Source organism: Equus asinus, chromosome 19, assembly GCF_041296235.1.
Source record: "Equus asinus isolate D_3611 breed Donkey chromosome 19, EquAss-T2T_v2, whole genome shotgun sequence".
NCBI classification, from domain to species: Eukaryota; Metazoa; Chordata; class Mammalia; order Perissodactyla; family Equidae; genus Equus; species Equus asinus.
The window spans coordinates 13,979,329-14,556,044 of record NC_091808.1 but is presented as its reverse complement, the minus strand read 5'-3'; the positions used below and the strand labels follow the sequence as shown (position 1 = coordinate 14,556,044).

At 38.0% G+C, this 576,716-nt stretch overlaps 1 protein-coding gene across 4 annotated transcripts; it reads left to right on the top strand.

Annotated features, from left to right (window-relative positions):
* Positions 1-285,660: 285,660 nt before the first annotated feature.
* NYAP2 (neuronal tyrosine-phosphorylated phosphoinositide-3-kinase adaptor 2) lies at positions 285,661-538,666 on the top strand. Of its 4 annotated transcripts, XM_070489631.1 has the most exons (8): positions 285,661-285,794; positions 286,098-286,583; positions 294,694-294,930; positions 393,226-393,527; positions 439,050-440,144; positions 471,089-471,298; positions 496,882-496,985; positions 537,454-538,666. In XM_070489631.1, exons 3-8 carry the CDS (start codon positions 294,710-294,712, stop codon positions 537,679-537,681), a joined length of 2,160 nt encoding a protein of 719 aa, XP_070345732.1. In that variant the 5' UTR covers positions 285,661-285,794; positions 286,098-286,583; positions 294,694-294,709; the 3' UTR covers positions 537,682-538,666. The 4 variants fall into 4 exon arrangements, with proteins under 4 accessions (XP_070345732.1, XP_044607412.1, XP_044607413.1 ...); XM_044751477.2 differs by lacking the exon at positions 285,661-285,794 and having other exon boundaries at positions 285,936-286,583; XM_044751478.2 differs by lacking the exons at positions 285,661-285,794; positions 537,454-538,666 and adding an exon at positions 531,758-531,965 and having other exon boundaries at positions 286,450-286,583.
* Positions 538,667-576,716: the final 38,050 nt, after the last annotated feature.

Below are 576,716 nucleotides of genomic sequence, written 5' to 3'. Positions count from 1 at the left end.
GATTGAAGAAATTGGTCTCAATAACATGGAATTTTCCAGTTCTCCCTGGCTTCTTCCTTCTCTCTCCTTCCTTCCTCTCTCTCTCCTTCCTTCCTTCTCTCCCTTCCTTCTTTCCTTCCTCTCTTTCTTTAAAGCTCACATACTCTTCCTCCTTATTCAAAAGCATCAGTGGCTTTCTTAAGATGCAATAAGCACTGATAACTTGCCCTGGTGCAGTTCAAAGCTCTATAAAAGTAAAAAACTGAATCGTCAGTAGCTCTCTCCTGTCATCCTTCCCAAGACTTGCCCAGGGCTAATTACACTGGTCTTATGAGTAAGGAAAGGCTTCAGGACATTTCTGATAGCAGTAATAAGTATAAAAGTGAATACTGTACTATCTTTCCAAAAAGACCTAGAGGTGCAATGGTGTGAAAATTTAGTCATTAGTCCAGGAGTCTGAAGACCTGGGTGTGAGTTCAGGTCTTGATACTCACAGATTACAGACAGTAGGACAAATACTCTTTGCACTAGTTCCGTGGCATTAAGCCACCTTTCCTAAGTGATACCAATTCTAGTGTACTCTGGGTATCAGCCTGGGCATCAGCATGTCTCAAGGCTAGAGTATTTCAAGTTTGTCTAGTGTTACACAATTTACAAATTACACTCGTTGTAGCATTTGATTCTCAAATCATTCTTCCTAAAAAGCAGATAGGCATGTAATTTTGCCCCAACTGTATATAAGAGAAAGATGAGAGAGAATTTAATAACATGGAAATTAGAAGGAGGACTATTGTGCTATTAATAAAAAAAGAAAAGCTTAGGAGAACAAATGTTCAACTTAAAATGATTTTCTTGTATTATATCAAGCCTGCCTTTATGATTCCTTATTGAGGGGAAAGTATATTCATCCCGTTTTTGTGAAAATAAAATAGGAAAAGAGGTCCACAGAAGCAGGGGACTTGCCCTGACACTGCAGTGACTATAATGGGATGGGTAAATTAAGATAATTTTAGTTAGCTATTAAAAGTATACAACTTGTCTTATTCGGCAATAGCAGATAAAGTAGCAGAATTGTAAACCAAAATATAAGAAAAATACTTTGCCCTAAACATTTCTTTGTTCTCTAACATCAAGAAAAAATAAAACAATTGAATTTACATCCAATAGCTTTTTGGCTGAATACTCTTCTTAAGGTACATTTTCTTCACCTTGCCAAGGAATATTAAAAAGCAACAAGAGAAATATGGTTTGAAAGGTGTGCTATTTCTGGAGATCGCATAGTCCTTGCCAGAGCCAGAGCCATTTGACAAACCTGAGTGCCTCTGTGTTATTTATGGGCAAAGGTATTGGATTTGATATGGATTTATTTCTGGGTTGAGAAGACATTTCACTCATGGAAGAAAATTACCGTTAAGGCAATATGGTTTGAATGGGAAACTCTCTGCCAGGCTGTGTATTTGCTCACAGTCCATAACAGTGCAACTTGATCACTACTAGTCCCCCGCAATCTGCGGGGCATATGTCAAAGAGAGGCCCATAGTTAAAAGCCAAGAACACTTTCAATTGAAAACCGGTCTCTGGATTCTCCATCCTGCTTTGGCTTCAATTTGTAGTCTGGCCTTAGGGATGAATGTCCTGGGAACTTTATTTCTCCATCTGCAAAAATTACTCAGAGGCAGAGTCTGACATGAAGAAGGAGGAAATGATTAGTAAATAGAGAATGGGGACTTTCTGATTTCCTGCACGCAGAATTAGACCGTGCACTTTAAGGCTTCCAGGCATTTGGCTCTTCCCTCCTCTTCTCCAATATGTTGATCACTCCAGACATCCGCTACTATCACAGAAACACACCTTGCCATTGAACAAAATTGCAGCATAATTATTTCTTTTATGTTTTAAAGAGAGTAACATAAAAATAAGTCTGTACGCTAATATTTCATTGAAAATTTTGCATCTATATGCATGAGCGCCATTGGCCACCTTTTCTTTTTCGGAAGTAACTTTATTAACGTTTTGCCGGGAAGATTTTCCTAGCTTCCTAAAGTGGATTGGAGCAATTTCTGTCCCTTTCCACGGCCTGCAATAATTTAAATAACATTGGAATCATTTATTTTACAAAGGTTGGATAGGATCCAGCTGTGGGACCGTCTGGTCCTGGTGCATTTTTTAATGGGAGATTTATAATCACTTTCAAATTCTTTCTGTAGTAATTGGTCTATTCAAGATTTACACATCTTCTTTTAATTCTTAATAATTTATATTTTACTAAGAATATCACCCGTTTTTCCAGATTTTAGAAACATTTGGCTAGGATTGCATGTGGCATTAACTTATATATTTCCCTGTATTGTGTATTCTTTTAGATTTTATGATAAGATTTTACACATGCCTAAAAAGCATCAAAAAGAATGCAATAAACCCGTATAACCCCTGGCTGTATTTAACCATTTTAAATCAGAGAAATCATAACCCTTCATCTCTAAATAATTCAACATTTATCTCCAAAGGGAAAGAACATTCTCCTACATAACTGCAATATCATTCAACACACTGAGCTCAGTTAACAACATCCTGTTAATATCTTCTATCACCCAGTTCAGATTCAAATTTCTCCAATTGTTCCCCAAATACCTTTTCTTTATAGCTGATTTGATCAATCCAGAACTTAATCCTAGAAGACACATTGATTTGGTTGTCCTTTCTTGAAAGTTTAATTTAAAACCATGTTCCTGTCCCTTTCGATAATGACATTGGCTTGTTGAAGAGACTGAGCCAGTTGTCCACATGCTTTGTTTCTTCTAGTATTAATTTGTTCCTTTTTATCTAAAAGCTTTTCTCATTCTTAACCTTGAAACTTTTGCCTCCTCCCTTCTGTCTTTACCTGGATTCTCAAAGGGGAGTATCTATTGTATTAGCCTCTTCAAGGAACTGGTTTTGAGTTTTATCCATTTGAGCACATTTTACTCTTTAGTTTTTTGTTAATAAAGTGATACTCTCTTAATGAAGTATCCCAGATATTATAGTAGAAAAACATAGTGATATTTAAATACATAAAACTTAAATCTTCATGATGGCAAGAGAAATAATAAAAAAGCAAATAAGCAAGTTATATAATCAGGTAAATATTTATAATGAAAATAAACAAGAAAGGCAAATATGTCTAATATACAAAGATCTCAATTGACAAGAAAATACCACAAATAGGCAAATTCCTAAAATGAAACTCTGAATAAAAAAAAATACTTGAAGTTTTTGCCTGTTTTAAATTGAGTTGTCAGTCTTTCTCTTACTGATTTGAAAGTCTAATTTATTTATCTGGATATGAGTCCTTTGTCCAATATGTGCGTATATGTAATTTATTTTTACTATTGCACGTTGCTAATGGTAATTGGAAGTCATGGCATCACTTGCCATTTTCTTCATCTAGTTAAGAGAATGTTACACCAAATATATACTTAACAAATATCATGTGATTATTTATTTTCCAAAAGAGGTAGATGATGCATTTTTCCTAATCAGCAGCCTCAGAAAGAAACATATTAATTCTTAGTCAATGCTTACAACATTGTTTTTTGTTTTGGTGAGGAAGATTGGCCCTCAGCTAACATCTATGCCAATCTTCCTCTATCTTGTATGTGGGACGCCACCACAGCATGGCTTGATGAGTGCTGTGTCTGTCCACATCTGGGGTCTAAACTGGAGAACCTGGGCTGCCCAAGCAGAGCGCACAAACTTAACCACTATGCCACCAGACCAGCCCTGCCTACAAAGTTTTTAAAAGCATTAATTCCATACTCTGATTAGGTGGACAGAAGACAGTGGGAGGAAACATGTCTTTGATGGATCTAATTGATAAAAAGAAACTATTTTAGTTCCCGGATATTTTTCTTTCAAACGTCTATCTACTTGTCACAGTCCTTTATCAGACATGTGGTTTTGGTTTGCTCTTGCAAACCAAATTTCCTGTGCATACACTCTGTTTGTCTCTGCTCTTGCTGCAGTAAAAAGAAATGAAATAGAAATATAACAGCATTGCCCAGGGTTCAGTTTTTGAAAAGGATTAAAGCAGAGGAAGGAAAGCAATGCAAAGTGTGCATGTATTTCTGAAGCCCAAAACAAAAATGGAAGGTTGCCTAGTCTTGAGAATGTCTATTGAAATGAAAGCCAGGGGGCTTTTGTTCTTCCCCACACGATCGTTAGAATTTATTAATACAACTAGATCAGGATTTTTCATAGCTTTATCTTCTAGCAGGTTCTCATGTGTAGGCTTTGAAATGTGTTTCTGTTCTGAGCTAATCACGAATATTGTCCCCTTTCTCTTTGTTTGTTTATTTGCTAGAGGGACAAAAAAGAAGTAAGACAGCTATTTTTATAGAAATCTTAAAAGCAATAGGAGAGTTATGCAACTAGTCTAAACAATCCTAATAAAGTCCAAGTACTTTTTGTACCTTTTTAAGGGTACCATTAAGATCAGCATGTGCACAGAGGTCCAAGCTCACATTAACAGGGGACCTTCCTAACACCTGCCACATAGCTTGTCTTCTGTTAAAGAAATGCTTGGATGCAAACTACTTGAAAGCACCTGAGTATGATTCTTGAAGCTCAATAAAATATCCATAAAGACACCATGTTTTTACTACCCTTTTCTGCCTTCATTGGCTCCACCATTTATCCAATGAATGTTGATCAGTTTGATGAAGTTTACCTGTGGAGGCCAAACCTGGTGGTTAGTATGTAAGTCTACTTAATAGGCTGTAATTTGGTGGTTGGGTAGGCATTCGCTTGTTGGATTCACATTTTGGGCAGGAATAGAGTGCCCAATTTACGGATGGTGAGTCAGCTAGTAAAAACTGCTAGACTGTGCTTGGGTATAAGCAGATCAGGCATTTCAGAGATTGTCAAAGCTGAAGTGGTCGTGGAAATTATCTAAGTCATGTTTTATTTTGTTCGTTTTGCTTTTTGTTGTTGTTGTTGACATTGTTGTTTACAGAGGGGAAGTGAAAACCCAGAAGCAATGTGCTGTATCTCAGATCAGTTAGTTAGTGAGAAAACTACTTGGTAGTAAATCTAAGATTGCTACCCAGATATACTCTCAGTCCAGTGTTTATTCCAATGTACCGTGTAGCTGTGAACGTGAGAGGGAAATTAAAAGGCAGTGATGTTAAATTAAATACCATTCCAGTGAAGTGTTCTAGAAATATAACACAGAATCATTGAAGTCATGGTCCTTCCTAACGGGTGGTGAGTGAGGCCACAGAGACATCAGTATCTGGACTCTCCTTCTCTGCCATTTTTGGCCTGACCCTTCTCATATTTAAAGATTCAGACCAGAAATTACCTTCTTTAGGGTGTTTTTTCTCCCTCCCAATCTGGATGTCCCACCTGTATGATCAAATAATACTCTCTGAATATTGTAGTTTTGTCCACTTGTCCTTTCCTACATTAATAATAACTGTTATCGATCATTGATTACCTACTATGTGCCAGGCATTTTACTTTTTCACAAGAACTTTGTGAAAGTTGCATTGAGTTCTTGAAAAACCCTCCAAATTAGGTATAGTATTCCTATTTTTATGGATGGAGAAGCTGAGGTTCAGACAAGTTAAGTAGTTTGACCAAACTCCTGCATCTAGTGAGCAGCTGAGCCAGGATGGGAAATCATATTTGTCATGTTCCCATTCCTATGTCATTTCTATGTGTCATACTGACTAAATTCAGAGTCAGTGGACTGTGGTCATGGAAAGTAGACTTCTCTCATCATCCATTGAGGTTGGAAAGCTAAAACCCACATTTTTCAAACTCTCTTGAATCTAGGATTCTGATACGATATGAAGTGTGTCAGTTGGAAGCACTTGTGAGAGATTTGGAAGGCGGTAGTGACATGCCAGCTGTCTTCTACTGGTGTCTGGGGAGCAAGAGAGTGGGGATGTGAGTGTGCAGGCCAGACTCAGGGATCCAGATTGTAGTCACCAGCTTTGTGGTTTAAGAGGCAGTTGTGGCAGCAACTGTGGGAGCAACCACAAAAGCTTTGTGACATCTGGATCACCCTTATGAGGTATAGCTCTATCTTTGGACTCAGTAGTGCAGGAGGGGCCCCTGAATTGGGGCTCATCTTGCCCTTCCAATGATTTTAGAACTGAATTCCTTATTACATTTCTTTGGCTTCAAATAGCCAGAGCGATATAGTGGTACTTCCCATGTCTATAGCTATATAACAAACCACTCCAAAATTCTGAGGACTAAAACAACAATGATTTATTATTTATCATGATTCTGTGGTTGGTTGGAATTAGTTGGGCAGTACCAACATGGTTGGCTAGGATCCCTCATGTGGCTGCATTCAACAAGGAGATCTGTTGAGGCTGGAACATCTGAGACAGCCTCACATGTCTGTTGAGGTGCCTTGGTACTTCTCCTCGTGGCCCCTTTCTTTATATGGTCTTTCATCACTAATCTGAGCAGGAAACAGGACCAGGGATTGGTTACCCAAGTTAGAAATGATATAATTCTGTATGTAAGTAGCAGAAACACAAGTGGCAGAAACCACAGAAAAATTTAAAGCCAATTGGAAAAGGAGAAATAATTCAGGTATTGAGGTAGTCTGGTCAAATCTCCCATTTTCCCATTATAATTCTGCAAAATGAATTTTATCATCCATTTATGCTGAAAACATTTGTTTGGTATATAGTTTTTGAAGTAACCATTCTAGGCACTAGGTATAGAAAAGTTCTACCTTTTAGAAAATAATAGGTTATAAGAGTATGATAACGATCCCCACAGAGTGACATAGAGGGAGTCACTGGCTCCGGTAGGCAGTCAAGAAACCAGACTAAGAAAGGTCACCGTTAAGGAAGATCTTGAAGGCTGAGTAGGAGTTTGACAGAATGAGGAGGTTTGTTGGAAGGAAAAAGGGAATAGCATAGACTTACGAAAAGACTGTTGTGGCACAAACTTCTGCTTCCAACAATGGCGGGATGTGTAATTGAGAGCGAGGCTAATGGAAAAACCAAGATGAAATATGTTTGTGAATGTGAGATTGTGTGTGTGTATGTGTGTTATTTTATAATGTACAGACAAAAAGTCGGGGAGGATATAGATTTGAACAATATAATTACCAAAAGACCTGCACACATGTGGAGATCATCGCATCCAACTGCAGAATATGTATTCCTTTTTTTAAAATAAACTTTATTTTTTAGAGCAGTTTTAGGTTCACAGCAAAATTGAGTGAGAAGAATAGAGAGTTCCCATATACCTTGTTCCCCAAAAACTCATAGCCTCCCCAACTGTCAACATCTTGCACAATGGTACATTTCTTGCAACTGATGAACCTACATTAGCATAACGTCACCCAAAGACCACAGTTTACATTAGGGTTCACTTTTGGTGTTGTGTGAGTTTCGACAAATATAGAATGCCGTGTATCCACCATTATAATATCATACAGAATAAGTCTACTCAGATTGTCGGTTTCTTTTGTGAGTTTTGGCAAATTGTGTCCTTCAAGGAGTTGGTCTATTTCATCTAGGTTATCAAATATGTGCACGTAGAGGTATGATCTGTAGTGATGGATGGCAATAAGACTTTGGATGGTAAATATGATGTGGTCTACACAGAAAGAAAATATAATGATATACACCTGGAGTTTATATAATGTTATAAACCAGTGTTACCTCAATAAGAAAGTAATTAAAGGAAAAGAATGATAGCTGTACCACAGACTTTGAAAATTAAATGAATAGTTTAGGTCATGATTTAGATGTTTACCAATGTGCTTTAAAAGTAAAAATCAACCACACCCTAAAATTGATGGTTCATGTATATCTTTGTCAAGTACCAAAGATCAAGGATGAATATACAGAAAGATGGTTTTGGAGAAATCATCTGTTCTGACCCTTTACTGCTTGAAATCCAGGGGAGGCAGATATTGCTATCACACGAAGAAATATTTTCAAATATTTAAAACAACATATCCCAAAAATTTTATTACTTCTCCTCTATGGCTGATTTTGCTCACTGATATTCTAATTTTACAACCGGGAAAATTACGAAGTCCAACATTTGTTTCTAAGGAATTATTTGTGTCTCTGCCCAACCACGATATTAGTGATCCCTTTGGTAAGGCACAAGTCATTTGATGGAATCTTGAAGAGCAATGTGCCGTAAATCTCAAGGTATGGTAAAAATATGCCTTCAGAAAAAACTTATTTGGAAACTTTTATTTTTGTATGTCTGTTAGTTTCCTGTGGCTGTTGTACCACAGACTTACTGTGGTTTCTACTTCCAGCTAAAAACGATACACACTTATCTTCTTTCAGTTTTGGAGGTCACACGTCCAAAATCAGTTTCACTGCGCTGAAATCAAGGCGTTGGCAGGGCTGCACTCCTCTGCCTTTTCCAGCTGCTAGAGTTGCATTTCTTGTTTTCCTTTGTCTTCACCCTTTTCTTCCATCTTCAAGGCGAGCAGTTCAGCATCATCAAAGCTCTCTCTTGCTGTATCTTCACATCGCTTTCTCCTCTTCCTTGTCTGTCTGTAATCTTCTTCTGCCTCTCTCTGATAAGAACTCTTGTGATGGCATTTAGGTCCATCCAGATAACCCAGGATAATCTTCCCATCTCAAAAATTCCTAATTTAATCACATCTGCAAAGACACTTTTTGCCATGTAAGGTAACATTCACAGGTCCCAGGGAATAGACTATGGATATCTTTTGTGGGGAGGGCATTTTTCAGGCTACCACCGTATATCTCTTTACTTCTATGTATTATGCTTATAGCTTTGTGCGCAAGCAAAATGATTAGTTTTATTTTTTTATTAGATAATATATCCTTAAATTTATTTCAAAATTTTATTGTGTTTGATTGAACTTCCTAACAAGAAGTTTCTTTGCCTTGTCTCCACTTGGAGGAGGGCTAACAGTCTGTTCACTTGTTTGTCAGTTGAATAACAGTGACAGTCACTAATCATTTTGTCATTTATAAAATAGAATTGGCAGCTATAGTTTTCATAAACTCCTACCACAAAGCTATAGCAAGACTAAGTTCTGTATTTTCTCTTCTTCCTGGAAAATATTTGATCCTTTTGTCAAGTAGGGAATCTTGTTTCTCTTGCTTGAGAGTATTGAAATAGCTGTATCAAGAAGGAAGAAAAAATTGTTAATATATCCATGCCAAACCAATGTTATATTACTTTCCAATACTAAAAAATTATGTCTATGTTTTTAGAAACAACTTTGAGTCCATCATTTTATAAGTATCCTTGATGTTTCCAATCAAAACAGTGAACTAGAATAAAATTATTATCCCAGAATAAGCAATTAGTAAGGTAAGTTGCACAGAGCAGACAGTGGTGGATAGCTTATCAAAATCCGCTGAGCGGATCTTCATTTTCTCCCCAGAAAATGTCATCAGTTGAGATATATTCAGTTTAAGACACAGAAAATCCAACTCAAATTTGCAGAAACAGTAAAGAAGATGTTTTTGTTTGCTTCAGTATCTAGATGAAGGTCCAGATATAGCGTAGGTTCCAGGTTTGATTTAACTTAGTGACTCGAAGGATCCAGTCTCTTCCTGCTTCTCTGCTTTGCCTTCCACATATCATCTTCCTTTTATGGCCACATTCAGGCTACCAAGAGGACACTAAACACAAAGTAGAGAATAGGTGCGTGCAATTGTCTCACGAGTTGGTCCAAAGCCAGCTCTAACACACCATCTGTTGAACCCATAGATAAGAATTCAAGCATCTTTAGGCTTGTTCATCCTGATTTATGTAGGTCATTAACTGTTATGTGATTCTTATTTATGCTCTTATTTTAACTTCAAGGAGTGGAAATTCTAGGTTGTAGTAGAGTGGAATTGGGGGAAATTTCTTTTTTTTTTCTAGGAGTGTCAGGGTTAGCTTTATTTTTGAGATATGTTATTGACAGAAACAATTTACATCAGTGATCCATGAATATCACTTCAAAGTCAGAGGCAGTTGGTCCTAAAATTCACATTGCATTGCCCAAATACAACTCAGTGACCGAATAGTGGACTTACACCAAAGCTTTGCAGCCATTCCTTGCTGCTGTCAGTATCCATTTTAGGGCTTTGAAACATTTCTGCCTTATCCAGGTGCCTCCATTTTGCTATCCATTACTCAATTCCACTAATTTTGTTTTTCCTCTTAGGAGTATCAGAGGAAGATAAAATATTTAATGGTTCCAAAGGTAGTTGATAAATCTTTTGTGTTTAAGGCTGAGTTAGTTACTTATTACTGTGTAACGAATTACCTCCAAATTTACTGGATTAAAATAGCACATATTTAAAACCTCACGGTTTCTGTGAATCAGGGATCCAGTCTTAGCTGAGTGTGTCAGACTCAGAAGCTCTCATAATGGTGCAATCAAGATGTTGTGAGGACTGGGGTCTCATTGCAAAGCTGTATTGTGGAAAGATCTACTTCCAAGCTCACATGGTTGTTGGCTGGGTTCAGTTTCTTACAGGATGTTGGTTGGAAAACCTCAATTCCTTGACAGTTATTGGGTCCTTGCACACGGCACTCTCCAATAGGACTTCTTGCTTCATCAAGGCCAAAAAAGGAGACAGAGTCTGCTGGCGAGATAGAAGTCACTATCCTATCTTATGTAATCGTGGAAGTGACATCCCATCATCTTTGCTGTATTCTATTGGTTAGAAGCAATTCACCAGGCCAAAGGAGGAGATTACACAAGGGCATGGCTATGATGGTATGTTTCCATTCTTATTAATCAACCAGTTGATTGCATGCACATAGTGCAAAGAAGTTTTTAAAGCATCTCAAATAATTGTTAAGAGATCTTGGGGCTGTGGTTAGATTTTAGAGTAGACTTCCCATTAGACCAAAAACTAGGACAAAGACTGTCAAATTCACAAAATGTTTTATTATTCCTTCCTTGCAAAAGTCTATTTTTAATCCTTAATGGAAGAAAAAAGTAGGAAAAGGCAGTAGTGAAAGTTTCACTGTAAGTATGCCCGGGAGAGCTTGGTCATGGGTTTCCTTGGTCACCGTGGCAGCTGAAGAACAACTGGAAACAACTGGAAATCTAGAGCCTATCACATGCTGTGTGGCAAGGCTTTCCGAACCTTGCCTATTGCGCACACACATTCTCAATCCCTCCCTTGGTCTATCTCTCTCACAGTTGGATGAGGAAGGCAGGTTTTATACTCATTGGCACAACTTCTGGAATTATCCAAAACCAAGACATTGGAAAGTTATCCTGCTCTTGGATTCTATGTTTCTTGGCACCAGTCAATTTGTCCTAAAGAATTCTTGAAGAAAAATACAGCCTGGCAGTATTAATGCTTTTCCAAATATCTTTAAAGTATGTTCAGAAACCATCTCAGAGAAATAAACAAGCAAAAGTATAAGCTTATAATGGCAAAATCAACCACTTGGGGAGGAAAATAACTTTGATTTTATTCCTTACGTCTCTTTACAGAGGCTTGAAGGAGAACTTAAAAGGGACTATGATTATAGTATTAAATCAAGGACAAAGCGGACTTGCAGTGGTCCAAGGTCTTCCCATGCCTCCTGCTGCCATCCCCCGCCCCTGCCTGCCAACTACAGAAGCCCTGCTGCCTACTCAGTGTGTGACCTTGAGAAAGTGACTTCATCTCTCTCAACTCAGCCTCCTCCACCCCCATCTACAAAATGAAAACGTGAACTTTCAGTATGGTTGTGTGCTTTAAGTGACTTGAAATCCATCAAAGCACATAATATAGGTTTTATCTATAAATTCTGTTTATGCCTGCTGGATATGTTGAAATTCATGGAGGTACATTTCTTTATGAAATTCTTTAATATTCAGTTGTTAGATGAACTTTATATCTCCATTCACTTCAGTCTCATGGGGAAGGGTTGTGATAAACGTGGAGCATTCACAGGAGATGAAGGCGTGAACAAGAGCCAAGGGGCGTCACAGCATTACCCAGCTGGCTGGTTAATGTGGAGAAACTCAAACCAGCAAAGCTGCCAACAAAATATTTACATTATAGATAGGAAAAGTTTTAGAGAAAGAAAATAGCTCACTCTGGACTTGGAAGGAGGAGTTGTTTTAAGTGCCGTGGAGTGGATTCTGACTCCTAGTACAGCAGAGCTAAAACCTACTCGGTCTTTTTGACTATTCATGGGGTTTTCATGGACAAATTTTTCAGAAGTGGGTGTTCAGGTCCTTCTTCCTAGTCTGTCTTAGTCTGGAAGCTCCACTGAAATCTATCCACTATGGGTGATCCTGCTGGTATTTGAAATCCTGGTGGCATAGCTTTCAGAATCATAGCGACATGTAGCCACCACAGTATGACAACTGACAGACGGGTGGTGTGGTTTCCTGATGAGGAATCAAACCCAGGCTACAGTGGTGAGAGCGCCAAATCTTAACCACTAGTCCACCAGGGCTGGCTTGGAAGGAGAGGAGAGAGACATAAAAACTCCCAGTTGTCTTTTCTCTTCCACAGGGGTCTCCTTCTCTCAAGAAAACAAAATAAACCTGGGCAGGGATCACAGGTCAAAGTATTGAAAGGGTTTGAACACTGCGATGTGTGTCGGGGGAGAGGGAGGTTGATACCGTGAACTTTTAGATGGAAGGTGGCTTTGGGAGTTTTGGATCTTTTGAACTCCTGGCACCTTCAAGATTTCTGATTTCTACACTTGTGCTTTTTCATTTTGTGGGGTGGGAGGTCGATTTGGCTGGGGGACAACAGTGCCTCTGGAAAGCAAAAGCTACAAGGATTGGATCTTACAAAGACATTGGGAGCTGGGGACAGGGGGCTGGCTCTAGGCTCAGTTAACAGAGCTCCAGGGTCCTTCGGATTGCTGCCTTTGGGGTACTGCTTCGGTGTGCTGCAGGCTAGAAAAGGAGGCAGGGCTTTGGGGAGACTGTTGGTAAAGAAAAAGCGAGCTTCTGTTTGTTTCACTGGATCTTCCTTTGTAAGGGATTAAGGAAACTCAGTGATCACTTGTGGATGATATTCCAAATTAGCATATTAAAATTTATTTACTAACTTTGTTTCTTCTTTCTCCATTCATTAGGGATTCAATGGTTTATTAGCTTTTTGAGCATAGTGTTTTTGAAAAGTATGTCTTAGAGGCAGAGAGCAAGGAAAAATAGAATTCTGAAAGGAAAGGGAAGCCTGCTGAGATTTTCCAACCTAAAGCCAATAATGCTGCCTAATTGGTAGATGTTCCTGCTTCCCTAATGGAAGTCTCTAGTGCCATATTTCCATATTATTATAAAAGGAGCAATTAGACTCTGAGAATTATTAGGGAAGAGATTGCTTTGAGAACTTAGAGCTCATCCTAATGAGTGACTTATAGTCCAGTTCTGTACTGCCTTTCAAGCTTTAATGTAGCTCTTTCAAAATCTGAAATTCTACTAGCAAAAACTAGGAGTGATTATTTTATTTCACACAGGTAAGATAAAAGTGCTTCATCATCAAAAGGAAAAGCAGAGAACACTGGTCTGGTGGCAGGCTTTCCTCAGGGCTCTATATGGGTTTCGTTGTCTATATCGTGAGATTAGGCCAGCTGTCTCCAAATCAGACAGCTCTGCAGCACCTTTCCTTTGAAAGCTGAATGAGTGAAGTTGAGCTTAATGGAGACTGTGTGCAATGTGATTGACTACCTCTTCAGTGGTAGATTGGGTTGCTGGTTTGAATTATTCAACCTTACCCGGCTCCCATCCATGCTGTGATTGTGAAGATCTCCCCTTTAAAGGGGCACTGTACATCCTCCCATAACTTACCTTTAGCTCAGTTGTGTCACTTGCTTTGCCTTCTCAAAAGACACAACATGAGGGTTTGCTAGTTATGAGCCTAGACATTAAGAGGGCTTGTGTGTTCCCCTTGCCCTTTTCCATTTCGGTCATGGCCATGAGAAGGAGCTGCCCAGCTCGTCTGCTGGTGAAGAATGAGTGACACGTGGAGCAGAGCCAAGCCACCCCAGACAAACCCGGCCCAGATGAGTTGAATCCAGCTGATCCCCAGACACGTGAGCAAAACAAATGCTTATTGTTGTATGCTGCTGAGCTTTCGAGGTTGTTTATTATGCAGCACGATCAGGGCCCTGGAACTAATTTGCTCTGTTTATTCTGGATGAATTTCCTTCTCGGCATCACGAGGGTGTTAGGATTGGGCTGGTGTTCCAAATTCAGACTGCCTTCAGGGCAGGGAGGAAAAGTAAATGAGAGAAGGAAGATGATGTCTGATGCCATATCACATGCCCCTTCTAAAGGGGGTCACTGTCGCTCAGCTCCAGCCAAAAGTGATTGTGCTGGAATTTAGGCGCTGTGCTGCCAAATCTACCTATTTGTCAAGAGAAGTTAGAAGTCCAGATGTTTTTTTTCCTGCTTTATCTCCCCAAACCCCCCCTGTACACAGTTGTATATCTTAGTTGGATGCCCTTCTAGTTGTGGGATGTGGGACGTCACCTCAACATGGCCTGACGAGCGGTGCCATGTCGGCGCCGAGGATCCAAACCCTGGGCCACCGCAGCAGAGCGCGAGAACTTAACCACTTGGCCACGGAGCCGGCCCCAGAAGTCCAGATTTTTTAAATGTGGAATCTCCAAAATTTAAGATTGAGAACTAATTAAACACTTGAGGAACTCTGTATTGGCAGGATATACGTATATATATCCTAGGGTCAGCCTTGGCCATCTCTGGATTAGAATCTGGGGTCCCTATTAGCTCCAGCGTTCAGTCATCATTAGTACTGAATGCAAGGCAAGCGTACTGTGTCCTCCAGCTTATACGAGGTATATTTGCTTTATAATAAACTGAGCAAAGTTTCGATTTAAAAATATCACAAAGCATGCTCCTTTTGTCCCCAATGGAATATCTTACAAATAGGATCACAGCATAAAAGCTAAACACAACAAACAAAAAACCAGACAAAACCAAAAATCCCCAACTACCTAAGATCTTCAGCTACTTCAAAAGCTTCAAAATAGCAAATCAATCACCTAATTATATATAGTAACTGACACTTTTTTATTTTACTAAAGGGACTTTTTTTTGTGCAAATTTAAAATCTATTCTTGTTTTTCAGGATGCAAATTTTTAAGATGATCTATTGTTATTAGATTAAGCAATCTAAGGTCTACTTCTGAAATGTAATATGTGTCTGTCAGAGAAGAGGGATCTTTAAGTCCTTTAAATGATTTTTCTTAATAAATTAGCCATCCACTGGAAAAATGACCTGGCATCTCTGTTAAAGGAAAGGAAACCAAGAAGCCTTCATTTAAATCTTCATTAGCTTTGATTAGGTCAACAAGAGGCTTCAATCTCCGGATTTCCTTGACCGTGGATTATAAACCCGGGATACTTAAATGGGAGGACTATAACCTCCTCACGGGGTTCTTGATTGGATTAATGATTATACATGACTTGCAAAATTAGAGACTGTGCTGGTGTGTGTCATTTTAATTTAAATAAAATTTACTTAGTCCCATCCAAATGCATATTGGATACAGGGCAAGGCACTGCTCAGAACATCGAGAAGGCAATTCTCACCCTGAAATAATGTATGATTAAATGAAGACGAAATGGAGAAGGCAGCACTTCAGGGGATTTGGTGTTATATTTAGAATGAAAGGTTAAGGTACATTGGTTATTATTGCTTTATACCTCATTATACTTGGAGATGCTTCTCTCTGTGTTATATTCTCTGTATTGCTTCTCATGGAGGGTTTTTAAGGATTCCTTAATCAGAAAAAGGGGGGGGTGGAGTGTTTGATACTGGTTGAATGCCAATAAGTGCTAGGCTAACATATAATCTACCCAACAACCTTGTGCAGTAAGCTTTTATTTCCATTTTACAGAATGAGGAAAATGAGGCTTGGGAGATCCAGGAAATCAGCGCAGACATCACTTCTTCCCAGAAGCTATCCTTGATCTCTACAGTCTGAGTAAATTGCCCTGTGAGCACCTGAGACCCATTGCACACTTCCTTTCCAGCACTCAGAACATTTTACAGTCATAGTCGCTTACTTTCTGCTTCTCTTACCAGATCATGAACTCTTGGAGGCCAGCTTTTGGCGTAGACTATTATCCAGTAAATGTGGGTGAAATGTTTACATTTGGTCAAGATCATTCAATAACAACCAATGTTTTCCTAAATATAAATCCCCAGTACTTCCTACTGCCTGCCACTTTGAAAGTTGAAGAATTGGCAATCATTTTATAAAACTTCTCTTCAACAGACTAAGTGGGATTGCACCAAACTAAAACACTTCTTCATAGCAAAGGAAACACTCAACAGGGTGATGAGACAACCTACAGAATCGAAGAAAATATTTGCAAACCATACATCTGATAAGGGCTTGATATCCAAAATATATAGGGAACTCAAACAACTGAACAGCAAGAAAACAAATAACTTGATTTTAAATGTGTAGAGGACTTAGACGTTTCTCCAAAGTATACATACAAATAGCCAATAGATACGCGAAAAAATGATCAGCATCACTAATTACCAGGGAAATGCAAATGAAAACCACAATAAGATACACCTCATACCTGTAAGAATGGCTATGATCAAAAGGACAAAAGATAAGTGTTGGTGAGACTGTGGAGAAAAGGGAACTCTTGTATGCTTTTGGTGGAAATGTACATTGTACAACTATTAAGGGAAACAGTACAGAGGTTCCTCAAAATCTGAAAAATAGAGTGACTATATCATCTAGCAGTCCCACCTCTGGGAATGTACCCAAAGGGAATGAAATCAGTATTTTAAAGAGACATCTAAACTCTTAAATGTTTAAAACTCACATGTACTCCATATAAGCATTCTCCATTTTCATCCTTATTAGTATCTTTAAATCATTACTAAATACATGACTGGCGAAGGCAGTGTTTTCCAAACTGACGTGGTGATAATAATCACTTGGGGGCCTGTTAAAAAGATGGGTTCTTTTCAGACTTAGTAAGCCATATTCTAAATAAGGGAGGGCCTGGGAATCTGTTTTAAAGTGTTACAGGCCATTATTATCATTAAACATGTTCAGAAAATACTGGTTGGAAATTGCAGTAATGTGTATGACATGGACTTTAAAGAAGAAAACAACTATTTTATTTACTTTTCTGTCTGGAGATCCAGAGGGCAATTCAACTTGGAGAAATTTATTTGGAAAAAGAATATTTTGGGGGACCTCTCTTGTTGTGTAAGGATAAGGTAAGCTGGCCCCCATCACTTTAGGTCTGAGCAAAGGCTGCCCCTCCTAGTATAATATGGGGCTGGGGGAGGGGGCAGATGACATTGCATGTGGACCCAGGAGCCCAGAGTGAGCCTTGTGGCAGGGAATGGTAATGACGCCTCTAAAATGAAATTATATAGGTAAAAAGAGAGATCAGTGTGCTGGCCCGTGCACTGAACTGAATGAGAAAGAATGGCAAGGCCCTAATTCATGGACGCTGAAACTCCTTTTGTTCTAGGCCTCCCAATGAGTAAACTTGCCCACTTGCAAAATGGCCGCTCAAGAGGATCCAAAGAACTTTGAATGATTTGGCACGCAGTTTTCAAGACCTGCCTGGGGGCATAGGCCCCTTGCCCCTCGGGCGTAAAGGGCAGTTTATAGCTGAGGAGAAAAGTATGCTAGTGTCTTCCACTGCCCAATTCAACCCCAGACCCAGCAAACTGCACGTGAGCCTTGGAGACATGATGCTCATTTCTCACGAGGGAAGAGCAGAAGGGGCAGGGGAGGGTTTTCCAGGGGCGTTAGAGAGCTATTCCCTTATTAGGGAGGCTGCCAGCTTTTAAAATGCCACTGTCTAGGCTGAACCGAATACTGATGTGTAGAGGCAACCTTCCTCAAAGAAGTCCCTCCCAACCGTGGAGAACAACTGGGAGTCCTTCTTGAGTCCCTTACTGGAAATCATGATAGTTCTTCAGCCTTCCAGCTACCAACCGTGGGCTTCTTACACTGTAAACTCCAAGAGGACAGGAAATGTTGACTACATGTCCACTGACACAGCTCTTGAACTGAGACCATTGCTGGGTACATCGTGGGCTCTCAATAAATATTTATTAAGTAAATAATTAAATGAATGATTGAATGGCGAGCCAAAACTGATACATACATAGTTTGTCTTTAAGGAGCTCAGCCTACCAACGAAGGCAGACACACCAAGACAAAAGTCATCATAGTACTGTCTGATAATGTGTGTAGTATTAATATTAATATCTATCATTAATTTCTTAACTAATTTAATTGTTATCACAATAATCATTAACAATTGAATAATATTAATAACTAATGTCATCATCATAATAATTATAAATCTTATATTTATATTAATTAATAACAATATGTAAAATGCTTTGGGAATGCACAGAAAGGATCTGTTGATTCTGAGGGGTGGAGGGACCAGTGCTGTGGGAGGCTGGGTGGGGTTGAAGAGGAGAGTGATGTGGACGCGGAGAAGGGAAGTGCGTAAGGGGTTGTGGAAGTGCTTGCAGAGTTCAAGACCAGCACAGAGGCCCAAGGGACTTGGCCTTGAAAGAATTTGACCAGTGGGGTTTTTTTTCCATCCTTTAAGTCTTTGGTTTTTAATCTAAACTGACAACCTAACAATACCTTATCGTATTTGGATTTTTTCACTAAATCTGCTTCATTTTTATAAAAACACTAAAGATATATTTAAGGAAAATGGTAAAAAACCAAAAAAAAAAAACCCACACAAAAAATCCCTTCCTTGGATAACAGTTGCACTCAGATCAAAGAAGGAGCTGCCTATCACTGGCCTCACAGGCTCTGCTTCCTGCTTTCTTCCTGCCTTCATCTCAGTCCTCTCACGCTCCGTGCAGCAGCTGCTCCAGACTGCATTCAATGGCTGAAAAAGCCACTCCCTTGAGAAGCTGTGGCTTCTACTGGTCTCTTCCCCTCCCCATTTTTCTCCCTGGCTATGTCCTACTCATCTCCCAGGAGCCATCCTGCATTTTACCGCCTCGAGGGAGACAACTGCCTAACTCAAGTGTGTGCCCCTTCTCCACACTCCCAAAGCACTCTGCTTCTGTTCCCATGTGTCTGAACACACGACATGGAACCTTGTGGAATCTGCACGAGGGCAGTTTTCGTCTGTCCTTTCACTGCCGTGAATCCTTGCATTATCACAGGGCCATTGCACACAAGCATTCGATCATTACTTGTGGAAGAAATGACTGAATCTGTGTTCTCTCCTTCCCCATGTAGTACACTGTAAGATTTGGGACTTGGGGCATGTGTACCTGACTTTGCAAGGTTCACCACCTGGGCCCTCACCCAGGGCCCCGCAGTGTGGGCGGCTGTGTTCAGACACAAGCACAGAGAACAAGGATTGAGAAAGACAATCTTTTCTTTGTTAATAAAAGAAGGGAAATTCTGTGTGCACTTTAAGAAATGCATTTTTCTTCCTCTGGCCTATTGAAGGTGTTTGCCTTGAGATGCAAGTGAAATGTTCTGTCTCTCAGTGGAACAATGAACGAGATTGATACAACATGGAAAGGAAATTCATTGGTGGTTCAACAACTGAATCACGTCTCAGTGACTAGCCCCTCTTCTCATAAATATGATTTTGGAAGATGTTGCAACACAAGACAAAGAAGGAACTGAGGTTACTCGCTACCTGCCATATATTATGTTGGGAATTCAAATATTAGATGGTGGTTTCGATAAGAGACCTCGAAAATAGTTTACCTGCCTGCAATATTGTGAACTATTTACTAGCCTGTGAAGCATGAATTACAGCCTGGTGGCTGCTTCCAGCCAGTAAAGTGGGCCTAGCTGGCACCCAAAGTTCCTCTGTGGGAGAAAAAGATCTGATGGTTCCACTCTCAGCTGCTTGTTTCCAGGCAGCAAGTTCAGAAAATGTTCAATATACTGAATCTGAAATCAGAAAAACAGGCTGCCGCACTCAGCTCAGATAAGATTTTGATGTTGTGTCTGGCTTCTGATAGAACTTAAAGAGACCAGCAATGGTATTCCCATTTGAAGCCCAAGCATGTCAGAGGCAGGGAGCAACGAAGTCTTTGGGATGTGCAAGTTAATTGAAGATTTAATTTTTAAAAAGTCATTTCCCACTTGCACTCTTGGGCATTTATCTCAGAGAGATGAAGGTTTCTTTTCTCACAAAAATATGTACAAAATATGTATGAAAGTTCTTAGCAGCTTTGTTCATAATGGCCCCAAACTTAAAGCAACCCAAGTGTCCTTCAATGGGTGAATGATACGACAGACTGAGGTGCCCGTATCCCATGGAATACGGCTCAGCAGGGGAGAATCAATCAATGCTACATGTGGCAGCTTGGCTGAATCTCTGGGAGTTATGCAGAATGAAAAAAGTCAGTCTCAGAGGGTTACATGCTATATGATTCCATTTGCATGGAATTCTTGAAATGATGAAATTGTGGAGATGGCGAACAGATTGGTGGTTGTCAGGGATCGAAGACAGGAGTAGGTATGGCTGTGGCTGCAGAGGATGAGCATGAGGGAAACTTGTGATGATGGAATGGTTGTGTGTGTTGTATCTACACAGCTGATGAGATTGCATAGAGCCACACACCCCACACACAAGTGCGTGCATGCGATGATGATGGGATCTGAATGAACTCTGTGGATTGTGCTGGTGTCAATTTCCTGGCTTTGACATTGTACTTGTAGTTGTACAGGATATCGTCATTGTGGGAGGCTGGGAAACACGGGCTCTGTGTATACACTTTTTTTTTTCTTTTCTGCAACTTCCTCTGAATCTACGATTATTTCACAATAAAAAGTTATAAGAAATCATTTTCTAATTCGTGATGTTAAAATTCAGTGGGATTTAGGGAAGTGAAACCCAAGCCCTTACTGTATGTCATTTTTTCTTTGCCTTCTTTTTGCTTCAGGTTATTTTTAGAGGTTTTAGATGGGTTGGAGAGGATTTAGATTATAACTTCTGATATTGTCAGATTTTTATGCGTGTACAGTGTGGGAGTTAATAGTTGATCTATTTATACCCCAAACAGAACAAACACAAAATCCCATGGATTATAAAGATATACGTTACAGTCAGACTTGCTAACATTAACAGCTCTGATGGTGGAAGGTGCTGGAATATCACAGGCACCAAGTTGTGCTTTCCTGTATCTCTGGCACTTACCACATTGCCGGCATGTTCCATTTGGCATTTACCCCATGTTGGCTTGTGTTGATGTTTATTCCTTATGGCATGTGCCCTTTCCCTACTTGGGCTGTGAGACCCTCTGATCAAGGTGACATGTCATATGTCAGCATATAATAGGTACCATGTAACAAGACAAGCTGGGGTAATGTCTGCTAGGCATCTTCACTTGCACTGAATACTGTATCGATTAAGGCATTTTCTCATACAAGTGACAGAAAAACCAATCCAAACTGAATCAAGCAGAAAGGAAAATGCGTTGACTCATGTAACTGAAAAATCTAGGAGTATGTTTGGCTTCAGAACATGTTCCTCTCCATCTCTCAGCTCTACTTTTCCCGTATTGGCTCCATTAGCAATAGGATTCTGAACTTGAGGTCACAAGGAGGTACAGCTGCCTTAACTTCATCCCTTCAACCAGAAATCCAGCTGAACAGCATTTTTGGATAGTTCCCAAAAAGTCCAAGTATTCACTCCTTCTCTGGCTATACAGGGTCAAATTCCTGTCCCTTAGCCAACCCCTGAGAAGGAATGTACTGACTGGTCTAGTCCAAGGTCATGTGCTTGCCGTTGCATGTAGTAATGTGGCCCCACAAAAACCATGCAAACCAAGAGATGGGGGAAGTAGTTTCAGCAAAGTAGGAGGCCTCTCTTGAGCTTAGCAGTGAAGCAACAATTATCCGTTATAAAAATTCAGAGATTCCTACTTCCTTTTTGTGATAGGCTTATACGGGGGGAGAGGGAATCATAATGAAGCTTTGAGGTGGTCATTGGAGACCTGATGATTAGTGGTTTGCTTCCTGCATCAACAGAACACAAATGTAAATAAAAGATTTATTATTTGACATGCCATTAAATGTTAAGATAGCTTGTTTTTGTCCTACGACTGACTTGTTTTAGTGTTAATAAATAAGTTTATAGTGTTTTTTATTCTGCTGGTTCAAACTGCAGCAGTAGAATTTATAATCTGTGCAGGAGTGTGGGAGAGCTAATTGGTTTTGGTTTCTATTCAACATAGACTTCATTATCTTCATTCTCCTCAGGAGAAATCCTTAATTTAGCCTAAGAATTTCCTTGCTGAAATGTATTGATGGTTTGAAGCATCTAAAATGTGTAATTATGAATGATAACAGTGGCCCTCTGCAGAATTCTGTTTTCACCTTGTTTCTCTTAATGACCCCGGAAACTTCAGCGATGACTTGCATACGGTCAGGACCTCTTGAGCATGGCAGGTCGTCGCTCTGTGCTTCTTGGGTTAGACACATCCTGGATGGGTTTCTTTCCCAGCCAGAATTATGGAAGGGACTCTCATTTCTTTCTTGCCCAGAGTTATGGTCTTCGTATTACAGATATGTTCTGATTTCCTAAAGGCATTCCTTCTGTTGATCTTGTACTTTGGATTTTCCACTACCTTGGAGGTACTCCTCAGTTCTGTTTCTGGAGAAATCCCTTATGTCCTGAGCTTTAAATCACTCACCTCTCTGGTCTGGGTTCATATCTGCAGCCTGTTCTTTCATGTTCTGCCATAAGCTTGGCTCTTCTCACCCCAACTCATTACTATCTTATCTACTTAATCCTTTGCTCATCGTATCCTGTTATGATGACTATTTTCATCATATCCCTCTACTTCTGGGATGGCTACTTCTTGGTACTTTGAACTCTCTGTAAAGCCTCACCACTTTAGATCAAGCTGCCTGGATTTCAGCTCTCACTTTCTCTCTCGTCTATCCCCATCCATTAATTTTTCTCTACACTCTAGCTAGAGTGAAAACTTGAAAACATTTTCCAAATAACATCAATAATCTGTCCTCCTCCCTCTAGCCCACTAAAAAGCCATCAGTTACTTGGGCCTGGGGCTGGTCCTGGTTGCTTAGCAAGGGGACTTGATTTTCCTTTGTGTCCTCAGAGCATAGGAAAAGAGTGAGTGAGGTTGCAAAGTAGAAATTTGAGAGAGGCATGCTAAGAATACATAAGTTCCCTGGAAGTCAGGTGGACACTGTACAGATGGCTGAGCTTAAGCCTTTACGCAGGTACCCCATGCAAGAGGTCACTTGCTGGGTAAGGAAAGTCTACTGCCCAGAGGTGGTGAGTAGATTCCCTTGGATGGGGGTAAGAGGTATTGACGGAAGAGGGCTATCCAGAACTGGAACTCCCTATTTTAGTCTAGAGGTTCCTACAGGGGCTTATCCATGTAAGAGTGGCAACATTTGGGATCCAGCGATATGAAAGACCTTGGCAGAGGAGAATATCAACTGACCAAGAAGACTGCTCCCTGTTCAGCAGGTGAGAGAGGGTTGCCTTTTTACCATTTCTTCCTCCTCATCCCTAGAAAGGGCAGAGAGAAGTAGGTCAAAAGTGGTCCCTTCATTTTGCCTTGCAGCATCCCTCTCCCAGCCACTCCCCCACCAGCCCTACTCACAAGGGCTGAAGTCCTGACTCTTTATTATCGAAAATGAGACTTTTCAAATAAGTGAAATTGAGTGGAAAATTACTGAATCTTGCCAAGGTGTCATTAAAGTACACAGTGTGAAAGGTAAGATGAATATAGTATAATTAGAGAACAGTTATTGGGAAAAAATGAAATCTTTTCATGTGTAGACCCCAAATTGAAACTCCTCGATACACCAGTTAGAGATACACAGACAGATATTTTAATGCCAAAAGATTAGTTTTCCTAAAGTGATCGTTTAATCATATTAATTCCAAGATAGAAAAGAAAAGCCAAAGCTTGCTTTTGCTGAAAGAACACAAGTAAGATATTTGGTCTGAAATGTAAGGCTTTCCAAACCAATTTCATTTTTCAATAACATTGTCAGACGCAAATCTTTTATTGCAAGTCAACTCAGATACTTTTGCAAAGCTGATAAGGATATACATTATAAATTTAAAAAGTTTGGAATACTATAAAATAATTTCTATTTTTGTGTTTTGGACTTGCATTTGCATATTTTATCTGACATTTTGAAAAAGAAAATTAATATACATTATATATACTACAAAAATACCATGTTTTTGAAAATATTTAGGTTACTGAGCAAAGTTACACAAAATAAAGTAAAATAAAGTAAGTCAAAAGAGAAGAAAACAGTTACACAAAAATAGAGGTTACCGCATTTGCTTGGTGGATTGGCCAGAAGTGTGATAATGATCTTGAATAAGGATGTCAGGAAGCTGGAGAGTTTAACATTAAAGTTTAGAACAGAAAGCAATACCTTATGAACTTATGATTTACCCAGTATTGTACTAGTCACCATGTGGGAAGGAAGCAAAGTTGAATATTTGAGGAACTTAAAATCTGGAAAGATCTGGAACTGTTGACTGTGGTGGGGTCCATCAGTGATCTGGAATTTGAGGAAAGAGGTGAATCGCTGTGGCTGTGCCCCATGAATCATTCTGTGCAGAGAGTTGAATCAGGCTGGATGCTGTAAGAGAAGAATGGAGAAGTTGGAGCTGGCCAGTTGGGTCCCATGCTGGTGAGTGACACAGGAATGCAAGGAACCAAATAAAGAACAGCTCACTGGAAAGCTTGAGGACAGACAACCATTAGGGAGAGAGTTTCTAGAGAAGAAATGGAGGCAGGGTAGAGAGATCAGAGTTTTCAGGAAGTTACCTCGTAAGTAGAAACGGCATATAAGTGTTATTTTAATGTAAACATGCTATTTTGTAGATTTTGAGTATTCTTATTTGTATCTACTCCAATATTAATCTTTCCTCATTTACACTTAAGATGCATTTGAAAAAATAAGGTAAAAATAACATACAATCACTTCTTTGATCAAGAGCAATACTTTGTAATTAATTCAGTGAAATATGTAAATAATTTTTAAAAGTTTATATGGTTTTTCAGGGCCAGCCCTGTGACATAGTGGTTAAGTTTGCAAACTCCACTTAGGTGGCCTGGGGCTCACAGGACCAGAACCCTGGTGTGGACCTACATACCACTCATCAAGCCATGCTGTGGCAACGTCCCACATACGAAAAATAGAGGAACATTTCCACAAATGTTAGCTCAGCGACAATCTTCCTTAAACAAAAAGAGGAAGATTGGAAACAGATATTAGTTCAGGATCAATGTTCATCACCAAAAAAAAAAAAAATAAAGAAGAAAGAAAAGAAAAGGAAAGTTTTATATGGTTTTAAAATTTGGATATTCTTGCATATTTAGCAGCCAAATTAGAACCTCAATTTTTCACTGTTGATTTAATTTCATTCCAGTGTCTCAACCCCTGAATGATTTATTCTCTACCCACAGAATTGTTTATTATTTTAATGCTAGCATTGGGATAAAAAGTGGAAAACAACCATTTAAAGATGCTGTCTCAAGATTAGAAAGAAAATGATTATGGTGAAAAAGAAAAGAAATAAGTTGCCATCGAAAGTTCATAGTAAAGAGTCCTTTCCTCTTTTATAAGACTTTATATAAAATGATAGACACACAAGGAAACACAATCCAATAATATAGAGGAGCTAGTAACAAAAATCCAGATTCCCACTTCATCTCTCCCCACCTCACTCCACTTAACCATTCCTATTTAGTTCTTTCGGGAGGTGACTTACTTTACACTGATTATGTTTACACTATAACTTCTTGATCATTCACCTCCTCCAAATGAAAGATGAGGCTTCACCATTACTCTACCTTTCTCTCTCCCTTTCGATTTCTGATAATTCTGCAGGCGTTCTATTGGTTACCTGTTCATTCTAAAATAAAATATTTAACCTGGGTATCTTGTTCTACTGACGTTTGACACCTCACCAGGGAAGCTGAAGATGTCAACACTCTTAACCTTTCTTCCAACTTTGCTCTCACTTCTCCTAAATTCTGTCAGCTCTGCTTGGGAGAGGGGATGGTGTTAAAAATATTTCACAACTGTGGCCAGCCCAATGGTGTAGTGGTTAGTTTCATGTGCTCCACATCAGTGGCCTGAGTTCCCTGGTTCAGATCCTGGGTGCCAACTTACTCATCAAGCTCACTCATCAAGCTGTGCTGTGGTGGCATCCCACATACAAAATAGAGGAAGAATGGCACAGATGTTAGCTCAGGGCTGATCTTCCTCACCAAAAAAACCCCAAAAAACAAAAAACCCACAACATATATATATACACATATTTCACAATTTTTTGTGTCAGCAGAGTCATCTTATTTTTATGCTGTTTCCCTCCTCTCTTGTTTTCCCCTCTGCCCTTTGCCATTTTGTTTCTGTCCTGGAAGGTGCCATAAATGTTATGATAATGGACCAGACTTGTATAGAGCTTAAGATGTATAGGCACAGGTGTGCACGTGGGGGAATCGCTAATCCTTGCAACAACTGTATGATGTTAGTATTTTAAATCACCATATTGTTTTAAATGTACCTAGTTAGTGGTAGAGCTGAGATTCAAAACTCAGACAGTCTGGTTACAAAGTCCATGTTTTTAAACTTTCATGAGAGAAAAGTACATCTGTCTCTATACCTTATATATATTACATTAAATTTTATTTGTAATTTTTAATATTTATATTTTATCTTATAATTTTTATATTATAAATATTTTAACATTTTACTTTAATATTTATATTAATTAATGAATTTAATTTATTTATATATTTATATATAATTATAATTATACATTACATTAAATTATAATGTATCTTATGTTAAATATAGTGAAGTATGTTGACGATATAAATTAAGTATAGTAAAACACATATATGTTATGTATATTTAATTTCACATTCTAGTAGCTGAAGTTTGTTCCTATAATTTTCTAATTAATTTATTCTGTTCCTTGATTCATCTATTTTCCTTAGGCTTAGTCACTTATTTCTTTACCTTGGGCTTTTGCTTTCATGTTATGGTTTTCTCCGTATGTCTGTAGTCAATCATTGTTTGTCCTTCTGGATTTAAGCGTGAAGGCCTGGTTGCATGCCTAAGTGACTAGTCTGGGCCACCTTCCCTTTAGTGCACCTAGATCGATGTTCCGCAGGCTGATTTTGAACTCCGTAAAAACTGGTGGGGATTCTTGACCATCAGAATTTGCTGTGTTTGAGCAAGAGGGGAGCTGGACATTAAGCAGAGGACTCCCTGCTGGGGGCCCAAACCCACGGTGACCATCTTTCTTTCCTGCCTGAGGGGGAAGTGGAGGTGAGTCTCTAGGTGAACTATTCAGTGGGCAGACTTCGGTGAATAGCCAGTCAGATGTTTAGGCCCTGTCTTTGCTCCCTCTGCCTTCTGTTAAGTTCTATCTCCTTGTCCAGCGCAGCTCAGCAACCACCTCTCCTGCAGGCCCCTCCAGCATAGAGACTCCTCTCGTTTTTGACCATCAACCACTTCAACGTAATTTCAGACTTCTAAACTTTATGGATAGCCCATTGTTAATTGATACTCCTATCCCCTCTTTTTATTCTTTTATATTTATTCCTAGAGGTGAGGGATTGAGTACTTTGCTTTCTGTCTCTACATTAGAGGATGGCAAAGGGGGTTGCCATGGTTGCTGAGTGAACCAACCTATAGCACTTGCCACTCAAAGAGTTTTGGTAACACTTTGGGTAATTCTGCTATCAGCTTTGTCTGAGATCTGCAGCACGGTTGTCTTGTCTTTTTCTGACATCTTCCCACATCCCAGATTTTCCTTTACTGAATTCGTAAGTGATTCCTTATATATTGTGGTTTGGAGATACAGATCCAGTGTCATTTTCGATGGAACTTGCATTTCTCAGTTTTATTCCCACTCTCTTCAGTCTCTCTTTCTCTGTCTCTGTCTCTGTCTCTGTCTTTGCTGGGGAGGAGGCATTGGGTGACTGGTTTCTCAACTCTTCCATTTTCAAACTGGAATGTTACTGTTACTTGAGTGGTGTCTCAGGGAAGAGGGAACACAAACACATACTTTTCAGTTTGTCACCTAAATATGATAGTTTTCTTTTAAATAAAATTAAAATTCCATTTAAATTGTTTTCTCTTTCATAAAGGCCTTTTAACTAGAAAGCTAGTAGTTATAATTGGGACACCTCCCTGATAATTTCCTTCCTCTGAAAAAAAATCCTGAAGATTATTAAAAACTTTCAAATGCAGGTCAATTTTGCAGAAAAGGTGTTAACTATATTTTCCCTTTCAAGTCTGGGAGAAAAATAACACTGAGATTTTAGTCCCTTTGAAAATGTAAGCTACCTATGAAATATCCCTCTTTCAATGGCGTGAATTGCTTGGCTGAAGCCCTAGACTAAAACTATCTGTTATCAGTGAAAACTGCAGATTCTTAAGATTGCTTCAAGCTGGAATTTCAGTGCCTCTGGAAGTTGATGGCCAGGGTGTAAGCTGAGACTGAGTTGTTTGAAATAGCTGCCTATTACCTACTCTACAACTTAATTTGTTCAGTCCTTCATTCATTCAACTAATAGTTGAGTAACAGTGAACTAGCAAGACATGGCCCATGCCCCTAGTCACTGATCTCATATGTTGACTAGCTATTTTACACACTTTTATCATTTAAGTCTCACTGTAACTCTGGGAAATATGTACAGATATTATTGTTTCCATCTCACAGTTCAGAAAAATGAGACTCAGTGAGGTTAAACAATTCACCCTACCTCATATAGCCAAAGTCACAGCCAGGATTTGAATCCAAGCTATTTGGCATCTTTGCCGATTTAATACTCATTATAACCTACAAACAATTTTATACTTGGTTCATAATTAATATCAGTCGTTGGGCTAAAATTATGGCACGCAGATCTTAGAAAGATTTATGTATCTGATTCTTCATTATTATGTTAACAAGGAAGATGCTATTTAATCATTTTAAGTAAACTTATTGTAGATGATTGATATTAATCTCTATTTGCAGAAAAAACAGTAACAGTGGTAATACATGTTTAGAAAGAGATCTGCTTATATTCATTTAGTCATACAACTATTACTTTATGAGTACCTACTTTGTACCAAATACTGCATTGAAAGCTATATACATAACAGTGAAAGAAACAAGGTATGTTTCTGTTCTGTTGGAGCTTATATTTTTGGAGGAGGTGGGCTTAAGTGCATAATTATTTATATGAGCACATATTCAGATAACTGGTATGGAGGGGATACGAAAAGGGGGCTGTTATATTTGGGACCATCACTCTTATACCAAGAAAAAAGCCATCAGGATGTAGTGAAAGGAGCACTGTTCTGGATAGTTGGGGTAGGTGGTTTCTGGTTTGTATCAGTGCAATAATTCGCTGTATGATTTTGGATAATTCACTTGATTTTAAGCTCCAAGAGGAGGGACTTCATCTCTATTGGTCACTGCTGTGCTCCCAGTACCTAGAACATTGGGTAGCACATATAAGCTGCACAATAAATATTTATTGAGATAATGAATGCAATTTAACCAATGGTTATTGAGAGTCAACTCTTTCTTGGTCACAGTGCCAAGTCTCTGTCCAATAATTCATAAAATAAGGAACTTGGATCACATGACCTCTCCGCTGGTTATTTGCATTTTCATCCTCAGATTCATCTGGGCTTCCCTTGGTCTGCTCTGTATTGCAGGAGGCTGGTCTGTAAAAATTACGTTTCACAAACTCCTTTGCTAACTAACTTCTGCTTAGGTATGATGGAAGGGAATGCTGGTGAAAAACTGGAGACCAGGAGGAGAGAGTGATCAGCATGTCTCTCTTCCCTTATTTCTACTCAGTGAGGCTCTGGAGCTGTAGATGATGTTTCTCAATTATTCTAACCCTCACCAGGCAGCCCCCCACTCTGTGGAGCCGGTTTCTGCTGGACAGTTCCTGACTCAACATTATCTCCTTTCTCGGTCCCTCGAGGCTGGAACTTTCTACAGCTACAGAACTGGTTTCACATATTAATTTTTTTCTGTTGATCTGCTAATATTAATGTTCTATTTTCCTGCTAGAACATAACTCCTGCCTGCTTAAGATTCCTTCCATTTTCCAAAGGCAGTGACTCCAACTTTGACTTCTCACTTGCAATGCTTTAAAAGAGAGAAAGGATGAGATTCCCAATGCTCAGTAAGGGTTAAGTCACCTCAAAATAGTAAATCCTTTATTTTTTTCATCTCTTTCTGTTAAGAGAGTAATAACATTTGGAAACATACATAACTCTTGAATATTTGAGGTCTGGTTATTCAATTATTTGTTAAAGATAGGTTTTTGCATAAAGTGGTTTTTAAATATGCATTAAAATTTTGGGATTGATTCTTATGCACTGCTAGAATAATTGGTCGAGATTTGGTTATACCTTTTTCTATTTAAGAGAAACAAAATAGGGGCCGGCCTGGTGGCATGGCGGTTGAGTGTGCATGTTCTGCTTTGGCGGCCTGGGGTCTGCTAGTTCGGATCCTGGGTCGCTACATGGAACTGCTCATCAAGCCATGCTGTGGCAGGCGTCCCATATATAAAGCAGAGGAAGATGGGCACGGATATTAGCTCAGGGCCAGTCTTCCTCAGCAAAAAGAGGAGGATTGGCAGCAGATGTTAGCTCAGGGCTGATCTTCCTCAAAGGAAAAAAAAAAGAGAGAAAAATAAAATAAAAGACATGGGACTTTCATTGTCTGAAAGCACATTTGTAAAATTCTCTCTAAGTTTTGGGATAGTGAAACTTACTCTTCCTGTTCAATTATAGTGAATATATGCAATTTTAATTACTCCTGAAATAGTGAATTTATGTAACCTGTGAAGAGAACCGAAACTAACTTAATTCAATTTTGTTTTAAAATAAATCAGTGGGAGTGAATCTTCCACTTTCATGTCCCTCTCTTCTGAGATCACTTACAAATGATGACCAAATGGCAGATGATTACCAAATGGCTAGAAACGTGTGGCATTATATGGTAAAACCTTGCGTGGCTGAACCATCATTTTCATTGAACTGAGAGGTTCGGAAGACCATGGCTCAAAGCTAGAAGTCTGGTAGAGTTCTCTTAGGGAACATATTTTTAAGGATATTCTCTTTGCTCACCTCTCTTCGTAAACATACAAGTGTTTATCACTTTACGCTTGCACATGCTTTTGTAGAATCAATGAGTAATAAAAAAAAATCTTCATTCAGTATTGGGATTCATAGTGGCATTTCTCAAGGTCAAATTCCCTCAGGTAGTGAAATTTAACACTACAGTTGGATGCAGAGGAAACAGCCATACTAGCTACGTCTTCTTTCCCAACTGTGATCTGACAACTCCATATATGAGACCACTGACAGAAGGAACCCAGAATGTGTGGTTGTGAGTCACAGATTTTGTTATGCTCATGTCAGCCTCATTTTCTGTTGAAGACAGAGTGAGAATGGCTTGCATCAGCTAATCCAGAAAAAGATTAGATCATACAAACCAGGATATGTACACCTCGATGAGGATGAGAGCAGAGATTGTGAAGGCCTCGGGGAAGCGTTTGCTGGAAGAGTTGGAATTAACTGCATATTAACCTCATATGTCCAGATTGTGATCATATAGGTTATAGAGATGTTTAGAGTTTGAAAAGACCATGTATTACAAAAATAATCTCAATACATATGCTTGCATTTTAAATTTTATAATTTAATTTTTTATTACAGAAATTTTCAAAGCTATACAAAAGTAGAAGATGCAAAACAGTTGTCCCTTGTTATGGGGGGATTGGTTCCTGGACCCCTGCAGATACCCAAATCTCTGCATGCTCAAGTCCCTTATATAAAATGGAATAGTATTTGCATATAACCTATGCACATCCTCCTGTATACTTGAAATCATCTCTAGATTACTTATAATACCCAATGCAATGCAAATGCTATGTAAATAGTTGTTACATTTTACTGTTTAGGGAATAGTGAGAAGAAAAACAGTCTGTACGTGTTCAGTACAGCATCAGTCATCGTAGGTCTGGGTTGGTTGAATCTGTGGTTGTAGAACCCACAGATATGGAGGGTCAACTGTAATGAGTTACCACCACTTCTAGCAGTTATAAGCATTTGGCCAATCTTGTTTCATCTGTCCCAACACTACTTTTGTTTTCCTGGTATATTTTAAGGCAGACTTCAGGTGTCATATTATGCAGAGTGTAAATTAGTAGGTTTCTTTCACAGAGAAGGTCACTTTTAAAAAGTCCCTAACTTTTCTACTATTATCATGTCTAACAATTAAGAAGAGTATTCTAATATCTGCTAATACACAATCTATCTCAAATTTCCCCAACTGTCTCAAAAATATCTTTTAATACTTGTTTGAATCAATATCTAATCAAAGTCTACATACTACATTTAGCTGATAGCTCTCTTAAGTCTCTATTAGCCTCTAACAAGAGTTTCCCCTTCTGCTTTATTTATTTATAACATTTATTTGTTGAAGAAACCATGTTATTTGTACTGGATTCTGAATTCGGCTGATTGCATTTCCTGCTGTCAATGATCATGTTCCTTTAATCCCTACATTTCCTGTAGACAGATCTAGAAGCTTGATTAGATGCAGAAGCAATTTTTGGGAGGCAAGAATCCTTCTTGGGTGGTTCTATATACTTTCTATTTCATCATATCAAGAGAAACAATTGGTACTTGATGATGTTAATACTATCAATTGGATCAATACTGGCAAGTCTTCCATCGATTATGAAATTTTCCATCAAACTTTCCTCTAAAATCTGTATTAATGACTATCTAGATCTTGATCCATTATTTCTCTATGGGTTTCAAAATGGTGAACTTTCTAATTTCATCCTTTGTTCAGCCTTTATTAGGTTGCATTCTTATATACTGAGAGATTTTTCTTCATTAACTATTTGGTTGTTGAAATGCAGTTCAAAAAATGAAGGCAGGATAAATGCTTGACTCCTTTTTCTCACTTACCCATCATCAGAATAGTTATTATATGCAACCTCCAAAGAGGACCAATGAAAATTTTATTTTTCTTTTATTTTCTGTGTATCACTATTAACTCATGGATTTTGATTTTGATATGTTTAAATCTATTCAATCATTTTTCTTTTAGATACACAGGCTATTCCATCTTTAGCCAGAAAATGCCCCTTCAACTTGGCTTTTTCCTCCTTTTGAAACAATATCAACAGTCTTCAAAAGTTTCCTTGATTTCTCTTCCAACAAAATGCTCTAGGCACTTCTTATATATTTCCTCTCGTACATCCAGAATCAACTATTAGTTCAAGGAACCGTTATTCTTTTTTCAGAAATGGCATTTAGAGACCAAATCTAGGGCACCAGGAGTGCTCATTGTCACCTGGTTGTCATTGTTTTCAGGTCCTTTCAGTAGACAGAGACAAGATACACATATATTTTTGAAAGGGAAAAATAAGCCATAAACTAATACTGATATTTCCAATTCCAGTGATGAACAAGAGGGGTTTTACTCAACATCTTTGATTTTACACCTGTATCTTTATCTTCCTATGCTGAAAACCCTAGTACCTGACACCAATGTAATTGTTGTACCAGATTCAGTGTAGGTGCCATCATTCATCTATGCATTTGCCTTGATTTTGTCTAGAGTGGCCCTAGGAACCACTTCCACTCTTCCCATCGTTCTGGAGTAAAGTCCCTGCTGCTTTCATTGCCATTAAAGACCAAGAGTCCCATTGTTATGAGGTGCTCACATCTCTCCTGTCACTTGTAGGTATGTTTCTTCTGTACTCCTGTCTGTTCCTCTAGCCTCCTGCCCCAGGGCTTTCCTGTTGCAGGTGAGACATGAGATCTTGTGGAATTTCCTAATCCCAGCCATAAGTGAGGAAGCGTTAGCTCCCCAGGAATCACTTTGACCAAAGAGAGAAAAATTCTTATCCCTTCCTTTTACACTATTCAAAGATTCAGTAGTTTCATAATGCCTTCTTATTTGTTTTATCTTGTTTTTTACTTTTTCCCAGTTTTATTAAGATATTATTGACATATAACATATGTAAGTTCAAGGTGTTTGATATGAAGATTTGATACATGTATATATTGCAAAATGATTACCACAATAGCTTTAGTTAACACCTCCATCCCCTCACATAGTTAAACACTTTTCTTCTTGTGTTCAGAACTTTTAAGATTTACTCTCTTAGCAACTTTCAAATACACAATACAGTGTTGTTAATTATAGTAGCCATGCTGTGCATTAGATCCCCAGAACTTATTCATCTTATAGCTAGAGTTTGTATGTTTTGACCAACATCCCCCCATTTCCTCCATCCCCTGCCTCTGGCCACCACCAATCTGTTCTCTATCTTTGAGTTCAGTTTTTTTAGATTCCACGTATAACTGATAGCGTGCATTATTTGTCTCCCTCTGTCTGACATATTTCGCTTACCATAGTGCTTTCAAAACCCATTCACGTGGTCATAAATGGCAGAATTTGTGGAGCACACAAACTTAACCACTATGCCACTGCGCTGGCCCTGCTCTACCTATTTTTTAATCAGATTATTTGTATTTTTGCTATTGAGCTGTATGAGTTCCTTATATATTACGGATATGTGGGTTACCTTTTTATTTTGCTGATTGTTTCTTTTGCTGTGCAGAAGCATTTTAGTTGGATGTAGTCCCACTTTATTTTTGCTTCATAATGCCTTCTTAAAGATGCTTTGCAAGACCAACAAAGTAGCATGTCCTAAAGCTTTGGCCAGCTTTGGGATACATTCTCTGATATGGACTCTCTCTCCTTTCTGACTTCACTCCCTTGTTCCTTCATTTTTGCTTTCCTAGGATTTCACTCCCAGATCAAATGTTTACACAAAATTTTTTGCTTGAGGCTCTGGAGGAACCCAGTCTAAAACTATTTCCCAATCCTGCAAAATATGTACAATAATTCCAAAATAATTGTACCAAAATCACTCCCAACAAAAACTATTAAAAAATCTTTTTTTAGTTATTTCTGCCCCAGGGCATGTCCCACAAGGGATGAATTGTCAACTTACGTGCTTCAGAACCATTTGAAAAAATTCTCTATGCAGTCATGTCCCAATTTGATATCCAGTTCCATTCATTTGTTGCTTTTTATATTTTAATTTTTTTAAAATTATGAAACATCATTTTACTGTTACCAAGTCAAACTATAAAACAAGATGTATTCAGAGATCAAATTTCCATCGCTGTCCTCATCCTTCTCTTTCCTCCTTCCTTTTAAAGGTGACTTTTTGTTTGTTTTGTTTTCGTTTATAATTTCATATTTTTCTAGATTTTGCAATTGTAAATAGCATTTCAATGGACATAGGCTAAGATTTTTAAATACACCATTGTGTTGGCAAAATATAATGGTGGAGATCAAATATCGTGGCTACCTGAACTTTTTATCCATCCACTCAGTCATGTGCTATAGTTTGCTGATAACAAATATCAGACAAATGGATACTTTGAAAAACATATTTTTTGAGGGAGAAAAGTAGGTTGCAGAAGCATATATAGGGAGGAGGAATTATTATAGTCTTCAATGCAATACTATGCATCATATAGATATATATTGATCTATCATCTATCTATCCATCTATCTATCTGTATCTATCTCTCTACCTATGAGAGAGACGCTAAAGGATACTCATTAAATACATAAAATCATAGCATGGTGATAACTGAAGACAGGAAAAAGAGACTGGAATTGAGGATAATGATCAAACGGGACTTAAAGAATAGTATATTTGCTTTCTTTAAAGTAGAAATAATTGTAACAAAAAGCTTGAAATCACAGTCAGAAGCTCCATCTTTTCATCATCAGAGCGATGTGGCTAGGGAGATATTCACAGCTGACAAGTGCAAATGAGAACCCTGTGGATTTGTTGAGTGACTCTTCAAAATCAGTGGTGCATTTATGATGCAATGGTAAGTTACAAAAAAAAAAACCTCAGTAAAACTATAACTCTACCATTATTGCTACGTGTTAATGTCTCATGCATTCATGGTAGCAATGGTGGAATTGTGAACGATTTTTAACGCTCCCCACTTTTTTATATTAATGCAAAGACTGAACAAAAACATTCTTAAAGTCAATAAAGGCATCCACCCTTTTCTTGAAAGTCATCCAAAACTAAAAGGATAATAAAAAATGGAAGTTCACATTTTTTAATGAACTTAAGAGATATTTATAAACATGTTCACAGTACCCGAAGAAGGAAATAGAATAGAAATCTGAAAAAATGACGGCAAATAACTAAAAATCAGGCGAAATAATAGAGGGTGAGATTGCTAATGAGAAACAAGTTTATACGTCCCCCAGGACCGAAAAAATTCTGGAATTGTGGCCACTGTGCATTATAGAAGGTGAGAGTAAAGTAAGAAAACATTTTAGAGAATGGATGGAGTATGTGCCAAGACTTAGTTGGATATTTAAAGAAACTACGTAAAAGCAAAGGAGACAATTTCTAAATTGAAGGAAAATGGTAACATTAAGAACCTATTGTGTGCCATACAGGATTCTACGGACTTACATCTTTTAACTCAATTAATCTTCGAGTAATCTTATCAGGTATACTCTGTGGTCATCCTCATTTTACATGTATGTGTTTCTATTCTGCTGCTGAATAGTCTCCAGTTGTATGGATGTACCCCACAGTTTGCTAATCCATTCACCAGGTGGCTTTCTCCAGCTTTTGGTTATCATGAAAAAAGCTGCTCTAAATATTCACCCAAGCTGTTGTACAGATCTACATCAATTCTAGAATTCTCATTGAAGTTCCATTTCCAAGAATAAGCAAAACAAGTCAGAAGAGAAAGGCAGAGAAGTCTAGATTTATTTTTAAGGTCTATTAAGATAAAACTTTTCCATAAGAATAGATAAATACTATGGAACAACAGAATAAGCTAAAGACACTTGGAGATGTCTAGGAAACTGTTATATGAAGAGAAAGCATATAAATCAGTAGGGAGAGTAGACAAAATACATTTTGTGATGTTGTGATGCAGTAATTCTTTTTGTTTGAGACAGTAAAAAGAAAAATATGAATAAAGCCACTGTAAACATCTATGTATAGATTTTTCTATAAATACAAGTTTTCATTTTCCTTTCTTCTTCTTCTTTTTTTTGGTGAGGAAGATTGTCTCTGAGCTAACATCTGTGCCAATCTTCCTCTATTTTGTATGTGGGAAGCCGGCACAGCATGGCTTGATGAGCTGAGTGCAGGTCTGTGCTCAGGATCCGAGCCTGTGAACCCCAGGCTGCCAAAGTGGAGCACGCGAACTTAACCACCATGCCACTGGGCTGGCCCCTAAAAGTTTTCATTTTTCTTAGGTAAATTTTAGGAATGGAAAAGCTGAGTTGTATGGCTAGTATATGTTTAACTTTATAAGAAGGAATCTTGTTGCTTTAGTTAAAAAAAACCCCAAAATCCACACAAAAAAGTCAGCGTAAAACAAGTGATACAGAGACATCCAAAAGAAGAAGAAAAACAAAGGTAAAAAAGAAGAAAATAAAACAAAAATATCCATTACTCAGAAACAATTATGGCCAACATCTGGTAATAATCCTTCCAGTAATCTCTCCACACTGTTAAAATTGGATAATAAATAGATTGAGAAATTATGTATGTAGATAGGCGTTATGTTATAAACAATTTTCACTTTCTTTAAAACAATATTATTCCTAGTTTCCCTTTTTTAAAAACTATGTATATTATTAAAAAACAATGAATACACTAATCTACTTACACATGCTGTGGTTTACTTCATTATTAGGTAGAAGTCAAAAATGCAACCCAAGGGATTATGGGTTTTCCCCCAAAGCACACAGCTAATTTTTGACAGTCAGGAGTAGAACTAAGATTTTCTGATCCTCAGTTCCATATTCTTTCCAACTCACTAGCTTTTTTATTGTCTGAATTTTAGACATTATTGGCTTTTTCTCAAGCTGTTATAATGGATTTTCACTAGAATGTTACAAGATGAATTTTCTGGAACCACATCTAGCTTTGTCACCTAATTAACCTTTAACAAAATTCGAAAATTTCAAGTAAGAGAAAAATATTGTTAATGCAGACAAAAACCAAGAACGATGGGTCTTTAAAGGTCGGACCATTGTTGAGAGTCCAGAATCTGTGAATAACTAGATTTTTAATGTGATTGAGCTAATAATGATCTAAACAAGCTAGATTCAAGTGTATATTTATTCAAATTTTTAACAGTGACTTTGATAAATGAGATTGTCCACAAATTTTCTAATTAGTCACTATCAGCTGGGAGGAAAACATTTCAAAGATACGTTAAAATTTTAAACATCATTTAAAAAAATCTGTAGAAGGACCTATTTAAGCATTCTGATCACAAAATATTCTAATAATCTAAGTCACAATTAATATAATCTCAGGTGTATTTCCCTAAAGAATAAAATTGAAAATGACTTTCTTTTTTAAAATTTTTCTTATTTTTAAACTTTTTAGCAATAATATATTTACAGTCAATAATAGAATCCCATGTCACTTTCAATTTGAAAGGCTGAATTCTATTAGAAATGGATGGCTATTAGAAATTAATGGCTATGACATGCGTAAAAATGTTGATTAAAAATTTATTGTTCATTATTATGCCACATTACTCTTATTGTGTGCTGTTGTTCATTAACACATTGAGGAAAGAACAGTATTTTGAGAAAAAATGCCATTGAATTTTTATTACATACATTGATATATTTCATTTTATTAAAACTGCCTCCCATTATTCCAAAGGAAAATTACAACATCATATATAATTGGAAATGTGGATTGAAAATCCACATTTTACATCTTGACTAGGAGCAAAGAACAGGGCCAGACCATGGTAGTCCCATAGCCATCTGTAAGTCAAAGTAAAATCAGTTCTAAATTATATGCAGTATAAGGAAATCCAACAAAGTACTAAATTTTTTCATAGTGACTACTTCAATGTTTTTTTTTTCCCCAAAAAGTAATTTCTTGTAAACTTTTGTCTTGTCTGGCTTCCCTTCATTTGCTAGTGCCCTGTTGGGTGACAGCAGATGTCATCCTCTCTCTTTTGGGGGTTTGGAGAGTTGGGCATTTTGCGTGTAGGTGGTGACCAACTGATCCTGTTTTACCTAAGATTATCTTGCTTTTAAAACTGAAAGTCCAGCATCATGGGAACCCACTCAGTCCCTGGCAATTGTTTGGTCATCCTAGTTTGAGGTGGCTTGAGCTCATTGTTACATAGAATATCTAGCAAACTTGGCAAAATTAGAATAGAAATTTGTTAAGGTTTTGATTCTGAAGACTCACTTTACTAAAAGGTGTCCTCAACCACTTTGTGAATGAATGGATCTTTCCCCAACACGTCACCTAGATCCTCATTTAATTACCCAATGGTTCGTTCCCTGTTGAAATACAAACATTTCACTTCAGGCTATTTATCTGTCATTTATTCATTGGGATAAATGAAGTTCAGGTGTTTCCTTAGCAATATGTAGTGAGAAATATAGGATTCTATAAAAATATAGCATCAAAATAAAACTTTATCTCCATTCTCATTTCATATATTAGTTGCATTCAAGCAAACAATTGCTTTAGAAGACTGAAATTTTGCACTTTGATTAAAATGTCTTACTTTTCTTTTTCTTTTGCTGAGGAAGATTCACCCTGAGCTGACATCTGTTGCAAATCTTCCTCTTTTTTTTTGCTTGAGGAAGATGAGCCCTGAAGTAACATCTGTGCCAATCTTCTTCTATTTTGCATGTGGGACTCCTCCACAGCATGGCTGATGAGTGCAGTAGGTCTGTACCAGGATGCAAACTGGCAAACCTGGTTTGCCAAAGCACAGAAATTTAACCAGTTGGCCACGGGGCCAGCCCCAAAACGTCTTACTTTTAAATGACTTTCTTAAACTTTAATATTAATATTTAGCTTTTTCTGTAGAACCATAGTGCTATTTTTAATTCTTACCCATATTTACTGGAATACATTGAGGTAAAATTTATATTCTTGCTAAAATATCATTTTGTTGTATGATTAATATTACAAGTGTTTTTATCTACTGTCTTCACTACCTATTTTAGTTTAACCACTACTTTCTATTTACTTAATGACATATCACATAATCATGGTTTGTTCTTAAATTAAGCTTTCCCTTTAAATGCTAGCATAAATTATTGACACATCTACAAAGACTTGAGCACAAACATAAAACAGGAAAGAGAAGGTCTTACAATGGCACGTTAATGACTGTTGATGCTACTCTTTGCGCTGAGCTCTCAGAAATGGTATTGGTATCACAGGTCTCTGCAACCTCCTGTCCTTCCTAGTCTGAGCTTTTCCTTTCCTACTTTGCTTTGTATTTTTATTGGGTAGGTAGTGTGAATCTCAAATCCCTGTTAAAATGCACATCCATTTCCTTCTCATAAGGCAACAGCCTTACATCTTAGCAGAGTGGTTTAGTACAAGGCTATTGGTAACCAGCAGATTACCTCCATGAATAAAGGTCCGTCCTTCCCTCCTTCCTTCCTTCCTTCCTTCCTTCCTTCCTTCCCTCCTTCTTTCCTTCCTTCCCTCCTTCCTACCTTCCTTCCATTTAGCAAATATTTATTAAGTCTATACTTGTTGATGAGCCCCTGTTACACAAAGTGCTGGTCTGTCTTTTACCATGGAAAAGTTCCTAGACTTTCTCTATGAGAAACAAGTTTCTCCAATTCTATTATAGAGAAGTATTACTTTATTTAGATTCTCATGCTTCCTGATCCTCCATAATCATCCTACCCCTAAAATTGTTTTGAAATTATGGAGAATTCATGTTCACTTATGAATCTATTTCCTTGTTTCTGGTTCACCTCCTTGACGTTTCCCCACGAGGATATCCCATACTTTCATCCCTCTACTCAGATGTCCAGGCACTGGCCCGCCTTGTCTCCCTGCCCACTCTTGCCAGGTCTCAGCCAAGGACACTGCTTCCCATTTCACAAAAAAAGTAGACACTTTCAGGCATATATTCCCTTGAACATCAGCCTCTCCCTCCACAAATGGACTCATATTTGCATTATTGCTTCCTTCTCATTTCAGATAAAAACCAACAGCAACAACAAAAATTCCACTTCCCTAGCCCCATCGCTCACATCTGTATGAGCAGGATTTTTTTCCATTTCTTTTTGTATGCTTAGGGCCATCACTCTATTCAGGACATTTTATGTAGTCAGTAATTTCAGGGAATGAATGAATGAGTAATACTAGGCAGTGTTAGAGAGTACTAGGCATGAAAAATCAGTAGTAAAATTGAAGATAGAAATTATTTTGACTTCTAAACAGGGAAATCAAAGAAGCAGTTCTTGCATAGGGTGTTGCAGATCTTTAAATCAAGTGGGAGGATTGTATTTGATATGGATTGAGGTCTTAATTCCACCAACAACTATCTGTCCCCATACATTCTGACCTCAAGAAAATGTGTGATTTCTGTGCATTCAAACCAATTACAGAGAGATTGAGGGCATTGTTTTAGTTCCAGGATTAACTCTAATTATGATTTAAGGAAATGTGGGGCAGAGAAACTTTCGAATGTGATAGATGATTTCTATTTACATTGCTATTGCTATGAAATCACACAGAATATAAACTGGTCACATTAAATTACTTAACAGTGGTATATATATAATAATTTTTTTTAAATTGCAACATCTTTCTTTTGTTGAGAAGCAAAGGGAGCTGGTGATAGTAATTAGTTCTTAAGATGCCTTTGATGGTGCCTGGCCCAGTGGTGTAGCGGTTAAGTTCCTGTGCTCTGCATCAGCGGCCCAGGGTTTGCTGGTTCACATCCTGAGTGCGGACCTAGCACCGCTGGTCAAGCCATGCTGAGGTGGTGTTCCACATGGAAGAACTGGAAGGACCTACAACTAGGATATACAACTATGTACGGGGGCTTTGGGGAGAAAAAAAAAGAGGAAGATTGGCAACAGATGGTAGCTCAGGACCAATCTTCTTCACACACAAAAAAAAGATGCCTTTGCAATTTATTTAAATGGTATTAGTGAACTAGAAAGTTTTCTGCCTTAAAACTACTTTTCTCAGGATGAAAATAGCTTTGGGAAATTATTAAAATAAAATAACGTGTTAACAAAACAATATGCGTTCATAAACAAATCAGATAGTCCAGAAAAGTATGAAAAATAAAATAAAAATGACCTGCAATATGACAACCCAGAGATGCTCAATATTACTATTTTCATATGTGTAGTCTTTCTGACATATTTCTACACACATTGTTGAATATATTTTACAAAATTTGGCTCATAGTATGTCCAGTATCTTGTAAATTTCATTTTTCACTTAACAATATGTTGGGAGCAGATTTCCATGCTAATAAGTGCAATTCCACATCATCACTTTTAATGATTCCAAAACTTTCCATTGATGGAAGCACAAAAAATTTATTCAATTGATATCTTATGATTGGACCATTGAGTTTTAAAAATTATACACTAATATAAAGTGCCTTGTAAAATATCAAAATGCATTCATCTTATTATGTGTTTGATAATTTCATCAGGATAAGTATCTAGAAGAATTGCAAATTAAAAGGGAATCTACATATTAAAGATGCGTATATGTGAGTATACCTGTGTGTCTATGTGTATGTAAGTGTATGCGAAGCTCAATCGTGGTGATTTCATCCAGCTAACAGATCAAAAAATGATGTATTATTCATTTTTGGTCAAAAAGCATGAGGGAAGTCTGGCTAAGCATCTTAGAATTATTTCTTCACTATGAAAACTGTTCATGAAGTAAAACTTTTCTTCTGTCTCTGGTCTTGAATGCTCATGTCTGGAACTATGGCAGCTTTAGGAACACGAGGAAGCCAGCCAAGGAGGAGAGACACACTCTCTGAGACTGGCACAAAGATGGAAAGAACCTGAGCTCTTGATTATGTCAATGAACCAGTGAGTTAATCAACCCTGGACTCATCTTACTTCCATAGGTTTGTTATTTATCTAATAGATACTGGATAGCCTAAGGCATTGGTTCTCAAAGTGTGAGAACCTGAGGGGTCCCAGAGACCCTTTCAGAGAGTTCATGAATTCAAAACTATTTTCATAATAATACTAGGATGTTATTTGCCCTTTACACGCTCATTCTTTCAGAGTGTCTGGTGGAGTTTTCCAGAGGCTACGTGATGTGTAACATGGCAACAAATTTAGCAGAAGCAGCTAAGAGAATCCAGCTGTCTTCTATTAAGCCAGACTTCAAGAGATTTATAAAAATGTAAAACAATGCCACTCTTCTCATTAAATTTTTTATTGTTTTGTAAAATATTGTTTTTTCAAAAAAATTCTATCAAGGTGATAGGTTTATTGTAAAATGAGTTAATAAATATGTATTAAATTTTTTATCATTTATTTCTGATACAGCAAATACTGATAGATGTAATCGACAGAACAGAAGCTCTTTAGGATCCTCAATAATTTTACAGAGTCTAAGGATCTCTGAAATCAAAATTTTTGAGAAGCACCACTGGTCTAAGCCAACATTGCTTCACTGTCTTCTGGCTGTGAATAGGCTTAATCATTATTATTGTTCTGCTTTTTGAAAGAAGTGGTAGTGGTGGGTGCAATCTATTGCTTTTGCCCAAATAATTTAGAATTTTAATTTATCTTTAAATTAAAGGCTATTAGTTCAGAAATGTTCTCAAGATACAAAATGATTAAACACTTCCTTCCTTTTTCTATTCTTTTTTGTCTTTTTTCCATTAATTTTCCCTGGAATACAGAGATCCCTTTGAATCTGCACACGTTTTATTTTTTTCTATTTTATTTTTATGTACTGCCTGTTCTCTCATATTGAGTCCTTTTCCACATTTTTGCTTCTCTTTTCTCACCTCATTGTTTTCTCCTTGTCCTTTTCATCTTTATACTAGGAGAATGGCTCATGTTTGTTCCCCACGATATTGATTTCATTTAAAACAGCATCAATTCGGCTTCAATTTAATTTGTCATCCCTATATTGTGTTAGTGTTCGAGAAATCCTCCTTTATTTCGTCCATCTTCCTTATCATGCTATCTTGTTTTCTTTCCTGTCCTTGGATTTCTTTTCTTAGTATATTTTATCCGAGGATGCCAACTTCTTTTGGATCCTTCAGTGTCATTGTTACTTCATTCTACAGCATTTTTTCCATAGATTCTGTTTTATGACACTTACCCATTATTTCCCTGTTATTTATCATTAAACAGGGAAAACCCTTTCCACATTGAGTATGTGAAGAGAGAGATCAAGTGGATTGCACATCGTTGGCTCTCTGTCTCCTGTGAGTGTGCATTTATCAGCTTTTCACTTCCAGCTGGAATGGGGGACAGGCAGTGCACTCGCCTCTACTTCTAATGGAATCAGAGTAGCATTTACTTTTGTCCTGAGCAGTGGCCTTCTTCTGTCTCCATAGTGTAGTCCTTTGGAACTATGGGCCAGGTGGGAAGTGGCACACTCCAGAGCATGTCCTATTTTCAGTGCCAGCTCCAAACCCAAGTGCTTCTGAGCACTTCAGCTCCAGGGGTGATCGCCCCAAGAATACACTGTGACACTTATTTTTCTTCTGCTTTCTTCTGCTGTCTGCCCAGCTGTTCTCGGATATTTCTGGTGTGGGACTAACAGAAGGTGACAGGAGTAAAGGAGGAGGTGAAAGGGGGGAGGGAAAATGCACTCTGACTAACAGAGCAGTTCCTGGGGGGTCAGAGGTAAGCCCCAGTTACTGTGTTGCACAACTTCAAAAAGTAACGGAACCCTTTAGAGCACAACTTCCCAGTCCCCTTGGAGCACCACTCCACGTGGACTGCAGTGTGATTAACCCCAATGGTGCACCATGGACTTGTGCGACAGCACAGCACAGCCCTGCGAAATGGCTGCAGGTCCAGTTTTGTATTTATTTCAGTTCTCTTCCTTTGCTGCCTCCTCCAGCTCCTCCTCCGCCTCATTGTCTTTCTTCTTGTCAGATGCTTCTGAGGCAGTGGCAAGAGGAAGAAGGCAAAACCAAGCTGCATGTTTTACCGTATTTTCTCAGACTAGTTGTTTGAGAATGAGCTGGAGTATTTCATGAATCCAACTTTACGTGTTTTTCAAAGAATGCTGATTACTCTAGAATTTTGGATGATCGTGTCTGTCAGTTTTAGTTTTCATTGTTGCTAAGAGGGTTTTTGGGGGGGAGGGGTGGTTGTCATGTATCGGTTTGATACGATTCCAACTCCTTGTTATGACTTAAGTGAAGTTGTTTTGATCTAAGAGTGCCTTGTTTACATTGAAGAAGCTGCGTCAGGATGTTGTCATCGACATCTGTTGTCATGGATCAGCGCTCAGTAGCTCAGCTGATGATGGGCACTGCTTGGGGCTTATTGATAAGAAGATGTGGAGAAGCAGCTATAGCTCTGGCACATTTAGCCTTTAAATACCAGAACTTTGTGAGGACTTACCCAAGAGTGTTGATTTGGGAAGGCAACTCTTTGCTAATAGCTCTCCGAAGACCTGGGGGCATTAGCTCCTGCCAGGGTAAGATGACTCTTTACCAGCAGTGGTGAAAACCATGCAGTGGCCTATGAAGGAGATTATCTTGCCCACCAACACCAGTGCCTTCCTTCCCTGGCAAGGTGCTCTAGCAACAGGAGACTTTCACTTTGTTCCAGCAGCTGCAAGTCAGCTCTTGGTTGGCTAAGACAACTCTCCCAAGAACCAACTCATGGAAAGGTAACTCAAACTAAGTTTGGACTTTATTTCTTTCATCTCCCCTTAGCCTGAAGCAATAGTGTGATTAATCTATCATCGATTTGGAGTATGTTATTTCTTTATTGTCTTAATAAGAGTCATTATCCTGTATGCCATTGGCTTGTGACATTATTATAATTCCCTTAGTGAATCTGTGTTAAGTAAATTATTGGCAAAGCCCATCTTAAGCCTCTGAGCATAACTTGCTATCAAACAAAACAGGAGTATTCTTTCTTACTTTTCTTTCAGGTTTTTGGTGACATTATGAGAGGGCCTCTATTGGATGTAATAATCAGTCTAGTTTTGAAAAGGTACCATTATTTTAGAAATTTATGTGAGAAATGGGGTATAAATAGACATTGTTAGTGGTAGTAAAATAAGGAATATTTATTGAAAACCACCTGTGGACCAGGCATTGTGTTAAACTCTATTGGAATTCATTAAATTTCCCTTCACAACCACAAGAGATTACTTCTATTATTCTGCCTATTTTATCATTGAAGATATTTAGGCATAGAGTGTCTATGAATCTTCCTCAAGATCATTCAGCAAGAAGGTAGTGGGACTGAAGTTCAACTAGTTCAGCATTGAAACTTACAACCAGCATATTATTCTACTTCCTTACATAGTTTTAATCTATGCCAGCCTCATCACTTTGGCAATTTTGGAGTCAGATTGGTTTGTCTAGCAAGCAAACAATTTTTAAAAATCATGTAAACTTATTCCTAAAGCTGGGTACCTGAGGGTTACTATAAATATTCAATAAAAACATGATTACCCTTCAACCTTGCTCCCAACACAGAGGCAGATGAAAATAAGTTAATCATGTTAATTTGCTATTTTCTTGTTTAACCTGAGGGGTGACTCAAGGGTCTCAAGGATTTACGAGCTTGTTTTACAGAAGAAAAAGAATGCCTCTAAGGAAGTTTCGATCACCAGGTAACCAGCCCAAGCCGCCACTGAGGCCCAGAAGTCTGATTGCCCAAGAGCTTATCTGGAGTGAAAGAAACATGGATTTCCCCTTTGTCTCTCCAAAACTCTTCCTACCAAGCCCCTTAGCTCTATAGAACTCCCTGCTTTCTTCTTTGTTAAGGCAGATTTGAGAAAACCTATCCTTCTGCCCTCTGCTTTTGGACACTTCAGACAAACTTTTCTCTGTCTCCAAGCACCAGCATCTTAGTGATCGGCTTATTGCAGATCGGTCACACGAACTTGAGAGTATGAGTTTTGGCATCATTCCCATATTGATTCAGGTAAAGATCAAACAAAAATCTGGATAAAATACGAATACTTTGTTGATAATACACTTCATGGGTGGAGCATACCTTATTTTTTCCTTTGAAATTCATACATAAGAAAGTCACCTTTAACCTTGAAGTGACCCTGATGGTGTCATAGTATCAAGACCTTTTTACTTATTTGGAGAAATGTTTACCTTTGAATAATCTCAATAGTAGGATTGTTTAGCTTTAGTTACTTTCATGATATACGTCTGATTTCTTTACATGTATAAAATTACAAAAATAACCTCTTAGTCTGATAGGCAGAAAAGTAAGAACTTTTACTGCTAATAAAATCAGCATGGCAAAGCTACAGCATCAGTTTCTTTGTCCTGCTTCAGTTTCCCACTAGGTATATTTATTGACTTACATGCAGTTTTCAGACTTTCACATGAATGATGAGCTTCAAATGATTTTACTTCAATAAAATTTGTCATTTTAAACACAAACAATTAATAGTTTGGAGCAATATCACAGGTTTCTCCCTTTACACTTTTTCTTTTTTTTTGGTCAAAGTAATAATTTGGTTCATTTACTGAGTAGTGTTGTTTTGTTTTTTTTTTTTAAATCCTTCTTTTTATACTAACATGGAGTAAAGAGATCATTTGACAGTAAAAGCGTTAGAGTAGTTTGAAAGAGTGATTTTATGACAATATAAACTTTGAATAATTCATTCTGCTTTCATTTTAATTTCTCACATATGATATGGAATGTAGTTATTTAACAATGCCAAAGAAAGTTAAATTTTGCATAAAATGATTATAATTACTTTTGATAAAAATAGTGAGTCATGCGCATGCCTGATTGGTTACAGGAATTCAGGAGTTAGCCCCTTATTGTTAGAGTAAAGTTAGGGAAAAGACTAAGTTCACACGACAATGAACCTCAAATACAGAGTAAGTATTTCTTTCTTTCTCATTTAAGAGTCATGAGTTGAATGATCCAGATTGGAATGGTGGCTCTGCATAGTTGAGGCTGGGTCACAGTTGTGTCTACTTTACAGAACAAAGTAGAAGAAGAGGAACTCCAGGGTGAGTGGCTTGTGTTTTAGGTTGAAGATCACCCAGAAACATCACTTATATTCAGTCCTGTTGTCTTTAATCACCTAACCACATCTAGCCTCAGGGAAGGTTGAGAAATGTTATCTCTAAATTGGCAGCCAAGTGTGACCTTAAGCTTTGTTACTCTGGATGAAGGAGGGTATGAATTTTAGAGGACAATTAGCAATCTCTAGTATTTGACATTAGAGGAGACATGGTCTACTTTTTTTTCCCCCACCTTGCTTTCTCTCCAAAGAGGCACAAAATAGCCTCATTAAATTGAAGTGTACCTTTTATTCTTTCACTTTCTGAATATTTAACCTACTGTGTGGATTGATTTGTAACATGTCAAGAAATGCAGGAGATGAAAGGAAATATAACATAAGGGTTGTTAAGTTTGGAAGGTTAGTTGGATAACATCATATCCAATAGTTATTATCCATATCCACGGTCATTCTACTGGTGGTGTTATATTGCATGTGCAGAAGCTCTGCAAGTAGGATGAGCTTAAACAATTCTCTGATGAACCCTTAATGAAAAGTCAGATTCCGTGACCCACAGACCCCAGTAGAAATACTCCAGGACTCAAGTTTTAAATGTGCAACAAAGATTCTGTACCAACTTATTAAATATTACGGGGAGAAGATTTTCAATCAAACTTTGCATCAAACTGCCATCTTACTTAAAAGTAAAAATGTAACTCCATAGGGAATTTTCTTTTTTTTAAATACAATAATACCATTTAGAGCCTGGATAGAGTTGATAATAGAGCCTGGTATCATAAAATCATACCTTGGGGGGAGAAAAAAGAAACGAACCATTGTATTCACTTTCATAAGCAAGTCAAGACCTAAAATTAAAATTATAATTATATTAAAGTGTTGAAAAACAAAATTCAATGGAGTAAAGTTGAAAAACTAGTTGGCTTTACTACCCAATTCATGAGTCATGCAGCATCCCATGCAGCAAGTAGAAGGGTGCTCCAAGGGGTTGTACAAAATGGAAAGTTTTATAGGAAGAAGCAGGGTAAGGGAGCTATTAGCAAAAGAAAAGAAAGGGTTACTTTGAGCCAAGATTCATTCTCTTTGGGGGAAGGGAATAGCAACGGTTTTATCAAGCAGATTACCTCTTCCTCTGGGGGATGGAGAAGGCCCACTTGACAGATTACTTCATTGATGCTGACCAGAAAATTCCAGACTGGCTGATTAAGATTACATTTCTGGGGAAAGTTACAACTGCACTTAGGTTAGGTATTAAATCTAGATTTGGTGTCATGGGCTTTAGCACAAGTGACTCCACTTTGGGCCTATGGTTTTTCTCTTTAACAAACATATGTAGGAAAATCAGGACCCCATTAATCACCAATTTCATTGACAAACTTTTCTAAAGCGAAGGTTGCTGGAACTTTCTCTAAAACAAAGTTAACTCCAAAAGAAGACAGTTCTGGAAAAAATGATCTACTGTTTGGATTTCTGCAGGGACCTAAGTTCTATCAGGGCTGGCGGTATGTAGTGGAAGTTCCTTTGGCCTGAGAGTTGAGACACTTGGCTCTGGGTGGGTGACCTTGGGCTAGTTATGTAATCTCCTCTAGTCTTCTTGCAGAGACATGGTCACTGGCGGAGCACGGGGGCATGGAGATGGAGAACTCCGTAATAGCTCAGGTCTCTCACATTCTCTTCTTTTCTTCTGTTCCCTATGTTTTTGTGAATATCTACAAAATACCACTTTTCTTTTATTTGGTGTAGATTTTGCTTCACAGAAGAAAGACTGAGTCTAGGCTTTGTGCCCAGCACCTAGTAAAGCTTTATGTGGGAGGTGTTATAGCATGTTGATTAAAAGTGTGAGCTCTCCACTGGGACTCCCTGATCTAAGTGTGGCCTTATTAGTTGTGTGACCTTTGGCAAATTACTTAAACCCTCTGACTCTCAATGTCCTCAAATGTAAAATTGGGAAAATAATAATACTGACTTTATGGGTTTTCTGGGCGTTAAATGATGTGATCTATGTAAAGCACTTAGTACAGCGTCTGGCATTTAGTAAGTATTCTATAAATACGATCATTATGTGCAATTCAGATATTAATAAATGTTTGCTAATGTATTTCATAATGATGAAGCACTGTTTTTAAACTGGAAAATTTATTACATTTTATATAGTAGGGATATTAGTAGCTCCTGGAGAATTAAGGCTGCGTAAATGAAGTTAAACTCTCCTTCTCTGGGAGCAATTATAATAGATTAAAAGTATCCATGTGCACTTTTGATGCTGAATCACTAGCCTCCCTTTTCTGATGCGGGAAGTTGCTAGTTAGCTGGGGAGACCTGGAATGCAGGCCGGGGAGAGTCGAAGGACCCAGGTTTTCATCCCTGCTCTGCCATTTAAGAACAAAATGAGACAACCGAAGGTGCCTGGCACACAGGAGGGGCTCAATATAATTTGGTTTCCTTTTTCTTTCCCCTTCTATATAATTGCCTCATACGTGGATCCTTAACCCTTGAAACACAATATTTGAATAGCACCAAATGAGGTCTATTAAGTCAATTTAATTGCAGATGCTTTTTGGTTTCTTACTTCTGAGCTAATTCAAGCTATTTTTATAAATTTAAATTTACTAACACTTTATATGACTGAAATGCCCTTGAAATTGGGAAATTGGGGGTTGTCTTTGTTTTTAATGTACCAAGTGATGAGTCTCACCCTGATGTAAATGTAAGACATTCGATCTTCTTTTAACTATAGCTGGAAAATTTCCAAGGTTGCTTTCACATCATGTTTGTGGTCTGTGACACTGAATTTTTGATCCCAGCTGCTCTTGGACTCTTCGACAGTGCCTGGCCATCTCAGCGCTGTATCTTCCTTGTGATCCAGTCCTCTGAACCCCTCTCCCTGTCCCAACATGGTCATAACTCCTTCTCTTGAATCCTTAAGGTTACATTAACGTAAGAGCAGCATGAAATTAGTGGTTGATAAACCTTTACTGAACACCAGAGGGTGGTCGGTGGCAGGGAATTAATTAAATTATCCAATGGGAAATCATTAAAATTGCATAACAGACATGGTTGTTTCTAAAGTCCAGAAGTTGAACTTCATCACAGGAAGATCATTAATTTCAGCTGTCTGCATCCCCTAGGCCACATCTTACTTACATAGTTGCTATGGCTGGGGTTCATTCAGAGCCTCCTTTGTTTCTGTCTCATCAGGTCCCCACTTTCAGTGATCACCATCTCCTAGCTCTCCAGCCCACGCCCAGGAATCCTCAAATCATTTTTACATGAAAGTAACATCTTGAGCTCAAAAAGATGCCCTTCCTTCTTTCCTTAAACTTGATTCTACAGAGCAGTTTAGTTCCCTCTGTTCTCACTACTGCATTTCAGGTTATGCCGCAGGCCCTGCCTTTTCTTAACTGCAGTACCTGTCCTGCGGCAACCCTCTCCTCTAAATACAGAAACGGTAGCCGTCAGCGTAGGGCGTGCATACTCGCGCATGCGCACACATTCCATTTATATTCTGTCTTTACAATGCGTGAACTTGACGCTTTCAGTACATGGGATGATTTCACATATTGTTATTTAACCATCCTCTTAAACTTGTTAAATATTAAAAACAGATTAAAAAACTGGAGGGTTTGAAAATTCTCAAAGTTTAAGTATCTTGCCCAAGGGTAAGAAACTCTTAAATGTGAGAGCCCAGAATTACACTTTGCTCTGTGTGATGCCAAGCCCATTTCCCTGCTACGACATTCAACTGCGTCTTATGAATTTTTTCTTTATGATGTCATAAAGGCAGAGTAATTCCTAATAAAGTAGAGGGTTATAGGTATTGAATATCCTCAGCAAAATCAAGAATTGCTTTCAAATAATTGCTACTTCTCTTTTAAAACATTTATAAGGAGTTATAGAAATACACACTAGGAATTTCTACCCATAAAAAGGAACATTTTGGTTTCAAAAGCTATTGAAATCTGATTTCTGTCACATCTGTGATCCACAAGTCCCTAAGGCCCAAGATTGTCCAATAGTGGTACGAATGAAATAGATGTTTCACTGTTTATGAAATGCTTGGTATAAATGTTGGCAGTCAATGCTAGATTATGGGAGATCGTATTTCCTGGTGCCTCTCCAAAACTGCCAAAAATATGACAACTGTTAATTCTCAGTGCCCCCGAGAAGCAAGTAATTTACAGCACGGAAATCAAATGCAGAAAGGAAATGTTCAGACTCTAGGAGTGGATAAGACTGTATCCCAACACTGGTAGGTAAGCCAAATTTAATTTTTGTCTGCTGATAAGAGTGGGAGGATTCTGCTTGTGTATTTCCCCTGGAACCCCACACTGTACCCTGTGCCATAATCAGGATGGCCTTGTAGAACACTATATGGTCGTCCACAGAAATACAGTAATTCTGGATTCTTATTTACCATTATTGCCTTCAGCATACTAACTATAATTGGTTCATGTCCAGTGAGCTTCAAAATAAACTGCAGTATTTTGGGTAATAAATTTTGTACTCATATATGCCTGTACACTGTTCAAAATACGTACTGCATCATTAGATGAGTAAATCAACAACTTTTTCAATCTAATCTTTTGATAGCAGTTTTCCAGATAATTTTGTTACAGCTTAAAATTTTTCTATTTGGTCAACCACAAAGAGAGAAACTAGGGAAAAATAGTCCCACAGAATGGCGGAAAATTCGTTAAAATTCTCTGAGTAATTTTCTTAAAGAAGCAACTTTCCATAGCATCATGGTGAAACCAGCACTTACTGATGGGATCCCACAGCAACTTGATGAACGTTTCAGTCCAGAATTTTCCTAATCAACATCTGCTAGAAAATGTAAAACAGGAAAAAAATGAACAACCACCTAGAGTTCGGAAATACACACTTAGAGGCACAGACATTTCTACTCCCATTTTCTGGGCATAAGAATAGCTTGGTATATTGTATCACAAAGCAATAACAAAAATTGCTTTCTCATCTGGTCTGGCATATGAGAAAACCACAAAACAATGCAAGCACTGACCCTGCAGGTGTGCAGGCTACACCATAACAAAGAAACATTATTCCCCAGACACTTTCTAGTGGTATCATTTGTGCTGAGGCACAAAGAAGTAAACAAATGTCGAATGCTGGCTTTGCTTCTCTGTTCCCCCACTCGGGAGCCTGAATTGGGTCAGAGAGGAGTCAAATGAGAGGCGGTTTGTAGGCCAATTTTAGCTGTCAGCTGATATATTGAAAAGGAGGAGAGGAGAAAATAACTAGAGACAGTGTTTCAAGGCTATGCTGAAGATATTGCTAGAAAATTCTGTGGTATTTTCTTTTTTATTTATTTTTCATGTAAATTGGATTGTTTTATGACTGAGAGGCCCAGGCAAGGATTTTTGTTTTTATTAGAGGGAAGAACCTTTGTTTTCATTTTTCCTGCCTATGAGTGGTTTATATTTCAGATATGGTTGACAACTTCATGGGCTTTATGGCCTCATTTGAAAAGTTGTAAAGCAGCAGCTTCACAGCCCTCAAGATTACCTCTTTCTAGAAGATTACCCCAAAGAATGTCAACTGAAACTATTAAATTTAATGATTTAATTTAATTTGATATCATGCCCATGAGGTAAGCCAAATTTAACATTTGATTGCTGAGAAGCCAAGAAAATGTGAGGGCCACTGTCATATAGTTTGATTACAGTGTAGCAGATAAATTGAATGTTGCTGCTGATTTTATAGATGTTCACGTCTAGCTTATGTATTCCTTTCTCTCCGTAGTTTACAGAATTCTGGTGATTATAAACTGCAAGCAATCTTGTTATTATGTAAATCGTATTTCTAGGTATCATTCTTCAGTGGCTATGAATAAGATCATATTTTGAATAATACTCAAATCGTGATAATAGGAAGCCACACATGACCTCAGTAAATCTTAGCCCTTCTCACAGTGCCAACAAAGATTTCTATGAGTCTCCTTGGGGCTATGTCATGTGTGTTTAGCCCCACACGACTGTCCCTCTGTCAGATTTGCTTGTCACATTATTGATCATCCACCAATCCTCGCCATCTTGATATAATCAACCCAATGGTCACATGGTAGCCAAGGACTAACCCTTGAATTGTCTTAGTCCCTCACTTCCCAGTACAATCTATCACTAGTCCTTATTAACTCTTGCACCCATCTCTGATCTCGAACATCTCTTCCATTTCAGTGTGCTTCAATCAAGTCTCAGCAGCTGGTATCTGCCTCTCTAAGCCTGAGGCTTTCCTCGGAACCATGGAAGGCCATTCTGCCCACACTTGAAGTAGTTGGAGGTCCTCAGGGTATAGCATCACCTTCTCCCACCCTTTCCACAGCAGTCCTCAGCCAATGACTCTCAGGAATTGGTGTATAAATACTCCAGATCCCTGACTCTGCCAGTAGAATAACTCTGAAATGTTCCTTGAAATTTTCCCATGACAGTAGTTCTAGTTGCCTATTCTAGGAGTTGGTTTAAGAACTCGCCATTACTGACTGTCTTCCTTTCCTTATTTTACTACCCAATGCTCATTTGTATGGCCCCTATCTTCCAAATAGACTACTTACACTTGAATCTTTGTCTTAGAGTATACTTTGGGGACAAACTATTAAAACCCCACATTCCAGATATATCCCAAATTTGTTATTGTCCTCCATCTTTTTGCTATCACTCTAGTCCCTGCCCTGGCAGTAGCAAGAGCCTCCAAAATAATATCAGCTCAAATATCATTTCCTATCTGCAAGTCATTGCTTTAAGAACTGGTTGAGTAGGTCTTGCTATACAAATATCCACTCATTCAATTAATTCATAATGTTTTAAAAGATATCCGTTCGTGAGTACTTAAGAAGGTGATGAAAAGAGAGTTCAAAGAGTAAGGAAGGGGATTCTTCCATTTGGGTCATTCATGGTTCAGGTCAAATTTATTCTTAGAGCGTGAATCTGAGTATTCTAGTTAGTCAATGATATCATCTATAGATAAGAAAATTTACCTCCTCCTCACCGATATGTATAGAATTATACTGTTTTCTAATTATAGAGACCAGTCTTCCAGATGAATTAGTTCCAAATATGCTTCTCTTGTTCAGGAATGCTTCTACTCTTTCAACATGGAGATTTGGATCTGCCTTTTGTCACTTGCTGTTGTATGTAAAGTATATAAAGGGACAAAAGTCATCTCAAGATGAATTCAGCTCTATATATTCCACTAAGGAATGCTACTCAGGAATTTGTTTTTATCATTCTCTTATTTATATATACATATGACAACATATATTAACTCACTTTCTAAGTTAACCATCTTTGCATTCTGGAGATGAATCTCATTTGCTCAAATGCGTTTTCCATTTAATTCTCTGGGTAGTCACTCAATTCCTAGGACAGTGGTTTTCAAAGTGTACCTCAGGGTTGAGCAGACAAGCCTCAGGAGCCACAGCAGGGAAGAAGAGCTGATGGAGCAGCTGAGACTCTGTCCACACGCTCCTTCCACGCTCTCCTTCCACACTCTCCTTCCATTGAAGCGACTCTGCTTTCATCTGTTTCATACGTTGCATTTTTATATTTGGGGTATCTACAAAATATTTGAAAACTTGCTGTCTGCTGTGGGGGACACACTTTGTTGCCTACACTGAAAGCTGTTTGCCAAACTCCATTTCTCTTTGGTATAACAACTTCAGCTTTTTACCGCTATTGCTGGACAATGTTCACAAGTAAAAGAGATGAGTCATGATTGGCCTAAACTAATTGGGATACTCCCATCCTACTTTGCCAGTAATTTGGGTTGGTGTAGACAAATGATCCTGTTATTGTCAGGAAGATATAAAGAGACTGACATCTGTTAGGATTCTTCTGCGAGAGATTTTTTTGCCCTGGTACAAAGAGTGATTTGTAAGGAGAGAGCTTTGTCCCCTCTTCCAGCTTTGGCTATGTCTTGTGAGGATGGAATGCTCTCAGTCAGCATAGCCATCTCGCTAACCAGTGAAGTAAAGGCCAAGAGGAGCAGCTCAGAGCTGTGTCTTCACTAATTTTTGAACAGACCCTGATGTAACCTATTTCTGACTTTGTCTTTATGTGAAAATTCTTAATCTGCTCCTATTGTTTAATGCATTTTAATCAGGCAGCCAAAAGTAGTCTAAGTGATGCATCTGCTAAGAAAAAAGTTTTAAATCCCTATTCTGGGCCACTTTTTTTCTTAATACATGAAGTATCCAAGATTAGCAATTGCTCTATAGCAGTACTACTGAAACAGGAGTCTCGGGCCAATGGTTGTTCCAGTTGTTCTATCAAAAGCGACACAAAAGTTTTATTCTCTAAAGAAGAAAATACGACACAATCTTTTTTTCATACGCATTTAACAACATTGAGATGTAAGATTCTTTGTGATGTTAATAGACATCCACTTACATTTTTAATAGTTCCGTTCTTAAAGGCTGAGCATGCACTGCAAGGACCACATTGGCTAGTAAGTCACGCTTAACGTTATGGTTTCAGATAACAGGGGAAAGTTTAACTCAACTAATACACTTTCCAGGTCATCTTCATTCTAGTTTATATTTTATAATTTTTCATTTTTTGATAGGTGCTATTTATTGGCATTGTACCGTAATTCTCAAAGATGAATCAACCTATAAAATTAATTAAATGAAATATAAAAGCTGTGATGAAAATAGTATTTACAAGCAAAAATTGTGCTATATACACAAAGAGTGCCCAGGACTCCAGTGAACATGGAGTCTGTACATTCGAACTTGACAATGACAAGTGAACTTGCAAGTGTGAAGACCTTGTACAAGCAGCTGAAAAAGAAAAATTGAACTGAAATATGGGCAATTTGCACATTTCTTCCCTTTCTCCTAATTCCCATTGTTCTCTCTATTATGAACTTGGATAAGCAGTGGCTTGAATTCTTCTCTTATGAATTGTTTCCACAGAACTGCATAGTGACCTCTCTGGCAAATCAATCAACATTTTCTAAATGAAGGAAACAGACAAAAGCTACAGGTGGCACCACTGAAGTTTCATTTCTCACCACAAAAACAGGCACAAGTCACATTATTGTCAAGAAGCTTGTAAAACTACCTTCAAAATTAACAGCAAATGTTATGCTTAAAGAGAAAGCATAGTGAGCAACTGGCAACTTCCTTTATCAAAGAACAATGTTGGACATTGTGTGACATCATTGGTGTATCAAGTGGAAGGGCAACTACTGTCACTTGAGCATGCCAGTGCATATTTCCCTTTTGGGGTGGACCAAATCCATTGGCAGATAATGACTTTTTTCTTAGCATACATTTATAAACACTTGGAGGTTCACAGATCATTCAGGTATATGACTAATTTGACCCATGTCCCTTCACCTGGTCCTAGAAATTGGCTAATTTCCCTGGATGGGCTTTTCTGGTGTCTGGAACTGCAGAGCTTCTATCTCTATTTGATACAATCTAACTAAGAAAGAAGACTAGTTATTCGACCATCGATTAGGATTATTTTAAGTAGGAAATATTTCTCTAAAGTGAATAATAATTAAAAGAAGGAGAAAATGATTACATTTGCTTTTTGCATCTAGTATTTTAAGATACTTGGCAGGTATTTAAGGTGAGTTTTAGATTAAAAAGCTTGTAGGGTTCCCCTCTTCATTACGGGTCATTCCCTATTCAGAGGGGAGAAGAGAAATGGTGTGCATGTGGATGAGCCGCCTTATCAGATTTAAAGAAATAATAGCTTGTGATATGTAATGTGCTTTCTATGTCACTTTCCTGAAACCAGGATTACTGGCAGGAGATTATTACAGAACTCAAGGAGCATAGAAATTCTCCCTTACCTGAAAATAGTGAAAGAAAGAGATTTCTGTAAACTGGAAATATCAGAGTTTGGATATAATAGGAGACAAATGTTTTCCTCCCTACATTGTGGGCTTCCTAAGCCCTTGACATGGGCTATTTCCAGCTGATTTCTTGATTTTTTTTTTACATTTTTTTTCTTTTCCAGTTGACTCGGTGGTTCTTTTCCCAAATCTCTTTTGGATAGGCTTAGGGAATTGTCATTTTTAATAAATGACATACCATTTCAATTAAGATATCAGGTCACAGGACAAAAAACTTCAGAGAATAGAAAATCACTGGCACACAATATACTATACTATTGCTAATTTTGTTACTCTGTATGATTAAAGTGTCGGAGAAAGGAACATAGACCCAGAAGCATTGGGGTGGAGCGTAATCATGGTAGTAATAGGTCTAAGATGTAAAGGAAGAAACGACGCTAGAAGAAGCAGCACAAATTTTAGAATGTATATGCCCACTGTGGCCATGACTGAGCAGCTCAGGTCTTCGGCTGGGGAACAGGTGAGTGAGAGCCCCAGCTGCCCTTTCAGATCCATCACTACGTTCACGCTGAAGTGACACTTTCCCTGGGTTGTTTCTCTGGCAAAGAATGCCAGTGAGTGCCCAGGCGTGTTCCTGCCAAACATGAGACTCTTCCAATGGGTGACTGGCACTGAAGAACGCCCCATTAGTATGGTCCAAACTTTCTTAGAATGACATAGCAGCCTGAGATTCTTCCTACCAACCCTCCTTCCTTCCCCACTCTCCTTCTTTTCACAGGTGCCGGAATTGTATCACTGTCTAAAACCTCTGCCTGCCTACCCTGGGTCTTCATCTTCATCCTTTATAGGCATTCTCCCAATGGATCTCTTCTCAGAGGATCTGAACTGATGCCTATGCATATGTTTATTTATTATACAAATGTTATAACATAAAGGAACATTTTGAGAAAGAGGATAAAACTATAAAACTATCGGCCTGTTCCCTTTCATGTGTTTTCCATGTTTATGTAAAGATGATATTTCACCACATATTAATCATTGTCTAAAAATAGTTTTGAATTGTTTCTTACCATTTTATTCTGTTTTACCACTGATACAGTGGTATAGTTTTCTTAAGCTTAATTATAAGAAATATAATATTTCAATTGATAGACCAAATAACATCATTTATATATTTATAGTCATTCGTGTATAACAACCTTATTCCAAATAGTGCTAGAAGCAGTTATATATGTATATAATTGTGTAATATATTATATATATATTTCTCCTCTTATTTTTTTAAAGGACCTGAGATGATAATGTCTTATGGAAAAATCCAGAATGACTCCATGTTCTTTTCAAGAAAACCAACCAGTATGGCCCTCGCATTACTACAGCAAATGTTGCTGAGTAGATACTGAGGTTAAGGCATGAGTGTTGCTTTTCCAAGATTCAGTTTTCTTCTCTATGAAACGGGTATAATAAGGTATCTCACAGGATTCTTTGCGAGGATTGTTAAGAGCTTAATTCAAGAATGGACAGACTACTTAGTCATTAAATGATTTATTGTTTGTATTATTATATTATACTTCTTCTGAATAAGTGGATTTTTAAATCTCATTCAAATTCTCACTCTCCAAAGCCACCAAGAGCTCCTTTGTCACTAAGAGTTCTTTCTTTTATTATACCCCAAAGATTATTCTCTGCCTTTTTTTTTTTTCTTAAAATGAAGTCATTCTCCACCCAACTTCTAATCTGTGACTCCCTCATTCATCTTTAAGGTTCTCACATACTTTACATTTCATCCTTAAATTTAAGGAAAAATTCAGAAGTCATGCTTAACCTGTTACATTAAAATATTTTTTCTAAATTTTTATTCTAAGTGTTTTTTTTTAATACTAGAAACTAAGACAAACTAGTTGCAGTAATTAAGTCTGAGCTGAAAATTTAAAGATATGGTAAAGAGCTTGCAACACAGAAAAGAAAACTTAAGTCAGTGTCAAATTGCTGCTCCCATAGGCAGGGACCAGACCTCTTAGGCGCTTTTCTTCACCGATGTCTTGAGCACCATCACCTCCGTGGGTACCTTTCCAACCAAGATTATCTTCTCCTCTTCAATGCTTATTTTCCCCTGTTCCAGAAGCTCTAAATTCTTACCCTTCAGCCTACTAGTGAAAACATAAAGTCTTATAAAATAATTCTGTGTGTGTGTGTAGCCCTGACAGAAAGCCTGGTCTCCCAATTAAAAAGCCTTTTATATTGTTAAATATGTATTTAACATCCCGTGGTCTCCTCGCCAATGTCCAGTGAGTGAGTTCTTGAGTTTTGACTGAGAGAATTCACAAGCGAGCCTTGCTGGAACAGAGAACAAGTTTACCCCAAAGCGTCATGTGAGCTTCCACTAGAGTTCCATGAAACAAATTTCTGACCATTTTACAATAGATGTTTTGTCCTTTTTACAGAACTTTCAGGTATTTAAAATATTCAGATGTAGTCTCAGAACTTCAGCTCATATCTGGATCCCCAAAACGATGTGGAGCATGATCTCCTCTTACACAGTGATTTCCATCCGGGCTCTGTCTCCATCATGGCTTTACCTACGTGAAAATGAGCTTCTCTGAAATGAGTCTGTGACTCACCAGGGATTGGCTAGGAGCCAGGTTATTACAGTTTGATGTGGAATATCAATCTATATCCTACATAAGGAAGTATATTCCAATATTTACATGTTCTGTTGCAAGGGGTTAATCTGTTTTCTAATTGAGAAACAACATGGATGCTCTTCTTTGGGCATAGCCATTGGATTATTTATAATAAAATTATGAAGATTGTTGGATTTAAAATGAAGCATTTATAATAAATTTGTTGCCAGTACTAAATGTTTTCTCATATGCAGTTCTCCAGTCTGTCAGCAGGTTGCAGCAGAGGGCTAGCTTTAGTTTTAAATTAGCATGTTAAAGGGCGTTAAAATTCCTTCTCTCTCCCTTTCTTCCTTTCCTCATTCTCGCTACTTCTCTCTCCCCGACCATCCTCCTCCCACTTCTTTCCTTCTTCCTCCTTTCCTTTTTTCTTTCCTCCCTCCCGTCTCATTTCTCTTTCTTACGACATGAGTACGATATCCAGTTATATTTTGTAAATAGAGGAGCTGGCTCAGTATATGTATATGTCAATATTTGATTTGAAATAATGCCAGTGATACACACTTTCTAATCCTTTAAAATACTAGGATGGAGACTGGAGTAACAATAACAGGACATTTTGAACTTACAGTTTTATTAACATAGATAATAATAACAAAAATCAGATTTGCTTTAAAATATACAAGTTATTAAGATTGTATTCCACTCTCATAGCATATGCAAATGACCTCCTTTTTGCTACTGTGTTTGGAAATGTGGAAGCTGGAAAAAGACGTTTCAATCATAGCTCTCATCAGTTATTCACAGTATCCAGGCCTCTCGATTGTGTTTTTTTCTTTAATGTAATAGTAAGCAATAATCTCACAGCTGTGCTTTATAGAGTGAACTATATAAGCATCTATATTGAGATTTCACATACACATAACATAAAAGGAAGAGAAAAGCATCAAGAATAGTGCTTAGTCCATTGCAAAGCCATACAAAAGAACTAATGAATCTCTCTCAGAATGATTTTGTAGAGTGACCAGCTGTAAGACTTGATTTGTATTCCATAACAGATAGCCATTCAGAAAATGATTATTTCAAGGTAGAACATTGCTTTCCCTTTGGGACATTAATATCTTTAATTGTATACTCTTGGTCACTGTGAGGAACTAAGACAGACTCTTAAACCAAAATTTGTCTTCTTTTCAATTTGCTCATTCACTCCATCTACTTAAAGGCATTTATGCAAATCCTCCCAAACAACATTGCTCACATGTCAGCATGGTAGGTGCAGACTTTCCTATCGTATTTGAAGTTGAGTGTTTCTAGTTAAGTGGGACGTGTCTTGAAGTTATAGTGTAATTCACAAAAGTGTCATTCTTTGACTGCTCTAAAGAGTTCTGTAATAGAAGTTTCATAGCACTGGTTTTGGGTATATAACACCACGGTTCATTCCACATTCAGTCAACAAATATTTATTGAGCTCTTCTCACTGGCATGCATTAACCAGAACAGGTCCAGTCTGTGCTCACAAGGGGTTTAGGATGGGGCAGCAGGGAAGACAGCCTTAGGCTGATAATTATATTGATCTTTAAAATAATTGTGATTGTTGAGCTAGCCCTGATGGTCTAGTGGTTAAAGTTCGAGGCTCTCTGCTTTGGCGGCCCCGATTCGGTTCTTAGGGCAGAACCATACCACTCCTCTGTCTGTAGCCATGCTGTGGTGGAGGCTCACATAGAAGTACTGGAAGGACTTACAACTAGAATACAGCTATGCAGTGGGGCTTTGGGGAGGGAAAAAAGAGGGAGATCAGCAACAGATATTAGCTCAGGCTGAAGCTTTCCTGGCCAAAAAAACAATATTACGATTATTAAGTGCTGTGAAAGAGAAAGACACTGCGTTGTAAGAACATATAAGAGAGGCATTCAGGCTGGTCTGGGAGTGGGGAAGTGGGAGAGGAAAGCTTCCCTCTGTGACAGGAAATTCATTAGTCTCAGATGGTAGTTTAGAGTGAGGTTTGATTATTCTCTTTAGTTCATATTCAAATGGAGGAAACTATTATTAAGCATGAAACAAAATCTTAGGTAATATAGCACATTAATTTATTGCATGGAACAATCATTGTGGTAAGTGGTAAGACTAACTTCATTTGAATGATAATATCTTGGATTCTGTGAAAAGGTTTATCTTTTGTATGGCAAGCCCACAAAAAAGTGTGGCCAGTACTGCTCACAAAAAGAGAGACCGCATATATTAAATAATCTGGTTATTTGTTTATAGGTCAGCACTTTCTCTAAGCCTTTTTGGAACATATGGATTATAAAGGCATGCAACGAAGTCACATTTTGATATAAAATAGCATATGTTAGCAGAATGCATCTATCTTGTATCCTTTTTTTCCCACCCTTATAGTTTTCTCTTTTTTCAGTGTTTTAAATCCATATCTGATATCAGTTTTAGATTTTGTAGTGCTAGTTTTCATTGGAAAGTGTATTTACATACTCTTCATTCACAAGTAGAGTGAATTAATATCCTAACCTGAATTGAAGCTGACTGAATACTCGTGAAGAAATAATATTCAGCAGGTCACATAGCAATAGGTGGTTTACATATCTTTGTTAATAGAAAAAAAGAGAAGAAATAGCACAACATTACCAGAGATTAATGAGTTAGGAGAGTATAGAAATAAAATGAATATAAAAATGTATGAGACAGTCCAACAGAATATGGGAACATAGGTCACTTTGATGAAGCAGTCTGTAGGAAATGATGAACTGAAAAATCAACCAGACCATAGTCCCCCCCGAAAACGCTAAAAGCAGAAAAACAAATGAAAATAAAATTCAAACAGCAACTCAGTTTCACCAAAGTAGAATAGCAAAGGGACCCTTTTTTTTTTTTGGTAATCTTTTGTAAAGGATAGCTTAGGAAGTTGGGAAATAGGATGCGAGTAATAGAGCAATATAGAAATGAGTAAAAATAAATGATTAACATTAGAAAAGAATGAAGTTTAAACCCAAAATAATCAAAAGTGCGTAAGGAATACAGATGCTGAAGGTAAAAGGTATTGTGTTTTTTAATGAGAAAATCAACATGACAAAAATACAAAGGTAAGTGTAATCTATGTCAAAAGTTCAGAAATAACAGAAGTAAAACCAATGAATCACTGAAATAGCAATTAGTGAAAGTTTATTGTGCACATACCAAAAAGACAGTTTGCAAATCGGGAACGCTGAAACCAAAACATGGAATGAGGCTCAGGGGTATATTGTTATAAAGCAATTCATATAATGAGAAAGTATTGACTGTTCATTTTTCACAGTGATTGGTTACAATATTAGAATTTTCAGTGATTATCTTAACCTTGGGAAACAGTTTAAGTTTTGCTTATGATTTCCAGAGGCATAAACAAGAAAGGTCCCAGGTCAAGTCAGTCTTGCAAAATAAGCTAAATTAAGCTTTACTTGTATGATTAAACTGGTTTTGTCTGCTCAGGGAATTTTTAAGTCTGGTCTACGTTTGTTTGCTGCTGTTGTTTTTATCATTATTTTATTGAGGTAATAATGGTTTATAACATTGTGTAATTTCAGGTGTGTGTTATTATGTATCAGTTTCTGTATAGACTGCATCGTGCTCACCACCAATAGTCTAAATTTTTATCCGTCACAATGTAAATGTGACCCTTTACACCTTTTGCCCTCCCCCAACCACTTCCCCTCTGTAACTACTAATCCATTCTCTTTATCCATGAGTTTGTTTATCTCCCACATGTGAGTGAAATCTTACGGTGTTTGTCTTTCTCTGTCTGGCTTATTTCACTTAACATAATACCCTCAAGGTCCATTCATGTTGTTGCAAATGGGACGATATTGTCTTTTATATGGCTGAGTAGTATTCCATTGTTTTTGATTTTAACATCTAAAATGAAGAAAAACTGAATTGATAAATGTGAACCATGAACTGATGACCTGGATTTATCCCAAGATATATAAACATGTTTTAGAATTTTAGGAATGAAGTTCTTAATATGTGATTAAATAATAAAAATAGTATTAGCATGATGGATGGCTCAGGGGCGAGAGTAATTTTAGGTAGCTGTGCTTTCTGACACTTTGGGGTGAGTGCATGATTTACTTGAATGTTAGAAAGATAGAACAAGGTTTGCCAATGAACTCTGCCACATTCCCCCCCAGCACTCTCTCACATCCACTTTGGGGTAGAGGAGTTACATGAACTTTATTAAAAGACACAACTTGATAAGCATCACTTTTGCCCCTGTCCATTTAATTCCCAAATAGACTGCAACACAGTTTTGTTTGTTTTTTAATTTCCTGTGCCAAGCTTCAAAACCTTAAATTCTAGAACTTCTGTTCCACGTAAGAGAAAAAAGACATTTCTTTACTTTGTTACTCTTAGTCTTATTTTACTGAGGGCTATAGTTAGATGCAAGGGTCTTTCTGAAAGGTAGTTTATTTAACAGAAATATTCTAAGTCAATTATCTTGGAATAAAAGGAACAAGAGAAAGCTATTATGCAAATGTCAGCAAATGAAGGAGACAAAGTTTTTGGAGTTTTCAAACCAATTTATAATTAATATCAAGCCTCTCCTTGCATGCCATTAATATTAGAACCTCTAAAAGGTGAGCACAATTGGCAAACATAAGAGATATAATAGAGCATAAAAAAGGTTAGACTCGGGCTGGGCTGGCGGCACAGCAGGTAAGCTCACACATTCCGCTTGGGCAGCCTGGGGTTTGCTGGCCCGGATCCCAGGTGCAGACCTACTCACTGCTTATCAAGCCATGCTGTGGCAGGCGTCCCACATATAAAGTAGAGGAAGATGGGCATGGATGTTAGTTCAGGGCCAGTCTTCCTCAGCAAAAAAAGAGGAGGATTGGTGGCAGATGTTAGCTCAGGGCTAATCTTCCTCAAGAGAAAAAAAAAAGTTAGACCATACTATGAGATTTAGGCCATATTCTCTATGATGATACAGCTACAACTGATCAGGTCGATTGTGAAAACTAGTCATAAAATATCCATCATGCTTTAAAAATATCTGCTTTATTGAATAGATAAAAATAAATACATTTTATCTGTGGATTGCCCCTCCTCTCTCAAAATCCTAGTGACATAATTTCTCGAAAGGATTTGTTGAAAACTTTACTCCATTTTATGATGTGACAATGAATGGAATAACCTCTGTGATTTTAGAAATTTTAGAGTTGTAGATGGAAAATTGAAGACAAAAGTGTATTCAATCTGGGAGAGCGTCATGCTCTCCACAAAGCTCAGTATCGTCCCTTTAAAACGTTTGTTGAAACTCATTGGTTATCAATCATCAATACCCCCGAAGGCAGATTGGGTTGCATGCTTAGGTTCATTGTACATATATATACATGCCTTTATGTATCTACCTATCTATGTATTTATATTATATACGTGTACATGTATGTATAGATATGCATTAATAAGATACTGTATTATATATATAATATATAATATTGTCATATTCTATGTAATTATATATAAATAATTTTTAAATAATGTGCATTTTCCAAATTTGTGACTCAATAATATGGGGTATATAATGTGTAATATCATATATTGTTTAATTACATATAACACACACACAGTATTTATGTAAATATATACACATGTAGTATAGACATGCAGTTGTATACACTCAATGCTTACAAAGTTCTTTGTGATGGTAAAGTTCTGCCTCAATACAGGCCAATTCTTTAGATAAAGTTATTATAATTCACACTAACTATGATAGGAAAAGAGAGACAGAAATATGCATGTTGGCTTTAGCTTGTGGTTTTGCTTCTAGCAAAAAAAGACATAGAATATAGGAGGCTGGGACAAATGGTTACTTCCTCTCTGTATGATTGAACAAGCCACAGAACGGGGTTTGAAGCTTTCCTGGCATTTTCTGGATATCCATTCCCTTTCTGTCAATTTGTAGTTGATCACAATTGACAGAACCAGCCGGCCTCCTGTGGGTGGAAGTTTTGTGTTGTTTCCTTACACCAGTGATTTTGTATTTCCTTCAAGGTCAGGGAAACAACCTGCGTGAATTGCTCCCCTTCTCCAGTAGAGAAGAAGTCCACCACTCCCAGGGGTTTGCACCAGTCACATGAGAGGGGCTGCTCCCACAGGCTGGTTTACTGAGCAGAGTTAAAGGCAAAAAGAACAAAGAAGGGTCAAAGAGCAGTTTACTGCAGCCTCAGCAATTGTAGGAAGTATCGCATTTAGAAAAATATCATTCTTTAATTCTTCTCCTCAAAGATTGCTTGTTTGAGGTATAACAGAAAGACTGAACCCAGAGAGGATACATTGCATCTGTCAGTTGACCCAATTTAGCTTTCTAGATACATCTATTTATATAGTCATTAGCATCAGGCAAGGATTAGGATGGAACCCACTGTCAGGAATTAAAAAAAATAGTCACTAAGTGGTTTTGGCTCTTGCTGTGTTTCTTAAAACTGAAGAAGAATATTCCAGATGAATGTTCATTAATAGGTATATACAGTTGTTTGGAACCTGGCACTAATATTTAGTGACTTTGCTGATGGTGGTGTTGGGCATATTTGATGGTTCTCATAAAGTTGGAAGGTGTGTCAGGAAATGGCAATATCAGGTCGAGGATAAAGGGTTTCCTTATATGGCTGGCCTCCTGCTTTTCCCATCGGCCTTGGTGAAGTCAGTGTAAGTAATGAATGCTGTAGAAGCTTACTCACATGATCTCTCCTGTTCTACCCGTTAGCATCCCTACACAGAGTCCTGTTGAAATCCGGTAAATCAGGAATCCCAGATTGGGAAAAGCTGAGACTCACTCTGCTGGCATCTTAAGTAAGAGTGCAGAGTAATTTAGACATCCTGTCTTTACTACTTCTGCATAGTTTAATAATGGGGATAGTAATAGTATAGTGTAAGGTTTCAGCACCCTGGTTCTGAAGTCACTCTGATGGAGTTGAATCATTTTTCAGCAACTTGCTAGCTCTGTGACCCTGGGCAAGTGTCTACTCATCTGTTGAGAATAATAGAAGGTTGTCAGATTTAGCAAATAAAAATACAGAATACTTTGCCAAATCTGAATTCAGATAAACAGTGAATTTTTTAGTATGAGTATGTCCCAGATAATTGCACAGCATGTTAAATTCAAATGTACCAGAGCATCCTGGATTTCATCTGGCGACCCTAAGATAATTGGTGTGTCTCCCTCAGAAGATTATTATTTGGTTAGTTGTGATGATGTGCGAAATGCATTTAACATGACGCCTACCCCTTAGTACCTGTAAGTTGTTCTCATTGCAATTACCATTTAATATTGGGCGTTGTGTTGGACATTTTTACATCATATCTTTGAACTTCACAACTCTGCTGGGTTAGGGTTAAAGCCCCAGTTTACAATGAGGTAAACATAGATCAGAAAGTTTAAAATTTGCACAGCTAGTCTGTTTGGATTCAGGATCTGAAACTGTTCAAGTATGCCACAATACCTTGCTTTAGATTTTAGCTTAAAAGAGTCTGATTTTCACGCTGGAGTGTAGAGTGTTACAGTTTAATGGGATATAGTTTATTATAAATTGTTTGGTATCTTCAGGCTTTAAAGCCTCCTTGGCCTTTCCCCTTTCCCTGAATGACTATATATGGGAGCAGGATTGAAGAGAGAGTTCTGCTCGGGAAATGCAACCGCTCCTTCTGAAAATACCTATTGTGGTCTCTGTCCATCCTACGAATTCAAATGATGGGGAGAAGATGGAGACCAATGACCTATAGTGTAATTGTATAGCATTCACTATTCTCCTGGCTAAGAGAGAAATATTCACTGGAGGTTTTGTGAACCAGAATAGATGGTCTTATAACTTCTGATTTGGATGCATATTTGAGAATTGTTATAAGCTATACAGAAGCCTTTGGAGCTTGGACAAAAGAGGTAAAAGGGATTCCTGGTAAGAGCCTTCTGCTCATGTTCCCGGCAGGGTGGTGGTGGGGTGGTGGGGTGGGGAGGCGTTGGTGAAGGAGCTGCTAGAAACAGGGCTTGGTACTGACCGGACACTGCAGCTATTTGGTTGCTATAATGAAAGGAATTTCAAATCTTAATTCATTTACTGTGAGATAACTAAGTGCTCATTTCTGAAAAAAATACTCCTGCAGTCAGCAAAAGATGCCATTACCTACAACCTTTCCCGTAAAGGGCTTGAGTCATTGCGGAGACAAATTCCCTTTCATTCCTGAGATGATTAATATGGGGACTAGTGTCAGGGTGACTGAGGGAAGGCTTCACTCCTACCGTCTGAAGGCTACTTCTCCTAAAGTTAGGGATGGGGCCACGTGTCAGATTTGGAAAAAGGAAAGGTCATTGTTTGGAGGATTACAAAGCTTGTCACGGTGACCGCCATGTTCCTCAAGGAGGCGGAGGCTATGCGCCACATCACATCCGTGCGTGCATTATGCTGACTTACGCACAGAGGAGGAATTTTCACACGTTGTTTGTATGATGGCGCTCGGGGCTGGCTGAAGTCCCAACTCTCTCCTGTGTCATTCACTCCTTGATTGACTTTTTTGCAACTTCTCTTTCTAGCCAGATTGTAAGCCTTTTTGTTCTCTAAATGCTGTGATTCATACATCTTCTGAATGCTCACAGCTCCTGCTGTAGTGTGAGGCACAAAGTAATTTCCCACTAAATTCAGATTCATTAATAGGATGAGGAATCTCTGAGTCAATCCCCTATGGATCTTTCTTTGCCTGGAGCCTCACAGAAAGTTATTTCTGATGCGAATGGTAGTCTAGGTATTTTCTATGGATGGAGTATGGCTGATGGAAGGCTGATAGAAGATAAAATATGACAGTAGACATTGGGGTGTGCTTGAGTTCTCTTTGTAATGTAACGTTAGTTAATATTGCCACCCCTTCTCTCTCCTGCCCCCACTCACCCCTAATATTTGTGAGGCCAGGAGCAAGAGTGCAAATAGAGGTGAATATATACTCTTTGCTTACATATTTAAAATTAATAAATCAAGCTAAACTACTGTTAAATATATTATGTGCTACCCTCGTAACTTGACAGATATACATTTATGGCAAGAAATATTTTTAATGTAAAGGTATGGTTTTTAATGACTAAAAGTTAGCAAAACATTACAGTGATTCATTTCAATTATTAGTATATGAGTCTAGGTGTTCTGTTGATGGGCTAGTGTGTCAACGGGGCTTCTCCAGAAGCAGAAGCTGAGACAGGGCTAGGAATGTCAGAGGCTGACTGTGGAGCAATGCCTATGAAAGATAACGGAGCAGGGAGCAGAATCGCATAGGTAAAGCCTTCAGAAAGCAATGCACATCTACTATCTATGAAAGGAAAGTGGGGAGGAAGCAGAATTGGGTAGAATTACTCAGACTGGCAAGTTGACCTGACACTCTCAACCCACCCAACAGAAAACCCTGGAGCAAAGATTCCCCAGTGGGAGAGTCCTGCCCTGGACTGAAATGGCCAGGCCCAAAGATGTTCACTCTGCTTAGTCATCAGCTGGTGGCTGTCCAGGAAGAACTTGAAAACTGAGATTGCTCTTGAAGGTTCTGAAGCTGGAGGCTGTCAGCTATCTCCATTCCCTATAGCTGAATGTTGTTATTTCTTCAAGGGATAGCCCACTGTCCCTCCATGGTCATCACAGCTGAGACCTTGTTGTACACAGATCCAGTTTTCCATGTAGGTATGAGAAGCAGCTCCTCTGGTATTCCAGTGGGCCTCTCTTCTTTAGAAGAACCTTAGAAGAGGGAGATTAGTGGGATGAACTGGAGCCCTTCTCCAAACGGTAACTGGTCTTGGGTCTCCAACTGGTACTTATCAGCTCTCTTTTCACTGTGCATTCTAAATTCCCCTTGCCCTCAGCTATCATCACTGCAGGTCTTGATAGTTTATCTGAGAAATCTGGGACCCTCGGAACCATATCTTTCTCAGGCCAAGGTTGCTGCCCTCGTCCACCCACAGTCACAGGAGGGTGAGAAAGTACCTAGAAGCAGCCAAGTGGGTCACCTAGGTTCCACACATATTCCTCCCTGTGCTGCTGTGTAACAGCAACCTTGCTTCCTCCTGTTGATCAGAGAAATTACTCTCCCAAGCTGACGACTCCTCTTCTTGGTGACAGCCTGCTCCAGGTGGCTGCTGTGGCTTGTTCAATGGGACCCTTGTTATGTCCCTTGATCAGAGTTCCTCCAGCCCTTTGGAAACCAGGACCTTTCTATAGAGTCCAGAGTTATGGAAATAGGAAGAAAAATGCCCCCTTGTGGGTAACCAGGAATGAAAGTAAATGGGGTCACTCCTGCTTCCTCTCCATGTTTCCCAACACACCTGCTTTTCCTGTTGGGAGCATAGCATCGATATGAACAAAATCAACAACCTAAAAAACCTTGAGCAGATACTTTATCAGTGAAGATACATGAATGGCAAATAAACATATGAAAAGATGTTCAACATCATTAGAAAATGTTAGAAAAATGCAAATTAAAACCACAATGATAATCCATTAAACATATTTAGAGTGCCTAAAAAAAAAGACACAGCAAACTGGTAATACCACATAGAGTTGAACACTCATCTTTGAAATTTTTTCTTCGTTGACTTCCACAAAACATGCTTCTGGTTTACTTCCTATCTTGATGACAGCTCCTTTACAGTCTCTGTGGCTGGTGTCTCCTTTTCTCTCAGAACTCGTAATTTTGCAACGTCCCATGGCTCAATCCTTGGATCTTTTCTTTAATTTATCTACACACCCTCCTTTCATTATCTTATCCAGTCTCATATGCATCCTGACCACTTCCAAATTTATTTTTGCAAACTGGACCTCACCACCAAACTCTAATATACATTATCCTCTCCAATCCAACTTTCCCAGGTGGATGTCTAATGAACATCTTCAATTTCATAATCACAAAGTGAACTTCAGAGCTTCCCTTAAAACTTGCTCTTACCGTTTTACGACAACTTCGTCTTTCTAGTTGCTCAGGCCAAAAACTTTGCTTTTATCTTTGACTCTTCTGTTTATGTCATACCGCAGTCTCAATCTGCCAGGATATTCTTTTGGCTCAAACTTCAAAAATATATTTAGAAAGCAAATGCTTCTCACCTTGTCCAAGACCCTGCCTCTCACTGACTATTGCAAAAGCTTCATAACTCCATCCTGCTTTTGTTCTTGCCCTGCAGAGTCTAATACAAGCTGTGATAGACTGAAAAAATGGTCAAATATTCCTTCCCTCCCATCCACATATAAAGTCTATTTTTAGGGGCTGGCCCGGTGGTATAGCGGTTAAGTTCGTGTGCTCAGCTTCAGCGGCCTGGGGTTTGCAGGTTCAGATCCTGAGTGTGGACCTACACACTGTTCATCAAGCCATGCTGTGGCAGCATCCCACATACAAAACAGAAGAAGATTGGCACAGATCTTAGCTCAGGGACAATCTTTCTCAAGAAAAAGAGGAAAATTGTCAACAGATGTTAGCTCAGGGCCATTCTTGCTCACCAAAAAAAAAAAAAAGTTCTATTTTTGTATCCCTTGAAACAAGATTAGCTATGAGACTTGCTTTGGCCAATGGGACATAAGCTAAGGTGATGCAAGCAGAAGTGTGAAAACTATGTGTGCATTTATTAGGACTTGCTCTTTTTCTGCTCTTGAAAACCTTTGGAAGCCCAATCAGGTGAAGAATCCCAGGCCAGCCTGTGATGATGGGACATGCAAGTTCCAGTTGCTCGTCTTCCAGCCTGACAACAATCTAACCTCCAGACACTGAGTCACATACCTGACCAGCAGTTAACCACAGACACACACGTGAACCCAACTGAGACCAGTAGAAACGTAGACCAGCTCAGCCCAGTCCTGCCCAAATTGCCAACCTTCCAAATCATGATATGAATTAGTGTTCATTGATTTAAGCCACTAAGTTGGGGTGGTTTGTTATGCATTAAATGCTACCTGAACATTAACAGAGCAGACAAGGTAAATTTTTAAAAGTGTCTATTAGACATGAAGTTAGATCATGTCACTCCTCTGCTCAAAACTCTGTAAAACCAGTGTTCTTGCAGTAGCCTACAAGGCTGCACATGTTATGGGGCTCTTTTCCCTCTTTTCCCTCATCTTCCTTCACTCTTTGTCTTGCTCAGGTCTCTCAGCCACACTGGGGTCCTGTTGTTTCTCAAACTCAGTAGACACCCTCCACCTTCAGGCATTGATGCTGGCTCTTCTCTTCTCTCTGCATAGAGCCTTCTGCTATCAGCTAACCCCTTGGCTGAATCCCTCACTTTCATCAAGTCTTTGCTCAACTTCTAACCATTTCGTTAAAAATTACTCCCTCACTCAGAGCTTCAATATACTTACTCTGATTTATTTTTTCATCCATGGAAGTGACGTACTCTGTGCTTTCCTTATTCATGATGTTTGTTGTCTAACTCTTTCACACTAGAATGTAAGACACTTATGTCTAAGGATTTTTGTCTCTTATGCTTACTGCTGATTTCCCAGCACATACAACAATTTCTGGCACACATTAGGTCCAAAATGAATATTTATTGAATGAATTATGGAGAACATGAAGATTCAGATAAACATAGTACACTTTTTCAAGGAGCTTTGATTTGAAGAGGAGAGAAATCTTGCTATCATTTTGAGTTTAGAGAATTGAAATGTTTTATTCCTTACTAGTTTGTGCGTGCATGCATGCATGTGTGTGTGTATTAACATGCAGAGATATAGGACAAAGCCTGTCAGTACTGGAACGGACAAGAAGTGCTCTCCTGTCTTCTAGTTATTGAAGAAATGCTCTCCTTTCTTTTAGATTCTGAGTGAAAAGAGAATTAAGTATACATCAGTGCTTTTAAACTGTGAAAAACGAATGAGCATTTCAAAAGGTCAGACTTGCTGATTATCTTTTAAATATTCTCTTCTCTTTAAAATATGCCATATTTATATGGTGTTATCCTTTGCGTTGTGTGACCTCTGTGCTGGTCAAAGACAGGTATGGTATTCTATAATTCAATGTTCCATTAAGTGAGAATGAAAGGGTCTCTTCACAAAACGAAGTTTGAAAGTGAAATTGTGCTTTGCCACTAGTCTTAACTCTTCGTAAACACACCTTTAATCTTTTTTGATACCTTGAGTGTATTATCTTTCATGGATGTTGCAAAGGTCAGAGAAGACAATTTCCTTTTTAAATAGACCCCTTGCGAGCATCTCATATTTGATTTGTTTGAAGATGAGCCTTTTTATACTTTCCTCTGCCTTTCCCTTCATGGCTAATGAAAAAAACAAGGTATATTCTTTACTCTGATGCTTGAAGTGCTTAAATTTTTTTCTTTGTAATGACATTCATATTCTAAATCACATTAAAATGGTTACCTAGACTCATTAGCATATTGGTCTCTGGGCATACTGTCATGTTACAAAAATTCTTGGCTGACACTAGGTAGCAAAATATGGACAAAATTTAGTTTAAACTAACTGTAAGGTGCATGAGAGCAACATTTCACAAATTCATTCATTCATTCCATCATTCATTCCTCCAATAGCTAATTATATTTACTATTTACCAGGCTCCCTACTGGGCATATGGGCAATAGAAAATAATGTCATACACAGACCTTCTCTTGAATACGTTGCTTTAGTGATGGGAGCAGACATATAACATGGCAAGTGCTGTAAAAGAGGTCCCAATGTAAATGCTCTTCTATATTTTCTTATACCAAACAAACATTTTGAGCAAAATTTTCATTTTTCTCAGTCAATTGTTTTAATATTGTGTAGATTTACCTAAGTGTGTCTGGCATCAGAAAGCTGTTTTTTTCTGCTGTTGGAATTTAAGGTAGCATGGGGTGTCTTCGATTGAAAGGTCCAGGAACATAAAATCACTCGTGGTCCAATTTTTGCTTTCTGTCTCTGCAGGAAGAAACAGCATGAGCTGCAGTAGGAAGAGAATCTGACTCCATGGCTTGCATGTGTAGGCAAAACATAAACTCACATACAAAAGCCCACCATGGACTTTCTTCCATGTGTTTATAATACTCTGATCTCCTGCCAGAGTGTCTGAGATTTGGGATCATTATGTTGTCCCGACTTAAAAAAAAAAATCTTTGAAAACTCCTTTTTTCATTTCATTTGATTTTGCTTTGATGTGCGGTGCTGTGGGCTTTTATTCAGTATCTTAGCATCAGGTGTCATAGATACAACATTGAAGGCTACGGGTTTGATTTTCAGTTTCTTTAAGCTTGAAAACCCAGCTGAGTATTGACCATTGATGAGACAGGGCTCAGGTGGCATTATTGTCAGTCTTCCAAACTGAGCAGAAGGACTCCCAAGGAGACAGATACGTATTAGAAATATATTTACAGCTGTACAAGGGTTGTAGAAGAAAATACATTGAATTCCTTAAGGATGGCATTAATCTTGACGGACAAAGGATTAGGGAACCATATCATATCACTTTCATTTAGGAAGAGGAGGGGATGTTAGAAAGCGTAATGATAACTTCATGAGAAGGCTTTTAATTATTTTCATCCTATATAAATCAATAAAATCCGGGTTTATATATCAATTTGTATGAAGGTCAAATTTCAGACTTTATATCAGAAATTATGGACTGCAACGTAGACTTGAAAAAAACAAAATGCAACATTTTCATAGGTAAATATAAGACGTAAATGAAATATACAGGTGAATACAAAAGCTTTAGTTAAAATTATTCTTTGGATGGGATAATGAGACTGTGTATATGCTTGATTGAGTAAAAAGAGGAGTTGGTTTTACCTTATAATTTAAGAATATAAAGATTACATATACCTATGTGAATGTATAAAAGTTACATACAGAGAGAAATCAGAGAAATTTGGTAATACTACCAAGATAAAAAGTACAAATATGAAATGAATATGCTGACAGCATAATCCAGAAAGCGAAATTGTGACTTCATGAAGATTTTATTAAAAGTTAAGGGCTTAACAGATGACTTCATAGGAAATGTTAATTTTCCTGATATGAGTTGGAGAGTGATTAATTATTGGGTTGTGTTTCAAAGAGCAGAACATAGAAGAATTCATTACACTGTTTTGGCCACAAGCTATCCATAGGCCTCCCTTGGATTAGGAGCCTCTCTGGAAGTCCTCATCTGACTTATACCAGCATCAGGGGAACCAACTCATCTGGTTGATGCACTGAAACAAGTGGAACTTTGTAAGAGAAACTGGATTCCTCTTGGAGGGGCATTTCCTTATCGAACTCTCAGTGAATAAAATGGTGCAAGGTCCAATGGATTGTCTGAAGGAAATCATCAGTAGTTAATATTTTCATGGTATTTTTATGGTTTACAAAGCATTTTCACTTTTATATACCTGGTTTGTCTGCCTTCTCTTTCTTTAAGTTTATATCTACAGATGATATCCAAAATATTTAAATAATTGGTTGAGGATAATTATTGATCGATTAGAATAGATATAGGCCCAATTGTCCATATAGCTATACAGAATCAACCCTGAGTTTCTTCTATAATTATCTTTTTAAGTGGCTCTGCTATTATCTTGCCATATTGCTATTCATTTAAAAGTTGTCTTTTCAAGTATAAACTTGTGTTGATCAGGACCATTTTGTTGCAAGTGACAGAAACTCAACTCAGACTGACTTAAGCAAAAACAAAGCAAAACACACAAAAAACAACAAAAAATACCATAGACTGCATCTCACATAACCAGGAAGTCTAAGCATGAGTGACCGAGTGGCTCAATGAAAATAACCTTACCGGGGCCGGCCCCATGGCCGAGTGGTTAAGATCACACGCTCTGCTTCAGTGGCCCAGAGTTTTCCCGGTTTGGATCCTGGGCACAGACATGGCACCGCTCATCAGGTCATGTTGAGGCTGCATCCTATATAGCACAACCGGAGGCACTCACAGCTAGAGTATACAACTGTGTGCCGGGGGGCTTTGGGGAGAAGAAGACAACAACAACAACAACAACAACAACAACAACATTGGCAACAGATCTTAGCGCAGGTGCCAATCTTTAAACAAAACAAAACAAAACAAAATTACCAAAGATCTTTTTCTTTCCATCTTCATATTCGCTTTTCTCAGCTGAACCTCATTCACTCTCAGCTCTCCTGGAAATAGCATTGCAGCAAGTCCTAAGACTGTATCTTTACAATGTGAGATCTAAAAGAGAAGCTCTTTATCTCTCAGGGTCAATAAATAAAATGGCAGTTTTCTGATTGGTCCTGGCTGTTGCTATACACTCACATCTTGAACCAAGTACCGTTGAACCAATTACCGTTATATAGTGTCATGACCCACAAGGCTTGGGTAACATGCTCACCTCTTTGTCTAGGGGGTAAGTGGGCACTCTAGTTCATGGTGTTACTAGAATCACGTGGGATGGGGAGAGGAACAGTTTCCCAAAGAAAACCAAAGAGAAATGGGAGCAGCTGCTGGGTAGAATAAGCTATCATTGCCGTAATTTAATGTGAGGGTGAATCACAAAGTCATTCTTATCTTAGGATAGTATGATGATTAGGGTTATGAATTTTTTCCTGTGCTGAATTTCTTCTGTGTCCTTTTTTTGTGAAAAAGTAGTAATTTTTAGCATGGGCACAGCTACTGGTTTGCCAAGTTACTTTAATTTACTTGTGCAATCATTTACCAACAAGAAAAACCCTATCTTTCAATAGCATAGTATTCAATACAGTCTTGTATCCCTTAACATTGGAGTGTAAGACAAACAAATATGTTTTTTCAAGCTCTTTTGTTCTCTTTTGATTATGCATGAATTCTCATTATTCCATCGATAGTAAGCTTTCCATGAAAAAATCTGCCTCTTCCTGATAGACACCTAGCTTTGTTCAACATTTCCAAGTGTTTCCCTGTGACCCCTCTTTAAGAAGAACCTCTTGTTTTAAAGGCAATCCAAACATGCTGTTCCTGGATCTTGCTGAACTTACACTACTCCAAAATGTGCTCTCACTTTATCCAAAAGTGGGGGCAATGCACAGCTTGGAGGATCTGAATATGTTCAAATATTTTCTGTGCTCAAGTGGAACTCCCCCCCCCGAGAATGTCTATAACAATCAGAGAGCTGGACATACTGTGATTCGATGGTGTGTTCTCTTCCGTAGTCCATCTATCAGCCAATGCAACAGCTCCCTCCTCTCCCAGTGGGTGTATCGGTAAATGTGCGTTAGGATAGGAGTGCGTATAAATTGTACAACTTAGTTTGCGTGCATTGGCTCAGTCATCTGGCATTTTGTCAGTTTGGCCCTTTCCTCTACTTGGAATTTTCTTATCTTCTTAACTTTTCTTATCTTCTCCACCTGGCAGACTTCTTAAGTTTTACTTTCTCTGGAACCCTCCCTCAGCAACCCTAAGAGAATTTTATCTCCTGTATATTCCACAAAACTTTGTAAGTGACCTTCTTTATATTACTTATTACAACATATTAATGTTGATGGTATTTACTTGCCATCCATTGGGGTCTAGCTCCCTGAGACCACGACGCATCTATTTTTTACCTTTCAACCCTGATACAAGCCCAGTGCTGGGGCCTGGACATCGCTTATCACCAAAGACCATCTCTTTCACCTCTTAAGATACCCTAAAAATAACTCACCAATATTTCACTTGGAACACTTATCAAAATCTGAAAACTCCGTGAGAATATAAACTATGTCCACTTTGTTTAGCATCAACTCCTCAGCACCCATAAAACTGCCTAATAAGAGGTTTTCCCTCAACAAATGTTAGTAAAATAAATAAAAATGAATGAATAAATAGAAATGAATTTGTTAAATGGATAGAACTAGATCCATGCCCAGATTCCACCCCTTGAGACGGTGATTTGTCTTTTTTTTTTTTTTTTTGGTGAGGAAGATTGGCCCTGAGCTAACATCTGTGCCAATCTTCTTCCATTTTATGTGAGATGCTGCCACAGTGTGGTTTGATGAGTGGTGCTAGGTCTGCGCCTGGGATCCAGGCATGTGAACACTGGGCTGCCAAAGCAGAGAGTGCAAACCCAAACACCACGCCATGAGGCAGGCCCCTAATTAGTCTTTCTTAAAAACCCCTTAGGTAATTCCAAAGTATAGGCAGGGTTGAGAAGCACTCTCCTAAATTCATAGCATCTATCCCAGCTCTAGAGGTGTGGCTGGCTCTCCCTACAAGCAGGTGACTATTTTTTCTCTCTCATGCAAAACTGTCTCCTCCTTTGCAACTTAAGGTGCCAATCCAGATATACCACATTCTATTTCCCTCTTGTTACTACCAGCTATAAAATTATGAGGCACTCTCTCTCATTGACTAGGGACCTGGTTATCATACATATTCTTCACTCAAAGTCTGGCATCTTCCCAGGTGGTTTCTGTAGTCGTTGGGATCGTCATACAAAACCTGTCCTCTAACATGTCTCAACTGCCAGACTCCAGTGAACTTTAACCCACTCTTTCATAGTACCTAAATCCTATGAGTGAGACTAGGTCGTTGTGTCATCATCAGGAACTGACTAAGGAAAATTATTTTTTCATGATGAATCTGGTTAAAGACAAAGGAGTGAGCTCACGAACTCACAAGGGAAAGACTAAGTCAAATGTATAAGAAAGGTTATGGTCAAGAGAACACCTGGATCTCACACCTGTTGCTTTTCACTCTCACTTTGGTCAAGCTGGTGTAGATAATAGATCAGGCAGCTGCCTCCCATGCTATTTTGTTTGATATCACTCCAGACGTGAGAGAGTGCAGAGATACCCCAGGAGCCTCATCAGGTAAACGTGCCATCTCAGTCTTCCTGTGCCCCGTGTTAGTTAGCTCAGATTCAGGGCACAATAGAGAGCTTGCCTTTGGATTTTTCTCCCTACTCAAAGGGGCGAAGTGGGATGCAGACAGACAAGGGAAACCAAGTCATATGCTACTGGTGGTATCAACTTCTCTGCCTCCTCTATGTTTTGGGGAATATCTCCACTCTCCTACCTTCATCCTTCCCCCTCAAACTCCAAAACACCAAAAAATGATCTTTTTTTCCCAGACTTTAGACTTTAGCCAAACCCAGCAGGAGTAATTCACTTTAAGAGAGTGAGGCATTGAGTCTAGAAAACGTCCCTGAACAAGGGATCCCAAAGTGTTTGCCTTCTCAAACAGAACTCTCGTTCCCTCTGGTTCTGCCCATGATTACAACTGCTTTGACTGGATCCAGTGCAAATTCCTGTCTTTAATTGTCCTCTGCCATTCTGCTCAGCTGTGTTTACTTGCTGAGTTACCTCTCCCACACAGTGGACATTTTGAAGTGCTCCACTCCCTTCAACCCCTATCTTAGTTATGAATTGTGGTCCATGGCAAGTGAGAGAGTCCTCACCCCAGTGGTTGAAATGAATGCCTCCCTCTACAAGGTTGCCAGGGACCCAGTCTCTTTCTATCTTTCTGTTCTACTATCTAAGCACTTCCACCTTCAAGATCACAAGGTGTTTTCTGGAGCTCCAGCTATTATGTCCGTGATCTGGTCATGGAGGAAGAGAAAGGCAAGGGGCATAAGGCTTTTTCCAATGATCACTGTTCGCATCACACTGTCAATCATTCTCAAGGAGGCTGGGAAATACGGCATTTTAGCTAGGTACATTGCCACCTGGGTAAAATCAAGTTTCTGTTACTAAGTATGCTGGAGAGAGTAGCCATCAGGTAAATTTTGCCTTCTGATCTTCCTTTCTCCCCTTCTCTAGCTGCTGACAAAACACAAGGCCATTAGATATTGAATCCCTCAACCTCCTGCCCCAGGACAGCTACATTTTTCTGTATCTGCATTCACCTCTAGACCCAGAGAAAGATTTCCTTTATAAAAGCAAATCTCCACTTGTGCTTTGTATTCAAATGCCTGCCTCAGACTTAGGGACATCATTCCATCAGTCCATGCTCCCCTCTCCTGAGCCTTCATTGTCTCCTCCTTTTATGGCTGTTGTCTCATCATCACATGAAGGTACTAAAGTCTCTTTCAACTTGAACACACACTACACTCATCTCTAGTTCTACTCTAGGCATTAGCCTATCACTTCCTTTCCATCCATAACCAAGAGTCTGTTAATGCAGGTTTATACTTGCTGTCTCAAGTTTCTTAGTTCTATTAAATCATCAAACCACTGCAGCCTTTTTTTTTCCTTTCCTTCTCTTTTTTCACTAAATCTATTCTTTCCAGAGCCACTACTGGGCTCTTTGTGATAGACCAATAAACACACTTCCATATTGGTCTTAGTTGACATCTCTGTAATATATCACATTGGTGGCATCCCTTCCTTCCTCTAATTCTCTTCTCTAAGTCGTTTCTCTACAGCACCACTATTTCTGGTTTGTTTTGTCTCCCCTGCCAAGCTTTCTGACTTTTGTTCTTGTCTCCTTCATGAATTCTTCCACCCCTGACTTACTTTTGAATATTGATGCTGCTCAGTCTTCTTATCCCTTTATAGCACCTACTCTTTTTGGATGATATCATTCACTCACATTGTTTCTACTACCTATATGATAATTAATCTCACACGTATATTGCCAGCCTCCTGCTTGAACTCTATATCCTGTTATTTATTTCCATTAGGATATCCTGCAAGGTCCCACACACAGCATATGCAAAATTGAACATATTCCTGCTTCACTGCCAAGCTTGCCTTTCCTTCATTAGTCCCTCATCTTGGTGACCAGCATCACTACCAAGGATGGTATTTTTTTCCATAAATTTCTTTAGATTTCTTCCTTTGCTTCACACACCACATCAATCGATGTCTAAATCCTATAATTTCTACTTCAATAATATCTTTTGAAATTGGGATTTCTCATCATCCCCACAGCCATTTGTTGGTCAGTAATCTCATTGTTTCTTATCTGACCTCCTTCAACATCCTGCTTTCTGATCTCCCATCTTCCAGACCTGCCTCCATCCAATCCATTCTTTACACTTGCCCTTGAGTACTTTTTTTAAGACTCAAAGGTGATTATGTTACTTATCCACATTAAATTTTTCAATGGCTCTTCATTGTCTACAGAATAAAGTGAAAACTCCTTCCTTGTGGTGGTTAAAGTCTTTCAAACTATGGTCCTTTAGCCTCATTTCTGTATTACAGCTACCTTCAGCTACTTGAAGTTCCCTGCCATGTTGGGCCCTGTTTTACTTCTTGTATTTGTACATGCTTTGCCTTGAACTTGAAATTCCCTTTCCCACTCATTATCTGCCCAACAGCTATGTCTTCTTCAAGACTCAACTCAGGTACTTCCCAACCCCTACCCCTGCCCACGTTAGGCACCAACCTGGACATACCTTTATCATACCACTGACAACACTATTTTAATTTGTCTGTTAGTCATTCTCATTACAGCATGAACTTCATGAAGACAGGAACATTGAATTGATAGTCTTTACCTCCCTGAAGTTTGGCACAATATCTGGCACATTGTAAGTACTCTATAGATATATGATGAAAGAAACAAAGATGAAAGGAATGAACAAATGCGTAGAAGGGGTCAAAACTCTTCATCCTACTGGTTATCTCCTTTTGGATGTCCCAAAGGATTTTTAAAATATGTTTTTTAATTAGATATTTTTGCATATACTTTTAAATTGAGAATGTAATATAGAGAGTTCCCATTTATTTGCTTCCAGTTTCCCTGATTATAACATCATACGTAAGTATATTTGCTACAACTCGCTCAATATTGGTCCATTTTTATTAACTGAAGTCCATAGTTTACTTAGATTTCCTTAGTTTTTATCCAGTGTTGTTTTTCTCTTCCACGATCCTGTCTAAGATACCGTATTATATTTAGTTTCATTTCACTTTAGGCTTCTCTTGGCTGAGGCAGTTTCTCAGACTTTCCTTGTTTTTGATGACTTTGATAATTGTGAGGGGAACTGACCAGGTATTTTGTAGGATACCCCACTACTGGAATTTGTTTGACTTTTTTTCATTAAGATGGAGATTATGGGTTATTGGAAAGAAGTCCGCAGCAGTGAAGTGTCGTTTTCATCACATCACGTCAAGAGTACGCACTATCAACATGGTTTATGATTGATTGATGTTGGCCTTGATCACCTGGCTGAGGTGGTCTTTGTCAGATTTTTTCCTGTAAAGTTACTCTTTTTCCCTTTCTCTATATTATACAGTTTGGAAGGGAGTCACTGTGCATAGCCCACACCTAAGGAGTGGGGAGTTAATCTCCTCCTCTTTGAGGGCAGAGCATCTACATAAATTATTGGAATTCTTTTGCACTGGAGATTTGTTTCTTACCCTCTATTTATTAATTTATTCAATCATTTATTTATATCATTTTGGACTCAGGGATACTTATTTTATACTTTAGGTTATAATCCAGTACTATTTTGTTTATTTTCTTGTGCAAATTGTTCCAGCTTTGGTTGCTGGGGGCTCCTTTAGTTGGTGCCTATGTCCTTTTGACATGTTTCTATCAATTTTTGTTTTGTTTTTATTTTGGTTTTGGTTTAGCACATCCTGACTTTCAAGCTCATCTTTTATATTTCCTGCCTCTGTCCTAGAGCCAATCATTACCTCAATGGATACTGGTTCCTTTTATTGGAAAATGGTATTAGAAACCAAGATCTGAATGCTAGAGGTGCTCATTGTTACTGGGGTATCATTTCTTTTTGGCTTCCTCTGCTGACAGAACAAAAATATGTGTGTATACTACCTTGTGTAAATACACATTTCTATTAATATTTAGAACTATATGGAACCATCTGTATATATACTTAGCTAAACATAAGTTCATACTGATTTCTCCAACTATAGTCTATTAACATATGAATCATTGTTGATTCACCCTCTTGTTTATCTGTAAATTTCAACAGTGAAAAACCTGGCTCCTACCATCTACTATCTATTTACTTAATTGTTCTATTCCTGTGTACATATGTAGCACTATGAGAATTGTTAACTTGTATTCCCATGGAAAACAACTTTATCAATTAGAATACAGAGCCTATGTGCAGCTCCTTTTCCTTCGGTCTTACAGACTCCACTTATCTCCAAATATGCTTATGTCAGTAACTTTTCCCATGATCCTCTTCAGTAGAGTTTTTTCATGCAATTATAATACAGTTAGATTCTCTTGTCACAGTCTCCATTCCTTACTGGGATCCCCAACCTCCTAAATGTATATATTTTTAATTTGCATCTTTGTGTAGTAGAGTTCTATGAATTTTGATGAGTGCGTAAGATCTTATATCCACAATTACAGTATAATACAAAATAATTTTACTATCTTAAACATCCCCTATGCTTTACCTATTCATTCCTCTCCCCTACTCCTGAACCCCTTACAATGTTTGATCATTTTACTATCTCTATAGTTTTGCATTTTCCAGAATGCCGTATAGTTGGAATTATACAATATATAGACTTTTCATACTGTCTTCTTTCACTTAGCAATATGCATTAAGTCTCTTTTATGTCTTTTTGTGGATTGATAGCTTATTTCTTTTTTATTGATGAATAATATTCCCTGGTATGGACGTATCACAGTTTGTTTATCCATTTAGCTACTGAAGGGCATCTTGATTGTTTCCAGTTTTGGGAGATTAAGAATAAAGCTGCCCTGAAGATTTGTGTTCAGATTTTTGTGTGAACACAGGTTTTCAAATCAATTGGGTAGCTACCTGGGGGTACAATTTCTGTATCATATGGTAAAACTATGTTTACCTTTGTAAGACACTGATAAACTGTCTTTCAAAGTGGCCCTACCATTTTTCATTCCCACCAGCAAAATATGAGAGTTTCTGTTGATCCACAGTCTCACCAACATTTGATGTTGTCAGTTTTTTGGATTTTAGCCAAACTAATAGAGGTGTAATGGTATCTAATTGTTGTCTTACTTTGAAATCCTCTGACAACATATGATTTTGAGTATCTTTTCATATAGTTATTTTCCATGGTGAGGTATCTGTTCAATACTTCTGTCCATTTTTCAATTGTGCTGTTTTTCTTTTCTTTTTATTGACTTATTTGGGTTCTTTATATATTTTGGATACCAGTTATTTATCAGGTATGCATTTTGTAAATATTTTCTCCCAGTCTGTAGATTGTCTTTTCATTCTATTAAAAGCAACATTCATAGGAGTTTTTAATTTTAATAAAGTCTAATTTATCAATTTTTCTCTTTCATGGATAATGCTTTTGTTGTATCTAAAAATTCTTCACCAAACTCAAGGTCACAGACATTTTCTCTGTTATTTTCTTCTAGAAGTTTTATAATATTACAGATTTTTAGTATTTAAGTCTATGATCCATTTTGAGGTAATTTTAGTGGAAAGTGGAAGGTCCGTGTATGGATTATTTTTGGTATGGACATTGAATTATTCCAGCATCATTTATTGAAAAGACTATTCTTTTCCATTGAATTTCCTTTGATCCTTTGTAAAATATTAGTTCACTAAATTTGTGTGGGTCTATTTCTGGGCTCTTTGCTCTGTTCCATTGATTTATTTGTCTATTCTTTCACCAATACCATGCTGTCTTGATTATTGTAGCTTTATACTAAGTCTTGAAGTCTGTAAATGTCAGCCTTCCAACTTTGTTTTTCTTCAGTATTTTTTGGCTATTATATTCTTTTGCCTTTTCATATAAATTTTAGAGTCAGTTTGCCTGTGTAAACAAAATAGCTTTGCAGGATTTTAATTGGGATTTCATTGAAACTATAGATCAATTTAGGAAGAACTGACATCTTAAAAATATTGAATCATCCAATATGTGAACACAGAATAGCCCTCAATTTCTTTAGATCTTTGATTTTTAAAATCAGTTTTATAGTTTTCTGCAAATAGGTTCTGTATAATTTTTGTTAGATTTATACCTAAATATTTCATTTTTTGGTGCTATTGCAAATGGTATTGTATTTTTAATTTCACGTTCCAATAGCTTATTATTGGCATATAGGAAAGCAATTGACTTTCAGATGTTAGCCTTGTACCCTGCAAACTTGCTAGAATCACTTATTATCAAAGGTTTTAAATCAATGAATTAGTTGAGTATACTCTTTATCTGTCCAACAGATTTCTTGTGCACCCTTCCAAGCTATTATTATAAATTATTTAAATATAGATGCTGTGCATTATAAATCTGCACTCACACATCTATTACAGCCATCATGGAACTCTCATTAAACAACCACAAAAGAACAGTTTTATGAACCTCTCTTTGAATCCTCACTCCACCAATTACTCACCCAACTTCAGGAGACTGGTGTGTAAAATGGAGATGATAATATCTACTCCAAAAGCTTGTTTAAAAGATTAAGAGAGATAATAAATATTAAAGTGCTTTAAGACTTGTAAAGAGCCATAGAAATTTATTTACTGTAATAACAGTAGTGTAATAACAGTAATAATTATAGTATAAATACAATCAATTGAAGCCATAAACGTAAGATTGAAACCCTGATGATATAGAAAAGATATTACATTCTTCTTCTTTATGATGATCTCTGTAAATTGTTTCCTTTCCCTACTCACACAGGTAGGCTATATTCATTAAAATGATTAATAAAGACTACAGATCTGAAAACTGTTAAATGCTCATGCCATGTAATTTTAGAGTTACACTAATGTTTACTAGAAAATCTATAAAGCTTGAACACTACATCCTCAAAACACAAGACTATTGAGTAAGTCCTTAGTTCACAAACACTGAATTTTCCTTCTAACCTTAGAAAAGTGTAAATACTATGTAAACATTTCTATTTTCATTTTCACAATTAATAAAAAATAGTAGATTAACAGTTAGAAAAAGTATACTCCTTGCATCATTATGAGCTTAATATATGTTGCCAATTTTGATGATCCTTTCTTTAAATCTGTGTTCTGAGAAAGTTATCTGCTTACTAACTTCAATATCTTGAAGTAGGTGAATTTACTGTCATATCTAATCACAAGTACAAATAAAATCTTGAATGTAATTTTGGAGTTTTGGCATGAGTCCATAATTGAATGCTCTTTCTGCTGTCCTGTGCTCAGATGCTGAGTCTGTATTTAGGGTAGAAAATGATAGCTTATCATGGCAATTGATCTTTTATCAACAATATACATTTTGCCCTTACAAAAAAAGCTTACAAAATCGTGCTTATTCGGTATCATTTGTTGGTGATTCATTAACATCTGATTTTAAACAAATAGCTCTAAATATTTACCACTTAAATGGGTTTTTAAATATTGCCTGTCAATATTTTTCTTTTAAATGTAAATAAAATAATGTTGCTTCAATAAATTTGCTTTCATTATTTTTAAATCAATAAAATAATATATCATGCTCCATTGTTGTTGTTTTCTGTGTTCAATTCTTTTTTCTTTTAGTTTTGACGTGGTCCTGGGTAAACTGTTGTGTGCATTTCAGTATTGGTTATTCCACACAAAGATTCTTGATTGTCATCTCTGCTTGAGAGTTCAAAAATAAAGGTACCAACTTTTACTCAGGTATTTGGTTGTTTGATTTTTTTAAAGAAGGTTAAAGATATTTGTTTAAAGTATCATCCTACAAAATCAGTTTCTTGCTATTCACATCCCAACTAGACTACCTTGTCTTTCTTTAATCTTTCCTGTCCATATTCATAATATTGTCAAATCAATGACTTGGCCATATTTTGCCAGTTTCTGGTTATCCTCAGCCTTGTCTTTCTGATTTTCCTCCCCATTAAACAGACTAAGCTCCATCTGGTCATGAGGGGGCCATGAATTTTCAGAGAATGAATAAAATAAAATGCATATTACATATATGTAAAATGTATATATAATGCTTTCTAGAGAATATTCTTTTAATAATTTCACTATTAGCTCAGTAAATAAATTATTGTGTTTGATATTTTTATTACATTGTATGCAGGGTACACAAAGGTCTAGTCTTGCATTTAAGTAGAACAGACTGTTTTGCATGTGGCAAAATCAGAGAGATTGAAAACCAACCTTACCCCTTGACTCACTCGAAAGTATCTCTCGGTCCCTTCTACATGATGCCTTAAATATATCATTTGTTACTTACTAGCATATAAAAAGCAAGGCTTCTGCAAAAAACTTCAAATACATTATGTGAGAGAGATGCCTTATGCACTCATGATCAGTCATTAACAATTTAGCAAGAAGTAGATAACATGGAAAGGCCACGAGAAAGTGAGAAAGATGGTGGCTAAATGTGATGGTGGTGGAGAGTTGGGGAAGGTATGGGCATGAAAGCAATGGCAGAGACAGAACCCCAGAAAGAGAGCTTCAGTAGAAGGAGAGGAAGCAAGGCTACCCGAAAACATTCAGTTCAGGATTTGTGAGGTAGTGTCTGAATGTGTCATTGGCTTTCTATGGACACTTAACTGTCTTCCAGCTCTTTTTCTCTTTGATTCAACAGAAATGTTGAACCATGGATCTATTCCCCCAGCCTCTCTTGTGAGTCTCTCAAGATAAGCTTTCTCTGCCTTCTAGGAAGGTAGGGCAGCCACAAGGTCATTTTGCTTCAGGACAGTTCGGTAGAGTACATATATGGAGGTACCATTTTGAGGAAGTGAGTAACAACTTCTAAAAGATTTCATTTCCCTGACATGTGCCTTTGCTTGGGAAACTCTTTGAGGAGCCAGCTTACGCAAACATGGTTCTGTCACATTAGCCATATCATGTAATTTAAATTTATATAAAATGAAAACTACATTAGTCAGTGGCTGTTAAATTTTTGCCACCAAATAAGTAGGAAAAATCTTATTTTAATAGGTCAAAGAAACACGCTGAAGTGTCTGTTCTCACTCTTGTCTTCAAATATTTTGCATTTTCCAAAACCTTAGTGCCCAACACTTAGGATATTTGGTTTCTTTTCAAGAATTTATGAAACAGAATTTTCTAATTTTTCAAAATGCGCTATATTAGATCTGATTTAATTCTGTAAATTTGGTCGGATGTAGGTGTTTAAAAAGTGATATTAACACATGTCTAGCTTTTCTATCAATCTTTCTGTTTAGTAATGAGACAGTGCTAAAAATATAGTTGCAGATAACTTTGAGTTAATTTTTTTCAGTATGAGTGAGACCCCGACATTCCATATGGACTCATCACAAGAGTCTGTTTTTGCTGTGTTCTCCAAAATGAGCCTGTTAAATGAGCCCTTAATTTTGTTTAGAAGCTAATATTAATTGTCTGGGAAAATGTGGATTAAACACTTAAATAAAAGTGCATTTGCTAAATGTAACACAAAAGGTTGCAACTTACTGTGCTTGGGTAACATGCATGTGTTCAAAGTAATTGACTGAATAATTTTTGGAGCTAATTTTGAAATTTAAGATCTTTTGCGTTGGACCAAAGAGTCGTGCATGCATTTGCTTAAATTGCTGAAATAGCTACTTAGTCAAACAGCCTTCCTAACCAGATGAGTCATTTGTTTGCTTCATTTCTTCTTAAGACCTGTGAGGGGTTTCCAAGCTGTCCCTCTTGGAACAGATGGAATACTCACAGGAGTCCATCCCTATAGCAACCACAGCTGCACCGGGCAACCAGCGCTCTACTGATTTCCAAATAGCACGTGAGGCCACTGGAGTCTGCAAAACCTTCCTTCCACCGACTGAGTTCCCTGCTGATGCTATTTGGATAATGTCTAATTTGCCCTGCGTTTCAGAGAAGATGGCTATCTTGCATATAACTTAAGAGAATCCCCCCCAGCTAAAAATAGAATTATCTTAGGAAATACATTTTTTCTAGGTGTTTTCTCCCTTAAGTCACATATTCTAAGTACTTAACTTAAGTCATATGAGATTATCTGCTATAGATAAATCTATACCATACACATGTGGCTCATTTGATTATCCTATTGGCAAAACCATAGGCCATGATGGCACTTTCATGAAGATTTAGCAGCTATCCTACAGAAATCTGAATGAATTACGTTTAATATTGAGTGCAGGCTAGGCACTCAGGGGAAATACCGGGGAATTCTTTTTGGGTTGGCATGTCCCTGGCCAGACATTTTGCAATGTTTTCTTGGTGATTGTTTAGAAATCCCATCAGTAATTTTGATAAGTGCAAACGAACTGGGATAAAGTCATAGTTGGAATTGTGCGTTACAAAAATTTTTAATTATTTGAAGGTAATCAGCTTAGTGAGTTTTTACAGTGCATTCTTCTTTTGGGTGTAGTGACAAGTATCTAGGCTGAGTTTGTAGTTTGAAGGAGCATACTGGTGGGAATGATTTCAATAAATCAAAGCATTTGACCTGTATTAGTGCAAAAGGTGTAGTGGCTATGACTGAGGCATCTCAGCTTGACGCTATGGCATGACTTTGTTTTCACTAATATCCACAATTGTCTAGCCTTTTCCTGTTCTTCCTCCTGAACTTATCTGAGCTAGTGTGAGGATAAAAAATAATGGAATAGAATCTGTATGAAGGCCACATGTGCTTTTATTTTTTTGGTGAGGAAGATTGGCCCTGAGCTAATGTCTGTTGCCAATCTTCCTCTGTTTGCTGAGGAAGATTGTCCCTGAGCTAACATCTGTGCCAATTTTCCTCTATTTTGTATGTGGGATGCCACCACAGTGAGGCTTGATGGGCAGTGTGTAGGTCTGCACCTGGGATCCAAACCAGTGAAACCTGGGCCACCAAAGTGGAGCGTGTGACCTTAACCACTATGCTACCAGGCCAGGTCCCCCAAATGTACTTTTAGCATCGTGAATTCATGTATCATGACCAACACTATTTTACGGGCAGCTGGTGAATGGAAGAAGCCTAGGGGCCAGATAGAAGCACATAAAATCTCCTGCTTCTCTCACTATAGATTTAAGCCTTTACCTACCCCAAAGAGTAGATTAAATATTTAGAGGTTTTCGAGAATAATCTCCTTCAAAAAGCAAGTTTCTATGCTGTAATTTAAGGTTATATGGAGTTTACAACAGTTTGCTGAAATGAAAAGAGGTCAGTCTCTCATTCAGCTAGTCGCCGTGTAATTCCAAATAAGCACGTGCTTCCCATCCTACAGCCCACATATCAAGGTGGCAGATGGGATTTTCATTTTCTCTATGGTTTTAGTGTCAGATAAACACAGCTTTCATGTCGTGTACACACTGCAATATGACTGCACATGGTTTCATTGAGAGTTTCATACTTATAAGGTAGAATTATACCATAACATGAAATCCGAAAGGCTGGAATCAAGCATTGGGCCAATCTTGAATTCCCTTCAAGGAGGTTCTAAGCTCCTGGGAGTGTGCACAGAGGTGCTCATTATAACATGATTTTCTTTGTAGCATGGACCATTCATGTGAACCTTGAGGATTACATTACAGGGAAGCACTGTTTTTCTGGGAAATGTTTCCTCCCCGGAGAATTGTATCTGCCCCCCTCATGCACATTCGTCATGCCGCCAGCTCTTCTCTGTTGTCATCACTTGCAGACTGCAGGCTGGGTCCACTCAGGAGTGACTCTCGCCAGGGTGAGAGGTAAGCAGAGAGAGCTGCCACTGAATCCACATCTCTACTTTGTTGCCACTGCTCTATAGAATCTTTACTTTTGCCTGCTTTGCCCCAGGCTATCAACTATTTGGTTGACTGGCTGGTTGTGCATGCTTGACCCTCCAATCTCCTGCCCTTGCCTTCCCGCATTCCCTCAAGTCCTAAGAGTCTGCAGTTTGCTGAGGGTACCTGGATGCCTCTGGCCTTCCTTTTTCTTAATATCTATGGCCTCTGTCTTTCTCTGCCTTATCAGGCTTCTTACCAGACTGCTCCCTGGAACCTGCATCAACTCATGTGCTTTCCCTTAAGCTGCACCCTCAGTGCCACACTCTCTTCCTCTTTTCCTGTTTCCATCCATAGCCTAGAACAAACAGACTTTGACTAACTAAGATGACAATAAAAACCAAACATTGGAGCAGCTTTGAATTGCCAGGAGTGGGACTCAATTATCATGCACATACTGTATCATTAGAGCTTGTTTTCCTGAAGAGAACTTTGGGAGGTGGTGACTAAATTCATTATTTAGAATAACTTTCAGTATCATCAAAGCATTAGTCACTTCAGAAATCTGGGTGAATCAGAAGAGAAAAACTAGTAGCTTAGGAGTTCCAATTAAGTTCTTTAGAGAGTCAGATAGAGTAAATGAATAGGGCTTTTTTCTTCATGACTAGAATTATAAAATTGTCATTGTCATCTAATGAATCAGTTCTCAGTTCTGGATAGAATATAATTTTCAGTGTTTAGACTTTGTAAAAACACAAGTTTTGGGGTTGATTGGGCATATGTATAAGGCCACGCATACATAATTATATACATGATTACGTTAGGCGTATATTATTATATTTTCTTTATCCTCACTTAAATTGGACAGAATTTCAAATTGGAAACTCTCTTTGTCAGATTTGTAGAATGGGCTCTGAAAATTACCTGCAATCTTCATAAAGAAAACAGAAACAACCAATCTACCTTTTAAAAATACTTTAAGCAAATGAACAACTTTTCTCCTGGTGGCATACTTGTGTTTTTCCTGTTAGTCCACTCTTATGTACATATATTTTCTTCCCATATCTCTGAAGACTGTAATTTGAGACACAGAAGCTTATAATACATGAAAAAATAGATTTTCTTAACTCTTTCCCCTCGGCCATTGTACTTCCTGTCTTTCTCATTGCCTTGGGTGCTCCAGAGTTTACGTAGCTCTGAAGTCCCTCAGGCTGAACAAAGATACAATGACATCTCCTGAGCCAGAATCATCTCCTCTTTCTGTTGACAATATGCGTATGTGTGTTCTCAGCTCTGACATCTGCTCTAGCTGTTGACTCAAACAGCAGCGTGAACCAGTTGGTTTTAGCTCTACTGTCTCCCTCCATGCGAGAACACTAGCATCTATGGGAGTTCACGGTTAACAGGCATCCAAAATCGTGAGTAATCATAGTGAGGAATTGCTACTATGTGTAGTAATTTGGTGCTAGGAATACAAAGTGAGCACATGATCTCTGATCATCTGGAGCTTAAAGTGTCTGGATGATAATGAAATGTTAATTAAGTAAGGACACAGATAAATGTAAAATTAGAAGCCAAGTTCAGTGTTCTAAGGGAAGAGTTCATGGTCCTCAAAATACTTGAGAAGGGAAATGCTACCCTGAGAAAGTGACATTGAGCTGAGATTCGAAGGATGAGGAGTTAATTGGGGGAAACAATGGGTATATCAAAGGTAACGCAAGCACCCAAAGGAGCAGGTTCTAAGGCCCTGGGGTAGGAGTGAGCATGGTTGGTAAAATGAACATAAAGAAGGCCAGTATCACTGCAGCACAGAAAATGAGTGGGAGAGAGCACAAAACAAAGGTCAGGTGAAAGTTCGTGAAAGTTAGATGCATTAACCAGGAACATAGAAGCCACTTTATGCATTCAAGATGCGAAGGGGCATATGTGACATGGAAGAGCTTTGGAAATAGCTTTTTCAAAATGTGGACACTAAATGTTGGGGAAGTTTCTGTCAAAGACTGAAGCTTGAAGCACTGACACACTGACACGGGTGGTTCTCAGAAGCTCACTGGTCTGTAAAAGAACCAGAAGCAGGGATTTTAGTTATTTGTACATCAATGTTCATAGCAGCATTATTCACAATAGTCAAAAGGTGGAAACAATCTAAATGTCCATTGATGGGTGGATAAACAAAGGTGCATACACACACACACACACACACACACACACATACACACACAGGAATACTATTTAGCCTTGAAAAGTTAGGAAATTCTGACACATGCTGCACTATGGATGAATCTTGAAGCCATTATGTGAAGTAAAATAAGTCAGTCCAAAAAGGACAAATATTGTATGATTCCACTTACACGAGATGCCTAGAATACCAAATTTATAGAGATAGAAAGCAGAATGGCTGACAGGCTGAATGGGGAGAATGGGGAGAGAGAAATGGGGAGTCAGTGTTTAATGGGGACAGAGTTTCAGTTGGGGAGGATGAGAAAGCTCTGGAGATGAAAGGTCGTGGTGGTTGCTTAACAATGTGAAGGTACTTAATGCCACAGAACTATATGCCTAAAAATGATTAAAGTGGTAAATTTTATGTTCTGTATATTTTACGACACACACAGAAGGATATTTATGAGTCTGGAAACAATAAGAGGTGGAAAGGATTCAGCGTAACCCTCCGAGGTGGTCCCGCAGACATGGTAATTATACGGTCTTCGGGCCAAGGGAAGGCCAATAATCTCACACAGACGAGTGAAGGAGAGGCTGTTTTTGTAGACAAGGAAAATTCAGGACAATCTGGGGGTAGGTCAGGATTATTAGACTCATTGAAAAACGCCCATTCCAATTATTAATGTCCCATTCTTTTTCCATAAATGACTTAACTTTAACATAAGAAGACTATCAAGGCTGTAACTCAATTTGCATTGTAATTCAACCACCTACAGGATCAGACATTAGTTTCCAGAAATCTCACATTGCAGATTCAAGATATAAGGAATTATTCCAAGAAAGTCATATAATCTCTATGAGTACTCCACTCTGGGCTGTGAACTGAGAATGTCAATCCTTGAGCTTGTCAGTTTCTATCTTCAAGTTCTCAAGTGCACTTATATGAAGCCACACATATTGCAACAGCTACTTGGTCTTCTAAAGCCTTGCCTTATGCCGGCATTTGACTCCATACAACTAAGGTTATAATATAAACAGCTCTTCTCCCACTTAATGTGAGGGACTGCCCGTGTCTCATTGGAGTGGATACTGTATCTCTGTGCTCCACCCAGATTTCCTCTGCATTTTCTTCTACATGCTGTAGGCTGTTGACTGTGAATACCTGTGGCTCTCTGCCTGAGGACTTCTCTGTTTTTCTTCCTGGTGCAGAAACATTCGGGGCAAGCCAAATAGACTGAAAAATCTATGCTCCTGGAAGCAGTCTTTGACCAAAAATGAATGGGCAGTTAGTTGATAAAAATTCCAGCATCTTTCTTCAGTTGGGCTTACTCTCTGTGACAATATACCTTGTCTCTAGCACCTGTCTTGTTAGCACTCTTGAGCTCCAGTTGCTCACAGCAGCAAAGTCTTGGTAAAGGACTTTTTAAATTGTCTTCCTTCTCCTTGCTCTCTCATTTCCCCACTTTCTTGACAGCATTCTTAGGATCACTTCTCAGATTTACCACTTGCATTTAAATATTTATCTCAGGGTTTGATTCTGGGAACAACCAAAGACACCCATGTTCCACTGGCAATGAGGTCATTACTACCTTAAATCTAATCAGACCTGAGAAGCAATTTTAGAGTCTCATCTTTAAGCTTTGTCCCCTGTAACAAATTCCAGGATATCAACTTGTGTGAATCAGGATTTGGTCAGGAAAATAGACATCGCTCTACATTTTGTGGGTCTGAAATATAGGTGTGTACGCAACCACTGGAAGGGCTAAAGGGTTAGGGACCACAGAAGCTACCATGAAGGTCAGGAAAGCTGCTGCTGAAGATCAGGGAAAACATCACTGATTCACTGAAGGGTGGGAAAAAAAGATAACTGCTTTCAAGGATTTCAGCAAAGCATGTGCTTTTCAAGAGCTCTCTGGAAGCTGCTGTTACTCTCATAGCTGCCCATGCTTCTGTGGCCACAACCTCAGGAGAACGATGGATTTTCCTCTCTTCCGCCCTCAGAATCTTGCACGAGTGCCTGTCACTCACCAGCTAAGCATGGAAAAGGACTCCTGGAAATGTGGCTCCTGGACCCTCTTCTTCATCCCAGGCAAGTTCTTGGAGGCGGGTGGTAGTGATGTTGAGTTGTTACGGGGCCATCTGGAAAGAAGCAAAGTCTAGAATGTGAAAGGCTTGGTGTGAGATTTTAAACATTTTTGTTTTTATTCCAATAGCAACGGGAAGACATTGACAGGTTTTAAGGGTGTGATATGATCATTTTTGCATTTTCTTATCCTTGGCTATAGGGTTGAGTTTGGGATGGCAAGAAAACCAGTCAGGAAAAAATATAGCTCTAGTCTAGGAAAAAGCTGATGGCCATTTACTCGTGCAGAATAATGACGATATACAGGGTGAAGAGTTATCTCTGACATAAGGGTAAACGGACACGGTGGTAGGCTGAGTTTGCAGATGTAGGTGATCAAACTATGATAGCTATTGTCTATGTTGTCATTCACTAAGGTAGAAAATGCTAGAAGGCATCCACTTTGGGGCAGGGTTGCTGGTTTGGGGGTAGGTTATGACTTTGGTTTAGAATATGCTGAATTGGAGGTGACTTTGAGGTGCTGTGTGAGGATGTTGAACAGGCCACACACTCGGTCACACTCTATCCTTTAGAAGGGCTTGTAAGGGAGCCCAATGCCTCTTGGAAGTTGCTCATGGCTGGAAGCCCTCAGGGATGGTAACAATGCCCAGCAATTGCTTCCGTGTTCCATGTTAGCTCCTGAGGGCTGCGGAAGCTCTCCTTTGTTATATTTCTAAGAGCGGTAGCTCCCAAGAGCCTCTCTTTAATGCCAGGTGGTTATAAATTCTCTCTCCCTTTTTTTTTTGTGGGAGGAAGATTGGCCCTAGCTAACATCTGTTGCCAATCTTCCTCTTTTTGCTTGAGGAAGATTGTCGCTGAGCTAACATCTGTGCCAATCTCCCCCTATTTTATGTGGGATGCTGCCGCAAAGCCACAGATTGGCTTGACAAGCGATGTTAGGTCTGTGCCAGGGATCCGAACCTGTGAACCCCAGGCTGCTGAAGAGGAGCACGCAAACTTAACCACTATGCCACTGGGCGGGCCCCTAGAAATTCTTGACAGTGGTTTTATATAGTCCCAATTATTTCTTCGTCACAGAGAGATTTTGCATAATCATTGACTGTTAGCTTGATGTTACTCCCTCAGACACCCTTGTGAGGCAGCTACAGTGGAGCCTTGCTGAGTTGTCTCCAGGAAGCTGTTCATGCAAAGAAGAGCCACTGCAAAACACTCAAGTTTAACTTAGGAAAGTAAGACTATAGAATATGATGTAGTTCTGTAAAACATTGCTATTCTCTCCGCTCTTTTGTTTTATACCCTGAGTCAGGCTGGCTCAGGTAAACTGTCATTGCCCCAGTGGTGCTGCCCAGGGACTGAAATGAGAATATTTTCTTTTCCCCCGGCTTTATTAAGCTTAGGTAACTAAGGAGCCTGGCAAATCCATATATAACTCAACCTCCCATGGGCATGGGGCATGCTCTATTCTATCCATGGGGTACAGAGTGATCCAAATTTCTCACCTGTATGTAAACTCCTAGGACAACCCTCAAATCATATAAAATTTTAATTATTTACAATTCTGCTGTAATAAAGATTTACCTCTTTCCCCCCATTTATTTATTTACTCGATTGTTTGTTTATATCAGTGTGGACTTAGGTACATTTACTCCGTGTGTTGGTTTATAACCCAGTACTACATTATTTTGTTGCACAAATTATTCCAACTTTGACCATTGGAAGTTCTTTTAGATGGGCTCCTTGTCCCTATGAAACACCTTCGTCTTCTTGTTTTTTGAGTACTTCCTTACTTTCTGGTACTACAAGATGTTCAAGGTTCATTTATGCTTTCTGTGTCCCAATCTTAGAAGCAGCCATTTATCTAAGGAGGCTTGGTTCCTTTCATTGGAGAATGGTATTTAGACATCAGGATCTGGGCAATGGCATCACTTTCCTCTGCCTGAAGTGCTTCCTCTGTCTTGTCTAGCAGTGCGGATCTGCTGGGGATGAATTCCATCAGCTTTTATACATCTGGGGGTTCTTACCTTGGCCTCTCAGAGTTTTCTCACATACACATGCTGATCAATACTGTGCGAAAGACCGAAGGAAACCTACCGGTCTCCAGAGCTCTGTCTCTGTGCAGCTCTCTTCTCTGCATGTAGCTGTGTCCATTCTCACAATCTGCCCCACAAATTCCAGCTGCCCTGGTCTTACAAATTCTCAAGTCAGTTTGCTCAAATCAGAGACTGTCTCTGACTTGGTTTCCATTTCTTGCTCTTCAGCGTATAACACTCCAGGCAGTAATCTGGGGCAATCAGAGGGCTCCCCACATTTCCTTCCCCTCCCCCAGAGATCACCAACAGGAGCTGCGTTTTGCTCAAAAACTACTTGTCTGAAAGTAATTCTGAAAACTACTGCTATTTGTCTGGCTTTCTATTTGTTTAAGGCAGAAAGATAAGTTGGGCCCCTGTTGCTCCATCTTTGTTGGAAGCATAATTTCTTCTGCCTTTTATTTATATTGTTTTCAATGAAGATATGGAATTTTAGAAAAATATTAGCAAGGATTCTTGAAAGAGAAGATTTAACTAAAAATTATAACAAATATCTCATATTTTATTAAACAGAGCCACAAATAGTCCATATTTTGCCATTGTGTAAATTAGAAAAAGACATCCTTGCATATGAACACTTTACCTTCAACCTATAAGAAATTGTCATAATATTCAGATTTTGCTAGCCTAAGACCCATTACTGCTATCTGCTGGGAACTTTCCATCATGATATAAAAATCTATGATATCTTCAATATAAATATTATCGGCCAAAGTTTTTTAGTGTTCACACTTCACAACTTTCTTTGAGGTCTCAGAAACATTTTGGAAGTGAAGAAGGAGAGTAGTAGGAATTAAAAACATGCGAAAACGTTTGTATTTTCACCGGAGGACATCAATAAATCTGAGTTCACTTTTACTGTTCATCACAAGGTTGAACAATCTAAATGTTATTTGTTAATTAAAGAATAACATAGCATAACTTAAAATTCTCTGTGAAAAGTAAAAAATCAAATAAAATTATGCCTTTTGCCATATATAGGATGATATTAGGAAATTGCTATATAAAGGAGAATATTAGGAAATATAGTGGTTAAAAAAAACCTGGAAAGTTGGCGGTTAAAAAGTTGGCAGTTATAATAATAAACATATCAGTCATCACAAGAAACATGAGTTAAGCCCTCAGTTTAAAAACGTTAATTTGTATTAAGCACAAAGCAAAGAGAGAAATCCCTTGCTGTTCGTAATGAAGAACACTTAAAAATTAAAAGACAAGAAAGTTGTTGAAAGAATAAGTAATGAATATCTATTGGCCACAAATAAAAACCATGTAGACAGTAGGTGACAAAATGCTAAGTAAGACAAAGAGGATTGTGTTCTACAAAGATAAAAGATACAAATCTCAATAGAAAATCAATAGTCATGATTTTTTTTGTACCAAATAAAGTATCTTAAAATAGATGATAAGAACAGTTAAAACCCAAAGGTTTGATGGGTTAGATGGAGAAAATGCGTACAGAGTAATTCAATATTTATTTAGTGAATTTAATAAATTTATTTAATTCAATTTTATTTAATGAACGTATATTTTAAAACTAGATCATATTCTATTATCAAGAAGTCTCAATATATTTAAAAATTTGGAAATTTTTATAAACCCTCTAACAAAATATGTTAAAGCTCAGATTAATGTAAAAGTTCGAAACACTTTAAAAGTTCCAGCTTTTCGGAAATTAGGCATTCAAGCAAAATGGTCTTTTTTGGTAAATAAATAATAAGAATGACAATGTTGCATATCAAAACTGAAGATTAAACTAAATTCTCAGGAAAACTAGTTGTTTTCATGATTAAACAAGAAAGAAATTAATGGAGTAAATTAAAATTTTAACTTAAGATAGGAAAGGAAATTAAGGCAATCATAGAAATAATGGAAAATCAGAAATTATAGAATTTGAAAATGGAAAAACTGAATTTATAAATAAATAAAAAAGCTTGTTCTTGAAATAAATCTTACAAAAAACCTTTAAAAACTTTTAAATAGTCTAAAAAAAGAAAAAGTCAAAATGAAATGTACTTAAGATTTAGAAGGATTTAAATATAAGTGTAAGTGAGGTTTTTAAATGTAAGAAAATACTATCTTGAAATCAGTGCCAATAAATTTGATAAGATGAGATTGCTATAGATGAAATTTTCTTCCTGGAAATTGTGAACAAATTTCTCATCCCATCCAAAAATAGAAGCTTATTAAATTGGCAAACTAAAATTAAATTTTAAAGACAATACACATCCCTACAGAAGTTAAAAGAAATCTTTAGAGATCTCTATTTCCAAGACCAAAACCTAACTGAATGCTGTCTGCAATGGACTGAATGTTTGTGTTCCCCCAAAATTTGTGCATTGAAATCATAACCCCCAATGGGGTGATATTACGAGGTGGGACCTTTCAGATGTACTTAGGTTGCAAGCATGTGGCTCCCATGAATGGGATTGGTGACCTTATAAAAGGGATCCAAGAGAGCTCTCTTGCTTTCTCCACCATGTGAAGATACAAGGAGAAGTGAGCAGTTTGCAACCCAGAAGAGGCTATCGCCAGAACCCCACCATCCTGTCACACTAATGTCAGACGTTCAGCCTCTGGAACTGTGAGAAAGAAGCGTCTGTTGTTTATGAGACACCCAGTCTATGGTACTTCGTTACAGCAGCCAGAACAGACTAAAATACTAGCTCAAAGAGAGAGAGCAGGACGGACAATTCACACAGGAGAGGGTCAGAGCGACAGAAAGAAAGAAAGAATCAAGGAGAGAAAGAGAAATTCAGAAATCCAGAAAGAAAACATCACTCATCTTCCAAATTAATCTATATCTTTATTTTAGTTTCATTTAAAATATTATTGGAATCTTAATACGAATAAGGCTTTAACAAGGTAAATCTACATCTAAAAGAATAGTTAAATGAGAATAACCAAGATAGTGTTGAAAAAGAAGAGAAATAAGTAGACTATTTTCCACAAGAGGGATAAACAAGACCAAGACAAGTTAGATATCATGCCCAGTCATTTGTCTTGTCCCTGGTAAGGCCAAGATGCAAACCAAGACTCTTTTTAACTTGAAATCTGCAGCTCAACCCTAGTGTGATGTGTACAAATGTGGTGGATGTGGTGATGGCTCCCAAATCAGGACTGAGCAAACAGCTAGGGGAGAGTGGGCCTGAGTAAGCTGCTTCACAAAGTTTACACCTCTGCCCCAGGGATAGCCCACATCCATAAAGAGTTAATGTAGGGTACAGAGTTAATGTAGGGGGGCACAGTCAATATAGAGGTACTGGGTCTCTCCACCTCTAGATGACACCTCTATGTGGTCATCCTAGCTGGGACACACCCCTCCACCTTGGGATCATCCTAGGCAATTTTGCAAATGCATTGCATTCAACTTCATCCTCTGCCCAACTTTTGTCCTCTCATTCCTTAATAGGTGTGATTTCAGCAAGCATTCCCCAATGAATTTCCTGCATGTAAATCTTTGTCTCAGACTCTAGATCCTGGGGAACTCAACCGTATCTATTTGATGCCTAGTGGTTCTAGGAAGCAGATTCAAAACAGGAATTTAGAGCTGGATCACCCCTTGCCAGCAGACAATGCGGATCGCTTCACTGATAGGTGCAGCACTGATGGTCTTTGACATGCTGCAACAGATCAGTTGTCAAAACATTCCCCGATGACGAACTGGAATGCGATGCTGGGGAAGGTGATGCATTGGCTGCTGTAATATCTCATAGGCTTGAGAGGTTTGGTGCAAGTAGCAATTATTAAGACAATGGAATCAGTAGATTGATTGATTGGACGATTGATGTACGATTGATGCATTGGACAAAGACAATGAAGAGCTGATGCTGATTAACCAACAATTTAAGATAAAGTGTGAAAATTAGAGGATGTATTTGGCAACACATAAAGAGTGATTTCGTTACGGAGGTGAAGGCCAGAAAAAGCTGAACATCAGACCAGGATATAACTATAAGAGTAGCAGAGCTTCAGAGAAGGTTGAATTCTCATCATTAGCAAGTCTGCTATTGCCAAAGTCAGGGTTATGGTTGGGAACGTCTGGAACCTGAGAACTGGGATGGGGATGCCTGAAATGATGATACCAGAACCTTGAAACCCCCAAATAGCCCTAAATTCACTGGGTCTGCAGAAATGGTCCACTCCTACCAATTACAGTCTCCCCAACCTGCTTGAGGATATAGAGTCTGTTGCCTTGCGAATCAGGATCTACCTTCACCTCTCCTCCTGGATGCCAGACTAATAACTGGGGTTATCACAAGATAACCTGGCCAGTGTACTTTAGTGTATTCTGCTAAGAGAGGAGAAGGGCTGTTTCCTGAAAGAGCTTCAGAACCTAGTCAACATAAAGCAGCAGGATCCAAGAACATATGGATGGGACTGGATCCTGAGGGAGCTGGACCAAGGTGGTGGGTGAGAGGCAGAAGATAAAGTTTGGTAAGAGAGCATTTGTTAATATGAGAACACTCTCTTTGATACAGAATTTTACACCCTGGCAAAGACTCTGGGAAACAATGCAATTATGCTGCTGTGTTGGCTCTTGGAAGCTTGGAGAAAATGAAGACTTGCACTAAATGAAGAAGAAATGCCAGAACTGCTCCTTAAACAACAGAGGAAGAAATACAAAGCCCAGAGAGGTGGCATGATAGAGTGAATATACTACATAAGGGCAAAAATCAACTATATCCTGTGGGAGTGCCCAGGGAACACTCTATTTACCATAAGAATGTGCTGATGAGAGAGACACCATTAACAGGGAGAATCTCAGTGGTGGCTCTCCCCTATAAGTAGGGGAGATGGTAAGAGATGCTGTAACAGATCTGGGCTCTCTAATTAAAATGGAGTAATGCAGTCCCAAAATAATAAAGGCAGGTGGTGGCACTTAACCCTCAGAAGCAAGGTGCAGCAAAATCAAAATGGCAGCCAGGTTGTCCTGCCCTGCAGAGAGCTATTGAGATGGTTAGTAGAACATGGCTTTGCTTAGGGCAAAATAGATGGGAAGACAAGAACTTTGTTCAATATATACAGCCTAAAGAAATCAATGATGAATAATAAGGAAGCTGAGGGCAATAAAAATTTATAATCATTTCCCCAATTTCTAACTTGGGTCAGTTCTCAGACTCAAAACCCACCGATGGAAAAGTAGGCTGGGTCCTCATTCATCAAATTAGCAAAGGAGATGCAGCCATGGACTCATGTCCAAGGTCTTATCACATAACACACCAGCCAGAAACTGCTGGCCTGATAGAACAATGATCCATCTAAAATCTTATTTTTAATAAAACCATGTTGTAGAAAGTAGGACTGGTTTTCTTGAGACATGACCTTTATAATTACAATTTTACTTTAAAAATTTATAATTTTCTATCTGTATATTTTTATTGCAAGCAGGAGAAAGTAACTCTATCTCTCTTAAGCATAAAGCAAATTTATTGGTGGATATGTAGAAATTTACAGGAATGAAGGAAAAGCAGAATATTGTTTGGAAATAACAGGAGTTGGTAATAATAAATTTAGAGGATCTCAATATAGAAATCATCTGACTTTATGGCTCTAATGCCTTCACTAGAGGAATCAACTCCCTATATTTCTCCAGAGCTTAATTCAATATGCTCAAATTTCGAAGTGCCTGGGAAGGGAGGCCGATTGCTATCACTTACGTCATGTTTCTGCATCACGACCTCTATTAGGCAGGAAGAGGTATGTTCTGTCAAAGTCCCTGGGGTTCCTTTTGGTTCTCATTGTGGGAGAGCACTGTGATTTACCACGTAAACAAGACAACACACAATGGGAGGGATGTAATTCCCCGAATGAAATCACGCTGCTAATAGTCAACGGAGAAATGGAGGCTAGATGACTAGAAACGCATCAACTTCTCTTTGATATACATTTAACCACTCTTTAAAGTAACCATTCAATTATTTCTGGTCAGTGTACATGCTGTCAGACATATTGATTCAAAAACAAATCCTACTTGTTTCTATAGAACCATTTTCTTCCTCTCCGATCCGCTGCTTGGAGGTGGGCAAAGTCACTCTTCCATTATTGCTTCCACTGGCCAACCTCATGTTGACATCCCCAGCAATGCTGCCTTCTGAAGGGAATGCCCCACAGTTGTCTCTGGTGCCAATAAGTGCTATGGCCTTTGGTTTGCCAGAATGGCAGTTCATCATACAGAATCTTCATTAAGTCAAAATTACGTAACAGTCCATGACAAATTTTTTTGACCTTCTTTCCATTGGAACTTTTTTCTATCACTTCATTATCTTCTTTCCCTTGCAAGTGATAGAAAAATGTGTACCTGGACACTGAAGAGATGCCGGTTGTGAACTAGCAAACTCTTCTTCAAACATTGCCCTGATGGCTTCTTTGGCTTCTTTATCCTCCTTTCCTCTTGTTGTCATTCTCATTCTTTGTAGAAGTCCTTAATCAGTTCCTTCTACCTATGGCATGAGTTTCTTTATCTGTCCCCAAGACCAGTGTAAATAAATCAAGTTCCCCTTATTTTTATTATGAAAGAATTCCTTCTTGTACAAGGAAGTTTAATAAGGTTCTCTTAAAAATTGTTCATTGCTGATTGAGGTTCAATTCATAAACATAATATCTGCACTCTAAATTTTAGGTAAAGTCGAGTCTACTTTTATGGAATAACCTGAAAAACAATAGTAAGAAAATAGCAAATAGCTGGCAGGAAATTATTCAAGCCATTCATGCCTCCCTCCCCAAGCCAGTTTCAAGAGAATAGTGAAATAGAGTTTCCTGATAGGAAATGTGTTTTGCTGAAGGACAATGAAATCATGCTAAACTTAATGAGAATGTTTTTAAATTGTTCCTATTTTCTTTTTCAGGTGATACTTGAAACACATTTATTCTATTCTCCTGATACTATGACAGGAAAGAAATTGTATTATTACTTCTACTACCTGGGGAAAAATAGCTGATTAGCTAGTTTTGACTTTTAGACTATTCTCGAATCATTTTCTTAGAGCACATTTCTCTACCTTATTTTCAGTGACAGAGAAATAAGGCCATTGCATGATTTCCATTATCATTAAGGACTCTTCTAATGATTTGATGCCTGATGCTTTTAATTTTTATTTTAGAAAACGCACCTACTACTGAGACTAAGTCTCTTTATTGTTCACTGTAAATTTCCCCTGAGGCTTTTGTTTTAGTTTAAAGAGGCATGAATAAATAAATAAATAAATGTTCATAGTACAGTTAAAAATGGACTGAAGTCATATTGACATTTATGCCTCCAACAGAAGAATATAAGTGAATATATAGAGTGTTTACTATATAATAAAATATCAGTAAAAATATCTGATTAAAAATAGAAAATATAAAATGCTTGAGTGACTGAACAGCAAAATTTATATACAAAGATAATTGAGAGAGCTAACATAGTATGCAATTAACATTTGCATGACAACTTTTAAGCATGACAATGAACACTTTGGTTTCTGATATACCTGTTATTTTAGTGCTGGAATAATTAAAGTTGATAATTTAAGAGCTTAGTAAATTTATTAGATGATTTAATTTAGCTAATTAATTAATTTTAATTTTTATTTTTGGTGAGGGAGATTGACCTTGAGCTAGTATCCATTGCCAATCTTCTTCTTCTTGCTTGAAGAAGATGGTCCCTGAGCCAAGATCTGTGCTAATCTTTCCTCTGTTTTGTATGTGGGCTGCTGCCACAACATGGCTTGATGAGTGGTATAGGTCTGTGCCTGGGATCCAAACCCGTGAACCCAGGCCACCTAAGCAGAGCATGCTGAACTCAACCACTATGCAACTGGGCTGGCCCCAGATCGTTTTATCTTTAATGAACTGTCATCAGTAGGACCTGGGCTTTGGTAGTTTTTCCAGTTGTTATGATGCATATGAGTCAAACTAATTCCTGGTTCATGCCAAATTTATCCCCCTTGTGGTTAAATGAGAAGATTTGTGAGATAGCTAGACACAATCAGGAATATAGTCCATAATTATGAAGTAAAATTGAGGAAGCTGGTGGATGAAAGAATCAAGTCCACAGCCCCAACATACTGATGCATCTTCTATAGATCATTTGGTAGAGCTGAGACCTTTTTCAAGTGGAGAATTTCAGGCCAAGGACTATGAGACTCATTGCTTGATCATTAGCCACTGAGTTCTTATAGGTTGCTTCCCACATTTCTGCTGACCTTGCCCAGACATAGTAAAAAGAATGCTACAAGAATGTGTAACTAAGACACTTCTCTTTTCTCATCCATCTTTTTTTCAAAACTTAAATTATATCATGTCATTCCCTTGCTAGATACAACACTTCCTAATTCACTTAAAAAACTCCCCTAACTCCTTACTGTATATCAAGTATGGTCTGTGTATAAAACTATCAATAGGTTCTCTCATCAATAGGTGGCATCTGTTTTCCTTACACTTGAACCTGGATTATACTTGTGACTAGTTTTGATCAATAAAATATGACAGAAATGACATTGTGCCTGTTCTAGGCCTAGGCTTCAGGAGGCCTAGTACCATGTAAAGCCAGCCACCAAAGAATTCCAACTACCCTACTGCAGAGAAAGGCCTTGTGGAGAAAGAGAGGCCTTGGTGGTTGAGAGACTATGAAGGGAAAGAGAGAGAAGCCCAGACAGGCTCTGGCTTTTCCATCCACCTCAGCTGAGCCACCAGACGTGACAGTGAAGCCTTTTAGAATCTCCAGACCCAGTTGAGCATGTGGAGCAGAGAAGAACCATCCCCACTGAGCCCTGACAGAATTTTGGAATTATGGGCAAATAAATGCTTGTTGTTAATGCAGGTCAAGGAGAGTTGGAGTGGTCTGTCACACAGTGATAGATGACTGATGCACCACAGGCTTCTAGGCTCTACCTGCTCTGACCCCAGCCTATCTCTCTAACCTTTTCCATCATTCTTCTCTAGTTCAAGGGTAAGAAAACTACAGCTTGATGCCCAGATCCTGCTTTTATAAATAGACTTTTATTGGAATGTGTGTTGTCTATTACTGCTTTCATACTACAACAGAGAGTTGAGTAATTAAAACAGAGACATAACCTAAATTATTTACTATTGGGCCCTTTACAGAAGAAGTTTGCTGATTCATGCTTTAGCTGGCCAAACTACTCCTACACTGGCTAACTTGCACTTCTGCAAACACCATGAGCACTTTCCTGCCTTAGGGCCACTCAATGTACTATTCTCACAGCCTGGAATGCACATTCTCTGGCTTCTTAGATGCCTGGTTCCTTTTCATCCTTCTTCTCAGAAATCAAATATTGTCTTCTCTGGGAGGCTTTTCTGAGCCATCTGATTCAAAGCAGCCCCACATTCCTGCACCCTCCAAGTTATTCTACAGTACTTTATTCTGTTTATTTGCTTCATAGTGCTTATAAAAAACTAAAATGATCTTCTTTACATATTTATATCTTTATTACTTTTCTATATCCTTCTACCAAGATAAAGATTTATAAGTATAGGAGAGTGACATCAACAAGGTAGTGAAATAGGTGGTTCCTAACTTTGATGCTTCACACAGAAAATGCAACTAGTAATGTCCATTGATAAGATGCTTTTGTAAAGGTCCCAAACCTGGGGGTAAAACTGAAGCAACTTCTTGAACCACAAAACTGAAAAAGACTGCATTAAAAGAATAAGAGGAATGGTTTCATTTTACTGCATTGCCCCACCCCCAGGCTGGCCTCAAGGAGGTCCCCCTGGGCCTACAGTTTCCAGTGGAAAAGAAGAGCCCAATGTGGGCATCCAGCTTCCCTAGCATTTCAGGACACTTCTTGGGAGGGCCAAGTAGATATTTCCTCATGGGGATCACTGGGGGAATCAGCTAGAGACAAAGAAAGGGGGTAGGGCTCAGCAATGAATGTGCAGACCTTCGTAGACCACATTCCTAATAGAGGTCCCGAACAGAGATCACAATCAGTAATAAAAACTTCTCAAAAAATAAAAGCCCAGAACCACACGATTTTGTGGGAGAATTCTATCAAACATTTAAAGAATTAATACTAATCCTTCTAAGAATCTTCAAAAAAATTGAAGAACACTTCCAAACTCATTTTAAAAGGCCAGCGTTACCCTGATACCAAGGCCAGATAAACACATTATGAGAAAAGAAAATTATAATGTCCCTGATGAATATAGATGCAACAATTCCCAACAAAATTCTAGCAAACCAAATTCAACAGTACATTAAAAGCAGCATGCACCATGATTAATGGGACCTTATCCCTGTGGTGCAAGCATGGGTCAACACAAACAAGTCAGTAAATGTGATACATCATATTAATAAAATGAAAGACAAAAATAATATGATCAAAAATAATATGATGCAGGAAAAGGATTGAAAAATTCAACATCCTTTCATGATTAAAAACTCTCAACAAACTGAGTATAGATGGAATGTGCTTCAATATAATAAAGGACACAGATGACAAGCCCATAGCTAACACCATACTCAATGATGAGAGGTTGCAAACTTTTCCTCTAAGATCAGCAATAAGACAAGGGTGCTTGCTCTCACCTTCTATTCAGCATAGTACTAGAAGTCCTAGCCAGTGCAATCAGGCAATAAAAAGAATAGTAGAAGATCCAAATCAGAAAGGGAGATGTAAAATTGTCTCTATTTGCAGATGGCGTGATATTATATATATAAAACACTAAAGACTCTATCAAAAAACTGCTAGAACTAATCAATGATTTCAGTAAAGTTGGAGATATAAAATCAATATACAACAATCAATTGCATTTCTAGACACCAACAATGAACTATCTGAAAAAGACATAAAACAACTCATGTACAATAGTATCAAAAACAATACAATATTTAGGAAGAAATTTATCCAAATGGGTAAAAGATCTATAAATTGAAAAGTATGACATTAATAAAAGAAATTGAAAAAGACATAAATAAGTGGAAAAATATTCTGTGTTCAGGGATTGGAAGAATTGATATTGTTAAAATTTCCATACTACCCACTCGTCTATAGATGTAATACAATGTCTACCAAATTCCAATGGCATTTTCCACAAGATCAACATACAAAGATCAATCATGTTTCTGTATACTAACAATGAATTGTCTTAAAAAGAAATAAAGGAAACAATCCCATTTACAATAGTATAAAAATCAATAAAATTCTTAGGAATAGATTTAAGCAAGGAGGTGAAAGAGTGATGGAAAACTATAAGACATTGATGAAAGAAATTGAAAAAGACACAAATAAACGAAAATAAATCCCACGTTCACGGATTGGAAGAGTTAATGCTATTAGAACGTCCATACCACTCAAACTGATCTACAGATTCAATGCAAATTCTATCAAAATTTCAATGGCATTTTTTTACAGATATAGAAAAAATAATGCTAAATGGTGGGGAATCACAAAAGACCCCAAATAGTCAAAGCAATTTTGAGAAAGAACAAAGCTGGAGGCATCATGCTTCCTGATTTCAAATCTTGTTATAAAAGTATAGTAATTAAAACGGTATGGTACTGGCATGAAAACAGACACATAGACCAATGGAACACAACTGAGATCCCAAAAATAAACCCATGCACTTACGGTCAACTAATATTTGACAAAGGAGCCAAGAATACTCAATGGGGAAAGGATAGTCTCTTCAATAAACGGTATTTGGAAAACTGGATATTCATATGCAAAAGAATGATTTGGACCCCTATCTTACACCACTTACAAAAACTAACTCAAAATCAATGTAGTAAAGGTCTTAAATGTAAGACCTGAAATTGTAAAATTCCTAGAAGAAAACAATGGGGAAAACCTCCTTGACATTGGTCTTGGCAATGATTTTTTGGATATGACACCAAAAGCACAAGCAACAGATAACAAAAATAAATGGGTGGAACTACATCAAACTAAAAATCTTCTGCAAAGCAAAAGAAACAATCAACAAAATGAAAAGTCAATCTATGGAATGGGAGAAAATATTTGCAGACTATATATCTGATAATAATGGTAACACCCAGAACATATAAAGAACTCATACAACTCAATAGCAAAAACCCAAGTAATCCAATTAAAAAATGGGCAAAGGACCTGAATAGACATTTTTCCAAAGAAGACTGAGAAATGACCAAGAAGTACATGAAAGGTGCTCAACATCTCTAATCAGGGATGCACAAATCAAAACTCTAATGAAATATTACCTCACATCTGAAAGAATGGCTACCATCAAAAAGATAAGACAGAAAAAGTACTGGTGAGGATATGGAGAAAAGAGAATCCTTGTGCACTGTGGGTGGGAATGCAAGTTGGTACAGAGACTATGGAAAAGAATATAAAGGTCCCTCAAAAAATTAAAAATAGAACTACCATATGATACAGCAATTTCACTTTTGGATGTATATCCGAAGGAAATTAAATCACTATTTCAAAGGGATATCTACACACCCCTATCTTCATTGCAGCATTATTCACAATAGCCAAGATATGGAAACAACCTAAGTTTTCCATCAATGGATGAATGGATAAAGAAAATGTGATCGATGACCTATCATCTGTCTATCTATCTATCTATCTATCTATCTATGCATCATCTATCTATCTATCTGTCTGTCTATATCTATAATGGAATATTATTCAGCCATTAAAAAGAAAGAAATTCTGCCATTTGCAACACGAGAATGAACTTTGAAGATATTATGCTAAGTGAAATGTCAGACAGAGAAAGACATACTGTGTGATTTAACTAATAAGTGGAATCTAAAAAAGCCAAGCTCATAGACAGAGAGTAGATTGGTGGTTGCCAGGGGCTAGAGGATGGGCATAATGGGGAGCTGGTGGTCAAATGGTACAAACTTCCAGTTATAAGATAAATAAGTTCTGGGGATCTAATGTACAACATGGTGATTATATTAACAATACTGTGTTGGATACTTGGAAGTCGCCGCGAGAGTAAATCTTAAATGTTCTCAACACACACACACACACACACACACATGAGGTGATAGATGTGTTAACTAACCTTATTGTGGTAATCATTTTGCAATAAATACATGTAACAAATCATCACACTGTACACCTTAAACTTACATAATGCTGTATCTCAGTAAAGGTGGAAAAAATTGAGATCATAAAAAAGTAGAGCTCTCCTGTTGCAAAAAAAGATTTATGGGTACAGGAACTTTGATTTATTTTATTCTGTGTCTTCAGTGCCTAGAAAAATACTCAGCAAATGAATGAACGAGTGAAAGAAGAGACCCAAAAAAGACTGGTTACTACTTAATTGTAAGAATAAGATATTAAAAATAATATAGCTCCCTACCTCTGCAACTGATCTGGAAGCCCACGTGGTACACATAATTTCCCTTTTCTCTTCACTCTCACTGCTCTGCTCTTGCATCTCTCAAATAGTGTCAGCAATTTCATCCTTTCCTACAGATTCTGCTTTCTACAGGACGTAGGCTGAGAGTCTAAGAAAAGACTGGTGTTTCTTTTACATTAATAATTCAACATAAAAATTTATTATATTTCAATATAAATCCCCACTCAGGCATGTCTATGAAAACTATTCAAAAAGTATATCATTAGAGAGGTATGGTAAAATATCCGGTCTAGAGGTGAAGTGTTTGTGTTGGGCTATCAAGGACTAGAAATACACAGGAAGAGATTCTAGGAGCCAGAATGTGGAAATGTGCAGTGCATTTGGGGGAAAACCAGTGTCACAATAACCTTAAGTTCCATGTTAAAGATAAAACATCATCAATAACAGAAAAATACACACACCAGTTTGAACAAATATTTTTATCTTAGTAGATATATAATGCACCATCAGAAAATAATTGTTTATATGTAATTTCTTTTTTTTTTAATTCCAAGAATAAGTAAAATTGACTTGGAAGTAATTCTTGAAGTTTTGGCCTGTAGTTGGTTGTTATTCCCAGAAAAATGACTTTCAGGACCTCTGTGTTCCTGTTCCTTATACCTCCACTGCTTCTACTCCCACTCTCTTCCGTAAAAGTGGTATTACTGATTTTCTGTTTCCAGGATACTAATTGTCTAGTGGGCTAGAACATTGTGCATTCATACGTTAGTCTTACAATGTGCTTGGCTCTGTTCCTTTCTACCTTTGTAACTGCAGTAAATTCATCCCAGGCTTGCTTTCTTGGAGCAGGGCCTTCCATGTTGTTGGCAAGAATGTGGAAATTCAAGTCTGGGCTTAAGTGGAAATAGACACTTTAGGCTCTCAATATCCTATATTATTAAACTCTAAGATTTGGGTGTGGATTTAGGTCTGGAAGGAGACCTCATGGGCCTCCAGCTTCTACCGCTTAAGTTCAGCCTAGTTTGTCAGAGTTCTTCATTGGACTATAGAGATTCAGAAAAAAGGAATTTTAAAATGCTGATTTTCATTCATTTCCATTAGTTCCTGTATGCATATTTCCTTCAGGATCTTTGAGGATCCAGGCTACAATCTGGGGCAGGAACTGGCTATTGCTGGGTGACCTGGACATAGTAATGTCTTAATCCATCAAAATCTCACTCTGGTTTCTAATATTTGCTATAGTTTCAGCTGGCCTAGTGCATTTACCAAGGGCGGTAATGGTTGAGGAGCAATGACCACACGGAGAAAGCAAGAGTTAACCAATCATCTCTGGTGAATGACCTTCTACTTCTTACAGTTAGACTCTGATGTCAATCTGAAAAAAAGGACTCATTTTTGGAGGCAGGGCAGGCTTCTGCCCAAGTAACAAGTGGAGTATCTTATGCTTCATAGTAGGCACTGCTCAACATATGCGAAATTTTAATGTGTGAGTCTTATACTTTTTTAGATTATTAGTGCCAGACCAGAATAAGTGATATTAGATCAGCTGCTTCATTATGCTCCTTAGTGTATCAAGTATCTAGAACCTTCTTGGGATTCATGTGGCTACAGCATCCCAGAATCAGTCCCACAGCTTGTTCTTGAGTTGGGTCTTGTATGTTTATTGGATAAATCCTTATCCCGGCTATGGATATTTATTATAAGAATGTATGTCATTCTTTTGGATTTAGAGGTAGAAAACCTCAAGGAAATCATTGCAATGACAAAATTAAACATGATCTTTTAAAAGGCTGTATCTGGAACACCACATTTCTAGTGCAGTGTTGTCCAGTCAAAATACAATGTTAGTCACATATGAAATTTTAAAATTTTCTAGTAGACACATTAAATAAAAAGCAAAATGTAGCAGGTAGAATTAATTTTAGCAATATATTTTGCGTAACCAAATATATCCAAAATGTCATTTCAACACGTAGTCAATATAAAAATTGAGATATTTTAATCCTTTATTTTGTTCTGTTTTTGAAACTCAGTATGCATTTTACGCTCACAGCACATCTCAATTCAGACTAGCCACATTGCAAGTGTCCATCCATAGTTGCTAGTTTTGACCTCTTGGCCACTTTTCATTTGTGCTTAATCAGTCATCTTTCAATTCAGGAATTTTCTGTCTCTGATCCAGTGTGGTTCTAGTGAGCCTGACAATTTCAGTACCACTAGAGTCTGGCCAGTCATTGAATCCCATGCATTATCAGGAAGGATTGGTCCAAGGGGTGAGCATGGGAAGCAAGCCAGGCCCATCAGATTGCTTCTAGGGGATTTAATATAAAGACAATGAAAAAGAGAAAAAGAACGAGAGAGAGGCTGGCTTTTGTACTCTCTGCATCATGCTTCACTCAAGTTAGATTCTCTTTTGGATTTTCCAGCTATTTAGTTATTTATTTATTTCAAATTGTTCAAGTTAGGGCATTTGATGTTGCTGGTTTCATATCCTTCTAGTTATGCTACTAACAAGTCTTCAGTGTATAATCCATCTGGTGATCTAGTTTACACAATACAGCTGGGCACAGTAATAAATAAGAGCTAGAAGTGAATAGGAATTATTCAATGCCCTGATCCATCACCAGTCACGTGTCTGGAGACATTCACTGCTAACAGGACTCAGTGGATACATAAGAGCAGGATCCTGTGTCAGGTGGTGATCTTACAAGTGTGAAATGGAGTTTCTTGATTGTTCACTAATCTTGCTTGTGTCAAAGGAAGAGCTGAGCTCTAATTCACTTAGTTACACTTGTGTGTTAATGTAGTGGTCAAGAAAAGAAAAACATTACTAGGATATTTGCACCAGAGAATGATATTCATGGCCACTTAATGTGTTTCTATTCTGCTCTTATTTCCAGCAGGCAGAAAAGTTGGTAAGCATTTGTCATCAGACGCTGTTTGAGCGACTAGAGTCACCGTGCTGGGGAACAGAGCAGAGTCTAGAAATAGATCAACATAAATAAGCCCAACTGATTTTTGACAGAGATGCAAAAGCAATACAATGCAGGAAAGATAGCCTTTTAAACAATTAGTACTGGAGTAATTAGATGTTTGCAGGGAAAAAAACTGACTATTGACCTAAACCTCACACTTTCTGCAAAAATCAAGTCGAAATGGACCAAGTTTCATGGACAAAACCATGAAACTTTTAGGGAAAAAATAGGAGAAAGTCTTGGGATCTCGGACTAATCAAAAGACTTGGAATCTTTTTTTTTCCAAAGATTTTATTTTTCCTTTTCTTCCCAAAGTCCCCCGGTACATAGTTGTGTATTTTTAGTTGTGAGTCCTGCTAGTTGTGGCATGTGGGACGTGGCCTCAGCATGGCCTGATGAGCGCTGCCATGTCCTCGCCCAGGATTCGAACTGGCGAAACCCTGGTCCGCTGAAGCGGAGCGCACGAACTTAACCACTCGGCCACCGGGCCTGCCCAAAAGACTTGGAATCTTAAAACTCGACACCAAAAGCATGATTCATAAATGAAAAAAAACTCCACCTCATCAAAATTGCAAACTTTTGCCTTGTGGAAAGTCCTGTTAAAATGATGAAAAAAATCAGCTAGGACTGGAAGAAAATATTTGCAAACCACATATCTGACAAAAGACTAATATCTAGAATATATAAAGAACTCTCAAAATTCAACAGGAAAAATAAGTAATCCTATTGGAAATGGGCAAAACCCACAGACATCTCAATAAAGAGGATATACAGATGGGAAACACACACGTAAAAAGATGTCCAACATCCTTAGCCATTAGGGAAGTACAAATTGAAAGTACAATGAGGGATTACTATATATCAGAATGACTAAATAAAAAATAGAGACAATGCCAAATGAATATGAGAACATGGAGAAACTGGATCACTCATACATTGGTGGCGGAAGTGTAAAATGGTACAGCCACGCTGGAAAACAGTGTGGGAGTTTCTTCACTAAACGTGCGAGTACCACATGATGTACTCTTGGGCGTTCATCCCAGAGGAATGAAAACTATGTCCACGCAAAAAGCTGCAAACGATCGTTCATAGCATCTTTATATGCAATAGCTAAAATCTGGAATCATCCTAGATGCCCTTCAACAGAGAATGATTAAACAAACTGTGGTACATATATACCATGGAATACTGCTCAGCAATGTAAAGGAATAAATTATCGATACATGCAACAACTTGAATGAATTTCAAGGCAATTATGCTACCTGAAATGTTGCGTGTTGCATGAATCCATTTGTATAACATTCTGGAAATGGTAAAATTTTAGAAATAGAAAACATTAGTGGTTACCAGGGATTAGGGAGAGAGGCTTGGGGTGGAGAGAGGAGGATGTGTTATAAAAGGGCAAAATGAAGGGGGCTTGTAGTGATAAAATTGTTCTGTATCTTCACTGTGTACGTGGATACCTGAACCTACAGATGTCGTAAATTGTGCAGAGTTAAATACACACACACACAAGTACACTGGTGGATTATATCAACGCTAATATCATGGTTATGAAGGTGTTACTTTTATTTCTTTTGTGGACATTGTCTGTGTGTTTATCTCTGTGGACAAGCTTGTGAAGATGATTGCCCCGATCTGGAGCAGAGTTTGAGTATTCTTGTGCCTCTCACTATAAAATCATTTTAATACCATAAAGAGCTCATCCCAACTTTAAATTAGTTATCATTGAGATACTTTTCTTCAAGTTTGAAAATTTCTGCCACTGTCTCTGAATTCACATTGAGATACTAATAAAAAAACAGCATATAAAAGATTTTTCAGATTGGCCATGAATAGTCTATATGAACTGGAGAGAGATTCTGTGTAGGATTTGTGTATTTCTTGTAAACGCTTTAATTTGGCTCAATCACCTCCCTCGTTATGAGCTCTATGTACTTGATTCCTTTTAGGTTGCCCATGTGTGTGTTTGACTCGTTCATGAGGAACAGGAAGAACAGACAGAAGCCACACTTTACAACAGCAGTCTACTGACTGCTCTTTGTCACTTGAGACAGAGAAGATGGAGAGAATCAAACAGTGTTCTTTGATCTCCTCCATCTCCACTAGTCATTCATTGCTAAGCACTTTGCCTTAACAGGTGTGTCTTCACTGCGGAGCTGTGCCAACACCTTTCTGCTTTACAACATCCTTTGCTTACACAAGCCATCAGGGCGTTCCTGCCGTTCCACCTACCTACCTGGAAACCCAGGTTCCTGTTTCCAAGGATGACATCAGCAAGACAACAGGTAATATTTTAGTTAATGAAATCTCATTGATTCTGTAGCTTCAAAGCAAACACCTACCAGGTCAAGTTTATTTAAGATCCACGTTTTCATTCAAAAATACCACTGCAGCCTACTTTATTGGGGAAAGGGTTGCAAATGAAGACTATTGCTGACGTTGTGAGAGGGAAGTGGTTGTTTTCATTGCTTTGACATCCTGGGTCTGATTAGAAGAAGAGGAGAGAGGACAGCATGGAATAGCAGTAATGTACGAATGTGATTCCTCTTTGACCGGGAAATACCATAGAGAGAGAGAAAAAGTGGTATCTAGAACTCAGGACCTGTCAGGTGAGTCCTGAGAGAGAACGCGTTTACGTTTCTATTTCCTGAATTGTTGTATGTCCTAAATTTATCTTTCCACTTTGCAAATCCTGTATTTCCCCCCAAGTTGGTGATTATCAACTCTAGCTGCACATTTGGGGATGCCTGGGGCACACCCTGAAAGACCCAGATTTAATGGGTTCTGAGACCCAGATTTACACACCTCATACGAGCTCTCCAGGTGACACTGATTTGCAGACAAGCATGAGAAAGAACCCTGCCCTGCCTCCTGGAGGCCCTCTCCTTAGTGGGGCTGAAAGTTCAGATGCTGACATTTAAGAGGCTGATCAGGGAGATGATAATGTGCCAAATTTCAGGCAAGCTGAAATGGAGCAACCATATTTTTCTTGGAGTTCTACATTTGTATTAAATTCCACATTCCCCAAAATGTCCCACTCTAATGGAATGATACTCTCCCATGCCCCTTAAGTTAATTTTTATTGTACTTTGTGTCTTCAAGCCCCCTTGGTCTCCATCATGTTTCCTCTTGATATGACCAAGCATTGGTGTATATCACTAAATCAAAGAGCTAATTTGTGAGCAAAGAAAAACTCTAAGAATTGCCCTAGCCTTTGGCAAAATGCCAGTGGCACAGGTACTATTGAGAAATTCTTTTATAGAAAAACTTACAGTCTCCATTATTTAGCCCCCAAGAGTGGTAATAAGGATTTGATAAATAAACCAGATAGATTTATTGGCACCATGTGAATTATCTTTTCTCTCAATTCACAGAGCTTAAGTGGCACCCCCCTACCCCACCCAAGGTTTTCAGAGAAAGAATCCCATAGATGGTTCTTTATGCTCATTGGTTGTTGATAATGAAATGCATCTTTTCTCCTTTTTGGACAAAAGACTTGCTAATTGCCTCATTTTTAGATTATTTGGATAAGACTATTAAAAGCTGATCAATAAAGAAATTTTCAAAGCAGAATTTCAAAAGCAAGGTGTGTGCCCTTTTACAAGAATGGAGTAGTACAGCTTTTCTGGATCAAATGTCCTTGTCATTTGAATAAAAGAACATCTTTTCTGTCCACTTGAGCAAATTGAATTGAATTGAATCCACCCCCTTTTGATCTTGGCATTTTCAAAGTCATGAATAAAGCATTTTGCTGGGGCAGAATGAGATTTCTGCTTTCCAGACTTGACCTATGAAAGGTCAGAAGATAGCATGCCAAAATTAACAACACATTTAAAAAATCTACTTATTCGTATTTCCTATTCTCATGACTTTAGCAATTGGGGTGAAAGGAAGTGAACCTGAACTTACAGAATTAATGAAAACTTTTTTATTATAGTTTAGAACAATCAAAACTCAAAACTTCTTAAAAGATCTTATTTCACTCCCTGAATACCTGTATATTTGAAACAGAAACATAAGAAATATATATTAAAATATAAACTTCATGTAAGAATTAAATATAATCATTCGTATTACTATTTGAATTTATAAAATTATATTACAGTTAACCTATAAGTATATGGATTTTAGCCAATTATTGTATTTTATTCTCATCATAACCCCAGGGAGAATTCAGAACAGATCCTTTTTTACTGAGATACATTATGCTTAGAAGATTGTTTCAGTTACAAATATAGTGCAAGATTTTTACTGCAAGTAATAGGCATATAGGGCCAAATAAAAGTTATCTTGCTCCTAGTCTTGAAATAATTTTTCATTTGCATTTTGAAAGACAACTTATTCTTCCCTAGTGGTTCCAAATTTTATTTGTACAGTGAAACACCATCATTTTTTCTTGTAAAATTGAGAAATAGACAGGGACTGGCCCAGTGACGTAGTGATTAAGACCATGTGCTCCACTTGGGTGACCCAGGGTTTCACCAGTTCAGATCCTGGGTGTGGACATACACACCGCTCATCAAACCATGCTGAGGCGGCGTCCCACACAGAAGAATTAGAAGAGCCTACAACTAGGATATACAGCTATATACTGGGGGGCTTTGGGGAGAAAAAAATAATAACTGAGAAGCAGGCATCATTTTCTTACCCATAAAGCTTATCAAATTTAAGTAAATCCAGTGCCTAAAGCATTGTTAAAGAAAAGGTGAAATGAATGAAGAAATGTCTGAATGAGGTCAGTGACCCAAATCACAGAGTGAGTTCAGCGAGGTGGTACAGGCTTCTCCCATTGACTCTAATTCCCAGTTCATAGATTTAGGGCCTCCTGTACCCAGGCCTGGCTGGAGCAGCTCTCCTGTCTCTTGCAGTATTTCTCCAAGTAGATCACAGTTGCCTGTAAGAGTTGCCCACAGGGTTAAGAATGCTTAACTGGCAGCAAGCTTGCATAATTTACGATTAGAGGGTGATAAACCAAGCTTTTGTTTTGGGGATGTTTTTATAATTCAATGAAAAGTCTACATTATCTCATTAGCGTCTCACGAAAAAACGGAGATTTCTTTCCTTCATTCGCTGACTCTGTGCTCTTTTATTGGTGGTTAGTAAGTAGGAGTGGTTGAATTTGATTCATCCAGAGTCTTTTGACCAGTCCAACTGGTTCAAGACTGGAGATCATTTGAGTATACTCACACCAGAAAGCTGGCAGTTAATCTACTTTTCAGAAATACTGTATGTAATTACTGGTCATTTGGGAAATACTGAATTTTATGCTGCCTAAACACTAGTTTTCCAGAAGGTTTTAGTTTTACTTTTGCTTACATAATTGCACGTCAGAAACTTGGCATGTGGGTCCAAATCTGTATTAAAGCTTTCTGGTTCTGTGATAGCTGGATAAATGTATCAACAAAACTCCCACTTTGCTTTGCCGACTGATTCCGCCATGTTAGTGTATAAGATTTCTCGTTTCATATGGCTGGGAGGGCAGAATTAAGTTGCTTCTTGGAATAAAACAATGGCAGAAGAGAAAAGTCCATTACTGAGTTGTTGCTATAAAACAGGCAATTCAATGTGTTTAAAAATTTTGCACAAATGAAGTGGCATTCAGATATTTTAAGACAAAAACATTTTTATATCCTATGCATGCAAAGAAATAACCCAAGTGTTTGCTTATTTATCAGGAGGATTATTTTCAATTGTGAGATATTGTTACAAAAAGTAACTGAAGTTTGTTTAGTATATACCAAGACCTCAGACTATCTTAAATTTAAAAGTAGATACCTTAAATTAGTAAAAAATAATTATCTGTTATTATCACAGGATTATGTGGAAATGGATGCTTAAAGCCCTTGAAATATTTTACTGTCTTTAATAAAATAAAACAGATATTTTGAACTGTTTCGCAGGAAATCATTTTCTGAAATAAATAGATACGTAAAAGTAAATGCCAATTTGGTCCTTCTCCACCTAAATTAAGATGTCCAAATTTCTAAGCTCTAACTTCCTGGTTTTCTTGTATTACTATTTTTAAATATAGGGCCATATTAAAAGGAAAAATCAAAGAAATTTCTTAAAAATAGACATATTTAAACAGTCTTAAAGATTTAATCATAAATTATGTATGAAATAAAATAAATGGCATTTTTTTAAATGCCAAAATGAGATGCTATCATACAATGGATCCAAAATTCAATATGGTGGTGCTGAATTTCTAGGCTGCCTGTGGAAAAAGAGTAGGATAGAAACAATGGACAATTTGCTGCGTCCAGTTCTAGAATTATAACCTTGGACAGAACACTCAGGGAATCAACTTAAATTACAGTGACAGAGCAGGAGAGAGAAAAGCTTTTAGGTTTTGCAGATAGCATTTATTATACTTAGTTTTGTCAAGAAATGAGATATTCTAACTAAGTGACTATTCTGGATTACTGAGCCTAAAATAAAATATGTAACCACTGTCAATTTAAAAATAATTTTCAGAATATTATATTCACTTGCCTACCTTTTTCAATAGTGAAAAGTCTAATCTGATTGCTCTGATTTAATAACTCAGTGCTGCTCACACGATGCTCTCTGAGGATTTCCATTGCTGTCTCCAATAAGCTATGCCACCTGCTCCTGCCATATTCCAAAATTACATTAATTCTCTTCATAGTGTGTTTTCTCTTTTAATTAATGTCAGATTTCTTTTCAAAAATAATATGGTAAAGAATAATTTTTAAAAATGCTAAAATCACAACACTCATATAAATATAAAATGAACAGTCATCGAAGATTTTATAATTCACTAATTAATGAGGGAACCAGTAAGACATTCTGACTTGCTCAAAGGAAAATGCAAAGAATGCACACATACACAGGCAGTCAGGAATGGGGAAAGGAATTTACACAGAGTTGTAAAATCAGTCAATATCCACAGGGCCGTAATCGGTCGTTTTCCACCTCACAGGAACCTTTCGCACTATTACTCGTTTTCTACAATTTCTAAAGTTGTAAAAAAGCTCAGAGACAATTAAAGGTTGAGATAATGCAAAGAGATTGACTGGACAGGACATCTAAAAGTTTTTTTGCCCATTTCAAAGTCTTTCACAATTTTTCCCAACAAACGAAATAAAAATATTTATTACTGTTCCAGGCACCGTGCTGACAACTTTACAGGTATTAACTCATTATGTCTTTCAAAAACTATTTTATTAGTAATAACAATAGTCACTACTAATAATACGAGGAAATATTATTACTATCCCCATTTTATAGATGCCCTAACTCTCACAGGTAGCAAGTGGTAGGACTTGACCCCAGGTCATCTGGCTCCATCTTTGACTTTTATGCTATACTATCTGGTATTATGGTATTACTTGGAGCTTTCAGCAGGCACATTTAATTGTAGCTGATTCTAAAGACTTCTCAAGGATTAAAAAATTCCTTTATTTTGCTATTTGCAACAAATAAAAAGAAATGATTTCCACGTTGCCATGGAAAATCACATATATGACTCTTAAGCCAACAGTCCTAGTTACACACAATTCACTCTGCTGGCTTTGGAGTCATGCTTCTTTGGGCAGCTCCAAGCACTTCTTCTGAATGAGCAGGCTATGACTGTGTGTTAACTATTGTTTTAAATTTTAAATTACATCACTGTGTTCTAAGTAGGATGGAATCCAACTTTTGGATCATAGGTACCCTGTACTAAGTGTGGATTTCACACGATGTTGCTACATTGTAGTGACTAATCTAGACTACAATAAAGTCTGTTTCACACAGTTTAAATTGGATGGTGTATCTTAAAATCTTAGATATATTTTTAATGGAGAATAACAAAACGTAGGATGAAATAATGTACCACCCTTCACACACGTTTAATATGCTCAGATCTTTCTTACAAAATTAATAATATCAAATAAAAGTATTCTCTACACTAAAAGTTCTCAAAATGTGGTCTGTGAAGCCCTGGGGCCTTTGAAAATCCTTTAGGAGAACCACAAAGTAAAAATTATCATTTTCGTAATAATAGCAAGATATTATTTGCCTCTTTCACTGTGCTGACATTTGTAGATGGATCAAAATTCATAGCGTGTAAGACTTCCGGCAACTTAGCATGAAACAAGCTAGTACTAGTAAGGTAGAAAAAAGAGTTTCACTTAAGAATGTCCTTAATGAAGCAATAAAAATTAAAAATTTTATTCTTCATTATACATTCATTATACATCTTTTTAACATTAAGTGTGACAAAAAAGGAAATAAGCATAGTGCATTTCTGCTGCATGTGTTTGTGTGTTTGTCTCAAGGAAAAGCCCCTGTGAAATTGAGTTGTCAGCCCAGTTAGACTTTTTCTTGATGGAACACCATTTTTCCTTGAAAGAATGACTAGCAGATAAACTGCATATTCAGACTTGAATGTCTGGTAGATATTGTCTCTAAAGTGAACATAGGAGCTATCTCTGTGAGGACAATCGACTATATGGTGCCAGCGATAAAGTTCAGGCTTTCATGTGAAAATAGAGTTTTCAATACTTGTATCTGCTATCATGAACTTTTTTGATGAGTCTGATGATGATATTGTTGGATGTGCTTCTAAAAATAATATTGTAAATAAAATCTGTCGAAATTTGGAAGATCTTCTTAGCTTAGGTATATCTCATGAAAAACTATAATGTGGAATAATTTAAAATCTTTGGAAATCGATCTATGAAAAGTGTAATTTTATTGCACTCACAAATAATGGTAAGGAAAATTTAGCTGCTTTGAATGAGTACGAGAAGCATGTTAATCATACTTTTAGTTAGTATTTGTGTTAGCGTTGCAAGTTGAGTGTATGAATGGAATTAAGTTCTACTTCAAAGGAAGTGAATTAGGGCTCTGAGAAAACCGTGTATGTAGGTAAATCCCAGTGGGTTCTTTTTCCTTCCTTTGAACCATTGGGTTTGAATATGTTTATTAAAAATAAATTAAGAAAGGCTGTGAAATTTGGGATAAGACTGGTGGCTTTCTTTTCTTTATAAAATAAAGATGTAAAAAGTTGCAGTTTCCTTAATTTTTAACACTAAAAATCAATCACCAATTAATAAATACATTTTATTATGAATATCCATGCAATTAAGTGCTTATCATTGATGATTATTAAAATATTTAAATATTCCACTTCAAAATAACCAGTAACACAGATCTAATTTTTAGAAGACTTAAAAGAATTAGAAGGGACTTTTTAAAAAATAGGTTAAAGCTAAATCTAAGAAATGGAATATCTTAGAAGTAAAATAATTAGTAAATTTATACACTTTGAATTAGTTTGCTAAATTATCCTATAAATATGCAAATGTTTTTTAAGAGAAAAAATACAGATTTGTACATAGGAAGATATCGTTGCTGGCCACAATTCCATAATGTTAAAGGAAAAAAATAACATCAACTGGATCTAATTGTAGTTTTTCTGTAGGTGAGCTTATATATCTGAAGGAGTATAAATTTCTTTTATTTTGCAGTACATTACTCTGCATTGCTGTAACTAAAACTCATAACAATTCCTTGGAAAATTTCAGATTTCTGACTTCTTTTGGAGAATTAAAAAATCTGGGACTAGAAGGCTATTTCCACTTAGCAACTTTCAGATGGATCTGACACAGGTGAGCTACCCCTTTTGATGGGCATGCATTCCCCTGGGTCAACTCAGGTGATTCCTCATTTCTGTTCCTTGGCTGGACTCTGAAGGCACTGGTTTTGTGACAACTGTCAGGGTCTGGGTGTTCATTGGTAGCGGTTCCCACTTTGACTTACAGTAACCCACAAAATGAATATGGCCAAACACAGAAGACCATCTCATGGCCTGAGGATCATGGAGGCACTCTGTTACTCCCTTCCAGAGAACCTACTGTAGGAAGCATCACTGACTGATGGCTTCCCATGGACACATCTTTGGATTCACCACAATGCTTATGCCAAGCCTCACTTCTCTCAAGCTACTCTCTGCCAGTAACTAAGCACAACAGGGTACTGGAATCTAGTCATCCTTCCCAATGTGGGATTTTTCCAAGTGGCAACATTGCCTTGGATACTCCCCATCAGCCTGGCCAAAATTTTCTGCACTTTGAAACTCTGCCTACTCCATTCATCCTTCTCTCCTTCCACGAGTATTATATCTGCAACATGATCTGAGGACCCTTCTTACCTGCTCCTGATTCCCAACCCCTTTTCCTTCACGTATCCAGGATAGTGGCCCTCAAGGATCCCCCTACTCCTGGTATCCACACCCTTGCATAGACACCTTTAAGCTTAGGTTATAAAAGAGTGGGTCTTCTGTTTTGGGTGCACTTTCTTGCTTGCTTTTGTAATATTTCTCTCTTTCTGTCTCTGACTGCTTGCTCACTCTGAGGAGAACAAATGCCATGCTGTAAGCAACCTGTAGAGAGGCCTACACAATAAGGAAATAAAGTTTCTCAGCAATGTTGGTGAGAGACTGAGACCACCAACAACCATGTGAGTGAGCCTGGAAGCAGAGTCTCTGACCCCAGGCAAGCAGGAGATGATTATCTTCCTAGCCAACAACTGGACTGCAACTTCCTGAGAGACTCTGTGCCAGAACCATCCAACTAAGCCACGTTTAGATTCTTGACTCTCAGAAAATGTTAGATGTAATAAATACTTGTTGTTTAAAGCTGTAAGTTTTGGGGGTAATTTGTTACGCACCAAGGTATAACTAATACATGTATATTTCCACCAATAGATCCCTTGCATATCAAATTCTCCCTTGGTATCTGCTTCTTGAGGGACCCAAAGTGATAATTGTGGCCTTTCCTAGAATTTGAGAAAATTATCATTTTCCACCCCAAATATTAAGCTTTGTAATCATTTGGAGTCTCCACAACCATGAATGATATATCAATAAAGACTTCTCACCAGACAGTGCCATAGATGAGATGTGCCAAGAGGGCATGTAATTCCCTTTATGCTAATTCTAACACCATCTCTTTCTTCTCTCATTGTAGAAAGTATATCGGAGTGGAAATGAGTGAGAGTGGCATTGCTTCAGGGTTACTATTAAACTTCCTCTTGGAAAGAAAAAGAAAGATAAGAATTCACAAATGTTTGGTGCTCTTATTATTTAGAACACGTTTCTTGTGATGCATCTCACAACTGGTAGGTCAGTGCGTAGGGACACTGCGGTCAAGAAAAAATATTAGATAGTGCTGTTAGTTATTGGTCAGCCATTATTTTTGAGGGTTTAGGGAATACTGAACACAAATATGTCCGGATTACAAAAAAGTATCCCATAAAGTTTTTCAAAATTATTTTTGAAAAGGAATTAGTCTGTCTAAACATGTACAAATCTGACCTTGAAAAGAGCTCAAAATTGGAGGTGAGCTTCTGGAGAGATGGGATTCTGGGGAGATGGCTAACTGGAGCAGGGCTAGGGGGCCATCTAACTGGGGTAAAGAGTGGTCCTTTAATGGTCTGAATTTTGGCAGGAAAAGGACATGTGCACTTGGGTTTGAGTCTGGCTCTCAATGATATCCAAGAGTGTATCAGTTACGGCTCTTTTAGTTGAAACCCAAACTTAAGCCAATTTGAATTTGTTTTTGCTGTTTTGGCTTAAGGAATGAAAAAGAAATTTTTAGGAAGAAAGTTTTGTCTGTAGGTGTGATGTGATCAAGACTCACATAATGTCGCCTGGATCCATCCCTGGGCTCTGCCTCCTGTGGGCTGGCTCCATTCTCTGAGTCCACATGGTGGGTCTGCAGCTTCATGCTCACCACATCACAGTATCTGGTTGAACCATGGATTTCTACTCTTTTTTCCAACCACTGTGGCTAGGAAGAGTGTATTGACTATCTTCTCTTGGCTCTCTAGGTCTCCTTTCATCGTGGATCTCAGCTGCAGGAGGCTGATCTGTATGGATTACATCAACAGGCTCCCATCCCTCCTGCTTTGGTTTGAGCTCAACCAACACAGAGTCCTGGCAGGAAATCACAAGCACAGAGAAGAGCCTCTCAGGGTAATTATCCATTTGTTTCCCCTGTAGGGTCATTTTGGGCTTCCCCAAAAGCCTACTGGTCCTTGCTCTTAATATGATCCTCTGCTTCCAGGTTCCTATAGCCTCTTCCTCTCCAAACAGTTTGAGTCTATGGGTGATAGCAGCACCAATGAACCTGGATTTCCACATTATTCCTTATGGTTCTTCTATACACTTTGCACCCTTTGTAACTAGTCTGTTTGTAAATAAGCCCTCCTCAGTTTATCCTGCCTGGAGCGTGCCATCTGTTTCTGCTGGGTGTCTAACTGTTACAGAGATAGAAACTACTGATTGCCTCTGATCATGCTTGCATCCTACCCTGGGGCTAAGGGAGCTCTACTTAGACAACCCGAATAGAGAGCGAGAATGGGAGGCAGTTATGGGGAGAAGTAGGAATGGATGCTAGAGAGGCAGATGAAATTAGTTAACTACAAAGACGTTTGATCTTGTGGCAGGGAAATTTGGTGGGTGTTTCTAAGGCAGATGTTCGGTGGATTTTGTCTGTAAGGCTTTCTGGATGAGCTATCTTGTTAGATGCATGTCTGTATCCCTTTTAGGATCTGATTACTGGATCCTGCCTCTGGATATGTGGCTGGTAAAGACTGGAAAGAACTAGGCAAGTGTGCTGAGACCGGTTTGTTTACGCAAGGTAACGCTAGTTTGTGATAATGTACATACACTGTATGATCGCTCATCCATGTGACTGAATTTGGGGAGAGTTAGTTCTCCTTTTATTTCCTGTAATTCTGTCACATCTGCACGTTTAGTTGAGGGTCCAGAAGATAATTAGATTTTAATTTGGGAATTTTCTACAGAAAATGATGTATATGAGCTTGGAGGATTTATCCGGAGAAATTCCCAACCAGAGCTGATCTGCGTTTTACCTTCTCTGAAGTTGGTAGCTGAGGACTGAGGCTGTCTTCCTTTCACCTGGGCACCTTGCAAAAGCATTTTTCTTCCCATTTAGCTTTTGTTCACCTTTTACTCATTTTCCCAGTTATTCTCAGTGAGTGGAGATGCATTGGATGAAAATCACTGGACTACTGGTGAGCTAATTCTGTTCCTATATCTTACTGGTAATTGATTTATAAGTCATTATAGCTAATAGATACCAAGGACAAAATGACTCAGATGTTGAAGATAATAATAACACATTTTATTAAGGATATTTTAATTATTATTTTCTTAAGTACTTTTAATTTTTTGTTATGTTATTAAGTACTTTTTGTCATGATGTGGTGCTTTGCAAACTGAATATGAACTACCAGTAAGTCTAAAATCTTTTTAGTTGGGGTTGCCAGAGGACAGAGCAGCTGAAAATTATGCTCCAGCCAGGCTGATGGGGAGTCTAACCTCAGTCAAAATTTCACATATTATTTTAGGGAAGAACACTCTATTTGATTGGCTTTCTTACTCTATGCACAACCTAGAAACAATTATTCACCCCAATGCCATGCTCAGTCTTGAAAGCTATTTGATTTGGTTGCCGGTAAATCTACTTCAGCAAAAATACAAGACAGATCAGACATTACTAGAATCTAATCTATATTTCTCAGTTCCTGGGGTTCTGTGTCAATAGTTCATATGCTCTTTAGGGGAAGTTATTCCATATTGCTAACCTAATAGCTGAGACCAAAACAATCTTTCAGGAAGCATGATGGGGTTGTTATTATAGGGAATGTCACAAATGAGTTTTAATTGTTCCTGCTGACAATTATTAGACTCTTTTCCAAATGATTTGCTCCTCCTCACTCCTTTTTAGTAAATTAGAAAAAGCTAACAATCATGTTTACAAAATTTCCATTAATCTGATGTGAGCTTTAAAAATTGACACATTGAACTTGTAACAGCTTCAATGATGAAATTTCACCTCCTGCCACCTGCCTCCAATCATCATAATTACACAGACCAATACTTCAGGGTTCTTTGATTTCTTTTCCATGATATGATTTGCTTGTTTGTAAATATTAAATATTTTTACAGATCTGGCATTTGGATCAAATAATATGTTCCTTTTTCACTAGGAGTTCAGGTGGATATGAAGAGGGAATGACAATGAACATAGAAAAGATATCTCCCTGCTTCCCAACCCCAGATTGGTGTACACACACCCTACTATTGGGGCCAAGAAAAAAGGAGGCTAAGACTGATAGGTGGCAAAAGGCACAGACCTCACTAGCCCAGGAACGAAGCCAGGGTAAACAAGGAAATCACCTTAAAAACTATCTTCAAGAAAAGAACTTGCTTAGCAAAATAAGAGTTCCAGTTCTGGGAGGGTACCATGGTTCTATGCCAACCCCCCTAACTGTGGCCTCCAGAAGTAAAATACCATGGCTACAGAAGGGGAAACTGTATATCTTTGTATGTTATGTAAGAAGGGAAGGCAGAGAGGGAAGGAAAGAAGGAAAAAAATCATGGACAGCTGTGGAATATGCCAACATATAATTGGTTATTCTATATCCTCTTCTTTCTTGCCCAGTCAATGAGGAATGCATTCTTGTGTGTGTGTTAACACATTATGGTTCGTGCACCAGAAGCTTGACTGCTTCCTTGTTAAGAAGACACACTTGAGAAAGTATTACAACAGTGCCAAATATAATGTGAAACTTAGATCAAGAATAATGTTTAGTGATAAGATAGATTTTGAACTATTTTAGCCTTTATATAGTGGCATTTGATACTATGTATTTAATGTGTTTGAAAACCAAAGTCCACTCATTTAAACTATAATGAAATTATTTTCTCTTATAACAAGGGCTATCGAGGAAGGAAGCTTCTGTAATTCAATAGTTTGCTAATTTCACCTTAAATCTAGTTATTTTGGTGTTTCTACTTGCCATCCTTTTCATATTGATGCAATCTTTGCCCTTATGAGTACAGCAGTCCAATTTCACATTCATGTGGTAATATTTGGAGATGAGAAAGGAGCTATGATCCGTATTGACCCACTGTTTGTTGTTCATTTAATCAGTGGGGAAAACTTTTTTGGATGCTCCCAGACTTCTCTCATGTTTATTAACTAGAGTTGAGTTATATGCCTATGTATGACTCATAAACTACATAGTTTGTTGAGAGGTGTTGAAATTTATAAAAAAGTTTTTCTGCATATTTTGAAATTGCCTTTTTTATTCTGTTAATACAATGAATTGCATTGACTGGTTTTCAAAAGTTAAGCCAACTTTGCATTTCTAGGATAAGCCCCATTAGGGCAGAGTTTATACTTCTCTTAAAATAAATTTTTGGATTTAATCTACTAAACTTTTGTTAAGAATTTTTGCATTAGTATGCATGAAGGATTTTCATCTGTAGCTTCCTTTTCTTTACATGTCTTTTTTGTCTTGTTTTGTTTAGGTATCGTCATAATGCTGGCCTCACCAAAAAAATTGGAACGCATTTCCTCCTTCTTAATTTTCTGGAAGATGCTGTGTAGAATTTGTATTATTTATTTTTTAAATTCTTAATATAATTCAATAAAAACATGTAGGCCTAAAGATTTCTTTGTGGGAAAAATTTTAACCACAATTACAATTTCTTTAGTAAATAAATATATATTGTTTGTATTTTTATTTTCAATTCAAAATAATTCAATTAATTCAATTCAAAATAATTTCTGATTTCTATTTTGATTTATTCCTTGACCCTTGAGTTTGTTAGGAATATGTTATTTTGTTTTCACATATTTCAGGATTATCTATGTATTTTTAAGAAATTGATTTGTATTTTAAATCCTTTGTGATCATACAACATACTTTGAATGATTTGAATCTTATTAAAATTTTTGAAATTTGCTTTACAGTTCAGAATATGACCTATTTTGGCAAATGTACCATGTGGTTTTGAAAAGAACGTATATTAATTGTAGATTATTCTACAAATGTCAATTAGGTCAAGTTATTGATAGTACTATTCAATTCTACTATATTCGTGTTATTTTCTGTCTACTTGTTCTATTATTTAATGATAGAGGGATATTGAAATCCCTGAGCAAAACTTTGGATTTGTGCATCTCTCTGTGTTTCTCCATTTTTTTCATGTATTTTTATAACAGTTTTGTTGAGATACTATTCATATACATAAAATCCACCTTTTTAAGTGTACAATCCAGTAGCTTTTAATTATTTACAGAGTTGTGCGACCATCACCACTGCCTAATTTTAAAACATTTTTGTCATCCCCTAAAGAAAACCTGTACCAATTAGCAATCATTTCTAATTTCCCCACTGTCAGCTCCCGGCAATAATTAATATGCTATCTGCCTGTATGGATTTGCCTATTCTGGTCATTTCATGAAAATATAGTCAAACAATATGTCATAGTTTCAAAATTAGAAGGGTAAATCCAGTCATTGTTACTCCTTCTTGGTTAGGAGCCAAAGTATAAAAGTCAAATTTGTGATTTAATATATTTAAATGAAATAGGAATCTTCTAGATAGATAAAATCTATGTCATTATCTATCTATCTAATCACATGTAACACACCTGCACTATATTTTTGCTGCAAAGATTGCAACTTTAAAAATATTTTAAAACCTCCTATAAATTTGAACATAAAACTTTATATTTATCATAAGCAAAACAAAGAAATTTTATATGCATCTGGCAACCAACATATTGAATTAGAAAGTAAAGAATTGATTTCATGTAAACTCACCTTCAACAAATATAAACAGTATGTCAAATCTCTTAATTCCACCGAATGTATTCAATGTGCTTAAAACAATACATAAAGCTTACTTTCAATTTTTGCCTTTCAGCCAGATGTTTTGGCATCATGAAGCCAAAACTCTAGACTGATTAAAATTATGAAGGAAAATTTACTGTTCTGTCATGACGAACACAAGGACTCTTTTGCTTTACAGTATCCGTCAAAGGGAATTATGACAAAGAAAAAACTGGCAAAAATACTTCCCAAAATTACAACAGAAAAAGGACTGACACTTTGTAGAAGAGATTGTATAAATAAGTTCATCTACCAGAAAAATATTAAACTTCATTATCGAAAAATGCAAACTAAATCTGACAATGAGACACTTTTTCTTTCTTAGTTGATATTTAACCTATTATTTATAACTTTTACTTTATTTTGACTATATTTCTCTTATATAATTTTACAGCATGAATTTTGTTTAGTTATTTTAAATAATAAGAACCATACTTTCCCTCTGTAAAAATTAAGGGTAGAATTTGAAACTGAATCTAGAATTTAGCGTTTTGAAGTACAGATACTAAATCTAATTTAAAATCTATCAAAGAAAGAAAAGAAATGGAATGTATCCTTTTAAAATCTGTATTAAAAATATTCCATAAGTGTCTTAGTTGTGTTTACCGGTAATTGTGTGATATATCAATGACAAAATCTGTCTTTTTTTTCTTCATTGTTTCTAATTTGTTTAATTATTAATATACTAAAAATCATATCCTGATATAAATTATCCCCTAAATATTTTACTTTGTTCTCTAAGAAAAACATTTTAAAAATAATTTTTAGCGTTATGTTTTTGTGGTTTTAACCTTTATTTCCCTAAGGACCGTGAAGCTGAGCATCTTATCACATGATTGTTTGCAATCTGTTTATCGTCTTTGTTGAAGAGTCTGTGCAAATCTTTTGCCAATATTTTTTATTGATTTATTTGTCTTACTATTGAGTAGTAAGAGCTGTTTATATATTCTGGATACAAGTTCTTATCATATGTGTGTTTTGGAAATATTTTCTTCTAGCCTGTTGATGTTTTCACACTTTCTTAACAATGTCTTTTGAAGGGCAGAAAATTTTAATTGTTGATGAAATCCAAGCTATCTTTTTTCTTTTATGTCTCACACTTTTTGTGTCCCATCTAAGAAGTCTTTGCCTAACCCAAGGGCGCAAAGGTTTTATTGTATATTTTCTCTCAGAAATTTTCATAATTTTAGCTCTTGCATTTGGATCTATGACCCATATTAAGTTAATTAATATACGGTTTGAGATAAAGATTTTAAAAATATTATTTCAGGACCATATGATTAAAAGACTCTCCTTTCCTCATTGAATTTCCTTGGCATCTTGGTCAAAAATCAGTTGAACACACTTCGTAGGTCTGTTTCTTGACTCTCTATTATGTTCTATTGATCTGTATGGTTATTCTTATGCCAAAAGCACAAAATACTGATTTCTGTAATCTCAAAATCATGGAATATGAGTCCTTCAACTTCATTCTTCTTTTCCAGAATTGTTTTGGTAATTCTAGTGCTTTGCATTTCTATAAAATTCAGAATAAACTTGCCAATCACCAAACAAAAAAACCCTGCGGTTTTAATTGATATTGCACATCTGGTAGAATGGCTAAAATGTAAAAATGATAAGAATACTAAGTGCTGATGAGGATGTGGGGGTGACTGGAACTTTCTTGAATTGCAGGTAAGAATAAAAAATGGTACAGCCACACTGGGAAAGAATTTGGCAGCTTCTTATGATGTTAAATGTGCACTTACCATGTGAAACAGCAATCCTACTCCTTGGTAATTATTACCAAAGATTTGCATGCAAATGTTTATGGCAACTAATCACCCAGAACTAGAAACTATCCAAATGTCCATCAAGTGGTCAATGGATATGCAATTTGTGGTGCATCTAATTTGGGGAATAGTACTTAGTGATAAAAAGGAATAAACTACTTACACATACAACAGCATAGATGAATCACAAAACATTGTGATAATTGAAATAAGCTAGGTGCAAAGGATTACATATTGCATGTTTTCATTTATGTGTCATTCTAGAAAAGGCAAAACTGTAGAGAACATAAATACAAAGTCAAATAGCTGGAGTAGGGAGAGAGAATTGCCAGCAAAGGGGCAGAAGGGAACTTCACAGGCTGATGAAAATGACATGGACTGATTGTTGTGGTTATGACAGGGCTGTATATATTTGTCAAAAATTTCTAAATTGTATACTTCAAAAGGAAGAATTTTATTGTATGAAAATTATGCCTCCATGCACCATGACAAAATAAAACAAAACAAAACTATTTTTCAGAAAGACCAATCAGTTAGCATCGCCTGCACAATTTATTCTAGACTTTATTACTCTAATGGTGACATAAGCTACAAGTGCCAGGCTTCTTCGTCAATATAGGAGTTAAGAAGGGCCTGGTATTGAAAACATGGTGAAAAGACCCTAACTCGTCTCCTTTTCTGTTTTCTGTCGGAAATAGATGTATATTCTTATATTCAAATACTTCCAATTTTTTTAATGTGATGTGTGATGTAAGATTTAATCAGTATCTTGTTTCTACATAAGTAATTTTAATAAATCATTTAATACCAGTCCTTATATTTTCTATCAACTCAAGTTAACTTGCTTTAAGAGAGTATTCATTACAAACTTTGAGATGGATTTTCAAAGTTCTCGTCGAGTATTCCCTATAGATTTCTTGGCTTACATTTAATTTGAAAGCTGGGAGATAATTTATTCTCAATGAAAATCTTGTATATTTAGTTGGTAAGCCTTTTGAACACATTCACAAGTATATGAGGAACATGACCTTTGCAAAAACAAACTATTGTCCTCAAGAGCTTTTGATCAAATGGTATACTGTAGCCATAACAGCTGCCATTTAAACATCTTACGGAAAAAGGTCAGACACTTATCATAATTCATATGACTGATGAAAAAAACAAGAAAATGCCTTTCTCTTCCCTACTTGTCATCCTTTTTTTTATATAGAAGACTGCACAAAAATGGTCTTAGTTCAATTGTGTTTATGTTACAATTTACTATTTTCTTTCTTTTTTTTAAAGCCATAGTCTATAATCATTCACCAAGTAGTTCTCTGTGGATGCAAAATCCAGATGGCCTGGCAGATGGAGCCTGGAAGATTGGTTGAAATGTCCCAGACGCATCCATCACTTAAACACTCCATAGGAAATTTGAATAAAACTAAAGATCTGAAATTCTATGGACTGTAGAGGGTAGTCAGCTGTAAAGTTCATGTGCAAGCACACAGTTGATTATGACTTCTTAAAGGATCCTTGTGCTATTTCTGCATTATTTAATCAGTTGACATTAAAGAAAATCTATGAAATCTTGATGGCCAAAAATCTTGATTCAGACTTCCCCTTCTTTCACGCTTTCGTACCTCATTTGTAGAAGCTGGACTTGGACATGAGGGAAATTCTTCTTGCAAATCAGTTCAAGAAGTCTGAGGTGTTCTTTTCTTGGACAGAAATCAGGCCGTTAATCAGTCACGTCAGTTTATAAATATGTGTTTCTGTAGAGGGTAGTTTTTCTCAAACATTAGTCAAAAGGGTGACCTAATCAGTCTAATCATTTACTGAATAGCAATTATGTGCTCATAGCAAAAGATAGCTGTTGACACTGTGTTTTCATGTAACAGATGCTCTATAGATACTTGCTGGTTCTCTTGTACTTAACTATTTTCATACATGTTGAAATCCAGGCTGAGACTAGAGAACGTCTAAGGATTTTACTGGCTCCATGAGATACACCCACGTGAATTTAGACTTAAATTTGAAACAAGCAAATGAACAAAGAAAAAGAATTTTCTTAAAAATCAAACACAAGTGATATATTGGTGATTTTCAAGCACGCCCAACACTTCAATCTCTATATTTTCAAATCCAGGTAGTATTTTCTGGAAAGAGTTAAAAAAATGCATCATATAGATTATATAAATGAAGTGGGGATTACTTGGGGATATTTACAAGCAAATACCCAGTGGTTTTATCTTCAAAAGGATATCAAAAGTTCTGGACAGTTTATCTCCAAATCATTTTGAGGCTCATTGGTGGAGATTCCTGGTTCTGATTCACAGACCTCATATTCCAGCTCAATGCTGTGAAGTATGGAATCAGTGGTGGTCCAGAAGCTACTTTTGGGCAGTTCATTGCATTGTAGAGGAAGTGTCAAGAGGGAAAGCTTAGTTTTAAGCTGCCATTTGACCTGGAATATAATTTCAAATACAATTTTTCCACTGTTTTCACAAAACAGAGAAATGAGGTGGGAAGAAAGAGAAAGGCATGACCTTGAGCATCACCAGAGACCGGGAGAAAAAAGCCTTTTTGGAATCATTCTGTTCCATCAAAATTTTATTGTATTTATTTTTGAAAGTGCTTTTCCATTAATGTGGAGAGATACTGTTATTCAATCCATTTTAGTGACGCGTCTTCTTTTAAATATTTTTAAATGAAAAATTAGCAATATAGAATATATATGTAAATTAGCAATATAGAATATACAGAAAAATTAGCATACAGAATATATGTGAATGTGAGCACAGGCAGTAACAGGCAAGGCAGAAATGTGGAAGTGGCATGATTCAAGTTTTGAGGTCATTGCTCTGGCAAAATAAGGCTTTTCAGGGCTGGCCTGGTGGCATAGTGTTTGGGTTTGTGCATTCCACTTCAGCAGCCTGGGATTTGTGGGTTCAGATCCAGGGTGTGGACCTATACACCACTCATCAGGCCACGCTGTGGTGATGTCCCACATACAAAAAATAGAGGAATATTGGCAACAGATGTTAGCTCATGGCGAATCTTCCTCACCAAAAGAAAAGATAATAATAAGGCTTTTCTCCCATCCCTGGACTCATGCTTTTGCATCTCCGCAAGCCAGTTTCTCCTATTTCCTGAGAATGAATGGTCTCGCTTCTCTGCTCAATGAACTTCTGGTCCATCTTGAAAACCAAGTCAAATGTCTCTGGAGTCCTTTCTGAAGACCTTCTCCACACAGGCTGGTTTAATAACTTCTTCCTCTCTATTCACATACTGTTCATTTTTCCCTTTTAAGATTCGATACCAGCCAATGATTCTGCAGCCAATTATAATGTGTGTGTGGCGGGGGGGAATTTTCCTCACATAACACCAAGCAATTCTCAAACCCCAGTTGAGTGTCCCACAACTCAACTCAATGCTGACACTGTAGACCTGGAGGTAGCATCAGATTGCACAGGTTAAGAGCTCAGTCCAAGACTGTCCCTTCCCCACTTCAGATTCAGTCTCAAGCCTGGGTTGTTACCTGTACTTCTGACCTAATGGCTATAAATGAGAGGTTCTCATGACCCCCTCCTTGGGCCTGATACATTTGCTAGACTGGCTCACAGAACTCAGAGAAGTTCTAGAATACTGGTTTGTTATAAAAGAGTATAACTCAGGAAGAGCCAGATGGAAGAGATAGATAGGGCAAGGTATGAGGAAAGGGCTTGGAGCTTTCATGTTCTCTCCAGGAACATCACTCAGCCTGCATCTCCACAAATTCAGCAACCTAGAAGCTCTCCGAACCCCATCCTTTTGGCTTCTTATGGAGGCTTCATTACATAGGCATGATTGATTGAAACATTGGCTGTTGATGATCAATTCAACCTCCAGCACCTTATCCCTCACTGGAGGGGAGAGGGTGGGACTGCAAGTTCCAACCATCTCTAATCACAAGTTTGGGTCCCCTGGCAACCAGCTGCATCCTAGGCCACCTGCGTGCTTTCCAAAAGTCACCTCATCAGCATAATAAAAGAGACCTTTGGTACTCTCCACTCTTAGAAATTCCAAAGGTTTTGAGAGCTCTGTGCCAGAAAGAGGGATGAAGACAAAACATATATTTCTTATTATAAATCACAATATCACACCTTTTTTATTCATTTTTCTTTAAAAGAAAACTGAGCAGTAGGAGTTTAAAAACTACAAGCCCACACACATTCTTCCTATCTTAGTAAAACTTAATTTTCAGACCCCTTTCCTATAGCTCCACATATCCAAGTCTGATGTGTAATATTCAGTTAGAGATCTCTGTCTCGTCAGTCCTATGAGATTGTGACTTGTCATGAGCCAGTGTTATCATCTTGTTCATCTTTGTCTGCTCAGTGCATGCCATCGTCCTGAACATACAACCACCTCACAGTTTAATATTGTTTCGATTTGAATAGTAATATAGGAGACAAACAGCCCCCATGTTAGGGTCTGTGTTAATTTCTCTTGCTCTCCCTGTGGCTTGTCCTTTTAAGCCTGCCCCTTTGAAAAGAAAACCATCTATCTACATGCACTTTTGGTCTCCAGTGTCTGGGATCTGATTGAAGGTTGAGATATTATTAGCCTGAATTTTATGCCACACTTTTTCCCCCCATGAATTTAAATAATGCTTGATTGTACTGAGTCTTCTTTATTGAGGACTGCTACAAAATCATCGAACTGTCAGCCCGTGATTGTAAGAAAAGAATTCACAAACATGTAAAAAAAAATGCTGAGAATTATGTTCCACGAAAGGAGATTCCACGAAATCCTTTCAGGAAAGGAGCTAGGCCGGTGGCACTTTCTTTAAATCTAGCAACAGCCTGAGAAATGATCATGAATTATTTTGCTCATGTATTTCATTCTGTATTGGACTTGAAGTACTTTGTGATAAAATTAAAATAAGTTAGACTTTGTGGCAGGTCAATATAAAAGAACTTTTAATCTCTTGATAGTAATCATGTAACAAATGTTTTGGCATCATGAAATCTATGAGTCTAAGTTTCCTCATTTGTAAAAGAGAGAAATAGCAGAATTTCAGGGCTCCTACAATAAATGTAAAACATCTAACATATAGGGATGGCACAATAAATGACAAATTAAATGGGTAAGAACTTTAATTACTTACAGATGAGCATATGAATTGTGTGTCTGTGTCATCAAAATGTCACACTGACATCTTACTATTGTCTGGATGATTTGCTGTATGCAATAACTCCGGTTTTCTGTGTCACAGTGTTTTTGTGGTCAAGAGTCAGTTGTGGTGTGAAAATATATGTTTTGGACTTAAATAATTAGTACGGGTATTTATTAGGTGAAAACGAATGTGAACTCTCTAGATGTTTCAATTGATACAATCGAGACAATAATGATTAACTACTAGGCTTGTTTAGACTAGTAATTCTCAAAGGACCATCCCAGGTGCAACTGATGAACTTACTAAAAGTGCAAATTCTCAAGGCCGCTCCCAGATCAACTGAATTTGAAACTCTTGTTATGATGCCCAGCAATCTGTGTGTAGACAAAACAAAACAAAACAAAACTTTCCAGGTACTTTCAATACACGTTGAAGTTTGAGAACCACTGGTTGTAACTGGTTTAACTGGGCAGAGATGCCCAGTAGCACGCCACTTTATGGTATATTTCCAACTTATAGAAACAATAGATATAAATAACCTCAGGAGAATAGATATCAGTAAAATGTAGTGAAATAATTAGTAAATGATGGTTTTGGAATATATATTACCTTTGGTTTTAATATAACTTGTTTAATTTAAAATATATGTGGTTAAGTTTTTACTAATGGCTATTTAACAACTAGTTGCAAAGTTACTGAAAATTTGACAATCATTTCTCCCAAGTCTGTAGGGGCCAGCTTGAGCACACCATTTGGGTAGTAATATTTTCTTCTCTTTATCTTCTTAGTTTTTTCCCTATGACTGGTAGAATGTACTGGAGAGAAAGAAAGCCTGCCGAAACAACCCACTATTCTAAATGAGATATAGATGATACTTTAAGGAGGGAACTTAGGCTGAAAGATGTGGCATACTAGTAAGTTGAGCCAAGCCACCAGCATTTAATTTTTAATATTTTTTCTATCCAAACTGATGAATTATGCCATAGATTATTATTACTGCACACAGGCAAGAAGCTGTCTCCATCATTGTGTTATGGAATTTGTTCTAACTCCTCGGTGATAATGAAGGTCCATCCATCCTTAAAATGGAGATATCCTCATCCCATGCAGAGCACATGCTGGCACATTCAGGAAGACGCAGGGCGTGTCCATGTAAACACAGCATGTTCAGAGATCTGTGGTTGAAACGGATATCAGATGCGAAGTTGAAAAGCTGTCCCAGGTTCTCTGGAAAATATCCTCATCACACGAAGACTCAGAGAATCAGCCGAATAGAAACGTCACTCGTTATCTGGCAGGCATGAGTTTATAGCCCCACCCCCAAACTCGGCTTCTGTTCTGCTCCTTTTCAGCATGAGTAGCCCACTTGCTAGAAATAGTCAACTAAAAAACCAGTGAGGGGGCGCCATGGGAAAGGCATTTGGGCAGGCTATGTAGAACCACCCAAGTGGAGATCCTGAGCATTTATTTCTCCTCGTGAATTTCTGAAACATAAACAAGAGAATAAAGGTAAAATTAAGGGAAAATCACTCTATTATTAGCTAAAGATTTTATTCTAAATATCAGGATGAACCACATGAGGTTATAACTTTCCCACTCCTAAGCAAGCTCAAGCAGCCTCAACCCGAGCGCCATCTTTCCCCCGCCATGCGAAGAATTAGACTCTCCCCTTCATGGGGTTGCTGTGAAGATTAAATGAGAAGATGCAAGTAAAGAGTTTAGTCTGGATTCCTGACGCCTGCCACATAGTGATTGTTCAATAGTGTTATGTCTTCATAGAGGAAGAGCGTGTTTGCCTCAATGGCCACACCACAGCTGGCCCAGGAATCCAGACCTTCACAGGATAACCCAGTAGACTCAAGAGTGGTGGTCACACAGGAAAGGAGTGACCCCTCAAAGGGGCGTGAAGAAAAAAGTCTTGGCTTAAGAACACTTCTAGGCCTTTTGCCACTCATGCAGGGTGGGGGAAAGAGCTAGAAGAGAAAGTTGAAAGAAGGAAAGCGAGAGAGAGACAGAGAGAGCGAGCTGGCTTAGCTACATTATCAGCCCCCTGGATCAAGGAAGATTATGGGCTATACCAAATTAAGCTAATCTTATACTTCTTTAAAAAGTTGCAGTCATGGAAAGTGTGGCTTAGTCTCTGTCCTCAAATACAGCCATTCAGCCTCTTATTCCTCTTACTGGTGGTAGCATAAGGGGCTGGAATAAGGGGACCTGACATGAGGGGGAATCAGGAACACAAAATGCCTTTAGCTTCCCTGGCAGGCCATCCCCCTGATTGGTGACGCTCTCTTGAAGAGTTTAATGAGAAAGGCAGTCATTAACAAGCAAAAGCTAGAAACTGGGTCATCTTTATGGCAGAACACTGGAACGGGCAGCAGCGAATGCCTGCTGTTGGGCGGGGGTTAAGAAAACTAGACGTCCAGAGTTACGTTGCACCCTGAAAGGCATTCCAGCTCTCCATGGGACTGTCTGTGGCTGAATTGCTTCCCGTTCTTTCTTGCTCCCTCCTATCTTTAATTCAAACCCAAATTCACTGAGGCGTCGGCCGACGCTGCAGTCCACAGGTGGAATGTCTTCTTGCTTGAGGAAGCCTCAGTTCAGCACCTAAGGCCTTCGGATTGAAGCTGGCCTATCTGGGTCATCTGGAATAATTTTTCTTAAAATAAACTGATTATGGACTTTAATAACATCAATAAAATGCCTTCACAGCAACATCTAGATTAGTGTTTGATTGAATAACTGGGGACTACACACTTGTCAAGTGGACACGTAAAACTGACCACCACACCCACCTAATAGATTTAATGTTCCTAGTCGCCCTATAAGTATAACGGTCAAAAGACATTCCTAACATGGCCAGTGCTGCCCTCCAGAATTCCTGTCAAAGCAGCACTTCAGTCATAATTGAGCTTCCACTCATGTGTCTTGCTAGCTCCTCTTCGTTTTTTGTTTTTTTGGTTTTTTTTTTGGTGAGGAAGTTTGGCCCTGAGCTAACATCTGTTGCCAATCTTCCTGCTTTTGCTTGAGGAAGATATTGGCCCTGAGCTAACAACTGTGCCATGCCTGGGATCCGAAACTTTGTGCACCGGGATGCCGAAGAGGAGCACACAAATTTACCCAAGAAGCCACTGGGCTGGCCCTCCTCTTTTTTTTTTCATACAAGCAGCTTCATTCTCCTGGATATACTTACTCTCATCTACTCCCATTGTTCATCTCCTGGGTATTCTTCTAGATTGAAATGTCACCTCTCTCAGGATGTCTTTGTAGGTCTTGTCTCTCCAGCACTCCCATAGCATTCTGTGCTAATTCCTATAAGAGTGTTAGTCATATTTTATCCTAATAACTTGTTTCCTTATTTGTCTCACCATCAAGAGTGAACTAGGAATAGGGACCAGGTCTCATCCGTAGTATTTCTAGTGCCTGACCCAGTGCCTCACATGTAGTCGACACTCATTAGATAATTATTCACTGATGAAGTAATGAATCACAAAAATTAATATCCAGAATCAGAAACATAAAGGTTATACCAAATGATTATATTTTCCAGGTTGAGCTGATATTTTACACTTGTGTCATGGTAACCCCCGGAACTACAAATAAATCTTGAACATGCTCATGGCAGGAGAATCAATTTTGATCAATTATCAAAGAAAGTTATAAAAATCATTTCCCATATATCTGAAGTTCTCAATCTTGTACCTCCTTTTGAAGGCGATGAACAGTAGATAGAGAAATATTAACACTATTGTAGTTAGGATGATATTTATAATTCATCCCAAATAGTCACTTATATAATAGTTTTCTGGCAAAATGAATGGACAATTTCACATATCAGAACTATATATGATACAGACAGGATATTCATTCTGATGTTACTATGAGGGAATCCTAAAATCAGAAGAGACAGATCATAAGTTAATTTTAAATATTTTGGGGGAAATTTAATTTAACCCCCCCCAATGAAATTGAACAAAACTTTACTTTGAGACAATTTAACAAATATTTATTGAATGTCTATCATGTACTGAGCACTGTTAAGGGCTTTGGGCCTAAAAATGTATGGGTTTTGCTTTCTTGTGGATCATACTCTATTAATCTACTTTATTTTTCTCTCGAATTTTCGAAAAATGAGTTAAAATGCCTTTCTCTTTCTTTCCTAAGAACTGCTATATAAAAAGTATTATGCTTAGGGATTTATTTTTTTTTTTAAAATCAAGGAGGCAAAGCCTTGTTTTTCCTTTAAAATAGCTGATAGGACAAAGTGCTCCTTTACTTTGCAAAATGATGCCTTTTTTGAACATAGAATATAAAATTCCTCCTTGTCACATGCATAAAAAGAACTATGAAACTGAGATATGATCAACAAATTGTTTGTCCAACCCATTCCCTTATTCATTGGTAAAAAGAGGAGAAATCCACCTTTAATTAAAGGTATCCTTTAAGATTTGCATCTCAGCCTGCATGTCTCTTAGAGAAGGGCGTGAGGTGAATTAGTGATGTAACACAGGAAAACTCATGGAATATATGAAATCTGGTCCTCAGCACTAGCTTGTTTTAGTATCTCTGAAACTTTATGATACTCCTGGGAATCTCTCTCTGCCCAGCCTGTACCAAAGGAAATTGATTGATTCATTGATTGGTCGGCTTTGTTGGTTCCTGTAAAATAAATGTAAAAGAATCAAGGGTTAAATAAAGTGAGTTTTCATGTATAATAGTCCTGGTTCAAATGTCTGTCTCTGCTATCTACTGTGACCTGGGGCATTTAAATTATTTTACCTGTCTCACTTTTTTATTCTATAAAATGGACTTATGCATGATACAAAGTTGTAGGGTTTAATTATTAAAGAGTAAATGAATGTAAGGAACAATATGCTTAGTAAACACTCATTATGTTGTAAATATTTTGCGTATCAGTATTCAGAAAAGCATCCAGCAAGACGTTGTTAAAAAGAGACGGGAGAAAGTTAAAAAAAAAAAAACAAACATATCTTGTGATACAGCAATTCTATTTCTGGATATCTATCTAAAGAACATGAAAGCATTAATTTGAAGAGATACAAGTGCCCCTGTGTTCATTGCAGCATAATTTGCAATAGCCAAGACTTGGAAGCAACCCAAGTGCCCATTAATGGATGAATGGATAAAGAAGACGTGGTGTATATAGATACAATGGAATAATACTCAGCCATAAAAAAAAATGAAATTGTGCCATTTGTGACAACATGGATGGACCTTGAGGATAGTATGCTGAGAAAAACGTCAGTCAGAGACAGACAAATATGGTATGATTTCACTCATATGTGGAAGATAAACAAACACATAGTTAAGGAGAATAGATTGGTGGTTACCAGAGGGGAAGGAGGTGGGGGGAGGGCAAAAGGGGTAAAGGGGCGCATGTGTATACTGATGGATGGAAATTAGACTTTTGGTGGTGAACACAATGGAGTCTATACAGAAGCAGAAATATAATGATGTACTTCTGAAATTTACAGTGTTATAAAACAACGTGCCCTCAGAAAATAACTAAAACAAACAAGCCAAACCAAACTTCTATGAGTAGCTAATAGGTGCCAGGAAATGCACTGTATGGTTTACACGTATTTCATTTAATCTTTATAAAAACGCTATAATACATACATTATTATTCTAAATCCATGAAAGAGGAAACCAAAATGCAGATTAGGTGGCTTTCTCAAAGTCATAGATAATAAGTAGTGAAATCAAGATTCAAATTCAAATCTGTTTCACTCTGCATCCTGTGTTACTTCTTCTACACCTTTCCATGTTCCATTGGAAAGAAATTTACCTTCAATTCATTAATTATTTCTTTAGCCACATCTAATCAACTTTTTATGCTCTTTGTTGATTTTTTAAAAATTTTCACTTCTTTTAAATTTCTAGTATTTACGCTTCCTTCTCTTGTAACAATGTGATTGTTTTTGTATCATGATCTTCTTTTGTTTTGTGTTTGGAATCATTTTCTCCTTCTAAATAGTTTATGTATAGTTGTAAAGATTCTTCCAAATTATAAAGATTCGTCCAAATTTCTTATTTGGATGAATTTCTCAGTTCACTTTTCTTCATTGGTTGGTCTCTAACCATATTTTTTGGTGTTGGACTTGCTCAAATTTTTGTGACATTTGTCTATGACCTCAGTTTCTAGAAAATTATCCTCTGAAAATGACATGTCCTTTGAGCTTCAGAGATCTTCTGATGCGGGCAATTTCAGAGTTACCTCTGTCTGGGTGCATAAAGTCATTAGATACAGACAAGGTTTTTCATTTATTTCCTGGGATTTCTATTCCACATGAGCGTTATAAATGTAGTACTGATGTGTGCATCCTAAAAATGCCATGTCACATACGATCTGTGTGTCGAAGATTTGCTCCAGGTAGTAGAAATTTTCCATTTATCATTTGTGGGTAAGTCAACATTTTCCCAGGCCTCATTTCAATGAAAGAGCCCCATCTTGGCTGTGTGATACCCAATCCCATCACATTGCAGGCATTAAAACTCCAGTTCTTAGATTTATATCTGGCTCCTGGACCTTGGCGGTCAGCCATAGAGTTTCAATTCTTACTCATCTTAAAAGCTATGACTTTTCTTTTCTCTTTCTGGCGCTTGGATATTTCACTTTTTTGCTTTGAACTCAGCTATGAATTTTAATTCTTTAAATACATTTTGCCAAGCATTTCTCTGTGTATAGAGTGGATGGGATGGGTCCCACGTTTCTCAGTCCATCATCTTACAGAACATCCTCTCTATTTGTGAGGATCATTTATATGCATAATTTATTGTCCAAATTTTTTAGTAAAACTGGGCACTATTAATAACTATTCTGGGACAATAGAACTGTATTGGTTGGGGTAAATAGTCACCCTATTTCTATGGAAATGAGTGTATCAGAACACTCTAAGAGAAGAGGTTTCAGAGGAAATCTTAATTGGTCTATTCACTGGAACTGAAGGAAAGCTTAGAAACTGAGAAACCTGAACAACAGGGTTCCTTTGAGGGCATTTAAGAATTGAGGCTGCCTGATAATTCTCAGTGCCCATTTGCAGTCTGTACTCCCTGACAACGATGTTCTATATATAGTAGCTTCTGTTCATTAGACTCTTGAATACAAATCTGTGCTAGGGTAATTGAGAAGAACAGTCTACAGGGTAAGACAAGCATTATATGCTTCAATGTAATCACCACTCCCCAGTTCACTATTTAGCAAACAAAGTGTGAACTTCATTAAAAAAAAATTGAATGAATCCTTTATCACAGCTGCAGCCTTCATGGAAGGTACCAACTCACAAAAAAGTGGAAGGGAAATAAAACCAGCATGATTTTAGAATTTCCGTACTGGTGCTCTGAATCGGTTGTTCTAACTAATAATTTCCCTTTTCTTTAGAAGAAATGCATATTATAAGGAATATTTTTAAAACCCCATCTGCTGATTGGCTTATTTATTTATTTATATGTGTTCAACCTCATTTCACAAAAAAATTTTGAGGTGGAAGTAATTATGCTGGTCAGGTGTCCAGCAGAATTATAGTGGGGGAACCATTAGATGATATTACCACACAGAATTTTAGAGTTGGCAAGACCTTAGAGACTATATCATTTTCTGTGACCTTAATTAGGCAATCTGACTATTCATCATTATTTGAGGCCTTGGAGAAAATTCTTGCCTTCTCTAATCAGCATAAGTCTTTTATGTATCCCTGTTACTGCGGCTAGTCTTATAGGTCATTTGCAGCAGGCTGGGCTACTAATAACCATCAGTAATTACGGTACTATTGTCTCTACAAGACGCAGCCATTCCCAAAATGTGTAATGTGGTTTTACACCCCTATACAGTACGAAGCAACTTTTGATGCTGGAGGAGGGCTCATTCTGAGAATTTCAATCAAAGGTGGAGCTGTACATCAGCCCAACTAAGCTGCTTTGGCAGCTGTAAACCAGCACCTCCATGACTCGAGTGTGTTCTTTTCTCTCCCTGGGATGCATACATGCCTCTTCTCATCCTCGTACTGCTCACAATTTTGTTTATCATGCATGGACCAGTTTTCCTGTAGCCCAGTAACTCTACATTTTAGAATATATTCCTGAGAAACAATTCTAAACGTGAAAAATATTTCTCAACAGAAATGCTCCTGTCTAACTTATTCAAAATAGTCAAATATGGGGAAATCAACAAATTACCAGGGGATTTTATATAAATTATGGCATGATATGCCATATTAAATGTAGAAAACTAAAACAAGGAAGAGCAGATTATTGTAACATTGGATGATTTTAATTTTTGCAGTATGTTTTTTGGTATTTTGTATGACATATGAATTGCTCTTTGAGAAAAAAAAGTTTCTGAAAAAATGATGCTTATAAGACTGTGTAATTAAATGAAGACTTACTAATGGCCTAGTTTTGTTTTAAAACATTTCATGTACTTTGTGAATTTTTCTATATCAAAAATAAAGCCCTCTTGTACTGAAAACATAGAATTAAATATACCAACTGTTAACAAAGATTTTACTCTTTTTTTTCTTACTTTTCTGTATTTTCTGATTTTTTAATGAGCTTTGATTATTTTTATGATTTGAAAAACTCAAAATTTATTTAAAGATTTAGTTCAAGATCTCCCTTCTCTGCAAAGCCTTTCTTTAAAACTATATATGGCTATATCCACTCTGCTCCCACGTTACTTTAAGCATAGATCTTTACATCATTGGTCACATTGTATTTTGATGTTTTGTAAGCATAATTGTATTCCCCAAGGCTCCATCTGTTGTTCACTCTTAAACTTGGAGAGTCTAACACATTATCTGGTTTCGATTTAGAGTAGCTCAATATTTTGAATAAAGTCTAAACAAAAAGTCTTTTTGTCCAGTGCTTCCATTCTCCAATGATTGGCCTCATGGATAAGTCTTGTACAAATAACTTTTCTTTTTTTATAGTTATTTTTAATTTACTCACAGGGTTTAGCAAAACAGATAATGAAAATGAAGACTTTATAACTCAAAAGGCACAGTTATCCTGACTCCTGAAATTAGTTCTTGGTCAAAGGTTGTAATATTTAAAATATCTTCAAATATTTTAAAAGTAAATACTGTAAGTGTTTATTTCTATGTGAACATCACTAAAATATCTTGGAAAATATATTTTTAAATGGCTTAGATAAAAGTTATCAAAAGAAAAAATCATTTTTTAGAAGAAATTACAAATTAGACATTCAGTTTTTGATACTGCCTTATGTCAACTATTCTTTTAAAATAGCTCAGATTTATCTTTATGGAGAATAAATGTGAACCCCTAGTTTGAGGAAAATAATATTTTTATAGGTATATAGAACTTATTTTTAAGGCTTATAATAGTCATCATTTTTCATTTAAAAGTAATTTATTATTTCTGTGAATATAATTTACATGATGATAATGATTCATTGACTTGTTTCTGTTTTTATTGTTTTTTATTTGAAAACATGTTCCCTGTTTAAAGTTAGTATGTGTAGCCCTTAATCTCATTTGCTTACCTATTTGTCATGTTTGTTTAGATATTGGAAACCAGGTAGACTATAACTAAGCACACAGCACTTACTCATTTCATTCAGAAACCAGTGAGTGGAAGTATCTCCTTTCAGGACAAGTATATAAATCACTTAGATATAGGGTATCTGTGCTTATGAGGAAGGTTCTTGGCAGAAGAGGCCATCGGACAAAAGAAAAAGAGGAAGAGAAATCTAGACTATCATAATTCAAAGTCTTGAACATATTTTTTAAAAGTCACTAAGACTGTTTCAGGGCCAATATCTAGGTAGGAGCCTTGGTATCCAATATGTCATTCATTCCGGGGTCCAGGACTGTGCAGAGAGGCTGCCCAGGATTTTCGGAAAAGAAGTGTATGTTTCTTGTTTAGCTGGCACCATGACTGCTTACTCGGTAAGTTGTAATTATCAGCTTACTGCTACCTTTTAGTAATTATTGACATCAGGAGTCTTGGATCAACTAATAATAGTATATGAAGTTGAGTATAATTGTGTAATATTTAGACAGCTTTAAAAAAAAGACTAAATACCGCCAAAACCCTGGACTTTCCTGAAGGATTATAGAAAAGGAGAAATCGATGTGAAACATGCTTCCAAAAATATTTGCATTCATTTGAATAAGAGGCAATATTCATGCTGAAGTGGAGCACCCCAAACCACTCATTATTATCAATAAACATACAGACGTCCTCTAAACATGATAACGTGGTTTCTCTGTATAATTCTATTTTATAATTTCAAACCTAGCGATGCAATTAGGACTATAAACTATGTAGATTTACCTGAGCATGTAACGACAGAGAGTGGATCAGATCAATTGCAGATACTATAGTTGGCCAATAAGACCCAAGGTCATCCAAAGTCAACCTATGTCTGGTTACTAAGAATATCAAGCCATTTTCTTGTTGTTGTAATATTTATTACATTTCTCCTTCTCTAGAAGATTGATAAATTTAATGTGATTGTGAGAATGTGATTAACCTATATGAAGAGATCATGATCGCATAAGAAACTTGATATAATGATATCAAAGTCTTCATAAAAAACAGCATATTTAAACCTATTTCGAGATGGAAATATTAAATCCCTTCATCTTTTATAATTGTTAATTTGAAAATGACATTTCTTATAAGACAAAGTTATTTGGACACATAATGAAAATATGCCAGAGATACATCTTGCCTTTCTGAATAATTTAAAATGAGAAATATGTTATTTCAAAGCAAATATGATGTTTCATTTGGTGAATGAAGAAGAATCAAATTCATTTTTTTAAAGTCAAATAAAGCACAGTTTTTTTAAACCTTAGTATATTGTGTAGAGGTTTTAATGTAATTGACAATTTTACCTTTTTAATTACAACGTTACTCATAATTTGCAAAATATATTTTTAATCTTTTTCTAAGTTTTTATCAGGCTTTTGGAGTCATTGCTTCGACTATAGCTTTGACATTTTACCTATATTCATTTAAGTGACCTAATATGTTGTGAAAAATAGAGAATCTTAGAAACGTATCATTTATCTTGATGTTTTCATTGTACTCTTAGGAAATGAGACAAACAACATTTCAATGGTGAGCTTTTCAGGCAGGTATAATTTTATCTGTCCTCTTAAACATTATTTATCTTTCTTACTCAAGGTTTTCTTTTTTATTCACTCAGTAAAGAGCTATTGACTATCTTGGAGCATAGCAATGTGAAAAATTTCACTGGAAGAACTCTAAAAATCAGAGAAGGTGCCTTTTGAGTTGAAGCAACTTTGCCTCCCAGAAGCAAAGAAAGGAAAGTCAGATGTATTGACTACCCACTAAATGTTAGCTGTAATGCTCAGCATGTTATATACGTTATAAATTCTCAGCCCATGTTTCTGTAGAAGAATCTAGATTGGAATGGGGCTGAGATTTAGATATATCTACATCTGGTTTGTAGAGAAAAGTAATCCTTTGCCCCAGACTCTCACCAAACACCTGTTCGTATCTGCTAATTTAAGAGGATAGAGATGTTACTGGAGGAAACATACAAAACCAAACAAAAACTGAATGTGTGCCCTTAGTTAGAGTTCAGGCACATGCAGATGTGTCTGGTAAAGTTGGGAGGTTGCAGAAGTGATGGTGGGGGCACGTACAGGACTGTATCAACCTGTTTGAGAGTTTGCTTTGGTAAGGAACCAGTTCGTGGCAAACTAGATTCAGCAGTAAGTTCTCACTGTTGGCAGGAAATTGTGGTTGTGGTGATAGGGAGGCTGAAGATAGCTCGATCCATCCTGTCACCATATTCATGATGACAGGAATACATGCGAGGGAAATTAATTTTATAATAATGATGGGACCAAGTAACTCATCACTGAGACCCCCATAGATGCGTATTCACAGTGGTGGGAGCCATTCAACTTTTTACTTTCCAGAAGACTTTCCTCAGGCACGGTGAGGACTGAAGCCTAACCCCGAGGTGGCAGAGACCATGGCAATGGAGAGTCAGAGCACAGAGCTGAAGGGCCTCTACTGACCACGTAGTAGATCTGGAAACTGCACAAGCCACACTTGCCCATGAGTTGAGTAAGACTTGAAGAACTCATGGAGAAGGCCATGAGGTTCTGGGAGCTGGGGTCTAGGGGTATAAATGGACCTGGATTTGATGAAATTTGCTTTGAACTCTTCATCTTGGACTATACACCCAAAAGCTCGTGAGGCAGAGGAAACTTTAGGCTGCATGTATGTACGTATATGTGCATTTCTTTAATCTTCATCTTGTCCCAAGATGGGAGATTACAGAATCACCAATGATACGGTTTATTATTATTTTTAAGTAATAAAAATGGGAGGAAAGAGAAAATAAGTTGAGGCGGAGGATAGGATTTAAGAAGATAAAGTACACTACAAAAACTAAAGACACAAAATAAAGGCAGAACTAGGATTTAAGCTCATTATGACCAACTTCAAAGTCCAAGGTATAATATCAATGAGGATTATGGATATAGTTTATTTAAAGCTATTTCGGTATGAGAGATTATGAGGTGGGGTGGAGAAAATGAAGGAAGAGCTGTGTGAATTTCTAAGGTTCATTGCTGTGACGGTGCAAAGGTTTTCTGCTTTTTTTTTCTGAATTTAAGGCTATTTCTTTATGCAAAAGTCGTGCTGAATTTTATGATCAATATTTATTCTATACAAACCATTTATAAAGTAACTTCTGGATAGGGTATGTACCTATCAGTTTTCTTTATGTGACTTAAACATGGTACTTCACAATTCCAACCAATATATCATGTTCTGGAAATGCTGGGGCATTAGACCATCTTGATATATGAGTATAATATCTTAATGTGTTGTTCTCATGCTGTTATAATTGAAACAGGTACCAAACAAATAAGTAAAAAAGCTCTGGCCAATTTATGATTTATATCATAAACAGACATTAGGTCTATTAATAATAACAAGAATATTTTTAGATTGAAATATAAAAAATTAGGCCATTTAGCATAGAGGGAAGAAAATGATGTTGAACAGAATAAAAAGCATTTTTGTAACCTACCAGTTTTTACAATCATTACGGTAGAAAAGAAGTAGTTTCTATGTGACTTTTACAGATTGGAGATATGCTGTTTGGTTTTAAAAATTAGAAATATTTAAGAAAGTTATTTTGGATTATGTGCTAAATAAAAGTAAGATTGAACCAATAGTGTAATAACAAGTACATAACTTTGAATCTGGACAGTCCTGGATCTGAATTGTCCATCGCTTATTTACTGTGACATCAAATTACTTAAATCTCTGATCCTGAGTTTTATCATCTGTAAAATGGGTGTAATAATACTGTCATTGCTGGACTGCAGTAAGGATGAAATGGGACGATATATGGGAAGCATCAAGTTTTCCATAAACCATAGAGATTATATACTAAATGAAATAAACTTATCAAAATTAATCTGTTTGCCATACACTTAATTTTTTCTTTTCCTAACTATCCCTAGCTGTCCACACACATGAATCTCATTGTACTAAATGAAAGAGGGCAGGTGCAAGGTTACGTATCACATGATTCCATTTATATAATATTATGGAAAAGCCAAAACGACACAGAGAAAGATAAGTAAGTGGTTACCAGGAGGTGATGGTGGGGGAGGGGCTAACAACAAAGTTCCACGGGGCAATTTTGGGAGTGATGAAACTGATCTGTCTTTTGAATGTAGTGATGTTTACATGACATTTTTTTGCGTGCCCGAACTCACAGAGCTGTACTTTAAAAAGACTGATTTATCGTACGTCAATTATAATTTAATAAAAATAATTTTAAAAATTAAAAGAAATGAAAATTTCTAATTACTGTTTATTAGATAGTTGATGAAGTCACACTCCAGAAGAGAATCAGAGGCATCTTTGGGAAAAGGACACAACACGTAGAGTTTTTGTTTGCAAATTTGGAGCTTGGACCTATTGTTTGCAGCTAAAAAGCTCAGAGAGACCAAACACAAAGTCTATTCATAAAACTTCCAAATGGGATCAAGATGGCATGCAAGTGATAAAAACACCAGCAATCACTAAAAATATAAGACGAGAAATTGAAATAATATTGGAAAAGGACAAAAGTAAAATATTCTTAAGGATGACAGGAGGAAAGTATCTACAGGAGGTAAATGCTGATTGTGTTCAAGACTTCAAGAAATAACATACAACAACAATGAGTCAGCATTGGGAGTGCACTAGAGATTGAGAGGTGCTACTGAATGTGTAGCTACCGGTAAACGGTGATAACGCAAGCATGACACCACAAATTCTGTGCAAACCTATTAAGGGAATTTGTGCTGCTCATCAGAGGGAACAGATGGCCAAAGCATCCTTTTTAAGCATTTGAAGGGCTAGATTGAACTGTGCTTTCCCTCTCTCTCACAATGAAAAGCAAACAGAAATAGCTCTAAATTATAGCTTAGATTATTCACTTTGGATATTTTCAAGGTGTAATCAGGAAGGTATGGCATAGAGAGGTCAAATAGTCCCTGGGAGGTAAATAGTGGGAGAGAAGAGCATGTACTGGTGAGTCAGAGAAATGTGAATTGATGTCCACTCTTTGCCATTTCATCATTATTGATATTGGGCAAGTTCTGCAAAGACCCAGTGAGGTCTCAGCATCATTACACAGAGACACAGAGTTAGGACACAAGAAGCTATGGCCTTGGTGGACATGGGAGTGTGTCCTTCTGATCTTAGACTACAGGAGTGAGACTGATTTAGAGCCCCGCTCGTGGCTCTGAAATCCATTGCTGTGTTAGTGCCAATGACTGAATTTGGCAGGGATACTAAGGAAGGACCACTCCTGGGAGATGGGGGAGGGATGATCTGGCTCCTTCTGACAGGTGATTTTGGCTCAAGGACTCCTCAATAGCCTTGCTGAATTTTCCTTAAAACTGCACTGCAGTCTAAGATGCTTGCACCCAAGCTTCCTTTCTTCCTTCTCTCCTTCACTTGGGATCAGAAATGCATTGTGATTTGACGGCTCTCCCAACTTCTCCAGTTTTGTTCCCATCCCTTAAGATTTTCTTGCACATTGGACTCAATCTTGACGTCTGCTTTTCAGAGGTCCTCAGCTAACACAGAAGCCACTTGTTACTATCATTGATATTAATATGCTATTTCTGCTGGCAGTAATTGTTGAATTTAAGAATATATTCCATGGGAATTCTGTAGAGATCTTAGGGATTTTTTTTAAAGACAGTGAGTGTGCTAAACTATGGTGTCCTTGAGTAAGGTGGTCCCAAAGACAGGTAGATATGCTCCAAAAAGTGATTACAGATGAGTTCAATTTATGGCATGCCTTCCTTTCTCTCTTCTTGATCATATTCCTTCTCCCTTTTAGACTAAGCTTGAACACTTTTTCACACATTTTTCTAGTGCTTTTTACTTTCTTCTCATTTCGTTCATTTTTAGCTTTAGAAAGTAAGCAACAAAAATGTTAATTTGATTTAGAAAAAGGAAGAGAGAGAGAATAGGAGAGAAAAGCCCAGATCCTTACAGAATCACCAAAATGGAAAGACTTGAGAACTTCCTGGGTAAATGTTCCTTTAAGATTCTTTCTGGCCTTGTGATTCAAAGTCAGGTTCAGTCATCGCACCAGGAATTAAAGGATAGTAGAGGAGCAGGGGCTCATGATGGGAGTTGTAGTCTACACCCCTGCACTCTGACTCCAAAAGCACAAATAATCTATAACAAATAATTTTCTATTCTTTTCTGAATTGCTTATCAATGTCCACCACTTATATGACCATCTATCTCACTATGGTCATTTTGATGGTAAATTATTCTTAAAATCTAATGGCAAGACCCTTTTAGTAGGGCCTCTTAGAATCCCCACAGATGCAGAGAACAACTTCATTCCATCCTTGAAGATTGTAATCAGGTCACTCTTTAACATTTTTTGTTCTAGTCTAAAAAGCTAGTTTCATTTATTAATTTGTGTATTCATTTAGTGAGTAATTTTAGTGCCTTATTATACCAGATTTTTTTTTTGCCAATTTCATTACTTGTGTTTGTATTTCTTGGGCCCTCTCCAGTTGTTCTAGAATCTTGGAAAGGCTGATGACCAATATTAGACACACTGTTATAATAAGGATCTCATTTGCCAAAAGTATTAGATTCTAAGTCTTTCATTTTAATGTTTTATTATCACCTAAAATACTATATCACTTCCCTTCCTCATATCCCACCCACCAACATGAACTCTGCCCCAACCACTAGAAAAGTATGTGCTAACATTGCATTTATGATCAAACACTACTTTTAGATCTTTTCTATATTACATTTAGTAATTTGTCTTAGTGGTTGTTTGTAATTAACCCATCCTATTTTGCAGTTTTTAGTACCAGCATGCAGCTAATTTATTCACAATATTTATTTTCTTTAAATTCTTTTTTTATTTCATTAAACTCAGCTTGATATAAAATGAAGGTAAAAATCCAAGCTCTAGCACTTCTTAGCTGTCTTTGGACAAATTGCTTAACTCCTATATTTAGTAATCTGGAGGATGGAGGCAATCGCACCTAAATAACAGGGACAATAGGAAGGAGGAAATGGCGTAGTAACACAAAGTTAATGCAAAGTAACTGGTCAAAATGTTAGTGTCCTTCTTACAGATGTGGGCAGTTACTTTATGCACACTGAATCAGAATAGGAGAAAGCTTAATTTGAGAGAGAATCTAGTGGAAAAAAACTTTCAGAAAATAAAAAACGCTCAGAAAAGGAATATAATCTTAGCCCTTTTGGAGAAAACATATTTGACTAACTTAAAAGAGAAGGATCAGATATCATATTCTTTTCATATTTACTTTAATTTAGAGCAGGGCCACAGAGAAAATGTGTTTTTCCCCCATTTAAACATCTGAGAAAATATTTCAATACAGAGGAAACATGCATTTAATTTTCTCAAAACGAAAGAGCTTTGTTTTTCATTAGACCAAGGGAGAAAAGACTAAAGGGGAAACGCTCAGAAAAAAGAACCCTCACAGGCATAGGAGAGCTACCTACAATATTGGAAACGTTGTCACACGGAAGAGGGGCTCGTTTGTTCCGAGTGGACCAAGAACTGTGGTTGGTACAAGGATGAAAAGAGTCAAGAGAAAAGCCCTTTCTAACGCTGAAAGCCATTCAAAGATGGAATGGACCATCTCAGGATGGGTTAGTTTCAAATCCTAGAGACTGCAAAATTATTTTGTCGTAGAGAATTCAAGCTTTGAGCGTTGGCCTCATTGGACCTGTATTTCTCAAGCTAATCTATAATGCAGAGCAGGAAACTCCTTGAAAGACCTTCTGGGGACTATCAGAGTAAGGGTCCAGGGAGGAATGGAAGCAGAGAGACGCTCCCTTGCAACTCCTGAGCCCTTAAAGATATGGAATAGAAAGGAACAGGTGGGAGGCCATACACATTTGCCTTGCCCATTCTTGCACAGTGGTTGGCAAGCAGATATCTAAACGCACCCATTCTTTCAGGTGGTCCTGCTCCGTTGAAGGCACTAGGGTGAGAACAGGGAATAGTACGAGGCAGGGTCAGGGTTCCTGACCTTTTGAAGCATAAAGGTAGATTCAAATGGACCTGGTTGACCAACCAGTGAAGAGATTGTTAAATAGAAAAATTGTCAGTTTTGAGAGTGCCATAAAGGAAATAGGTGAGGGACTCTGATAGAGAAAGCTGGGGATGGGGGTGGAGTAGTCAGAGAAAACTTCTCTAAGGAGATGCCATTCATCAACCTGGGAGCTTTATAAAATAGATCAAAGAAAAGAAAGGAAAACGAGACAGAGATAGTGATATTGACCCTGATATCAGTTTCCCCACATTAAACCCAGCATATATGGGGTTAAAATCAAAACGCTCATTCCCTGCTTACTCTCTGGCTTCCTGGCTCCAGAATCCACTATCCTCCATGGAGATAGACACCGTCAAGGACAAGCACCTGGATTATCTCCTCCCCACAAAGAGATACAGACTGGTGAGAAAGCTGCTGCCCAGCAAGGTTACAGGCTTCCTCCTCTCTGCAAGTGTCTCAAGGCCAAAGACAGGCTGGTGGGACAGCTCTGACCAGCAAGGCCATATGCTCCCCCTCCCCTACCTAAAACACCAAATAAAAACCCTTCCTTTTAGCTTTTCAGGGAGTTTGGGATTTGAGCATTAGCTGCCCTCTCTCCTTGCTCAGTGCTGTGCAAAAATAAAATTCCTACTTTCTTCCGCCATCCCCGGTGTCAGAGATTGGCTTGCTGCGCAATGGGTGAGCGAACTCACTTCAGGTTCACTTCAGGATGGATGGATAGATAGACAAGTAGATCAGATAAATAGACAAGTAGATGATAGGTAGAGAGATGATGGATGATAGATAGACAGACAGATAGATATGACAGATAGGTAGGTAGGTAGGTAGATAGATACATAGATAGATAGATACATAGAGATGATAGATAGATAGACAGAAAACCAGCTTTACAAATAGAGAAAGAAGACCATCTCTGAGGCACAAAAGACCTTGGCATTTTCTTGAAAATGAAAGAAAACCAGTGTGATCACAAGATTTGCTCTGGGTGAGGCCTAGAGTTTGTAGTCAGGGTCTTTTAGGTAATTAATTCTATCCTAAAAGAAAGGGAAACCATTGTAAGGGTTTAAGAGAAATAATCAGGGGCTGGCCCGGTGGGGCAGTGGTTAAGTTTGCACGTTCCACTTCGGTGGCCCAGGGTTTGCTGGTTCGGATCTTGGGTATGGACATGGCACCGCTTGGCAAGCCATGCTGTGGTAAGCATCCCACATATAAAGTAGAGGAAGATGGGCATGGGTGTTAGCTCAGGGCCAGTCTTCCTCAGCAAAAAGAGGTGGATTGGCTGCAGATGTTAGCTCAGGGCTAATCTTCCTCAAAAAAAAAAAAAAAAGAAAGGAAGAATCAGAACAACTTATATTTTAACAAGATTGGTTTTTAAATATTTCCCTTTTTATTTTGAAAAAAATCAAACATAAAAAATTTGCAAGCATGGTACCATGAATTTCTTTATATTCTTGACCTAGATTTGTGACATCATATTTATTCTCTTTCTTTATATAGATAACTATGATTATTATTATTTTTACTACTATTGAATAATCCGGATCTGTTATAAACTGCATGACTCTTTACCCCCATGTAGTTCAAAATCTCCAAAGAAAAAGCGCATTCTCTTAGATAAGCCCAATGCGATGACCAGATGCAACAAATGTAACATTGCCACACTACTATTATCTGATACATAGAGCATATTTAAATTTCCTCTACTGTCTCTCTAATGTTCTTTACAGCAATTAATCGCATTTCTGGATTCGGGATCTACACCAGGACCACGCACTGCATTTTGCTGTCACATATTCCTCATTTCCTGTGTTGTGGAACAGGTCTCTCAGCCTTTGTCCTCATTACAATGATGTTTTGAAGAGTACGGGCCAGTTGAGGTGCAAACTCAAAGTCCTTCAGTTTGGAACTGTCTGATACTCCACCACGATTAGATTCAAGTAATGCATTTTTGGCAAGAAGACCACAGAAGTAATGTCCTTTTACAGGAATAATACAGAAATGGTGACCTTCTCAGTGCAGCACATCAGGAGATCCGTGACGTCACTTTCTCTTATTAATGGGTGATGCTAACTTGGACTATTTGGTTAAGGTGATATTTGCCAGATTTCTCCACTGAAAAGTTATCATTTTTCTCTTTCTTTTTGAGAATCTGTAAATATCTTGTTTTCTATTAAACTCTTAGCAGTATTTAGCATTAATGATAATTGGTTTTTTTTCTGCTTTATCTCCCAAACTACCCCCGTACACAGCTGTATATCTTAGTTGCAGGTCCTTCTAGTTGTGGGATGCAGGATGCGGCCTCAACGTGGCCTGACGAGCGGTGCCCAGGATCCGAACCCTGGGCCGCTGCAGTGGAGCGCACGAACTTAACCACTTGGCCACAGAGCCGTTCCCTACGTCCTTATTTATTTATTTGAGGAAGATTAGCCCTGAGGTCACATATCCTGCCAATCCTCCTCTTTTTGCTGAGGAAGACTGACCCTGAGCTAACATTCATGTCCATCTTCCTCTACTTTCTAGGTGGGATGCCTGCCACAGCATGGCTTGATGAGTGGTGCGTGGGTCGGCACCCAGGATCTGAACCTGTGAACCCCAGGCGGCTGAAGCAGAACATGCGAACTTAACCACTGCACCACCGGACCGGCCCCCTTATTCATTTTCAAACTCAAATTGTCCCATATTTGGCCAGAGAATTTCTTTCAAGCTGGCTCATTTGTCCTTTCAACAAGTCCCTTTCAGGTTTTGAGCACTTCCTTAATTTTTGGCACCAAGGTTTCAAGTTCCTGCCCAACCCTAGTTCTTTTAGTGGAGAGTGGTGTTCTGAAGTCAATATCTGGAGGAGGTTCATTCTTGGAGCTGTGTGAGGAGTGTAGAATATTGCAGGGTAGAAGGCAATTGACCGAGCCGGTTGCAGTCCTCTGGGTGAAAGATCACCATGCCCTCATCCTAGGTAATGGGAATGGAGAGATGGAGATGAAGACATATATTTTGTATATAATTGGATATGTAATTAGATCTGGAAATTGCTGATATTTGGACATTTGGATGGTGAGATAATTGGATATGGAGGCAAGAAAGAAAGGGATTCAAGATAATCCCAGGCTGCTGAAACCCACAGCCAGTGAGGTGTGTATATTGCTCGTCTTTGATGCCCCTTGCGAGCTCACATGTTGATGATTCTACACCCTGGCAGCTGGGCGTTGTGATGCTGTCTTTTTGTTGACTGTGCGGATGTGACCAAACTTACATCTGCATCTGTAGGGTCATGCTCACGTGTTGCCATGGCAACCTCCCAGGGTACAGCTGCATGATGGTTTCAGTGGCTTTCATGAATAGAAGCCTCTGGAATCAGCTGCCTGCAGGTACTTGGAGGTGACTCAGCTGATGCCAAATAGTGTGGGAACCTTAGTCTTGCGTTTAGAAATAGAGAATTAACACAGGGAATATTCTCAGGAGTTCTTGCATAGTGAAATGGTGATAAAAGTTTGAAATTTGGTTAAAGAAAAGGCCAGTTTGTGAATAAATATGAGCTGGTCTTCCTATTGGAAATATTTAATTAAAAATGGGAATACAAGTATAGGGAAAGCAGCAAGAAGAGATTTATGTGATTTATATATTTGATGTATGTGATGATAAACTTATCCCTCTTCATTTCATACTTAAATGAGATTTGATTGGCATTTATTAAGACAATTTCAAAACTAGGAACATTTATTTTGTCTCCTATCTTTCTCAGCTTGCAGATACATAAGTGACAATCTTTTCAATCTATGATCAAAATATCGTAATACTCCAAAACTCTGGTTGATGTTTTTATGTGTAGACAAACTATGTGTCATTTTGATTTTTATAAAAATAAAGTATTCCATGTGTACAAGTTCAAAGAGCATTTCCTTGAAGGGAGAGATCTTCTGTTGTGTTTGGGAAAATGAAATATGATTCATGTAAGTGACCTTGCAGCTTTTTAGACGAGCGGTTTTTCTTTGGATGCAGACTTCTTTGTTTTGGGGGAATAGAATCCTTGTCTTTTTCTCCCGGGATGTCTGGTTTTGTAGCTCAGAGCAGTTTTATGGCTCATCTGCTGTCTTTGCAAAGCCCTGAAGTACCAGATACAAGTTCTAATCTCTCCCTCAGAAGTCCTCTCTGGATTACTGACCTACTTAGCATGTGGCCTTGGGTGTCTGAAATAGTTCTCTGGTGAATGTGCTTGGGGCGGACAGCCTACTCTGTTATAGTCTATTAAGTGCTTTATATCAGGTTGGGTGTTTAAGAGGCTAAATTCTGCTTCCAAACCCTGTGGGCTTGAGGCCCAGCTCCATCCTCTCCTTTCTAACTCTGGGACTGCAGACAAGTTGCTAAAGTGTTCTGTTTTCTCAGCTACGAAATGAGGATAGTGGCAGTCCTTTATTCATCAAATTGTTTTGGGACTTCAAGGAATAATCTGTAAAAGGGCTTGACTTCCGGTCCTTAGTAAAAACTGAGTGAGTGGTGGTATTATTTTAATAATAATATAGCTATCATTTTGTAATTACTAAAAGTGCAAGGTCTATATGAACACTTTACTGATCTCCTCTCTTTTAATATTTACAGCCACCCTGTGAGGTGGGTGCCGTTAATGATTCCATTTTAGATCTGAAGACATTAGTACTTATAAAAAGTTAAGGAAATAGTCTAAGGCAGTGCTAGTTGAGCTGGAATTCAAACCAGCTCTGTCTGATTCCAGGTTTACGTTCTCATTTAGGAAGCTATGCAACCTCTGCCCATGCCGATGTCTGGCCTATCACAAAAAACAAGACTAGGTACTTTATGTTTGTTAATATAATAGCTAATGCTCATGGAGCACCGTGTTAAATATTACCAATAACTAGTATGCGCAGAATGTTGGCAATCTGTTGAGCTACATTGTTTATCTGGATTATCTCCTTTAATCCCCTTAACCAACGGATAGGTTAGGAATGAATTATTCTTATTTCACAGACGAGGAGATTGAGGTTTAGGGAGTTCCGTGCTTTGCGCAGTGTCCTGGAGACACTGAGGTCTGTCTGACTCCATGCCTAGCACATCTCCTCACCTCAAGTGACAGAATCAATTTCTACTGTTTTAAGCCACCAAGTTTCTTGTTGCAGCAGCCCTACAAAACCAAGACACCGCATACGCTCCCCATCTTTTGCCGGAACCTAGGACGTCCTGACCAAAGAAAAGAGTATGACGCGCTATGTATATTGTAAAATCTAATTTTAGGGAAATTGGCTGACAACTTTTGTATTTTGTCAAGATGAAAGAGACCTAGAGTTATAGAAAACAAAGCATTGTTTTGTTACCTTAGCCTTAAGATATGCTAAGCTCAGTTATTTCTCAGCTACCAGGGGAAGGACGGTCTGATCATATATGACTGAGAAAAAAGCTCTGCTTGCAATGGGGATTGACAGAGAGACCAGGGACAGGGGAGGTATTGCAATTCCTGGCCAGGAGTAATGAATCACTAAACTATGGAAAAAAGGGGAGGCAGTGAATGCAGAAGGTATAAATGCAAAAGATTTCATAGTGAAATTTATAGAAAATGATGCCCGATTACTTTTAGGTTGTGCTGAGAAAAAATAAGTTCAAAAAATAACTCAGCATTTTCTAGTTTGTCCAAAATTTCCAATTTAGTATAGGTCAGAGTATTAGTTTACTGGGGATGCTGTAACCAGTTACAAAAACCGAGTGGCTTAAAACAGTAGAAATTCATTCTCTCATAGTCTGGAGGCAACAAATCTGAAATTAAGGTGCAGCAGGGCCGTGCTCCCTTCGAAGATCCTGGAGGAGAATCCGTCCTTGCTTCTCCCAGCTTGTGGTGGCTCCCAGCCTTACCTTGCCTTGTGACTGCCTGACTCTCTCAGTCTTTCTGTGTCCTCTCCTTTACCTATAAGGACACTAGTCATGGAGTTTTGGGCCAAAAACTTCCACTGGCACCAAAGTCTTTGGGAGCCACATTCTGTTTTTTTTTTATTCTCCTTTACAAAACTTTCTCCAAGGAGTTGTCTTTTGCTTTTCAACCCTGTTAAGTCTTGCTTTCTTATCAACTATTCCACTGAAACTGCTTGTGTCAAGGGTATCAATGACATCCATTTGTCCAATTCAGTAGACTAGCCTCTGATTTGTTATTATTCATATCCATTTCCCTTGATTCCTGCAACACTCACTCCTATCTCACTCATAACTCCTCAGTTTCTTGTTATCTCATGATCTTCTACCCAAGCCCTAATTGTTGGAGCTCCTAGTGGGTGCGTTGTAGAACTTCTCTCTAGCTATGTTCTCTCCTTCAGTGATCTCATCCATTCTTTTGGTTTTAATTACCACCTATATGTTCATGGTAGCCAATTTTTTGCTAAGACCTTGAATGTGAGTCCTGATTCTTGCATCCATGACTCTCCCCAAGAGTAGTCAAATTTAATATCTGAACTAGAATCCTTGCCCCTCCTCCTCACAATACTGTTCCCCCGTGAGTCCTAGGAATCTCAGTAAATGACATCAAATGTTACCCAGTTGTTTATATGAAGACTTTAAATTAGTGAAATGGAAGCAACACAAAACTAAGTAAATTCTCAGAAAGTAGGAAAACACAGGGCAACGGGTTGAAAAAGAAAAGAATGAAGAAAACTAGAGAATCAATGAAGAAGATCAATGATTCCACTAATAGGAGCTACAGAAGAGAGGAAGACAAAAAAGAGGGAAGGAAATTTGCAAAGAAATGATACAAGAAAAATTTTCTAGAACTGAAGTGAGCCAAACCATGACAGTGTATTTCCAACTTGTGCTTGGACCTAGTATAATGTCTGCTCACATTCCATTAGCCAAAATAGTCCCAGGCAGTGGAGTGAAGGAATATACTTTTCCTGTAGTGAAGGATGAGAGGGACTAAATTGTTGTGGACTAGTTGGACAGTCCACCACAAAGAGAGTAGCCAACACATCCAGGAAACATGGTCTGAAAATAAAAATAAGAAATCTATATTTAGTAGAGGAAAGAAGCAAGTTGATTTCCAAGATGATGGTGAAGAGATAGTCCCAGGGTTTAACTACAGTAGATCAGGAGGCCAACAAATTGAGAATGGAGCTGGAGAATGAAGGGCTCTGAGAAGGAGGTGCACAGGAAAAGAAAAAGAACGGATTGATAATCTGATAGGTTTGTATGGAAAATGGAACTAGAAACCCTTGAAATAATATTTTTTAAACAAATAAAATCCTTTCTTTCTCTCTTTAAAACTATTCAATGTCTTCCCACTTCTTTCAGAATAAAATTAAAATTCCGATAAGTCTTGTACATTTCAGCTACTACACGTGCCCTGGACTCGTTTCATACCACGTCCCATTTGTCCACTGAGCTTCAGCCGTCCAGAAGCTTCCCGGATCCTCAGCCATGCCAAGTGCATTTTTGCCTGAAAACTTTTATGCCTGCTGACTACTGGGTGGACTGCTTTTAGCCCAGCATGTCAAATGACTGGCTAGATCTCATCCTTCATATCTCTTAGTTCAAATTTATTCCTGAATTGTCTTTTCTGATACCGTGTATAGAAGTCCTCATTCACTTGTATTCTATCACAAGTCCCGTCACCCTTTATTTCCTTTTTAATAATTGCAACTTTCATGATCTTATCTGTTATTTTTCTTGTTTACTCAATGTCTTCTTCCACTGGACCATAAGTTTTATGAGGAAAATGGCTTCTGTTTTCTATCCCCTGTGTTTTGGACAGTGACTGGCATGGAGAAAACATTTAGGTAAATATTGAATAAGTGAATAAGTAAACGAATGAAGTCATGATGAATGAAGAAGTATAGGGTTTCATAGAAACATTTAAGGGCAGCAGTAATCCAGGCTACAATGGTGAGGGTTTTGTCTGAGGGAGATAATGTCTGAACTGAAGTTTTAAGGGTGAGGAGTTCATCAATCACAATAGGGGGAAGAATATGCAGATAGATGGAGTAACTTGTACAAAGGCCAGAAGCCTTGAGATAACATGGCCTATTCAATGGATTCTAGGGTGAAAGTAACAATTCTGCTGATGCTGAAACATTCAAGGGATGTGAAAAGACATCATAGAGACTCAATGGGCACTATGAATGAGGCACTTATGTATTGGCCATAATCAGTGTTAATACTTAGATGCTTATTATTTATAATGAGGGAAGGATCTTTGCTATATGTGACTTATCTTAAAATTATCAACAGCTGAGCCTCAAGGTTGTAGCAATGTTGCTAACAATTTTCTCTCATTTAGTACCATATCAAGTGAAACATCTTGAGTTAGGAATTTTTTTAGCTCCTGGAGTTTTCTGGTGCTTTCTAAATAATCATATTTGTAGAACCCCAGGTCTGACATTGTGTTTAGAGAATCTCTTGGTTAGGAGTCAACACAAGATTAACTTGAAGAGGTATATGCACCCCCGTGTTCATCGCAGCGTTATTTACGACAGCCAAGAAATGGAAACAACACAAGTGTCCATCGATGGATGAACGGATAAAGAAATTGTGGTATATATCTACAATGGAATATTATTCAGGCATTAAAAAAAGAAATTTTACCATTTACAAGAGCATGGATAGACCTCAAGGTCATTACGCTAAGTGAAATAAGTCAGACAGGGAAAGACAAATACTGTATGATCTCTCTTACGTGTGGAATCTAAAAAAAAAAGACAAACTTCATAGACACAGAGAACAGATTGGTGGTTGCCAGAGGTGGGGGATGAGGGGTGGGAGAAATAGGAGAAGGGGGTCAAAAAGTAAAAAGAAAAAAAATTCAAAATAAAAAATAAAATGGGAAAACGGAAAGATTAGCTTGAGGAAAAACTTGGGGAATTGTAAAACATTTAATAGCTGTGCCATTACAGTCTGTGCTTCAAAAAATATTTGGAGTAATTGGTGATGTATTTTTTTATTTAAAAAAATTAAATTCTTAATTATGCCAATAAATGTAAACCTTTAGTTTCTTGCCCAGTGATCACGACAGGATTCCTAAGAATTGGCCTTGTTTCTCAATCTGTGAGTGTGAGTGTGTCTGGTAACCTCTCAGAGCCACTTTTTCCTCCTCTGTAAATGGGGGAGCAGGTAATAAGATAATACCCTTCCCATACAGGTAGTGTGTGGATCAAGTGAGTTAATGTGGGTAGAAGTACATTGCACATTCTAAATTCCTAAAGCATGCTATATTATTACAAATTTGGAGAACATTGCCAGGTAAAAATGCGCTAAACTGCCTGCCCAGATTATGTACTGCCAACCCCAATAAAAGGTTTCATGTGAAATATTTATCTTGCTCATCTTTTTGGGTTGAGAGAATTGAACCTGTGTACCTAAAATTAATCTATTAAAGTGGGTGTTGAAATAATGCCGTAAAAGAGAAATTGTCCAAGTTAGCTGTCATTCACTGGCTTTCAACACAGTTAGTCCAGCCATAGATCATATATTTTACAGAAAAATAGTATCCTAATTCTTGAAGGAAGTGGGACAATACAATAGCCCATATACACGCAACACACAAAAGAATAATGTGTTGAAAAGAAGTTACATCTGGTGTCATGAAATTGATCAATTATTGCATAGATTACCAGGCTACTTATTATAAATTTTCAAAGCCACTTCCTTTCCATGGGAAGCGATCATGTACTTACTGCCTCTTGTTGCTAGGACTGTTCAATACTTGAATCCTAATTTCCCAAACTGATTGAGGATTTCATGTAAGTGGAATCTGAGTTGTCTACTTCTTTGGATTCCCCAACAGAGTCTGAGACAGTGCCTTGCACTGTGGTGTGGATTGAGAAAATCAATCCTTACATTTGGTCAAACAGTTGATATATGTTTATTAAATTTAGGTTCCTTTTGTCTTTTGGGTACACTAATGTGTTCAGTATGGAAGATGCTTTGGGTACGAACTCATCTTGGCTTGGCATGTACTTCAGAGGTGAACTAAAGATGCTATCAGCCCCACTTTTTCATTTTGGTTTATTACAGTTATTCTTGAAATATCCGTAGTTGCTGAGATATTAATCTTGCAGGCATGAAATAATAGAACTTTCTTCATCTCTGTATTACCTGAGGGGAAATGAGTTGTAATGAAGAGCGTATATTTATTTTCAGAATTAATTTCAGAGGAAAACTTTTATTTTGGAAACGCATATTATTTTATTCAACAATGTACCTGGTAATGTGGAAAATGTCATTTCAACATATTGTGTTAGAAAAATAAACTCGGGCAAATGGGCAAGTAGGTGATTTGAAGGAACTTGTAGTAAAATGCTTCATGTTTAGGAGTATTCTTTTAAGGCAAATTTATTTATTTCCAGATTCAAGGAAGAAAGCCACTTACTGTGAATTTCAGTGTATTTTGTTAAAATTTTCCATTTTTAATTGGTAAAAGAGTCTTTGTTAATTTTATAAAATTTAGAAAATGCTGAAAACAGTAAGAAGAAACTGACTATACCCGTACTCGATTCCCATCTCCTTGTCTGGAGATCACTAGTATTAATATTTTAGAGCATAAGCTTTTGGGTATGAGTGTGTATGTAAGTAAAACAAATTATGTCTGTATTTTGAGCATGATTCTATCTGTTCACTTTATATGATGTCATCATAACACTTAAATCCTAACATAGTGCTTACTTAATGCTGGGCACTCTTCTAAGCACTTTCTTTCTTCCTTTCTTTGTTTATCTAATCATTGTGACAGCACTATGAGTTTGGCACTATAATTATTCCCATTTCACAGATGAGCAAACAGGTAGGATCACAGAACTAAAACCCAGTTCCCTCTTTAACAAAATGCAGTTAGGTCTAGTATCCAATTCTTAGAAGTTTGAGAGGCAAGGTAAGGATGCAGTACAGTACTTGATAATTAAGGAGGATTCAATAAATGATACACTGTTATTATTATTATTGTGGTGGTCGTTATTCATAATTTTATCTCTAGTGTTTCATACAACTCCTAGAAATAGAAGTTGCTAGAAAATATCTATCACATGAATGACCTACAATGCTTTAGTTTCCACTTCCTTAAAATATGAATAGATGATTAGTAATTGATTATTAAGTCAGTACAGTTGAATTTCATTTCAATTTTTCTCTCAAGTGATATCTTTCCTGTTTTTTCCTGTTTTTCACAGATTCCCTTTTATCAACCTCCAAGCTTGTAGAAAATAACAAATGAGATGTTTTTCAAATCACTCTTATCCCCATGCTGTGATTGATACACGGGAGTAGATAAGCCACAGACAATTGATAAGGATACTTGATGTGCTTTTGTTGTTATCTTTTCTTCTTTTTTGTCTTCATCTTTCCAATCACATTCTAGTAATAGGCAGAAGTTTATTTTAAGCAATTGATTTGGTATTATTGAAACATTACACTTTGAGAGTGGGTCATGGCTTTTTACATCAGATAATTGTTTCTTAATATTTCAGATGATTTCTTGGTAAGAGAAAGGTGTACCATATTGAGAGATGACAAATAGGATAGTGAGCTAAGCTGCATGACAATGAAAATACCTAGGTTGTGAGCAGGAACATGGCAGCAATCTTCATTAATAAGTACATTTATTAAGAGACTGTGAAATGTGTTTGCATTTCCTTACTGATGTAATCATGCATAATAGAAAGAATCCACAGCAAAATAGACAGAATAGAGCCATCAAAGGGTATCATTCAGAGGGACTAAATTTGATCATCACTTAGAAAATATGCTGCTAAGCTTATTGCCTGTATAAATACCAATTTTAGCCAATAGGACTCTTCATAACGGGGTATTAGTGGCTGAATAGGATCTTAAAATGGAAATGCTGAATGTCAGACAAAAAGAGCATGAATGATGATGATGATGCCTTGACATAAATATAACAGAAGCAGCACGTTGTAATCAAGAAGTACAAGTTTCTTTCAACTTGATAGTTATTCCCACTGCTTATTAGATTGTTCAGTTGTGCAAGTACACAGAAAAACAAGATTTACCCTAAATACCATGATTTTTTTTTGCACAGTGTAAAAATCCTCAGTTTTAGGTCAGATGTTCCTGTTGAGTATACTTGGATAAAATGATTTGTTCCCCAACTGTATGTGGAAGGTACCAATAATTGCCCAACTCTTTAATCACAAAATTATGTATTTTTAATTTCACTATGTTCTTTCTTCATAGCTGTTTGGCTATCTCTACTACTGCTAGTAACTGAAGCTTTAATCTAATCCTCTATATAACCATTTTGTGAATAAAAGTTGAATTCAATTTGAATAAGACAAGCAAATTGACATGAATACCAGAAATCATTTTGAAAACATGAACCAAGTTAATTACCCAGTTTTGCAAATGGGTTATTATAGTTTGATGACTTTGCTTTGGAAAGCATATAAGGGATTAAAAATAAAAGAAAATAGGCAAACTATAACCCATAGAGGAAAAGAAATCACTTTAATTAAAGGAAAATGGAGTAAAGTGAGAAAAATTATGTTTTTGATATATTAAATATTTCCAACTAGCAAAAAAGGAAGAGAATTAATGTTTACTGAGGATCTATTAAGTGTCAAGCACTGCATTATATATTTACATATACTATCTCACAGAATTCATATACAGTACTTTATCTCATGTATTTAGAAAAAATTATTTTTCTATTACATATGTGATGGAAAGAATATTTAATGATACTGGTTTTACCTTTAAAAATTTGAAATAAAGTAAATTACAGAAAAATATAGTGTTACTTTATTCATTAATTAATTTAATGAATTTATTAAGTGCCTTCACTATACCAGTCACCTGACTAGGCACCTAGGAGCAACAGTGACTAATTTAGTTGTAGAAAATGAATGTGCCATTGTGTATCATATTTTAGATGTAACATGATGATTCAAAACTTTTGTGGTGCTTTATGTCTTAATAAATAATCTGAGCGAGGCAAGCAAAATAAAAACTATGCAGATTTTTCTGGCTAAGTGGTTGGTCTTCAGAATTACTCTGCTTTTCAATTACTAACAGCCTTTAAAGATCATTGCCAAAGTTTAGTTTCCCTTTCATTAAAAGAGCGTGCCAATGTTAGTGAGATGGTTTTTATTTTAATTCATTTGGAAAAAAATCGCAGTATAGCTAATGTTATTTAGGTAAAATAAGGCTAGAGTTGCAGTCTTAGGAAACTGAAGCAATGCAAGTCTCTAATTTATTGAGCCTTTAATATGTGGCAAGCAATGAGGGGACACCAAATAATTCAGGGAATTTCAGACCATACATAGTTCAGACATCAGGATGCTCAGAGTTCGTGTTACAGGAAGGCTGAACTTGAAGACTAAGGCCATTTTCATGGTCAAGTTTAAAGGGTAACAAAGGACTCTGGTGGAGAATGCCTTAGGAATCCAGATCTCCCATGTATGCAACAATTATTTTGTGAATGTCCATTCACTACACTTGGGATTGTGTGCTTAATGCCAGAATTCCCTTCAAAACTCTAGACTCTGAGAGAGCAGGGCCCCTGTACACTTATTCACGAATGCATTCCTCACTGCCTAGTACGTAATGGAAGCTTCACAAATATTTGTGAAATTAGTGAAGACGTGGTCCCTGTGTTCAGAGAATTGATAACATATGAGAGGAGAAAGAAAAACAAATATTTTCTTTTCAATTTAAAAATGGGCACAATGATAATAAAGAATACTGTAGTTTCCCCACCACCTAACATATATACTCTATTCCCTATTTCTGTCTTTTTCCATAGCACTATTACTATCTAACATACTAAATTTATTTATTATATATTTTACTTATGTTCCATAAATAAATAAATAAATAAATAGAACAAATAACACAGTCTTCTCAGTTCCGACAGTTTGGCAGCTGGTAGGGGCTCAAAATTGTCCCTTGAATCAATCAAAGGCAGTGGTAGGTACTAAGAGGAGAGAGGCGCTCAGGGGAGCTGTGCTAAGCTATGGTAGGGAAATGAGGTTCTCAGGAGAGTGAAGCTTCTGTCAGCACTGGAGTCATGAGTAGGGAGGTGACAACAGATCTAGGAGGAAGCTGGATGAGATCCATCCAAAAAGGAAGAGCATCAATCTCGACCCATTCAGATTGCTAAATGAAAATGAAATGAAATAAAAGCATATCAGTAGAAGTGTTCACTGGAAAGATATTCACCCAAGGACAAGATAATCAGAGACCAATATAACTGGGCTTCCCATGCCTTGGCCCTCCTGAGTTAGTTTGGCAGCTTCCATCTATAAGTGGTGGTCTCGGAGAACAGTATGAGAGCAGGGGCTTAGCATTGGACCCAGCAGCCAATGAGAGCTCTGGGCTCTGTACTGGGACATGTGATAGAGAGACTGGGCATTCAGCAACTTTTGAAGACCAAGTACACCCATCCCCTGCTATCTCTTTCTCTCTTCCCCAGAGTTAACCGGTATCCTCAACTTGGTTCACTTGTTGCTCATGCATGTTTTATGTATATATCCATTTATAAAATTTATATGAACAGTATTGCACTATCCATTCCCTCTTATACTTGCTTTCCCACTTAAAATTATTTTTTTACGATTTATCCGTATTGATCCGTATAGAACTTATTTGTTTACTTCAACCGCGATATAGGATGCTATTGTATGTTTGCAGTATATTAATTACAAAATATTGGAGGAAGTCATCAAGAGGACCTGACTGCCAGCTGACCCACGAGCTGGACCTGGGAATCGGAGGCTCCTCAACCCCTCCTCTGTCCTTGGAATGTACTTTCTGCCCACTGTTCCCACTCTATGAGCCATTTTCAAGGACATAACCTTGAGAGAGCAAGGTGTTACTGAGACCATCTGGACTGCATATGTGACTGAACCTAGTTGGGGCCTCTAAACAAACTTTTTAGATTCTGGTGGGCAGGTGCAGAGACCTACTTGTCTTGTGGCACACACAAGGAGCCTCGTAAGTAAGTTCCCTTTTGCTTATTAAACCTGCCACCCGCCAATCTGGAGTGGTCTGCCTCTTTCTTCAGTCTCTCCTTGCCCTCTGTGTGTGGGGGCCGGTTTTAATTTTACCCAGGAAGCTAGTGAGGTTGTGAGCCAACAAGAAATTGCTGAAGTACTATGGTAGGCAAAATTCTAAGATGATCTCCAAGATCTCTGACTCCTAAACATGTCCTGCATAGTTCCCAGGACTATGAATATGATGGATTTTATGCCCATGATTAGGTTAGCTTAAATGGCCAGGTTGACTTTACAAAGGGAGATTATCTGGGTGGGCCTGACTTAATAACATGAGCCCTCTAAATCTGGGGCTAGAGGTCAGAGAGAGAGGAAGTCAGAGACTAAAAGCACAAAAAGGATGCTATGTTCTGTTGCTGGCTTGGAGAGGAGGGGCCACATGGCAAGGAAAGCAGACGATGGCTAGGAGCTGAGGGTAGCCCCTGGCTGACAGCCAGCAAGGAAACAGGGACCTCAGTCCTATGACCACAAAGAACTGGACTTCCAATAACAAGAATGAGTTTGGAAGCAGATTTTCATTTTCCCCAGAGTCTCCAGATGAGGATTCATCCCAACTCACACCTTGATTTCAGGCTTGGGACACTTGAGCAGAGAACACAGTCCTACTGCGCCAGACTTCTAACCTACAGAAATTACAAGATAATGCATTTCTGTTGTTTTAAGCCATTAAGTCTGTGGTAATTTGTAACACAATAACAGAAAATGAATATAAGCTTTAACGGAAAAATGTCAAAATTTGATAATCTGGGAAATGGAACTGGTTCTTTTTTTTTCTACACTTTTCTATGTGCTGGAAATTTTTCATGATTTTAAAGACATGGAGGTTGTAAGATTGAGGGGAAATGTCTATTAACTACATTAATAGAGAACCCAGGAGATCACAGGATTTGGAGTAAAGAGAGTGTGTATTATGGAAAGTGACAGTAGATCCCTTCTTCTCCGGTCCACTCATTCTGCCTCCATCTTATATTAGCATCTTGTCTTCCCAGGATTGTTTTATGTGGTAATTCCCCCAAGTTGAGGTCCAGGTTTCAATTTAGATTTTCTTTTGTGGTACTTGTTACAGCATATATTCTATGTGAAAAAAATGCAAGTCTCTTTGGAAAAGCTAGAATGAGGCATTAGATACTGATTCTCAGATATTAATATGTGGCAAGGATCTCATTCAGGAAAGAATCAGGAAGTAAGAACATCAACAGCGAAACTTTAGGAAAAGGAGACTAGACTGGGAGAGACAGCTACATAACGATAACGACACAGGCTGACTTCGGAAGAAATAGGGCAACTGGGAAATAATTAGCCATTGAAAAAGAATTTTAGAAGTCTACAAATGAGCAGCCTTGAAAGGCTAAACATGGTAGGGTAAAAAATAAGTAAATAAATAAGTAAAAGCAAAATTATAAAAGTTAATGATGTGAAAATGGTCATAAACAAATTGTGGGAATGATTTCAGAAGAAAAACCAGGTCAATAGGAGGCTATAATTCTTGAATTCACTCTAAATTTAATTTTAAAAGGCAGTTCTATGCTTTCCTTTTTTTTCCTACATGCACTATAAACTCAATTAAAGTTAATGGGAGTTATGGGCAGCATTTCTAAATCACAGCCTCTCGGAGGCTAATTATTTTCAACTGAATTGTTAAACAGCAACCTTTTCCTGGTTTGGTAATAAGCAAGATGGCAGCCTTGTTCACATTACATTCGATTGTAAGACAACATTCGTGAAAATATTTCTTCTAAACAGACTTTTTTCTGACCACCTAAATTGAAGAAACGTGTGAATTACTCTCTACCTCTGACAAATGTTTCCATTCTGACAGAATTGGTAACTTAACTTTCTTAAAGTTATGAGATACCTCTTCCAGGATGTTTTGCCTTTAATGGGTAATTGCCATCTGTAAAGTCAGGAGGTTGAAGACTGATCTCCATACACCCAATTACTTCTCTCACAAAAGGATGTGATTCCTTAATTCCAATTACTTACCCCTTAGGTTTTTGAGAGCTCTACAAAGTAAAATATAAGGTCCAGGGTAATATTGAAATGAGGCCTAAGATGTGCTTATGGAAATTTATTCCTTCATTTATTAAATATTTGTTGGGAGTATTGGAGTCCCTAGTGCCTAGGCCAGGGTCATGCCAGAGCAGACCTTCCAAAAACATGTGTTGAATTTGGGGGCACCTATATCTTTCTGGGCACATGGCTGGCTCCCAGGATACGGTGACAAACATTTGATATAATACTAAACGATGCACACCTAATGGACACAGGAACAACCTATTTATGGAATCTTGTTCAAGTGTCAAAGAAAAGGCACGTGCCGATTATCTTTGTTGGTGGTGTTTCAGTGCATGGACATATTAGGAAATGAGGCAGCAGGGACATTTGTCTCAGTAGTCAAGGACTCATTATTGTTTGCGGTTTTTCTAAGACTGGGATGTGTAGCAAGCTTCTTAGAGGAACATGAAGCTCAGCAGTTTTAAGGATAAAATTTGAGCTCTAGAGATTCACCTTTTCTGGGGTCACTTATTCATATTTTCCAAGGGGAGGTTCTAATTGGATTGGCTTATCACCATCCAAGAAAGAGCACAAGTATTGAGCACATTTTTGAGCTAAGGAATTTCTTAGGGACTTGGGAACCTCCTGTCCTTCTTTTAGGGGTCACCCTGTCTATCAAGCCACAGAAATACTCCCCCAACCCCTGAGTATTCCAAGAACCATGTGTTCAACCACGACATACTCACCCCACTCTGGCACAACGGTACCGAAATAACACACCACCTGCTGTGGCTGGAGGAGGCATTGCAGCAGTATCCTAAGTTGGCCTTGGTGCTCACAATCTGTGGGTTCTGCAATGCTTGAAATAAACAGCACCTCTAAATGTACCAACAGCTGAACAATACAGCAAAAGATAATTTTAAGCTGACAACAACTGGATCAACTGCTATTGTGCAATGAGGAGAAACAAATAAGGAAAAAAAGGCAAGGAAGTATCTCTCAAAGAAACGGTGGTAAATTCAATTCTGTATAGAGGTTAGGGAGGTAACATAAACGTGTAAATCTGGACAGGTGTAAGACAAACGTGAGAAATTCAACCTGTTTGAACAGGAGAGTAGGCAGCCTAGTGAAAGACATTTAAATTAAAAATTTTAAATGAAACCAGACACTGGGTGGGCCATCTTTGCTGGATTCAGCTCACTGGATGTCATTCTGAACCACTGATGACCAAATGTCCAGAGGAAAGCTTGGAAAGAAAGCTAAAATATGAGATAAATCTATGACATCATTTCTTTGAGAGATTATAATAGCAGAGGAGATGTCTGCAACTTCCTTCCTTCTCATTCATTCCCAATTTTTTTGCCTTGGCCAGGGTTCTAAGCCCAGGTACCTACACTTTCACTTCCAAAGGATTGGTTCACTGGTGGGCTGTCTTGTCTATTTAGGATTTTTGTGTTTTTGTTACCTTTCATCATTGGACACAAAATGTGCTGTAGAGAGTCCCAAAGGGCTGGTTCCATAATAGCAACCATATCCCAGTGATGGAAGGCTCAGTCTTGCTCAGTCAAATCCACTCTACTTTTCCACTTGGTCCTCAGAAGCACTGGGTTTCAGTTTAATGGAAATATTATCATGGCTCCTAGTGAAGAGTCCTCCCATGACACTCAACTTCTTCAAGTAAGAACACTTGAACTTAAAAGGTGGTTAAAAGTTAAACTGGGTCATAATTCAGTGTAAAGACACGCCCCTCTGCTGTCTTTTGATGTCCAACTTTGTTTCCGGCCATAGAAGCAGAGAATATACCACATCCTGCAAGTCAGGACCTTGAGTTTCTTGGAAGAGACGTCACCAATGGCATCATAGCTGGACGTGTTTTTACATTTTTCTTCAAAATTTTATCATGAAAAATTTCAAATATACAGATAGCAGAATTTAAAAAAAGTACAGCGAACATTCATATACCCATCTCTAGATTCTGCATTTTAACGCCACCATCTTTATCCACTCGTCTAGCTATCCATCAATCTATCTTATTGTTGATGCATTTCTTTAATTGCAGATATCAGTGTACTTTTTCCTGAATACTTCAGTGTGCATATGTTAATAACTTTAATATTTGTTTAGACTGTTTAATTTTGATGTAAAATTTAGATACAATGAAGTGCACAAATCTTGTGTACATTTGCTGAGTTTTGACAAACACATCCGTCTGCTTAACTCATACTCTTTCATTACCTCAGAAAGTTCTGTCATGCTTCTTTCCTGGCAGTCTCCACCCTATACCTGCCAAAAACTACTGTTCTGATGACTTTTTCCCATAGATTAGTTTCAGGCCATCATATAAATGGAATTATACAGTATGTATGTTTTTTGTAAGACTTCTTTCACTCAGCCTGATGTTTTCGAGATTCATCCTCATTGTTGCATGTATCAGTAGTTTGTTTCCTTTTATTATCACACTATTATCCCACATTGTACCCAATCTTCTATTGATGACACCTCGGCTGTTTACAAGTTTTAGAAATACTGGTTCACAATATTTGAACAATTTCATGTCCCTTGCAGCAATGTATGAAATTTCTGGTTGCTTCACATTCTTGCCAGAGTTTGATATTGTAAGTAATTCTTAATTTTTGGCCATTTAGATGAATGTGTAGAGTTATTTCACATGTGGTGTTTTTTTTTTTTTTTAATTTTCATGTCCCTGATGACTAATGATATGGAGTATTTTTTCTCATGTTTACTTTCAATTTGTATGTCTTCTTTAGGGATGAGTCTGTTCAAATCTCTTGTCCACTTTTAAATGCGGTGTGTGTCTTCTTCTTATCAAGTTGTAGGAGTTCTTTATTTGTCCTGGACACCAATCCTTTGTCAGATACGTGTGTTTGTAGCTGTATTGTTTTAATGGGCCATTTCATTACACCCTAAGTCCAGCCATGCATGAACTCTAGACCTCTTGCTAGGATGAACAAACTCCTTGACATTAGCCTACTGTTTCACTTCTTTTGAAATGAGTTCCTTTGCCATCAGAAGCCCACATTTAGAGATTTCTAGATTCCTCTTCAAGTATAACATATGATACTTGAAAGATGTCTGTCCTTTCTAAACTGTTAGATTTTGTCTTACCTGAACCACCTATTTTAAAAGCTGGAAAAAAATGAAATGGGAGTTAAAATAACTTAGTAAATACCAATCTACCTCTTGTATTTTACAGCTTATGGTTTATAAATCCTTTCAAATATGTTATTTCATTTGATACTCATTGATAGTCCTTGAAGTAAGGCTATTAGCTTCATTTTGCAGATACATAAACTGAGCCTTAGTGAGGATAAAACTCTCACTCAAGATCACCAAGCTGGTAAAAGGAAGAGTCAAATTCAGTTCTTCTGACTGCGCCCCTCCCCACTGCCTGGCGCCATGGTTGAAAGGCATCTTGGTGGTCAGTGTCAGAATTAGGAATGGAGGATCAGCATCTTACTATCTTCCTGGTAATGAAGACAGTAAGGATGATCCCTGCTAGTGAGTTGTTAATCCTGAATAGCCAGGCTTTGCTAAATGCACCCATCCTGTGTCCTATTTCTATGAATACAGGGCTTGTTTTGTAAAACAATTTGCCAAATAAATGGCAACTCAACTTGCAAAAGAACATAGTGACCAGTCAAATTCCCTTTTTAATTCTAGTGTTTTGAGGATTTGTACATGTTGGAAAAAAAGCAGTTTGGGTTAGTTCCTCAAGGGTTTATTTTTAGCAAAAGCTTAGCGGATGACATGCAGAAGACATTTGCTAAGATAAAATTATTCTTGTGGCATGAATCAGCTTATTGCTGCTCATCTCCTTTAAAATAATGGGTTCTTTACATTTGTTGGATTTATTTTAACACATTAAAGCATTTTCAAAAGTGAACGTCAATTTGAAAAATGACTCTCTCCATGTGTTCAGTAATGGAAGGGAAGCATGCAAGTGCACCATCAGCAAATATGCAAGGGTTTCTCTCATTAAGCGTTCCCATTGCATCAAAGCAGGTAAAGGGATTAGAAAACTTAATTCCTGCTTCTAATTCCGTTTCCATCAGAGCTTTAAATATTTACTACCGCTCAGGAATCTTGCGTTTGGTAATCTTTGGAATCAGTTCTGTGTTTGGAATGATTGCGGAAGAGCACTACACAACAGCCTTATCCTTTGCATCTCTCTCCTCCTTCCAACCCCAGGCCCACTGAAAGTAGGTTAGTTAAACTAGATCAAACATAAGTCTAAATAATTGAAACTGGGCTCCCTCTGGGAGCAGATCAAATCCTGTTGTAAAGCTGGCAATATGACTGGAGAGAAAATTGTTCTGTAGTTTCGTTTTTCTTTAAGTAAAGTGTTTTCTTTTCTTTGACCATGTCTCTTGACAGATGTCCTGCACGTTGTAGGTACTCAGGAAGCATCTACAATTTGAAATTAAATCTATTCTTTCTTTGGGAGGCAGAATTTTCTTCTTTTTTTTCCTCCCAGCTTCTCTAAATATTCAGAATGTTAGATTAGAGTTTTAGACAGGATTTCTGAATTGGGGCCAATGGATAGAATTCAAGGGTTCTGTGAACTTGGGTGGAAAATATTATATCTTTCTCATGACTAATCTTGAATTAGAGGTCAGCATTTCTTTCTATCGTGAATATAAGCCCCCTGTAAATATAGTAAAGCTAGTAGTATTCCTAAACATTTGCCATCCATAGAAATCACGGGTATTTTCAAATTACATTAAACTTTTGTGGCTATTTTGAAATATCATCATGTTCATCAATATTTCAGAACTATTGGGCTCACTAGAGGATTTTTTTTACTGCATTCTTAATAAAGTACATATATTACAATATCACATAATTTTATGATTTTTATTACTTTAATAATTGTATTTCAACACATTTAGTTTCCTTAGTAATCTCATGTATTTTATTTTAATGGATTTGAAAAGGGATGGGCCTAGGGCCCTGCAAGTGTATAAACTAGAGAGTGACTATTTCCTTGAGAGTGAGGTCCCATAGACTCAGGTCTATGCAAGGGCAGAGTCGGCACTTATAAGGATCTGAGAGTGAAAATGTTCCATTTTGCACCCTCAGCACCTCTTCTGTCTCACCCTAGTCCAGGACTATATTTGAAAATACTATGCTGAGAGGGATTTGCTTCTCAGTTGTCATTCTTCTTCTTCTTTTTTTTTTTTTTGAGGAAGATTAGCCCTGAGATAACATTTGCTGCCAATCCTCCTCTTTTTGCTGAGGAAGACTGGCCCTGTGCTAACATCCATGCCCATTTTCCTCTACTTTATATGTGGGATGCCTGCCACAACATGGCTTGACAAGCAGTGTGTAGGTCTGCACCTGGAATCTGAACCTGCGAACCCCAGGCCACCGAAGCAGAACGTGCAAACTTAACCACTGCGCCACCAGGCTGGCCCCTCAGTTGTCATTCTTTAAGTGCCCTCATCCTTTAGTAAAGTCTGACATATCCACGGAGACTTGCATGGTGTTTGGGAAGAATGAAGGGACACGGAGTCCAGAGAATGGTGGCTTTGCCAGCACTCAGCTTTCTCTTGTTGCCTTGGGAGATGGAGCAACAGCCACGAAGGGCACTGGGGCCAAGAGTTCTGAGAGGCGGCCAAGTGCAACGTAAGAGGAGGTCACTGTGGCGCTGAGATCAGTGGGGGAGTTGCAGAACACCCTACTGCTGCGCTGATGACAATGAACTTTGGAAAGGATCTCTCAGAACGGGTGCAAGACAGACCCAACACTTTCTGAATATCCACTAGAAGTAACTGCGTCCTCCGTAATCCCAGCAGCCTGTGACTATGGCTCTGCAAGATTATCCAGGTGGGTTTATTAGGAATATTATCCAAGGGAGATGGTTTCTTAAGCAGTGTGAGAGCCCTTCAAAACAGGCAACCTCCTCCAGCTGATAGCAGAAGAGGAAGTCAGAGAAACCTAAAGCACGAGAGGATTTGATGCGCTGGTGCTGGCTTGAAGATGGAGGGATGGCAAGGAATGTAGGTGGTCTCTAGCTGAGAAAGACCCTCAATTGGCAGCCAGCAAAGAAACATGAGACTTGGTTCCACAAATACAAGGACTGAATTCTACCAACAACCGGAATGGGCTGGGAAGTAGATTTCTCCAAAGCTTCCAGATGAGCACTCAGCCCCGGCTGACACTTTGATTTCAGCCTGTGACATCCTGAGAGGAAAACCCAGTCTCACCGTGTCAGACTTCTGACCTACAGAACCATGAGGGTGTTGTTTTAAGCTGCTAAGTTTATAATAATTTGTTATACGGCAATAGAAAATGAGCACAGAATGCGACCACTAGAAAATGGGATGGGATGGAATGAATTTGTTTACACAATCGTACAATTAAGTAAAACTCTTTGCCAGACCAAGTATTGTGTTACAGACCCCTCAAACCCTGAGTTTCCGTCTCTGTTCTTTTTACATAATTCCTACTGAATATCTGTGAATCAAGCAGCATGCAAATAAAAAGAGCTAATGCTGAGGATTTTCATTTCCAACTAAAAATGGATCTAATAGAATCTTAAAAAGGACATATATTGAGTTTAATCAGGACTTTGTAGTAAGCAAAAGAAACCTAAATGAAAATTGCTCCAAACAGAATCATTATGTTGTACACCAAAAACTAATATAACGTTATATGTCAATTATACCTCAATAAAAAAAATTTGCTCCAAACAATGGGGGGGGGGTGCGGAATTATTGGATGATGCCATTGGAAAAGTGTAACAGCCACAACTCAGTGAAGACTCCGGGTCCAGGGATCTGCAATTCTCTTGGTGTGGTTCAATTTTTTCTGTTGCCTTAGTTCTCTGGCTGCTTCACCATGACTGCAAGATGAGAGCAAGCAACAAGAATAGTCATGGCTTCCTCCATCTCATTCCTATGGAGGGAGCATTGCTTTATCAAAATAGCTAGCAAAGAAAATTCCTGTTGCTGTTAGGAAGGGAAAAGAGGGCAAATATTTGTAGATTATGCAACCAACAAATGCCTACATATTAGCATATGTTCAAATACGTTTAATATTTACAGACAAAATATTACACACTCCAGTTGTTTTGTGTTTTCTCATGGTATTTTGAACACTAAATAAAAATATAAAAACTGATTTAAAATGTCGGTAAATATTTATTGGATCTCTTAATAGGAAAAGACTTTTTTTTTTTTTTTGAGGAAGATTAGCCCTGAGCTAACATTAGCTGCCAATCCTCCTCTTTTTGCTGAGGAAGATTGGCCCTGGGCTAACATCTGTGCCCATCTTCCTCTACCTTATATGTGAGATGCCTGCCACAGCACGGCTTGATAAGCGGTGCTAGGTCCGCACCCAGGATTCGAACTGGCAAACCTCGGGCTGCTGAAGCAGTGCTTGAGAACTTAACCAGCATGCCACTAGGCTGGCCCCGGAAAAGACTAAGTATAAAAACAATGGGCAAAATGAAAGAGAAAAAGATCACATTATTTTAAAGTTGTACATGAAAAATCCCTAAAAATAAAAAATATATATATAAATTAGGAAAAACAGTTGCCAGGAAAATGATGAAGAATTAATATTCTTCAAAATTAAAAGGTTTTTACACAACTGCAAAAATAACAAACCATCTTGTAGCAGGCACTGTGGACGCCTCACCCCACTCTGCTTGGCTGTTACTGTGGAAGTGAAGCCAGAGCCTGGTTCTCCTCACCTGAGTATTGCACCCAGGGCAGGCTGGAAGAGCCAGGGAGTTAATCCCCAACCCCTGCAGCCCCTAAGCACAGGCTGGCAGGAGTTGCTGGAAATATCCCAGCTCCCTAGCCTGCGGTGGGATGATTTAGAGTGGGAACCTACTCAAAAACAGACCCTTTACCAGCTCCCTTCACTTCTCTGTGTCACTTTCCTCCTCTCAGACCAGGATTATCCAGGATTACCAACCAAACCTACTGCTTCCACTGAGATACCACTTTCGGGAAAAGTTCCAATGAGAACCAAAAAGAAGAGGCGTCTCAATAATAATTTTTAAAAGTGAGTAAACCAATTACAAAACTCAACCCTTGCCTCCCTGTGCTCCAGAGCTTAGCTTGACCTACCATGCTATAACAATGTTTTCAACACCCCTCTGGCTTAGTTTTATGGCAGCCTGACGTAGTTAATGTGTTATCAACTGGTCTGACCATCACTGCTGGTCTCGTCGAGTCATCTTCTGCCCAGCTGCCAGTGATTCACCTAAACAGCAAAGATTAGCCACTCTGCTCCTCTGGTTAAAGCTTTAGGAGGCTGGCTGTGCTCTGGGCACTGGCTCCTCTTTGAATATGCCTTTCCTCGCACTAGCCCAGTAAAAAAAAAAAAAAAGAAAGAAAGAAAAAAGTGAATGTGAAAAAAACTTCACTTCTCAGTTACTAAAGAAATGAACATTTAAGGAAAATCCTGTTTTTCACTTAGATTCTCCAAGATTAAGAAACAAAATTCAGTGTTATAAAGGTATGCTCAGAGAATTCTCCCATACTCTGCTGATGAAAATGTAATTCAATATAATCAGCACATAAAGAGATTCGGCAAAAAAGTATATATATTTTCAAAAATGTTTGTGCCATTTGATTCAGTATGCCCATTTCTGTTCTGTTCATTCTTTATTGATCTACTTGAAAATTGTATGCAGTAAACTAGAAAATACCTTGATTCCTTGCATCTTTCGTATTAGGTGTAAAATCAGAGGGGTGGGAAACCTGAGTACAGGGTCTCAGAGTGTTAGTTATGTTACCGGAAACTGGAAAGAGTAGAGGAGGTGAGGTTAATGGAGCAACAGACAAAGGTTCTCTGGATTTCTCCTCCATGCCTTCCTCTTGGCTCTGATGCTGTGCTGGCCTCAAGGCCCTGGCTCTGATGCTCACCATTGCTTCAGTCTTGACATCTCCTTCTCTTGGCCTCTTTCCAGATCTTGACTCTTCCTGAGCTATGATATTGCATTTCTGGCACTGGTCTACCTCTCCTTTCCCAAATGTCTGACTTGGACCTCACCCAGTTTTCAATGTCACTTCTCTCATAATTCAAGGTAACCCGTCCTATATTGTGATTCATTATCACCCACACTATTGTTCTATTTGCTAGAATGCACTACCATGTCCTATGTCTAAAGATCATGTACCATTTCAGTATTTACAACTGCTGTAATTGATATTAGGGCGGGTTGTGGGTTGATGACTGTAAATTGAAGGCCTTTATGAATGTATTATCCAGAATGTAAGAAGTAGATTTTTCATAAACACTGGATGTTGGCTTCACATTTCTGCAAAAATTCATTCTAAACCATGAAAATCACCAATAAATGGTAGGGACCCTTATTGCCTGTATCAGGCCAGACTGTCCCTCATTCTTTTTTGTTTTTATTTAACTCATATATATATTTTTTGCTGAGGAAGATTGGCCCTGAGCTAGCATCTGTTGCCAATCTTCCTCTTTTTGCTTGAGGAAGATTCGCTCTGAGCTAACTTCTGTGCCAATCTTCCTCTATTTTGTATGTGGCTTGCTGTCACAGCATGGCTGCTGATGAGTGGTGTAGGTCTGTGCCTGGGAACTGAACCCGGGCAGCAGAAGTGGAGTACACCAAACTTACCACTAGGCCACAGGTCCAGCCCCAACTGTCCCTCATTCTTCATTGGCTACTGTTCTACTATTGTGAGGATTCAATGACATTAAGCATACAAAAGTCCTCTGTAAATTTTGGATCAGTATGCCAAAGGATGTTTTACTATTGTATTGTATATATTACAGAGTCTAGTGCAGTAATTCTTTTTCTAGAGAGAGGCTGAACAACTTTTCATAATTCTGGACATAAGGTAGAGCCTCCACTTATTTTTATTCAAGTAATCACAAATGCATTTGATCCCTTTCTTGCTCCCTTTCACAAAATAGACTAATGTTATTTAGTAAAACTTTTCCTTTCATCTTGTACATTAAAAGACACAAGGAACCAATTTTTTCATTCTTAAAGGCGGAGAATCATTAGAAATCATGAGCAATATGCACGGTTAATTGAATTGCTGGGCTAAAACAATATTACTAATAAACAACTCAATGGCACATGGTTAAAATGAACTCATGACACGCAGACTATAATTATAAGGCATGATAAATCACACGCAGAGGTTAGCTCGACTGTAAAGTAAATAGCTGTCTCTCTCAAAACTGATTTGCTAAAATACTATCTGGAAAACCATTAAATATTCATTATTTATATTAAACACAAAATTCTGTCAGTAGAAGATTACCTTTTTCAAGGTCACCTGTGTTGGGAAGCACGAAGAAGAGGCAGCTTAGATACACTTATTCAGGTCCCTGTTAAACCACCAAGTTTTTGACCTCCAGCAAATTCCTGACTCGACTCTGTCCCATTTGGAAAGTGGAATTTTGGGTTTGCTGACTCCCTCTGCTTTGTAAGTATATTGCAAACGTAATGTGCAAGTAGTTCCATGAAAATACCTGGAAAGCATAAAACCTATTAAATATAAGGCACTCTTACCTCATTATTTCTAATAGTTTTAAAAATACTTTTTTTGCCATATAACATTAAATGTCTCCCAAAGCATTTTCAATATGTGAAAGCGACTCAAATCCTTAGTCTTATCATGGGTATAATGGAAAAGCTCTAAATGTACCTGCACTGAGCATCATACATTGAAACATGAAGCGAAATGCAGTCTTCAGACATACTGAGATTTTTGATATGTCCGTTTAAGTCAGCATGACACACTTTTAGAGGGGAAATTGCCTAAAGTTTGGTCCCACAAATCCATCACTAATCCAAAGAGATCGTTTAAATATATTTGTACCAGGAAGCTCAACACACTTTACTGCACAGCTTAGGTAGTGTTAAATGTGGCCGATTCTTTTACACATAATGAAAAGAAAATTTCATTTTTAAATAACTGGCAATAAATTTCAAACCCCGTTTATTTTCACAGTGGATTTGTTCCCTCTTTTACCTTCTTCCAGACTAACATGTAAATTTTCGTTCACCAAGATGAGTCCAAGCTCGGAGTCCAACTCCCCGGCATTTCTTTGAAGAGAACTTCTGCAGCAGCTCTGATCATCAGCCACAATTACATCTGTAAATCTGGTTCAGTGACATTGCTGCACCTCCCTGTAGACACCAGAACATCTTGGCAGGCAGCCAGTCGATCAAGCACTCATGAATCCCTGGGTATGTGGCTTCCAGGAGTGAACTCATCATTTGGAAACCTGGGACTCAGCAAAATTTCATTTTCCTACATAAGAACCTGGGAAGGTTTTGAGGTATCTTCAAAAGGCCTCATAATTAATGTTCTGAGGATGACAAAAAGCATCAGATTTTTATTTGTTGTGTGTAAAAAACTCAAACAGAAAAGGTGCCATTATGAAAAATAAAAAGTTTCTGAGTAAAAAACAAGCATACTCTGGGTCCTTACCATTAATTGCTGATTTTCGTGGTTTAGAATGAATTTTTGCAGAAAAAAGAAACTGATACCTACTGTTTAAGAAAAGCTAATTCTTAGACTCTGGAATATAAATGTGTAAAGTCCTTTCATTTTACCTTTTTTCCATCACCATTAAGCACATGAATTGTAAAATAGTGCAATTGGCATGTGGTTTTTAGACATGGGACATGATAGTGCGTTCTAGTAGATGGAGCATTAGTCTAGGTGAGAATGACTCACAAAATAGAATGGTTTACCATTGGAGTGTGGGAGGACCGACATTGAAAACTAGGAGAGATCTAAGTCAGATACCAGGGAAAGAACAGGTGGGTCAATGCCAGAAATGCAATATCACATCTCAGGAAGAGTCAAGATCTGGAAAGAGGCCAAGAGAAGGAGATGTCAAGACTGAAGCAATGGTGAGCATCAGAGCCAGGGCCTTGAGGCCAGTACAGCATCAGAGCCAAGAGGAACGGATGGAGGAGAAATCCAGGGAACCTTTGTCTGTTCCTCCGTTAACCTCGTCTCCTCCACTTTTACCAGTTTCCCATAACACAACCAACACTCTGAGAGCCTGTGCTCAGGTTCCCCTCCTCTCTGATTTTAACCTTGCATCATTACATTTTAATTAATTCAGTTTAATTTGGTAAACAAATTAATAAGGAAGTGATAAAAGTGGACCCAATGAGCAAAAGGGCATAAACTTTTTAAAACTATATATTTTGCCAAATCTCCTTCTTCCATGATTTTATTAGTTTGTATTCTCATCAGCTGAGTATGGGAAGATTTTCTGAATGTATCTTTTATAACATTGAGGATTAGTCTTTAATCTTGGACAATCTGATAAGTAAGAAAGAATTAGTTCTTCCTTTAACGTTCATTTCTTTGATAACTGTGAGGCAAAATTTTTCATGTTGATAACTTTTCTTCCTTTGGGATTTGTATCTTTATACTCTTTTTCGGGGAGTAGGGGAAATGCGTGTCTTAACTTGGGCTCCCCAGAAGTTGCCAGGAGACCAGGATATGAGAACAAATAATTGATTTGGTTGGTGGTCCTGGAGAACCCTGGTAGGAGACTGAGGAAGTGAGATGGGGAGAGAACAAAGCCCATAACATGTACATTTTTGAGCATGTTATCAGCACACGTATGTAGACCTTAATCCCATCACTGAATGGGGAAATTCAGTTCCCACCACAGGTCCAGAGAGCTGGGATTCACATTCCTGTTATCCCTAGCTGGGGGCTACAGGGGTGGTGAATTTTACTCCCTAGAGCTTCCACCCATCACCAGGTGGAACAGAGAAAGACCTCGGGTGAAGAGATGCAGGTGCTGCCTTTTGGAAATTGTTCAGATTTCACTCAAATCATGTTGGCGCGATGAAGAAGAGGAGCGAAGGTAGAAATTAAAGGAACCGTTTCACTGGGTGTCTCTGTGAGACAAGTGCCCACAAACAGATGTGTTTTGGTTCTTAGTGACAGTATGCAACAGAGAGAGGTAGGGGGAGTCTGAAATCCCACACCTGGCGGAGACCGGGACCGTGGGGACTCCTGCGAATTAGCATCTAGGAGGTCTGCTGCTTCAAGGGGCAGAATTTGTGCTGTGGAAATCAATGTGTTAGCACAAGACACCAAAAGGCAATAGTAGTGTGGAGTGGTGCCTTCAGTTGGCTTTGGCCCTAAAATGAGTGGAATGGCTCTGCATGAGGAGTTAAGGGAAAGTCCTGAGGCAGCAAGGGCAGAATGAATGAAGTTGAGGGTACCTAATAAAAGAGAAGGAGTTTCTTCTATACTGTAACAAGGGTAATTATTTTTTACTGGGAGTTGAACAGTATTTGTCATGTCCTTAAACAGATGCACATTCCAAAATAGATGAAGAACCTCTGTTCTGAAGGCAGCGCTCTAACTACATATAATAAGAGAATGACCCGCGTGCTGTCATTTCACGGGGTATTTTAAGTTTTCTGCCTGGGCCAGGAGAAGCTGTCTCCTTTCCTCTTCCATGCTCAGAGTTATCCCACTCTCTACCCACAGAAAGGAAACGAGAGAAGAATGATCCAGCCAAGTTATCGCCGTCACAAGAAAGTAGAAATTAAATCTAATTAATATTAATGAACAAAGGCTAATTATTAAGAAATCTTCCAAGGAGAAGGGCATTCAATGACATTCAATTCAATGCAGCAAATGTTTATCAGAACGCTGGTCGGACCAAGCACTCAGCTGGGAATGGCCTGTGATTTTTTTTACCCTCTTTGAAAAAAGAAAGAAGCATTTTTCCCTTTCATCACTGATCATCCCAGGTAATGCAAAACTTAAATTTCTCTATACGACATCCCTTAGCAACTCCTTAGCAACCTTCAAATGAGCAAGCTTTTGCCAGCGGGGTCCACAGAAGCAAATTTTAAGAAAAAGCTTCTTCCTCTTGCCACTAAACCTTTCACTTCAAATGTTTTATATGAGAAATATAATAATATTTCCCATAAAGATTTAAATTGTTCATGATCAAGTGCTCCTTCCATCACAATATGTAGCATAATATTGTGAACAATAAATGTCCATTGAATTGAATCTCATTAAATGTAGTAAGGCTGGGAAAATCTAAGAGAAACATTACGCTTCTTTTCTTGTGTGGTAGGCAACGTCGCACTCCCCTCAAAAAAGATCTCCATCTCGGGGCTGGCCCCGTGGCCGAGCGGTTAAGTTCGCACGCTCCGCTGCAGGCGGCCCAGTGTTTCGTTGGTTCGAATCCTGGGCGCGGACATGACACTGCTCGTCAGACCACGCTGAGGCAGCGTCCCACATGCCACAACTAGAAGGACCCACAACAAAGAATATACAACTATGTACCGGGGGGCTTTGGGGAGAAAAAGGAAAAAATAAAATCTTTAAAAAAAAAAAAAAACTCCGTGTCATGACCCCTGGAACATGTGAGTATGTTATTTTAGAATGCATGGGGGATTTATGATTGCAGATAGAATTAAGTTTGCTAGTCAGCGGACCTTGAAATGGAGATATTGTCCTGGATTATTCAGGCGAGCCGAGTGTAATCACACTGGGGGAACACGGAGGCAGAAGAGTCCGAACCAGAGAGCTGGTATCACAAGAAGGATTCACTTGGGCATTGCTGGCTTTAAACATGGAAGGGGGCCACGTGCCAAGGACTGCAGGCAGCCTCTAGAAGCTGGAAAAAGCAAAAACTGAGAATCTCCCCTATAGCCTCCAGAAAGAAACACAATCTGCTGACACTTGATTTGAGCCCAATGAGACCCATTTGGATTTCTGAACTTCAGAAGTGTAGATAACACATCTGTGTTGTTTTAAGCCATGAAGGTGTTGGTAATTTGTTACAGCAGCAATAGAAAACATCTTTCAAAAACATGAATACTTGCAGTTTGTACTATCACTTTCTGTCCTTTTCCTCATTGATGGTATTTACCTAATCCCTGATCGTCATCTAAGTAATTGAAGATTTGGTGCCTGAATAAGCTTCTACCCTGGGAAATTTTAACAATCCTGTTTATGAACCATCTACCATAGCCTTGAACTCCATTTATGTGATTTTCTTTCTTTGCCTCTGCTTCAGCCATTAAAAAACAAACTAACAAAGCAGAAACAGCCTGGCACTTTCCATCATATTCTACGTCACAAAAATTGTCAATATCTTACACTCTGACTATGGCTTCCTATCTTTCTAAATTGCTAATGCCCATGTTCCCATCCTTTGATCCAGGGGTGTGCTGGTAAATTGGCTGTCTGGAAAAAACAAGTCCCAATTTGTAGTGCTTGCCAAGTACTCCCACCAAGGCTTTTTTCAAGCTATCAACGTGAGGTCCTTGAAACAGAGTTGAAAGAGAGATGCACAATTTATAGGTGCTAGCCTCCCAGATTCTAGCTAGCCAATGGGCCAATCTCTCCATTTTCTCTCTCTGAAAAAGCCCATTTATGGCCTTTCTCTTCTATCTTCCTGACTGCACTGCTTGGGTGATAACATGAATTTACTCTCTTAGAAGCTCCATCAGCGAACTTGCTCTCCTTTCCACCCAGCAAGACCTCAAGTCTGCAGTCAATGCAACAATCTACCCTTTGTCTAAAATCTGGGTTTCTGAGAGCTGTGTGAATGACAACTCAACTGGTTGGATTAGTGTCTCTGGAAATGGATAGATTCTACTTGCTGTTAAATCCTTAATGCTGCTGGCCAACACTCTGGCTTCAGCTCTTTTGGAGCTTCATTGAATGGCCACTGATAACTCCAATTGCTCTCCTCAAGCTCAAGGATAATGTAGGATTCTAGAGAGAGTCATCGACACATGCCAGAGTCTTTTCCCTTCTGATTCATTTGGCTTTCTCCCATTTTTCATTCACTCCCTAGGTTGCCCTCCAACACACACACACATTCACATTGATTATTCTCACTCAAACCACCAATGATGTCTCAAATTCTGCATGTGTAGTAGTTATCTAATCTGCGTCTCTCTGCCAAAAATAATCATTCATTTCCTTCTTCTTGAAATGCTCAATTTCTGTGATTTTTATGAACTATTACTTATATCTCTTTACCATCTTTCCTCCTTCTGTGGTCTTATCCATTTATCCACTTTTTAAAGGTAGTCATGTCAACAAATACCCCTCTCTTCATTATAATATTTTTCTGGGCAATATTGCCCACTTACGTGGTTTTAACTATCCATTTTTTTAATTAGAGCGATCCCCAAAAACATATCTCCATCTTTTCTACTTTTTACATGGCTATTACATGTGAATTTCCACTCTAAAGGATCAAAAATGAGTACATCTACTTTCTCCCCAAACCCATTTCCTTCCCTATCTTACCCGTCACACTTCATGTAACCAGTATCCATTCAGATAAAAAGCTTAGAAGTTGCCTTTGCATTCTTCCTCTCCCCTTGGTATCCCCATGCCCAATCAATCATGAAGCCCTAAGTATTTCTGGAGTCCGTGCATTTTTCCCCTTATTCAGGCTTTATTCATTTAATTAGAATTATTGCAGAGCTTCGGCATGGACTCTCTGCTTCCCCCCAAATCCTCCCTCCACACTGCTGTTGGGGTGTTCTAGCTAAACTATAAATCTTACGATGTTACGTCCATGTTCAAAATGCTTGCCTGTTTTGCATGGCCTACATGGTGAAGTCTAAGTTTTGCTCAGATCAAAAAGACTCACCCTGACCTGGTCTCTGGTGTCTTTTCTCCTACCACATCTTATCTCAAATATGGTGTGCTAGTAACTGTGAACTTCATGCAAGCCCCTAGTCATAGCATGCTCATTTCATCTCTACATTTATGGAAATTTTCCCTTCTACCTGGAGTCCCTTACCCGTTATTTATTTGGTTAACCACTTCATACCAACATTCAAACAGAAAACTTTTCCCAAAGCCTGCTTGCATACCCCCTTCCCCGTGAGGTCCCGGGCTTCCTCTCTACAGTGATCATGTCTCTATGATGCAACTCATTCCACTTTTTCAAAATCTTTGATTTACTTATCTGCCTTGTAGAATTAAGTTCTTCCATAGCAAGGAGGATGTCATATCAATAATGAAGCATGTGTATCACAGATCTTGTCACAGAGTTTGCACTCAGTAAATGTTGGTTGTACTTGATGTCAGACTATTGGAAGGTGATAAACATCATTAAATTCTCTCTTCAGGATCAGCACAGAACGCTTGATGAATGTTGCACGGTTAGTAAGTGTGATGAGGCGAAATCATCATTCCTATGGCTCCTAATACATCAAAAAGTAATGAAAGAAGGAAGGAAGGAAGAAAGGGAGAAAGGAAGGAAGGAAGGTGGGGAGGTAGGAAGGAAGGAAGGTGGGGAGGTAGGAAGGAAGGAAGGTGTGGAGGTAGGAAGGAAGGAAGGAAAGAGCAGCAATGAGCTTTCTAATTGATTTTCTCCTTAAACTAGAATTAAAAATGGAACAAGGGTCAAGATCAAGGTGAATGTGATACAGAGGATGAGAGAAGGATGCTGAGGGCTCATTCTGACACCATTTTGCCCAAGGTTGGCCACAGACCTGACCTGGGGGTGCCAAATGCCCTAAGTGGTGACGTGGTGAGGCCTGGATCAAGATCCATTGCTGTTTCTTCCGTCAGCCAGCAGAGGGTGTGACAGAGCAAAAGGCGTAGGTTGACAACTTTACTCTTAATTAGGAAATACTGCTTCCTTTCCCAAGCACCTTCTGTCTCTCCAGGCCAGGGGCTATCTCTGGGGGGATTTCTACTATTGATTGCACTGTTTACTACCTTACCATCACGTAGCCACTGAAGCCCATGGCAATTTTGCTGCTGTGTCAAAACAGGTGAAAAAAAAGGATGAGTTTCAATGATAAGGCTAAAGACACATTGGTTAACTGTGTATTAAGCTTCATTCATTAAGCTTTTTTTCGCTGTAACATCTTATTAAGTTAAGAAGGCTCATGAAGCAGGAGAGAAATGCCTTTATGGGGTGGCTCCAGTGGTTCCATGCCCGACACCCCCACAGAGGAAGAGGTGAGACCATGGGGACAGCTGCTGGCTACCTCTGTCCATCTCTCCCTCCATCCAGAGTCCCAGGGTATAGATTCTCCAGGGCAGGAAGACATTAGTGGGAGGCAGGGTAAGAAGACAGCAGCTGGGTCCATGCCTCTCCCACCAGAGTCAGCCCTGCCAGGGCCACTGCTGAGCCTCCACTAGACCCCCAGGGCAGGGCCATGGGCCCTGAAGCCCAAGCAGACAGCTGGAGACAGATAGGGAGCCAGTGTTAGAGGCATACGGCTACCAGAAATTGCTTTTGTCTTAAAAGGTATAACGCTTGGGGAAAAAAAAAGATTTTACAATCCTGAAGGGGACAAGCTCATTGGCTTGATTCTGCTGTTTCTCACCTGCTTGGACTGCCAGCCCTCAGTCACAGTGAACTTGATGTGTGTGTCCCAGCAGGAAATAAGGTGACAGGTCCATTCTCCAGTCCTGGTTGGGGGGCCTGGAGAACAAGAGAAAGGCGTGAGGAACTCCTGTTTTCTTCCCTCCTGGAGCCATGGCAGGCTAGTCTGGCTGCCTCCAAGCCCATCTTCACCAGCATCAGTAACCTGTAAACTCAGGGGTGACTAGTATCCATTCCTCTGGCTGGACCTTGCCTGCTTCCCTTTCCTACCCGCTGCCTACTCCTGAGGCCCAGCTACGGGCAGTTCACAATCAGCAGAGGTGCCTTCAAGCTTCTTCATTCTAAGGTCAAGGATGAGTGGATGTGCAAAGTTTATTTTAAAACCCCCTCTGCCTGATCTTCATAGGGCAATGGAACCATGCCCATATTCCAAGCTCTCTTTCATCTCTCCATACCCCCATCAATTCTGCCATTGCTAGTACATGAGTCAACCAGCCTCTTCAATCACCACATGCTTTTAGTGTCATTTCCAGTCTGCAGCTCTGCAAACAACTCAGTTGTCAACAGAGACAGATCTGGGCGTAATATCACTTGCAAATGATTTATTCCATAAAGTACATAAAAATGCATTTTGAGCTCCTAAGCTTATTGTTCCCATAGTAAACAACGGTGTAAAGAGAACTCTTAATTTGTTCGCAGTGTGAGAAATGTCAAGGGGAAGTCATATTCCATTTAACATCTTTTGTATTACCTGTTGACTAATATGGTTGATGGGGAAAAAAAGCCACTTGAATTAAGTGATTGGAATTAATCTCACTGTGAAGATAGGATGCTGAAGATGGAAAGCAAAAATCTGGATGAAACTAATCTTTCTCCATTTCCTTTATTTCTCCTAAATGCTATTTTGTTTTGTTTTGCTTTGTTACAGTGCCACTACTCCGTGCAGCCTAAATGAAGCTGGATGCAGTTCTTTTAAGATATTTCACTACAGAAAAGGAGAGAGGATCACTTGAAATAAAGGAAAAAGGATCTCCTACCAGTGTTTTTCAATGAGACCATATTGGCATTTTGGGTAAGACTATTCTTTATGAGAAAGGCTGTGTCTTGCATCCTTGGGCATTTAGCATCCTTGTTTCCCACCATTAAGTACCAAGAGCATGATATAGCTATCATCAGAATGAACAGCACACATCTCAAAACAGTTCTTTGAGGGACAAAATGGACTCCATCCAAGAAAGACACTTGGAAATCCAAGTGGTCCCACTTGGAAATATCTCATACTATGTCAGTTCATCATGAAAGCTTGTTTATCAAAAGTGTTTTATTTAACACCACTGACAAACATGGGGATAAAAGCCTTGAAGAGATATGAAGCCTCTAAATAACACATGAAAAGAGGCTAGATACCACATGGTAGGTATTTATAAATGGTGGTTAATATTATTGTAAGGAAATGTGCAAGATGTAATGATGAATATGCCCTCCTTGACCTCAAAGGACAATTTAGTGGAGAAAACATACATGCAGATATGTACCCAGATAATAAAATGAGTGAATCCAATAGTTAGGGATATCAGGGTTGGAAAAGAGCTGAGTGCAAATTGCGTTTGTGCTGTCTAGCTTCTACATCTGAAATGAGTACTGATGCTCAGTGGAGTGAGGGAATGATTTTAATCTCCTGGTACCAAGGATGTAATTTCCACCCATATTTTGAGGTGGGAGCAGAAGATGGAATTGATCTTAAATTCCAATCGGGTATATGGCTGATACTTAGATATAGCCAGAGGGGAAAAATTCCAAACTGTTTTAGGAAATTGATGTTGAGTTTTTGTTTTAATCTCCATTAAGAGGAATAATTTTTGACTTCAAGTAAAATGGACATTGACTTTGTTGCACTGCAAATTCTTTTGAATGTTCTCCCTCAATTTATGGTTAATACCAAATATTTCACTTGCCAGTATTTTTAATGTAATTTGATTCCTGGACTCGTGTGTACCCTTGGATTATCTAAGGCATTTCACATCTTTTCTGGTTTTGTTTTCCTGTGTGTGTTTATTTATGATTATGACTCCCGATCCCATTGCGCTTTGTAAGGTATTTTAGTTTTTACTTTTGTTCCTATATATAAGTCCATCCGTTCTGTGCTTAACCATATTCACATTTGACTGAATGCATACCACCAGAAGCTAGGATATTTATTTATAGCTTTGAAGGGCTATAATGTATAGTAATAAGGTCATATAGGTACTAGTTATAAATCTAACATAAAAAGAAACAAGTATGCATTTGGTGAAATTCTCAATTGAGCATTAATATATCTTTTCTAGAGTCAACTGAGTCTCTGGGTGTTTTTAAAACTGAGGTTTACTGTTTTAATTACTTTCAATTAGGGAATATTCAATACCATAGCATGTTTTGGTAGAGTAAATTAAAACCATTCTCTGAGATACATAGTGTGAATTTCCTTCTTCTCTGGTTACTGGAAGAAAAAGATAGCAAGAAAGATAGAAATCCAACTTTAAATTCTACGTAACATACAACCCTTTTGCCTTATCTTAGGCTAAATTAGCATATTTCAAATTTTCTAAACCATACAGTGACAAAAAAGGATAGCGATTTCTGAGAAATATCAGTTAGTGATGCAGCAGTCAGCCACTGTTAACCTACAGTTTCTTTCCAGAATGAATGATTTGACAGTGATTGGTCACTCAAAGACTGTCTTGGCATCCAAGAAATACAAAAGCTTATTGCAGTGAAATCTGATCTCTCAGGCCCCAATTCTCTCTGCAAATCAAGGGAACCATGTGGCCATTGAAATCTGGGGCTGTGGAGTCTGACAGCGCCGGGTTCAAATCCCCGTTATTACTGAGTCATTGTCTGAAGACAAAATTCTTCTTCTCCAGTGTATTTTGGTGTCCAAGAATGGTGCTCTTTTCACTGAGCTTAGTGCGTCCTCAGATTCTTCTTAACATAAACCTCCAGGCAGAATTAGAAGACCAAATATTAAAGTTGAAAAATAACTACGTAATTAGGTATGTTATTTGTGACTCGAAGAAATTTTTCTCTACACCTCCTTCCATTCCTATGGTAACAACCACCACACTATCAACACAACACACACCCTTCTAGCTCTCAATATGTGCCACTCACGGTCTAAATTCTTCAGATATGATATGTCAACTCATTCATTCCTTATTACAACCTAAGGAAGTAGATCATTTTATGTTATACCATGCTTTTTAGAAGTTACTAAATATATTTCTAAATTTTCTCAGGAAGAAATAGGAAAACTTGAATGCTTGATTTGGAGATCCAGTAGCAATAAAAATCTAAATTCTGAAAAAATAATGCTTAGCTGGAAAGTGAACCAATGACTCCAAGAATCAATAACTCCAAAATGAACAACTAATGCATAACATACAGTTTTCCTATTGTAGCAGAGATAAAAGAGAAAAATAAAGATGGTATAAAAATGACAGGCATCTCTCATAATTTGGCATACTGAGCTAATGCAGCAAACCCCACTTGCCCTACCCTACAGACATTTTGGATAAAATACAACAACAGTAAATCTATGTCTATATTTAATATCATTTTATTTCTAATATCATTTTATCTCTAATATCATCCTATATCGCTTATACCTTGTATCTCATACCATCTTATATCTATATCTATATCTGTGTCTATGCATTTGTCTATATCTTTATCTCACATCCATATCTGGAACTATAATTTCTAGTAGAAAACTGTCCTGTATATTAGGTGTTTGCACTCCCTTGGTCAGGAAAAATATCTTCAAGTAGAGTCAAGGGCGTTTACAGCAATCAGTCTTTGGGCATGTAGATATGAGTTCTAGAGGATATGGGCAGCCTCTACTATACTGACTGCACACAGCAATCAAGTGAGAAAAAGTTGTGCCTGCCAGTCTAAGAGATTATATTGATTTTTCAACTACTTGAATGTTATACTAGTTAATCTAGTTGTGCTCATAAATGGCCAAAGGCAACAATGAAAAAAGGGAAAAATAATAATCACATTGTACCTACTAATGGCTAATACAGAATCTTTTCAATAGTGTTGTCACACCGACTATAAGCAAAGAAACATGTGTATAATTCCAAGTGGATTAGCCAAATGGAATTCTGCCAGTTTTCTAAAATTAGTGAGTCATGCACATGAATAGGGCTTGTTTATTTATTTATTTATTTATTTTTGATGGGTTTCCTCAACAAAAAGTCATGGCAGACAGGCAGAGTAATCCTCACTCATCAGCCCAGGGCTGACAATATCGTTCAACCCTTATGCATTCCTATCTTGTGCCTTTTCCGTGTTTTCAGAGTCCAAGAACCCCATTTTTGACCACGCTTTGGAAACAGAGGTATCATAAAACCAATGGAATCAACCTCTTGATTAATTGTGGTCCATTAACTAATTGTGCTGACAACTGGGACACAGCTTGTGGGCCCGGCATCACGGTGTGAAGACATAGAAAGAGCCACCTACAGTCCTGAGAATCTCTTGAGTGATGTGCCTGAGGCCCTTGTCCTAACCTAGAACTGAAAGTTATGAAGTCTGACTTACAGTTACTATGATTCACAACTGGGAAAACCATCATTCATTTTGCATTTTTTCTACCGATGAGAAGGTCAAAACTGTTGATTTAACTTGCCTTTGTTCACATAGGCTGAATTATCTTCTGATGGCACTTTATAAAATATATATTTTTTTACCTTTCTTGGCAGAGATTTTTTTTAACAATACAAAAGTAATTTTTATTATTACTCTTGTGATCTGTATGAACATTTTCTTTGAACATTGAGGAAAAATTATTGGCATCTGACATTGACATTTTTGGTGGAATATTTGTCAGGGAACAGAGAGGGGTAAAGCAGTCAATTAATGAAAGCATTTGAAAGCATCATTTGTGTTGGCTTCCATTTGCCTGTGGGATGAAGCAAGCTACCACCCCTTGCTACATGTCAAGGTTTTCACAATTTGGACCCAAGCTCTCTCAGCTTCTCGGCTCCCACCACTCTCTGCCTCTCCTTTTGTTATATTCCTAATTGGACTTACTAAGTTTCTCATAGTTTCATGACTTTAAAATCCCCCTATATTTGCCCATGCTGGTCCCTCTGCCTGAAGTTACCTTCCTATCAGTCTCCATTTGGAGAACACTCTCTTTCAAAGTGAAACTCAAATATCACCTCCTCTGGTAATTCTGACATATTCCATCCTTCATCATCACTTCCTTTCCTGGACTCCCTAAAAACCCTTACGCCTTCTCTCTAACATGCTCTTTTAAGCAAACTGTCAACCTGATTGCCTTGCCTAATGAATTATGATCTCCTTGAAAGATGGGGCTATGGGATGTATCTTAATATTCCTCAGTAACAAGCATAGTATCTGGCACACAGGGCAATCCATAGTAGACAATCAATTGTTTATAGATGGTGTAAGGAACCACAAAGATGTGCAAAAAGCTTTATCAGACTCACATGAGGCTGCAACAGGCCTAAGAGGAATAGGGCACAGTGTTTATTAAATTTTTAAAAAATGGCTGACATTGCTTTAGGTGTTTCACATGTGAAGCAAAATAATGCTCTGAAATATTAATCTTTGTACTTTGCTTTTCAGCATCTCTTGTACTTGAGTCTTTTCCTAGTTGGGTCAGTGGCATCCATTTTTGCCTTGAGGAGACTTAAAATCATTACAAAATGGAAAAATGAGAGAAGGAACTGTATTTGATTTTTAAAACGTACAAAACACACTCGTAGGTACCATAACAGAAATAATACCCTGAAAGCTGAAGTTTTTCGTTTGAAATAAAACAAATTTTTTTAAGGGAAGAGAAAGCTTTTGGGATAGCCCCAAAGGTAGCAGGGCATTGAGTTTTTGTCACAACATATTAGAAAGAGAATACAAGAAGGCCCATCCTAGCTCACTGCCGGAAAGGTAGGATGGGAACGAACTGGGCTGGGCAGGAGATGGTGGGGAGAGCAGGAAGGGGTATGACCTTGGGTGGAGATCTATGAACTAGAATCAGAGGAGACCCACAGAGGGAGGTTCAGGTCAATATTCACATCCTGTTGCACTCACTCCATGCCTCCCCTAGAAGGAACACATTGCTGCAGCTCAGTGGTCCGAACACTCCGTTAGGGTTCAGGTGAGCTCTTCACTTTGCCTGTGTTCATTTTTGCTTTTCTTTTTGCAACCTGATGAAGACCACCCATCAATAGCTTTCCAAATATTTCCCATGGATCCTCCAGCAGAAGTGATTCCGCACCGTGAAGTTGGCATTGGCATTCCCAAACTTCCCATTTAAACTTTTCAGCAAGGATGTGCCCATTTTTAAAGTCTTGCCTATGGTCCTAAAATGGAGGATGGAGTCTCTGAAATGGAAAGGCAGTGATGGTAGGGCCAGGAAAGTCCGGAGTATATGTGCTTGGATAGGACTGGACGGTGGTAAAACTCATATCCTTTACATAGGAAGAATTTTATTTAATCTGCACAAGAATTATATGACGTAGGAATTACCATCTGAGTTTTACAGATAAATAAACTGAGGCCCAAAGAGTTTGAATAATTTGTCCTGGAGTGTCAGAATAAGATGACAAACAGAAGCAGTCATGACTCCACTATGCTGTGTATCCTTTTTTTTTTTACCAGTGTGTGTGTGTGTGTGTGTGTGTGTGTGTGTGTAGATGTGTATGCATGTGTGTGTGATGCTGATGGTTCATGCTACCTATGGAAATTGCCAGATAGATTCATGCCTGTCTTTTCTACCCTGAGCCCTTGTACAAAAATTAAGTGGATCCATAACCTTCCCTCATCTCTCCTTCCCTTCTTCCCTCTCTCTTTTCTTTGTTCCTTCCTTTCTCTTCTCTCTCCTCATTTTCTAGGGTCACAGTTCACTGACAAGGCAAGGAGAAGAGTGTATTTAGAACAACACTAATGATTCTGGCCGCTAGCTGGGAATCTGATCTTCTGGGCTCTTTTCCCAGCTCTCCCACCATGTGATTTTAAACTTGATTGAGCTCCTGTTTACCCAACTGTAAAATACAGGTAATACATTCCTACCTCATGAGGGCCAAGAAAGAATCCTGTTATATGCAGTGCTTTATGATCCAGAGACAAAAGGTATAAGCAGTGACAACTTCATTATGTTGAAAGTGTTTTCAAACTTGTACGCTTCTTTCTCTTGGCATTAGTACCATCCTAGAGGTGAAAGTGTAAGATTGCTCCTTTCCTAGAGATGCATGGAATTTTCAAGAGCTTATAATTCTTATGTAAAATGGTTTTTCTCCAATGCAAGGAAAGCACAAATTTTAATAAAATTTTATTTTCTGACTTTAAGAATAGAAATTTTGAAGTCTTAAAAATTACCTTTGACTGTCTACAAATGATGTTTTTTAATTAGCTATTGCCACAGAAGACACAAATCCCACATCCTAAACCCAACCAAGTTATTGATCCTTAAGAAATCCTTGGCAGTGTCACTTAATCTCAAAATCATAATCACACATTGATCAAGTAAATGTGTCTATTGCTTTTAGGTGTCCTTGAGCTGTTTCCTTGATTTGAGTAATAAACCAGAAAAAAAATGAGTCAAGAGAAAAAACGGTACAGAAGCCAAATAGTGTACTTTTCTAGAAAGAAAATGAATGGATGATAGCTTTGCCAATGTGCTGACTTCTGTCATTCTCATGTTCAGTGACAAGCACCATATGAATGATTCCACTCCGCTGATTCTGGAGAGCACCAAAATGAACAGATTGTCAGAGCTGCAATTTGACTAGCGTGCCACTGCAGTTCACCACAGTGTCGGCAACGAGTATGAAGAGCGTGCACTTGTTTATTCCTGAAAATGCACGGCCCTGCCAGAAATTTTATTTTAGCAAATTTATAGCCAGCAAATTTGAACATTAATGAGTATAGTTGCTTTTCATTCTATCTTGGGACAAAGAAGCCTGCAGGTTATGAATACGTATTTTCAAAATCTGATTTGGGGCAAAGAGAGAAAAAAACATGGTAGGAGAGTTTCTTGTTCATGAGAAAAATAGAAAACAGCTATGACTACTAAACGATTCTTCAGATTATTTATGTCCCCAAATTAACTCATCATCATCACATCAGACTCAAAACTTGATGACAGAGGCTTGAAGCCTGGTAGTTATCGTTAGGTCATTCTCTTGTCACACAGAAATATCAGTGTTTGTGTACCACAGATTCCACACATACAGCATTAGTCAAAGCCACCCCTTACTCTTCACACTTACTACCCTATCCTGAACTCTGCTATTATCACAGCCTCTTAGTTGGTCTCCAGATTCTATTCTTTTTCCACGATAAATCATCCTATGTTTGCCGCTAGACTCGTCTTTATAAAAATTGCTCTCATTCGTAACAGTCAAGAGTTCCCAATTTTCTACCAGATTAAAGAACAATATCCTTCGGTGAAGCCCCTCCTCAACCTGATATCAACTAACTTCCAGCTTCATCTTTAGTTCTTGCATATTATACCGCCAGAAAACTAAGTCAACTCCTCCATACAACTCTGTGCTTTAGTCGTCTTCTTCCATCATTCTGTTTTCTACTCTTGGAATGTTCACTTTTCCACCTCTTTATGCTAGATCCTACATTTGTCCTTAAAAACCCAAGCCATATGGCATTTCCATTCAACGGTGGCTTCATGAACATCTCCTGTGTTCCAGGTTCTGTTCCAAGTGCTCCAACATGGTACTTTAGTTATTTTTCTGGGTTGAGATAATATTGCTTTTCTGAATTCTGATTCATACTCTTGGTACTTTTCCCTGCTTTGTGATGTAGCTATGGCTGTAGGTGCTATATTGTCCTGAATGGATTGGCACCTCTCTGAGAGAGGCTGTCAGTGTTTGTAGTCTCCATAAAGCCTGAAGAACATCCACTACACAGCAAGTGCTTCATAAGGATCTTTGGATTCAAAGAAGCAGCACAACATTGTCTATGAAACACGGCAAAGCCTAGAACAAATATCTGAAGCCACGAGTTGTAAAATTATGAATTCAGCTAGTTTTCTCTATTTTATTAGTCAACTTCAATGGAGACCCCAGAATTGTTGGATTTTTTTTAACATCTATGTTAACAGTGGGGCAAGTTTATCCAGTTTTCCTGAAACTAGAGTTAATTTAACATGTTTATGTGGGAATACCTGTATCTCAGTATATATATAAAATGTAAATCAGGCTGGTATTTCAGAAAATTTCTATGCAAATTTGAGTAGGTAAAGGATGAATAGTTTCTCATTCAGTTTCTCCTATTTAATTTTCTATGTAAAGTATATTTAAATGCATGCATGAGCTTCTTTTTAAAGAAGTGGCAATAACTGACACTGTACTAAGGATATATTTGGGGTATAACAAGACAGTCTCTACTGAAAACTACAGATTTTCTTCAGATGACGTAGACTTGAATCTTAAAACTGCTATAGTGTCTTCATCCTCAGAGCACAGCCCTTGGGCAAGAAACTTTGGTCTCTGTAGCATCAAACATTAGTTATTAGAAATGCAAGTGCTCAGGCCCCACCCTTGACCCATGGAATCTGACACTGGATGGAGCCCAGGTCTGTGTTTTAAACAACTCTCCAGGTGATTTTTACGCATGTTAAAATTTGAAAAGCAGGTCTTAGAGAATTAACATTCAGAAGCCCACTGCTTGAGTAAAATTCAACATGTAAATTAAAGGAGGTGATTTAATGTGCTGTAAATCAGGATTATCAGAGTTTTAGGAAAAAGGAAGAAAATGTTATTTTATACAAGCAGGATTCAGTTAACAATGCATACATCGCTTAGGACCTAGTCTCACAAAACCTCCTGGTGACATTTTGCTGGAAAAAAAGACGGAAGCTGTATGGGGCAGGAATTTTAAAGAACCAGTGTTTGTTCTTACTCACCTGAAGAAGATTTTAAAAACTCTACATTTCTCTTAGTACCCTATTGCTGACCTTACACATATATCAACAACACCAAACCAAGTTAAAGCATGGCGTTCTAAACCACTCCAAAACTTGCATAAAGAAGATTAAAAAACTAACTTGCGCCATGGACTGTCTTGTTTTCCTAAACTTTGGAGCAATCCACTAGTTTTGAAGACATTTTTCTTTGTCCGCTATCTCATATTAGTTTTCTATTGTACGTCCCCTGTTTAAGACATTTGGAGAAAATCTTGCTGTTGATAATATTTTAATTAGATTTTCTGTATTTTGGGGGTTTGTTATGTATTCTGAGGTATGATAGTTCTTTATGCAGAAACTTCTTTGTACGTGAAAGCAGGTCCTTTTGGATTTGGGAAATGTTTGGGTGGGTGAAATTGAAACCTTCTTAGCCCTCTTTCTCTCAGCTTCTTCTTAGGTTCACACGATACACCACTCAGAGATTTGAATAACTAAAGAAGTGGATTCACTAAGATTGCAGAGTTCAGTACTAAATTTCAGCACAAAATAGAGGATAACACGGGAAATGGATCCACAAAATACAATGAAATAAAAAAACAGGAAAACCAAAGCAATAAAAACAAGTATTCACCAATCTACATTATTTGTAAAATATGGGTTTATAGTCTTGCATATGTGTCTCAAAATGGAGTAAGGCCAGGATTTGATTTCTCTCTTCCTTCCCTCCTTCCTTCCTTCGTTCCATCCTTCCTTCCCTCCTTTCCTTCTTTTCTTCCTTCTTTCCTTCCTTCCTCTTTTGGTGAAATTGTACATGCAATCACTTTGAAAAGAATTTAGGCTGGAATGAAAGCAATCTGAACATAAATAAAAGGAAATGCCAATAAATTAGCCAACATTTCTGTCTCGTCTAGACTTTGGTTTTTATCCTGTAGACTGGAAAGATCCACAAATTAACACCCTTCTGTCCAAAGAAAAGTGAAATTATTCTTGGAAAAGACAATTAATGTATTTTTCCTCCTACCAATATTTGTTGGGTTCAGTTCTTGTCTAGATTTTGAGTTCTAATTTTCTCTTGGTCAGTTTTGTATTTTGCCATGTTTATTTCTTGATCTCAAATGGCCATGAATTCTCATTACAAATGGTATCAGGTGTGGAACAGAGAGCAGGAGAAGTTAGTGGCTCAGTGCACTGCAATGCAGAAATGCCCAGAGGCTCAGGGCGATGAGCATATTTTCATAACTCTCAGGAATATTATTATGATATTTTCATATAGTGAAGAATTGTTTCCTCCACTAACATTACACTATGTTCCTTTGTGTAACAGGTTAGTAATGGCAAAGTGAGCTGCACAGCATCCCATTCAGTTGCTGCAATTTTTATACTCTTCAGATCATTGGGTATAATGGCAAGAGTGGTTTCGAGTTTTTTGGATGGAAAAGTAACTAGTAATTTAAGAGAGGTAATGGATATTTTAATCACTTGGATTTCTACTGCAAATTGTGACAAGTTCATCCTCTTCTTTGCTGTACAAAGACCATATATTCAGTTTTAATGACATGTAAGTGGCTTGGCCTTTGTTTTGTACAACTTTTTAGAGGAACGTTTTGCAAGGATTTTTTGTCAGGAGTAGTAGATGACCCCATTGGAATTCCTCTTTCTCAAGGAAAGCAGAGGTTTATCTTATTCAAACATTTACCGTTGAACTCAAATCCGTGTTCTTCGAATTTTGTCTTTAATTGTCAGGTGAGAATGTTTACAGCCTTCATGTGAGGGTAGGTCCTTGTCCTCTTTACAAAAACTGACCAGAAGATTGTTAGTGACCAGCCTAAGCACATGAAACCTTTGAAGAAATGCAAAACAACTTTTAAATGAAAGCTTTCCTTTCAATACAAGAGCTGATAGAGAAAATACACGAATCCAAGAATATCTCATTATATGTGACAATTATGAAACTTTTAATAAAATCTCTGTAGGATTACACCAATATAGGAGAATAAAGATTATATAGTATTTTCAGTGGGATGATTTTGGTTGAAGATTTTGCATAGTGTAGCCAAACTGGAGTAATTAGAAAGGGCTATTAATGTGAGAGTTGAAGGGGCACTGTTAAAACCCTTCTAACTTTCCAACTTCCAATTTGGAAGGGCACAATTAAATATGCACATTAAATATTCATAAAGGAGGTGGACACAGTGTAAAGAAAACTAGGTTGGGGGAGAGATCAGTGTTCTAATTCTAGCTCTATCACTGAGTTCAACATCACATTGACTAGGGCAGTGTTAAAATGCTCACAAATTCTTGACATTCCTCCCATTAAGAAGGGTGTTTATGTCCTTGCACCTTGACTCTGAGTTGGTCTTAGTGATTTCCTTCTAACCAAAAGAATGCAGTGAATGTGACAGCATAGAACATTCTAGATCACAAGAGCCCAGAATCAAGCTACCCTCTGATTCTTTAGTAGTCCTGGAAGAGCTCAGATTACCTGAGGCTGCCATGTAGAGTGGCCACATGCAGCTGCCCCAGATAACTCTGGCTGAGCTCACAGGCAATAGTCAACACCAACTGCCAGTCATGCGAGTACACCATCTTGGGTAGCCTACCCAGCTGAGTCTTTGAGTGACTGCAGCCTCAGCCAATGCCTAATTGCAACTTCATGAGAGCCCCCACCCAAGGGCTGCCCAGCTATGCTATTCCCAAAATTACAAGCAAAATAAAATGGTTGTTTTAAACAGCTACATTTTGAGATTTTTCTTTGGTGTGTTCATTTTATTTTATTTACTTTAATTTTATTATTTTATTTGTTTCTTAAATACTTTTTTTTAAAGCAGTTTTAGTTTTACAACAAATTGAGAGAAAAGTATAGAGATTCCCCATATACTTCTTGCCCTCACACATGCGTAGTCTCTTCCATTATCAACCTCACTCACCAGATTATACCAGAAAAGGCACAGTTTGTACCAAGGATGAACCTACATTAACACATCATTATCACCTAAAGTCCATAGTTTACCTCAGGGTTCACCCTTGGTGTTTTACAGTCTACGGGTTTGGACAAAAGTGTAATGACATATACCCATCATTGTAATATCATACGGACCCTTGTTACTGCCCTAAAGATCTTCTGCGCTCTGCCTATTTGTCTCTACCCCTACCGTACACCACTCCTGGCAGCCACTGACCTTTTTATTGTCTCCATAGTTTTGTCTTTTCCAGAAGGTCATAGAGTTGGAATCATACATATGTAGCCTTCTAAGATCGGTTTCTTTCATTTAGTAATATGCATTTGAGTTTCCTCCATGTCTTTTCATGGCTTGAAAGCTCGTTTTTTTTTTTTTTTTTTTAATGCTGAATAATATTCCATTGTTTGGATGTACCATGATTTATCTCTTCACTTATTGAAGAACACCCTGGTTGGTTCCAATATGGGGCAATTATGAATAAAGCTGATATATACATCTGTGTGCAGGTTTTTGGGTGGACATAAGTTTTTAACTCCTTTGAGTAAATATCCAGGAGTGCAATTCTGGATTATATAGTGAGAGTATGTTTCATTTTGTAAGAAATTGCCAAGCTGTCTTCCAAAGTGCTGTACCATTTTGCATTCCCACCAGCAATATACGAGAGCTCCTGCTGCTCCACAGTCTCACCAGCATTTGGTGTTAGTGTTTTGGGTTTTGGCCATTCTGATAGGTGTGGAGTGGTATCTCATTGTTGTCTTAATTTGCATTTCCCTGATGACATATGATGTGAAGTATCTTTTCATATGCTTATTTGCCATATATCTCTCTTCTTTGGTGAGGTGTCTATTAAGGTCTTTGAGCCATTTTTTTAATGGAGTTGTTTGTTTTCTCATCATTGATTCCATTTATATGATGTTCTAGAAAAATGAAAACTATGGGGGAGCAGAAATAAAATAGCAGATTGCCTCCACTGGGGTTGAGGAGAGGAGACTGAATGCCAAGGGGCATGAGAAAATTCTTGGAGGTAATGGACGTATTCTATATCTTGATTGTGGTAATTGTGAGTACCACACCACTACAGTCATGCATTGCTTAACAACGAGGACGCTTTCTGAGAAATGCATTGTTAGCTGATTTGGTCACTGTGGGAACATGATAGAGTGTATTTACACAAACCTAGATGGTATAGCCTACTACACACCTAGGCTATGTGTTATACTAATCTTATGAGACCACCGTCCTATATGTGGCCTGCCATTGACTGAAACGTCGTTATGTGATGCATGACTGTACATGGCTGCATATATTTGTCAAAGTATGTCACCTTAAAAAGAGTAAATTTTACTCTACGTAGATTTACCATAATAAACCTGAGTTTAAAAAATTACACAAAAGATGGTTTAGAGTCTTTGGAAGATAGTAAAGAAGAGTAACACTATAAATCTTATTGTTGGAGATTTATTTACTGTTGAGGTTTTCAAGATGCAGTATTTACAGTTTTGTCCCTTCGGGTTTGTGGTTTCTATTTTTCATAATTACTAAACTATTGAATTTGATGGCAGCACATTTTTGTTTGGTTTTCTTGACTATTTTCCCCTTTTAGAGAGGCTAATTAATGCCACTGTATTCCTTTTAAGGAACTGTGTTGATCAGAAGTGTTTTCACTTCTCTATTTCCCCGGAAGAACCTGCTCATGTAAGTGCTTTGCTCCAAGTTTTGCAAATCACCTCTTATTTTACAGGCATTGATGAAGTAGTGTTGAAGGGAACAATTTGTTGAAGCCTTTTATATGTTGAATATCAATTTTGTAATATACAAAGTTTCCCCTTGACTTTTTTTTGTAGTTTTTGCATATTATTATTTCCTTAGAGCAGGATACGCTTGAATAGGCTTATGATTCATCAACGTGTCAACAGTCAAGTTGGAGGGTCTCGTAAGGCCACATGGTAACTAGCGTTTTAAGCAAAGCCAACTCTCCTGTTTTACACCATGGAGACCTCAAGACAAATAGCTTTGAGGTATTGTCTTTTTCCAAAATTTGGCCTCTCTTTCGTGCTGACGTTCTAACCAATGCTTTCTCCCTTATCCTTGACTCCCATCCTTGGTACTAGGGTTTGCCGTCTCTTATTTTAATCTCCCTCTTTGATTTGGTAATGCATTCAAGCAACCTTCTGGGGAGGAGTCACCTTGTCCCTTGATGGTTTCTAGTGATTTCCAAGGCTGGAGTAGAGATACTCCCTTTCTCCCTCTGCCCAAACCTCAGACTCATGGGAGTGCTTTCCTGGATCCTCTCCCATCCCCCAGATACCTTGGAGCAGAGGTTCTCAAAGTGTAGTCTGTGGACCCTGGTAGTTGAAGAAACACCTTCAGGGATTCCAAGAGGTCAAAACTGTTTTCATTAACAGTAAGATATTATCTGCCTTTTCCACTGTATTAATATTTGGACAGATGGTGCAAAAGCAATATGTGCAAAACTGTCAGTACCTTTGTATGAATTAAGACAGTGGTGCCAAACTATAGTAATACTTGAGTTGGTCATCACCACACGCTACCAAAAAAAAAGTCAATTTTATTTAGAAATGTTCTTGATAAAACAGTGTAAGGTATTAATTTTATAATTTGATGAAATTTTAAGATTGAATATGTATTTTAATTTTCTAATCTATATGATGAAATGGGAAGTCTATAAAGCACTTTTGCTGCATATAAAGTTTGATATTGTCTTGAAGGAAGGATTAGTGTGATTGTACTAGATGTGAGCTGAACTAGCTTCCCTTATTTTTTCAATTATACTTGAAAAACTGTCAGACAAATTGTGATGATCAGATTTGGGTATGTGGCAGACATTTTCTAAAAAGGAAATGAATTAAGCCCATCCATTCACAGCAAATAACTGACAATATTTATTGTGATATTTTTATTGGTTCATTGTGATATTTATTGGTGGGGTCATTAACAAATGTGGCATTTTGGATATTGTATATTAAAATATGTCAACATTTGGAAGATCATCATAACTCAGTGAGCCACCATTTTCCAATTGACCTATGCATGTTGTTACAAAATTATGTATGGTTACAAGACCCATCCAAAGTGCAAAATAGACCACGTGGACTTCAATGTAAGAGAGCACAAAAAATCATTGATGTGATTTTAGAGTCCACATTGCAAAACAAAAACTTTAAGAAATATCTCTTGTCAAATTTCAGTGTAGTATCAAAGATGAATATCCATAGTCATCTGAAAAGCTATTGAAATATTTTTCCTTTTCTTAACTATGGATTTAACACAGAACAGATATGAGAATCTAGCTGTTTTCTGTCAAGCAAGATATTAAAGGGATTTCAAGAAATGTAAAACAATGTCACTTTCTCAGTATATTTTGGTTTAGAAATATATTTCTTAAAAGTTTATTACTTCTGTTACCATGAAATCTATTATTATTTTAAGTAAATCACAAATATTTTATGATTTCTCAACTTTAATTTCTAGTATAGCAAATATTGATAGATATAATCCATATAAACAAAAGCTCTTTGAGTTTCTTAATAATTTTTATGAGTGCAAAAACTTCCTGAGACGAACATGTTTAAAAACTGCTGTCCTAGAGATTTCTATACTAGAAGTCTCTACGCATGATTTACTCGGTCTCAGTGGATTCATTGAAACTAAACTATGAGTTATGTAGAATTATAGAACCAACACTTAGAACCCATCATCTAGTTGATGAAAAAATTGACCGAGTGTCAGGAGCATGGACTTTCACAATGCTCACTGCTAATGCCTCACACGTGTCTATTCCTTCCATCGCTTGAGATTTCTGTTGGGTTGCCCAGCTTCTTGATGGAATCCAATTTACACAGCTTGCTTTAGGGCTCCTAGTTCAGAGAAGACCCTACCTATAGGACAGTTCTATCTCTTTTTTTAGGTGGCACTAAGCAATATCTGTTTCTTCTATTCGACTGGGGAGACAGTTACTCAGCGTTCACCTTGCAAATCACGTTTATTAGCCCCAGCCAACACAACAAAGCCCAAATCATGATTTTCTCTATCTATTGGATTATCTTATTGGGGTACAATTTACAGCTGAATATATCAGCATATTACTTGAAATAATATTGTATCCAGTTCCGAAAAGACTTGGGAAACTAGAAGACAGACTGTCCAAAGTGACAAAATGGCCAAAAAAGAGACCACATAGAATTTCTTGTAAAGCTAGAAGAGGAGATTTGGATTCATTCAAACTTTCTGCTGGAGTTTGGATTGGGAGAAGATCCCACAGGTTCTTTTTTGCCCACAGCCACTAATTTAGACCATGAGAAATAAATCAACCTCATGGGATCTTGTGGAGAGTGAAAGAATTTAGTGTGTAAAGGCAAGAAGATAAGAGCTCAGTATCAAAGTTGTGTTTGACATTTCATATATTCATATATACATATATTAAGTTGCCTTAACGATAATAATAATGAGAAATCATGATGTTGGATAATTAAAAAACTTCTAGAATTTTTATTTATTTTTTATCATAAGTGATGTAAGTGCCTAAGAGCTATGGATACATAAAATCGATGTGATGTTGAATTTATTCATGCACAATGTAGACACAGGTCAGCAGAGCAAAGTTCTCTTCTTTTTCGCTATTTTGATGTAAATCGATGTTCTCAATCATGTTGTTCAAAGGCTGCATTTTCAAATGGCTAAAAATAAGATCCTTGAATTAATCAGCCAAGCCAGCCTGAGCCAAGGCTAGCGGTGTAGGGCAGGGTGTGCATCCTAGAGTAAATTAGGCTTGGAGAAAGGCCCGGAAATCAGTGTAAAGGTGGAGTCTGGGCCTGAAACTAGAGAATCAGTCCTATGTGTGGGTATAAAAGGACAGGCTTTTTGTGAAACAGGAGCCCTGATGTTTGAGTAAGGCTCAGAGGTAAAACAGGTTTGCCACATTCAGGTAATGTTACAGTGTAATAAGACACCCTGCAGAATATATTGTAAACCTGGAAAAATTAAAAATAATTCTAAAGAATGTTCTCATGTGTTATTGTCCCCTCTCCAAAGCATTTTATTATTGTTGGAAGATGTCATCAAGAAGACGTGACCACTGGGTGACCCGCAAGCTGGACAATTGAAGGGTCCTCACTCCTTCCCCTGTCTTTGGAATGTACATTCTGCCTGATATTCCCATGCTAGCAGCCACTTCAAGGACATGGCCTTGGGAGAGTAAGATGTTGGTAAGACCTTCTGGACGGAATATGTGACTGAACCCGGACAAAGTCTCTACACAAACTTTAAGATTCTGGTGGGCGGGTGTGGCAATCTACTTGGCTTATGGCCGCCTGAGAAAACCGTCATATGTAAGTTCTCATGCTTGTTAACACTGGCATCCATCAATCTGAAGTGGTCTGCCTCTTTCTTTGGTCTCTTCTTGCCCTCCATGTATGGGGGCCAGTTTCAAATTTCACTCAGGGAACTCCCAAGGTTAGGAACAAACAATTAGTAAGCTATCATTCCGTGGTAGAACACTTTGCCTGAAATATACTTGTCATATATGCTCAATAATTTTTAAATAAATGGATACAATGAAATAAGAAATTGCCCCTTATGGAACAAGACTGTGTGGTCGGCTGAATAATGGCACCAAAAGATATCTGTGTCCCAGTCCCTAGACCCTGTGAAGGTTAACTTATAGGGCAAAAGGGACTTGGTAGATGAGATACAGTTAGGGATCTTGAGGTGGGGGATTATTCTGGATTATCCAGGTGAGCGCTAAATGCAATCACAAGTGTTCTTACAAGACAGGGACAGAGGGAGATTTGACCACAGAAGAGGAGGAGGGAGATATGAGGATAGAAGCAAGAGGTTGGAGTGATGCTAGGAAGGAAAGCAGGTAGCCTCTAGAAGCTCAAAAAGATGAGGATTCTCTTCTGAAGCCTCTAGAAGGACCAACCCTTCTGGTCACCAACTAGTTGCCCAGAGGAACACAAGGGTGGGTTTGGAAGCATTTAACTGTTTTTCCAAATTGTTCTTTTTCCTTTTGTTATGTTAATGAGATGCAAACACCACCCACCCTGAACCAGACCAAGCTTTACCACAAGAGCCTTTGACCTTTGCCTTATTTTTAATGCTAAGATCTCTCCAGGAGGAGCTTAGGTCTTTTTACCATCACCCACAGTGTGAGTGGAGGCATGTTTTCCAACTGAGCCTGTACAAGAGGCTATCCACCTTTCCCTTTTGAATATTCATTCCTCATCCAAAATAAATGTCCCTGCTTCCCTTTGTTCCGGATGCCATGACTCTGGATATGATTTGGCACGGTCTCCTATTTGCTGCAAATATACCTTCCTTTGTGAAACAACTGCTTCCTGGAGAGTCTGATTTGACTCGCCAGGAGGGAACCCCCTTTGGTTTTGGTAACATGCTGACACATTGACTTTAACACCGTGAAACTGATTTTGGACTTCCGGCTTCCAGAACTGGAAGAGAACAGACTTACATTCTTTTGAGGCCCCAAGTTTGTACTAAGTAGTTACAGCAGCAATAGGAAACTAATACAACTGGCAAAATAAGATATTTATGAATATAGAGCTTAAGTAGCTTTTTCCTTTTGCTGAAGATGATTCACCTTGAGCTAATATCTGTGCCAATCTTTGTCTGTTGTGTATGTGGGTTGCCACTGCAGCATGGCTGCCAACAAGTGGTATGAGTTTGTGCCTGGGAACCAATTCTGGGCCGCCAAAGCACAGTGCACCAAACTTAACCATTAGGCCATGGGGCTGGTAGGTAGCCTTTCTAAAGCCAGTTAGTGGCAACTTCTTTTAGAGCTTAGGGGGGAAAAAAAAATCTGTGCATGTATAAAGAAGTTTCATTGGAAAAGAATAAAGCATACACAGAAGTTTCTTAGTTTGGGTTTCTAAGAACCCTTTCCCTTACTGCTTGGACATATTATCTTCTCTTCTCATCTTTTCCCTTCTTCTCTTGACCAGAGAGGGATGATTCCTTTCTTTAAGAGTTTACAATTAAGAAAACTTAAAGATGTGATATTTCTGTAATAGAATAGGTTTAAGAAAATTCAAAACACTTCACGGACCAGGTCAAATATTCAAGAAGCATACTGATATTGAAAGAGCAATCCAAAAAGATGCACAAAGGATGCTAGAAACATATTAAAAGAGCATGTGAGAGCTAATTTTGTGCATCAAGATGGGAATTAGGGGCCGGCCCAGTGGCTCAGGGGTTAAGTTCGCATGTTCCGCCTCAGTGGCCTGGGGTTCGATGGTTCGGATCCCGGGTGCAGACATGGTACCACTTGGCACGCTATGCTGTGGTAGGCGTCCCACATATAAAGCAGAGGAAGATGGCCATGGATGTTAGCTCAGGGCCAGTCTTCCTCAGCAAAAAGAGGAGGATTGGCAGCAGTTAGCTCAGAGCTAATCTTCCTAAAAAAAAAAAAGATGGGAATTAGAGATACTCCCAGAACAAGAGGCTAAAGAGTAGTGCAAATAGTATAGGACTTTCAATTTTAGAAGTATAACTTTTTACACCTGATTTCTAGCACTTAACTTATTTTCTTGCAAAAAGTCTTCAAATGTGCATGGGGGTAGGGGAAATAAAACTAATGGGAACTTTGCCTTGCAAAGTTGCATCCACAGTAGGACTTAGTCACTCTAATTTGAATTGCAAGCCACTCTGGATCATCCATTTCTGCCTCTGCCTCACCACCTCTCCCCTTCTTTACTCCCAACAGGGTCTAAATTGATTCAGTCATTAGCATCTTTGAGCTAGACGATGTGGTGGGTGTGAATGTTACAATCCATTTGTGAACAATATAAATCTCAGTCATGCACACAAATAACTGTACACAAATAGAAGAAGATGAAGAGAACCCAAAGGGAGGGGAGTTTGGAATAGAAACCTAGAGAGGGTAGTATTTTTCGAGCTGAAGGGATTAGAGCAGGCTTTGTGGAAGAAGTGCACTTGTACTGAGCCTTGACTTCAGTAGGTGCTAAAGGAGGGGACAGATATTTCATATGAGAAAAAAAGAAATAAGGAGCAGAAGCTAGCTACAATAGGCTACAATATGGAAGGGGAAGCAAAAGAAGGTAAATTCAAGGGGATGTGTTTGCCAGACAGTGGGGACCTTGCCAGGGAGTTTTGACCTCATACTGGAGGCGAAAAGGATGCTAAGCAGGACATTATAAAGAAGATCCAAACAAAATAATGTAGGGTGGATTGGAAAAAGGAGTGTGTGGCAGAGGACCTTGTTGAGAGGTTATTACAACAAACTAGATAAAAATAAGAAATATTAGATTTAGACAGTGTCTGAGAAATTAGGAAGGAGAAGAACGACATAACATTATGATAATATAATATTAAAATAATGTTATTAAAATGATGCTACTCTCCAACTTAAACTGGAGAAACTTAAATTTAAGTTTTATCATGCACACTTTAAATACATAATCATTAGTTTAGTGTGTACTTTTAATAACAATAGCTAAACTTTAGCATTTTCTAACCATTTGTGTGGTACTTAATATTAATTATCTAATTTAACCCCTAAAGCAATCCTAGAGGTGAGCACTTTAATATTATTCCCATTTTACAGATGAGGAAATAGAAGAACAGAAAGGTTAAGTAACTTACCCAGGGTCACACAGCTAATAACTGGCAAAGCCAGGATTTGAACCAGCCTAGTTGACTCTAGAGCTCTGGTTCTTAGCTGCCATTCTCTACCATCCCTGTTTTATTTATGGTTTGTCTAAATATAGCTATTTACTAAGTGATGAAGCATTATACCATTAACAATAATGTTTTGGAGGGTGACGTCAGCAAGATGGTGGGCCGGGAGGTCCCACTGCTCATCTCCCCGACAAAGCAACAAAAACAGTAAATAAATGACTACAAACTAATGAAAATAGCTCTGGAGAACTCTGGACTACAGAGAAGCACGAGCAGAAACGCTGAAGAGCTCAAAAGCCCAGAAAGCATTTTATCTGTGTCACTCCATCCTCTAGTCCAGAGCAGCTTAGCACCCAGAAGGAGTCCTTGTGAGGGAATTTTAGCCTATGGGGAAAAGGAGAGCAAGAGAATGGGAGCAAACCTTGTCCCCACTGTGGACATTTGCAGCCTTTGCTACTGAGGACCCCACAGTCTTCACTAACGCTGGACCCAGCTGAGGGAGCTGCCCAGAGTCCCAGCCACTGCATCTCCTCCCTGGGCTGGGGCTGTCACCACGGTGTGACCTGTTCCATCTTGTTCTCCTCCCTGCCTGCTCTTCATGTTGTGTGAGAAATTTCAACCAGCCCCAGCAGCTTCCAGGATTTCAAAGTCTTATTGGTTGCTCGTCCTTGCCTTGGGGGATGGAAGAGAAAAAAGAGGAAGATATTCAGGACAAAGTTAAAGAGAAAAGTAAAATGTTCTATAAAGTATCAGAAAAATGTTTTGTATGAGAATCATAAGTAATTTCCTCTTTTATCTATTTTTCCTTGATGTCATTATTATTTTTGAATCTTTTGAAATTTCACTAAAGGGGCAGCCCCATGGGGTAGTGGTTAAGTTTGCACACTCCATTTCAGCGGCCCTGAGTTTGCAGATTCAGATCCCAGGTGCAGACCTACACACCACTCATCAAGCCATGCTATGGCAGAGTCCCACATACAAAATGGAGGAAGATTGGCACAGATGATAGCTCAGGGCCAATCTTCCTCACCAAAGAAAAGAAAAAATCACTAAAGGAACAAAGCCAAAATAATAGAAGAGGAAAACAAATATTAGAGGAGAAAAACAATAAGGAACGAAAGGACGAAAATGCAGCATAACATTGGAATTAGAAATAAGAATACAAATCAGATAAAAATTGGGAATATATAAAAAGCTAGCAAAATTAAACAAGCTAAAGATGCATTAGAAGACAAAATAGATGAATGATTAAAAGTAAGAAAAAAAGAGTAAGGAAGGTGCGCGCTGGTTATTGAGTGGAAAAGCATACAAAGGGGGGATGAAGGATACAGTCAGGGGCGCAAAGTTGGGATGCGGGTGAAAGGAAGAGCCCCAGGAAGATTTATGAGGGAGAGATGGAAAGAGCGGGGCAGGAGAGAGTGGTCAGAGAGTGAGTAGGAGGCGCTGTGGATGAATGCAGCCTTTCTCACTTAGAGGAAGGTCAGGATGCTAAGGATGCTGTTACCTCTGTCTACTGTCTATTGTCTGTTCTCTATTGTCTGCCTCTTACTGCCTTGCTCATCAGTGGAAGAGGCTGCTTCTTGAAAGGTTGGCAGTGGAGGGAGCCAAGTGCACTAACAGGCAAAAGTAGTTCACAGCTTTTAAGATCAAGTTATGGGAGGGTGAAAGAACCGGACAACCACAAACACGGAGAAGCCTGTGGCCAGCCCAGGGGGAGACACAAGATATAAGGTGAGTCTTGAAAAGAAACGGTATCCTCGAACTTTGCTCTGAGCAGGAATGGGTTAGAAGTAACCTTCATCATCAAATTGATCCCTTATTTGTGCGTTAATTCTATGCAACTATTTTACTGCCATTTACCTTTAAATGATTTCTAAATACCCAAAGTAAATGTTTACTAGGCAAATAAGCACTCTTGCTTTTATTAACCTAATTTCCCAAATTCAAATGCAGGTTTAAGTTTAATTGTTAATGACTTGCTGGAAGCATAAATTCTGTGTTTTATTTCTCAGTTGTCTTCTTTACACAATAGAGTGATTTACTTTGTTAGAATGATAAGCAGGATTACAGGGTGGCTCTGTCACAGAGGGTTTCTAATGAATAGGTGAATTATGAGGTATAGAGACCATCTGTTCTATTCTATTTTGTTCAAGTCTATCCTTTTCACTCTCCTCTATTTTTCAATAATGCAACATTTCTTTTTTTTGGAGACCCCTTTGCATGAGGTTTAGATGGGACTGAAGCTGCCCTTTAGCCACAAGTGTGAGGATATGACTTCAGGCCTACTTACGCACCATGCTACTCTCTGGGAACGCTGTTCTTGAGTGATGTGGAGTTCAGTTTAAAAGCTAAACTAGTTGCACAGAAAATGAATGAAAATATTATGATGCACATGCTGAGTAGTTGACAAATGGTGATATTTCAGATCGAAGGATGTGTGACCAAGGAGACTGAAGTCTTCTAGGAGAGCACTATGAAGGAGCTGGGATCTGCATTAGGGCCAGACCTTGAAGAAAGAGTTGTCATTAGTGCTGTGGAGTGGATTCCAACTCCTAGCAAACCTGTGTACCTTCCTGGTCTTTCGGCGCCATCCTCTTACCTTCTGGGCGCTGTATCAGACAATGCTCTTGGGCTATTCACAGGGCTTTCATGGCCAATATTTTCCCAGGTCCTTCTTCCTAGTCTCTCTGGTGAAGCCTGTCCACCGTGAATGACCCTGCTGGCATTTGAAATCCTGGTGGCATAGCTTTCAGCATCACAGCAACACACAGCCACCCTAGTGTGACAACCAACAGACAGGTGATGTGCTTCCCTGACTGGGAGGGAAATGAATCTGAGTGTGGTGGTGAGAGCGCCGAATCTTAACCACTAGACCACCAGGGCTGGCTAATGAAGAAAGGGTAAGCCTTTGAAAAAATGGTGAAGACGAGAAACGCATTCTAGCTGGGGTTTTGGGGAGGGCAGAGGTGGGGAGGATCAATGTGAGCAAAGCAATCAAAGCGGAATCAAGTAAAGAAAGCAGAAATTGATGCTAGAAAAGGGAGGATGAAGGATGAGGGGGAGACACATTCAGTTCATATTTATGTCAGACACTGTTTTAGATAGTTTTTACATACTATAGTTCCTTGAGGAGAATAATAGAAAATAAGAGTCATAAGGTGTTTAGAGTCCTACTGAAAGACTTACATGCCAGCTTACAGAGTTTCACATGGGCATGAACTTGCCCAGAGAGAAACATGGTAGGCAAGTGGATCTGGGGCTCAATAAATGTGTGTTATCAGTAGCAGTGATCCTCATTCTCAGATCAATTGAAGACAAGTACAAAGAACCATTTGAGAAGACTAATAGGACAGTGATGTTTAGGAAAATCACCAACACCTCCCAATTCTAGCTCTTAAAAATCTCACAAATCCGCTCACTTCTCTCCATCCCCACCACGCTCTCCTTAGTCCCAGCTACCATTAGCTAAGTCCCCTACTATTTTAATATCCTCCTAAATTATTTACCTGGATCTGCTCTACTCTCCCTCGCATCCATGTGGAGCCAGAGGGAATTTTCAAGTCACCCCCCACCCTCAGTTGCCTTCCTACTGCTCTTGGGTTGAAGGCAGAACTTCTCCCCTTGGCTCACAAAGTCAGGCATGCACAGTTCTCTGCTCTTCCCTCCAGCTTTCCCTGGGCTCTTGCTTCCACAGGCCTTGTAATCAAGACACATTGGTCCTCTCCTTTCCTGCTGCCTCCCTCAACAGGAGCATTGTACATCTGTATCCTCTGTCTGGGATGTCTCCCTGCTCCTTGCCTACTGAACTCCTAGTCATCCTGTAGCTCTCAGCTCAAACACTCCTCAGTGAGGCATCCCAGAAACCTGCAGGGCCAGGTCCAATCCCCCCACTGAAGCACCTCCACTCCCACCCCTGCTCCCATAAAACTGCACCTTCTCCTGCCCGGCACTAAGCCATTGGCAATTTTCCATTTTTTGTGTGTGTCTTTTGATTGATTCTCTTCTGTGAACTTGCTTGTAAGGTTATTGAGGACAAAAATTATATCTCTTTCAATTCTTCACTGTAGTTTTAGAACCTAGCAGAGGGCATATAGTGGGCACCAGAAAATAGTATTAATGAATTAAAGAATTGGATGGAAGAGAGAAAGGAAGCAGGTAGAGAAGACTGGAGTCTTTGGCAATACTTCAAGTGTAAGGTAGTTGCACGTAAGACCAGGGAGTGAATTACAGAGGGTGTTTTAAAGCTTCTTTTGTAATTTGTTGTAGATATTGAATTGGAAAATAGACCGTTTTCATGGTATATAATTAAATTACTAGAATCTGTGGACATTAATTAAAATGATTTGACTCTATACTACAATAGCAATTTTAAGGTCAATGGCCTTTTCAAATATTTTTTAAGAATAGCTTAAAGTAAAAGCCTTTACAGAAAGAAGAATGAAATATAAAGGAGTGAAAGAATTGTTTCCAGATACTTATGTGACATCATTATTATGAGAGGGAGAAATTTGATGCATATTAACTTCAAACATCAGAAAGAGGAGATTTATCCAGGCCTTGATTATAGAAGGATCATGGAAGTCATTCTGACTTGCTCTTAACTGCTGTAGTGGACTTATCTGGCTGACTGAGTTGTGAGAAAAAAGATTCTTATCTCAGGCAATTTAATCAGGTCTTAGGATGGTTATCAAATATAATATTTCAAGGATCTCTAGAATGACAAAAAATCAGCGCTGACAAGCAATTCCCTAAAGGGCGTGGTGTGAACTGATGATAAAAGGAAGGAGAGGTTACTGTAACGACTAAAAATTAAGTGCTAAGCTTTATTGGTGAACAATTTGTTGAGAAATAGCTCAGTAGATCTTTGTCACAACCAGGTTTCTTTGTAACTTAAAAGAAAGGGTCAAATTAATTTTAAACCCCGAAATCAATCTATCTATATGGCCTTAGATTTTTTTCATCAGAGAAGCTGGGATTAGGTGTCCCAAAGTAGGCATTAACCTTAGTGGCCCAGATGTATGTAGAAGACTCGAAGAGCAACATTAGATAATGAAGAATACAGACCAAAATCTGACAATTACAGCCACCAACTTACAGTTTGCTTATTATTTTCAGAAAAGCAGTTAGAGGAAGAAGATATAATTATCTATAGAGGGAGGAGAATGTGCCATGGAAAAAAATTATGATACAATTATCCCATTATCCAGTCCATGCTAAGGCCATCAGATGACCACGTAGGTTTAGGACCACTCATGTTTCATATATAACATGAACCCAAACAAATGGATTTACTAGATGCTGCCAAACGTGGCAGGTAGAGGAAGACCCTTCCGCCTTCATTTATGAAGATGGCTACATCATTTAAAAGGTGGCTACTTCATAGCTCTCTACATAAGGACTCACATTTGGCCCAGATTTAGTTGATCATATGACATTATGAGTGATGCAATATTCTCCCAAATTCAAAAAGGTGCTTCAAAATACCATTTCATCACTGACCATCATTATATCATTATTTTGCAAATATAGAAAATGATACTCTGGGAATTTAAGGGCATTTGCAAAGTTCTGCTAGTAAAACTACTTCATTTCATTTTATTGAAGTGAATAAAATAAAGAGAAGTTATTCTCTCCTAAAACTCACAGGCACCCATCATGTTTTCTCGTTGACATTATCTTCTGCTGTGACATGGGCCATACCTAGACCGTCTAGCTTTATGTCATTCTTGCTAGCCCAGGTTGTTTTCAAAACATTAGGAAAGAGGTCATCTCATCAATATTCTGGTTTTAAAATACACTGAAAACTAAGAAAATAAGGCAAGCATTGACACTAAGTTAATTCTCTACTCAACAAACGAAAAAGATTCCTACACAATCTGACTTGTGGTATAATATGATGGTCAGTTAAGAATGTAGCCATGGTTAGTGGATGGAATCCAAAATATACTCTTGAGTCAGGTTTTTTTTTCCTGCATTAATAAGAGCTGTATTTTGGAATGATAAATATTTTGTATACAGTTGGGAAATCATATATATACATATATACACACATGTATATATAATATGTATACATATGTCTATATATATATATATATGTAACTAAACTTAGATGTTTCATACTTACTCTTAAAATTTTCTCTCTGCAAGTATCTTTTACTTTCATTTGGAAGATGTAAGTATTGGACTCATGGCCAAATTGTCTTGTTATTTGTCATTTAAAGTATGCTTCTTAATATTACTATCTGAGTTTAGTTTGCTGCCCTAATTATCATAATAGTTAGAATTACCAGACTGTGCTAGGTGCTTTAAATATATAGTAGCATTTAATCCTGCTGAGACCTTCTCCAAGGTCTCATGGCTAGCAAATGGTCGAGACAGCGTTAGAACCCAGGTCCCCCTCACTCCACAGCCCATCTTCCTGATCTTTATTTTGCTTCCACTCTGAGATGTGTGACGGCTGTGCTTCTCTAACTTAATGGGATTATGAATCACTGCGGATCCTGTTAAAATGCAGATTCTGAATCACTGAGTCTGGGGAAGGAGCTGAGAGTCTGCATTTCTAACCAGCTCCCAAGTGATGCTGGTGCTGTTGGTCTGTGAAACACACCTTGGGCAGCAAGGCATCATATCATCCTGAACCCGGAGAAGATCACCTCTCTTTGTTTGTTTTTTACTTCTATACCAGAATATGCACAGTGATGTTTTTTATAATACATCAAGTAGTCTCTAGGTAAGCAGTGCTCTGTAGAGAAATGAGAATCAGGCTCTGCCACCATTTCTCCAGGGATCCTTGACATTTGATTTCTTTGAAAAATGAGAAGGTTAGGATAAGTCATCATCGTTGTCTCCACCACCATCATCATCATCTTCATTTAAGGTTTACTGAGTGCCTATTACAAGCCTTGAACCATGCTGAGTGCTTTACATTGATTCTATCATTTAATCCTCAAAATAATTTTAGGAAGTAAATTGAGGCACTATGAGACTAAACCATGTTCAATAAATGCCCATGGTTCTAAGTGATTCTGTTAACTTAAAGAATTACATATGCCTGAAATAACTAACCAGAATTTATAGTTATAAGAGAAAGATGAAATCAGATAAGTTATGGAAGATACATGTGAAATTGTGGCCTCAAATCTGAGTCCTTTGCTTACTTTGGGCAATTATGTAAACTCTTTTAGCCTCTGTATCCTCATCCGTAGAGATAGGAGAGCATTTTCTAAGTTAAAAGTATATTTGTGAGAATTAGATGGAATAGTTCATGCCAAGAATCTAATGTTTTGCCTGATAGATACTCAAATAGCGTTGGCTGTGGTCATCATAACATTAGTGAGAGAATTAAAATATTATGATTGCCTCTTGTCTTATTTCACTGAATGTTTAAAGAAGCAATGAACTGCATGTGGTCTCTGCCAACTTTCTTCCTTAAAATCTGACACAACATATCAAGATCTTGGCTCTTAGGTTTCCCTCTAGAATTATAGCCCTGTCCTTGATGAGTTCCCACCTTAAGGTGATAAAAATATAGAGGCCAAGTTTTTTCAGAACTTTCACAATTTGCAATTGCTATTTTCATCCAAACTATCCAAGTTCCAAGTTTAATTTTTTTTTAATTTGCTTAACTCCAATTGAATTGTAATAATAGAAATATAGCCATTACAAAGATTGAAGTGAATTAACTGTGAAGTTATCTTTTCAGAAGCAAATTATGGCACTTACTTAGATGAACAGATCATTGACTTTGGGTATTAAAGTGACCTATTTGTTTAAATGTATTAAAACCTAATTACTAAAATAGCCATGCGTGGCATTAGTAGATAGTTAGAGCCTTAGTTCTTGATAATTGAAAACATCAAACTTCCAAACTGGTTTCTGATGAAGCTCAATGAAAGTATTCCAAAGGGGTATTAGGGCAGGAAATAACAATTTCATTCAATCCTCCTCTCATTCATCCCATACTCACGGAGCACCTACGTAAAGCCAGGTGTCTGACAAAGCATGGAATGGAAAGATGAATAAGTTGTGCAAAACCTTAAGGAACTCACTTTTTTTAGTGTGGCATATATAAATATGGCAAATATATTAGGGGAAATTAGGATACAACTTGTATCATAAGAAAGGATATATTACAATGCCAACACATAGGTTGACTGGGGGCATTGGCATCCCCAGCACATTCATCAGCATAAAACATAGGGCAGAATCCGCGTACTCATTATGTAAACAGAGCTTCAAGATAAATCTCCTTACCTTCTCCCATTGTCCATCCCTTTCAAATGGATTGAGCTGAGCTCCCCACACACAAGTTCTGGAATCACCCAGATAGGTATTGTGATACTAAATCAGGTTAGTTCACTCTCTTTGGAGAGGAGCTAAACTTAAAGTGAGACTTAAAGGCCAAATGAGAATTTTTCAGTCAAAGAATTGGGTATAGGGCACTCCACACTGGAGAAATGATAAAGATTTTAAGCCAGGCAACACCATCAATCATGGCCATGTGCCTGGACAATTTCCTTCTCCTCTGTTTCTTTGTCTACAAAATAGAAAACATAATTTTTACATCTTTGTAATGTTGTGCAGATTACATGCTTGGAAAATTGAATGTGCTCAACAAATGCTAATTCTGATATTCTTTCCTGTGCTGGAAGAACGTCATATGCAAATTTACACGAGCAAGAAAGGAAATGGTATGTTGAGGGAACGTTCTGGGTTGGTAGAAAACGAGTTTGGTGTGGTAGGGGAGGGGATGAGGCAAGAGGGAGGATGTTTGAGATTACATCCTTACCTTAGACTGGAAGCAAATCATGCAAAGATTTTCATGCCATAGTAAGGAGTTTTATCTATTCTATTGGCACAAAGAAACAATGGAGATTTTGTCTTTTTATTTATTTTTTTAAAGCAAAACAATTAGATAGTCCAATTTAAAAACTTAGAAAAATCATCCTGCCAAGAGTGAGGAGAATAAATAGAACTGGGAGGATGAAACCAGGGAGACCAACTGAAGGCTCTTGCAACAATTTAGGAAAGAGAGAATGAGAATCAGTTAATAAGACAACGGAAAGGAGGAGGGAAGAAATGAGAGATTTGGAAACCTTGTCTGATGGCTAAATTGATAGGGCTGTGATCAGTTGAAGGTTGGAGTGGCAGGGAAATTAGAGAAATACAGGCATTTGGGAAAGACAGAACGTGGCTAGGTAGATAGTAATGCCCAAACCTCCTTGTTCCTGTTATCAAAAGCACTAGCATATTGAGGTTATTTCATCCTAGAGTATTTTTATGGCACATGGGAGAACAAAACACTCAGGGATCTTCTTGGCCTTTTCCCTGGTCTGCAGTTCTCACAGGGACAGAAAGGGGAGGGAGGAGGAAGGAAACTGCACGACTGGGAAGAGTTTGAGGCTGCCTCGCTTCCTGTTTCCAGCTCCTCGTCCCACCTGCTTACTGATTGCTGGTTCTGGTGGGGGTTGGGGGAGGCTGAGCTTAGACAGTGCAGGGGTACTGGTTTTGGGGGCTGCTGACTACTGAATAGTAATTGTCTACTTGCAGCAGAGATGAAATAATTCTTTAGTTCTCTCAGGAATGTGTCAGAGATCATGATGCATTGGTGCCCTCCAAAGAGAACTGTGCATATGGTTCTTCTCCTTGATTTTTCTGTCCGGAAATTTTGGAAAAGATGATTGCTAAAGGATTTATAAGTGAATGAGTTGCTGACATGTTAGGTTAAACTGGATCTTAAAGTTAAATTAGAGTTCAGGATAATTTATAAATACATTTTGAACATGCTTCATTCTGAGGACACCTGAATAATTTTCTCAACTTGGAATCTTTATTAATTGGTTTAAGAATGAAATCTGCATGTGATTATAATTATTTCTGACACTTTTTACCCAGACTGAGATATTCAATGTTACTTTTAGTTTGCAGCAACTTAAAAAAGGTTGCCTAATTCTCAAATATAAAAACTCAGAAAGAAAACTCAGACAAATGGCTAACTATCCAGCTAATTAGCTAGCTAAAGAATCAACCTAAGAATAAGAATTCAGGTAACTTTTTAAAAACTATGAGAAATACTATACAGTCTGTATATAAAAACATAAAAAAATAAGTGAAGGGCAACTTGAACAGATAAAAAGCATTTTATTTTTAACAAGTCAATAAAAAATAAGTGTACAAACATTACATAGAAGAAAATGAAAGTAAGAAAAGCACTGAAATATTAATAGTATTTAATAGTGTTTTAATTTGTATGATAAAATTATGAATGACAGTTTCCCACCCATTTTTTCTGCAATTTTATTTCTCCTAATAACTCATTACTTCTAGAATAGAAACAGATGGGAAAATATACAGATCAAATCAATAAAGCCAAAGGAAAGTAAGTATATATTTCAGTGATCAAATAACCTTAAGTACTATGTACTGTCAGTCATGATCATGATGAGAAAGAACAGAGGAGGAAGAGAAGAAGAAGGCGGTAGCTATGTAATATTTATCGAGCAGTTACTATATGCCAACATTGTGTTTGTGCTTTCATGGATTACCTCACTTCACAACACTCTATGTAAGACACATTGTTATCCCTACTTTGGACGTCAGTAAGCTGAGGTTTAGAGAAGTGAAAAGTCTCCCAAAGGACACAAAGAATTCGAAATTCAACCACAAGCAAGTGATTCAAGGACCTATGTAACCTCTAGGTCACAACTGCTTCCTGGTGATGGCAAGGGAGACAATTTCATCTTTTATGCCTATAGGATCATCTCGTCAAGTATTTATAGGCTATCCGATGCAGACTGAACAAAGCAGGACTTCTATCCTTGAGAATATGTTTTTAGGTAACGGAGAAGCCAAATTAAAAGAACTCTTGCTTCTTTCTCATTTTGCTTTCTAAAACGTCATTCAGTCCCTCCTTTGTCTTAAATAGGTGTTTCTATAATCTACACTTGATTAAGGGAGGCATGCTGACATTGACTGATCCTATACTGATTCTTGCTTTTCCTAAAATAGCCTGTAACCCTGAATCATTACAAAGGATCATGTCTCCTCTAAGGCTAATAAAGAGCCAACCATGACTACAGTGTACTCTGGGACTCTCTCATATGTCGTTCACTCATCCATGATAGAGGCTCCCTTTTCTTGCATATTCCTTGGAGCACTCACCCCCGTGCTTCAGTCACCCTATAGCGGACATTTGTCTGTTTGTTTTCTTGGAAGCTCTGTGTTGATTCCCCCTCTTTAGATAGGAGCAACACAAATTTTGATAGAAACTACCTCCCTCTCATTTCAGGTAACATGTTTCAGAGAGGGCTCCACTTCTGACTGCAGAGAGAGAGTATGAAACACAGGCTTAACTGTGGAACCTGAATACTTCTCTCTATCATAATTGGTTCAGGGGTGGGTTCAGGAATACAGGACCCAAGCTAGCCAACTGGAATGACTGCCAGAGATTAAACATGGCCTTTCTAAAGAGACTTGCTCTGCTATTTAACTTGTCCTTGGGATAATGTTAGCTTGGAATTGAAAGGGGCCCAAAACATGGGACCTGAGAATGAAGCCAGCACAGCAAAAGACAGAGCCGAGAGATGGAAAGAAACCAAGTCCTGGTGACATCATCAAGCCACTCCTTGACTTTGTCCTATCTCCAGAACATTTCAGTCACATGACTCAGTACATTTGCTCTTTTCCTTAGTTTACTTTGTGTTGGGGCTTCTATCACCTGCAACAGAAAGTACAGTGACATTCCATTCCAAGCTAACTCTTCCTTTCTAGGGTCCAATGGAGAGAACTGAGTTAAGATAATTCGAGAAAATACTGGAGAAAGCACAATGTCATAAAATATCCCACAAATTAGAAGCATGGGACACAGATCCAATTCAACTCCGAGGCAGAGGACCAGAGATTTGAAGAAGTCAAATGGCTCCTCAGAGCCTTCAGACAAGAATCTGATATGATAAAGCACCTCTTTACCACAATAGTTCTCCATCTTGGCTGCTCACAGGAATCTCCTTGGAAGCTTCATAAACATGCTGATGTCTGGGTTCCACAGCCAGAGATCCTGATTTAGTTGGTCTGAAGTAGGGCCTGGGAACTGAGTTGTATAAAAGCACCCAAGGTGATTTCAATGTGAAGCCATGGTTGAGGACCACTGCTTTAAAGAAATTGGTGTAGAATAACGAAAAGCTGCGGATAAGGAGTACATAATGATTAGTCATATACCAAAAACACCTCATCAGGCATCTAAAACATTCATAAATCTGCAACAAAGACTTTTCTAATGATTAACAGTATGGCCACCATGCTCCTTTTAAATGAATGGCAGCCGTGTATTTAAGAGGCAGGATTAGCAGGACAGGGAACAACAATGCAAAGGTCAAGCTCAATATCCAACAGGACAAATGGCCAGCCTTGCCCTTTCAGAAGAGCGTTTAACCAAACAGAGTAGAGAAGTTAGTTCCATACTGATAGAGCAACATTTTTAAAAATCAGTTGAAATCCTCTCTCCATAACCCTCACCCCATCAGTGCTTTCGAGTCAGAGTGCTAATCAATGAACCCTTCCAATTTATAAGTTAGGATACTTGAAACATAGATCTTGGTAACTGCTGGAGAAGTGCTTAGAGGGACTCATTAGGAAGTCATACTATTTAGAAGGAGCTTGACTTTTAATTTAATTTTAAAAACAGAATTATTTAGAATCTAACCAAGACTCTCTCGTGAGCTGGATGTTGAATCAACCACATATCTTTTGCACTTGATCTTTGAAATTTACTAGATGTATAAAGGCCCAGAAGGAAAATGAGACATAGATGAAGCTAATTCATGTGGAAGGATATTTTGAAATTAGTCTTTGAATTCTTGGAAAGTGCAACAATGACAGGAGGCAATTCTTGTACCTGTAATTATCTTGAAAAGTTTGTCCTAAGATGTTGAGCAGAAGCAATTTAACACCTAAATTTCTGTGCTATATTTCCTCCATAAGCTCAACTAATTTGTATTATTTGGGATTATTTGTATTATTTGTTATTTGGGAACGTTTTTATTAGTTGTGTTGCAAATATAGTATCAGTTACAGTAAAAGTGTAGGTATAAGTTAGAGTCAGGATTTCTAAATTTCTGTCTTCTGTTAATAACTTGTTAAGACTCACAATAATGACCATGTCAGAAAAATGAAATCATTCCACTACAAATACTTTGCATGTGTTTACGTGGGGCTAAGTTCATCCTATGATGGATTTAAAGAGCTAGAAGTTTGGTATTGTCTACAGAAACTTGTTTTAATTAAGTAGTACAATACAATTCATCACGTTTAAATGCCTTGAAATCCGGTTGTAGCAAATCCTGTCAGTTAGGTTGCCTAACAGTATTCCCTATTACCCTCTAGTCTAGTCATGCCAGTGTCCATAATTACCAATAACCCAGCATGTTGCTTCTTACCTCTTTGTTTTTCTCTATGCTGTTACTCTTCCTGGAATAATGTTTCATAGTCAAGTCCTTCTCTGTAAAATCTATCATTCCTCAAAATTGCATTAAGTCTCACTTCCTTTATGAACCCTTCCAGGATTTATTTATATCCCTGGGCTTTTAATCCTTATACTACTGATATTTAATGATTACATTATGCCTATAAAATCCGCTGTTGTTTCACGTGTTTTGCTCTTAGACATGGAAACACTTTGTTTCTTGAGTGTAGGGATTTTGTTTCATGTCTATGTTCTCCATAAGGCCTCGTGCAGTGCTTAAACTTGATAGGGACTTATTGAGTAGTTAGAGTTGTAATCATATAAACAAGGAAGAAAACTGGGAAAATTTTCAAGTCTATTAAATATAGTACCAAATATATTGACCACGCTGAATACATCTATACTTTTAATTATGTAATAGTTTCTTCCACAAGCATTTATTCATTTGCCATTCAATCCAATGGATTTGTTATTTTCAAATCAAATATTTTTTACATACATTAAAAAAGTGCTCTACCATCATAGGCAATGAAGATTTAATAAACACTTTGGGTGCAAAAGGTGGAAAAAGTACACTGGTCTGCTGCAAAATATCTTGAATTTTATATTAATAATACAGTGTCAATTCATTCATTATAAATGCACAGCCATTTGTTGGTGAAAAGAAAACAAGATGTCAAGGGCAAATAAAGAATTCATTGGTGAAGCAGGCTCGTGGACAGGAACTTCTATTTGTCTAATGTTCTGTGTGACTTTAATAGTACTCAGCAGTTGGTGATCTAGAGTGGTTCTAGCAATGAGTGGATTGTCTTTTCTTCGTTTGCCTTGCAAATGAAGCCTGTTTGCAATATTGAAAAGCGCACACATGTACGGACACACGCACCATAGCAAAAACCCTGCCCCAAGGATACCATATGGCAGGGGCCCTGTACCTGAAACCCAAACAAAGCCAATAGCAACAGATTCAGTGTTTTTCTTTGGCTGAGAATGTGGGCTGACATCAGTTATACTTTTGAGCCTGGACTGAATTCAATGTAAGCTTGTCAGTTGGCACTTTAGAAGAATGAATTAAACTAAGCCTGTGTTTCCTTATCACTGAGTTTACCAGCCAAACTCTTTTGTACACATCTTTGACATTTTAATTGGAGGAAATAGGAGGGCTTTCTTCAAAGCTCTTCTTGAACAGGTGAGCAAAATGCATATTGTTTCCTGGGTGTATGATTTACATAGTTCAAATAGTTTTGCCAAGAGATCAGGGCTGCACAATGGAAAATCAGCTAATAAAAAAAATAAAGCTATAAAAATTTTAGCTAATCGTTTGAATTATAGATATTTTTGTTGCTGTTTTGTTTTATGTTGTTTGTTTTCAATCAGGTCCAAAAGCTTTTTAGGAAACAGTTGGAGAGGCTGTTTTGCCAAATTTAGGATAGCCACAGGCTTACATTTTTTTCAATGAAATTTAATTTTAGAATATTATGGTAAATTGCTTCTCAACTGAATATCCACTTCAGCTTTATAAGATGATTTTTAGATACATTTCCAAGTGTTACGTAACTCTTCACATGTTTATATTGCCAGCAACAGATATTTTTAAACTAAAGATAGAAAAACAAGCAGCTATATTAGGTATTTTTATGAATCTTGAAGAGGTAAGATTTCTTTAAAATATTCATTTGTTTACCACCATAATTGTACTCATTTCTTATATTTAATCTCCCTTCCTCTAACTAATTCTTTATCTATTTTTGAAATTCCTGTTGTGAAAGAAAACGAGATTCTTTGAAAAGTTATGTGCTGAAAATGTGTACTTCCTACATCAGAAAGTATAGTGAACATATATTTAGAAACATTGGATTTTAATAAACACTATAAAATCATACAGCCCATTAAAACACACTTTCTGGGCTTCAAACAATTTTATATGATAATACAATGTATTCTCTTCTTAAAATGTAACCAAGGTTTCTAGAATAAATTTTATTAGAAATAAACATTTTCTAGGAAAACATTATTTTAAATTTTGGCTTAGGGGTGTGTTAGGACTGAAAATGTTTTAAATAAGATGGAAGATGATACTGGAAATTGTGAACTGATCAATTTCTTGTGAGGGTATATATAATTTCTTTTTATTTTTCCCATAATATCAGTGAAAAACATAGTTTTAAGAATTCATAAGGTTTTTTTCAAAATGCCACGTTTCTCACTACATGGGACAGAATTGTTGGTCAATTGATAATTTTGCTGATGCAGAAGGCATAAGCATTGGTCGTTTGTCTTCTAGATCTGCACTTCCAATATAGAAACCAGTAGCTCCATATGGCTATTTAAATTTAGAATTAATTTCATCTAGTTAAGTGACAGTTGAGCACTTGAAAGTGGCTAGTTGAATTAAAAAACTGATTTTTCAATTGGGCAGTGCAGATGTAGAACATTTCCATCAACATAGAAAATTCTACTCGACGGTGTTGTTCGATAGTTTGTGGTGGTATTGGTGTCCACTTACAATTCAAACATCCTTGCCATTTACATTGCTTAGTCCTAATCCTCTAAGAAGAGTGTAAAACAATACCCCTGACTGAGAAGTAAACTGAAGTGCTGAGTGGTTGAGTAAGTTCCCAGAATGTCTCATGGAAGATCGAGGGATAGAATAAATGTGTGGATACATGATTATAAGACTGTACTGCTTCAAACATCAATGTCCTGTCTTGGTTATATGGGAAAAACACATCATGTCGAATAGTTTCAGGTTTATCCAAAATAGCTAGCATTGTTATGCATATGGTGATTATTGTTACCTGTTATGAGTCACGATTTGTTCCACCCCTCAGCCCTAGACCTCCCAGGAATGAGAAATTAATACATTTTTCTCAAACATATTGGAAAATAAGAGTGATTTTGACTTGGAAATGCAGTATTAGAGAAACTGTATCTGAAATTTAACTTCCTTTCTGGTTTGCCTTAGTCACTTTCTCTTAAACTGTGAATAAGAAATACAACTTCTCTCTTAACCTCTGTAGTTCCACCTTCTGTCCTTTACTCAGTTTCACTTGGTTGGACATAACAAGATGATGGAGGGTAAAACGTTTTTAAAATTCGTACGTCGGGAGAGGTTTTGTCTTTTGAGAGCCGATTGTTAGCATCTCCTCCCAAATCTGCATTTAGTGACATCACATTGGTGGCTGGAAATCATCCATAACGGGAGCATTTACATCATGGAAATCAGCAAATGCTACGAATCAGAGCAGCTCCCCAAAGCACTGGCAGCATGTCACCGACTTTGAAGATATGGAGAAACTCTTACTACAAGTAACAGCCTACTTTTCTATTCTGCTTCTCTACTCTGTCTACCAAGAATTAGGAATCCATTGATTTTGGCAGAAATCTTGAGTGGAAAATAACATAAAGACACCAGTCAGGAAATATTGAGTCATAAAAGTTACGGTTAGGTCTCTCTTATCGTTGGTTTGATAAATGGAGATTCACAACTCGATTTCTGTAAATCCAAGAATTGAAGGGATGGAGGTTCATGTTGACGTTCATGATCAACACTTTAGCATAATATCTCAGACAAGGACACTCCATCATCTAGGTATTTATTGTTTACCCATGCAGCCACTTTATGTGTATATACTATGTTGATCCAAAGTAGCTAATTGGTGCCTGCCAGGCATTAAGACAGGCTTCATCATTGTTCTTGCCTAAAACAGGTTTGTGAGGGCAGGAGACAAAGCTAAAATTGAGATGTGCATACTTTCTCTGAATGGTTAATGTACAGATCCATTTCATTAAACAAAATCCTACAATTTCCTTAAAAAAAATCTCTGCCTTACTCCAGAAGAGGAAAGAAAGGCAGGAAAGCAATACTTCTTTTTGCAATAAATGAAAGAATGCAAAATATGTTTTCCTAACCCCAGGCTTCTAGTGCCTTCCACATCTCTGGCTTATATTCTAGGGATGTCTAAAAGGAGTAAAGAAACAAATTACCACGAAGTTCAACTCCCATGTTTCTGGTTATTATAAAACTTCCACAGCTAAAGGTATTGATAATCAAGAGAACAAATATCATGTTAATACATTAGGTCTCCTCTTTGCTGAAGCACATAGAAGCATGTCTTGCAGAATTGGCAATCAGATGTCATTAGATGTGCATGCAGAATGGCTGATTTAGAAGACATAGTATGTGATTGGAGTCATTAAAGGGAAGAGTCATGTAAGCTGGTGGCCCTGATACTTTCCTGGGATATTTGTGAGTCTCGAGTCTGCTTAAAATAGCTCATTAATGCTGGTCACTGTTGAAGGAGAATACATCACATGCTGGTGTGTTATAGTCCACTGGCCCATAGTAACTATAAATCTCAAAATAAGTTGCATTAGTACAGGAAACTAAAAACAGACCTAAGCTTTTTGTGTGTGTGTGAGGAACATTGTCATCGAGATAACATCTATGCCAATCTTCCTTTATTTTACGTGGGATGCTGCCGCAGCATGGCTTGACCAGCAGTGCTAGCTCAGTTCTTGGATCTGAACCTGCAAACCCCTGGCCACCGAAGAAGGGTGTGCAACATTAACCACTATGCCACCAGCCTGGCCCCTAGACCTAACTTTCATGTTATAACATTGTTCTGATTTGCAAGAAATGGAAACCATGTGTTTAGATGTATATTGTATTAAAATTTTGTGTATTTAAATGCTTCTTGCTTCCCCATACCATCTCAGTACAGACAGTTTTACTTATTCTCTCTTTGGACTTTATGACAAATTTTTCAGTAAAAGAAACCTCAGGAAAAAACAAGAGTTGTCCCAGATGTAGCACTCTTCATGTACAAGAACTACAGGAACCAAGGAAATTTACTTACAAAACTATTCAAGCCAATAGATGGATGACAGCCTTCTTAACCCTAGTGGATTCAAAATTATCAGCAGTTACTCCAAAGATTGGTTGAAATTTTCAAATTGGTCAAAATCTTGCAAACTGTAAACATGAATTACAATTCTCCATTTTTAGCCTCTGGCCTTGTTTTAAAATATGGTATAATTATACTGAAATTTAAGGATATTAAAAGTAGGGATTGAAAGACAAGAGGAAAATTTTAAAGAATTTATCCTTTAGGAATAAACGCATCAGTGTCTAAGGATGTATGTATAAAGATCTCCATTAAAACATTGTTTGCAGTGGCCAAAGCAGGAAATAATCCGAATGCTCATTAATAAGGGAAGGTTGGATTTTTAACACATCCATTTTATGAAACATCTTTCAGCTACTGAAAAGAATGAGTTAGATCTAAGCTACTGTTCTGGAAAGATGGCAATTATGTGTCATTATATGAGTAAAGCAAGCTGCTTATAAATATATATTGGATAATTTCATTTATATAAAACAAATGACCAAAAACACACATAAAGTAGTTCTTTCAACTGTTTCCACTTGACTGCTGTACCTAATTCATCTATGTTATCCATTCCTTCTTTAAAATGTGTAAAAGGCACATGGAATGCTCCCTGAAGTTGGTTTCTATAAGTTTATCCCTACAATTCTCTTCCTACCTTTAACCATTTACTTACTAAGGGTCAGATGTGTTTGTTACCAAATCACTTTGTGTCATGTTATTGCTATTGTAGTTTGACATTTGATACAATGTGATACAAAACAACTATAAATAAATGTGATAAGAAAGCATTGCTGCTTTATGAAAGCAAAGTTAAAAACTTTGGAAAAACTTTATAAGGGAAAGTCACTGAAATATATATTGAGAGTCTAGGCATGGGCAAGACCACTGTGAAAAGAGCAGGGAAGAAAATTATAAAAATATAGGAAAGTTCTACACGAAATTGCTTAGCAAATGTCTTCAAAAGACTGATCCACTTGAAAGAAGCCCAAACTGGAAGTTTTGATGTGATGATTGATGAAAGAAAATATAAAATCAGCTGGCTCATACTCTTAGGAAGCATATATAACGTGTTTGAATATGTGATTAAATTAATGATATATTCAAGTTACGTATGTATAAGTTTTATGCTGTCCATTTACTGAACAACTACCAATTCTGATTAATGAGATAAGAGATCTCTGATCAGATATATCTGTTTATACTTTTGAGTATAGAAGAAGGTGTGAAAGGAGATAGGTCAATTTGTTACCATTAGGCACCATGGGTAGGAGGCTAGGGAGTGAAAAAGAAGGGATAGAAGAAAGACAAGAAAAAATGTTGTGGTAGAATAGCAACACATGCATGGTGTTTCATATAGAATGACATTCTGTCTACAGTATTGCCATATGCATATAAAAATAGAACTTGCAAGTTCAAGAGCCACCACAAATAAAGACATGGATTTCTTTAGGCGATGGAACAGTGGGTAATTTTTGTTCTGGCTTTTAGTTATTCCAATGCAATGTTCTCATTAAAGTAAAAGAAGTTAAAGGGCCAGCCTGGTGGTATGGTGGTTGAGTTCATGTGGCTCGCTGTTTCGGATCCCTGCCGAGGACCTACATGCAGTTTATCAATCCATACTGTGGCAGGGTCCCACATACAAAGAAAAAAGTAGAGGAAAATGGGCATAGATGTTAGCTCAGGGCTCAAATTTTCTCAGCAAAACGAGGAGGCTTGGTGGTGGATGTTAGCTCAGGGCTAATCTTCCTCAAAAACAAAACAAAAAAACAGAAGTTAAATTTTTGAAAAAATAAAGTGGAAATAAAAAAATGTAAACTTTTAACTTTACTTCACTGGAAGTTTTGGAGATTTTACTATATCTTTCTGTAGGATACTAATTTTGCTTTGAGGAATAGTACATCACTGGTTTTAAGACATATAACCTATGGGGAGGGGGATTCCCTATTTTAAAATTTCTTGAGGGAGGAAATTAAACGGCACGGCAATAAAAAAGTACTATTGAGAGGAGAACACACACTGTTTCTATTCCCTACTTTAGTGCTGATGGCATTAATGGCCCAAAAAAGTGACAATGTCAGATTGTTCAATGAGGATTGAGAGCTGAATTAAGTAAATGAGTTGATATACATGCTTTTCACCCTTCTAAAGGGAAGGGATGAATAATTTAACCTCCAAAAACTAGATCTTGGGAGTGGATGTTAAGGCTGCAAAGTGTTCGCTGTGACACTTGTTTACCAATTTTATTTCATGGTAGAGTCCTGAAAGAATTTCAAATACAGTTTTGATCAAAGCAAAAAGAATTTTTGATGTTAATCTATTGAAATGTATAAGGAGTTGTTCACATAGAAAAACTTCCATTGGATCTAATATTTCACATTGAAAAATAACTTCCATATGGTTCTTCGTTGTTTCTTTGCTGGATATTAAAAGAAGCGTTTCTATTTCTCTGCTCCTAACCTCTTTGATGCTTAGAAAACAAACAACAAAATGAGCACGACCCTCTACTCATGCTTCATTAGAAGTCTGCACTTATTCATAGCGAAATTCAGCATTTTTATAACTTTTTAATATGATTTGAAACTTACAGAAAAGTTTCAAAGATCACATAAAGAACTCACATATACTCTTTACCTGAGTTTACAAAACTCTTTTTAAAGGTATGCTTTTTTTGGGTGAGGAAGATTAGCCCTGAACCAACATCTGTTGCCAAGCCACCCCTTATTTTTCTCCCCAAAGCCCCAGTGCATAGTTGTATATCCTAGTTGTAATTCATTCTAGTTCTTCCATGTGGGACACTGCCACAGCACGGCTTGATGAGTGGTGGGTAGGTCCATGCTCAGGATCCGAACTGGCTAACCCGTGGCTGTTGAAGTGGAGTGCGTGAACTTAACCACTCAGCCATGGGGCTGGCCCCCTGAGTTTACAAATTTTTAACATTTTACACGAATTACTTTACATCGTCTGTCTCTCTTACTATCTATCTCTCTATCTGTCATCTATCTAATCTATTGCATGTCTCTATTTCAGAATTGTTGGAGAGTAAGCTGCAGAAATCATATGACTTTTCTCCTAAAACACCAATGAGTATTTCCTAAGAGCAAGGGCCTTCTCTCACATGACCGTAGTATCATTATCAAAAACAGAAAATTTAACATTGATTCTGTATTGTCATCTAATCAGCAGTCCATGTTCAAATTTTACCAGTTGTCTCCATAATGTCCTTTCTCACAAATTTTTCCCTGCTTCAGGATCCAATCCAGGATCATACATTGCATTTAGTTGTCAAATTTCCTTAATTTCTTTAAATCTGGAATTGATCCTCCGACTTTCTTTGCCTTTTGTTACCCTGATATTTTTGAAGAGTACACGCCAGCTATCTTCTAGAATGCACATCAATTTGAGTTGATTTGATGTTTCCTCACTATTCGATTCAGGCTCTGCATTTCCTTTTCAGCAATACCATAGGAATGATTCTCAATGCATCATATCAGCAGACCCATAACATCTGTTGGTCCCATTACTGGTGATGTTAACTTTGATTATTGATTAAGATGGTGTCTGCAAGTTTTCTTTCACCTCTACGTAAGGAGAGTTACAATTTTTCCCTGTGTTATTAATAAGCATTTTATTATTTTTCTTTTAAATTGTTTGCATCCCTTTATCTTAGGTTTTTCCCTTAAAACAGAACTTATTTAGATCTTTACCCAATCTTAGAGTTGCGTTATTGAATTGGCATGTTCAACACATTTCTATTTATTTCTGTAATTGATATGTATGTCTAAAATCTCCCGTTCCTTTCATGATTCTTCATGATGATTTTTGAAGTCCATGTATAATTCTGATGACTTTTCGCCTTACATTGCCAAGTATCTAACCACTTGTTACATACCACAAATACAGTACTTACCTTATTATGTTGGAATTATTGTGTGGGTGCGTGTGCATATCTGCGTGTGAGTGGGTACACGTGTGTTTGTATTTCTGCCTCAAAATGTGATTTTTCTGAGGACAGTAGCTCTACTATTCCCAGGCCTTGAAACAGTTCTCTTCATATATAAATGGCACATGAGCCAACTCCTGTGTCATAGCTCCAGGAGTTACCACTCACATCAGTGTCTGTGAATGGACCCTAGTGGAGTACAACTCCTTAGAGAATGATGGCTCCCAGAATTGTGCAATGCAGTGACTCTGAATGGCACTCAGCAATGAATGGATAATTAGATACTTATTTTTCCAATGCTTGTCTTATCTAGACACAGTGCTACAGACATATAGTGATCTTGATTTATTAGATCAATTAAAATTATTTTCTTAATTTCATTTTCAGATTGTTCATTGCTAGTGTGCAAAAGTACAATATATATTTGTATATTGATTTGGTATCCTGCAGCCTTGTTGAAATCATTTATATGTTCTAATAGTTTGTGTGTGTATGTATAAAAACCCTACATAGTTTATTTCTGGTGAAATATATAAACACTTTTCTACTATACCACAAAATACTTTAACTCCTCTACCAACACTACAGAAGATTTTTCACCCAAATATAGTACTCTATTTTAGGGGGGAAAAAGCTTCACATTTTCGTGAAATAGACATTTTTTAAACATTTAGAAAAAAATTTAAATTTCAGGTTTTAGTAAATTTACTTCAGGGTTTAGTAAATGAAGGTTTTACTTCATTCCATATGGAATAACTACCAAATCTTGTCCTCAGGGGAACATTAGGAGGTTTTTGTTGTTTTGTTTTAGGGTTTTTTTGGTGGCATAGGTGTTTTCAACAAAAATATTCCAGAAGACACCATTCAGCATATTTCTCATTGCTGAAGTAGACACTTTTCGGCACGGTTTCTCAAGCTCATGGGATTACAAACTACAACAAAGCCTTGGCTTGTAGATCTGGTCTCTATCTTACCAGACTCATCTCAGGAATATGTGCAATCCTTCGGTTTCTACTAAGACCGTCTCCACTTAAGTCATTCTAGCATCCTCTACCTTCTCTGATTTGAGCTAATAAACTGATTTTGAACATTTTCTCCAATCTTTAGTCAAAAACAGAAAAACTATCTCTGAACAGATTGCAGATCCCTACTCAACGTGTTCAGCACTCGTTGCTGATGGTGGAGAAAATGGTTTAGAATAAGAGTGAAATAGCCTGCCATCCCTGCCTCCCCTTCCTCTCACACCCCGACTCTAGTCCAGACTTGGTGCATGGAAGGGAGTTTTCAGATAAGACTCTTGGCCATGTTACTGCCTGGTACTGATGCAGGAAGGAAAAGAAAGAGGAAACATACCATATTTCTGACATTTATGGGTTTGTTTTAGATTAGCTCTCTCAATTGAAAAACATGGACCAGTGGGCTAATATCTATCATCAGAATTTCTCACTTCATGCTTTCACCAAGAGGAAGCAGAAGGAAAGAACCTAGGAGTGTACAGAGAAAAATCCCTCTTCCTAGAAACTTTTGCATATAAACTGTCCTTTGTTTGGAAGAGTTTAGGCCCACCAGGCTGTGACGCCCTTGTGTTACCTCAAAGGCAGCATAGTCTTCCTGATTATCTCCCCCTTCTTGTCCTATCATTCCACTCCCATGTCTACTAAGCGACAATCCCAGACTCCAGTCTCATAGCTTGTGAATCTTCATCTACCTATGTAATGGGTACCATTCCCTTTTCTCAAGCCTTTATTGCACTTGTAGGATCTGTCAAATTGACTGGAAGTAAGTTCCCTGACCTCTGATTCAGGTAGAATCTCCATCCTAGAAGCCCCTTTTCTGCTCTTCACCCCTTCTCCCAACCTTGCATTTGTTGTATACCTTATTTAGCTCTTGGCCTCTCCTTGGAAGACATTTTTCGCCAACCCACCCAGCTAGCCTTGGCTCATTCTTTCTTTCCTTCCAGGAGTGAGCAGATTATGTTCCAAAGTGGCTGTGCCATATTACTGTGAGTGACTTGTGGAAATCAGTGTCATCGTCCTTAAATCACCATTATCATTATCATTAAACCACAAAGGACTTGCTCCCTATGCCCAAGAACCTCAACCAACTGTCAAGAAAAAATATTGAGAAAACAAAGCCTTATGTAATTAATCGATAATTTAGGTTATATAAACTTTATGTTCTGTAGTAATTCAGAGGAATGGGAGTTTGTGGAAGTTTTAATGAGGGAGAGAAGATTATAATGGAGAATTTGAGTTTTTAAATTGACCTCCAAATCAAATTTTTGATTTGCAAATATAGAGAGGTGTCAGACAAGTGATCACAAACAGTGTGAGCCAGCAAGGCTTTTTGAACCCAGGTATAACATGCACAAGTGATATTAATGGAGATTATCTGAGATCATGCTTGACACTAATTTGAAAAGGACAACTCAGAAATCAGAGGTGGGGAGGAGGATATCAGGCAGGAGGCTGTGAGAGTAATCCAGGGAAAAGTCTATTAAGGTGTTGTACTTGAAAAATGACAGTGTAAATATAAAGGATTATATGAACATGGAACAATTGAAAGGAAAAATCAATAGGTCTTAGTGACTGGATGAATACAGGAAATTAAGGGAAATGATTATTCAAAATGACGTGAGCACTTATAGCTCAGGAAATTGAGAAAATGGTAATAGCCTCTGACAAAACACAACAGTTAGGATCGGAGGTTCTTTTGGGGCTGTGCATGTGTGGAGAGTTTAATTGTGGACATTATGCTTTTAAGAAGTGCCTGATTGGCATTTTGAGTCCTGGCCTTGAGTAGGAAGAGCAGATTGGAGAGAAGGATTTGGCATTTTTCGTAAACATGCTAGGTGAATCCATGACGAAGGGATCTGTCTCAAGGAAGAAAATTTGGAGATTAGCAGAAGCTAAATAATGAGTTTTGAAGAAGACCCACATTTAGAGAGTGGGTAGAGAAAGATGGGCTAGGAAAGGAATGAGAAATTTAATACTTCCAGTAGTTACCATTAATGAGCCAATACGTTATCAAGCGCCAGGACATATGTGATGAGTGAAGTCTTTTAATTCTTAAGAATCCCTGCTGGTTTCAGACAATAATTAGTCCTAAGGATAAAAGACTGGGCTACCATGGCCTAGGGCACTTGTTCCAAGCCTGAATGTCTAGACTGGGGTGTCTCCTGGATCGTCCGTCTTTATTGAACCCTTTAGGTATAAACTGGATTAATTTTAGAGCCTCAAGTTGGTCCTGGAGTTGACGTTAATTTCAGAATTTCTTTCAAGCTAGGAATAACATGAACTTAAAAGAATTAGTTCCAATGTTCATTTGCATTAGAACCAAACCAATTTCAGAAGGGAATCTGGGGCAGGAAGCCCATGTGGGGAAATGAAGACCGTGATTTATCTTTCATGAAATTTTGTCTTGCAGCCTGGTAGCCAAGTAGCCGTATGTACCTGGCATCTTTTAATTTCTCCCTATTCTAGTCCTTTACTTCCTTCTCTAGAATTATTATATATTTTAAGGGTATTTTGGTTTGTTTTTGCTTTGTTATGATCTTACATATACCTCTTTTACAACCTAATATTTTTTTTTGCCATTTGGGAAAGGATGAAAGAAAGCAAATCACAAAACACGTACATTTTCTATAACTTACATAGGAATAACATAATACATGTTAAAGTGTCTTTTAGGTACTTATAATGGACTAAAAGAGAAAGGAATTGTGGAACAGTGGTTCTTTGAAAACAGCTCAGTCACTTCTTCCGAACCTAATGCTTGAGAAGCAGCATCGTCTAACAGCTATTTCAGGGAAAGGCGAAGGAGAAAGGAAGGACCTCATTAGCCCACATGCACAGACTTCAGCTGAAGCATCACAAGGGGGGTCTCCTCCACGCACAGGATGGGAACAACTATATGTTTTGTCTGCATTTTGGATAACTGAATGCACCTGGATAATTAAAAAGGGGTGTCTCATTAAATCACGTATGTTAGGTAATACCATACACAGACTCTTAAAAGCTCTGTTTTCAAAGTATTTTTCCCCCTCTTTCTTTTATGTTGGCCAGGGGAAATAAGTTTTGAAAATAATCAAATACGATCCATCAAGAAAGGAGCAAGAGGGGCTGGCCCCATGGCCAAGTGGTTGAGTTTGTGCACTGTGCTTTGGTGGCCCAGAGTTTCCCCAGTTTGAATCCTAGGCGCGGACATAGCACCACTCATCAAGCCATGCTGAGGTGGCGTCCCTCATGCCACAGCTAGAAGGACCCATAACTAAAAATACACAACTATGTACTAGGGGGCTTTGGGAGAAAAAGGAAAAATAAAATCTTTAGGGGGAAAAAAAAAAGAAAGGAGCAAGAATGTTGGTCATGGCAATTATTTGACAAGAAGCCTGCAAACACAAGCAGCTAGGGAATTATATTTTTATCAGCTTTATTGAGATAAAATTCACACATAATACAATTCACCCCTTTAAAGGACACAATTCAATGGCTTTTAGTGTATTCATAGAGTTGTATCACTACAATCAATTTTAGAACACTTTTATCACCCCAAAAAGAATCCCACGCTCTTTAGTCAGTAACTTCCCAATCCATGACTATCTCTCCCCATGTGGGAATGCCATACATATAAATAACAAATGTTTCTCCTATAATGCTTCAACACTCTTCAAATTATGTAATGGAGTTAACTGGTAAAAAAAAACCAAACCAAAAAAGTCTTAAGTTGCTAACTGAAATGCAGTTGCCCTTATCAACAGAATACTATACTATTTCTCTTGAGTATTTGGCAATGCTTTTTCATTCCAAGAGGAATTGTTTTCGTTATTCTCTCCCTAGAATTATTGACTCCTCTGGGCAGGACTGAACCCGAGCAGCTGAATTATCAAATTATGTCATAAGCAATTCCATCAGTATCTCAGTGCAAGTTCAGAGGTTGAAGAGTAAAGTTCACTGGAAAATTTCTAGCAGGAATAGATCTCCTTTATACAGTCACAGATTCATCCTGGAATTGATTACTGCCTTTTACTCTAAGAGCCCCTGATGGTTGGGGCTTTTGCAGGAACTCCGGTAGCTTTGTAATATCCCAGAGCTCCCAGCGCAGTGTCCTGCATGCACTGGGGCTCAAGAAAGGTTAACACCTGACTGACAGTCCATCCCTGGATGCCCAGACTGAGAGATTTGCAAAGCGTTTAAGTTTGTAGCTGCCACAGTGATCAAAGGAGACCAGAAGGGAAGGTTTCCCTTTGAGGTCAGCTTTCAGCTGCTATAAATTAGTCATGGATCACAATAGGAAAGGGAAAGAAGAGAGTTGTGTGTAATGAGAACGTGGGAAGGTCCAGGGAGCCTATATATTACTCACCACTGTATCTTCTTGGTCATATGTTTTATCTAACTGATCAAATCAATGGAAAGTGCCAGCTGGACATTACCATCCATTTGTATATATCTGCGACTAGACTTCTAGTCATAATTAATAGAGGCATTTAGATGAAACTTGTTTTGTGGCCAACACTGGGAAATTAAATATCCTCTATAGTATGTAATCATTTTGTTCTCCATATTATTCTGGGTAACTATAATTAAACCATTGTTAAGTATCAGAAACATCCAAGGAAAGAAGAACCAATAATGTGGTTGGGAAATGACATAAGATAGATGAATAATGAAGCTTAGCAGATAAGAAGTAATAATGTCACCTTCATTTTTTATTACTATTTTTGCATGAACAGAAAATTCACTTCACCTCTCATATCATATCCTCTCTGAGTAACAATGGTGATCAAAATTCTGATTAATAAAAGGGCCACACAAACTTTGTTCCTTAGATTTCTATGAAAGTAATGGAACATTATGCATTCCATTTCTTAACTTTTTTGATTGCTGAAATACTGTATATAAATTTGGGTGTGGAAAAGTTAACACGAATAGCGCTTGGAAAACATCATAAATAGATAATTATTCAGATTTCAGGTTTTTTGACTCCTTTTTTCTGGAAACGTCTTTCCTATAATTTCTTGATTATAGTTTTAATTAAAAACGCCACATCATCCATTATTTCTGATTATGTTAATAGCAACGTGAATTTGAAAAACATTTTAGAATATTTTCTTAAGAATCTGACGCCACCTTGCAATGTCTCCTTTCATTTTCCCATGTATTTTACTCTTAATTTTATCAGCTCTAATATTCTTGAACTAGCCTATCTCCCATTATTGTAACCTACATTGCACAATAAAGCTTGAAATTTATCAATCATAATTATAAGGCATTTTCTGGAGAGCAGCAGTGCACAAGCCCCCTCACTTAAGTCTGTTCCCTCCAAGGCCCTATCATAAATGGAATATTTCCAAATTACTTGGATGAGCATTCCGAGGTTTCACATTGATAGACTTGACCGTAAAACTGATTAATTTTGGTGGAATAAGCAAATAGATGCACATATCTCCACACTAAGCCCCCCAAAATAAGAAGTAACTAGGGCAAAACCAGGGAAACTACAGGTAATGAGATTTTTTTACTCCCCAAATTAACCTAGTGCTTGATCTATGGAATCCCACAGCACTTTTATTTTTCTAATTTTCTTTGCAGTTAGGACGTTTGTAATTACCTGTTTAATGCCTCTCTTGCCTGCTAGAATATGAGAGACTATCAATTCTGAAGGTAGAGAACACATTCATCTTATCATCTGTCCTTTGCTATACTATGTATATATCTCTCAAACACCTAGCGTAGTGCCGGGCACACAGCTAACATCAAAGAGTATGAGTTTATACTGCCTTGATATCTTGCTGTGATATTTTTAATGTATGTAAAGGCCAGGTGGTATCCTACCAGAAGGTAAACCTCTATGAGGCAGGGAAGCTTAATGCACTGGGTGTGTTCAGTGCTTAAATCTTTGTGAATGCTCAATAAATATTGACAACAGCAGGTTGTAAGCCTCGGGGGAGTGGTGAACAACTGTCAGTAAAATGGATAATGATCATATATTTAATCAATTTACATTACTAGTGGTTTAACCAAAGATTCATTCATTCGTTGAGCAAATACACCTCTAGAAGTTAATATATGGAGGGCATCATGCTCAGCACTATTAATTTAAAACCTCAGTAACTAACTTTTTTACTTTCTATTTAGGAGTAGAGCAATCAAATATGTTGTTCTCACATATTAAGTAAACAAAAAAGTTTTAAAGCTTTTTATAATTTCTTTTGGTGAACATAACTCTATTTTTTATGCCATCCGCATTCAGATGTTTGTTAATATATGCTAAAGGGAATTGTTACTTAGGTCTTAACTCTAATTAACTGCAAAACTGCATGTCATCAGCACTAGTATCATGTTAATTATATTTACTAAGATAAGAAAGTGTATTGAAATGGTTTAGAAATGTTTTTTAATAGCAAATCTTAAAATTCTAACAAAGACTTTGTGAGTTATTTCTAAAATAACTAGAAAATTAAGTAAATATATTAGATAAATATAAATATACAATTAGCCATATTTTGAACAGTAAGGCTTAAAAAAGCCTTTAATTATAATGAGAAAAATAGTGTTATCCTTAACATTTTAGTTAGTGCTGTTACCACTATGTAATGTTTTATATGATCTCATTTAAGGAAGAGTGAACTATATTTTAATGACAATACATTTCTTCTCAGGGATGGAGGAGAAATTGATAGTGAAACTCAGATATCCATCCATATTTTGTGGAATTTCTACTTCCGTATCTACTTATTATAAGTGAAGGAAATAAATTCTATTAGAATGGTTTGAAAGATAAATATTGGATCTGGATTGAAATTTTCTTGACACATCAATCCAGTTATCAATATTGACATAAATTATATTCATTCTCAACTTAAAATTCTAAGCTGCTCCCTACTCTATTCAATTGCCTGCAGGGTAAACTTCAAACCCTTTACGAGATCCAATCTGCAGTTTTTAAGCTTTATCTACTGCCATTTCTACCTGTCCTCACCAGCAGTCTGTTTTATTCCAACTACACTAGCCTATTTGCTATTCCCCAGTATAAGAAAGTGCTTCACTCTCAAATACCTTTGCACACATACATGTGTCCCTTTGACAAACTTCTTCCCATTCTCCATTCATCAAATTCTTATTTAAAAGGTCAATTAAAATAACAGTTCTTCTTTGAGCTCTTCCTGCATCACCCAGTTCATGCTCTCCTCTGTGCCATGTGGCTCATTTTACACTTCTCATTTTGGTTTCAAATTAATTATGCTTCTGTGTCCCTAACAGAACGTGGACTCCCTAAAACAGGGCACACACCTCAGAGGCTTTTTAAATACTTCATTGCCATTCGTTCTTCAGACCATCCTAGACTTTATAGTTATGATACCCTCTAGTGATCTCAAAGGGGGAGGAACTCAAGAAATTTTTCCTCCACTAACATGGAGTCACATTCCTAACACTGACCTAAAGGAAACAAACAAAAAAGTCGTTTGGCCACCCCATTGCTTCTGATATTCTGACTAAATTTCTTGGTCATTAACTTGAATATATTAGCAAAGATGTCCTATCCCATTTTTTTTTTCCCAGTTTGCTACGTTCTATGCTCAATTGGCCCGTTTGTGGCAGAGACTGCCACATCTGCTCTTTGGTACTACCAGTTGTCTCCAAAAGAGGACTGACTTTGATGTCATTACAGTAACACATAGAGTTTTTGTTTACCATCGTTACTAACTGTCTGAAAGAAATATGTTAATTAAATTTAGTAATGATGCTAAATTGGATGATTTGAATTCACAAGTGAGGGTGGAAGGAAAATACAAGAACGATCTGAGGAGGTCAGAAATGTGGCCACGAAATTTTTTTAAAAAGCTTCATGTTGGAAACATGCAAACTAATACCTGTGGGGGAAATTAAGCAGAATTCACTGCTCTGTATGGGTTAAGATGGAGTATAAATTTCTAATTCTTTGAGGTGCTGTGTAAATGCCAGGACGTTATTAGTTTTCAACAAAGTAATAATATTTTCTATTAATGGGGAAATTTTTAATAGGCAAATCTCAGAACACATAATATACACTGAGACATATCATTGTTTGAGATCACTAAATGGAAAAGGGTATTAACCCTGGTTTATAGACCGCGAAAACTTTTAACTTAAAGAAGAATTATACAATTTGTTCAAGGTCGCTGGAAGAGCTATTGACTCCTATTCTTAACAGATAATTACTAAGATTGTGTTTAAATACATTCGCTAATTGCAATTGCACATTTTCCTAGTTTACTTCTTTCATTTACCTAACACTCTATTTAGATACTAAGGCTATCTTCTAAGATCTAATTAAATTTTAGCATCACAACAGCTTAATCTACTCCATCCAACTTGCTGGACATCCCTAAACTGGCAATTTATTTCCCATAGACTTGGAAACAAAGGAATTGAAAAGAATGCTGGGTTTGAGGTATTGGCATTAGAGGATATATCATATCTTTGTTAGACAAAGTGCTGGTTATTCCTCGTGAGGGAACAGTACCCTATTACTGCATACCATTTATGGCCCTTGGACTATTTGGAAATGTTTACACCCAATTGGAAATGGGTAAAAACAAATGTGGGCCTGAGTTGCTTCATACACACACACACCTGCCTTGTAGAAACTGGCATGACTGGGTGAAGATTGCCTCTGGGAAGAGCTTACAGGAAATGCATCTGGGGGTAAACCAAGCCAGGGAGGAGAGAGGAAAGAGCTTGGCCGTGAGCCTACCCCAAGATTGGAAACGAGGAAGGAGAGGATTTTCTTCCTCAAGAGAAAGGGGCAAGCAATGAACACACTTCAGAGTCCCTGAAGTAGGAGAGAGAACAGATGAGAATTGAATAAAGCAGATGAAGCTGAACGCTGTAGGGAAGCTCAGTCCACAGGCCTTCACAATGTGCCAAAACAGGAGGGGCATGGTGGAAAGAAGAGGACAAAGTTGTCCTGGGAAATTTTCCAGAGTTAGTATAATTTCCAAAAGGAAAATATTCTATGTGTTAGACATGATCCTGAAGAAAGAGATTAAAATTAATCATGGATGATAATTTTCTATTTCCAGAATTTTCTAGATTTTTTTTCTTTTTGAGGAAAGTTAGCCATGAGCTAACATCCGTGCCCATCTTCCTCTACTTTATATGTGGGACGCCTGCCACAGCAGCGGTGTGTAGGTCCGGGCCTGGGATCTGAACCAGGAACCCTGGGCCGCCAAAGTGGATTGTGTGAACTTAACCGGTACACCATCAGGCCAGGCCCTAGAATTTTCCAGATTTTGATCTTTCATTATCTCTCAAATTATAGCACACCATCCTCCTCCCATTATTCTCTATTATACCTTTTATAGTAATTTATTTTCTTCATAGTACTTATCACAATCTGTAATGGTATTGTTCATTTATTCATTTATTTTTGCCTTCCTCAATTACAATAGAATGTAATTCCCACAAAAGTGGAGCTCTCAGTCATTTTGTTCACTACTGTAATACCAGTGACTAGCACAAAGTTAGTATGTACTACTCAATATATATAGTAAAAGAAGGAGTGAATAAATATTAAATATATATATTATTATATTTTGCATATGGAGCTATGTAAAAGATAGGGCTATTCTTTTCTCTTCTGAAAGTATAGAATACTAAGAGGAAAAAGGGCTTTTTTTTCCTGATAATCAACTCACAAAATGGTTCAGTCCTATTCTCTTTTCTTTGTATTACCTCTGAGTGACAATAGCTTTTTTCACATGCGAGAATTTTTAAGTAGCTAGGGGAAGTATTTATATTTCCATAATTTTTTATTCTTTACTTCAAAAAAAATTAGGGCAGCTTGATTGATGATGCAAAGGCTAGAACCTGAGGCAGAAGAAAATGAGATTCCAGGTGCTCATTTTGAATGCCAATTGTGTTTAAAAATATTTTAAGAATCCCACTGCCCTTACATGGTGGGGCAGCAGGCAGAACTTGGAAAAGCCTCCCTAAGATGCCTGGGTCACTCCACACACATCCTTTCTGTCTGGCTTGCCTTGTCTTTCTTCCTTCACACCACCAATGAGGGAGCTGTCAGGGCATAAATGATGGCCAACCTACCCGGGCATATTTGCAACAGGAGAAATCTCTCCGCTATTGATGATATTATTTCTTGCCTTTTCCCCAGGATTTTTTCTCTTTTTTTAGTGAGTGAGACAGAATTCCAAAGTAACTATTTTAAAAATATTGGTTGTGAGCATCTTTGTCTTGTGTCAATCGACACTATGGAATTAAAATAAGAGAACTTAACCATTCATTTATTCAGTCATTTATCCGTTCAACAGTTATCACTTCCTAAGTACCAGGCACTGTTCTGGACACTGGGGCTACAATAATCTCATGCTGCATGAATAAAAAAGAATTTCAGGATAAAAGGGGAACCACTAAAGTAGGGGAGGCCTCCCTGAAGAGGGGACATGTGGAATGAGATGACCAGGTCAAAATCTGCGGGCAGGACATTGTAAGTGGATGTATGAGCAAAAGCCAAAATTAGAATAAGATGCAAAGCATGGAAAAAAACACATTTTGTTGTTACACAACATTGTAACACAATGTTGTTAGAACACATTGGGAAGGAATATGAGATGCTCGATATTGTGATTCCTTAGATACCCATGACTCTATAGCACCTCTAGTAAAAGACTAGTGAGTTCCAACTCATCCTATTTCTGGTACAAAGGTAGTGGGTCATATGCCTAGCTAACATATTGTGCAGAATATTTAGCCTAATAAAGACACACACGGTTTCACAATGAATTACTTAAAGAGTCTACTTTGTTACTGTTCTTTATGCTTTTAATATTACCAAAATCTTTTCAGTTGCCTTTTTCAATGAAGCCTTTTCCTTTACTTCCTGCTAGTGTGATGATATATTTATAATAGCTATTTGCAGGAGTACTATTAACAAATATTACAGTGTAGATTCAAAGGAAATAAAAACTTTATTAATAAAATAAGAGATTTTGCAAAATCATCAAACCAAACTCCCTTTTTAACTGCCTTGCCAACAGTTATAACAATACTCTTGAGCACATTAATTCTTTCTATCTCTCTAGGGACTCACACGCATACACCTCCGTCTGTGGGGTAGATCAGAGATTCACAAGCAACATTATTCCATTACAAGAAAAGAAGATTTTCATAATATACGGATATTAACAAACTAACCTGTACCCAAGTTACTTCCTTCCAAATACAGCATAAGAAAAAGCTCATTCACCTGGATGTGGTACAAACTGACACCCCACAAGAAGCTGTGTTAAGGAGCTAGCGCTTCTGAGGTCAGGCACCCCACTGACAACCTCAGATTAAGAGGTTCCATTATTTCATCAAGTGTGCTTAGTGTTTTATTCGTATGGTCTTGGATGTGGTTCATAGCAAACCCATGAAGCTCAGGCAATTCTCCTACTCAGGTAAGGTGGGTATCGTGGGTAGAAAACTAACCTCAGATAACAATTCTACAGTCTGGAACACCATGCCATAAAATTTACAAATGAGGTATCAAGGTTGTTATTTACAAATGAGGAATCAAGGTTCAGAACAGTGGCTTATTCAGGGTCACTCAGCTAGTTAGTGCTAGAGTTAAGACTGCAATCAGCCAGAATATATTGTTATATATTCTTTACCCCCAGAATATAGTCTCTGTTCTAAGTTTGTTGCCATTTTTATTCTAGAATGAGGAAGAACTTGCAAATTATTTTATTTAAAAATTGGAACCTGGGAGCAGGTCTGTTGGTGTAGCAGTTAAGTTCTCACACTCCGCTTCGGCGGCCGGGGGATCGCCGGTTCGGATCCCGGGGGCAGACTTGTGCTTATTGAGTCATGCTGTAGTAGGCATCCCATATATAAAGTAGAGGAAGATGGGCACAGATGTTAGCTCAGGGCCAGTCTTCCTCAGCAAAAAGAGGAGGATTGGTGGTGGATGTCAGCTCAGAGCTAATCTTCTTCTTCAAAAAAAAATTGGAACCTTAAAAAGGTATTTTAAAAACTCCCCTGAGCAAAGAATTCAGGGCATTGACATCTTGAGGGCTAGTTTTGGGAAATCCTCCTTGGGGGACTTCCTGGCCCCATTCCATATCCAATTCCACTTATCCTTTTCTCCATCCAATGCTGAAAAAAATCTAATGTTGGCAACTTGTACATATCTTGTCACTCTGCTATTCCTCACTATGATGTTTGTGTTTCAGTTTTGTCTTTAAGGAAGAATAAGAGGCTTTGCATCTTTCAGAGAAATTCCAGGGGACGTTGGAAGTGGTAGAGTAACTGCTTCACTGGGTTTGAGGCATTCTTTCGCTGTTAATATTATGTCATATGGCAATCATAATAATAACCTATTTGAATTCATCTTTATACAATAAAATAACTTCACAAGTGTTATTTCAGCATCAGAAAAATTCTGTGAGATTATAATTACCTGGCTTTACTAATCAAAATACTAAAGCATGGGGGAAGATTATTTATTTAAATAAAGAGAAACAAAAGCCAAACTCCCAAATCAATAAGCTTTAAATCCAAAATGTATTCTTGAATCTTCATTCATTCAACGTTACTGTGTTATTGTCCAGACATGCAAGGAGCATCACCCACGTCCAAAGCCCTGGGGATTTATGCCAAGACACACTATTTGCACAGATGGAGCTCACGATTCAGAGGGAGATGCCGCCAAGTGAACATACTTACGTGATGTGTTAACTACCATATTAAAAGCATTATAACAACAATATATGGGCACTCATTGTCTTTTACATTAGGCTTCCCAGCCACTGTATTTTGTCTGGGAAATTGTCAGTACGGCTTTATCAGAGATTTTAGACCTTGGATATTTTAGGAAGCCAGAATCACCCACTTCTCCAATTTCCGAGCATATTTTTATTAAAGATTTTATCAACATTTGGGCAGAATTAAAAAGATTAAAAAATGATAAAGACTGTTTTCCTTCATTAGATGTGGATGAGAGAGAGAGAGACAGGGAGAAAAATGTTGAAATTATTATCCAAACAATATCAAGGACTAAAACTGGCCTAGCCTGAGGAATGAGTCCTCATGGGAGGATCTATATTAGTAGATTTTTATTTTGCCTTTAGTAGGCAGCCCATGAATTAAAACTCATCACTTTTTTTGAATACATAGCCATTCTGGTCGTTGGCAGTTCGCTAAGATAACTCAGGAAAATCGGCTGTTGGATTTTTCTGGAATTCAAAGGTTTGCTTTTATAATTGCTACACTAGTAAAATGCTCTATATTAAGAATTTTCAGCTTGAACTTAATATTTTGATTATGTCTCTCCTTGCTGAAAGAGAGTTGAAATGTCCTGATTTTTACACACCTCCATGGTCAAGACCATTCAATTCATAAAATTTCACCGATGTCTCCTTAAATTTGAAAAGGAACTTCAAAAACATTTCATCCAGCCTCTTCATTTTTCAGATCAGAAAACTGAACCCCAATGAATCAAAATGAATTGCTGCAGACATTGGTGACAAATCCAGAAATACAACTCCATTATGTTCCCAGGCCAATATTCTTTTCACTACAAACCCTGCCTCATTTGCAGCTTTTCAAGGGTAATTTTGAATTATTTGCTTATGTTGTGAATTTCTGAGTTCATTATCAGTGTCTAAAATAATGTGTGAAATAAGAGCCTAAGCAAACCTTCTATAACAAAGCAACTGAATTTATTTTGAAATGCCATTCAGTTAAGCCAAGTTTCAGAGGGGTTTCAAAACTATCGCATTCCAAGATATTTTTAGATGGGAAGAGAATAGAATCCTGGAAACACAGACCTTCTTGTTAAACAACTTGATACCAGTCTCCTAAGAAACCAGTTTAGGTTGTTAAATTGATTCTCGAAGGACATACTAAGAGTGCTGGTATTTTCTTTCCTCATGACCTCTAGAACTATCTTTCCCCTCTACTCACCCCCCAAAAATACTACATTGGAACTTAGTCTTTTGTTTGGAAATTTTTGAAGACAAAATAAATATGAAAACATGAGATTTCTAGACACTGTGAATACAAATCTCAAAGGAAAACTTGTTTGTCTTATTTCCTCAGAATTTTATTATAAAATGTTATAAGAATTTTATTGAATGATCATTGAAATACACATAGTAGGTAAATCTATGTTAGAATATCAATATTCTAATTCCCTAAGAATTCCCTTATTTTATTTATTCTATTACTAAAAATGTAACACATCTTCGTATTGGAAGATTACCCACAGGCCTACCACCCAGAGAGGGCTTCTGCTAATCATTCTATGTGCTTTTTCTCCAGTATTTCTTTCAGAGCATCTATCCGTGTATTCATATCCTTCTCTCCCTCTCTCTTAACAAAGTCTGTACCACCCTCTATACAATTCTTATGTTACTTTTCTCTACCACTTACCTTTTTTTTGCACATCCTTAAATATTTTTCAAATACATGATTTTAATTTTGGCATATTGATCTCTTTGGAAGTATCACAATTAAATCAGTCGATTCTCTTTTTTCCTGAACAGTCATATTATTTTTTGTGTGCAATTTTGATGTAATAAAAACAGCACCTATTAAGCACTCACTGAGATAAACGTAACGCTAGGTTCTTTGTATATCTCAATTTATTAACTCACTGAAATGATTTAAGACATAAATACTTTAAGTCCTATTTTGGAAAGAAAGTCCAAGGGCTTTAGAAGATAAATAACTTGCCCAAGGTCACGCTGTTGGTAAATGGAAGAATCTGAGTTTAAGACTCCAAAATCAAAAGTCTATGTTTTTAACCGTGCTGTAGTACTACCACATGGATATTTCTCTGTTAAATACTTTCAAGTCCTTTGCCTACTCGTTAATTGATTTGATAGTCTTTTGCTTATTCATTTAAGAATAACATATATTGAATACTTCTCTTCTCTTAGATATGCCCTCCCATCTTTATTTTGTACTAAATCCAGACTCATTGACTAGATTTCTAATTTGTCAATATTTTGATAATTACAGTTAGTACAGCTTAATATCAGCATGACTAGATTTCTAATTTGTCAATATTTTGATTATTATGGTTAGTACAATTTAATATCAGCAAAGCCAGATTGTCCCCCTGCTTTTATGTTTTCAATGACTTTGGCTATTTTAACCCATTTAGATGAAGTTGAGGTTCATTTTGTTAAATCTCAAATCATTTCCAGCTGGGAATTACATTCGCCCTAGTAGTTAACTTGAGAACAATAAGCATTTGTTCCTTCAGTCACCCAACAGATATTGATTGAATTCCTACTGTGTGTCAGGCACCGCTCTCTGAGCTAGATCTCCTACCGTGAACAACGCAGACAAAAATTCCAGCAATCACAGAGCTTACGTTCTTGTTGGGAGATACACAAAACAAACCAGTAAATAACTAAAATATGTGGTTTGTCAGCAGGTAATGAGTGTTCTGGAGAAGAGCAAGGCAAACGAGGGAATTGGGAGAGCTGATGGTCAGGTGCAGCCTCTAGAACATTAAATTTGCACATCTCCTTTGATTCTTATGAATTTTTAAAGTTTTTATACAGACATTTGGACATGGTAAACTTAGATGCTTTTACTGCTATTAAAATGGGATCGTTATTGTATTATCACAGTTAATTGAAAGTAATATTCATTTAAAAAGAATTCGTTTCTGGCTATCTTATTGATTACTCTTGTGTAAGTGTGGTTCTGTTTATTCTCCAGGTGTTTAAGTTATCCTATTATGTCATCTGGAAATAATAAAAAGTTTTACTTCTCTGCTCTAATGATCGTATTTATTTTTAGGTCTCTTGTCTTCTTGTGTTGTCTAGATTCTAGACTCCAGAAAAGGAGTCGGCAAGATATTTGCCAAGGGCCAAATCCAGTCTTTAACCTGCTTTTGTAAAAAAGTTTTAATGGAACATGGCCACACCCATTTGCTTAAACACTGTCTATGGCTACTTGGTGCTATACCAGCAGAGCTCAATAGTTGGGACAGAGACCACACGGCTGCATAGCCTTTGCCTACCCCTGCTCTGGGATATTGTCTGGAACTAACTTCAAATGTGCATTAGAACCACCTGCAGGGCTGGTTAAAACACAGATTGCTGCCCCTGCCCTGCATCCTCTGCCAGAGTTTATCATTCAGTAGGAATCAGGAAAGGCTCAAGAATTTGCATTTCTAACAGCTTCCCAGGAGATGCTCACACTCCTGGTCCATGGAACACCCCTTGAGAAACACTAGTCTGGAACTTCTAGGGGAATGCTAAATAGTGGTGGTTGGGGGCCTTCTTATCTTGTTCCTGATTTTGTTGGAGTTGTCTTTAGCTGAACCTTTAGAAAAGTTGATTCTTTATCTAAGATAGATGTTTAAAAATGTAGAGAGGTTTTCTACTTCTATTTTACTCAATGCTTTTTTGTTTATTTTCTTTTTGTTTATGAAATCAGGAATGGCATTTATTTTTTATTCACAATTTTTGAGCATTTATTAATTTGAAATTTTATTCCTATATTGATATGTTTTCAAATAGTCAACTCTCATTGAATTTCTGAAATAAAACATTTATATATGATGTATCATCCTTTATACACACACACATGTGTGCATGGGGGCGGCTAAGACGGCCTTGACATTCCCCTAAGTTTGACTAAATTTGAGACACTTTTTTTCCTGACTCTTGGCTCCTGACATTCACTTTTTTAGAGCTTCTACTTTAGAAAACTTGCAACTGTAAATTTTCTCCGCCTCTTCCTCTTACCAGTTTTAGAACCCAGGGATGTCTTTCTCAAGGACCTGGGAGCTGTCTCTTTGAAATGTAATTATCAGGAAAGATGGCGCCCCAGTCTCCAGCCTCTGTGGGAGGGCAGGAGCCTAACTTTGATGAGCACCAAGTAGCAAACACAAATGGCCTAATCACATTGACCAATGCCCCCACCCCCAGTGCCCCAGATGTACTTTTTCACTTGCTCATCCCAGTGATTAAAAACTCTATCTTTTGTTTCAAAGGATTTGAGTTCAATCTCTCTCTTCTATTGCGATAGTCTTGAATAGTCTTCCTTGCTTGTTTAAATCTGTCCAGTGCAATTTTTCTTTAATACAAATATATATATATATGGTTTTGACTTTTTCTTTTCACTTTAGTATTTATGCCCCTGATTGCATTGGTAAGAATGCTCTAATGCCATTTTTTTTAAAGATTGGCACCTGAGCTAACAACTGTTGCCAATCTTCTTTTTTTTTTCTGCTTTTTCTCCCCAAATCCCCCCAGTACATAGTTGTATATTTTAGTTGTGGGTCCTTCTAGTTGTGGCATGTGGGACGCCACCTCAGGATGGCCTGATGAGCGGTGCCATGTCCAAACCCAGGATCCTAACCAGCAAAACCCCAGGCCACCGAAGGGGAGTGTGCGAACTTAACCACTCAGCCATGGGGCCGGCCCCTCTAATGCCATTTTTATATCATTCTCAAGTTAAAATATTGTCTCTACTGTGCTCATCATATGAATTGAGAAATTTTGGATTCTTTTATTGCGTTCTGATCCAGGTTATATAATACAGAAATTATATTTTCTTTTAAAAGCTTAAGCAATTTCATCTGCGTACATCTGCCCCCAGATCCTCAATTGAAAGCAATTCTTTGTAACTTTAAAAAAATGTCTATGGTTATAGGTCTCTTCATTTTTTTCTTTTTCTTTTGTTTTTTTTAAAGATTTTCTTTTTTCGTTTTTCTCTCCAAAGCCCCCAGGTACATAGTTGTACATTCTTCATTGTGGGTCCTTCTAGCTGTGGCATGTGGGACGCTGCCTCAGCGTGGTTTGATGAGCAGTGCCATGTCCACGTCCAAGATACGAACCAAGGAAACACTGGGCTGCCTGCAGCGGAGCGCTCGAACTTAACCAGTCGGCCACGGGGCCAGACCCTCTTCATTTTTTTCTTACAGCTTGATATAGGTGTCAATTATGATCATTTAAAATTTCCCTAGACACCCATCTATTTTACACAGAATGGTAACTATTATCTGCTGACTTTAAAAATGCTGTTGACTTTTTAAAAAGTTTCCTCCTATTTTATTCCAAATTTTGTGTACCTGTTTTTATCTTTGCATTTTTATTGAACTTGCCACAGGTTTGTCTATTTGATTGTTTGAATTGTGTATGTTTATGAGTTCTCTCCTCCCTTGGAAGGAACCATCACTTATCTTTTCTAATATGTTACTTTTTGCATATCTGCTTTATTCGTCCATGTTTCCTCACTTTTTAATTATTTTCACACAGCTTCTTTAAATTGTCAATATCTGAGTACATTTAAAAAAGCATCCAATTTATATGACTTTTACTGGGATGCAGCTATAACTCACAGAGATTTAAAGATGTGCTTTTAATCAATTTACACTAAGAATGCTATTTTCGTTTTATATTGTCTGCAAAATCCAAAGGAAATCTGATACTGGCCTTTTTCTTCAAATGTTACTACTATTTATAGAATTACTACTATGGTGTTATATATTTAACAGAAAGGATGTACTTTATCTTTTCAATATTTAGTTTTTAATAGGTAGACTATGTTTTGCACCATTTTAAGGTAATTTCATACTTAACAATTCATGTTTAAACACTTTGCATGCTAAAATGTATTAATTCCACAAGAGTTGCCTGGATTTTTAAACTTCATAATATTGTAGTTAAAGCTGGAATAGATGCTGTTAAAATCCAGAATAAAGCAGTAGGACATAATTTGCCTGTTTCAGCTAATGTTTGAGAGAGTATGTTCGCTAATAAACAATGCCCCAGACTGGGATAAATATTGTTTCCCTTTATTTCCTCTCTATTGTCTTTTTACTTCAATGTAACTATTACCATCGTTATTTTTGATATTAGTCTTTAACTTTTACTTCTTTAGGCTACCAGGGAAATTAGGGGCAATAAGAAAATGAATGTCTTTCTTAATGAGAGTAAGTAAATTTGCAGGAAACTTTCATTATGAAGTCTATTTTGTGTGTCCCATTTGAAGCTAATAGCCACGTTCTAGCACTCAAGGAAGAACAGGCTTAGTTTGTGGCATGAGTACGTCTGTTCTTGCGTTCAACTGTGCTTATCCCCTATTCTTATTGGAACAGAGACATTACTGAAATCCCAGGAGGGAATCCAATATGTAGCTATTGACTCCTTATCATTTGCTTAATTCATTTTACTTGGTTTAGGAAAATGTGCACTTCATATGTCATTATCTTTTATGAGCTTCTCAAGGAGGCTGTTTCTACTGTGAAGTCATTTGGGTTTGAAGAAACTTCTTGTTATCAGGTTGCCTTATGCACAGGAGGAGGCCAGTGTCCCTTATCCCAAACTGTGGTTAATTGATGACAATTGTGATTGACCTTCACTGAGAACAAACCCACAATTCCCTGGGAACATTTGTGCCAGCGCCTCAAAGGTTGTCTCAAGTCATTATTTTGCAACAAGTCAAATGTGATTAGTCTGCATACCTCACCCTCATGAAGGACCCTTGGCATGATGTTTTCTCCTCACATTGTAGAAATCGATATAAAACCAGCAACTCTTAAGAGATCCCACCTGTCTGCTAATGAAATCAAACACAATCTTGTATTAAAATTCACATCTCCAAATATTGCTTCATACAATATTTCTGTAGATTTAAACATATTCTGTAACAATTTGGAAACTTAAAAAAAAATCTTTCATTACTAGATTCCAATTTATATAAACAAAAGCCGCCCTGGTTAAGGTACTGACAGAGTGATTGTCAGCCTGCCAGTACTTTCAAGCCTGTAATCGTCTAAATTTTATTAGTGGCTTTTGCATTACAACATAGCATCTGTACTTCTAAGCATTTAACATTTTAGCAAAAATTGGCTGGTTTCTTTTATTTATATAAATGTATATAAAACCATATTTTCAGCACTTTTAAAAATTGAAACTACCATTATTTGGCAGTCAGAATTGTTAATGGTACAACTAAAGACAAAGAAATTCGGGCCAGCCCTGTGGTGTCGGGGGTAAGTTCACATGCTCCACTTCGGCCGCCTGGGGTTCGCCAGGTTGGTTTCTGGGCATGGACCTACACAGTGCCCATCAAGCCATGCTGTGGTGGCATCCCACATAGAAGAACTAGAATGATTTACAACTAGAGAATACAACTATATACTGGGCCTTGGGGAGGAAAAAACAAAAAAGAGGAAGATTGGCCACAGATGTTAGCTCAGTGCCAAACTTCCTCACCAAAATAATAAAAAAAAGACAAAGAAACCACAAAAATATTATGGACGTGAAGCTAGGTACTGGTGCCTACTATTGAAGCTAGCTCTCCTTGGTACAAGCAAACATATGCCAGGTCCAAATTAAGACTGTCTCAGCCCCTTAATTAGACGGAGATGTAGTGAATGTAAAAAAGAATGACTTTTCCACCATGTGAATTAATGCTCTTTAACACCACCTAAAACACCAAGCTCTACCTGTGATGGAGAAACACCAGTTTAGATGGGGTCCTTTGACTGTTGCCAGAAAGAAAAGAGGAAAAGAGATTTGATTGGCGCATTCTTCTGCCAGAGGAAAAAAAGTGAGTGAACCAATCTGGACCTGAATTACATGGTTAATAGGCAAGCAATAGCAGATTAGCAGAAGGAAGAGGTTGATTATAATGTATGATAATGACCCTTAGGAGGATTAAAAGAACGTGTCAACAAGTAGCACTTGCTTTTCCTCTTTTGTTTGAAATAGCCACTTGCAGGTTTGGAGACAGTAGTGAAATAAGCATTGGCATCTTTAGTTTCTACCACAAAGAAAATAAAGACATAAAGACCACAGTTTCTTCTGATGGTTTGTGGTTGTTAGTGCCAGCCAGTCGATTCTGACTCCTAGTTCCCCTGTGGACAGCAGGGCAGGACCCTGCCTGGTCTTTTTGCACCATCCTCTCGCCTTCCAGCACTCTATCAGACAATGCTGTGTTGCTATTCATAGGGTTTTAGTGGCCAATTTTTTCTAAAGTGAGTGGCCAGGTCCTTCTTCCCAGTTTGCGTAGGCTAGAAGCTCCACTGAAACCTGTCCACCATGGGTGACCTTGCTGGTATTTGAAATCCCAGTGGCATAGCTTTCAGCATCATGTAGCCACCACAGTATGACAACGGACAGATGGGTGGTGTGGTTCCCTGACCAGGAAATGAACACTGGGCTGCAGCAGCGAGAGTGTCGAATCTTAACCACTCGACCATCAGGCCTGGCCTTCATATTGTAGCAGGAAGATAACAACATCGAAAAGCAACCATAGGGGACATATTTAGTTTGGTCTTCCCCATGTCTGTTCTCCCTTTTCTATAACAACACTCCAATTTTGTTTGGGGTACCACTGCTCAACTCTCAGTCAATGTGGAACAGGCAGGGCTAACCCCAGTCCTGGCTCCAGGAATAATCATGTGACCTAAACCAGGACAACCAGAGCATCACACACTCACTCCACATCACATTCTCTGTGCCAGAGTTGTCTATACCTGTGCAAAGATTGGCTCACCTGGAATTTTGCTGGCACGATAAGAAAAAGGGGGATCTCTTTCCATAAGGGTTGATGCTCCAGTAACCAGTGAGAGGATGTAACCAGCTCCAGGATGACTGAAGCTGCCAGATCACCACATTGAGAGGACTGTTCAAAAACAAATTGAACATGAGGCTGGCCTGTTGCCTAGTGGTTAAGTTCGGCATGCCCTCCTTCAGCAGCCTGGGGTCACTTCCTGGGCACAGACATACACCACTCGCTGGCTGCCATGCTATGACAGCAACCCACAAACAAAATAGAGGAAGATTGGCACAGATGTCAGCTCAGAGTGAATCTTCCTCCGGAAAAAAAAAACAAAGAAACGAAAAAACAAATCGAACATAGAAGAGAGCACAGCTGAGACCTGGAGCGATTGATTCCTGATGAGTCATTCCAGATGCAGCCATGCTGAGGCTTCTTCCACTGACCTTAGCAGCTACAGAAGCCAAAATTTCCTTCCTTTGCTTATGCTGCTTTGAGTTGGATTTTTGCCACTCATAAACAAAATAATCGAGTAATTCAGAAATACTGACAACAGTTTGAAAGTTTTCTGACATTCTTGGGAGTACTTCCACTCTCTCCACACAGACTTCAATAATCTACTTGCTTGAGCTGTGCTGCCACTTTCTCTGTCTCATGCATTTCTTATTCTTTTTTTCATTTATTAATCCATCAATTTACTTTTTTTTTTAAGCCAGGTAATCACCCACTATGTTTCAGGCCCTGGGAACATAGTTTAATAAGACACAATTATTCACCCCCCCCATAGTTCAAAATTTAGTGAGAAAACAGAAAATAAACAAGCAATTGGGAAAGGATAGAGGATTAATAAGGTACTCTGAGAGTCCAAGAGTGGGTGCCTGTGCACATAAGAGTCAGACAAGGCTTTGGAGAGGTGGCTGTGATGGGGAGATGAGAGGAGGAGTTTCCCCGGTGAAGAAGGATTCTGAACGTATGTTAGAGACAGCAGATGCAAAAAAACAGGAAGGAGAGAGAGAGGACGTAAGACGGCATGTTGAGAAATAAGTAAGAATTCTGATGGAATGAAGCCTAGGATGCATGATGGGCAATGCCAGGATAAGAAGTTGGACAAGTCTGTTCTTTACTTTCTCAAAAATGGCTGTGCCAAATTTCACCTTTGTACCTTAGATCACTTCATCTTTCTAGGTGAAATTTTTTTACCTGTTCTTCAGCTGGCCATATTATGTTCTCTGTGCAAGACCTACCTAAACCATAATGATTCTCTCATCCACACTGTTCTGTCTCAAAAATGAATTCCTCCCTAGCTTTTCATCCACAAACTCATGCGGGTTGAGGAAGCACCTATCACCTGTGGGGGAGGCACCTGCTGTGATCATGATAACTGATGAGTCAGCTTCTGCCCCTGCTGCCTTCAGACTGGCAGTGAAGTAGACATGCTTGAGAATGCACTTTCCTCATCCAAGCTTGGAAACAGACTAACACAGTATGAGAGGGCCTTTGTACACCTGAAAACTGGACAGGGGCAGAGGAGCTTCACTTCAATGCTGGTGTAAATTCAGAAATGATCTTCTTGTCAGACAGAGAAGGAGTATTAGAGAATCATTGAAATATTTAAATACCATATTCTATACTTACATATATATGCATTTTTCAGATACATGTATTTAAATAATACCTTATATATTTTTATATATCTGTATAGTGTTATACGCACAAACTGTCCATGCCTTGATGGATTTTCAAGGGTAATTTTTGACTATATAGCATCTGTTCCTTATTTGTTTCATTGTGGAGGGGAATATCAAGTGAAATCAAGGGATGCAAGAGTATTCTGCAGTTATGGGTCAATGAGAAAAGAATCCATTATTGTATGGCCCCGTGCTGTCCAATGGGGTATTCTTCAATTAAAGAAACGTTCTGTATTTGTGCTGTCCAATGTGTTGGCCACTAACCACATGTGGCTACTGAGTGTGTAAAATGCAGCTAAGTGTGATTGATGGACTGAATTTCCACTTTTCATTAATTTTAATGAATTCTATACAAATCAAAATAAACACACCTGGTTAGTGACTACCGTATTACACAGAATATTCATGATGTTATTGGGGACGAATAAATAAATGCCTAAAGCAGCCGGCTGTCTAACTGACGCTGTTTGAATGTGTATGCCTGGGCAGATGTGAGCAAATGAAACTGTCTTAGGAGCTTGGATTAGTCAGGATCCTCCAGAGAAACAGAACCAATAGGATGTGTGTGTGCGCGTGCACACACACACACACACACACGCGTGAAAAGATTTATTATAAGGAATTGGCTCACACAATTATGGAGGCCAAGAAATCCCAAGACCTGCAGTTGGCAAGCTAGAGACTCAGAAGATCTGATGTGTAGTTCCAGTCTAAGTCCAAAAGTCTAAGAACCACGAGAGCTGAGGGTATAAGCTCCAGTCCAAAAGCCAGCTGGCTCGAGATCCAAGAAGAGCTGATGTTTCAGTGGGAGTCTGAAGGCTGGAGAAGACCTATGTTCTAGCTCAACAGTCAGGCAGGAGGAATTACTCAGCTTTTTTGTTCTATTCATGTCTTCAACTGATTGGATGAGGCCCACCCACATTAGGGAGGACCATTTGCTTTCCCTGTTCTATTAATTCACATCTCATCCAGAAGCACCCTGATAGACACACCCACAGAATAATGTTTGACTGGATGTCTAGGCATCCTGTAGCTCAGTCGAATTGACACATAAAATTATCCACCACAGAGTATTGCTACTTTAACCTTACAGAGACAAATTACTTTGGGAAGCTGAGGTAACAGGCAAGACAACAGTATAAAATCTATCTGTAGCTTCCTAGTCCTATAAACAGAGAGGAGGATGGAGGTATTATACGAAGATTAGACAACGCTTTCTAATCACTCGAAGTTTTTGCTCTTTTCACGTCTTGCTTTCTTGACCCCCGTCCACTCCCCTATTTTCTTGACCTGGAAAAATTATCTAAGCACTTAAACATTTGTGCCACGTGAAAATAAAATATTTTCCCAGGGATTTTATTACCCACAGTTATGTAATTTACTGGAAGACTTATTTTTATATACTTTTCCATTTCAACAAAGCATCAATTAAACATCACCTCTCATTTTCCATGCAGCCTGGTCTCTGCATGGAAATGGCAGTTCAAAAACTTATATGTTAGTAATTGAAGACAACAGAAATTTATATTTAGTGGCATGACACCACAAAGCGTGAGGAAGAGAGATTCATTCTTAACTCATGGCAAACCACCTTAAAAATCCACTTTGTCCATTCCTGCCGCTATCAATATCTGGGTGGAGTGCAATAGCTCCTTATAAAACTCTCTGTCTTCCCCATTCCCAAACTCCAGCCACAGACCCTCTTCTGGACCAGCTCAGTTCATACTCTTTTGTCTTCCCTCTGCCTTTGACACGGTTTATAAGAGAGAGTATGTGACCCTCAGTGCCGGTCAATGAAGCGTCTCCTCACTATCTTTTGTGTGTTTGTTTATGACCCAGGACTGGTCAACACATTGTGAGGAGTGCCTTCTGGGAAAGGTTTCCCTGCCCTTTAAAATTACATAGAAATACATCATCTCTTCTTTTTGCTAAACATTTTCACATTTGGATGCTTTTTCCGGAACTTCTTGTTGGAGGAGGTCATTGAAAAAACACAACCACTGCTTGACCCGTGAGCTGGACCCAGGCAATCAGAGGCTTCTCCTCCCCTCTCCTGTCTTTGAAATGCACTTCTTCCCACTATTGCCACAGTGGGAGCCATGTTTGAGGACATAGCTGGGAGAGAGAAAGGTGTTCTTGAGATCATCTGGGTAGTATATGTGACTGAACGCAGCTAAGGCCTCTGTAGAAGCTTTTAAGATTCTGGCAGGCAGGCGCAGAGATCTTGTGGGCGCCCAAGACAAGCCTCGTATGTGAGTTCCTTTGCTTATTAAACCTGCCACCTACCAATCTGGAGCGATCTGCCTCTTTCTTTGCTCTTTCCTTGCCCTCCATGCATGGTCCCAGTTTGCAAACCAACACTTCTGCAGCCATCTCACTCCCAGACTGAGATCAAAGCCAACACACAGAAAAAGGCAGAGCAAAAAGAATCACAGAGAAGCAGCGCGGGAGCCCAGATGTACGCCTGCGGTCTACCCTATCTCTAGTCTTCTTGTTACGAGATGGTCAAGATCTGTGAAGGGTCTGCAAATTTATCGTTCTTGCTAGTCCAAAAGTTAGCCTACCACAGTTTCGTGGATGCTGGCAGCAGACATAAGATTTCTGAGTAAGTAACGAAGGATGATTTAGTTCTTAAAGCAATAGAGGCAGCCAGAGTGTCAGCATGTGCACTCGTTCCCCAGGCCTCCAATTCCCACGGATGACGTGAAGAGGGCCAGGTGTTACCTGCTCTCACAGTCGCTTGTGCTATAGGAGAAGAACCCTGACCTTAGGGAACCAGAATCTTTGTAATGAGCAGCTAGCATGCCCTTTGCTCAGGAAGGAGACATTATTTTTATTATACGGTATGATAAATTAAGCCTGCTGATGACTTTGGAGGGAGACAATGTCTCTACCTTCCAAGGCTATTTGCCGTGCAAACATCCTTGAAAAGACAGGCTGGAAGAAAGACAGGCAGTGCCTCTGCTTGCAATATACACAGAGACAAAAGAGACCCATCAAGAATTTTCTCCCAACAAAGACATAAGTTCCAGTATAGTTTAGGCTACTTTGGGTTGGTATTTTCTGTCACAGGCTGGCTACAACAATCATCCTTACTGTTACACAGCAACAGGTTACACAAGTCAATATCACGGGAACACATATACTCTTGAGTGCCTGCTCAAATTCACTGCGTGTGCTGTGTGAATGAGACCTGTGTATCTTACTCTCTAAGAGTGAAGGCAGACATTTCACATCCTGTGAAGGTACTCAGTGATATATCTCACCCACCAATCTTGCACTGACTGCTGGCTGAAATTCAGGGTTTCTCATCTCTTAGGCTAATATGTGAGAGGAGAATGAAGAAAGAAATAGAAAGGGAGTTGATTTCCTTCACTCCTCCAGGGTGTTTCTGTATTCTTCAGAGCTTGAGGGGTGCAGATGGAAATGAAGAGATCATAGAAGAACATGATCAACTCTTTGCTTTCAATTTAATTGCTAAAATGAGCGTTTGTCTCCCAAAGTGTCTATAATCAATGGTGAGTGTTTATATTTATGACGTTGCCTTTTCAAACTGTTTTCCCCTGGAGTTGGACTTACTATATTTTCCGTAGGAAATTAACCCAAGCTTTGAACCACCTCGCTCCTGTGTAAAAGTTAAGTTGCTACATAGGTTGTCAAGGGATCATAGCGATGAATCAAGATCTAATGATTATCCTGGGAAAATGTTTTATGAAAACTACAGCTACATTATTTAAAATAATTGTTTTTCCTTGGTTAAGAAAAAAAGGTCCGTGTGGGTTTTGACAGCGAAAATGAGTTATTTACTTTTAATGAATAAAAACTATTAAATAGGATAAACATATTAATTTTTAATGATGCTCACACCTAAGTTTAATGAAAAGCACGTGGGGATTTGAATGACAAAGAGCTAGACATTTTTGTGTGATGTTTTACATTTCTCTATTAAGGAGAAGAACTTATACTTGGCTAAGTAAAAAATTGAAATGAGGACAATAAAAGTAAGATCCAGGCTATTTTCCTTAAGTTGATCCTGACTTTGTCATATATTGCAAAATGGAAGTTAAAATTGGGGAAAAAAAGCTTTAGTCTTATTTGTATCAATTCACTCAACCGATACTTTCTTTCAAAGCAAATGACACTCTTTGGTTTTCTGCAATGAACAAACCAAGGAAGTCTCTGCTCTCAGAGAACTTAAATTCCGTAGGTGAACATCCAACCCTTCAAATCCAATCTGTCAATCAAATTTGTTCCATTGACGTATTCACTTAAAAGAAACACGACAGGGTCAGTCTGGTGGAGCAGTGGTTAATTTCTGGCTCTCCACTTCGGTGGCCCAGGGTTCACAGCTTTGGATCCTGGGTGCAGCCCTAGCACCGTTCATCAAGCCATACTGTGGTGGCATCCCACATAAAATAGAGGAGGATTGGCGTAGATGTTAGCTCAGCGACAACCTTCCTCAAGTAAAAAGAAAGAGGAAGATTGGCAACAGATGTTAGCTCAGGGCCAATCTTCCTCACCAAAAAAGAAAGAAAGAAAGAAAGAAAGAAAACCAACCTCAATGACTTGGTATATGAAACATAGTGGCAATAACTCGAAACATGAAATACTGACTACTTCTTTGACTACCTGACATAAGAGAAAACCACCTGAAAACATAAACATTCAATTCTTTAATGAGTTACTTTAAATCTTCTCTTCTATCCTCAGATTTATGCTTTCTACCTGACTCCCCAGATTTGCACTAAGTTCACACCAAAGAAAGAGACTCGACATTTTGACCTTTCTCTTGGCAGTGAGGAGATTATTCCGCCCTGCGTTAACCCAGTTGGAACGCTTCTTGTTTGCATTTCCTGCCTCTGACGGCAAAGAGCAACAAACGACTTCGGGTGATCTGGCGGAGAGTTGAAGCTGAGACTCACGAGGGCTCTGCTCTGGTTTTAGTGGAGGACAAAGAGGTGGACAAGAGGCATGCTTAGGCGGAAGACGGTGAAGAACACTCTCCAGTTTCTGGCGGCATTCCCAGTTTCCCTGTAAACTTCAAGGTAGAGCATAGATGTCATTGGGGAGTGTTTTATATTTTGTCATCTCCCAAAAGAGGCTGAAGAGGGGACCCACAGCTGAGGCTGCGATTGGACTTAGGGGAAGTGGCCAGGCTCCACAGTCTCAGCCTCTAAGAATGCTGTGTGGAATCCTATTTGGGCACCCACGGCTATGTCACCTATCAAAATATGAAAGTAGAAAATATCAGAGATGATGAGAGAGCCACACCAAGACATGACTAGCTAGACCAGTCAACACCAGAGACCAGAGTCCACGAGGATTCTAGTAGAAGATGCAGGCCAAGAAGAGCTATGTGGAACCAAACATTACCCTTTCCACCCTGAGATGCAGATGATCACCCAAGCAGACAGTTGGATCCCTCCTTTACCTTCTGGGTGAGGGTCTCATTTAAATTACATGAAATTGGAAGCTGAATCAGAGGAACAAGAGGTGAAAATCTTTGCCAGTGGAGAGTAAGTGCTGAGGTGGGAATTTTGTACTGGCTAGAGACAGAGAGAATTACTTAATGTGACACCCAGAGCTACCTGGTTGTATAGAGTTTGCCAGCATGGGTCTAGAATCAATTGTCATTAGATATACTTGGAGTTGGAATGACGTAGGGTATTAGGATTAGGCTACAATATTTCTATCTAAGAAACCACTCCCAAATGCAACAGTATGCATCTATTTTTCTCACTCATGGGTCTGCAGGTCACCTGGAAACGTTCTATTTCAGACGGCTGTACATCAGTTGGGTTGGTTTGGGTTGGTTCTGCTTCATGTGAGAAGAGCAGCGGCTGCCTGGGGTATGCTTTTCTCATGTCCATCCTAAGAGTGCGTGAACACAAGCCAAACCACATGTGCACGTGTAAAGTTTCTGCTTGGACCACATCTGCTCACTGTCCAAGGATCAACGGAGGTCACACGGCCAAACCCAAAGTCACTGAGATAAGGAAGGACTCCACCTTAAAGAAAGTGTGGGGAGTAAATAATGGGTGAACAGTAATGCAATCTACGACAAGAAGAGACCATTCGGAACCAAGAAAACCATAATCAATTACTAAATACAATTATTGGAGATAATTGTATTTGTTTGTGATGGTTTGGCTTATACCTGCTTTGGGTGCTTTATATCTTCGTATTTACGAGAATTTACTATGCCGTGCTTCAGTTGCTGATTGGGGGCTTCTCGATGTTCAGCACCTTGAGGAGGATTGTGTTGTACATTACAGATTCATTGGAGTGTTGTTTTATCTTAGTTATGGGGAATGTAGCTGTCAATGGGCACTGGGGAGAAAGGCTAATGAAAACACTGGTAGACCATTAACTATAGCCCTGTTGATGAGTGGTATAACAAAGGTTTTTAAATATTTTTTCTTTTTAATTTTAAAGGTGAATTAGTTCTCCAAATCTTTGCCATGGTTGTGACAATTTCAGAATTTTATTGCTATCCAAAAGATGTCAGAAGTGACTTAAAAATCTATTTTTTCTAATGCTCTCCCCAAAATAGTAATCAAAACTTTAAAATATATTTTTTTTAAATTTGTGGCTTTGTTTCTTTTTCTTTTAAAGTTTCTTAGTTCACGCATAAAAAGAATTCCACTGATGAAGAAATAGAGGTTAGAACTGCTTGCTAACTATACTTCCACCCCCCGGAGCAGGGTGAGGGTCTTTCACTCACAATTTTAATAAAGCATTTCAGGAAGGCCAGGTGTCTAAAATCTCTCAGGAAGGAATCTTGATATGCAGAGCTCCCAATCCCATCCACCATTGCTGGATCGGATCCCCGAGATTGTCAGAAAGCCGCGTGAGAAGGATCGGTCCCTCTCCCCTCTCTCCCACTGTGCTGGCAGCTGAGGCAGGGGTCCACGATGCTTGAAACGTTAACTTAAAGAGCAAAGTTTCCTGGGGGATCTAAAAGCTGAAATCTCTTGGCATCATGTCGCCAGCCAAAGCACAAATGTTTTTGAAAATGGTTTTATTGTTAAATGTTTGTTTAAAAACCAAAGCAGTTAAGACTATGGACTTAGGCTCGGTCATATTTAGATTCTCATCTTGCTTTTGCTGTTTACATAATGGTGTGATGCTTTACAATCGAGCCCTTGTCTGTAAAATTGGGGCAGCTTAGAGCCACTCGTTAGAGTGGTTTGAGATTTCAGCGGATGCACATAAAATATTTCACATGGGTCTTGGAACATTATAAATGCTCCATATATTATAACCATTATTGGTAGATGAACATTTCTCCCATTAATTTGGTAATAAATCTCTCTCTAAACTCTGATCCATTAGCATTGCAATTGTCAGATCAGGCAAGTGGGGATTTTGATGGGCAAGGCTTGTGAAAACGCATCATTAAGCTTTTTAATGGTATGTTTGAATTGTAACAGGGCCAATTCTATCCTTGAGTAGAGACAACCTTGCTTTCCCCTTGAAGGCGATTTTGGTATCCATATTTATTAAAGCTCCACCCTGTCTACAGGGCTCTACTTCTTTAATAGGACGTGTAACTGAAGTCACCGGGCTTCTGCTCCATACAGTAAATCGGAGCTGCTCAGGCTGCAAGCTCATTGTTACACCTAAGCTTTCTGGCAGCTACTTGCATCCCTGGTCTGTAAGGCATGGACATGGGCCACCTGGATTAAAAGCATAGTCCTTAACGTGTACCCATTGTCACTCGCCAAGTTCCCAAAAAAGAGAAATAGGGAGTAAAGTTAGCAAGGACATTTTCTTTTAAAGAAAACCAAATTGACCTGAAATGGTTTAAGGAAAGGTCACTAGAGAGAAGAGAGAATTTAAAGCTGTCTTTTGTCTACAGCAGTGGCTCTTAGAGAGCAAAATATCCAAGGAATGTAAACACTCGATTAACCAAAAGCTTTTTTATTTGTTTGTTCTTTCTGTCCACAGACATTCTCAAAACTTCTGTAATGCTTCTGTTCATTTTGACACTGCAAGAGGGGATCTCCCAGTCACATGATCCCATTATTAAGAGGCATCTCTCCAGCATCAAGATCACTCTTTGGAAAACACTCACTTATTGGGTATATTCCCAGAAAATGCTGATAATCTGACCCCTCCCTTCCTCTTCAACCACCTATCTGAATGAGATATGACTCATTCTTTCCTCCCTAACTCCCTTTACTGCCCTGTCCCCAGATAGGCTGGGGTCTCTCGAAGTTTCATTCCTTTGTATTCCTCACTGCTTCTGCTGGAGATGGCATTTTAGGAACAGTCAACATGATGGTACCATGATACCTCTTTATCAGCTAAATTTCTCCTCAAGTTTGGATCCTCTATGAAGTTATTCTGTTGATCGCACACGGTCTTGTGCCCCCCTGGTATACCCTAAGATAATTCTGTGACAGCACCCTTACAGCTTGATTGCCCTTCTTTGTCCTTGTCATCTTGAAATATTTTTCAAGTTCTAATTTATGAAATGTGAAATGCACAGACACAAAGTGTACAGCTCAATGAGTCTGACAAATACATATACCCAAGTATTCCCTATTTCATCACTCCGGGTACTCCAATATTTCTCATATAAAAAAATTCCAAGCATTCTTGTGCCTCTTTCCGAGGTATCCCTGCCACTTGCCATCTGCCACCCCCATGTTTGAGGAAACTGATTTCTGTAAGCATAGCTTAGTTTTGCTTGTTCTGGTGCTTCACCTAAATGGAATCATATACTATGTAGTTTCTGTGTCTAGATTTCTTTGCTGAGCCTAATGTTTTTGACATCCATCCATGTTGTATATCTGAAATTTGTCCTTTTTAATTGAAAGTAATATGCCATTGCATAAATATATCACAACTTGTTTTTCTGTTCTTTTGTTGATAGGTGTTTGAGTTGTTTCCCATTTTGGGCTATTATGATTAAAGATGCCATGAAAATTCCTGTACAAGTGTTTTTTGTACATATGCTTCCTTTTTTCTTGGTAAAAACCTACGAGTAGAGCAGCTGGCTCATAGGGTAGGTGTAAGTTTAACTTAAAAAGAAATTATTAAACTGTTTTCAAAGGAGGTGTACCATTTTATATTCCCACCAGCAATGTCAGAGAGTTCCACTTGCTCCATGTTTTCTCTTACATTTGGTATTGTAAGGCGGGTGTTAATTTTAGCCATTGTAACGAGAATATTGTAGTATCTCCTCTGGCTTCCATTTGCATTTCCCTGATGAGAGTATAGCTAAGTACCTCTTCATGTGATTGTTGGCCATTCACATACCAGCCAGCTTTCTAAGCTCAGGCTCATGCTAGACTCCCAGCTCCAAACCCAGGAGGGAGCATACTGTTAGTGTTCATTAAAAAGTCTAGGTATGACGAAATAAATTAAAGAGTGAAATTAACCAAATAATGTACGCTATGAGTTGATTGTTTCCTAGGTTAGTCGTTGAAGAGCAGAGATCGACAGCAGAGCCCAGGGAACCCCTGATTCAAATCCCTGTCTTCCCTGTTCTAGCTAAAACCTTAGACAAGTCACTACACCTACATCTGGTTTCTTCATCTTTATAACCTGATTAATTGAAGTCCCTATGCTCATAGGACTATTGAATGGATAACATGAGAAGATGCTTGGAAGTGGTTTACCAACATGGTTCCCCAAACCGTGCCCTGAGGTGCTGAGTGCTATTGCAAACTCAAAGGAGAGATTTTGAATTTTTCAAGGGAAAGCAGACATCACACAAACTATTGGCTTCCCAGTTTCAACATCAGATTGCACCACCTGACTTTTGGTGGTGGTAAAGCAAGTCTTATGAAGAAACTGGTATGCAATAGAAAATGAGGGTGGCAGTGCCCAAACTGATTTTAAGTTTTGAGAAAACGTGTTGCCCAATATCTGCATATGACATCTCAGTAAATAATTGGGGGAGGGGGTAGGGGCAAAGATGGAATAGGTGAAGAGACTAAGTGGCACCAACTTCCAGTTATAAAGTGAATGACTCGTGGAGATGTAATGTACAGCACGGGGAATATAGCCAATAATATTGTAATGACTTGGGTGGTGACAGATGGTAACTGGACTTATCGTGATGATCATCTCATAGTGTATATTGCTATGATGTACACCTGAAATTAACAGAATATTGTAGGACAATTACACTTCAATTAAAAACAAAGTGAAGGGCCTTTCCTGGCTGTCATCAGAGGGAGATGTAATTATGGAAGAAAGGCACAGGGCACAGAGAGAAGGAAGGTTGCTGATTTTGAAGACAGAGGGAGGGCCACACAGCAGCTCTTGAAGCTGGAGAGGCAAGGAAATGGATTCCCCCCTAGACCTGCCAGCAAGAACGCAGCCCCGCTGACACGTGGGTTTTACTCCGGGAAGACAGTCAGACTTCTAGGCTACAGAACTGTCACAGAATAAATCTGTGTTATTTTAAGCCCCCTAATAATAATAATTACGAATAGTTTAGAATGAAATAAAATATTATTCTTTTTCAATATATGTGGTCAGTTTTTCAAATTGCAACTAAGTTGTTACAATATAAATAGTTACTACAACGTTTAAATGTACCCATTTACAGGGCCGGCCCAGTGGCGCAACGGTTAAGTTTGCACGTTCTGCTTCTTGGCGGCCCAGGGGTTTGCTGGTCCGGATCCCGGATGCGGACATGGCACCACTTGGCATACCATGCTATGGTAGGCATCCCACATACAAAGTAGAGGAAGATGGGCAAAGATGCTAGCTCAGGGCCAGGCTTTCTCAGCAAAAAAGAGGAGGAGTGGCAGTAGTTAGCTCAGGGCTAATCTTCCTCAAAAAAATAAAAATAAAAAAATAAGTGTACCCATTTACTAAATGGAACTGTTAGGTATTTCTTTTGGCCTGTAGATGCCACGAAAAAGTTGCTGAGATGTGAACGGCTTCAAGAACTGAGAAAGTGTGGGGGCCTCTGCTTAGCACAGTGGTGATCGTGACAACTCAATGAATATTATATATTGAGATATTAATTTGTATTTTGCACTTTGTCTATTTTTCCTCTTATTTCATTCCCTTTCCAAGAACGCATCCCAGGGCCTGGTGTTTTGGTACTCCAGGGAAAGTCCACGGCAGAGCATAAAGCTTTTATGCAGAGGACTTCCTAGGGTGGCTTTGAAGGCCCAAGCTTATTATGCCAGTTTTCTCAGAGAGAAGAGAGGGATGTGTGCTTTGAGGAAACAAGGTGGGGGGAGGGTTACCCCAATCTTAGAACAAAGATGGAAATCTACAGGTCTCTTGAATCGTGATGGCCTACGTTGACCTCTTGCAGTGCTCCAGGGAGATGTGTGTGAGAGGAATCTTTCTGAACCTATTAAAGGCCAACTGGTCTTTCTCAGGTTAAGTGGAACCCAAGCACTAATGGCCCAGGAGAGTAGAAGGAGTAATTGAGCTATCCCTGAAAGAACCACGCTCTCTGCATACCTGAATACTCCACTTGTTTCCGACAGAGACCTCTGCAAATCTTTAGCAAATAATAAATACCATGTATTGAGCTCATTTTTTATTCCAAGCACTTGCATAACCTCTTTATATGCGCTGTTTCATCTAACATTAGCAAACCCTTGAGTTAAGGTGCAATTATGATGCTCATTTCAGAAACAGAGAAACTGGAGGTCAGAAAAAGTATGTAACTTTTCCCAGGTCTAGTTAGTGGTAGAGATCAGATGTCAATTCTAGAGTCCAGGCTCACGCTGAATATTTGTAGGAAAATTCTCATTCCAAGTGGCAGAAACCTAATTTGAGCGGGTTTAAATTTGAAACACAAAAATTGTCTATTGACAAAGTTTGGGGGTACGATATTGTTCCAACTGGACCCAACTCTCAAATGATGCAATTGGCAGTCTGTGTCCTACATCTCTTGGCTGTACGTTCCTTTGTGCTGGCTTCTTTCTGAGCAAGTTATGTCCACAGGAGGCAAGGTGGCCACCAACCACCTCTGATGGACCTCCAGCCGACTAAGGTAGCCCAGCAGAAAGAGAGTTCCTCTTTCCCGAAAGATCCAAAAGAAGTCCCCAAATGAGTCTCATTGTCCTGGCTTTGTCATATGCCCAATCCTGAGCCAGCTGAGGGAAATGAAATATGCTGATTGCCTCATTCTGGATCACTTGCTCATCCTAGTGGCAGGCTGGATCCAGCCCATGTGAACAACAAGGATTGAGAGTGAAGAAAGAGTAGTTTCTCAGAAGATCAAATTTTATTGACTGCCAAAAGAGAGAAGGGAGGCTGGTAGGCAAAACATGACATTTACTCAATAAAAACTATCTACATTTTTATTTTTATTTTTTGGTGAGGAAGATTGGTCCTGAGCTAACATCTGTTGCCAATCTCCCTCATTTTGCTTTAGGAAGGTTGTTGCTGAGCCAACATCTGTGCCAATCTTCCTCTTTTTCACATGTGGGATGCTGCCACAGTATGGCTTGATGAGTAGTATGCCAGTCTGCGCCAGGGATCCGAACTCGCAAACTCTGGGCTGCCAAAGCAGAGGGCACGAACCTAACCACTACGCCACTGGGCCAGCCCCTACATTTTTATTTTTTAACAACAGAAGACTTTGAGGTTAGTAAAGCCTATTTATATTTCTATAATCATCTGGATGTGGTGCAACTTGCAGCTGTGGATGTCCCACGTTGTTACTGACACTTTATGACGTCTGCACTTTTTCATTCTCTCACAATGAAAAAAGGTGCGAGAAATTTGTCCAACAAAACACCCTTAACTGGTATTCTGGCTCTGTGTAGGGACACAAAAACCATGACTTCATCTTGAATTCTATTCAGTTACCAGGATGGAGGAGCAAACGTCCTCAGGCAACAAGTGGGTCTTTACCTGCTTGTGGTCTGGGTGCTGTCTTGGCTGGGCTGCTTAGGCTGCATTCATAATAACTCCTCTGCGTGGTAACTAACTCCACGAGGATTCAGTTGCCATGCAACTGCATGGTATTTCTCCGTAATACTGCCTTTCCTATGATTACAGAGTGAGGAGCTTTTATAGTCATAATAATACCTTATGCTCGTGCCAGGCCTTTTACATAAGAGGATCCCAATAGGGTGAATAGAGGCGCTCTTTATGTAAGTCCTTTCAACAAGCACTAAAAATACCCATGCTTCCAATTTAGCTATGTGGCAGCCATCCTCTCCCAGTTAAAATATACAATGGCTATTTTGGCAGGAGGTGATATGGAGGATTATGCACCAGATTTGAAATGCAAAAGATATTTAGGTGGACATAATAGAAACATCTCCGTTAGGGAAGATCTTGGGTACCATGTCAGGGATGCTCCTATGCTGACAACCATTTTGGGGGTGTCTCTGATGTGGGTTCCTGGAAGAGATTTGATCGTTTCTGCTTTTTGTATGAAATGAGAGGAACAATTGAAAAGTACATGGGGTCAGGTTCTGCTGAATGACTCAGCTGCTCCCAGGTCTGAAATAGGTACTTAGGATAAGCATCCAGTGCGGCTTCACTGGAGTGCCATTTGCCATTTGTTGGAGAAAATTACTTTTCGTTTCTAATGTCTTATTTTTCACCCAGTGAGTAGTTACTCACCTGGCAGGATCCAGAACATTATTTTTAATCTCTTAATAAGAGGCTTTCAGAATTCAGCTGTTATTACCAAAGAAACAATATTCTCTCGGAAAACAAGGACAAACATATCCATTAACCTTTTAAATAAAACCACTGTAATGCAATGAAGGAAACCAAAATGAAGCCTGCTTAGTCTTAATTTTAATTAGCTAGCTAAATGTGTTATGAAAAATAATTTGAAAGTAAAAGCCTTATTTGCAGTAACAAGGTAAATTTTTTTGAGACATCTTCAAAAATCTCCTGTCTTTTTTGGGAAACCACACTTTTGGTTCATTTCTGTTTCTACTCCAGTTCCATCGATCTAACGATGCTTGAGTTGTTATCGCGTCTTCATTGTCATAATTGTTTGCTGTGAATTGTCCTCTGATTTCCATAGCACTCTTCTTCCTTTAAAAGTATCCTTAAAATATATGTGGACACATAGCTCCCCTGGTTTAAGACGTGTTTTCCAGTCTTTCTTGCAGCTAAGTTTGGCCATGAGACTAAATTCTGACTTGCAGGGTGTGAGCAGAAGTGATTCGCCCATCTTTCAGGTTATGCCTTTAAAGGGAAGAGATATGTCCGCTACTTTCCCCTCCCTTTTCCCCTGGAACTTCAAAAATGGATAATTTGTCTCGGTGATGAGGACTGTGAGCTATGAGGCTCGGGAACTGTTGGCAGCCATGTCTCCTGCAATGTAGAAAAATCCAGTCTACAGTAGAGGAAACTCTAGCCAAGATTCAGCAGAGGGAGAGAGAGACTCTCCTCTTGGCATTTGAGCTGTCTAGCTGTCTCGGATGCTCATCCATCCCTGGCTCTCTCACCATTGGTTATTCAGGTTCTCGGTGGTGATGGAATAAACCATAGTATTTTTTCAATAACTCTCCTCTCTTTTTTTCCAGGTAAATTTAAGTCTTGTTTCTGTCACAAGCAAAAATGTTGATTCATAAATCAAGATAGACTTTATAACAAAAATAATTGACCTTGTGAATATATTCTCATGAAATTGCCTTGTCATCATCCAAAACCACCACATTTTTAACAGTGCGAGAAAATGTATGTCCTCCTGAAGTGACTTGAAGTGAAAGCTTGGGGGAAGGATTAACTAAACATTTGGAGTCAAATGATTGCATCTAAGTTTACTATATAGAAAGAAGTGGAGGAGTTTAGGAGATATAAAATTTACATATATATATGAAAACAAAATCTCTCGATCAATTAAGTACTTGTTTAGGTTGTATAAATTATTTTGCTGCATATGATTATTTGTTATCAATTTCAGTTTTAAGACCTGAGTATAAAGAGAATACTAAGCTATAGCTTAAAATAGTTTATAGTGGGTTTAAAACATAAGATTTGTAACAGCATAATCTTTCCATTGAAAATATACAACTTATTTAAATGATTGGAAAATAGGCAAAATCGATATATCCTAAGTAGCTTTAAATGACATTTTTAGATGATTTTACATCTTTTTCTTTAAAAAAATACTAAAACTTATTTAACTTTTCACAAAGGATGCAGATTAAAATAGGCTGTGTCAGGGGCTGGCCCTATTGCCTAGTGGTTAAGTTCACCGTGCTCCGCTTCAGCTGCCCAGGTTTGCAAGCACAGACCTACACCACTCATCAGCCATGTTATGGTGGCAACTCACAGAAAAAATAGAGGAAGATTAGCAACAGATGTTAGCTCAGGACTAACCTTCCTCAGCAAAAAAAGAAAAAGAAAAAAAAAAAAAGGCTATGTGAACCCAGTGCCTTGGATTTTGGTTTTGCTTTACCAGAGCATCCCTCCATTTGTGTGTTTTCTCTTAACATGGGTAGAAAAATTAATCAGTAGACAATACTCTGACTATTTTAAATGAGATAAGAGTATCCATTCAAAATAAAGTTACTAAAAATCACTTGTAATTACACTAACTTTTACTACATTTCTACTAATGGCTCAGCCATACTAGACTATTTTCCCTAATTCCAATTCTATTTAATAAAATGAAATTTATAGCATCTACTAAAAACTAATTTGTGTCAAATTCCAAGTCTTAGTCAAATTTTACGTTAACGTTCAAACAGGTAGAATTTAAAATTATGGCAGTGCATAGACTTCATTTAAGAACTTTATAGTATATATATGGAGATATACATATATATGAATATATATAGACATACAAATATACGGAGATGTACACACACACATACTTGTGTGAGTATGTATATAAATATTTATACATTGCATTTAAGAGTTTACTCAAATTGGATCATTTCAAGGTGTGGTTTGATATTCTTCTGACTTCTGTTTTTGCTATTGTTTTTAATAGAGTCAGAAAGAGTTGAAGAAAATTCATGATGCTAAGTCAATACGCAGGAATTCAAGAGAACAATAGTTTCACAAAATTTGTCTTCCCCCATGTCAGTTGCATACACTTTGCAGTGAGCTGTTCACTACGTGATTTCCCAGGTGAACGCACCTAGGAACACACCTGAGCCAAAATATTTCCTAGGTGAAGAGCTAGAAGTTTGGTCACCGTTCCTCCAGATGCTGTCCATCTACGTCTTCTCTCTGGGGGAAAGAGCACCAAACTGGGAGTCAAAATACTGGATTCTTTTTAGAACTTTTTCCAGGCTTATTGAAGCATAATTGACAAATAAAAACCGTAAACATTTAGGTTATATGTCATTTTTAAGGTGTATGATGTAATGATTTAATATACACGTACATTGTGAAATGATTACCACAATAAAGTTCATTAATACATCCATCATCTTACACATAGTTACTATTTTTTTCTGTGCTCAGATCACCTAAAATTTTGTCTATTAGGAAATTTCAAGTGTGCAATGCAATATTATTAACTGTAGTCACCATGCTGTGCATTAGACCCCCAGAACTTCTTCACTTATTTCATCTCCTTTAGATGTATACCCAGAAGTGGGATTGCTGGGTCATGTGGTAGTTCTATTTTTAATTTTCGAGAAAACTCCATACTGTTTTCCATAATGACTATACCAGAACATTAGATTCTGACCACTGGTTTATCATTGATGGACTTTGCACAAATCACAAGTTTCTCTGGCCTCATATTCTTCATTTATAAAATAAAGATATTGGAAAAAATTAATTTTATGTATTTATTTTATGTTATATAGATTAATTTCATGTGATTTTATTATAATAATATTCCTGTAATTTTGATATGGCTGTATTTTGTTGTGTAGACAAAGTAATTTATATCTCGTATTTTATTATTAGGGAATAAAAACACAGTTTATTAAAATGACTCATTCAAACATCAGCACATAAGTGAACATTTAATAGATGTCTTCATACTATATCAGCTTCTAAACTGTAAAATAAATGGAATGTGATACTATTCTCTTCTGACCTTTGTCTTTCCCCTCTTCATCTCAAAACTTCTTCACTGTATGCCGAGTAGAACTCATCCGTAAAAATTTGTTTTAGTTCATTGCTTATTTTTTGCCCCTACTACTTACAACCATACTTGATAGCCAAAAGAAATATTAAAATAGCAACAATGATAATAATGAATAAGAATAAGAAGAAATTAGAAATAGTCCATTGTCCTTATTCTGTACAGTCATTTTATAATAAGTAGTATTTATCGGATGCTTGTTGAATGTAACCCGCAGGCTAGGACGCCATCTACATCTATGTAATCAAAAGTTTTTCCACTTCTAAAGTCAGCTCTTCACATTTCCTTGACTCTGGTGATTGCATATGGCTGGCCTGGTTCTCTCTCCTTCCTTCTTATTATTGCTAATCTCTTAAAATCTCTTACATTTTCAGTCAGATGTGAATTAAACTTGGAAAGTAGTTGAATTATTTTAATTCTTGGCTTTTTTCTAAAGATAGTATATTTCGTTTCCCAAGGAACGTTTTTTTTGTATATCCTTTTGTTAATTGAAATTCTATTCCACATTCATTTCTCTCAAGTGAAAGGAGAAAAAAGTTACAATTTGAAGAAATTTATAAAAATATAAAGTTTTAATAGGTGCAAATTGGTGAACTGAGTTTCCTCCACATTTCATTTCTATCTTCTTGTCAGTAGTGCTGTCTGGGTACTTACATAAATATTGGCAACATGATTAGCGGATTATAAACACAAATTTTGCTTTTGTTGTCAGAGGCTTATCTACAATGAGAAAAGGTATTAAACTAGTTGATACACCAAAAGTTAGAATTCACCTGTGTATGAACATAAACTCCTCAGGGCAAGTATTTGGTAACCTCTGGGAAAGGCAGAGCTTAAGTGAAGAAAAGAACAGAATTTCAGAAATTATTGTAGGTCACTTGGGAAAATCATCTGGAGAAGGGACGCTTCTCAGTGCTCACAGGTGACTCATGTAGACACAGAATTGGGGCCACCTGTCCACATGGGTCTACAATGCCCTTCACCCCCTCTTTACGGAGGCTGGAAACACCTTTAATCAAAACATAGCTTTAGGGGCCAGCCAGGTGGCACAGTGGTTAAGTTCACACATTCCACTTCGGCAGCCCAGGGTTCACCAGTTCGGATCCCAAGTGTGGACGTGGCACCGCTTGGCGAGACATGCTGTGGTAGGCTTCACACTTATAAAGTAGAGGAAGATGGGCACGGATTAGCTCAGGGCCAGTCTTCCTCAGCAAAAAGAGGAGGATTGGCAGCAGTTAGCTCAGGGCTAATCTTCCTCAAAAAACAAACAAACAAACAAACAAAAAACAGTTTCATTCAATGGTTAGAAATAAGGCTTAGACTGAAGGGGCCTGAGAGCATACTGAAGTACACAGAACTGTGAATAACTACCAGTTACTTAACAAATATTTATTAATACTTAATAAATATTTATTTCTCTTTGCCAAGAAATTTTCTGAATACTTGAGATAAAAGATGAAAAGGAAACTTGAATTCTCTGCTCTGCTACAATTTTATTACAACAGTAAAGACGAACAGTAAATAAGTTAATAAATAAGTAAACCTACTATTAAGATAGTAACCTATAATAAAATTTTTGAAAGGAAATAAAATAGGATAATAGGAGTCGCTGCTTTGCATTTCACAACTCTATGAGGTAGGTCCTTTTACAATTTTTCCAATGAGGAAATTGAAGCACAAAGAAGTAAACTAATTGTTCAAGAGTGCACAGCTAACTAAGACTAAAGCCAAGCTGTAACCCAGGTGAACGTAGCAGCAAGATAACAACAGAGGTTGGACGCTCAGGAGAGAGGCCGGACGGAGTATTGAGAAGGACCACGTGGAAGATCTTGTCAAATAGAGGGAAGCATGAAAGCAAACTGGAATAATAGTAGATTCTCTCTTGAGGGTAGTCTAGGAGGCAGGCAGACGACGGTAGGCTCTTGGCTGGGTGTGTAAAATGGAGTTAGGATGGAGAAAGTCTGAAAGTCTGAAAGGATTCCTGGGATGGCCAGAAAACTGCCTCACAATTTTACCCGAGGCCTGCCTAGTACACCTCAGATCCCAATGGATGTGTCATGTCTGCTTCACCTCTCTACAAAGTCAGTTTTACTCTCGGATTACATTTGAAATATGCTCCTTTATTCTTCCTAAATTCCTGGGAAAAGAGCTAAAATAAATATCCACGAATGAAAATAGAGCGTTGTACACTAGAAAGAGAACTAAGTAGTCCTGGCCACCCAAAGAAGCTGTGTGCTCTTAGGTAATCTGTCTAATGTTCTGTTTTCAACTTCCTGATCTGTTTAGTGAAGGGATTCGACTGGATTATCTCCAAAGTCCTATTTCTTATTTAAATTTGCCCTCAGAATGATGGCCAGCCACCCAGAGAGAGCATTATAGTACAATCATGTTGAACCTTTTCACGGGTACCTAAGGTTTAATTCACAGTCAACCTAGAGTTAGAAAAGATCAGATGTTTAAGAATGATAATCTGGAATTTATTATTTTTGTTGATTACTATGTTTTGAGAGAGTGTTGGTGCCTCATGCCTTAGTTTAGTGATAAATTCCCCACGGCTCCTTCATCTTCCTTAAAGTTCCCTCAGATGGCTTTCTTTGGATTAACTAAATGAGTAAGGAAATGGATTCAGAGGAGCATATATTGTAGGCAGCAGCTTCCATTTGTTTCTTCCACTGTTCTCTCTAATTACTGATGGGTATTTTCAAATACTTATTAACTCTGTGTGAGCTTAAATAACACTAAAACGTCTCCATTCAGGCAAGACAGGCTGCAGTATTTTGTGTGGCAGAAGCTGAAAAAGTAGGCAAGACTTGGCTCGGTACCAGCTTAAGGCAGTGCTGGACCAGCAATCTGCCCACAATGCTGAAGGACATCATCTCCTGAATATTGTCTGAAATATTTTCATTAGATTGGTGTGCTTCCGCCTGCCATCCCTTTCTTCTTTATAACTTTTCCCCAAGTCCTATCTGGCCAATACACTACTCATCCTCATTTTTGAATTTTTATCTCTTTGTTGCAGGTATCACCCACTTGGTAATGCATAGGCGACGTTTCCAGTCCACCAATCCTCCTGACCCAGACTTCTCATCTTAAAAATAAGTGGAAACTCACAGATTCCCAAGGCTCTCTTTCAGGGGGAATTTTGTGAACATAGAATTTTACGTTTCCCCCCAAATTACCATATAAAATTATTATAAAAATAGTATCTACTTATTTGAGAACACTACACAACGCATACATCTGTTTTTTTAAAAGCAAAAAACCCACAACTCAGATATAAACACAATTACACCATTTTTTCCTGTACCATTAATTTCCCTCTGCATAGAATAGTTGTGTAACCTTAGACAAATCACTTAAACTCTGCCTCAATATTCTAATTTGTAAAGTGAAGGAAATTAGAGTGCCTACCTCGTAAGATTGGTGTGGTGACTGAATGAGTTGATTTAAGTAGAATCCACAATAAACATTATGCATGTGTTTGCTATTACTGTTGTTGTTATGAATATTATGTTTATTCATCAGCATTATATATGTATGCATATATCATGTTATGTTATTTCTTATGTAATATAGTTGTTCAATAAATTTCTAAATATGAGCCACTGCTCTATTTGCTGGGATGTAGAGATGAGCAGTCACTTGAAAGTACCTATTCTCATGAGGCTTGTATTCTAGTAAGAAGAAACTGATAAAATTAAAACAGTAGTAAAAATGTACTCGATATATATGTGTGTGCATAAACATGATAATATCAAATAGTGATAAGAATTTGCAGAGAAAGCAATTGGTTAATGTGATAATGAGTGTCTGGATTGGTTTTCTTTCTTAAATTGGAAGATTAGGAAGAAAATATGAACAGGATGAGACAGAGGGCTGGGCCTGAGGTCTGGGGCATTCCAAGGATTAGAACTCAAGCAGAGAAGTTAGCCAGCAAAGGAGATGAGGAAGGCGAAGTCATCGAAATAAGAGGGAAAACAGAATACAATGTCATGGAAGATAAGATAAAATAGTACTTCAAGTGGGATGACAGAGGAACAGAAATGGCAACTGGTTTAAACACATGAACTAATGAGTTCTAGACATAGTATTATTTATCTTTCCAAGTACTGCTGAGTATTACTATGATTACTAAGAACAGCCAGCATTTATGGTACACATTAAGCGCTAAACACAGTTTCCTTACATAGACTTTTACGTAGATTAACTAATTTAATCTTCATAATAAATTATTAACTTTGGACTAATAGTATTGTCATTTTTCAGATCAATAAACTGAGGCAGGGAGGGGTTACATAGTTTGCCCGTTGTCACTCAGTTAGGTTATAGGGGTCAGCAATATATCAGCCCAACAATTTCTTTGCAGAATCAGTGTTCTTGCTCTCCTTACAGTAATCATATTCATATAAATAAATACAGATCTATATCATAATTTTAATTCTTGCATAATAATTTATTTTTAAATCACCTGTTGTTGAATATGTAGGAAGGTTTCAAATTTCTCCTATTACAAACCATGGATAACCTCAAACATAGAGTTTTGCACACTTATCATGTCCTTAAAGTAGAATTATTTCAGCCTGTGCTCATTAAAAAAAAATTAAAACTATCAGATTTCTCTTCGTGTTGGTTGCATACATTTATATAACTCTTCATTTCTCCACATGTTTACCAGCATGGGAAATTATAAAAAATTAAGCCTGATTTATGATGTAATTTGCATTTTATTATTACCAGGGTTAAATATCTTTTTGTGTATTTGTTTGCCATTTCAAATTTTATTTTGTGAATGACCTATTCCTATCCTTTATCTGCAGTGTTTATTTCTTGCTTATTTTTAAGTTTTTCTTTCTTTGTTTTTTTACTAATATAGGAGAATGTATAACTGCTTAGCTCTTACATATGTTGCCAATAATTTCCCAATTGTGTACTTTAATGATAACTTTATTTATAATCTTTTCCCATTTAAATCATTTACGTTTTTATGTATTCAATTCTCTTGGTTGTCACTTAATTTTCCCCAGCTTTGATGTTATCTTTGGATGAATCATCACCACCCCAAGATAATATTAAAGTTTCTTTCAGTAAATTAATGTTTTTTGCATGCCAATATTTCAGAGGAAGATCTAGAGCTGCATTGTCCAAATGGCAGCCACGGCCCACCTGTGGATTTTAATTTAAATTCATTCAAATAAAATTTAAAATCGAGTCCTTCAATGGCACTAACCACACAGTCCTTATGTTCAATAACCACGTGTAGCTAGTGGCTATCATTTTTGACAGCGCAGTTATAGACCATTTCCATTGTTGTAGGAATTTTTATTGGACAGAGCTTCTCAACTGTTAATACGCACACCAATCACCTAGGCAGGTGTTAAAATGCACCTCCTGACTCAGATGATCTGGCAAGAGACCAGAGCTTCACATATTTTCAACAAGCCCCCAGATATGCCAAAGCTAAAGCTTCCTGGACCACACAGAGTAGCAAGCATCTAGATTTATTTTTATGCAAAAGTTGTAAAAATTCTTTATGTGCAGATGCATGCATTTCTCTGTTTATTTAATTGTATTACTTATTGATATGGAATGCCATATTTATCATGTGCTAAATACTTATGTACGCTTTTCCTGGACTTTCTAACCCCTTCTATTGATTCACAGTCCATTCCTATCATATACTATGATAAAATCAATGTAGCTTTGCAGAATGTTTTACTATTTAGTCAAGAAAATACCTATCAATAGCTTTTCAAATTCCACCAAACATCATATTTTATTTAAATTGAAATTACATTCACTTTGAAGCAAATTATTTGAAGAAATAATTATTCACACAATTGATTCTTTCTATTCCAGAAAAAGGGGTTTCTCTATATTCCCATGTCTTCTATGTCTCTGTTATGGACTGAATGTTTGTGTCCCCCCCAAATTCATATGTTTAAACCCTAACTCCCAGAGTGATGGTATTTGAAGATGGGGCCTCTGGGAGGTAGGTAGGTTTAGATGAGGTCATGAAGGTGGGGCCCTCATGATGAGATTAGTGTCCTTATGAGAAGAAGAAGGGAGACTGGAGTTCTCACTCTCTCTGCTCTGTGAGGACACAGCAAGAAGGAAGCTGTCTTCAAGCCAGAGAAAGGGCCCTTTCTAGGAACCAAATCGACCAGCACCTTGATCTTGGACTTCTCAGCTTCTGAAACTGTGAGAAATAAATGTCTGTTGTTTAAGTACCCAATCTATCATATTTTGTTATAGCAGCTTGAGTTGACTAAGGCAGTCTCTCAGAAAACTTTTGTTTTCGGTAAATATAATCCTTATGTTTATATATTTAATTGGTCTTCCTATGGTACAGTCTCATTATTTCTAGTCAGTTTCAAATGGACTATTTTGGAATTTTCAAGTAGAAAAATATGGAGTCCCTTTGGAAAGATTTTTCCCTCCTCAAATATTTGAGGTTTCAGGTGGGTTATTTCTATTTTTTAATTTTGATATGGAATTTTATTTTTAAGAAGAGAATTTCATGTTCAGTATATAAGTACTTTAGAAATTTTCTACTCATGCAGGCCATGCCATCAGTTAAGATCTGGAGTCATGCATTCAGCAAAAAAAATCTCTGCCACTGGTCAGATGCAGTCAACATGCTGGGGCCCTGGGATCAGAATGAAAGGATCCCACTCCTTCAAGACTGACTAGCGTGCTTGGAGAATGAAATAGTCATCTTCGGTAGAGTATGAAAAAATCTCATGACTTTATTTTTTTATTGATGAGGTATTCCACAACACAGAGAAAAAGCATCAAAGTTTGACTGTGGTAAGTCAGGACGGATTACGAGAGTAAGATAAACCTAATTTTTTAAACTCAAGTAGATATTATCCGTTCAAAGAAGGGAGATGGTTGGTTGGACTGGGAGTGTCTGATTTGCTAGACAATGTAGATCATCTTTTAGCAATTTTTAAAATTAGTTTTGAGTGGAGAGATAAATACATTTATTATAAATTTAAAATCTTCTGAAATCTTTACTGGAAATTCTCTGCTGCACAAAACAAAGGAGGGATGCTGGGGTCAATTCATAAGTTTCCTGCCACAAGAATATTTCACTTATTGCCAGTTTGCTCCCTTGACTGCATACGCGTAGATTTTGTCTATATTATTAGACAATAAATATTTTTTTTTCTACAAGTTACTCAGTATTCTGGATCCTGGAGCACCACATCATTATCTGCTGCTCCATGATCTTTAAATCATCTGTGGAACTTCTGTTGCCATCTATGTTGCTGTATAGGCAAAAATCATGAGGAACACATGATTCTCATTCTACCAAGACTTTGATTTCATGCTGTTACTAGAATGCTTAGAAACCTTGATTGTATGAGAAGGAGATTAGCTTTTTCCCTGGTGGAATAATTTCATTTTAACAGAAGTGTCATCTCCCTGAGCTAAATGTGGAAAGAATAATAGAAAGATTACAGATCATGGAAAAAACTAGAAAGGCGTTATTATAAATTATGACATGACTTCAGAGAGTACATCTTGATATATTTAAATAAACTCCTTAAAATTGAGGTAACTTGATTGCTCGGTTTCAATTGTCACATTTCTCATTTGCATCACTTTGATACAAAAGCACTCCCCACCATCTGGCTGATTTATAGACTTGGAAGCCCATTGAGGGTTCTGACTCTCCTTGCCTATCTGAGTTCACAGAAGGGACCTCTCTAACCTCAATAGCATCAGCTCTGTAGGTCAGTAGAGTATAAAAGAAAGAGCCAAACTCTACCCTGACTTAAGAACTTGAAAAAAAAATAATAAGTCATGAAGCATTTCAATGACTGGATTTCTACTGATGTCAGAAAAATCTATGTATTTTATGAAGATGCTCAAGAAATTAACCAACACATAACTATGATTTGAGCTTTGTTAGTTTCTCTATACATACATTTTTACTATAAGAATTTTCAACTTTAATTTCGCCCAATGTACTTTTCTCTGGATGTTATTGAAATGAGCAGAAGTGAATTTTATGTTTGTTTCAGTGATTATTTGAAAGTATAGATCCTTTTCTGTTTCATTCAGTGGGAATTAAAGAAGTAGTTCTGGGGACCTTCTAGACACCAACTCCCAAAGGTGCCATAAATGCCTGTACACTAATATACCTCCAGAGAAGAAATTGTCCAAACAATAGATCCTGTGGCCTCGAATAAGGAACAGCTTGGATTGAGGAGATGGGGTTGATATAACATCATGGTTCCCAAACCTTATTCTGTGAAAAGAAGAAAAGAAAAAGAAGAGAAAGAAACACAACAATTGTAAATTTTCCTAAAGCTGAAGATATTAAAATTAAAGGACCACACATTATTATAAATATGCCCTCCCTATTCTTTTGGGATAAAACTCCCTTTTACGTTTGGAATTTTTGTAGTAAAAAATGATGGGTTCTTTATATAGTTAGCAACCATATGTCAGTCTCTCGTTACTTTATTTAAAATTATCCTGGTACGTGGTATCAAGGTGACTGAGAACCACTGTGTTGGCCACAGATGATGAGATGCACATTCAGTCCAGTGACCTTGGATCCTAATCCCAATGAGCCAATAAGTTTGAGGCCTAAAGCAAGTGAGTATACTTCCCTGAGCATTAATTTTTCATGTGTAGAAATGGGCTTTACACAAGTGTCTATTCAAGCTGTCTATAATTCAAAAATATAGCCCCCCAAACCTGATAGAATTAACAGTCATGGTGAAGTATTTCTACTTTCTAAAATATCTGTCATGTAATTTCCTGATAAAGAATCTTTTCTGCTTTTAGTCATGTGCTGAAAGACAACTTTTATGAGAACTCTTGACTACCAAAGGTAATCATCCATTTACTCAACCTCTTGATCAAAGTGTGGTGTCTGCTCCTAGTTTATAAGTGGTACTTGAGGCACTTTTCTTTTCTACCAGGTGTTAAGTTTTTAGAATCTTCACAAGACAGAGAAGGAGAGAGAGAGTGAGTCTGTGGGGGAGAGAGAGGGAGAGAGAGATGTCACCTCTTCTCTTTCCCAATTATATTTTCCTTCCTTCTTTTCATCTATCCAACCTTCTAGAGTGCATTAAACAGATGTCCTGTTCCACCAAAAAGCAATACACAAAGACCAGAAAATAAGTGACATACGTGATGCACTTTAGGAATGCACTTTAGGACCTGTGAAAAGTGAACATCTTATAGTAATGAAATACGTTGATCTTATTTCCCCCAGATATTTACAAGTTAAAAAAACAAAATTCCCAAAATTGTACTATGGTCTCAGATGGTATTTAAGAATCAGGAAGGTGAACTTAAATTTAGTATTTTTTGTAGTCTGTTGATGCATGAAAAATTACTTTACATTCAGAACACATTTTTCTAAGAAATTAGTTATGAATTTAGATGTTTAGGATAACCCTGGGGAAAATCAGCTTGCGAGTGAAGGTAATTTGCGATAAGAGTTATTGGAAAAGAATGTGACAGGAAAAAATCTACAGGTCACTATTGAATAATAAGCTCATTTTTTTCCTCTCAGAATTGATATTTTAGCCCAAATTAAGCAGAAATGTATTGCTTATTGTTATTTTTACCATGGTACCAACTTACACTTTAAACATCTACATTATACTTCCTTACACTTTTTACTCTAAGGAAAAGTAGGTTAAATAAAACCTAGGACTTGATGTATATATGTGTGTGTGCGTATGTGTGCACAAAATATATTTATATATGCACACACACACGCACACGCATACATATATAGGTTGTATTATATGACATGGTATATGTGTGTATATTCAGCTGGATAGTAAGGACAGAATGAGGATAGTCCTCAGGAAATGTAAGAAATAGGATGACCAAATAATTTCAACAGTGAGTCTATAGGAGTTAGTACACACGCCATGGTTAATCCACATCTTATTTTCTTTAATAAAATAACATGCACTCCGAGTGAGACCTTTCTTCAACATACGTGTGCCCTGTGCATGTTCTTTCTAAGTGGGCTAGTTTTGTTCTCATGCCATGGGAGCAGGTGGCATGAAGCTGTTTTGATGAGGTTAAAAGGCTCCTCCCCTCTTTCCCCAAGCAGCAGCCTGAGGTACGTCAGCAGTAATTGTGTGCCTGGCTCCGCTGTGCAGGGAGGGTGGAGGCAAAATTGATATCAAATAAGGGTATCAAACTGAGATCTGGATGTTCCTTTTAAGTTGTTGCTCATTTTCATTAGCCATGCCAGGGGTGAAAAGCTTATAACTTAAACATCCTCTGTAGTAAGAACATTTATTTTTGATGGATTTATATTTTTCTTCTCCATAAAGACTGAATTAGTGTTGTAGTGGATATAAATGAAGGGGTTTCTTTATCCTCTTTTCATTTTATTATCTACTAATCAGACTTCAGCTCAGATAGATAAAAGAGAGAGGTTCTGTTGCCTAGATGTGAGGCCTTTAATGAGGATGGGAAGCCCCAGGGAGCCGAAATCCGAAGTAGAACGATGCTGCTTTCGGGTTTCTTGTCATTTCTTCAGTTGCTTCTTCTCCTCCCTTTTCCAAGGGGCCTAGTAAGCAGGAACTATCCAAGGTGCTAGAATGCTGGCAGCTTTGCCGTTCAATGCAGACGGAGTGCAGAAACAGAGAAGAAAGCTTACTGCTTATTTCAGAAGGTAGGTTCTTTGTTTCAGAATCCCTGATTAATCAGCAGCAGCATCAACAGACTAAGGCAGCTGGAGAGGAGAGAGAGAAGCAGGAAGGGAGGGAGTCAGGGGCACGGAGGGAGGGAGGGGAGAGAGAGAGAGAATGAGAGAGAGAGAGCTGGTTGTCACGGGGGAGGGACGATGCCACAAGCTAGGCTGCTCCAAACCTTCTGTATGTAAGTGGCAATGAGAAAGAGCATCTTTTTGGCTGAAAGGAGATATTTAGAAAGGATGTTTCTGATTTTTTGTTTTCATTTATTTTTGTCTTCACAGAATATAATCAAATGAGGCACCTTAGCCAGCCTGGGTGATTGCTTCGAGTCTTGTAATCATCTGTGTAGCAAAGTGGGTAAAATCATTCAATTTCTTTCCTGCTGGACCTGGAAGGAGAGGGGCTCTGTGTTCATCCCCACCCATTAGCTATGCCCTCTTTTCTCTGAATGTCGATTTAAGGAAGCAAGCACCTGTCTTCTGCCACCGCATTTTCCTAGCAAACTTTAAAGGCCATTTTATCTGATAGGAAGACCATCAAGAATGCTCTGATCTCTAGTGATGAAGAATCCGGGAGTGGACACTTTTCCCATCCAGGTACAATGCACTTTAATTGAAGAAAAACTGAGCTGAACTACAAGTCTATTTCTTATGGTGCTGGATTACTCCTACAGAACTGCCCTGAGATCAACCGTGAGAGAGGGCTCTGACAGACACAAGTCACCTTCTGATTATTGCACTTAGCTCTCCCTGGGGACTTAAATTTTGGTATGTATCTCATTTTTCAGATTCTCTAAGCATGCTAATTGAATCCAGCACTAAATAGATCAAGCAATCTGGTTATGAAATGGAATGGATTTTAGCTGGATATACTTAATGCTGAAGTTTGCCTGTCTTATTAGGTGGAGCAGAAATAAAGCCACAGCAAAGGCATCCAGGGCTTTAATGAGCCTCAGGCTGTTTTGTATCTTCTTATTCACTTTGTTACACTACCACAGAAATAGTTAAAATAGATTTTCCTTGGTAAAATAAGCCATGTTGAATTATTAAAAGCATTGAAAATATTTCCAGAGTATTAATTGACATTCATGTTGTGCATGCTAGCTATTTATCTGTTATTCCATACCTTAAATATTTTACACCAGTCTCTTTGCACATTTGTGTCAGCCCAATTTTGTGTTCTCAAAAAAAAAAGGCACAGTATCAAAAAAAAAAAATGCAAATCAGACATACACCAAAGCTGCAACTGCTTCTTCCTAACTAGTTAGACAGAAACCTCTTTGAGAAGCGCGTATTTTAATACCACTCTACATCTGGAAGATATCGTTATTCTCATCACAATAAATATTTTCTATAGACCTTTAGGGAAACTTGTTTTACTTGAGACACACTTATTTTGTTGGGGTGCCTCTATTCTAATTTTTCCAACTGCCAGCAATATTTTAAATGTAAGAAATGTAGGTATTTCCTATCAGGAAGAACTATTACAAGAAATAATATTGTTCATTTCCATTAGGAAATCCTAAAGTTGTTTTGGTATCGTAGAACTGAATTTTTTTTTTCTAGATATAGCCCCCAAATAAGGGAATCCAATTGAAGAGGTTACAAAATGTAGTTTTGGTTATTTTTAACATGCACGAATTTATAACAAAGTACCGTGGAATAATGACTGTAGAACCAGAGTGAAAACTAACTCCTCTCCTAATTCTTCACATTTTAAACAGTTCTCCAATTTATCTTCCATATTGTTAAGTGGTAAATAAATTAATATGAGAAAATGTGAGCCACAAATGCTGAAAATATTTAGTTTTTCTGTGGAAAGTGCAACATATGTTTGCCAACTCAGCAAAGACGGGGACTCTGTGAAGGACATTGGCAGCTGAGAAAATTAGTGGAAATAGACCTGAGGAAAATACCACAACTTCACAAGGAACTATAGAGAAGCCCAAGGACTTGAAGCATCTGTAAAGTTTAGAGAGAGAAGAGTAAATACCCTAGAGACACAAAGGTTGGATATTGTTTTAAAAAATAAATAAGTCATAGGCTCCCAATTCAATTAGATGGTTTCTATTGTAGCTCCAGTCAGCAATTATACTGACTATGTCTACTTTGCAAATACTGCCTTGTAAGCATTTGGAAACAGTTGGCGGAAGGCTCAAAAAAGTACTTAGCCGTTGACATTTTGCATGAGTCCTTAATAGTAGTGAAACGTGCAGTCTTTTTAGACCATAAGCAAATAGCACCATGACAACCTGGAAGTTGGGAGGAATATCCGATTTATGATGATACTACATGATCTATGCTCATTTTACCCATTTTGGGAAGGGAGATAGTGGAGAAAAACTCTCTACAGAGTAATCTGCTTTCCGGGAAAAAGCAATCAGTGTCTTTGTAGCTACTTCAACAAGCTCTCTTGGTTTTAACTCTAACATTTCCCATTTTGGGCAGACAGCTGCATTTTGATGACAGTGGAATGAGAAAATGAGCGTGACCATTTTGGGGTGGAGGGTAGGATTTCAAGCAAAATCAAAGTGAAATTATAGGACTTATTTTTGACATTATAAGATTTTATCAGAAAAACAATTTTGACATGGTTTACATAGGTTATGGATTAGAACTAGGCAATTTAGTCCGTTGATTTGGTCCTATGTGAAGTCAGCAGATTTTAGATATTAATTTGCATACATATTTTACATATGTATATGAAGCCTGATTATTTAAATACTTATATTTTCACAATGTGTTTTCAAATCGGTCTGAGTACATGCAGAAAATGTAAAAGATCTTTTTCTCCTGCTGAACAAAAATATAGTCAAAATTGCCTTGGGAAACTTTTATTTGGATAAACTGATACTACTGGGCAAAGTAGAATTCTTTCCCAGAGAAGATGCAATGATTCAAGTGGGAGGAAAAATCAAATTTTAATAACTCAAATTCTAGTAACTTCCACACAGCAATGAGACAGGTGTGGTTTGAAACCTCAGAAATGAGTAAGAGTGGGGACTGGAAAACTTTCCCATGTGCAAATAAAATGAAAAACATAAGTGTGAAATGAAGGCAAAATGTCTAGGCTTTCCATCGGGAAATTTATTTCCTTGGATGTATTTTGTTTTTCCCAGTTAACACAGATAGCAGCATAATGATGGCACAAAATAAGCTTCACCTTATTTTAGCTAGAACGTTATCTTACAGGGTTAATCGTGACTGAAAATGAAAGAAACTTATAGAACTTTAAGAATTTGGGAACAGTTCCTCCCAAAGAAGAGATTTTTCTTCCTCTACAGCTCAGTATATGTAGAAATTATCTGGATTAACGGAGTTTTCACAACTTTGTATCTTGGAAAATCAAAGTTTCAGATGGAGAACAGCTCCACTTCAGAAACACTGAGCAAACATTTTAAGAAGAGCAAAAAGAACTAGTCCCTGTGAGGGCCAGTGGACTAATTCACAGATGATACAGTTATCTTAGAATCCTGCTTTTGGTAAATGATGGTAAATGGTCGACAGGAAGGCTCTATCTGAGAAGTCAGTGTCCACACCCACCTGAGCCAGTCCTTAAGGAGCCAGAGTGGTTGATGTCACACTGCATGAAGTTACACTAAAGGAGGAATTTGTTCCGAAGTTTAAGAAAAGGAAAGCGAAATACGTTAACATGTATGAGAAAATGGCATGCCTAATATTTATTTGACTCTCTTGTACACCTTTTCTTCAAAAACAGCCTATAATTATTAACCAAAAGCCTCTCTACTATGGGGGTACCCAAGATCGACACCAGTTAGTGCCACATTAAATATCCTCTGGTAAATTGAGGCCACACAAAATTGATTCCTTAATCTACAAAGAGAATAACCCATGTAAACGTATGATTTTAGTTAATGTTTTTGCATACATTTATTTCTCAAAATATACCCCAATTTTTTTTGCTTTACCACTAAAAGTCATGTAGTATCTCAGCTTCTTGAGTTTCCTGGATGCAAGCTGTGACTACAGAAAGAGAAAAAAGGAAGTGAATGTTTTATTTTCTATGGATTCTATTTGGATATCCTTAGGTATATTTTACGCTCTGCATATATATGTAATGGATACTTTTATTTCAGTGGAAACAATTATATAGAAGTGCAATGTTACTTTCGGCTCTGGGCTCAGCATTGGTGAGGCACAGTGAGGATTTTACACAAAAGAAATAAGGAAATGGTTAATTCCATAAAAAGTTAAAATGCTTAATATTTTAAATATGATCTGAATCACACCATTTTAAGTTGGTTCATCTTAGCTGAGTGGAGTGAGATTTCAAATTTTGGGAAGAGTCAGAGTATTATACAAAGTAATCTTTCTGAAGGGTGTGGTCAATAGGAAATAACAAAAGTGAAAGAATAAAATAAAATAAAGCTGAACAGTTAAACATATAGTTGTATGTAAACCAACATCTGTAGCTTTTATTAGAATGGCAATGATTCTAAATACAGTAATTCAGAAACTAGACAAAAGGAATCTCTTATGAATGCAGAATACAGCAGTGAAAGATAGGTGTAAAGTGAAGACATGAAGCTATCTGTGATTTGTGAATTCTGATCTCGGTCATTTTAGGTGCTCTCCTGGGAGAGTTTTTATTTTAAATATTTTTTTAAAATATTGGTCACAACTTCCAAGAAAAAAAACACATACACAAAAGTCTTGCACTGTTTGAATCAATGCCGTTCCAAAAAAAACATATCTGCCTTTTGGGTGAAGACTATGGATGTTCGCTTCCAACCAATGCTCTAGGGGGGGCTAAAATGTCTAATTTGTTTTCAGCAAAAATGGCTACAGTCACCTACCTGTTCAAATGAAAGGGCTACTCGTAAAAATGCAAAAGTTTCCCTTCAATCTTACCCACTCTGTTGTTACAAATATCCCACAAAATAACTTGAGGTCTAGTAGGATAGACTCTCTTATTTATTGTGATATATCTAGAGATGCTGACTTAAGGAGAGGAGCCCACGTGCTTCTTAACTACAGTCTTCTAAGATGCCGACATTAGGAATTAGGTGCTCAAGACAAGCCTCTATAAAAGGCTGTATACAGTATAGGATTGTTGTTCAAGGGCCAGAAATGAACTTAATTTAACATCCAACAGTCAAAATTCAGCCAAGTCTTTAGTGGTAACAAACATACCTCATTCAATATCTATCTTAGCCATAAACATCAATTTCTGAAAGACAAAAAGATTTTTGAGCATACTTGTCCGTGGGATCTCACTGCATGGAAATGGTAGCAGTTGTAATGAAGTAGACACTGAACATAAGGTCTGCTCTCCTTTAGTGAGGCCATGAGTCTCTTTATTCATAGTTCAGTTGCCTGAGAAACAACCTTTGGCTTGGAAGGGTGGAGTCCAAGTGTTTGAGAGGTGTGATGAGCTTTGTGGTTCTTATGTCCCAAAGTCCTTATTTTCTAGATGTGGAAAATGGGGCAGAATGGATAAGTGGTCTGTCTACCCTGTGCCTTTGGTTAGTGGACAAATCTGTTAACTCCTTTCATGGCTTCCATTTGCACATCAATGACTAAGAAAGTTGAAATACACTAAACATTCTGTTCACGTATGTTTCAAAGTAAAAATATGTTTATCGAGGAGTTATTACTAAACGTAATCTTGGCCACAGTTGAGAATTATGGAAAATATCTAATAGTAATGTTAGTGACTGATAATTAAGGTCATAGTTATTGACCACTTCCGTATATTTTCTAGCTGAATCCTCACAACATAAGGAGGTAACTGGTCTTCCAACCACAAGTTTTAAGAACGTGGAAACTGCAGTTTAACTTGCACAAAGTCTTAGATCTAGGGGTGCCTTTGTTGGGATGTTTAGCCCATCCCGCTCAAATTCTCAGCTATGTTCTTCAGGAGTGCCTCACTACCTTTCACTTGCAGACAGGGAAGCCGATAAGTGTGATGCTTAAACGTTGGCAGCGCTCTTCCATTTTTAATTTTTATTCTTATTTTTGATGACTCGATATAACTGTTGAAAAGTATTCCATGTTCATCCCCAAGAATAGTGATCGTAACCATGACAAACTAATGAATGCCACTATTGCCACCTGAATCAGCGCCCTTGTCATACTGTATTGCAATTGTTTATTTATTGTGCTCTTATGCTGCAATGTGAGTGTCTATAGGGACACAATTCTGCCTTTATCAGCACCTAGTTCATAACAGACACTCAAGAAATACTTGAGTGAACCAATGATCATAGAGTCAGATATTGCTCTAACCTGGAAGACGTAAGTGTGTTCACATTCATCCATTTTTCATTACTCTGAGGTTTGGCTAGATTTCATCCCCCAAATTTTCATCTCAACTTTAAAAAAAATCTCATAATACTACTTTCCACAGCATAAATTTTTTTTGATAACGTTATTTAATATTTTCTCAGACTAAACATAATTTAAACTGCAGGCAATTTGAAAGACCACTTAGGAAGATCATTAATTTTCAGAGGGACACAATTAACCTAGCTAATATTTGGATTATATAAACTGTATAAAGAATCTCTGGTGTTCCTTGGAAGGGAGGAAAAGTTAAGGAAAGAAATAAAAACTTTTGGGCAATGCCACACACAATGGGAAATAGACAGTTTTGCTCCAGGGCCAAGTGGGCGTGATCACCTTCCACCCCGAGGCATTGTCTCTAAAATCCTTGTAATACTGACTTGCTTGCTTCGCTATGGAAGAATTAATTGCCATAAAGTTATGCAGGTCTTTTTTTTATCCAGGCGCTCCTTGTCCTGAAGTCCTTAGAAGTGAATTGCCAATAACGGTAATGCTTTAGCTCTCTGACAATCATGTTCTTGTATTTTTTCCCGAAAATCGCAATCATTGGCCGCTGTAATTTTTTATTCCTATGAATGCCCAGCACTTAATCATCTAATCTGATGGACTGATATTAAAATACAATTCAGTTACATTAGATGGTTGGTATTAAAGGACTATTTCGTTTGCCAAGCCATTATGGCTTAAAAGCAAAACAAATATAATAAAACTTAAAACAAACATCATGAATCAACAAACAATTCGTCTATTCTCTAATTCCAACAATTTCTTACAGATTGGGAAATAAATCCTCAAATTCAGAAGAGGTTTCAAATAACGTATGGATTGACTGGCAGCTGAAATGATAAGCAGTGAAGTTTCCATAGCTACGATCTAGGTTATGGAACACAATTATACTTGTGAAAAAACCAGAATGAAAATGATTTGTAATGGTAAGAATGAAAGTCGAGGACTTCTACATTAACTAGTTGAGGTGATATTTTAAAAATATCTTTCTGAGTGTTTTAAAGAAAGTAAAAGATGTAAAGGTAATTTGCAATTTTTAAATGGCCAACTCTTTTCCCTTGTTAATTGATTTCGCTTTTGATTTTTCAATCTGACTCAATTATAGTAGTTTCCTATACCACCGTGAATATGCAGTTGAAGACAGTAAGCCTTATTAAGCTGGAAGGATAAAACTCTCATCTTGTATGTAATTAATTAAACTTCGGTTCTATTTTTGATTGATTACAGCATAATTTCTCTATCCCCTGGCTTCATTGATTTCCATGATTCATTGGATATCTCTGCTTCAAGGCATGCTGATTTTCTTAACATGCTGGTTATCCATCCACCCATCCATCTATACACATATACACATTTGACATTACTATTGCTGCCAATCTTCCTGTTGTACTTTTATTATGATAATATTTGCTAACCTTATTATATGCTTATTACCATTGAGTTCTATGCAAAACTCTTTACAGTTATCATCTCTCTTAATCTTCACATCTATAGGAGGTTGGAGTTATTATTTCATCATTTTATAGGTGAGGGTAGTATGTATTGGCTCAAAGGCCTATGTTTTTGTTGTGTTGATTTGGTTTTGGTTTTTAGGTGATCCTTTCTGTGCCTCAGTTTTTTAGACCTTCATGTAGCAACAATAATGACAGTTGTCACTGCTTGAATTATCAGACTGGTCATTGATTAACGTGGCCCTGGTGATCTATGATGTTTGAGTTAGAGTATGAAGCCATTATAGAGCACCATTTTGGAAAATAATGGAGGGTCCAAAAGGGTTTATTTACAAAAGGATTTATATCAGAAATCTGTATTTCCTTGATTACTGCTATAGTTCACATGAATGGTTCAGATTCATAAATCTTAATTTAAAATTGTAAGGAAAACTTAGAATAAGAAAGTTCATTCCAAATAATTATATCATTTTTTTTAAAGATTTTATTTTTTTCCTTTTTCTCCCCAAAGCCCCCCAGTACATAGTTGTATATTCTTCATTGTGGGTCCTTCTAGTTGTGGCATGTGGGATGTTGCCTCAGTGTGGTTTGATGAGCAGGGCCATGTCGGTGCCCAGGATTTGAACCAACGAAACACTGGGCCGCCTGCAGCAGAGCAGAACTTAACCACTTGGCCACGGGGCCAGCCCCAATAATTATATCATTTTACTTGAACAAAAAAGGCATTATGCTATCAGAAATAAATGAAGCTTGGATCTGATATATCTTATTGGTATAAAAACACATTTTTGAGAAACAAAATCATGACTCTAATTATGTAAACCAAACGTTTATCTTCTCACGTAATATTTGCACTCTCACATTACCTTTCAGCTCAAGACCTTTGCCCTTTGATCTGTTAATTTCACTGCTCTGAGGGAGTGTTTTCTACTCAGGCAACATTCATTTCATGTTATTTCAACTCCTCTGATTGTTATTTCTGTTGAAATATTTTCTCCAAGTAGATTCTACCATAAGCTTTGGAGTTTGGGGCTGACAAGATAGTAGGGAGAATAAACAGCACCTTGCTTTCATTACCACTCTTGATAAGGGCAAAATGTATTCTCACCCCACAGGAAGTGTTCCTTTTTCATGATATCCTCCAAGATGATGAGTTCCAATCCTGAGGAAGACCCTTTGGACTCATTTCTCCAGTATATCGAGGATATGGGGATGAAGGCCTATGATGGCTTGGTTATTCAGAATGCATCAGACATTGCTCGAGAGAATGATCGCTTGAGAAATGAAACAAACCTGGCCTACTTGAAGGAGAAGAATGAAAAACGCCGAAGACAAGAAGAAGCAATAAAACGGTAAATATAAATAAAATTATTCCGAGTTTGTGCACAGAAGGGAATCTGTGAGTTCTGCAAAGGCTGTGATGTTGTCAACCGGTCAAGAAGAGGCTTGTCAAAGTTAGACTTGATGAGACAAAGTGAAAATGCTACCTCAACTATAACAAAAACACAATCCACAGGATCCTCACCTTAGCTAACAAAAGTAGTTTATTTGTGTGTTGTGCATATGCAGGTGCAGATGGGATGGGAAAAGAGCTCAATATTCTCTAGGTAAAAGTTCATACCGAACAATCTTTTGATAGCCCAAGGGAACACACAAACACTTTAATAGCCAATATTTGAGGGGAACTTCTCACCTTTAATGGTATTTGTTTGTAGTTCTTACCTTATAATAGAGTTCATCTTCTTCCTAGATTATGAAAAGACTTGTCAATAATTAGAATTCTGGGAGCCTCTGAGGGCAGGTGGAACCCTCAGTGTGTGCTCTCTGTGCAGAATTTTATGGCTGTTACATCTCTTGTCTGGTACCAAGTGCCCCAGTTTGGTCCAAATGAAATGATTTTTATGCTGGGAAACCTACCAGCTACGAGCAAATGAGCCCCAGATTGCAGCTTCCAGATGGAGGCTAAGTTTCCTAGGACACTGAGGCCAAAAGAAGGATATAGATCTTTGGAGTTTTCAAAAGAATGTTACAGAGTTTTGTATGTGTGTGTTTGTGTCTGTGTGAGTGTGTTTTACAGACGTCCAGCTAGAGACATGTTGTGTTTGATGAAGTCCTGTTTCTTCAGTAGAGTCCATTTGCTATGTGGAAAGATGCAGAATTTAGGAAATAAATTCATTTCAATTAGCTGGATAACTGAATCATAATGGTTAAGCTATATTGATAGTTGGTGGATTTTTCGTCTGATCTGGCATTAATACTTTTGCTTACTCTCTGTGAACATTATAATATTAAGGAAAAGAAAATATTCTTTTAAGATGAACTCTTTATTCTTATAAAGAAGCTGGGTAAGGATGTAGTACTCCAATCATTTGATGGCAAATAACTTTATATGAGAGGATGGAGGGGGAGAGGGAGAGAGATTTACAAATAAAAAGTAAAAATTTTGTAGAGGATTATTTTGAAAGAGGGTAATCATTTTTCCCTGGACTATTAAAATGGAAATCTATTCTATTGCCAGTGATAAAAATGTTTGTAAAATTGTGTCCTTGATAAACATGTTCACAACTGCATATATTTGCCTTTAAGTCAATTAATTTGTTGTTCGGGACTATGTTATTTGTTATTTCTACCTAATTTCACTTAGTATCACAGATTCCTTTCTGGAATATACTAAGTGTCCTTTCTTAAGACAATTTTTTTCCGTGGGGTACTTCTGATGGAAGTACTTCTGTGTGTATGTGAGCATTTTACTTTACTTTTATGAGTCTCGGTTTTCTAAAGTTCAAAACAAAAAGGGGGGCTGGCCTGGTGATGTAATGGTTAAGTTTGTGCCCTCTGCTTTGGTGGCCCATGGTTCATAGGTTGGGATCCCAGGCACGGACCTAGCCCTCCTTGTCAAGCCATGCTGTGGCAGCATCCCACACAAAATAGAAGATTGACACAGATGTTAACTCAGTGACAATCTTCCTCAAGCAAAAAGAGGAAGATTGACAACAGATGTTAGCTCAGGGCCAATCTTCCTCACACATGAAAAAGCAATGGGGTAGGCTACGTGATTTCTGAAGTAACATCACCTCTAAAACCTAAAGTTTCTCAATTTTGGCATTAAAACTCAGCAATTTCTTCTTTTCTATAAACACATAAACAGAATTATTTGCTGAGTAGTTCTATTAGATTTTATGGAGCACTCACAGTGTGTGCTTAACACCGTACTATTCACTTCTGTGTTTCATCAACAACCTTCAGAAAGTTTCTATTGAAAGATTCCTAGATACTAAGACAGCAAAATTGGCGCATTTTTAGGTGATGTCCTGTTGAGCGTTCAAAGGGACAAAACCAACAACAATTCCAAAGCAGTCTAAAGTCCAAGGGATGGGAGCAGGAATATAGGTAGATGGAGACACAGTAAAACCCTGTCACTACATAGTAAGTGAAGTCCAGGAAATCCACTTGTGTGATCTGAGTTAGTTCCTGCTAGATAATAAAGCAATATTTTCTAGAATTATGTGACAAGGCATAAAAGTAAAGATAGTTCAAATCACACATTGAACTGAAGAAGTCCCAAATGATCTCGAGACATTTACCTCCACATCACCGCCTCAGCACAAGATAAAACTTTAATCCTATTTGGAATAGAGCAAAAGACAGGAGTAAGTCACCCACCGTGTGTATGTGTGTGTGTGTGTTTTTAATCTGCATCTATGGTTCATTTGAAATAGTTCTTTCGAGTGTGAGCGTTCTTTCTTGTATCAAATGAGTGAAGACTCAAAGTGGGGAGAGAAAAACCTGTCAGTTTGAAATTCACAGTTTGTCTTTCTATAACTAGATTAGGAGAAAAATGAAGAAGCCACTGGTAACAGGAGGAAGCAAGAGTCTTTTAGGGTCTGGCATTTGATGAGATAAATATTCAGTTATTGTACATTTCCATTATTTCCATGGCAGAACGTACAGCAAAGACTTGGGAACACACATGCCTGAAGCCAGGTCCCTCTTATTCCATAACTAGGTTGCTTTCAGAGCTGTTGTTGCCACAGTAATTGGTGTTATTGACAGGAGAGTTATAAAGGGTTGTACTTTATGTCAGAGTGACCTAGTGGCAGTGGGATTTTAGATGATAAGGCCGTTCAGAATTTGTCCCTAGATGTGGGTATAGTTGAAGAATAAACCAACTTCCCAGACATGAGGACACCAACCAGAGGTAAACAGACTGCCACATCCTGGCAAAGCGGGCTTATGTTCAAGTTGAATTTTGACCTCAAAAAGACTTAAATCCTGGAAACAAGAAACGACACTGAGCCAAGTAAGATAGACAGGGCATCTCTCACCTGAGGTCAAGGTGACTAGAGGCAATGAGTAAACGACGCATGCAAGTGACATGGTTGCTGATGTCCAAACTACAAGGTAGGTTTCATGAGAAGAACGACTCTATTTTTCTACACAATTCTTGAACAAAACCTAAAGCCGACTTATTGCTCAATAAATACTTGCTGTTAAATGTATTCATTGATTGGAGAAATATTTATTGAAATTTTACTAAGTGCCAGGCAGTGTTCTAGATCTTAATGAGATAGCAGTGGACAGAACAAAGTCCCTGGTTATAAGGGAATTACATTCTGAGAGAAGAGTAAAGGAGAGATAACACAAAACAATATATATCACAGGTGGGTAATAATTTTTTACACTGTAAAACGAAACAAGGCAAAGGAGATAAAAACAGCAACCAGACAAGGCCACGTAAGTCAAATGACTTTTGAGCAGAGACGTGAGACACTGGAAGTGTACTGCTAGAGATGTCAGCCACATGGCCACCTGCGGGAAGAGAATTCTAGGCAGAGGGAACAACACATCTGATGTGTTCCGAGAAGAGGACAAGGCATCATGTAGTGACCAAGGCAAAGACTGGGGGGTTGTATGTTCAGACTGTAGTGGGCTGCCAGGTAACGTAAAGTCTTAGAAGCTCTTGTGTTTTATTCTGAAGGAGAAAAAAATCGTTGAAGATTTTTGAGCAGATGTGCAACACGCCTTAAATGAACATTTTACAAAAATTACTCTGGTTTCTGTGTGTTGAATAGATGAGTGGGGCAAAGCTAGATGCAAGAAATGCAGAGAGAAAGCTTTTGCAATAATTCAGGTGAGAGAGGATGATGGTTTGGACTAAGGTAGTGGCAGTAAAGGTGGTGTAAAATGATCAAATTATGGGCATTATTAGAATTTTATAATTAATGAGATGTAAGTGTTGAGTAAGAGAGAGGAACTGAAGATGGTTATCGAGTTTGTTTTGTTGTTGTTGTTATGATGTTGTGTTTTGCTTTTTTCTGAACAACTAGAATGATGTTTCCGCTAAATGATCTGGTAAAGACTAGAAGAGGAGTAAGTTTAGGTGAAATGGTGGGGGAATAGGAACTCAGCTTTGGTATGCCAATTTTGTGAGCCCTTTTGGATATCCAAGCAGAGAATTCTGTGTAGACAGTTGGATCCAAGATTTATGGTAGAGCTCAAAGCTGGAGGTATAAATATGAGAGTCATATTCTATAGATTTCACAGTCATGAACCTAGTTGAGGATACCTAGGACCTAAAATAAGATGGAGATGATAAAAGCACCCATGATTGTTCCTTTGGGCACCTAATTGCTTACGTAATAGGAACAGTAGAAGAATCTAGTAAGAATAGCCAGCAAGAGAAGAACCACAAAGGAGAGTGACGCTTTAGAGTGAAGTGACAAAAGTGATTAAAGAAGAGAGAGAGATTTTACTGATAGAGCAAATATCTTGAAGCATGAGAATTGACCAATGCCTTTTACCACATCGGTGTTGTTGACAAGAACAGCTTCAGTGGAGCGCAGAGATTAAAACCCAGTGGGATTATCTTCACGAGAAAGTGGGAAGAAAGGAATTGAAACAGAACATAGAGAACTATTTTGAGGACTTCTGAGGTTAAAAAAAATTCAAAAATATGGAGAGTAGTTGAAGGGGGAAGTGGGGTCTATGGAAGTTTTGTTTTCCTATTTTCATCCTTTAAGAAGAGAGAAAACTGGATTATTTAAAATGTTGATATGAATGATTACAATAGAAGGGGAAACATTAATGAATTAGGAGAGGGAAGGAAAAATTACTGTGATTATGTCCTTGAGTAGGTGGGAAGGGACAGGATCTAAAGATAGGAGCACAGATTACCCAACCTTTGTAGGAGAAGGAATGCCACAATATATAGATTGAATGAATGATGAATGAATGAATGATGGATCTCGCATGAAAAGGCCCCAAACCTGGCTGATCCTATACTAAACTCCATTTCATTATTGTGTCCACAGCTGTTACATGTGCTAGGAATGGAAAGATGTAGTGTGTGTCTTGCTATCAATAACTCTTCCCACTCTTTCCTACACTCCTTCCCCCAAATATTTTTCTGAAATCCTAATTTAAAGTGCAAATATCTTTAGAAGGGACAAAATCCTAGTAAAGCCTCCTCAATTGGTGAGATTTCTCTGATGTCTTTCTTTCCCAAAAGTAGAGCCCATGTACAGTGTGAAGACGTAGAAGTCTCTGGATGTTGTTGGGAGTGGGGTTGGAGAGAGAAAAGTGAAAGGAGCCACAAATGATTGGACAAAAGGAAGAGGAGACCAAAGGCCTTGCACGACATTATGACAAGACGGGCAATGGATGTCTCAAGTTATCCTGTCTCAGTATCCATTGTAATGTCCAAATTCAATTTTATTTTATTCATATGGTGACCACTATCCTGGGATTCTGACAATTAAAAATATAATAGTCTTACATATTATGGAAACCTTTACAGTACGTTTTTAGAATTACTTCAACTTTCCTACTAGAAAACATATTTTTAGCATTTTTGAAAACTCCATAGCAAGAATCTGGTCTCACAGGCATTTTGGGGTTCCAAGGACAGGGACAAAAGCAAAATATCCACATCTAAATTTCACACATATTTTAATATACAATTTATGTCAAATTGTACAGAAAATTCAACATGATGTTAATGAACACAGTCTAATCTATTAAAATTCTTTATCATATCTGCTGAATGCCTTCTTTAATATATACTATGATTTAATATATAGAATGTAAATGCTAAAAATCTAAAGATGGGGCATGTTTGACCTTGAAAAGGCATTGATGATAATTCTCGGTGAAATATGCCAGTTGCAATTTCAGAAATGTGCAGACTGCCAAAGATTGCTTAAAAAATGGAAATAGGATTTTGTATGATTGACCTTCTGGATCACATATGTGCTGAAATGCCTTTGTGCTGAAGCTAGGAAGCTTAAAACACTGAGTTCTTAGAAAAAAAATACCCTCATCACTTTCTCAGTGTTCTAAGTCATTCAGGCTTCTTGAGCCCGATTATTTATTTTTAAACGAACTTGAGCCCTTTGTCACTACAAACTTTCTTGTGCGTTCACTTCCATTTCTCAAATGGGATTTTACTGACGAGGCTTTCTGGGTGAAAAATGCTAAATAATAAAAAGTGATATTGTTAGTGCTTTTCTTAACAACTCCAAATAACATTTGGGGAGAAAGAAAGGAAGAGAAAGACTTAAAGGAGAAAAGTTAATCGAGAATGAAAAAATTATTTCAGTAGCTCATCGTTTCTGCTATTTTAAATCCTAATGGTTTTGTGCAGGCACTGTTAAATGAGATTTACTTTTTATTAAAAAGCCTATAAGAAAACAAACAGCCAAAACCTACAGCTTCAAACAAGTGAGCTCAATCTAGATAGGTCATAAAACCCTAGTTTGGTGTGTGGGGTGGTGAAAAGGGATGTTTAGGAAACGGCAACGATAGGTGTGTTGAATCATTAATGCAGTGCAAGCACCAGCCATTAAGAAGGCGACTACCAATGAGAACAGTGTCCGGCCACAAACAACCTGTAAGGCAGCACCTGCGTGTGCTCGTAACCATACGGCCTGTTTTGAAAGTTCACTACATACAGGTAACACCTTGTTTGGGACATCAAGTCAGGATATTCACTAAGGAAGATGGACAATTAAAAGACCATCTGGTATACCAAAAGCACACTTAGGTTTGAGACTTCCCTTCCAGTAAATTTTTCTTTCTGGATTCTGGAACTGGTCCCTGCACTGTCTAATTTTACTGTTAGCACAGTATTTCGAAAACAGAATAAGAAATATCCCTTAAACAAAAAGAAACAAGAAAATTTGTTCCCAGTACATGTCTTTCTGAGTATGTTTTCTATTATAGGAAGAGGTTGGATTTTTTTTTTTTTCTAATGAAACAAATGCTACATTAGTGAAATTTTCCCAAACATTGCAAGTCTGGAAGACAGCTCTTAACCGTAGGAAAGTGGCTCTGACACAAAGGACGACTTAGGCTGATTAGGAAAGTCTCTATTCCCAGTGGATTCCCTCAAGGGATCTATATGAGGTTATATTTCCTCTTTAAAAGTGACAGTCAGAAATGGAATTAGATTACTCACAGCTCCTTTAAAAAACACATGCAATTGTATTTTAGTATATATACTTGGAAACTATATTTGAAGGTTTTGATATTTCTGTTAGTTAAAGAGGAACAAAGGACCATTAAACTCCATCCTTTAGACCAGAGAGAAAAAGAAAGTAAAAATAAAAATAAAGCATTTGCTTTTCCTTCACTGAAACATTGCTACCTAAAAGACAAATAATTACAATACCAAAGTTTCAAATTGGTTAATATTTTAAATGATTATCCAAAGACATAGTTACAGAAAGCTCTTATTAGATAAATGTTAACACTTACATAAATCCTCTTTAGATAGTTATGGCTTCTGGAATCATACTTGTGATTTGTGGAAGAAGACATCATGGAAATAGCATTTATTGAAGTGCATTTTAGTGAATGATACATCCATTCAGTACAGCAGGAATAGCTACTTCGGTCACAAACAGATAGTCTCATTGGGCTTATTTGAATTGGAAACGTAGCAAAATGAAATATCCTCTTTGCATATCAAAACAGATGTCGAAGTATCATCGCTCAGGTGAAGTGAGGACAGTTAAATGAACCAGGGTTCAGAAACAAACACAACTGTGTCAACTTTTAAAGATACTCTACAGCTCGTCTTAGAATATTTAGAAACAGTCTATGAACAGCTATCGCTTCTATGGTTAGAGCATAGGAAACAAACCCCAAAAGCCCTCAGCCATACTCCCATCTAGAATGAAACGCAAATCTGTAGCTTGTCAGGGTTTTGCTGGAATGAATCAGCTGATCTGATCTGATGTGAATTTCTGACCTAATTTTGCTGTAGGACTCGGTGCTCAGGCAGAGAAAACAAGGTTAATGTGTTGATAAGGGGCGAGATTAAACAGCAGACAGTATCTTAATAACCCTCTCTAATTTCAGCTTCCTTTTGTGTTTGTGATTAATTCCAATCACTTTTCTATTAATCATTTTAGAGGACCACAAGCTGCTTTGCTTGTTTTTATGTTAAAATTGTGCACCCAGATTTTCTTTTTTTCAAAGCTAAACAAGATATCCAGACGTTGGGGTAATCTTGGCTACAATGTCAAATGCAGAGGGAGATTTTTATTCATAGAACCCTACGATTAGAAGAGAGAATTCAATAATTCGCCTTGTCCATCCCTCGCTGACTGCTCTTTATTGAGCCAGAAGCCAAATTTACAAGGCTGATCCTAAATGAATTGATTTATTAAAAGTGTTCGATTTTCTTTCCAGCGCTAGTGGGGAGAGTTAATATTAATGAGCATATATCTAAGGACACCACTTATGCTCATTAATATTAACTTTCCCCACTTAGCCTAAGGACATCACATTTGTCCATTTTGGCTGTTGTGCAAGTTCACTTTGTAAGTCAAAATGGTGTCTGTCCCGCTGGCCTACAGTTTTCAGTAAGGGTTACCACAGTCTTAAGATGATTAATACATACTTTAGCGTTCAGCTACTCACCATTCACATTGCACCCACATAGAGGCGATTTTATGTTTTCCATTCAATCACCTGCCAGGACAGATTAGAGGCCACATAAAGAGGACTCTTTAAGGGTTCATTTTAGGGTAAGCTTCCTTCTTCTCACATACCTTTCTGAGAGCTATTTATACTTTTGGTTGTTTCAACTTTAACTATATCCTGGACTTAGCGCTGACTTCATATTTTACGAATCTCAGTGTCTGTTCCATATCTGAAATAAATAGACAGATGTCGGCAAGAGGAGGGGCTTTTCAGAACATAACCCCATATGGGCCAGTCAGTCGGCATGAGAATTAAGCTCTTCTAATGCTGAGGAAATTTCAGTGAAGGGTAGACCTTCCAAACAGCCAAATCTGTGGCATCCTGAACAATTGAAAAGAATCCCGTTGGAAAATTTAAGGTAATCTTTCTTTTAGAAGTCGTGTTAAATATTTATAATGGTTACAGATTAATTGGGCAATAGTTTTTAGTCTAGGCGGTTTCTTATACTCTTCAGGCTATCGGAGGATATTCTCAATCTTTAACTAAACATGGCCGTTGTGAAATGTTCAAAGACCCAGATAAGGGAATGGAATTATTATGGAGCAAGGCTATGAATCAGGGGATTTTTTAACTACCAAAAATGCAATATGGCTTAGAGAACGTGTCTAATGTAACAGATGAAACTGCTAGAGTGGAGACTGAGCATGTTAATAAAATAGCTCCAAGGCTTCTGTCCAACTTTGAGGTAGCCAGAAGAAAACGTCTTCATTATAAATTTATGGGTCACCTTGAAATTAATTTTAATCATGAATTGAGGAGAAGGAAAAGCAGGTCCCCTCCAAAAGTGAATCTCTGCTCAAAACACATGCCTCTAGTTAAAAGTTATTCTCAATAAATTTCTTATTTGGAGATACATGGCAGAATATTCATGTTCGTGCTAGAATATAAATGTAACTAGCCTGCCAGGAAGCAAGGGAAAAAAATCTTTTTTTTTTAAGAAAAGCATTTCCAATAAAATATTTAAGGGAGATGCTTTAAAAAGAAAAAGGCCAACATTTAAAATCCATTATTTTAATTAGTAAATTGCATTTTAGTCTTTGATCTGGGGTTAAGTATACCATTCTGCAAATCCTGATGTTTGAATAAGAAGTGAGGGGGTTCAGCAACGGAGAAGAGCGTTACCAAGGAGACTTCTTAATTTCCTATTAGACTGATGTTTGTGTGTGTTGCATAGCTATTTTGTTTCTATGTGAAGATTTCCATTAAGCATTTATTGAATGTCTATTATATATCAGCTATTGTTTTAGGTGCTTGGGATAAAGCAATGAACAAAATAGTAAAGAGATTGTCCTCATGGGATTTACGATCTGGTGGGGGTAGGGTGAGGAGACAGACAACAAACAGATAAGTATAGAGTAAGTTAAAATGTGATGAGTTCTATGAAGAAAACTGAATCGGGGCACCGAGGGTCAGTGGTGTGCAATTTTACATAGGTTGGTCAAGGAAAGGCTCACTGAGGCTGTCAAATTGTAGTAAAGACCTGAAGTAAGAGAGAGACTAAGCCATGCAAATCTCCAGGGCAACAGATTTCCAAGAAGAAGGAGCATGCAGAGAAGAGGTGATAGTGGGAGCATCCCCGCTATGTTGGAGAAACTGCATGGAGATCAGTGTGTCTGCAACAGAGCAAGTGAGGTGGACAGGGTTAGAAGATCAGGTCAGAACTAGTAAGGTCAGATCTTATCAGGACATGGAGCTCACTGTCAGGACATTGCCTGTCACTCACTTGAGACGAGATGAGACATCGGTTGTGGTGTTTTGAAAGGAAGAATGCCGTCATCTGACTTCTGTAACGAAAATGAGGATCATTCTGGCTGCTACATGGAGCAGCAAAAGCAGAAGCAGGAACCTCAGTTGGGAGGCTGTAAAAGCAATCGTGAGGAGGGAAGATGGTGGCGCGAACCAGAGTTCATGGACAGGGAAATGTGATGGAATTCGAGATGCATTTTGAAAGCAGAGTTGACGCAATTTGGTGACAGATTGGATGTGGGGTGTGAGAGCAAGATAAAAGCATAGCATTCCCACTAACTGGGTTGGGGAAGGCCGCGGAAGAAGGGTTTGGGTGAGAAAGGCTTTGGATCTATTAATTTTGAGATATCTAGTAGGCTTCGAATGATTTGTTATTTGTAAGAATTTCACGTTTCATCTTTGATAATTTATAGGTAAGAGATTGAGTAATTTTACAGAAATTTGAAATACTTTTATAAAACTTATACACCAACACATTTAAGTTTGAAGAAAGATTTTTAAAAAACGTTTGTCCAGGGACGGGCCTGGTGGCGCAGCGGTTAAGTTCACACTTTCCGCTTCTTGGCGGCCCGGGGGTCACCAGTTCGGATCCCGAGTGCGGACATGGCACCGCTTGGCAAAAGCCATGCTGTGGTAGGCGTCCCACCTATAAAGCAGAGGAAGATGGGCATGGATGTTAGCTCAGGGCCAGTCTTCCTCAGCAAAAATAGGAGGATTGGCAGTATTTAGCTCAGGGTTAATCTTCCTCAAAAAAAAAAAACTTTGTCCAGAGGAGAGCAAGCATGGAGATTAACCCAAGCGGATGAACAATTGCCTGCAGGTCTCTGCCTTTGTACAGAGTTAGTGGAGTTAGTGATCTTGATTCTAAGAGCTACATGATCCACACTCTCATGTGCCTTCTAGTTTAGGGCAGAGATAATAGTCTTAGTCCTAAAATGTAAGAAGCAAGATAAAAGGCAGATGTAGGACTGCAGAATACTTGACATTCTTGAAAAGAAAAAATGCTCTGACAATGGGTAGATTCAATTCTTAGCGTTGATAACGTTTACCTCTGGGTTTTTTGCAATGATGGAGATATTGATAACTAGTTTGTTAATTGTTGCATATTGGGCACTTTTTCTGTTCTTGAGTATTTCAATAAACCTGTAGATTATTACCCCACTGTAAGATGGAAATTTGGAGTAACAATGTGTGTGTGGATAGTGGGAGGGTAACTGAGTAGTGGGGAAGTCTTATTTCCTGGATAAAAATAAAAGGTGGAATTTCTTTCATTTCCTAGCTTTAGTGAGACCTGTAAAAAGCTCCTTAACTCTTAAAGTTAAGTTTACTCGTTTGTTAATTAGCAATGATTTTTTTGGTGCATTGTTACGAGAAATAAAGATACAATACACATGGAGCAACTAGTGGTGGAGCCAACACATTGTAGCTGCTTAGAATTGATATCTGCTATTACTTTGAATATTATTATTACTATGCTTGCTTTTACTCCAGTATTACCTTCATCATCATCACATAATATGGTTACATTAATAATGAAAAATGGCACAATGTCCAAAAAGTTTCTACCTCCGTTCAGGGTAGAAACCAACACAGGGAAAGAAATAGGATTGTTTGCTTTGAGCATTTGCAAATGGCATGTGTACCCAGACCCCAAATGTGAATTTCCTACTTTACCATTTTGTTTCATCTTCTCCGTGTACACATAGTTTTGTTCTTTCTCCTAAAATAGTTAAAATTACATGAGGGCTGAAAGAATTTTGGCAAGTGAATAGATTCAAAAGGATGCAATAATTGGTAGTTTGGGTCTTTATTATTAAATTGGCTTCCAAGAGCAGAGAAACTGTCTCCTGTGCACAGTAGGTTTTGAAACATTTGTCAACTCAGATTGCATTGCACTTGCTCGGTACACAGACATTGGTTTTCCCAAGGGTATAGTAAATAAGCTGGCATAGCATGTGATATTTTAAATGTAATTCAACAATGAATTTCCAGATATTTTCAGGGAACTACTTTGAAAGTTTTCCTTCTTGGCATATGAGCTGCTAAATTTTTACTCTTTGCATGGAAATGCATATTTTCTGTGAAACTGCTATAACATTTAGGCTAAAGCTAAACAGAGAAAGAAATAATGAATCATGACGATAAAATGACTACTTTATATCAACAAGAGCTAACCAACTAAAACGATTTTTTTAAGGAAAAATGTTTTGTTGTTTGATTTCTTTTCTTTTCTGGAGATTACTGTATTTGCAATATTGCAGTACAAATGCTGCTCAATGGTTTCAGCTTCATATTGGTTTGAGGATTTTGGGGGAGGCCGGCCCAATGATAGCCTCTAACTGCCTTTTGCATAGGAAAGAGCTCTTCTTTCTTTCATACCAGTTGAAGCAGTAATTGTAACTCTGACCTATCCAGCTCTTTTTCAAAGGGAACCAGAATTGCATAAAGAAACCTGAACCTTTAGGAATTTTCCCAGAGGGATTCTTAACCTCCTAGGATGCTTGTTTGATTGTCACATGTAATTTAAAAAATTGCTCAGATGCCTGTTGTAATACACAACTGAAATAGTATCTGTTTTGGCAATGAGTGACGCAACAGGACTAGAAATCACTTGTCAAGCAAGTTATTTTATAGATCATTTTTAAGGAAACATTATTCTTTCAGCAGCTGGTATTTTATTTTATTTTGGGGAGAGACGACATTTTGTGATTTACCAAAAATTGAATAGTAATGGAAAAATCTTTTAAAAAGATAATGGGAAAATATCTTTAAAATGATCAGAGTATATATGAACTCTTCTCTCAGGAGAAAAGGGATGATTTCATTTTTTTACCCTCCTCCCACACCAGCTATGAAATTATATAGTAGGAAATGTTTGATCAGGGTAAGACTAGAGTCAGAAATAATTTACCCTTATGTCACCTTTAAAATGTTTTAGAAAATACTCATTGTAATTAATGTAAGTTATTCTCTTCTGCCTAGTGGCCTCTGGATAATGAAACAAATGGTTAAGAGGTGGGTAGTTTGTGACTTTTCTCTGGATTTTTACTGAGTTTGTCTGAAGCCCTGAAACCTCAGCAACTCCCAACTCTCAGCAGATCAATACAAATAGCATATCTTATTTAGAAAGAAATCCCATGTGCTTTATAACCCCTGTTAGTATAGACACATTCATTTCTAGAAATTAGTCCTTTCAAATGTCAACTTTGTTCTTAGATTCTTTCCTTTTTTCCTATAATTTTACTTTTATTTCTTCTTGGTAACATCTTAGGATTTTACTTCGTTTTCTTCGTTCCTGTGTTTTATAATACATTTCGATTCCAATCTGGTTTGCGTGTGTTTTCTCTGTTCCATTTGTGCACAATTATTTAAAAAGCCTAGATATTTCAAATAAAAAGAGAGGAGAGAAACACATTTTCAAAACCTAGTACATGGTTCAACAGATTACATAGGATAAAGAGACATGGGGGAAGGGGACAGAAAATGACTGCCCAGTAAAAGCCTTTTTAGCAAATCATATTGAATCTCATTAATAAAGAATACATCCACTAAAGCTGTACAATCAATCTGCTATGTGCATTAGTGATGTCTAGTCCAATTCAGGTAGATAAATTGTTCCCTAAGTGTTGGTCGGCTGCCACTCAAATCACAATACCAACAACACACGCCATGCTGAATTTCTCCTGACTCATGAAGAAATTTTTTCACAGGGTTAGATGGGTCTAAACAGGTAAAGGCGAAGGCTGATGTCTGTCTGAATGAACAGCACCACCAACAACCAGCAGAAAAGGATAGATCACTGGAGAAAGAAGCGATAGACAAGGGCGCTGGGAAACTGTCTACCAAAAATAAACCAGCAGGAAGTAATGCAACTAAACACCATTGCCAAAAGTGTCAGCTAAAAATACAACAGGAAAAGTGTAGTCAATACAGACCTCGCACAGTCAGATGAGAGCATTACTATAGTGTAGAGAGATCCATCATGGGAAAGCAGGCATGAGACACGGAGGATAAAAGAGAACAGGACGCAGAGTAACTAAATACTTCCATGAATATTTTAATTATGGCATCTTAGTCCGGTTTCTACCCATGAACAAGTCTATCTAATGATGGATACCATGACTAATATCCTTCCCTATGGCTAGCTGTCAGAAGCATTCATTATTATAAACAGACACTTTTTAAAGACCCAATATAATATGCTCTTGTGAAACTCTTTGGTTTGAATCAACACCACATAATTTTTCTAAGAAGTCCATCGGTTTCACATATGACCTGAAAATAAAAGCAAGTGCTTTTGAACCTATGGTGGAAGGGAAAGTATTCTATCACTTCTTACAAGATTAAAAGTCTCCAAGGAGATATCGTGCATGGAAGCGAGCATTTTGAAATGAGGTGGAAACACTAAGCCTGTGCTGTTACGTGATTGCATTAAAGGGGAGGAATGAAAGATTAGGATGGGATTGGGTTTTAGGAAGGAATGCGCTTGTGGATTTGTCATTAATGCAGTGACCCTATCTGCCCAGCCTTTCCCTTTCAATGTGACTTAGAATTCTAAAAAGAAGTCGGCTTAAGGGTGTCAACACAGTTCCCTGTGTAAGTTGCCTTCAGCAAAGAACCTCTATCTTTAATTTAACACAATTGGCAATCTTGGTTTGAGACAGACTGTGATTTAGTTAACATGAAAGCAGGATGACCCCTGTCACCCCAGAGTTGAATGAGGAGCTCAGTGCAGGCTTGATGGCATATATGAACTATTGCAGGAACGACAACGTGGCAACAAAATGAAATGACCTCGGTGAACATGTGGAGGAAGGGACAAATCCCTCCTATCGTGGCCTGATCTTCTCCTAGACGAAAGTATGCGTGTTTGTTTTATAATGACGTGCTTTAGTAACGCATGCGTGTTATATTATCTGAGTCACACAGGTAAAACCTCGTTTTAATGAACAGGCTCAGAATGATCAACCTGTTGAAATAAAACTATCTGCATGTGCCAGCTATCAGGTCTTGTTACTTCCTGATAAGGATGCAACATACTGCGGCAGACAAGAAATAGCGTGCAGTAGAAGCATTCACTACTTTTTTTTTTTTCCTTTTTCTCCCCAAAGCCCCCCGATACATAGTTGTGTATTCTTCGTTGTGGGTCCTTCTAGTTGTGGCATATGGGACGCTGCCTCAACGTGGTTTGATGAGCAGTGCCATGTCCACGCCCAGGATTCAAACCAACGAAACACTGGGCTGCCTGCAGCAGAGCGCACGAACTTAACTACTCGGCCACGGGGTCAGCCCCTAAACATTCACTACTTTTAACTTTTGGAGCAGTCAATTTTGTTAAGAAAAACTTCATCCTTTTACTACATGAATCATGAAGATATTATCAATGGTGGAAATGAGTGATATTTTTCCAAAATTTTCTAAGATAAAGATTAGGAAACATTTTATTCTTCATGTGGACAATGCAGTCACTAAGATCCTTGATGAAATGCAATGTCATTCATTTAAGATCAGACCTGATAAATCTCAAAGAAAACATCTTATTTAATTCTTGTTTACATTCCTGTCTGAATTTTGGAGAAAAAGGGAGTTTCACTTCTTTTAAGTTCATTAAAATAGATTTAAAGATGAACTAAGAAAACGTTATTTTGTCTTAAAAATGATAGTGGAACAACGAATTAATTCAAGTTTTCATCATATTACTTTTCTCCTCAGGTGTAAGTACTTCAAACAAATCAAACGTCCTCTTTGCACACCTTCTCTAAATGTTCTCCAGCCTCAATTTGTATTATTCAAACCCTAATTATCGTCTCTGGGTAAAATAAATAACCACATAAATAATACAGCCCATACTCATATATACTGTGGGAAGAATCTTCCATTGTATGTGGCTTGTAAATTAGGATAGAAATTTTTAAAATTTTGAACAATGTCTTTTGACGCCTAGCTTTACACTCTACTATTACTTTATTGAGGCCATAGAAGGAATATAAAAATAAGTATAAAAATATAAAATATAAATATATATTTTATACATAAATATAATATATATTTAATTTATATATAATATAATATATAAAAATATATATTTATATATAAATATAAAATATAAAAAATATAAAATGATATAAAGTAAGGAGAAAAGTGAAAAGGAAAAGTAGAGAAAAGTAGAGGTCAAGGAAATTTTAGCCTAGTCACTAAAACGCCAGACTTTGTTCCCTTCTTCTTTAGTCTCTGAATTTATATGTAAGTTTGCAAAATGCTTGCTGGGGTTAATCGTGAAAAGAATCCTTGCAGTTTTGCAAAGTAAGCCAAAATTAGTTTGAAGCTATTTCCGTCGTACTAAAAGTTGTATGCACTTACTTGCTACGGGAACATTGCTTTTCTAGAGGCCTAACTTTTGACAACTTCGATAGAAATCAATGTTTTTAAGGGAGAGAACTTGCATAAAAGGGAGACAGAAACATATCAGGTGCCTGGCAAGTTCATGTCTATGGAGGGCCATCCTCTCCCACTATGGAGTCGGTGAGGCAGAGCTCTAACAGCTACAGGATAAGGGAGCACGTGCACTCATGCAAAGGTTCCGTCATCTGCCAGACAGTTTATTATTTCAAACTAGTCAGCTTGGCATAGCAGAATTTCTATTTTTGTTTTAGTCTGTGTGTGTGTGAATGTGTGTGTGTGTGCGTGTGTGTTTGACCCATTGATATTTTGATGGATTACCCATAGAGCATTTCTCGCCAGGAATTTATCCAACAAGTAAGGGCACTTTGGTTATTAAATTGAAGTCTCATGTTAGAGGCCATTAAGCAAATTATTTAGTGCATTCTGCTTTAGAAGGCAAGGGCACAAGTACAATATTTTATAACTAGTTAATTTCATGCTGCAATTAAATTCTTGACACACGCTTGGAATGGGAAACAATGTGAAGGGGAAAATTAAAGAGGGCTTTCTATAGTCAAGTTTCTGTTTGAAAACGGACTTTTAAAAAGAAGTCTATCTAATACATTTAAGAATTCACATCTTGTTCCCTCCAGTGGGATGGAACCTACCTGTTGTGTAGAGAATAATCCAAGCAGAAATAAATGTTTGATTTTTAGATTTGTTTTATTTTTAGATTTTATACAACCAGTCAGAGTTATATTATAATAGATTTTAGCAGACACTTTAATGAAGATAATTTCATAGGCAAATCTTTGTTTAATAACGAAATTGAGCTAATTCAATATACTTGTTATATATAAATGTCTAATTTTCTGTTTGATGACTGAATTAGGAGAAACTGGAATTATTAGTGTATGTGTGTAAGTGTATGTTTGTGAGTGTGAGAGAGAGGGAGAGAGAGAAGAATATTGACACATAAACTCAAGTTTAAATTCATTACATTGGGAAATATCCAGATAAAGAAAAAATAAAGAGGTAATTTGTCAGGAATAAATTTTTAATAATTGAAATCAAAAGAAAGTTGTAATGTTCTCTGGAAAATTAGTTACATGTTATATTTATCTCTTGTTTACTTTTTTCTACTTATGTAGTATTTTCATCTGAAACTGGAAGATAGCATAGCAGTTAGAAGTGTCATCTATACCATCAGACTTCCTTCCAGGTCAAATTTTGTCCTTAATTCCTCTGGCTGTGTGATCATGGACAAATTACTCAAACTCTCTGGGCTGCTGTTTTCTCCATGACAAAGTAATGGTGATAACAATAGTACCTACAGTTTAGGATGTTATAGGAAATCAATGACATTTGGCATATTGAGGGCTTAAAACAGAACTCACAGTAAGCACTAAGCGAGTGTTAACTCTTGTCCACTGAAATACACACGCCATGAGGGCAGGCGCTTTGCATGGCCCACTACCCTATCCTCAGCATCTAGAACAGTAGGCACTCAATAAGTATATTTGAATAATTTATTGAGTGATTGATTGATATTGTGAGACTATTTATGAATTAATAGGAACTTAGTAATATGATGTAATTTGAAAGAATGCTAACAACGCTCACTCTGTGAAAGTATCTCCTTTGATATAACTGATGCCATAAATCCCAAAATTATAAAATTATTCTTTTGGCTTGCATACTCTTTATAATGCAAATGAAGAGACAACATATTAGTATTAGTCAATTTTGCCTTACTTTGAAGGACTTGTTACATCCCTTTCTGATAAACAGTTAGAGAGCACTGTTCTTTTAAGGGGACACATAAGTGGCAAAGAGATTGCAAATTGAAAGAAGTGGGCAATGAGCTGGTAACAAACTCCCTACTTTACAATTTTTCTCAGATTTAGATTAATATGTAATGTCAGCCAGCAGGAAAGTGGGTTCCCTGAAGTCATAAAGCAACTTGTCGCTAAATTTAGAAAGAGAAGCAAGATTGGTTTCCTGGTGCAACAGACCCAAATTATCTCATTTAGTTTAGATTTTTATTGGACACAGAAACAGTTGGGCAGTAAAATGTGGAATCTTTGGATAAGAGAAATGGAAAGTTTAAAAACCTGCTAAAGATCTCTGAACAGAAAAATTGCCTCTCATCCTAAGATTCTCTCCACAAAACTCCAAATAGATGGACAAATGTTAAGGAATAACCAGATTGGCCAAATTTTCAGTGTGCCCAGATAATTACCATTCAATATTTCACACTTAGGAAATTGTCAACAAATGGGTCATTTTTTATATAATACTTAAGTGAAATACAAATAACGGCACTCCATCAAACTGCAATTTTAGTTAAACTTATTTATCCTCAACGTATCTCAGTTTCCACATCCATGAAAATCTCAATCATAATGCCCACCTTGCTAAAATGTAGTGAAGGCTAATGGAATAGCAATATTGCTAGAGGGGCCACTATCTCCAGCCGTAGAGGAGGTGTGTTTCAGGTCTGCTCTTGCTTGTGCGTCTTTGCACCATTCGCGACCCTGAGTCTTGAACAGGTCCTCTGATTCCTTCAGGACTCAGCTCAAGCAGGATCTCTCTGAAACCTTCACTGGTCTTCACAGACGTTACTGGTTGTTCTCTCTTATTTGCTCTCACAGCAGTTTCTATAATTCTATTCTAGCATTGAGTGCATTTTCTGTAACGATCTCCATATGTAAAATTAAAACTGAGTCAAATAGTGGCCAGACCCTGGCAGAATCCCATTCAAACAAATGAGAGTTCAACAAGTTGGAATATTTATAAAGTGATACAAATCTTTGCTGGAGTCTCTCAAAGAACAGCCAAAGGGCCATTTCATTCAGAAAACCCAACACAACGACTCTCCTTCCCATCTATAAACTACTGACAGTCCCCACACTCTCCCCTTCCCCTCCTCTCTCTGGCTAAGCTCTTTATTGTGTAGATTAAGGTAACCTCTCTGGATTTGGGGGTCTGATGGGGAAGCAGGAGAGGATGGTTTTTCTCCTTCATTTTCTGTGCAGTACCTGAACTCTGCACAAAAAGCAGCTCCCTGGGCTGGCTTAGCAACTTGGCATTCTTCTTCCTTGGGAAGTAAGGAAAAGAATAAAGGTCATGATCATTTATAGTTTAAAGTCTTCACTTTTGTCCCAGCAGCAGTTGACTATTCCTCTCCACTGTTAGATTGTGTTCCTTCTCATTATAGGTATCAAGATGAAGCTTGAAAAAATGACTGAAAAATGGAGGGGTTTTTTTGTTTTTTGTTTCTTTTGAGGAAGATTAGCCCTGAGCTAACTACTGCCAGTCCTACTCTTTTTGCTGATGAAGCCTGGCCCTGAGCTAACATCCGTGCCCATCTTCCTCTACTTTATACGTGGGTCGCCTACCACAGCATGGCATGCCAAGCGGTGCCATGTCCCCACCGGGATCCGAACAAGCGAACCCCAGGCTGCCGAGAAGCAGAACATGCGAACTTAACCACTGCGGCACCGGGCCGGCCCCAAAAATGGAATTTTGAACACCATTTGGCAGCTCTGCTTTTTCAGAACCTTCTCCCTCTACCAGTACCCTCTAGTTCGTGGGTCAGCAAACATTTTCAGATAGTGGTTATTTTAGTCTCTGCACTCAACCCTGCTGTTATAGTGTGAAAACACCCTTGATAGTACCTAAACCAATGAGCATGAGAGTGTTCCAATAAAACTTTATTTACAAAAACAGGTGGAGGGACAAATTTGACCTGCAGGCGATGGTTTTCCAAACCCTGCTGGTCCATCCATTGATTCTGTTGACCTAATTGTCAACATCCAGACCAATTCTTCTGAAGGGAATTTCACTAGTATTCTGCCCTCCCCAAACAAGTTATTTGGGATAGCAGAAGGAAATTGAGCTTTAGAATTGTATTCGCTTTGAGTTCTCTAGTTGGATTATTGATTCAGATGCAAATAAAACTTCAGAGCACTTTGGGGGAATTTTTGAAGTTCTGTAATAGCTATTTTTTTTTCTTTTTTGAGGAAGATGAGCCCTGAGCTAACATCTGCCCCCAATCCTCCTCTTTTTGCTGAGGAAGATTGGCTCTGAGCTAACATCCGTGCCTATCTTCCTCTATTTTATGTGGGATGCCTGCCACAGCATGGCTTGACGAGCAGTGCTAGGTCTGTGCCCAGGATCTGAACCCATGAACTCCAGGCCACCAAAGCAGAGTGTGTGAACTTAACTGCTATGTCACAGGGCTGGAACCATAGGATAGTTATTTTTCAAGAATGTGCATAATGTAAGAAAGAAAGATGTAAGGAGTCATAAAAAGCTAACATTGATTTAGAGCTTATTTCATGCCAGACCCTATACACGTTTTACCCACTATGTTCCCATTCCCATAAGGTAGATTCTACCATTTGCTCCCTTTCACAGGTGAAAAAGCTGAGCCTTAAAGACTTTACGAAATTTACTGAGATCACGTAGTGAATGGCAGAGTGGAGGTAGAGCTCAGGTGCATCTGACTGCAAAGAACAGCTCTGAGAAAGAGAAGAGAACAAGAAGAGTAGGCAAGAGTGCATTATTTAGGGGGTAGGATTTAGGCCTCAAGTAATTGCTTCTGCTTGAGCCAAGTAGATCTGGCAGGTCGCAGGGGCAGCTCCAGCAGGATTCCAAACTAATAATCGGAGTGCTGGACTTGCCTTTCACGTAGTGATTCTGCAGAGAGCTGAGTGGACCTTCTGAGCACTCGGAAAGCCAGGACGTCTCCAAACCCATGCTCCAGTTCTCAGGGCAGCTTTGATGTCAAATCCATGGTGATGTCTTCAGATTTTCACCAAGTCCAACACACCTGGAATTTCTTGCAGTGTCTGTGCTATTTTGAGGAACAGCAACAGAAAGGATCGTTCTCTTTTGAAATCAAACATCTTCAGCTAGCTAAAAACTCCTCTGTGATGTAAGCCTCAACATAACAAATGAAGAAACAATGAAACTGTGCTTTGTATGTTTTTAAATTACATGCTAGTAATCCAGATAAACTCTACATTTGAGAAAAAGTAATAAGTGGATGTAGCACATTTGCTTACAGAATCTAGCATAAATGCTGAATATTTAACCCAAGCCCCATAAAGCTTCCTCCTCCGATGATTTTCTTACAGCATTAATTTGAATTCTGGTGCATCTATGCTAGAGCAGCATATCAGAATAACTCAGTCACACACTATGTACTTACCATGGCAACCCCAGCGTCACATGGTGCACATGCTGGTCTGGAGGCAAAGAGCTTCACAGGCTCTTAAGCAGACACACACCAGCCTCCTGGCCATGTGACTTTGCCTACAGTCAGCAGCCTTTGCCAAGGAAATGTGTCAGTGTAAACTGATAAACTCCGGGTTATTCTGACTCCTGCAATTCTCTGCTTTCTTTAGATCTGCTCACTCATCTTCTCCCTCTCTCTGCCTTATTTTTGCTTGTCTTAGATGTAGACTGCAATAGTTCAAGGTTTATTTACCATGTGAGACTGTCTCGAAATAATCCTTTCTATTAAATTCTCCACGACTAGAAAAAAATGTTTTACAATGTTTAAGACCTTATTAATTCCCTCATCAGTATCTTAGAATATGAATAGCATGCAGCCTTTCCAAAGACTGACAAAAACTAGAAATGTCCACGGCATAAGTGATTGAAATCTGTACAAATTATTTAGATTGTCTTCTTCAGTTTAATGAGGGGATATTATTTGCTCAGCCATTATTTTAACAGCATCAAAGTTATTTATTAAGTAAAAAGCGATTTATTCATTTGTCTAAAACCAAAAACAAAGATAAATACAGGCACAAGTCAGAAAATGCAGCAAATAAAACAAAAACACATTTTAGACCATGTGATGCATATCAATTCTTTTTTTTTTTTTAAAGATTTTATTTTTTCCTTTTTCTCCCCAAAGTCCCCCAGTACATAGTTGTGTATTCCTTGTTGTGGGTCCTTCTAGTTGTGGCATGTGGGACGCTGCCTCAGCGTGGTCTGACGAGCAGTGCCATGTCCGCGCCCAGGATTCGAACCGACGAAACACTGGGCCGCCTGCAGCGGAGCGCGCGAACTTAACCACTCGGCCACGGGGCCAGCCCCGATGCATATCAATTCTATCTCTTGAAAACAGTGATAAAAAAATACAATGGCTCCATATTTTTCAAAAGTTATTTCACATCCCAGAATAGCATTTTAATCCACTTGGATTAAACACATCCCAGTTACATGCTCCCCATATGCCACCGCGATGGAAGAATCAAACCACATGAACGACCGGTACACTTTTGCCATTCTTTCAGAGTTTCAGTTGACGTATTGGTTTAATTAACGAGATTCTGTGTTTTAATTCCTTGCTGGGACTCTGCCCCTCTCTAGTTTAGCTTCAAGAATATAAAGGCAGCAGATTTTACAAACAGGCAACTCCCAAGATCCTATGTAGAGTAATTAATGAATCTTGTGATTTGTGGTAAAGCTTTTGAACTTCAAGGGAGCCCATTTTCAATTTCCAATGCCCGTCAATCAGACTCCAGTGCTATTTCCCAAGTAATCACGTTTATGTGCAAATGTTTTTAGTTAACAGCCATTGAATAATTGCCTGCCTCTATACTCTCTCTCTTTCTCTCTCTCTCTCACTCTCGCTCTCTCTCAAATGAGCTTGTTTGCTTGCGACCATTTTGGAAATGATCCAGAACAAAATATCATTAGCATGTTCCGGGAACTCATTTGTAAATGCATTTATGCATTAAGGAGCCCACTTATAAGACAAGCAGGGCCATGTTGCATCTACTGGGAAAACAGAAAGGTTGAGGAGCCGAACGTAGGAAGGGTTGACCAAAAGTTCCCATCAGTGAGCAAAGTCTGAGGTTCACAAAAAATAGAATTAAATGTGAGACAATAATAAACAATGTTTCTAAGATATATCCTGCTGATGCTTATGTGAAGTCATAGAATGTATAAAGATAATAGTTTTTAAAGGTCTTCACTGTAGAGGCTGGTCATTGATCTTGTAAACACATTTGTACTGTGTTATACGTATGTGTTCAGATTTGTTCGATTAAAAAGAGATAATATAAATAAAATCATCTTGCTATCTGTGTTCAAATATCTCTATCTATCTATCTACATCTATATCTCTTCTCTACTAGACAATCTTTTTGAGAGCTGGAGCAATCTCTAATTAGTTCTACATCTTCCAAAAATCTTACGATACTAGTTCAACTTTTTGTAAAAAGGACAAAATACCTTCATTTAAGTAAGGTGAAAGGCGCTTGCCCTGGCTTACTCTGCCTGTGACAGTCCAAGTATAAACAGTCCAGGGTTGATATGGCATCTCCACCATGTTTTGGATCTAGACTCCTTCATGTTTTTGTGTTTTGTTCATCTATCTTAGTGCAATTTCCCTCCTGTGACGTAAGATCCATCTCTGCTCCATCCCCTCCTGCTGTATCTGCATGTTAGCCACTGGGAAGGCGGGGGGGAGGGTCAAGTTCCTTGACTTTAAGGCATGACCCCAAACTGTGCACTTCCCTTTCACTCAAAACCTAAGAACCATGACCTAGTCACACGACCACAGCAAGGCACTTTGGGAAATGTAGTTTTTAGCTGGGCAGGAAAATGGATATTAATTGAACATCTTGAAGTCTCTACCACAGACATATTCTAGGGTAGACATGTCATATGCAATGCTTAGGGCATGTAAGTGTCTCAAGGCCCAAAGAAGTTTTGAAAATGGGAGAAGTTTATTGGCTCTAAAATACAAAAAAACCCTGCAAAATATATCAAGTATAATTTAATAAATATCTAATAACATATCTATGATCTGTAACTAGGCCACATTCATTCATTGTTTAATTCAGTATTCACAAAAAACCGTTTCTTTTGAAAACAATATTTACATTGAATTTCCTCCCTTTGCCAAAATCCTAAAATATACACATTTTCTGAAAAATTATAGTCAATCATAAACTAAACAAGAAATATATGGCCAAATATTTTCAAAGGGCAAATTAAAAATATTTTTAAATTTTACTACAAATATTATATTAAATGAGGCATATGTATACCTTTTAGTTTGTTCCATCAAGGTTGAGTAGGGGACAGTCCCAAAACTAAGTGATTTAATGATCTTCAAATGATCCTGAATAAATGATTTAACAAATTGTTATAGTCAAGCGGTATAAGTCATAACATGTCAGCTGTTTCATTGAGCCGTATTTTGCAAAGATCAGTATTTAGAGATGTAAAACTGACTGTGAATAGAATGAGTGAGAATAACACCTATCCTATAATTATCAAACCATGGGCTAATGTATTTTCATAAAAAGATGACTATCATCCGACTGCCTGTGACTTTGTCCTGTTCAGTGATAAGGGAAGTTTTGCATGAGTATCAGAGAGAAGTGCTCTTTGCATTACCTTCAGAAGAGTTAGGGAGGAGAACATGGCAAGGTGCATCTTCTGTAATGTAAAGGATGCTGCATAAAGACAACGGAGTACCCAGTGAGAGTGCTGTAAGGGATGAGTTCAGAAGCAGCTTGAGTGGCCTCGGGGACAGCTGCCACTCCACCCTCTGTTACAACAGCTTCCTAGGGGTCTTGAAAGCTGCTTAGGAATTTCTATCAGCCAACAGCCACGGCAGCACGAATCTTTCCACACATGAATTAGGGGGATAAATTTCTTTCTTTCTCAGAATTCTAGCACAACTGAGTATTTGGAGGCAAGAGGGGGCTGTTCTTTGAGTTAGGAAGTGTGATAATTGTGCAATTAAAATAAGAAATTTGGGGAAAAAATACTGCTAGGTTTCCACGATGGGAAAAGAAATTCCTTTATTTTGCAAATGTTCATGCGTTCAACCAACACTGATTGTCCTTTCTGTGCCTGCATTAATAATAGGCACTGGAATGTGTAACATGAACTTGGAGGGGCTCTATTAAACCAGCTGGTATTTCCTGATAATGAATTTTCTTTGTGAGCCTTCTCCTCTGAAGACTGTATACCATGTTATTTCATAATAGAGAAACATATACACGGTGCCATCGCTACAGATAGTACAAGGCATTATGTTATAATTTAACATATTTGATGTGTTTGTTTGAATAAATCAAAGCACTTTTTTATATGTACACACATATATGTGGAAAATGGATACTGGTATGATTAAAAAGCAACTTGAGACCCTTCAGTTACAATCAGACTTGCCTATCTGTGCCAGACATCAGTGCTGAACCGATCCTTACTTGGGTGGAACACTATTGTTCTCAGGAGCTACTGTACAACTGGCTAAGAATGCTCTCTGAGACAAGCCCCAAAAATGTCCTGGGATGTAAAATCGTTATTTTATCTCACGTTATTGCTCTTCCTGCATCCTGACCCATGGTTTGTGACTTCTTTACCAGCCTTTTATGTATATATTACTTTTTTCTTTGTTTTACTTTTTTGGTGACATTTCTCTCTGAATTTCCAGCCCAGAGAGTTCTTATTCGCCCTCAAAGATCTTCAGTAATCAAGTAAACATTGAAGGTAAACTAAGAAAAGACATAACTAAATGAAGGTATTTTATTTTATTCAGTATATCTGGCGGTAAAGGATTAGGTAAGAAAAGAAAGGTGACCTATGTAAAAAGATAAAAAATACGTCTACTGAGACCCAGCTGTACTTGTATTGTAAATACAAATGAGGGTGAATTGGAATGTAGAGTCGTGAGGGTCAAATGACATGCTACATATTAAAGTTTTCAAAAGCAGTAGTCATTGAAGGTTAAATGTGCTCAATTTTTTATTTGATTTAACTGGTCAAATACTCAAATCTCCTAATGCCCATAGCTACGATCTGCTTCTTGATTTAGTTTCCTTTTAGCAGAATAAATTGTATATTATTTCTAATAATTAAAATACTTACGAATTTTCTACACATTGATATTCCTTTTACTAATTAATTTCCCTGTAAATCATCCACTTTGATAACTTAAAGGAATGAATCTATATTATAGCAGTTACCTTCCTTGGCTTTATTTCTCTGTCATACTTATGCAGATACACACAAACACAAGCGTATACACACATTTGTTCGGTTATTAAACATAAATTTATTATAGGACCATATATGATAGTGGTAAAGAACTTGGGTTCTGGAAATAGACAGATCTGGATTTAATTTTTGGATCCACCACTCACTCCTTTTGAGCATCAGTTTGCTTATTGTAAAAGGGAGATGTTGATGCTACCTCCCTTATGGGATGTTTGCAAGAATTCAAAGAGGTGGTCCATGCAATATGCCACATATTAAGTTCTAGCAAATGTAAGATAAGATTACTTATTGATCACCTACTAGGTGCCAGGTGTTCTGCTTGCAATTGTGCTGTGGACTCCTTACTGAACTCCTTGTCTCTAGTTTCTATACCTCACGTTTAGTCAATTTAACATGTGGTGGCCAAATTAATTGGTCAGATCAGATCTCTTACCTGACATTTTCCTTTTGCCTATAATATAAAGGACAAACACTCTTTAGTCCAACATTCAGAATACATCAGTTTGCTCAAGCTTCCATAACAAAGTACAGCAAACTGAGAATGGTTAAACTATAGAAATTTATTGTCTCACAATAATATATCTCACAAATAAATATCTGGAAGATAGAAGTCTGAGACGAAGGTTGGCAGTGTTGATTCCTTCTGAGGGCTATGAGGGCAAGATCTGATGCATGCCTTTTTCCTAGCTTTGTGTCTTGCTGGCAATCATTGGCATTTCTTGACTTGTAGATGCATCACCCTGATCTCTGCCTTAATGTTTTGTTTTTTTGGTTTTTTTGAGGAATATTAGCCCTGAGCTAATATCTGCTGTCAATACTCCTCTTTTTGCTGAGGAAGACTGGCCCTGAGCTAATATCAGTGCCCATCTTCCTCTACTTTATATGAGGGATGCCTGCCACAGCATGGTGGGCCAAGCAGTCCCATGTCTGCACCCGGGATCCGAACCGGCGAACCCCAGGCCACCGAGAAGCTGAACGTGCGAACTAAACCCCTGTGCCACCAGGCCGGGCCCTGTCTTCATGTTCAATGGTGTTCTCCCTGTGTGTCTGTATCCAAATTTCCCCTTTTTATAAGGACTCCAGTCATATTGGAGTAGGGCGGGCCTTAACTAATTACATCTTAACTAATTACATCTAGAATGACCCTATTTGCAAATAAGGTCACATTCTGAGGTACTGGAATTTAGAACTTCAACATATAATTTTTTCTTGAGTGGGCACACAATTTAATTCTTAACATAAAATTTGCCATACTCTGGTCCCAAAACCTAACTCCAATTGTTTCCCTCCATACAGTAAAAACAAAACAAAAACAAAACAAAACAAAACAAAACAAAAAAAAACTTGCTAGCCTCCACACACACCATACTTTCCTGCATTTCTGCCTTTTATAGGCATAAAAGATGTCAGAGTGCCCTTTTCAATATTTCTAGTTCTCAGGTCAAATTCTGCCTGCTTCATGTGCAGTCTTTGTCCCTCTCTCCACCTCTGTCTTTTCTTACGTCCTATCACTACTTAAAAGACTCCCCATGTCTGAACTTCTTCCATATCAGAGCCTCATTTCCTCAGCTGGGGTCTGGTGGTGGGGCCTAGGGAGCGGATACCCACAGGGCTAACAGATGGCTTAAGCAACCACAGAAGCTACCCCAAAGAATGATCAAAATGGAATGGGCTATGCAAAGGAATAGATGAGCTGAGCTATGAAATGGAAAATAGAATTCATCAAGCTATATTGCACCCAAGGAATATAAATTAGAATAACCTTGTTGTTTGGTGTCTAGCTTCTAAAACCAAGCATCTGTGACTTCTGCAAAGGTGCTGTGTTGGGCTGGAACATGGGCTCTTCACGTGTCCTCCTCCAAAGCCACTTGGAATGGCTTAATGGCAATAAATTGCCACAAAATTGCTTATGTTTACAGAGGGCTCAGCATGTGACAGGTGTAAAGGAAATTGCCTGTTGCATCGTGTTCTAATAATCATCTAAAGATAAGAGCTGGTATGAAACATCAGTATTACCATATTTGGGGGTAGGTTTGTGTCAGTATGAGCTAAAAGGCATCCAGCCTGTCCCTGTTTACAAGTAAAAACCATCACATCTGGCTGTAATACCTAGGGATGTTTGGTTCTCCACTCTCAGAACACACTACCTGTAGATCATAATTGTTTCATTTTTTTTTCCCCTTCAGCTGGTTTAACAGAATAAAAGAAATACTGCATGGTAATTCTTTGGGATACTCTCAAAATAAGGGTACTTCTCCACCGTGCTAAATAAACTCACATCAACATATCTGCAAATCTAAAGGAGGTCTTCATCACTTGACAGAGGCACTTGAAGCTGATGTGTTTCATGTACATTATCAGATTTAATCAACCTTCCAGATGAAGCTTAGAGAGGTTAAGTAAGGTACCTAATGCCAAAGAGCCAATAAGTTTCAGAAATCATATCAAACCTAGACCTGTCTTACTCCAAAGCCTGCTTGTCACCATTGCATTGTCCAAGCTCTCTTTCTGTATGTAATTTATGGATGAGAATTTCAATTCAAATAGTCACGCAGGAAACAAGGGTAATTATCTCTCTTTCTTTCTCTCTCTGCACTAACATGCAACCCACATATGGTTGAAATAAACAGCTGAAAACATGGTTGTTTTTTGCTATTTCACATGTACCTGTTTAGATTTTAAATATGTTACTAACATCAAGTCTCACATTGTATCTTAGTTTATGTCTCCTCGACCATTTACTCTGCCAAGAACAGTACTGAGTACCTAGTGGGTGTGTCAAAACTCTATTGGTTGGTTCTGAATGTTCAACTTTACTGGGGATAAATGAGTTTCATCTGAAAAACACTACATTAAATAATGCATGGATAGCTTGGGCATATAGACAGTGCTGTTGCAGTGTTTTTGAGAGCCTGCCACAGAACAAAAGATTCTGGCAAGTGCCTTAGCTTTATCAAAGATAGACACATGCCTGTGTTCTTCACAGTGCACTGCCTCTGCTATGGCAATACAGTGACAGGCTCATCCACCGAGCTCTGCGCTGGGAATTCAAAGATCCTCTTTGGCAAGCATTGTGAAATCATTGACAAATGCCTGATGCTTTTATATAGGCCTTTGCGTTGATTTAATTTCTAGAGATAAAAACATCAAGATGTTTCAGTAGACAGTCACTCACAACTCACATAATATCTTTATTTCCAAATGAAAAAATTAAGAATTAAAGATGGTAGGTATCTTTAAAATAATATCATCATAAGTCCGAGGCTAGAACAGGAAGACACTCATTCACTCAACACATATTTATTTAACACCAATCATTTTTTCTGCACTAAGAGCTATGATAGAGGATGTACATGCTTTGGAAGTACATAGGTTCTGCAGCCAAACCAGAATTAGAGTACTGAGTAAGGCTTCCTGGGTGAAGTAACGGGTGAGTAAAGACCTATAAGACAAGTAGAAGTTACTCAGGATAAGATTAGGGAAAAGATTATTCTAGGCCAAAGGGAGAAACATACTCAAAAGCTCCCAAGAACAAAAGGTTTAAGAAAGTCAAGAAAGTTCAGTGTGACTGAAAGAAAACGTACCGGGTAAGTGAGATGTGCCGGAGAAGAAAGTAGGGACCGGATACATGTGCATTCGTGTGTCAGTCTGAGTGAGGCGATGTCTTTGAGGAATAGAGAGGAGAGACTTGAAGGTCTGAGCACTGTAGGAGAAGGTTGCTGATGTGTAGACTGGGAGAGGGAGTTATATGGACAAATAGACGGAGCGCCAGCATCACTGTGGGCTGAGTTCAGGTTGGACTTCATGAACATGTAATGTCAATAAATTGCCTCACTGGTCATGGGTTTTCTAGTAGTGCTTAGGATCTTGGATTTGGCTATGGAGAAGGAAAATTTATATGAATTGGGTTTTTGCAAGTTGGGTTGAAAGGATGTCCTTGGGGAAAGGAAGTTGAAGATATGAGAAAGAGTATAGCTAAAGAGATAGATCGTGGAATCTGAGACAAGTAAAGAAGAGCACTAAGGCAGGAATGGCCTCATAGAGAGGAAGTAGAAAGGCTAAAATTTGGAGTTTCATAGAGGTTCAAGTACAAGGGAGTAGAACATGAGTAAGAGAAAGAACAACACAGAGAGCTGAAAGGATGGAAAGTTGTGATCACAGCATAGGGTGTCTGAATTTATTGATTCAGTGATGGAGAGCTCTAGGTCACTACAGACAACAGATTGAAGCCATAGAGGTGGGTCACTGAAGTTAAATAGAAGTAAAAGTTGTTGGAAATGAAGACACCAAGGAAATGAGAGAGAAGAATGAGTCAGTTTCCATTGAAGATACCCAGAATGATGGCAAGACATGGAATGGATGGGGACATAGTCATTCACATGCTCCATTCCTCAGTTAATGAGGAGGAGTGAAAAAGAGGAAAGCATAAGCAAATGCCATAAAATTCAAGGGACTAGCCACTTTGTACATGAGGATGGCAGGCTAAGTGCCTAGAAGCAGCACTGTACAGGCAAGGGGCTGCTGAGTCCACCTTAGATCACAGGGCCCATCGGGTAGAATAAATAAAGAGGTTCCATTTGACACTAACAGTTAACGACAGAATGACAGTGAAAAGCTTAGCTGATAATTTCAGGAAATGCTGCCAAATACAGTTTTGACCAAATGATATAGAGACTCAGAAATGACGCAGGGACTCAAATGCATGTTGACTCAGAAATATGATGGTTTGGCTTCAAATGCCTCCAGAAAGAAAAAAACAAAACAAAAAACACCAGCTTTCTCCAAGAAGAGTTGTGGTTCTTTTCAGTGAAGGAGCAACAGGAAATACTCAGTAAAAACTTCTTAATGCATAGAGGATTTTCTTATCGTGGAACATGAGTTACTGAGTACAGAACAGAATGGGTTACGAGCAAGAAGAATGCTCTGAAGTTAGGACAAGGACAAGGAGGGAGTGGAAAAGATTGACACACGTGATGGAGAGAACAGGCTTGAGCAAAGACAAAAAGTTTGGGAAAGAGGAAAAAAAATAGATTACTGTGGAGGGAAGTGTTAATCTGGGGCAGTGTGGGAAGATAACTGAGCTGTGAGGCATGCTGGATTGAATTGACCCAATCTCAACTTTGCCAAAAGATTTAGTTCTCCTGGCAGGTTTGCCCATAATTCTAAGGATCCTGCTCAGCTTGGGTGAATTGTACTTCTGATGGATGGGAGACTCCTTACACAGAAAACAATGGGAGATTCCCATTTCTCATTGTTTTATATATCAGTCTATGGGAATTTGGTTAACCTGAGGCCATCACTGTGGGACAAATCCACTCCTTGTATACAAACGGCTCTGGTTCTGAGCCTGGAAGCCTGAGAGTGACACTTCTTGCCAGGGGCATGTGGCACACCAGTGTGTAGAGAATAGCTGGAAGGAAGGATTTGAACTGTAGCGACATCACTAGTAGTTGAATGCCACTTACAGCCTAAGCTTCAAGCTGAAAATCTGGATTTTCTTATTGTAGAGAGCCACATGAAGAGGATTCTTGACATGACAGTGGGGAATTCATCAAGCATTAGTATGCTTCCCTGAGAGAATGTGTCTGGGCGATGAGCAGGTTTTTCTGGGATGATATCTCTCTGGGTTGCTATGTGTTCATTAGGAATTTTCAGCTTTGAAAGACCTACAAATGTAATCTATATGGGCTCCAAGTCATGTATCCGGTTTGTGCAGTGATTTGTCGATTAAAAATATAAGTAGCTGATGCTTGTGACTTGATATACTATGAGATGGCTCTTCCAAATGTCCCCTTTGCTCATGACCCACCTCCTGTCTCTGTTCAAATTGACATGTGAATGGGTTGTTCCTGCCAAGTAAAGCGGTTAAAAGATGAACAATAATTTATTTGAGTGAACTTGAGTTCATGTCATTCCGAAAAAGGTGATAGTATGCCACTCTGGTGCTTAGTATCATGCAGGGGAGCTGGGCTTGCAGTTAAAAGGCAATCCTTGTAGAAGCTGCTTAATTCTGCTTTAAGACCAGACTTGCGCTTCCAGTGGCTACCACAGATGAATGATGCTACATCTTAATGACCACATTGACGAACAATTGACTTTTCTCAGTCACGGTAATGTGAAAAGTAGTTATAGCTTTTACGATACATATTAAATTTCTTGAAAATATCAAACAATGTAAATATTCCATTTACTGATAAAATACTAAATTCTAGTGAAAATACCTCAATTAGTGAAAGATATGAAAAAGCACATGCATAATGTTTGCGTAAGGACTATGTGACATGATTGGGATTGGGGAGACAAGACAGGGGACTAGAGTCATAAAGTGGAACTAAGGCTAAAACAAAGAGAAGAGAATGAACAAGGGGCTGGGGCAATCAGCAATCAGGCCTGATCAGGAGCCCAAGCAGAATACGTCAGAAGTCATCTGGGGTCTCGAGGCTGGAGAAAGGGAGCCCTAGATACCCTAGGTCAAAAGAAAATGATTGATTGATAGACAGGTAAGTAAGAATCCAAAAGACACAAATATTGACAGGTATCAGAGTAAAAGTTTAGAAAAACTGTCAGGGACCAGGTAGTCGATAGGAATCAAAGGGCAGGATGGAACAACAGGACTTGAATGTCAATAAATCAAGTGAAACTAGGACTGAGATTTCAATGAAAAAGAAGGATAGTTTCACACACCTACAGGAATTCCAAGAATCAAGGAACAAATTATAAAGACTTGCTAAGGCAAAGAATGGGCTTGCTGGAACTCAGAACCCAAAAAGGAAGGGAACAAGCTTATATAATAAGGCAAATGAGCTTCCTGGCAGGAGAATCTGGACAAGGTAACTCAGTTATAGGTACACATGGTGATAATATAGCTTATACTGACCCATGAGCTGTTTACGTCTATGCTGCTTAGTGCAATTTCTTCTCTATAACAGAATAACCCCAGAGCTTGCATAGCTTTAGTCTCTCAAGGAGGTTCACCTGACTGATGTGCCAAGAGGAAGAGATGGCATTTCCCACAGTGTATTCTGTGAAGCAAGCTTTTCAAGGATGCTCTCTGTTTAAAGGCTCTCCGATTTTACATTTTGGGAATACTGTCCCTTCTTCAGTATACATCATGCACATTTTCAAACTAGAAGCTCAGAGAAGTTGTGCAGGAAACAATCCTTTAATTTTTACCCTGTATTCCTAGCATTCCCCAAACTTACTTGACAAAACCCATATTGGCCAACCAGCATCTCAACAATGTTGCTTTCTGGAAAAGTCTTTGGAGACAAAAAAGCCTGGGCTCAAAGCACGCATTTGACACTAAATCTGGAAAAACTATTACTTTTCTGGGATTTGGTTTCCTCACCTGTGAAATAGAAGTAATTACCAAGATAACAGAGTGGTAGTAAGGCTTAAATCAGATAATGAAATGAAAGCACCTACCAAGGGTACTTCAATATTAGCTCCTCTCCTCCTTGTCTTTCCTGATGCTTGATCAGGCAGCATTTTAAGACCCCTTACTCTGGGAGTAAGCATAAGATGCCAAGAGAAGGATTACTCTGATGCTCAAACAGAGATTCCTTTACACATTAACACTTCCTGCTTGAGCAGAACCAATCCTTGGGTCTGCTACAAAATAATGGTTCTGATACATATATGGTTCCATGGCCAAAAAAAGAGAGAAGGAAATGTATATTTATGTTAAAAATAGAACTAGACTCATAGGAAACTATGTAAAATAATCACTAGACAAACTCTATTTCCTTAGAACTATATACAAATATTACACATAGAGTTTTGAGTTTTCTTTTGAAGAACAGCTATCTAGTAATTGTTCCACACAAGTTCAACCCCTTTGCCTTTGGACTGGTGAAGCACCTTTATGAGATGCCTGCTCAGACTTAAAAGAATAATTACTGACCATAGATTTAAGTGAATTAACAAACTCTAGCAGAGATCACACACTTAGTCTTGGGGGATCTGCCAGCCCCTAAGAAGTTGGACACATTCCTTTGCATAATCTTGTGCCAATCCAAAATGGCAGCTTCTAGTTGGATTAGAATGACCTCAATGGGTAGCACTAAGATAATATTTAGTAGTAATCATCTGCTTAATTTCTTCAGGTAACCCTGAATTATTTTAAAAGGTTGAAACTATATATATTCAAATAACAGCCAACTACTCAGAAAGAATTACTGAACAAGCCATTGACTCCCAGAGAGATTTATTTCCTCTCTTCATCATGGCATAGACACTTCCTATAGAAACTCAATGTGTGTGGCCTAATGCATTCTATACCAACATGACCAGAATCAACATGAGTTAAATTATGTGCACTGGCAGCTACACCCACCCTCAGTTCAGTGTTTCTTTCTCTTAGTACTCATGCCATCTGTGTCTCATGCCATCTGTGGTATTTTAAAGTGATGTGAACATATGTGAATATAAAATTTTGATATAGACTGAAGTGCTTCTAAAAAGTAAAATCTTACCACAAAGATTTGCTTAGAAAACTATACACACCTGAGTTATTTGATTCGTGGGTTTTATACATACACGCACAGATACACACATACAGGGGATGTGGTAATGTAAAGTGTAGGAATCAAAATTAAGAGAGTAGTACGTATTCAATTAATTTTCTTGGAGTAAACTTCTCAAGGGATGTGATTTGTTATTTTGATAATAAAGGATGCCTAGAATCTGTACTGCGGTGAAGAAAGGAAAGTGGTTTTATGAGTTCACGCCACTCATCATTAGCCATGTTACTGGAACAGTATTACCTTCATATCATTTAGTTGCCAACTTGTAATACCATGGTAAAAAACATGAAGCCTTAAAAACACAGATATTTCTCCAAACTAGCATGGAAATGTTAATAATATACTTAATGACATGTTGAAAGGTGATACTACTTATTTATGTTATTCATCAGCTTCTTCCATAAAGTTGGAGAAAGAAATACTGACTATCTGGGACATTTTCCTCCTCTTTCCCCTTAACAGCATGAAACATATAGAATTTTTTAAAAAGTCATTGCATGTTCTTTGGTATTGACCTAGACATGGGCTATGTCACATTGCACTTTAATTATGTTCATATAACTTGACCTATAGAAAGTGTTGTATTTTGCAAAAATGCATATATATAGAGAGAGGTGTATCACTGACATTTTCTGTGGCAAAACATTAAAAACATGTTTGGCTTACTCATAACATCTGATGATATTTCAACTATTCTAACTAGAATATGTTAACTTGTTTTCCATACACAATTTTGCCAAAATACTACCTTTGCTAGATTATTAAGTGCATCAAAATTTTGTTCATTTAGTATTTTAAAGAATAACAAAAATTGTATCAGGTGAACATAAAAATGGTTCTCATTCACTGATATTGCTGATGCTTAATTTGAATTTATATGAAGCCAATAAGCACATCTTAGAATTATAGAATAACAAAGTTTTCAGGGTACCATTGGGAAAAAACAGTGCTTCTCTCTTACTCTCCCATTTTTTGACACTGGGTGTGTGTATATTTATATATTTTAATCCAGTGAGTTATGTGTATATTGAGATTTGCGTTAATTGAATTCTAACATGAATGGCCAACGTTTGATTTATGTGACCTGTGATAGTTTTTAAGATGGTACTTGCAAAGATATATAGGACTTCAACTCTGAGCAGCCCAATTTGCTACTGGGCTAAAAGAAAAATGAATTAGAGTAAGAGTGTCCTATAAAATATTGCAAAGAAGATATTAGGGCTAAAGCATTTTAATTAAAGAGGTATATGGACGTATAAATGCAAGTCAAATAACTCTTCCTAACATTTTTGATAAAACATGTTATTTACTTACTTACTTATTAGTAATGATATTCAGTCTTACCTGGGGCTGTATAACCTTTCTTTAGCAAAATTTCCTCACTTACAAAACTAGTACCAAACTTATAGAGTTATTTGTGATAATTAAGTAATTAAATGGCTTAGAAAGTACATGAGACTTAGGAAGCATTAAATGAATATTAGCTGCTACTACTGTTCATTCATTCATTCACTGAGTCACCAATATTCTGCTGAATCTCAGATACAGAAACAAACCATTCTTTCCGGTGTGAATAACTAATTTCACTAGGTAGACAGAGATGTGAAAGAACAGTTACCTTACTAATTATGTGAAAAGCGAGAAAATAGGAAGTTACACAGAAGCACAGAGGAAGGAAGTACTAGTTGAAGATGGGCCAGAAATGGAAGACCCAATCCTGTGATGCCTACAAATGTTAACAATTTTTAGTGCTTAGCAATTCACTCTAAGATCCAATTATATAATATTGATTTATTAAGAACAGCAGATACTTCAAGGCAATTGAAATTTCCCTGTTAAGTGGTAAAGCAGTCCATACACAGCAGCAGGATGATTAACAGGCCACAAGGATTACTCCCGCAGCTATTACATTTGGCTGCTAAGGAGACAATGAGCCCAAATGGATTCAGTTTATTACATACACAGACAGCAAAAGAAAGATCAGCGTGGTGTCCATAGTCCCACGGGGCGGCTCTGAACCAGAGAGGCCATGTGAGAGACAGTGCGAGCAGTGTCTCTTCCATTGAGAAGCCGACACTGAACTACAGCTAAGCAGTTTTGCAGACTTAGGAATAGTGCAGCTACAGCCTAAGGTGGGGTGAGGAGGGAGCAAGATTGACAAGAAACTGCTTCATGGCAGCTCCTCACCAGACTGCTTACATCTACTGGCTGCAGCAGAAATTGAGGGGGGTTGTGGCAAGACTCCAATAAGACCTTGGTCCAGCCCAGACCACATAGCCTAGATGAAATCATGCCAGTTCCTGTTAGAACTGTTCCCTTTTACCCCTAAATTGAACCCCATTGTTCTTCAATTCCCATAACAGGTAATTCAACCTCCCTTGGGTTTGGATAAAAATATGTTTCTTTAACTGTAATTTCTATTTATAAAATTATTTATATATTAAACTTGTTCGTCTTATATGCTAACATATTTGGTACTCATATCAAATAAAGGCCAATTCCATTACATAAACCTTGAGAGCTTGATATTAAGACAATACAAATGGTCTATGAGTAAAGAATTTTGAGTTGCAAACCCTAAACCTGCTGTAGGATGCTAGCACTGAAGAGGAACTGTAAATGAGAAAATATAAATAACATTGAGTACATTCCAAACTTGAAGGTTAAAACCTCAAGTCTACTGTCGATTCTTTAAATTAATACAGAATGGATGAAAGAATCAGACAAAATGATTAGATAAAGGAGGTTGAAAGATCAAACACAATAAATCTATGATACTCAGAGCACTAACCTAGAAGGAACTTAGAAATGGCCAGGGAATGGTAAAATCGATGTCTTTTACATTGCACTGTGTCACTTATGCTTAATTCAATATTAGCGATCTGAACTTGTAGCTCCCTGACCAAGAGATTATCAAAGAAGATTCTGAATACAGAGAGAGCAGTTCTAAACAGCTGTTCAAACAAATGTGATTTCTGTGAATGGTCTTGATGTTCTTGGGTCTGATCTTTAGTTCAAAAAGAATTCAGGTGGGGACTCCATTTGAAGTGGAATTTAGGAAGATTGAACTTGTGATGGAAAAGCAAATGAACCCGGGAAGCTGTCCCAGTTTGTTGTCACCTGAGATTGGCCTTTTCAGCTTGGCTGGCAAAATACAAGTGCACGGTTATGGCTGGTTAGTGATACATCCAGCTCTATGGAAGCAGAGTAAAGAAAGTATTTTGGTAGAAAAACAAAACGAGAGACAGCAGGCCAAGTGGAGGAGTTGGAATCTTCTCAGCCAATTAACACACCACCTCCTGCTTTTGAGAACACAAGCTGTAATCCAGTGACAGTCATCACTAATCATTAAAGATCGGGAGAAAGTGACATGAGTGTGATTGTGGAGGTTCACACTCAAAAGAGACCAGAGGAATTAAAGGAAATAGAGGGCAATTTATTTAAATCAAAATATTCAGGAGATGGGGTGGAGTGGAGAAGGACGCTAGATTATCTAAGTGGATACCTCTCTTTTAATAAAGATCTGAATTAACTTGCATATTATTCACATACCAGTTTAAGAAGGAAATATAAGAATAAATTAGTCCTTAAAGAAACTTCTTATGCTAAAGTTATGGGTCATGAATGCTTCTGAATTATTGATTTCTAGAACTCAATGTAAGTGCTTACATCTCACATATATTAATTAAACACATTAATATATGTGTTTAGATGCATCCAAGTCTAAACATTCCCAGTAGTCTGGTTCTCCTCTTCTCCCAGAGAGCTCACATTTTAAGATACATCTTCCAAGCTTTCAAATCATCATCACTATTTAGAAGCAGTGAACGGTGACAAGCCGTAGTCTTTGCCATGCTCCAGAATCAAAATTAGTCAGCAGGGATTCAATGAGCAAGTTCTAAGTTTAGGTTGTTAATTTTCAAATTGGTTTGCAAACTGTGAGCTTTGTTTCTGTTCAGTGCCTTTGTGGTTGGTATACATTCAGATCTGCACCAACTCCAGTGAGTGAAGAGGACACACATGCGTTTACGATAGATCATTTCTGTACAAACTGCGTGGTGAATTCCTTGGGGACAGTAAAAATGTCTGTTTGTTACAGCACCTCATTGTATCTTGTAGTATGCAACATAACACACTGAATATATTTGTAATAATGAAGAAAGATAAGAGCCGGTCAAACAAATACATATTTATTGAGCATCTACTATGTGACAGATACTCTGCTGATCATAAAATAATAAAATAGAAGACTGGAATGAGTTCAGGTATAGGTGTCAAGGTTTGCATTGTACAAGAGGATGTCCACTCACTAGCAGTCATTTATCCTTGATTCTAATTTTCCTTGATTATATAAGAGAAGTAATAGTACTGACCTCACGAGGTTGTTGTGAGTATCAAATGAAACAATACATATTCCACATAATGTAAACTCTAATATGCTATGCAAATATGGAGACTTCTTACAGGGCCATAGAGATGAGGCATAGTCCACCAGGAAGAAAGTTTTACTATATGTTTGAGGACATGAGAGTTGATTCTTGATATAGCAAAAACGATGCAGTAATGAGCAATATTACAATGAGATCGTTGAATGTATACACCACAAAAGCAAAATAAAATCTAGACTAGTTTCTTATAAAATGTATTTTCATTTTGAAGTACGCTTTTCTACCTTGTACTCAAGGAAAGGAGGTTTTGCCCAATACGTAGCACCTAGGCCACATCTGAAATTTTTCCATGCACTAAAACCAGTTCTGATAATATGACACCCAATTAATATTTGTTAGATACCAATTTTCTAGAATTCACCCTGAGGAATCAGAGAAAGGTAATACATGGTCTTGGCCCTTATCTTAAGGACATATATTTTATTTAACAAAAAGAAGACATAGACATTAGAAATAACAACAAATTCAACACTGTGAAAGAGAATGCTGCATGCCCTCCCTTGGGGTAGGGGTAGCAATCCTGTAGCCTGGAGTGGGTAAGGAAGGCTACATGCTGGAAATGTGACTTCAGTGGGAAGTCCTCAGCTAGGAAGAATAGATTTAGTGGAGTTTTTCTAACGTCAATAAATATGAAGAGTGAAACTCATGAGACACATTTTTGTTTCTGAGGACACTGGTCTTGTTTTTAGCAGTGATGGAAAACCCAATTCAAAATGCCTTAGTGGGATTTTTTAGCTGAGTGAAATGAAATTCACAGCAATTGAACTGTCTTCAGCTCAAGTGATGACACCCAAAGAGGCAGGAGAAGATAGCGATTAAGGCCACGCTTCCTGGAGCCACATTTCAGAGGTTCAAATCCCAGCTTTGCCCCTTGATAACTGTGTGTCCTTTGGCACCTTTTAAAAACTGTGCATCTCAGTTTCCTCAGCTATAAGATGTGAATATGATTGTTGCAATCAACAAAACAATGTATTTACACGTGCATCATGCTTACAACAGTGCCTGACACATCGGAAATGCTTCATAAGTGTTCATCTTGTATTTGTTAAGACAGTCTTTCTAGATCTCCGCCACCTGTCCCCATCTCTGAGGATCCAGGGACTGCCTAAAACTTTCCAGCTTAGGACCAGTAGAAAGAGCTTGTTTTCCTCCAGCTCATGACTCTGACTAGGGCCGATCACTATGGCAGAACTTTCATGTCTGAGCAAACCTGTATGCTCCACATGGAATATCCTTGGAATAGGGGAGAAAATACCACTCAGAGGAGGGGCGGGGAGGTTTCCAAAATGCTAAATAGAGGTGCCATGGTCACATAAAGGATGGCTAAATACTAGGTGGCAAAAACAATGTTGCTTTTGCAGGCTCTAACGGGAATAATAGAAATAAATTAATTAAATTAGAAAGGAAGGCTGGAACCAGGTTGTGGAAGGATTTGATTTTTAGTAATGGAGAGAACAGGTGAACAAAATGAAGAAATCCTGGGAACAGAAGACCCAGTGACAGCTGCCAGGCTCCAAAAGATAAGAAATTACCAGGATCAATTTGAAACTCTCCTCACTATCTGTTCCTGTATGCAGTGAATGGCAAAAGACCTTATTTGATTTTAAATGCCCTTGATCTTTTGTTAGGGCGCAAAGGGCATAATCTGCTCATGGCAAGACAAAAGCCAGTTCTCAAGAGGCAAGATGGTGGCAGAGAAAGGGCATTTATTAAGCGATAAGTTAGCAAATGGGAAGATGGGGCACTGGGCTCCTAAAGAACCATCTTAAGGGGGGCACAGAATCTTGAGGCAGTTATATAGGCCAGTGGGTTATAGAGGAAGGAGTTAGGAACGTTGACCCTCTGGTGTTGCAGACTGGGAGTCACCACATCAGATCCCTCAGTTGTCATTGACGATGGCTATCAGCATGGACTTTCTGTCTGGGCATCATTACATTCCTAAGGAACTCAAAAGAACAAAGTTATTGTCTTATCACAGCCGGGAGGCACATGTACAAGCAGGGGTCATCAAATCCACAGGGCAGGTTGATCTCCAGGAGAGTGCATAGTCAGCTGGGTTAGTTCGTCGGAGGTTATTCAAAATTATAATATGGTTTCCTTTCTACGATATAGCTCCACTTATGTCAACCTTTTGTTGAGCTGGTATCACTTTCAATATTATTTTTCTTCTTTTAATAATTATCTATGTAGGAACACAAAACGTAACTGTTTTGATAAAGAGAATTATTTCATTGCAGTTAAACGAAACCAATGAAGTTTTTTATTACCCTTTGAAGATCTAGATGTGGCAAAACTCCATCACTATCTGTAGGAGTAATTTAGAGGCTGAAAATTATTGCTCTGCATTTTTTAAAAAACTTAATACAAGATGAATACGTTTATCAGACCTAGCAGATGATGTATACTTTGCGGAAATCATTACCAAGACTGTAATTTAAAGTAATGACTGGATCACTTTAGAGCTGATAGGAACTGCTGGCTAACCCTAGTTCAACTTGATCACAAACCCTCACATGACTCACATTTCTTATTTTACTCAGGTACAAGTTTCTGTGGCATTTAATAAATATAAGACAAAAGTAATAGGCCACATAATGTTTTTCTTAGCTTCAAAACTCTGTTCTATGATGCATTAATAAGAATAGAAAGTTCATTCATTTGTATATTCACTCAACAAACAGAACTTTTATTTATTTTTATTTTATTTTTTTTTTAAATTGGCACCTGAGCTAACACCTGTTGCCACTCTCTTTTTTCTTCTTTTCCTTCTTCCCAAAGCCCCCCAGTACGTAGTTGTATATTCTAGTTGCAGGTCCTCCTGGTTGTGCTATGTGGGATGGCGCCCCAGCGTGGCCTGATGAGCAGTGCCATGTCCGTGCCCAGGATACGAACCAGTGAAACCCTGGGCTGCCGAAGGAGAGCACGCAAACTTTACTGCTCGGCCATCAGCCACAAGAAACATTTGCTGAATTCCTTCTAAACCACTTGCTCTTGGGTTTCTTTACATTAACTTGTTTAATCCTCTCAGTAACAGTGCCATTGCTGTAGATGGGCCAACCCCTGCTTTCTCCTCTTTGTATCTGAATCTCTATCTGTAGATAGATAGATAGATACACACGCATACACATAAATTGTATTGAGAAATACTAAATAATTTACCCATGTCATTCAACTTGGAAGTAGTGAAATGTAAAGTGTTATTCTTAGAATAATCCTGTGCCTCTTACTACTTATTACCGGGAAGCATTGTTCCTGTTAAGGGGACTACGTGGGTCCAAATCTATCCTGCTTCCTTCAAAGTACCATACAGCTCTATGATCAGAGGGACTTGGATTCAAATTCTGTTCCTGCCACTCTCTATTTGCACAACTTAGGTTAAGTCCTTTAACTTCCCTGAGCCTCTGTTTAAAATGGAGAAAGCAGTAGTACCCATTGTATGAGGTTGTTGTGAGCAAGTGACTTAAGGTTGTAAATTGCATCAGCCCTGCTCCACACTCTTAGGAAGGGCTCAATAAATGTTAGCTATTATTAACCAACCAAATGAAACTTGGATGAAACTCTGCACTTCTCCTTTCAGATGGTCATTATGCCTCAAGCTAAACACCTCAGGCAGAAGATAATTCATGAGCTCCCAAGGCAGCCCATTTTATCTTTGGACAGCTCTCTTGGATGGGTAGAAAATTATTTCTTGTGAGAAATAAAATTCTTCTCCCTGTAACTTCTCCACGTTGGTCTGAGTTTTACCCCTTAGGGCTTCGTTGTACATTTCTCATTCCTCTTTCCTTTGACAGCCTCTCAAATGTGTAAAGACAACTTTGGAGTTTCCGTTTGAATTTGATTTGTTCTAAGCTAAGCAGCCCAAGAGTGCGTGGGGTGTTATGTTGATTAGTCTTTTGTTATTGTTTATTTTGATTTGCTTCCTTTCCAAGTCAATGTTAAAAGACAATAAAATCTACTAGCGCCCACGGTGTTCAGTTTCAGCCTCAGTGTTTAGCTAAAATCTACTCTTCAGCTTTGGTTTTACCTTGGCCTTTGGAAAGCAGAGTAACCAAGTGCCTATTTCAACGTAATTCCCAGAATTCCTAAATTTGTGTGTAATCAACCATTGTGAGATTTTGTAGAATACTTTCGAATCCAATTGGCATATCTAGCTCAGTAATGAAACAAGGCATTTCATTCAGCTTTCTGGTGTAATTACCTCTGAATATACACTTTCAAATATGGGTGAGCATTCTAGATGTAACTCAGACTATAGGTTTTTTTCTTTCTTTAAAGATTGAAAATTCTATCCGTGATATGAAGTAGAAATGTTTATTTATTATTGTACAAATAAAACTATGACTATGAAAGCTGCTAATTTTATGCACAAAACATTAATGAAGGCTTTTTAAACAGTTAAATAAACACGGAAGCCTATTGACAGCTAATATGAATGTTTACATTAAATAAGAGCCTCAGCTATATCAGCACTCCTCGTACATTATTTGCTTACACATCAGCTGGGGATCATGGAAAAATTCAGATTCTGATTCAGTAGGGTGGGCCCTAAGATTCTGTCACTTCTAGCGAGAACATTAAATCCTGTTTGTGACAATTAAGCCTTACAAAAATAAATAAAAATACATAGCAGACAAACAGAATGAGATATCATAATTCTGAGGAATTATTTTAACATGACAGCCATTAAAATAACTTTTAATTACTGTTTTCAAATTTCAGGTATGCAATTTCTTTGAGGTTACATAGAACACTTTCCAGAAAAAGTGCCAGTCTATTAATTATTTTAAACAAAGAAGTTAGGGGTTTTGTGTTACAATGTAAGATTTTTAAAATTTGACTAATAGATTTTTAGCAATAAATCTCAATAATAATTTTTTGGTAAAATTATAGATTTATTCTAGTGTCCCAGGAATTCAGTTTTGAACTTTAGCAAGGCAGGCAGAATAATGGCTCCCCAAAGATGTCCATGTCCTAATCTGGAATCTGTGAATACATTATATTAAAGTGGAATCGAGGTTACATATGGAGTTAAGGTTTCTAACAGCTGATTATTGAATAAGGAGATTATTCTGTGTTATCTGAGTGAGCACAGTATAATCGCAAAGTCCTTAAATGGAAAAGAAGGAGGCAGAAGAGTGGTGGGACCTGAGAGGGTCTCCGACTGTCCATCGCTGGAACATAAAGGGAGGAGCCATACGCTAAGGAATATGGGCAGCCTCTAGAAGCTGCAAAAGGTAAGAAAACAGATTCTCCCTTAATGGCTCTAAAAAGACCTGCAGACACCTTAATTTCACCGGGTGAGACCCACTTCAGACTTCTGAACTCCAGGAATATAAGAAAATAAATTTGGGTTTTTTTAGCCACTAAGTTTGTGGTCATTTGTTTCAGCAATAGAAAACTAATATACTTGTCTTCAGCTGAATAATTGTTTTAACACTTGGTCATGCAGCACACATCCAAAACATGAACTTCTGACTTATATCCATAACCATATTCATATTCTCAGTGATATATTATCTGTGCAAGACACCACTTAATGCCCAAAAGCTTGAGAAATAGTGAGTGCGTACTTCCTTCAGTATGAAGCCCAGTGAAAGTTTCCTCATAATTAATTATCTAAATTTACCAGCGATCTGTCAGATAGAAAATGGCTGATGGCTTTCTCTGAAAGTGAGGTATAAATGTCCTTAATTTTACACACAAGTGTGACTAGGGTACATAAAGCAAGAATAAACATGGTATATCTCCCTAAAGTGTTTTAGGATTTTTATATTTTCAAGTGGATATGATGTGAAGAAGACAAAACGTTACCATAGATTTTAAGGGAAAAGAAGAAAACATTGGCAGGTGGTAGGGTCTTCTCACACACATCTTCCCTTCTCTAGAATCATACTTTCCCCTTCTCTAGTCTTAGCATTACCTAGTGGAAACATTTAAGAAGCTTATTGTTTTTGAAGGAGTTCAGGGCATGTCACTCCAAAATACTCCACTTTAGCATATTGGTTATTTGGAGTGGAAGGCTCTTGAGAAACAGCAGGTGCAAGAGGGCACTCTGACCTTCCTTTTTCTTCCTGAGAGCAGCAGATACAACTCCCAGGTGCAAGATGTGCTCCTGTACTGGGAGGAAAAATGACATTCTTACCCTCCAGGATGGGAAGTGGAGACCTAAAGAATTCTATACAAACAGACCTCATTAAAATAATTCTTATCTTCTTTTAGCCTCCCCACATAGTCACTTCTCCACAACTGCCTCTCTTTTTTTCAATGTAATGTAAACGCAAGTAGGTTTCGCCATTTCTTTAGGTCTTCATTTCCTTATGAGGGCTCCCATGTCACTGAAAACGTAAATAAATTTGTGTGCTTTTCTCCTGTTACTCTGTCTTTGTCAGTTTAATTTTCAGATGCAGTCAGGGACCCTAAGAGCTTTGAGGAAAACTTTTTTCCTCCTTTACACTTTAGTTAGAGTCTCAGCGCTCACTAAATTTAATTAAGATTATCAGCAAGCCAGCCCTGATGGCCTAGTGGTTAAAGTTTGGCATTCTCTGCTTCGGCGGTTCTGGAGTGAGGAACCACACCGCTTGTCTGTCAGCAGCCACACTGTGGCGGCAGCTCACAGAGAAGAACCAGAAGAACTTATAACTATACACAACTATGTACTGGGACATTGAGGGAGGGAAGGAAGAAAAAAAAGAGGAAGATTGGCAATAGGTGTTAGCTTAGGGCAAGTCTTCCCTTGCAAAAAAAACCCCCAAAAAACAAAAAACACAAAAAACAAGAACACATCCACTGGTCTACTCTCCTTGCCTGCTTTCCTTAAAAAAAAGAAAAAGATTATTATCAACAAGTTCTTTAAGTTTCAGTGTTGATTAAGTGATGCATAGACCTATCATTAGAAAATAATTTTTAAAGAGGCGTGTGATAGGTCCACTTTCTCATTCAGGAGTCATGTGAGTAGGTCTGGGATTTCCAGAAGCATGGAAATCAACATATCCAGCATAGAATCAACATATTCATTTACCAGGCAGGTTGGCCTTCTAGAATCCAAATATATAAAAAAAAATCACTTTAATTAATTTGTTGGCAGAGTTCTCAGATGAAACATATTTGCCACATTACACTTGCATAAGAGTCTACCATTTAACTAGCAATGGGCTTACTCTGCTCCTTTAAAGAAAACAACTTTAGGCCAACCTGATATAGCCCAAGGAATTTGAGTCACTCCTGCCCAGACTTTCTTCATGAGGCAACATTCCCTGATGAACCATTTATCACTGGTAGTTCCTCATATTGGCTGCAATTCATACCCCAAGATCTGATATTTGTCTGACTTGCATCCTGGCATCTTCTACTCTGAGACTCAGAATGTAGTTTTGGCTTGGATTTCTATCTCTGCCCATTGCCTTCCATCCTTTTCTTCTTCCTTCATTGATTCAGTGTGTATTTATCAAGACCCAATTATGTGCCAGGCACTGGTCCAACACTCTCCCAGAGTGAATGCAGTGTCATCTTTTGCTTTTCCTACACTGATCACTGTCATGTGCCTAGTGTGGGTCTCCACCCAGCCCTGAAATAATGCAGGACAGTATTTTATTACATAGATTTAATGCCAGTTGTTAACATTCTTTTAAAGAGGCTCCCAGGTTTATTGCTAGGAGGTTTGCTAATGTTTCTTAGTAAAGCATAGGAGAGTCCACCACCCTTCAATAACACAATCCTTTATTAGCAAAAGAAAAAAATCCCACTTTAATTCCTATGGTGGTTCTCTTCGAGAATGAAATAAAGGAACAAAACCTCTAACACTATACTATAGAAACTGCTGATGTATATACTATCAGGAAAATAGGAAAATTGAATGTAATTAAATCTAAAACAAGGAACAGAGCAAAATCTTAACCCCTGAGTCCAAAGAACAAGATGGACTCTTGTCAACTTCCACCAGGCTGAATGTGTTTAGCTAATAATAATTATGACTGAACAGATGACTCAATTATGCCATATGCCATTTTATTGGTCCCAAGAGTGTATTTGTGAATACACAGAGATAAATGTAATTCATTATTATGATAATCAAGACCAAAGGTCGTGTGGCAGGCAGATAGGAAAAAGTGTCTGATGAAACATCTGCTTTTCTGTATTAAACATCACAGGAGGAAAACCACAGTCTTAATGCCCAAATGAGTCTACAATGGCAACAGTGCTCATAGATGATGTTTTCTAGAACAAAAGTGTTTGATCAGGCAGAAATAACGTGGAATAATTTCTAAGATGTTTTTCTGGCCACAAATTTGTTGGGTTTTAGTTCTTTTTCCTTTTTCTTTAGTTACCTGATTAAGTGTTACAACTGAACTCATTTCCGCTGATACTTAAGAAAAAAATAAATAACATGCAGACTACTAAGCACATTCATGTAAGGGATCATTTAGGAAAATGTACCCGGATGAAGGCATTCTCTTTAGCTTTGTTTAAGATTTCAAAATACAACTTAGAGTCTATAGGTAAGATTTGATGATCATTTTTTGATCAAAACAATGTTAGTATAGCTTCAATCCTTTCATTTAGAAAAGATCATTTTAATTTTTTTCTTTTAAATAGAATATAACAAACACTTAGATTTCTCTGAATGCCAAACAAAGTAATACTGCTTTGTGCTGGGGAAACAGAACTCTAACTTCTAATTCATAATAAAGAAGAAAACTCTGCTAGATTCTATGTTTCTCTGCTTCATTTCATAGTTTTTCACATAGCTAGGCCAAAGCTCTGGTAAGTAGGTGTTCAGTAAATGCTCTGACTGACAGTGTCTCACCTTTAGCAACTGCAAATTTAAATTCACAAATATTTGGTTTGTTAGAAATATAAATGTTTAATTCCTTCTTACCTATTAGTCAAGAAGTCACAAGCTAGTTCTAAGTGAATTCTTTGTTGACGGACTTGTCTGCAGACCTAGATGCAGCTGCTGAAGAGCAGTCCCTTTCTTAGACAGAAGTAACACACTTTACTTGAATTCCATTATTAAATTTTTCATTGGTCATCTCTTCTTCCAGTTTTGTAACCTCATATTTAATCTCCTTCTACTTTTTCTTTATCCTTTAAGAAACAGAAAGATCCACATTCACTCCAATTTTCAGGAAGTGATTAGAGCAAGTGAAGAATGAGAGATATGTATACTTACTTTCTGCTCTATTGTATCGTACCCACTATAAAAGAAAGATTCATCTAATCGAGCTGAACGGTTTAACTTGTTGATCTAGATGGTTTTAGATTATGTGTATTTTTTAATGTTTATTTTTTATTGGAATTCTACTTTATGCTGTTATATATATATACATACATATATATATATATATAATGTCTCTTCTTTCTCACCAAAATTTTTTTACAACATAGTGTTGAGATTCAGGTGTGGGTTAAGGTAGAGTTAGGGTGTCCTGTTCATCTTTGTATCCCCTACTGACTAATGTAGTACTCACACACATCCCCATCAGATGCTCACATAGTCCCTTTTTTTAGATACGCTAAAAGAAGTGTCTCTTTCTGCCAAAGGATGAATTGTCTGCAGACTAACATAAACTGTCATTTAACTATTTTAATACAGTGAAACTGAAATTGGATAACTAAGCACATATACATTTGAAAGTGAAAAACACATGCTTTAATTAAGTAATAGATTAGGGGTAAATGCTTTCGTGTGTGGACTTTGGGGCTCTGGGAACTCACTCTGAGGTACATGATTATATAGAGAATATTAGTAATTGAGGTGGGTGAAGAGATTCAGATGGCATTGTCTCTTAGTCACTCCTCTTTAGTTGTGGAATGGATTCTAATCAATCAATTAATTAACCAACCAATCGGCAATATTTTTGTATAGACATTATTTATCACGCGTAATATTAGCCTTTAAGAGATTCCAAGAGGATACCAATCTCCCTTATGGATAATCTACAGTTAGTAAGGCAGCAATGTCTTATTAATCAATCTGATGCATTTTAGATCACAGTTTCTATTAACATTGCTAGTGGTGAATTATTTTCACTGGTGATTTACTTTGACCAAAAAAATATCAAAAAACTCAACTCAGAATCTACCCATTTTTCTGTTCTTTTAAAAAAATTTTTTAATTTTATTTCATTAGAAGGCTTACTAAGTTATATAATGAAGCCACATTTGGTTGCATATTTATAGTTTCATGTTGGGAGGTGGGGATAATTCTTATCTAATCCTAATATTTCTTTCCCATGGATGTTAAATCTATCAAGGTAACATTTCTAGGCTCTCTCTGAACACAGGCAAGGAGGAATTCCTCTCTGATCCTTTTGGAAGGAATAATCTGAGCATGCTCATTTCAGCCCTTCCTTCCTTTCTTTCCAGAGTAGGAAGGTCAGAGGAGAAGGTGTTCTCCTATCTTAGACCCTCACGTTGGAATTTAAAATTGGCACTTAGAAAACAGAAGATGGGGATGTTGCTCCTGTGGGATGGATTCGTTGTGCCTAGCAATAAATGACCGAAACTTGTTCTGGTGACTGAAAGAGAAACGACCTTAGGCATTGAGTGGATAAGGTTTCTTTTCAAAGAGAACATCAGTGATCACTTGCACACTGGCATAGTGGAGGTTATTTATATGCTCCACCTAAATTGGTTTTCCCCTTGCAAATACTTCTTAAAACTGGATGATGACTGCCCCTAAATAAATGCCAGATGCATCTTATCCGCTTGTTCTACGTGAGGAGTTATCTCACTAGGTTATCTTAGATTCTGTCCCAGAGAAGTCTGTGCCAAAACCTGCTAGGAACTTGAGACCATATCAAGATTTTTTTGCCATAAGTGCATAGCAATGAAATTGCCATCCACACTATCATGCACAATCCCCCATCTCTCTCTTTTCTCATTATCCTTATGAAGTGGCATGTGGCGACTTTAGTGAAAACAAGAAACACTTCACAGAAGAAAGAATTAACTGCTAGATATGGTAAGAATGGACAAGTAGAGCAAAATAGGTTCCTGGAATGAACTTTGGGGAGTGGAAGTCCGAGTGAACTTGAGAGATAAATCGGTCTCTTTCTGTGCTTGTGGAGACAGGAGTCCTTGCAACTTCCACCTTTCACCTTTCATCACTGGGCCCCAGATGTTTCTGTCCTGCTTTTTGCTTTATAGCTTCTACCATTTTTATTTTGGGGGCTGTCACAGAATAGGAAAGGAATCCTAGGATCCTTCTATCTACTGAGGATGCTTCTAAAATTTCATTACTCTATATAAATTGGAGGTGGGAGGAGAATAATTGAGCCACAAAGTCATCTTTTCTGTCGATAACTAATAGTAAGCAAATCTGTTAGTGAAGATTCACAAGGTTCTGAATTATTGATGATAACAATTACTATAAACAATTACTATAGACTTAAAAGAAATTTTTTTAAGCTTAGTGTCACTGTTAATTTAGGAAAGACAATAATTTATGTACCTTTGTTGTATTATTTATTTGAGTCAAAACATGTATCTTCTTCTGCCACAGATTGCAGTATAATTAAATGTGGGTGTCTCAACATCAACACTAATTAGTTAGAAATGTAAATTTCCAAAACGCTTGATCCTAATTAGAAAGTGATTTCCCCCCTGAAGTCTGCAGTACATCATGTAAAAATATAATATCTAATTAAATAAACTTGAACATATAAATGTATATTGTATATATAGATGCTGTATATTTGCATATGTTTATTTAACTAATCTGAAGGTTTCGTTAATTAGATTTGCTAGTCTGCATATATTTCTCTAGAGATTTCTAAATAAATGTACATGGCAGTGATTATTACCAAACTTGGAAAAAAAAAAGTCTGAAGGTTTGAGTCATAAAAACTACTAAAATTTGGGTTGAAAGAATGAAATGAAGGATACATTTTTCTCCTTTCTTTTCAGTTTTCACTCTCTTCTCACGCAATCTCTTCCTGTACTCTTCATCATTCTCATCACCATTCCATACAGACCTGACTTCGCCCTTCTTTTGTGTCTTGGTTAGTTTTGCTTGTTTTCCTGACCAAGTGTACCCACCCAGACTAGAAGACTCCAGTTTACAATTCTTCCATCCGAATGAATGGCTTTATAACCCTGATGATGTTATAGATGGGTCAGAGGAGAAACACGCCTGCTATTCATCTTCTTGATCTTATTAGATCATATATTTCCAGGTCGGCTCCGAAGAAATGTGATTCTCCCTAAACTGTACTGAAATGCCTAACTTTGTAAAAGTGGATGACCTGAATCAGAATGTAAGACAATAGAAGTATTTTTAGTAATTCTGAGTTCTATTCAGATCAAAATATCATTTAGAGACCCTCTAGCAGCTTCAGCTGGTACATTAAAAAAAAAAGTGACCCATTTCATGTTCCAGTGGCATGTGACTATATACACCAAAAGCATTCTAAAATGCTAATTTTTAAAAATGTCTAATCCAAACAATCTTCGTGATTTATGTGTTTTTAAGCGGTTGTGATCAACTAATCACTATCTACTAATGATCTATAGCAGGAGATTCAAACTCAATCTACTGGGACCAGATGTGTAACTTACATAATGAAGCAGACCAGGTAAGAAATGAAAAGGTGGAGACTGGTAATCTAGAGAGGGATGCCCCATTTAAGTCTGTCAGTTGCCTCTCAGCCCTAGCTGTATAATGTATACATAGAATACATTTTAACACTGTGAATTTCAAATAAGCGTTGCTACGGGCAGGCTTCAGCCTTACCAACTTACTTACCAACCCTGGACTTGAATTTAGCTGCCGTCACAGGGCAAAAGCCTTGGGCAGCCCTGCTGTCAGTGCTGGGGCGTGGGATAAAGACAGGCTCAGTTCCATTTCTGGCATTTGGAATGATTTTGCAGCAGATTATTGAGTGGCGAACAAATTTGCAGAAATAATTTTGTCAAATCGAATAGGTCATCAGTCAATCAATCATGATTTTTTTACGTAAATTTAACTTTGATGTCTCTTTGACTAGCATGTTATTTGTGAATTCTTTTTAGTTTTAAAAATGCATTATTTCACTTTATTTGTAATAGTGAACACTTCAGGGCAGGGGAACCTACCCCCAGTATACTCAAAAGTTACCAGCAGGTAATGAAACCATGTTTAACTGTGCCATTTGGACAAATTGTTTTCAATCAATTTGGAGTCATTGTTTCCCATATTACCTTCTTCTTTCCTTAAACCCACCTGGAAAACCCTTCTCCAGGTCTTTTCCGGGAGACTAACGGAGTGACAGGCAGTGGCAGGGTGAGCACAGCATCTTATCCGGCTCTGGATTATAAGCAGTGTGCATGTTAGGAATCCTGGAGAACTCTGCTTCTACGGAGTGACCGCTAGATAGGCCATCCCTATCTAGCGACTTTTCCAAACTCAGAAGCTAGAGTCCTAAGAGCAGTTGTCCTAGCACAGCTAGTGTGCAGCAAAGATCTGTCTGTGACTCCTCAAATGCTATATCAGGTGGGAAGGATGGGGACAGATGAGAAGGATGCACACTGGCTTCTCAGATGTGATGGACACAGACTTGCTCTGGTTAGATCCGTTTCAAGGAAAGAGGTATCTTCCCAACTGTTGGGAGTGCAATCACCAGGGGCCAACTCATGTCCAGCAAGTGCTACAGGAAGGAGTCTAAAAGCCAAATTGAGACAATTCTAAGAGCCATTTGAGCTCCAGAGTTCCCCAGAGGGCACAGGTCAAAGCTGTCTTCAGGACTCCACCCCAGCTAGACCTCTCCTTCTGCCCAGTTTGGCTCGTCCCCCTCCACCTCCATTCCACTGGTGTTGGCGTGAAGGCACTCCCTGGTAAACATCCTGAGCTCCCTCCTGTAACTCCATTTCAGAATGGGTTTCATGACCTAATATCATGAAACTCTGGGGAAAAGCAGAGTGACAAGTCCTGTGGGAGAAGGTGCAAGGAAGTAGGTAGACATTTGCTACATTGGAAACAACACAACACAACACAAAACAAAACTAAACTAAACAAAAAACTTTGAGAGGCCAGGAAAGCATCCCAATTCTAACCCAATACGAGGGGTGTTGACTCCAGTCAGCTGAGGAGCACACGCACCCTGAAGGGGTCTCACCAAACTCAGCTCCAGCCTATTTCTGTGACGGGACCATGTGATCCATTGTTGCCAGGTCTTCTGGATTAAAGAGAAGCCAAAATTTTATTAATAGGAAAGTTTCTAATTCCTGTAAGTGTGCAGGTTATGAGAAAGTGATCAGTTTTAATCTTCCGTTCTAGCATTTTTCCATCCCATATGTGGTCTGGGGGGATGGAGAGAGCGTGGGCAGTGAGGCACAGATGCGCCCTCATTCTCAAAGGCGAAGAAATGATCATTGATTGGGCGTGTACAATGAGCCATACAGTCTGATTTATATCTGTAACGCATGCGTCTTTCCCTCTTTGCTGCTTGCTATCTGAAACACTCTAGCTCTTTTTGGGATGGTATTTGAGTAGCAAACTCTGCATGGGATGAGCTATTTAGAGACTTTTAATCTAATTACTGGCAAAAGTTATGAGTATTTCTATCTCACCCTTGGATAGGGTACAAACTTAGGAAGCCAATATGTAGAAGGCAACGAAATATATCATTTTAAGCACAGAAAAGAGCTGTTCCAAAGGGAATAGGGAATTTCCTTAGGTTCCCCATAAAATCAAGAGCAAAAGGATGAGAAGTGGGGGAGTGGACTTCCCTTTCAGGCCGATTTTCTTCACCAGTGGGAGGAAAGTGTTCTCTGTTGTCTGAACCCTGGGATCAACATCTAAGAGTAGGTTTCCACATGTGCGTGAACCTGGCCCTCATTCATATAGGCCCATTTGTACATTCTGTCAACCTCTGGGCCCCTACATTTCTGCCAATTATATCTCTGGGTCAGACTCATGAAGGAATCTAAATATTGTCAGATGTTTTCTACACCAATATACATTTTACAGCCCTTCTGCGTCTCCTCGAGGGCTTTGTTGAAAAATGTGTTTGATGTTCCATGAAGGCAGTTCAGTGGACAAAAATCTGAACTCTTTCCTTAACAACAATCACTACCCTTACTCTTCCATTCTACACTCAATCACTTCTACTCATTATGGGGTTCTTGTGAAATGCTTAGTTCCTCAATCATTCCGCTATTCCTTAAGCACAAAATAACTGCCCTCTCAAGAAGCAATCAGCAGGCTCACCTACAGTGGAAGGCACCATGTTGTTTGTTAATTTACATTGCAAATATGGAGCTGGTGGCCTTAACCAGCCACTTTAATAGCACCAGCGCTTCGGAACACGTGGAGGGGCCTGCCCTCTTTGTGTGCTATTATACGACACTGAAATGAACAAAATAACACATATACAACGTTTTTCAGAGTATACCACTTCCCCAAGACATTTTTCCTTCAAACATTTGCAGATTTATGCCCGCTTGCCAAGCCCTGTTATCCCTTTCCCCATCTGTGATTTATGGGAATTTGTGCCGTTTCTTTTATTTTGCTTATTTTCTGTGGGTGGCACGGATGCCTGTTAAGTTTTGAAGATATTTATCTTCAAGGTTAAGAAAATGAGCATTTGGGCTTACTTTGGAGATAAAGGGACTACTTAAGTAAAAACATTAATAGGAAGATGGAAAACTATTTTAATTCTCTTATTTCAAGTGTTCTTTGTCATATTTAAGACCCCAGGTGTTAGCCTTGCTCTGCTCCCTGTCGTGAAACTGATTAGGAGTTATGCAAAGTTGACTGTCGGGCTGCAGGAGTTGTTCTTGTGATTTTCCAGTTTAAAATGCTATTTAGCAGTCAACTGGGTATATAAACAGATATATTATTTATTATTTTTCTGTTAAAACCCACAAATGGAGAGAGATATCACCAAAAACTCAAAACTTGAGGTCTGAAAGATATGTCCAGAAGGTATCTAAAGAAATCTTATCAGCTAGTTATCTGGAATTTTTTATAATATTGGGAGAATTTGTGCTTGGCCTAAACAAAACGTTAACTACCAATCTATTTGGCTTTGCTTTAATCTCAGGAGCCTTTCTTTTCCTGCCTGAAATAGCCCTCACTTTTTTTTTAACGCCTTTGAACAGACTATTGATGTCTCACTACCCTTCAATCAGATTTTTCTAGACAAGTCAATTAGCATATCATTTATCAGATTATCATACATTTGGGAATTCCATGCTGGACTCTGTGACTCTGGGATACAAAACAGGGATAAAATAGTATCTTTCACATTCTTTTAGAGAAGCAATTAAGTTAAAGAAAGAAAACAACACTGTGCCATTGTATACAGAAAAATAACTGAATTTTATGGTGTAAATTTATTTACTTGTTGAAAATAGTCATTCATTCAACAAGTACTTATTGAGTTCCTACTATGTATCAGTCACTATTCCAGGTTACTGGAATACAGGGATGAACAAAGCAGCCATAGATTGTGCCCCAGTGAATCAATCAATCTAAGAAAATTCAGAAAAGTACGAGCTGAAGAAATGAGAAGAGCTTTCTTCATGGAGTTGGGGCATATGCTGAGCATTGAGAGATGAGTATTTTGGCATGGGTTGAATTGTTCCCTCTAAAAGGTATACCAAAGTGCTAACTCCTTGATACCTGTGAATGTGACCTTATTTGGAAACAGGGTCTTTGCAGATGTGATCAAGTTAAGATGAGGTCATACTGAATTAGGTGGGTCCTAATCCAGTATGACTGTTGCCCTTTAAGAAGAGGAGAAGAGATATGAACAGGGACACAGAGGAAAGGCAGTGATGTGAAGACATAGGCAGAGATTGGAGTAATTTGTCTACCACCTAAGGAATGCCAAGAATTGCAGGTAACACCAGAAGCTAAGAGAAAGGCATGGAACGGATTCTTCCCCAGAGCCTTGAGAGAGAGCATGGCCCTGCCGACACCTTGATTGCAGACTTCTAGCCTCCAGAATTCTGTTGTTTTATGCCACTTAGTTCTTGATATTTTGTTAAGGCGGCCCTAGGACACTAACACTACAGGAAACAAGCATAGGAGAGTGAGAAAGGAAGAGCAAACAAGGGAACAGAAACAGCAACGGAGAAAGAAATAAGATCATTCAAACCACAGGTTCCATTTAAGTGGGCAATATATTCTAGAAAGTATTGGCATTCAGATTAAGGATATGACTGATGCATGGAGAAGTTTAGACCTAGACAATAGAAAATCATTGAGGAAAAGAGATATGATAAAGGGACCTTAATCTAGCAGCAATACACAAACCCATCCATCTTAAATAATTCAGCTATTCTAGCAAACTCCTGGATGAGATCCACCAGCCTAACGAGAGAGAGAAGACTAAGCCACTGATGACATGAAGAAGATTAAAAAAACAAAAAGGGGGGGCTCCTTCTCATTGTGATAATGAATGATTTCATGTAACCTGTAAATTTAAGTTTGTACTATATATTTGAATTCTAGCTTTGATATTGAGAATTTCTCTGTCAGTTGGGCCAGTGGTACTTCAAAACTGATTTCAGTAGCCATAATAAGGAAAAAGTGCTAATTAACAGCTAATAGGCAATGCTGAAGATTTCACAATGAAATATTTTGCTGCTTTCTTATCTATTAAGCACGATATAAATGGTAAGTGATTGCATTGTTGCATTTCCCTTTGAGAAACCACGCACAGTTTAAAAAATTGGTATGTTTTCCAAATGTTAGTTGTGACCTAAATTTTTTGTATCTATAGTAATAGACGTGGTAAGACTCTTCTCTTGAAATATTGTAGAAAAAACTTGCTCTGTCCCTATTTTCTCCAAGTCTCCTTACTCCTATAGTACACGCAAACACATGTGCATCCGTTCTCCCAATTACTAGAAATAAAAGTAAAATCCCATTAGGTTTTGCTTTGACCTATTCATTAGCACAATTTGAAACCCCAAATTTCAGGACAGAAGTGCAATCGGCATACAAGGTATAGGCTCTTTTGAGTTTCTGTTGAGCCTTGCTAAAATGTGTGCCACACTGGAGGAAAAATGTGCTTAGCATTTCGGGTGGGTAAAAGGCAATCGAAATAAAAACATCTCATGGTGGGGGGACGCCTGCTGAGAAACTCTCATTTCCCACAGAATACAGCTCACCGTGTGTTCTGTCTCACTTGCCTTCTAAAATATTAATAATCAACTCCTTACTAGGACTGGAGCAAAAAACAAAAAGCTAAAACCTAGTACATATGATAGCATGGGCCTGTAGGGACTATAAAAAATATTTTAAGTAAGACTTAACGTATATATTTACATATACATATACATGTATGTAATCTTACATGAATCTTAAGTGGAATATGGTTTCTTTTCAGGTGGCAATGCCAAAAACATTGCTGAATCTTATTAATATGAATTCATAGCTTTGAAAATTTGCCCACATATATGTTAAAGCAGTATTGACGTTCAACTTTCAATTCAAAGTAAAGGGATTTAAACAATCCTCCATTATTCACGGAAATTAAGCAGATTCCAGCCACTCTGCAGAAAATGCCTGGCAGAAGCCACACCCGCATTACCGAATGTGCTATTAACGTGGTTGTCCCCAAGTGGTGCAACTGTCAGTTTAAAACTCAGCCCTGAACAGCTACTCATGTCTCGGTGTGTGTATGTCCACACCGTGTGAATGAATGTTTGGGAAGCAGAGCAGTTAGAATGAATTTTAATTTTTTGGCTGCTTAGAAAACCTGCCTCTGTGACCTTGATCCTTGAGTATTGCTGTGGTTACAGATTAAGAAAAATCTGAGACTTTGTTAAAGCAATATTTTCTCTCCAAAAGTTTTTTCATCCTCTACATACAAGAAAATATCGAGGTACGGTTGTATTTAAACATATTTTTTAATGATTTAGCTTATTCTAGCTTTGAGTGGGTCTCTAAAGTGGACCTACAGTAACACATTAATAGAAATATTGTGGACAACCACTCCATCGAAACACCTGCATGGCTACAGTTGATTTGGTGAACACTTGTAGCCAGTTTTTATGAGGTTCCAGATTTGGGGTGAAGGCATTATCTAGGCATTATCCTATTTAATCTCCAAGCAGCCCCTGGGAAACATGTTGCCTCATTTGACACAGGAGAAAACAAGCTGAGAGGGGGTAAGTCGCTCAAAATTGTGCACAGCAAATGGCAAGGCCAGGACGGAACCTGGTTCTGTGTGCCTTCAAAGCCAGACTCGACTGTTTCTCTGTGATGGTGAAAATGCTTCATGGAACCCATTAAACGCAGCATGGCATCACCAAAAACACCCTGCCATCACTCAGCTGTTAATTTTAACATACAGAACTGAACCAAGAGGTCAAAAATAATGACTAGAAATTCCATGTAATGAGTGCTTGTTTTACTCCCTGCTGGATATATGTTACTTGCTTTAATCTCCCCACCCGCTTTGAGGGAGATACTAATATCCTCTCCGTTTTATGGATGGATTAACTAAGGATTAAGGAGGTGAAGTGACTTGCCAAAAGTCACATGCCTAGGGAGAGGTAGAACTGGGATTCGAACCTGATTCCAAAGAATCATACTGCCTCCCAAGAAGAAGAAAACTGTTCAAAATCAGCCAGAATCTCACACTTCTGAGAATCGTCCAGATCTACTCGGCTGTTCAGACTCTCCTTTGGTTGCTCTTAACTTTCATTGGAGATAATGATCACGTTTGGCTGTGCATTTTCGACTGGCAGCAAATAAAAAGTAGACCAATTAGATACTCTGCCATGGGGGTCCCACTGGCTCTAGAAGAAAGTTCTGTGATTGGCTGATTGGGAGGCATACCCCTAAATGCACTGCAGTCAGGCAGCATTTGGGGTAGAGAAGAGGCCTTCAAAATTAGTCTCTGAACCCATTAGTTTCTTTTTCAAACATGGTGCAATATTGATGCTTTTAATTATCAGTGAGTAGAAAAAAAGGGGAAAATTATCAAGATATGTTCAGCGAGTACTGTTTAAAAATCCTAGGAAGTTTGTCATTTTTTGGAACATTTGTATCCAAATAGTAATTATTTTTTAAAATTTTGTCTCATAAATGTTTCCGTATGAGTTCTCTGGAAAGAAATTAGATGGGATATCTATTTCCTTGTTAACCATAGATATATACGGTGTTAGTCATTTGGTTTTCAAAACTTCATCCATTTTGGGAGGTTATTTGTTACTGAATATATATACTGGTGTGAGGGTCAATACAACTAGAAAAATTTTTCCCCTCAAAGCTTTTATAATCCCTTGTCAGATGCTCCAATTCTGGATATATCAGTACTCCCATTGTCTAGAAGAAATCCTGTTTTTTTCTGATAATTAAATTTATACATGCTTATGGGAGAAACTTCTAAGTCAATTTTGGCATAATTTATCTCCAATAGAACACATGCGTTTTAAGTACATTTCCGTGAGTTTTGACAGATTCGTATAGCTGTGTGATCACCACAATTGAGATAGAACGTTTCTTCTCTCCAAAAAGTTCCCTTGTGCCCCTTCCCAGTTATTCCACACCTTGACCTTTGGTCCCAGGCAACTATTGATATGCCTTCTGTCACTATAGATCAGATTTGTCTTTTCTTGAGTTTTCATCTGGATGGAATTGTATGATACGTACTCTTCTGTGTCAGGCTTGTTTTTGCTCAGCATGAATCTGAGATTCAACCATGGTGTTGTGTATATCAGTAGTTCGTTTCTTCTCATTTCTCAGCAGCATGTATTCATTCAACTATTGATGGATATTTGGGTTGTTTCCAGTTTTTGGCTACCATTCATAAAGCTGCTATGAACATTTAGGTACAAATCTTTGAAAACGTTTTCAGTTTTCTTGGGTGGGTACTTAGGAGTGGACTTGCTAGATCATATATTAAGTGTATCTTTTCTTTTATGAGAAACTGACAAACTGTTTTCCAAAATAGTTGTAGCATTTTTCATTCCTACCAGCAATGTGTGAGAGTTTAAGTAAGTTCCTCCACATCTTTACCAAGACTTGGCATGGTCATTTTTTTTGATTTAACCATTTTAATAAGTGTGTAGTGGTATATCATTTTGGTTTTAATTTGCATTTTGATGTGTTTGTTGGCCATTCGTATATCTTCTTTTGTGAAGTGTCTGTTCAAGTCTTTGGTCAATTTTAAATTTTATTTTATTGAGATCATATTACTTTATGCCACTGTGTAAATTTCAGGTTTACATCATTAGGTTTCAGCTTCTGTGTGGACTCCATCGTGTTCACCACCCAAAAGTCTAGTTTCCATCCATCACCGTATATATATATATATATATATATATATATATGCCCCTTTGCCCCTTTTTTTGAAAGTGTAGAAAACTACAGCAAAAGCATAAGAAAAAGAAGTTATAAGTGAACAGAACAAACGTACTCACTATTTTCATTTTAGAATATGTCACTGTGAAGAATATAAGCTTACCCAAATTGACAGTTTTTCAGGTTTTTTTGCTGGCCAAGTTTTAGACAGTTTCTAAACAAAACCAAATTAACCCACTGGCAGTACAGTGAACTCATGAGCTTCATTCTCCCTCCTCAAGCGACATCATCTTCTCACTGTTCCCCCTCTGAAGGCACTTAAAGTTCTCTCTATACTGTTATTTCATGGTAATGCGGATGTTGAAAACAAACAAAACTGAAGGAAATAAGTGAAACTAACTTTCATTTGATTTATATTTTATGTGTATAAACTCCAAATGGGGTAGGTGAAAATAGAACAATTCTACTTGAATCTGAAAAGCAAGAATGACATTTTGGCATTTTTATGTGTTTATGTTACTCCCAAAACTCTAGATTGAGAAATCATTTAGTCAGACATTCAGACATGAGAGTTACCATTTGAATGGGTAAGTTACATATCTTAATAATGAACCTTTTCAGATTTCATTCGGCTCTTTTGTCATTGACTCGACAGAGCTAAAGAGTAAATCAATATTTCATTTATAATTCAAATATTCTAGTCTAGGTTTTTGGATATGTTATTCACAATACTGAACTGATTTCCTAACAAGAAACTGAAAAAAGACATTCATCCCAGTCTCTAATAAAGCTGCATGTTTAGAATATTCTCTGGCATTAATGGTCCAGGACAACATGACACTTTATGGAGTATAAACTCCCCATTTTACAGTGAAAGGAAAAGAAGCCTGGAGAGGTTTGGTAATTTTCCAATAAATATGTGGAGTCAGAACCTGTGTAACAGAATAATTCATAATTTGGTAGTGCTAGAAAAACTCAACATAGATTTGGAGAAAATTTTGAGTAGAGTTTAAATGAATTGATGACAACCTATAGGGTAGGTTACTTTAACTTCAATAAATGTCTGAAAATGGTTTTACATAAAAACTATGCCAGGTTTCTGTTCATTGTAGGAACACTTTATTTCTAGTGTCTTTGCCCAGTGATGTGCTGGCAAATGTTTAACAGGCTCTTTAGAAGAAGAAAATGTAGGCAAGTGTATATTTCATGACACATTTTTAAGTTGAATCTGCATTATTATCATTTTCTCCTTCACTTTCCTAAATGCAAACAATCAAAACAATAAACGCTCTGATCTTTGGCATTTGTGTATTTCCATGGTTTAAATACTACCACCATGATTGATTTCCAGCTACCAACCAGAGGTCACACAATGCAGAGTTAAAAAGAAATATTCACATCATTATAAAATTCACAGCATACAGATGTAATACAGCTAAGTAACTTCAAGATATAAATAATAATAAAATGAGTAAAATGACTGGGAACTAATGACTTTTGAGTATGTTACTTCTACTCCTAATATGATTTATTTGTGTGTATAGAGTAATGTTTAAAAAATGGCTATGTTTAATAACTACCTCAGAAACTTCCTAAAGTTTTAACAATTGGGTTTTGTCAGCCTGTATGAAGCTTTAGCCATCTCTGCCTATGTCTTAGGAGGAAAGGGTCCATGAAAAAAAATTACACAATGCATTATATATATGTTGTACACATCATATTCAGCATTTGTGAGGCACATATATTACATGTGTCTACTTAGAAGTACACCTCTAAGGGAGTGCTTCTCAAACTTTAATGTGCATATAAATCATTTGGGCATCTTGTTAAAATGCAGATTCTGATTTAGTAGGTCGGAGATTCTGAGTTTCTAACAAGTTCCCAGATGTTACTGGTGCTGCTGGTCCATAGACACTACTTTGAATAGCAAAACCCCAGACTAATTTCCTTAGAGTCTTACCATATAAAAGAACCAGTCTATTTAGGGAGAGAGATGATATGTGTGTGTAACAAGAAAGAGGCCCCTCCATCTGCTGAAAACAGAAGGGCATGCAATTCTGTAGAGAAAAATAGGAGTTGGAAGAGGTGGGGATGGCCTATGCGAGGAGGAGGAGCTGCCACAGAGGACAAGGAGGGTACAAACATTCAAGAAATAATTGGAAAATCAAACTTAAAGCCCTGAAGTCAAGGCTTATTAATCCTAGCATTAAAAATATATATATTTAAGGAATCTCAAATCAGTTCAAACTCTATGGGATGGTAGGACATAGGGAAAATACAAAGACCTTGAATTTCAGCAAGGGACATTTGAAATCAATCCTGTAGGCATTTGTAGGAACATGGTCATTAATAAAAACTGTTCTGCCCTAGGAAGTTTAATCTGGCGCTATCCAAATTGGACACAAAGTAAAGTTGGTACAGGGTGGTTGTTTATCGCAAGCGGGGAGTAAGTGATAGATGCCTATGCCAGAGGGTGGAAGAATCCAGGAAGAATCTGAGTTCTGGATATGGAGGATGAAGATTCTCAGATGCTAAACCACAGTGATGGGGAAAACGATAGTGTAGCTGATTAAATACGAGTCCTGGGAGGAGAAGAGCGCTTTTCTTTTCCTTTTTCTTTTCATTTTTAAGTTGAGAATAAGGTGGAAGACATTAACTGTGCTTATGATTAATCTATTTTTCTCAAAGTGGAAGTGATTGAAAGGCATAACTCATGGCGAGATTAGTAACATGATAATCAGGGAGTTCACGGTCATAAAGCTTTTAAGCTCGTGAGAAACCTTATCTATGCTACCTACTGCTTTGGACCACAAGACAAATTTGCTGGAACCAAACCCAACAATGAGTTACAGTTTTAGGCTGGAGGTGGGGATATTTATTTCTAATCATTTCATTGTTTATGTTATTTTTCTTCTTAGTTATCTGACCTCAAGTCTTTTTCAGGCATAATCTGGATATGAAAATAGGTGATAATGAACTTTCATGAAAAGCAGTGGTCCTGAAAGCTAGGTTCAGGAAGGTGAGACTAGAGTAATTCAAGAAAAGGCAACCAAGGACCTTGTTGGATGGTAGAGAAGTACATTTTAAACCCTGATATAAAAAGTGTTTTTCAAGCAGTATTATAGGAATTTCAAAATATCCATTTTGCCACTTATTAGTACAGAAACATTGTCTGCAAATAGTGAAAGGAATGGAAGATGACGTTTCATGGACAGTTCACAAGAAAAGTGTTTGAATAGTGAAGAAAAGAGTAAAAAGCTTTGACTTGTTGAATTTAAGATGCCCTTAGGAAATCCAATCATTATAAAGAAATTAGAGATCTGGCATTTGGGTGCCAATATGTTTTAAAATTATGGTCGAAGATCTGATTGGATATTGAGGGAGAGAAATGTATTCCCAGGTGATTCAGAGAAGAGTCAATGAGTGGGAGCCAAAGGAGAAAATATAAGATGAAAGATTTAATTGGAGATATGTTGAGGAAAGAGGAAGGCTTCCAACAGCAGAGGTTCTCTTTACCCTCCAGCAAGAAGAAGGACTCAGTTAAATAAATCCATCGTCATCAAGTCCATCCCTTTGAATTCAATATAATTTGCGTGGGAATTTCTAATTCTTGCAAAATCAGGTCAGTTATTCTTAATTTAAAATACAAGTTGTTCTAAATTAATACTCTACCTCAGTGCATTAGAGTATACCAATGTGATCTACTTATTAAGTGAATCTTAGAGAGAATAAATACTTAATGAAAAAAGTCCAGAAAATTTGAACCATCCTAAATGACCCTTGGGATACTTAAAAGGTACTGTTTCCATATGGGCATCAAAAGTCCCTTAATAAAACAGCTTGGCATGCCAAAGTTTCAACTTTCTGTGGGTTCTAGTAGTCCAGCCAAAATAATAACCTCTAACAGCTTTTTTGGATCTGTTACAATGCATTATGAAAACACTTAGAATTTCAAAGTATCATTATTTTCTTTTGCTTTTTTTAATCCACCAGCAATGACTAAAGGTTATTTGCTTATGAAGTCACCCTGTGTATCTTGTAGTATGATCTGTATTTCCTTAAGGGCAAACTTCAGTAGATTCAGAGGTTAAATTTAGCTAGGTCGTTAGGATATGAAAAATATCTCAATTTTTCAATATATGTAATTGAATCAGATTTTCCCCAAAGTGATTTCCTTCCCCCAGTTCTGTTTTCTAAAAAATAGCTTTCTTAATGCAAAACATTATTCCATCTCCATGTTCCTCTCTTCAATTTCCAACCAATCCCAAAAGTGAACGTATATTGAAAAATTCTAGTTCCTTAGCTACCTACTGACAGTGTTGGATTTCACCAGTTATGCAATCTTGGTAAAAGTTAAAGCAATCAAAACGTATACTACTTTCTAAGGAAATCCCTACTGCTCTAAAGGTGTAAATTCCTAACTTAGATCATCATTTCTGATAGTCTGAGACATTTTTAAATTTTTGAAAATTATTTTCTAAAAGGTATGTCCTTGTTAAGACTATTTTTCGGGGTCGCCTCCGTGGCCGAGTGGTTAAGTTCGCATGCTCCGCTGCGGCGGCCCAGGGTTTGGATCCTGGGCGCGGACATGGCACTGCTCGTCAGGCTATGTTGAGGCGGCATCCCACATCCCACAACTAGAAGGACCTGCAACTAAGATATACAACTGTGTACAGGCGGGGGTTGGAGAGATAAAGCAGAAAAGAAAATAAAAAGATTGGCATCAGTTGTTAGCCCAGGTGCCCATGCTTAAAAGAAAACAAAAAAGATTGGCAACAGTTGTTAGCCCAGGTGCCAATCTTTAAAAAAAAAAAAAGACTACTTTTCAATTCAGCAGACATTTTTGAATGTCTACTGTGTGACAACAATTAGAGTTGTTGTTGGAAAGAGTGCTGCAGAAAAATTCTAGAAATTAAGAAGATACGATATCTTCCTTCTAAGATGCATAAATGTACAATAGGGAAGATAAATCTGTATATGGAAATTTTTATACAAAACAAAGTGTACTGTTAAAAATTGAAGGCATAGTGAGGACATGGAGGAAAGATGGAAGCCAACTAGGCGAGTTTAAGGACTCTTTCTCAGATGAAATGGCATTTGAGTTAGCCCTTGAAGATATGTATGTTTTCAGTAGGATTGGGTGCCCTTCTTTCAAGGTGGACTTGCAGGGCAAAGAAAATAATAGTGTGAAGGAATATTGAGGCACAAGAATGCAGGTTTTGTTGAAGGACAAGTAGTTTGTATGATTGATGCACTGGATATGTTATGAGGCTATATGCATGGCAAAGGTAGCTGGGGGATATTGGGAGGATCTTGAATGTGAAACTGAAAAGAATGACAAGGTAGATCCATTAAAGATACTTAAGCAAGAGAGTTATATCTACAGAGCTGTGTTTGAGATGACTTAAAACTTGTTTGGTATGATTAGAATAATGAGAAGACAATTTGATTTTCTTTCTTATACAATTTATTGACTTTTTAAATTAAAAATGTCTAAAAAAAGAGTTACTATAATTTAGCTCAATAACGTAGTTCAGGGATTAAACTTCAGCAATAACTATTTTAAATTTAGAGTAAACAACCCTCCTGCTTATTTACAACGTCTTTGTTTGACGTGACGTGACAACTGTCTTACAATTCAACAAGAGATACCCAAACTGACATTTATCTTTTCCTTCCCATTTCTTCCTTAAGTTGACATCTCTTTGAAATTTCAGAATCATTCTTAATTTATATACTATGAAATCAAAGGGAGAAATCAGGAAAAAATTGGATGATGACTATTGAACTCTAGTTTTTCTTTCTTTAAGAATGCATTTTCTTCAGAAATATTTGTCAATTAAAAGTATTGCCTTATACATAATTCATCATCTCTCAAGAAACAATCAGGTTATCCATATACCTTCTGCAACTTTGTTTTATTGATGTTTTTATCAATGGTCAAACTCTTTTCTCTAAATTGGCAAATTATGATTACTACTTTTTTCTCCAATTGGTTATTGCCACTTCATCTAATGACCATTGTAATTCATTAGCAAAAGCTTTAGAACGAAAGTGCTGTCTTAAACCTAGTGAATTAATACAGTTTGTTGCACTTCTGTTTGTGTTCTAAAGTTCAATGTTAATTTTTGAATGCAAAACTTCGTGATGTCCTAATAAAGAACTGAATGGATGAAGAACAAGAAGATGGAGAACAGAGTTTTGTGGCCAGTTCCTAATTGATTAATTTTCCAACCTTAGCTGACTGATTCAGATTCATAGTACGTGCTTGTGGGCTCCCTCTCTCCTTTAAGAATGATATACAGCAACATTTCTTAAAATTTTAAAAATCCCTAAATATTAGATATTTTGGAAATATATATATAAATATATATAAAATAGATAAAGTTTGTGATGTTCTGGTTCAGAGTGGGCCTTCGGGAAGCAAGGTTCTACTCTCTTAGGAATTCATTTATCATTTCTTCAATAAATATTTTTGATTCCTAGCTTGGCCAAACAATGTGCTATGCGCTGGAGATAAGAATGAAGACAGCACAGAACCCTGTGGTTTGTGATTTGGTTAGGGGAGAGACACATCAAAATAATAACAGCAAAAAATGCGCACACACACACACACACACGCAAACATACCCTGGCAACTGCAGTAATTGATAAAAAGCAATGATACATAGAACTACGAGAGAGCATAATGAGAGTGAAATTAAATAAAGCAACAGTAGACAAAAATCTCTTGCCCTTACATGAGAAGCATGATGATAATTCCTGTCCCATTGTATTCTGTCCCTTTAGAATGAAATTCTGGGCGTGACCTACTAAATTGATTTCAAAACCCTTTTAGCACCCCTAGCTGCAATTTGACAGACAGAGATCCATTAAAGATTTTTTCATTACAAAACATCTTTCTATCTGCTTTTGCGTATAAAAGTTCTAGGCAGTTTGTCGGGCTGCCCTTAGCTCTTTATTGATGTGTATGTGGTGACTGGTCTGAGAAAGAAAAGGATGGAGACAGGAAGCAGCACGCCAGAGCAGTGGACCCTCGGTCGTCTCCACTGCTTGCTGGCTCTCCTGCAGTGTTTCTCCCCATCTTGGCCTTTGTTGCTGTCATTATGTATCACATTAACTATGAAACTATTTAATATCTTTTTTCCTGCTTCACTATGTCAGCATTACTTGAAGGGAATATTAAAGAAAAATGTAGCTCCTAATGATGGCTAAATGAGTCCTTTCAATGGAAAGATGCTGTGGAGTTTCTTGAGTGGTCCAAGAACGCACCCAAACACCCCTTCCTCATTCTCTTTACTCAGCTGCAGCAGAAAACCAAACCTTCCAGGATGTTACTTTATGCACTTGCTGCTTCACTACCACTGAGCCTGTTCTCCTGATTGCCACCTCCCTCCTCCCTTTCTAGAATCATCAGCTCTTTAAAACTCAAGTTCCCTCCTCCAGGCCTCTTAGCTGGACTCCCTAAGGTGGCTCTTTTCCCCAGCCAGCCCTACCCAGAGCAAATGACTTAGGTAAACAAATGTGCAGTCTTGCTGCAAATGGGAAGAAAAATCGAGTGAGAGAAATGGATGAAATGGTGTCTAGAGGAAGGATGAAGCCTATGGATTCATCAGCTCAGGGATTCTGCGCACTGCTCAGGACTTCTTCAGACAGCTGGTAAATATTTCCTCTCTTTACTGAGAAGAGAGTGGCTTATGTTTTCCTAACAAATGTGTTGCTGTCGTCCACCTGTGTGAATTTTCCATGTTGGCAATGTGTATGCAGGAGACAAGTGCTGTGAAAATCTGTCATTTATTTTAAATTGTTTAAAAATTAAGTTTATCTACCATTATCCAAAATTCCTGCTCTGGTATGAGCAGAGACTTTGAAAAGGAAAAGTATTAGTTTTCTACTTAGTTCCAGAGCTGTTTATGGAACTGGTAAACACTGGGTCAAAATACTTTCTTTTATAACTATTTGTAATTTTGACAAGAGCCACTCTTAGAAAAGATATGAAATGTACACACACACAGACACATACATATACACACACTATTTAAAACAATATTGTAAGAGTAATAGTATTCCCAAGAAAAAAATTGACTATAAACAAATATTTAACTTAGTGCTCAAAATATTTGTTATTTTAAGTTTTGCATGGAGAATTGAAATAATTTTATTTGTATTTGAGTCTCCAAAAGTTTTATATGGGAGTAATTTGATAACAAAATTGCTAAATGAGGAGAAATGTTATAGCCATTTCTCTATTCCCAGGCATGGGGAAATAACTGTCCTGAAAAGGGTACTTTAAATTATTTTAAATGCTATCAAGGAGCAAACTCTTGCTTAAGGAATCAGATAAATTATAAATACATGTAGGGAATTTAGTTTTAAAGTTTTAAATGAAAATATTTCTTAAATGAATGCAATTTTGGGAGACTGGCCCGGTGGCATAGTAGTTAGGTTGGCGTGCTCCACTTCGGCGGCCCGGGGTTTGTCGGTTCGGATGCTGGGTGTGGACTTACACACCGCTTATCCATCCATGCTGTAGCAGGTATCCCGCATATAAAATAAAGGAAGATGGGCATGGATGTTAGCTCAGGGTTAATCTTCCTCAAAAGAAAAGAAATTAACGCAATTTTTAAAATATGTTTTGGGGGTGTAGTTTGCAGGGAAAATTTGAAGGTCTCGGGAATGCCCAACTTAAGAAGCAGTGATGTTTACCCCAGCACCATAGGAAATGATCACTAAGTATTTAGAGAAATCAGCTTTTTGACATGGTCCTTTATGTGTGTAGGTATTCCACTTTGCTACGGGACGAATTGGGTGCCCATATTTTCTAGGAAACCCTATTATAGTTTGTAAGAAGCAAACGGCGATTATATATATTTGTCCTCATTGTTCTTTTAGCTCTCTAAGTGGGACATGTACTGTAGAACTGTAGAAAGGATGGTGCTCCAGCATGTATTTTTCTAGTTTATAAATCCCAAATGAGCAATAGGGCTGGGCTGGGAGCAGAGTCCTTCACAAGGTCTCAGCCACTTGTTTCTGTGGCTTCAGGCTAGCTGCTCAATAATAAGCCTCATTATATCCATTTGCATCTAGTGTTAGGATATCATTTATCATTTTATAAAACCTCACTTAATAATCACCATGACGCTGTGAAGTAGGTAAGGCAAGAATTTTCTCTCTGTTACAGATGAGGGACTGAGGATCAGAAATTAAATAATTTACTAGCCCGTAGGATAAAGAGCCCTCACGCCTAGAATCCGGGCATTGCGATGCGACATCTTTGACTCTTTCTACTCAACTGTAAGCCTCCTGCTTAATGTTGATTAGCTTAATGGTGAATTTCCTCAAGAAGTTATCGCTAAAGTTAATCCCCACTTTAAAACACTCTTTGTGAATCTTACTGTTTACAACATGAGCTTTGGAATCAAACTTGGTCAACCTAGTTTGGTTGTTCTCAATGTGTGGTCCCCAACCAGCACCATTAGCATTACTTGGGAGCTGGCTAGAAATGAACACTCTTGGGCCTCATGCCAGATCTACCAGATCAGAATCCCTAAGGGGAGGGCCCATTAATCTTGGTTTTAACAAGCTCTCCAGGTGACTTTTTTTGAGGCCCTCTGAAGTTTAGGATCACCAGCCTGGCCTATTCAGACTAGCATTGATGTGCTTATGACAGTGGGTCACTGACTCTCAAACCATTTTAGCAACGTCTCTCCTAAGTTAGGCTTATTCCTACTTTGACCCAACAGTTTTTCTGGAAAGCTTACTGCAGAGGGAAGCAGGGTAAGATGTCTCTAAGATTAGCTTACTCTTTTTAGTCTCTGGCTTTATGATATTTTCCAGAGGACTGTTTAAAAACAACATCGGGCCTACCTGGTGGCATAGTGGTTAAGTTCATGTGCTCTGCTTCGGCTGCCTGGGATTCTCTGGATCAAACCCTAGGGATGGACCTATACATCACTCATCAAGCCATGCTTTGGCAGCATCACCTACAAAATAGAGGAAGATTGGTACAGATGTTAACTCAGCAACAATCTTCCTCAAGCAAAAAGAGGAAGATTGGCGATAGATGTTAGCTCAGGGCCAATCTTCCTCACCAAAAAAAAATATAATAATAATAATAAGTAAATAAATAAAAGTAACATAGTGGTGGAAAGTGGTGTGTGTCGGTACATGGGATATTTGTTTGGCTAGGAAAGATACATAGAGTATGTTTGGACTTAGCTCCCTCTAATTGAATCCCACAGCCCCATGCTTAGGGCAACAGTGGGGAGGAGAAGATGGATATTTTCCAAAATGCTGACCTGAGGAAATGATGGACATAAAAAGAATGTAACATATCATCACCCCCCAGTTTCAGCAGCACCTAGGTCAGGGTTTCCCAGCAGCGGCACGATTGACATACAGACTGGATAACTCTTTGGTGAGGCAGCCATCCTCTGTATTGTAGAATGTTTATCAGCATCCATGGCCTCTACTCACTAGATGCCAGGAGCCAGCCCTGCTGGAGTCACTCAAAAATATCTTCAGACATTGGTAAATGCCCCCTGGGGAGCAAAATTGCCCCCCCACCACTTTGGTTGAGAACTAATGCCCTAGGACATTCCCTCTCTCACTTTCCCCATTTCTTAGGGCCAACTTTGAGCAACATGTGTGATGCCCGCGAAGCCATCATCTTGTGAGCCTTCCTTCTCTTGGTTATTATTTCAGGACCAATGTAAAAAGAGAGGACCCAGATTCTTGAGAAACTTCATTGCTGTGCATTGAAAATAAATCAGGAGAGGCAGACAGTAAAGCCAAGAAGGCGTTTGCTACTCTTATGCTCCAAGCAACAGCCAACTTTGAAAGAATAGCCAAGGGTGGGAGCTATGGAAGCAGATGAGCTGAAAAGAAAACTGCCAGCCATTAGTGACTCTGTAGGAGGTAAATGTTGCAAGCTTTGATGCTACAGAGAATTCTCCGAAGGCCTGTGCAAACAGCACCCTGTGTAAGCCGGAGGAGGGAGCAGGGACAGGCTCTGAGCCTTGCCAACTGCTGAGCTGGGCTTATGGTGTTAGGTAGACATGATCTCCGCTTCCAAATACCACTGATTTCCTCCAAGGAAGGACATTTGCTTCTCATAAATCACCTTTGAAATAACCTCTGGGTTTATTTCCAGGCACTGCTCATCTAAAGTCATTGTCCCCAGTCAAAGCAATCATGACTTTTTTAAAATACCGAAGAATCCCCATCAAGGCCCACTTTGGGGGTGAGCTGTCTGGAGACAATGCTCTCCTTCAAGCTCTTCTCCCTCATAATCTCTCTGAGTCCTCCTCTTTGGGAAAATTATCTGCTAACAGCCATTATCTCCTTCCCCATGTACATCTGAGTTCCAGCTGTTCCCCAGAGATCCCTACATATAAAAATGTTCGACAGGAAGGGCCTTACTCATTAAGGGAACGGTAGAAGGACAACACTGAGGTAGAGAAAAACCTGACTAGCGCTGATGAAATCACACATAGACAAAATCATCTACAGTATTTCCTTTCCATAACCCTGCTACTGCTTAGAAAAAGGAATGACAGAGAAAGATCTGAATTGTTCTCCCACAGGTTTTGAAGGAGAATGAACACGGTTGGCAGCCTATGCCTCATGAAGTCATAAGTACTTGGAAAAGAATGATAATCCTTGGCCTTTAAAAATACAGTAAACAGATTCTGTTTATTTAATTTAAGAAAAACATTGGACTGCTCATTTTGTAAGCTAATCATATAAACTTAATGGAATTTTTGTTTCATCTCTTTGATGGGACTTTTGTTTCCCAAACTTTCTGAGCAAGTGGGTTGCCCCTTTGTTCCTCTAAGGGGCATCCTTTCACGGCAGATTTTAGCCAGTTTCCATAAGTGTCTACAGAGCCCAGTGAGATGATTGTCCCGAAGTGACTTCTACTATGGTGGTGGCTGAGCATGAGTTTATCAGTAGTATTGAAACAACGACTTCCCATAAAGAACAAGCTAGCTCAAAACCACTTAGTAAATAGGGAAGTATGCTATGCAGGTAAGGAAATGAAGGCTTTCCAGCATCACTGCTAAGAATTCAGGGGGAAGAGCAGTTCCAGTTTCAACTGCAAAACTATTTGACAACTGGTGGCATCAACTGTCAACTGAAATAGAAGGTTTCATTCACTCAGCTACACTCTTACTCCAAAGTCCAAATCACTCTTATGTTTTTATAGATATTTTCCTCATAGATTAGAGGTTTCCTTTCTTCTTTCAAATGTGAGATGTCCCATTCGCCAGTAGCTGGTAATTAACCATAAAATAAGACAATATGGGGCCGGCCCGGTGGTGCAGCAGTTAAGTTTGCATGTTCTGCTTCAGCAGCCCGGAGTTCAGCAGTTTGGATCCCGGGTGTGGACCTACACACTGCTTGTCAAGCCATGCTGTGGCAGCATCCCATATATAAAGTAGACGAAGATGGGCACAGATGTTAGCTCAGGGCTAATCTTCTCAAAAAGAAGAAAAAGACAATAGATTCCTATTTTCCTTCCTTATTAAAAGTATACTAAATAATTTATTGCCCTTTTCAGAGATGAAATAAGTACCAGTGTTTGCCATTTTCTGAAATCTCCAACTTTCATGAGAGCAATATGGGGTCGTGCATCCAGGATCTGGGTGTATAAGTAAGCAGGGTTTCCTTATTTCCAAAGCTTAGGGGTTGAACTTGTGCATTGAAAGGTTTCTCAACCCTGGCTGCCCATTAGGAGACTCTGGGGAGCTTTTCAAACACAGTGCCTGGGACCTTGACCTGAGATCAAATAGTAGATTTCTGTGGGGATGGAACAGACACTAGCTTTGTTTTTTTCTTTCAGGAAAAGATTTGCCCTGAGCTAACATCTGTTGCCAATCTTCCTGTTTTGTTTTTTTTTTCGCTCCCAAAGCCCCAGTATATGGTTGTATATCTTACTTGTAAGTCGTTCTAGTTCTTCTATGTAAGATGCCACCACAGCATGGCAACTGACAGACAGGTGGTGTGGTTCTGTGATCAGGAAGCAAACTTGGGCCGAGGAAGCCGTGAATGCTGAACTTTAACCACTAGGCCATCAGGGCTGGCTCCAGACACCAGCATGTTTTAGAGCTCCGCAGGTGGATCCAGTGTGCAGCCAGGCTTGAAAATCACTAAGTACAAGGCCATTCCCCCAAGGATACTCACAGCTTTATGAGATTCCCAGCAGAACAGTTTGGGAAACATTGCAAAGTGTGAAAGCTTCTTGTATGGTCACAATATTCATTTGTGTATTTTTCATCCTCATGACCTGCAGTTAAAGAACTTGCTGAATTGTCTTTAACTTGGCTGTTTTTAATGACTTGACCATGAAACTCTTTTAATTCACATACCACCCATTAGAGGAGCTTCTATTTGTCAGAGCACGTCAGGAAACACTGAACCAAATACTCTAGGGCCTTAGGGCAGCTTCTAGCTCTGAGATTCAATTTCCATTCTGCTCTGTTCTGTTCTATACCATTCAACACACAGTGTTGTCCCAAAGGTACCCCTTTGATTACTTACAACATAAAGACTCTTGTTTGTCTCCCTTAGCAGCAACACATGAGGCCCACAATCATTATCCTTTGAAGAAAAATTTTTAAGTTATCTCCATGAATAATGCTTTGGAGGAGTGACGCTAGTCGCTCAATGAAGGGGAAGAGTGGTTTTGAAGAAGATTGGGATTTTCCCTGTAGATGTAAATGCATCTCCCTCACCTTCTTTGTAAATTAAATTTTACGAGCAGCACCTCCTGTTCCACAGCAAAATCTCCTGGGTGACAGAAATGAGAAGGAGACTGAGGAAGGCATGTTGCTTGAGAGGGCAAGATAATCCCAAACTAGGATTACCAATCCAAAGACTAACAGGGGAGTTTATGCAGGACTGACTGTGAGAGGAGTTCTAGATGGTATGGGCCCTGATAAAATAGAGATAACTAATTACGTAAATTAAAATTTCCATATACCTTTGTCTGTTCTCAAATGAAGACTTGCCAAACTTTGTCCTAAGGTTTGCTATTAGCCAAGACAACCTTGAATACGTATGGGTACATATATGTGTAATGAGTCGCATGACTAGTTACTGTTGAGAAGTATTGATTCTCAGGTTTGCCTACCTGGAGCATTACACTCTTGACTGCATTTATGAGATTACTCATTTGGTCCATTATTTAACCAATACTTCTTGAAGGTGTCCATGTTCCAAATAATACACTAGATGCTGGAGACAGGGTGGGGATCAAGATGGACAAGTCTTAGAGACTTCTGAATGACATCTAGACCATCCAACATCTCTTTCTAATGATGCCTGAAGAGTTCTTAACACAGCACTTTAACAAGGCCAAAAAAAATAAAATAAAATAAAGTTTAAATAAAATTGTCACACTACAGAAGCAGTATTGCATATAGTTGATTACCTATAGCATGATTATATAAGTAATAAATAACACATTCTCTTAAACACAAAGTAAGAACCAAATTTCAACCAACCTGTTCTCTAAAGAGGTATTCAATTTCTTAGCTAGGTTGTGGTTACAGAAAATATCCCATTGCTGTCTCAGCCCATATCCACTTCCTTGGGCATCTCGGTCCTACCATCCTTTATTATGCACAAATCATATTTTGCATTGAACACTATCATCGCACCCATCTATGTTGAAATTCTTTCTTTCTTTCATTTTGAAGTTTAAATCCGAGAATTTAAGTGTCTGTGGATTTGCAATCTCTCAGCAACTTCTTGAAATTCAGACTTAACTATAAAAACTTCATCAAATATATTTCTACAGTTTTTATTACAATTATTTGTCTTTGGAAAAAACTTCACAAGTTGATCCTCTTCCAATACGTGCACTGCAAAGCTGTCTGCTACAGAAGGCTTCTCCTCTGTGGGCTGGGGGTCTTTACTCTGCAGTTCGTGACTTTTCAAGTTATGAGAGATGCTGGTACCCCGACTTCTGGCAGAAGACATTTCTATATTGGGTATGGTCTCAGAAATGCTTATCTTCTCTATAAAAGTCATTGATTCTATGATACTTCCTATAAAGCAATAAAATATTTTTCACGCTGTGAAAGCTTACGATTTAACCCTTTACTTTCTTTATTTTTATTATGCATTGGCTGCACATTCTCAGGTAGTAAGATTGGAAACCTATATCTTATCTGACTGTGGAATAGGAGATGATGAAAAGGAATATGGAGGAGGTAGTTGTATGCAACAAAAGGATGTGGGTTGAGCCCAGGGCCTGGATGGGGCAGGTCAAGGGTAGAGATGTGTCCCTGGGTAGTTAAGGCTAGGAGAAGGTCCATGTGACCCCTCACATGATGGCTATTCCATGGTCCATAGAAATAGTGTGTGATAGGAAGTGCAAAGTCCTATTAGATCCACAGGTCACTGACTACCCCTTTGCCTGTTGATTGTTAGAAGCGTCTGAGTCAGGGCCATCAGAGGCAGCACTGTTTTAACCAAACATCTTGTCAAGTATTATACATATATATATTCTAAGACTCTATACTTAGAATTTTTTTCTTTTAAAAAAATCCCCACATTCCATGAGTCATAAGACTGTGCACAGGCTCTGGAGATAGGCAGGCCTGGTTCAAAATCAACTTAATTTCAAGCTGTGAGACCTTGGGCAAGTTACTTAGGCTCCTTACAATTCATCTTTCTATCTTCAAAACAGGGACAATAATACTACCTAATTCATAGCGCTGTTTGGAGATAATTCATGTATAAGATAGCGCCTTAGACATAGGTGATTGTCATTTGTTATCACTATCCTTATTATGAGTAATTTAATCCACGCACAGTGATAACGCATTAAATGAAGTATCTGGGGTCATCAATCCTCAGTTCAAATGTAAGCTATGCAGCACAGTACAAAGGGGCAGATTGTTGTAGAAGTGGAACATTCTGGAATTGACTCTACCTGTCAATTTACCAATCAGGGTGTGTTTCTTCATTTGTAAAATGGATATAATCATACTATACTGCATATGCCCAAGGACATTGTGGCAAACACATCATTTGAGGAATAAATGTATTTTATATAAATGTAAAGGGCTCTGATAATTTAGATGCTATTTCCATGATGTTATGTCCTATCACACTTTATTTAGTGCAGAGTAAAGTAGGATCTGCTGAAAGAAGAACATTTTTATAGCAACTTTTATATTTTTTTAAAAATGTGTTTAAAATGCATTCCCAAAACATATGTTGGTAAAGAGGGATGTCGCCATTCTTGGTGTCAGCAAGAAGCACAGGCTGGGGCAGGGCCATGAACTCAGAGCTACAGAGTGCAATCTGCTTATAGCCTTGTTTATCTAACACGTGCAGTGTGGCCAACGTAAAAACAATGGGAGACTTTTACACAAATACGTGGAGTTTTATACTTTCGAAAACAGCTGGTAGAGTTGTTTTCACAACAGCAGGCTTACAAGGAAACTCTTATCACTATGTCCACGGCTACCGCCCTGATCTGAGTCACTGGGAGCTCTCAGCGTGTTAGTGCAGTGGCCTCCTCATTGAACCCTTTCACTCTTTTCTCACTCTCAACTCCCATATTCACTCAGAACTTACTTCACACCATGTCACTCTTTTGTTCAAAACAGCAGAAAGTTTAACAACCACCTTAACAGGAAGAAAGGAAAAACTTTGATTTATGACCTACGCTGATTTCCCTAGTGTAAATATTTCCACTGTGGCTGATTTGAAGCTACCACCATGAAGTCACATTGAAGTTGGAAGATATGCGCACGAGAAGCTTTGCCAAGCCAGTGTGCTCTGGCTCCAGCGCACAACTAGCAAACTCTCCAAGGACTTTCCAAGCCGCTCAAAGCAAAGTCCTTACAGTGACCATGAATCAAGCCCACATTTCCAGTTACCTCTTTAATCTCACTTCCAACTCTACTCTCTTCTCACTAGAGTCACTCTTTATTGCTCAGCTATTTAATTTGTAAAATGGGGATGTGTTTGCCACAGCACATCATATGAAATGTATGACAGCATTCAACACTCTTAGGAAGAAAAATATTTTATAAATCTAAGTTGGTGGGAACACTGGCAGTTCCCCTAATGTGAGGGAATGTGACACATAGATGACTGAATTTCATTGAGCCAGACAAATTACTCAATGACTGTCTCCCCACAAAACTGGATGTGAACCAAAGTTTCTGTCACCTGATTTACTGTGAATAGTCTATATCTCTGTAGGGAAATGGGAAGTATTAGTTCGCCTGACTTTGAGGATGACTTCAAAAGGCGAGAATGAATCAGTTGCCGTGATACAGTCGGTCGCATCAAATCCTGTCCTTGGTGTAGGTTCTGTCATTAATGCTTGGCTCTGAGGTGACCAGTTCTGCTGGATTCACCTTCTTGTCCCAATTAGCCATTCATTTCTGCTCCAGAGCCTGCCTGTGGTTTTTGAAGGAAGATACCAGCCAACAAGATATGAAATTCCCTTCCTTCCAGAAACCTTGGTCCTGCAGAGGGTAAAAGAGGTTTGAAAGAAATGATTTGCAAATAGGTCTTCCACATGTATTTGTCAAGGTATGGTTTTGCTGTTTTGTGTTTTTTCTGAATTTGGTGGTACTGTTTAGAGGAATGCTATTTACTGTTCCTGTTAACATGCTTTGAGGATTGAGGTGGAGTGGGAAGGAGAGGTAGAATAGATTGATTTCTCCCCATAGAGCTTGTGTACACAACGCAATTGCATTTTCACCTCCATCCTTATGGGAGGATCTTGTTTTCCTGGGTTTCACAAAAATGTTAAATATAAGACAAGAAAAACTATAACTTGTTTATGTCTGTGTTTCCTATACTATTACTGGCAAAAACTAATAATACCAACCAAAAACAGTGTATTAACATTACCTAAACTCTTTAAATTTGGCCAAAAAAAATTCAAAATATTTTACTTGCTTATCATGCAGAATTAAATTGGTAGTGCTCATGCAACTCCTTCATTGCATAGAATTTACACATGTGTTTATTTTGATAATTTGTAAGGAAATATTAATAGGTCAATTTTTCTATTAAAAGTCTTCTAAATATTCAGGACTGTGCTAGGGCCTATGGCAGTAAAAAGCAAACATAAGAAACAGCACTGATTCTCTTCCCACTTTGGGAACTTTTACTTTATTTGGGAACAAAACATTAGAATTATGAAATTAATTGGAAAAAATATCTCTTCTATTTGCACTTCTGCGGATTTAGGAAGTAGAGGAATTTAGAGTAATCAGCTATTGGTGAGAGTGAATTGAACCATATTGGAGGATGAACTGGATGCTGGATTTTAAAGGAGAGGTAGAATTTGAAGGAGTAGAAAGAATACCTTCTACTAGAAGAATGAAATTCCCTCATCTCCCCATCTGAAGGAGGTTCTCCTTATTTTTCTCTTTCACATCACTATTTTCTTCATAGTATCAGTATTAATACCTTAGCTGGCTCCACCCTTAGTCTCTAAGTTTTGGGAAGATAAATATCTTGTTCTCTGTTGAATGACTGGGACTTAGCACACTATCCAGCACAGATAGGCCTTCAATAATTATGGTTTAATTAATTAATTGGATATGTATTAATTAGTCAAGTATCTGTGTTTGAAGGAGATCATCAGCAGAGAATGGATGTTGGTGAGTATACTAGCAGAAAATAAGACTGAATATAAGTGGTGTTGCCACTTTATAAAATATTTTAAAATCGAATGCCGTTGTGGGCATTTGAGCAAGGGAGTGTTCCCTTAAAAGGATCTTCAGTAGAATAATTCAGTAATGCTATGGCAGAAAGATGAGAGGAGACTGCAGACCAAATCTGGGTTATTACTTGAGGTCATCTGTGCATGTTGTGGGGACCCGGATTTGGCCACCCCAAGATATGTCTCTTTGGCATGAGAATTATTTGAGGCTGATTGCTTTTGATAAACTGGGACAGGGAAGGAGGCTCTGAGGGGTGGAACTTGCTTCCCTTTGTTAGGAGACATTTACATTGTAAAGAAAATCTCTATCTGTAAAGGTGCCTCCCTCTCTGTACCAGGAAGAAGAAAGGGGATGACCTTCTCTCTAGAAACTCTTAATCGATGCCAAAGGCAAGGACTTAAATCTGCATTTTGTTTACTGTACTTGTGTGGTAATCTCCCATGATCCACTCCCCCTCCACCTCCAACATCCTCCTTTGTCGTTAGCTGAGATGATACTTAAGGTGGGGCTTCAGCCATTTTGGGGAGTTGCTCAGCTTGCCTGACCTCTCCCATATATACATGTTATAAAGCTTTGTTTAATTTTCTCCTGCTATTCTGTCTCATGTGAATTTAATTCGTTCTCTGGCCAGACGAACCCAGAGAAGGTAGAGGAAATGTCTTCCTCCCCTACAATGTGATGATGACAGCCTCACCTGCTACTACCTTGAACTTATTGATCATGACCTCTGCATTTGACACGCCCAAAGTCACCACATTAATACTTCAGTACAAGGGCAAGGGTGTTGAGGGTATATGCCAGGGAGTGAGAATAAAGTTTGATCATGAAACTTAAGCTGCATACAGAAAGACAAGATTTATAGCAATTGAGGAGAAACACAGAGAAGATTGCAACGCCAATGGAAAGGAGGTTCTAAGGAAACTTGAGGTTAAGCAAACAGAGGTAGTGAGTGGAAAGACAAGTGTTGGTACTCAATGATACAGATGCTTAAAATTGAGGTTTGAAGGGGGTGACATTGTTGGTAATCAAAAGGTCCAACTTATGACAAGAGTGGTGACTGAGACAGGAAGAAAAAGATATGTTTGAGGAGAAGATTTCAAGAAATTGAGTGAGAGGGGAAAGTGTGTATATTTAGCACTATGTTCTATGTATTTCTAAATTAGCCTAAAACCTACAACTTTTCATCCTCCATTTTTTCAACTAAATGAGTTGCAGTGAAAATCTCTTGGTGATTCCAATCTGGATTCAAATCCTATATTTTCCAAGGTTTGCAAACTCTTTATGAGAAAACTGAAACCAGATGCCCCCAAATGACAGTTTTAAATAGGGGGGAAAAACCAGCCTTTGTCAAAGAATCACTAAGTTAATTGTCCTCCCCAAGTTGAACCATTCTTTGGTAAATAAGGAATTCTTTTCTCAATGAGGCAGCCATGAAGTCAAATTTCCTGGTCCCCTTAGATGTGCATAGGAAGGGTTCATTTCAATAGGGTAGATCTTAAACTTAAATGTGCTCTCCATTAAATTGTAAACCCCAAGGGGTGTGTATCTTTCACTATTTTACAGCACTGGCTCATTGTGCTGTCACATACAACAAATAGCAGATGAAAAATATTATAACAAGGCCACCTAAGAAGCTATATCCCTTATAATAGGGAAATTGATTGTTTTTATTTTAAGATGCACTGTGGGCATTAAAACTGTTGCTACTATGTTCTGATAATAGCTTCTAATTTGTTATGAATAAAGATATGGAGGAGAGATGAGGCTGGATGAAAGGCAAATTTTAACACCGGACTCTGAAGCCCCTGAGGGCTGCACCATAAAATGCATAATCCAAGTGCTTGCCTTGACACAGGGCATTAGATTCAATTATTTTGTTTAAAGGAAACCAATCAGGGAAAGTGAGCTGTTCCCGGAAAGTCATTCTAGTAAAACAGGGAGCCAAGCTTCTGGTCTCCGTGCAGGCAGTCAGTGGCATCTATATTTCAATCTATCACATTATGACATTTGGGTGCATTAAGCAGATGTGCAACCTCTTGTGCATAAAGACAGCACATTGGCCACTCCATTTAGAGTAACTAAGGCATCTATGAATGAGTGTTTTGTTCTTAAGCAGCATCTCTAGTGATTCACATTTGCATGTCACTCTGATTACATGGATGAGGGATGGAAGGTTGGTTTTTAGAACTGCAGGCATGACTTTTTTTTTAATGGATTTCAAAAATGCCAAGGAGTGCAGTTCTCAGCTTTATCAGTTTGCCAAAGTAGTGTGTTCAGTAGAAAGATTTGTGAAATGGTTTTTGTTGTTAAATAGGAGAAACACTTCATGAATAAAACCTGACTTTGTTTTACCTTCTCGTTTTATTCTCACAAATATCCCAAAGGATCATTGGGTAAGGTGCTACTACTCCATCAGAGAGGTGAATGAATCTATTTGGAAATTAATTTCCTTGCGGTCACATGATTTAGGAACAGAGCTAGAAATAGAATCTCCTAACTAGGGTGGAAAAAAAAATGTGTGCATGTGTATGTGTGTATCATCTGTAGTGTCTTTTTCTATAGATGCACAGATTATAGATTCTTTCCCCTGTGCAGGTACTTCCCGGAACAAAGGTTGCTTGACTATTTAGTTGTGGATCTTGAGCTCAGTTCTCTTTAGAGGTTGGGAATTTCTGGATGACATAATTTACTTATTCTCTATATTTGACTTTATCTCTTCACTTCCTTCCAAACCAAACTTCTATTTAAAAAAAAATTGGGTCTGTCAGATTTACTTTAGTGGAGCAAAATTTCTAGACAGTCGTAACCACTTAATTTAATATATACCTGGAAATAATGAGTTAAAATAATTAACTCTATATTCCTTTTAATTAATGTATAAATTTAATTTCAATCTCTAAACATTTGCATGCTACTTCTTGTGCTTAAAGATGCATACCAGATGCCATGGAGATAAAAGAATGTACAAAATCTGATTCTTAGCCTCAAAAATTCTAAAATCTCATGTTGATACATATACTATAATAGATATAAGATGAGGCAGAAAGTAACAAATAATACAAAAGCAATTCAAGCTGGAGAAGAGAGAGTGTATTGATAAAAGGCTCAAGGAGGAAGTGGCATTCAATTTAGGCCCTGATGCACTTGAGATAGCTTTTCTTAAAAATGGAGATGTGGTTTGAAGAGGAAAGAACCCCAGTGGGACAGAATTATGTGAGTGGGTGATATTATGACGAGACTGGAGAGGAGGTTGGACCAGATCATGCAAAGCCTCAAGTGTCTTACAGAGGAACTGGACTCTTAAATTTTGGTAATCTTGAAGACCCTAAAGAAGGGGAATGAGGTAATCCTATTTCGTTAGTACTATTTTTTCAGGTTAATGATTAGTGTAGGGGGAAATTGAGATACAGAATTCAATTAAGAATATCATTTAGTAGCAAAGGCCAAAAGTTAATAAAAGCCTTGTAGATGGTTTGGAAAATAGGAGACAGATGTGAGATCCAGGGAGAAGAGGAAGGATTTATTGACCAGTTGAATGCGTGTACAGAGGAAGAACACAGGTGTCAAATTACTTGGAAGTTTTTAGTCTCTGTGACTTAGAGAATGATGATGCTTTTGAAAACAGAGTTTCAATAGAGAGAAAAGAGAGATGGTGCTGAGTTTGTTTTGGAACATACTGACCTTGAGTTTCAAAGGAATATCCATTTGGAAATATCCAGCATTTTGGGGGGAGGGCAAATATATGTTTCAGGAGGCAGGAAACAGTGGAATATCAGATTTTGACATCATATAAATAGGATAGAGCACTGAAGTCTTAAAAATTGATATTTCCCAAGGATAAGCACAGAGAAAGGAGAATAATGGAAACAGAATTGTGGCCTTTAGTGAAGCATGAGGGGCAAAAAGAGAAGTCAGTGAAGACACCAAGTAGGAGCAATCAGAGACATGAAAATAGGAGAGGACAATATCAGGAAGCCAAGGAAAAAAGAACATTCCAGAAAGAAGTTGTAGTCTAGAAGACAGAAAGCAGCTCTGAAGAGATCAGTAAGAAGCTAGATGGAGAAAAAAGAAAATCACCTAGATCAAGCAATTAGCAAGGAAAATGTGACGTTTAAGAAAAGCATTTCAGTAGCCTCTTTGGTGGTAGAAGTCAGAGTACACCAGATACAGAGAGCATGTGGTTTGTGGAACAGCACAAGGAGGCAAGACTTTTGAGAATTTGATGATTTGTTTAAAGGTGCATCCCCAGCAGCTAATAATGTTTGCAGCACAAAAGAGATGCTCAGTAAATCTTTGTGAATTAAGGATGAATGGATGATTTAATAAATGAATGAAGGAGAAGGAAGGAAGGATGGGTGAAATGGAAGGAGGAAGGAAGAGAGGGAGAGTGTAAGGAAGGAAGAGAAAATGAGATTGATGGGGCAGGAGCTCACAACTGTTTGAGGGAAAAAGTGTTTCTAAAGAAAGGGGACCCTAGAACGTTTAGAATGTTTTTAATTGCTGAGGAGAATAAGCCAATGGAGAATAAAGAAGAATTAATGTATGTAGAAAAATCCTGGTGACAGAGACTGAGTCAGAAGAACAGAGAAAGATTATAGTTAATGATGTAAAGAAATTCAGAGACGGAGAGGAGAAAGACACAGGGACCTCTCAATGAAGGGTGACAATCTTCTCAGTGAAATAGAGCTTATGATGCTCTGCTGAGGGCCTGAGCTTGGATTTACCAAAACTGAGGTGTCTCATAACTTTGAAACACTCATTATGAAGTATGTGCCTTTTGTAGCTATATTATCATCTTAAATTATAAGGAGAGTAACCTTAAGGCACATTCAGATAATTTAGAAATATTACTTAGAAAGACATTGGATGAATTTGGGTTTTATATGGAAGATGAAACAACTATGTATTTTTATTCATTGATAGCTCATTTTCACAATGATTCTGTAAATGCGTGTCTAGGATTTCCTGATCTCTCTGAGATGTATTTTTCCCTTTCACCTCCATGGCTCTATTTAAACTGTAAAGTATTTCTGGGACATGAGCAGAATATTTTACGAGTGGCATTTCATTGTGCTCAAATACTCTACATCTATAGGAACTTTTTATGAAGTTTTCGAGATCTCCTTTTTTCCAAGAAACTTAGAGCATCATTCCACTAAATTTTAAGACGCTATTATCAAGAGAAGAACATATTACAAATGTTTGGGAAGGGTGAATGCCTTACATGTAAGACAGAGCTAACATTAAAGCTTTTTTATTCCACTCCTTTGACTTTGCTGAGCAAACTGTATCATCTCTCTTCTAGAAGGTAAATGAATAGGTGGTTATGTACTTGGGACGTTTACAGATTCAAGGAAAACTCATTTTTCTGGCTGTAAAATTCATGCCAGAAATAACTTGGGGCTATACCATTCCCTTTCTGCCAATATTATAGATAATACAGACTCTGCAAAATGGGGTGCATATTTTGCTAGTTTTGCACACAAAACAATATAGGAAGCTTTCACCAGTGGTGTCAGTATGTAAGGCACTGTCATAGATGATGGTCTGGGCTGAGAAAGTCCCTAGGTACCCAACTACTGATATGTAACTTCTCAGAAGAGAAAATATACTGAACTGGTACTGAAGAGCTTGCCAACTGCTACTTTCTTGAATTGTTTGGCTTTTTCCTATGTTCAAGGCATTGCTTTGTATGTTATCACCACCAGGAAAACGTACTCTCCTTCCAGGGTCCATTTCCAAAGTGCTTCAAGAATATAACTGTTCAAATAATTTTCTGTGATCTTTTATATTATTTTTTTGACAGTCCACAATTCTGGAAGGAAAATTTGACTTCCCTTTAGGTCAATGGCTATCTCTAAAATAACTCCCTTTAAATCAATTATCTTTGAGTCTTTGGTGGTTCTTATTTTGCAGGGAGGAATGAAATCCACATTTTTTGAGGCTTATTGAGCCTATACTATGTGCCAGGCTCTTCGCTAGTTGATTTATTTAGAATGGAAGATCTAATGCAATTGGGACTGATTAAACAAAATGTAGAAAAATTGGAGAAATATTAAAAAGAGAAATATATAAGCACATAAAAAAGTCTTTTAAAATTTAAAGTTGTAAGTATACATTGTTTGCCCGATTTTGAAATACAGTCTTTTATTTGTGTGTTTTTCCCTAATTGGAATTCCATACAATATTTATGCATAAAACATGCTCTTTCATTTTCACTTTTTAATTTAGTTTCAGTTTCTTTAAAGTGGAGTCAGAATATAAAGAGATTTGGCAAAACAAACAAACAAACATAGTTCAGAGTCCTTCTAGATTCAACAGATTTACCCTAATCTCACCAAATCCAACTAGACCTTTTCTTTTCAGTAAACCTCCTTTTGTTGAATATCTTCAAAGCAATCAATGTAGTGTTTCAATAGACTTTTCAGAGAAATTCTCATTGATTTTTCACACTCGTATTTCTTTGCTGCATGTAATATTTAATTATATAATTACAGCAGCAAATGCAATTGACATAAGCAAATTTGGGAACAAACCTGACTGACTCTCACAAACATACAATGACAATTCAGTCTCCAGAGCAGAAACGTGTGGGCATGCCAGAGAGTAACCTATTGGCCATGGTTATTCAGAATACCACGACTGCTAATTAAGATGTTTTACAAAGTTAAAGGGGAATTAGATCTAATCCAGGGATCATTAGATAAAAATGAGTTTAGAGGCTTCTATGGTGTTATCTCAGGCATCCAAATTATCTACAAACAATATGACAGGTAGCTATTAGTAGCCTCTGTTTTGTTTCAACAGTGAAAATAATTATTGGATAATCGTACCTGAGTCTCATAGTGTTATTGCAGCTTTTCTTTCCAACGATAGTTTGAGAATGCCTAAGTCAAAGGATAAAAGAGAAAGCTTCTGAAAACATCGAGCAATTTTTCACAGGTCATATCTTTCCTTCCCTTCTATTATCCCTGCCTACTTTCCATTTGCTGCAAATAATTCATGGCATGTCTCTCGAGGGGCTCACAAACCAGTAGAGGAGATCAACTCACAGATGACAACTGTAGAGTGCCACATAGGAGATGCTTTGATATGGAGAAGCACAGAGCCCCAAACAGCCCAGAGGAGGGGCATTGAGTTCAGCCTTGAGAAAGCCTGGCTAATAACAGGAGACTTCCTCATAGAAACCACATCTGAATGAGGTCCTAAAACACGATTTAGCTAAAAGAAGAAGTTCAGGAAGAGAGAGCAGTGTGACTATTGGCTGAGGTCATGATTTAACCATCTGGGTCCTCAAGACTCATTGCCACACTTGGCATGTGGTCCGTCTTGAACTTTTATCTTTAAATCAACAATCTGGAACAAAGTTAAGGTGGAAACATGTTACATCAGAGGAATCTTAAGGTCAAGGAGGGAAAATGTTGCAGCTGAGATCTGGTGTAGGATCCAATCTTAAAAGACCTTGAGTGTCACATAAAAGTTTGGATTTTTAGTCTGAAGAAATGGAAAAGCTATCAAGGGGTTTTAATTTAGAGAGTGACATGGCAAATCTGCATTTACAAGGATAAATCTGGCAGCACTGTGGGACAAGATCGGCTCAGAGGCAATTGCATTAATTTGGCCAAGAAATGATGAGCCTAAACCAAAGCAGGCCAGTGGAGATGGAGTGGAGGGGATTAAGCTGATCCTGCATCCAGATTACTAACTCTTGTAAAAAAGACAAGAATTAGCAGTGTGTAAGTATTCACAGATTTTTTCCTTTCTCCTTCATCATAAATTAAGAAAATGGTAACCAAAGGAAAGGAGAAATAGAGCAAAATGTCATTAAATAACACTGTCATCCATCCTGGTGCTTAAGAAAGTTGAGAATTATTTTTGAACTATTCCCAGTCATACATTTCTCCACTCATTTATTTAATAAATACTTATTGGGTGTTCTTTTTGAGCCAGGTGTCATCTGGTCATTGGAAAGGCAAGACATAAAGGTCTGATCAAGTTCTGTTCAAATACCTCTATAATTTCTCAGTTTCTCTAGATCCCAACAGTCAGCACAGAAATTCTCTTCTCCCCACTTCTCTCCCTTATCTGATGAAGTCTTACTCATGCTCCACATCAGCTGAAAAGCCACTTCCTCACATGGGACTTCCCAGACCGTCAGCCTTGGTCAGGGCCCTAGGACTTGATCTTCCATTACACCTACCTGGTACTTCCTCTAAGAGAACCTCTGACCACGTGGTGCTGAAATCATGCTGGTTCAATAGTCTGTGATTCTCTGAGGACACTGCCCACTCTGCTTTGGTTACCGCCCGACAAAGAGCAGGCACTGGGATATTTGGTGAATAAACAGTGAGTAAATTAATTAAAGGCCTCTACACGGAGAGCCGTTGCTTCCTCCATAAAAATTATACCTTTAGGAAGCCAAGCGAATTATTGTACTCTAAACTGGCGTTATTTTAGCCCCTTCTAATCCGGCAGTTCAAGGCCATTATATGTTAACATTCTGTATTTCTAGCTTCTACTTCTAGGTTGAAAAGATGAGACACATATGGTTAGTTAAACTCATTTGTAAAAACTTGGCATGTTCTCAAACCATATTCAAAGCTTATGTCAGTTTTCAAGACACAAATAAAATATATTTTCCAGAACCTCCCCTTCTTTTGTTGAATTTTTGGAAAAGATCTCCCACGATATGAACTTCTGTAAACTATATTCTAACTTGAATCTGAATATCATGATTTGATTTGAATTTTCCATATACCCTCTCTTGTTCAAGCCATGACACTTCAAGGAGTAGAGAAGTCTTATTTAGGTATAGAAATAAGGAATGTTTTAATTTTAGATTCCAAAGTACCATAGATAATAACATATGTTAATCTTAAAAGCGCTTGTCATATTTCAAGTAAAAATAAGTATCTTAAAGATGTTCCATAGAATTTGTTCTGGCTTTAATAAGCCTTATATTTCAGTCCTGCCTCTTTAGAAACTCAGAACTAAATTAAAGGAACTTTGATAAAGGTTAAAAATAATCTTGCTACTCCTGGCTCTAACCTCTTCACTTTATTATGACTAAGCATCAAATTAATGACAGCAATATCAACCTCAAACTTGGCAACAAGCACTTTGTGACAAATAATGCCATAGTTGTTTTTCAAGCATAACTCTGTAGCCGTTATTATCCTAAGCTCTAACTTTCATACTAGTCTTGAATTATCATGGAGTTTGACAGAAATAACCATAAAATCCATTCAATAGATTTGCCCAACTCTATAATTGCCCAACTAATAATCATAGCAGAATGAATAAATTACTTATTTTTGTTCCTTTTCTTTTACTTTCAAGCAGGATTATTTTTTTCTTTTTGTTTTTGAGGAAGATCAGCCCTGAGCTAACATCTGCTGCCAATCCTCCTCTTTTTGCTGAGGAAGATTGGCCCTGAGCTGACATCTGTGCCCATCTTCCTCTATTTTATGTGGGACACCTGCCACAGCACAGCTTGACAAATGGTGTGTAGGTTCACACCTGGGATCCGAACCGGTGAACTGGGCTGCCGAAGTAGAAGGTGCGAATTTAACTGCTGCGCCACCGGGCTGGCCCTGGATGTTTTTTTTCCTAATTTGGATTTGGAAGTATATTGCCTGACAATTACTGTCAAAGTTCTTTTACAAAAGTAAGCAAAATGCATTTATATCATTAGAGTATGTTTTCCTTTATGGTGCTGTCAGGTGGAAACTTGTTATTAAAATGCCTATTTTACAGCTGGGAACAGAAAGATAAATATTGGTACAGAGTTACATGGCAAACCAGGAAGGTAGGGAAGATAAATTAATATTCTTCTAGCCTTTACTTGCACTGGCCACTTTGCTGAGCGCTTTTGAAATTTTTTATCTTGATTTCTTACAACCACCCTGGAAAGTATTTCCCCTGTTATAAAGATAAGGGTAATCAAGTCTCAGAAAGGATGTGCGTCCTACCAAAAATGAGAAAGCTAGTCAATAGTCGATTACATACCCCACGTTCTTTCTAAGATACCAAATTTTTGGGCAGAGTTGAAATACCCTAGCAAGGAAAAATAACATACTTGATGCTTAAGAATATCAAGTTTAAGTATAACATCTGCAGCAAATGGAAACTGGGTCCCCTCTCTTTGGGAAAGTTTTTTTTCTGTTTTATTTTGTTTTTCTGTAAATAGTTCCCCACAGCAGTTAATAAAAAGGTATGTAAAGATCTCATTTTTTACACTTGACTTTAATATCCAAGAAGCATCAATAAACAGCCAGACACAGGAAATTGATGTCTGAAAGAAATCTAGGAGAGTTAAAATATTAGGAGCACAAAAATAGAAAAGAGATATCAGTGAGGATATGAAGTGGTGAAAACGAATGTTTGAGCCTAAGGCAAGAAAGCCACAAATTGTGGCTTTGAATGAGCAAGTGGGGCTCAGGGAAGACATTAAGGGTAATGGTGAGTGAACAATTTGGAAGAAAATATGAGCACAGTTTAATTTTACTGGAGCCAAGTTTCCACATCAAAGTATACCGCATGATTGAAAAAATATATATAGGACAAATGTATAAGGCAGTTAGTTATTTCCATTTATAGCGCTAAATAGGAAGGATATTTTCAAACAATATATAAGTATGACGTGGTCATTTCCTGCTCTGTATCATTCCTGGTCCTTTCCTGACCTCAATTACATTTTCTGACATAAGCTAGCCAAAAGCATTTATTTAGTAACTGCTGCATTATACTGATTTATTTAGGACTTTTTCCAATGTGTCAGAAAACCCAACTATAATTGGCTTCAACAAGATGGAATTAGTAGCCTACACAACTGAAAGGTCCTAGGATTGACGTAGGTGCAAACATAACTAAATCTAGGCCTTCCACAATGTCCCAGACCTGGTCCCGCTAACCTCCCTTCATGTGGCAGGAAGGATGAGACGGGTCTGGGCTTCCACACAATACCCAGGGTTTACTCTGATTAGACTGACTTGAGGCGTTTGCCAGTTTCTACAGTCATGGCAGCCACAGGGATCTAGTGGTTGACTGGCCAGGTCTGAGTAATGAGCTGGACTGAGAGGAAGAAGACTGATCTCCACCCAGGAATTTCCATTGATAGGAGTAGGGAGAATGAATCCCTGGGAAGGCAAATGACAAACGTCCACAAAAATTCTCTAACTAAGCCCTTGTCTGGCTGTCTCCAAAGTAGACTGACTTCCTTTCTTCATTTTTCCTTCATAAAACAAATGTGTTGGAACATTCACAAAGTGCTAGTGACTATCGTAGTGAACAAGAAGACAGGCTACCTGTCCTCATGAAGCTCAAGGTGAGTGGATGTGAACATCCACTTTATGAATGGATGATGGGCCTTTATGAATTGTATGTTGAGTTCCATCTGCCAAAAATTGCGGCAGATATAATTCATTACACTTCTCTCTTAAAAGTCTGACTTTGGGTTGAGGCATAATACCTGTCAAAAAAGGAAAAGAGGTAACACGCTAATCTCTTGGCTCTTTCTATGTCCAATTTTTCACGGGCATTGATTGCTTTACCTGGAATGATACCTAGAAGAGGCCAATACTGAAGGAGAAAAAGTGCAAGTCCTGGAGCAGGAGCCCTCTGGTGGGGTGGGGTGGAGGGAATTCACTGGGCAGCACAGGGTTGGCATTTGGCCTTATGTATCTGAAGAGAAGGCAAGACAGAGGCAGTGTCAAATATAAGCTTTTTAAGTTATAATTTTAATGAATAAAGTCTTAATATTGATTTCCTCCTACTCATTCATAGTAAAATGCCTAACATGAAAGAGCTGAATAGTTGGCAGATGACAGTGGTCAACTTGCCCACAGGTACATTTTATTATCTCTTTTATAGCTGTAGCCTCCATGTCCCTTTCAGATTTTCCCCATTTACTTTATGGCTGAATGCGCCCTTTTCCCAATGCCAGATAAGTACATCTTCTTGAAAAATCAATAGAAAACATTCCCGGTGGTTCAGAAGTTTGCAAAGGTAGAAATATACTGGATTATGTATCAGTGTCAAGGAGGGATTTTTGAGTTCAGATTCACAGAATTGTTCCAGAAAAAATATCCAAGCAAGCACACTCCTAGGTAACTTAAAAGTTTGTATCCCAACTTCCTAGATACGCTGGAAAGAGGATGTATATATGGAATGGGATTCTGTTTTTTCCTACTGGTTCCCAAGGAAGACTCTGCTATGAAATATTGGCATGTTTGTTTCAAAAGTACACACAGAAGCTACAACGCTGTCACTTTTAGAGATGACACTTCACCTTGGTAGCTCCCCCTTCTCACGGGTTGTGTTTTCATCTCTGAAAGAAAGCAGCTCTCAGAAGGAGACACACAACATTAACGCTGATGGATTTTAAAGAAGACAGCAAGACAAGTAACAATTTCTGTCGAATACCATTGTCAAAGTAGTTTTGACATTCTCGTGTTGCATCTTTCTTTATCAGTCCTGATCAACAGGTGCTCTGAAAAACTGAAGCAAGTGTTGGAGAAAGTGAACAGCATGGGGACTCTAGTTGCCTAGATTATCTTGATATTTTGAGTTAAATGCAGGATTTTGTTTCCGCTTTGTGTGCAGTTTTTTGAGGGTACGTGGTACCACATACCATCTTTTAAAGACACGGCCCTACAAGGCAAACAAAATGCAAGAGGACAGGACTGAAAGTAGAAATTTTAAAGCTAAAATTATTGACCACATATTATATATCCAACTCTGTGCTAAGTGCTTCATATGTAACATTTCAGGTAAACTTGATAACAATTCCATGAGGCCAGTACTAATATTTAACAGATACAGAAATGGTCTTAGGGATGGGTAAAGTACAGCTGCTAAATGATGGAGCTGCGGATAGAGCCTACAACTCAATGATTCCAGAGCACAAATGTTCAGGCCTGTGCATTAGCCACCAATTTGCTTCAGGGAGAAGTTTGCGAATAGTTTAGCAATTACTTCTGGGGGAAACAACTTCCTGGATTTGAGCAATACGTTACTTTTTGTGTTTTATAATAGAAAAACTAACTAACAGTCAACTAGATCTTGCAACACTGCCTTCATTGTGTGAGGAAAAAAAGCACACTTGTTTAAATTCAGGATTATGAAACTTATTTTTATTTTTATAACATAAGATGTGTCAGGCTTAATCTATCTTGAGTGTTAGAGTCTTATTGCAAAAAGACTCTTTCTTCGGCCCACATAACTTTCCCTTCAAGATGTGTTGTTCCTATAGTGGAGTTGGTTCGACCTCCCTAACCACTATTTAAATGCTCAGTCTGAGGCAAGAGAATGCCCTATTTTCACAGGCATTTCTTATTTCGGGGGTCTCACGTTTGTTTTTAGGCTTTCTCTTCCCTCTTCTTTGGTTTCTGAATGTCTGTCATTGGTTGTATGATTGTTCCTAAGTATGTCAGTTCATGCCTTCCAGAAAGTAGACACCAAGCTAGATGGGGTTAAAAGCATGAGAGATTTATTGAGGAGGATGCCTAGGAGGGGGCGGGAACAGAGATAGGCAGGTCAAGCCTCAGGCCACAATGCAGCGTGACACCTGTGAAAGGAGAGGGGCAAGGAAAACATTGGCTAGAAAGAGCCTCAGACCACGGTGAAGCTAGGGCAAGTCTTGGACAGCCAAACAGGGGAACTCAGACACCAAAACTGCCAATAAAGGATTACTACACTGGGCAGAAATAGTTAGGTCCCATACCTCATCATGCACAGCCTTTGGCTAGGAGCTTTCCAGGGACAGAGTGGCCTTGACTAAAATGCTGCACCAGAATTTTTGCTTTTTGGTGAGGAAGTTTGGCTCTGAGCTGACACCTGTTGCCAATCTTCCTCTTTTTCTTATTTTTTTCTCCCCGAAGTCCCAGTCCATAGTTGTATATCTTAGTTGTAAGTCCGTCTAGTTCTTCTGTGTGGGACGCCACCACAGCGTGGCGTCCGCGCCCAGGATCTGAAGTGGTGAACCCCGGGCTGCCAAAGCAGAGCACGTGAACTTAAGCACTACACACCCAGGCTGGCCCCAGCTGCACCAGATTTGAAGACTCCAGCTGGTGGCTGTCAGCTAACTTCCGTCCTTAGAGAAGTTTCTCTCTCGAGGAAGATCTGAGCCACAAACCTTCAATGACTGCAGCACTCCACCCCTTTCACTCAGCAGATGCTCTTCTGCAGGTTTGGGGAAACAGCCCTTTCATAGCTCCCATGGGACTCGTCCTGAGGGGAACCTTTCAAGGAGGCAATTAGTGCGATAAACTATAGCTCTCCTCACTGCAGTTTACATGAGGGCTGCAACTGGTACTCATTATCCCCCTCCTCCAAAATTTACTCTAAATTCACCTCACTCTCACCCTCAGCTACCACCTCTGTTGGTCTCAGTGGCTTACTAGGTGATGAGACTAATCCCTCTCTCCTGAGAGACTGAAACCTAAGGCCAGGGTTGCTGCATGTGACCTTTCAAAGTAACAATTGTGTAAGAGAGTATCAAGAGGGGTTCCACACATTTTTCTCTCTGCCTGGTCAAGGAACAATAGCCCTGCCTCTTCCCGCTGATCAGTGTCAATGATCTCTTCCACAATGGAGACGCATCTTCTTGCCTGCTGGCCGCTATATAAAGGGAGTTCAAATTACCCAGGAGGCAGCTATTGCTCGTTGTTCAATGGGATCCTTGCTGTGTCTTCTAGAAAGAGTGTGCCTCCTTTGGTGACCAGGACCTCTAACTCTGTAGAGCCCAGAATTATGAGGACGGGAAGTACGAAATCCCCCAATGGTCATTGGTTGACAGCTAACTTCATTTCTCATGGCAAGTTCTCTCTTGAAGGCCTATCTCAGTGGCATACACCACAACTGCTTTATCAGTAATTGGTCCCCTACCTCTAAAAGGATTATGCATCCCCACATATTGCCATGTAACTTGCAGTGCTTCCTTGTTGGACGAGATTCTATCCCTACCCCCATGGACATCAAGTTTGTCCATAAGACTGGTTTTAGCTAGTGGAATGTGAGTGAAAGATTATATGCCACAGCTGAGCAGAAGCTTTAAGAGACACTGTGTGGTTCAGTGAGATTTTTCCTCTCTTTACCATGAGAATATATCCTTACAGGGGCTAGATCTGAGAATGAAGAAGACATGTTGAGCAGAGCCACAGCCAATGCACAGCCAACTCAATTAATACGAGCAAGAAATAAACCTTTGTTTTTGCAAATCACTAAGAATCTGAGATTGTTTGTTACTGCGAAATAACTTAATGAAATCTGACTGATGCAATATATATCTTTTTATCTGTGATATTTTGCCTGGTCTCTGGCTAGTCCCACTTGTCTCACTTTCTGATATTTGTGTCTTCCTGGCTGTTTTAGCTAACAGATATCTGCTAATTAATGGTTTTGACTATTGCTCTTAATGTTTCTGGGGTTTCTGGGTTGGCTACATTGGAAACATCTGGATATAGTTTTTGAAAACAAAAAACTCATCGGCTACACCTACAAAGATTCTGATTCAACAGATATGATTTAGTAGTTGTCCTTAGTATGGTCCAGGAGGCTTCATATTTTTAAAACTTCCTATGTTGCTATAGTAAATTCAGGAATTTATTGTATTTGTAATTCTTTAACCTTCAATTTGCTTTAGACTAATCGTCTTTACTGGTCTGTTGAACCTATATGTACCATAACCTTTATTGCTTACCCTTAGTCTTGCCTTGGAAAATGGCCTTTGTATCCAACTTATCTTAGTCCCATTTCTTCATCCTGCATTCACAGCCTGGTCAAATTAAACTGGTACCTGAGATCTGCTATTGTTTGAAGCATACATTGTGTTTCTCTTTGGAAGAAGTGTTAGTGTGTGTGTGTGTGTGTATACATGTACATAAATGAACAAAAGCACAGAGAGTTAGATGAAATTGTTTTATGCTAAAAAATGTAATTTTGAAATGAAGAAGCAGAGCTAATTATCTGCCTGGGAAAAGGTGCGGACCCTATTTAGGTCAAAAGTAACAGAGAAATTGCTGATACAATTATTCCTAGTAACTCTCTCATAAATGCCTGTGTGTATTAACACATGCATAAACCCCCTCACATGGCTATGTTACTGGGAGTGAGATGACTGTCTCAGCAAATCCTTAAGTACCTTTGGTTCAATGATATGAAAACAGAAATAAGGAAAAGACATGAGTGTGCCAAATGATTGAAGCCGAAGTTGGATGAAATCAAATATCTTGTCTTCTACAAGAAAGATCAAGGCCACAATCAGCACAAATCAAAGATCAATTTTCCCATTCCACTATGCCCAGCCCCCACCTCCACCACACCTAGTCTGCCTTAAATTCTTAATGATTTTTCACAAATCATTCCATTTGAATAAACTCCTAGTTTATTTCTTGATTGATGTTCTTGAAGAAAGCACAGAAAATAAAATGCAAGAAAACACTGCACAGGCTTAGGCTGCTTGCCAGTATGGTGTGAAAACTTCCACTTTGCCATCTCTTTGATTCTATTCGTGCTTCTGGATATCCATTGTTCTGATTAGTGCACTGAGCTTCCAGTCACCTTTATTCTGTTTTCCAAAGATGATATATCTAGTGTCTGAATAGCAACTCAAAATATTCAGAAAAAGGTGAAGCAAATGTAAAAAAAAATTTTTTTTCTTGGTAAGAAAGACTGGCCCTGAGCTAACATCTGTTGCCAATCTTCCTCTATTTTGTATATGGGATGTCGCCACACCATGGCTTAATGAGTGTTGTGTAGGTCCACACCTGAGATCCGAACCTGCGAACCCCGAGCCACCAAGCAGAGTGCACAAACCACTACACCACCTGGCTGGCCCCAATGTAAAAATATTTTTGATTGAGTGGCAAGTTTATCGGAATTGAATGCCAGAATCCAAGTCTCATATTCTTGTTGAATCCTTTCTGGTTCTATCCACAATGGTCAGATAATTGTCATAAATCTTCAACTGAAGAGAGAAAAAAAATCTCATTTCCCATTATTATTCCTACTAGGATGAAAAATTTATGACAAACATTAATAACAATGTGAAAGATGCAATTAAGAAAACTGCAAAACTTTACCTTGAATTCCATCATGTTATAAAGGGAAAGCCAACTTAAAATTAAAATTAAAAAAAGAAGCCAGAGTAAACTTGTGTCTGGAAAGGTATACTCAGCAGGCTTCCAAAATTCATATGCTCAAAGATACATTTTACCATCCACGTTTAAGAAAATCAGTACAATGTTTCTTAATTTTTTTTTTTGAGCAAGACTAGCCCTGAGCTAACTGCTGCCAATCCTCCTCTTTTTGCTGAGGAAGACTGGCCCTGAGCTAACATCCATGCCCATCTTCCTCTACTTTATATGTGGGACGCCTACCACAGCATGGCTTGATGAGCGGTGCCATGTCCACACCTGGGATCCGAACCGGTGAACCCTGGGTGGCCGAAGAGGAACGTGCTCACTTAACCGCTGTGCCACCAGGCCGGCCCCACTCAAATATTTCTAACAGTGTTTCTTTTTGTTTCCTCTATTGATGAATGAACATAAATGAGGCAAACTCTACGAAAAACTCACTTTTAAAATTTTACCTTGACATTCACGCCCTTCTCTCCATAAAGGAACCACCATGACTTGATAGCTTAGAGAAAGGCCCAAGAGTCGTTTGCTGTATGCTTAGGTGACCTTCAAACCGAGACTCCTTATATTTTTAAATTTTTGTTCAAACTTTCTTATGTAAAACTTAAGAACCTTACAATTGAAAACTTTGCATACTCTGAATATTTATGAGGTATTCAGAACTATCCCAGGATCAGATGATATTTTGAATACACTTCTTTATTAGGTGTTACTATTTTATTCTACCAAGCTAGCTTATCAGTAGAACGAAGTCTCTGGTGTAACTGAAGGATTCTGGAAGACTAAGAGAGGTTGATAATTCCTTCACTGATTTAAAGAAGTATTTTTCCTTCCTGCCTGCCTTCCCGCCTTCCTTTCTTCCTGCCTCCCTTTCTCCCTTTCTCTCTCTCTGTGTCCCCCACCTTGTAATTGGTAACAGAACCCCCTTTTGTTGCTGTCATTGTGTGTTTTGTTTTCCCCACTTTATTAACCAGGTAGAAGTAGGGATGGTTTTGATGAGTGGAGAAGAGATTCAAGTGCTGTCCACTTGACCTCAGTCATGCGTCAAAAGACAGTCTATGATTCATTGTCATGGAATTCTTGTCTACTTTTTAAGCCACTGCCAAGACTTACTTCAAAGTAAGAAAAGTGATTGAAGATGAAATGTGCCATGCAGTATTTTTTTTTCTTTGGAATACTGTTTTGAGAATATCTAGATAATACCAGAATATCTGGAAATAAGTGTTAGGATTTCTGATTATAATCAAGTTATGTTTGCTTTATTGGCATATTTAATGCCAAAGTATAGAATGCTTTCATGCTAATGGAAATGTTTCTTCACTTGTCTGAAATGAAAATTTGAACTGTCGCCTGTTATCAATGTGCTTGTATCCATGACCTTGCACACCTGCCTCCATTTCTCTTCACGGATTTCGGTTTGCTTTCTTTTACAGCATAGGTGGAGAGGTAGGACGGAGCCACGACGGCAGTTACGTGGGCAAACACTTCCGCATGGGATTCATGACCATGCCTGCTCCTCAGGACAGACTTCCCCATCCTTGCTCCAGTGGCTTTACTGTGAGGTCACAGTCCCTGCACTCGGTCGGGGGCACAGATGATGACAGCAGCTGTGGCTCCCGGAGACAGCCACCGCCCAAGCCCAAGCGGGACCCCAGCACCAAGCTGAGCACGTCCTCGGAGACAGTCAACAGCACAGCCGCCAGTAAGAGTGGGAAAGCCCCCGAGCGGACTGAAGGTAACACACACCATGCCCACGTCACTAGAAACAGATTTCAGACAGCACATTCTGGTCAGCTTGCTAATGAGTATTTGCCTTTCTCCTTGCATCGCATAATCCTGCCTCCATCTCCTGGAAGTCCCAGAAAATAATTGGTGGGGAGGGGATTATTTACTGAGGTGTTGTTGTGACACCCAGAAAAATGTATTTAATTTCTATCATCAGAAAGGGAAGGCAATATGTGAGTTTTCTTATCCTCTTTAAAGCTCGGAATCGGGAAATTATTTTGCCTAGAAATATATCTAAAACTTATATTTTCTTGATTTTATTAGTATTACTGTAATCTGACTCAGTGAGTCCATCTCTTGGTGAGTGCAGAGCTGAAAAGTACAACCAAGGCAGAAGTAGGTGAAGAAAAGGTTTACTGCTTGCACAAGCAACGGAGAACACTGGGGATAGCTCCCAATGCCGGTCTCCCCGAGCTCAATGCTGGTGGAGACTTTATACACAAGAGAGCAGAGGATAACAGGTTTATTTGTAACAACTGTGTAACTACTCTGTTCAATCAGAGCACGTGCATAGCAGGTAAGCATGCTATTACATACATTGCATGATCTGAAAATGGCTATTTGGACCTGGAGGAATAGAATTTAAGGTGCTAAGAAATTTAGGTAACTTTAGGACACTTGGTGCTGGAACATTTTGCAGGGATCTTGCTGCAAATGTGTAAGCCTCTTTGTAAGAGAGCAACATCTGCAAAATGGGGACATCATTTTCTGCAAAACAGAACACATAGTTTCTTCTTGCTGAAAAACATTTGACAGGCCATGTTAGTTGTTGGTGAGGTCCTCAATTACCCTTTCTTTGCCTGGTTCCCTGGTCACATTACTTGAATAATTATGGAAGTATTATATGAGTATTAGGGAAACCTGGTAATGCAGGAAAATATGAAGAAGAAAAGAATGTGATCATCTTTAGAAATAATCGTTTTTTTTACATTTTGGTGTACTCCTTTCAGGGAATATGAATTTATATGTATGTGTGCATGTTTGTAGTATATAAATATATATTTGTGTGTGTATATATTTGTCTCCAATATTTATCTCTAATTTCTACCTATACCTATATTTTTCATCAGCTATCAAACAACACAAATCAAATATATCTCAGCCTCCTGGCTGGTCTATGAATAAATTAGGTCAAGTTACCCCCAGATCTCACCAGTTCTTTAGCCCTCACTTGAATAAGTAAGTTGCTTTCCTGAGTTTTTCTTGAGAGTCCTTTGGTGGGAGAGCAGTGTCAAGCGTGCTTTGATACAAGCCCATTCAGATTTTTGTATGTTAGTTGTGGAAAACACTTCAAGGTTCCCAGTGCTGCCAGTGGCCAGCTTGAGAGCACAGCTCTGCCAGTTCCCATAGTCTTTCTTCTATCCTTTCTGTCCCTGACATTCTCCACAGCAAGCTTCCCTGAGCCCCCAGGGTACTAAGTTTCGCAATGGTGTGCCACAGAGTGGAAGGCAGGCGGTCCTTTCCTCAGCTGGGCAGGGTTCTTTGTCACCTGGGCACCCGGGTCCCTCATGAAAGCTCCCTCATCTTCTGGTCTAATCTTTCCACAGAAGCTCAAACCTAGTCCATGAGGTAGTGTGCCCATGAGGCATGTTCCGTCTCTTCCATTACCCTCTTCTCTCCTTTCTTCCATATTGATGCCCAAGTGCCTTCAGACAGAGAACAAAAGCTTCAGTGCATACCGAACAATACGAATAAATGCCTGGAGATGGAGCTAATCCATCCACTCTAGAAGGAAAATATCCACTTAGGCTCAGTTTTTCTGCTACATACATATGCAAAAATCCATCACGAGTCTGTGTACATGTGTGAGAGAACGAATATGAATAACATGTACGTGTGCGCATATTTACAAAATTGAAATCGTAGGACATAGAGTTTTGTGTTTTCCCTTATTCTCTTATGACCATTTTCCATGATCCAATTTGTTAAGAAACACCATTTTTAAGGAAAAAAGTGTACGACAATACTTTATTTAATCGTTATCTCCTTGATGAATACTTAGGTTGGTTCTCATTTGTATTGCCGTAATGACTAGCGTTGACTAGCGTTGCAATGAATATGTGTGTGTCTGTCTGTTATCTGTGTAACTCTCTCTATTGTTCCTCTGCTGCCTGAGGGTAGATTAGAAATGTGATCCTTTTTTCTCATGATTCAAGGTCATCAGTATGTCCTTCAAGTTGTAACACAGTGACAGTTTTAGAAACTATTTAGGTGTTTCATTTCCTTGTTAATACACTAAAGGGCCCTAGAGATCTGACTTTGCAAATTTTAAATATTGTTCTTAGGTTTCCTCTGATATCGATATGTGGTACCTTTCTCTTCTGTTTATTTTCTGTGACCTTGTTTCCAGAAGTCCTCTCTCTCTCCTACTTTTCTGCCAGAAAACCTATGTAATCACTGACATTAGATTGCAAATAGAAGTTACTGTTTTACAGTAGTGGTCTCTGAATGATGATCTAGAATGTGCTCGAGAATGCTTCAAGAATAAAGGGGAATAAAACAACCCTCTGAAGGAGAGGGGAGAGATGAACCAGACAAGGAAAGCAGTGAGTAAGGAGTGTGTTAGCAAGCAGTGTAATGCTGCTGGAAACATTCCTGGAAGCAGTGTGAAATAAACACCTCAGAACAGCGCCCTTCAGGGGAGAGTGACCTAGGGTATTCACAGTGAACACATGGGCAAAATCATGCTGATTGTCCCGTAGCTGAAACATTTGAGTGGCAATTCAATTGTCTTAAAAAAAGAACTAATTACCATTCCTTTGGGATGCTTTGGGTACCTAATTCCTGAGGCAGAGAAGCTCATAATTCTTTCAGAACCCTTCGCATCCAAGGATATAGGGTTCCAAATAACTAGTTATCAAACAGAAGACCGCAGCTCTACTAACTTTATTTCTTCCGAGGACAGAAGAGGAGATAGTGACTAAGTTACAGCAGCAGCAAAGACTTAAGTTAGACTTGGAAAACTACTTGATGGGCAGTGAGGCTTATTAAACACTAAGTCCAAGTTCAACATCGCTCCTCAAAAGGAGCTCTAAGGATGGATTGAGGAGCTTTCAGCTATATTGTGTCTTTGAGGATGGTCAGTGGACCAGATAGACTCTCAGGATGCGGTGCAGAAATGAGCGATTCTCAATGCAAATTTCACCTTCTCTTCAGAAGACTTATTAAAAAGGGCAATTGCAAAACTGGATGCATTCATCACTTCAATAACAACAGGAGAGAATTAGGGCTCAGTTCAGAGATGGGGGAAAAATCTTGAGTCCAAATGCATGCGTGCATATGTGTGTACTCAAAGCCAAAATTGTATAAATATGTAGATTGGTCTTTTATGAATTCTCAGTTCTGCATAATTGTGAGTTAACTGGAGTTCATTACAGAGCATATGTTTTCTTTACAATTTTTCTAGCTATCAAAATTATAACAAAGATGAAAAGTGACTTTTATAAATCTTAGTCTGTCTTTTCTTTTTACATTAAATGCCAGCAAAATCAAAATATTGATTCAGTGGCATTAGAATGATTTCCATGGTAACTGGCTCCTGTTTAAGTAGGGGATTATGACTTCCCTGTGGATAGAGGTAAAAATGAACTGGACTTGTGGCAAAACAGCTTTTCAGAGTAGGAAAAAAAATAGTTTAATGATGAACACAAACCAAAAAAAATCACATACCAAGCAAAGTATAATTCAGTTTTTAAAAATTATAATTCTGTCCATTAAACATACACATTTACTATTTTATTTTAAGAACTTCAACAGTAATAACTCCTTTAAAAAATTATACGGTAGAGAAGATAAACTGGCAATAAGTATGTGATAAATATTTTAATTGTTCTTTTCTGTTGCTTCAGTGTGGTAGCTGCTTAGTTTGAGGAAAGATTAGATGAAATAAAGGGAGTTAGCTAGAAAGAATGAGGGGCCCTTCAGGCTGTGTCTTATGTATGATCCAGAAAATGCAGTAACCGTGTGACCTCACATCCGCCGTTCTCATTGCTCAGGTAAACGTGTATCCCATTCCTCAATAGCGTCGTTGTTAGAGATGCTGTGCGGTGCAGCAAAAGCGACTGTATTGAGAATCAACACACAAGCATTGATTTTGGGTGAATGACCCAATGAGACTGTTTCTTTACCTTTAAAATGATTATAAAGAACTGCCAATTGTTGGTGCCCTGCCTCCCTCACAGCCTTATGACGACCTAAGGGGCTAATGTCCATGATGGTGGATGGTAGAAAGAAACTGCCATACAAACATAAGTTAGTACTATTTTAAATGTGTAATTACCACCTATTGGGAGACCTGGATACCAAGAAATTTTGGTTTGGTGAAGCACATATAATAAAAATAAATAGGAGAGGAAAAGAAAGGCCATATGCACACACGCTCTATGTGTTAGAGGCCTAAAAATTTTACACAATGGCCTGAATAAACAGGGAAGTATTGTCCAATGTTCTCTCTTTTCGTAATATTATGACATTAGTAAAATGTTTGGTATAATGAGGAAAATATTTTTATTAAACTTCAAGTACCACTACACTTTAAAGTCCTTTAAAAAAACCAAAACTAAATATTCTTAACTTCCACTTGTTATGAACTCTTCCTTCAAGTCAGTTCCAGCCTTAATTTATGATATTATTTCATGATGGTCTCTTTACAAAGTGATAAAGAAATACTTTTGGATTTGGATAGTTTTCCTGGTTTCTGATCTGGAGATGTTTATTAGAGTTATATATGTGATTCAAAAATTGGAATCCCTGCAGGAGTATTTGGAATCATGACTGCCCTTAAAACCTTGAAATGTGTGGTTGAGCGAGAACCAATGGAGGAAGGCTGAGTTCACTAAGGTCACTGCCTTAAAAACAAAAACCCAAGCAAATTCCTGCTTAAAAGTTACCAAAAAAAGTAAATTACAGCCTTTAACAATGTTATTTTTCGTGCCTTCATTTATTCAGCCAATACTTTGAGCACCTGCCTTTTTATACTGAGGATCCAGGGGCAAACAGAACAGAAATGGTCTTTTCCTTCATGTTACTTACAACCAATTTTGTTTCCAGCTCTCCATCTCAGCCCGTTTTTCTCTATCCATGTCATGGGGCAAGCACTGATTTAAAGGAATCATTTCTAGGGCCAGTCCCAGCAGCCTAGCGCTTTAGTTCAGTGCACTCCACTTTGGTGGCCTGGGTTTGGCTCCTGGGTGCGGACCTACACCGCTCTGTTAGTGGCCATGCTGTACTGGTGGCCCACATACTAAAAAATAGAGGAATATTGGCATAGACATTAGCTCAGGGCATATCTTCCTCAGCAAAAAAATAAATAAGTAAAGGCATTATTTCTAGAAACCAGAAAATCTGGCATACAACCATGTGAGTTTCTTCCGTATAATTAGTTGTTTAGCTCTGGAAGAAATAGTTTAACACATTTTAATAATGTGATTTTTCCTACAAGGAGTATTTGTTGCTCTTTTCTTGTTTGGTGTTGACAGTTTAAAAATGCCTGAATCTGATTTCCAACCAATGTAAAGCTTCAAGCAACCTGTGGGCATTTGAGGAGTGAGGAGGAGAAACAGGTTGAGTGTGCTTATTATCATGGGGAACTTATAGGTTTCCCAGGTCAGAATTTGATTTAGAGAACCTAAATCAAGCCCAGTTAGTGCCAGCTGTATAATTGATTTTGCTGTCTCAGTTACCAGCCCAGATCTCTGATACTTATAAGGTGATCATAAATTTTTTTAAAGATTATTCCCTTTATAACTTAGCATGATACATTAGAAAAACATGGGCTTTAGAGGCAGACAGACTTTGGTTTTCTATCAGTGCTGCCAACATTTAGCACTGTTTCTCTCAGCCTCAGTTTCCTCTTCTGTAAAATGGGAATAGCAATACTGATCTATGTGCTAGGGAGAGTAGTGTCCAGGATGGTATCCAAGGTTCCCCATTCTCTAGTATACTCGCCTGTGTATTCCCTGGAACTGACATACCATCAGCTGCTTGAAGATGGAGGGGGCCATGTGGCAAGGAACGTGGGCAGCCTCTAAGAATTGAGAGTGATCTCCAGCTAAAAGACAGCAAGGAGACAGGGTCCTCAGTTTACAACTGCAGAACTGAATTTTGCCAACAACAAGAATGAGCTTAGAAGTGAATTTTCCCCCGGAACCTCCAGACAAGAACTCAGCTTGCCTGCCACCTTGATTTCAGCCTGTGGGACCCTGAGCAGAGAATCCAGCCTCCTGGGTTCTGGCTGTGCCCAGAGGTCTGATCTATAGAACTGTGAGCTAATAGAGAGGTATTGATTTTTCAGCTGCTATGTTTGCAATAACTTGTTATGCAGCAATGGCAAAGTAATCCATCTTACCAAGCTGTTAGGCAGAAAACGTGAGGCAAAACACATTAGCAAAGGCTCTAAGCCTACCAAAGAGAAGATGCTCAGTAATCTTGTGCCCTTCCTCCCTCAGCACTGGGCTGTATTCTCAGGTCGTGGAGGGGCTGAGAGAGTGCCAGTGGCCTTCCAGACTTCCCAAGCCAGACCTTGAAACCAGATGAAAATCAGATGACGGAGCCTTGGAAAATGCTGAAATATCAGGTCTTTTGAGCATCTGCTTAGCTCTTTCAAAATTTGGGTCTTTTCCTGAAAGAGCCCTTCACCAACAGTTTTTGTTCTTTCAAAGGGCTCAGCAATGGCTTTTCAGTGGCGTTTTGAATGGCTCATTTAGATGACTGCAACTTTTCTGCTAGGGCCTTTATTCACACAAGTGGCACTTGTATTTCACAGTGTGATCCCAAGAAGTGCTCGATGCCCCATTTAGCAACACACTAATAAAACACACGGAAGGTGGGAAACAGGCTCTGGAAAACTTCATCATTTTGGCATTGGGTAGTGCTCTAGCGTGTATTCTTGTTTATCTTATGGGATGAGATGTGAGAGATTGTCATCGAATGCCCACGTTCCTGGATTTCTCTTTCCAGGTTGACAGAATCCAAAGCTGCTAGGCTTCCTAGTGTAAAAGCCATCTGTCAAACCAGGGGCTGCTCAGATGGAGACAGACATACGTCTGCAGTGTGTGATCTTTTTCTAAATGTACCCCGAGGCCCGTGAATGAAACGGTTTGCAAGTCAAATCATCGTATAACACGTCTTTCTCTCAGTTCTTGCCATGGTTGTTGATTCTAGTCCAAAGAGCTACCCTGCCTCTTTAGTGGTCTCACTCAACATCTTTCTATTGAGAGTGTGAATTTGACCTGATTTTTCTCAGTGTCTTAGACTCCTAAGAGGATTTTTGTCTACATTGTTGGCGCAGATGAATTCTTCCAGAAAAGACCAATAAGCTCAACATTCCTGAGTCTGTCGTGATCAGAGCATTGATTTTGAGGGTGTCCTATTGCTGTACAACAAATTTAGTGGCTTAAAACAACACATCTTTGTTATCTCACAATTTCTGTGAATTGGTTTTCTGGGGGTCTCCCAAGGCTCCAGTACAGGCACCAGCTGGGGCTGGGTCCTCATCTGAGGCTCAGGGTCCTTTCCAAGCTGATGTGGTTGTTGGCAGTGTTCACTTCCTTGTGGTTGTAGAACACACAATATCTCGCTTCTTCAAGGACAGCAGGAGAGAGAGTCTCTCTCACTTGGATTCTCTCCCTTTGGGGAAGGCCTGGACCTTCTTTTAAATAGCTCACCTGGAATAATCTCCCTTCTGATGAACTCAGAGTCAATTGATTAGGATCCTTAATTACAATTGGAAAATCCTTTCACTTTTTTTCACGTACAGTCATGTGCTGCATAATGACAACTCAGTCAACGACAGATCACATATACAATGGTGGTCCCTTAAGATTAGTATCATATAGCCTGGGTACGTAGTAGGCTATGCCATCTAGGTTGGTGCACGTACACTCTGTGATGTTCACACAACAATGAAATTGCCTAACGATGCATTTCTTGGAACATATCCCTGTCATTAAGTGACGCATGACTGCACTGTAACGTAACCATGTGAGTAAAATACCTGAGTCCTGCTTGTACCCGAGGAGAGAGAATTCTATAGGGTGTAAGACACAGAGGGCATGAGTCGTGTGGACAGCCTAGAGGTCTGCCTACTCAGAGTGATACAAAAGAGAATAAGTATATATTGCTTTCCTAGAAACTATCCAACCCTCTGATTGGATACTTCAGAAGTCAACTTGTGGAAAGTTAGTTAGCAGTGTAAGAAGTAAACTATACTTCAATAGAATAATATAAATATCACAAGAGAATCTAAATAATTGGTAAATAAATAGGGCAAAATATAACTCCCCTCTCCATTTCTCTACTTGTCTTCCCTTTTTACTATTTATGGAAGTCACCCCTGCTGCAAAATGCCTAGATTATCTTATTGAGCTGAAAGTGGGAAAACCTCATGTCTTTTGGCTTGAGCCTTACCTAGAAGACATGAGAAAATACACTCCTTAATCCAGCAGCCCTCATGCCAAAGAACTTCTAGAACATAAAGATCCCAGTAAAATATTGACACCAAAATGGTGCAAATATTAAAAATTGTAGGATGCGTGTCAGTCTATTTGATCATCACTGCTGATTTTCCTAGTTGGTGAGCCCTCTTGTTGACCGGGTGGGCTAGCTTGATCCAGTACGGTCACTGTCCCCTAAAATGCCAGATGGATGTGGGCTAGATAGTGTACAGCATCCTTGATACAGCTCTGGTGCTCCTCAGTGCTTTGGCCTGTGGATTTGTCCGGGACCCCAGGATTGTAGAGACTAGTGATTGTAATTTATTCCAAGTACTTTCCCATCCCCTGCCTGCCTGTTGAGTAGCATTTTGATGACAAAGATGAAACTATATGTTCCCAGGTTATGCTACTTCTGAATTGCAACAATTGCATCAATTTCTAATTATGGGTAAATGGACATCAGAAAGCGTGTGTTCTTGAATGAAGTGGAAAGTACTAAATGTAACCCTCATTGCAACTTTCCCATGGCCTCTCTTTTTGTCTGGCCCCAAGCTTGGATAGGGACTTATCTCTTCTTTGCAATTATACTAAAGCACTAAGGAGTAATGCAATAAATTATTAAATTACTAATTACTAAGATTTTGTGAGGAAAATAGAGGAAAGGAGTTGATAACTCACCTTCCTTAAGCAGCCTCTACCTCTCTTACTTCCTCTCTTCTCTGCAAAGTCCTCACCTCTCCTCTATTTCTTTAGACTTCTATCTGGCCCCTGAATCCGGAAGATAACTGAGAGCACCATCCTTAGAATGCAATTCAAAGCCTCCTTGCTTTTACGTAAGCAAATTCCCTGGGAGTTAACCTGGCCCCATCCCAACCTTTCCAACCCCAGTCAGTGTCTTTTTGAGAGTATTTCTAATAAAAAGTGTTTTCTCCCATTTGATTACATAAAGCATTTGATGCGTTACCAAATAGTTAAAATGTGGTTTTTTTAATTTAAGAAAGTGGCATGATCTCCTTTATACCTATACTCTCCGTTTCATAGATTTAACAGTAATAGGAAGGAATCTTTCTAATGGGTGAACTCCCTCCAAGGCATGTTGGAAATGGCATTAGCGCATTTCAGACTAATCTAACCTTGACTACTCATCTGCTCATCTAACCTTGACCCAGTGGCCTCCTCAAGTCACCATCTTGCATCTCTCCATGATTTAGCTGGTTTCTAAAAGGCCGTCTGCATGTGCTTGCTCCGCTGCCTCAACTCTCATTTTTTCCAGATCCATAACATACTGCTATCTGTCTCTGCCCTCGCTATGCCACTAATCCAATCTGGGTTCTCATCTCAACAGCGTCCTTCTATCTGTCTCCTTTGTTACTGCTCTACAGCATTTTAGACTATTGATAACTCCCATATATCCCACAGCCCCTGATCCTTTGTTTTCATGCACAGCTTTCTGCTGGTTTTCTTCCTCTGACTACTCCCTAAGTCTCTTTTGAGGATATCTCTTGTTCTGCCTGGTTCTTAAATGATGATGGCTCCAGAATCTGACCTTGGCTCTCATCTTTTTACTCTAATATTTATTGAATAAATAATTGATGAATTCTGTATAATCTCCAAATGTCTGATTGAATCTCTGAATCCACAACCATCTTTACATACCACAGAATCTTAAAACTCATCATATCCATCCACGCTGAACCAGTGGTTTCCTCCATGTTCCCTCTCTTGACACCTTGTTAGAAATGTGAGAGCCTTATCAGATTGTTCTCCTTACGTTACCCTTGATATCTAATCGATTATCAAGTGTAGACAATTCTGCTCCTCATACACTAATGTCTGACCTTCTCCATCATTGGCATTTTTCCTCTCCTATCTCAGGCCATAGTCATTTCTCACCTGGACAACTACATGGGCACCTCATTGGTCTCCTTTCCTGCAGCTTCCACTTCTAACCCATCCTCCTTACTACATCCAGAGAGGATTTCCTCATGTGCATGTGCAGTTGTATCACTGGTCTATTCATGATTTCATCTGATTGTGTCCATCCTCTTCATCATTTACCTGATAAAAGCATAACTCTTTAGCATAACCTTCATCATCTGACTCCTCCAAGCCTGCAGAGCCACGTCTTTCTCCATTCAAGCCTCTCGCAGCAATCCCAGACTACATCATTTTCTCTCAACAAGCCAAGCTTGTTCCTGCCTCTGCTCCCTTCTGTGCATGTGCAATTCCCTCTTTCCAGAATGTCTTCTCCAAATTAGTCTTTATGGTGAATTTCCACTCATCCTTTAAGGTCGCAGGGCAGCTGCTGCCTTCTCTGTGATAATGTATGTAAGCACACTTTCTGTGATTGAGCTGTACATAGTGTATAATTCCAGGATATCTGTTATTACATTTTATTCTAAATATTTGCCTACTTTTTTGTAGCCTAATAAATCTAAGGACTCCTTAAAGACATGGACCTTGTCCTTTTGTCTTTTCACCTTCAATGCCTACCACAGAGTAGGGCTTAATAGATAATGTTGAAGGGGTATATTTTGAACAACATGCTATTTCCTCAGTGAGTCTTCCAGGATGCTAATTGCAATGAAGAGTTAATGCACTTTCAAGCATCTTTAATGTAGAAAGAAGTTCAGGCATTTGGAGAGCTTAGAGGAAAAGCCTGGTGATTCATGATCCTCAGGGCGTAAGTGTGTTGGCCATCCATCTATCACTTCAGTCCCAGCTTTGTTTATAATTTAGTAACCACTCTGAATGATTTAAAAGAAGAGATTGTGCTGGTTACTCTTAGCTTTATAAAACCTTATAATATATTTCCTCCATTGTTTTACATTTCTGAATCTTGGTAGGTACACTAATTAGGGGTGGTGGCAAAGAATTCTATTGACAGGCTGTAATGTGTTATTGGCACCATGTACCTTTTAGTTTATCCTCATGCTATAAGTCAAAGAACGTTCAGCTTGTGCCATTCAGATAAGGTTTAAAAAAATAATTTTCTCAATTAAGATGCAATAGAGAGCTGAGAGTTCTTTCCTCTAAATGACTTTTGGAAGTCAGTTTTAATCTTTCCTCTTCTGATATATTTCAAGCCTTCCCTTAGCCATTTAGCAATCAGGTATATTCTTCCGGATGAATTCTGCTTTTCCATTCTATTGGCAGCCAGCTTCCGAGCAGTTCTTCACTCTACCTTCTTACTATCTTTACTGTGTAAAGTCATTTTTGAAGGCAGAGTGACTGCATGTGTGCATAAATCTTGCTTTAATTGACCTCGATGGAGCATACACTTATGGCAGAAGGAGTGCTTTGATTTTATGGCTTTATGTCTGTACTGAGAGTTTCTATAATATGTATTGCTTTCCATGATTTTCCTTGTTAAGTGGGAGGGCAGTAATTTAAGACAAGCTCTTTTTAATTTTTTTCTATTAATATGTATTAAATTAAGTTGGTTAGATGGAGCAGAACATGGGAACACATCACTCTTTGGAAACCTCTGCTTTCTGACAATGTCATCTAGTGAGAACAGCTGAAAATTACTTAGTATAAATTTGTTTTCAGGTCCCCATAGCATATTAGAGGCAATGAATAAGCACAGGAAAAGGAATGGCAAGGATTCTTACCTGATACTAAGGGGAGAAAAATAAAGCTTAAAGAACTTACACTCCATTTAGTAGCATGTCAAAGGGCACCAGCCACTCAAAAGGCCTTGATTACAATCATCCGTTTATTGCTTTGGGTGTTAGCGTTGATGCCTCTGAGGATGTCGTTAGTTAACAAATATTTGTTGAGTATCTGCTATGTGCCAGGCACTATGCTAGGTAATGGAGAAACAAGAACAATATGTCCTCTCTCCCCAAAGACATTACAAACCAGGGAGGGCCACTGACAATTAAACAGGCAGTCACAATGAAGTGGGATTAGTGATCTGGTGGGGCAAGTACAGGGTTTGTTGTGAGACCTGCCCCAAATGAGGAGAGTCAGAGATGGCTTCTCAGAGGAAGTGTCTTAAACTGCTGAAAATGAGGATACAATATAATTTAGAAATATTCTGTACAAAAAGGCTTCAAATGAAAAAATATGCTGATACTGAATGAGAATGCTCTTATATCTCCAGAAAATGTGGCTAGGCAAATTGAGTTATTGTAGTTCCAAATAATGAAAGATCTGCTCTCCCTATATAATCTTTATTTGGAGATTTCAGGTGTTTATTTTATCCTGTAGAGCTGTCCATCTCTATGAGGTATGGGGGGTGGGTTATCTTTAAAAGAAATCTGAGAGTACCCCTTGCTCCCATACGTAAAATAGAAGCAAGAGATATGAAAGTTAGACCTTGCCTGGTTTTATCTATTTCAATTTTATTTCCTTTCCCTAACTGTGTCTGCATTATTTGGCCATGATTATTTACATGATATATAAGCTTTAGAAAAGAGAAGGAAATATATGCTCTATCTATGTGCACAGAGGCCAGGGAAGCCAGAGCAATTCCTTAGCTGGCATGCTTTCTTACATTCCCAACTGAAATTTAGATTTCAGTGTTTGTGGAAATCTTTGTTTTAGTAATGTGTGCACACCAGCTTGATGGTGAATACAAGTGGATTAAATATAAAGTTAATTGCCACATTCAAAAAACGGCTGAGTAGGGAGTTGTTGATTTGGTTAAAATGGCTAAATGAATGTGGAGGTGTTGAGAGGTTCTTATATGGTAGTAGCAGAAAAGCTTGTGTCTTAAGGGCTACACATACAGTGATAAGCAACTTTTATTATTTGTAATCTAGGACAAGTGGAAAGATGAGCATCTCTCTCAGTCCCCAAAAGATATAGAAATACTGACGGTAGCCCCGGAAAACAAGTTAAATTCCCCCATTATGGGCCAATATAATCAGAGAGGCAGCTGCTTGTGATCTGTGTGATTATCCTTCCACAAATATTTACTCAGCACCTGCGATGTGCCAGGCATGGTTCTAGGAGTTTGAGATACATCCATGAGCAAAACTGGAAAAGATGCTTATTTTTGAGGCATTTGTATTCTAGTAGGAATAAGCAGTAATAAATCTGCAATCTGGTTACTATGTTGGAAGGTGATAGATCCTAAGGAAGAAAGAAAAATCCAGACCAAGCCAAAGAGATCCAGAAGGTTGGTACACATTGCAGTAGAGAGGGCAGGAAAAACTTCATCCTGATATTTGGGTTAAGACATTGGTCAGTCTAGGTCCAATCAGGAGAGAAAAACCATGTCGTAATTTGAATGGGGAAAGTTTACTTTAAAGAATCATTAGCTATAATTTAGGATTGGAGCTACAGGAGGTGGGATAGTAAGAAGTAAAACAAACTGCAAAGAATACAGGAGTTGAAGATATAAGAAGCAGCCGCTACCCCTAGGGCTGAGATAAAGCCCCCTCCAGCCAGGACTGAGAGCCAAACCTTGTTGGGAAGCATGGTGGTGGATTATTGGATGGCAGAGACATTGCTGTGGAACAGTGCTGGCAGAACTTGCTTGAAATCTCCTCTCAGGAACTTGCTGGAAAACTGACCTCTTGGGTACTGGGGAAAATTCTTCATGGGTGTCTCTCATCAAAGTTAATCCACTACAAGACCACTTGGGGTTGAGGGGGCTACTGCAGGCATCTGATGATGCTGGAGCCAGATGTTAGAGAAGCTACATGCTCTGTAGGAGCTGGACGTGAGGGAGCCACCTGCCCTGCAGAAGCTTGGCTAGTGAGCCACTGGAGCCAGGAAGCAAAACTCTTTTCTGCTGCAGTGTCTCTCCAGCATCTTCTACTGGCAAAGCTTCACATTGTCCCAGCTGGCCCAGGAGAAAATATTTAAAGGGCCCAAATCTGTTGTCACAAGCAGGAAAAGCGGATAAGTTTGGAAGTGAGAGACAATCGCTTGATAACTTGTGTAAGCAGTAAGGAGGAGATGGTGTGACGTAATTGGATATCTTAGTGTTCCAAGTGGCGAAAAGAATTGCTGCAAATATCCAAAGACAGGAGGTGCATAGCCAGGAGTGTACGGGGAGCTCTGTCGGGTAAAAGGACAAGAACAGGAAGTGTAGTCAGAGAGGAAAAAGAAGGGGAGACAATGCGGGGCCTTCCTTGTAGGCCATCCTAGGGCTTGGCATCCAAGGGAGCCTTTGCAGAGGTTGAGAGGAGAGTGGTGTGATATATTTGAAAAGAATCATTGTGGTGACTGTGGTTAGGATAGACTCATAGGGGTCAGATATAGAATCAGGGAGACCAGTCTGAATGTTTTTGCAGTAATCCAGGTGAGAGACGATGTTTGCTTTGACCAACATTCCTTAGACCAGGGTAGGAGCAGCGAAATTGGTGAGAAATAGTCAAAACGTGTTACTTTTTCTTACTCATAATCCCACCTCCATTCCTTCCTTACTAGGGAGGTAGATGTAGATACAGATACAGATACAGATACAGATATAGATATAGATATAGATAGGATATGCATATCCTATCTGTGAAAACTTTTCCATGAGAAAAGGATCCGCCACTCTATATACATTAAAGCTCATTAAATGCTTGCTGTTGATTACACTTACATTTTTTCTTGCAATCTGAAACATTGTGAGCTGAGAGTGAATTTCAGTAAAAGATCTGTAGATGCTTAAATTACAAACACAGCAGCCACAGCTATTTAATCAAGTAAATAAATGCGAAAGGTTGTATTTAACTTTCATGTTTGCAAAACACGTCTAGTTTAGAACATGTCTGAGATACAGACGACCCCTGGAGCAGCCCCGAAGCCCTCTCCAGCTGACCCTGTTGACTCGCCCAGCCTTCCTCCTTTCACACAGCCTAGGCTCTGCCCTCACCCTGGAGCTCTGTGTCCCCTTCTGCCCTCCAAATGCACTCGCTCCCTGCCCCTTGCCTTTGCTCATAGCCTTACCTGTGTTGAAAAGCTGGACTACTTCCTCCTGGCCCTTGGAAAATCCCTCGCATTCTTCCCACTCCTGCCCCAAGTTTCCTGCAGTGAAGACTTACCCAGCTCCTGCCAGGACTGTACTTTCTAGAACTAAGCATTCTTTTCTAAGTGCTCCCTCCAGTGTGTTACCACCCTTAGCATTGCTGGGTTTTTCTGTAAGACTATCTTCTCCTTTAAGCTGTGTATTATTAAAGGTCTTACTCTTCTTTACATGCCTACTAAATTTCCTGAAGCATCCTATGTTTGATAAAATATATTGAAGTTGACTTTTATTTATTTGGAAATAAAGTTTCAGAGATTAATAGTAAGGCTACTAATTAGAGATACATTATATAGTAATAGTTGAGATAATTCTTGCAAACTATTTTTCATCATTATATACCAACTTAGGTCTGTTATCAGTAATTACTCACCCCGCTGGAATCTTTATTGAACTGGGGAGAAAGTCTTTGCAATATTCAGTGTTAACTGTGGCATTTTCCATCCCTACAAGTACAATAGAAGCCACACTTTATTAATACTTTCTAATACTTTTTCATGTGAAGTACAATTATTTTTCCTTAACTCTTGCACTTCCAGAGACTGTCAAGCTAGACAGATGAAATTATTTATGATCCTTAATCTTCTAGCACTTCCTGAGTGAAATATGATATATGAAATATCCATGTACTTTTATGAATACTCAAGTTGACACCAAATGTAAGTGCTTAAAATAAAAATGTCTATGCATTAAGCTATGTACTTCACTATTCAATTACATAATGTTCATGTGTCTCTGGAGAGGAGTAAGTTTACTGGGATGTTTCCTGCAGCTCTAAAATTTTGCTAGATTGGAGCAAAACAAGAATGCCAAGAGGAAGAAATGAAGTGGGTTTTATAGCCATATTCTGTAGAAATACTGAGGAGAAAATAACTTGAAGATATCTGATAAGGAAGAATATAATCCAAATCCAGTGCTACAATGAGAATCCACAGCTTGAAAAATGTTTCTGCATTAGGAAATGCTTCTGAAAACATATGTTTCAAACCTGAGAACTCTCCATCCGAAGGGATAATTGTGAGCTAACTTGTTAGGTTGCCTTCAAGTAAGTCAAACGAGATACTGAATGGTTCCTGTAATGAGAGAAAAATTTCTCGGAACTGGCCATTTGAAATAGTTTTCTCCATTTCCGAGAATAGTACTTGAATCCTATCTGTTTGCTAATAGACTATTTTATTTGGTCTCTACTATCACATTTTTCCAGTTGCATTGTAATTATTCACTGGCATGTCTGTTTTCAGTTCTAAGCAGTGAACTCCTGTAGGACAAGAATCATGGTAATCTAATGTACATTTGGTGCTTCTAGGTGCTCAGTTAAATGTTTGTTGAAAGAGTAAGAGAATCAACCACAACTCCTATGATTCTAGATTGAGCAAGTGAATATAAGATGAGAAATATTAGGAAAGAACTGGGTTTCAGGTTGATATGCTTGTTAGATATTTAAGTGGAGATAAAAAGTAAACAACTGGATATAGTTCTCTGGAGAATTGGGGTAGAGATGTAGATTTGATTGTCATTAGAATAAAGATGACATTTAGCCACTGAATTAGAATCAACTTGGGAAAGTAAGCAGAAGATCAGAGGGTCTAGAAACAACCAATGTGTTACTCAGATTCAGTTAGGTATGAGAGGAGAAACCCAAGAGAGGAAACAGAAAAAGTAGCCAGTAAGTTAGGATGAAAACATGAGGTACTTAAAAGCCAAGAGAAGAGACAGTATAAAGATATAGTGATGAATAGTAACAAGTCATTGAGAGCTTAAGTAGGTTGAGGGCAGAAATGTGTCTAGTAGATCTGGCAACATAGATGTCCACAGTGATCAGGAGAAAAACAATTTGGGGATAGTTGGAGGAAGAAGCCAAACTGGAAGGGAGTTGAACAAAAATGGACGAGGAGGAAGTGGAGAGGGGGCAAATGTAATTTTTAAGAAGGTTGGCTATGAAAAGAAGCAGGGAAATGGAGTGGTGGCTGGAAAGAGGTGAGGAATCAGGGTAAGATATGTATGTACAAACTTGTGTGAATTATGGGAGAAACAAGAACATGTCAGAATGGTGATGAGAAAGATCCAGAAAAGAGAGAAAGACTAATGATGGTGAGAGAGGAGATGACCAAATGAGAAAAATCCTCGACCAGCTGACAAAGGCCTTGGAGAGGAAGGGTTTTTTCCTGTGTACTCAAAGAAGAGAAAAATGAGGAAATGGGTATAAATTCTTGTTTGTGTCTTAATTTGGTCATGAGACTAAAAGGAAATTTCTCTCTAGTGGTGTTCCAGTTTTCTATGACCATGTAACAAACCACCCCATATCTTTGTGACTTAACAAGGGTTTATTATGTCTCATTATTCTGGGGTTTGACTGGACTCAGCTGGGTAGTTCTGCTCCATGCAGTATAGCTGAGGTCACTCATGGTAATGTATTCAGCTAGAAGCTTGGCTAGAAGATGGTCTTTCAACATCCAGGGTCTCTCTTCATGTGGGTTCTTACAATTCAGTAGTCTATCTTTACAACATGGCAGCTGGCTTCCAAGAGCAAGCATTTCCAGGAGGACATCTGATATTCAAGTATTTATCTGCATGCATCATACCTGCTAATATTCCCATTGGCCAAGCAAATCACATGGTCAAAACCAGAGTCAATGTGAGAGAGGCTAGACAAGGTCATGTATGCCAGAAGGTGAAGTTCATTGGGGACCACTAAAGACTCTATCACAGGTTGCTTCTGTTTTCTTAAGCAAAGCAATGTTATCTCTTAAAAGTTGATTGGAAGAGAAATACAAAAGATAAGACTGTCATTATGGAAATTGGAAAGAATAATATTATTTGGGGGCAGTGCTGAGTGCCTGTATGAGCTGTATTTGTGAACACAATAGAAAATAACATAAATCTCCAATTATTATGATTTTGTGTGATATTCTTCAGTAGCTCTACAATGCACACAGGAAGCAGACAAATTGGCAAGGTCATTTACAAATGTCCAACTCTGGGAGAAAGTATGTAGACAGCAGAAAAGTTAAGCTTTATGTAATATCTATTCTTTTTTCTTCTAGAGACTTTCTTGGTCTTCTCCTTTAAGAATTAATCAATGTATCATAATTATTTAGATATTTACTATATGTATATGTGTGTGTATAGATATATATACACACACACAAATATATATTTATACAAATTTAGATATTTACTATATGCAAGCCAATATGTTAAACCGCTGGGTGTTAAAAAAAAGAAAGGCATTAGATGCTATCCTTGGCATCAACAAATTTATTTTAATGGTTAAGAAATTTTTAAAGGCCTTTGAATCCTTCCTTTTATCACATAGGCATTTGTTGCTTCTCTGCTTTTCATTTGTTCCTCATACAATTTCACCCCATTTGCCCTTTTCAATGGAATGTTTTCAAAATTCCCTCACATCTTCAAACTTTCCTATTTGCTCTTATATTAATCAGTGTCCAGCCACAAATAGAGAAATTACACTTCTATTTAAACACAGAGAATTTCCTATAGGGAACAGAGTCAACAGATATAGTCAACAGATACAGAGTCAACAGATATGGAAAGGCAAAAAGAGGATGCAGATGTAACCCAGGGGTAGTAATTACAGGAAACAGCTACCATCCTTTGAGAGCAAAAGGAAGAGGTTATTAAACCCAGAAGCTTAGAGGAAAGGCCCTACATACCAAGGGGCACTGCCCTTGAGGCATGTTGAAGCTGGTTCTGGAAGAATACTGGAAGAATCTGGAAACCAGAACCAAATGCCACCCCAATGGTGGAAAACAAGAAACAAGTCCCTTTTCCCTCCTCTAAAAGAGTTCTGCCTTCCTGTAGCTCCTCCTGTTGGAAGAATCTAACAGGGAGTACCTAGCAAAATATAAGCAAGGTTTGCAACCTCAGCACCACAGAGCTGACCAGGGCAGGGGGGGATTGGAGCTGGGCTATGGTATTTTAACAACCAGCACAGTTCCTTATCACCGTCTTTGCCGTCTGTCTCTTCTCCGGTATGAACTGGGAGGGAGAAACGTCAGCACAGCCAAGTGGAAGGTGACTTTATATGTCTTGATCCTTTCCATTGGACATACGTTATTACGTTGGCTTCAAAGAGGGCTTGGCCAAGTGCTCTTTACTTCTCACTTTCGTGAACATAACCATTGTTTTAAAGCTTCCAATATCTAAAAGTGTAAATGCCTTCCACTTTTGGCTTTATAATGAGATGAAAAATTGATCAAATTTTATCAAGGATTGAAAAAGAAAAAAAAAAAGTGTTTCCTAAAAATGAAAAAACAATTAGGCATTTAATTGGCCTATAATAATCTGGTCACTTAGCCTGAATTGCTAACCATTTTTTTGTACCAGAATTTTCATTTTCCGATGGCAATAAAACAAAAAGCTAAGCAATACATACTCTAAAGTAGCCCAAGTTTTTCTTTCTTGTATACTCCTGTGGTCTTTATATAAACTATTTGTATTATAGAAAAATTCCCCAATCCAAAAACATCCATAAAACTGTCATCAGAAATCATTTATCTTGATAACAGCTAATGCACAAATCATGGGAATTTTGAGCAATATTTGTGAAATAATGACAGCTTTCTAAATGCAATACTGTATAGCAACTTATAGAAACTGCAAGCATTTTCCAGTTTTCCTTCACAATTTTTGTCTTTATTTATTTTCCATAGAAAATATGTTAATGCATTTGGAATGGTTTTTAGAGAATAATTTGTAGACCAAAGTAATCACGTTCAAGCTATATTCCAGAAGGATTTATGTTTTGACCAGGCATTTGGAAGGAGGTGTGAACAGCCAAAATAAATATAGGCTAGGGTGGGAGAGGAGAAACAAGCATTTTGTTTTTTAGGTTTTAAAAATACATTTCATGCACCTGAGTTGGGTTTTAATTTTATCTCCTTTTCCTTCCCTTTTTCAAATTGTATGGAGAACAAAGTACCGTCAGATTTGGGATAATCAATGAAGACCTCGCTTCCTTTCTGTGAGCCTGGTCTTTTTAGTGTTACCTCAGCAACCAAAGAGTCTATATTGTTAAAATCTTTTAGTCAAAGTCTAAATTAATAATAACATCCTTGATCTTTAGAGGTCATTAGAGCCTTCAGACTTAGGGTCCATCCTTCTGGTTACCAATGGCAAATGATGGAACTAACGAGTGTGGTACGTGCACCAATGGATGACCCATAGGCTCTCGTGAGGACATGGAAGTGTGCCCTGGTCCTATCCACAGGGGACCACTGCAGGGCAAACCAGTCGAAGCTTGATTAGCACCCTCCTCTTCTCCTGCCTAATAATAACATCAGTTGAAATCATTTAGAGCTGATATAAGGACAAAAGGAACCCTAGTTTCTAGAATCACCCTGGGACATGATGAGGGATACGGACAGAAGAGATTGGTTGGAATTGCTCTTCCCTCCCTCCATCTCCACTTCCCCTAGGCAGGGATCATCTTAGTATTGGTTAAGTATGTACCCCTGCATCACACACAAATCCTGACACTGCACCCCAACAGTCCTTACCTTGCTGTTTGTTTTTATCAGCAGTTATTACCTTCTAACACATCATTATAACTTATTTATTATGAGTATTTATTGTCTACTCCTACTAGTAGATAAACTCTCTGAGAGCAGTGACCTTTAAACTGATGGGTCTCTATCAGCTAGAACATCGAAAGATTTGTTAAACTTATTCATAAGAATGAATGAAAAATGTCACCACACTGGAAAACTACCTTTTTAGAAAAGCGAACATTCTCTTTTGAGGAAGATTCTAAGAGAACGTAAACCTTTTCTGATCTTGAAATAATCTTGTGCATACACTTTAATAATTATGTAATACATGCAATTTTGTTCCACATCAAACATATTACATAGGCTAATACTAGCAACTGCAAACTGAACTTTAGTGGCTTAACAAAACAGAAATTTTATTCTTGCCCACGTAACAGTCCAAATGTGAGTGTTTATGGTGTGGAGTGGCTTCCTCCCATGTGATAGTTCGGGTGCCCAGACTTCAAAGTTATAGCTTTCCTGTTTGTGAGGCTCCTCGGTCATCAGTGTCCAGCTGGCTGAAGGGGAAAGTGATGGCTTCTTAACCATCTTGGCCTTGAAGAGACATACATCACTTCCATTGATCCCATTCCACTGTTCAGAACTGTCACGTGGCTCCACCTGGAGACAATACGATAAACAGTCTCCGGTTGGACAGCTACTTCCTAGGGACAGTTCTGCACTGTGATAGGGTAGGAATGAATTTAGATGAATTGTTAACTATCTCTGGTACATTTCATGGCCAAGCTCTCCCGTGGCATGCATTCTCATTGAAAGGCTATATTAGTGAGGTTTTACTGTCATAATAATGCACAATAACTAGAAGACTATAATGTTCACATCATTGTTGTTGGCTTTGCTTGGCTTCAGACTGTAGGTCAGGTTCAGGTCTGCTCCAAATGTCTCTCGTGCTGGGGCATAGGCTGAGCAGCAGCAGCACTGGGGCCATGTTTTCTCATGAGCATGATTGAAAGAGACCAAATCAAACCACATATATCTAAATCCTCTTCTTAGATATAGAATAGATGGGGTCTGCACCAACTTCACTGGCCAATGCAAGTCACGTGGCCAAGTTCAACAAAGTGAGGAAGACTATTTCCTCCATGGCATGTGTGGCATGATGGGAGAGTGAATGTCTGATGACAGATTACATCCCACACTTATGTTGAACAGATTCAAACATAAAACTGAAATTCAATATGGCATCTCAAACAGTTTCACCTGAGGCTAGAGGAGCTGCTGAAGTGAGAGATACTCAATATTCAGAGATTGCAGGTAAGGAGAGGGTATTTTGAAATGCCAGTCCTCAGAGCCAGCTTCTTATTTGCCTCACTGTAACTTATTCCCACTTCATGGACAAAGCTGTTTGAGCCCTAATATGCAAGAATCCCAACTTTTCTTCTATCCAGCATTGCCTTTGTGCTCCACTGTTTTCAGGCTAGTTCCTAGTTCCTGTGCTCTTCATGGACCAAAATCATTCTCCTCTCTGTGTCTTGGTTACTGTTATTATCGGCATGGTGAATGTCACCTGGAAGCCTTGCTTCTCTCCATCTCTCTAGTAGCTTCACCAATTCTCTGAAGATTTATTTGCCTTCTGGGCATTGATATCTTCTTTCTTCTCTGCACTATCCATATATTCACTCATCCATCCATCCTTTCAACCATTATTTAATGCCTACCCAGAATGTGTAAGCATTCTTTTAAAAAATGGGGATGTAGCAAGAATAAGAAAGAAAGAACCTCCAATTTCATGGAGCTTATGAGCTTATACTTTAGTAGGGAACATAGATACATGAAGCAAAACACAAATATGATTTCAGATAGTGCTAATACTGTGAATAAATAGAATCAGGGAAATGTGGCTATGTGAGGGGAACGAGCAATGTTAACTGGGTACTCAGGGACAGCCTTCTCAGTATTTAAGCTGAGAACAAAATGATAAGAGCAAAACAGCCATGCAATATAGTCAAATAGACAATTCTAATGAGTCACCATACCAAAAAAACCTGTCGAACTTCTTTTCTTTCTCCCCTGGCATCCATTTATCATATTTAAGTTGTTGGGCAGACACAAAAAGGGCCAAGTAGAATAGGCTAGGCTGATGGCCAGGGTCTGTAATTTGCTCAGTTATTTTAAGATTGGATAGAATTACATTGTTTGAAGTGTCTTTATTTTTCTAGCAAAGCTACAGTTGAGCAAATACGGTGGAATAATGTTGGCCAATGTGTTATAGTACTAATTTTTAAAATCTAAGGAAAAATGAACAAGCGTCCTCAGAAATATTACTTCCTCACCTGGTTTTCGTGCCCTGCCTCTGCACTGCTTTGGGTACTAGCTGACTGGATCTCATGGTGTGAGCTTCCAAGGGGGAGGTCTCATTGTGGAGAGAGGACTGACTTTGCCACACCAACGTATAAGGCATTTTGGATTAAGATTAAGAACTAGCAATAGGGGTAATAAGTGAGGAGTTCAGATTTCTGCCCTTGGCTTTGTATTAGTTTCCTGTTGCTGCTACAACAATACAGACTTAGTGGTTAAAATAACACAAACTCATTATCTGATAATTCTGCTGCCATGAGTCTCATTGGGCTAAAGTCAAGGAGTCAGCAGGATTGCATTCCTTTCTGGAGTCTGTAAGGGAGAATCTTTTTCCTTGACTTCTCCAGCTTCTGTAGGCTACCTACACACCTTGGTTTATGACCCCCTTCCTCCATCTCCAAAGCCAGCAATAGCTGGTTGAGTCCTCATGCCACATCTCTCTGACTCAGCTTCCATCATCACATCTCTTCCTCTGATCACATCAGGGGACAGGTCCTCTGTTTTAAAGATTCCTAAGATTAGAATGGACTCATCTGTATGATCCAGGCTAATCTCCCCATCTCACAGTCCTTAACCTTAATCCCATCAGCAGAGTCCCCTTTGTCATGTAAGGTCATGTATTCAAAAGTTCCAGGTTTTAGGACACGGGCATCTTGGGGTCTGCCATGATTCTGTCTACTATAGCTTCGCTTTAAATGACTGTGACTTCTACACACCTAGGAAGCCTCACCAGATAGAGCCATTCTTTAATGAGACTAAGCTAATTTCTGGGAAGGAGTAAGAAGAACAAAAGTGGTTTCTTAGTACCGTGGCGTCACTCAGCTTCTAACCAAGAATTTGGTACATCTGGGGCCTGAGTACTCTGTTTGACATGTTACCGGAAAGCTCCAGCCTGTTTGGTTTTCGCAGTTGGAATTTGAGTCACCTCTTGAGGATGTTCTATGACAACCTGCAGAAATTGTTTTTATTATATTGGGAGGTGGAGGCTGTCTTTTCTTTCCCCTCTTTGTTTATGTTTTAGCATCATCCCCTTTCATGCTTTTGATGGATTCCAAATTGTTCCTGGGAGGAAACTCTGGTGATAATTCTAATTTCAGCTGCTCTTGCTCTGGGGACTGATTTGGGGCTTGTCTTTGATATTGTGCCTCTCTAATCATAATCCTGACTTTCTGAAATATGAGTGTCAGTAGAGAAAAGGCTTGCCAACTCCACTGCTCATTTATCACTGAAAGGATGCTTTTAAGGAAGGTCTTAAATGAAGGCATTGTACAAATGCCAAAAAAAAGAAAAAGTGCTATGTCTGGGGATTAGTGAAAGCTTCCCATTGTCTGACCTCAATTAGAAAAAAGCAGAAATATTTCTAAGGATTGCCTTTGAGATGCCTAAAGTGGCTTACCGGATGTTGGCGTTAACTCTCTCCTAAGCTGAAGCGCTTTGCCATTAGTGATGTAGTAACCTCATTTCTCTACTTCTTTCCAGAAATTCCTCATGAATTTATGTAGGGCCTTCTCCTCAGTGCCAATGGTTGGATTTAAACCTGCACTTACTGAAAGTGAGGAGGAGTAATCATGTGCAAAATTAACGGAAAGAACTTCAAAATTTCCAAAAAGACACATAAATATAAGATTAAAATGTAGGGATTGGAATGAAGTGGGATTTCTCAATCATGTTTTCATTATCACACTTATAAGGAGCTTCTTAAGATATATTTTTTTCTAATGATCCACCCATGAAATTATACTACCACTGAAATTATATATCTGTTGCTGTGCTGTATGTATATATGTTCTTGATACATGAAAAGAGTACAATATTTTGCCCTTAACCCAAGAATCAATTCTCATCCCCCTTTGGGAAGATATTTCCCCATTGCAAACACATGATATAAATTGAAGAGGAAGATTTTATTTTATCTTCTCAACTTTGTAATATTATAATTACTTATTTTAAGAGTGAAACTTGATTATATGAAGATCATTATATATACATGCAAAAAAGTGATAAGGAACAGCTATACTCCCCCAAATCATAGAAAAATAAATATTCAGAAATATAATTTTATAAATTATGACTATCTTTCTATGTCAATAGGTGTAGTATCATAACATTATTTATATATTTGCAGAGTACTTCATCATATGGTTATAATGGTCTCATAATTTAAGTACATAACACTTTTGTCAGATATTTAAGTTGTTTCTAAATCGTTTGGAGAGAAACAACCCTGTGATATAGAGCCTTGTACGTATCTTTTCATACGCAACTCAATATTCCTTTGGGATCCATGCCTACAAGAGCAATCGTCCAGGTAAAGGAAATGCACTTTTCAAGGCACTTCATACGTGATGCTAAACTGCTCACCCAAACAGCATGGTTCCTTTCAAAAAGCCATAATCGTAGCATAATTTGGATAGGATCTGGGTAATTGAGTGGTATCTTTCCTAACAATAAAATTTTGCATTTGCATCCAGATGATTGGGCATATTTTTAGAGGGTGTAATTGTTCAATTGGAACAGAAACTCTCTGGAGCAGGCAGGAACTGGAAGGAGATTTGTGATGTGTTTAGAATTTTACATGTGTAACTAGGCTCCGCAAAACTATAGGGGCTTTTGTGGACAAAGGGGCAGGGAAAATGGTTATTATCCAAGTTGTTGTTTGTTTGATCCATTCTAATTTACTTTCTTACTTTTTATCATTTTAAAACTGTCCACACATTGCATCTCAGCTTCTGTGAATGGATTTGCTGTAGAATTTTGAGATGGCAGAGATGCAGATGACAAAGGAAGCATCTTCTGAAAATGGTTTTTTGTGTCTTCTCATGGATTTATCAATTCAACAAATATTTATTGAGTGGCTACTAGATGACAGGCACTGTTGCAGGCCCCAGGGATTATAGCAGTGCCTAAAAACAAGTCCCTACCATCATGGAGTGTACCTTCCAGCGCAAGGAGGCAGACAATAAACAAGTAGACATAAACATGCAATATGATGGCAGTTAGTGATGAGTGTTATGAAGATAAATAAGAGAGTGAGTGGTGAAGGGGAGGAGAGGCGGGGGAATGACTATTTTAGATAAGCTGGTCAGAGCAAACTCTTTGAGCAGAAATGAAATGAAGTGAGGGAGAAAGCCATGCAGATATCTCAAGGAAGAACATTCCAGACAGAGGGAAAGGCAAGTACAAAGGCCCTGATGTTGGAACATGTTTGGCAATTAGGAATATGAAGGAGGCCAGTGTGGTTGGAGATGAGAGCTAGGAGGAGACGGATAGGAAAAGAAGCTGGAAATTTAGATGAGGGTTAATACATGGCATTATAAGACACAGTAATGATGCCACAGCTCTCCAATTTTGAATCATTCCAATCATCCATTCAACACATATCTTAAAGCTCCTGCTGTGTCTCAGAGCCCTGGCTGGACATTGCGTATATAAGGAGATGAAGACAGGCAGGGATCTCATGGAGCCAGCATTCTGGGGGGACACAAGCAAGCGTAGAAGCAATTATGGTTTATTGCGGTAGGGCTATCATGTGTGAAGTAGAGGACATTAGCTGGAGCTTAGTCACAATTCACCTAGATAGCTGTGTTACTGAGCAAGGGCTCGTTACCTAATAAGCATAGAAGCCAATACGGCACTGCTTTTGAGAGAAGAAAGAGCTTTATTGCAAAGTCTACCAGCAAGGAGACAGGAGGCAAGGCTCAGATCTGTCTCCCCAAGATGGGGACAGACTTCTACAGAGCTGGGAGTAGGAGTGGTTATGCAAAACGCTACCTTGGCAGAGTCTGTTTGGAGGGTGGGAGAGTAATAGTCTTATCGGTGTGCTACAAATCAAAGGACTTCTTACTTCTTATTAGCTTCCCCATAGAGCATTTTGTTCACATTGAGTTCTGAAATCAGGGAACTTTTGGTTCCTAGGTGGCTTGAGGTCATCCAACGACAAATTTTCCATCTTCTGAGCATGCTCCAGCTACATGACTTGCAACTTTTGCTTGCTGCTCCTGCAAGATAACTTTAATATTTTGCTATTGATACAGTAGGATACAATAGGGCCAGTATGAATTAGTCCATGATGCTTACAACTGTAATATAAAAATCAGTATATTTTTAATAAAACACTCTTTCAATAGTCTGCACATATCATTCCACTGTTGTATGTATTATGTTATTTTGAAATTAAATGTTACATTTCTGCTCACCCCAATGGATTAGGTTCTGGAATTAAGGGCGACGTCTTTTCACCTGTTTCCTTCGATTCAGCTCTGTGTCTGGAGCAGGCTTTCACCAAATTTGTGGCAATGAAAGTACAATGCAAAAGAAATCATTTAATTAAGGTCTGGCTTCCTGTCTTTTGCAAAGTTCTGGGCCTCGCTGGACCTTAGTGAAAGGATTGGAATGTCATGGAGAGCTCACTAGAAATCTGGAAGGCAAGGTGGGGCAGGAAGGAGTGGGAGCAGCAATTTAGATTACTGGGGCTTTTCCTCTGTATTTTGTCAGTTGTTAGTCTCACTTGCTGGTAAATAGTTAGAAATTATGTGTGTTTTGTTTCCCCTTTAAATGGTAAATTCACTGGGGGAAAGAACCGTTCCTGCTATTGCTTTGTGTGGGTGTATGACAAATGATACATAAATGAGGAAAACAGTTCTTCTCATTTGAATCTGTTCACAGAAATATACAAAAAATTTCTAGAAATCCAGGGCATGTGGCTTCCTGCTCATTCTAAGGGCATTTGCCATATGTGTTCAATGTCTCAATTATCTCTGTGACTCAGGAATTTCTGTGATTGTTTCAAGCAGCTTGCTGGCGTAGCCCGTTGGAAAGCTCTTAGTCTCTGGTCTAAGTGCTGTGTACTTGATTGTACTTGACAATCACTAAGTGCTGTGATTGTCGTCAGAGGTTTTAAGGACCTGGGTTTGATTGCAAAGGATCCTTATCTCCAAGGTAACACCAATAACATTCCTATCAGCCGAGAACACTTTGTCTTCCCTGTTTGGAACTTTGTGCTATTTGAAAAGCAGCATAGGGGCAAATTTGCTTGAGAACGGTCAGAGTCTAGGAAATGGAAGAGGCAGCACTGTTCCCAATTACCCTGTGTATTTGTACCCACTGAGCAACCCAGGACACCACTCCAAACCTTGCTCCTGTTAAGATGAACTTCCCCTCCTGTGAGCTCCTTGCTTGTATGTTTCTAGCACCACCCTCCTTTGTGGTTGTTTTGTCTCTACTTAAACTACCGGCTTGGTTTGGGTAAACTCTGACTGCATCTTTTCTCTTATTTTAATTGTGACAAGCTTTTGCTGCTTTTCGTACTATGAGTTGTTCTTTCTATGTGGATCACAGACAGGATGTCTGATCATGAGACAAGGTCTACCCATTTATCTACTTCACTGTGAAATATTTCTGAAATGAAATTAATGAAAGGTGTTTAGAATGAATGAGCATTCTGAAAGTTTGCATATCTTTATTTGTAACTTTGCAAAAATTCTAATGTTATTCTAAAACAGGCCCTGTGCTAGAAGCTGGGGCCTCAGAGGTAAGGAAGACAAATGTGATTTTCCTATCAAGCGGAGAAAGAAGGACGTTAAATCAATAACACAAATAAATATGCACCTAGAAATGGTCACACAAAAAAGGGAAGAGTTTCAGGGGAGGTTATTTTTAGATTGAATTTCCAAGGAAGAGGTTTCTGAGTGAAAATCAGAACAAGACCTAAAGGTTGTGTAGGAGGAGACAGGGAAGTGAAATTCTGCATGTAAGAAGGGCATTCTGGGTATAGGAAGTGCTTGGCAAGAGAACCCTGAGTGAAGGCATCACTTTTTTGATCTGAATCACTGGAGGAGAAACTTCTGACTGCAGAGAGTTATCAAAGGGGTGAGCACTATAAGATGAGGCTGAAGAAGGAGATGGGAGCTGCATTGTGGAAAACCTTATTACCCTAATAATTATGAGAAGGCATTGCCACATTTTGAGCAGGAGTGGGGGACTTGGTTCCTGACATGGTCAGAGATAATTGATTATAGTACGGTAGTCCCCCCTTATCTGCAGTTTTGCAACCATAGACAAAAATATTAAATAGAAAATTCCAGAAATAAACCATTCATAAGTTTTAAATTGTGTGCCGCTCTGAAAAGTGTGATGAAATCTTGCGCCATCCCTCTCTGTCCCGTGCACAGTGTGAATCATCCCTTTGTCCCTAGTATCCACACTGTGTCTGCTGCCTGCCTGTCAGTCACTTAGTAGCTATCTCAGTTATCACATTGACTGCTGTGGTACTGGAGTGCTTGTGTTCAAATCACCCTTATTTTACTTAATAATGGCCCCAAGGCACCATTAATCCCTTACTGTGCCTAACTTATAAATTAAACTGTATCATAGGTATGTATGTATAGGAAAAAACATAGTATATATAGAGTTCAGTACTATCCCTGGTTTCAGGCATCCAGGGGGCAGACTTGGAATGTATCTCCCACAGATAAGGGGGGACTACTGCAATTACAGCTTTATATATACAGGATCGAATCAAGCATGCTGACCATTTTCATTATCACAAAGAAATCATTTCTGACTGTATAGGAGATAGATGATAGACAGACATATAAGTGTATATATACATATGTGTACATGTGTTAAACATATGTATGTATGCATGTCTGCATAGATATACATACATATGTGTATATATACACACTTGCATACAAATTCAAAATTGAGTTTGAAAATATACTTTGAGATTAAGTTTAGAGTGTTTCTCTAAATTCCCATTATTATTACTCAAAATGTCTATGGGTTGAAGTTTAACTTTTAGACTAAGATTCCAAGCTGGTGTTGAGTTAGATGTTTAAGGAATGACTTGGGGATAGAAAAAGACTCACAGGGAATAACCTGAGGACAATAGTCTGAGAATAATGCAGACTGGCTAAACCATAATGTCCCTCTCTTTCCTTATATTTTAGGCTAGAATTCACATCATTTTGATGACTTTTATTATAAAGAAAAGAAAATAAACCTAAATCTAAAACTGAAACCAAATGATAACCTCTGCAGTTGACATAACTATTTGAATAATGAAAGGATAGCTTCACAAATAGCCCCATGACTTCATCCAAGGTAAGGAAGGCTGCAGTCTCCTCCAAGATGTTGCTTTGCGTGGCCCACAGATGGCCTGCCGGTTCAGAGCTCTGTCTCTGAAATTACTGTGGATTGAGCAGAACTGCCAAATAATAAAAGAAAGAAAAGAGCAAAGCTGATCTAAGGCCTTGGGTTCAATAGTTAAGCCTTACACTCGCCCATTGTCTGGTACTTCTTCAATCGGTGTTGTGGTGTCAGGAATCCTTAAGAACTCAGAACCAAAAAAGATCAGAGTCTGTTTCCTGTAATCAATGAGATTCTGGCCTGGGTCAGACCACCCTGGCCTGGATGGGACCATTTCCCCATCTGAATTTAGATAAAGGTAAATGGAAATTATATAAAAGGCCTACTAAAGAAGAATTATAGAGTCATCAGGGTAAATAAAAATTATGCACAAAGAAAAGGAAATCCTTTCCTTTTCCAATCCTACTCTGCAAGAACAGAAGGTACACTACATAGAGATAATGGAATATCTATAATATCCAAAGCTGAATCACATAAATATAAAAAAAGCTACATGTTCATCACGTGCATGTGGCGTAAAACTTTAGGATGTCCTCGAGATGAGCTGCCTCAACTTTTGGAGACATTCTCTCTTTCTTTAGAATCTAGTCATGCTTTCCCTAAATTTGAGAAGCACGGAGGAACCCCAAATTTTATTTTGCAAAACCTGAGGGGTAAATCTATGGTCTGGAAAAAACGGGGTTTGAATGAGAGGTATTCATCTGTTGAGTTTTCTACATTTCCACACATATGCTGTGATTTACATTCTTTATTTTCTCTTTTGTTTTGGTTTTAATTGCATTTTTAGATTAAAACTCACCCAAGGAACATCATCATCTTTTTTTCAACTTAAGCTGATAAGAAACTAAGAATGCCAACACAGAAATAGTAATGTCTAGAAAATTCCAATGCCTATATAATGTTAAAGGAAATATTACATCTTTCAAAATAAATTCACTTCTATCATGAGAACATACATAGGATATAAATCTAATACAGAAGGAAACTGAACTATTGATCTCATAGTTCAATGAACATAAAATCCATATTTACTTAGGCAATCACTCATTTTACAATTTCCCAGAACTGGTAGGATCTCTGGTATTGGCACCATTAATTTTTATAGCTCAGTGCTAAATAAATGTGAACTGTGTGTGAAACCATTACATAGTTTCCAATGTAGTCAGAGAGATTTTTTAGGAATACTGATAATAATTGATAATGATATTGGTTATACTTTTTAAGCCCTTCCTGTGGCCAGGAAGTATGCTGAATACTCCTGGTATAGTGTCTTTAAATCCTCACAACATCCTGTGAATAAGCATCATTACATTTATTTAGCAGTTGAGTTCAACGAGGCTTAAAGAGATTAGAATTGGCTTTCCTAAGGTTATACAGTTACTAAATTGAGATTAGAATTCAGGCTAATCTGATTCATGGAAGAGTATTGGTAATGTTTAAAAAAAATTGGTTAAAACACCCTTAAGTATATATTTGTAAAACAAACATGCACCATCATCTATAAAGGGAAATTATTCTTTGACAGTATTGTAACCAGAGTCGGATCACCTGGATTCAAAGCCAGTTTCTGCTACTTGGGCAAGTAATTCAATTTCTCTATGACTAAATTTCAATGCCTGTAAAAAGGAGTTTGTAATAGTTTTACCTCATAGGGATGTTGTGGGGATTAAATGAAATAATCTTCCTGAAGCACATTGCCTGACACAAATAATGCATTTGAAACATGGTAGATATAATTATTATACCTATTATTAATTCTTATTACTTCTACTATATTTCTGTTAGAGAAGATGTTAGCACACATCAACACAACTTCAGTCAAGTTGAATGAAGTGTTTTATGACTCTGTAATTTCATGCTGCTTCCTCTGTGATTTCAGATACTTAAAAAGATCACAAACATTTCTATCTTTCTATCTCAACCAGGACAGACTCACAAAGGATAATCCCCAGTAGATTGTATCTATGGAACTGCAGGGTTTCAGCTTCTACAGAGTTGACTGCCTGAGGGACAAGGGAAATGTTCCAATCGTTAATCGGATTTTTCTCCCAACTTACTTTCTCTTAACATAATATCCTCCTGGGTTGAATCTAAATTAACGGAGCTTCTATTGGGTGCTCAGCATCACACATTTTCCATGACTACTTTCTTGTTGTCATGTGTTTTTCCTCAAGGCTCAGGAAATTAACTTATTTGGTAACTTGTTTTCTCTGCAGGTAGAGATGCAAGTGATAGCTACTATGAACTTGTAAAGCTGATGGCTTCAAAATATTTGGGCAAAGGGATGAAAAAGTTATAACCAGTAGTTTAATAACTCAGCTATCCCTCTGTTTGAAGTATGTATATTGCTTTCCTGGACCTCCTATGAATCATTTGATTGACTACTGGGTGGAGTGATTTGTATGTATAAATAAAACCATCCAGAAAGTTCTTGGTTTGGGGAACCTGTAGCAATATAGACATATGGTTTTATTTAGTTAGGTTCTTTTCTTAAATAAAACAAATCTTTAAGATGAAGTACTCCTGAAAACTCTAAGGTGATCAACTTTCATTAAAAAAATAAAAGGAAGAAGGAGGAAAATCTGAAGGAATGTATGAGAAAGAAGATTGGAAATTTTAAATCATTATGCATTGGTAGTTTATTATCCAGTGAACAATTATTTATAATAATTATTAATCAAATGCCTATTGGGAGCAAGTCCCTCTGTTAAGTTTGTTGGGCTTTTAAAAAGATGAATTGCTTCTGCCTTTGAAAAGCTCGTAGTCTTTAGGAGAGAGAAACTGATAACCGAGTACAAGGTAGAAAATGAGGCCAGTCACAAGAAAGAAATAGGTGAAGCACAAATGAGAAAAACTGAGAGGAAAGAGAGGAGGTGATGATACGTGAATTTGGCCTTAAAGGATGGGAAGGGTTTTGTTTAGCTAAGATAGTGGAAGAGCAGAGGAATATGTCAGAGCAAAGCCTTCACACATACACACCTGAGAAGTGTGGGGAACAGTAGGAGTTTGGTTTGCCCAGAGTGAAGGGGATATGCAAAAAGCCAAGAGGAAAAAGGATGGAAATTGTGTTTGGTCATGACGGGAGGTCTGGCATGCTATTATAGAAGTAAGAATCATACTTGTTGTGGCATTAGTGGTAGTAGAACTTTACTGTTACAGAGACATCCTGGTATAGTGTCTCTTTCATACACAAGAAGGATGAGGGTTATAAAGGAGTTTTAGAGTACTTTTCTGTTTCCCACATTTGTGACATTGTTTCGAATGGCTTCCCTATATTAAGTTTTGTATCAACAAAGAAAGTTCTTTTTTTAGGAAATGGTTGTTATAACCCCCAAATTCATGGTCTGGAATAGTTCTTACAAAGTCATTAGAGCTTAAGTGTTTTATACAAAGCAGGATCTAACTTGTGAATTCTGTCTACCCTGCGTTCCTTCATTCTCCCTTTGAGCTTTCCTTAATATAAGAGAACTGAAAGAGGACCGTTGTAATTCCTCAGTTAAGTTTTCTGCCCTTCCTTTTTTGCAGGTAAAATATTTAACCTACTTCAATTTCTACCAGTGGATAATGTTGATATTTCTCCTTAGACTCCTCTCTCATCCACACTTGCATTTCTCTGGCTACTGTTACTACCCTTCACATGACTCATCATCTTCCTGCTTCTTAATTCAAATAATGTCTAAGACAATGGCAGATTATACGGGTATTCATGGCTCGTTAGGGTCAGTAGAGAATACCTGAACTCCTGCATACTGACTCTAAAAATGCCAAAGGTCTACTGTTCACTCAAAAGTGAACAGATATTTACCAAGAATTTGTGATGTTCTAGTCACTTTACACAGATGATTTAGGAAAAATCAAAGCAAATGGGGAACCGCTGTTCTCATGGAGAGTATACTCAAGTGAGGAAGAGGAAAATACATACACAGCCACGTAGATGCTTACATAGTCCAGTTGAGAAGTAAATGAAGGAAATATTCAATGTGATATGGATGGTCATGGAATACTTCCCTGAAGAAGCGACTTTCATGCTGAGATGTGACTGCCATGAAGAAGCCGTCCTTGCTGAGGGATGTCAAGCAAAGACTAGAGCTGGACAGTAGTTATATAGGCAAAAATAGATTTTATTTAGGACTATTGCAGTAGGGGAAAATAGACCTCAGTACAGAACCAGGCTTAACTCTGAATATGGCATGGGCAATGGGAATTCACAGCCAAGGAGCAGGGTAGAGGTAGGTGGATGGAAAATTACTAAGAGGAAACATCAGGAGTAAGGGGGCTTCCAACTAAACTGACCTAATAGGATTCTTGTTGAAGACAGACTAGGGTGATCAGACATCACCTGGGGGATGATGGAGGATGAAGAACCTGATAAGATATCAAGGGTGATCAGATATTGAGAGTGGGGGATTCTGCTTAAACTTATTTTATCTGGATTATTAACTAAATTGGATTTTACAAGGAAGCGCACAGATAGGCCCAAAGGAAGGTTCAGGAGGCTGACTGCTGTTTGGTCAAACAAAGAATTTTTTGCAGTTATGGAACCTACTATTTCAGCGTACTTTGAACCGGGAGCATTCAACAGTCCCTCTCCATGATGGACGCATTGCCTCCGGTTCTTTTCTCTTTTCCTTCTAGACTTATGTAAAGTATGGAATAGCAGGTGAAATCTGAGAGACTGCAGTAGTGTAGCCAAGGAAATGCCCACAGCACAGTCACCATTTCTGTTCTTTACAAGTAGGCTATGTCTAAAGGGCATCCCATGACTAGAGCAGGAGGAGAGAGATTGGGAAGCAAGATATCGCCCTGGGATGGAAATATAAAACTAGACATTTTATGATAAACATTGTGAACAGAGGGTGGTATCTCCTTGGGAATGCTGGCTGCCTGGCTGGACAGATTCCCATGAAATGGTGTTACTGTGGTGAGTTTGCCCTGGTATAGTACTGACCTTCAATCTATAAACTCAGAAACTCCATATCAGATGTCTAGAGTAACCAAGATGTCATAGTAGCCAAGCTCAAAAGAGATGGATATATGTTTCAGTCTATTTGGCCTGCTATAGCAAAATACCACCGACTGGGTAACTTATAAACAATAGAAATTTATTTTTCACAGTTCTGGAGGCTAGAAGTCCAAGATCAGGGTGCCGACGTGTTGTGTTCTAGTCGAGTCTTAGGTTGTAGACTGCCGATCTCTCATGTAGCTTCACATGGTAGAAGGGGTTAGGGAGCTCTGTGGTGTCTCTTTCCTAAGAGTATTTATCCCATTCATGAGGGCTCCATACTCATGAACTAATCACTTCCAAAGGCCTCGCCTTCTGACACCATCACATTGGATGTTAAGATCCCAACAGGTGAATTTGGCAGGGACACAAACATTCAGACCATAGCAGTATGGGAAACCAGCATTCTACTTTGCTTGTTTCTAATGAGAAACGTGTGCATAATATTTTGGAAATCAAAGTTATTAAAAAGTTACTTGATGAATCTGAAGTTAGAAAAAGAAGGACTTATAAGACTTATATGTGTAGTAGCTTCAGGCTCTCATAGCATGTGGGTCCATCCCCACAACAGGGATGTAACAGAGGACCAGATCCCCTGGGCACTGCTGTGGGGGGCCACTAAGTTTTGGTCTGTGATCTGCTATTTCTATGTTCCCTGTGGCTGGAAAGCTCCCTTTTGGTTGTTCTTCCTTTACTTATGTTAATACCTTTCACTCTGATTTCAGTCTGGTCTTTTTGACCAGAAAGTATGTAATCTCTTTTTATATCTCTTTTCTGAATCATTCTGTGGAGATTTTATAATACTCAGAAGACAATCTTACTTTCTTAATTTCTCTATTCTGGAAGGATGATTTCTGTTTCCTCAGGATGCACGCTGTACTCTAGTTCTATGAAAGTAACAAAAGCATTTTCGATGAGATATCCATGCAAACAGGAAATTAATTTTGAGATTTCTTAAAGTTGTCTGTTGCTGTGCAATAAACCAACTCAAAATGCTATGGCTCGAAACAGCAACAACTTATTGCTTATTATTATTCTGTGAGTTGAGTTGACTTGACTTGTGTGGGTGGTTCTTGTACTCTATGTGACATTGGTTGGGGTGTCTCATTTGGCTATATTCAGCTGGCAGTTGGGATGGGTTGGAAAGTCCAAGAAGGTTTCACTCACATGTCTGAACTGTCTTTCTCTTCCATGTGGCCTCTTCAGATGACTAGCTTGAGCTTCCTCATTGCATGTTGGTCTAACAGCTCTTACATGGCAATTGGCTTTTAAGATAGAGGAAGTGAAAGCTGTCAGTTCTCTTAAGTCCAAGACTCAGATATCACTCCTACCACATTCTAGTGGTCAAGGTATGTCAAAATGTTTGACATACCTGATTTGAGGAGAGGGAGACAGACTCTACCTATTGATAGGTGGAAAGCATACAAGTAGGGAAGGAATTGATGGTGGCTATCTTTGAAGAGTGTTTACTACAATTTGCCTTTCTAGCCACAATATTTCCAATAGGTAAAATACTCTCACCCTTTTGCTCAAACTCTCTTGTTTCCGTGTATTACAACATCAGCTTGAAATCCTAGATTTCGTCATCTAAATCATGCTCACATGCCATGGGGCTCCTTGAGTGCAATTCCTCATATGAAAAGGCCTTTGAACTAAAAGTACAATTTATCTGCCCTATAAAACCTGACACAGACTGGCAGGTCAGGAGCAGGAAAATTGCAATGTACGGTCCTGTTCAATAAAGGGGGGCTGGAGGTTGGTGAGGCACATAGAAGTCACTGGCTCTTGGTGAATCAGAAGTCCAGTTGCACACACGTGCCCAGTTCTCCCTATTCTGAGGGTAGAGAATATTGATTGATTAGGACACAGTTCTGCTCTCTGGTTTTGGCTCTCTGTGGCTCTTGGCTTTGCTCTCTGAGCTCTTAAATTTGCTCTCTGAGTCATCCTTTCTTGTCCATGAGAAATGACCTCTATCTAAGCTGTATCTGAGTAGTTTTCTCAACTCCCTTCCAGCCCTGGAAAGTTTGGGAGCCCAAAGCTTTTTAAATTTAAATGTGAACAGTCTCTATCCCTTTTAGTCAAAGTTGACAAAGCTCCTTTACAATTTTTGCGGTCTTCCTATGAATCAAATTATACTCTATTTCATTAAGCAAAAGACAGAAACACAAATTGTTTTGAGACAGGCCTTTCTCTCCTTAGGGTTATGGTCAAGATGCTGTGGGACAACACTTCTAAGATTCTTTAAAGATTCTTTCAGTTCACCATCTTAAATCTTTCAGAGATCTCAACAAGGGATCTTACAGCTACCCCCTTAATCTGATTTTCACCTGAAGACCACACTTTAATGGCAGACCTCTAGGTTTGACCTTTGCCTTGAGGCCATTTTTTTCTTTGAAAACCTTTTGCTGCTTAGAGAAGGCTTCAAGGCAAATCCTGTGTTGAAACTACAGTATGTCTCCCCTTATCCACAATTTTGCCTTCTGTTGTTTCAGTCACCCATGGTCAAGCACGGTCCAAAAATATTAAATGGAAAATTCCAGAAATAAACAATTCATAAGTTTTAAATTGCATACCATTCTGAGTAGTGTGATGAAATCTCTTGCCTTCCTATTCAGTCCTGCCTGGGACATGAATCATCACTTTGTCCAGTGTATCCATGCTGTATACACTACCCACCTGTCAGTCACTTAATAGTTATCTGGGTTCTCAGATCGACTGTCACTGTGCTGTGTTCAAGTAACCCTTATTTTACCTAATAGTGGCCCCAAAGCTCAACAGTATTGATGCTGGCAATTTGGAAATGCCAAAGAGAAGCCACAAAGTGTTTCCTTCAAGTGAAAAGGTGGAAGTTCTTCACTTAATAAAGAAAGAAAAAAATCATATGCTGAAGTTGCTAAGATCTATCGTAACTTTTATTACAGATATTGTTGTAATTGTTCTATTTTATTATTAGTTATTGTTAATCTCTTATTGTGCCTAATTTATAAATTGAACTTTATCATAGGTCTGTATTTAAAAGAAAAAACATAATATATATAAGATTTGGTACTATCCTCAGTTTCAGGCATCCGCTGGGGGTCTTGGAACATATCCTCTATGGGTAAGAGGGGCTACTGTATTTCCTTTCATTTTTGCTTGAGAACTAAATAGTTCCTTCCATAGTCCCCCTATTTCTCTTGCAATCTGTTACCAATCATGGCTAAAATAAGCCAAATGACACTTTCACATTCTTCCAGAACTCTCCCTAGTCAGGTCCACAAATTCATTAGGTATATTCTATATTTTCTACATTACCACAGGCAACAGTCTTGCCAATTTTTCACCAGTCTCTAATACAGCTCTGGCCTCCAATAGCATTTTTTTCTGGCCTCCAATGGCAATTTTCTCACCAACTTTCCAGCCTCCCAATAGAATAGTTTCCTCACTGTCCTTCATATTTCTTTGCCACCACCCAGTCCTAAAGCCAATGCACAAGTTTTAGATTTTTGTTACAGCAGCACCATACCTCTGGTACCAGTTTCAGGTATGTATACACACACAACAAACTACCCCCAAATTTAGAGACGTAAAAGCAATGATCATATTGGCTCATAATCCTATGGGTCAGGAATTCAATAGGACACAATGGGGATGACTTGTCATTGATCCACAGTTTCTGCTATCTTACCTGTGATGGCTCAAATAACTGGAGAGGTGACTAGGACAGCTTTACCAAAGTCGTATGGCTGGGATTTCATTTTCATTATTGATTGAGTTTCTTGATTCTTTTTCCCCTAGCTAGCTTGGGCTTTCTCACAGATGAAGATCACAGAGATGGTGAGTTCAGAGTAGTCAGACTTCTTTCATGGTGCCTGGCTTTTTTGGGGAGCAGATGAAAGCTGCCATATTCAAGGAGAGAAGAAATAGACTCCACTTCTTGAAGGGTTTAAAGTATGCACATACAGGAAGGGAAAGAATTGATGGAGCCTTCCTGAAGAGTAAAAACCAGAGATTTTCTGCTTTAGGATTGTTCAAACATTCTTCATCATAACCTATAAGAGATATGTGAGATCTAGGAAATATCTATAAATAAATATTGTTTCCAGAAACAACCTTTTCTCCCATCATATGAAATGTACTCGTATTTTCTAATCTATTTTAATCCATTTTCTCAAAATGTTGGGTACCAACTCCAACTTATTTTATAACTAATGGGTTGAGATGAGCAATTCAAAAAACCATGATTCTGATTGAAGTCTCTTATTATCCATATGAAAAAACTGAGTATAAATGAAAATATACTTCAAAGTAATTGGCCCAAAGTTATGCAGCTTAACTGAGGCAAAAAAAGAGACTAGAATCATGTCTTCTAGCTTAAGCCAAGACTCGTTCAACTTCAACACCACACTGTTGAGTCAGTTCTATGTTTAATATTGTTTGTTTCCATCTAAACTTTGATCTGAGTTCTTTGCTGTCATTGTCGCCAGATCGAGGACAATAATACAGGTCCAACAACTTCAAATCCAATCCTTTTTGTACATTATCACACTTTCTTGGTCCTATCGTAAACAGACCAATGGCATTTGCTACTCCCATCCCTTTACAAACACCTTCATTTAACAAAATGAAATAGAAAAGGAACAATTTTGTGGATGGTATTGTGGAGCTTGTGACTGTGAAAATAAAAATATCCCTCAAACCCTTGGAATTTTGAGTTGTGAAAAGAGAGTTATTGTGAGCAAAATTCTGCTGAAAGTGGGAAATGTGTCTCTCACTTTCCAGAGTCAGCCAGTTCCAGTATCGCACAGTGTGGACATTACTTTTCTTTATTGGACTCTCATTTCCTGGTTTGAATTACCTATTTAAATATACCTCTATAACTAGAGCTACAAAATTATGTTTTTCTTATTATAGCATGGGCTGAGAAGACCTTTAAAACTGATGCTTTGTGCCATATATGAAATAATGAATTGCAGAGCTTTACTCCCCTATTGGTTTCCTTTGTTTTAAAAGAGATAAAAGATTGGATTGATATTATGAAATTTTAAATTTTTCTTAAAAAGTATTGATAAGGAATTTATATTTCTTTATCAGTAATATACAAAGTTTGGGCTGAGTAATCTCTATGATCTCTTCAAATTCTGGGATTCTGTGGCCAAACAGACTTTCCAGGAAGGGAAATACTGACCTGTGTTGTGTCTCATTTTTCCTCTTCTTGAGTCAAGAACATTCACAGATACTAAAGGATGGTTTTACATTACATTTTTTTAATAAGGGAAAAATTATTTCAGAAGGATAGGTTGACAAGTGACATGGTGAATTTCCAAAATTAACTGTGAAAGACGGATCATCTGGGCATGACTGAAAGCCAGGCATAACCTTTGTGCTCAGATATCTCATTTCAAAAATGTCACTTTCTGCTTATTCAATGCTGCTGTCATTATACTATTTTAAGCATTAAAATTTGTGTTCTGGAGCTGAACAGGAAATATTGTTTCTATCTTTGGGCTTATTAGAAAGAATTTAAAATTCATTCAAGAGCAATAAAAAGTTACCTTTTTATTATGGTCGAATTTCGTTAAATGTTGAAATTTGCAATGCAATTTTTCTTGTCTTTTATCAGCAGCATTTCAGCATCTATGTATATAGATCAAGACTATTTTTAAATACCTTCTAAAGAAATGACTTTTTAAATGTGAACTTTTCTTTAAGTTTTAACCCTAGAGTGAGGTTAAAGTAGAATAAATTATGTGACAATGTTGCTTAAAATTTCAGACTTTGCTTTATACAGGTCAATTTAAGGGGGGACAAAAGCATATGTGACAGTTGAAACAAATTTTCATTGCCCTATGAATTATTTACTCAGTACTAGGACTAAGGTAAAACTAGATGATAAATGGCAAACGGAGAGAAAAATCAGTTCATTAGAAAATAAATCGTTTCCTCTTCTGATTTTCCAGAAAGACCCATGAGATCGCAAGTGGGGTGTGGAATGGGAAGTAGATATTGTTTGGAAAAACAGTCTCCCATATTGAAGGAATGAATCTGTTTATTCCTCCTCATCATCTGTAATTTACTTAAGATTTTACTCTCTAAATAATCCTCAATACTCTCATTTCAAATTTGGATCAATACAACAGAAGAGGACCAGGAAACAAAATGGGCTTGAGTTATATGAATCTGCCTGCATCAGGCTCTTCTCACCACATAGGAAGAGGAGAGGGAGGCAGCTTGCCTGCGTAATGAAGGATTGCTTGGGCATGGTTGGCTGAAGAAATGCATTGGCTGGTGGGCAGCAAAAGAGAGTGGAGCAGGGAATCAAGATGCCAAGGCAAACAGCACCAGCAAACTAAAAACATCCAGAAAATGAGTCAGCATCCAATAGCATGTACTTTGGCATGGATCAGAGGCTGGAGAGTCAGATTGAGAAGAAGAACCAGAATAACAGGCCATTTGGTGGAAGAGTTCTCCTGAGTGGGTACCTGGGTAGAGCATCTCTGCATTCAGCTTTAATATGTTCTTTGTGATGTGGTTTCAGGGGATGAGGAGGTAGAGGGCAGAGGAAGGTGAAAATTACATTTAAAAGACTGGAGAGGAGTTACATTAATTCTTAAAATAACAAAGCTAGTTAATGTATTCCAATGTGTATGGATGAAATTAAAGTGGGTGCTCATGATTCAACTGTACAGGGTGTTGACGTAGGGCTCAATAAATATACTGTTGTCTAGGTCAGCTTGGGTTGCCATAACAAAATACCATAGACTGGGTGGCTTAAACAAGAGATATTTAATTTCTTACAGCTCTTGAAGCTGGAAGTCCAAAATCAAGATGCCAGCCTCTTGGGTGAGCTGTCTTCTTGGCTTATAGATAGCCACCTTCTCACTGTATCCTCCCCTGGTGGAGAGAATGAGAGAGCAAACACATTCTCTGGTGTCTCTTCTTATAAAGGCCTTAATCCCATCATGAGGACCCAACCTTCCCGTCCTCATCTAAACCTAATTATTTCCCAAAGCCCCGTCTCCACCAAGGCCATCACATGAGAGGTTAGGACTTCAACATGCGAATTGGGGGTGAGGGGGAGGGGCACCATTCAGCCCATAGCAGCTGTCAATTTTGATCATCTCAGAGTTACCGTAAGAGTCACATGTTATATTTTATTCCCCTTTTCAGACAATATCTGTACAGTCGTGTGCCCCATAACGACATTTCAGTCACTGACAGACTGTATATACGATGGTGGTCTCATAAGATTAGTTCCCTATAGCCCAGGTGGGGAGTAGGCTATACCATCTAAGTTTGTGTAAGTACATTCTATGATGTTCACACAATGACCAAATCACCTAATGATGCATTTCTCAGAATGTATCCCCATCATTAAGCGACGCATGACTGTACACATCAAAATAATTAATAAAATACTGCAGATCTGAAAGTGATTAAATGCTCATGCCACGTAATTTTACAGTTACACTTGGTTTGGCATTGAAATTGTCCTCACAATACAAATGATTGTTCAAATTCCTTCTTAATGAGTAGTTGGTCTAACTTAATTCTAACTGTATTATGTTCTAGAATAGAAACTCCTTTGTCTTCAGTCATTTCATAGATAAGAAGGGTCTTTATTTCATTTTTTTCTCTTTCCTTTTGCAAACAAAATGAAGTATTATTTGCTTACATTTTTACATTTGAGTGTAACCTAAGCATTGGTCTTGCCCATTCCAAAGGCCACTTTCTAATCTATGGGGGAAGAGGGATGTTGGCTCCAGATTTGCTCATGAGGCTGCTGCTTCCCTGAACATCATGCCATTCCCAGCTCTACTCTTGACCCCTCACTGCCTGGTAGTCCTGGGTTATGGTCTCCCCTCGATGCTTTGCTGTTACCCAGCCTTGGGCTCAGTAAATGCTTGAATTCTGCCTGTCCTGTTATTTTCCTCCATACAACTATTGGAGTCTAGGTAAGAATATCAGATTTTGGTGAAAGGTTAAAGAAAACAAAAGTTAATTATGATTTAGGAGGGAGAAAAAATGAAATCTTATTCCAAGTACAATTGTTCTCATATAATGAGTTATCCATCTCATGCACAAACATTAATTCCTAGCTTTAGGTTAACTCTCCATTCACAGACACCTTGTCAATGACAAATATTTTCCCAGAGTCTGAGTTACTTAGTACTGAGTACTGAGCCTAGAATGATACCCTGAGGTGGAGGATGGCAGGAAACAAGCTTCAGAAGAATAGTTTGGGTGAGCTTTTTCTTCTAAGTCCTGACTCTTTCAAAGGCCCTTTAGTCCTAAGTCAATATTTTCATTGATCTACAGTGTTACTTCATTTGGGCTGAGATTTTTGTATGTACTCTGATGATTTATTTAAATCATATGAAAATTAACATACACAGGAGATTTCAGAACCAGTCAAATTTATGACCAGTGGGACATACAAAAAGGAGCTGTTGGTTACTTTGGGTCCCCCTTAAAGAATTGTCTGAGTAGTTTTCACCCCATATGTATCCAGGTTTTTCACTTTGGGTACTAAAAAACTCCACTGCTGTATCTCCCTGGAAAAGGACATCTAGTTTTTCCAAGTATGGGTTAAAGGAAAAGTCTAGACACATTAAGAACCTTCCCTTCAAAAAGCTGTTTGATTATAGTCGGTAGAATTATCATCATGGGCACAATGGAGAGGAATATTTGAAAGTAGGAATGGCCTAGAAAAGTGAGAGACATAGCTGCTTCTAGAATATTCCATGGGTTCGCTTTCTCTGAAGGTGTGATTGATGTGTAGAGCAGCCGCCCAACTAATCTTTGCCTCTCCTTTAGTAAGTTTTAGAAAAGCTGCAGTCATAAGTATTCTAGTTGAAAAAAGAACAAAGGCGACTACAGGTGTTTCCTGATTTGTGCTTTGAGACACCCCCTGCCCCCACCCCTTAAGGCTGCAAATTAGAGAGAAGCTTATTTTCTCATGGTTTTACACCTATAAGCTGTACTGTCAGCTTGCATTATATGCTACCATTTACCACAAGCAACTGCATTCTACCACATTGCATAATAATGATAATCATTGTAATCATATATCAACACAATGAGATAATGAGATAATAACAAGACTCCAGGACCTTCCTTGCATGCTAAACAATTGATTGCAGTCACAGACGTGTTGCCAGCCTGTTCTACCCTACCGTATAGTGTCAGAAGTTTATGCTCCATCATGAGGGGGGCTTCCAGCCAGCTGTGGGATGCACTTGCACACATATCTGTTGTGAGTTTCCCGCAGTTATTCTTGAAGCTTACACATCAATGTCTGGATCATTCTCTTGTAAAACTCTCGAGGGGGATCTGATGAGTCAGTGGAATAGATCTAATAAATTCATTCCAAGACAGCCTTTGGGATATCATAAGAGATCTTATGAACGAAAACAGACAACTACACCATAATCAACAATACCTGGAGATTTGGAGATTAACTTGTCTAGCCTCACAAGATTTTCACGTTAATTTCCCCTGAAGTATCAGCCCCTTCTGTAGAGAAGTTATTTATCTGAACCAAGAGAGAGATTAAGTCTAGCAGGCTGGGACATTTATATCCTAAACGAAAGCAAGATGTGACCATGTGCAATAGCCACATCATTAAAAAGGCTGAATCCTCATGGTATTTTTGTGACCATTTGTGACAACAGAAACTCTAGATATTTTCCCCCCGAGCTTCTTGCTTAATTCTTGAAGATTAGTATGTATGAAACTTGCGATTGTTTTTATCCAACATATTTCATCTGAAGGTTTCTATTTAGAAATTTTAAGGCAGAGGGACAAATAGTCCTGGTCTTAATGGATTTATCAGTGTTGGATTATAAATATTCGTTTGAAGATAAATATTACTATTGTTCTGTCATCAGGTTTTCCTAAGTATGGGAAATGTTTGACTTTTGTTTGATTTTTAGTCTAAACCTTAAGCTAGAAATGAAGGAGACTACCCCCGCTCCCCCATCAAAGGTTGATAGTAGTAAACCCAAGTGCAAATCATTTTTGAAAGTTTTCCTGTTGCACTCATGTGTTTTACCTTTTTTTCTTCTTTTAGTGTCGGCCAAACCGAGACCCCATAGTGATGAGTATTCAAAGAAGATTCCTCCTCCAAAACCAAAACGGAACCCAAACACTCAGCTTAGCACATCTTTCGATGAAACGTATATCAAAAAGCACGGGCCCAGGAGGACGTCGCTCACGCGAGACTCTTCCCTCTCCCAGGTCAGCAGCCCAGCGGGGGACCCCGAGGAGGAGGAGCCGGTGTATATCGAGATGGTGGGGAACATTCTCAGAGACTTCAGGAAAGAGGATGACGACCAGAGTGAGGCCGTCTATGAGGAAATGAAATACCCCATCTTTGACGATTTAGGCCAAGATTCAAAATGTGACCTTGACCATCACAGTTGTTCTTCACAGTGTGCTACTCCCACGGTGCCTGACTTGGACTTCGCCAAGTCCTCAGTGCCATGTACTCCAAAAGGTTTGCTTTGTGACATCCCGCCGCCCTTTCCCAACCTGCTTTCTCATAGACCCCCGCTGCTGGTGTTCCCGCCAGCTCCTGTGCAGTGCTCCCCCAATTCCGATGAGTCTCCGCTCACCCCACTGGAGGTCACAAAGCTTCCTGTGCTGGAAAACGTGTCTTATATGAAACAGCAGGCTGGAGCATCTCCATCCTCACTGCCCTCTCATACCCCTGGCCATCCCAAACTGGAGAAAGACCAGACCGGAGCCCTAGGACCAGCTCCTGCTGCTTCTGTGCTCTCCTCGTCCCCTCCCCCGCCTTCCACTTTGTACCGAACGCAGTCTCCCCACGGCTACCCTAAAAGTCACTCGGCCTCCCCATCACCTGTGAGCATGGGGCGGTCCCTGACCCCGCTCAGTCTCAAAAGGCCTCCACCCTATGATGCTGTGCATTCAGGCAGCCTCTCAAGGAGCTCTCCATCAGTGCCTCATTCCACCACCAGACCAGTGTCGCAAGATGGGAGCAAGATGGTCAACGCTGCGGTGAATACCTACGGGTCGGCTCCGAGCGGCTCCCGGTCCAGGACACCCACGAGTCCTCTGGAAGAACTAACCAGCCTCTTTACCTCAGGACGGAGCCTGCTGAGGAAGTCGGCCAGCGGCCGCCGTTCTAAAGAACCCGCTGAGAGTAAGTGCACAGTTTGTATATGAGCCAATCTATACGTTTAGTTCATGACTTAAAAATGAAGCCTGGTAGATACAGATAAGGCACGTAGTACATGATCCTTAGTCCTTTTAGCTGATTTCTCAAAATGTATTTTACTTTTGCCCCGCTAAAGAATACAGTGTGTTCTGAAAGAACTAAAAGTGACAATCTCTGCAATATAATATATCCAATTAAAAGAAGGGTGTTTTTTTAAATAAAGTGTAAAGTCTAAATTCTTACAGTGGCTCTGGAAAGTCTAAGAAAGAAAAACAGATCACTATGGAATTTTTAGGTAAATATCTTGATTTGGGGGGATTATACACAAAAATGGAATTGATGTGTCAAATTTATCTTTATTTTACATTAGAAACCTCCTTGAGCAAATCTGTATTAGAAAGCCTTTGCTGGAAAGAAAGCAATTCAGATAGAATTTAGTACTCTTCTTTTTTAGCATAATGAGTGATTTTCTCCACATATTTAAATGTTATTATATTCTTACCTTCACTCTAAACTAGAATAGGCTTATTGTTTCGCTTTTATAAGCCATGGTAATTAGCTTCTTATTCCTATGGTACTCTTCCTAGATCTATCAATATATAAATTAAGGAAAAATCACTAAGCGATAAATAGGTGGTGAATATTTTATTTGCCACTGAATTTCAAAGACCAGGAAATGTCTCTTTCTGAATGACTAATCCTTTTGTGAGCCAAATCACTCCCCGTGAGTGTATAGGAAAGTCAAAACAGATTGCAGTTTTCTTGATGGCCATTTTATTAAATTACACTGATTTCCGTTATTTAAAAACGCCTGAAGTACATAAAATGATAATTAATCATTTACATCTCAAATGACTCCACTACATGGTTTGTTATTTATCCAATCACACAGTCATGCTGAGGACCTTCCATAGAGTAAAAGAAATCTACAATACTTCTGATGAGGAAGATGATGATGGCACCCCTTAGATAATTATTATTCATTAGTAGTTACAAGCCACTTAGCTCATCTTTTTTTTCTTTACCCAGAGAGACTTAAGAAAGCATTAGCTGCTTAAATAACCCCCCCCCCAACATTTCATTTTCCTAACTGAAAGGCAACAATTTCTAATATATTAGATATGTCTGGATACACAAGTATATATTAAATTATTTCTAAAATTATTCTAGAAATTGAATTAAAAGTTAGGAACAATCTATTTCTAGAGTAGTGGTTCTCAGCTGGGTCGATTTTGCCCCAGGGACATTTGGCAATTTCTGGAGACATTTTTGGTTGTCACAAATGGGAATGCTACTGACATCAAGTGGATAGAGGCCAGGGATGCTGCTTGACAGCCTACAATGCACAGGAAAACCCACCACAAAAGGAAAAAAAAAAAAGAGAAAAAGAAAGAATTGTCAATAGTACAAAGTTTGGGAAACCTTGATTTGGATAATTTATTAAAGTGTTTCTCCCAGATAATTGATTTGGCTTAAAAATAATCAAGTAAGGTATTTGGAATAAGTTGGAGTAAACAAATTTCTTTAAAGAAAAATATTTTACTTTCAAAAAACATAATAGTGTGAAATTAGTAGAAATTTCATCCTAGAATTGGTGAAATTACAGAATTTTCTCCCTACGTACTAGTCCCTTTGGAGGATCCTTAACAGCTCCAGCTGGCAGCTATACCAATTAGCTAGAAAAAGTATATGTAAAAGAAATGATTAACTAATGAAGTTATTTCAGGAAAATTCCATCTGTTGGAATCAGTCTATGTGCTATATGTCACAGACTTCTCCATTCGACTCTAAAAAGAGCTTTGTGTGCTTCTAAAACAAAGCCTGTACATAGAAAAGAGATCAAGGCTGTTTATAGCTCTTAGGGATCTGAAGATTGAATTCCTTCTCATGTGCTATTAACTACGTATCAACTCTTCAGAGAAAAGGCATGCCCTGAGTTACATTAACTTCAATATTTTACTTACATAAATGGAAGGCAGGAAAAATGCAGACGGTAAAAATGAATAATCTAATGCTATTTACTTTCGACTTCTGAAGAAAACGGGAAGACACTGTCATGCCTGGACATATAGACTGGACATGTAGGCAAATATAGGCACCAACACGTGAAGCCCATGCAAAGATACACAGAAGCATATAAGCGGCACAGAGATGCAGTGGGACTAAAGATGGAGCAGAGGACAAAAAAGATGCAAGCCCACTCATCTGATACTATTCTTAAAAAAAAAAAAAAGGTAGGTTGGCATTGCCAAAGAGCTTCATCATACTCAACGATATTCCACATGGAGATATACAGTTTTCTACTGTTAAATCTCATCTTTCAGTCTTTAAAAATACTCCTATTTAAGACTTTTAGATGTTATGTTATATTTTTGCAATGATAGACATAAGTGAGTCCTATGGGTCTGATGAAGTAACATTGGGAATCAGATCTAATCATGAACTTTCCATTCATGTAAAAAAGAATCAAAGAGGGGCTGGCCGGTGGCATAGTGGTTAAGTTTGCATTCCACTTCAGCGGCCTGGGGTTCGTGGGTTCTGATCCACAGTGTGGACCTACACACTGCTCATCAAGCCATCTTGTGGCTGGGTCCCACATATAAAATAGAGGAAGACTGGCACAGATGTTAACTCAGGGCCAATCTTCCCCACCAAAATAAATAAATAAATAATTTTTAAAAACAAATCACAAAAAAACAGTCCAAAACTAACATGCAAATAAACAAAACAAAACCATAAAACCACCCCGACACTCCCCACCACACACACACACATGCACACAGACACACACGTATACCTTTTTCCTTTTTTAAGTCCCCTGAGGCCCAGTGATACCTAAAATATTAGGCATTGCTGATAAGCAACTGATCCAACTTCTAATTACTAATTTAATTTAAAAAAGAATTTTAGGGGCTGGCCCCGTGGCCGAGTGGTTAAGTTCGTGCGCTCCGCTGCAGGCGGCCCAGTGTTTCATTGGTTTGAATCCTGGGCGCGGACATGGCACTGCTCATCAAACCACGCTGAGGCAGCGTCCTACATGCCACAACTAGAAGGACCCACAACGAAGAAGATACAACTATGTACTGGGGGCTTTGGGGAGAAAAAGGAAAAAAATAAAATCTTTAAAAAAAAATGAATTTTAAATTAAATAAAGAATGACTTTGGAAGGAAAGCTTTTAAAATATGTGTCTGTATTTATATATTATCCCATTTTTAGGAGAACGGGAAGGGTATACTAACATAATGTGGCCGTCTTTATGATTTAGGGTCATTCTTGTGACCATTATTGTGTGCCTACTGTGTGCTAATGCGCGTAAAGTGTCTAGCAAAGTGAGCTGAACAAGAGAGGCCTGACACAGTGGTGGCTATCATTGTCCCTGGTCATTTGTAATAGCAGTGACACAGTATTGATAGCTTAGTTATTACGATCCTAGGATGTCCTTGGGGGCTATTTGAGGTTGTAGGGCTGACCAGCCCTCTACCGCTGTATCATTTAAATTCACTTAAATTCTATGTCTGTTTCTTGTGGTTTTCCTGTCTCCTCCCTTTCTTTCGGGTAGTTTTATTAATGCATCTAGCCTCTGCTCCCCTCTCCTGCCTCTCCGATTCTCCTTTCACTCTTTTCCTCATTGTATTATCACAACATTAGTCAGCTATGGACAAAGAAATCAGATACCCAAACTTGTCTGAGGAGCCTTTCATCTTATTTAAGTATGTGACCTTCAGTGGAGGGGCTTTGTGACCTTTGCTTTCAAAGGCCTCTTTAACCCACTTACTAAGTCTTGAATGGAGTTCTTGGCTTCATGTCTGAGATAGTTGCGAGTATCGACTTCCCAAGAACTAAGCTGTTCTGAGAAACATCGAATGAATGTTAGTTTACTTAAGGAGAACCTATACATTTTCTTTAGCCTATTGAAGGTATTTTTTATTCGGTAAAATTTAGCAAAAAGGTAATCAAGGACTTTCTTTTCCCTTCTTTTCATTCCTGTGAAAGCAGGGGCTGACGAAGAGTGGGCAGGACAAAAGCAGGTATTGGGAAGACAAAGAGAAGGGTGGAGAAGAGAGTCTGGATTTGTGATTTTCTCTGGAGCAAGGTTGAGCCCTCAGCCTGTGACTGCCCACTGGCAAACATTGATGTTGGGCAGAATTTCTGGATGCACGGTGACTCTGAGCCACCTGGCCAGAGTTGAGGGCTGGATCTGGAACCTCTAGAACTCTAGGATTCTTCAAAGGCATTTGGGACTTGAACTACCCCCGGAACATCTGAACGCATGTCAGGGGATATCACAAGGAAGATTCCAGAAGGCCTTGTAAGGTTATGCTAAATATCTTAAATAAAGACATGACCCTTATCAGGCCCCTCTCCTGCAGTTTGTTTCTTGCCTCCCTCCTCAGAGTCCCATACTGTGGCCTCAGACTGATTTCTGCTTTAGTCCTTGTAGGACATTTAGTCTTGTCCAAAATGTCCATAAGACATTTGGTCTACACCAAAAGGTCCTTGACATTTGGTCCTGTCCAAAACATCCATGAGCATATTTGGCCCATGCCAAATGGTTTTGGACAGGACCAAATGTCAAGGACTTTTTGGCGTGGACTCAATGTGTCCATGGATGTTTTGGACAAGGCCAAATATGACCAGATATTAAGGACATTTTTGTGTGGGCCAAATGTCTGATGGACATTGTAGACAAGACCAGATGGTCCTGCCGGTATCAAGGACCTCTTGGCATGGACCCAGTGTCTCCATGGATGTTTTAGACAGAACCAAATATAAGTAGATATCAAGAACATTTTAGCATGGACCAAATGTCTTCTGGACATTTTGTATAGGACTAAATGTCTGCTAATTGCCCCAGCAAAGCTCCTTCTAGCGTCTCAGAAAAGAAAAGCAGCTGGCACTTGGGTGATGACAATCCTTGTAGGTCAGGACTATGAGGATGTGCTCAGGCTCCAGAGAAGGTCCTGGGGTCATTCAAAGCATGGAAGAAAAAGGACATAGAAATCTTAGGTGAGTGGTCCAAGCACCTCCTGCACCATATTCACTGGTGTATTGTTAAAAATATAGATTCCTAGGCCTTATCATAGACCTGTTCAATGGGAAATTCTGGAAGTTGGGCCTGGGTTGTTGACATTTTAATGACAATACCTAGTAATATTTATGCCTACAATCCAACAATAGCTCAGAGATGGCTAAATATTAGCAACACCATTTACTTGTATGCAAGAGAAATCTATAATACATTGCTTATCCAACATAGTCAAAAGCAATTTATATCAGAGAAAGAAGAGAGAGGGGAGAAAGTAAAATACAGATAGCTTAAAATGAGTGAATGTTGTCTTCCTCTCCTTGAGTAAGCTACTGATTAGTTGGCAGCTTGCAAAGAAGACAGTCAGGGTCATCTGGATGGGAAAACAATTTTACTACCTTCAGATTCTCCCAGAGACCTTGAGAGTTTAACAGTGGAGCATTGGTGGGCAATCGGTGAATAGCATCCATTCTTGTTCTTAGTTAGAACCTCTGTCTTAGTCATTCCACGTCTGTGCCATTTCCTTCATCAGAAGAACCACTGGTAAGAGCTGCTTTAGACAGGAGCTGGTGCTGTTGGTCAGGCAGGGAGGGGAACCTGAGACTCAGGTTGGCAGCAAACCTCACCTGAGGTCTATCTAGATGGATCCACTCCATTTAAGGGGGAGGACTAGCCAAAGCAGGGTTGGGCCCTTGGATGGAGCCATGACTTAGAACAAGGGTGTGCTATCTGGAGAGGGCGGTCGATCACACGATCTAGTCAGTGTAGGAGAGTAGAGAGAACACTATAACTCAAAGGCAATACAAAAGAATGGGAGTCTTGTTGGACACTGGAAGGACAGGGAGAGAAGACTTTATGAGAGAATGAGGAGGTCTAGCTTCCATGACTGGGCCAAGGATCTTAGGAGCTAGAGCTGACAATGCTAATGAGGGAAGAGGTGATGAGGTTCTTGGAAGATTCCTCTGCCTCAAACAGGTTTGTCTCAGGAACCATATCAAGACTACCTAAACCCAGAGAGAGGTGCATCAAAGAAGCTAGGGGTGAGGACTTGGGGAAAGAATGTAGCACCCAACTTTTTCCTTGAGAACTCTTCCATGGTAATATCAGTATATTCTTACTTGATGCCATTTCCTCTTATGCCATGTACTCTATAGCAGACACTGTTCTAAGCATTTTACATTTATTCAGTCCTCAGAGGAAGACTCTGAGGCAGGTGACATTAACATAGCCATTTTAAAGATGGCAGAAACTGAGCCCCAACGTAGCTAGAGTCACATAGTGAATAAATCTGGGACTTGAACCCAGTTTACTTGGCTCCAAAGTTTCTGGTCTTAATGATACTTTATCTATACTTGACCAATCTCCCCAACTTCTTTCTCCTCCCTATTGCCATTAAAATGTACCAGTTATCATCAAAACACTAATGGCGCATGGTGTTATCACTCCTGGGTGCTATCTGCTTAATAAGAGAAAGCCAAATCTGTAGCTAAATGGCGTGGACTACTTAATGGTTGTCATCAATTTAGGAAGTGAGTAGAAAACCTCTTCAACACCCTCCTAAATTCATTTTGGAATCCTAGTCACTATGATGGGCTCTTCTGTTCCACCAGGGTTCTACGTTGCCCCTGAAGGCATGCAGTCTGCCCAGTGGGCCTCAGAATCACCTAAATGACCTCAGCAAAGAGACATGAGTGCTCACCTCAATGCCGCTAAGCATAATTTAAGGATATATGTGCACATTTCTTTGGTTTTTGAGATTTTCAATACTGAGCTACCAACTGGATGATTCTACCTCCAGGGATATAGGGCTTTTGTCCTCAGCTGCTTGCATCTTGTCCATAAATATGTAGTAGCTTGATGGCCCATGGCCACCCCAAGGGAAGAAACATTCCATGGATCAAAAACCCCAGCCCAATCTCAAAGGCAATGAGGGCCTTAGCATCACTAATCTAGAAACTGATCTAGTAAAACAAACAAAACTCCTATGCAAAATACTTCTTAGTATCACCTTTTTTCTCTTTAGATTTGTGTTAATGTGTTGTTGACAGAATCAGACACTTATCTTTAAAATTAAAAAAATATATATATAGTTTTCCAAGAACAAGCTGACCTATTTAATTACTATTATGTCTTTTTAAAGCTAAAGAAATTTGTTTTCAGGATGATGAGGTTAAATGGAGTAGAAGTGAAATCCCCTGATTTTGAAAATGCGTGTGACTCCCTGGTTAATTGGGACCGTGACATTGTCTGTTTTCCTCATTCAGTTTCAACTAGGATTGCAATACAGAATCACTGAAGAAGACATAATTTCATAAATAATTGCTCACCTTTCTAGGGGTAGACTCCAGCTGTCTTTGATTGATGCAGGCAGACGTGTTTATATTCTCTGCCTGCGGAATCTTTAAGTGCAATTTCTTGTCAGCAGTTTAATCAGCAATTCTCTCCATTAAGAAGAACTCTGCCTGCTTTAGATTTATAAAATGCAGAAACATTTTCACTTCAGAAATAATGCTATGCCAGTCTATTTTTTTCACAACCAAGATTCCCTCGGTTTGTATTTAATATACTAAGGCTGATTTCTTTCCCTCCTGTTGAGTTACCTCAAACAAGAAATTCCATTTCTGACTTGGATTGCCTATCATGTGTTTTCAACACTTGGACATTCACAAGTAATTAAATATTAGGTATAAGTAAGGTGGTTCCTGTTGCCTACATCGTACTCCCTATGTTTTTCCTACATTCTAATTAAATGTGATCTAGAAGGCCAGAACAAGGGGTGGATGTCACAAGAGACGGTTTCCATGTCGGCTCAGCCATTAAGAGCTTTGAGACTTGGATAAGCCCATTCATCTCTTAACACCTGAGTTTTCTCACTTTTCAAATGAAAATGTTAAATGCTAAAACTGTGGGTCTCTTCTGGCTCTGTTGTCTGATGCATCTGTGGATTACTGGATGATCTGTAGATCACCAGACAAATCACCCTCTTCCTGCCTCTGAGACTTTCTGTCTGATGTTGTTCTTGCTGAAAGGACTTCCCAGTAACTCCATAAAACAAAGTCTAATCCTTGGAGCCCCGCTTAGAATCTGCCTACTGCTTTGTAGAGTTTTTCTTATGCTATTGTCTACAAATAATTTCTCCTTCAAACTCCGAGAGTACCCTGTACTTCTGCAAATGTACGTGTCTCATTCTGATGTATTGTGAAGTTTTTTCTGTCCTATTCACCATTAAGACAAATGGCCAGAGAGGACAAGGGCTATATCTTTTCATCGTTTTATTTCATGTGAAACTCAACTCGATGCAATCTTTCTCAAAGTTGATACATGATAAGTATTTTTTGAAATACTTGTGGAATTAATAGGCATAGTGACTTGAGAAGGCTATTCAGCTTGAGGAAACAAAAGCTGTATGAGAAATGTTTGACCATTAAATGAAAAAAAAATCAGATCCTATGACTTAGAAAATTCCACACTGAAATCAATATAGTTATTCAGTCAAAAAAAAGCTATGATGAATGCTGAATTCATTGCTTCTGCTCTTATGTGTCCGGTTTAAAAGAATGCCCATTCCATTCTAGGCAGATTTATTAGGGGAAAGATAGAAAGAATATAGTCATAAAGCATTTAAATGTGGACCATTTTGTAGATGTCAAATTGTCATCAGTTTCTGTACAAATGACTGAGCTGTGAAAATTGATCACTTCTCAGCCTTTGGAGATAGAAAGATGCATTTTTAAAAGAAAATAATAGAGACCAACATTTTAAAGAAGGAATTCCAATCTGCTTAACATTATTCCTTATTGAACTTCAATAGTGAAGAGAATGAAAACACATTTAACTAAGTCATTTGACCTCTTTGGTGGAAGGGCACTGCATATATCCAGAGAGCTATTAATATGTGAGTGGTGGTCTTGAACGTGTGTGTTCCCAGGTAAAAATGGGTTTAAGTTATAAAATATTTGAAAATATTTTTTAATTAAAAAAATCAGTTTTTCAGAATTCAGTAAATGGATGGCAATTCCAAATTTAATGAAGTGTCTGTAGTGGTGCATAGTGTTTCTTGGTTGAAGCAAGCTCATTATTGTTGTTAGCTGATGGGAGCTAGGTTAATTAAATGTTCTACCACTGCTAGAATAACCGATCAACTGGAGAATCTGGGCTATTGCTCTTCCCAAATGAAAGGAGTAAATATACTAAGGAGAATCTAAGAGGGGAAGAGAGAGTGTTAATAGCATGGATTTTCAAGCAGCATATCCTGTCTAGCCAGGTATACCCAGAACAGCTTACAGGAAAAATTTCAAGTCCAGAAGTCTGTAATGTTCTGAAAATTGATGGTGGAGGGAAAATTTCCCCTACATTTTCTTCTGGCTAAGTTTGTTACATTCAATAAAATAGCATTTTTGCATTTTTTGCATCTATTCCTTTGTTATAGATGGAAATGATATAATTAAGTCCAGAAAGAAAAAGGATAGAAAAATAATAGGTAGAAAGAGTCAGAAAGTAGAGATTGGGGGCATCCATGTATTATGCAACCCTATATCTACCCACAGTGCTATGGGTAGTAATTTTAACGTGGCTTTGTTCCCATGACACAAATACGAAATCTAGGCTCCCAAGAATTAGAAGGCTGGGAAAGGATTTAGATGCTAGAAGCCCCCAACAGAATGAGCAGAGCTGAAGTGAAGCATTGCTCTGTTTAAGTTATCACATGAATATCAAAGATATCTGTATCCTTCTTTGATTGATTAGTTATTAACCACTTACCAATGATTAATGACAAGAGAGAGATGTCAAAATGATGAAAGTTTCAAACCTAAGAAGTTAAAATAGATTCCCTCAGAGTGGTCCTTCTTTGGTTGGTTGATAATCTCACTTGAAGCCTGCAGAATTCACTTTGGCTTCTAAACCGAGCTATATTTATAATCATTGAATATAAACTATAATAAAATTGTCACTAATGTTTCAGCAAAAACAGCTTGATTCTATAGCTAGCCATGATTCTCCATTTCCTTTTCATTGCCAAAACATTAAGGCGCATGTTCTGTGCTTGCTGCCTCTATTTCTTGTCCCTCATTCCATCCTTAATTTCCTGCAACTTAGCTTCATCTTCTGCTCACTCCGAAGCCACACAGGACTTCCTAATTGGTCGCTGGCCCTGGCCTCTTTCCTCTCTTGGTTCTCTGAAACTTCACACAACATCTGACATTGTCGATTACTCCATCTGAAGACATTTCTCTTGGTTGTTATGTGATGTGATATCTTCAGTAGCAGTCCTTTTTGGACTCCTGTCTCTTCCTCTTCCTTCTTTGGAGCTCTGCTCTTCTGACACCTGACTGGTACAGTGTTGTGATTAGTGTTTAAATGTTTATCTCCCCAACCAAATTGTTAGGATGCAATTCTGAGCCTTTTTTTCATTGCGGCAACTAGCACATTTTCTGGCACAAACTATGTGCTTAATATATATTCCTTGAAGGATGAAATGGCTGTTTGACTAAAGTGAATGAATGTGTATCCAATCTCCACAATTGAATGTTAAGTTTTTGAGAGCAAAGACTATATATTTTATTTAAGTGCTCATGGTCTGTATGACTATATTTTGCATAATCAGTTTACGTTTATGGATTTATTGACTTTTCCAAAGCTAATATTTTTAATAGCAAAGTCTAATAGAATTACCATGATTACCAAATATCAATAATAATCTGAGTTTTGCACAGGATGCTAAGATCAGCACTAGTTAATGTATTTAGGAACCAACTGCTCTAAGGAATATCGATGGAGAACCCAGGTTAGGATGATTTTTGTATAAAACAGTCAGAAGGGGAATCAGTCCCGTTACTGACTGGGGAAACCAGGCAGCACTTAACAAAGAAAATGGAAGCAAGTCCTCATAACGTAATCTAAATATTTTATAAAAGATTTAAAGTGGGCTCCATGAAAAATAGCATAGCATAGATTTTCACTGAATGGTTCTGGAAGCACTATTAAGACATTATGTTGTAGATGGGAAACTATCAGGTAGATTGTACATCATATTGAGTGCGGTTCATTTGCTGTTTAATTCCAGAAGATGATAAGGAAAATAAAAATATATCTTTATTTTTATAGCTTTGTTTGTTTTTAAAAAATTCTTTTGTTCAAGCAGCTTAAAAAAGAACCTCATTATAATGAAAGGTAGATTGGGGAGTCAATTGAGGTCTGTGTATGGAAAAAGACACAGGAGTCAAATGTTCCAGAGAAAAAGATGGATTTGCCACTGAACAGCTGTGCTTTTAGGGCAAGTCAAACCTGTGAGTCTCAGTTTTTTCATATTTATTTTAGAGGATTATTGTGAAAAATGAAAGAAAATCTTGTTCAGGCAAAGACCTTGTAAAATGTAAATTGCTGTGCAACTATAAAAGGTGATTCACTTTTAGATATCTGTGGAAAGAATAAATATTTTATTAAAAAATGAAGCAAAGTCAAAAATGCATTAAATTTTCAGAGATTCCGTATTGTTTGCACAGCTCTCTTCGGTTAGGCGTGGGTAAAGGAGCTGACATCTTCAGTGGATCCTCCAATACCTGATGTGAGGAGCATAAAGCATTGGGGAGAATGTAAGCCATTCTCCGTTCCCATAGGAGGCAGACTATTTAAAGTTGCTGAGTGATATCTAAGCCTTGAAGATGGAGGAACATCACACCTGATGGAGCACAAGTCACCCCTCACCTATAAAGAACAGCTCTGGGAACAAAGAGGCCGTCTTCATTGTACAAAGGGTCGGGCAACATGACAATATGATCATGAAAGACGATTTATCAGCAAAAGAAAAAATTGAATATATCTGGGCTGTTGATGTGTTTTTCAAATGTAATGAATCTTTTTTTATTTTTCTGGTTACAAATGATTTATCTTTTAAAACAAAAAAACTTTGCTTCCAAAAAGGTATAGGTATTAACCAATGAATTAGGCAAAAACCAAGATCCAAAGTGCTTAATATAAAAAATATTTAGTATATTTAACAGACGGAGGACTGTTAAAAGCGTGACTTGTGAAGTGATGTTTCTAAGCAGATTCAAATGGAATTTTATTTCCTGTTAAAAATGGTTACTCAAAATTGCAAAAACTTGTAAGGTTTGCATTTGAAAAATGCAACATCAGAGAAAAGCAACAAACACTCAAATTTTGTATAAAAACATGCGTGCAACCACACATATATAGAAAGAATGCTAACCTCCTAAATGCAGATTAACTAGCATAAGCAGGCCATGCATGAAGTGACCATCCATATTTCTCATAAGGGAAACGCTACAGACAGAAATAGCAGTTGAAACACTTCATTGTCAATTTTCTCATTTTTTATTAACTTCCACAGCTTTCCCGGTAAAGTCTTTATCCAGATGCTAATTAAGCATAGGTTTGCTTTGCACATCAATTTTTAATATTCATTCTTCATAGTTAAATGAAACCTGCAGCATGAGGCTTCTCCGGTTAAAAGCAGTCCTGACCTACTTCCATGTGAAATCAATGGAAACCTTAAAGAGACTCACAAGTGGCTGACATTTAAGGAGGCCAGCTCATATGCCACGTTCGTTGGTATAAAATGTGTTTCCCTGGGCCTTAGCATTCTTTCTCTCTTTATTAATTTTAAAAGTTCTTCTAAGAATAGAGAAGCTGTTAAGCCAGATGAGTGAAGCCATACCTGAGTTTTGCGCCCCTGGGGGATTGTGAGCTTCTGTGTCAGCTACATTTGCCGGGGTTTCAAATTAACAGAAACCCCCAGGTCTAGGACTGAGGAAGGGAAAGAAAGGCCTAAAAGGCACCCACTTGCATTCAAATGTAATCCGCAAAAAAGCAGAATTGAATCCACCAGAATACGGTCTTCAGACATCTATGTTCCAAGGTTTTTGAAAGTAAGAGCGTATGGTATATGGCAAACCTTTTTGAACACTCGTATGTTAGATGACTGAATTGTAGGACAAGAAATAGGAACAAGGATCAAAACCAGCTAGACGGAGGAGCGATAGTCATCGGGGCATGCAAGAGCCTCCTTAGTCTGCCTCTGGTGAGGGGCGCCTATTAAAGATCAGGTACGTTTCCTTCAAGTGTTGATATGCAGCCACATAAGGGCTCAGTGTGAAACTTGATGGCAATGGAGGGGTGGCCTCATGCTAAATTCCAGAATACTAAGCTAGAGTGGGGTGACCCTGTAAAATTGATGGAAGAAGTAGTGTTCAGTGTACATATCTTTTACTTTCTTGGTTAAGTTGATTCCTAAGTTTTTTATTCTTTTTGATGCTGTTAACATATAAATATCTTAACCATGTCTATGCATTCATTCAGTTTTTCTTTCATTCAATGAATGTTTCTAAAATACCTACTGTGTGCCAGGCACTCTGCTAGGTGCTAGAATCTTTATTTTGAAATGTCAGACACTAAAATCTAAAAATTCAAATGAAGATGAGAGATGAATGTATAATGGAGGGGCACTTCTGAGGGAAGATGTGGCAGTCAAAAACATTGTTACAAAGATATAAATAGTAAAGAAGGCAGGCAGATTTAGAACTGAGCATTTTAGAAAGATGTCCTGTTTCTCTTTCTCCCATACCTCTGTATTGTACCATTCTGGCCCTCTTGGCCCATGTCTCAACATTTCCTCAGGCTCTGAAGCTCACGAAGGCCTGAGAATCCTGGATTCACTCCAGTGGGCTGGCTCTGGTGACCCTCGGGAATCGTTTTTGGCTGAGGCATAATCATAGCCTCATCTGAAGATTCTTGTATTAGAAATATTGTTCTCTCCTCCCCTTCCTCCTGTTCCTTTTCTTTTTTCCTATTTTTCTCCCTCTTTTTTTAACCCATGAGCCTAGCCCAAAATGGTTGGAATTCTCTGAGGCTTTATTCATCATTCAGATTGATTTTGCCACAAAGAAGTCCACTACCAGATAACTTATGGAACAGTATATTACAGTAATAAGAGCGTTGGTAACATTAGAAATAAGGAATAACATCTAATCCAGGTCTCTTCTTTTTCATTTAATTCACAAGAAATGAAAAATAAGCACTTCTATTTCTGAGGCTCTTTGTGATGAAACAGTTCGTACGTGCATTTCATGTGTGTGTATATGTCAAAGAGTGTGAAGAAAAGATGATGATAAAAGTTGAAACAAGCGGACAGGTGGTATATATCAAACCTAAAAAGAAACTGAAAAAAAAAAAATAACAACAAAGAAGAAAGGAAGCATAAGGTGCAATGATACTGGAAAGAAATTTCCAAGAGAAGAACTCATGTCTTACCTTCCAAAGGGAGTAAGTGGAGAATAAGATCATTGACTCCCTACTCTCTGCCCTTAGACCATGAGTCACACATTCGGAGCTCAACAAATATTTGTTGGACCTTAGAAATAGCCTTGTTTGACTTCCTCATATTACAGACAAATTGAAATCTAAAGAGCTTCAATTACTTGAGCAAAAATGTAATGTTGTGTGGAAGTGCAATCTGAAAGAGTTCCAGCTCTTCTGTGTTCTCTACGTATTATCGATATCAACATTTCAATATATTTCCACTGGTTTTGACTATAATTTTACTTGGTCTCCTTGACTAACTTCATTTAAAATACCATTTGGGGAGAAAAATATCTGGTTAACTGGAGACTTTCCCCAAACAAGTGCTTTTTTTTCTTCCCTCTTCAAATTTATATGTATATTTTTTTCCCCAAGAATACTATGAAAAGTTCCAGATTGGCCAAAAATGATTCTCAAACACCGTTTCTTTCTCTAACCGTATTTATCGAAAGACTTGGTGAATGAAGATCAGCAGGAAATACAGTACTGTATACATTCAGTTGTGTAGCCATCAGTTACATTTCTCCTAAAAGAATTAATACTCCTTTGCTTTTCTTATGAAATTTTTATAGCTATGACTTTTTTAACTGCCCCCGCCATATGGCCATTAGTAACTGTGATTCCAATAATGCTAATTTTTGCATTTACTTTGATTGAAATTAAATATTCTTATTACTCTTTGTGATGAAGGAATTATTCTTCTTAGCACCTAGAGTTTGCTTCAGAAACATTTATAAATATATTTTCAGAATTACATTTTTCAGGAAGAAAGGAAATGATACTTTTCTTCTCATGCATTAATATTTTTAGTTCCTGAATGCCTCTGTTTCTTTTAAAGAATATTGAAGCATTTTTCCATCTGCCTGTTAAAATGATTTGAGTCTTAATTAAAGTTGATTGCACCTGTGCATATATTCAACTACCCACGCACCTCCCACCTACTAGTGAAAAAGCTTGTCTTTCCTTCAGAAATTAAGAGGGAACTATGACCTTTTTTAAAAAAATCATAAGCATGGAAAACAGACAACACTGAGAAATAAGTATGATGTTTTTTGGCTATCTTAGATCAAAGAGTTTTTATCTTCTAATGATTGTTTGGCAGCTGGTGTAAAGAAGTTGGTTATCTTCCTTAAACTGCTGGTTTTCTTATCATTTTTAAGGCAGCCTAGCTGAAGAAGCCAAGTAAAAGAATCAAAATTCAACAATAAATTCTTACCCACCCACTCACTGGTTGCTTGTGTGTGTTCTTAGCTTTGGCAGTTCAGTCTCCTGTATTCATGAAGATAGAGAATAATCAGTGCAAATAAATAAGTGATGAAGATCATCTTAAAACTTGATGTGGTCAAACATTTTTCTTCTCCACATGAAATTTCTTTCAAGGAATTCTAATAAATATAAAATAGATTAACTCCTATTTGTTTTAGTTCTTTTTCCTTTCTCTTGGTAAGGAAGGATAGTTAAAATGCTTTTGGCTAAAGTAGGAAAACTCTGGGAAAATAAAGGACCCAGCCAGTCTACAAAAAGAATAATGAAAAGTATATTAAATGTTGCCAAAAATGTTCTGTTATGTATAGAACTGTGGTTCTAAACACTGGCTTTACTTTAGAAACTCTCTGGGAACTTTTAAAAATTACCCATGTCAAGGCCCCACCCTACAATTTAATTGTGGTCCAGGCATGGATATTGTTTGAAGCCTCCTCGAGTATTTCTAACATGCCCTTAGGACTGAGACCCTCTGGTATAGAATGTACTCTGGTACTTATCAGTAGAATCCTAAACTTGAAGATCCTTGAGTCTAGATGCATCATTTAATAGGCAAATGAAGACTCAGAAGGGGAAAGTGATTTGCCCAAGGCCTCACAGTTAATGAGGGGCTAAGTCTGAACTGGTACCCAGAGTCTCATAACGCTGAAGACAACTCTGTTTACACTGTACAGGCTGTGGTTGGGATATCCCAGATCACTGAATTTGGAGGAATGAACCCTCTGCACTTGGTTTCTAAATTACTGATATGAATCCATGCCCTGCATTATTAGCACCAATTTTATATCCTGAAACAGCATCTCAACCATTTCTATAAAAATGTGACAATAACCCATGCAACAGGAACTTCAGTTTTGATCCCAAATGCTTAATAGTAATTTCCTATGCACATTAACTCAGTCTTGAGGATACATAAAAATGTTCTACATTATGAAAGTCTTCTCAAGCTATAAAAGGTCTAGCAATAGAATATTCTTTTGATCTTTCTGGTCATTATCCTTCTCTCCTATTGTTCAAAGGGTTATTCTGCCATGACCACTTAAAAAATAGGTGAAAATAGAAACGCCGTTGAGGCATTGATAGAATTTCCCGTTTTTTTCTTATAAAGAAAAAATGAATTTGGATTCCTTGCAGCCCATAGATAATTGGTCTACTTTCTCCCAGTGGCCTTAGTAAGCAGTGATTCTGCTCATAAAGCCAAATCTTGAATAGCTCATGAAAGGGCAACTCAAATTATAGCCATGGTTTCTTTATTCTTTTCATATCATTGTGACTTCTCCTTGGGCTTGGCATCTTTTCTTCTGCATTTTGGCTGTTTAATTGTTCTTGCTGTTGGCAGCACCTAAAGATATTTTGTATGTACAGTACAAAATACCACTTCTCCTCTGTCCTATGGTAAAGTATCATTAATTAGCTTGAAAATCTCCTTAAAACAGGCCAAAGGTGTAGTTTTAAGAACATTGACCTTGAGTAAAGGGACATTTTCAACAAATATTATTTCTGTAATGGATTTAAGCGCACATGAATACCATTTCACTTTAAACTGAAAAAATAAAGTACATGATTTTAAGTTTTGGTCCCTTTTTTTCATAAAATTTCAAATTCAGAAGGCATCTTAGAGATGCTATGGTTTAAATCCCTGATTGGAGAGATGCTTGCACAGAAGCAGAGAAAATAAGAGAACATACCCAGTGTCACCAGGATGATGGCAGAACCGTTACCAGGGTTGAGTTTCCCAAAGGATTAAATCCAGAAATCTTTATACTCTGCCAGTCTCTATTCAGCATTACTTTGACTGGGGCAGTAGGAAGGAGGAAAAATGTAAAAATCACATATGTTCAAATCCCTGTGGCCTCCTTTCTTCAAGAAGATTCTTTTTTAGATTGTTAGCTGTATGTTAATTTGCTGCCTTGTGTCCTACTTAAGAATGATTCTACTGTCAGGTCTTCTATAACTGTTGGGATACGATTTTGGAATTTGTCAGAAGATGTAGACATCTTAAAACATCCTGAGTCAAAATGTGTGCTTGACCCAGGTTATAAAGATTTCATAATCCTAAAATCCTGTTTGTCAAGTATTTTAGGATTCTATTTGTCCCTCTAAGAGATTTTTATCAGTAGTTTCTCTATCAAATATGTGAAGAACTGGATTTAGAGGGAGAAAGATAAGTTTCAGCATTGTCAGGTCTTAAATGGGAAAGAAGAATTGAAAGCCTACCATTGGCATTATAGGGGCTGCAGACAGCTGTGGGCATAAATACCTAATGTGGTAAATTATAGGGAGACATTTGCATTTTTATGCACTATTTTGAAGTAAAAAGGATTGTTGAACAATAAGGACACTTTCCATAATTATGTTCCATTTTTAATATGCAGAGAATTGACTCTGGGTTCAGGGTAGTTATTTAATGAATTCTCAACATAACCTTGTCTGGTATTTCTCTCTCTAAACGCTGACATCAGATTAAGACTAGACACTGAGGTTGGTTAATAAAAAATGATTATCTTGTCATTGGACAGATGATGGATTTTGAATTCCAAAAAGTGATCTTCATCTGGTATATAGTCACAGGTTTGTGTGCATTGGCTGCAAACACTAAAAATTGTTTATAAAAAGGTATGCTACAAAATATTTTCTGTTTCTGCATCTTTGCATCTATGTCCGTACACCCCATTGAAAAGGATGTTTAGGAAGTTGATGACATCATAACATTGAGATGGTTATATCTGGACTTTCTGGGGATTTCATGTGCCCGGAAATAAGATGGTGCTAATAATGAGCCTCTGACTTGGGATAACCCCTCACACATTTTCTTCCTGGTCCTTCTTGCACACTTCTCCTGGGAGAATCTTCCTTTAATACTGATGGCATCACCATACCCTACTCCTCAAAAATAAATATAAACTCTGTAGCCTGCCACTTAAAACCCTGCTTAACTTGTTTTCTCTCTTCTATGTAAATTCAGGCCCCATTCTTTTCTAATATAAAGCCTTCCTTCCAGACAGGCTGACATTATGGAGCCTGAACTGTTGTTTCTCTCCAGCTTTCTTTTGAAAGGATTTGCTTGTGCTGTTTTGTTAAGCTGGAAGTGTGTTGTCAGGCAGGATCAGCTTTTGGGAGGACAGACCAAGGAGAGAGCCATGTGTGTTGAACAATTAGTTTGCTCTGGCCACAAAACTCATCAAACTCCCCCCCCCTTGTCATTCTTTGAATCACTATTTAATCAAGATTTCTTGACCTCCCAACTAGGAAAATCATTGCTTATACCCTTTCGTTGCACTACTGTCTCTCCTTGTCGCTCTTTTCAGAGCTCCAATACTGTGCTAATTCATGTAATTGTTTTCTCTCTCCCTTAGATGAGGAGCCCATGCCAGCAGAGGTCATGGTGTTTTATAGTCCATGCCTATTCTCTCACTGTCACAGTGCCTGGTATGCACGGTCTACACAGATGGAGCGGGGTATATACATTTTACCGTTGACTGAATATAATAAGAAAAAATATATATATTCTTTTCTTCACTTTCCTTTTTTTAATCAAAGAAATCCAAAAAATATGTCAGAGTAAACTGCTAAAGGCAGTCTTAAAAAAGGCATGTTCTTTGTTTTCTGACTTATTTCACTGTTACTGATAAATAGCACTTGATAACTATGGTTTGGATTATTCAGTATGTTGAAACTGAAAACTACTATGGACTTCTTTCTAACTTATGTGTTGAAGTCTCTCAGGAGCAGAGCTGTGTGTAATCTGTGCTATTTAGACTGACAACTGATTTCTCCCAAATCTCACCATGTTAATTTTTGTGTTTATACAATCCGCAATTTTTTAAAAATAAAGTTTGTTTTTTGATTCTTTTAAAAAGAGGTAAATAATCTTCCTTAAAAGAGCCCAAACAAAAGAAAACGAAACAAAACATTACTGGTGCAGCTATGTGTTCAGAAAGACCTGAGTTCAAATCCTGGTTCCTTCAAGTGCTCGCCTCTCACTGTCCTTGGGGAGCTTGTTAATGCACAAGACCCTTAGTTTTCCTGAACAGTAAAGGAGATCATTGTTCCTGCCTGGGAAGGTCACGTAAGGATCGGGAATATTGTTTGTAAAGAGTCTAGTGCAGCATCTGATCCATAGTAGCCACTGGTTACATGAAGTTCTAATCACAGTGCCGCTGCTGTTGTTTGTAAGACATTGTTTAGTGCTGACATTTCTACTTTTCCAATAGTAACTAGGAAATATCCACTTTCCTTTTTTACAGATAGGGAAAAACCTTGAGGATAGAATCTGTCCTTTTTTAACCAGAACTCCCATTTAGTTCAAGTCTCCTAATCAGGTGGCAGGAAAAATGTCAGATCTTGGGTTTGCCAATGATCGTAAACAAATCATCAATGATTTTTAAGAGCTCACTTTTTAAATTTATTTTAGAGTTCACTGTGATTTGATTGGAAGGGGAATTAAATTCAACTACAAAAAAGTCACCTTGAAGAATGTAGAACATTCTGAACTATAATGTGGAGGTATATTTTGGAACAGAAATAATGATATTATTGAAGCTTCATGAACTATTTTGCTTTCTGTAGGAACTTTGGTATCATAGACGTATAAAATTTTACACTTAGGAGGATACGTAGAATAATTTATTTCAAATCTACAATTTTATCTGAGGAAACAGGCTCAGGAAGGGAAGTTTTATTGAACTGACCTGAGAATAGACTTCAGATCATCTCAAACTTGTTCCAGAATGGCTTACTGTTTGGATATTTCTGAGAAATATTTTAATTTATTTTAACATAAACCCAAGTATATCTAATTTATATCTAAATTGTTGTTTATGATCAGGAAATGGTAAATATTTTCTTTGTGAAATGTTTTTAAAAATCTTATTTTTAAAATTGTTTCTTAGAGATTTTGTTCTTTGCTACTATTTTGGATGAAAAAGTATTTGGAAAAAATTTGAATGGCATTTTCTTCATTCAAATGAATATAAATAAAATGTCTAAGCTGTTTGATCATTTCAGAAACTTATCCACTCCTACCTTCAGTACCTACTTATTGAAGCCTTAGTATTTAAAATATATATTAAATACTCAATAAAGATATATTTATCAGTTTTGTATTTTTATTGCAAGTAGAGCTAAGAGAGAAGTATTGCTTGCTGAATTCTTGTACTGTATTTAGCAATTTAACTAATCTCTCTGTCCTTCATTTTTCTGTTATGCCGATAAAAATATTGTCTTCGTTAGAAACTCAAGGATATTATATTTAAACTATATTTTATAAGAGGGAAAATGAGAAATAATATCTGTTAAAATCTGTGTTAGGATAATCTAACTGCCATAGCAAACAACCCCAAAACCTCAGTGGCTTCATATATGACTTATCTCTTGTTCATGTCACAGGACATGTATCACAGGCATGTTACAATCACTTAGTGGGTTCAGTGGAAGATGGGCAATTTTCCCCACAATTATTGAGAATTTTCCATCTGGTGGCTATTCTAGCACCTAGGACCTCAAAAATTCCTAGCTAGCAAGAGGGAGATGCAAGAGGATGAGGATTTTGTGGGAAGTTTTATGATCAAACCTAGAGGTGGCATACATCACATCCACCCACATTTTTGTGGGCAGACCTCAGTTATATGGCTCTCCCTAACTGCAAGGAATGCTGGGAAGTATGGTTTAACAGTCTGTCCAGAGAGAACAAACAGATTTGGTCAGCATCTGGCTAGTCTCTGCCCACTGGTCTTCTTGGCTTCCGCATTACAAGAACAAACAAAAATAGAGTTTATGTTCTCTGAGCAAATTGCATCTCGTTGCCCTGCGATACTAGAATTTTTTAAAGAAAGTGTTACTAAAATATGTCAACACTTGAGCTATGCCTGATGACTTCAGTGAAGATTTCTTAGGTAGAGATAATTTGGCAGTATCTCTACAGTCCCCACAGACATTGATAAAAACTGACAGGGCCAGCCCAGTGGTGTAGCGGTTAAGTTCTCACACTCTGCTTGAGCAGCCCGGGGTTCATGGGTTAGGATCCTGGGCATGGACCTATGCACTGCTCATCAAGCCACGCTGTGGCGGCATCCCACATAGAAGGACTAGAAGGAATTAGAACTAGGACATACAACTATGTACTGGGGCTTTGCAGTAGGAAAAAAAAGGAAAAGGAAGATTGGCAACAGATGTTAGCTCAGGGCCAATCTTCCTCACCAAAAAAAGCCTGCAAAAAACCCCCCAAACAACTGAATAAATCATGTGGACATTTGGTTGAAAGTTGTTAAAGACAAAGCATGGTCTTTAAAATTCTATTTATTTTTTCACTCTGCAAATAAGTGTTATTCCTTGCAACCATGAAAAAAGAACTGTTGAATATGTCCGTACGTGAGTTCCAGTGTCTTATGGTGAGAGATATATGCTGGGTGTTGGTCAGGAAACCTGTTTATCAGGTCTTTGCTAATTGCCGTTTGTGTGACCTTGAGCAAGTTGTTCTAAGGCTCTGAGCTGCTTTTACACGTGTAAAATGATTAGTATTCTGTGCACATTCCATTCTACTTCCATGTCTGTCATCTATTTTGTTATGTTATTAAATAGTGTGCCTCAACTACTTTGTTAAAACCAAGGTTTTACCGTACGTGTCTTCTTAACATGAATCTGGACTTTCTTTCCGATTTTATTTAAAACCATGGAATTTCCAGATGCCTAAGCTGTTGTGCTTTCTCTATTTATATTTGAAGAGAAGGCATCCCTTAGTTGTTGGAATTGACACAACTGACCCCAAATGACAGAGTTCACAGGAGAAAAAAGCAATAATAAAGAATAAAAAATTGCCCCTGCTCCCGGGTGCCCTTTCATTGTGGCAACATGGGAGCCTTTGCCCTCTTTTCCCTGGAGACTCAGGAGGTGGAATAATCGAATGGCAAGGAGGGGACCCCAGTGCTTGCCTGGACTCATCGTGTCAGGCTGTCTGGCTCTGATCAACTCCAGACATCACAGTTTTAAGAGACACAGTGACATGCAATGAGTGTCCAGACCAGGGTGACTGGGAGAGGAAGAGCTCTAGATTTGTATTCTGAAGAAGATGTGACCAAGGGATGACAGACTGCTTCACTCTGCATTGTTAAAAGTGTTTACTTTAAAACAGAAATAGGGGCTGGCCCAGGGCTGTAGTGGTTAAGTTTGCATGCTCTCTTTGGCGGCCTGGGGTTCTTGGGTTTGGATCCCAGGTGCAGACCTTTAAATCGTTCATCAAGCCATGCTGTGGTGGCATCCCATGCACAAAACAGAGGAAGATTAGCACAGATGTTAGCTTAGGGACAATCTTCTTCAAGCAAAAAGAGGAGGATTGGCAACACATGTTAGCTCAAGGCCAATCTTCCTCACCAAAAAAAAAATAATAATAATAAAAATAAATAAATAAAATAAATAAGTAAAGCAAAAATAGGGGCCGGCCCAGGGGTGTAGTGGTTAAGTTTGCATACTCTACTTTTGCAGCCCAGGGTTCACAGGTTCAGATCCCAGGTAAGGACCTACACACTCCTCATCAAGCTATGCTGTGGCAGTGTCCCACATACAAAATAGAGGAAGATTGGCACTGATGTTAGCTCAGGGACAGTCTTCTTCAAGCAAAAAAGGAAGATTGGCAACAGAGACAGGACTACCAACAACCATCAAATGGTGGTGCTTGGAGGGGGGCTGACTTGAGTTCTATGTAAGAGCTTTCTAGCAATTAATGATGTTCAAAATTGAGCCAAGCTTTCCCATGAGGGGGGAACACCCCCTCCTCAGACCTGTCCTCCCAAGGCAGGATGACTGTCTCGGCAATTACATGTACTCACACCTTGCTTTTCATGAGCTGGCGCAATTGTGATTTCCAAGGTCTCTTTCAGCTCTAAAATTTGATGACTGAATCTAATACCTATCTGATAATGCGTAATGCAATTTCGTTCAGTAGCTCCTTTAGCATTTCAAATGTGTTGTCTTTTCTGCCTAATTAATCGGCCTCGATCACCTTTCATTATTTTCATTGTTCAGCAGTTGAAATACAGTGAGAGACTTCGATCCTGCTGACTACGCGAATATGAGGGGACAATTCTAAAGAGCTCTTTATGTCCACAGGATGCTCAAATGCTTATCAGCAGCATGAGCTTTGGTCCCTGTATTGCCAGGCACAATTAGTGTCCATATTTTAAACCAGGGGATCCCTATTTAAGAGTGTGAAATTTCAAGAATAACAATAGTCACAAACCACAAGTATAAAAGCCTCTTTTCTAAATCATCTAGATGTTCATAGAAACAACTTAATTACATGACAAATTAATCCTTTTAAATATTGCAAAAAAAAAAAAAGATAATGGAATCTTAAGTTCACCCAAGAAAATGGTGTCCTGGTCATATTTCCAAATAATGCTAATTTTTCCCAGGCAAATTACTTGTTTTCTGGTCTATCATTAGCAAGTCAATTAGAAACATGCAAGAGTTAACAAAAAAATAATTTTGGCTATAGTAGCTAACTCGTGTTTTCCAGTGAGGGTTATTGGTTCATGCCATGGCCCATGTGCTGGGTGAGTTGGAGAGGTGGGAGGAGAGGCTGCGCATCATGGCCCAAGATGGAGTTAGAGGCAGGAGTGAAAGCTGATGAGCTAACTGTCCTGGGAGGAGCATGCATGTATTCATTTGTCCTATCAGTTTTCACTGAGGACTCAATTATATAATGAGTACCAACATGAAAGATGTAGTATTTAGTCTTCGGAAGCTTACAGTCTGGTGGGGGGACCAGAACATGTAAGTCAACAATTATAAGTAATAAGTAATAACAGTGATTTGACATGGACCGCAAGGCATGACCTCTCTGTACTGTGAGATGGGAGGCAGAGGTTGGGTTGGCAACTATGAATGGTTTAACATAATACCCTGTTAAACGAGTTTATAGAATACAGTTTGCCTCTACCCCTCATGGGTATGCCCAGCAGCTACCATATACACAGCTACCTCACAGGAGGTTTACGACTGCTGGAATGAGAACCAAGGCACAAATGTGTCACCTTGAACCAAAGGAGCTACAGCCTTGGTTCCCCACAAATGTCATACCACCTCATACTTCACCTGTCCAGGTGCAGACCAACAGTCAGGGGTTTACAATCAACAGGGCGAGTGCAATGTCACACTTTTATCTTACTGTAATTACAAAGGTGAAAGTACTGCAAAATGGCAGGACTGGAGTAGTCCATGCCTGATATTAACCCTTCACTCACATCTTTAACTCAAACCAAGGAAAGGAATTAGGAGAAGACTTTCTGGAATGATAATATCCAAGTTAAATAATCCCAAACAAGGAGATGTGACTGATTAGCTAATCATCTTATTTTGGGGGAGAAGTACATCAGGCTGAAGAAATGGCAAATATAAAGAAGATAACTCACAAACCCCACAATTAAAATATGTGATGGGAGACAAATGTAGAGGGGCTACCATAATCCAGTTCATGAAGGGCCATAGGGCCAAACCCAAAGCACTGGGGCTGATTCCAAGGCCACGGGAAGCCTTTGGGTTCACTCTGGAAGTAATGTAGAAAGGGACTTGAAGGGGACCATGAGAGGAGGCAGGCAGGTAGTGAGTTTTTCATAATATAAAGGAGGAAAGATGAAGGCTAGAATTAAAGCAGTGATGGTGGTGAGTGAGAAATGTGGAAAAGCATTATACATCTCTGTTTCCTGTCAGGGTCCTGAAGACGGTGAAGTTGTGGACACTCCCCATGTTGGGGATAAGGTAGTTTAGGATGATGGCCAACTGTCTTTCTTGGGTACCTAAAGGAATGCTGAGAAAAAAAATAAAATAGTTGCTAGCAATGCTGTGTAAGGAACTTTAAATGCATTATCTCATTTAATCTTCACAGGAACACGATAATGGCAATCGTTATTATCTCCATTTACAGATGTGGAAATTGAGGGTCAAGTAGCCTTGACTAAGGTGAAATAGCAAATAAATGGCATGGCTGAAATATGAACTCGTTGTCTAACTCTGAACATCATGATCTTTCCAGCCAGAAAAAGAGCAAGTTTGGAGACAGCGTAATGCTATCATTTTTAACAAGTTGACACAGCCATATGTAACTGTCCATTGGTGCCATACAGTTTTCTTTGTCTCTAGAGTTTGGGGAGGATTTTTAGGTTGTGGAGATTTATAAGAATCCTCAGCACCTTGTCATTGTTGAGAGAGCGAATGTTGAGGAGGAAGAGTGAATCAAAGATTCTGGGCAAACTCAGTATCTTGTGGGGAGCAGATCTGATGGTGAAAGCCATCAGACCTGGGGAGGCAAATTGCTCTAGGTGGCCCAGGGTACAGGGCAAGAATCGAGAGGGAGAGAGATGAGGTAGAGGCCGGAGAGACAAATGAAGACCCAGAGACAGCATAAAGAGGCAGAAAATGGGAAAACCTTGAAAAGGAACTTCAGAGTTAGCAGCATGAGGTGTGATAGAGATTGGAATCCTGGAAAGAATATTTTCATCATGAGAAGATTGCTCTTGATCTCTTATCCTTATTTGTCTTCTTCAACTTAAACACTGCAAGAAGTTTAAGACAATAGTATGCAAAACACACAGTCTGAAAGACAAATGTAATGAAATAATGCATGCATTTTTTCACAGCAAGATTTCAATTCAAGGTCAAGTTTCAATGTAAGCATCAGATTTTAGATCAATAAACAACATTCAGTCGTCCATTCAGTGAATAGAGGATGAACACATTCTGTATAGTTGGCCTTGTGCTACATGTTGGGTTGTAATGGTGAACACTGAAAGAACTTAGATTCCACATAAAACTTTACCACAGTACTTAAGATTGATCTTGTTCTGGAAAGTTTATGTTCCTAAAATCAATCTTGCTTTCAAGACGTTAAGAAAACATTGGTATATATGGATATGGATAAATATGTCCTTATTCCTCTGAATAGATTTCTTTGAGCTTCCAATATCGTATATTTTTCTTAGTCTAATTGTCCACTTTCCATTTGTCTCTTTTCAATGGCTATTTTGAAGATTTTCATATTTATTTTAAATAGAAAATGCATTTTGTAGGAAGCTTTTCTGGAATATATATGGGAAATCAAATTTATTCCCAAATAAAATGCTCAATAATACACTTATGGGTTTTTTGGGTTCTTGTTTTTACAGATTTTTCAGCTCTGCCTTCTATTTAGGAGGCAGATGCTAAAGCACAAAGGCACAAGTCTGAGTAGCATGATTTCTTCCATCCTTTTGTTCAAGTTTTGCTAAATATACCTGCCAAAATTCACTGAAGACTAACCTCTGGGACTTGAAAACAAAGAAGGGAGAAAAGAAAAAAAAGACTCCTTTTTGTTTCCAAAGCTGTATTGGGCTTTTATTTAGTTGAAGTTTGAGACCTAAGTGACACCTCCCTGGTATTGTGTATGCAAGTAATTTGAATGAGAATAAAGAAAGTGATGCTGGTGGAGGTGCCCTGACACACAGCCTCAGCCTTCCCTACTAAAGTGTTGTCCGAACCTGCAAGAACAATATTGGACCCCATGTTAAGATCGAGCATATTTTAATTTGATTAGTTTCAATTCCAGTGGTAGAAGTATGTGTGTGAGACAAGACAAAAAATGGTAAATGCTTAATGAGAGCAGTAGGAAAAAATATAGACGTTGGTAATAAAGCAAGCATCCCAATGGTTTGTGTAAAATCTAGAAGAGAAGGTGGAGTGAAACAGATGGGTCATTAGGCTTTGAGGCTGTGACATTTGGAAACCAGAGTTACATTTTCCTTGAAACTGTGAATAAACAGCTTGGAGATAGTCTATGATCTTTTCTGATACTGATTTTATTCCATTCGACTCGGGGCACTGAAAAGCAAGTGTTGGTTAAATTGTCTTGCTGTAATTATGATGCTAGAATGTATTACTTTAAAAACATTTTGACTTCTTATGTTTGATTTCAGTGTAACTGGGACTTAGTCTTATCTACAGTCCCATTTAAAGACCAGGAATCTTTCTAAGGTTATTACGAGACCACTCTTTTGGTTTAAGTTCTGTCTCGTAGAGTAATATTCATGACATGTGTTTACACAACTGCAGAGCATCTTGGAGCTGGAGGGACTATAGCAATGTGGAAATAAATGAAGACCCAACAAATGACAACAGGCAAAGGCTATTTGCTCAGAGCTCACTATAGCAAGACAGTTAGCCTCCATCACTTTCATTTGATGGAGACTCAGAGGCAGGGAGAAGAGTGGGAAAGCAGATATGCCCCAAGTGGAGGCTGTTGTCATGGGGAAGTTGCAGGCAAGCCAAGAAGAAGCAGGGCGTCCTATGTGATTGATTAGGGGTACATAGTTGACTTCCTCTAGTTGGTCCTATATTGGAAGCAGGGGCCAAAATTCTGGAAGCTGTCAGTTATTAATCAAGTCCTGGCTTTTGGGGCCAACTGTCACACAGGTTATTGTTTGACTTCCTGGATTGGTTGCTAGATACAGTGGTCTGACTTCCTATACATCTGACTTATAGACAGACAGTAGGTTGGTTTCCTGGGCTCCTTCCTGTAGATAGTGGGTGCAGTTCTATTTTTTCATGTGGTCCGGCAATTTTCTGTTTGTATATTCAGCCTCTCAGTGATTATCTAGTCCAAGTGTAGAAAGATTAAATAAATTCATAAAGGATAAATGGCTACAATTTACTTAAATTAATACTAGTTTTTACATATGTTGCTCAGTTTAGTTTTAAAAATATTTTAAAATGTAGAATACTATTAGATCCTTCAGATTAAATTGGGGGAGTTAGGCAGAGCTGGTATTATCTCTGTTTCATTATTAAGAAAAATGAGGCTCCAAGAGAAGAAATCAAGATCTTAGTGATATGGGTCACTAGCCCATGACCATGACCAGGGCTGCAAAGCTGGGCCCCTCAGATTCCTCACCCAGGGCTACTTATGTATTACAACCTGTTCTCTCTCTGCCCCACAGATTCAGATAATGGGGAACATGTGTGATATTTGGATTATCACACTGCTGAGAGTTGATTACTATTTGAACCTACATGCAAAGAAAACAGAGTCCAGATTCTCTGAACCATTTCTGTGATTTTTTTCATTATACTCTTTCTCAAAGATTCTTTGTTTGATTTAAACTTTCAACCTGGTGAATTTTACAACTGTGATTGTTAGATAATCAGATTTTTGCAAAATGCTATTAGCTCTGTGCCACTCTAATACATTCATAACACTCGCTTGATTCTCCTGTTCCATTAGGGACGTTGGATTTCCTACACCCATCAGAAAGATGCCTGAGGAGTTGAGAAACCTACTAAATTAATTAATTAATTAGATACCCACTGAGCAATATGCTAGGTGCTGAAGGCACCAAATGGAAAAAAAAAAAAAAAAGCAAGGAACAAAACTCAGTCCCTGCCTTCAAAGAACTCAGGGCCTTTTGAGAAGAGCAGATATGTAGAAAGATGATATAAGACAATGTCAGTGCAGAGATGACCATATCCCAACATGGGGTGGTGATATTGGGGAAGGCTTCAGAGGGTACTTAAATTGAGTAACCAGGGCTGAGGAGAGTCTAAAGAGCAAAGACAAGATATAAGGGTATTCAAAGCAGGGGACATAGGAGATATTAGCTACAGAAAACGGTGTTGTTTTGGTTGGCGATGGAGTGGGGAGGAAGAAGCTGCAACTAATTAGTGATGTTTCTTGAATAAAATGTTCAAGTGGGAAGTGATGAAGTAAGGAAGGGAAGAGTGAGATGGTGGAGAATCTTGTGGGTCGTAAGAAGGAGCTTAGGTATAATTCTCTGGATAACAGGAGGCTTCTGGAAGGATTTTAGTCAAGGGTACGTTCATAAACAGGTTTGCATTTTTGTTTTTGTTATTTCTTTTACAAGGTTAATTTTTTTTTTTTTCTAGGAAGATTGGCCCTGGACTAACATCTGTTGCCAGTCTTCCTCTTTTTTCTTTTCTTACATTTTTTCTCCCCAAAACCCCAGCACATAGTTGTATTTCCTAGTTGTAGGTCATTCTATTTCCTCTATGTGGGATGTTTCCAAAGCATGGCTTGATGAGCAGTGCTAGGTCCGTGCCCAGGATCCAAACTGGTGAACCCTGGGCTGCCGAAGCAGAGTGCGCAAACTTAACCACCTGGCCCGTGTGTTTTTGTTTTTAACACTTCTCTACGTGCATTACAGAATGCTGTCACATCCCTTCCATGAAAAAACACTTGATTGGATTTGCATTTTAAACAGATCGCTCTGACAGTATATGGGGCTTGTACTCTGGGAAGTCAAGGAGAGAGTCAAGGAGACAAGTTGCAATAATTCAAGGGCGATGATTAGAACTTGAACCAGAGCAATTGAGATAGACATGATACAAAGTGCAACAGAAGAGAGAGGAAGATATTCAGAGATAAAATCTGCAGAATCTACTGACTGATGGATTTGGGGAGAAGCAGCTAAAGAAAGGGAGAGACAAGCTTTTAGCTTGGATGGTTGGCTGGACAGGAGAACCCATTAGTTTAGTAAAACATGGTGTCAATGTAGTATCTGAAATGTTAAATTTGTGTCATCCATGGAGCATCCAGGTGGATTCAGCCAGCAGACAGTTAGGGGTGTAAAAAACTATTTAGAAATCGCTAACAGTCAAATGACTGCTAGTTGAATCCTGGAAGATAAAAATCACAGAAAGAATATATATAAAATGACAAGAACGGTGGCTAAGCTAGAACTTTGGGATAGACAGCACGTAAGCAATGCGTGGAGGAAAAGAAGGTATAAATGACACAGAAATGGTGTTAGACATAGAACACAACACAGGAAGATGGGCCATCAGTAAAGGCGAGAGAATTGAAGATATAAAGAAGAGAACAACCAAAGAGTTATAAAATCGCTTAAAAAATGTCTTTTCAATTTGCCAACTAAATGGCACTAGGTGACCTTAACAAAAACAGTTTTAGTAGAGTGGTTGGGCTGAATTCATGTCACCGCAGGTAGCAGAATGGGAATGAATGGAAGGTGAGGAAGTAAAGAGGTTGAGTGTAAAGTGCTCTTTAAACAAGACAGAGTTACTAAAGAAGACTCAAGATTCATTGAGGTTCTCCTCCTCCAGAGAGAAAACTATTTCCCAGCGATATTTACTGGCACACCTTAGAAAAAAGGCCCCATGTTGATCTCCATCCATGTTAAATTTAAACGCTGTAATCTCCAACACTTGTGTGAGTTTCCAAAAACACTTTGAAAGCATTTTAGAAAATCATTCTCTAATTTTTTAAGGGAATCTTGGAAGGATTTGACTTTTATTTAACGGAATGTAATTCTGATTAATACACAGAATCGACAGAGGAACTGAAAGTCCGAAGCCACAGCACGGAGCCATTACCAAAGTTGGACAGCAAAGAGAGAGGGCATCACGGGGCATCTTCCTCCAGAGAGCCTATCAAAGCTCAGGAATGGGATGGAACGCCAGGGCCACCTGTGGTCACCAGTAGACTGGGAAGATGTTCTGTGAGCCCCACCTTGTTAGCAGGAAACCACAGCTCAGGTAAGAAAGATAATGATCTCCCAGACGGTAATTCCTTGTGATTCTAGAAACTAGTTTTAGACAATTATCCCTTAGAGACCCGTAACTACAGATATCTCTGTCTCTACTCATAGAGATAGCATAAGTAGCTTTTCACACAAATAAATGCAACTCTAGGGAGCATTATTCAAATAGATGACAGAGAATTGAATGGTGCTTCTTAGAGCTGTGCAATGTGGCAGCCCCAACAACTCAAAACATTTGTACTAAGTTTCTTCAGAAGCATCTAGAGCGCTCGTCTAAAGCAGTTTTAATTTATGAAGTTTAAGTGATTTAGAGTTTATGCCTCCTTTGCTTCCAAAAAGATTTAGGCAACTGGAAGAAAAACTGAACAAAAAGTAAAATTGAGGATAAAAATGTAACAAAGATGATCTGAAGGCAGGAGAGAGAGCAGATATTGGGAGGCGTCTGAAGTGGTGAGCTGAAGACAGTAACTGGGCATTGGGCATGGTACTCAGTTTCCAAATCTATGTCAAAAGAGAGAGAAAATTATAATCGAATACACCTTTACATTTCACAAGTTGAAATTAAAATCTGCCGTGCAGACTTGCATTGTTAAGAGGTAAATATTATTAAACATCAATTTTTTGAAAGCAGCATATGTTTGCTTTGAACCGATTAATCTACATAATGGACTCACAGAGAGCTGTCAATTGAAATAAACAACGAATAATCAAGCCATCGCCTGTAGTTTTCAGGTTTCTATTCGTTAAGAGTTTTAGGGCTCTGAAGAAAACACCAATTCTTTAATGTTCTTTTCAACTCGGATCCTCATCGTGGAAAGCAATTTACATGAATTGGGCCTGTGGGCTCTCTGACAGTCTTGCACAAGTTAAAATTGAAACAGGATGAATGGTCTCCGTATTTGGGAAAGGATGTTTCTAGAACAGTACCCACCCAGAAACAGAGCAATAGTTTCCCTAGACTTGAAATGTAACTTAAAGCTTTGGTGATGGAGCTATATCAAGAATCAATATGGATAACCAATGCGACAGTGAGTTCAAGTCCGGGAGAAGGAACATTATGTGAATGTAGCAGAAGTGTAAAAATATATTTTTGATAGTAAAGTATAAATAGCTATAGATATATGAGAAGATGATATCTGTGCATTTTCTCAAAAAGAAAAAGAAACATAGGGGACAAATAGTATTCTGTAAGAAAAAAAGCCACCGCCAAAGAGGGTTAACATCACTATTCAGTTAGGAATTATGATTAATTTTAGGTTTATTATTAATATTAAAAAAATTATCTAATTTTATACCAGTTCTATCCAAAAAACATGAACAATATCTGCTCCTATTATGATCAAAGACTATTTTATAAAAACCAGAAGCATTACTTGAGTGTTTGTTACATAACAGTCACTGTTCTGATCTGAGAGCACGACGACAAATAAGACATCTTCGCGTTTAAGTGCTCAAAGTCAAATGCAAGACAGACAAATGGATCACAGCAGTATTATGTATTATATACAAATAAAATGTGAAGTAGAAGAGAAATCAATCAGTTTTTCTTGGGAAGTTATGATTTTGGCAAGAACAATCAGAGGCTTTTCTTGGATAAAATAACAATTACTTTAGGATGTAACGTTTGAAGTAGAGCTTGAAACATCAAGAGCTGCTCCCTAGGAAGATGACAGAAAAGAAGTCTGGCTTCTGGATGAAAACCTAAAGCACTATGGGATGGAACCTAGTGTGTTTGGTGTGAGGGATGGGGGAAGATTGACTGAAGAAACTGCAAAGTAGGCCAGGACCCGACAGCAGGCATCCTGAGGGGCTTGTGTATTAGATAGAAATACGTTCAGCCACAAAGTACCAATTAACAGAGGCTTAAGTGATAACGGCCTTTGTGAACTCCTATAACAGCCCATCTGGAAGGAGGCAGCTCCAGGTGTTTTGCAACTGTTGAGTGAGTCATCCAGGACCCGGGAACTTTCTATCCTTCGAACTCTTCTGTTCTGCCACCCTTGACGATGTTTTTCACCATCACGAGCTGTCTATGACAGTTCTGGACATCATGCCCTAGTAGACACTCCCTTTAGTTAGTCAGAACTGGGGAGCACGTCCTCTGGACCGATTGCTGAGTGAAGAGGAATGGGATTGCCGTGTGCTTATAGAGGGCCCTTCCTTCCTTCAAGTCAAGGGGCCCCTGCCTTGTACCTGGAAATGAAATCAGCAGTCTATTGGCAGAGATAAAGGAGGATGATGTATAAGCAGTGGACAGTATCTGCCCCATCCTGGTGAGGATTTGAGCATTATGTGTTGGATATTTTGTAGTCATTTAAATATTTTTAAAGATAGATATAGTATAATTCAGTTTCCATCATGAAAGATCCAATGATGACTCCAAGGCTTCAAGCATGGGTGACTGGGAGCCCATTTGCTAAGATAGAGATAATTAATATGAGATGTGGAACAAGGTTTAATTGGGAAAAGTCAGGACAAATTTTGACGAAGTTAAATTGGAAGTTCTCTTGGACATCTAACCGAGAAGCTAGTAAACACTTGGAATTACAGGTCTGGAGCTAATGAGAGTTAGTGGTATTAAAGACTGAGACTGGAGACCTTTGGAGTGGTTAGAACCCCAAGACTAGATAATTCTCAACTAGAATAGCAGGAAACTGAGATGGAAAAGAAATGGAGATTGGACCCTGGGGAATCCAAACATTTCAAAGTGTGGGCAAAGGAAGACGAGCCTGTGAAATAAGTGGAAATGAAACAACTAGATGGCCCACAATTAAACTTTTACTGGATGCTTAGTAAGTTTCATAAAAATAGGTAAACTGTAGTATATTTTTGACACTTTGATCTGAATCTTCTAAGAAATTCAGAGTGTAAACAAAATTTATAACCTACTTTCACTTTCTTCCACTGAAAACTCTTGAAGCATCTCTTTTGCTTTGTGGCGTCTAAAATCTACTCTCCTGAGTCTTTCAGCTCTGTTTGTAGAGCAGTAAATTGTCTACTGACCAGAAAAAAATGGGAAAAATATCTTTAGTCCCTCACACTCTCCATCTTAGACTATGAAGGAAGTAAATAGAGGTGGAAGAAGAAAAGATTTTTGTTGTATTTTCAATAAAGACATTTTTGTGTCCATATTAAAAAAAAAAGTGAAATGTAGGGGCAATGTAGTCACTTATATAATGTTGGCGTAAATCAGGGCTTCTTACATGAAAATGAAACCACCAACATGAACACTCAAAAGAGCACTTACATTACTTGAATTTTTAGAAGTCAGTGCCTCCCAAATACATCGCGGAAATTATGTCTATGAAGCCTACCCTTATTCCAGTTTTGAGGGAAAAAAGGGAGAAAAGGAAAAATGTTTATGTTGGTAGTTTTTATTTTCCTAAAAAGGAAGAACTTAAAATGTACCCATTCTATACTAGAAAATGCCTTAGTTCTATGAGCAAAAATGTGTAAAATAGAATATCTGAAGTTCCCTCACCTTTGGTGTTTTAAACAAACCATGCACTACTTGGAGAATACTCATCAGTGAGACGGCCTTTGTCCAGAATAGGCAAATAACTAGTGAAGAGAGTATTTTGGACTTGCTATTTTGGGACAATAGAAAATGAGTCATTATTTACTCTTTCTCCTTTTTCACGCTTCCGTTTCAGTATTGTCTCCTTGTCACTGGGCCACTGAACTACTAATTCTCTACCAGAAACACTAGAACTGCAACTGATAGTTCTCTTCCCTGAGTAACAGAGGTACTCAAGTCTACACCTAACACTAGACAGGAAAGAAGATTCCACCTATAAATCTCCCTCTCTCTGTCAACTCTCTGCCTCTGGTTCTTTCTCTTCTTCTCTCCGGACTCTCTCTCTCTTTCCTCCTCCCTATCTCTCCCTTTTTCTCTCCCCGCTCTTCTCTCTTTCCCTCTCCCTCTTTCTCTCTTTCTCTCTCTCTCCCATACACACACACAGGCACACAAACTCCTACCGGTCACAGACTATTGCTTTACCAAAATTAGTTTAGCCACTTGAAATGGTTGCTCTTAACAGCTCTTTTGAGGAATGGAGGAACTGCTGAAGTCAAGCGAAGGAATGTGTCAGGAGATCTCAGTTCTAATTAACGTTGCCACTGGTTGCTGTGGTACTTTATTAAAGTCACTGCTGTTCAGTAAATCAGAGATTCTCCAGAGGGTGATTCTTGAAGCCAGTAGAGGACTGGGACTCAAATGCTCATGAAAATAATGGGGAAAAGTGGAACTTACACAAGTAAGTATGGTATTAACAAAAATTCAGATTTCAATCACTGAATCAATCAACAGATAGTTTCCAAGCAGCTTATCCCACTCTGTAATGGTTTCTGGAAAGAAACACACCCACATACACCATAAATAAGCTACGTAAAACATGGTCTCTGACACTCCAAGATTTTACTGTGTTTCTTTATGACACAAATCTATCAAACATAAATTAATTAGATTATAGTCAAATCTATTATTTTCATTATTATCGACTATTTAGTATACATTTAGTATCATTTAGAGAATAGAAAATTAGCGTGGGCTTGAAAAACGTTTGTTGGCTTAATGGGAAACATTAAGTCTTAAACCCAGATTACGTCACGTCTTTAAAAAAATCATTATTATTATCATTAATTAAGAAGAAATATAAACAGAGAACTTTCCACATGGGCTAAAGAAGATGAACAAACGCTGAGGGGGACCTCTCCTGACTTGGCCAGACTGACTGAAGGAGCATTTTGAAAGTAAACTCAGAAAGCCTTGGATTTACCCCATATGGAGTGATCTTAAAAAGACCTCAACTTCTCTGTGTTCAGCTTTGTGTGTTTCTGCTGTTCTGAGAGGGTCCGCCAAGGGATGCAAGCTGAGATGCCCAGAGGACAGGCAGGTCACGTTAGCGAGTATATTAGGAGAGGTGCCTCCTGCAAAACACACATACTTTGCTTGCACATTACACACATAGGAATGTTTTTCCTCCCACAAAGGAAAATATTTTCCCCGTTTTTCTTGAAACTTGAAGCTCTTTTGTTCTAAGAGCTAATATTTCTAAGAGCTAATCTAAGAGTTCTAATATTTCCACATTTGATAGAAGCATAGGTAGGGAGAAATATTTCTCCATTGCAAAGAAAATCTATTGCAAACTGACAAACATCAGGACCAAATGATGGAAATGCAGGTGACCTGGAAACCTCAGGGGCACCTCAAGGGAATAGAAGCTACTCAGCACCAGCTGATGCTCAGCATGAGAAATGCTCACCCTGAATTCCCGGCTTTAATGCTATTATGTGTAATCTTCCAATTTTTAAATATGGCTCAATTTTCAAAAACATTGAATCAAATAATTTGCTTCATCTGGCTGAGTAAAACCTAAAGGCTGTCAATTTCCATTTTCTGTTTTGTAACATCAAGCAATGACCATTCAGTGGAGGCATGAATTTGACCCTGAAGCAAAGAGAGGTTGGGTTATGGCAGAAGCAACAGGTGCCAGTAGACATCTGCTCTCCTCGCTTTTGTTTTCCAGAAACTGTAGCTCCTTGAGAAGGTTATCCTAAGGATATACTAAGTGTAGAAGTGGGGATTAGAGAGAGAGGCACATGGCCTTAGACAGTCAAGAAGGCAGTAAGAATTTCTTAACTCTGAAAGAGGAACAGAGGTCTGGCAATCCATGACCAGTAAGGACCAGCAGCCTAATCCTTCACAGCATCCTTCCCAGCACCTCACATCCTTCAAAGTGTCACAGCCTCTGATTGAGAGGGAGGATGGGGGGTACAGTTGGAATGGGGCTTCCAGTGAGGCTGGATTTTATGCTTTATGATTCCAGCCTCTAAAATATAGAATTCTGTACTTTAAGGGGCTCCTTATGCTTGGAAAACAGACTCCCCATGATAACCAGTGTGGGCTGAATACTACAAGGGCCATCTGGTATATTCTGCTCTGCAGAACAGTTCTGGGCCTTTTCACATCCCATTGCAGGGAAGCATTTTTGACCACCATTTGTGAGTCAGCCCTTCACGTCCACGAAAGTCCTCTGCACACAAGTTCAGAGAAGTGAAAAACAGATACGGATTTAATTTCATTTAAAGAAAACAAAGAAATGTGCCATTTCTTGCACATCACATTTGTGGAGTAAATTTTCTTCTAATTATAAATGCATGCATACAGTATAATATGGTGGTTGAGTACTGAGGTTTGGGCATCTGGTAGATCTGGATTTAAATCTGGATTCTGATTTTTATTAGTGATGACATTGGCGTGTCCCTTCATCTCTCTGAGATTCATCTATAAAAGATGGATGGTAATTGTACTAACTCATAGATATTATTAAGAATTAAAGGTGAGACTTAAATGAGATAACATATAAACACACTTAGCATGGTGTCTGGAACACAGTAGTAAATAAAGACTAGTCATCACTATGATTCCAGACACCTTTGCAGATACCTTTGCAGCAGAGCTGAGAGATCAGTGGTCTGGGGTAATAAAGGAACATTTCCTATAAGTAGTGGCATTTGAGCTGAGCCCGGAACAAGCAGAATTGCAACAGAGAAGATAGCAAGAGAAGTGCAGCGAAAGGAGTCAAGAGTTGTTTTGCTGGGGATGGTGAGAACTCTGGCTCCAACATGGCTGTTAGTGCACCCACACCTTAACCTATGGTTCTTAAGATATTTTCTGCTCTAATTCATATTCTAATCACATCTTTGAAGATTGGGAAGATCACAAAGATGTTAGGGTATTAGCCACAGGCCCATGAGTGGGTACCTGGGAAGGAGATGTAGCAGAATGGGGTCATTTAATCTAAGCAACAGAAAACTGGGACTCAGCAGAGGGAAGCGCGGTTGAATCCAAGAGTGCAGTCTTTGAAACTAAATTTTTATCAGTTGATTTATAAGAAACATGCTCTCCTCTTGAAAGTTATGAAACATATTTACTGTACTGTACTTGATAACGGTGGGATGACTGGCTAACTTTGCTGATAAACCTCCTGCAACTATAACTCAGAATTTGTGATTCAGCCCTTCATATCCAAGAAAAGTGCCATGCACACAGGTTTAAAGAGGTGAAAACAAGAGAGCAGCGCAGAATTGGCAGCCTAACTGAAAATTGTGGAAAAGTATGACAATATTTCCTGACAAACCATAATAGATCTATATAGTTCCCTTTTTTGTCTTTTTAAATGCACATAAACCATCCTTTACAATAATGTTAGTAAATTAATACTTTGGTGGTAATGACCTGAGGAAATTACACAACACTACTGTGCCTGAGTGTCTCTATCTTTGTAGAAAAAAATGAAGGAAATCTTACCGTGTACGTCATTATGAGGATTAAATAAAAAAATGCATAGGAATGCCTAGCACAAGGCTGGTTTATAATAACTAGTAGACCAAACTTTGCTCTGTTCTCATTCAATTTTACTGACAAAATTTTTCTAGGATCAAGACCAAACGTTTCCTTTAGAAAGCCCAGTTCATTGCAAATATGATATAAGGCGTTCTTTAGCTACACACTTTATAACTGGCCATAGGACCACTATTAGTGGATGTCCCGTGCTTCATTTATTAGTGCATTTTCCAATAAAGATTTTAGGCCAGGGTGACTGCCATTGTTGGATTCTCTCGCGTCTACATTTATGAAATTTAGAGAAAGGATCAGGCGGAGACTTTAAGACTTGTTTGCTGCATTATACACAGTTATCAAGAAGTAATCTTAATCTCTCACACTCTTTCTGTTCTGCTTGGTAACAATGAATGGGATTTAAAATCGTGTTGGCAAGGATGTGGGAATCACAAGAAAATGTTGATAAGCACAGAGGTACACATTTTCTTTAATAAATACTCGACTTGACATTCATTCACCTATTAATTCAGTCATTCATTCCCTTCGTGTCTGTTTTCTAACAAAATTTATTCGGCATCTACTTTGTACTATGCAGGAACTAGATGTGGGGGTGCAGGGCATGCAAGGGCAATACTGTAGACTAGAACTGCATCCCCAGAGACTACAGTCCAGCAGGCAAGACAGAAAATAAAAATTATAAATGTTATGAGGGGGAAGTGCTGGACACAATCATATGATTTATTCTCCGGCTAAAAGGAAGGTAATTCAGACAGGCTTCCTGGAGAAAGTGATATTAAATTTGATACTAGCAGGACAAGTAGGAGACAAGCACATAAGAGGGGACAGAAGTGCAGATGAAAAAGATTTACTTTTAGAACCTGATTAGTATTAAACATTTTAGTATACAGGCATATATTTTATTTTATTTTATTGTGCTTCACTATATTGCACTTCGCAGATAGTGTGTTTTTTACAAATTGAAAGATTGTGGCAACCCTGTGTTGAGCAAGTGTATTGGTGCCATTTTTCCAACAGCATTTGCATTTTTAAGGAATAAAGTATTTTGTATTTAAGATATGTGCATTTTTTTAAGATGTAATGCTATCGCACACTTAACAGACTACAGTATAGTGTAAACATAACTTTTACATGCACTGGGGAAGCAAAAATTTGTGTGACTTGCTTGATTATGATAGTCACTTCACTGAAGTGATCTGGAACCAAACCTGCAATGTCTCTGAGGTACGCCCATGGCTATAAAATTCCCAAATTACGTCCTCTTCTCTTTCTTCCAGTTCACCATGTGGCCTGGCTACTTTGGGTTGCTGAGTTTGCAGTAATGGTCCCAACTACTCCCCTCTCACTGGATCCACACTCTTTGCAATATGCTTTCATAACTCCTTATCAAGAAGTAAGGTCTGTTTCCTACCCCTTGAATCTGGGCTGGCCTTGTGTCTTGCACTGACCTATGGAATGAGATGGAAGTGACTGTGTGTCAGTGCTGAGCCTCAGCCTCAAGAGGCCATGAATGCTTCCACTTGCTCTTTCCTAACCCTACTACCACCACGTAAGCAAATTTGAGGTAGCCTGTTGGAGAATGAGATACATGTGGAGGAAAGCCAAGAGTCCCCAGCCTACAGCCAGCCAACCCCCAAATGTGAGAAAGCACAGCACAAAATAGCAGTAATACCTCCTTGACCCATAGCTGACCGCAGATGCATGAGTGAGCCCAGCCAAGACCAGAAGAAGCATCTGACCCAGGCTCATGAACAAAATTTAAAATGAGTGTCATTTTAAGTCACTGAGTTGGGGTGTAGTGTGAAATAATTAACTGATATAGATGGCATGGTCTGTTTGAATATGGCTGGTTTTCCTTCAAATGGAAATGCTTTTTTATTATTATTACATAAGTAGAGCATGCTCATTGAAAAACAGTCCAAGTAAAAAGTGAAAATCCACCTTCCCATCTCTTGCTTCACCATCCCGCTTTTCAAAGCATCGTTTTTTCACTGTCGTGGTTTCACCATTTAGGGCCTGTGTACTGAGAGAGCCTGTGAGTTCTCTGTTATAGTGTTCGTTTTTATTATGCAACAGGAACAACAAACCAATCTGGTAGACTTCAGGCCTCCGCTGTAATTTGGGCTTCGCTGTAGGATATTGACTAACTTCCTGCTTGGCTCCACCGCAGCCCCAGGCAGCTGTGGGCTTCAGCGTCTACGACCCTCAAGGCTGTCATTCTCTACAGTCAGCTCAGGCACCAGAAGACAATTCCCCACATCTGCTCTCCTTCGCTGTCATAATTGGGTGCTTGGTTATTTCCTCAGGGAGCAGTGGCAGATCCTGTTGCTAGGTTCTGCTCACGATTTTCACACTCCAGAGTGTAACTCTCCCTCTCTGAATTCTAGTAGTAAACATATAACAGAATTCTCATTTGGAGAATCTTTGGAGAGTAATATAAGTCATCTCCCTAATACCCCACTTTTATTTCTCTGTGGAAAACTGGGACTTCTGCCTGCTAGAATTTGTGTTCACCAGAGAAATAGTTTCATTTGTATTTCTCCTGATGCTGATGATACAGCTTGGAGAAACAACCAGAAAAAAAGAACTTGGAGTGAGTTAACCATTTTAAATAGCCAAAATGTGTCTTTACAGGATTTGAATGTAAATAAACAGGGGATAAAATGCAGAAGGCTAATTGCAAAATGATAGAAGGTAATTACTCTCACATTCCAAGGAAAAAAGCTAGACCACAGAAGCAGAACTTGCAAAAGAAGTGGTCAAAATGAATTTTGTTGTCCTTACCTGATCTCCCATCTCTAGACTAGGAAAGCGGTTAGTGACCGAGAGGCTAGAGACTAGATATTAGAAAGACTTTGAGGCTGACTTTGTGCATGTGTGAGTGTGTGTGTGTGTGTACATGATAAGTTTCCTTCCCGATCAAGGAGAGATGAGAAGTGAAGTGTCTCCCCGAGTAGAAAATCAAGTGAGAGAAACTTTAATGTGACTCCCTGGAAATCTTGTTGTTTATTTCTAGTCATTGAGAGGACACAGCTAAAAAAAAAGTGTAAGAGGTGAGCTGAATGGCTTGTGACCACAGATCAGAAAGCTGCTTGGCAAGTTGCTCTCCAGCCGCTGATGATGGGTTAAAGATGTGTGGAAAGTGTGTTTCCCATGGACCAGATTAGGCCATGGAGCAAAGCTCTGGAGGTGGCTTAGGTTCTGTGACTGCCTGGAGTGGCAAGGACTCTGCAGGACATAGCTCAAGGTGCACTACAGGATGCTCAGTGGGCAAACAGGCAGGGGATCTCCAGGGAGAGATGGCCAGTCATGGGAGGCATTCAGGACATACTTGAAAGTACCCCAAGAACAGAGTTGTTCACTTCTCTTCCCTTCCCTGCTATGGCCAGAGTGCGAGACACACCAGTTCATGCTAGTGCCAGTCAAGAAGACTTTCCCTGCCTCCTCACCTCTCCCCGCTCCATCTACCCTGGGCCTTGTGTGGGTAGACATGGTGGGGACCAAGTTGAGGGCAGAGGGGTAAGAACCTGAGACAAGGCAAAGAGAGAGAGGCTGTCTCCTCTGTGTGCCAGGAGTGAGCCTAAATTGGGCCAGGAGAGAAGCGTTCCTTGAAATAAAGTTCAAAATTATAATTAATGTAAGGAACAAGGTGTTTAAATTATGACTTCAGTGAGACTTTCTGTGACTTGAAGAAACTGAAGGAGTTTTAATTATCGAAATGTAAAGGAAAGTTCTGGGACATGGGTTAGGGTTTATCCACAGGGTAAGAAAGAACTGGCACCCGCAAAGCAGGTGGGAACTGGTTTGTGGGGAGAGAAAAATATCATTGTTTTCAGATCACATCTAAGATCCTCTGTGTTCAAATTAATAGTTAAATACACAAGTTTGAAGAAGACAGAGTCTGATCTAATTACGAAATTTGCTCTAAGATTATTGCAAATTATATTTAAATTGAGTTATGGAATTTAAGTTTATCACCTTTGTAGATTATCTGTGGCCCATTTAAAATAATGCGTTCTATTTAAATACAATGCGTTAGCTTATAAAATACTATTAAAAGTGCTATTTCAGGGCTGGCCCGGTGGCATAGCAGTTAAGTTCGCAGTTTGCATGAACCACCCAGGGTTCGCCAGTTCAGATCCTGGGTGTGGACCTATGCACCACTTATCAAGCCATGCTGTGGCAGCATCCCACATATAAAGTAGAGGAAGATGGGCATGGATGTTAGCTCAGGGCCACTCTTCCTCAGCCAAAAGAGGAGGATTGGTAGCGAGTGTTAGCTCAAGGCTAATCCTCCTCAAAAAAAAGTGCTATTTCGTTTGATCTTCACAAAAACATGCACATCTGTGGCCTGGTATTATGATCTGTGAACGTATGAAAACAGAAACCAATTTAAGTGGCTAAGCGTTTATTTGGGTTCAAAGAGTTGTGATTCTGGAAGCACAGATTCAGATAGAAACCCAAATAGTATCCCACAAAGGAGTAAAAGTCAGGGGATTTTAAAGGCAAAGAAGGGAGGTTATATTACAAAGAATTTTAACTGGGTTGGAGGCAGAGAGCTAGTCTTGTCTAAACATTGATGGACTATTGATTCTGTCTTCAGGAAGTCCACCATCCTCAGTCTTTGTGATCAGGATGTCTGTTCTCCTCCTGACTTTTCAAACAATTGCTTGTAAAATAATTGCCATTTTGGCCCAGCCTAAGTTTCAAGACAGCAAAGCAGTTCCTCTGGAAAGGCAGCTCTGACTCCATTTTAAAATGGCTCCACTCTGGTCAGTTTTGACAGATCTGATTTTTTAGGTGACCAACTGAAGCTCAAGAGGAATCAATTCAATTGCCCAGGCTCATTGGTAAGTAGTAGATTCTAATCAAGAAAGGAATTTCAGGCTTCTGACCCATGGTACATCTCTCTCTTCCCATGATTTCATTAGGTTGAGTTTCCCTATTTCCACCTCCACGCTCACGAATTCATTCATTTATTAATCTGTGTTTCTCAGTATAATATTATCAAGCATTGAGCATGTGCCAGTAGGGGAGGTGGCTATTAATCACAAAAGTGAAAAATGTAATTACAATCTGTGACGAAAGCCACTGAGGAAAATGACACTGCACTCCCTCCACACTGCACGACATCCTGAGGACTTGGAAACTGAGATCTCAGGTGGATTAGGAGAAAGGATAATCAAGGGAGAGGACCCAGGAGGGGCAGTGACCCTTTACAGGAGGGCGTGTGTGGATGAGTGGCTGAAAGGAGGACAGGGAGCAAGAGAGTGTGGCGACAGGGGAAGCCGTGAGCCTGGCATGGCTATGCTGAGCTGGCTACACCGTGATTCGCGTCTTACCTAAAAATGACAGGAAGCCACTTATGGATTTTCAACTCCCGAGACTTTAAACTCAGGGATCAGATTTACAAAGTCAGCTAATGTATTATCATCCCAAATGAAGAGAAACAGAATTATGAAGATAGATGTGCTGCCCCAAATAACCTGCCTTGTAAATCCAAAGAAGAAATGTTTTCTCTGCTCTCTAGCCCATGAAATTTCTCTCTTCCTATAAGCAACTGAAAGGTGTTTGTAAATGATTGTTTCATATATCTAAAAATTAATTCTCGAGCACCTGAGCAATCATGTCACACATGTGCTTTTTTCTCCCTTAAAAATAGCAACATCCTGTGTGCTTGTCTTTCTCTGGTTCAGTCATTTACTCATTCAGCAAACCTGGGAGATCCCTGTTTTGAGCAGGACACTGTGAGGTGATGACAGATGACCTCTGCTGTCAAGGAGCTTATGTTTGCCTATGATGGGGCTTGATATTTTATAGCAAGAGGACATTATTGTCCTTGATTCACTGAGAGGACACGGGACTTTGTTTTCCAGTAGTTTGTAGGGTTTCTCTAAACTATATTCTTTTCTGAATTTTTTTTCTGGCAAGATGGTTGGTTTAAGTTATGACAGCAATGTAGAATCAAGGAATTTGGTAATATTAACTGATGTGTGTGTGTGTGTGAGTGTGTGTGTTATATATAAAGCCGCTCATGAGTTTTAAGCTTGGGTCTTATGTGATCCGCTTTGCAAAGTCAGCTAACTTATTATCATATACTATATATAACTATGTGCGTGAGTGTATATAGACACCCATACACACATACAGTGTCTTAAACTTGATTTCTCCCAAAACATGCATAAACCATGACATTGTATATAATATTAGATACCCTGAACTCTGCTGGAAAAAAATGCAACTTGGTAGTAATTTCATTCTTCTTAGAGAAATTCTGAATTTCCAACTACTATCTAATTCTCTTGGGGAAAAATAATTAACCAGATACAAACAATTCAGATAGTGCAGAGGGTGCCTTCACCTATTTGGCTCTCAATAGATTAATCCTGTTTGAGAACCAAGATGGCAATACTCTGGCTTGAATTTTGACTGTACTGCCAGCTCCTGTGTCTTTCACTGCAGGAACGTGGCCCCACCCTGTGTCCTCTGGAAGGGGTCCACCCTGACATTGCTCCTAGTTGGCCGCAGTTGACTTTCTTTGGAAAGGCCCTGTGGGTACGCTGCACCAACAGTATTCACAAAGAATGCCCTTTATGTTTCTGTGAAAAGTCATAGGGACGTTGCAAAAAAGAACGGTTCTGTCTGACTAATGCTGGGCATTTACAGAGCCTAGTTCTGGAAGCTTGTAAGCAGACCTGACCACATATCAAATTGTGTTTGCACTGCCATCTACTGTCCAAGACAGGAACTGCCATTTCCCCCTCGATTTTTTTTGTTGTTAAATTTCATTGAAGTCTGGTCAATGTATTTTTGCCTTTTTGCTAGAAACTTGGGAAAGATGAAGAAATGGAAGAAAATGCTTCTTCAAGTGAGAAATGTACAAATAATTCATCTTTTACACTGGGCTTCGTTCTTTAACATGGGGTTTAAAATAATTCATTTAATAAATACACATGAGTCCTTATCAGGGATTGGTTATCATGTTTCCCAGGGGAAATATAGTGGGGCATGAGAGAGAGGGATGGCTCCTGTCCTCACAGAGCAGACAGTTTAGTAAAGGAGGGAAAGGAAGGAAGGGAGAAGGAACAAGGACACTAGGCCGAGTGGAGTGGCATGATTAAAACCGTAGAGTAGGAGAAGGTGCGGAGCTTTTGGAGAATTTAATGCCACATGGCAGGAACAAGACTGCAGATGAGGCTGGTTATGTAAGCTGAGCCATGCGTGCCATTATGAGGAAGCAATTGAGACTTCATTATATTATAAGCAGAGGAGCTGAGAGATCGTATTTGCCTTTAAATAATAAAAATAGCTAACATTTCTTGAGGTCTTGTGACATACTGGTCACTGCAGGGAAATCTACATTTATTATTTAATTCTTTTTTTTTTTTTAAGATTTTAAAATTTTTCCTTTTTCTCCCCAAAGCCCCCCGGTACATAGTTATATATTTTCAGTTGTGGGTCCTTCTAGTTGTGGTATGTGGGATGCCGTGTTATCATGGCTTGATGAGTGGTGCCATGTCCGCGCCCGGGATCCAAACCAGTGAAACCCTGGGCCACTGAAGCAGAGAAGGTGAACTTAACCACTCGGCCATGGGGCCAGCCCTCTCTTATTTAATTCTTACAATAATTTTATGAAGTAAGTACCTTTATTTCTCCCATTTACCTGTGAACAAACTGAAGCTTACAGAAGTCAGTCAACCAAATTGCCCATGGTCATCCAGCTAGTAAGAGGTGAAAGTTTGGCAGCCTTCCTGCAAAGATAGACCTCTTTCCCAGTAGCTCCAGTAAAAGTATGAAGGCAGCTGCCATTGACTGATGTGGGTCACATGACCCCTCCTGAACCAATCAGGGAGGCCAAGGCGGATAGAATGACTGACCTGAGTCATGTGACCACTTCTGGCACTGGAGCTGGAGTCAGCCCCTACTGTGGGAGCATAAGAACTGAGATTACTGGTGATGTTATTCTCCAAAGGAAATTCAAACTACTATTCCAGGAAAAAGAGGAAACGTATCTGGATAGGTGAAAATGACAGATGACCATTGGCACTCCTAAATTTTATTTTTAAATAAATTTTTGTCATGCCTAGCCATTTACTGTTAAAACTTTTACCAACAACTTTAGGAAATTTTAGCAAATAGCAAACTTGAGTTATGCATAATCCTACCAACCTTGTTACAAAAATAAAGCACAAAAAGCAGACCAGAAAGGAAGAGTAAAAGGACCTTAGTAAACCAGCTCATGGTCAATCAAGAGTATTTTTGAGGTCACCTCAATTGTTCCAACAGATATGGATTATGAACATCAAAGAGTCAATGAATGAATCTTGGAGCTTGCTGCTTCTTATAAATGATGAAAAAGTGCCCTGAGAATTTGGGTGGTTTCCCTTGGGTCTCACAGGCAGGTGATAGTTTTTCTTGGACATTGCCATAGAGAATTTTCTAGGGCAGCATTTCACAACTGGTGGTCTCCAAATTCCCTGGAGTTTTCAAATGTTTTCGCATGTTTTTTGTGATTCCACATGGTATTTTCTTCTGTTTCACTTTTTGTTTTTTAAATACTCCACTGGCAAATTATTTGTATAAAAAGTTACCTTTTTAAGAGAACTTTTTGGGGAGTCATATCTATATGAAGCAATGGTTCTCAAACTCTTCAGTCTCAGAACCCCTTATGTTCTTAAAAACTATTGAGAATCTCTTTATTTGGGTTAAATCTAACAATATTTACATAGTAGAAATGAAAACTGAGAATTAAAAAATTATCTGTTCATTAAAACCAAAAAACTCTTTATATGTTAACGTAAATATTTTTATTCATGAAAATTAACTGTGCTTTCCAAAACTGTAACAATTGGTGAGCAGATTGACATTGCTTTACATTTTTGCAAATCTCTTTACTGTCTGACTCAATAGAACATAGATTCTCATATCTGCTTTGGATTCAAACTGTGATATGTTGCTTTGGTCGAAATATATGAAGGAAATCTGGCCTTATACAGATGCATAGTTGAAAAGGGAGGAATATTTTAATAACCTTTTCATATAATTGTGGATATTCTTCTTTAATACTCTTCCCAAACTCAACGATAGCAGTTTCGTAAGAGTTAGTTACATGTTAATAAACTTATTGTGCTCTGTTACATTAAAATCCATTGGCTTATCTTGCACTTTAAATGTATCTTTTACCCATGCATGATTTATAACATCGTGCTTTCAGAAAATTTCAGTTCACTAAGTCACGCAAATCTTCCATATGTTGACACATTTCATTATAAAAATCAATAGCACACATTCATTAATATCACCACTGATCTCGTAAGAAAAGTCTTTAAATATTAGGATGCTGTCAGGCTCACAGTGGCGAATACAAGTTTTTCACAATTTTAATTTTTGCTTGAAAGCTCAAATTTATCATTGTCAACAAATACTTCCAGTTGTCTTCCTAAAAGCAATAAGCTCACTTCATTCATTTTTGAAAAAGTGTCTGCCAAATACCCAAGTCTGTGTAGCAGTGAAAAATATATAATTTCTAAGATAGTTTGGTGCTATTGCTTTGATGTGCTAAGGTAACAACAGGTTTATCCAGCATTGTTTTTGGACTTTGAGTGCATTTTTCAACACAGTGAAAAAAACAATTAGTGTCTTGGTTAGTATTTTTACGAAAATAGTTTTGACCTCATGTCCCCATCACCCCAAAGGCTCTTAGAGCTCTCCAGAAGTTCTGTTGTAGAGTAAATAAACATGGCCATTACTGGAGATCAGAATGAAGTCCCCTGCTGTTGGTGGTCATATGTTAGTCTCCTTCCTAGACATGTATTGCTTAGTTTATGTCTATAACAAACAGTGGTTCAAGGCAGAAGCATAAAGATGATGGCCAAATACAACACGCTATAAGGACCATAAAAATTATAATGTCTGATCACATTTTGTCTCGAGATGTTTTCTCTTTAACAAACCACAAAACCAATGGTATAAAGAAGGAAATATTATTAGTATTAAGTCCAGTTTTGATTGTCATTTTTCAGGAATAAAGAGTTTTCACATTAATAAGGTGGATGATGTACAAAATTTAAGCCTGGCATTTCCTTCTTTTTATTTTGTTATTTAGAAGTAAAATATAACATATTTTTAAAATAGGTTAAATGTTTTTTGTCATGTATTCTTTCCTAATATTAGGTAATGAAAGGATTTTATTTTTTTGTTGTTGGTGTTTATTCTGTTTTTGACGCCATAACACAAAGTGAAATTTTTATCCCCGGTAATATATATTTGATCCTGATACAAATCATGATATATCTTTTTGAATTTATATCTTGGCAGATGGATTTTCTTTATTTACTGATTTTAAAGATAATTAAGGATCACATATTACTTGTTAAATAGATAAAATATGTTGCCTTATACACATGTACTTTAATTCTCTTTCATTGTGAAATAAAGTATTTTTGAAAAAAGCACATTTTCATATTCAACTAAAGTGATAAAGATCCTACTGGCATTTCAGAAATTATATATTACAATAAAAAAGGCTGTCAAATTCAAAAAAGCTGTTCATACTGCACAAATACTATGTTGTCATGTAGGAAACCAATGATGCATTGCAGCATCTAGAGCATCCCTACATAGTAAGCAGTATGATTTATATTCTCTCTACATATGAAAGTGGAAGGCAAGGAAGAGCCCAGCCCTTCAGATGTTCAGAAGGAATACAATGGGTTCTCCTCACTTCACATACATGTGGTTCTCTTTCTCCTCTATACAACGGGTCCTGTAATTCTCTAAGTCCATCTTGGATCATAAACTCTATCCACCACGTGGCCACCTCACTTTCCTCTGGGTTCTAGATCTTCATAAGAATTCCGGTATTCCCACAAAGAATTACCAATTACTCCAGCATCAATAGTTTTCCTATCTGACCCTTCAGATAATGTGAGGACCTCGGTCCATGACTATATGGTACTGGAAATCATTCAAAGCTACACAAGTCTCAGCCGCCTTCTCAGAGGAAAGCTCCATAAAAAGCTGGAGAGAGAGAAGAATATCGGCTCCCAGGGTAGAGTTTTGCATCTTGCTGATTTTCTTTCTTCATGCCTACAAAGCGATCACAGCAATGATCTGATTTGGTTTATCTTTCAGCATCATAGTGACAATGCGTTGGCCTATAAGCTTCTCGGGGGTCTATACAAACATTTGATATTAAAAAAAATTGTAACACCAAAATGCCAAAAGAAACTGCCACATGAATGGTTAATGAATATCTAATTAAATCAGTACAAAGTGTGACATTAGGTCAAGTTAATTAATTGTTAAATTTCGTATTAAAAGAATTCCATTACACTTGAAAACAATTTGTAGATTAGATTGTCTAATCCTGTAAGAATTCCTGAGTTTGCATAATTGCTGTCTAGAAATCATAGCCAGTTGGGAATTAATTGGGTTATTCACAGTTCAATGATTTCAAAGCAAAATTATGAAAATTTATTTAAAGTATATACAGGAAAAATTACATTTAATCTGGGGCATGAGGACATCTTATATGTTTGCTATGATGTGCAATGGAAACTTTAAAACAAAATGTTTGGAATTCATGGAGATTGTAACATAGTCCTGGCAAAACGGCCGCTTATTACTCACGCACTGGTTTATCTCAAATAGCATATGTGTTATTTCAAAAAAATGCCTCCCCCGGAAAAGAAAGTAGAGTGCAGCAAGCATACTTTGGTGTATTAAATAAAAGGTCTGTCTGTGACTTCCACGTCACCCTGAGTCATTGATTAGAAACTTCTAGCAGTGTGATTGAGCTGGGAAAGTCAAGTCTCTGCTAGTACAGAAAAATATAGTGTATTAAAAAAACCCAAGATAGAGAAAAAATATCTCTCTCCAGAATTTGACACATTTTATTTCTTTGATGTTAGATGAAAGTGTTTCCTTTGGTGAAAATGCACAAATCTCTTATTGTTGTGTGGATACAGAGGTTGAGAACAGTCATTTGTCTTTGTTTTCCGAAAGCGAAGAGAACTCCAGTACTCACCATAATAGCAGTGGAAACCTTGGAGATTACCCTGTAACCATAACAAGGAATATAATCCTAAAGAGAAATCCAGTTCACCTACAGGGAAGATGAGAAATGACTATCGTGAAAAAAAAGCAATGAAAGATTGTATCCAATAAGAATAAAAAGAAAGAACTAACTATTAAGTAACAAAGCCCAAGGGGTACTTAATAAAAATTTTAAGATCATGCTGTTACTACCCTGAAACATGGCATGATAATATCTTGATGATGGTTTATTTCAAGGAGTTAAAGTTTCTGTCTGTTTCCTTTCTCTTTTTTCCTTTTCTTTCTTCTTTCTTTTTCTTTCTTTCTTCCTTCCTTTCTTTCTCTTTCTTTCTTTCTTTTTCTCCCTGTCTCTGTCTCTCTCCCTTTTTCTCTCTCTCTCCTTCTCTCTTCCTCTCTTTCTCTCTTTCTCCCTCTCCCCTTGTCTCCCTCCCTCCCTCTCTCCTTCTGCTTCCTTCAGTCCTTCCTTCCTTCTTTCCATTCTTCTATTCTTCCTTTTCCTTTCTGTCCCTCTCTCTCTTTCTTGTTCTCCTTACATTTGATCTTCACTGAAATTGCACAAACAACATTAACTTTTACTTCTGGGATGGTTAGTGACGGAGTTTACAAAGGAAGTTTATGAGTTCTTCCTTGGGTGTGGGAAGAACAGATGTCTTCTAGTTCATAATTAATCTCTTAATGGAATGAGTTTTTTTGAGAGGAGGAAAGCTCTCTTAGATCTCTTTTGAGGCATATGTCAATTGTTTTTCATCCCCCAAAGCCTTGGCAATTTTTATATTAGCAAAATTCAGGAGGAAAACTTATTATTAGTGCCGTGGCTCCCAAGCCTCAGTATTTAAGGCTTAAAGCACAGTGTATTTCCAAAGGTAAGTGCGTTGGACAGTTTAACTTTGATGTCACAGTCCTAGAGAACCTCTAAGAGGCTTGGTTATAACCAGGATCTTTTCTAGGATTTTCAAGACTTCTTCAGACAGTTCCTTTGGCCAAAGAAACCTTGGCAGATCCAACATCATAAGGACTTGTTTCACCAACCTGGTTCCACAAACACTATGATAGATTCCAAATTCATTTAAGTTAAGGACCATGTGAAATGGAAAGAAGAGCCAAAATGAGCATGATAAAGATAAAAACCTCACAATTTAAAAAATGGCCCAATGATACGATACCATTAAGCTGCAACATTATGGAGTGTGTGTGTACACACGTAAGTATGTGTATGTTTTCGTCTGCCTGTGTGTGAATGTGTACGTAATGGATTTATGGCAATATTCTCAGCCTGCTGCTGCAGGTGAGGTCATATCCCATATAAGCCATATTGGGATTTGGCAGTTGACCCCTGGGTGACCTGACCTTAGAGGTAGCCCACAGGGTATTTGGCTAGTAGTGTAAACTGACATGTGTAACCTGTGGTTAGTGGTTAATATTGCAGTGCCTAAGGGGGCTTGATGCACCAAAACATGATCTGGACTGCTGTCCAATGAGGGTAAAGCAAGGCCTTTTCAGGTCATGATGAAATTGGGAGTTTGCTTGGATTTTGGTAAGGCCCAGTCTGAGCGTTGGAGATATCAGTATCTATGTTGGAAAGAAGCTGATTAAGTCAGAATCTGACTGGAAACCTAGCAGGGGAAATTAATCCGTAGGTACATCGGGTAATATAAAAAGCATTTGATTATGTCACTCAGCAGATAATCCCTTCAACATAAACTTGAAAATAACCTTACAGTAAAGAAATACTATTTGCCATCCTTTCCTAGGAAAAATATTGAATTTTCTCACTCCTTGTGACTAAATGTGCTACCACAGTAAAGAGATATATGGAAACATTGGCTCATTATGAAAACATGTCAACCAGGATTCTGATGGATGCTTTACCCACTATTTTATATAATAAAAGATGATTCCCTAAGGTACTCAAGAATTTATGCCTCCTGGAAATGAAGTTAATGTCTAAGTTACAGTGATAGTTTATCTGTGTCATCGTACGATATATTTAAACACCTTTCAAGAGTGGGTGGGTAGATAATAGAAACACCTGCACCAAACTTGAGGAGAATTTCTGGAACCCAAAACCTCCTCTGAAATGGACCCTAGAAGGTCTCGTACCCTTGAATGGGGGTCGCTGCCTTAGTGAGTACGGGAGCCAAGCCTTGAACCCCACCTTAAAGCATGTTCTGGGTTACCTTACGTGCCTCTGTTTGCTTTTAGAAGTTTCATTGACCTTTTCCAGGTTAACTTGAGTGTCTTCAGTGGAAGAAAAATACATATTAATTGAACGCTTACTACAACATACACGTTCAAAGCCACAGCAAGCTGTGCAAACTCTCTATCAGTGCTAAGGCCATTCAGAAGAAAGAATCAGGATGCGTGACAATAGAAGTACATGTTGAACTAGGTCTTAGAAAGCAGGTGAGATTTGGTTTGATGAAAGCCCATGCATGGGGACACCTTGAGGTGAAGGAGCGTCAAATGTGGAGCCTGAGAGGGGCGACTGAGTTGTATTGTTCTGGGGAGCAGAGCATGGTGGAAAATAGGGTGGCTCTAACCAGATGGGGCCAGATCACAGGGGACCTTTGAAAATTAGTCGGACGATTTTGAAGTTTTTATCACATGGAATGTAGAATAATTGGAAATTTTTGAACAAGTTAGGTGACCTAAAAGTAATCTAGGAAGCTCAGTCTGACATCGTGTCCAAGTTAGTTTTGAGCAGAGAGATTATGGGGACTAGCAAGGTGGTTTCTGATCTATATATAATGATAAATATATGAATGTATTCTGATAAATAAATAAATATGCCAAGTTGTTGAAGACCAAACTTATGATGGCATCAGTGAATTGAGATAAATACAGAAGCCATTTCAAAGTAAAAAGAAAATTTCCAACAAGACTAATTTTATATAAAGAGAAGAAGAAAGCTCTGAACTTAAAAAGTACAAGATTTGGACCCTAAGCCTCTGAGAAAGTGGAGGTGATATTCTGTGAAAATAGGAAAGTCACAAGGGAAATCCAAGATGCTGAGAAAGAGCTATCACCTGGTTTTCATCATGAGACAATGAGATGACTAGTGTCCCGAAGGCATTGGGGCTAAAATGAAACAAAAGCACGAGGAAAGGACAGAACTGTGGGATCTGCCATGTGACCCAAGAGAGAAAAGATTGTGTAAGAAGCCACGAGAGTGCAGGTGTTCTGAGGGAGAAAGTGCAGCAGGAAAAGGCAAAACAAGAGATAAAGATAAAAGCAAAAAGAGCAAAAGGAGAAGAGAGGTGACACCATGAGTGTCATAGATGGAAAAGGGGAAGACGCTTTCTGGAGGAGAATAATGTAATGTCATTAAATGTAGCAGACGAGAATTGAGGTAAGGGTCACCACACACATGTGTGCAAGTGCCTGTGTGTACAGGTGCGTGTGTGTCTGAGTGTGTGTGCATGTAGAGAAGGTGAGAGGCAACATTCCTTAAAAGCACTTGGTATTTTCAGAACTTTCTGGGTAACTTTGATCCACCATTAGCCCATCTATTCCCCACTATCCTGGCTAGTAGGATATTTCATTTATTACTATTTCCTTATAATAAAGAAGCAGTAAAGTGAATGAAAACAGCACATTCTGAAATAGTTTTGACTTCTGAGTAGGTTGGAAAACAAATCTACTCAGCCGGGATCCTCCCACCTCAGCTTTTGCACCTGCTCAGCACTGCTGGCTGGCGTTAATTACAGCAGCTTCTTTAGGGCCCAGCCTTGGCTGGCTCCCCGCAACACAGGGCACACTCTTGATAAATGACACCATGGCACCCTGCACTTCTCCTTTCTAATGCATTTCCTAATTTTCAGCAAACAATTTTAGGTTTAATGTCTGTCTTTATGAGAAAACATAAACTCTTTAAAACATGGATAATTGCCATCTTCTTTTCCCTCACTTAGCATCTAGTGCAGTGTTTTGTGTGTAGTAGGCTTTTGATAAATGTTTGTTGAAGGAACAAAAAACAAACAAGATCTTTAAGTTCTGCTGTCCACAAAGTAGATATCAATGTCCTTTCAAGTCCTGTTGGTTCCCCCAATAAATGTTTTTCTACCACCAATAATTCCACCGAGAAGCTTATCACAATTACATTTTCATAATCAAAAGCATAGTTTGTTGTTTAATATCTGTGTTCCCCAATAGACTGTGAGCTCCCTTAGGGCAAGAATGGGATTTTGGTCACCACACTGTCCCATCCCTGGCACACAGTAGGTATAAAATTAATAGATGCTGAATGTCAGGTAAAAGATTCTACTTATTTTATTCAAAAAGATATAAAACTTAAGGGGCTGGCCCCGTGGCCGAGTGGTTAAGTTCGCGCGCTCCGCCGCAGGCGGCCCAGTGTTTCGTTGGTTCGAATCCTGGGCGCGGACATGGCACTGCTCGTCAGACCATGCTGAGGCAGCGTCCCACATGCCACAACTAGAAGAAGCCACAACGAAGAATACACAACTATGCACCGGGGGGCTTTGGGGAGAAAAAGGAAAAAATAAAATCTTTAAAAAAAAAAAAAGATATAAAACTTAAAGAATTAAAAAAATTAATAAGGTCATACAGGTTGTGGAGTCAAATTCAAAATCATCTCTAAGTCCAAAGCCTGTTTATTGTCTTTTATTTATGTTTTGGGGATGACACCAGAAACTCAGAGAAAAGACAATTTGGTTCATGGAGAAAGAGGCAATTACTACCCTTGAAGGTAATACTTTTAAAATGGAGGTGACACATTGTTTTATAGGTGGAAGCAGGGGCGGGAGAGGAAAGATTGTGTGTAAGGATCTGAGTGTGAATGGGCATAAATGTATCTTAGTCTGTGCATCTGGGAGGGATGGGGAAGGAATGACTGGAAGCCGGTTCGTAGAGGCTGAAGTTGGCCATGAAAAATTCATGTGTTGCAGACGTAGCAAAGCTTTTCTCTAAAGTGCAATTCATACAGAAATGGCATAAAGAAAGGGTTCCTACCCAGCGTGTGCAACACATTTTCTTTTCTTCCAGCAGAACTGGGCACATTCTCCCTCTGTGTCACTCTTAGTTACTTAGTGATGTAATATCATTGGAAGCTAGTTGTTTAATGAGTTTAATTTTTAAGTCCAATTTATAAAGAAAGGCTTTTTGGAAAGCACTTGTTCGTTTGCAATGCAAATATCAACTTTACTGAGCGACAGGTCTCTAATTTATAAGTTGGGAGCACTTATCACTATCTCTGTAATTCTAAAGAGTATCTTTAGGATTAGAGATAATTTAAGTGTAGCCCAAACAATCTGGAAGATACTAGACACTCAAAAACTAACAGCTAGTATAAAATTTTGTGATAAAAGCAGTTGATGTCAATTTTTCTTTTTATAACTCCTTTTCCTCTCCTTTATCAAATATCTTCAAATATATCTGAAAATCAACCTCTTCTGTATACCATAAATTCTATGCTTCTTGGATGAAGGGAACTCTTTGCATGCCCCAATTCTAATCTCCAAAGCATCCCGTCAATGGCCTAGGCAGCCCATTTGGGCTCCTTAATAGAGGAAGAGTTAGGGGAATACTTTTTAATTTTGAAAAATAATATTATTATGAAAGATTGCAAAAGTCTTGGGAAATAGGTATAAAATTTAAAGCAAAATGGAGATAAATTAGAGAAATGTTACTTTGAAAATATGACGAAAGTTGTCACCATAAGCACAATGATACTGATTTCAAAATTAGAAAGAAAAAGAAAGAAAAGAAGGAGGGAGAGAGGGAGGAAGGAAAAATATTGGAGAGGATGGGAAAGACATTTAGGATGTAGGACACCTATGGATCAGAGGTGAAAACGATGCCCCAAAGATAATCACGTCACTTGCTTTTTCCCCTAATGGGGTGTTGTTGCTCCAATAATCACTCTATAGAAACTAACCCTAAATGGGGCAAAATGATGTGCAAGGGGACAAGGCTGTGCTTCCATGAGTTGTTCTTTATTCCCAGGAGCTGAGCTGCCAATAAAGCTCACTTTAAAGTCCATCGTTATGAAGTTGTTTCCTCACCTGCCCATTCTTAGCAAACATCAGAAGTTTTGGCGGTGTCAGAAGAGCACGCAGCAAAACAAAAAGGAGTCTGAAAGCCTTTTCATCACTGCCAACGTTGCTCAGCTAATACTGTGTGTCTTTCCCCCTTGTTCACAGAACCGAAAGTAAGCTGCAAACTAGGCCGGTCTGCGTCCACATCAGGTGTGCCCCCGCCATCAGTTACTCCTCTCAGGCAAGCCAGTGACCTGCAACAGAGCCAGGTACCATCATCGTTAGCCAATCGTGATTGACTTCCTGTGATGCAACATGCCAAACGCTTCCCACCTCTGTCTGTCGTGTGTTGCTGTAGACAACTGTCGCATTGGCTTTTATTTTTCTCTGTGTGTGTGGGATGGGGAATGAGTTGTGGCAGTCTGTGTTTTCATCCGAAAAGGAAAGTCTTTCTTCCCTGTGATTGGTGAAACTTTCTTTGCTGTTTGTTACCAAATCCTTTTTGTCTCTGGTTTCCATCATTCTGTAATATAAATGTAGTAAACTTGTACCATATGTATTGGCTTAGTGGTTGTTTTTTAAAATTCTTTCTCTCTTCCATGTTTTGTGTACTTTTATACTGTCTCTGAAAATTTATCAACATTTGATAAATTTATCTACTTTGTTTTATGTAGATTTCTTTTTAAATGTTTTGTCCACAACACTTGCACAGATGTTGTCAATGAATTTGTACATACCTTTTAGCTCTTATCCTATTACCTTGTAATATTTGTGGCAATTTTACTTTTATTTTTATTTAGCTTGGAGCATGATTGTAAGATACTGTGAAGATCGATGTGCTTATAAATATTCTGATACCAACTCATTTGGATTGATGACGGCAGCTAGTCTTCTTTCTTAGGTCATAAAAACAAATTGACCAACCAGATAATCTAGATGTTTACCAAAAACTGTAGATTAATAAGGCAATCTTTGATAAATGACTTTTCTCTCCTATACCAACAATATCAGAAATGTTCTCAGTAAGAGAATGTTAAGTGTTCATGCATGGTAAATGAGATCTCTATTATCACTTGGAGAAAAGAGACAAGAAATAAAGGCATAAGCTAAAATATCATTTAATCCTTTACAGTACAGTATGTTGCTCTGATGTTCTTTTGGGTACATGATTGTGTATGGGGAATTTAGTATGGGGAAAAATCACTACGTGTAAATGTTCCATCTATAGTTTATCCAAGAAGAATTCAATACACTGACTTAATTTGTAAAGCTTAATTGTTGTTACTGTTAAGTATTATGGATGTTAAATAGGATAATGTCATCCTGGAGTGGTTTCTCTCTGCTTCTCAGCTCTAACCTTTGCATTCATAAAACTCTTCTGAAATAGTAAATTGTGAAACTAGCGATGATACTGCCATGGGAAATGTCCATTACTGATTAGCAAATTATGTATTCATCAATTATTTGAAATGTCAAGCTATTTTAAAAACATAACTAAGCAGAGTAATTGCATTCCTTCTAATGGGAGACATAGTGCTTTTTAGTACTTTGGCCTGGCTTAAATATGTGCAGGATTTGATTTATGAATATGTGAGAGTATCTACAAACACGACAGATGAGAGGCTTCTCTCGAGGCATCTCAAGTGTCATTTAGAATTTCTTGTGTCTTAATTTAAAATGTTAAATGCCTTCAAAACTAAATGTATCCAACTCAGACACTTTTTGGGTATAAAAGAAGTAGAAAGAATAAGACAGTGAATTAATGAATAAATAACACAATTAATCTCACTAAGATAAACAGCCATCTTAGTTGATGAAAGCTATTCCAAAAATATTACACTTACCAATTTTTAAAGTTTGAAAAATTTAGGTACAGAGAAAAGTGAACTTTAGCCGGCAGGCAGAGGATTGCATTAATACCATCAATTTTCCAAGTCTGTGTACCTTGCTGTTACCTTATCCTCAGTATCACAGGGAGGTTTTGTGCTCTTTATTTTGTTTTGCTTTTATCTTAATTATCTTTATAGTTAGTTCATCCTAAGCCCCATCAACTCTCAGTGAAAGCAGGTTCCTGGAGTAAACTTCCAGAACAGAAACAAGATCCAATCCATGTGCCTTTGCATTATCGACTCTTTGCTCACCTGATGGGGTGCTCTTCATTCTTCAAAATACAGCAACATAAAACGCTCCTCACATTGCTTATATGCTGTTAGTTTCCTCTCGACCAGCAGAAATTCTGGCTCCCAGCCATATTGCAGATGGGCTGTCAGGGCTATGAGTTAGAAGATTGGCCTCTGAACCTCTCTTCTGTGGCTTGTGACTGGATTTAGTATCTAAGATGGACAACATGGCTCAGGAGAACTGTGCTCTGCACTCCTACGACTTAGCATTGAACTAAAGTCAGTGGGTACTGATTGAATATCCTCTTCTCACCTAATTCCTAAGCTCTTGACTGAGATGTCTCTAAGTTACAGCCAGGATAACACAGCCCTTTGCTCAGTAACCCAAGGCAATGGCAAAAGACATTGAAACATGTTGACTCTAAGAGTGAACATTTATACACCAACTAGAATATGGGACAGCAAGCATTATCAAGCTAACAAACATTCACTCTGGTCACTTTTTAAGCCATGTTTCCAACACGAGGATTCTTGGTATTTATTAAAACTCAGAATGCATAATTCAAGATGAATAGATTTCACTAGGAAATCATTGGAAAACCATGTGGTGTGTTTACAACAAGTGAAAGTAATCCCTAAGCCCTAAAATAATTCCAGTGGTGCTTAACTACTGAGGGATCTGGCTTTAGGAATGCTATGCCATTTCAGCCACATCATGGGACATTACGGCTCATAGAAAAGGCACTATGTTTTCTTTCAGATTGGTTATTCACATCTTCTCTCTTTTCAGTTCCCCCAGTCCTAGTTTTCCTCTTACCACTTCATGTCATGGCTGGAACTTTCTAAAAAGCGTTGCAGGAAGAGTAGATGGAAGTGCTTGACGTTGCTCCAGTGGGGATGCACAGAGATGGCCCAGAGTGACTGACTCTCATCCCCAAGAGCCTAGGCCAATAATGACTGACCCCCTGCAAAGAATCTACAGACAATAGTTGCTGACTGACCCACAGAGGAGCCTACAACCCATAGTGACTGCCCACCCTAGGCATTTGTGTATAAACAAAGGCGAACGCAACGTTTGCTTGGCTTTGCAATCTGTTTTGGCTTCAGGTAACTAAAGCAGACACAAGATTTTTAGAAATCTATAATCTCATCTGACTGTAACTTCAAAATGTGTAAGAGAAAATGAGAGGCTCAGGAAAGAAATTATGAGTTCTAAAGCACTTAGAGTTTTCTTCACAACAGATAATACTCTCTGAAACTCAGAGGGATGAAAAATAGATTTTTTCTATCTTAATTCACTTCTAAATAAATAGGGTAGACATGGTGCAATTAGGGGAGAGGGACATTTGGAATTTTTTTTTGTGATGCAGCCACATATTTTGGCATATGTCATAATGCAAGTCTTTGGAAATTAGACTGGATTTCTGTGCCTGCAATGAGAAAGCTACTTTGTTTTCTTAGTTACAAAAGTGAAACTGTACAGAAGTCATATTTTGAACTTGGAGAATATGTCGCTTTCTCTTTTTCTCTTCTGTAGTAAAGTAGAAAGCCGTGTGCTCAGAAAAAAGAGGTGTGAGTGCTTTTATAGACAGCAGATGATGTTCATGTGTTTCCTCCGTCTCTGGCTGACAACAGGCCTACCCCTTCAGTGACCCCCCCTTCCCTTGGAGATGGAGCTGTCTCTTGTCTTGCTACAACAGGTGATGGAATAGCAACTAATGCACCTGGCCAGGGGAAAGCCATGCTTTCCTTCCAGAATGGAGTAGCTAAGGTGTGTCTCTAAACAGAAGTGCCAACTCTCCTTGGAAAAACGTTCCCAAGAAATATTTATATTCATTTTTCTGAGAATGAAGGAGATGAGAGCCACTCCCTCCACTACATACATACACACTCACACTCACAATACACTTATGCACACTCAAACTCTCATATACACACACCTACATATATGTACTTGCTCACAATCACACTCACACACACTCACTCACTCATGAACACACACACTTCACATTTTTTGAATAATAGACCCCCGTGTCAAATCCAGGAACCACAGAGCTACCAGCGATGTAAGTGTTGGCCTGAAACCTCACCTTCTCCCCAGGCTTGTTTATTGTTCTAAACTGGATTATCTTTGATTTGCGGAAATGGGAAGCCACTTGTAATTTCCTTTGGACATACATTTTGAAGTCTGACAGGCCCAAATCTCTTTAGAAATCTAAACGTCACCTCCAAAGCCGTTATCTCCTCTTCCATGGTCCCTATGTTCGAGAGCTGCCTCCTTACCACCCAGGACAGTCCTCGCCCAGGCTGGTCCCTTCTGTGTACTTACAAGCTGTTATCCAGGCAAACAAGCCCAGTTCCTTTCAACTTACCCCTTTAGGATTATTTCTCAGGTGTTTCTTTCTTTTGATGGCAACGCTCTGGACTCACTCCAAGCTCCTAATATCCCCCATCAGCTTGATGACCCCACTGGGGCATAATGAGAAGCTGCCTGGGCTGCCTGCAGAGCAGAATGCGTTCTCTTTTTCTGTAGGCTCCACAGCTATGTCTGCACACCAACATCTGGATAGCCTTCTTAGGTAATAAAAGAACGTGTTAGAGTCCATAGCTTGATGCAAGGCCACAGTGTGTTTCTGGACGTGCCTGGATGTCAAAATTGTTTTCTAGATACCTTAAAAAAAAAAAGAAGATACGTCATCCAAAGATAGAGATTAGGGCTCAGTACAGAGGAAAGACTAAGACTTAGGACTTAGGAACAGGTGGATTCCGTGGCAAGGGCTCTGCCTCCCCCCACTGCCCAACACAGTGAGTGACACAGTGAGCTTTTACTGACTTACTAAATATCTCTCTCGATAAGTGTCTCTCTCCACATATCCTTGAAAAAATGTTTTTCTCACACAACCTAATTTTGTCCCTTTCCTTAGTCCTTAACCTCCAGAGCAGTGGGATGTTTGATTTGTCCCACAGCCTCAGGAAGGAATTGCCTTAAAACTTTGAGAAGACCACTGCTCTTCCTCAGGGTCTGTGTGAATTCTGGGCTTTCATTTAACTTTCCAGATAGTCAGGACCTTTGCACATAAAACTTGTAGGAGCCTGGAGAGCATGAGGAAGGCTAAAGACAAAGGGAGACTTGAGTGTATTAATGTGAGTACCCAAACAACAACATCAAAAGGAATTCTCATCTCATCTACTCAGTTCCCGCCCACATCTCTGAATAATATAACCTTAAAGGATATGTCCTTATTTAATTTCACCTTCAATGCACAGGATCAAGTAGAAAAACAAAAACAAATCTTAAGAACAGAGAAGCGTCAATAGTACTTTCTCCTCAGAATTCTTGCACTACTATTGGCATGAGTATAGTTTCTTTGGTCAAGACTATATATGCTTTATTCCTGTCCTGTGTCCTGTAGACCAAGAACATTGTGTTATAAAGTTTCATCTGATCGGTTGTATGTACATTTTCAAGTGCTTTCCATCTAGGAGTGAGGGTTTGGTGGTAGAAGGGAGAAAACAGTGTTAGGAAGGGAAGGAACAGAATATGTGGTTGGGGAGCGTGCACCCCATCTTAACGTGATGAAGGGGCCTCTTTTCGAACATCCCTTGCTCAAATGTTGAGCAAACTTTTATCTTTAAGCCTTTGTGATATTCCAGTTCCTCCCATCAGATCTGAGGGGATATTCTGCATTGCCTCTGTAACTTTACACACCTGATAGGATTGTACGCTCAAGATTACATCATATGATGGAAATGGAAGAAGAGCAGAAACAGAACGTACAGCCAAGCAGCAAAAGCTGAACTCACTTCATTAACACATAGCTTCCTACCACTACAGCGTCCTAGATGCTGCGCAATAGATTTTAAATGATTCCTATGGTTTGCTTCATTTGTTTGCATACAAGTTGACCTGACATATATTTCCAAATGTGTGAAAGCCCAATGGAAGGACTTGGAAAACCCCACTATGTTTACAATGCAATGTCACCTTCACGGTGGAGAAGGGTTTAACTTCAAATTGTAAAATAAAGTGCTATGTTAACAAAGACTATGTTACCAAAAAATTATAGTTATTTGTTGTAATAGTGATATTCACCAAAGAGATTGGCTCTAGCCCTGTGAAATATGGAATAAATTCATGTTACAAGTAGGAATGTCAGTGGTTATATTGATTTATTGCCATGTGTTATGGCATGGGTGCATTAAAATAATGGAAGTGCCCCCTGCAAAAAAAAACAAAAACAAAAAAAGCATTATCCTATGTGTGCTCTCTATAGTCCTGTCCAATTGGTTTATAAAAATGTTAGGCTACAGTACCTTGTGGGACTCTTTATAGTGTTAAAGAAGAAATAATATTTTGTTATTACCTTTAAATACCAGTCAAATCCAGTAATATGTGTCATGAAATATTGGCAGTATGTGATTTCCACTTTCATACAAAGAGTTCAGATGGCAGAAACTCAGATTACTTTTTGCAACTACAATATTGGCTGAGAAATTTTGACATATTATTTAGGCATCGTGTGCTTATTAACTTTTGTATATTTCAAGTGACAGAATATTTGGAGTCACTTTTTAAAGGCCGGTAGTCTCGTGACCAGTCTCTCAATAACTCCAATATTGAGTAGAATGAAACTAAACAAACCATCCCTTTGTCCTCATTCCAATCCCCCTACCCAATAATCTTGCCATTTGCTCCCTTGGCGTAGCAGGCAGAGTGTAATAAACAAGAGGATGTTCTCTAAGAAGTCTTGCACCAATTGACAAATAGAGGTGTGGATGGGGCAATTGAACTCTGAGGGTGTCTGCCATCAGACTCTGTCATCGTCCCCAAAACATGCGTGTGTTCCTCTCCTCAGTATCAGAGCTGCTCCCTTAACCCATCATGGCTGCAGGTAAAATTGTGAAGTAGCTTAAGTATATACTCCGGCATCCTGTAAGGCCTGGAAGAGATAAGAAGTTCTTTAGGGTTCTTAGATGACGTTTGCATGATGGAAACCATATGTCACTTATTGTCATCTCTGATGTGCTTACTGCGTGCCGGGATGGTACTGAGAGTTTCCCTCACATCGTGGTAGGCGTGCTCTCTGCAGTCCTACTCATGGGTACTGTTATTATCCCACATTACAACTCAGGAGACTAAAGTGAGGTTACATACGTTGTCCAAGTTTTGTCCCTATTATTAAATGTCAGAGTCTATGATCTTATCTACTTAGCTGGACAGAAACCTGAGATTTAGAGGAGGTAAGAATTCTTTTCAAATCCTGGCTCCACCAGTTGGTAGGTGTGTGACCCCGAATACATTTGCTCAGCTTTTCAGAGTCTGTTTTCTTATCTGTAAAATGGGGCAGTATTATCTGCCTTGTCTAGTTGTTGCTATGGATTAATAAGATAACCTATGTATGCAGAGTCCTGGGCAGACATTACATGCTAGAAAAATAATTATTCTTTTTCTTTTCGCTTCTAGTGTCTCCTTCTTCCAAAAATTCAACTTTCCCTTTTGTTGGAAAATCCTAAGGAGGAGAGTCATTCTAGTCAGTGGTATTCTAAAGGGGGTGGGCACAGAGCGAATGGTTCCATCTACCCCCATGTCACTGACCTTGACTAGAACTGCTAGCATGTGGTGATAATAGAAAACAGATTTTTAGTCAGTTTTATTACTGATTTTGAATTCTCCAGACAATGCATCTCCTTATTGCCAGCATCTGAGACAGACTGGTTTCTCCCACCCCCTCCCTGATACACTTGATATGATTATATTCATTATCCCTTCTCCTCCAAAGGGAATTAGATGCTCCGTCATTTACCATAGAATAGGGAGTCCATGTTGGGCATTTCTTCTTACCTCGTAGATCCCTCTTGCGGCTTGGAATCAAAGTGAGTAGAAATCGACTAAGGGTACCACTTCAGAAATGCCACCTGTCCCCTAATCCTACTTTTCTCTCCTATGTATGTTAAAGTGTGAATGACCATAATGAAAATGTTAAGGCTGCATAGGAAGCTGTTATCTGCTAGGGTCAGGACAAAAGATGCAGACACAACACGTTTATTGCCAACTCCAGCATTTACTAAAGCTTCCAATTACTAAAAGCTTCCAGCCCACAATTTCAATGCCTTCCTTTCTTATATGCCCAAGTACTTACCCACAAGCATGCCCATTATAATATTATATCCCATTATATTGATTTAACTTTTCTATGCCCATTATATTGATTTAGCTTGTTTTTGTTTTTCATTTTCCTTTTAATGAAGAAAATATTAAGGATAACGCATTATAAATGGTTATACAAACATGAGGCCCGAATTTTAACACCATTCAGTCTTGCCAAGTGAATGCCTACCAAATAATGCATTTGAGTTGACTTCGCTTAGTATTTCTTAAGTAAAATTGGAGTCAATGGAATATTATTTTTTAAAAAATCTTTTGGATCTTCATTTATTCCTGTTCAAATATGAAGAATGGTGTAGTTTACTAAATTAACAATAATACGAATGTGCCAGGGGACATGGAGCTGAAGATTTTAAATCCATTTACTGTCACATTAGCTATTCCGTGTGTTTTCAAGTAGATCTTTAAAGTTTCCAATTCTGTGTCAATTTTTATTAAAAACTTAGAAAATAGAGACTCTGGGAGGCAGTTGAAAAATATTTAACTGCTATGTTTATTCAAAATGTCTATAATTGAAAAAGAAGCTTTGATCCTATATCTAGAGGACAAATTATGAATTTATAACTGGAGATCTTGTTTGAGTTGTACACAGATAGCTATTGAAGGGGCATTTAAGTTTTACAGCTTGATAACTTCAGTTGAGAGCTAAATGCCATGGTCGTGTTCTGCTGCCAGTGACTAACAGAAGTCCACGTCCTAGAAACTTTCCCCATAACTGGCTGAAGCTATTGAAATGAACATTCAAGTCTAGATAGGGCCGGCAACATAGCTTGGGGAAAGCAGCATAGCACTAAGGTGGACACATAGCGCCACCTAGTGTCTTAGGTGCTCTTTGCCATCTGTACTTGGGTTTTAAAAATAATCCAATCAAAACACAACTGATTGGTGACAGAGAAGATTATCCTGTTTGGGATAATAAGCAGAATGCTTATAGAAACCCAGGGCAAACTCTTTTGATGATATTTGTTTTAAATCTTTTTCATTACTCTAGTCTTGCTGTCTTGGATTGTCTAACTTTTAAATATACTTGTCCATACTTTTGGGGCGGGACCTCTAAGGGTTGTGCATTATTTATGAATAGATGCAACTATTTTCATTAGGACTGATGGCATGTTCTGTGAGTTGTAATTCCCTAAATCCAACCAGAGCCTCCAGGAGAGATCTTTATCCCTACTTTGCAGACTGACAGTAGAGGAGCAGAGAAAGCTTGGCTGAATGGAAGAATTCCTTCTTGATTGCTTTTGCCGTTAACATGTTTGAAACATACTGCTTAGGATTCTTTTCTGAAAAGTCTCCCTAACTAGTGAGTAAATTTACCTCCAACTTAAGGTACACGTGGATTGAGCATAAATGTTTACACTGTATTAATGTTGGCTCAGAGTTGCACTACACGACCCACAATAATAAAAACTTCCACACTGGGAAGCCCTCACTCCAGATCTTTAGTTTCTCCACCCAGCTCACCTGCTGGACAAATCTTTGTTCTCTATTCTGTGCTGCCAGTAAACACTATCCTTCAGGTTGAAAGCACCTCCCCCAAATAAAGCAGATTCCTAAAATGGCTTTCCTTGCGGGCTTATTGTATGCTTGGCACAGTGTTCAGAAGGTTCTGTTATCTCATTTTAGTCTCACAGTATATGTAGTAGGTAATATGTCCCCCATTTCACTGATGAGAAAACTGAGGCTATATGGACATGAGGTGTAAGCCCGGGTGCTACTATCTACTAAACTTTTGCTTTATTTTCTACTGGAAATAGCTGCCTCTCTGCACTTGTTCTCTTCATAAAACTCACCTTCCTTCACTTTCATTCATCTATTTATTTAATCATTCTTTAATTTCTCAGGTCTTGCCTTTTAACTTTTCTAGATTAAAAGCTACATAGCAGAGGGTAAAATTCAACTAAGACTTCAACTGAGAAGGTGCCATGGAAGAGCAGGCTCTCCCAGGGTGACATGGGGCTGGGAATGTAACTCCTGGAAGGAAGCCAGGCATCACTCAATGGTTGTATCATTCTCTTGTGGACCGTGGACTGGGGTTGTGAGAAATCAGCCATGCTGGTGTATGTGTGTGTGTCCATGAGAACATGAACACTTGAGTGCACAAACTCTTTCACATTCTGAAAAGAAAATACACCCCTCACAAACAGGCACACATAAACACCAGCTTCTAGAGAACAGGCAAAATTTAACCAACCGCACATAGAAGACAAATAATGTATTCACAGAGATGTATCTGGCTCTGGGCTTCCACAGCAATCCCATGAACAGACACTTTAAAGGGGCGAGAAAACAAGCATCCTGTCACCTCAAAGCCTTTGTTTCCTCAAGTAAATGCCGCATTAGAGCTGGTTAATCATCCCTGGTTGTCAGCTGTTTTGACAGGGATGGTATTTGGAATGTTGCATTTAATGACTTAGTTCCCAGAAAATGAGGAAGTTATTTGAAGGACCAAAAGGTGTCAAGAGTAATCTTACCCAACCCAGTCAACTTTGCATATGAAAGGGCTGGAAGCTTTGCAGAAGAAGGCAACAGAGCCAAAGTCTCTTGTCATTCAGGATACAACCTAGGAAGGAACCCAATCTGTGCTGTCACTTGTCTGATATAAACCTAAATAATGAAACAAGGGACCTTTGGAGAAGTCTTACATTGGAAGCCCTTACACCCAATGGTTGCTTTCCCTGGGCCTCATGGAATTGCTAGATATTTTGATTTCTGCATCTGCATCCATATGAAATGAGATAATGAATATGAAAGCACATTTTAAACGAGAATGTTTAAATGTAAATGCTTATTTTCAGATATTTATTTATTCAACACATGGGCTCTTTTTTATTTAACATTTTGTTTGAGCAAAGAGGTGCAAGGCATTATGTCTTGCCTCTAAGAATCCATGGTGCACTGGGGGAAGCAAGACAAGGCACAGGACGGGAGAGCAGAAGAGAGGGCCGTACTGCCACTCCAGCAGCTTCAGGGTATGGCTTCTCTCGGATCCAAACGTGTCTTGCAAGATGACCATGAGGTTTTATGATAGAGTCAATGTCTCTTACCCTTTTCCCCACCTCAAACTTGTCTCTAGTCTCCCCCTCTCTCCCCAGATCCATCCTCCATACCAGCAGGCGAGTGATCATGTGTTGAATCCTTCATGTAAATTCTGTAAATCTGCCCATTGCCTACAGGATGGAAGATAAACTGTTTTGCATGGATTTCAACGCCTCTGTCATCTGGCCGTGGCCTTGCTGTTCAGCTTCATTATCCAACATCCTATCAACACACCTCATGCCCATCCACATACCTCTCTGATTCTTCCTCACTTTCAGATGCCTCGGGGATACCTCCAAGATTTTCCTAATACTTAGCTTCTTCTTGGAACACCCTCTCTAGTCCTGGGCTCCTGGTAAACTATTACTCATCCTTCAAGTCTGGGATCAAGTGTGTTCTCCCCAACAGTGAGGCTGTCCCAACCCTCCCAAAGATATCTATCTTCTCCATCTCTCCCTTGAACTTTGTACTTACAGTCCATAACCATAAATAACCTTATTTTTGTATTTAAAAGGGAATATTATCTGAGGGATGTGATCCTCTATTCTGTTATCCAGGAAAGCAGTCTGGGGAAAGGTCGGCTTAGATAAATTTCTTTGTTATCAGAGTTTTTAATTTGTAGAAGTGCATTGGAAATTGCAAAGAGGAAGATATGCTATGCCATGTTTTTCAAATACATTTGACCGCAGAACTCCTTTTTCATTTTTCCAAGGAGCATCTCTTTTGACCTCAAAGATGCAGCCTATAATTGTTTGCATTAGGTTGCAGGCTCTTTGAGAGCTGGGATGTTTATTTTCACCTTGGAACTCTCTAGTTGCCCTACTTAATCTTGAATAAATAAATCAATTAATGCTGAAGGTGGAAACAGAGAAGCATCTCATTGTAAAACGGGTATAATTTGCAGAAGCATTTGGGTTCCTGATAGGTGGCTCTTTGCTAGTCGTCACATATGCCCACCATAGCTAGTTAAGTTAATTAACTAGTTTTACCTGCTGATGGAGGATGCGAGACAAGTGTTAGCAAAGAAGACTGAAATGCAAATGGCATCTAGAGAGGTAACACAAGGGCTGCAGTTCGCAGTGAAAGGGAAATCTCTATTAAACGCACTCCTAAAAATTGACTTTTTAAAAAAGCAGCTTTATTAACAGATGGAGAAAGTGTGTATCATCGGGACCACTTTAGAAAGATAAACTTTAACGATGCAAGTATATGGTTAGAACAGAACATAAATTGGGAACAGAGCAAATTAAGACCTTTACAGTCCCTAATAGAAGTGATGATGAAGCCCTCTCCCTATAGTTAAATATAAAATTTCATCTTTTAAAATAATGCAAAAACTTACATAACATGTATACTTCTGTCACCAACCACAATGTGTATTCATCAATTTAGATTCTGATGTGTGGGGTTTTTTTTCCCCCATACTACCAAGCAGTTCTCCAATATCCGCTGGGTATCCTACAATTTAACTCAGTTCTGACCCTATCTACCTGGAGATAGCATCAGATCCCACAGGTTAAGGGCTCAGTCCCACAAGATTGCTCCCACTTCAGATGCCAGTCGAAAGTCCAGGTTATCACCTGTGCTTCTGACCAACCGACTACACTCAGAGATTCCCATGACCCCCTCCTTGGGTTCAATTAATTTGCTAGAGCAGCTCACAGAACTCAGAGAAACATTTTACTTACTAGATCACTGGTTTGTTATAAAAGGATATAACTGAGGAACAGCCAGATGGAAGAGATGCACAGGGCAAGGTAAGGGGAAAGGGCTGGAGCATCCATGCTCCCTGGGCTCTCCACTCTCCCTGATTCTTCACATATTCACCACCCCTGAAGCTCTCGGAACCCAGTCCTGTGGGTTTTCATGGAGGCTTCATTACACAGCCATGATTCATTACACAGTCATCATTGGCCACTGACGATTGAACTCAAGCTCCAGCCCCTCCCCGGAGGTCAGGGGAGAGACGGAAAGTTCCAACCCTCTAACCACATGGTTGTCTCCACTGGCAGCCAGTGCCCCCTCCTTAGGTGCTTTCCAAAAGTTATTTCATTAACATAAAAGATATCTTTATTGTTCTCATCATAGGAAATTCCAAGGGTTTTAGGAGCTCCCTGCCAGGAATTGGGGGGGGGGGGAGACCAAATACATATTTCTTATGAATCACAGTATCACAGTCTTTATATATTCTAATTAACTTCATTTAAGTTTTCTCTTTACAAAATTTTGCATAAGGTTGTTGAAGCTGAACTCTTCTCCTTTCTGTCTGACTCTCTCTCTCTTTTTTTGTATTGCTTTGCCCCAGATTTGCTGGGCAGGTGCCTTAAACACAGGAGAACTCATCCCTTGGCTGACCCAGCACCTGTGTTGCACCCACAGAATTTCTAAAACTACTCCTGCAGGCAAATTTGAATACAAGGGTAAAAAGTTCAAAATTTAAAAAGATGTGAAAACTCTCAGTGACAAAGAGCTATTTGCTACTATCATGTATTTAATTAAAAGGAAATCTACCTTCATGCTATACTGTCTTCTTAAAATGGGTCATACAAGGGGGACTGTTTAAACACAACTTCTTAACTGTGTAAGGAACTGTGTGCGAGCATTTGCTAAAGCTGCCAGAAGAGGGCAGCGCCTCATCTCTCCCCGCCTACTTGAAAAGTAAGGATGGATCCTGGAGGTCCCAGCAGGAGAGAGACATTTCAATATTCATCCTGGAGATGGAAAGAAGTGAGGTGGAGGAGTGAGGCCAAGGGGCTGGTCTGGAGCAGAACACATCATGACTTTTCTTCCCTCCTCATCCTGTCCATCATTTTCCCCTCCCTTCTAGCCACTCCCAGGGGCAATGGGTGGAGTGGCTGGACCTGGGACAACAGGATTCACTGGAGGATATTGTTAGATGCAAACTTTCTAACAGAGGTCTGATAACCTTCATGCCACAGCTCTGCAAACAGCTCTGCAAACTGTCATCTGAGGTCTGGGCAAAGAGATAATGTGGGTAAAATTAATTTTGGGGCCATTTTACCTTCTCCTTCTTTTTCCAAAACCTTCATGCTCAAAAATCACCTACCTCACACAAAATTATCCAGTCTCTCTGTCCTGTGCCCCCTATTTAGCCTTGCATCTCTTGCACCAACAACCAAATACTGATAACATATATAACTGTCATTATTAATCACTAACATGTGTAACTGTCATTGACACTTTGCAGTAATTAGCATTAGCACTTTAGGGTTTGCAGGTTGCTTTCATACATTCACTCAACAAACACTCATTGTCCACTTGATGAGCACCTCATATTCTGATAGATGCCCCATGGTTGATACAAACTCCTTATGTTCAAAGGAATTTCACACCCACACACACATTTGCAATTAGTGTAATTAAGAGGAGAATGCACAGAAGAGAGATTAACTCTGTGAGTTTGAAGGTGGTCAAGCGTGATTTTCCTGAAGAGGAAGTGAAATTTGACCCATGTTTTAATAAAAGAGGGTGGAAGGCCATTACAGACAGAGATAAGAAGATTTGCAGCAGAGCAGGGAGTCTGAAACGGTCCAATGTGGACAAAGATGCAGGCACTTCAGCATTACAGTAGTAGCAACAAATGTTGAGGTGGGAAAAAATTGGAGGAAAAATTATAAGAGGATGAAGAGCAAATGGTAACGTTCCTGGAGAGTTAGGTACCATAAACATGATCCTTATTATTATTCTCATTTTACAAACAGGGAAAGTGACCCACCTACAATATTCGGTAGAAGTTTGCTGAGGGCTGTTTCTTTATAATTCAAACTCTGATCACCTGAGATCATCTAACTGACGCCTCAGGTAAAGGTGGGGATGGCTGTAGATGGGAGCCCTGTCCTGGACAATTACTATTACAATTGTCCAATTAAAGACAATTGACAATTAAAGAAGAAATTGTTAACTGAATCTTCAACTGGTAGAATATCTAAGAACATTCGTCTGTTTCGCATCTTTTTATTTTGAAAATTTCCCAGTGACAGAAAAGTAGGGAAGCTAGCACACCTGTATACTTTTAAACACACACACACGCACACACGTTTTAATCATGACACTTCATCTTTAAATATTTAAACTTGTATCTTGTAAGACCAAGGACATTCTTTTAAACAATCACACTTAAAAACCAGTCAAGGAAATTATAATGATTCAATATTATGGTCTTACATAAAGCCCACTTTCAAATCTTTGCAAGTGCCCCAATGCTATGCCCTTCCCCCATCCAGGATCCAATCAAGGATCATATATTTACATTTATTTCTCATAGTTCATTTTCTAAATCTCCTATCATCGTGACTGTTTCTCAGCCTCATTGATTTTTCAAGATACGGAAATTTCCAGTGTCCAGAACCGTTTGGGGTTTTTTTCAGAGTAACCCTCAGTTCTGATGTGTCTGATTGTTTCTCTGTGATTAGGTTTGAGTTGAGTGTCACATGGCCCATGATGCCAGTTTGCTTCCTTACTGGGAAGGTGATGTCCGGTCACCTCGAAAGGCTGTTTCTCCACTCTGAATGCTCTGTGAACCAGGAGGGAGGGACCATGGGGGCTCTCTTAGAGTTTGGCCATCACAGGATCAAATCAACTGATTAAAGATATTATTTTGCTTGTATTTTCTTTAAAAAAAGAACAAAGTCAATTTTTGTTTGGTCAATTTCTAAATACATTTGACTTAACATTTTCTCCTGTGACCATCACAGCAGTCCTGCAAATCATAATTGTTACTCTGCGTCTGATGAGAAACAAGAGGTCAGATGAAGTCTCAGGTGCACACAGTTAGCAATGGCAGATCTGGGACTTGAACCTCTTATCACTCTTCATGCCGTGTTCTTTCCTGCAATCCTGAGCTGCAATCCCGTGTTATTTTAGAGTGAATTCCTGCTGCAAATTTTTTATACCGTTCATCCCCACTAGAGGGAGGAAATGATCTTCTAAGTAAATGTAGCTGCATTCATTTGGACTAGAAATCTTTTGACAGTCACCAAATTCAGCACTGGGCAATGATTACATGTGAATGAATAAAGAAAAAAAAACAGCCATTGTGTCCCAACTTGTGTCCCCCCTTTTTTGTTTGCCAATTTTAGATTAAAATAGATTGCATATGGGTTAACTACAGACATTGTAGAATACGATTAAGGACAAGCATAAATATCAACAAACTACAAATTAGTATATGGCCCATATTTAATTTATAATGATGTTTTAGGCAAGAATATGCAATTGGCTGTTCCTTTACGATAGGTCTTGTCTACCTGCAATCATGGAACATACTACATGCACTCATGGAATGGGTAATTATTGCTAGTAGTTTCCATGAATCTGTCTTTTCCTTTTTAAAGAAAAGATGCAAAGTCATTATAGAATGCAAAATTGGCATTTATTATATTGTGTTGTTTTAAAATCGAAGACCCCCCAAATAAGTCTGTGCATATTTCATCTTTACCTACCACAAAGAAGACATCATTCTGTTTAATTCATCCTTTAAAAACTCACTTCTGTGGAAAAATATAAGGCAAAGCTAATCTTTACACCAATTGGATTCTAGAAACAGATGTTATCTAGAGATATAACTAGAAGTCTACATTCTTAATTACCCAAATTAACAATAATAATAAAATAGCAATCGTTTACTGAAAAAAGAGAAAAAAGAAACACAGTCCTCTATATCAACTTTCTGAAAACAAGTAAACAGAATTACTGGACAGACCTCACTTTGTTCTATAATTTGAAAATCATTAGGAAATGCTGAAGTGAATAACAAAAAAAAAAAATCACAACTTCATTAATATTTAAAGTGTTCAGCGGGAAAAGTGTAAAGTAGCCTTCAGTTCAGTAATAGAAAAAGTATAATTATGCTCGACTTTAAAGAGAAGAAAAGAGAAAGATGAAAATTTAATTTCAGTTCTATCCCATCGTCAGATGATGTGCAAAGGGTGAAAAAGTTAAAACAATAGATACTGTTATTCAAATATCTCTCGGGGGTTAAAACCAGTTTGGGCATCACCCCCGAGAAGAGCTGAGGTTGGTGTAAAGGGGACGGGGTCAGAGGGCACAGTGATTCACCTTACAGGAAGGCAAGCTGAAGTTTCTGGAAATGAAGATCTTTGCTTTGCACAATCTGGTGCATTAAAACCCACCCTCTCCTCTTAGCAGTGGACCTGGAAGGATTTGTAGATAAACCACGATGAGTTCCTCTGACCAAATCCATTTCATACACTTTTGCTATGGTCCCCTCTCCACGGCCTTAACGATGTATACAGACGTCAAGGAATAAAGGATAGAGACCATCTGTTTCTCATCTCAACCAAAGAGGCAGGTTTAACTAGAGGAAATGGGTGCCTGCTGTGGTTTAAAGTATTTTTATTAGACCTGAGAGTAAAATCCTGGAATGTTTTACCAGGAGAGAGGTCATGGAATCTTCCTTCTGGAGACCTTAAAACCACAGCAGATTCCCAAATTGGTGAGATGATGCTACAGTGGCTCTGCCTGAAGGTAAAGGAGGGGATTTGCATGAGTCTTTAGGCCTTTATAAATACACTTCTACAGGAAGTTTTTTAGAAGACCCTTATAAAATAATGGTCTTAATTATAGTTTGTATTCCCTTCTATTGCCACAGTGGGGTGCTGTTGACTTAGTTTATCTTCTTCCTCGGAAAATGCTTTCAGTATTTTGCCTAAAAAATCCTACTACAGGTTTTGGCAATCATTTTGGGAGCGTGAAATAGTGATTCAAATGTTTTTCATATATTTTGGAATGATAGAGACTTGGATTAAAATCAGCTTTTCTAAAGTTTATTTGGACAGTTTATTTCTTTAGAAAAGTAAACATAATTCTTGGATTATTACTATGAATCAGGAGCAAACTACGTTTTTACAGGGCAGTGACAGGAGATATGGGCACCTGTGGATCAAATTCATGTCTCATGCAAGGGTCATGTAAACTATTTGGTAATGGAATTCTGCTTCCGATAAGCAATTCTTAGAAGGCAAGCTAGTCAGAAAGCTCAGTCTCCTGTGAGAAATGAGACGTGGTGGAACGAGAACAGTTTGGGAGGACGGTAGAATCACCTCCTGTCCGGTCTTCCTTGGCAGGGCGGATGTACAGGTGAAAGGGGTCTTTAGCCATCTCTGCACTCACTACCGATGGTCCTCGGTTCCCCTTTTATGTTGCGCATAATGACAAAGCAGGGGCTCTGTTACTGAACTGAAGCTCACCAATTTGCTGTGTGGTGCACCGTGGACCCGTTCAAAGCTGAAAAAGTCAGGTGAAGCCACAAAGCTTAGGGTTTTAATTTTCCTGAACTGGTCCGGTAGAATTGCAGTAACTAGTTTTCTGTTCTGAGGGCTGCTGCGTAGAGAGAAGCAAAAGTAAAATGAAAAACGTCCATTTCTCCTAGCAAGACTGATGAGGAGATCCCCGTCTTGAAGAGTGTAAATGGCAGAGAGTTTGGGGTTTTGAATGTGCATTAGGAAGTGGTGTGTGGATTTGGGCCTTTAAAGAGCATTCTGACATGTCATGGTAAAAGGTGCTATATTTTCTGGTGTTTGCAAATGAAATACTTTGTAAAGGTAACGGAAAAACAGTCTGCGAGTTTATTAGCATCTCTCAGAAGAGTTGACTATCCCTTTATCTAGAAGCTTTGGTAGGGCGTGGGGAGGGTTAGTGTGTTTGCAATAATTGTCGAGAAATATCAGTGTTTACCTTTGCCCCTTGGGGCTGTTACTGGTGAGCATGCGCAAGCAGCCATGGCTCATGGTGCTAGAGTGATGCTTGGCGGAACCAGAGACGAGCAAAGTGAATTAGCACAGGATGCAGGATGGAAAGCTGCCCTCAGTCCAGAAGCACCGTCCTATGGCCATGACCCCTGACCTGTCATTGTTCTGTTAATTTTTCTTCTTTTTTTATTTGTGACTAGGAAGCCCCTCCATATCTGCCGTTAGCCAGTTGGAAAGTGGAACACATGTTGCATCGCATACATATCTCAAATCTGATCTCCCGCGAGCAAAATGTTGAGAGAGAACCAGAGGTTATATTTGGTCCCAGTGGGAGGGTCGTGAAGATTTGTTGATGTTCACCAAGGGCCCGGAGGTCACCAGGCTTCAGGGAACTCGAACAAGGGGTATAATCTGGAAGTTATATTTCTAACAACATATTGATCTTAGATAAGTCATGTTTTAGCGAAGTGAGGGGCAAAACCTCAGTCTTATGTGTTAACTGGGGAAAAGTGATGAGATTCTTAATTTCTATAGTAAAAATGAATGATTATCCATTACTACCATCTCAGATCATTTGACAAGATATGCTTTTTTCACAGCCCAAATAGATTACATTAGTGATTTTTCGTAAGTCATTGTTTACTAAGGGTGAAAGTGTTTAAACTGCTTTTCTCAAAACAGAACAAATTAATAGCTTCCATCTTTGGAAGCCAAGTTCTTTCAGACCATTTTCTAAAGTTTCATGGGAAAGGGGAAACCTTTCTTTCAATTTGTAGCAGTTTATTAAAGAGAGTAAAAATAAAAATAAAGACCATTTGTTTCTTTCCTGAATATTGTGTGTGTGTGTGTATATATATATATATATTTTTTTTTTTTTTGAGGAAGGTTAGCCCTGAGTTAACATCTGCAACCAATCCTCCTCTTTTTGCTAAGGAAGACTGGCCCTGAGCTAACATCTGTGCCCATCTTCCTCTATTTTATATGTGGGACGCGTGCTACAGCATGGCTTGATAAGTGGTGCCTAGGCTCACATCTGGGATCCAAACTGATTAACCCCAGGCCACCGAAGTGGAGTGCATGAACTTACTGCTACACTGCCGGGCTGGGCCGGAATAGTGCATATTTTTGAATTATGTGATGAGGTGTGAGTTATAGGCTTGGGGTGCTCAGAGGAGTTCCAGTTGGAATTTACTAATTTCTGAACATGAACATGGTGAGATAGGATGTAAATATGCAGATGTGCAGAATCACTGGGTTTAATCCCAGCTCAAGTATCCCCTTGCTGAGTTCCATGGACAAATTATTGAACCTCTCTGACTCAGGTGCCTTATCTGAGAAATGGTAGAAATTAAGATGAGCTGTAATTACAGTCGTAAAGAGTATAGGATAATGGTAATTTATGATGAAATGGACTTGACAACATCATTGGTTTGTCATTGTTGCTCAATCCTCAAAGGACAATGAATAAATTATATTATTCCTATCCCAGTAAGAAAAAGATATTATGTATATTGTATGAGAAACTTGACATGTTACATTCAAGAAAAAATGTAGCTTAACAATTATGGATGCCATTATGGTTGCTTTTGGAAGCATGTTCTCATTTTTGAGGAATGATTTTAAAAAGCTAGTATTTTATTTCAGAAAAAAAGGTAGAAAAGAAAATATTAATGACACTGTAAAATTTGAAATCATGGTCCTAGAAAAAAAACTAATGAGTGAGATGTTTTGCATTAATTCTAATATATATGATACAGGGAGTGCCTTGGTATTTTAAAAAATTTTGTCTAGAATGTTCATTAGAGTGTTTGATACTTATATTGAATTAAAATAATTCAATTTACTGTCTAATGTAACTTAAACCACTATTTAAATATTGCAAACACATTGGTAAGACAGTTTCGTTTTCAGAGTGGAGTTTCTAATGGTTTTAATTTCTTTTACAAATCTATTTTATTATTGACTTTTTCTTCTAATTTACAAGAATCCTTTGGCATGTAGAAAGATGGCTGTTGTAGAATTAACTGGCTTAAAAGTTTTTGCCCTCCACCAGCTCTGGAACTCCAGTTTCCTCATCTGTAATATAGAGATGTTCACCACTGTTTTAGTAAATGTTGGTCCATGAGGACCTAAGATGAAAAGACGTATAAAGCAGCTAACACTGTATTTAACATACGGGAATGTCCTGGCATTCTCCCTTGTCGTTTGTGCCCCTCCCACATATTCAATGAGTGAATTCATCAGTGCAGCCTCACATGAGCTCCCATGCTTCGAGTCAGAATGTCAAGGAAAACCTCTCAAAGCTGTTTTTATGTTATTTGACAAAAGAAATCTCTCCTTTGTTAACCAAAGATATCTCTGGCAGACAGTAAAATGTTGCTCAAATTTAGAAGTGTGGAAAAAGTTCTAGTTCTCTAACAGCCTGAGTTATAAGAGAGTGCCAGTACAGTACAAGAGTGTAGAGTTGATCCTGGGGGTGACTGCACATAGCAAAGGGTTACAATTCATCTGTAAAGTAAATTCTGTCCTACTATGAATGCCAAATATGGCGCTTCTCCCTGCATTATTCCAGTGGCAATAATTTGCATTTTTCTAGAGTTTTAGTGCTCAATTTTCTCAAGAGGTTCAATTTTTTGAATTTGAGGAATTTTATGGTAAACATAAATCTTTAGATGACCGAGATAGCATCTTATATTTATATAACTTTATTATGATATTATATATTTTATTGACTCTACATAATCAAGTTGTAATAAAGATGAGTATTCCTGTTTTATAAAGTGGAGAGCTGAGGCAGTTCATAATTCCCCAATGCCCCCCCCCCAATGTAATCCTGTTCCCTGAAAACTGCAAATGGACTGTGAAAAGGCTAGGATTTGTTTTGTAATTCTGAACACACACATTTGTTAAAAAAAATGTACATACAGAGTTCATCTCATTGCTTATATTGCTTGGCATTACCATAATTAGATATGTATCCATCCATAGAAGTCTTTCTAAAGATAGGATGTAAATTGTCAGAAAATACCATTCTCGGCCATTCCATGGTCTATCTGGAAATAGCCACTTAAAAAAATTAGATAGAAGGCAAGTTGTCCAATTGCAATATAATTCCTTACATTTTGTATACTTTTTTACATTTGCCATTGTGTATTAGGTGAGTAACAGAGCTGCTGTGACAGACACAAGCTCAACTTTTTTCCTTAAAATAATTTCTTAGTCACACAAATGCAACTTGCATGTTGCTGGTTCCTAGCTGCTCCCATTGTTGGATAGACCTGAGCTCCTCCCAACCTGTCATTTCTCAGAACATCTGAAGCTTCTGCTGAAGTCGCCGTCTCAGGCAGACAGGTGGGAGGTGGGGGAAAAGAGAAAGCATCATGCCTGAAAGATTTTGATCTGTCTGTCCTGAGAGAGACACACAAAATTCAGTTACAAGGCCTTGTGTAACTGCAAGGGCATAGGTGCTCAGTAAATGATTATCCTAGAGAGAAACGCATAAATTGTGATAGCAATGATGGTGCAAAAGCAGAAAGAAATGTTCCTTGAAGTGTCTAACATCCTTGGACTTGCTGACGGCTTCCTGCACTCAGAGAGAAGCTGCAGAGCTTGGTGGATTCCGGAGTTAGACCTGGCTCTTGCTTTCCTAGGAGATGTGTTGGGAAGTGATTTGACCTTTCTGAGTCTCAGTTATTTAATCTGTGAAATTATAAGAGAAAGAAAATGAAGACTTATTGGTCACAAGCTATTTTCCAGGAACAGTGATCGAGACATAATATGAAATATTTATGGTCTCATTGCATTCACACAACTACCTCAAGAAAAGCCACATAGTGTAAGACGTAAAAGTGGGGACTGTGGAATGAGTTCACCTGAGTTCAGATTCCAGTTCCACCCACTCATTTGCTCAGTGACTTCAGGTGTGTTTCTTACTCAAAGAGCCTGAGCTGTTCATCTATAAAATGGGAATCATACTATCAACCTTTTAAGACTGGTGCAAGGTGTAGATAAGTTAGCATATGCAAAGCATTTGGAAGCGTACCCAGCGCATCATATGTAGTCAATATATGTTAATCGTTGTTAATATGGGTTTTTAGCACCCCAGTTACCATTAGTCCTGCAGAGAAGCATTTCCTCTTCCTCGTTATTCTTTGGACCCTTGTTGAGAGGAAACCATCCAGTCATGGAAGTTATGGTCTTGAACTTGAGCACTCTTCTTTCTGAACCAATTTAGAAAATTTACATGTATATTAGAAAAGGTTTATTAAATATCTGTCTTGAGGAAGATATTACAAGAAAAATAAAATTATTAAAAAATGCAGGCTCTTATTATTTCCTGCCGTGGTCTTGAATATAGCTATGAGAAATCGTAAGGTTTGTCGCGAGTAATGTGTGAATTATCCTACTAGAATGTAGCAAAAGCATTTAGAATTATCTTTATGTTGGCAGGTGTGGAGAGCCATGGGAAAAGCAGTTGAAATGGGGAAGAAGAAATGAAAGTAATAGTAGGATTTTTCTACCTCACTTTCACATGACCCCTTCTGGCAGCTACAAACTGCTATGCACAACACCTGTATCCTCCTGCTTCTCGCTTGTCTTTCTGATTTTCATTTTTCCCCCCACTTGTGTTTCACTTCTGAGTGGTTTATAGGTCTGAATCTTGGTAATAACTGGGGGAAAGAAAGTTTGTACTTATGGTTTTTATAGAATCATGGACTTTTGAAGTTGTGTTGGTTACTTCTTCAGGCTCTTACAAACTGGGCCCAGAACAACATATCAAAGAGGATTCTTCATATTTTCAAAAGGAATAGGCCTGTCACATCTTTGGACATCTAGTAGTCTCAATTGAGAGAAATCATCTTTCAATTTGAATTTAAGATTGGTGTGGACTGCCACAAGCTGGAGAGAGTCCGGAGTTCTTATAAGGGAGTTGTAGGCAATGAGGTCATGAAAGCAGATGTGGCTAGAATGTCCATATATTTCAGTGACAACCTGAGTTATGTAGACATGATGCTCTTGACAACAGGAGCCCTTTGACATTTCTAGGCAGATCAATGACATGATGAAAGCAGTTCTCTGGGAACAAAAGTCTTGCAGTAGGAATTGTTACTCCCTCCTTCTGCTCTTCCTGTCACTGTTCCCAGCGTTATCCCTCTGTTGGCTCTCTTTCCTCTGAAGCACCCGACTGAAAGGCATCCCATTATGATGGGAGATGCTGTAATGACTTGTGAACTAGGTTAGCCTCATATGGCAGAGGCACAGGGACAATCCTCGAATAATTTCCAGCAAGGACTTTATTGCTTTAAACCTTAGATTTGATTCCACTGCTGAGCATAAGCTGGTCCTTATGGATAGAGGAGAATGCTGTTGTGGCCCATAGGTGATTCTTTGAAAGGTAGTTGCTAGGAGAGCCTAGGATGGCAGAGCCATTTTCTAGGCTCTAGCCATTTTAATAACTTCGATCACTTTCAGGGTGAAAGAGTGTATGTTTTTCACAAGTCTAGAAGCTTTGTGAGCGTTGATTTAGAAAGGACGTTTTTCAGCTAGCTGGCTTCCTCAACGGTTAAAACTTTAATTACAATTTAATAAAAAATGCCTTCCAGTTTTCAAACTTGAGCAAACTATATCAAATTGCCCTCATGAGAAGGGGGTTAGCAGCAAATAAGAGCCTTTAATTCTGGAAATTAGATTGCATGACTTTCAATTTGAGACTCGAATGGAAGACCTTGTTTGGTTTTTCTGTGGAGCACACCTTACACAGGGCGTGTCTCTCCCAGCCACACTTAGATAAGCCCGCGGCACCTCATTTTAGCTGCTCTAAAGGATGTCTCTTGGACGGTAAGTAAACAGCATGAAGGAGAGAAGAGGGTGAGATGGATGATAGAAAGGCAACAAGGAAGGGGTCTATTTCTTGAGCTCTTGGCTTGGAAAATCATGGTCTATAAGTAGCCTTTGTGCTCTTAAGCTGATTTTGACTTTCTCTTACAAGGTGTTCCTTTTTTCCTGCCTTTCCACCTGACCCCGTGATTTGCATGAATTTGGCTATAAGGAAAATGGCCAACTTCTTTTGAGGAAATCCAATTATAATAGGAGTCCAATTAGCTTATGGTCAACATTACAAGGGTTCTTTTGAGTACTTGGGGAGTAAGTGCTGGTTTTGAGTTAAGACAAGACCTCCAGCTTTAGGTCCGTGTGGCTCAGACATAGAATCACAGAATGAAAGGAAATTTATTGAGATGGTGCAGTTAGGGAGACACAGACCCTAATGCCTGCAGCGGCCTAGGAGGCATTGGAAATGAGGTCTTTCTCACTTTGATGGGATCAACAGTAGAGAAAATATTTTTCAACTCTACGAAAAGTTTCATTACCAGTGAAATGAAAAATGGCAACTGGCACCGTGCCTCAACACTGAATTTCAAGAGGACTAGGTGGAGCTGGAAAGACAAGCCTATTTAAAGAGGGCAGAGAAAACTCAGCTCCAACAGTTGTTGCCATGTTTCTCTAATTTTTCAAGAGAAGCCAAATCTAGGTGTGTTTGCCTTCTCCCTCCCCCTGCGTCTCCCTCCCTCTCTTTGAATATATGATCTAATGATTCGTTTTTTCACATTGGCTCAAAAATTTAAAATATTGTGCAGCTTATACAAAATAGGCCTGTGAGCCTGAAGTAGCCCCATATTTCAGAGTTTGTGCCCTCTGGTCCTCTCTAACCTGAGGCCCAGACAAGTGAAATGACTTGCCCAGAGCTGGTAGATAGCAAAGCTGGCTGCAGCACTGAATTAGTGTGATGGCCAATGTGTTTCTCCTTCTGTAACAAAGTTATGCTTATTGGGCAATGTGTTCTAGTGGAGAAGCAATATACTTTATGTGTACCTTCCCAGCTCTATTTACAGTTATAAGAACTAAAAAGGATTTTAAACTGTTCCAGTAATTATTGTTAGTCTGTTCCTTGAGGGTTAGCATATTCTGCTTGCCTTTGAAACTCCCTCTCTTTTGCCAGAGAAAACAAATGTTTACTGAGATGTGACTCTCCCTAATTTATCTGTGGTCAAGTCCATATGCATTATTAAAAACCAATATTTTGCAATGAAATTAAATTAATGCTAATGTAAGTGATTAAGAGAATATAGTTAGTGAAAAACATCAATACATTTGTTGTAATTGAATTTTATCTTGTAATACTGTTTGCCCCTTCAGGGAATGTATATTTAAGGCATTCTACTTATAAACTTATTGTTCATTTAAGAACATAAATTAATTCTGAAACCTACTCAAAGGGTTTTTTTTTCCTTTATTACAAACAATTAGCTTAATCAATTAACAGTTTAAATTGTATCTGTAGTCATTATTAGGTTTAATTGCTGAGAAACATGTTGTGTCTTCTCTATTGGGAAAAATGTATCACAGTTTTTCTATAGCTTTTTTACTTTCCTAAGGCAAAGACTTTATAATCATAAAATAGTAAAAAGCCGAATCAGGATTTATACGTATGTGTGCGTGTGTTTTAAGATTATACGTCATCCTGCCTGTGGACATAGACAGAATATTTCTTAGATTTGGACATGTATCAGCTTTCCTCTGAAAAGCCTCATCTTGCATTTTGGTATGTGACTGTCGTATGTCATGTTTATCATTTATGCTTATATTAGCTGTCCTTGACAACTTTATAAAGATTTTAATGCAGCATCACTGAAACACTTAAAACATTTCAGACACTTGAGAATTATGTCACAAATCAACTCTTTCTCATCAATATGATCACTATTTCTCAGTCATTGTATTTTTCTGTATCCTTACACACAAGAATCCACTTATTGCGTCTGTCGGTATGCTCTGTCTGCGTGTATAAAGATACCAATGCTATGTCACTCACACCTGGAAGGATGGTGCATTGTTGGATAGACAGGTTTCCATTGTATGTTTGATCGTACATAGTCTTCTACCAGAGGACATTTGCTAAATCACACACAATTCCCCATTTGTATTTTGTGTTTGTTCACGGGAGGTACGAAGTTAACATCCTATTTTGACAACTTGCTTTTGCATTTAGTTGTCATCTTATAATATGAAAACGTGATGCATTTTAAATGTTTAAAACCCTTATTTTTCTAGACGTTGAAGTTTTGTTCTTCTCTAAAATTCCGCTACAGCAAAGAATTTATAAAATGATGGTTCGGTGCAATTAGCATCTGCTTTCAATGGTGGTTTGAAAGCCGTCCCTGGCCTTTTTCCCTTATGCACCCCTTCTCTTTCGATTAATGTGACTCGTTGAGTCAGCTAACACTTTTGTGCAACTCAGTCAAGAGACACTGGCATCTCAGCATACTTGTGAATATACTTGGAGAAGCATAACTTTGTGTGGAAGGATTACTATATTGCTTGTTACCGTGAAACTAAGGAAAAAAGGTGTTAATTGAAATGAACTTCAGTTGTGGTTGATGAAATAAAAAGAAAAATATCTTCATAAAGATTTCCTCAGTAAAGTAGCCAGTGCAGGTAATGTACTCTCAGCACACAATTCTATGGAGGTACTACCAGTGAGTAAGGAGTTTGGAAGTGGGACAAGATGGAGCTATTCTTATATAGCAAGAAAGGAATCATTGTTCTTATTGCTGTTGAAATTGTTATTATTCACTACTTGGACACGTTTCTTATCAGGATGCTCCATCCATTAAATGTTTTAGTAATAACTTAAGAAGGAAGTCAGACAGGAGGTGAAGTGGAGAGCAGACAACTGCATTGGCAGTTTGACTCCTGGGATATTAAAGATAATCAGGTGAAAATATTCTGGGGCCTTATGGGTTTGATCTTGTGGGTTAGAGGCAAGGAACCTGAACTATCGATACAGGGTCTGGTGTGGAGGAAGTAGGTTATGGTGTTCTGCTCTGTTGATAATTCCCTTTCACACCCGGTATGGAATTTGTCTTCAGTGATGCTAAATGATCTTTGACCTTGACTGAACTTGATTTTCTCATATAGAAAATGGTGATCACAGGGTATTGTGAGGCTAAAATGAAATGGAATCGGTGGAATGTTCACTCAGTGCCTTACCCACTCAGAGGAAACACAACAGTTATGTGCCCATGATCTTGTTAATAATAAAGACGAGAGGATGGTGGTGATGACAATAATGGAAAATACAACAAATTATAAGATCAAAGTTTTCTCTCTCCACCAAAGTTTTGATAGTTTCTCAATCCTTTAATCTTTCAGCAACAAACTTCACCACCTTTATTTGATCTAGCCCATTTTCGCTCTTCATTGGCTATACAAAGTGAAAGTACCATCATAATTGCATGTGTGTGTGAGTGTGTTTGTTTTTCCAGTGTGGGCCACTTTAATCATAATTAGCCATGAGACAATTTGATATAATGAGAAGGGCACAGATTTTAGCATTGGCTGTATTTAGTCTTGAATTCCAATTCCAGTTCTGCCTTCTACTAGGAATATGGTGCTGTACATATTACTTAGACTCTTCAAGCTTCAATTTATCATCTAAAAAATAGCAATAAGGCATACCTTTAGAATTATTAAACTTTAACGGAATTGATGTATGCTAAGTGCCCAAAAAGTATCTGGAATATGGTTTGTGCCCAATAAATCAGGGTTGCTGCTGTTATTACATTGTTGATGTTGTTATGATTATTACTTAGATTGTGACAATCCTTCACTCCAAAGTCACTTGATCAAAGGTAAATATAACTTGCTAACTTATTTTAGAACTTTCGTAAAATCATTCAAGAATGTTTTGAAATTATTTTTTGAGATTAATCAAGAATCTCAAGATAGGAGATTTTATTAGCTTTAGGCCACCACTTTTTCTTCAGTGATATTACTGACATGTATTTCTTCAGTAAAATTCTTTTTTATGATAACCAGGAGACTTATAGAAAGTGTCAATAATTTAGTCATAGATGTGTGATATATACATATATGTACAAATATACATAAAAATACATGCATATATAAATAAATGTATGATACATACTTTTATACACACAGGTATATGTATATTCATGAATGTATGTGAAATATATGTATGTATGTGTGTATATGTGTTCATGTGTGCGTTTATGTGCATATTGTAGACTTCCAGACAGCCTTCAAAACATATTTAATTTTCTTTTAATGAAACATAATGATTCTTTTAAACATAATTGTGAAATATTTTCCTAAGTAAGACACTTTAGAAAATTTTGTTATAAGATATTGCAAACTGGAAGACCATATTTGCCCAAAATATGCATCATTTGAAGCAGTAAAATGAAACAGTGTATGTTTTTTTTGCAAAAGACTGATTAGGTGTCTATATGTGTGTGCTCATATAGATTTATGTTTCAAGAAGACATTGATTACATCAGGGTAATTTGAAGAGGGGAAGCACAATTTTTTCACTTAGACATTATTTTCTTTAAGGTCGAACTGATATGCATATTCTAATGATTGAAAGTTTCACACCAGCTACTACCTCATGAAATGAAATTATAGTACAGGATTACTTATATAATTTGAAATATGACTTAACCATTATGATTGATAAAAATGTACTTGAATAAGTGATTAAACATTTGAAATAAATAAAATAGATTCTCACCTCATGAAGAATTAAAAGGTAAAATTTGTCCTTTCATTGTTTAACCTTTTGTTTCATTTTTCTTGTTGAATGTATTTTCCCTTCCTAGGCAACGTACTTTTAGCAACAAAGAAGAGGATAAACAAATTAAGTCAAAGATGAATTGAGTCCAATGAAGCCATAAACCTTGAAAAATATAAAGAATTATATTTACAGGTTATCAAAAAGGCAGGAAATTTAAAGAATAAAAATGAGGAAATTTTGAAAAATCAATTAATTTGACTACATAAAATTAGAAACATCTGTAGTAACATGAATGACTAGTTATAAAGGGTCAAACGTTGGAAATTATGATGATAAATAAAATATAAATACCCACATTTATTAAAAAATTATAAATCAGTTAAGTAAACCTATCACCTCATTAGAAAAACTAAATTAATTAAGGCCATGGATCAACTCTTCTGTTAGTAAACATTTGTGAAACATTCAAGCTCATTCAACTCACAATAAACATAAATGTGGAAATCCAAGGGTTCTTTTAGACACATTAAAATTTACAAAGCTTTTTGTTTTGTTGCCCGCTTGCTCTTTCTTTTGGTAACACAGCTCAGTACTGATGAAGATGTGCTGTGAGCCCCACACTGCTTATTGGAATGGAAAACGGCTTAACTTTTCTGGAAGGCAGACTCTATTTCTGTCAAGAGCCTTAAAATGTTTTGATCCTTTGACTTGAGAATTACTGTTTGAGTGACTTTCTGAAGAAAATGAAATCATTAAGTATTACAACGTTATTTACAGCATTTAAAAAAATGAAAGCCAAAAAAATTTGAGCAATTATAAAATGGTTAAAGATTCATATTCATGATGAATAATTTGTTTTTATTATCATGTCTTGAAAAAAGTATTAAAGACTATAACTGTAATAAGAAAAACGAAAGAATATAAAATTTTATATATAGTATAATCATGTTTTAAGAAAGATATAATTTATATATATGTATATAATTGTTATATATACATGTAAGATATGATAATATATAAAAATATGATTTATATGTAAAGAAATATACTAAACTTTTTGTGGTGATATCACAGATGATTTTTACTTATGTTACTGCTATCCGTGTTTTGTAGGATAGGCATATATTACTTTTGTAATCAGAAAAAAATCTACCCCTCAAACTAGTCACTTTGAAATTTTATTTCAATGAAGCTTTAACTATTTAAAGCACTGTGAGACTTCTGTGGGGGTACTGCCTTAGGATTCTGGACCTATAAAAATAGTATAGACGGGATCTCTGCTTTCCAGAAGATCAGAGTCTTGTACAAAGTACATAATTGTACATAATTAACACAATGTTTATAGCATGGTGTAAGGGAGCTGCTGACTGCCAGAAGAAATGAGTGAATGAATGAAGGCTGTGCCAGCGATAAGTCAGCATGCTATCAGAGTCACGCAGCATCTCAGAATGGACTCTTGCTGCATTTAGCTTGACTTTAAAAGCATAACTGGGATTTCACATGAAAAGACAAGGCTGTAGGGAGAAAGAGAGTTCCAGAAGGAGAATACAACTTGAGCTAAAGAATGGGAGGAAGTAATGTGCCTTCCGGTGTTGGGTGAGTTATGAGTTGTCAGGTATGACTGGAGTAGGAAGTAAATGGGTAGGGTAAAATAAATTAGCCAAAAGAGACAATGAAGCTCACTGTGACGGACCTGGAGCATTAATTGTTTTCTGTAGGTAAAGGGGAACCATTGAGTTCACACGATTTTATCGGGGCTTCACAGAGAGCATTTGGACAGAAGGGTGGATAAGAAGTGGCCAGTAAATGGAACACTGGAGGCAATCTCAGTAGTCCAGGGTCTGAACCAAGAAAACAACACTGGAAATGTAAAGGTTGATGATAGATTTGAGAAACATTGCTGACAGAATTAACTGGACCATTTTTGTGCCATTTGAATGCAGTTTCTTCAGACCTACTTTATCCAGAACCTAGAGTCAGAATCTCTAGTGATAGTGCCTGGATTGTTATTTACATTTTAACAAACTCCCAAGGGAGGCTGAATGCATACTAAAGTTTAGGGCGCATCAGTTTGTCACTTAACCTGAGCCAAGGGGCCAAGGATTCTGACAGCCCAGAATTCAAAGGATTTAAGTACTTGACACCCCCAAAGTTCCAAAGACCCCGGAGTCTGAGAGAGATGTTTTCAGCTGTCGAACACCCAGATTATGACTCACATGGCACTGAGAGCTGAATTTAAGGTTAGATGGCTCCTGAGGTTCAAAAATCTCAGGAAATAATTTTTTTAACCTTGTGTAATTTGAGATATTGTTGGATTCAGTTGATCCAAAGTGAAATGAGATCGTTCATTAAATCAAAAATTTCAAAAGCTCCTTTCTTGAAAACTCAGAGAGCATTACACTTCCAGTCATCCATTTGCTCGTTCATTCTTTCATAAACATTTATTACAAGTTTCCATTGTGCTAGAGGCTGAGGATGTGAGGATTCACAACAGAGCCCTGGCTTCAAAGAGCTCGCAGTCTCCTAGGGGTAGAGGAGCCTCCGTTTGTTGTGTCTACTTTGTAGTAGATGCTAAATTATTACATGAAATACTCCCAACAAACCTGAGGTCTTATTATTTTAATTTTACACATAAAGAAACAAGATCTTGAGAAGGTTAAGTGACTTGTCTCAGATCTCACCACTAAAAAGTCGTAAAACTAGGTCGTGTTATCCATTTTATCCATTGTATACTGTCTCCTAAGAAAGTAGGGAATCACGCCCACACAAAAATAGCATTGTAGTTATTAAAGAGGGATGCATAGTGAACTGGAGGAGCTTAGAATCAGCTATAATTGTCACTGTTTAGCCAATAATTAAAACCAACCTCTGTCCTTGAAAGCGACTTGTGACCCAGGTCTTGATTAAAGGACATCACTGTAAAAGAGTTAGGTGTTTTCTTTAGTTTGCAGGTAGGGGAAATGAGTAATATATGTTAACTTGAAATTCTATTTTGTCTTTATACCATGCAATTGTAAGGTTTACTAACTTATAATTTTTAAATCTTTTTGATGAGTGAGTTTTACATAACTGAGCGCATAAGCAAGCATGAATATGTAAAAACAAATAGTGCAGATGGCTTAAAATACCAGCGTGTGACATTTTCATTACATGCCTAGTAGTTGGTCAGAGATTGTACCAGTAGGAGGATCTTCAGATCTAGAAAAGGAAAGACAGGGTTTAATGTCGACTCACGATTCAAAAGCAACTCTGAAATCAAAATGTGGTCCTCATTTTATCCATGTATATCTCAAAGCTAAATTTAGACATGAAATAAACACTACAATTTCAGTACATGCTTCAGGTGTAAACTTGTCTAATAATTCTTTCGTAAAATACAAGTTCTGAGTCAACGTTGCTGACAAATGAGAGAGGATTACAAGGGAATAATTTAAAAAGTACCCAATCAATAGATCAAAATGAAAGACAAAAGAAAATACAGACGAAAAAACTATGGAAATAGCTAAAGCTATACCAAAAGTGCTATTATTTCAAATAATATCATCAAGTTCACAAGCTAGGAAGATTTTGTACATAATCTTTAATTTTCAAAATATCTCAGGCTAGGGGCCGGCCCGGTGACTCAGCGGTTAAGTGCGCATGTTCTGCTTCCGTGGCCTGGGGTTCGCCAGTTCGGATCCCGGATGCAGACGTGGCACTGCTTGGCAAGCCATGCTGTGGTAGGCGTCCCACATATAAAATAGAGGAAGATGGGCACGGGTGTTAGCTCAGGGGCAGCCTTCCTCAGAAAAAAGAGGAGGATTGGCAGCAGATGTTAGCTCAGGGCTAATCTTCCTAAAAAAAACCAAAAAAAAATCTCAGGCCAGAAATCAAGATAAATAACTTGTATGTCGCCAAAGTGAAACTTGAAAGTCAGGATGAAATCCCGGCCCGTGGAACTGAAAAGTTCCTGCTTTATTTAGTATTGCCCACTTCTATTATCTGCTTTGGTATTGCACATTTATATTATCTGATTTTTTATTTTTATTTTTTGGTATTACCCACTTATGTTATCTGTTCAAATAGTTTCATTCTGGCCTTCATAAAAAAGAAAGAAAATTCATTTATTCCAGAATCACCTCCTGGCCTTGAATTTATACTTTTCAAAGTAGAATAAATGGTGTTTATGAGTAATTGTAAAGTCTCATGGATCATTTGACTGTACCTTTTAAACATTTACCATAGAAAACATTATGATATTGGGTCACCTCTATATGCTTTCAGAGTATCAATTATTTTCTAACAGATCCATGGAGCAAGGGTTACTCATTCGAAGAAAAGGACTTTTTTTTTTTCTATGTAATGATGAAGTAACATGGGTTTGACCATTTGATATTTCATAACTAAGTAGTAAAGCAATTTTATTAGTGAACTTGCTGATGAGTGTGGAAAATTATAACGCCTTCATCTCTGTATTATGTCAATTCCAAAAGGTTTGTTGAGGGCCTATGTTGTTGCCTATATTATGTAAAGTTGACCACTTCCCTCCAGAATATAGTAGGAAAAAAGAAAAGAAATATAATTCACTAAAATTATATTTTTAGAAGTTCGCAAAACAGCTTTTATATTGAGGTTGAATCGCCACGGTGGCACATGATAGACAAGGAAATAATCACTGTGGGGTTATTAAAAGAGGGCATTGAACTTATATTAAATCCCTTATCCAGAGAATTTAAACCAGATTATCCACTTTATGTCTTTAATTCCAACATCATTTCTCTATACTAATTGCCCAAATAATTTCTCTAAACTAATTGTCAGAACTGATTTCAAATCTAAGTCTCATCCTGTATGATGTATCAATGGGCCAAACTTTATATGAAAAATGTTGTAAGTGAATATGAATCAATGCTCTTGATTTTGTTTTAAAGCCCTTTTTATAGGACCAATACTGACATTATCCTTTTCGGTCTTCTATCAGGCAGTTCTAACAGACACATATTTTAAGGGTTAATTGGCCATTCACTTAGTTAGTCAGCAAACTTTTTCTGTAAAGGGCCAGATAGTAAATATTTTAGGCTTTATGGGCATCTGGTCTCTGTCTCAACTACTCGACTCTGCTTTGTAGCGTGAAAGCAGCTGTAGACAATCCATCAACGAATGGGCATGTCTGTGTGCCAGTTAAAACTTTATATACATTGACATTTGAATTTCATATGATTTTCACATATGAAATATTCTCCTTTTTAAAAATCTAAAACAAAAATTCTTGCTCATGGGCTGTAGAAAAACAGGCAGGAGGCTGTATTTGGGATGTGGGTTGTAGTTTGCCAACTCCTGTCTGTTATCTTGAAGATATTCAAAAGCCGTCATACTTACGTATTTATTCTTTATGTACATTTTGTTAATAAAGAATCAAGCTCTGCCCACTAAATGGGAGAGGAAGAACATTTTCAACGAGAGCACTAACACCTCTGGCTGACCTCACGACTCCTAAGGATAGGGGCAGCACAGTACAGGTGACTCGCTACCTCCCAAAATTCCTGAAGAAGTTGCTTCCCCTTATTGAATCGCACCACCTGGCCTTCATGCCTGCTCTTCCTTTTGCTCCACTAATGTTATCCATGCTTTCTTGAAGAAATTTTGTGTAGGATAAAGGGAAAATTCAGAGAAACTTGGGAACTCTAGCTTTCTTTTTAGCCAGATTAAAACTTATACTCCCCATGCTGAAAGTGATGGTTTCTCATAAAATGGGCTATCAGGGTTGGAGAAATTGGCACAGAGAGAGCAACGTGAAACTGGTAGATTTTTTCCTTCCAGACCATCTGAAAATTAGTCTTGGTGTTGGGTCTATTTAAGGAATTAAATTTTATTCACAAATCTCAGGATTCATAGCTGAACTTAATTTGAAGGTCAATAAGGCATGTGGTCAGTATTGCTTTGTCTCCTAAATCTTTGATAAACTATTATTTTTTATATGCTGACTCGTGAGGCACAAAAATTAAAATCAATAGAGATATGCATGCTTGTATCAGTTTTATTCTGGTATCATTTTGAGTGCTGAAATGCTCCAAGTGCTTATTTCAGAGTCTTTTTTTTCTCTTTATGATTTATATATTTTGGAAAATTAAATATTTTAAATAAATAGCTTGGAAATTTATTATCAGATGGTATTACTATTCCTTTGTTCTTTGGGTAAAATATACTCAATATCAGGAAGTGCTTAGTTCATTTTCAATTATTATTGAAGTGAATTAAAGACTCCTCCTCATTTATGTTATTCCTGATGCATTGAAGGATCAGTAGACAAGATCATTAACAATGTATGGGGCTTTATACTTGCCCAGTCCTTTTGCATGCTTTATTTGGTATGCTGCCTCTTATAAACATGTGAAGTATGAAGTATGTACCAATATACATAATGCATATATAAAATATGTACTATATACATAAAATGTATATATCTACCATGTATATATGAATTATGTACCAATATATATACAATGTATATAGGAAGTACATGCAAGTTCAGAGAGATATATGACTTTTCAATGTCACATAACAATTAGGATCCCAATCAAGTCCTTTAACTCTTTCTGTTATACCATGTTGTTTCCATCTAAAGAATGAAAGATAGCTACAACTAGCATTTGGAAATTCATGTGATTTTTTTAAATATATTTTTTTGAATTTTAGAAGAGTTTAAAATTTACAGAAAGGCTGCGATGAGCGCACAGAGTTCCTGTACACCCCACACCCGGTTCCCCCTTTGTTAATATCTTATATTACTATAATGCATTTGCCACAACTAATGAATCAATACTGCTATACTATTATTAAAGCTCAGAGTTTATTTAAATTTCCTTAGTTTTTATCTATCTGTTTCAGGATTTCTTCCAGGAGACCACATTAGTTAATTTTAGTGATCATGTCTCCGTTGCCTTCTCTAGACTGTGACAGTTTCTCAGACTTTCCTTATTTTGGATAACCTTGACAGTTTTGAGGATTTTGGTATTTTGTAGAATTGTCTCTCAATTTGCATTTGTTTGGTGTTTTTCTCACGGTTAGACTGGAGTTATGGGTTTTTGGGAGAAAGACCACAGAGGTAATGTGCCTTTCTCATCACATAATATCAAAGGTACATACTATCAACATCACCTATCACTGTTGATCAGTTGTGGCCTAAGTGGTGTCTGCCGGGTTTCTCCGCTGTTAACTTTCTCTCCTCCCCCTTTTCATACTGTACTTGATTTTATCTCCATGAACTTATTAGCCAAGAATATTGCTTTTGCTGGATCACGTGAATATGAAAATCTTGTCCAGAGATGTAAGCATGTTCATATTAATTGAACAATTGTTTTATAATTGTCTCTCAATGTATACTTGTTGTAAATCAAATCCCAGAGTTCTTTCAACTCCAGGGTGAAGTAGAATGGGATTTTATAGCTAACCTTCAACCAGATATGAAGAATTTGGTGGTAAAACAAAAAACAAAAAGGAAAGTCATGAAATATCTTATGGATTGTATTCTTAGGACACTTCATGTAATTGCTAAACATGCTATCTGTTATGTACAAACTAATGAATTGAAGCACGACGTCTCACTGTTAGAGTGAAATGTAATTTTAGACACATTTTAGGGCGAGGGATTCTGCCATGTAAATGGCCATGGTAGGAACTTTGGTGTTCAATTCCAGGAATTAAAAAGAATGTGCCCTCTCTAGAAAGAAATATTGAAAAACATGTGCTACTGAAAAGTGAATGTGGGAATATTTGTCTTCCCCCAAGTGAATAGCATTCTACATTCATTCATCTCATCTTAAATACTAATAACTTCGTGTGTATTTTAAACAAGAAAAAATGTTTGATAGCAGATTTGACATGAGAAGATTCTATACCAGACTCGACAGATTTGTTATATTTATTTTTTAAAATTTTGAATTTGCTATCCTCTAACAACCTGTGTTTGAATTCTCTTGGAATATCTAGCCCTCTTTCATGTATTGGACAATGCTTTCTCATAGAATTTGTATTCTCTGTACATCTGGCCACCAAAAAGAAGATAGTTTAACATTATAGAGTCAGTCTGAAAAAAGGGTTGATTTTCTTCTGTTAATATTTTAAACCATCATATCAATCAAATGGACATATAACTCTTTTAAACTAAAAATGTAAAGAATATGAAAACCATACTTTATAACTCTTTATTCTTAAACTTCTTTAGATTTTTAAAGAGTAGATTATTAACAAATTTACACACATATAGCATAAACTTCTAATTGACAGAAAACAGATATTTATTATAGGTAATGCAGTTATACATATATGAAATGTCATGAAAGCTATGAAATATGTCGGTGACACTGTTGTCAGAGCAATCCAGGAAAATTATTATTTTGCAGTCACATGTACTGAGTTACAACCTTAATATATTAAAGGAAATTAAGTAGTAAATGATTTAATGTTTGTGTGGACCAGTAAATACAATGCAAATATTGAAGCGATGCTGTAAATATCTTACCTTAAAGACGGTTGGAGGTTTTGTAATTTCATTGGAAATGGTAAAATCCAGTGAGATTTTACTGAGAAGAAAATTATCTGGGGAGTTTTCTCAGAGACGACAAAAACTGTTCAATGATGATGGCTTCTTTGATTCATAAAACTTTTATTGAGAGCTTATTAACTCTGTACTGCATGTTGGGGCTACTGAGATGGATGGGATTTGGGGCCTGCCCTCTGGGAATTCTGTGTTATAAATTCCATTTATGACAGTTTACAGTCACTCAATAAATTTTGCTTGTATTTCCACCAAAATAGAGTTACTGTATTTTTATTGCATAGATTATCAAGTTATAAAATATGAACCTTTTGAGAAACTTCTGGGCCACTTTGGCAATCTCCTATTGGGACAAAACCCTGTTGGTTAGCTTAACGCAACAAACATCTAGAATTTCATTTATAAAATGAACAGCCGTGGCCCAGGCCCTGAGCCTTGTGCTAGAGGACACCAAAAGGCATGAAACACAGCTCATCCTTTCAAGGAACTTTACATCAAGTTAGGTACATACAAGACATTTATCTAAGAGTATTATCTTCTGCACTCCAAGTCCAAGCCATTGATTTTGATTTATTTGATAGCACTTTTTATTCACTCGTAAAGCCAATTTTTGCATTTTTTGAGTAGCATCTGGAAGTGGTAGTACACACAAAAATATTATTATAATTTCTTGATAATATTCAGGAGATGGGACATGCTGTAGTAGAGAGAATATTCACTTTGGAGTCAGATCTGAGTTTTATATAAGTTCGTGTCATGGATAATAAGCTAGGGCTTTGATCTAGCTCCTTCAGCTTTCTGAGACCCAGCTTCCTCACTTAGTTTGTAGAGAAAGCCTACCTTTCAGTGTGGCTGGGCGGATTTGATGTAAATAGAGCTGTTTGCTCATGCTTGGCAGACAGCAGGGGTGAAAAACTACTAGGTGTTTGTCAGTATTAGAATAATAATACTTGGGCAATGGTTTAATGATTTTAAAAATGACTTCACCTTTATTATCCAACTTAATCCTTACACTGACTTCTGCAATTGAGATATTATCAATTCAGTTATTCAGATGAAGAAACCAAGAAGTGGAGTGATTAGGGGCAATTTCACACATCCAGGCTTTGAATCTTTGTCTTCAGGTTCTAGGTCCTGCCCTCTCCATAAAGGAGTAGGAATCATGTGAATTCCTTTTTGCCTTGTTCACACCAAAACCTGCCTGCCTGGTTTTGGGCAAGATGTGTAACTTCTTGAAGTTTTAGCTTCCTCATCTGTACACTGAAGGCATTGTACGAATTTATCTTCTCAGTCCTTCCCAGTTCTGCATATACATTGAGAGCCCGTATAATGTTGTTAAAGGCATGGTGTTTGAGATGAACTCTTGGGTTCAAATCCTGACTCTGCCATTTGTTGGCTCTGTAGCCTTGGGCAAGTTACTAAATCTCTCTAAGTCTCATTTTACTCATCGTTATGGATTAATAAGTAGTACTTAACTTCAGAGTATCGTTGTTGTGAGGAATAAATTAAACTATGCACAGTAGTTAGAATGGATTCTGGAATAGAGTAAGTGCTATATAAGTATTTGCTCTGGATTATTATCCTAAAATTGTAACATCAAATTCAGTGATTCCAAGTGAGCTATTTTAACCCTTCAAGTCATATAGTGGATTTGCTTAAACAACTAATTGGAAGCCTTCTTATCTTGGGTTCATGGCCCAATCACATTGCTTTCCTTGTGTGACAGACTCAACTTGCTAGCTCTGTTCTAAAGAACAGTTATTGGTGGACATGGCCACAGATACCTAGAAGCAGTGTTTATTTGTGCAGAAATATATAAATGTGTATAAATATATAGCCAGCACTGAATCTTCTCCTGGTACACAATGGACCTGATAACTCTGTTTCTCTGAAGTGCTGGAACTAATTGGGATCTGTGGCAGTATGATTGAAGAGGCCAATGATGCTTGGACCTTTGCTGAAGCATCGAAAAGTATAGCAAAACTTCTTTGCAAAAGAATTATTTAAGCACTAAATGCTTAAATGTTCCAAGCATTAGATGTACACTGAAAGTCATTTTGGTAGAAGAATTATTAAAAGTGTTAATTTTGTATGTTATTTACAAACAAACCCAAATTTTATTTCAAGAATAAAAATGCTCATTAAAATATTCAAAATATATCACATTCATATAAGATCTCACTGAAAAGTAATTTCAATAATTGAACTTAGACATACCAGGACCTCTAAGACAATGGAGTCAACAGAAAAGTAATAGCTAAATACTTGGCAAATTGCTTACAAAGATAAAAAAAATGTTTATTTCTATATCGTGGACTTTTATAACATATTGGGTAAATATTCACATCCTAATTATTGTTTAATAATATCACACTGTTTACAAATTTAAGTGCACATTTTATTTATAGTTTCCATACTTTAATTTTGCTTCATCAGAATTACAAAGATATAGAAACATCTGACGTTTTTTGAAACAACTGCTAGCACAGTGCAAGAAAAATCTGCTTTCATTCCATTTTTTTCTTCTGTATTCACTCTTTCTTTTTTGCTAGGTGGCATGCATGCAGTGGTTTCATGGAGACCATACAATGCTTGAGATGATTGAGAAAAAACGTTGCTTGTGCAAAGAAATAAAGGCTAGACAGAAAACGGAAAAGGGCCTTTGCAAACAGGATAGCATGCCTATCCTACCCAGCTGGAAGAAGAATGCAGGTGCAAAGAAGTGCAGCCCTCCACCCTATTCCAAACAGCAAACGGTATTTTGGGATACGGCCATATGACTGTGTACAAGATGGCGTGAGCTCCACCTTACTTAACACAAAGAGGGAGGTCAACTCGGTCATGTGATAAATAACTGTTATGTATCTTTTCTGTTGGAGTGGAATGTGAGCACTTCCCTAGAAAACCCACGGGAAGCTGTGCCTATTCGTGGCAAGTTCAAGATAAAAATGTATATTTCTTTGCAATTGAGGCACATTTATTTATCCCGGATTATTTTGAATCCAGAAGATATTAAGATGTAAATATTTTACTAGTTTATGGGTGACACCTGAAATAATACACATTATAAGTATATAAATTACAGAAATATCAAGAGTTTTACTATATGATATAATTTCGGTATTAACTGGTTTGTTATCTCTTTTATATGTAATCCCTTGATGCCTTTTATTATTAATTTTTGCATTTAAAATGTTTTTTTTTCCTCTGCCCACATTTGGCTTCTGTACAAGAGCTCACAGCTGTAAATCATATTCAATCACATAATATATGATCTGGTGCTAGTAATGTAGAAGTCGAATATCATATTTGTTAAGAGCATCTGTTGCTTTGTAAGGTTTTGAGGGTTTGACAGGAAATGAATGCAAATGTGATGCTTAACTTGGATGTCCACCTTATATCAACACCAATATTTTTGCTACATTGGCTTTATAAGGATTTCTCTTCAATATCATCTTGTTTATATTAAGCAATGGTTAGTCAGACTCCAGAGAAAGTTCTTAGGATATATTTGGACATCCCAGCAGAAAACATTTCCTTCAGAAATGACTTTAGGGACATGTGTCCTTGCATCATTGATCTGATTGGAGGAGACCAGGGTTCACTGTGATGATGGAAGGAACAAGGAATCAAAAGATAAACAGCAGGACCTGCAAGAAGGTGGGACCAGTGGTATTACGGCCACTGCAATCACTATTTTTAAGTAACTTTTCATGTGTATGTTTGTTTCCCCTTGAAAATGAGAAATAAACATTCAACCAGATGAGTTTACGTATTTTAGTACACTAAATGCCAATTTTTCTCAAAATTGAAGTCCATTAATGAATTATTGTTAACACTTGTTAATTTTTTCAAACTAGTTTTCACCACATGTTGGGGTCGTAATCTTCTGTGCATGATCATCATACCCATTCTTAATGATTATGACACCATGACCAAAGAATTATGACTGCTTGTTTATTTTATTTTGTTTTAAGGAAGAAACAGGAAATGCAGGGGAAAGGGGATGGGGTGGATTCAATTTTCTGTGGTGGTGAACTTGAAGTTAAACAAATCATATATATATCTTTAAGAGTAACTTGTTAGTTGGATATAAATATTGCCACGAATGAATACAAAGGAAACTATCACATATATTTTGTATATTTAAATTACTATTTATGCTTCCTAAAACTGACAGTATGTGGTTCTTCTTTAACAATCAATTTAGTATTATATTTCTGAGAGAAAAGGTATGTGTTGAAGTTATTGTCATAGTGGTTTTCCTTGTAAGGGTTTTGACAGCAATAGTGCAGAGCTGCTCAGTAAAACCAAATATAGCAGGAGTTGGGGAATTTTTGTAATCTATATTGTTAAAAACCTAGCAATGCTTTATCAGTAATAGTTCCTTTCAAGCCTTTGAAATGTTATAAAATAATTTTTTAATATTTTATAATTAATGTATATTTTGATGTCCAATTAGAATTCTGAAAGAATAAGGAAAAAAGGTAAGTGGGAGCCTGTGTACCTGTTGCGTGCGCGTGTACGCGTGAATGAGTCCTCAGTGGGGGAACTGTATACATAAAATGCTTACTTAAGTTTGGGGTTTTGCTTCTATAACTGAGATGGTAAAAAAACAGAATCACAAGCACAGAAATTATGGAGCGATCTTGATCTTAAGTGGCTCAAATAAATTCTGCTGCCATGTTTCACCAGTTGTAGATTATGTTTCAAACCCAACAATCGATGGAGTCCAAATCTAAGAGTGATGAAAATGCATTAAGATAAAATAAGAATTGAAGCGTGTTTATGACCCAAGTTGTTATCCTGATTTAAGTTATTATGGCAACATATACTCAAGCCAATTGATCAAACATAAGACATCAATTCTCAGCATCTTTATGATGATACGTAACATATGCAAGTATGTTTTTCAGATGCCGATCTTTCCCATATCTCTCTGAATTAGGCAGAAGATAGTTTTTAATGCTGGCCACTTGTCAAGAAGGAAACAGAGGTACTAGAATAATTTGTGTTGGATTCAGCGATTCCCATTTGTTCTGCCAAACTCATGCTGTTGCCAGGTGTCTTACATTCCTTTTTCAACCAAGTTATTTTCTGAGAAAGTAACTTGTTTGAAAATCTGACCTTAGGCAACCATTTCCATTTAATTTCTCCAAATCTTGCCTTCAATGGGAAGTAATGGAAAGATCTGGAAAAGTGGCTTCACTGATATTTGACTCAAGAACTGCTATTCTGTGCCTATACAACTGCCTATTGTGGCTTAGCCTATATGGCAACGGCCATTCTAGGATTAGTTTCCTCTTTGCATAGTGTTTCTTTATGTGGAGGAAAAGAGGTCATTAGGATAGAGAGAAAAATAAGCTTGCTCTCTGGTGGCAGTCAGTCAGGACACTTCAATCTATGAATTTGGTCAGATGATAAAAAATTCCACCTACTGCCAGAACACTATGGAATGATAAAGTTCATATTTTTTAGTAGTGCCAAAGAACAAATCGTATCATGGCATGGTTATCAGGTTGAAAGCTCATACCTATGAAAAATGGTCTTTTCACGGCAAATTTTTTAGAAGCGGAATTTTATAGGCTGTCAGTAAGATGCTTTTATATGTGAAAAACTCCTTAGTAGAGAAGAGACAGATTTCTTTAGAACTGATGGAAGGGAAAAATCAAATCCGGTATTTCTGTCCAATGCCAGAAGCCAGCATCTTCTGAGGTGTGACACTCGTTCCCCATGTAAACACTGAAACTTTTTCCCTATGTTTATGCTGTTGAAGCAAATTTGGAGTGGAAAGTTATTGGTTTATGTAAATGAAGGTTAATGTCCACCCATGTATAATGGTTGGGAAAGTGAAAGAAAACAAAATATTAAGAGGTTAAAATTGGTAGTTTTAAAAAGAATATGCACTTCAAATACATGGCAATTGTCTGGATACAACTAGATACAACTTCACTTTTCCAGATAGTGACACTGGGACTTCAGGGACACTGAGGTTCCAAATAGTTTTCTTTGAATGCTTCTAGAGAATTGAGAACCATTTTTCTTATTACATTTTCTCTTAAGCCTTGTCTTCACACACTATTTGGTTTGACTCTTTTGAGCGAGTTTAGTGATCAAGTCAACAAAACTAAACAACCTTATTGGGTTATTGTTTAACTAATTAAACAAGACATCAAAACAATGCACATACAGTGCAATTTTAGTATCACTTATATTTTAAGGTGAATCTCATGCCTAAAAGAAAAGAGCTTGAAAGCTAATTGTGGCCACTGATGAAATTAAGAAAAGATTCCCATGATTTAAGCAGTAACTAAGCTGAGATGAGAGACAATTCTTCCTTGAAAAGGAATAGAAGTAGAATAGAATAGCAATTCACAATTCATTGTGTTTCAAACTTAAATGGAAGTGAAAGAAAAATGACACCTATAGTATTTAAGATTAACTCATTGTATCTTCCCTGTATGGGAAGAGATAGCTAACTGTAGAATGTGGACAATTTCCTATTAATCCATTATTCATTTAACAGTTCATCATTGAGCAACTGATATGTCAGTTATTTTAAAAACTTCTGAAGCATTCGGCATTAAACATTCAAAAAGATGTGGCCTCTGCCTTCAAGGAGCTTAATTATGCAATCATTAATATTTTCAAAACAAAGCAAACCGTTTTTAAGAAGATGTACAATATCACATGTATTTGACATCTCTTATGTGCTTATATGGTATTCTCATTTTTTTTCAGATCAAGTGTACAGTCAAAATAAAGTACTAAACCATATTAAAGTTAACGTCTAAGTATAAAATATGTTTATGTGTAAACCTCTATATGCACACATAGGTATGTACTGCCGTCTATGTAAATCAATAAAAGGATAACACGTTTTGCCATGTTGGACTTGAACATTATGGCTTGGGGTTTGGATTGATTTAAAACCCTTTGATATTTGGGTCAACTACATCGTAGCAAAATGTGTGTAATCTGGAAAAGAAATGCCTGATTATGTTTCCCTTTAAATATTATAAAGTTTCAAATTTAAGGGGAAACATCTTTGCAGAAATATTCAATTTATCTCAAGCAAATGTGTATGAAAATCTTTTTGAAGTGTTGAATTGTTCCCAAATATGACTGGGTTTTCCCACCCTAAAAGCATCTGCATTTACACCTGTATACACCCACATACGGTATACATACTGTATATAATATATATGGAAATGTTTAGTATGCACTTCTTTTGTTGGGAACTCCTTAAGTTAATATTTATAGTGTAGCAATTTGTGTAAAGTGCACTGTGATTATAAAAAACAAAGCACAGTAAAGTCACAGGTCTTGTTATCTTGCACTAAAAATGTGTTTACGTATTTAGCAATTGTATGTTTACTTTCTTGCTCTTTTCAAGAAATGGAAACAAATAGCTACTGAGAAAATGATATAAAATAATATGTTTTTTAGTGGATAACAGCACTACATTTTTAAAAGACAGGGTTTTTAAAAGAAACCATTTAACATCCATTCCAACGTAACATGTTTACCGTATCTGAAAATCTGAATGTCATATTGCATTTTTCATAACTCATTAAAAATGTCAGGTATGTGCCTGAAAAATTGTGCAAATAAGCATTAGATAACAGATTTCTCTACTCATGTGTTGTTAGTCATTTCTATATATATAATACTATAAACACTGATGTTTTAATTTCTCTTAATTTTTGTACTTGATTTTTTTAGGTAACATGTAATTATAAATGTACTTTGATACTACTGAAGTAACCAGATGTTGTTTGAAAACAAATTGTTTTCTTTAGTGCATTGGCAATATTTTACAATACTTTTGTGCTTATTTATTTGTGCTCCCGTGTAATTATAATAAAAGCAATAGTTTAAATTAGTTGACTTTGTCTTTGCTGGCATTTATTCATCAAGAAACAAAATTAGTAAGAACTCTTTCAAAGAAAAGTATGCACATTTTTCAACTTCTACAGTTGCTTTGGGATTTTAAGTACTGTGGAAGAGGAGTGTGCGTGAGTCGTGAAAAGTTAGATGCCGCAACTTAGTCATGTGACCCCCAGTTGTCTTCGATCACCACTTGGCTTCTTCCTCAAACAAGTGATGCACTAAATAAGGGGAATCTTGACATTTCCCATTCTTCAGTATGCACCTAATTTCAATTAAATGACTCAGTGTGTATCTAAAGTGTGCAGGAGACATTAAAGAAAAAAAATCTAGCAATCTTAGACCTGTGTATGCAGACAATATATTTGTTGGAAAGGTACTCAGCATGTTCATTTATTCAGTCATATCACTAGAATTAATCTGGTTTAAATAGGGAGCAAGTCAGTACGCTTAATGATACTGGGGTATCGGTAACCAAAATGTTATTGAGCACCTGAAATGTATAAGACAAGATTCTGGAGCTCAGCAAGCTTCCAAAAAAAAAGGTGCATCTGCAATAATGCAGTCTCCTCTAACAGTCTCTAGTGGTGACTTCATCACCCACTTACATCTTCTCTCATATATCCAATCTCAGTGTAATTTATTATAGTTTCATAATTGCTCAAAAATTTTTTTCATGTTCACTTCTTAAAGGGAATTCAATTCGTTCCCTCTGTTTTGTCCCACCTCTCCAGCTACTCAGATGCTCACTGTGTCACTCTACCTCTTGGTTGAATGAGAAATAACCAAGCACAGTCCCCATCATCAACACTCCAAGCTTCCATCCATCTCAGCTCATGACAAGAAGTGCCCACATATTCTAAATTGTCTTTTCTATTCTCTCAACTCCCACTAAAACCCATTTGTTTCCAGCTCTGTGATCTCAGTGTCTAAGGAATTATGTTAACACTAAGACGCGAATGACTGATAAAACAATGTCTATCCTCCTATGGCTGGTTGCATTTGAGAGGATTGTTACCAAGGTGAATATCTATTAGTGGAATAGGCGATGTGGCAGACTAGGAGATTGGGAGAGAAGTTTAGAGTAAAATTAGCACAATTATCACCTCAGCTCATGTCTTCTGGAGCAGTGGTTCACATGTGAAATTTTTAAAAATTCCCTCTGTCCAGAAAGCATCCTGGGGTAATAAACAGGCACTGGTAGTTTTTAAAAGACTCCAGATGATTCCAATGTGCAGCCAAAATTGAGAATTAAAGCAGTGCTTCTCAACCTTTAATGACATGCTTATCACCTGGGGATCTTGTTAACATACAGATTCTGATTCAGGTGAGTCTGAAATTTGGCATCTCTAGCAAGATCCCAGGAGATGATGATGCTGCCTGTCCTTAGACCACCCACTGAGCAATAACGCCTAGCCAACTCGCTGCTTCCCTGCTTAGTTTTCAGGAAACTTTGGTAGCCATACCCTAGAGCTCTGCTACTCCAAGTATACTTCACAGATGGACAAGATAGAACTATCTTGGAACTTGCTAGAAATGCAAAATCTTGAGCTTCATCCTAGATGATCTTTGAAGCCGAGATTCATGACTCTTTGGGAGTCATGAGATTCATGAGACTCATGAATCTGTTGTAGCAAGCTATTCAGATGATTCTTGTAAGGCTTGAGAAGCATCACCCTCAACCAGTGTAGTTTTTAACCATGGCAGCACATGACATTATCTTGGGAGATTTTTATTTATTACTGATGCCTGGGCCCCACTCCCAGAGATTCAGATTTTATCACTCTGGGGTCAGAGCTGGACAGCTTTTCTTCCTCCCTCTCCTCCTCATTTTTATTCTTTCTGTTTTCTTCTCCAGAACCTCCCAGGTGATTAGAATATGAAGCTGCTACTGAGGAAGCTATATTAGAGAATCGGCTCTGTTCCATACATTGGAAATTATTTCATGTTCCCCAGAAACAACATTTCATCCACAGGGCCAAATACAGGAATGTGTTTTTTCATAGCCCTTCTCGTCATAGGTATCCCCTGGCAAAAAGCGCTGTGGGAAGAAAGTTCCAGCTTTTGATTAAATCAATTCCCTATGATTGGTGTCGATCTGCCATCTGAGGAGGCCAACGTTCCATGAGAGCAGGGTTACATTATTTAAAAAATTATTCTAAATATTGCTTACAAATTAGTGTTCGGGCAGTACCCAGAATCTTCATTGTTGATAACAGCATTAGAATTCTGTCAGATTTCTCTTCAGTTAGAATGGATGCTCACCCCTCAAACACCTACTCCCACCCTCCAACACACACACAAATGCATGGTATTGTGCTCCAGTCTCCATTACAACACCATCTGCCTTATAATAGTTATTTCTTTGAGAATTTGTCTTCTATACTATATGGCAAGTTCCAGAAATGGGAGCTAGTTTTGCCTGTTGTAAATCTTTTATTCCCCAGAGTGCCTGACCCATTGCTCTGCACAGGACAGTACTAGATAATATTCATTGACTTCACTGATATATTTATTCAACAAATGTTCATTGCAGTCCTCCTATATACCAAGCACTGTTCTAAAGAGTAAAAGGGCAAAGTTCATGGATTTATAAAGTTTAAATTCTAGTTGATTTATGTATTCCTTTGAGGTTGTATTTTTCTCTTCCTCTCTTTAGTTACATAAAACAAAAATTGTATGAGATCTTGTGACATTCTATAATTTATAGCCCAAGATTACTATATACACACGAGTATTATTTACATAGTTATATATTTGTGTCTTTCCACCTACACATTTGTTTAACCCCCACTTTGTGATAAAATAAATTAAAGCAGTTTATATTAATGCATAAAATATAGCAAGATAACATATGTTAGGAATGTGTGAGAACTATAAGAAGAAAAATAAAAACATTAGGGCACAAGATAAAGCCAACCAGGAATGATTTTAGTTCACAAAGTGCATACAATGATACCATATGTAAGCGCTAACTGTAAGTTCATAATCCATCATAATAGCAACACCACCAATAATGATGATAATAATAATGACTGCTATGATTTATTGCTTATTCCATGCCAGATACTGAACTGTTTTTAATATATTTGACTTAATTCTTACCTCAACTCTATGATTATCTTCATTTTCTAGATAAAGTAGTTGACGTTTACAAAACTTGCCCAAACTTATACAGATAGTGGTTATAGATCCTGGGAATTCAAGCTAGGCTTATCTACTTCCAAAACAAAACCAATGCAACACAGCTTCACATTTGAACTAATTTTTGTCAGCTGGTTATTCAGTTGGAGATTCAAAGATGTTTTGAACACTGCACAAGCACTATATTCACGTAGCACAAATGTAGCTAAACTGTCTTACTTAGATCTACATACTTATCATCAAAGAGACAGTATTTTTCCCTACGATAGAACAAACTTCATAGTTACAGCTCAGTGTAGAAGACTTTAGGTTTCTAGAAATTGTTGTCTTTATTATTTCTCATCAGTCTTCTAACTGCTTGCAATGAAGTTCAAGTGAGTTCGCTAAGGTCAAACAGTGAATTGGCTGTTAAGTTGATTTTTCTGGTACATTTTCCTTAGGGTAACTATTATTGCCAAACTATGTTGAATTAAGTTTCTTGATATGTTTCAAAGTGCCTTCTCAGCTACATTCAACAAAACAAGTATTGGCTTAAGAAGGTACTTTGTTTTAGGGACTGTATCAATGCAAATTTTGTTAGTCTTTCTTCAGGGAAGACACGGAATGATACCATATTTATAACTGAGAGAGAGAGAGAGAAGGAAATAACAGAATAATACCTGGTATTAAGTTAAAGTATACCATCCCACTGGGCACTTACACCTCAATACTCTATTCTTCAGCCATATTTCCTCACAAGGGTCTTTGAAAGGTGTTACTCATAACATTGGGATAGAAGAAATCAGTATTTCTTTTTATTTTAATAGTTAAGAATTTTTTTGTATATTTAAAATATAAAGCTAGCATATTAAAATATTTGATTTGATTCACTGAATAAGTATTTCTCAAAAGCTTATTATATGTCAGCCATTATTACCATTCATGGGGATGTGGTCATGAATACAGGAGATGACAACCCTACTCAGAGCTTCCACAGTGGATGGGATTCCTCATGTTGAGGCTGAAGTTAACCCCCTCTCACTCAGACCTCAAGGGGTGATGTTCTTGTGATACTCAGATGTGGCAAAATTCAGAAGTATTCTAATGGCTGAAAGGAGCCTGCTTTGAGACCAGAAGGCTATATTCTGCCTCTGCCAGAGGAGGCTTTTTGGCTCACCTGCCTCGTTCATTGGGCTTTAACATCTCTTTGTCAGAGATCACATATGTAGACATATTGATTCTTTGGTAAACATACACTTTTCCTTTTACAATGGAAAGATTCTGAAGAAAACAATACAGACCACTGAGACCACTTTGTAGATGATTAGACAACCCTGGTTAATCATATCACAGTAGTCTGCTTCCCTAAGGATCCTCTAGACTTTGTCTGAGACTAGCATTCAAATGTTTGTCCTGCTCTAGAAAATTCTTGACTTCTCATAGTCTATGTTACCAATGACATTGTCCAAGTTCCAGATAGTTCCACTTGGTTCCAGAAACCCATCAACACACTGTTGTACTATAAGTCCCTGCCTCCTCCCAGACTCCAGTATCATATGTCAAAGACCTCAAATTCAAATGATTATTTGCGTTGGATAAGAGACAAAAGTTTCAATACTCAAATATTGAAACATGCAATAAGCAAGGTACAGCTTAAAAAAAGTGGAGGATGAAGGGGATGGTAGATGGCACTGTAAACCTGGACTTGGAGATAGGGAGATGAAGCTAGGGAAAGACACAAGAATAGGGTTATTATAAACTTGAAAATGAGGTTAGAATTATTCAGTTTGAGAAAAAGTACTTTTCATCTCAAAGATTGCTAGGTGGAGATTTTGAAAGACATTAGCCTCATTTTTATTTGGCTATATGGCCTTCTTTCAAATTAATATCAGGATTCTGCCCAAGAGGCCATTGGGGAACTTGATCAGAGCAGTTTAGAAATGAAAGCCAAGACAGCAAGTCAAGTCATAAAAATGAAAAAAGTCAGTACAGAGAGGTAAGAAAAGGGTAAAGGAAAATGATTGGCCTCAATATTTTCTGACGACTCCTAGATTTTTCTTCCTGCTTTATGAATGCATTATTCACTCGCTTTAAGGAGGTAAGCTGAGATATAAACAATGAACAGTCAGCTATGGAAAGACCTGGATGAGTGCTTCTGATGCTTGGGGGAATTGTAAAGGCTCTGCTATAGAATGAGTCTGATGCATGGGGAAACCCCACCGGTCACAAATTAGTAAAGGTGAGGTCAGGGAGAGAGGAAGGGCCGGATCATGCAGGTGCTCTGGAGTTTATACACCTGGCACTGTGTAAAGCATATCACTTGCAATATCTAAGAAGCAAAGGCATAGGTGAAGTTGAAAAGTATATGGATCTACTAAAAAGGATATCCATAGGCAGGCCTATGGAGTTGGTTTGGACATTAGCAATTGTGTCGCTGGTTCTGCAAGATAAAACAGACTAAGATTTCCATAGATCTCTCTGGGATTCTTTACTCTGGGGATGGTTTTGACTTTAGCCCTGACAAGCAAGTAGTCTACACTTTGCATTCATTGCAGTAATCACATTTAGAAATCACGTGTTTTTGTTTATGATTCTTTATTGACTTTCCCCTCTAGGAGACTCTCAGCTTCATGAGGAAAAGGCCACATGTGTTCGGTCCCCTGTAACCTACAAGCTCACAGCACAGCACCTGACATAACTGGTTCTTAACTGATAGGCATTGAATAAAAGAGTGACAAGATGAATCTGAAGGCTCAGTGTTTGACAAAATAAGTCATAAGAGGGCAGAGCAAGTGTCCATAATTGGCAGCTGTGAAAAAAAAGATTTTGCTTAAACTCAAGCAAAAACTAGCTAAAATTTTCCAAAAATGGAATAAGATTCTTTGTGAGCTGTTGAGATCTCTTTCATCTAGTGAAAACTCTGTACTTGGCTCATGGTAACGAGGAGCAATGCTCAGGGCATACAAAATGTTTTATGACAGAACCTCCCACTGTTACTGGGCTTCTCCCAACCATTCAGGCTTCTCTTGGTTCTTCAGTCCACTTGCATTTCCCACTGTGTCCTTTCTGTCATGTACATTTCTTTAGACAGGAGATTCCCTATCTCTGGAAAGCTGATCTCTTTGCAAGTGATGTTCCTTACCATTCTCTAAATTTTAGAGTTAAAACCCTTGAATATCCACTCAGTGCTTGCTGTGACCTCACTCTCTCTTTTCAAATCAGACCTTTGGTAAATATCTCACTGCATTTTGCATATGTTTCCATTGTCCTTTTTCCCAAGGGCCATGAATCCATTGACGTCAGAGATCATTTCTTACATCTCATTGGATCCACAGAACCTAGAGTAGACCTGATGCTCATCAGGGTATTGATAAATGTTGGTAGGATGAGTGGATAAATGATTCCTGGCCTAAGCTTTAGAAATTAGCTTACCACTTGTGATGGTTAATTTTATGTGTCAACTTAACTGGATCACTGGATTCCCAGATATTTGGTCAAACATTATTCTGGGGGTTTCTGTGAGAGTGTTTTTTGGATGAATTTAACATTTACATTGGTAGAATGACTAAAGCAGATTACTCTCCCTAGTGTGGAGGTCCTTGTCCAATCAGTTGAAGATCTGAATAGAACAAAAGTTCTGAGCCTTCCTCAAGTAAGACAGAATCCCTTCTGTCAGACTGCCTTTGAGTTGGGACATCAGTTCTTCCTGTCCTCAGACTTGAACTGAAACATTACTCTCCTAGGTCTCCAGCTTACCAACTGCAGATCTTGGGACCTGTCAGCCTCCATAATCATGTGAACCAATTCCTTACAACAAATCTCTTTTTATGTGTACATCCTATTGATTCTATTTCTTTGGAGAATGCTGATTAATATGCCACTTTTTAGTCAAAACAAAATGACCTGGAACCTTTTTCTCTTTGACTTTCTAAGTCTGCTGATATTTTCTTTTCAGTTACAGGATATGTTGATCTTGGTGACTGGGGTTTTAAGACAAATGTCTGATTTACTAGCGTTAATTTCTTTTTTCTTCCTTACCTATATCATTTTCTAGCTCTTCTTACTTCTAACAACTTTTGAAGTTTTTTTAAATTAAAAACAGACAAATGCAGAGAAAGAACAGTATCTTTTACTTCTGAACTTTACACATATTTCTCAACAAAAAAGAACCAGTATTTAATGATATTTCTTTATATCAGTATATGACCTATGGCCCTGTCAATTATTTTTCATTGATTCAAATTTATTGCTATGTATGAGCTTTGGAGATTTGAGAGGTTAGCCTTGTATTTTCAGTGGTCGATCATTATTAAAGGATTTTGTAAAACTTTAAATATTCTATATTAGCTTGAATATAGCTTTGTATTTGTATAGGAAATTGATGTCCATTGATAGGCAATGTTCCATGTTCCAGGGGACAAAAGTACAATAAATCTCCAGGTATTTAGAATCAGGTTTTTTGGCAGTATAGAAGGAATGCCCTAATAATTATAGATGGCATTAATGATTATTATCATGACTGAAAATAAAAATAAAATACAAAGATAGCCTTTAAAAACTAAGCTACAATTAAAGCTTCTAATTACACTTAATGTGCTATGGGTTAGCAAATTGGCCAGCCAGAAGTAAAACATATTATTGCTATGGATATTCTGTTTGGACCCTAACATTGGCAGGAAGAGAGAGACTTCAAAAATATTAGTAAGATCATGTCTTTTTATGGCTTAAAAGTCACCAATGGCTTCTTGCCTTTGGCATAAAATCCAATTTCATTTTTTAATCCATAAATTCTTATGTGCCCTGGCCATTGCCCATCTGTTCTTGATCACTAAGATTTAATGTTAGTGATCCTATTTCTGCCAAATTTACTTCTTCTTCAGTGCGTTTGTTCTTGCTGTTTCCTCATCTTTCCTCATGTTTCTCGTCATTCTTCATGTTTCTCATCTTTCAGATCTGAGCTCAGACGACACTTTCATGGTCTTCTCTGAGTGTTTCATCTGATAGGTGGTCCTTCCTCTGTTCCACGCGACACTCTATAAGTCATTGTGTTTGTTTTCTTAAATGCACTTAGGAGGGTTCTACATTTATTTGTCTGACTCTCCACAGTAGAATTCAAACTCCATGGGTGCAGGGACCCTGTCTATCTTGTTCATCACTACATTTTCAGCTCTTGGTTTCAGGTTTGTGTAAACAAATGCGTCACGTGTAAATTGTAATGTTGTCAAGGGCTTCCAGAAAAATCCTCAAAGCTGGCATTTGAGAATCAATTCAGAGTGAGTGGTCAACTTAGTTTTTCCTTTTATCCTAATCCCACCACTGAATTTCACTCAGGGAATTCCTCCTGTGACTTGTCTTCCACTGTTTTAAATTGGGTATCTATTTCATAATTTATAAATACACAAGTTATGTGAGGATGGATTTTATAGATATTTTGCTCTGGTCATGGATTCATGATCTCATCCAGAAAAACATTCATCCCACAAAAAGGCAGTTGATAATTTATCCTAGGATAGGATAAAATAACTTTAATATAATCGGCAATATTCACCGAAGATGTGCAATAAATATAATCCAATGTATTCAATATTTAAATATTTAAGTAGACAATAATTGGGCATGGGCTCATGATACAAGTTAGGAAAAATGACTTTTAGTGTCAGGACTAAGTTTTAAGAAAATTCAAGGATACGTTTCTTCTATAAAGAGACTGAGATAAAAATCACTATTACTAGGGACTAAAAGTTTAACTTTTCACACAAATAACTTGTTTGTACTGAGATTTGCAGGTTGTCAGAATAAAGACATTGCCTGTAGATGCTTGGGAACAAATGCTTCCTTGAAGTCACCAGATGCACATTTCATAACGTCATTTACACTTGACTCTTAGTACATCAGAAGATTTAAATCGTACCCCAGAAACCAGATTAAGCGGATATGGCGAAAAATGCAGTTTTGAAGTGTGCTTTTGGCAGATTTTCAAGGGGAGCATGAGCATCTCGGATACCCTGGCTTCAGGTAGAGAATCAGTGGCACTTGTAGGAGTTGCAGGAATTCGCCTTATTGTCAACAGAGCTGTATCACAGTGGGATTTCAGGGGCTCTGGAAAAACTTTCCCCGCCATGGCACCGTAGAAATCAAGCGTAGTTTGTTAAAAAAAGAAATTTTTGTTAATTTATACTAAGGAAAAAAACTCCAAAATGTATATAACTAATATTTCTTTCTTTAATAAATATTTATTGAATATCCACTGGGTGCTGGAGGAGATAAGTGGAAAATTATTAAGATACAATTATTTGAGCAACTCACAACTCACTGAATAAATATATCTTCTTGCAATTATAATATACTACAATGTGTGTATTTATTGAAACATGAATTGTGTAGAACACTGAGCTCAAGTTCAGAGAAGATGCGAAATACATATTTCTGTCAGCTGAGTCTCATAAGATGAATGGGGAATAATAGTACAGACCAGAGTGGAGAAACACAGGACATTTCATGCAAAGGGATACACAAGCAAAAGCACAGATAATGGCATGGTGTTTCAACACTGGAGTTCAGGCAGTGTTGACAGTCACTGAAGTAACAAGCAGCAGATGGCAGAAAATGAGTTTTCAGAGGCAGATAGAGACCGTGATATGAAAAGCTTTTTAAGCCATGTTAGATAGTTGAATATTTTCTAAAATACATAATCCTCTTCTTGACACTGTAGTCTAGTATATCTCACCCTCCCCTACCCCCAAAAGGATACCTTATGTATCTTTCACACACAGAGTACTAAAGAATAGGTGCAGAGATTAGGTGTTTACTTCAGGTGTGGACTAGACACAGTTTGCTGTAGGCAGAGAGTCAGGAATATCTCAGGATTGTCTTCAGCTTTCCTTATCTACTGCTTGAATACTGATTCAGGAATTTTCTGCTCTCCAGTGCTCCCTCAAAATGGCCTCTCTTCTGTGGGGTCCTCTCCTTGCTGTCTCCATCCCTGGTCCTGACCTGGGATGTTCTACGTCCTGCAGCTGTGTACCTCTGCAAGAAGAGGAAGAGATAAAGAAATAGCAGTTTACTGAGTTTCCTCAATTTCAAGCTTCGTTTACCTAGTTACCTAGCCAAGTCCTTAGAAAAAGTTTGTAACATTTTGCTAAAAGAAACTTTCTCCTTTTTTGCTGTTAAAAGCAACACAAAATGGCCCCTTCTATAACCTGAGCACCTCTGTGGTTAAGCCAGGAAGAGACGTAGGTATTTACCTTGAGGAGGACTTGTCCAGATATGAGAGAAACAAGCCTTTCAAGCCATGTACCAGCCATTGAAGAGTTGAAGCATAGGAAAGATATGGATTTGTTATTTTTTGTTAGAAGTTTCATAGCACATGAGTGGTAGATTGAGGACAACCCTGGACTCAGGGAAAACTGGTTAAAACAATTTTCGTCATGGCAAGAAAGCCTCCTTTGGGGAGGGGTGAGCTGTGAGACTATCCAGACGATGAGTGTGGCTTTACTGAGCATGGTCAGTTTACTCATTGTTTTCATTCAACAAACTGTGTAAAATTAACCTTTACAAGGTCTCACTGACTTTTGCTGATGCACATTACAGGAAGCGAGCAGTAGAAGATGCATGATTAGAGTGATCTTCAGAACATTGATTTCAGAGGCTGTAGGGAATGCAGATGGGATGATCCAAAAGGCATTTGGATGTACCGTTCTGAAGTTTGAGAAAAGGAAGACCTGGCTTAAATTTAACTGGCCAGCAGTTAGTCTTCCTATGAGGTCCTGTACATAGGGAGAATGGAGGCATTGGGAGAAAACAGTGAAGACAGGCTTAACTTCTGACATGGAGACCAAGAAAGAAGACCCATAGCAGAGAAGAAGAAGGGGAGGCATCAAAGACTTTAATTCTTAACGAGTGTTCTAAAATCACTTCTTCTCTAAGCAGTTTTATGGTTCAATCTAGACTTCATTGCTAGACACTGCATTAAAACTGGGGTTCTTTCCTCCAATACCATGGATTCCAGATTATTTCCATGAATAGTGTGCACCCTACAAGGTAGTGATCAGTGTAACATTTCCTGACCTGAAGTCGTTCATAGCTTATGCTGTGTTCATAAGACTGAAGGTGCAGCTATCACATATCATTTAGACATATAAATTATATATACATATATGTGTGTATATATAACTACTTATTACATATGTATGCATAATATGTGCAAGTATAATGTATGTATATTATGTAAGTATAATGTAGGTATATGTATATATAATGTATTATATGCATATATGTATGTATATATTATAAATAATATATAAAATATATATATAAATTTATACATGGACAAATTTCTCTGCTAACCTATGAATTAGTCTGAGATAAAGCTTACCTGTGATATTCTTCCAAGTATACAGTTTGGACTCCTCTTCAACACCAATAAGGGAACATTTGGCACTTCAAAGTTCTGAAGCTTAGAATCTGAGTTTAATAATCTTAGCCCACTAAATGGGAAGATAAAATAACCATTAGACACAACCATAGCTCTGAGAGCAACCTGTAAATCTGCACTGACTAATTCACATCTATTGGCATAATTCCCTCTCTCTTGCCTGAAACACATTCCTTTGGGATTACATTCTCTTACTTTGAGTAGAGAAAGTTCTTGTAGTATTTCAAATAAAAAATCACTTAAGATACAAAAAAACCCAAGACAACACCTTTAAACTCAGCTAGAAAGGGTGTCTCATTCTAGATTTATCATCGGAGTAGCCTAGAATGCCTAAAATGATCAAAATCCCTTAATTTCCAGTTTAATTACTCACCTATGATATGGGCACTGCCAACAATATCCTAGTTCTTGAACATTCATCTTCATATTGCTCAATAAAATAGAGTTGTAGGTAAAATTTGGAGAGTGATTAATCAGTACTTTACTTCACGTTTAGGCAATATTGCCAACCCATAAATGTCTACTGATTTTTCTATTCTCTTCTATCCATTTTTATATTCTACTTCTCCCTGAGTTCTGTCTCCAGGCCTGTGATCTGAGCATTTGATTGCAAGAACCCTGTGGTAAGCAGGCAGCATCTCTTCTGCATGTTCATCTCTCCCCTTGGCCTCTTTCTCCTCTGTGAGGTCCTGCCTCTTTTTATCCCGAATCTAGTGGGAGAGTCAGGCATTTTCCTAGTCTCATTCAGAGCTGCTGCTCCATGGCAGGAACTGATGATTTGGATCTTGATATGAAGAAGGAAAAGGGCCAAGGATCTCACTTAGGTCTATCACCTGACTTTGATGTGGAGTCTGAGTGGCCATCAGACTTGTACATAGTGAGGATTAACCTCTTATTTGTACAGTGCCTGCCTCTAATTGGGCTGCAAAAGTGTCTCTCTTTCCCTTGCTTTACACTACATCATAGAAAAATGTTTTCTCTTGCCTTAACCTGGGTAGGTTGAGGGTCTGTGTTAAGTGGAGACAGGGATAAAAACCCACCCTGGTGATGTAACCAGGACAGTTACCACTTGTTCCTTGACTCCTGACCTATCCACTGTTTGGTGGGAGGCGGAGGTCTGCAAAAACATTTGCCTGAGTTATTTTGAGGAAAGATTGTGATTATTTCAATAGGGTTGATGATCAGGGGTATATTCCCTTTCAGTTTAGCAAAAAATGGTTTTGTTTCTGTATAAGTGTGCGTCTACACACATTCTTATATATAAACACACGCACGCTAACATATTTGCATGCATGTGGGTATATGTGCATGTTTCTATATACCGCAAAGGTCGGCCTAGAAGCTTGAGGTTCAAAGCTAGATTGGTCTGTATAGTTACGTAATAGGAGCAAATAAAGTTGGTGGCAAGTCATCAGCTGGTTCAGGAAAGAAGAGTGACCCAGAGAAGGACTCTCAGGAGAGAGGAGGAAGCCCAGACCACGACAAGAGAAAGATAGATCATGAGAATTTCCCAGTGATGGAGTTGACCTACATAGTTAACTAATTTTGTTATCAAGTATTCAATATTAATTCACTTCCGATTTTGTGCTGAGATGTGACAACAACCTTCCTGACCTCAACCTTTTGGTAAGAAGTTTTCACCTCTAACACAGTGTGAAGAGGGTACCAGCTGGAGCCCAACAGTGGAGAAGACTGAACCACCAGTGGTGAACTGGGAAGCAGTTAGTCCAGTGGTTCTCAACAGGGGGTGACTTCCCACGCCCACCCCCACCCCTGCCCAGGGGACATTTGGCAATGTCTGCAGATGTTTTTAGTTGCCACAATGTGGGAGAAGTGTATTGCTATCTAGTGGGTAGAGGCCAGAGATGCTGCTAAACACCCTACAATACACAGGACAGCCCCCACAACAAAGAATTATCCAGCTCCAATGTCAATAGTGTGAAGGTTAAGAAACTCCAAGTTAGATATACAATTTTCAATGCAGGATACACTGTAAATTCCTGGCATTTAACATAGAACTTTGGAAAGTATTCCTTCTCCATGCCCTAAAAGATTCTGCATCCTGTGGTTTGGGAAACTCATCTTTGGTATTTCTCTCGCCCAGTTCTACCTTCTTAAACTTGTCTCCCACCTCTAACAGTGAAGAGGCTGGTTGATGTATAAGTAAGACTCTGACATGAAAAAGAGGCCATAGTTCATGTTGTAAAAGAGGACTTGAGGATTACTAATATTAATGAACAAGTGTTAAAGAGTTTGATAGTTCCATGTCAGATCAAAATCTGTAAGATTTTGGCCATTTTACATACTTAATGAGCTTTTGATCCACATTCTTCTTGCCTTGGTTTCTCTACACGGACCTGTAAGAAGGACTCATACTCTGGGGAGATGGATACCTGGAGGATAGAATTCACAGATCAGATAGTAGCAATGGCCACAAGCTAAACAGTAGATTCTTCCCTTGTCTCCCCTTGATGTACACAGAATTTTGTCACTCTGATTCTCTGTCAATACTTGTTACTAAATCATTTAATTCTTTGGAAGTTTTAAATGTTAAAGTTGATTTTAAAGCATATGAAGTCTGGGTTATGATTTTAAATTTAAGGTGTTGGGGAAATTAGGTCATCCTAAGAGTTCTGCAAAACTCTGTATCTGTTTATCTTGAAATGTACACACACACGATCTAATACCTGCCCCTTGACATGTGATGTTTCAAATTAGCAGAATTTCTGCTAAGCAATTCATGAGACAGAGCAGAGGGAGAGGATGAGTCATTAAAATACAGGCACAAGCTGTAGTCAGACAAACTGATGGGATTGCTGCCCAAACAAAAATCTCACAATGGGGCTACCCTCGTTGATTTCCCCAGGAAACACAGCAAAATATTCCTGTATTTACTGACTTGAATCTGGGGTCTTGACTTATCAGCACCTAACATTTCATTGCTTTGGAGAAGGATCGTTTGAGTAAAAATGTTATTTCAAAGCTGATTATAGAAAGAGAAAGAAAGTGGCATTCACTTCTTTGGCAATGTTTACCTTTGTACAGGAAATCTTAAAAGGAAATCATAAAATGTAATCATAATTTAAAATAAAATGAATCACAAAATGAAAAGACAATCCCCGTGATTTGCATGAATTTGGCTATAAGGAAAATGGCCAACTTCTTTTGAGGAAATCCAATTATAATAGGAGTCCAATTAGCTTATGGTCAACATTACAAGGGTTCTTTTGAGTACTTGGGGAGTAAGTGCTGGTTTTGAGTTAAGACAAGACCTCCAGCTTTAGGTCCGTGTGGCTCAGACATAGAATCACAGAATGAAAGGAAATTTATTGAGATGGTGCAGTTAGGGAGACACAGACCCTAATGCCTGCAGCGGCCTAGGAGGCATTGGAAATGAGGTCTTTCTCACTTTGATGGGATCAACAGTAGAGAAAATATTTTTCAACTCTACGAAAAGTTTCATTACCAGTGAAATGAAAAATGGCAACTGGCACCGTGCCTCAACACTGAATTTCAAGAGGACTAGGTGGAGCTGGAAAGACAAGCCTATTTAAAGAGGGCAGAGAAAACTCAGCTCCAACAGTTGTTGCCATGTTTCTCTAATTTTTCAAGAGAAGCCAAATCTAGGTGTGTTTGCCTTCTCCCTCCCCCTGCGTCTCCCTCCCTCTCTTTGAATATATGATCTAATGATTCGTTTTTTCACATTGGCTCAAAAATTTAAAATATTGTGCAGCTTATACAAAATAGGCCTGTGAGCCTGAAGTAGCCCCATATTTCAGAGTTTGTGCCCTCTGGTCCTCTCTAACCTGAGGCCCAGACAAGTGAAATGACTTGCCCAGAGCTGGTAGATAGCAAAGCTGGCTGCAGCACTGAATTAGTGTGATGGCCAATGTGTTTCTCCTTCTGTAACAAAGTTATGCTTATTGGGCAATGTGTTCTAGTGGAGAAGCAATATACTTTATGTGTACCTTCCCAGCTCTATTTACAGTTATAAGAACTAAAAAGGATTTTAAACTGTTCCAGTAATTATTGTTAGTCTGTTCCTTGAGGGTTAGCATATTCTGCTTGCCTTTGAAACTCCCTCTCTTTTGCCAGAGAAAACAAATGTTTACTGAGATGTGACTCTCCCTAATTTATCTGTGGTCAAGTCCATATGCATTATTAAAAACCAATATTTTGCAATGAAATTAAATTAATGCTAATGTAAGTGATTAAGAGAATATAGTTAGTGAAAAACATCAATACATTTGTTGTAATTGAATTTTATCTTGTAATACTGTTTGCCCCTTCAGGGAATGTATATTTAAGGCATTCTACTTATAAACTTATTGTTCATTTAAGAACATAAATTAATTCTGAAACCTACTCAAAGGGTTTTTTTTTCCTTTATTACAAACAATTAGCTTAATCAATTAACAGTTTAAATTGTATCTCTAGTCATTATTAGGTTTAATTGCTGAGAAACATGTTGTGTCTTCTCTATTGGGAAAAATGTATCACAGTTTTTCTATAGCTTTTTTACTTTCCTAAGGCAAAGACTTTATAATCATAAAATAGTAAAAAGCCGAATCAGGATTTATACGTATGTGTGCGTGTGTTTTAAGATTATACGTCATCCTGCCTGTGGACATAGACAGAATATTTCTTAGATTTGGACATGTATCAGCTTTCCTCTGAAAAGCCTCATCTTGCATTTTGGTATGTGACTGTCGTATGTCATGTTTATCATTTATGCTTATATTAGCTGTCCTTGACAACTTTATAAAGATTTTAATGCAGCATCACTGAAACACTTAAAACATTTCAGACACTTGAGAATTATGTCACAAATCAACTCTTTCTCATCAATATGATCACTATTTCTCAGTCATTGTATTTTTCTGTATCCTTACACACAAGAATCCACTTATTGCGTCTGTCGGTATGCTCTGTCTGCGTGTATAAAGATACCAATGCTATGTCACTCACACCTGGAAGGATGGTGCATTGTTGGATAGACAGGTTTCCATTGTATGTTTGATCGTACATAGTCTTCTACCAGAGGACATTTGCTAAATCACACACAATTCCCCATTTGTATTTTGTGTTTGTTCACGGGAGGTACGAAGTTAACATCCTATTTTGACAACTTGCTTTTGCATTTAGTTGTCATCTTATAATATGAAAACGTGATGCATTTTAAATGTTTAAAACCCTTATTTTTCTAGACGTTGAAGTTTTGTTCTTCTCTAAAATTCCGCTACAGCAAAGAATTTATAAAATGATGGTTCGGTGCAATTAGCATCTGCTTTCAATGGTGGTTTGAAAGCCGTCCCTGGCCTTTTTCCCTTATGCACCCCTTCTCTTTCGATTAATGTGACTCGTTGAGTCAGCTAACACTTTTGTGCAACTCAGTCAAGAGACACTGGCATCTCAGCATACTTGTGAATATACTTGGAGAAGCATAACTTTGTGTGGAAGGATTACTATATTGCTTGTTACCGTGAAACTAAGGAAAAAAGGTGTTAATTGAAATGAACTTCAGTTGTGGTTGATGAAATAAAAAGAAAAATATCTTCATAAAGATTTCCTCAGTAAAGTAGCCAGTGCAGGTAATGTACTCTCAGCACACAATTCTATGGAGGTACTACCAGTGAGTAAGGAGTTTGGAAGTGGGACAAGATGGAGCTATTCTTATATAGCAAGAAAGGAATCATTGTTCTTATTGCTGTTGAAATTGTTATTATTCACTACTTGGACACGTTTCTTATCAGGATGCTCCATCCATTAAATGTTTTAGTAATAACTTAAGAAGGAAGTCAGACAGGAGGTGAAGTGGAGAGCAGACAACTGCATTGGCAGTTTGACTCCTGGGATATTAAAGATAATCAGGTGAAAATATTCTGGGGCCTTATGGGTTTGATCTTGTGGGTTAGAGGCAAGGAACCTGAACTATCGATACAGGGTCTGGTGTGGAGGAAGTAGGTTATGGTGTTCTGCTCTGTTGATAATTCCCTTTCACACCCGGTATGGAATTTGTCTTCAGTGATGCTAAATGATCTTTGACCTTGACTGAACTTGATTTTCTCATATAGAAAATGGTGATCACAGGGTATTGTGAGGCTAAAATGAAATGGAATCGGTGGAATGTTCACTCAGTGCCTTACCCACTCAGAGGAAACACAACAGTTATGTGCCCATGATCTTGTTAATAATAAAGACGAGAGGATGGTGGTGATGACAATAATGGAAAATACAACAAATTATAAGATCAAAGTTTTCTCTCTCCACCAAAGTTTTGATAGTTTCTCAATCCTTTAATCTTTCAGCAACAAACTTCACCACCTTTATTTGATCTAGCCCATTTTCGCTCTTCATTGGCTATACAAAGTGAAAGTACCATCATAATTGCATGTGTGTGTGAGTGTGTTTGTTTTTCCAGTGTGGGCCACTTTAATCATAATTAGCCATGAGACAATTTGATATAATGAGAAGGGCACAGATTTTAGCATTGGCTGTATTTAGTCTTGAATTCCAATTCCAGTTCTGCCTTCTACTAGGAATATGGTGCTGTACATATTACTTAGACTCTTCAAGCTTCAATTTATCATCTAAAAAATAGCAATAAGGCATACTTTTAGAATTATTAAACTTTAACGGAATTGATGTATGCTAAGTGCCCAAAAAGTATCTGGAATATGGTTTGTGCCCAATAAATCAGGGTTGCTGCTGTTATTACATTGTTGATGTTGTTATGATTATTACTTAGATTGTGACAATCCTTCACTCCAAAGTCACTTGATCAAAGGTAAATATAACTTGCTAACTTATTTTAGAACTTTCGTAAAATCATTCAAGAATGTTTTGAAATTATTTTTTGAGATTAATCAAGAATCTCAAGATAGGAGATTTTATTAGCTTTAGGCCACCACTTTTTCTTCAGTGATATTACTGACATGTATTTCTTCAGTAAAATTCTTTTTTATGATAACCAGGAGACTTATAGAAAGTGTCAATAATTTAGTCATAGATGTGTGATATATACATATATGTACAAATATACATAAAAATACATGCATATATAAATAAATGTATGATACATACTTTTATACACACAGGTATATGTATATTCATGAATGTATGTGAAATATATGTATGTATGTGTGTATATGTGTTCATGTGTGCGTTTATGTGCATATTGTAGACTTCCAGACAGCCTTCAAAACATATTTAATTTTCTTTTAATGAAACATAATGATTCTTTTAAACATAATTGTGAAATATTTTCCTAAGTAAGACACTTTAGAAAATTTTGTTATAAGATATTGCAAACTGGAAGACCATATTTGCCCAAAATATGCATCATTTGAAGCAGTAAAATGAAACAGTGTATGTTTTTTTTGCAAAAGACTGATTAGGTGTCTATATGTGTGTGCTCATATAGATTTATGTTTCAAGAAGACATTGATTACATCAGGGTAATTTGAAGAGGGGAAGCACAATTTTTTCACTTAGACATTATTTTCTTTAAGGTCGAACTGATATGCATATTCTAATGATTGAAAGTTTCACACCAGCTACTACCTCATGAAATGAAATTATAGTACAGGATTACTTATATAATTTGAAATATGACTTAACCATTATGATTGATAAAAATGTACTTGAATAAGTGATTAAACATTTGAAATAAATAAAATAGATTCTCACCTCATGAAGAATTAAAAGGTAAAATTTGTCCTTTCATTGTTTAACCTTTTGTTTCATTTTTCTTGTTGAATGTATTTTCCCTTCCTAGGCAACGTACTTTTAGCAACAAAGAAGAGGATAAACAAATTAAGTCAAAGATGAATTGAGTCCAATGAAGCCATAAACCTTGAAAAATATAAAGAATTATATTTACAGGTTATCAAAAAGGCAGGAAATTTAAAGAATAAAAATGAGGAAATTTTGAAAAATCAATTAATTTGACTACATAAAATTAGAAACATCTGTAGTAACATGAATGACTAGTTATAAAGGGTCAAACGTTGGAAATTATGATGATAAATAAAATATAAATACCCACATTTATTAAAAAATTATAAATCAGTTAAGTAAACCTATCACCTCATTAGAAAAACTAAATTAATTAAGGCCATGGATCAACTCTTCTGTTAGTAAACATTTGTGAAACATTCAAGCTCATTCAACTCACAATAAACATAAATGTGGAAATCCAAGGGTTCTTTTAGACACATTAAAATTTACAAAGCTTTTTGTTTTGTTGCCCGCTTGCTCTTTCTTTTGGTAACACAGCTCAGTACTGATGAAGATGTGCTGTGAGCCCCACACTGCTTATTGGAATGGAAAACGGCTTAACTTTTCTGGAAGGCAGACTCTATTTCTGTCAAGAGCCTTAAAATGTTTTGATCCTTTGACTTGAGAATTACTGTTTGAGTGACTTTCTGAAGAAAATGAAATCATTAAGTATTACAACGTTATTTACAGCATTTAAAAAAATGAAAGCCAAAAAAATTTGAGCAATTATAAAATGGTTAAAGATTCATATTCATGATGAATAATTTGTTTTTATTATCATGTCTTGAAAAAAGTATTAAAGACTATAACTGTAATAAGAAAAACGAAAGAATATAAAATTTTATATATAGTATAATCATGTTTTAAGAAAGATATAATTTATATATATGTATATAATTGTTATATATACATGTAAGATATGATAATATATAAAAATATGATTTATATGTAAAGAAATATACTAAACTTTTTGTGGTGATATCACAGATGATTTTTACTTATGTTACTGCTATCCGTGTTTTGTAGGATAGGCATATATTACTTTTGTAATCAGAAAAAAATCTACCCCTCAAACTAGTCACTTTGAAATTTTATTTCAATGAAGCTTTAACTATTTAAAGCACTGTGAGACTTCTGTGGGGGTACTGCCTTAGGATTCTGGACCTATAAAAATAGTATAGACGGGATCTCTGCTTTCCAGAAGATCAGAGTCTTGTACAAAGTACATAATTGTACATAATTAACACAATGTTTATAGCATGGTGTAAGGGAGCTGCTGACTGCCAGAAGAAATGAGTGAATGAATGAAGGCTGTGCCAGCGATAAGTCAGCATGCTATCAGAGTCACGCAGCATCTCAGAATGGACTCTTGCTGCATTTAGCTTGACTTTAAAAGCATAACTGGGATTTCACATGAAAAGACAAGGCTGTAGGGAGAAAGAGAGTTCCAGAAGGAGAATACAACTTGAGCTAAAGAATGGGAGGAAGTAATGTGCCTTCCGGTGTTGGGTGAGTTATGAGTTGTCAGGTATGACTGGAGTAGGAAGTAAATGGGTAGGGTAAAATAAATTAGCCAAAAGAGACAATGAAGCTCACTGTGACGGACCTGGAGCATTAATTGTTTTCTGTAGGTAAAGGGGAACCATTGAGTTCACACGATTTTATCGGGGCTTCACAGAGAGCATTTGGACAGAAGGGTGGATAAGAAGTGGCCAGTAAATGGAACACTGGAGGCAATCTCAGTAGTCCAGGGTCTGAACCAAGAAAACAACACTGGAAATGTAAAGGTTGATGATAGATTTGAGAAACATTGCTGACAGAATTAACTGGACCATTTTTGTGCCATTTGAATGCAGTTTCTTCAGACCTACTTTATCCAGAACCTAGAGTCAGAATCTCTAGTGATAGTGCCTGGATTGTTATTTACATTTTAACAAACTCCCAAGGGAGGCTGAATGCATACTAAAGTTTAGGGCGCATCAGTTTGTCACTTAACCTGAGCCAAGGGGCCAAGGATTCTGACAGCCCAGAATTCAAAGGATTTAAGTACTTGACACCCCCAAAGTTCCAAAGACCCCGGAGTCTGAGAGAGATGTTTTCAGCTGTCGAACACCCAGATTATGACTCACATGGCACTGAGAGCTGAATTTAAGGTTAGATGGCTCCTGAGGTTCAAAAATCTCAGGAAATAATTTTTTTAACCTTGTGTAATTTGAGATATTGTTGGATTCAGTTGATCCAAAGTGAAATGAGATCGTTCATTAAATCAAAAATTTCAAAAGCTCCTTTCTTGAAAACTCAGAGAGCATTACACTTCCAGTCATCCATTTGCTCGTTCATTCTTTCATAAACATTTATTACAAGTTTCCATTGTGCTAGAGGCTGAGGATGTGAGGATTCACAACAGAGCCCTGGCTTCAAAGAGCTCGCAGTCTCCTAGGGGTAGAGGAGCCTCCGTTTGTTGTGTCTACTTTGTAGTAGATGCTAAATTATTACATGAAATACTCCCAACAAACCTGAGGTCTTATTATTTTAATTTTACACATAAAGAAACAAGATCTTGAGAAGGTTAAGTGACTTGTCTCAGATCTCACCACTAAAAAGTCGTAAAACTAGGTCGTGTTATCCATTTTATCCATTGTATACTGTCTCCTAAGAAAGTAGGGAATCACGCCCACACAAAAATAGCATTGTAGTTATTAAAGAGGGATGCATAGTGAACTGGAGGAGCTTAGAATCAGCTATAATTGTCACTGTTTAGCCAATAATTAAAACCAACCTCTGTCCTTGAAAGCGACTTGTGACCCAGGTCTTGATTAAAGGACATCACTGTAAAAGAGTTAGGTGTTTTCTTTAGTTTGCAGGTAGGGGAAATGAGTAATATATGTTAACTTGAAATTCTATTTTGTCTTTATACCATGCAATTGTAAGGTTTACTAACTTATAATTTTTAAATCTTTTTGATGAGTGAGTTTTACATAACTGAGCGCATAAGCAAGCATGAATATGTAAAAACAAATAGTGCAGATGGCTTAAAATACCAGCGTGTGACATTTTCATTACATGCCTAGTAGTTGGTCAGAGATTGTACCAGTAGGAGGATCTTCAGATCTAGAAAAGGAAAGACAGGGTTTAATGTCGACTCACGATTCGAAAGCAACTCTGAAATCAAAATGTGGTCCTCATTTTATCCATGTATATCTCAAAGCTAAATTTAGACATGAAATAAACACTACAATTTCAGTACATGCTTCAGGTGTAAACTTGTCTAATAATTCTTTCGTAAAATACAAGTTCTGAGTCAACGTTGCTGACAAATGAGAGAGGATTACAAGGGAATAATTTAAAAAGTACCCAATCAATAGATCAAAATGAAAGACAAAAGAAAATACAGACGAAAAAACTATGGAAATAGCTAAAGCTATACCAAAAGTGCTATTATTTCAAATAATATCATCAAGTTCACAAGCTAGGAAGATTTTGTACATAATCTTTAATTTTCAAAATATCTCAGGCTAGGGGCCGGCCCGGTGACTCAGCGGTTAAGTGCGCATGTTCTGCTTCCGTGGCCTGGGGTTCGCCAGTTCGGATCCCGGATGCAGACGTGGCACTGCTTGGCAAGCCATGCTGTGGTAGGCGTCCCACATATAAAATAGAGGAAGATGGGCACGGGTGTTAGCTCAGGGGCAGCCTTCCTCAGAAAAAAGAGGAGGATTGGCAGCAGATGTTAGCTCAGGGCTAATCTTCCTAAAAAAAACCAAAAAAAAATCTCAGGCCAGAAATCAAGATAAATAACTTGTATGTCGCCAAAGTGAAACTTGAAAGTCAGGATGAAATCCCGGCCCGTGGAACTGAAAAGTTCCTGCTTTATTTAGTATTGCCCACTTCTATTATCTGCTTTGGTATTGCACATTTATATTATCTGATTTTTTATTTTTATTTTTTGGTATTACCCACTTATGTTATCTGTTCAAATAGTTTCATTCTGGCCTTCATAAAAAAGAAAGAAAATTCATTTATTCCAGAATCACCTCCTGGCCTTGAATTTATACTTTTCAAAGTAGAATAAATGGTGTTTATGAGTAATTGTAAAGTCTCATGGATCATTTGACTGTACCTTTTAAACATTTACCATAGAAAACATTATGATATTGGGTCACCTCTATATGCTTTCAGAGTATCAATTATTTTCTAACAGATCCATGGAGCAAGGGTTACTCATTCGAAGAAAAGGACTTTTTTTTTTTCTATGTAATGATGAAGTAACATGGGTTTGACCATTTGATATTTCATAACTAAGTAGTAAAGCAATTTTATTAGTGAACTTGCTGATGAGTGTGGAAAATTATAACGCCTTCATCTCTGTATTATGTCAATTCCAAAAGGTTTGTTGAGGGCCTATGTTGTTGCCTATATTATGTAAAGTTGACCACTTCCCTCCAGAATATAGTAGGAAAAAAGAAAAGAAATATAATTCACTAAAATTATATTTTTAGAAGTTCGCAAAACAGCTTTTATATTGAGGTTGAATCGCCACGGTGGCACATGATAGACAAGGAAATAATCACTGTGGGGTTATTAAAAGAGGGCATTGAACTTATATTAAATCCCTTATCCAGAGAATTTAAACCAGATTATCCACTTTATGTCTTTAATTCCAACATCATTTCTCTATACTAATTGCCCAAATAATTTCTCTAAACTAATTGTCAGAACTGATTTCAAATCTAAGTCTCATCCTGTATGATGTATCAATGGGCCAAACTTTATATGAAAAATGTTGTAAGTGAATATGAATCAATGCTCTTGATTTTGTTTTAAAGCCCTTTTTATAGGACCAATACTGACATTATCCTTTTCGGTCTTCTATCAGGCAGTTCTAACAGACACATATTTTAAGGGTTAATTGGCCATTCACTTAGTTAGTCAGCAAACTTTTTCTGTAAAGGGCCAGATAGTAAATATTTTAGGCTTTATGGGCATCTGGTCTCTGTCTCAACTACTCGACTCTGCTTTGTAGCGTGAAAGCAGCTGTAGACAATCCATCAACGAATGGGCATGTCTGTGTGCCAGTTAAAACTTTATATACATTGACATTTGAATTTCATATGATTTTCACATATGAAATATTCTCCTTTTTAAAAATCTAAAACAAAAATTCTTGCTCATGGGCTGTAGAAAAACAGGCAGGAGGCTGTATTTGGGATGTGGGTTGTAGTTTGCCAACTCCTGTCTGTTATCTTGAAGATATTCAAAAGCCGTCATACTTACGTATTTATTCTTTATGTACATTTTGTTAATAAAGAATCAAGCTCTGCCCACTAAATGGGAGAGGAAGAACATTTTCAACGAGAGCACTAACACCTCTGGCTGACCTCACGACTCCTAAGGATAGGGGCAGCACAGTACAGGTGACTCGCTACCTCCCAAAATTCCTGAAGAAGTTGCTTCCCCTTATTGAATCGCACCACCTGGCCTTCATGCCTGCTCTTCCTTTTGCTCCACTAATGTTATCCATGCTTTCTTGAAGAAATTTTGTGTAGGATAAAGGGAAAATTCAGAGAAACTTGGGAACTCTAGCTTTCTTTTTAGCCAGATTAAAACTTATACTCCCCATGCTGAAAGTGATGGTTTCTCATAAAATGGGCTATCAGGGTTGGAGAAATTGGCACAGAGAGAGCAACGTGAAACTGGTAGATTTTTTCCTTCCAGACCATCTGAAAATTAGTCTTGGTGTTGGGTCTATTTAAGGAATTAAATTTTATTCACAAATCTCAGGATTCATAGCTGAACTTAATTTGAAGGTCAATAAGGCATGTGGTCAGTATTGCTTTGTCTCCTAAATCTTTGATAAACTATTATTTTTTATATGCTGACTCGTGAGGCACAAAAATTAAAATCAATAGAGATATGCATGCTTGTATCAGTTTTATTCTGGTATCATTTTGAGTGCTGAAATGCTCCAAGTGCTTATTTCAGAGTCTTTTTTTTCTCTTTATGATTTATATATTTTGGAAAATTAAATATTTTAAATAAATAGCTTGGAAATTTATTATCAGATGGTATTACTATTCCTTTGTTCTTTGGGTAAAATATACTCAATATCAGGAAGTGCTTAGTTCATTTTCAATTATTATTGAAGTGAATTAAAGACTCCTCCTCATTTATGTTATTCCTGATGCATTGAAGGATCAGTAGACAAGATCATTAACAATGTATGGGGCTTTATACTTGCCCAGTCCTTTTGCATGCTTTATTTGGTATGCTGCCTCTTATAAACATGTGAAGTATGAAGTATGTACCAATATACATAATGCATATATAAAATATGTACTATATACATAAAATGTATATATCTACCATGTATATATGAATTATGTACCAATATATATACAATGTATATAGGAAGTACATGCAAGTTCAGAGAGATATATGACTTTTCAATGTCACATAACAATTAGGATCCCAATCAAGTCCTTTAACTCTTTCTGTTATACCATGTTGTTTCCATCTAAAGAATGAAAGATAGCTACAACTAGCATTTGGAAATTCATGTGATTTTTTTAAATATATTTTTTTGAATTTTAGAAGAGTTTAAAATTTACAGAAAGGCTGCGATGAGCGCACAGAGTTCCTGTACACCCCACACCCGGTTCCCCCTTTGTTAATATCTTATATTACTATAATGCATTTGCCACAACTAATGAATCAATACTGCTATACTATTATTAAAGCTCAGAGTTTATTTAAATTTCCTTAGTTTTTATCTATCTGTTTCAGGATTTCTTCCAGGAGACCACATTAGTTAATTTTAGTGATCATGTCTCCGTTGCCTTCTCTAGACTGTGACAGTTTCTCAGACTTTCCTTATTTTGGATAACCTTGACAGTTTTGAGGATTTTGGTATTTTGTAGAATTGTCTCTCAATTTGCATTTGTTTGGTGTTTTTCTCACGGTTAGACTGGAGTTATGGGTTTTTGGGAGAAAGACCACAGAGGTAATGTGCCTTTCTCATCACATAATATCAAAGGTACATACTATCAACATCACCTATCACTGTTGATCAGTTGTGGCCTAAGTGGTGTCTGCCGGGTTTCTCCGCTGTTAACTTTCTCTCCTCCCCCTTTTCATACTGTACTTGATTTTATCTCCATGAACTTATTAGCCAAGAATATTGCTTTTGCTGGATCACGTGAATATGAAAATCTTGTCCAGAGATGTAAGCATGTTCATATTAATTGAACAATTGTTTTATAATTGTCTCTCAATGTATACTTGTTGTAAATCAAATCCCAGAGTTCTTTCAACTCCAGGGTGAAGAAGAATGGGATTTTATAGCTAACCTTCAACCAGATATGAAGAATTTGGTGGTAAAACAAAAAACAAAAAGGAAAGTCATGAAATATCTTATGGATTGTATTCTTAGGACACTTCATGTAATTGCTAAACATGCTATCTGTTATGTACAAACTAATGAATTGAAGCACGACGTCTCACTGTTAGAGTGAAATGTAATTTTAGACACATTTTAGGGCGAGGGATTCTGCCATGTAAATGGCCATGGTAGGAACTTTGGTGTTCAATTCCAGGAATTAAAAAGAATGTGCCCTCTCTAGAAAGAAATATTGAAAAACATGTGCTACTGAAAAGTGAATGTGGGAATATTTGTCTTCCCCCAAGTGAATAGCATTCTACATTCATTCATCTCATCTTAAATACTAATAACTTCGTGTGTATTTTAAACAAGAAAAAATGTTTGATAGCAGATTTGACATGAGAAGATTCTATACCAGACTCGACAGATTTGTTATATTTATTTTTTAAAATTTTGAATTTGCTATCCTCTAACAACCTGTGTTTGAATTCTCTTGGAATATCTAGCCCTCTTTCATGTATTGGACAATGCTTTCTCATAGAATTTGTATTCTCTGTACATCTGGCCACCAAAAAGAAGATAGTTTAACATTATAGAGTCAGTCTGAAAAAAGGGTTGATTTTCTTCTGTTAATATTTTAAACCATCATATCAATCAAATGGACATATAACTCTTTTAAACTAAAAATGTAAAGAATATGAAAACCATACTTTATAACTCTTTATTCTTAAACTTCTTTAGATTTTTAAAGAGTAGATTATTAACAAATTTACACACATATAGCATAAACTTCTAATTGACAGAAAACAGATATTTATTATAGGTAATGCAGTTATACATATATGAAATGTCATGAAAGCTATGAAATATGTCGGTGACACTGTTGTCAGAGCAATCCAGGAAAATTATTATTTTGCAGTCACATGTACTGAGTTACAACCTTAATATATTAAAGGAAATTAAGTAGTAAATGATTTAATGTTTGTGTGGACCAGTAAATACAATGCAAATATTGAAGCGATGCTGTAAATATCTTACCTTAAAGACGGTTGGAGGTTTTGTAATTTCATTGGAAATGGTAAAATCCAGTGAGATTTTACTGAGAAGAAAATTATCTGGGGAGTTTTCTCAGAGACGACAAAAACTGTTCAATGATGATGGCTTCTTTGATTCATAAAACTTTTATTGAGAGCTTATTAACTCTGTACTGCATGTTGGGGCTACTGAGATGGATGGGATTTGGGGCCTGCCCTCTGGGAATTCTGTGTTATAAATTCCATTTATGACAGTTTACAGTCACTCAATAACTTTTGCTTGTATTTCCACCAAAATAGAGTTACTGTATTTTTATTGCATAGATTATCAAGTTATAAAATATGAACCTTTTGAGAAACTTCTGGGCCACTTTGGCAATCTCCTATTGGGACAAAACCCTGTTGGTTAGCTTAACTCAACAAACATCTAGAATTTCATTTATAAAATGAACAGCCGTGGCCCAGGCCCTGAGCCTTGTGCTAGAGGACACCAAAAGGCATGAAACACAGCTCATCCTTTCAAGGAACTTTACATCAAGTTAGGTACATACAAGACATTTATCTAAGAGTATTATCTTCTGCACTCCAAGTCCAAGCCATTGATTTTGATTTATTTGATAGCACTTTTTATTCACTCGTAAAGCCAATTTTTGCATTTTTTGAGTAGCATCTGGAAGTGGTAGTACACACAAAAATATTATTATAATTTCTTGATAATATTCAGGAGATGGGACATGCTGTAGTAGAGAGAATATTCACTTTGGAGTCAGATCTGAGTTTTATATAAGTTCGTGTCATGGATAATAAGCTAGGGCTTTGATCTAGCTCCTTCAGCTTTCTGAGACCCAGCTTCCTCACTTAGTTTGTAGAGAAAGCCTACCTTTCAGTGTGGCTGGGCAGATTTGATGTAAATAGAGCTGTTTGCTCATGCTTGGCAGACAGCAGGGGTGAAAAACTACTAGGTGTTTGTCAGTATTAGAATAATAATACTTGGGCAATGGTTTAATGATTTTAAAAATGACTTCACCTTTATTATCCAACTTAATCCTTACACTGACTTCTGCAATTGAGATATTATCAATTCAGTTATTCAGATGAAGAAACCAAGAAGTGGAGTGATTAGGGGCAATTTCACACATCCAGGCTTTGAATCTTTGTCTTCAGGTTCTAGGTCCTGCCCTCTCCATAAAGGAGTAGGAATCATGTGAATTCCTTTTTGCCTTGTTCACACCAAAACCTGCCTGCCTGGTTTTGGGCAAGATGTGTAACTTCTTGAAGTTTTAGCTTCCTCATCTGTACACTGAAGGCATTGTACGAATTTATCTTCTCAGTCCTTCCCAGTTCTGCATATACATTGAGAGCCCGTATAATGTTGTTAAAGGCATGGTGTTTGAGATGAACTCTTGGGTTCAAATCCTGACTCTGCCATTTGTTGGCTCTGTAGCCTTGGGCAAGTTACTAAATCTCTCTAAGTCTCATTTTACTCATCGTTATGGATTAATAAGTAGTACTTAACTTCAGAGTATCGTTGTTGTGAGGAATAAATTAAACTATGCACAGTAGTTAGAATGGATTCTGGAATAGAGTAAGTGCTATATAAGTATTTGCTCTGGATTATTATCCTAAAATTGTAACATCAAATTCAGTGATTCCAAGTGAGCTATTTTAACCCTTCAAGTCATATAGTGGATTTGCTTAAACAACTAATTGGAAGCCTTCTTATCTTGGGTTCATGGCCCAATCACATTGCTTTCCTTGTGTGACAGACTCAACTTGCTAGCTCTGTTCTAAAGAACAGTTATTGGTGGACATGGCCACAGATACCTAGAAGCAGTGTTTATTTGTGCAGAAATATATAAATGTGTATAAATATATAGCCAGCACTGAATCTTCTCCTGGTACACAATGGACCTGATAACTCTGTTTCTCTGAAGTGCTGGAACTAATTGGGATCTGTGGCAGTATGATTGAAGAGGCCAATGATGCTTGGACCTTTGCTGAAGCATCGAAAAGTATAGCAAAACTTCTTTGCAAAAGAATTATTTAAGCACTAAATGCTTAAATGTTCCAAGCATTAGATGTACACTGAAAGTCATTTTGGTAGAAGAATTATTAAAAGTGTTAATTTTGTATGTTATTTACAAACAAACCCAAATTTTATTTCAAGAATAAAAATGCTCATTAAAATATTCAAAATATATCACATTCATATAAGATCTCACTGAAAAGTAATTTCAATAATTGAACTTAGACATACCAGGACCTCTAAGACAATGGAGTCAACAGAAAAGTAATAGCTAAATACTTGGCAAATTGCTTACAAAGATAAAAAAAATGTTTATTTCTATATCGTGGACTTTTATAACATATTGGGTAAATATTCACATCCTAATTATTGTTTAATAATATCACACTGTTTACAAATTTAAGTGCACATTTTATTTATAGTTTCCATACTTTAATTTTGCTTCATCAGAATTACAAAGATATAGAAACATCTGACGTTTTTTGAAACAACTGCTAGCACAGTGCAAGAAAAATCTGCTTTCATTCCATTTTTTTCTTCTGTATTCACTCTTTCTTTTTTGCTAGGTGGCATGCATGCAGTGGTTTCATGGAGACCATACAATGCTTGAGATGATTGAGAAAAAACGTTGCTTGTGCAAAGAAATAAAGGCTAGACAGAAAACGGAAAAGGGCCTTTGCAAACAGGATAGCATGCCTATCCTACCCAGCTGGAAGAAGAATGCAGGTGCAAAGAAGTGCAGCCCTCCACCCTATTCCAAACAGCAAACGGTATTTTGGGATACGGCCATATGACTGTGTACAAGATGGCGTGAGCTCCACCTTACTTAACACAAAGAGGGAGGTCAACTCGGTCATGTGATAAATAACTGTTATGTATCTTTTCTGTTGGAATGGAATGTGAGCACTTCCCTAGAAAACCCACGGGAAGCTGTGCCTATTCGTGGCAAGTTCAAGATAAAAATGTATATTTCTTTGCAATTGAGGCACATTTATTTATCCCGGATTATTTTGAATCCAGAAGATATTAAGATGTAAATATTTTACTAGTTTATGGGTGACACCTGAAATAATACACATTATAAGTATATAAATTACAGAAATATCAAGAGTTTTACTATATGATATAATTTCGGTATTAACTGGTTTGTTATCTCTTTTATATGTAATCCCTTGATGCCTTTTATTATTAATTTTTGCATTTAAAATGTTTTTTTTTCCTCTGCCCACATTTGGCTTCTGTACAAGAGCTCACAGCTGTAAATCATATTCAATCACATAATATATGATCTGGTGCTAGTAATGTAGAAGTCGAATATCATATTTGTTAAGAGCATCTGTTGCTTTGTAAGGTTTTGAGGGTTTGACAGGAAATGAATGCAAATGTGATGCTTAACTTGGATGTCCACCTTATATCAACACCAATATTTTTGCTACATTGGCTTTATAAGGATTTCTCTTCAATATCATCTTGTTTATATTAAGCAATGGTTAGTCAGACTCCAGAGAAAGTTCTTAGGATATATTTGGACATCCCAGCAGAAAACATTTCCTTCAGAAATGACTTTAGGGACATGTGTCCTTGCATCATTGATCTGATTGGAGGAGACCAGGGTTCACTGTGATGATGGAAGGAACAAGGAATCAAAAGATAAACAGCAGGACCTGCAAGAAGGTGGGACCAGTGGTATTACGGCCACTGCAATCACTATTTTTAAGTAACTTTTCATGTGTATGTTTGTTTCCCCTTGAAAATGAGAAATAAACATTCAACCAGATGAGTTTATGTATTTTAGTACACTAAATGCCAATTTTTCTCAAAATTGAAGTCCATTAATGAATTATTGTTAACACTTGTTAATTTTTTCAAACTAGTTTTCACCACATGTTGGGGTCGTAATCTTCTGTGCATGATCATCATACCCATTCTTAATGATTATGACACCATGACCAAAGAATTATGACTGCTTGTTTATTTTATTTTGTTTTAAGGAAGAAACAGGAAATGCAGGGGAAAGGGGATGGGGTGGATTCAATTTTCTGTGGTGGTGAACTTGAAGTTAAACAAATCATATATATATCTTTAAGAGTAACTTGTTAGTTGGATATAAATATTGCCACGAATGAATACAAAGGAAACTATCACATATATTTTGTATATTTAAATTACTATTTATGCTTCCTAAAACTGACAGTATGTGGTTCTTCTTTAACAATCAATTTAGTATTATATTTCTGAGAGAAAAGGTATGTGTTGAAGTTATTGTCATAGTGGTTTTCCTTGTAAGGGTTTTGACAGCAATAGTGCAGAGCTGCTCAGTAAAACCAAATATAGCAGGAGTTGGGGAATTTTTGTAATCTATATTGTTAAAAACCTAGCAATGCTTTATCAGTAATAGTTCCTTTCAAGCCTTTGAAATGTTATAAAATAATTTTTTAATATTTTATAATTAATGTATATTTTGATGTCCAATTAGAATTCTGAAAGAATAAGGAAAAAAGGTAAGTGGGAGCCTGTGTACCTGTTGCGTGCGCGTGTACGCGTGAATGAGTCCTCAGTCGGGGAACTGTATACATAAAATGCTTACTTAAGTTTGGGGTTTTGCTTCTATAACTGAGATGGTAAAAAAACAGAATCACAAGCACAGAAATTATGGAGCGATCTTGATCTTAAGTGGCTCAAATAAATTCTGCTGCCATGTTTCACCAGTTGTAGATTATGTTTCAAACCCAACAATCGATGGAGTCCAAATCTAAGAGTGATGAAAATGCATTAAGATAAAATAAGAATTGAAGCGTGTTTATGACCCAAGTTGTTATCCTGATTTAAGTTATTATGGCAACATATACTCAAGCCAATTGATCAAACATAAGACATCAATTCTCAGCATCTTTATGATGATACGTAACATATGCAAGTATGTTTTTCAGATGCCGATCTTTCCCATATCTCTCTGAATTAGGCAGAAGATAGTTTTTAATGCTGGCCACTTGTCAAGAAGGAAACAGAGGTACTAGAATAATTTGTGTTGGATTCAGCGATTCCCATTTGTTCTGCCAAACTCATGCTGTTGCCAGGTGTCTTACATTCCTTTTTCAACCAAGTTATTTTCTGAGAAAGTAACTTGTTTGAAAATCTGACCTTAGGCAACCATTTCCATTTAATTTCTCCAAATCTTGCCTTCAATGGGAAGTAATGGAAAGATCTGGAAAAGTGGCTTCACTGATATTTGACTCAAGAACTGCTATTCTGTGCCTATACAACTGCCTATTGTGGCTTAGCCTATATGGCAACGGCCATTCTAGGATTAGTTTCCTCTTTGCATAGTGTTTCTTTATGTGGAGGAAAAGAGGTCATTAGGATAGAGAGAAAAATAAGCTTGCTCTCTGGTGGCAGTCAGTCAGGACACTTCAATCTATGAATTTGGTCAGATGATAAAAAATTCCACCTACTGCCAGAACACTATGGAATGATAAAGTTCATATTTTTTAGTAGTGCCAAAGAACAAATCGTATCATGGCATGGTTATCAGGTTGAAAGCTCATACCTATGAAAAATGGTCTTTTCACGGCAAATTTTTTAGAAGCGGAATTTTATAGGCTGTCAGTAAGATGCTTTTATATGTGAAAAACTCCTTAGTAGAGAAGAGACAGATTTCTTTAGAACTGATGGAAGGGAAAAATCAAATCCGGTATTTCTGTCCAATGCCAGAAGCCAGCATCTTCTGAGGTGTGACACTCGTTCCCCATGTAAACACTGAAACTTTTTCCCTATGTTTATGCTGTTGAAGCAAATTTGGAGTGGAAAGTTATTGGTTTATGTAAATGAAGGTTAATGTCCACCCATGTATAATGGTTGGGAAAGTGAAAGAAAACAAAATATTAAGAGGTTAAAATTGGTAGTTTTAAAAAGAATATGCACTTCAAATACATGGCAATTGTCTGGATACAACTAGATACAACTTCACTTTTCCAGATAGTGACACTGGGACTTCAGGGACACTGAGGTTCCAAATAGTTTTCTTTGAATGCTTCTAGAGAATTGAGAACCATTTTTCTTATTACATTTTCTCTTAAGCCTTGTCTTCACACACTATTTGGTTTGACTCTTTTGAGCGAGTTTAGTGATCAAGTCAACAAAACTAAACAACCTTA

What these genes read in the sequence shown, in the direction of transcription:
- NYAP2 (XM_070489631.1), top strand. Translation starts at nt 294,710, where the DNA reads ATGATATCCTCCAAGATGATGAGTTCCAATCCTGAGGAAGACCCTTTG. An exon ending in AGCCCCCGAGCGGACTGAAG is followed by an intron (nt 393,528 to 439,049) that starts GTAACACACACC and finishes TTCTTCTTTTAG; the next exon opens with TGTCGGCCAAACCGAGACCC. An exon ending in TTCTAAAGAACCCGCTGAGA is followed by an intron (nt 440,145 to 471,088) that starts GTAAGTGCACAG and finishes ATTAATACACAG; the next exon opens with AATCGACAGAGGAACTGAAA.